Genomic DNA, 479,481 nt, shown 5'->3' with positions numbered 1-479,481 from the left:
GAGCCATGATGGTGCCACTGCACTCCAACTTGGGTGACAGTCTCAAAGAGGAAAAAAAAAAAGAAGAGGCCTGGTGCGGTGGCTCATGCCTGTAATTAATCCTAGCACTTCGGGAGGCTGAGGTGGGAGGATTACTTGAGACCAGGAGTTCAAGACCAGTCTGAACAAGATGGTGAAACCCTGTCTCTACCAAAAATACAAAACTTAGCCAGGCACGGTGGCATGTGCCTGTAGTCTCAGCTACTTGGGAGGCTGGGGTTGGGGGATGGTTTGAGCCGGGGAGATGGAGGTTGCAGTAAGCCGAGATCTCATCAGTGCATTCCAGCCTGGGAAACAGAGCAAAACTCCATCTCCCCCACCCCCCAAAAAAAGAAAAAAGAAAAAAAGGGAAATCTCTACCCACAGAGTGCCAAATCAAGTCAAACTCATGGTCTGTCCCCATCTCTTACCAGGATTGGTGCTCCTGTCTGGACTTCTCACTACCACTCTTCTCCCCGTCTTTCCTTAGTCCCTTCTCCAGGTGGTAGTGCTGATCATCTTTTCAGATTATTAATCTGACTATGTTGTCCATCTGCTGAAACCTTTCAGGCGCTTTCCCAGCACTCTTGTAATAAACTCTTCCTTAGTATGGCGCATAGGTCCTTCATGGTCTGGTCCTTCCCACCTCTCTGACACTATGCTCCCTCTCCATCTCTAGGTTCCGGCCACACTGCCCATGTGCATCACGGGGCCTTCACGTGTGCTGTTTCCTCTGCCTGGAATCTCACACCTCTTTAAAAAAATTTTTTTTTGAGACAGAGTCTCGCTCTGTCGCCCAGGCTGGAGTGCAGTGGCGCGATCTCAGCTCACTGCAAGCTCCGCCTCCCGGGTTCACGCCATTCTCCTGCCTCAGCCTCCTGAGTGGCTGGGACTACAGGTGCCCGCCACCACACCCGGCTAATTTTTTTTTTTTTTTTTTGTAATTTTAGTAGAGACAGGGTTTCACTGTGTTAGTCAGGATGGTCTCGATCTCCTGATGTGGTGATCTGCCTGCCTCGGCCTCCCAAAGTGCTGGGATTACAGGCGTGAGCCACTTTGCCCAGCCTAATTTAGTATTTTTAGTAGAGATGGGATTTCACCATGTTGGTCAGGCTGGTCTTGAACCTGGTCAGGTGATACGCCCGCCTTGGCCTCCCAGAGTGTTGGGATTACAGGCGTGAGCCACTGCGTCCGGCTTATTCACTGTCTTTTAAGATTTTAGTTTGGTTTGGGTTTTTTATTGTTTGAGACAGGGTCTCACTCTGTTGCCCAGGCTGGAGTGCAGTGGCACAGTCACGGCTCACTGCAGCCTCAACTTCCAGGGCTCAAGTAATCCTCCCACTCAGCCTCTTGAGTATCTGGGACTACAGGTGTGCACCACCACACCTGACTATTTTTTTGGTATTTTTTTATAGAGACAGGGTTTTGCCATGTTGCTCAGGCTGGTCTCAAGCTCCTGTACTCAAGCGATCCTCCCTCTTTGGCCTCCCAAAGTGCCGGGATTGTAGGAGTGAGCCACTGTTTGTCATAATTGTAACTGTAATTGTACATTTGTTTGTACTATTATTTAAACTAATTATTAATAAAGCTCTATGAGGTAAGAATCATGTCAATTCTTGCTCATCTAAAAATCTCCAGCACCTCTGAACCTGGCACATAATAGATGCTCAATAGATGTTTGTTGTTTGTTGTTTTTGTTTTTTGGTTTTGTTGAGATAGGGTCTCACTCTGTCACCCAGGATTGAGTACAGTGGTGTGATCTCGGCTCACTGCAACCTCAGCCTCCTGGGCTCAAGCGATCCTCCCATCTCAGTCTCCTAAGTAGCAGGGACTACAAGCATGCACCACCATGCTGGACCAAATTTTGCATATATGTGTGTGTGTGTGTGTGTGTGTGTGTATGTATGCAAGGCACCCGCCACCACACTGGCTAATGTTTTGTATTTTTAGTAGAGACGGGGTTTCACCGTGGTAGCCAGGATGATCTCAATTTCCTGACCTCATGATCCACCCACCTCGGCCTCCTAAAGTGCTGGGATTACAGGCGTGAGCCACCATGCCCGGCCCTGCATATATATATATTTTTTATCGAGGCAGGCTTCCACCTGGTTTCCCAGGCTGGTCTCAAACTCCTGGGCTCAGGCAATCCACTCATCTCAGCCTCCCAAAGTGCTGGAATTACAGGTGTGAGCTACTGTGCCCAGCAAGATGCTCAATAAATGTTTTTTGAATGAATAAATACATTTATATTACACACTCCTCTCCATCTCTATCTCCCAAGCATAAGCCTCTATCATCTCTTATCTGGACCTCAGCAATCACTTCTTGGTTTGTCTTCCAGTTTATAATCAAGTTTCTGTCAATCAGTTTCCCACCCAAAAGCCAGAGTGGTCTAATAAAATAGCCTATCTGGCTGGGCACGGTGGCTCACGCCTGTAATTCTAGCACTTTGGGAGGCCGAGGTGGGTGGATCACAAGGTCAGGAGATCGAGACCATCCTGACTAACACGGTGAAACCCCATCTCTACTAAAAATACAAAAAATTAGCCAAGTGTGGTGGCGGGCGCCTGTAGTCCCAGCTATTCAGGAGGCTGAGACAGAAGAATGGCATGAATCCAGGAGGTGGAGCTTGCAGTGAGTCAAGATCACACCACTGCACTCCAGCCTGGGAGACAGAACGAGACTCCGTCTCAAAAAAAAAAAAAAAAAATTCACCGGAGGTGGTGGTGTGCGACTGAAGTCCCAGCTACTCTGGAGGCTGAGACAGGAGAATTGCTGGAACCCAGGAGGCAGAGGTTATAGTGAGCAGAGATCACACCACTGCACTCTAGCCTGGGCCACAGAGCAAGGCTCCATCTCAAAAAAAAAAACCCAAAAGCTGCCTATCTGATCATGCCACCCTTCCACCCCCTGTTGAATAGCCTTCAGTGGCTTCCCATGGCCCTTGGAATAAAATCCAAGCTCCTGACGACAGCCTTACAAGGACTTGCATGGTCTGGCTCACCTCATGCCAAGCTCCACCTCCTCAACTGACATTTCTTAATTCAACAAATACTGAGTGCCTGTTCCACCAGGCACTGGGGTGAGCAAAAACAGACTCCTTCAGCTCTGCTTAATCCTCTAGATACTTGAACATACCTCCTTCCCATTCACAGCCTGTGCATGTCGTTTCCCTTGTTCTGGAATCCAGTCCTTTCCCTCTTCTTCTTTCTCTACCTTCCTGACTTTGCCTGGTCAACACCTACTCACCTATCAATCAGATCTGATTACACACCATTCATTCAGGGATATCTTATCCGAACTGAAGCTAGCTTAGGTCCCCCTGTATACACTCTTAACTGTTCCCTATATTTGACTTCACAGCACTCACCACATTTTCTATTTTTACATTTGTTCCTGTGGTGATTTGGTGACTTGGTTTATACCCACCTTCCCCACCAGGAAGCGCCAGGAGCTTCTGTGTCTGGTTTTTGCTTACCATGGTTTCCCTCCGGTGCTCAGCTGGTGCTCCACAGGCAATTTACTGATTGACTAAATGAATAAGTAAAAGAGTAAACGATTCCCCCACAAGAGCATTCAGAGTTCTGCCCTTCAGGGAAATGTTGGCACCTCTGCCTCACTGTGCATAGGAGCTGGTGGGTGATGGCTGAGGAGGGGAGGCCTGGAGGGGCGTACATAGGAGCTCTCACCAAGGAGAGAGCTGAATGAGTATACGTATTGGATCCTTCCTGCCCCTTCTTGTCCCTAGAGTGCTGTGACTTAGCTCTGCCCACCTCTCCAACCCCACCTAGCTCCTGTCCCCTTTGATGCTCCAGCAAGAGGAGCTCCTGCTCCTTTGTCCCTGGAATTCCCAGCCTCGTGCATACTGACCCCTCCACCTGCAACTTGCCTCCTGCTTCCTTCCACAAAGCTGGCTCCTCCCTATCCTTCTTCAGGTCCAGTTTAAATGCCTTTTTTTTTTTTTTTTTTCTTTTTGAGATGGAGTCTCACACTGTCACCTGGGCTAGGGTGCAGTAGTGAGATCTTGACTCACTGCAACCTCCGCCTCCCAGGTTCAAGCGATTCTCCTGCCTCAGCCTATTGAGTAGCTGGGACTACAGGTGTGCGCCACCACACCCAGCTAATTTTTTGTATTTTTGGTAGAGATGAGGTTTCACCATGTTGGCCAGGCTGGTCTTGAACTCTTGACCTCGCTATCCACCCGCCTCAGCCTCCCAAAGTGCTGGGATTACAGGCATGAGCCACTGTCAAAGTGCTGGGATTACAGGCATGAGCCACCGTGCCTGGCCTAAATGCTGCTTTTTTTTTTGAGACGGAGTCTTGCTCTGTCACCCAGGCCAGAGTGCAGTGGCACGATCTCAGCTCACCACAACCTCTGCCTCCCGGGTTCACGCCATTTTCCTGCCTCAGCCTCCCGAGAAGCTGTGACTACAGGCGCCCACCACTACGCCAGGCTAATTTTTTGTATTTTTAGTAGAGATGGGGTTTCATCATGTTAGCCAGGATGGTCTCAATCCTCTGATTTTGTGATCCGTCTGCCTCAGCCTCCCAAAGTGCTGGGATTACAGGCGTGAGGCACCATGCCCGTCCTGTTTTTGTTTTTTGAGATAGGGTCTCACTGTTGCCCAGGCTGGAGTGCAATGGCACAATCACGGCTCACTGCAGGCTTGACTTCCCAGGCTCAGATTATTCTTCGACTTCAGCCTCCTGAGTAGCCGGAATTACAGGCACGTGCCACCACACCTGGCTAATTTTTGTGTTTTTGTTAGAGATGGGGTTTCAGCATGTTGCCTAGGCTGGTCTTGGTACTCTTGGGCTGAAGCAATCCACTGGCCTTGGCCTCCCAAAGTGCTGGCATTATAGGCATGAGTGCAGTGGTTTTTTTTTTTTTTTTGAGATGGAGTCTCGCTCTGTCACCCAGGCTGGAGTGCAGTGGCCGGATCTCAGCTCACTGCAAGCTCTGCCTCCCAGGTTTACGCCATTCTCCTGCCTCAGCCTCCCGTGTAGCTGGGACTACAGGCGCCCGCCATCACTCCCGGCTAATTTTTTAATATTTTTAGTAGAGACGGGGTTTCACCATGACAGCCAGGATGGTCTCGATCTCCTGACCTCGTGATTCACCCGCCTCGGCCTCCCAAAGTGCTGGGATTACAGGCGTGAGCCACCGCGCCCGGCGAGTGCAGTGTTTTTTATACCTAATCTCAGACGTGACACACCATCACTTCTGCCGTGTTCTATGGGCCACTCAACCCAACTCTGATACAACATAGGAAGGAACTACACAAGGGTGTGAGTACTAGGAGGTAGGGGACATCATCGAGAGGTCATCACCGAGGCTGACGACCACACTGTCAAAAATGAGAATGCCAGTGGCTCACGCCTGTAATCCCAGTGCTTTGGGAGGGCAAGGCAGGCAGATCACGAGGTCAGGAGATAGAGACCATCCTGGTTAACACGGTGAAACCACATCTCTACTAAAAATACAAAAATTAGCCAGGCGTGGTGGTGGGTGCCTGTAGTCCCTGCCACTCAGGAGGCTGAGGCAGGAGAATCGCTTGAACTCAGGAGGCAGAGCTTGCAGTGAGCCGAGATCGCGCCACTGCACTCCAGCCTGGGTGACAAGAGACTCCGTCTCAAAAAAAAAAAAAAAATGAGGACGCCTTTCCTGAAGCCCCCAGGAGGCTTCCCTTCATGTCTACTGGCTGAAACTGTCACATGTCCATGCCTACACCAGTCAATCATGAGGGGTTTGGGACCATTGTTTTTGGTCTCAATCACAATCATGATTCACCCCTGGAGCTAAGATCCACCTCCGCTGAAGCACAGGGCGCCATCTAAGAGAAAGATGGCTACCTGAATAGAGATTCTGTTTGGAATGAGGAAGGGGCAATGGGAAAAGTTGTTGAGTGGGCAGCCCACAGTGTCCACGACACTCACCCACTAGACTATAAACTGCACAAGGAGTAGTGTATGTAACAGAGGTTACATCTTTTCTGACTATTGCATCCCCAGTGCATAGCCCATTGCCTGATACAGAGTAGAAGCAACAGTATTTGTTGAATGAATAAATGAATGAATTCATGACTAAACTGGAAGACCATAGGGCAGGGGTTCAGGACTAGTATCACTAGCCCGAGGCTTCTTCAGTTCTTAGAACTCAGGAGACCACCTGCTCCCACCTCCACCACCAGCTCCAAGAACAGGCAGGATTGGCAGAATTATTCTCACTTTATTTCTGGAGACATTTAATCAGATGCAGTAACACTGATTCCAGGCAAGGGCAGGGGGCATGGGTACCCCTGAAGCAACCAGTATCCTGTGGCCCAAGGTGTCCCCCATCCCCAGACCTGGGATCCCCCTCAGTTACAGTTAAATAGAGAGAGGAAGATCTCCCCAGGGGGCTTTGCGGGGAGGGTCTGCCTCCTGCACCCACCCTCTCCACGCAGAGGAGTCTGAGCACAAGCTATTTACAGTATTCACATCCACTGTACCCCACCAAACCAAGGCAAATACTACAGGTGGCCCCTCCCCAAGGGAAGAGGCCAGAGAGGCTGTGAGTGTATGTGTGTGTATGGGGGAGAGGGGATGTCTGCGCGTGCGAGCACACAAATGCACTGAGGGGCAGATCTGGCTCCAGCCAAAGAGACATCAGTCTATAAGGTGCAGATTAAAAACAACAGAGAGGACCCACCCCCAGGGGCCCAGGCCACTTCCATCTTTGCTCTGTCTTTTTCTCCTCCAGACATCCTGGTAGGTGATGCAGAGGAGCCCTCACAGCTGTGCCCAGATCCAAGGCAAACCCTCTTAAAGGACTTCTGGGGAAAAAGGGGAAAGGAAACAGTCAGGGCAAGCAGCACCCAAACCCAGATAGCTGGGGGTCTTCAAGGCGGAGCAGGAGAGGAGGCCTGGCAGAGCCAGAAGAGAAGGCAGGGCTAGGGAGTACAGGGAAGGCTGCTGGGAGGAATACAGCTGGGTCCAGGAATCAGGAGACCTACCTGTGACCTGCGGGGACTGCACCACAGCTTTCTTGAGGAAGGCTTCTGCCTCTGCAAAGGGCAGGAGTGCCTCTGGTGTTCGGCTCAGACTCTTGTCCCCAGAGGGTCCCTTGGGGGAGAAGCCATTCTCCTGGTGTGCTGGGAGAGGCTGCAGGCCATTCACCAGGGAGCCTGGCAACTCCTTGCTTGGGAGACTGTGGATGCAGAGGCCAAGGCTCAGCAGCTCACCTCCCAGGAAAGCCCAGGCCACCCCGCAGCTCCAGCTGCAGTCTACCTCCCTGCTCAGGGACCCTGGGATTGGAAGCTGGTACCTCCACTGAGGCTCCTGTGGGGTGGGCTCCTCTTTCTGCACAGCCTCCTTCTGCAGCCCTGGGGGCCGAGCCTCCACAGCTTTCACAGGTTCTGTCACAGGGAAAGAGGCGCCATCAGCCAAGGGCTGGCAAGAGAGGCGAGGATGGAGGAGGAGGGTGGCAAAGGGAAAGGAGGCGAGGGGAACGGGGGCTTTACCTGGGCTGGAACCGTTGGCGTTGGCCTCCTTGCTGTCCTGCTTCTGCTTTGAAGAGGAAGAGCAGTCAGGCTCAAGGGACAGCCGGTCCCATCCACTTAGGACTGAGTTCTGCCCTCCCCTTGCCCGGGCCGCGGCGGCCTCCCCGACAGCCCCGCTCTCCTTGGCCATAGATGCCTTTCCGCAGCCTCCTCTTCCCACCCTGGCCCCCACGCCCAGCACTGCCCTTCAGGGAAATTCTGACCTTGGTTTCAGAAACTTCTGACTTCCGAGTCCTCTTCATGATCTCCTCCAGACGCTGTTTGGAGGCCGCATATCAGTTAGTCTCGAGCCCCGCCCCTAATCCTAAACCTCCCACCAGCCAGCCCCGGCCTTGTGGTCTTAGGGCCTCCCAGTTCATAGTAGCCTTCTCCAGGACAGGAACTGGAATCTGCCCCAGCGCTTTTCCGTCCCACCCGCTCTAAACCCAGGCCCCGCCCACCTGGTCGCCCCGCCCAGGCCCACCCACAAATCCCCGCCCTCGTCCGCACACCTTTCTGCGCTCTTGGCGCTCCTGCTCCTGCTGCTGGAAGTGCTTTTCCCGCTCTAGACGCTGCCGCTCCGCCTCTTCCCGCGACCGAGCTTCGGCCTCCTCTTTCTGCCAAAGACCCCCATGAGCGTGGGGCACCTGACTCCAGCCTTCCCGGCCCGCGGCGCCGGCGCCCAGCCGCCTCCCGCCCGCCCGCCGGGGGCACCTGCTTCTGCAGCCGCTCCTGCTCCTCCTGCTCGGCCTGCGCCTTCTCTCGTGCCTCCTGCTCCTCCCGCCTCCGGGCCTCCGCCTCCCGCTCCGCCCGGGCCTCGGCCTCCCGCGCCAGCTGCTCCTCTCGCATTCGCCTGGGGGACGGAGCAAACGGCTCAGGCTCGGACTCTGCTTCTCCAGCGCCCACGAGGGCCCCCTCAGTCCCCGAGGCGCACTCACTTGTCTCTTTCTGCCTGCAGCCTCCGCTCCTGCTCCTCGCGCTCCCGCTGCTCCCGGGCCTGGCGCCGCTTCTCAGCCAGGAGCCGAGTGGCTTCTTCTCGGTCTGTGGTGCCGGCCATTGGTTTGCTAGGGGTCACCGGGGGAGCAGGGGCTGAGGGTGAGGTCGAGACAGCAGCGTCTGGAGGGGGATCCGGGACCAGGCGTCAGTCAGCACACCCACGCAGGCACCGCCAGCATCCCTTCCTGCCGTCAGCTCCCAGCGGCCTGTGTTGTGGGCCTGGGATTGCTGAGGGCAGGAGTCTCCTCTTTTCATGTCCCACTCCCGGTCCTCAGGCATCTCTGGCGGCCCACATCCCCACGCAGGAGAAGCTGGCTCCTCTCGCTCGGCTCACCCCTCCCCTCTCTTCATGCCTACCTGCAGCGGTCTCCGCGGGGGGCTGCTCCTTCTGGGGCGGGGATGGGGTGGGCGAGGGCGCCGGAGAAGGTGCCGGTGAGGCTGGGGCTGCTGGCTCCTTCTCGTCACTGGCCCTGCACTTGCTCTGGCTCTTGTCCTCGGGCCCTGCGGCGCTGGGACTCTCCTTTGCCTCCTCCTTCCTCCGAATCCGCCCTTTGGGGGATGCAGTAGTGCCTCGGGGGGACGGTGGCTTTGGAGGCAGAGTGTGGCCTGGCCCTGGGCTGGGGCAGGGGGAGGCAGGCCTGTGCCAGGATGTGGAGGGAGAGGATGGCCGGGCCTTGGATTTGGGGCTAAGAGAAAAGGGAAAAGGGAAGAGTTAGGAGACACACACACCCACATGCTGAGAACTTGCCCCTTCCTCTGGGAGGTGCCCCCTCCTCCAGCCTACATCAGCACCGTTCCCCCTTGCTCTCACAGAAACGCACCATTCCCTTTTAGATTATATACCCCAGTTTGTAATGACATATGTTTCTGTGGGATTGACTATTGTCTGTGCCCCACCAATAGCCTGTAAGCTTAATAAGAGAAAAAAACCACGCCTGGGTTAGCTCAGCAACTTGTCCTCAGCACCTTGAGTGCTACCTGGAAGGTCCATTCATTCAGCAGGTTTTGTTGTTGTTTTTAAGACAGAATCTGGCTGTCCCCCAGGCTGGAGTGCAGTGGCATGATCATACCTAGCTCACTGCAGCCTGGACCTCCTGGGCTCAAACAGTCCTCCCCTTGGCCTCCCAAAGTGCTGGGATTACAGGCGTGAGGCACTACCCTTGCCTTCAGTAGGCATTCACTGAGTGGTTACCAGGTGCCAGGCACTGTTTTAGGTGATGCGGTACTTCAGTAACCAAAATACTTAAAGAAAAAAAAGAAAACAAAATAAAAAAAAAATGGAGGCTGGGTGAGGTGGCTCACACTCACACGTGTAATCCCAGCACTTTGGGAGGCCGAGACAGGTGGATCACCTGAGCTCAGGAGTTTGAGATCAGCCTGCACAACGTGGCGAAACCCCCCTCTACCAAAAAAACAAAAAATTAGCCGGGTGTGGTGGCGCGCCTGTAGTCCCAGCCACTTGGAAGGCTGAGGTGGGAGGATAGCTTGAGCCCAGGAGGTCGAGGCTGCAGTGAGCCGAGATTGTGCCGCTGCACTCCAGCCTGGGTGACAGAGGGAGACCCTGTCTCAAACAAAAAAAACAGAAATTTGCCCTCAAGGAAGTTGCATTCTAGAGGTGGGATGCCCAATAAATATTTGTGGGTGATGAATAAATGACCCGGTGAGGGGCAGGGTCCCTCGCACCGCCCGCGCCCACCTGAGCTCAGAGGCGGCGCTGGCGGCGAGGCGGGTGCGCGGGGAGGCGGGCAGCGACTGGCGCTTCTTGAGGCTGCGCTCCCGGGCTAGGGCACTCTTCTCTTTCTCGTTTTCCCGCTCCTTGTCCTTCTTCTCCTTTTTCTGCACCTGGCAGGGAAGAAGGAACGGAAGAGGAGAGTAGAGGTCAGCAGCGCCCTTGTTCCCCAGTTCCAGGCTGCCTGTCCCACCTGCGCGGCCGCTCGAACCAGTCGAGCCACTCACCGGCGAGGCCTCCGGCCGGCGGCGCACCGGAGCGGGGCTGCCCCCGGCGCTGGGCTTGCGGCGCTCCCCGCGCTCACCGGCGGGGGCGCAGCGGTGCACGCTTCGGGGGCCGCTGCACGGCGTCAGAGGGCTGGCGGAGGCCGAGCGCGGGCACACCGGCACGGCTGCAGAGGGATGAGTGCGGTCGGGTTGCGGCCCGCGCGCCAGGCTGGCCCCTGCCCGGCCCCACGTGGGGCCTCTCCCAGGGTCGCAGCCCCTACCCTGGTCCCGGCCGTTGCGGGGCAGTGTGACCGCGCTGCGACTCCGAGCAAGGAAGGAGAGGGTGGGCGTCATCAGACGATCCACGATGCTGCTCTCCCATGCGCTCAGCTGCAGGCTGCGATCTGGGGGTAGAAGGCCAGGCAAAGCCGGTCACTGTGGGGGCCGCAGGAGGCAGGGAGAGGCATGGGGGCAGACCAGGCACCATCCCCATGCCAAGGCCAAGGCTTCTCACCCGGGAGGCCTCTCCCCACAATCACACCAGGGCCACACTTGTCCTCCCTACGATCTGGACTTCCACTGCAGACCCAGGCAACCAGACACTTCCCAGGGCAACATCCTGCATCAGATGAGGGTTCCTGCCTACAACGCTCCCCAGGTGAAAGGGCCCTGAACCGCGCATATAGGAAGGAGCCATCCAGGATTGGAAGAAGACCCAATTGCCCTCTGCCATGTCCCAGTGTAAGGTCTTGCCCCTCCTGCTCTCAGAGGGCTGACCCAGCTGAAGCTGTCCCATGGATTCGGGACAGTGAGGGTCGTTGTGCTCCTGTGACCCAGCTTTTAGCAGTCCTGTGCCAAGGAGAGGCTGCTAGGGTGCCTGCCTGCCCTAGGCCACCCTGCTCTGTCCTCTCAGCTGCTGGGCTATTTTTAAGCCTCAGTCAGGTGGGGTTGGTACAGCAGCTGATTTGGTTGCTAGGCAACAAAGCAACCAAACAAATGCAAGAGAAACTTATAAATAACTCCCACCATGGCTCCTTCACATATGAGTACCAGGGCATGGTGGGAATGCAGGGGCTATGCCACCTTGGTTGGCTCAACTCTGGAACCAGCCAAGGCCATGGGTGGGGCTCTGAAGGCAGAGAAGGCAGGATTGCATGGGCCCTTTAGGGCAGAGCCAGAATGAGGGACCCCTCCACCCCACAGCACCCAGGCCAGTCTGACACATGGGGACAATGCCACCTGGCTAAGGTTGGCCCAGGCCAGCTGGCTGTGGTTGCAGAAAAGGCTGCCTGCCTGTCCCCACCCCCAGCCACCACCTCCAACTTGCTCTTGAGGCCCCTGCCAGACTTCCTGCCCTCTGAGGCATTGTGCTTTGTCTCCGTTCTCCTCTCCTACAGGGGAACCTCTGTCCTCAGGGTCCAGACCCATATGCCGGCTCCCCCGAGGGGCACAGAGCCCTGGGTAAGGTAGAGTGGGGATGGGGACCTGGAGTATGTGAGGGCTCCAGGGACCTGGTGTTCTTGCTGAGCTCTGGAGGAAACTTGGTGGGAGCTACAAGGGGCTCTGGAGGGGGAAGGGCTGGGCCTTCTCTTACTTCTACTGGGGGAGTTCCAGAGCGTGGCAGAGGACTTTGAGAGCCGCTTGTTGATTATAGAGTCCACGTGTTTGGGCAGGTTAACTGCCGACACGGAGCACCTGCTCCCACCTGGAGGGGAAAAGACACGGCATTAGGGCCGGGCCAGGCAGGAGCCAGTGGGGGGCACCGAGGCCTTCCATGCAGGATGCTCCGAGGGCAGGGTGGGAGAGGGAGGAGTGGGCAGGCTAGGATGAGGAGCAGGAGGCAGCCTTGGCCCTGGGAGAGGGAGGGTGGCAGGTAGGTGACCAGAGACAACCTGGCTTGGGGGAGCCGACGGAGAAGAAACAAAGGGGGGAGATGAGTAAAACTAGAGAAACTACAGCTTTCCTGGCCAGACCAAGGAAGCCATTCCTTATGGCTGGGTACTGCAACCTCCCCATAACCCCCCAGCACTGGCACTTGCTGACACTGCCCAGCCAACGCGTTATGGATACAACACCCATGTACTGGGATAAATGCAAAAACGCTCCTAAACAGGACCTACACAGTCACAGTCACTTGCACAAATCCACGTATTCATCCAGAATCACAAAAAGACATGCAGATACAGGCATATAGAGTGGCAGATACTTTGGCATGCACACATGTGTGCAGACATGCACAGGGACAGAGACACAAACACTAACAGATAGTGTGTCAGACCCAGATGCACACAAGCCACAAACACATCGAAGCAACCTCATCATGACATTTGTAGCAGCTCACATTTGTTGATGCTTACCATGTGCCAGGTACTGTGTGGGGCACCACACACATGTGACCTCATTTGATCCTTCAAACATCTATCTACCACCTCAGGGGCAAGTAGTAGCATTATCCCCAGTTTATAGATGAAGAAAGTGAGACTTCAAGAAGTTAAAGGTCGCGCTGCAAGTGCCAGAGCTGGAACCCAAGTCTGTCTGACTTAGGAGCCCTCACTGAGGTACACAAGGCCACAAACACGCCAAGGCAAACACATATTAAGACACACAATGCACGGGTCCAGGAGCACATACACCGAAGATACACAGCTAGAAATACTGAAACTTGCCATTGCATAAAGACATCCAAGCACAGTGGTACATACATGCCAGCAAAGAATCAGACCAAAATCCATGGTGGCCCTACGCGGAGAAAACTCAGAGACAAAAATCTACCTTCTGAGACAAGGAGTGACAGTTTCTTTAAGATCCAGTGTCTGTAGGGCATTAAAGTCTTTTATGTATCAACAACTAATAATAACTGACAGGCGCAAAGAAGGCTAATCCTAAAATGACAGAGGTTTGAAGAGCAAACCAAATGGAGAGAATCCATCTCTGATTTGATAGTGGAAGTCCTTGAAAAGGGACAGTTTGGCTTACGGACCATTCTAGAAGACACAAGTCACATAAAGCAAGGCACACCTGCTGCAGGGAGCCACCAGCTCTTTGTAGGGAAGTTGTTCCCTTCCTTTACTTGCCATCCCAGCCTTGCCCACCCACTCCCCAGCCCCTCCAGCCTACTCACTGGTCTTATGTCCTGGAGAGCTGTGGTGCAGGGCCCCTGCCCAGGACCAGCGCTGCTGCCGGATTTCAGCCCACGTCTTCTTCACTGACCGTTGGATGGCTGCTTCATAGCGCTCCTGGGGGAAGGTGGGGAGAAGAGAGAGATGTGGGCTGAAAACATTCATTGAATTTGGGATAGAGGCCCTTCTTCCTCCTGTGACAATGCCTCCCCCGCTCCCTTCCCTCCGAGTCTTTTCCTGACTCATTGCAGGTATCCAAGGTTACCAAATCCTTGCTATGATTAAGGACCAAGATCCCTTTCGACTTGTTCTTGGGGAGCTTTTCACTGTTCTTGAGTCATTTCCTAAGTGTATGAGTTGCTTCTCTGATGATTGGGTGGGACTCCCCCTACCTGGGGCTCCCAGGCAAGGCCATAGCTCAGGCACTGAGGGTCCTGACCTTGGGGCTATGTGTTCCCTCTAGCCTGAGGCCCCCCAGGTAGGGCCAGGGCCATTTCCTTCATTTCCTCACCAGCGCTCAAGCTAGGGCTTTACCCATGTGACAGAGCTAGGCACACTCACACAGACGCATACCTGCGTATACATACACAGACACGTGGGGCACACAGACGAACACAGGTACTGACAGTAAACAGTTACAGGGGCCTACAGTGGCACATTCAGAAGCAAATGTGCCTGCAGTTGCACAGGTCCCCAGATAGTCTAACACAGGGACACAACTATAGATGTGAACACAAATAGGACCACGTAGACACAGATAATGCAGAGCCGTGAACATGGATATGCATACACACTGCACCAGTATGCAGACGGTGAGCACACGTGTACACAGATTCATGGAGACCCATCCCGCACCTTGTTTTTCTCGAGCTTCTGCCGCTGCCGTTCCTCCAGGGCTGCACGACGTTGCTCGGCTTTAAGACGTTGCTCCTCCAGCCGGCGCCGGCGCTCCTGGAGCTGCTTCTCCCGCAGCGCCTTGGCCTTCTCCTCCTTCTCCAGCCACACTGCCTTCTTGGCCGCTGTGGACAAAGGAGCCCAGTGGCATGTGAAGGGTTCTGCAGCAGGCCTGGGCCAAGGACATTTCCTCCAAGTGGCCAGCCCTGCTACCCACATCCTGGGTGGGTTTTTCTCCTGCCTGCTTAGGTGGAGCTTTCAGTCTGAGACAACCCCCTCAAAGTGAGAGGCTTACTGAAGACAGGACTCAGGAGAGGCCTGTTTCTCCTCCACTGGCCTTATGGGCTCTCAGGATTGAAGGAGAAATGAATGCTTTAGTGCAAGATCCCCATCTGACTTGGGGGGCTACCAGACAGAGGTCCACATACTGTGATTAAGAGCATGCATGAGATCTGGGGTGACAGGAGGCTTCTGGGTCTGAATTTCAGCTACTGTACTAGCTGTATGGCTTAACCAAATGATTTCATCTCTCTGAGCCTCTGTTTCCTCCTCAAAATGGGTTGAGGATTAAATTAGATAATGCGTGTCCTGCTCTTAGCACAGTGCACATAATGAAGTGTTGCAGAAGTGTTGGTGTTATTATTATTATTTTTTTGAGACGGAGTTTCGCTCTTGTTGCCCAGGCTGGAGTGCAATGGCGCAATCTTGGCTCACCACAACCTCCGCCTCCCAGGTTCAAGTGATTCTCCTATCTCAGCCTACTGAGTAGCTAGGATTACAGGGATGTGCCACTATGCCCGGCTAATTTTTTGTATTTTTAGTAGAGATGGGGTTTCTTCATGTTTGGTCAGGCTGGTCTCAGACTCCCGACCTCAGGTAATTCGCCCGCCTCGGCCTCCCAAAGTGCTGGGATTACAAGCGTGAGCCACCGCGCCCGGCCTGTTGGTGTTATTATTAGGATGCTGATCATGATGATGAAGATGATGATGAGACTTCCTGCTCACTCACCCAGGTACTTGGCCCGCTCTTCTCGCCGCTCCTTTGCCAGCTTGTGTCTCTCTCCTGCCTTCTTCACCTCTGAGCAGAGGGAACAAGAACAGACAGGTCAAAAGGCTGTCCCCAAAGAGGAGTCAGCCTCAGATCCCTCCCTCCGGGCCTCACCCCATCCTTTCCTCATCTCCTCTAGGGCAAACAGGACTCTTTCAGTTGGCATGATCCAGGGCCAGGACCCTGAGCCAAGGGGTTTAGGCCCGGGTCGGGATCATTACACACACCTTGCTTGGTGGGAGGGGTGTCGGAGGCTGGCACTGCTGTTGGAGATGGCTGGCTGCTCCTTCGAGGAGGTCTGGCATCCCGTGGGCCCGTGGCTGGTGGGGTGGGTCCTCTGCTCTTTGCTTCAGAGGAAGGGGACTCTTCCTGCAGGGGGACTGGCCTAGGCCCAACCTGCCCTGGTGGGCTCTCTGGTTCCAGTGGGAGCTGCTTAGAGCTAGTGGCATTCTTCATGGCAGGAGGGGTGTCCGGGGGAGTGTCGGGGACCACGGCTGACATCGGTGGTGGTGGGGGGGAAGGGTCACCTTCTGGAGAAGGTCTTGGCTCTGGGGGGGTCCTGGCGACCACAACTGAAAGACCAACACAAGAGAGGAGAGAGGTCAGATTGCACATCTGTGCCATCAGCTCAATATGTGGCCCTCTCCCTTGTTCAACTGACTTCTTCATTCACGTGTGTTTAAGTTATTTCTATGTGCCAGGCCCTATTCCAGATACTCATGATATAATAGTGAGAAAATAGGCATGATCCCTGCCTCTGTGGTGCTTACCCTCTAGCAGGGCAGACAGACAAATAGCTAGGCAACTACAGTAGAGAATAAATACTATGTCTGGGGCAGCACAGCAGAGATGGTTAACCTACACGGGGAGGGCTTGCTGAAGTAGTAACAACCAAGCTGAGATCAGAAGGATAAGCTGGAGTCAGCAAAGCGAGGAGGAGAGATCTTGGCAGAGAAGAGTATATGCGAAGGGGCAGAATGGAGCAGGGTGTGTTGGAAAAGCTGAGAACAAGCTTGCAGCACTTATTGAGACACCAAATGCACCGATTTGTTTCCATGTCTGCCTCCCTCTCCTTTCTGTTTTATCTCTGGGTGACTGTGCCCAACCCAAGGTCTGTTCAGAGAGGGTGCCAGTGCTGGGCACATGGGACTGACCAAGAGGAAGGATGTAAGTATGGGCTCTAGTGGGATGCTTTGTTGTGAAGATTCCCATTGGCAATAAGCTACCCCAAATTTGTGCTTTTAACATATGACTATTGTAGGAACCCTGTAAAAGACATCGAAGTGAAGGAAGGGAGCCACACGATTTGACACATACACATGTGGGGCAATTGAGAGACAGGCCTCAGAGTCAGTCAGATGAAGATGGGAAGGGAGGGCTTGCTTCCCCAGCAGACAACCACGGACAAGCCAGCCAACCTCTCTCAGCCTCAGGTTTTTTGTTTTGTTTTGTTTCCCCCCAAGTCCACTTGCTGCTAGGGAATTTTTAAGCGTCTAGCTAGTTCCTTTAAGTCCCTTTTTCTTAATTTTTATTTATTTATTTATTTATTTATTTATTTATTTATTTATTTATTTTTTGAGACGGAGTCTCGCTCTGTCGCCCAGGCTGGAGTGCAGTGGCCGGATCTCAGCTCACTGCAAGCTCCGCCTCCCGGGTTTACGCCATTCTCCTGGCTCAGCCTCCCGAGTAGCTGGGACTACAGGCGCCCGCCACCTCGCCTGGCTAGTTTTTTGTATTTTTTAGTAGAGACAGGGTTTCACCGTGTTAGCCAGGATGGTCTCGATCTCCTGACCTCGTGATCCGCCCATCTCGGCCTCCCAAAGTGCTGGGATTACAGGCTTGAGCCACCGCGCCCGGCCAATTTTTATTTATTTTTATTGCTGGAGTGCAGTGATATGATCTTGGCTCACTGCAAGCTCCGCCTCCCAGGTTCACGCCATTCTCCTGCCTCAGTCTCCCAAGTAGCTGAGACTACAGGCGCCTGCCACAATGCCCAGCTAATTTTTTGTATTTTCAGTAGAGATGGGGTTTCACCGTGTTAGCCAGAATGGTCTCGATCTCCTGACCTCGTGATCTGCCCGCCTCGGCCTCCCAAAGTGCTGGGATTACAGGCGTGAGCCACCGCGCCCGGCCTTTTTTTTTTTTTCAAGACAGAACCCCGCTCTGTTGCTCAGGCTGGAGTGCAGTGGCATGATCTTGGCTCACTGCAACCTCTGCCTTCCAAGTTCAAGTGATTATCCTGCCTCAGCCTCCCGAGTAGCTGGGATTACAGGTGCCTGCCACCACGCCCAGCTAATTTTTGTATTTTTAGTAGAGATGGGGCTTCACCATGTTGGCCAGGCTGGTCTCGAACTCCCGATCTCAGGTGATCTGCCCGCCTTGACCTCCCAAAGTGCTGGGATTACAGGCATGAGCCACCATGCCCAGCCTCATAATTTTTATATGCATTAGTTCTTTTTTTTTTTTGAGTCAAAGTCTCACCCTGTTGCCCAGGCTGGAGTGCAATGGTGTGATCTCAGCCCACTGCAACTTCTGCCTCCCAGGCCCAAGTAATTCTTGTGCCTCAGCCTCCCGAGTAGCTGGGATTACAGGCATGAAACACCATACCTGGCTAATTTTTGTATTTTTAGTAGAGATGGGTTTGTGCCATGCTGGCCAGGCTGGTCTTGAACTCCTGGCCTCAAGTGATCCACCCACCTTAGCCTCCCAAAGTGCTGGGATTATAGGTGTGAGCCACTGCGCCTGGCCTTATACATTATTAGTTTTAATTCTCACTGACAGTATGAGGGAATAGTTGTTACGCAATAAATTATCTGAGGCTCACACTATTTTTCCCTCATTCCTTCCCACCCAGCTTTCTGGGCTCAAGGTAAGAGCCCCAGCTGAGGCCCTGTCTCCCCCATTACCCCTCCAACTCCACCAACTCCTAGGCTCCATGACAAGATACCCATCTCTTCCCATACCAGCAAGAGACGGCTGCCTGGTCACTGCTAATCTATTTCCCAGCCAGCTGCAAACTCCTTTACCAATTCCAATAGTCAACAAAACCAGTTACTCACTCTAGTGAGTGCTTACTACTCACTAACAGTGATGCATCCTGTGTCCTCACAACTCTGAGAGGCAGAGACTCTTATTCCCATTATACAAGTGAGGCAACCAAGGCCCAACCTGCTAATTGGTCCGCACAGAGTCATACAACTAGTATGTGGCAGAGTTGGGATTTTTTTTTTTTTTTTTTTAGATGGAGTCTTACTCTGTTGCCAGGCTGGAGTGCAGTGGCGCAATCTCAGCTCACTGCAACCTCCGCCTCCCAGGTTCAAGTAATTCTTTTGCCTCAGCCTCCAGAGTAGCTGGGACAACAGGCATGCACCACCACACCCAGCTAATTTTTGTATTTTTAGTAGAGATGGGGTTTCACCATGTTGGCCAGTCTGGTCTCCCTCTCTTGACCTCGTGATCCGCCCATCTCAGCCTCACAAAGTGCTGGGATTGCAGGCGTGAGCCACCGCGCCCGGCCCAGAATTGGGATTTGAACTCAGGACTATTTGAAGCTAAAGCCTGGGTGAGTAAGTATGAAGCTTGAAGGTTGAGGGTGAGGCCTGTTTATTGCCATTCTCCAAGCACCTGTGCGTGCTGCAGGTGTTGCAAGGAAAACTGGTAGGCGGGTGTTTGTCTACACCTAGGCAAATCACACCCACCAGGCAAGACAGTCAGTGAGTCCCCAGCTAGGTCCCGACTCGCCATGTGAAGGGAGGTTGGGAGGAGGTAGAGGAGTGAGGTTTGGAAGAACCTGCACCCAGGCATCAGATGCAGTGGAGCAGAAAGGTCATAGGCTTCAGAGTCGGACAGGCCTGACTGAGGACCTCGGCTCCAGGTGAACCTTGGGCAAGCTCTGAGCCTGTGTAACCCCAGTTCTCTCATGGAGTTGTTGGTACACATGGGGAGTTGGTATAGATGGGTACATCATTGGTGGCACCTGGCAGGGGCTTGGTAAGCAGCACCTGTCCTGAAGAATATATCCACGTCTCCCCATCTCTGCCAGGAGGAAATGCTTCGGCCAGGCCTTACCCCCACTGCTCTGCAACACTGCACTTCTCAAGGACCTCCATGCTGCTAAATCCAACAGGCAGTTTTCCAGTCCTCATCTTCCTTGGCCGCTATGCAGCTGCATCTGCCACATTTGATTTCTGACTGCTCCTTGAAACACTGTCTTCACCTGGCTTCGAAGACAGCACATTCTCTTAGTTTTCCTTCTACCTGCTGACTGTCACTTCTCAGTCATCTGTGCTGATCCTGCCTGAACTTCCCAACCTCTCAGCACTGGAGTGCCCTAAGGCTGAGTGGAGGACCTCATTTCTTTTCTGTCCACACACACTCCCTTGGTGACCTCATCCAGACTCACAGATTTAAATACCATCACTGCTGATGACAACCAAATTTGTGTCTCTAGCCCAGGCCTCTCCCTTGAGGTCTAGTTTCACTCCTGCAACTCCCTGATTGACACCCCTGGGTGTCTCACAGATGCCCCCAATTTAACACATCCCAAACGGAGCTCCTGATGTCCCCCAAAAGTCTACTTCTCCCCATTTTCCCCATCTCAGTTAATGGCAACTACATCACACCCCATGTCTCATCTCTCGGCAAATCCTTTTGCCTTTATCTTCAAAACATCTCAAATCTAATCACTTCTCACTATCTCCACTTCTATCACTTAGGTCAGAGCTACTATCAGCTCTGATAAAAGATTCCCTGCTCCAGTCTTTGTTTCCCCTGAGTCTTTTCTCAACACAGTAGTCAGAATGATTCTGTTTAAAAATAAGTCAGATTAGCTGGGCGCAGTGGCTCATGCCTGTAATCCCCGCACTTTGGGAGGCTGAGGCAGGCAGATCATGAGGTCAGGAGATAGAGACCATCCTGGCCAACACGGTGAAACCCCAACTCTACTAAATATACAAAAAATTAGCCGGTCGTGGTGGCGGGCGCCTGTAGTCCTAGCTACTTGAGAGGCTGGGCAGGAGAACTGCTTGACCCCAGGAGGTGGAGCTTGCGGTGAGCCGAGATTGTGTCACTGCACTCCAGCCTGGGCAACACAGCAAGACTCCGTCTCAAAAAAAAAAAATTTAAAAAGGCAGATCACATCACTCCTCTGACAAAATCCTGCGAAGACTCCTCGTCTGAGGGGAAGAAAAAGCCAAAGTCATCACGATAGCCTATCAAGGACTCCCCAGGATCCTGACCTCTTTTTTTTGTTTTTGTTTTTGTTTTTTTTGAGACGGAGTCTCGCTCTGTCCCCCAGGCTGGAGTGCAGTGACCGGATCTCGGCTCACTGCAAGCTCCGCCTCCCGGGTTTACGCCATTCTCCTGCCTCAGCCTCCTGAGTAGCTGGGACTACAGGCGCCCGCCACCTCGCCCGGCTAGTTTTTTGTATTTTTTTAGTAGAGACGGGGTTTCACTGTGTTAGCCAGGATGGTCTCGATCTCCTGACCTTGTGATCTGCCCGCCTCGGCCTCCCGAAGTGCTGGGATTACAGGCTTGAGCCACCGCGCCCAGCCGATCCTGACCTCTTTGACCTTCTCTCCTCTTCTCCCCCTGCTCAAGTTTTCAGTCACTGTCCCTTAAGGGTGTTGGGGAGGTTTCTGCCTCAGGGCTTTGCACTGAGGAAACAGTATTTCCTCAGTGGCTGTTTCTCTGCCTTGAATTATCTGCCCCCAGATTCTGCGTGCCTCATTCCCTCCCCTCCTTCAGGTCTTTACTTTGTTTTTTTTTTGTTTTTTTTTTTTTGAGACGGAGTCTTGCTCTGTTGCCCGGGCTAGAGTGCAGTGGCCGGATCTCAGCTCATTGCAAGCTCCAAACTCCGCCTCCCGGGTTTACGCCATTCTCCTGCCTCAGCCTCCGGAGTAGCTGGGACTACAGGCGCCCGCCACCTCGCCCGGCTAGCTTTTTTGTATTTTTAGTAGAGACGGGGGTTTCACCGTGTTAGCCAGGATGGTCTCGATCTCCTGACCTCGTGATCCGCCCGTCTCGGCCTCCCAAAGTGCTGGGATTACAGGCTTGAGCCACCGCGCCAGGCCTGATGTCACTTTTAAATGGAGTCTTCCCTTAGCCCCTATTTAAAACTACAAACTGGGCTGGGTGCGGTGGCTCATGTCTGTAATCCCAGCACCTTGGGAGGCCAAGACAGGTGGATTACCTGAGGTCAGGAGTTCGAAACCAGCCTGGTAAACATGGCAAAACCCTGTCTCTACTAAAAAATACAAAAATTAGCTGGATGTGGTAGCATGTGCCTGTAATCCCAGCTACTTGGGAGGCTGAGGCTGGAGAATCACTTGAACCCAAGAGGCGGAGGTTGCAGTGAGCAGAGATCCTGCCACTACACTCCAGCCTGGGTGACAGAGTGAGACTCTGTCTCAAAAAAAAAAAAAAAAAAAAAAGCTACAAACTGCAGGCCTGGTGTGGTGGCTTATGCCTGTAATCCCAACACTTTGGGAGACCGAGACAGGAGGATCCCTTAAGGCCAGGAGTTTGAGATCAGCCTGGACAACACAGTGAGATTCCATCTCTAAAAAAATGTTTTTAATTACCCAGGCGTCATGACGTGTTGAAATAGAGATTGAGGTTACAGTGAACTATGATCATGGTGCTGTACTCCAGCCTGGGTGACAAAGCAAAACCCTGTCTCTAAAAAAAAAAAAAAAAAAAGAAAAAGAAAAAAAGAAAAATTTTAAATAAAATTAAATAAAGGCTAGGCAAGGTGGCTCACACCTGTAATCCCAGCAATTTGGGAGGCCAAGGTGGGAGGATCACTTAAGGCCAGGAGCTTGAGAATAGCCTAGGCAACACAGCGAGACCCTATCTCAACGAAAAAGTAAAAAACAGCTGGGCATGGTGGTGCACACTTGTAGTCGCAGCTACTCGGGAGGCTAAGGCAGGAGGATACTTTGAGCCCAGGAGTTTGAGGCTACAGTAAGCGATGATTGTACCACTGTACTGCAGCTTGGGCAACAGAGTAAGATGCTGTCTCAGAAAAAGAAAAAGAATTAAATAAAACGACAAACTGCAGTTGAAGTCTCCCTCCCAGCTCCAACTGTAGATTTTTGTTTCCAAGTCTTCTTTTTCTCCATAGGCATTAACACCATTTTAACAGTCTCCCACTGCTACAATATAATCTCTATGAGGGCACAAATTTTTGCCTATTTTGTTAGCTGGTCTATCTCTAGGGCCAACAGAGCCTGGCACATAGGTGCTCCACAACCATCTGCTGAAGGAAGAAATGAATGAACTCCACCCAGGCAGATACCGTCACCATCATCATTGCTCTCACCTGGATGACTACAAAGTCCTCTCACTGCTCGCCTGTACCCATTCCCACTCTCTGCTCCACTGAGCAGCCACAGCAAATACAAATCTGATCATGGTACTCTTTGCCGCTTGAAACTTGCCAGTGGCTTCCTCTTCTTGAACTCACCCTACTAGTCCAGTATAGTCTGAAGTCCCTGACTCCCTCCCGCTACTTCTTGGATCTCCTACCCTGCTCCCCACTTGCTCTCTGAACTCCATCCACACTGACCTTCCTTTAATGCTGATGACCATCCACACTCCCTCCTGCCACAGGGCCTTTGCACATACTCTCCCTCTTTTATTAGCTAACTCCTATTTGCCCTTCATATGTTAGTTCAGTCATCACTTACTCATGGAAGCTTTCCTTGGCTTCTCTGATTGGGATAAATTCCCTTGTGGTATACAGCCATGGCCTCAGGTACCTCTGGAACACTGTCACTGTTACGATTTTAAACTTCCTTGCATGGTTTTTCCCTTATTGTCAGCCTCCTCCTAGAAGGTGAGGGAGACCCACAAGAGCTGGCCATCTCTACTTTGCTCACTGCCTCATCGCCAGCAGCTACCACAGTGCCAAGTACATGGAGACAGTCATAAAATAGTTGAATAAACAGTACAGCACAAATAAAGTGCTATACTATGAGGCTGCCCTAGCCTAAAGTAAGTGCATATAGAAGATTTTTTTTTTTTTTTTTTTTTGAGACGGAGTCTCGCTCTGTCGCCCAGGCTGGAGTGCAGTGGCCGGATCTCAGCTCACTGCAAGCTCCGCCTCCCGGGTTCACGCCATTCTCCTGCCTCAGCCTCCCGAGTAGCTGGGACTACAGGCGCCCGCCAGGTCGCCCGGCTAGTTTTTTGTATTTTTTAGTAGAGACGGGGTTTCACCGTGTGAGCCAGGATGGTCTTGATCTCCTGACCTCGTGATCCGCCCGTCTCGGCCTCCCAAAGTGCTGGGATTACAGGCTTGAGCCACCGCGCCCGGCCAGAAGATTTTTACTCTAATAAAGAGTAGATCCGGGCTGGGTGCAGTGGCTCATGCCTGTAATCCTAGCACTTTGGGAGGCCAAGGCGAGCAGATTGTTTGAGCCCAGGAGTTCAGAGGCAGTCTGGGCAAATGGCAAAACCCCATGTCTGCTAAAAATACAAAAATTAGCTGGACGTGGTTGTGCACGCCTGTGGTCCCAGCTACTTGGGAGGCTGAGAGAAGGATCCCTTGAACCCAGAGGTGGAGGCCGCAGTGATCTGAGATTGCACCACTGCACTCCAGCCTGGGTGACAGAATCAGACCCTGTCTCAAACAAAAAAAAAAAAAAAAGTATAGATCTATGTGGCAACTTACTGCAAAAAGATAAACATTTGAAGAGAAGCAAAACAACTCCATCTCAATAGTGTTTGGACAGCTTCCTGGACTAAGCCACACAGGTAGAAGTTAATAAAAATAATAATGAGTGTTTACTCCAGCAGCTCAACAAGAAAAACCTCTCAAGAGGCAAACAAGAAGTTTGGAACTCCTCTTGTGACCTGGCACACTGTTGACCCTGAATACAAATATTTTCTTCACAATTATGCCAACCCTGATGAAATGTCACTGGGACAGTGTTATGTGGAGCAAATCACATTAAGCCAATTAACTCCTTGGTTACTTATCTATACAGTACAGTTAATCTATATATGATCATTCTCGTTTTTAACCATCAAATATGATCCTTCGGCTACTTAATTTTATCTTATTTTTGGTCTATGCCAGATTGTGAGGTTTTGCCACTGTCGGTTTTATTTTGCTACACTAATATCTACCAGAAGTATTTGTTAAGAACGAGATAAGAGACAAATAATTTGTATTTATTTCTTGGCGCGAAGAGCATTAGCAGGGCAAAGGTGCAGTGGTGGGTTGCATTTTAGGGTCAAAAAGTCCTGTCTTCCTAAGAGCCCCAAGAAGGGCTGTGCCTGGGGTCTGCAGAAAGATCAGGGCCGAGTCCCTCAGAGAGACTCACATGTCTCCGAATACTAACACCCCATCTCCACCCTCTGGGAGCTGGCAGTCCTTTTCTTTTGTCTCTCCCTCCTCCCACCCCAACAACTCTTGCTGGGCCAAATATTCCTCTCACAACACTGATAACTCAGTCTAGCTGTTCTGTTTGCCTGCCACCCCCTGCCCCATCAGTGTGAGAGCTTATCAAGAGAAGAAACTCAGTCTTAGTCCTTTTTGCAGCCCCAGAGTCTTATACAGGACTTGTCTGGCACAGAGTGGGAGTTCTGTGTCTGTTTAATGAATGTCCGATGGGTGGGTGGGTGGCTGGGTATGTAGATGTGTGGGTGGGGGTACTGTAGAAAGCTACCTAGCTAGTGTGTATTTAGACCCTCAAGCTGCTCCAAAGTTTAGTCTCTCTAAACACTAAATGTCATTTTCATCTCAGAACCTGCATGTCCCCAGCCAGTTTCCAGGCCCAAACTAATTTACTGAAGCTCTAATATAAACCAAGCACTTTCCCTTATCTCATGTGATTCTGATGACAATCCTAAAAGGATAGTTCTATGATGCCCCCATTTCACAGGTGAGATCACTTACTCAGACAGATTAAGTGGATTGTGCATGTCAGTGTCAGAGGTAGGATTTGAATCCAGAGTTGTCTGATGACAAAACCCTCAAAACTCTTATGTCATGCTATTTCTGGTGGGCGGTCACATCACCCCGCCCTGAAGCTCCTGCGTGTTCTCTGAAGAAGGAAGTGATTCCGTGGTTCCCCCAGGGAGACTTCCCCCACAAAAGTCAAGGGTGCAGGTGGGGCAAGCAGGCACTGAGCTCAGAGCACAGGAATGTAGGGAAGGCAGGCTCCTGCCCAGGCTGGCTCCCAGGAGGCGGGAAGTGAGGTGGGGGAGAACAGCCCACCTCCAAGGGCAGCGCAAGGGAGTGCCTGGGTGAGGGCTGGTTGTGGGGTGGGGGGTGCACAGACAGCACCTCAGGCAGGAAGCATGGGAGAGGCAGAGGCATGAGGCCAAGAGAAGACAGAACAGAGATCAGCACCTCTAGCAAGAGCCCTCCTGGCCCTCACACAGATTCCTAGGTGACAACACTAGAGCAGGTGAAGACAGAGAAGCAGGCAGAGGGCAGAGACACACGGGGAGACAGACATGTGCACACAACAGAGACAGACACCAGACAATGTAAACAGGGCCTGCACAATGGCAAGAGACAAGACACATTCTTCTCTCTCTCTCTCTCACATACACACACACACTCACACACACATACATACACACACACATGCAGAGGAAACAGACTTACTGGGATTCAAAACTCTACATATATCAGGCCGGGCGCGGTGGCTCACGCCTGTAATCCCAGCACTTTGGGAGGCCGAGGCAGACGGATCACAAGGTCAGGAGATCAAGACCATCCTGGCTAACATGGTGAAACCCCGTCTCTACTAAAAATACAAAAAATTAGCCAGGTGTGGTGGTGGGTGCCTGTAGTCCCAGCTACTCGGGAGGTTGAGGCAGGAGAATGGCGTGAATCCGGGAGGCGGAGCTTGCAGTAAGCGGAGATCACGCCACTGCACCCCAGCCTGGGCGACAGAGTGAGACTCCATCTCAAAAAAAAAAAAAAAACAAAAAAACAAAAAACCAAACAACAGCAACAACAAACAAAAAACTCTACACATATCTGAGACACACAGACATACCCACACAAGTACAGGGCCAGGTACCTCCTCTAAGGCACAGACAAAGCCTCAGAGACACATACAGCACACGGAAACACAAAGTCCCCGGAATATGTATACCGCATCATCCAGGTCACTTCTGTTCCTTCTGAGCAAATTATTTCCCTAGGCCCAGAGAAAGTCCAATTAACAAGAGTAACAGCTAATGCTTTTGTCAGGCACAGCTAAATACGTTAAACTCATTAGTTCATTTAATCTTTGCCACAATCTTATGAGGTAGATATTATTACCCCATTTTACAAACGAGGAAACAGATTCAGAGATTAAGACACTTGCTTAAGCTCCACAGCTAGTGAGTAGCAAAGCTGGGGTTTGGACCTGACCAGTGTGACTATCTTTACCCCGCCTGCATCCCAGTTGGGACAGCCTCCTGGGTTTCCTCTCCTGGAGAGATCTGGGCTGGGAGAATATGAGGTCGGTAGAAAGGACAAACTCTGGGGAAAGCCTAATTGTGGGACCGGGAGAGGAGGTACTCTTAGGGGCAGCATTATCCCTGGCCTGGACAGAGCTAAGCCGGTTCCGAGAGGGAGTGCCCTGGCGGGGGTCAGCCTGCTCCAGCAGTTGGGCAGTGGGGCACTGGGACCAGGCGACCGGCTTCTGTGGGTGATAAAGTCGGGAACCCAACTGAGACTACAGATCTGAAGGCGCTCTCTGGCCCGGCTGGCGGCCATTGTTCCCAGCCTCCAATCAGGAGCACCCACTTCCTGTTATTTTAGGCGGCAGGAAATGACCCCATCCCGCAGCCTGGGCCCCACCACATCCCTCCCTCAGCCCCAGCAGGGCTGCCCAGGCACTGAAGACAGAGGCCCAACCTCAGGCCAAGGCCTGGAGATGCCCCTCAGCTGGACTATTACCACTACCTGGGTCCAGGGCCTTCCTCCTGGTTCAACTGCTTAGGCTTCAACCTGGCAGGCTTCCCAGAGGACCCAGGGTTCTGCTGGGGCTACCTCTGCCTGCCGGGGGAAAAGATTATGGGGTCCCCAAGATCAAGATGCCCACACGGGCCAGTCATGGGAGGTAAGCAGGCCAGACCTTGTCACTGGCTGGCTTAGTCATAATTCACCTTAGAGGTTTGAGGCACAGACTTCAGAGTCAGACAGATTTCAGTTCAAATCCTGCCTCTGCCAGTTGCTAGCTGTGTGACTTTAGGCAAGTGACTTCATCTTCCTGAGTCTCATGTGTAAAATGGGGATAATGCTAGTCCCTACTCATGGGACTGTGGTGAGGAACAAATGAGACAATGCCTGTGACATGCTGAGCATTGTGCCTGGCACAGAGAAGACCCTTAATGAGTAGGAGATAATAAGTCAGAGATAATTAATGGGAAATAACTTGGTTCACCGGGGAGTCTCTACCTGGCTCACATCATCTCTTACAACTGCTGAGGAGTGCTAGTAAGGGCAGCAATACCATGTTCCCCACACCCTCCCAGGCTCTCTGCTCCCCTCAGGGCAGAGCTGCAGCTGAGAAGTGGTGGAGGAAACACTGAAGGCTGTGCCCCTGGGTGCCAGGCAGAGCTACCAGCAGCCAACAAAGCTGCATTATCTGGGCCTGGCTAGTTGGCTCCCTTACTAGCCCCAAGGTCCAGCAGGGACCTAAGGACATGGGTCCTAGCTGCCTGTGGCCTAACTTCCAGCCTGGGGCAGACGTGAGACCTGACCTGATGGCCCTCAAGTATGGCCATTCTAGTCTGGACCCAGCTTTCGGTCCCTTCCCTCAGCCCTTGCCCACTAGCCTGTTGGGAAAGGAGACCTGAGTTGGCCTACTGTCACTTCCACCTCATTTGCATATGCATGACTGCACATTAGGGGCTCATTAGAGGCCTCATTATTGGGCCCACCAGCCCAAGAAGGGACTAGGACGCTGTCATTGGGAGGTGCCAGCCAGCTGGCTGCTGGATGTATGGCCAAAGCCCCCTGTGCCAGTCTTACCAATGTCTATTCGTCCTTTCAGATCCACCTCAAATGCTGCCTCCTCCATGAAGCCTTCCACAAGCACAGCCCACTGCACACTATCACCATTATACCTGGTTTCCCTGCAGTGAACGCATCTGCCTCCCTGGCCAGGTTAAGACCCCCCCAAGGGTCAAAACTCCATCTGATTCACTTCTCTGTCACCCACATAGACTGCACTGAGCTGGCATATGGTGGGGCATCAGCATGGGTGTGCTAGATAGCCAGTTGCACCTGTTTCTTGGGTTTTCTCTCCTATTCCCAGTGTCCCACTTCAGGTATGGGGCCCCTCTGATCCCTGGATACACCCTAGCTCATGTCTGCCTAGAACTCTCCTCTCCCCTGCCTTCTTGTCCTATACTTACCTTCTATAATTCTAATCAATCACATCTCAGGCTTCTGATGGAATTAAAAATAACAACAAAAAACAAATAGCTAGGCCGGGCATGGTGGCTCATGCCTGTAATCCCCACACTTTGGGAGGTCAAGGCAGGAAGATCATGAGGTCAGGAGTTAGAGACCAGCCTGGCCAACATGGCGAAACCCCATCTCTAGTAAAAATACAAAAATTGACTGGCCGGGCGCGGTGGCTCAAGCCTGTAATCCCAGCACTTTGGGAGGCTGAGACGGGCGGACCACGAGGTCAGGAGATCGAGACCATCCTGGCGAACACGGTGAAACCCTGTCTCTACTAAAAAATACAAAAAACTAGCCGGGCGAGGTGGTGGGCGCCTGTAGTCCCAGCTACTCGGGAGGCTGAGGCAGGAGAATGGCGTGAACCTGGGAGGCGGAGCTGGCAGTGAGCTGAGATCCGGCCACTGCACTCCAGCCTGGGCGACAAAGCGAGACTCCGTCTCAAAAAAAAAACAAAAAAAACAAAAAAACAAAAATTAGCCGGGCACGGAGGCAGGCGCCTGTAATCCTAGCTACTCGGGAGGCTGAGGTAGGAGAATCCCTTGAACCCGGGAGGCGGAGGTTGCAGAAAGCCGAGATCGTGCCACTGCACTCCAGCCTGGGCGACAAGAGCAAGACTCTGTCTCAAAATAAATAAATAAATACATAAAAAACAAATAGATAGCACTTATTGAGCACTAACTATGTGCCAGGACCTAGTCTAAGTTTTTCTGTGTTCATCTAATTTAATGATGCCAATATCTCTATGAGATAATTTCTAGCATTATTCTCATTTTACAGATGGGCAAACTTAAGACTAAGGTTAAGCAGCTTACTGAGATCACACAGAGGTACGTTACAAAGCGGAGACTTAAACTGTTTGATTCCAGAATCTATGCTCTTAAACAAATTGACTCCCAATTCCTGCTCCCACCCTCCTCTATATTTCATACCTCCCTGCTGGCACCGGTTGCCGGAGCATAACCACAATAATGGTAATAACACTTTATTGCAGGTGTCTGGTGTCTGCGTGCCAGACTCCTTGAGTTACATCATCTCTAACCCTCACATTAACCCCACAAGGTTGACAATACTGCCCCTATTTTCCAGGGGCTCCAGGAGGTAAGTCACTTGCTCCAGTCCAGAAGCCAGTACAAGGCTAACTGGGATTTCCACCCAGGTTTTCTGACCTGAAAGTGGGCCCCACACTTGTCCTCTACTCCATGCCACCCTCTGTTACCGCTCAGTGTCCAAGTGTAAAAAGGAACTCAAAGGGAGCAGGGATTGTGTCACATGCTCTCGGAGTGTCAGGCCCATGCCTCAGACTATCACAGGGCACATGCTGTGAGCACATTTACTCCCACAAAGCCCCATAGAGGACTCCTGTCACCTTTGACTATTCTGTGTGGGGAACCGCCACTATCCCGATCCAGGTTCTCACGTGACTCCATCTAGATCCCTGTGTATAAAGAGTCCTCCCAATGCAGGAAGCCTATATGCAGTACCCCCACCAGCCCCGACCCAGCCCTCTCCCCCAACCCAGCCTCCCCACTGCCCCTAGGAGAGCCAAGCATCTCACCCATGCTCTCATATTCAGTCTAGGCATCCTACCCAAGTATCCTAATTATAAAGTAGCCACAGCTCAGGCTCTCTGTATCCCAGTCACCACCCCCATTCAGGCCCCCAACTATACACCAGTGCCAGAGGCCCTCAGGTGCAGAGGGCCAGTAAGCTGAGGTTGGACTCAGGCTGGGCCTCCCTGGGTGTCCCCTCTCAGGTCAGCCAAACCGGGACAGACCCAGCCACCCTTGTTTCCAGCCCAGCCTACAAGCCTCCTGAAACCCACCAGTCTGATGGTAGCCTCCCCTCAGTATTCTCCCAGATTCCACACCCAGACAGTCCCCTAGAAGCATCCTTGCTGGCATCGGGAGGAGCCCATCCACAGCCCATCAGCCCTACCTTATCCTGGGCTCTCTCCGCACCCACACACTGTTTCATCCTGGGCCCACACCCCAAGGGGCAGGGAGGTGACAGGATTAGGCTCAGGACTCCATGGGGGTGTGGGGATGGAGCCACCTCCCCCCTGAGTCAATGGGAACAGAACTTGGGTCCTCAGTAATCATGTTCTTCCCTCCCCTTCCAGGAAGAAAGAGAAATCACCTCCTTCCAAAACCAAGCCCAACCAGAAACCTGTCCCCACCCCCTCATCAGCTGCTCCCAGATCCGAATGGGATTTGCAGAAGTCCTGAGCACTGGTGGTTGGTGGGGTGAACGGCGCGAGGGGAGCTTTGGTGGTCTGAGGTGTGGGCAGAAAGAGAAAAAGAGAGTAAGCGGGGAGGTATCAAAGCCTCAGGCTGGGGAATGATGTGGCAGGTCCAGGGAGTGCCGGCTTGGAGCCTTTACCTCATTCTCTAGTGAGAGATTCCGGCCCAGAGAGGCTGGGAAGGAGGGCAGGCAGAAGAAGCAGATTTACTTCTGTCCCCCTCCTCCCCGAATCGGGCTGGGTGGGCTCCAGAGTGGCCTGGCTGCAGGAGAGGCGGCCCACTCCCCCAGCTCCCGCCCTCGCCCCAAACAATGCCGCCTCCCCCTCCCCCTCGCCTTTATCCGGCGGGTTACTTGGCAGCCGCGGCTAGAGACCTCCCTCTCCTCTCCCCTCCCCTCCCTGCTTTCCCCTCCCCGCCGGCCCGCAGCAGCAACAGGCCCTTTGCGCGGCAGCTGGACGGATGGGGTGGGGGCGAGGTCTGGGCCAGGGCCTGAGGGTACGGGCACTAAGGCCGAGGCGTCGGTATGCAGGGCCCAGGCCTGAGAATCTGGACCCCCGACAGACTCAGGCGGGGGTCACATGTGCCACGGGGGATGGGGAAGGGGACGGAAGCCCTAGCTCGGTAGAAGAGGATCTTCAGGGCCCTGGGTGGATCGGGAAGGGATGTGGGGGCGGGGAAGCTGAGATGGCACTAAGCTGGGGCAGAAGGGTCACCCCAGCAACTCCCGCGCTGGGTCCCCGCGATTCCCGACGCCCGATGCGTCCGGCACCCGCGGTGGGGGAGGGGGCAGCTGTCAGAGGATGCATCGGGAGCCGCAGCCGCCGCAGCCTTTATTTTTAAACTTCCAAGTGGTCAGAGGGCGCGGCGGCAGAGGGGTCCCCGCCCAGCCGGCCGGCCTCATCCTCGGCCGCCCCGCAGCCCCTCCATCTACCCCCATCTCGCCTCCGCGTGGCTCCCGGCATACCTGGGGGTGCGCCCGCCCCCAGCTCCGCACGCGGGCCGCTCTCCATGGCTGCGGCGTCACTGGGGGTCTGGGGTCTCAGCGGCTGCGGCGGCGGCGGCCAGCGGCCAGGACAGGGGTCCCGCGGCGCATCACGCCCGGCCCGGCAAGCAGCAACTCGGAGGCGGGGGCGCTCCGGGGAAGGTCGAGGCAGGTGGCTCGCGAGGCTCGGAGGTGCCGGTTGCCCAGGGTCTCTCGGCTGCGGCCGCGATCCCGTTCCCTGCCCAGCGCCGGCCCAGTCCCGGCCTCGGTCCAACCCTATTGTACCGCCCGGGCTGGGCCTGGCCTCTCGCTGGCGCGTACCAAGTTCGACGCGGGGGAGTCCGCCCCAGCAGCGCTCGGGGACCCAGCCCCGCGCGCCCGCGCCGTCCGCGCTGCCCCCGCCCCGGAGCCCCGCGCCCGCAGCCTCCCGGCGCCTCTTCCACGGCCACGGCCGAGCGGGCGCCACGGCTCCAGGAGTTCGCCGCGCCAGATGCCTCCCCCTGCGTCCGCGCCTTGGTACGCGCCGCAGCGCCAGAGGACTATGTAGGGAGCGCTCGGGTGACTCACCCGCCGCGGGGACTGGGGGAGAGGGGGAGCAGGGCTGGGACTCCCCTTTCCCACCCTGGAGTTTGGGGGCTCTAGTGCTGGGGCTGAGAGGGCAGCTTCGAGTCCAAATTCTTTCTCAAACCCACCTAAACCAAAGCGGCCCGGGGGACGTCGGGAGGCATGAAGGAGAGTCACAAGGAGGCCCCTGAAAGGGCTTCGCTTTCTCTCCCCTGCTGATGGCTGGGTTGGGGAGAGGTCCTGGAGCCTTGCTGCCGCCCTTGCTCCGGCATCCTGGGCTTGTGTCTTCCCTGCTCCTCTGGGGTAATTACAGCCCTGCGCAGCTTCCTTACCCAGGTCTCTAATCTGCTGGGTCCCTCCCGGCTCCAAACTGGGTGGTCCTAGCCCTGAACCACCCCCACCCCCACCAGACGACCCCGCCAATCACCCCAGAAGGATTTTCTCCCTGTGGTCTGTCGATGAGGGGGTGGCGACCCCCTCCAGAATCCACTCCCTAAAGTAGCCCTTCTTCCCAGCCCTCCAGAGTGGACTCCCAGCCCCCTTGTTGGTGCCAGCTGAGGTGAGGGCTTCAAGCCAAGCAAGGCCCAGCCCAGGGCAGAATGGGGAGCTTGCTGGGAAGGTGGATGGATGATGGTGCTGCTGCAGGGACTTGGGTGGTGGGGAGGAGGAGGGGCAGCTGGGCCCTGCCCACCCTGGCCCTGCCCTTTGTCCTGACTTCTAGAAGGTCAGTTCTCCAGTTCTTCATTGTCCAGAGATTAGGCCCAGTGAGATACTGTCCCCCTTGCCCCCCTTCCCGCCAGTGCCTCCTTCCTTTTAGCAGCTCCAGAAAGCGGCCATTTGGAGGGATAGAGTGGAAAACAAAAGGGTCACCAGCTCAGGCAACCTGGGAGCAGCCTGTCCTGGGATGTGTGCATACCTGGGGGCTTGGACACTCTTGGGAAGGCCTGGGAAGGGAATAGTGTCCCCTCTGGCCCAAAAACATTAGAAAAGCATGATGATAGCAGGGCGGCAACTGGAGCCAGCAACCTTGAGCTAGTGACTTAACTTTTCTAAAATCTAATTTGCTTTCCTACAAAATCAGAAAAATAATAGTGCCATGAGGTATCTTGGGGTCTTTGTAAAGATTAAATAAGGCAATGGAAATGAAGTGCTGAGCACAGAACCTGGCATCTAGGAAGTGCTCAGTAAGTAAGTATAATGGTGATAAAGGCATTGATGAGTAAAAGTGGAAGGACGAGAAACAGATCCCGCATCTTAGTGTCAGTCATCTTATCTGCAGGGTGCGGGGACTGCGGGGATGTTGGAGTTCATGACAGTCCTTTGTGAGGTCAGAGGCCTCACAGCCTGCCTCTTCCAGAGCTGGACAGGCCAGACCTGACCCAGGCAGTGGACAGACAGCAGAATTCAGAAACACGTAAGGGGAGAGCCCCCTGGGATGGTTCTTCTCCTACCTCCCACCCCTTGTCTTGAGATTACTGCAGGAATGAAGATAGATGGATGGATGGATGGATGGATGGATGGATGGATGGATGGGAGTAGTGAGATACCCACCATTGGCTACGGTTCAAGAATAGTGGCTGGCTGTGGTGGCTCACACTGTAATCCCAGCAATTTGGGAGGCCAAGGTGAGAGGATCACTTGAAGTCAGGAGTTCGAGATCAGCCTGGCCAACATGGTGAAACCCTGTCTCTACCTAAAATACAAAAGTTAGCCAGGTGTGGTGGTGTCGCCTGTAATCCCAGCTACTCCAGAGGCTGAGGCAGGAGAATCGCTTGAACCTTGGAGGCGGAGATTGCAGTGAGCCAAGATCGTGCCACTGCACTCCAGCCTGGGCAACAGAATGAGACCCTGCCACAACAAAACAAACAAACAGCCAAACAAACAAAAAGAATAGTGGAGGCGGAAATGGCAGCTAAAAATGAACAGATAGGTCAGGGACAGCCCACGCAGGAGGACTTGAATGCCAAATGGCTTGGAAACGAGCATGGGGAGCTGTTGAAGATCATGAGGGTTTTCAGTAGAGGAAAGGAGAGCAGACTTTAGAACTGGAAATCTATTGTCTTTGGGATTGACTGTGGGGAGCTCACTAAAAAGAGACAGCGCTTGGTATTAGCCTACGTCAGGGGTTCTCAACCAAGGGTAATTTTGCCCCCCAGGAGACATTTAGCCACGTTTAGAGACACATGGCGGTGTGTGGGGGTGTGTGTCTCTAAACATGGCAGCTACTGCGTAGAAGCCAGGGATACTACTTACCATCCTACATTGCGTAGGAACATCCTCACAATAAGGAATTCTCAGGTGCAAAATGTCAGTAGTGCTAAGGTTGGGGAACCCTTCCCTAGCTTGAGGGTGAGGCACTCATAATATGTTGATTCTGGAGACCAGCAGAGCATCTGGGGGTTTGGCAGCTTAAATGACAGTTCTCCTGGCCAGATCCGAAGGCTTCCTGCACTGCTGAGGAGTCCACGGGGAGTGCGGGGAGGATGGCTGAGGGGGTGCCTGGAGAGCACCCATTTTCCGTGATTGAGACAGTCGGTGGACAGAGGAAGTGGACTCCTCTCCATTCTCCTCCTCACTGGCCAGGATCCCTGGCGGATCCCAGGCCCCAGCAACCAAGAGGGTTAAGAGTGGACGTCTCTGAGTTTGGGGCTAGGTGACGCTGCATGGGGCACCACAAATATTAGACATCCCAGAGAAGGAGCAAGTTGGGTACTTGTTGAAACCCTAACATAAGAGGCTGAAGTCCCGACAGCATTCTCTTCAGTCTTTGCGCGAGGGACAGGGACCTCTGGACCAGGGCAGTCTCCTCAGGGCAAGAGGCGATGGTGGCCCGAGGTGGTCTCCTCCTTCTGCATGGAAACAGGCATGAGTGAGCTGTTCCTTTCCCTTTGGAAGGCTGACGCAGGCGGATTGCTTGAGCTCAGGAGTTCGAGACCAGCCTGGGCAACATTGTGAAATCCTGTCTCCATCAAAAATACAAAAAATTAACTAGGCATGGTGGTGCATGCCTGTAGTCTGAACTACTCAGGAGGCTGAGATGGGAGGATCACTTGAGCCCAGGAGATCAAGGCTGCAATGAGCCATGTTTGTACCACTGCACTCCAGCCTGGATAACAGAGACCCTGTCTGAAAAAAGAGAGAGACAGAAAAGAGAAAAAAATATATATTTAAAAAAAGTATAATAGAAAAATTTTTGGCCAGGCGGGGTAGCTCATGCCTGTAATCCCAGCAACTTGGGAGGTGAAGGTGGGCAGATGACCTGAGGTCAGGAGTTCATGACCAACCTGGCCAACATGTCAAAACCCAGTCTCTACCAAAAATACAAAAACATTAGCCAAGCGTGGTGGCACATGCCTGTAGTCCCAGCTGCTCAGGAGGCTGAGGCAGGAGAATCACTTGAACTTGGGAGGCAGAGGTTGCAGTGAGCCAGGATCACACCACTACCACTGCACTCCAGCCTGGGCAACAGAGCAAGACTCTCTCTCAAAAAAAAAAAAAAAAAATATATATATATATATATATATATATATATATATATATATATATATATGTTTCCATCCTGTTTCCCCTAGGGGAAGAAAGGCAAGGGCATTTTCAGCCTGCTAGGTTTGGTGGGGCAGGATCCAGGATGAACCTGATGGAGAGGTGAAGGAAATCACAGGGGGAGTTAACAAAGTTACAGATCTCATGACTGAGGCCCTGGATGCTGCTCCCACACCCACAGAGTACTGCAGGAAGTGGGAGGAGCCTCACAGTGGGGGCAGAGAGAATAGGCATCACATTCTCACTCCCACCCCAGCCTCAAGGCACTGCAGCAACAAGGGGTCTCTAACCAGCACCGGCCTTCCTAGGGGGCCACAGCCTCCAGGGCCCACTCCCTGGGGCTGGTGATGCCAACTGCCCTTCCCCCTCCAGCTCTTGGGGAGGCGGGGAACTCAGATACAGGACTAAATAGGTTCAACCCTTTGGGTTCCTAGGAGAGAGTCTTTGTCTAGAGCCCCTGATAGAAACAGAAAGCTATCCCTTGTGTTGTTTTCTAGGGAGAAGGAGAAGAGGGTGGCAAGGGGTCATCTGGTGTTCCTAAATGTCCTGGCCCCTAGAGGTTGTAGGGAGGGTTTGAGATTTGGGAATGATGGAAACCATACCGAGAATCCTTGGAACAGCTGTCTAAGGAGTTTTTTTGTTTTTTGTTTTTTAAAAGACAAGATTTCAGTTCTGTGACCCAGGCTGGAGTGCAGTAGTGCAAACATGGCTCACTGCAGCCTCCACCTCCTGGGTTCAAGCAGTCTTCCCACCTTAGCCTTCCTAGTAGCTGGGGACCACAGGTGCATGCCACAATGCTCAGCTCGTTTTTTTGTTTTTAATTTTTATTTATTTTTTGTTAGTAAAGAAACAAAAGGGTGACTATTTCATAACAGAACAGCCTTTTTACAAATAATTTTTTATGGAGATGGGGGTCTCACTATGTTGCCCAGGCTGGTCTCAAACGCCTGGGCTACAGTGTTCCTCCTGCCTTTGCCTCCCAGTATGCTGGGGTTACTGGCATGAGCCACTGTGCTTGGCCTAAGAAGCCTTTAAGAACCCATCTGAGTGAGGAGGGGATCATATAGATCAACCTGAGATGACCCCCACCCCCACTGTTAATTCAGGACTAATGACACTGCAAGTCCCAAAGAGGAAGAGACGCCAAAGAGGAGGAATCCCAGGCAGAGAGAGGCAAAATCTCAGAGGCTGTTGGACAGGCAGAGAAAGGCTCCACCTCCAGTCTCTCTAGAACCGCCCTGCTTGACAGCAGGCAGGGTGGGGTCGGGTCGCTGGCAGTGAGTATGACTCAGGTTTCTGTGGGCAGCCAAGGGCAGCCGGCAGGGAGGAGCCCAGACCGACAGACAGGCTGGCCAACTGCAGCTTTCACCTCAGCTGTCCTCTCTCCTGGGAATGCAGAGGCCTCTTCTCAAGATGAGCTGGCCCTTGGGGGCTAGTTGACCCCTGCTTTCCTCCCCCAACCCCAACCAACCTTCAAGTTCCTTCCCAGAGCCCTCGGCCCTTGGCTCCTTCCCCTGTGGCATTACACAGGATGGAGAGTGAGGGGTCACTGCCTCTAGGGAGGAAACAATGTCTGGGGAAAGGGGTATAATAATGATTGGTCCTGCAACCTGAGGGAGGGACTGGGGGAACCCTGGGCACCAGCCTGCAGCCTGAGCGGCTCCCCCAGCCCTCCCTAGCCTGGCTGGCTAATGTCTGGACAGGCTGGTTGTCATGGTGAGGGCTAGGGGCCAGAATGCAGCTGCTACAGTCAGGCTACCAGGCCTAAGTGAACAGAGTGCTCAGGGACCCCCCAGCCCAGCTTCCTCAGAGTTGATCAGCTGAGAGACCGCTGGAGCTGAAACCAATGAGCTGTGGTCAGGGACTGTAGACTTCCCCTTGGTGATGGGTGAGGGTTCAGCCAGCACATTCCTTTCGTGTTTCTGGGGCCTGTTTTTTGGCTTGTGTTTGGAGGGTGGCTGGAAGGGAATACACTTTTATTTTATGCCTTTTATGCGCCCAAGTGCTGGGCATGCGTGGCTCACCAATCTTTACAACAACTGAGAGAGATTCAGCAACTTGCCTAAAATGGCAAAACTGGGATTAGAACTCAGAACTGACAGCCACGACAGTTAGTGATCTTTGTTTCCTGGGAACCAGGCAGTGTAGCTGTTCTAGGGGGAGGGAGTGGGAGAAAGTGACTTGAACTTTATCTAAAAGACTGGATATTCCATCACGAGGCCACAGGTGGTAGAATGCAGATGCTGGCAACATTTGGGGTTTGGGAACAGATGGCAGTCTGAAGAGAAAGACACTAGCGAAATGCTTGGCACATAGTAGGTCATTAAATATTTTTCTAATGAAGAAGCCAATTCTGTGTGAGTCATTGCTAGTTTTCTGGGACATCTTGGGAGCTTCTGGAGCTGAATCGCAACAGCGGAAGAAGCTAGCTCGAAAGAGGGACTTTCCAAGACCAACCCTGGCGAGAGAGGAATTTGCGGAGCATCATCTCTGAGCCGGGCGCGGGGGGCGGGGGGGAGGGGGACCGGGGGAACCGTGTGGATTACCCAGGATTACTGAAGGCTGCGGACGCCACCCAGTGGCTGGGATGCTGTCCAGGGCGAGCTGGGCTCTACCAGGCAGGCGCGCGCGGAGCACTCCGGGAGTGGTAGTTGATTGCGTTAAGAGGCGGTGCTGCCAAAGAGGCTGTTGGGTGTTGTTGGGCGGGAGTTACCCACGTCGGCCGGACCACGAGTCCCGCGGTGCCCCGCGGCAGGCCGCGCAGGCGCAGTGAATCAGTGCCGGTCAGTCCCTTGGGCTGAGGGGCAGTGGCTGGGGGAGCGGCGTCTGCAGGGGTCGCCGAGCTAACCCTTGGCTAGGAGAGTGGGGTGGGGCGGCCGGCACCATGTCGAGGCAGGCGAACCGTGGCACCGAGAGCAAGAAAATGGTAACTTGGAGCGCGTGACCTCGGCGGGCGGGGCGAAATTGAGGCGTACAGGGAAGGGGCCCGGCGCCGAGCGCGAGGCGCGTTTGGAAAAGGGCCCTTCTGTGAGCTCTGGCAGGGGGAAGCCTCTTGCTGGATCACTCCGGGGCGTCCTAGGCAGGTTAGGGGACCGTCGGAGAAGTTCCCCGGAGGAGACCTCTTTCCCGTGGAGACCCCGCCCCCAAGGCCTGAGTGCCGCTCTGTCCTAAGCCAACAACAACGACGGTAATAAATACCAGTAACTGCCACTTACTGCTCTCTTACTGTGTGTTAGGCACCGGGCCACGCACGTTACATGCATTCCATGTAGCCTGTATCAGATGGATAACATGATTGCCGTTTTTACAGCTTGGAGAGCTTACGTAATTTGCTCACATTTACACCTGGAAAGTTAGGACTTGGACCCATGTTTAACTCCAAAGCTAATGCTTCAGACTGTTAGGCTATACTCTTAGGCTATAGTGACTAGCACTGTGGCGTGGTATTGTGAGAGATGTTCAGTTACTGGTCGTGCCAGAAAGGAACGTTTTATTCAGTGAAATAAGAGATGGGCCAGAGTAAGCAGTGAGTGGTGCCCCTTATGGAGTGGGTGGCTCCCTTCTTTCCCCGGGGAATAGTTGGACACCATATGGTCCTATAAAGTTGGACTAGGGGCTGGGGCTGCAGACTTAGGTCATTTTTCTTTTTTTCTCCCCCCTCCCGCCCCCAGACGAAGTCTCTCTCTGTCACCCAGGCTGTAGTGCGGTGGCACTAATTTGACTCACTGCAACCTGCCAGGTTCAAGCAGTTCTCCTGCCTCAGCCTCCCGAGTAGCTGGGATTCCAGGTGCCCACGACCACGCCTGGTTAATTTTTTTATTTTTAGTGGAGATGGGGTTTCAACATGTTGGCCAGGCTGGTCTCGAACTCCTGACCTCAGGTAATCCGCCTTCCTCGGCCTCCCAAAGTGCTGGGATTACAGGCGTGAGCCACCGCTCCCAGCCAATTTTTGTATTTTTAGTTGAGATGGGGTTTCACCATATTGGCCAGCCTGGTCTCAAACTCGTGGCCTTAAGTGATCTGCCTGTTCCGACTCCCAGAGTGCTGGGATTACAGGGTGAGCCACCTCGCCCAGCCAAAAGATGAGAATATTTTGTTAGGAAACAATGTCAAGTTAGGGGAAACACATGGACCTTGGTTGGAATTCTGACTTGATAGATCTTCAATTTCTTTATCTATAAAATGGGGATAGTAACATCTACCTAATATTACATGGGGTGGTGTAAAATGTGAGGGGTGTGGTAAATGTTTCCTTCTGCTTTTCCTGTGAGATGAGCAGAGGTCTTCCTGCTTAGTTTTCTTACTTTGCTCTCATTTTATCCATTTTTTAAACCTGAAATCAATATTGAAATATTTAACAAAACCCTGCAGACTCTACCCCCAACCCCCAGTATTCTTGGTTTCAGTGAAGTAAGGTAATTAGGGAGGGGCAGCAGCATGCTCCTGCCCTCAAGGCTCTTGGAACTCCCTTCCTCTAGATAGTCACCTAGCCCACTCCTGGCTTCATTCATAGTTACTTACATGTCACCTCCTTTGAGAGGCCTTTCCTCCTGGTTATCTAATTCTCTAACCTCTAATTCTATGCTGATTGTCTTCATAGCACTATTTAATTTTAAATTTTAAATGATATACCCAGGCTGGAGTGCAGTGGCATGATTGGGGCTCATCCAGCCTGACCTCCAGAGTTCAAGCAATCCTTCCACCTCAGCCTCCCAAGTAGCTGGTACTATAGGTGTGCACCACCATGCCTAGCTATTTTTTTTTTTTTTTTTTTTTTTGTAGAGCTAGGGGTCTCCCTGTGTTGCTCTGGTTGGTCTCGAGGTCTCAAACTCCTGGATTCAAGCAATCCCTCCAGCTCCGCCTCACAAATTACTGGGATTGCATTTGTGTTCCATTTCAGCTTTCTAAGACCTAAATTGTTTTGTTTTGTGTTTTGAGACAGAGTCTTGCTCTGTCACCTAGGCTGGAGTGCAGTGGCCCGATCTCAGCTCACTGCAACCTCCACCTCCCAGGTTCAAAAGATTCTCCTGCCTCAGCCTCCCAAATAGCTAGGATTACAGGCACCCACCACTACGCCCGGCTGATTTTTGTATTCCTAGGTTGGTCTCAAACTCCTGACCTCAAGTGATCTGCCCGCCTCAGCCTCTCAAATTGCTGGGATTACAGGTCTGAGCCACTGCACCCAGCCTTCGTTTTTAGCATTGATTTATTAAAATGAAAGTACACTCCACGAAGCAGGAGCAGGATTGAGCAAACGGCTCAAGAGCCACCTAAATTGTTAATATGCCCAAGTAACTAGATTTTAGTCTGTGGAAACAGAAACAGCCCTTTTGTCCAATAAACTTTTCCTCAGCCCCAACTATATGCAGAGCTCTGTGCTAGATGCTGTGGGAGATGCAAGGATGAAGTCCTAGTCCCTAACTTTGAGAAGCACATACTCTGTGAGGGAGACAGAAATGTATACCATATATACTGTGTATCTTCTAGCAGTGGAAAAATGAAAAGAAATGAATGCCATACAGAGGTATAGTACCGGCTACACCTGAGTTCTAGTTTCACCACTTACTTGCCGTGTTACCTTGGGCAAGTTTGTTCATTATTCTAGCATCAACTTCCTCATCTTTTTTTTTTTTTAAATAAAGGAAGTAGGCCAGGTGCGGTGGCTCACGCCTGTAACCCAGCACTTTGGGAGGCTGAGGCGGGTGGATCATGAGGTCAAGAGACTTGAGACCATCCTGGCCGATATGGTGAAACACTGTCTCTACTAAAAATAGACAAATTAGCTGGGTGTGGTGGCACACACCTGTAGTCCCAGTTACTCGGGAGGCTGAGGAAGGAGAATGGCGTGAACCTGGCAGGTGGAGCTCGCAGTGAGCCAAGATGGCGCCACTGCACTCCAGCCTGGGCAACAGAGCGAGACTGTGTCTCCAAAAAAAAAACAACCTCCTTAAGGAGATTTGACATGTTGTTTGGGGCAGTGACTGGAAGAAAGGCCTCCTGAAAACTGTCAAGTGGTGTCTCACCTGAATGTAGAGCTGGTTTCATTTACTTTGTTCACGTTGTACCTGAAGTAGTTGGAGATCATGTTAGCATAGCTGCTATAAATCCTGTGGTTTCTTGTCTGCAAAGCACATTCAAGTCCATTATCTTACTAGATCCTACCAACAACCCTGTGAATGGCATGACAGATTTTACTGTTTTACTGTTGCTTTTTTTGAGTTAGAAGATTGAGGCTTAGCCCGGTGAATTGATTTACCTAAGTATTCACAGCTGTTAAGCAGCAAGTCCAGACTCCGAATCAGGCTTTCAGGATCTTGCTGTGTCGTCCAGGCTGGAATGCAGTGGTGTAATCACAGTTCACTGCAGCCTTGACTTCTTAGGCTCAAGCCATCCTCTCACCTCAGCCTCCTGAGTAGCTGGGACTACAGGCATGGGCCACCACACCCAGCTAATTTGTTCTATTTTTTAAAAGATGTGTTCTCATTGTGTTTCCTAGGATAGCCTCAAACTCCTGGGCTCAGGTGACCACTTCTGACCCCTGCCTCGGCCTCCTAAAGTGCTGGGATTATAGGCATGAGCCACCATGCCCAGCCAGAAAGTTGTTTATATTAATTCAGAATCTCTTTCTTTCCTTATTACTTGCCCTCCTTTTTTTTTTTTTTTTTTTTCGAGACAGGGTCTAACTCTTGTCTCCCAGGCTGAAATGCAGTGGCACGATCTTGGCTCACCGCAATCTCCACCTCCTGGGTTCAAGCAGTTCTGCCACAGCCTCCTAAGTAGTTGGGATTACAGGCACCTGCCACCACGCCCGGCTAATTTTTGTAGTTTTAGTAGAGAATGGGTTTCACCGTGTTGGCCAGGCTGGTCTCAAACTCCAGACCTCAGGTGATCCGTCCGCCTCAGCCTCCCAAAGTGCTGTACTTGCCCTCCTTGAACCTAGTTCAGGGTGCTCTCTAGCACCACACCACATGGAACCAGTTTAAGAATAAAAATAAGCATGTATTTCTTGAGTACCTGCTGTGCAGTGGGTGCTCCACAAACATCATTATCTGATTGGAATTTCGCTGGAATTGCACAGTAACTGAAAGGCGAGTAACGTCACCATTTTACAGATGGGAAAAACTAATGTTCAGGGAGGTTAAGCAGCAGCTTAGGATAACAAAGCTTTTTTACAGGATAAATGCTCAACTATAAGAAGGCTGTTGAGTCTGTTACTTAACCTGTCATCTGTTAAATGGGGATGAATAATATTTGTGCTGCTAGCCTCTCATGGTTGTTATGAGAAACTGTTACCAAAATAGATGTGTTGGCTGGGCGCGGTGGCTCACGCCTGTAATCCCAGCACTTTGGGAGGCTGAGGCGGGCAGATCACGAGGTCAGGAGATCGAGACCATCCTGGCTAACACGGTGAAACCCTGCCTCTTCTAAAAATACAAAAAATTAGCCGGGCGTGGTGGTGGGCACCTGCAGTCCCAGCTACTCAGGAGGCTGAGGCAGGAGAATGGCGTGAACTCGGGAGGCGGAGCTTGCAGTGAGCTGCGATCACGCCACTGCACCCCAGCCTGGGCGACAGAGCGAGACTCCGTCTCAAAAATAGATGTGTTGCAGAAGAGATTCATGTTTCTGGTGGTAGCAGAGATGTGGTGCTTACGTTCAGTGAAGAGATTGGGCTGGTTGACCTTTATGATCCCATGAGAACTTTTTTTTTTTTTTTTTTTTTTTTTTGAGACGGAGTCTTGCTCTGCCGCCCAGGCTGGAGTGCAGTGGCCGGCTCTCAGCTCACTGCAAGCTCCGCCTCCCGGGTTCACGCCATTCTCCTGTCTCAGCCTCCCGAGTAGCTGGGACTACAGGCGCCCGCCTCGTCGCCCGGCTAGTTTTTTGTATTTTTTAGTAGAGACGGGGTTTCACCGTATTAGCCAGGATGGTCTCGATCTCCTGACCTCGTGATCCGCCCGTCTCGGCCTCCCAAAGTGCTGGGATTACAGGCTTGAGCCACCGCGCCCGGCCGAGAACTTTTGTTTTAAAGGTCACAAGGGCTGAAAACCCAGATCTTCTTTTTTTTTTTTTTTTTTTTTTTTTTTTTTTTTTGAGACGGAGTCTCGCTGTGTCGCCCAGGCTGGAGTGCAGTGGCGCGATCTCGGCTCACTGCAAGCTCCGCTTCCCAGGTTCACGCCATTCTCCCGCCTCAGCCTCCGAGTAGCTGGGACTACAGGCGCCCGCCACTACGCCCGGCTAGTTTTTTGTATTTTTAGTAGAGACGGGGTTTCACCATGTTAGCCAGGATGGTCTCGATCTCCTGACCTCGTGATCCACCCGCCTCGGCCTCCCAAAGTGCTGGGATTACAGGCTTGAGCCACCGCGCCCGGCCGAAAACCCAGATCTTCTAACTCTGCAACCTCTTGTCACTTATCTGATATCCTCTTCTGTTCTCTCTTGCTTACTCCTCTCTAATGCCAAGAGTCTCCCGCTGTTTCTCAAACACACCAGGCATACTTCTACCTCAGAATCTTTAGAAATAGTTTCCAGAATTTTTTTAGACCAGATATCTATCCAGATATCTTCATGGCTTACCAAATATCACCTTAGTGAGGCCTTCCCTGATTATTCTATTAAAATTACCCCCCAATACACACACACACACGTACGTACACACATAAATACCCCCAATCTGTTTTTGTGCTTTATTTTTCTCCATAGCACCTATCACTGTTTGGCAAATCATGTATTTTATTTGGCTGTATTGTCTCGTCCCCTCCTGTTAGATAGCCTGGTACACAGTAAATGTTGAATGAATGATTTGTTTTCATTATACCATAGCCCACTCCTATTTTATTTGTTTATATTTATATTTATTTTTATTTTTTTTTTTATTTTTTTTTTTATTTTTATTTTTATTTTTTTTTTGAGGCGAAGTCTTGCTCTGTCGCCCGGACTGGAGTGCAGTGGCCGGATCTCAGCTCACTGCAAGCTCCGCCTCCCGGGTTTGCGCCATTCTCCCGCCTCAGCCTCCCGAGTAGCTGGGACTACAGGCGCCCGCCACCTTGCCCGGCTAGTTTTTTTTTTTTTGTATTTTTAGTAGAGACGGGGTTTCACTGTGTTAGTCAGGATGGTCTCGATCTCCTGACCTCGTGATCCGCCCGTCTCGGCCTCCCAAAGTGCTGGGATTACAGGCTTGAGCCACCGCGCCCGGCCTATTTTTATTTTTTGAGACAGGGTTTCACTCTTTTACCTAGGCGGGAGTACTGTGGTGCAATTACAGTTCATTGCAGGCTTGACGTCCCCAGGCTCAAGCCATCCTCCGCCTCAGCCTCCCGAGTAGCTGGGACTATAGGCATCCACGACCATGCTTGGCTAATTTTTTAAATTTTTTGTAAAGTTGGGGGGTCTCACTATTTGCCCAGGCTGGTCTCAAATCCCTGGGCTCAAGTGATCCTCTCTCCTCAGCCTCCCAAAGTGCCGGAATTACCAGTGTGAGCCAGCACACCTGGCCCTCCCTTCCATTTTTAAAGCATAAAGGCCTTTAAGTTATACATTTATGTCACTCACAGTTCCACAGAGGCTTGGTTCGTAATTGAAGATGAAGATAGACTTGCAAATCAAGAGAGGGTATGGAGCGCCTAACTTAAGGATCCCATTCCCAGATCCCAGGTATATTGATTCCATGACCACCAGCAGGTCTGTCCAGGACCTTGATTTTTCTTATTGGTAAATAGGAGGTAGTTGCATGTATAAGGTGCTTGATAACATCATGATTTGCTTGTTACTTGGCATCATGGTGGCCTGAGGCTCTTGGAGTCTCCATCCAAGGGCTCATTAATAATGGAATGAAAGCTCTCCTGATTTAATGCAGTGGTGCCAATTCTCTGGACTGGTAACTGCTGGATTGTTTCCATTCATTCATGCCCAAACCATTCTAGTGCCAAGCCCTTGACTTTACTAAAAAAATCCTTCCCCTCCTTAACAGCTTCCCCTTAATTGCCATATTTGGTAAATAGTCTCTTGGAGATACTGATCTGACTGTTTAGTTGAGTTCAAAGGGCCTCCTGATCCTGAAACTGATTTTCTTTGACTCTAGTACAGCTAAGTTTTTTGGGTGTTTTTTTTTTTTTTCCGTCCTGTTTTTCTTTTTATTGAGTAGGGCTTTTTAATATTGCAGTTGTGGGGAAGAGTGGATAGGTTGACCTCTGGCTTGGAAACGTTTGATTTTTTTTCTCCCCAAATTACTTATTTCAATAATTAGCTGTTTGACTTTGGGCACATTCTTTTTGTTTTGTTTTGTTTTGTTTTTTTGGAGACGGAGTCTCGCTCTGTTGCCCAGGCTGGAGTGCAGTGGTGTGATCTCAGCTCACTGCAAGCTCCGCCTCCCGGGTTTACGCCATTCTCCTGTCTCAGCCTCCCGCGTAGTTGGGACTACAGGCACCCACCACCTCGCCCGGCTAGTTTTTTGTATTTTTTAGTAGAGATGGAGTTTCACTGTGTTAGTCAGGATGGTCTCAATCTCCTGACCTCGTGATCCACCTGTCTCAGCCTCCCAAAGTTCTGGGATTACAGGCTTGAGCCACCGCGCCCGGCCCTTGGGCACATTCTTTAACCATTCTGGGTCTCAGTTTCCTCATCTCTAAAGTGGGATTAATTCCTGCCTTTCTTAGATTACTGTGTTATCATGGGATAGATAATGAGATAAAAGTAGAATGCAGTATTTAAGCAAAAGGCATTCAAATTGTTATTCTTTTTTTTTTTTTTTTTTTTTTTTTTTTTTTTTTTTTTTTGAGACGGAGTCTCGCTCTGTCGCCCGGGCTGGAGTGCAGTGGCCGGTTCTCAGCTCACTGCAAGCTCCGCCTCCCGGGTTTATGCCATTCTCCTGCCTCAGCCTCCGAGTAGCTGGGACTACAGGCGCCCGCCACCTCGCCCGGCTAGTTTTTTGTATTTTTTAGTAGAGACGGGGTTTCACCGTGTTAGCCAGGATGGTCTCGATCTCCTGACCTCGTGATCCGCCCGTCTCGGCCTCCCAAAGTGCTGGGATTACAGGCTTGAGCCACCGCGCCCGGCCAAATTGTTATTCTTGTAGTGCCCCCATCATCAGGTCATGGGGTGGCATGAGGAGCATTGGGTTCTGAGAGCCTGGGCTTTTATATTTCTTACACTTTCTTCCCCAGAAAACTTGAAGAGAGGAAGCTTCTTTGCTTCAAATCTGACAAGGTTCTTTGCTTCAAATCTGACAAGCCTCCATTCAGAAGGAAGTCAGTGGGTAGTTATCCTGATTTTTCAGCCTTATTTCTGAGTTAATCCATTGGTCCAGATGTGCTGTTAATATGTTTCTTGCTTTAACCCTGATAATACCTTTCACCCTGCCTGCTGCTTTCATTCTGTGGTCTTGGTATTTGTCACTCATTTCACCTTCTACATTGATTTCTTGGTAGATAGGTGACAGAATTCTTTGGAGTGCAGTGGTGCAATCTCGGCTCACTGCAAGCTCTGCCTCCCGGGTTTACGCCATTCTCCTGCCTCAGCCTCCCGAGTAGCTGGAACTACAGGTGCCTGCCACCACGCCTGGCTAGTTTTTTGTATTTTTAGTAGAGATGGGGTTTCAGCGTGTTAGCCAGGATGGTCTCAGTCTCCTGACTTCGTCATCCACCCACCTCGGCCTCCCAAAGTGCTGGTATTGCAAGCATGAGCCACTGCTCCCAGCCCCAGAATTCTTCATCTGAGAAAGGGTTTCTGTGATTTTAACTGCTATTGTAATAGGAACCAGTTGATTCTGAAGAGTCACCTCTTTTCCTGGAAATATTTTGGCTGTGCGTTAAGAGGAACATTATTTTCTCCCATGCTGGTGACTTTGGAAAGGGGTTGTCATTAGGGCGATGAACTTGGTCTGGGACTTCCTTCCTTCCCCATGGACTGGGCCCCCGGATCCTCTGTTGCTCGTGGGAGGGGCCTTGGGAGTGCAGTTTACTCTAGGCCAGGACATTTTAAGATATGTGGAAGCCATTGGTCACATCTGCCAGCCACAGAGATGAGTTTGTAAATGTCTGTTTCAGTGTTTCACAGCTTCTAGTGAATGACTGTTGCTCCCATACCAGATTCTGGTGACCTGACCTTAGGCTTGACAGCTGTGGTGGAGACTTGGGTTGACTGAAGCCTACGTTGGTGTGTTGGAAGAGTGATTGCTTAGTGCATGCCTTTTACAGCCCATTTTGCAATAGTTCTGGCTGCAGCCCTGCCGCTTTGACCTTGTGGGCCAGATTTCCTGGCTCCTCCGTTGGGATGATGTTCTTTTCCTCCAGACACACTTAGAGGGAATCCTGACAGTTGCATCAAGGCTGATACAGACTCTCACCACACTTTCTCTTTTGTGCTACTTAGTCCCACCTGCCTTTTGAATCTCTTTTAGAGCTCTGAGCTCTTCACCCTGACCTATGGTGCTCTGGTCACCCAGCTATGCAAGGACTATGAAAATGATGAAGATGTGAATAAACAGCTGGACAAAATGTGAGTGAGCTCCTTCACAGGAGAGACAGAAATGGGGCCTCCCAGCACATTGAGTCTACATTGTCCTTTAGAGCTTAAAACAGGGTTCTCTGTCTTTCTCAGCCAACATTTTGGGTACATTTCTCACTAAACTCATTTACTGGGATGTTTTTGAGATTATCCCCATTTTCCCTTTACCACCAACAACCTTATGTTCAAACAAAAGACATTTAGACTCCATGATAATCTCTTCTGTAACTTCCTTCCCAGGGGCTTTAACATTGGAGTCCGGCTGATTGAAGATTTCTTGGCTCGGTCAAATGTCGGGAGGTGCCATGACTTTCGGGAAACTGCGGATGTCATTGCCAAGGTCATTATTCTGGGCCAGCTGTCCATGCTGAAGAATTGCTGCTGGGAGGCACTGCTTACCACTCTTTCTAGCTCCCTTAGAGAGCCTTTAATCTCCCAAAAGACTGGCTAGGCAGCTCTTTGGGTCAAAAAAGCGTTCCAGGTCATTAAGGAATAGCATAGATTATTTAATCCCCGTGGATTAAAGCCCCACTGAAATAAAAGCCTGAGCTTTTCCATTGTGAAGGTGTAGCAGAGTAGCATGGGGGCAAAGAATACAGACTTGATCGGGCGCGGTAGCTCATGCCTGTAATCCCAGCACTTTGGGAGGCCAAGGCGGGTGGATCATGAGGTCAGGAGTTCAAGACCATCCTGGCCAAAATGGTGAAACCCCGGCTCTACTAAAAATACAAAAATTTGCTGGGCGTGGTGGCAGGTGCCTGTAATCCCAGCTACTCGGGAGGCTGAGGCAGAGAATTGCTTGAACTCAGGAGGTGGAGGTTGTAGTGAGCCAAAATCAGGTCACTGCACTCAAGTCTGGGTGACAGAGCGAGACTCCGTCTTTTTTTTTTTTTTGAGACGGAGTCTTGCTCTGCCGCCCAGGCTGGAGTGCAGTGGCCGGCTCTCAGCTCACTGCAAGCTCCGCCTCCCGGGTTCACGCCATTCTCCTATCTCAGCCTCCCGAGTAGCTGGGACTACAGGCGCCCGCCTCGTCGCCCGGCTAGTTTTTTGTATTTTTTAGTAGAGACGGGGTTTCACCGTATTAGCCAGGATGGTCTCGATCTCCTGACCTCGTGATCCGCCCGTCTCGGCCTCCCAAAGTGCTGGGATTACAGGCTTGAGCCACCGCGCCCGGCCGAGACTCCGTCTTAAAAAAAAAAAAAAAGAATATAGACTCACAAACCTGGCTTCAGTACTTACTAGTTCTGTGTTTTTAGTTAAGTTATTTTAAATTTCTTTAATTACCAGTGACCTCATCTTTTTTTTTTTTTTTTTTTTTGAGACGGAGTCTCGCTCTGTCCCCCTGGCTGGAGGGCAGTGGTACAATCTCGGCTCACTGCAAGCTCCGCCTCCTGGGTTCCCGCCATTCTCCTGCCTCAGCCTCCCGAGTAGCTGGAACTACAGGCGCCCGCAACCGCGCCTGGCTAATTTTTTGTATTTTTGATAGAGATGGGGTTTCACCGTGGTCTCGATCTCCTGACCTTGTGATCTGCCCGCCTCGGCCTCCCAAAGTGCTGGGATTACAGGCGTGAGCCACCGCGCCCAGCCTCTTTTTTTTTTTTTTTTTTTTTTGAGACTGAGTCTCGCTCTTGTTGCCTGGACTAGAGTGCAATGGCATGATCTCGGCTCACCGCAACCTCCGCCCCGCCCCCCCCGGGTTCAAGCGATTCTCCTGCCTCAACCTCCCGAGTAGCTGAGATTACAGGCACGCACCCCCATGCCTGGCTAATTTTAATTTTGTATTTTGGGTAGAGACAGGGTTTCACCATGTTGGTCAGGGTGGTCTCGAACTTCCAGCCTCAGGTGATCTGCCCACCTTGGCCTCCCAGAGTGCTGGGATTATAGGCATGAACCACCACACCTGGCACCAGTTACCTAATCTTTAATACGAAGAAAATAAGAGCTATCCACAGGGTTGTTTTAAGGAGTAAATGAATAATGGACACGAACATTTAGGTAAAATGCTAGTGTTTAGCATAGTGTTGTGCATATGGTAAATGTTTACTATTACTAGTCTTAGTGCTATCTATTACAGTATTAATAAATGACATAGCACCCATAACTTTGTGGTGTCAGTTACCTGAAGTTGGTCTTTCTGTTGTAAGCTTGCTGGCCATACCCAAATCCTAAAGAGGATTGACAGTGGAGAGAGCTTTTTGAGAGTTTGGAATTAGGAGGGCGGATAGGGTAGGACTTTTTCTCTGCCCAGTAATGTGTTTTCACTTTTAAGAAGGTACATTCAGGTAACACAGACAGAGGACAGGGAAGTGGGTTAGGGGCCTCTGCACTGAGGCAGCCATGGTGTCGGGAGACTAGTGCTCCCTTCCACTGAGAAGTACAGGCAGACAGTGAGTGAGTTGTTGCTTACTTGTATGATGCCTAAGAAAGAAAAATATTTTTGGGAAAACAAAACAAAGCGACAGCCAAAATTGTATGATGCTGTGAAGGAGAGGGGTGCAGCATCATGTACCGATGCTTCTCGTTTGTTGCCCTGAGTGTCCAAAGCGTCATCTTGCGGAGGCCACAGGTTTGTTCCTGAGCCACTTACTTCCCCTTTGCCAGTTCTGTCACCTTCCCAGTGGTACAGTTCCTGCTGCTCTTTCCTAAAGCGCTGTTTTGTGTCCCCTGACAGGTGGCGTTCAAGATGTACTTGGGCATCACTCCAAGCATTACTAATTGGAGCCCAGCTGGTGATGAATTCTCCCTCATTTTGGAAAATAACCCCTTGGTGGACTTTGTGGAACTTCCTGATAACCACTCATCCCTTATTTATTCCAATCTCTTGTGTGGGGTGTTGCGGGGAGCTTTGGAGATGGTGAGTGCAGCTCTTTATCTTCTGGGACACCTGAAAGCAATAGGGACTTGATAAGTGAATGAATGAAAGAGAGAAAAGACAGGGCTTTGGCTCACCCCAGCACTTTACTGTCTAAGATGGTGATGCCGCTGAGGTAGGATCCAAGTCGGACATCTTTACATGGTGGTGCTCCTCCATACCAGGCTGGAAGGTGGTGCTGTCAGTCCCCAAAGCCCAGGAACATCCATTCTCAGATAGGCTTATTTGGTGACAGTCTCATTCTTGGGTATTCTTTGCTAAGTTTCTCCTTAAGGGTTGGAGCCATTGTCTTATGCAACAGAACATTGGCGCTGTCAATCCTGTCCTTGTGGGAAACCAGCCCTGCTTTTTTGGCTGCCGTGGATGAGTCAGTTATGCCCCATCCCCACTGGTTCCCTAGAGGCTGTGGCCAGGCAGCTACCCCTTCATTTTCCCCCTATCCTCCAGGTCCAGATGGCTGTGGAGGCAAAGTTTGTCCAGGACACCCTGAAAGGAGATGGTGTGACAGAAATCCGGATGAGATTCATCAGGCGGATTGAGGACAATCTTCCAGCTGGAGAGGAATAACCATCCCTAGGACTCGAGGACAGCCAGCAGGAGCACTGTTGGAATCAGCAGGCCTCTGTGCTCCCTCTGCCTTCCAGAACTCAGTGACTCTTGAACATGGATGTTATATATTCTTATAACCTGTTTCCATTCTCCATTCAAATAAAGAGCAGACTGTGATACAGTCCATTTACCCCATGAGTGCACATTCAGGAGCGACAGTCTCTGCTCCCTTTCCCTTGAGAGGGGCCAGATGTAATCACCCTTTGTTGGACTAGAAAGAGCTCAAACCTTTTACATTCCTGTTTGAATTTTTCCAAAGCAAAACCCACTTTGACCCCATTAAGAGGCAAGCCTGGCACATCTATCCTTGGGCCTTTAAAAAGCCATTTGCCTCAAATGGCTATAGGGTTGTGGGGTGGAGGGAGGAAGGGCTGGGAGGGAGTGGAGAGGAGTTGCTAGCTGTGGTGTGACACACTGTAGTGCTTGCAGGAAAGGAGCCAGCCATGCCAGAAACACTGACTTCTGGGAAGCCACCCAGCTCTCATTCCTCCCTGCTGTTTGGAGGCAACATCTCCTCTTTTTACAGAGGGCACATCCTTTTTTCTTACAAATTCTTCAATAAAGACACATTCTTGAGTGAAATCCCAGTCATGTCCTGTTTTCTTTCTGCTCATCCCCAGGTGTTTTGTTACAATGGTGTGAGGAGACCAGGTAGGTTCATGGGCCCTTTCTTTCTTTGACTTGGTTTAGCAGTGGCTTCTCTCCAGAGACGAGAGAGTCTGGGAAACCTGGGAGCCAGTATAAGCAACTGAAGCCCCTTCAGAGTCGCTTTTGGCTCTAGTGAGTGCAGCAAAATCTAGAAGCAGACCATTATTCCAGACGCACCTAAAATGAACTGTCCAGGGCACTTGGCCACCAAGTTGAAAGGTTTGGCTAGAAAGGCCATGTAAACCCTGTTGTTGGGGTGCCATTTATTGAGTGCTTACCACTTGAAATACACTACTGAACAGTTTGCATGCATTAGCCAGCTCACAAGAATTCCATTTTTAGAGTGGAGGCCACAAGTTGCCCAGGTCATACAGTGAGTAAGTGGAAAAGCTAGGGTTCAAAGCTGGGCCAATGGGCAAAACCCATGCTCTTAATGAAGATTCTCTTTTACTGCCAGGTTAGCACTGGGAGGGAAAAGGGAACAGGCCCACAGCTCCCTCTCCCAGGCTTAGAGAGCTTGAGATAGCTTTTAAAGGGAGGAAGCAAGAGATTGTGTCAGGCTGTATTTGGTAGCACTGCTTAGGGATAGCCTAAGGCCCTGAGGTTTAGACACTCAGATTTTTGGAGGGAAATGGGGTCCCAGGCCTTGCCTAAAGTCTGTGTGCAGGCCTGAGATGGGGGGAGCCAGTTTTAGATGCATTGTGCTTGAGATGTGGTTTGGTTGTGCTAGGGAAGGACCAGGGTTTTCAGAACCACTGAGAGGGGCAGTTTGCACAGGACTTACCTGCTCTAGCTGGATTAGGCCACCAAGGAGGGATGGTCAGTTTCATGTCCCCAAATATAGGGACATCCTCTGAGCCTCTTTATGTCCCCCTCCATATTATAATTTGGGGTCCCAGGGCAGTGACTCAATTTTGGTCAACTGTGTCAACACTCAGTGTGGGTCTCAGTCCAGTCACAATGGAGTCTGAATGAATGAAAGAGATTAAGGGAATGAATGTTGGGCCCCAGATGTGGAAAGCTTTATGTAGTGTCTGTACCCTGCCAAAAAAAAGTCAGCTGCACCGCCCTTTCCCTTCTCCAGGGGGACCCTCGCCCTTCCTCTCCTCTGGGTACCACAGCCTACTTTTGAGCAGCGGTTTGTGTGCCGTGAGGTTTTGGATATTTCCTTTCCCAGCGTTAAACTTGGGCAACATTACAGGATTAGGGAGCTGTGGAAACAAAGCTCCCTTAGTGACTTTTCCCAGTTACAGCCCCACAACTGGGGCTGAGGGAAGGAAAGAGCTGGAGACTGCAGAAGTATTTGGAACATGCAATCCTCAGCAAACTAACTTCCTGGTCCCCACCCATGTCGTTGATTGGTTGTAGATTACACATCCCTCTCTTACTATGACTGTGAGGCTGAGACAGCCCCCTAGGCTAGGCCATTCCCTTCCAGCAAGATGGGGCAGGTGAGCCTGGCTATATGGGAGAGGCTGACTAACGAGGATTTTTGGGGAGTCTGACTCATGGCAGAGTTCTGGAGCTGGATGGTTGATGCTGGTGGCCTTCGGGCCTGGGGCTGGCTGGGTGGAGCGCTAAGGAAAGGTCTCGGTTTTCAGCCTTTGGCCACCAGGGGTCTCCAAACCACCACTGTACTGTCCCAGAGAGTGACCACTGGACCCCTGGTTTTCAGAATTTGCTAGAAGATGCACCTGATGGAGCAACTCTTAGAGGCTGACCGGAGAGTGGAAGTGCTCCCACTCCAGTCAGCCCTACAGGAACTGAAAGCAAAGCTTACATATAGCTGCCAGGCTAAGTGCCTGCCTACTGGAGCCAGGGCATTGGAAGAGAGCATTGGCCAAGGATGTCTGGTCACATACATACTTCAGACTCTCATGCTGGCCTCCTGAGTTGTACAAGCTAGCTCTGAGCCCTCCCCTAATCAAACCCCCTTACTTCCTGAGTGGAGGCCAGAGCACCAGCCCCATTCCCCTGATGTAACACTGTCCCCTTCCTTCCCCAGACCTCCAACACCAGTGAAATTTCCACATTCAGGTTTCACCCTCTCCTGGAGGGTTGGCCTCCCCTAAGTTTGTACTGGGCATCCAAGGCCAAGAAGCGGGTGGCAACAGAAGCCTCAGGAGCAGAAATTGCATTCAGTAAAATTAAAATAGTCTCCTAACAAGTAGTTCATTGTGGCTAGTAGGGGGTGGGGGTGCAGGAAAAATGTCCTCCCAGAGCTTAAGTGCTACCATGTGCTGTGTTTTGGAAGCCAAAGGGCCGGTGGGAGGGTAGGAGAGAGGAGGGGAGGGTGGTGGCAGGCAAGGAGCTGCTGTTACTGATCCCCAGCCTTTGATGTAGGGCCAGGCCTGACCCCAGGACAGCCGCCGGCCACTGCCAGGGGAGCAGTGGGACTCAGTGCATTCCTGGGGGCAATTTACACTCTGGCAGGAGGAGAGAGGAAAATTTCTACTGTGGGAAGGGGGAAGGGGGTGGAGGGAGGCCGCTGCAGCAGAGGTTGGGGGAGAGGGTGTTGTGAAGAACCATGGAGGGAGCCAGGACACAGAGTAGCACTCTCCTGCTTCGCCCTGGCTCCCTCACCCACGTTGGGTCCAGGCCTTCTCCAGGAAGCCATCTCTGATGGTGAGGAGCTCACATGGGCTGGCCCAGCTACAGCCCAGGGGATGCAGAGAAGCAGCTGCTCTTTCCTTTTGGCTCTAGGAGCCTGGACTGTCAACCATGAGGGCATCTATGACCGAGCTAGGCTAGAGGAGGGATTGGGAGGGTGGTGCGCATGGGCAGGAGGACATTTGCCAGTGAGTGTGGATGAATGTTAGTCATAGCAATAGCTAATCTTTATTGCAGAGTGGCCATGTGCCAGCGCTAGTCAGGTGATAGGCCAGTACTTCACATGTATTTCTCATTTAGCATTCACCACAGCCCTACCACTATCTGCAGATGAGGAGACTGAGGAGCACAGCTAGTATATGGTGGATTCAGCACTTGAACCCAGGTAGTCAGGACCTGAACACAAAGCTCTTATCCAGTACATTACATGTTACGTATTTACGTTTTTGTGTTTCAGTGTTTCCTGGTGTTCCTTGGGCACTGTGTCTGTGTGAATTCCTTTTTTTTTTTTTTTGAGACAGAGTCTGGCTCTGTCACCCATGCTGCTGAAGTGCTGCGGTGCCACAATCTCAACTCACTGCAACCTCTGCCTCCCAGGTCCAAGCAATTCTCCTACCTCAGCTTCCTGAGTAGGTGGGACTACAGGTGTATGCCACCACACCAAGCTAATTTTTTTTTTTGTTTTTTGTTTTTTGAAACAGAGTCTTGCTCTGTTGCCCAGGTTGGAGTGCCGTGGCATGATCTCGGCTCACTGCAAACTCCGTCTCCCGGGTTCAAGCGATTCTTCTGTGTCAGCCTCCTGAGTAGCTGGGACTAGAGGCGTGTGCCACCATGCCTGGCTAATTTTTGTATTTTTAGTGGAGATGGGGGTGTCACCATATTGGCCAGGCCAGGTCTCGAACTCCTGACCTCGTGATTCGCTTGCCTAGGCCTCCTAAAGTGCTGGGATTATAGGCATGAGCCACTGTGTCCCACCTCAATTTTTGTATATTTTTTTTTTTAGTAGAGATGGGGTTTCACCATGTTGACCAGGCTAGTCTTGAACTCCTGACCTCAAGTGATCTGCCCGCCTTGGCCTCGCAAAGTGCTGGGATTACAGGCATGAGCCACTGTGCCTGGCCAAATTCTTCCTTTTCTTTTCTTTTCTTTCTTTTTTCTTTTTTTCTTTTTTTTTTTTTTTGAGACGGAGTCTCGCTCTGTCGCCCAGGCTGGAGTACAGTGGCCGGATCTCAGCTCACTGAAAGCTCCGCCTCCCGGCTTTACGCCATTCTCCTGACTCAGCCTCCCGAGTAGCTGGGACTACAGGCGCCTGCCACCTCGCCCGGCTAGTTTTTTGTATTTTTTAGTAGAGACGGGGTTTCACTGTGTTAGCCAGGATGGTCTCGATCTCCTGACCTCGTGATCCGCCCGTCTCGGCCTCCCAAAGTGCTGGGATTACAGGCTTGAGCCACCGCGCCCGGCCTTTTCTTTTTTTAAGACAGAGTCTCACTCTGTTACTCAGGCTGGAGTGCAGTGGTGCGATCTCAGCTCACTGCAACCTCTGCCTCCTGGGTTCAAGCAATTCTCTGCCTCAGCTCCCCCAAGTAGCTGTACAGGCGCCTGCCACCATTTTTAAATTAAAAATTTTTAAAAGGCCGGGCGCAGTGGCTCAAGCCTGTAATCCCAGCACTTTGGGAGGCCGAGACGGGCGGATCACAAGGTCAGGAGATCGAGACCATCCTGGCTAACACGGTGAAACCCCGTCTCTACTAAAAATACAAAAACCAGCCGGGCGAGGTGGCGGGCGCCTGTAGTCCCAGCTACTTGGGAGGCTGAGGCAGGAGAATGGCGTAAAGCCGGGAGGTGGAGCTTGCAGTGAGCTGAGATCTGGCCACTGCACTCCAGTCCGGGCGACAGAGTGAGACTCTGCCTCAAAAAAAAAAAAAAAAAAAAAAAAAAAAAAAAAAAAAAAAAATTAAAAATTAGCCCAGCTAATTTTTGTATTTTTAGTAGAGACAGGGTTTCACCATCTTGGCCAGGCACCCAGCTAATTTTTGTATTTTCAGTAGAGACAGGGTTTCACCATCTTGGCCAGGCTGGTCTTGAACTCCTGACCTCGTGATCCACCCTCCTCAGCCTCCCAAAGTGCTGGGATTACAGGCGTGAGCCACCTCAGCCAGCCTGAATTCTTTCATTGAACAGAAATGTAGCACTGTGTTAGGGGCTGGGGACGTGGAGCTGACCTAGACTTTAGCCCAACCTGCTGGGAGCTTCTGCCCATGGGGAAGCAGCTGAATGCAATGTGGGTTCAGGGAGAGAGATTGAAAATGAGGAAATAGGGCAAGTCCTGGCTCTGCTAGTTATTAGCCATGTGACACTGGACAAATGATTTGACCTTTGAGCCTCAGTTTTTTTCATCTGGAAAATGGGACTCATAATGCCTCCCTTGCTGGCTGTTTTTTTTTTTTTTTTTTTGAGACAGAGTCTCGCTCTGTGGCCCAGGCTGGAGTGCAGTGGCCGGATCTCAGCTCACTACAAGCTCCGCCTCCCGGGTTTACGCCATTCTCCTGCCTCAGCCTCCCAAGTAGCTGGGACTACAGGCGCCCACCACCTCGCCCGGCTAGTTTTTTGTATTTTTTAGTAGAGACGGGGTTTCACCGTGTTAGCCAGGATGGTCTCAATCTCCTGACCTCGTGATCCGCCCGTCTCGGCCTCCCAAAGTGCTGGGATTACAGGCTTGAGCCACCGCGCCCGGCCCCTTTGCTGGCTGTTTTAAGGATGACACAAGATGATATATATATGTCATGGCCTATGCTAAGTATTTCCTAACTGGCAGTTATGATGAGCTTGATTGTTATTGGGGAACATCTTGCAAAACCACTGCATGGATGGATATATGAATGTCTGAATGTGTAAGGAGGGTAAGTTTGTGAAATCAGGGCATATCTATGTTGTTCCTCACTGTAGCCCCAAGCATCCAGCACAGCTTGTCAGCACAAAGTAGGTGCTCAATAAATGTTTATTGGCTGGGTGCAGTGGCTTATGCCTGTAATCCCAGCACTTTGGGAGGGCAAGGCGGGTGGATCACCTGAGGTCAGGAGTTTGAGACCAACCAGGCCAACATGGCGTAACCCTGTGTCTACTAAAAATACAAAAATTTGCTGGGCATGGTTGCATGCACCTGTAATCCCAGTTACTTGGGAGGCTGAGGCAGGAGAATCGCTTGAACCTGGGAGGCAGAGGTTACAGTGAGCTGAGATAGCGCCATTGCACTCTGGCCTGGGTGACAAGAGTGAAACTCCGTCTCAAAAATAAATAAATATTTTTAATTATTATTATTATTATTATTATTATTATTATGAGATGGAGTCTCGCTCTGCCGCCCAGGCTGGAGTGCAGTGGCCGGATCTCAGCTCACTGCAAGCTCCGCCTCCCGGGTTCACGCCATTCTCCTGCCTCAGCCTCCCGAGTAGCTGGGACTACAGGCGCCTGCCACGTCGCCCGGCTAGTTTTTTGTATTTTTAGTAGAGACGGGGTTTCACCATGTTAGCCAGGATGGTCTCGATCTCCTGACCTCGTGATCCGCCCGTCTCGGCCTCCCAAAGTGCTGGGATTACAGGCTTGAGCCACCGCGCCCGGCCTATTTTATTATTTTTTTAGAGACAGGGTCTCGCTCTGTCGCCCAGGCTGGAGGGCAGTGGTGTGATCCCAGCTCACCGTAGCCTCACTCTTCCAGGCTCAGGTGGTCCTCCTGCCCCTAGCTGGGACTAATTTTTTGTGGAGACAGAGTCTCACTTTGTTGCCCAGGCTGGTCTCAAACTCCTGGACTCAAGCAATCCTTCCACCTTCACTTCCCAAAGTGCTGGGATTGCAGATGGGAGCCACTGAACCCAGCCTTGACTGGGTATTGACTGTGAGTATAGAGTGGGGAGAACTCAGAGAGAGAGAGGCGTGAGTGCAGGGGAGCCCTCCACCAGGATATACTTTATGGAGCTCGGTACAAAATGAACATGAAGCCCTTAGTTCAGAAATTATTATAAACTTCAAGACAACCCAGGAGAGCGTTAAGTCAGGCCCTCAGGAGTGGGGAGCCCTGTGTGACTCCCATGAAGCCAACTCTGACCTCCGCTTGCCTGTGGAGCCTCACTGCCCCCCGGCCAAGTTGTTAGGGAGAGAGTATAAGGCCTGGGGCTCCCTGGGCTATCTGAGGGAAGGCGAAGAGGGGAAGGATAGCTCAGTGTGGGCAGGCCTGGAGAAAGCCAAGGGAAGGACCCAAAGACCAGCAGACCTCTCCCCAGGAAGCCCCCTAGAGCCCGGCCCATGTCTGAGAGCAGCCCTCTGTCTTCTGTTCCCCCACACCAACCAGGCCGCTGGGTGGTCTAGACACATGTGGTCACATTTAGATGTTGATTGAAGCAAAATTGTTATAAGATTAGAATATTTAAGGTAACTTTAATTTCCACTGCATTGCTGGGATTTTTGAGGATGAGGCCAAGAGATCCCCTGGGGTGGAAGTAGGGAGAATGGTGGGGGCTGCAGGAGGGGTCTCCATCACCCCTGCCTGGGAGGAGAGGCTGTTGGCAACTCAGAAGAAGGAAGGAGAGCTAGACAGAGGGGAGGACTTCCCAGGAATCTTAGAAGCAGGAGTTCAGCCCTCCAGCAGATGTGGGGAGTGAAGGGCCGGCCTTGGTGGAATAGGAATTCACAGCACCACACCTCCTTCCCAGACTATCTGCACATCCTGGGCCACACATCTGTGCACACATCCCTCCCTTCAGGTTGCCAGACAGACAGAAAGGAGGGCCAAAGGAGGGTCCCATCCAGGACCTCCCAGGCTCCAACCTGGGGCGGTTGGGGCTCAGAGGGTTTTCTTATTGGCAGATCAATAGAAATTTAGAAGGAAAAGGAAAATAAGGTAATAGTAATCAGGATAACTAACATTATTATTATTATTATTATTATTATTATTATTATTAGAGACGAAGTTTCGCTGTGTCACCGAGGCTGGAGTGCAATGGCGCTAACTCAGGTCACTGCAACCTCTGCCTCCTCGGTTCAAGCGATTTTCCTGCCTCAGCCTCCCGAGTAGCTGGGATTACAGGCGCCCACAACCACGCCCAGCTAATTTCTGTATTTTTAGTAGAGACAGGGTTTCACCATGTTGGCCAGGCTGATTTCAAACTTCTTACCTCAAGCAATCTACCCACCTTGGCTTCCCAAAGCGCTGGGATTACAGGTGTGAGCCACCGCACCTAGCTGGATTACTAACATTATTATTATTATTAGAGACAAGGTCTCACTTTATTACCCTGTCTGGAGTTCAGTGACATGATCAAAGGTCACTGTAGCCTCGAATTCCTGGGCTCAAGCAATTCTCCCACCTCTGCCTCCTGAGTAGCTGGGATTCCAGATGTGTGCCACCACATCCCGCTTGCTTATTTATGTATTTGAGACACAATTTCACTCTTGCTGCCCAGGCTGGAGTGCAGTGGTGCAATCTCGGCTCACCTCAACCTCTGCCTCCAAGGTTCAAGTGATTCTCCTGCCTCAGCCTCCTGAGTAGCTGGGATTACAGGCATGCGCCACCATGCCTGGCTAATTTTGTATTTTAGTAGAGACGGGGTTTCTCCGTATTGGTCAGGCTGGTCTCAAACTCCTAACCTCAGGTGATCTGCCTGCCTTGGCCTCCCAAAGTGCTAGGATTACAGGCATAAGCCACTGCATCTGGCCAGCCCAGCTAATTTATTTATTGAGAGACAGGGTCTCACTATGTTGCCCAGGGCCATCTCAAATTCCTGGGCTCCAGTGATCCTCCTTCTCCAGCCTCCCAAAGTTCTGTGACTGCATTTATTATTATTAAATGCCCAACTATTATTGACCCATTACTATGTGCCAGGCTTGTATTAAGCCCTTTATTATTCTCTCTCTCTCTCTTTTGGTTTAAACATTTATTTCTCATCATTCTGGAGCCTAGAAGTCTGAGATCGGTGTGCCAGCATGGTCAGGTTTTTGATGAAAGCCCCTTCGTGGTTTATAGATGGGTGTTTTCTTGTATCCTCACCTGGTGGAGAGAGCTCATTATCTCTCTCTCTTTCTTTTTTTAGATGAGTCTTGCTCTGTTGCCAGTCTGGAGTGCAGTGGCACGATCTCAGCTCACTGCAGCCTCTGCTTCCCAGGTTCAAGCGATTCTCCTGTCAGCCTCCCGAGTAGCTGGGACTACAGGTGCACGCCACCACTCCCGGCTAATTTTTGTATTTTTAGTAGAGACAGGGTTTCACTATATTGGCCAGGATGGTCTTGATCTCTCGACCTTGTGATCTGCCTGCCCAGGCCTCCCAAAGTGCTGGGATTACAGGCAGAGCTCACTATCTCTTCTAAGAGATGGGATAGCACAATGGTAGAGTGGAAGATGATGAGCAAGCTTTCCTGGAGCCACATCCCAGCTCTCTTCCCAGCTGTGTGGCCATAAGTGAGTGAGTTAAGCCTCTGTGCCTCAGTTTTCCCATCTACAAAGTGGGGACAATAAGGAGACCAACCTCAAAGAGCTGTTGTAAGGATTAAATGAGTTAATCCACATAAAGCGCTCAGAACAGTGCCTGGCATGGGGCAAGAGCCCTGAGTGTTTGCTGTTCGTCATCAGGGGCTGTTATCCCCCTTTCATAAAGGAGGAATTTGAGGTTTTAGAGAAATGAGGTCACTTGCCCACAGCTACAGACAGGCAGCACTGGGATCCAAACCCAGGTCTGCTGGACTCCTTAGCCCACTGTCTGAACCACCAGGCTGGTGCCAGAGCTGACTCTGCCAGGGGCCGTGCTAACCAAGTTACATGTTGCGTCTGGTTCAGTTTAACCACCCACCCCATTTGATACCCCTGCCCAGGCCTAGAACAGTCCTTGAAGCCTTGCTGGCCAGCTTCTGATTGTTGTGGCTGAGGGAACTGAAGCCCAGAGAGGGGCAGCAACTTGCCCAAGGCCACACAGCAGGTGATCATAGGCAGAGCTGACCCACTGATATCCAGACACCACCAGAGACAGGCCAAGGTGGAAGCCCCTGATAGGGGCGGGTGAGGAGTCTGGCTGGGAGTTTGGCCTTGTCTAGTCAAGAGATGAGCGTTGGTGTGAGAGTCCACGACCTCTGAGCAAATAGCTGGTGGATAAGGAGACAGCGGCCACAAGGTCATGGCACAGCTGTCAGTCTCTCCTGGGGGATGGGGAGCTGAGGCACCTCTCGGGGTTGGGGAGGCGCCTGATGGCCAGTGAACACCAGGGCCACAGGACCTGGCCACAAGACAGGGCCCAGACTTGGCATCCAGGGCTGGTTGAAAGGAGAAGGAGCTGCAGCCCTCCCTCCCTGCAAGGCACTGGGCAGGGGCAGGTGGGGCAGGGGTTGGGGGGAAAGGGAGGGGACTGGGACAGGTATGTACCTCATAGAATCAGGTCTGAGGACCCCAGAAAAAGTGTAAGGAGTGAGTCAGGAGACCCAGGGGTGGGATCCGAGTGGGGGACCGGCTGAATTTGTGTCCGAGTGTGGGTGTGAAGCCCGTGGGAGCCCCTTCCCCACACAGCGTGTCTCTCCCTTACCCACTTGTGTCACCAGGCCCCACTTCATGCAGCCCTCCCTCCCTTCTCTCTGAACAGCTCACACTCAGAGTAAAGTGCTCTGCATGGATTGACTGTCATCCTCACAACACGCCTATGAGAGCTTCCCAGATGGAGAAACTGAGGCACCAGAGGTTGCTTGCCCAGTGGCATGTGGCTGGTGGGTGGTGGCACTTGGATTTGAACCCAGGCAGTCTAACTCCAGGGTCTTTGCTGTCAACCTTTAGTCTCTGCTGCATAGCTCCCACCCCTTCCCAAGTCTATCCCCAGGCACACTCAACCCCCATCAGATCCCCATGCAGGGTCCAGTTTCCACACCAGCTTCGGGGTCAGGCTTCAGTAATCCCCCCTCAGTCGGTGCCCTCCTTGGCACCCTGCCAGCCAGGACCCCTCCCTTCTCTGGGCAGAGCCCCAGTCTGGGTCCCCTGTAGTTCAGGCCAGGAGGCCAGACCCAAAGACCCCTGGTAATTGCCCCCAATTCTGACGGGTGGGTTGGAGTAGGCCAGGCTCTGATGGTAGGTGAGGGTGAGAGGCCCCGTTGTGGAGTGGCGGGGCTGGTGTGTACTTGGCAGGGGGACAGAAAAGTGGGAGGCCCTCAGAGGGCAGGCAGCAGGAGGCAGAAGGTTGAGGGGGGTGGGCCCCGACCTGAGACAGCCTGGGGCCCTCCCTGCTCCTTTCCTGGACCTGGTGAAGGCTCTGCTCTTTCCTGCTTAGAAAACACACACACACACAGCCACACTCACACACCCACACACAGCCACCCACATCCCCCCACACAGACACACACCCACCCACACCCATACACATGCAACCACACACACCCACACCAAGCCATACACACACTCCCACCCCCCACACACAGCCACACGCACATCCACACCCACGGCCACACCCACACACCCACACACAGTCACACACACCCCCACACACAGCCACACCCACACACCCACAGTCACACACACCCCCACACACAGCCACACACACACTCCCACTCACACAGCCACACACCCCCACCCCCACAATCACACACACAAAATCACATGTACATATACCCACATAGCCACACACACCCCCCCCACAGCCACACATACCTACACAAAGCCACATAGCCACATCCACACACCCACATACAGCCACCCACACTCCCACACCCACACACAGTCACACCCCCCACACCCTCCCCCATGCACACATACCTCCCCACATGCACACACAGGAATACACCCCCCACACCTCCACACACCCACATACATGCAAACTCCCCCACACCCATGCACACACATGCACACACACTCACACACCCAAGCATACATACCTCCACATATGCCCACACCCACCTACATGCACGTGTGCACACACACACACAGAGGCATACACACACACATACACACATGCACACACACGTACACACCCACCTACATGCACACACACGCACACAGGCAGGCGCACACACCCACGCCCACACCAACCTACATGCACACACGCACACAGACACACACACACACACCCACACCCCAGAGTCCTCTCCTGACCTCATCTCCCCTTCCCCCTGCCCTTGCTGCCTCCCCCTTCCTCCCCTGCTGCCTGGCTACTGCCCCTACCCCCACCCCAACCTCCAACCCTTAATTGCTCTCCCTAAGGATGTCCTTCTGTGACAGCCCATCCTGTGGGCCTCCCTGGACTTCCAGAAGCATTTTGTCTTTGCCTGCTGGGCCACTACTCTCCCGGTCCCTGCCACCTTCTCAGTCTCCTTTGCCAACCCCTCTTCCTCTGCAGCCCTGTGAATGCCGATGAGTGTCCCGCCCGTGCCCTGCCCTCTTCCCTGGGCCCGCTCCTTACTCTATGGCATCAGTCGCCATCTGCAAACTGTGGACTCCTCCTCGCTCTCCCAGAACTCTCACCTCCCTTCCGGATCCGTGGAAGTCCCACAGGCTCATCCAACTCATTGCATCCGCCCTCCTCCTTCTGCTAGACCCCACCGCCCCCAGGCCTAGCCCAAAGCCTGTGCACTGTCCTTGACACTGCCTCTTCCTAGGCCCCTCGCTCAAACTCTGCCTAGTTCACCTCCTCACTCCCCTCACACTGGGACCTCCCTTCCCCCTCGCTGTCCACCTCATAGGACCATGCCAGGGTATTCCCGCAGCCTCCTCGGTGTCCTGCCTCTATCTTCCTCCACACAGCTTCGGGCGGCGCTTTCCAAAACACAAATCTGACCACATGACTGCCCTGCTCCAGAGCCTTCCGTCACTCCCCATTTCCCGGGGACTAGGTCTGGCCAGCCTCAGCCTGCCCTGCCTGCCTCTGTGACCCCGGTTCAATGCCCTGAAGCCTGAATGTGCGGACCACTACTGGCCCCTGTGAGTCCTCCGGGCTCAGCCTACCGAGGTCACGTCTGCAGGCAGCCTTCTGGGGACTCCTTAGTGGGGGGCCGCCAGCCCGAGCTGCCCCTTCCCTGCAGGACCGCGCCTGGCCGTCCTTCTCAGCAGCCGCGTCCGTCCAGCCAGGCAGGTGGCCCCTCGAGGGCAGGGGCTCGCGGACTCCCCGGCGGCCGAGCCGCGGGTCAAGTGGACCAGGAGGGGTGGGGGCGGGCCGTCCGGGAGCGCGTGTGTGGCGGGGGCTCGGCGTGGGTGTCGGGGAGGGAGGCAGCCGTCCGAGGCCGCGCTGGGCCGGGCCGGGCGCGGGCCTTGGCCGTGGCTGTGGAAAGAGGAGGGCGGAGGCCCCGCCCCGACGCGCCTCTCCCGCTGCCCGCCCACTCCGGCAGCCGCGAGGGGCGGCCGGCAGAGCGACGCGGAACCCCGCCGGCGCGGACCCCGGACCCCGACGCCGCCCGCCCAGCCGCGGACGCCCCTGTCCGGAGCCCGCGCCGCCCGGGCCGCCCTCGAGGGCCGGGAGCGGCGCCCGGCGGCCGCGCCCGCAGGTAAAGGCGGGGAGGCGGGCACTGGGCCTCGGGTTGGGGGAATCCGAGGGCAGGACCTAGGCTGGGCTTCCCCCAGCACCATGCGGGGCGCCAGGGCCGGCGCCTCGGACTCTGGGATGGGGACGCGGTGGGGGACTTGGGCCAGGGGGTCGCCTGAGGATGGGGGAGCCCATCCCGTTCCCTGCGCTCCGTTCCCTCCCAGGCAGGATCCCAGGAAAGCCCCCTCCTCCCTTCCTTTCCCAGAAGTGAGGGCTCCAGCATCAGACAGTGCCGGGAGGAACCCCCCGACGATGTGGCTCTGGGCGCCTCACCACCTCCCGGTCTCCCGTCCCACCTGTAAAGTGGGGATAACAAGGCTGCCCTTGCAGCGTGATGGAGGAGAGAGGAAGGAGTGAGGGGCCTTAGCATCCTCCCTGCTCTCACTCCTGCCCCCATCTCTCTGCCATTGCTGATTTGATGGAGACCTCCCAGTTATAAGGTTTTCCTCCTTAGCCCCCAAGTTCCTCCTATTCTAGGTGCTCTGTCAGTCCCCTTGCCCCATACTGGAGACAGGTTCCCAGGAATGTCCCTGTCAGGGGCTCAGCATCCCCCCAGCTCCAGACCGAGACTTGCAGGGGGTGAGAGCCACTGCCTGGCCAAGAGGAACTGGGATCTCAGGGCCCCAGAACAACCTCCCAGTGTCTCTGCCCTGGGTCTGGAGCCACCCTAGCCCCAGAAATCCTCCAGGTAGAGAAATGCTATTCAGCCAGAGGGGCCCAAGGAACGCCATTGCCATGGGGAAAACTTTGCTGGTTGTATGTGTGCGCACACGTGTGTGTGTGCCTGTGTGAGACCATGCTGGGTTCCTGACACAGACATGCAGCTGACCTCCTTAGGGGTGCCCGAGCAACCAGAAATCATTCCTCCCATCTGCTGTCAGCACCTCTTGCTCAGGCTGGCAGCAGGGGCCCATCCACTCCTCTTAGCAGAGTCCCCTTAGCAAGGACAGCCTCCCAGCAGCTGTACTGGGCATTTGAAAGGTCTGGGGGCCGTGGAGCTGAATGGCTGGAGGGTCAGGCAGCCTGGGGTCCCTCTCTGGGGACTGAGCTAAGATCGACTGATCCTTTTACTGCCCCCAAGCTGATGGTGCCTCAGGGCAGGAATTGTTGATCTCTGGACAGACACCATGGTTGGTGGTCTCGGTCAGGGCATAGGCGCCCTCATTGGCTTCCCACTGGACTGGTGAATACCTACAAACCCTTGGACACACAATGACCCGAGAGGATAATGAGGAGAAACTATAGACACACTCACCTAGCTACACACAGCCTTCTGAGAGCCACCACGTCACACACCGACCCAAACATTCATTAGATTCATGCGGACACACTCCTCTACTGAAATATACACCACCACAAGACACAGGCAGACGCATGCACACACACCCAAACTCCTACAGACACATGGCAGGCCCCATGTGCCCCAGCCAGACATACTCAGACAGGACGGCACACACACACATACGCTCACGCCCAGACACGCTCACCAGGGTCTCTTTCTCTGGTTTCACTCGTCTACCGCAGTGAAAATGAGAATTTCCGCTCTTTGGCTCAGAGGAAGGGGAAAGAAAATATGGAAGTGAATATGTCTGTTAGCAAGAAGGAGGAGAAAGATACTAAGCAGGGCTGTCAGCCTGAGCCCCTGTATTCCACTACCTTCTCTGCTCCTGCCTGAGCCGGAACAAAGGATGCACAGTCCCAGCTTCCTTGCCCTGCTGGCCCCCCAGCCCGCTCCAGAACTCTCAGTGGCAGGGATGGGATGCCTCTTATAGGGAAGTGGGGCCTCAGATGAGCTGGTGGCAGGAGGAACTTACAGTGTCGGGACGAAGGAATGAGAGAGACACAGCGGCCTCTCCTATGGGATGTGGCTGTGGTTCCACAGTGCCCTACTAGGTACCCGAGGAGGGGCACCATGCAAGCTGAAGTGCAGATCAGGGAAGGTGGCAGCTAAGAGATGTCTGGCCAGGACTTTCAAGGATGATAATTTTGACAGGTGCAGGGGATGGAAAGGGTGAATGGGAGGGTGTTCCCAGCTGAGGGCACAGTTCGTGCAGAGGTGTGAAGAGGGAAGCTTCAAGGTTCTCTCAGGGACAGTGAGTAATGGGCACTGTTGGATCACAATGGGGAGCAGGAGGGACTCATGACTTTGAGGTCAGATTTCTAAGGGCCCTGTCCAGAGAAAGGGTGTGAGCTGCAAATGATACAGTCTGGAAATCACTCTGGCTGCTCTGGGGAACAAGGATGAAGGGGGGATCTTCAAGGCAAGGGAGATCATGGAGGAGGCTGGGCAGAGTGACGGGATGAAGTGGGCGGTTGCCATGGGGATGAGAGGAAGAAGTAGATGGAAAGGAGTAAGCCAGTTGGCACTGGGGCCAGGAGCCTTGCACTAGATGGCTGTGGCCTGTCCCCAGAGAAGGCAGGTGCAGGGGAGATGTGGGTTTGGCCCTGAGGTCTGATAAGTTGAGATGACTGGGAGCCAGGGACTGAGTGTAGCCTTGAAGCCTGGGTGAGTTTGTGAGGCCATCTGTGGACACACATGTGCCCAAGTACCAGTCTTGGAAGTCTGGCTGCCAGAAAGAAAATTCCAGGCCCACTTTGTTCTGAGGGCATTTCCAGAGTGGGTGGAGTGTGGACAGCAGATCTTGAGTGAGGCAGCATGTGCTGCGTGGAGAGGAGCTGGCATTGGGAGTCAGACCTAGGACTTCCCATCTCTGAGCCTCAGTTTCCACATCTCTAAAATGGGAATGCTGTACTTGTCTCCAGAGTTGTTTTGCCTGTAGAGAGGTGAGGAGTAGTCCCAGGTCACATGTGTGATGGGGGCATAGCACCTAGATTGACTGATCAGTGTCCATTCTACCTTTCTGGTTGGATCCTAGAAGTGGACTGGGGAGGACTGGCCCTGCTTCCATTCAGATTCTTGGGAAGGAGGCTGACTGTCCCCATGCAGCCTGGATGGGCTGGGATTCCTGGCTTTTTTTTTTTTTTTTTTGAGACGGAGTCTCGCTCTGTTACCCAGGATGGAGTGCAGTGGTGCGATCTCAGCTCACTGCAAGCTCTGCCTCCCAGGTTCATGCCATTCTCCTGCCTCAGCCTCCTGAGTAGCTGGGACTACAGGTGCCCGCCACCGCACCCAGCTAATTTTTTGTATTTTTAGTAGAGACGGGGTTTCACTGTGGTCTGGATCTCCTGACCTCATGATCCACCCGCCTTGGCCTCCCAAAGTGCTAGAATTACAGGCATGAGCCACGGCGCCCAGCCCTCCTGTCTCTTGAAGGGGAAGAGGTCACATATGGGGGTGGCAGAGGGTTAGTGCCTCATGGGGAGAGCCAGGCGGCAAATGCTGGCCCAGCTCATGGATGGGGTTATGGAAACTCAGAGGGGAACTCACCTGAGGTCACATGGCAGCCAGCGGCAGAATCAAAACAGAGGCCAGGATCCCAGGCCCAGGTCCCCTTCCTCACAAAGGCTGCCCTCCCTCAAAGGACATGGAGCAGAGGGAACCTTGTCACTTGAGGTTCTGTGATTTCTTTCTTTTCTTTTCTTATTCCCATTCCTTCCTTCCTCTTCTTCACTTCCCAGGGCCTACCTTTCTTGAGTCACGTGCCCAGGGCATCACTCCCCAACTCCCTCCCCCCTCCCTCCTCCTGCACTTCCTTACTTCCTTTCTTTCTTTCTTTCTTTCTTTTTTCTTGTCCTTTCATTTCTTTCTTTCTTCTTTTTTCTTTCTTCTTTCTTTCTTTCTTTTTTCTTTTTTCTTTCTTCTTCTTTCTTTCTTTCTTTCTTTCTTTCTTTTTTTCGTTTTTTCTTTCTTTCTCTCTTTCTTCTCTCTTCTTTCTTTCTCTCTCTCTCTTTCTTTCTCTCTCTCCCTCCCTCCCTCTCTCTTTTTTCTTTTCTTTCTTTCTTTTTTTTTTTTTTGAGACAGAGTCTTGCTCTGTCACCCACGCTGGAGTGCAGTGGCCGGATCTTGGCTCACTGCAAGCTCCGCCTCCCGGGTTTACACCATTCTCCTGCCTCAGCCTCCCGAGTAGCTGGGACTACAGGAGCCCGCCACCTCGCCCAGTTAGTTTTTTGTATTTTTTTTTTTTTTTTTTTTTTTTAGACGGAGTCTCGCTCTGTCACCCAGGCTGGAGTGCATTGGCCAGATCTCAGCTCACTGCAAGCTCCGCCTCCCGGGTTCATGCCATTCTCCTGCCTCAGCCTCCCAAGTAGCTGGGACTACAGGCGCCGCCACCTCGCCCGGCTAGTTTTTTGTATTTTTAGTAGAGATGGGGTTTCACCGTGTTAGCCAGGATGGTCTCGATCTCCTGACCTCGTGATCCACCCATCTCGGCCTCCCAAAGTGCTGGGATTACAGGCTTGAGCCACCGCGCCCGGCCAGTTTTTTGTATTTTTTAGTAGAGACGGGGTTTCACCGTGTTAGCCAGGATGGTCTCGATCTCCTGACCTCGTGATCCGCCCATCTCGGCCTCCCAAAGTGCTGGGATTACAGGCTTGAGCCACCGCACCCAGCCTTCTTTCTTGTCTGGCTCTTGTTGCCCAGGCTGGAGTGCAGTGGCACAATCTTGGCTCACTGCAACCTCCACCTCCCAGGTTGAAACGCTTCTCCTGCCTCAGCCTCCCAAGTAGCTGGGATTACAGGTGTCCACCACCATGCCCGGCTAATTTTTTGTATTTTTAGTAGAGACGGGGTTTTACCATTTTGGCCAGGCTGGTCTTGCACTCCTGACCTCAGGTGATCCGCCCGCCTTGGCTTCCCAAAGTGCTGTGATTACAGGGGTGAGTCGCTGTGCCTAGCCAATAAGAAGGAATTAGAACAGCAACTTTTTTTTTTTTTTTTTTTTTTTTTTTTTTTTTTTTTTTTTTTTTTTTGACAGAGTCTCGCTGTGTCACACAGGCTAGAGTGTAGTGGCATGATCTCGGCTCACTGCAACCTCCACCTCCCAGGTTCTAGCCATTCTTCTGCCTCAGACTCCCTAGTAGCTGGGACTATAGGTGAGCACCACCATGCCTGGCTAATTTTTGTATTTTTAGTAGAGACGGGGTTTCACCACATTGGCCAGGCTGGTCTCAAACTCCTGACCTCATGATCCACCCACCTTGGCCTCCCAAAGTGCTGGGATTACAGGAGTGAGCCACTGTGCCATGCCTGGTCTTTTTTTTTTTTTTTGACGGAGTCTCGCTCTGTTGCCCGGGCTGGAGTGCAGTGGCGCGATCTTGGCTCACTGCAATCTCCACCTCCTGGATTCAAGCGATTCTCCTGCCTCACCCTCCCGAATAACTGGGATTACAGGTATGCGCCACCAGGCCCGGCTAATTTTTGTATTTTTAGTAGAGACAAGGTTTCACCATGTTGACCAGGCAGGTCTTGAACTCCTGACTTCAAGTGATCCACCCACCTTGGCCTTCCAAAGTGCTGGGATTATAGGTGTTAGCCACCATGCCTGGCCTTTCTTTCTTGCTTCCTTCCTTCCTCTCTCTCTTTCTTTTTTCTTTCTCTTTTTCTTTTTTTGAGATGGAGTCTCGCTCTGTCACCCAGGCTGGAGTGCAATGGCACCATCTTGGCTCACTGCACTCTGCCTGCCGGGTTCAAGGGATTCTCTTGCCATCTCGGTTCACTGCACTCTCTGCCTCCCGGGTTCAAGTGATTCTCTTGCCTCAGCCTCCTGAGTAGCTGCGATTACAGGCACGTGCCACTAAGCCTGGCTAATTTTTGCATTTTTAGTAGAGACGGGGTTTCACCATGTTGGTCAGGCTGGTCTTGAACTCCTGACCTTATGGTTTGCCCGCCTCGGCCTCCCGAAGTGCTGGGGTTACAGGCATGAGCCATTGCACCCGGCCTCTCTTTATTTATTTATTTTTTTGAGATGGAGTCTCTGTTGCCCAGGTAGGAGTGCAGTGGCGCAATCTCGGTTCACTGCAACCTCCGTCTTCCGGGTTCAAGCAATTCTCCTGCCTCAGCCTCCCGAGTAGCTGGGATTACAAGTGCGCACCATCATGTCCACTAATTTTTGTATCTTTAGTAGAGACGAGGTTTTGCCATGTTGATCAGGCTGGTCTTGAACTCCTGACCTCAAGTGATCCGCCCGCCTGAGCCTCCCAAAAGGAATGGAATCTTTTTTTTTTTTTTTTTTTTTTTTGAGACGGAGTCTCGCTCTGTCGCCCAGGCTGGAGTGCAGTGGCCGGATCTCAGCTCACTGTAAGCTCCGCCTCCCGGGTTCACGCCATTCTCCTGCCTCAGCCTCCCGAGTAGCTGGGACTACAGGCGCCCGCCTCGTCGCCCGGCTAGTTTTTTTTGTATTTTTTAGTAGAGACGGGGTTTCACCATGTTAGCCAGGATGGTCTTGATCTCCTGACCTCGTGATCCGCCCGTCTCGGCCTCCCAAAGTGCTGGGATTACAGGCTTGAGCCACCGCGCCCGGCCTTTTTTTTTTTTTTTTTTTTTTTTTTTTTTTTGAGACGGAGTCTTGCTCTGTCGCCCAGGCTGGAGTGCAGCCGCAGGATCTCAGCTCACTGCAAGCTCCGCCTCCCGGGTTTACGAGTAGCTGGGACTACAGGCGCCCGCCACCACGGCTGGCTAGTTTTTTGTATTTTTTTAGTAGAGACGAGGTTTCACAGTATTAGCCAGGATGGTCTCAATCTCCTGACCTCGTGATCCGCCCGTCTCGGCCTCCCAAAGTGCTGGGATTACAGGCTTGAGCCACTGCGCCCGGCCAGGAATGGAATCTTAATTTTCGTACGTCTACAGTGTGTGGGGCATTTTCGTAGCACAGGGAGTTTTTTGTGGAGGGGGAAAGGAGGAATAGCAGGCATGAGAAGGTCAGGCCCAGAGAGAGCCCAGAACCGAGAGGGCTGGGATGGTATTTTCTCTTATCTAGGAACCCTTGGTGGTCCCTGGTGGGTCCTGTGAGGGAGGGAAGCCTCTGTGAGGAAGCGGGGTCTGAGCCGGAGGTCCTGGCCTCTCAATTCTGCCACTGGCTGCTGTGTGACCTCAGGAGAGTTTTCCTCTGAGTCTCTGTAACCCCATCCATGAGCTGGGTCAGCAGTGCCAGCCTGCCTCTGCTTACAGCTTATGGTGAGGAGAAACCGAGATTGCAGGGTAGAGGGATCACTTCTCTCCTGAAATATCCCAGATGGCCAACACTTTGGTCTCCACACCCGTCCAGTGTGCACAGCCCCTACCACCCGGAAGTTCTCCTTTCTGGCTAGCCTCCTTCTTTCCCACTGTGCTGGCTGCCACCAAGCTCTGCGTGGGCACTCCAGGCCACGCTCCCTGACAGGCAACCACGGCTCTGCTCATGGCAAGCATTCTTTTCATAGTTCCTGGAGCACAGCAAATCCGGCTGCTTAGCCAGGAATGCAGAGCCCCCTCCTGCAGCGGCAGCAGGGGCTGGATTGTGGGTGGAACCCCTGGGGGTCAGGCAGGAGGGACTGAGGGGGTGCGGAGGACCGACCTCCACCCCAGTACACACCATGCCTCAGCTCGGGGGAGCCAGGAGGCTGTCCTCATCTTTGGACTTGCTCAGCTTGGGGCCAAGCTCTGGGACTGTCCTTCCCTGGCTAGGGGAACTTGGGCAAATGACGTCTCTCTGAGCCTCGGTTTCTGATCTGTAAAATCAAGTTTATAATACTAACCTCACAGGGCTGTTGAGAGGTGTCGTGGTGATTTTTTAAATTTATTTTTATTTTTATTTTTTTGAGACGGAGTTTTGCTCTTGTTGCCTAGGCTGGAGTGCAATGGCGCGATCTCGGCTCATTGTAACCTCTACCTCCCGGATTCAAGCGATTCTCCTGCTTCAGCCTCCTAAGTAGCTGGGATTACAGCCATGTGCCACCATGCCCGGCTAATTTTTGTATTTTTAGCAGAGACGGGGTTTCTCCATGTTGGTCAGACTGGTCTCAAACTCCTGACCTCAGGTGATCTGCCCGCCTTGGCCTCCCAAAGTGCTGGGATTACAGGCATGAGCCACCGCGCCTGGCCAGTGATTATATTTATAATAGGGCATATTTATTTAGCGTTCATATATGCCAAGCACTGCTCTGAGTCCATTACACAAAATTAACTTGTTTAATCTTCACAAATGCTCTGTGAAGCTGGGCTGGGCAGCTTTATATGGGCTGGGCAGAGCTGGGTTCAGATTCCACCCCCTTCACTTCCTAGCCTGGTTTACCTTGGAGAATGGATGTGACCTCTCTGGGACCTAGCGCTCTTCCTCAGTAAAATGGGACAGCAGTTCCAGCCTTCCAGGGTTACGGGAGTAAATAATGCCTGGAGTTCCCAATTTATTGATGAAGAAGCTGAGGCCCAGATGGAGGTCTCATGCTAGTAAGAGCTAGGGCTGAGATAAGGATGCATGCAGCTGGGCTCCACAGAGGTCCTCTTAATCCGACATGATTTTTAAAGAAAGATTTTTAGCCCAGAGCCTGCCCCTAGTAGGCGCTCAGAAATAGGAACCTCTCCCATGAGCCCCATCTCTGGCAGGAGCCAATTGTTCACCTCATGGCCATCAGCACCTCAGTCTGGAAAGTTGGAATGGGGAAGCGGGCCTGAGGCCCTGGCCAGCCTCCCTGGAACCCTGCAGCTCTCAGAAGCTGGTGGGGGGTAGGGGGTGGGGGGTGCAGACTGTCCCACCCACATCTGGTCTGGGATTTAGCCAACAGCAGCAGGCTCTGTGCAAAGGGGAGACGTCGCCAGGGGAGGGGCTCCAGGAGGGGATTAGGGAAGGCAGCTGGGGGTGGAGGTTAAGAACAGAGTCCCATTGAAGTCGGCTCAGGCACCGCCCTGACTTACCCACTCACCCCCACTTTCTATTTGTAAGACCGAGGGGCCTTGGCCCACTGGAGCAGACTCCTGAGGCACCTGATAGTAGCTGCCCACTCTGCTCCCAGCCTTGCCTGTCCCTGGTGCCATCTAGGTTGAGGCAGCACAGGTGGGGTAGAGCAGGATTAGGGGGCAGGGCCTGTGGCTGAGGTCTTCAGGGAGCCCAGGTGTATAGGGCTTTAGCCACCTGGGGGCCAGGCAGAGCTGGGTTAGGATCCCACCTCCTTCACTTCCTAGCCTGGTTTCCTTAGAGAATGGATGTGACCTCTCTGGCACCTAGTGCTCCTCCTCAGTAAAATGGGACAGCAGTTCCAGCCTTCCAGGGTTCCAGGAGTCAGTAGTGCTGATGAGTGTGCCTAGTGCTATGTCCAGTGCATACAATGAACTTGGGATGCAGACACCATTGTTATTGACCATTAACATGGAGGAAGGGAATGGGGAAGCAGCTTTAGGTAGGACCCGCATCTCTGATCCTGATATTCAAGGCATTTCTCAGTCTGACCCCAGCCAGGTCTCCTCTCCTCAAATCATCTGTATGGTGAAGAGCCTAGGCTTTGGAGCCCACAGCCAGGGTTCAAATTCAGGTTCTACTTTTTTTTTTTTTTTTTTTTTTTTGAGACGGAGTCTCGCTCTAGCCCGGGCTGGAGTGCAGTGGCCGGATCTCGGCTCACTGCAAGCTCCGCCTCCTGGGTTTACGCCATTTTCCTGCCTCAGCCTCCGGAGTAGCTGGGACTACAGGCGCCCGCCACCTCGCCCGGCTAGTTTTTTTTTTTTTGTATTTTTTAGTAGAGACGGGGTTTCACCGTGTTAGCCAGGATGGTCTCGATCTCCTGACCTCGTGATCCGCCCGTCTCGGCCTCCCAAAGTGCTGGGATTACAGGCTTGAGCCACCGCGCCCGGCCTTTTTTTTTTTTTTTTTTTTTTTTAAGAGACGGGGGTATCACTATGTTGCCCAGGCTGGACTCAAACTCCTGAGCTCAAGTGATTCTCCTGCCTTGGCCTCCCAAAGTGCTGGGATTACAGGCGTGAGCCACCGTGCCCAGCTCCAGGCTCTACTTTTCATGAGCTGTGTGACGTTGGGCCAGTTACTTAACCTCTCTGGCCCTTAGTTTTCTCATCTGTAAAAAGGCAAGATGAAATACTTTTGTCACTGGGTTGTTGTGAGGATTAAATGAGATAATTCATGAAAACACCCAGAACGGTACCTGGCACACAGTAGGTACACAATGAATATTAGCTCTGATTAGTTAGTTCATGTGTTTGTTTATTTTATTTGGATTCTTTCCATCCCCTGAATATATTCAGGGCTTTTACACTCTCACACATGCTGTTCCCTTGGCCCAGGACTGATCACCTCTCCCCACCACCAACCAGTTAAATCCATGTTCATCCTTCAAAGCCCAGAGCCAACATAAGTCATTTCTTCTCTCAGAGTGTCATGGTGTGGGGAGGGGGCTGGGGCCAGAGAAGCTGTGGCTAAGCTGAGCTGGAGGGTCTTCCTACCTGGGCTCCATCATCCAGGGTGGCCCCATGACCCAGCTCCAGGGTCATAGTGTTCAGAGTGGCAGGATGGAGGCAGGGCTCAGCCGAGTTGGAGAGGAGGCCTAGGAGCTGCTGGCTCTGGCATCTGGCTGCTTATGCAGCTACAGACAGGACTGGATGTCAGAGTTTCCATGGGAGCAGGCAGAGGCAAGCAAGCAGCTGTGGGAGAGAGTGACGCGGCCCACAGGCCTCCCTGCCAGGTGGGCTGGCTGAGCGTCCCCTCCCCATCTACCCCGGAGTCATGTCTGGGTCTGGACTTTAGCCCCGGATCCTCTGCATACAGCTATGTGACCTGGAGTAGGGCTTTTGTTAGATCCTGGCACCACGCCTGATTAAGGCAGAAATGGGGATCCAGCCATCCAGGGCTCTGACCACATCACTTCCCCGACTAAATAACCTTCGATGGCTCCCCATTGCTCTCCAGAGAAATGCAAGCGTGGCATTCAGATTTCCTCACCATGTTGCCCCAGCCTCCCCGTCCCACAGCACTTCTGGACCTTCTCTGTATATTACTACCTGAAATTCCTTCTGCCACCTCGTCTGCCTTTCAGACTCCGATTCATCCTTCAGGACCCAGCTCCAGTGTCCCTTTCTCCATGAAGCCTTCAGGGGAAGCTTAAGGCGGCAGTGTTCCCTGCTTCATGCTCCCACAGCCCAGAGATCTTTGCCAATTGTGTGATGACCGCTTGTCTGATGCCCCCAGCCCTTCAGAACAAGGCAGGGCAGGGTATGGGGTTGAACCATTTCTGTGGTCCATGGCCCAAGCTTGGGTCCTCCATATAGTAGAAGCTTCCGCAGCAGGGATCCTAACCCAAAGTAGGGGCCACCCCAAACCAGAGCTGACATATGAGAGGGACTTCTCCAGCATGGGAACCTGGGACACAGAAGGGGCGTCCTCAGCCTGGGCCCTAGGACAGGAGGAACTCTGTGAATCCAGGGCCAGGCACCCTGTGGGTATTGCTAAGTGTGCATTGAATGAATGGAGTCGTGGAGTATGAGGGCACAAACCCTGCTTCCCTCAGGGGAGGAGGGAACTGAGAAGAGACTGAGGTTGGGGCCGGGTTTCCAGCAGGGGGTTCTGGTAAGAAGCCCGGGGCAGGCACTGGTGTGGCTGTGGGTTAGGGCAGGAGGCTTCCCAGGCTCCTGATGTCATTGTCTCACACTGTTCCTCCTTCTTTTTGTTTTTGTCTAAACAGAGTCTTGCCCTGTCTCAAGAGTGCAGTGGTGCAATCATAGCTTACTGCAGCCTTGAACTCTTGGGCTCAAGCAATATCAGCCCCCTCAGCCTCCCAAGTAGCGGGGACTACAAGTGTGCACCATCATGCCCAGCTAATTTTTAAAAATTTTTTAGTAGAGACAATGTGTCCCTATATTGCCCAGGCTGGTCTCAAACTCCTGACTCAAGCAGTCTTCCCACCTTGGCCTCCCAAAGTACTGGGATTATAAGCATGAGCCACTGCCCTGTAGCCTCACTGTTTCTCTTGTTCATCTTCAGGCCCTGCCTCTGCTGGGACCTTCCCAGGCCCCTCCGACCTGAAAGGTAAGCTAGGTTTGGGGATGGGGTTTTCTGATATCCCAGGCCGGATGAGGCCTGTGTTCATTGCTGTCTAACCTCACTCCCTCCTGCTGCACCGGAAGCCCTCCCAGGCCCAGGGTGTCCGGTGAGCCACCCTTTTTGCAGGTGACCTCAGCTCCCTGCAGCTTGGGCTTTAAAACCCTGGCCCAACTCGGAAGCAGCTTTTTCTCATTTGTGAATTATTTCGCCTGGCTCCTTGGCGGGGCCGTGTTTGCTTGGCCCAGCCTGGGTGCAGTAGCCTGGCTGTGCTCCCGCCGGGTCCCCTCCCTGCCCAACCCAGCCCCTCCTGCTGCCGCTGCCGCCGCCACCACGCAGGGTAGCCACAGAGGCCCAGGAATCTTGGCAGGCGTGGGGAGGCAGCGGGCGGCGGGTGGCGCTCCGGAAAAGGCTGCAAATGGGAACCAGAAGGTGAGGGATTGGAGGCTGAGGAGGGCCCGCCTGCCCCTGCCTGAGGCCTGGGGGTGGCTGGGTCTGTGGGGGCCCTCGGATGTCCAATTCCCATCAGAAGCTCAAGGCCTCTGTTGGGAGGCAAGCGACGGCCCCAGCTGACGCCCGAGTCCCTGGGTGGGGAAGGACCAGCTGCCTGGCTCCCTGCCTGAGGGTACATGGTTGCCCTGGGGCCTGCCCACTGCCAGGCCTCTTCTATTACCTCTGCCCCTGCCCTACTGTTCTTATCTTCCTGGGCACTTTGTTGTCCCGATATACTCCTCCCTGGGGAGCAGCAGAGAACCTAGACTCAGAGATGGGCAGACGCCAGGGGCTTGGTCACCTGCAGGAGGAAGGTTCGGTTCAAGACCCCTCCAGCCCAGAACCAAGAAGGACTCAGGAAGAGCAACAAAGAGAAAGTGGCCCTGCGATAAGCCACTCAAGGGCTTGACAGGATGAGGGAGGTGGGTTTGTCAGAGGCCTGGACCTGGAGTCCCCGGGCTACAGGCTTCATTGAACACATGCCCTGGGCCCGCCTCAGGCAGGAGGGAGGTGGGGGTGGGGAAGAGGTGCTTTCATGCAGGTGGGTGCCCAGGAGAAGGAGCTGTTCTGCCTGAGAGAGGCAGGGAAGGCTGCTTGGAGGAGGAGGCATTTGAACTGGGTCTTAAATGAGGACTAATATGTTTCCATGGAGGCAAAAGGTAGAAAGAGCAACCCAGCAGAGAGGATCACGCAGGAAAAGGCAGGGACGGGGAGGCAGTGAGACGTCTGGGGTGTCTGGATCCTAGGGTGTTGGGGGAGGAGCCCAGGGCTGTGGTGGGCTCCTTTCACTCCCTAAATGTAGGCATGTTCCCCAAGGGGGAGTCCATGGGCCTCCTCCAGGCTGCAGCAACCCCACCAATGAACCTGTAGTTTTTTTTTTTTTTTTGAGACAGAGTCTTGCTCTGTCGCCCAGGCTGGAGTGCAGTGGTGCAATCTCGGCTCACTGCAAGCTCCGCCTCCCAGGTTCATGCCATTCTCCTGCCTCAGCCTCCCAGGTTGCTGGGACTACAGGCGCCTGCCACCATACCTGGCTAACTTTTTGTATTTTTAGTAGAGACAGGGTTTCACTGTGTTAGCCAGGATGGTCTCGATCTCCTAACCTCGTGATCTGCCTGCCTCAGCCTTCCAAAGTGCTGGGATTACAGGCATGAGCCACCGCACCCAGCCACGAACCTGTATTTTTACCTCTAGCCCATGTCTCTCTCCTGAGTTCCAGAGCCCCAGGTTCACTGCTCCTTGGATGCCCCCTACCCTGGAAGTCTTCCTCATCCAGTCATTTGCTCTGATTTCGGCTTGGACTCTCCCACCGCCACCTGCCCGCATGGGCCTGTTGAACTCTGATTTCTCCTTCAAGCCTCTTTATGCTACTTCTGAAACTGAAGCCACTTGTGGTCTGGGAGCCTCACTTGCAGGGATGACAGATGTTGGGACTGTTAGGTGGAACTGAAGTCTGGTAGGGCAGACCAGGTGGGCAGAAGGCAGCACTCCTCTCCTGCCTTCAACCTGGGTGAGAAGGTGGCCCCCAGGGAGCCCTGCCCTGATCTGGCCACCTCCCTCCACCCTCCAGCTCCCAGATTCCAGGCTCCTCTTTGGCTTTGGGGTAGTCCTCATCTGCACAGCAGACAGAGAGCTCAACTCATGGGCTGGACCCCCCCCCAAGTCCCTTCCCAGACCTCGCGGAGCTGCTCAGACATTGTCCAGGGAGGTCAGACCCAGACCTGACATTAACACCAGCAAGTGTGGACTGTCAGTGCTGGCCTTCCCAAGGGTCCCGCCCAGTGACCAACAGCTAGAGATTTACAGAGACTGGAACCCAGAAAGGGACCTAGGCAACAGGACATGGTAGAGGACAGAGAAGGACAATGACAGAGATGGGTGGACAGGTGGGATAGTGATACAGAGACAGGAGAGAGACACACACAGAGATGCCGGAGACACACAGGAGGCAAAGGCCTGGGTTCAGTGACACAGAGCCATGGAAGGAGGGACACAGAGGGCGCAGCACACTCTCTGGTGGCTCCTGCATTGAGCTGGTCCCTGGCCCTCTCCTTACCCACATGACTCTTAGACCCAGAGTGTGTGCCTCCAAACGTGACCTCAGGGCTTTGCTGGGCTCAACATCCATCTCTCTACCCCCTCCTTCCTAACTGGTCCACATTCTACTGAGTCTAAAGCATGCCTCCTCCTCCAGGAAGCCATGTGAATTGCAGAATAACATGGACTTTATCCTGCTGGTACCAGGAAGCCACTGGAAAATCCAGAGCAGGGGAGAGCCATGGGCAGAACCGTGCCAACGTGTGGCTCACAGGCAGCGTCAGCATCCCCTGGGAGCTCATTAGAGAGGCAGATGTCGGGCCCTATCCCACACCTACCGAATCTGGATGGGGCCTGCATGGTGATAGGCTGTCCCAGTCATCTGGATGCAGCCCAAGGTGTTAGAAGCCTTGTGGGAGTCTCCATAGGCTATGTTGAGAAAACAGAGAGAAGCTAGGGCTGGGGGACTGGGCGAGAGACTTTTATGATCATCCAGGAGAGAATGTGGCCACTTAATTTAACACACTTTTACTTAGTGACAGGGATGTGCCAGGCACTGGGCTGAGTTTTGGGAGAAGACAAGGTCTGCATTAGGGTGAGACTGTGGGAAAGGAGGGGAAAGAATAGAAGTGAGAGAAATAGAAGAGGCAGAGTCCACGGGATAAGGCTGGAAGTTTGGGGGAAAGGAAGAGAGATGTCACGTACAGTTGTGCAGGTTGGCTACTGTACAAGGGCATTCAAGAAAGGTGATGAGTAGGGGTTGAGTTGGCTGAAAAGAAGGATACACCAAGGCATAGAGGGTTTCCTGTAAGGAAGGAGGGTCAGAAGTAATGTTTACTCTTTTTTTTTTTTTTTTTTTTTTGAGACAGAGTCTGGTTCTGTCGCCCAGGCTGGAGTGCAGTGGCCGGATCTCAGCTCACTGCAACCTCCGCCTCCCGGGCTTACGCCATTCTCCTGCCTCAGCCTCCCGAGTAGCTGGGACTATAGGCGCCCGCCACCTCGCCCGGCTAGTTTTTTGTATTTTTTTTTTTAGTAGAGACAGGGTTTCAACGTGTTAGCCAGGATGGTCTCGGTCTCCTGACCTCGTGATCTGCCCATCTCGGCCTCCCAAGTGCTGGGATTACAGGCTTGAGCCACCGCGCCCGGCCGTGATGTTTACTCTTAAAACAAAAATAAACAACAAAAGTGATGCTCAGATTTTTGGTCTTGGCACCTGGGGGTACAGGGCACTTGGGTTGGGGAGAAACAGGTAATGAGGGAGAAAATAATGACAGCAGTTTGGGTGGGATCTCTGAGGGACAGCCAGGGGACATGCTCGGCTGATAGTTGAACACAAGAGTCTGAGACTTAGTTAGGAAGCCAAGGTGGGAGTATCACTTGAGCCCAGGAGTTCTCGAGTAGCCTGGGCAACATGGCAAGACCCTGTCTCTTAAACATCTTAAAAATTAGTCCAGTGTGGTGGCTTACACCTGTAGTCCCAGCTACTTGGAAGGCTGAGACAAGAGGATGGCTTGAACCCAAGAGTTTGAGGCTGCAGTGTGCAGTGGCTGGGCGACAGAGCAGACTGTTTCCAAAAAAAAAAAGGCTTAGGGGAGACATCATAGTAGCTGGAGACAGATGTGGGAGTCCTCGGTGATGGAGTTGGTGCTGTGGGAGCTGGTGGGAGCTGGACGCTATAGGAGAAACATCCAGAGAGAAGAGATGAAGCCTGAGCCAGCTCCTTGGGCAAGCCTGGGTCTGCAGAGTGGGCAGATAAGATTCTGAGGAGGAGCTTTTCAAAGAAGCAGAAGAGCAGGGTGACAAGGTGGAGCACCCCGAGGTGAGAGGGTGGAGGGGAGTGAGTGGGGCCTGAGGGTGGAGAACGTTCTTGCAGGAGGCTTGGCTAGAAGGGCTGAGGAGTGATGAAGGTGGCTGGGGAGGGGTCAGGCCTGTGTGGACATGTGGATGGAGAGGCTGGAGACTAGGGGTGAGGGCAGGCAATGGCACACAGTGAGAGACCCCTGAGGAAGAGGTGTGGAGGGGCCTGGGCCTTGCACTTTCTTCCGAGATTCAGGAAAGGAGGATGGGAAAGGGCTCCCCAGTTTCTACCAGCTGAGAGAGTAGTGGGGCTCAGGAACCCTGGAGAAGTCTGGGGCTGCCCAGCTGGGCAGTTGGGGTGGGTGTCATGCCCAGGGGGTGAGGAGGGTTTCTCTGCTCCTCCCCAAGGTCCATAACTTAGTCCTAGTCCTGAGCAGGCTTTGTGGCCCCTGGTCAGTTTCATCTCAGGAATGGTCGGGGAAAAGGTCAAGAAAGCCAGAAAATTGACTTTAGAAGTTTATTTTATAGGCCAGGCATGGCGGCTCACGCCTATAATCCCAGCACTTTGGAAGGCCAAGGCAGGAGGATCACTTGAGGTCAGGAGTTCAAGATCAACCTGACCAACATGGTGAAACCCCATCTCTACTAAACATACAAAAATTAGCTGGATAGCCGGGCGCGGTGGCTCAAGCCTGTAATCCTAGCACTTTGGGAGGCCGAGACGGGTGGATCACGAGCTCAGGAGATTGAGACCATCCTGGCTAACACCGTGAAACCCCGTCTCTACTAAAAATACAAAAAAACTAGCCGGGCGAGGTGGCAGGCGCCTGTAGTCCCAGCTACTCGGGAGGCTGAGGCAGGAGAATGGCGTAAACCCGGGAGGCGGAGCTTGCAGTGAGCTGAGATCCGGCCACTGCACTTCAGCCTGGGCCATAGAGCGAGACTCCGTCTCAAAAAAAAAAAAAAAAAAAAAAAAAATTAGCTGGATATGGTGGTGCACCCAGCTGTAACCCCAGCTACTCAGGAGGCTGATGCAGGAGAAATGCTTAAACTCAGGAGATGGAGGCTCTAGTGAGCCAAGATCTCATCGCTGTACTCCAGCCTGGGTGACAGAGTAAGACTCCATCTCAAAAAAAAAAAAAAAAAGTTCATTTTACAAGATCCTGACCTTTGGCAGCAAGTAACCTGAGCTTTTGAAGAGATGAAGGAAAGAAGTTGCTTTGCAGCAGGATGAATTGAAGTTAGAGTGAAGAGAGGACTTCCAGGCCATCAGGGTAGCAAGATAGGGCAGCACACATGGAGGGGCTGGTGGCTTAGATCATCTCAGTTAATCCTTTTTTTTCTTCTTTTAAATGAGAGCAAGCTTATTAAGAAAGTAAAGGAATAGGCCTGGCATGATGGCTCATGCCTGTAATCCCAGCACTTTGGGAGACCGAGGTGGGCAGATCTTGAGGTCAGGAGATCGAGACCATCCTGGCTAACCCGGTGAAACCCCATCTCTACTAATAATACAAAAAGAAATTAGCTAGGCGTGGTGGCAGGTGCCTGTAGTCCCAGTTACTCGAGGGGCTGAGGCAGGAGAATGGCGTGAACCCGGGAGGTGGAGCTTGCAGGGAGTCGAGATCACAGCACTGCACTCCAGTCTGGGCAACAGAGCGAGACTCCGTCTCCAACAACAACAAAAAAAGTAAAGGAATAAAAAGAGTGGTTACTCCAAGGCCTAGTGCGGTGGCTCACACCTGTAATCCCAGCACTTTGGGAGGCTGAGGCGTGCGGATCACGAGGGCAAGAGATGAGACCATCCTGGACAACATGGTGAAACCCCATCTCTACTAAAAATACAAAAATTAGCTGGGTGTGGTGGCGGGCGCCTGTGGTCCCAGCTATTCGGAAGGCTGAGGCAGGAGAATCACTTGAACCTGGAAGGCAGAGGTTGCAGTGAGCTGAGATCGTGCCACTGTACTCCAGCCTGGCTCCGTCTCAAAAGAAAAAGAAAAGAGCGGTTACTCCATAGGCAGAGCAGCCCCTCAGTTAATCCTTTTTGCAGATGAGGACACTGAGGTTCAGAGGGTTTAAGTCACCCATCCAAGATCCCCCAGCTGGTAAGTAGCTGTGCTGAAATGGGAGTCCAGGGGCTGCCTGGACCTAGGAGGGCCTTAGAGGTCTCAGGGCTGGGCCCCTGATAGGGATGGCCTGAGCCAGAAGTGCTGCTCACCTGTTGTGATGACAGAGACAGAGCCAGAAGGAGGAGGGCAGAGAGGAGTCAGGGGTAGAGACCCAGCAAGAGTGCAGAGAGCAAGGCTGGGGAGCAAGGAGACAGCAGTGCGGGGCTGGTGAGCAAGCAGGGCAGCTGGATCCCGTAGCAATGTCTCCACAACAGGAAGCGTCTCATAACATACCTGTGGTTTGGCCAGGCCCTGGGGCTGCCTGAGTGCCCCCACTGCTCCCTCAGCTGCAGCCGCTCCGTCTGGGGTGGGTGGGGGGCTTGGAGCAGCAGGGGCCTGCTCAGGGCTGCGTTTCATCCACCCACACTGTGGGGGTCTGCCAGTCCGCTGGGAATCTAGCGGGTGCCTGGGGTCCCGAGGCAGCAACTCTCAGGCCCCTTTTTTATTGAGACCTCTGATCACTCACCTGTGAACCGGGATGGGAGAGTGGGCAGGTCTTTCAGTTCCATGCTACCACCTAGCCCTCCTCTGCTGGTCGCCCCTAGGACAGGACTCTTTGGGAGACCGGGACTGCTGGGAGGGTCCCTGCTAGCTGATGTCCTTTCGCCTCTTCAGGCATTGCTGGGGGCCTGAAGTGAAGGGGTCTGCTTCTTGCCAATTATTTCTGTTGGGGCCCATTTGCTGCACACCACCACCACCCTGCCACCATTGGTCTGAAAGACCCCGGAGCACTCCCCACTCCCAGCCGGTCTCCTTGGCCTCCCTGGGAGGAGGCCCAGGCTGCCACAAAATGCTGACTTGGACGAAATGCTGTTTTATGGGGATTTGCTGAAAAGGGGGGAAATCCCCGTTAAGGACTTGCAGCTGTCCAAACACCGCGTCTACCCGAGGCCGCCACCACGCCGTCCTCTGAATCAGCGTCTCCTGTGTGCGTCCCACCTCGGGCTCCGTGCCCCTGCCAGCCCTGCCTTCTTCCTGCCTTCATTTCCCAAGAGGTCACCAGAGAGGGTGATGGCTTACCCAGAGTCACAGGGTCACACAGTCAGTCATAGGCAGAGCCAGGCCTGAGCCTCAGAGCCCTGCCCCGACCCCTGACAGCCCTGCTTGGCCACTGTTCCCCATGGGGAGAGCAAGGAACACACAGATGAAGTGTCCTCCCCTGCACACCTCTAATCCCAGAGCAGATGGTTCTTAGTTGAGGTCCTATGATTGAGGCCATGTGAGTGTTCCTCGCTCTTCCCATTCTAGCCCAGATGAGCCCCTTGGACCTGGGGAGTGGACTCCCTGGGCAAATGTGACAAGTATCTGTGCAAAGCCGAGGAAAGGACTGAGTGTGTTACTGGTGTGCCCTTTAAATTTGATGGTGAATTAAGTTCATCAAACGCTGTGGAGCATCTCTGTGTGCCAGCCAAGCCCTGTCCAGGGCAGAGTGGGGGAGTGTGGCGGAAAGAGAGTTGGAGAGCTAGGGGAGGAAACAAGAGCGATGACGGGGACCCATGGGTATCGGCAGGCCTCAAGGGAGGCGTCCAGCCAGTTTCCCAGGTGTCGAGAGGGCAGAATGTACAGAGGCCAGAGAGCCTCGGGAAGGCCAGCCTGTGTGCAGGAAGCCGGGGAGGTCAGGGGGCAGGGACTGCAGTGAAAAGGAGGCAGGTGGGCAGGCGGCTCAGAGGTGTCCAGGCCCCTGTGGCTCTGATGGTGCTGAGGTGGAGGCAAACCATCGTCCCTGGGCTGCCGGTTGCACCATTCCAGGGGGGCATCATTTTTTTTGCAGTCCCTTGAATAGGCTACACACACCCTTCTCACCGCTGTGGACCAATGCGCACTCCCCAGCCCCACCCAGGTGGGTGCATGCCAGGTTCCAGCTCTGAGAGCTAGGGTGAGCCTCCCCTCAAGCCCACAGGCGCTTGGAGTTGGAAGAGAGACTCTTCTGTTTGCGTCTCTCTCTGCTGTTGCTCTCTGCCTTGCTCTCCCTCCGTGGCACTATATCAGAGTGACTAGGAGCTCGGGTTTTTTATTTTTATTTTTATTTTTATTTATTTATTTTTAATTTTTAATTTTTATTTTTTTGAGACGGAGTCTCGCTCTGTCGCCCAGGCTGGAGTGCAGTGACCGGATCTCAGCTCACTGCAAGCTCCGCCTCCCGGCTTCACGCCATTCTCCTGCCTCAGCCTCCCGAGCAGCTGGGACTGCAGGCGCCCGCCACCTCGCCCGGCTAGTTTTTTGTATTTTTTAGTAGAGTCGGGGTTTCACCGTGTTAGCCAGGATGGTCTCGATCTCCTGACCTCGTGATCCACCCGTCTCGGCCTCCCAAAGTGCTGGGATTACAGGCTTGAGCCACCGCGCCCGGCCTATTTTTATTTTTATTTTGAGACAGGGTCTCACTCTGTCACCCAGGCTGGAGTGCAGTGGTGCAATCGTGGCTCACTGCAGCCTCCAACTCCCAGGCTCAAGCGATCCTCCCACCTCAGCCTTCCAAGTAGCTGGGACTACAGGTGTACCACCATGCCTGGGTAATTTTTCAAATTTTTAGTGGAGATGAGGTCTCACTACATTGCCCAGGCTGGTCTTGAACTCCTGAGCTCAAGTGATCCTCCCATCTCAGCCTCCCAAAAGTGCTAGGATTACAGGCGTGAGCCACTGCGCCCAGCTGAGCCCAGGTTCTTAATTGGCCTCTTCGGAAATCCCTGTCTCCTCATTTGTGGACTAGCACCTCTTGCCCAGGGACGCTGTTGCGCGTAAAGCCTTCTGGCGGTTCCTGACACTTGGTCTTCCAGCTGCAGTCCTCACTCAGACCCTCCTCACTCATGACGACACCTCTTTGGAGTCCTGGCATCAGACCTGACCTCAGCGAGAGGAACACAGTGCAGAATGGAAGGGTCTAGGATGCGGCAAATTCAGGGAGCCAAGGGGGTGGGTCAAGGACACTTGCTGGAGGACCCACATTACCAAGGAGGGAGGAAAGGTGGGCAGCTTGTGGGAGGGCCACCTGGGCTCCTGGCTGCACTTGGGGTTGTTCCTTTGGCGACCCGCTGCCTGAGGTCATCGAAGCCCTCTTTGCCCTGAGCACCCTCCCAGCTGCGCCCTCCATCACTCCTGACCCCCAGAGGTCAGGGTTGTTCTGGATCCTCTTGTGGTGGTGTCATGACCTTGACCATGGGCCAACCAAGCCAGAGCAGCCCCTCCCCTCCCTCAGCTTCCTGCCACACACTCTGCCCCTTCCACCTGCTCCCCCATCCCCCTGCCCACGTGCCAAGAAGAACATTCTGGTTCTGTACACATGTGGGAAGCCCCCAAGCTCGGGTGGCCAGTGCAGGAGGGCCTTCCCCTGCACAGGAGAGTGGGGATAGTGTGGTGGTTAGGGGCTGGAACTCAGGACTCGGACTGCCTGGGCTTAGGCTCTCACTGTGATGCTTTTGGCGAGTGGCCCCCTCAGGCGGTTTCCTCATCTCTTGTTTTTTTTTTTTTTTTTTGTAATTTATTTTTTATTTTTTGAGACGGAATCTCTCTCTGTCACCCAAGCTGGAGTGCAGCGGTGCCATCTCAGCTCACTGCAACCTCTGCCTCCTGGGTTCAAGTGATTCTCCAGCCTCAGCCTCCCGAGTAGCTGGAATTACAGCCACCACGCCTGGCTTATATTGGTTTTTTTTTTGTTTGTTTTTTGTCTTTGAGATAGAGTCTCGCTCTGTCACCCAGGCTGGAGTGCAGTGGCGTGATCTCGGCTCACTGCAATCTCTGCCTCCCGGGTTCACGCCATTCTCCTGCCTCAGCCTCCCGAGTAGCTGGGACTACAGGTGTCCGTCCACCATGCCTGGCTAATTTTTTGTATTTTTAGTAGAGACGGAGTTTCACAATGTTGGCCAGGCTGGTCTTGAACTCCTGACCTCAGGTGATCCGCCTGCCTCGGCTTCCCAACGTGCTGGGATTACAGGTGAGCCACTGCGCCCTGCCTCCTCATCTCTCTCTGTCTCTATTTTTTTTTTTTTTTTTTTTTTTTGTGAGACAGGGTCTTGCTGCTGCTCAGGCTGGAGTGCAGTGGCACAAACATGACTCACTGCAGCCTCTACCTCCTGGGCTCAAGTAATCTTCCTGCCTCAGCCTCCTGAGTATCCAGGACTACAGACCCGCGCCACCATGTCTGGCTAACTTTTTAATTTTTTTTGGTAGAGACAGGGTTTCACTATGTGCCCAGAGTGATCTCAAAGTCTTGGGCTCAAGCGATCTTCCTGCCTAGGCCTCCCAAAGTGTTGGGATTACAAGTGTGAGCCACCATGCCCGACCAGTTTCCTCATCTCTAAAACAGGGATAACATATCTCACAGGCTTGTATGAGGATTCCATGTAAAGCATGAGGCCAGTGCCTGGCAAGGTGCCCCAGCAGCATTCCCCAGTGGGTCAGGCCTGTGTAACGTGGCCTCGATGGGTTCTGCCATCCATCAGAGCAAGGTGAGGTGGGTGGCCTGTGCTGAGGGGAGGCTCTGGGCGAGGCCTCAGCTGACACTTAGACTCTTACAGTTGGAGCTTCCATTCCTTCCTCTGTAAAATGGGGGTAATAACTGCAGGATCTTCATGGGTTCGTTGAGGGGATTAAAGTGAGCTGTGGCCTTTGAGGCCTGGATCACTCCTTGGCACACAGGGACAGACGTGTCAGGTATTACTATGATGCCGAAGCTCAGGAAGGTTAAATGACCCACCTGAGGTTATAGAGTGGGTTGGTGGTAGGACTGGGATTCGAACATGAGAGCTGACAGGTCCGTGGATCTTCTCTGGAGCCCTGCATTCATTCCCGCAAAGCTCCATGGGATCCTGGGCTTGGAGGAACAGGGACCTCAAGCCCAGACCCAGCCTGGCCCAAGGGAGGCCTTCTCCCCGCACACATCCCCAGATGCACACAACCCACCCTCGAACTCCGCTTGTTGCCAGGCACAGGTGCAGAGAGGTCCCTGCGGAGGGTGAGGGGAACCCAGAGTAGGAATTAGAGGGGAAGTGGGACTTTCCTCGGGTGTGAAAAACACCAAATGGAACGTCCTTCGAATAATGGGAGCCCACTCTGAGTCAGGCGCGAAATCTCTACCTATCACAGCAGTCCCAAGAAGCAGGTTTTAACCCACTTTATTTTTAATTAATTAATGTATTTATTTATTTATTTATTTATTTTGAGGCAGAGTCTCATTCTGTTACCAGGCTGGAGTGCAGTGGCACGATCTCGGCTCATTGCAACCTCCACCTCCCTGGTTCAAGCAATTCTCCTGCCTCAGCTTCCTGAGTAGTTGGGACTACAGGTGTATGCCACCATGTCCAGCTAATTTTTGTATTTTTAGTAGAGATGAGGGTTCACCATGTTGGCCAGGATGGTCTCGATCTCCTGACCTCAGGTGATCCACTCACCTCAGCTTCCCAAAGTGCTGAGATTTACAGGCATGAGCCACCGTGCCCGGCCTATTTTTTATTTTTTGAGGTGGAGTTTTGCTCTTGTCGCCCAGGTTGGAGTACAGTGGCACAATCTCGGTTCACCTCAAGCTCCACCTCCTGGGTTCAAGCAATTCTCCTGCTGCAGCCTCACAAGAAGCTGGGATTACAGGTGCCTGCTGCCCCGCCAGGCCATTTTTTGTATTTTTAGTGGAGATGGAGTTTCACCATGTTGGCCAGGCTGGTCCTGAACTCCTGACCTCAGGTGATCTGCCTGCCTCAGCCTCCCACAGTGCTAGGATTACAGGCATGAGCCACAGTGCCTGGTTAACCCACTCTGAAAAAATAACAGGTGGGAGCTGGGTGTGGTGGCTCACGCCTGTAATCCTAGCATTTTGGGAGGCTGAGGTGGGTGGATTACCTGAGGTCAGGAGTTTGAGACCAGCCTGGCCAACATAGTGAAACCCCCTCTCTACTAAAAATACAAAAATTAGCCCAGCGTGGTGGTGTGTGCCTATAATCCCAGCTACTCTGGAGGCAGAGGCAGGAGAATAGCTTGAACCCAGGAGGCAGAGGTTGCAGTGAGCCGAGATTGTGCCATTGCATTCCAGCCTGGGTGACAGCAGCGAAATTCTGTTTCAAAAAAAAAAAAAAAAAGAAAAGAAAAGAAAAAAAAAAAAAACAGATGTGGGTCTGGTGCGGTGATTCATACCTGTAATCTCAGCACTTTGGGAGGCTGAGGCGGGCGGATCACGAGGTCAGGAGATCAAGACCATCCTGGCTAACACGTTGAAACCCCATCTCTACTAAAAATACAAAAAGTTAGCTGGGTGTGGTGGCGGGCGCCTGTAGTCCCAGCTACTTGGGAGGCTGAGGCAGGAGAATGGCGTGAGCCCGGGAGGCAGAGCTTGCAGTGAGCCAAGATCACATCACTGCACTCCAGCCTGGGCAACAGAGTGAGACTCCATCTCAAAAACAAACAAACAAACAAAAAACAGGTGTGGTGCTGTGGCTCACGCCTGTAATCCCAACACTTTGGGAGGTTGAGGTGAGAGGATCGCTTGAGCCCAGGAGTTCAAGACCAGCTTGAACATGGTGAAACCCTGTCTCTACGAAAAATAGAAAAAATTAGCCAGGTATGGGGGCGCATGCCTGTGGCCCCAGCTACTCTGGAGGCTGAGGCGGGAGGAGCGCTTGAGCCTGGGAGATTGAGACCAGCCTGGGCAACAAAGTGAGACCTCTGTACAAAAAAATTTCTTTTTATAGCTGAACCTGGTGGCATATGCCTGTAGTTCCGGCTCCTCTGGAGGCTGAGATGAGAGGATCGCTTGAGCCCAGGAAGTCGAGGATTCAGTGAACTGTGATTCTGCCACTGTACTCCAGCCTGGGCAACACAGCAAGACCCTGTCTCAGAAAACAAAATCAAAAAAACTTTCTGACTGGGCATGGCGGCTCATCTTATAATCCCAGAAATTTTGGAGGCCAAGATGGGGGAACTGCTTGAGCCCAGGGGATTGAGACCAGCCTAGGCAACACAGTGAGACCCTGTCTTTACATAAAATAGAAAAAATTAGCCAGGCATGGTGGCACATGCCTGTGGTCCTAGCTACTTGGGAGGCTGAGGTGGGAGGATTGCTTGAGCCTGTGAGGCCGAGGCTGCAGTGAGCCATGAGTATGCCAACTGTATTCCAGTCTGGGCAACAGAGTGACACTGCATATCCAAAAACTAAATAAAATAACAGCTGGCCGGGCGCGGTGGCTCAAGCCTGTAATCCCAGCACTTTGGGAGGCCAAGGCGGGCAGATCACGAGGTCAGGAGATCGAGACCATCCTGGCTAACCCGGTGAAACCCCATCTCTACTAATAATACAAAAAGAAATTAGCTAGGCGTGGTGGCAGGTGCCTGTAGTCCCAGCTACTCGAGGGGCTGAGGCAGGAGAATGGCGTAAACCCGGGAGGCGGAGCTTGCAGTGAGCCGAAATCCAGCCACCGCACTCCAGCCTGGGCGACAGAGCGAGACTCCGTCTCAAAAAAAAAATTAAAAAATAAAAATAAAAATAACAGCTTTAGGCCAGGTGCGGTGGCTCACGCCTGTAATTCCTGCTCTTTGGGAGGCTGAGGCAAGCGGATCACTAGAGGTCAGGAGTTCAAGACCAGCCTAGCCAACATAGTGAGACCCCCGTCTCTACTAAAAAATACAAAAATTAACCAGGCGTGGTGGCACATGCCTATAATCCCACCTACTCCGGAGGCTGAGGCAGGAGAATCATTTGAACCCAGGAGGTGGAGGTTGCAGTGAGCTGAGATCACGCCACTGTGCTCCAGACTGCGTGAAAGAGTGAGACTCCATCTCAAAAAATAAAAAGAGAGCCGAATTCAACCCCTGAGCCACCTGTTTGCCACCTTGGCTTTAGATGCTTTTTTTTTTTTTTTTTTTTCCTGAGACGGAGTCTCACTCTGTCCCCCAAGCTGGAGTGCAGTGGGACAATCTCGGCTCACTGCAGCTTCTGCCTCCTGGGTTCAAGCAATTTTCCTGCCTCAGCCTCCCAAGTAGCTGGGATTATAGGTTCACGCCACCACGCCCGGCTAATTTTTGTATTTTTAGTAGAGACTGGATTTCCACCATGTTGACCAGGCTGGTCACAAACTCCTGACCTCAAGTGATTGACCCACCTCAATCACCCAAAGTGTTGGGATTACAGGTGCAAGCCACCACACCCAGCTAGATGCTGGTATTCCTAAGGATGATCATTTGCCCTTCTGGTTCACAATTCTGAAATTAATCACATCAATTCTGAGGACTTAAATTACTGCCTCGGTGAGAGGCTGTGTGGTGTGGTTAAGAGCATAGATCCGGAGCTAGATTACTGGAGTTGGAACCTTGGCTCTGGCACTTAGTAACTGTAGCTTTGATTACCTCACACAACTGTTTTTTGGTCTTATGTTGTCCAAGACACTGCCTGAGATTACAGGCATTAGCCACTGCACCCCACCTGCACACAACCTTTTGTTCCCTCATCTGTAAAATGGCAAGAGTGAAGGCACATACCTCATAGGGTTGTTGTGAGGAATCAATAAGTAAATGTATATAAAGATCCAACAGGCTGGGCATGGTGGCTCACACCTGTAATCCCAGCACTTTGGGAGGCCGAGGCGGGCAGATCACAGGGTCAGGAGATCGAGACCACAGTGAAACCCTGTCTCTAAATACAAAAAATTAGCTGGGCATGGTGGCAGGCCCCTGTACCCCTGTAACCCCAGCTACTCGGGAAGCTGAGGCAGGAGAATCTCTTGAACCCAGGAGGCAGAGCTTACAGTGAGCAGAGATGGCGCCACTGCACTCCAGCCTAGGCAACAGAACAAGACTCCATCTCAAAAACAACAACAACAAAAAACAAAACAAAAAAACCCCAGCTTTATAGAGATACAATTCACACATCATACAATTGGCCCATTCAGTGTACACTGCAGTGTTTTTTTTACTGTGTTCATAGAGCTGTGCAACTATCACCACAATCAATTTTTGAACATTTTCATCTCCCCTAAAAGAAACCCTATGCCCGTTAGTCGTCACTTCCCATCTCCTCCTCCCCCAGCCTTAGGCAACCACTGATCCATTTTCTGTCTCTATGCATTTGCCTATTCTGGCCATTTCATAGAAATGGAATCACACATGTGCATTCCATATCTCGCTTTTCACTGTTTTCAAGATTCATCTGTGTTGTAGCAGGTGTCAGGACTTCCTTCCTCTTATATATATATTTTTTGAGACGAGGTCTCACTCTATCACCCAGGCTGGAGTGCAGCTCACTGCAATCTCCACCTCCTGGGCTCAAGTGATCCTCCCTCTTCAGCCCTTGAGTAGCTGGGACCACAGCAGGCCCACACCTGGCTAATTTTCTGTTTGTTTGTTTGTTTTGTAGAGATGGGGTTTCACCGGGTTGCCCAGACTAGTCTCAAACTCCTGGGCTTAAGCAATTCACCCACCTCTGCCTCCCAATATACTGGGATTACAGGCATGAGCTACTGTACTTAGCCTATTTATAGATACATTTTAAAATCTGGGGTCTTGCTATGTTGCCTAGGCTGGTTTTAAATTCAGGGCTCAAGCAATCTTCCCACCTCAGCCTCCCGAGTAGCTGGGACTACTACAGCTGCACACCACCGTGCCCAGCTTGCACTTCATTCATTTTCATTGCTGAATAATATTCCATTGTATGGCGGTACCGCATTTTATTTGTCCATGGACATTTGCATTGTCTCTACTTTTGGCTGCTGTGAATATCGCTATTATGAACATTCACATACAGGTTATTGTGTGGACATCCTCTCTCATTTCATGGATGAGGAGACCTCCTGCCCAGGCTCCCACAGCTGGGAAGGGGAAGGGGAAGACTGCCTGGCTGGTTCCGGAGTCTGTGCTTCTTCCCCACCCAAGCTTTGTTCTCTGAGTTGAGCCAAATGCTGTGACAAGCATAGGTCAGGGCACAAAGAAGCGAGGCTTTATAGAGGAAGGGATGACAGCTTCCCAGGGCCATAAAAGATGAGTAGGGGAGGAAAATAACATTGCAGGCAGAGAAATAGCAGGTGCAAAGGCCAGAAGTATTAAAGTGCCCGGTGCCTGGGAACTTCAAGTTCTGGTTTACTGGGTGGAGGTGTGGGGAGGTGAGGGGTAAAGAAAGGGATAGCAGGCAATAGAGTTGGAGACACAGGCACAGAGTAGGTTAGAAAGGCCTTGAATGCAGGCTGGGCGCGGTGGCTCACGCCTGTAATCCTAACACTTTGGGAGGCTGAGGCAACCGGATCACCTGAGGTCAGGAGTTCGAGACCAGCCTGGACAACATGGCAAAACCCCATCTCTATTAAGAATACAAAAATTGGCCGGGCGTGGTGGCTCACGCCTATAACCCCAGCAGTTTGGGAGGCCAAGGCGGGTGGATCATGAGGTCAGAAGATGGAGACCATCCTGGCTAACACGGTGAAACCCCGTCTCTACTAAAAATACAAAACAATGAGCCGGGCGTGGTGGTGGGCGCCTGTAGTCCCAGCTACTCGGGAGGCTGAGGCAGGAGAATGGCGTGAACCCGGGAGGCAGAACTTGCAGTGAGCCGAGATGGCGCCACTGCACTCCAGCCTGGGTGACAGAGTGAGACTCCATCTCAAAAAAAAAAAAAAAAAAAAAAAAAAAAAAAAAAAAAAAAAAAGCCAGGCGTGGTGGTACATGCCTATAATTCCAGCTACTTGGGAGGCTGAGGCATGAGAATCACTTGAACCTGGGAGGCGGATATTGCAGTGAGCCAGGATGGTGCCATTGCACATTGCACTGGGAGAGCAAAATTGTGTCTCAGAAAAAAAGAAAAAAAAAAAAAAAAAAAAAAAGCCTTGAATGCTATGCTAAGTGCCATAGACTTGATCCCAAAGGTGTGTGGCAGGGAGTCCAGAAGAGCATCAGCAGAAGGTAGAGTCAGACAGACCTAAGACAAATCCTAGCTCTGCTTCCTCAAGACCGTTGCTTTAGTTTTATCATCTGGAAAATGGAGATGACAATAATAATACCTTGTTAAAGTGTTTTGAGCATTAAGTGAGTTCATGTCCCCAAGAGCTCAGCCTAGTGCCTGGCAGACAGCTGGCCAAGCAATGGAAATGGGTGTTGACATCCAAGAGCTTTTAGCAGGGGAGGTCAGACTGCTCTAGAAGGCACGCTTGGCTGCAGAGAGTGACTGGCTGGTTTTGAGGAGGCGCTGTCCTGGGGAGGCTGGGCCCTCGGAGATGGTGGGGGAGATGCACAGCCACAGGCATGGTCTGAAGAAGTTTAGGAGGTGGCTTATGCAGACCCCCACGACTTTGGAAATTGCTTGTGAATAATATCTAAATTCGGAATTGCTTCTCAGTCTTTTGACTAAAATCGAGTGTAATCTCTAAATTCTGATCTTTTGGTGACCCCGGGTCTGGTGCCAAACCACCAAGGGCTGGCTTGATGACTTTCTCTGTTCTTCTCTGCAGCACGTCCGCGGACGCCATGCGGGGGACTCTGACACCCCTGTCTTCGCTGCTGCTGCTGCTACTGGTGCTGGGGTGTGGGCTGCGGGCGTCCTCTGGTGGCGGGGCCGGCGGGGCAGCAGGCTATGCCCCGGTGAAGTACATCCAGCCCATGCAGAAAGGACCTGTGGGACCGCCCTTCCGTGAGGGCAAAGGCCAGTACCTGGGTGAGAGCCTCCTCACCCCACAGTGCCTCAAATCACTCCTAACCCCCAAATCCCCTGCCTCCCTGACAGCCATCAGATCTCAGGTGCCCCCCACAGCCCCTCATTCCCCACCAATCTTCCCACTTTCAGTTTTTCCTAATACCCCAGAGGGCCTGGAAACGGTGCAGTTGGCTGGCACAGGTGGTCTTCCGAGGGGGAGATGAACTGGGAAGTTGGGAGGTGGGGCTCTGCTCCCACCGGCTCTAAGGTGGGCTGCTGGTGCCACCTGGTGGCCACTCCACCTTCAGGTCATGCAGGGATGAGAGGTGAGAATCAGCCAGGCTCATGGAGGAGAATCAGCCCCAGCCTGGGTAGGTTGGGTGTTAGAAGCCCTTGGTGAGGACACCCTGTCGCCCCCAAGATGGCCCCTGGACCACCCCCAAAGCCCGTCTTCCATGAGAGCAGGGAGGGGCAGCCCCATTCTTCCTCTCCTGCGTACCTCATACTGGAATGGGGAATGGGTAGATGGGGTCCCCTGTCCCCACAGTTCAGGCCCCTGACTGCCCCCTTCTCTTTCTTTCTCAGAAATGCCTCTACCGCTGCTGCCAATGGACCTGAAGGGAGAGCCTGGCCCCCCCGGGAAGCCTGGGCCTCGGGGTCCCCCTGGGCCCCCTGGCTTCCCAGGAAAACCAGGCACAGGAAAGCCAGGACTCCATGGGCAGCCTGGCCCTGCTGGCCCCCCTGGCTTCTCCCGGATGGGCAAGGCTGGTCCCCCAGGGCTCCCTGGCAAGGTCGGACCACCAGGGCAGCCGGGGCTTCGGGGGGAGCCAGGAATACGAGGGGACCAGGGCCTCCGGGGGCCCCCAGGACCCCCTGGCCTCCCGGGCCCCTCAGGCATTACTATCCCTGGAAAACCAGGTGCCCAGGGGGTGCCAGGGCCCCCAGGATTCCAGGGGGAGCCAGGGCCCCAGGGGGAGCCTGGGCCCCCAGGTGATCGAGGCCTCAAGGGGGATCATGGAGTGGGCCAGCCCGGGCTGCCTGGGGCCCCAGGGCAGGGGGGTGCCCCCGGTCCCCCGGGCCTCCCTGGTGCAGCTGGCTTAGGCAAACCCGGTTTGGATGGGCTTCCTGGGGCCCCAGGAGACAAGGGTGAGTCTGGGCCTCCTGGAGTTCCAGGCCCCAGGGGGGAGCCAGGTGCTGTGGGCCCAAAAGGACCCCCTGGAGTAGATGGTGTGGGGGTCCCAGGGGCAGCAGGGTTGCCAGGGCCACAGGGCCCATCAGGGGCCAAAGGGGAACCAGGGACCCGGGGCCCCCCTGGGCTGATAGGCCCCACTGGCTATGGGATGCCAGGACTGCCAGGCCCCAAGGGGGACAGGGGCCCAGCTGGGGTCCCAGGGCTCTTGGGGGACAGGGGTGAGCCAGGGGAGGATGGGGAGCCAGGGGAGCAGGGCCCACAGGGTCTTGGGGGTCCCCCTGGACTTCCCGGGTCTGCAGGACTTCCTGGCAGACGTGGGCCCCCTGGGCCTAAGGGTGAGGCAGGGCCTGGAGGACCCCCAGGAGTGCCTGGCATTCGAGGTGACCAGGGGCCTAGTGGCCTGGCTGGGAAACCAGGGCTCCCAGGTGAGAGGGGACTTCCTGGGGCCCATGGACCCCCTGGACCAACTGGGCCCAAGGGTGAGCCGGGTTTCACGGGCCGCCCTGGAGGACCAGGGGTGGCAGGAGCCCTGGGGCAGAAAGGTGACTTGGGGCTCCCTGGGCAGCCTGGCCTGAGGGGTCCCTCAGGAATCCCAGGACTCCAGGGTCCAGCTGGCCCTATTGGGCCCCAAGGTCTGCCAGGCCTGAAGGGTGAACCAGGCCTGCCAGGGCCCCCTGGAGAGGGGAAAGCAGGGGAACCTGGCACGGCTGGGCCCACGGGGCCCCCAGGGGTCCCTGGCTCCCCTGGAATCACGGGCCCTCCTGGGCCTCCCGGGCCTCCGGGACCCCCTGGTGCCCCTGGGGCCTTCGATGAGACTGGCATTGCAGGCTTGCACCTGCCCAACGGCGGTGTGGAGGGCACCGTGCTGGGCAAGGGGGGCAAGCCACAGTTTGGGCTGGGTGAGCTGTCTGCCCATGCCACACCGGCCTTCACTGCAGTGCTCACCTCGCCCTTCCCCGCCTCGGGCATGCCTGTGAAATTTGACCGGACTCTCTACAATGGCCACAGCGGCTACAACCCAGCCACTGGCATCTTCACCTGCCCTGTGGGCGGCGTCTACTACTTTGCTTACCATGTGCACGTCAAGGGCACCAACGTGTGGGTGGCCCTGTACAAGAACAACGTGCCGGCCACTTATACCTACGATGAGTACAAGAAGGGCTACCTGGACCAGGCATCTGGCGGGGCCGTGCTCCAGCTGCGGCCCAACGACCAGGTCTGGGTGCAGATGCCGTCGGACCAGGCCAACGGCCTCTACTCCACGGAGTACATCCACTCCTCCTTTTCAGGATTCTTGCTCTGCCCCACATAACCCGCGGGGGGCCCTGCTGCCCTGGCCTCCTCCTCTTTAGTGGTAGAGCGACCTTTTCAGTTACAAAGAACCTCCATTTAAAGAAAAAAAAAAACCAAAAGCTGAACAGAGGCAGCCGTGGCCTTGGCCCGAGGAGAGTGACGTGCTTTCTCCCTGCATGCAGGTTGAGATTGTTTCTGGAAGGGGCTGGCCTGAGTTTTTTTCCCCCAAATGTCTGTGCAATGTCAGGGTTGCACCCCATGGGCCCTAGGGTACACAGCCCAGCCCCTTGTGAGTCCTGGCCTCTGCTGGGCTCTGAAGGAGCTGAGAGGGAGCTCAACTCCCCACCCCGCCACCTGGGGAGATGGCCCTTCCCACTGGCTCCCTGATGGCACCTGCTGGAGGAATGGGGCACAGCCTCCCTCACAGCCCTTGGCTGGGACTCCTCCAGCTCCCCCTGGGACCTCCAGCATATAACAGTGGACTAAGGACTGTGGGGTTTCCCTCCAAGGGAAAGGGAGAAGAGGGGACCATTGAGGTGACGAGTGTGGACGCCCTGCCAGGACTGCAGCCCCCATGGTGATGCTCTGGCATCAGACATGTCTGTGGCGGGCACAGTGCCTGTTGCCAGGGGAAAGGGCAACCCCCTTTCACTGCTCCAGTGGCAGCCATGGGGAAGGCGGTTTGTGAGGGCTCGGGGCACAGACCTGGGGCAGGAGGCAGGTCTTCACATTCATCCCCGTCTCTTCCGGGCTGCCCCCACCAGCTTTGGCTGTTTAGCTTGAGGGCAGCACAGAGGCCCCCGGGGCACCTACAGGCCAGAAAGATCAACCTCTGTGAAGTGTCTAGAAGCACAGATGGTGGCAGAGGCGGAATCAACCATGACCAAACATGAGCACTCCTCCCTTTCTCCTCTTCCACCTGCTGCGGGCCGGGCTAGTTTTCTCATACAAAATTGTTACGAGGATCTTTGCCACCCCAGCCAGGTATCCCCAAGGCAGAGCCCTCGTTTGGCCCTCTGAACAAGGTGCATGCGAGCTGGGGGATGGACAGCTCCCACTTGCTTTTTCTTGATAAGAACCATATGGTGGGTGTATGTGTGTACGAGAGGGGTTCATCTTTGGGGGCTTCCTCTCCTTCCACCCTCTGGTTCCAATTTCCTGTTCTAAGCAGGACTAGGGCCCAGGAGGCTAAGGCTGGGAGAGAAAGGGTGCCATCAGGTCCCTTTGGAATGAGTTGGCTCTGGACGTTTCTGCCATTTTCCCCAATCAGAGCTCCTCTGCAGGAAACAGGCAGGATGCCCCTCCCAACCCCTCAGTCCCCTGTTCAAGCTAAGTGGATAAAGCTGAGATTAGCGCTGGGCATGGTAGACATTCCTGCCCGTGCAAAGATGGCCACTTTCCCCACAATTGCAGGGCCTCGCGGTCGGCCCTCGCCAGGCCAGCCCCACTCCCTGTACCAAGTGTGAACTGGGGTCTTTCGGTCTGTGATCTTGTTGCACTGCTCCAAGTCTGGCCATGTCCAGGCGGTCCATGTTGAAATGAAGGATGGCTGCTGACTTCTGACTGGCTGAGCAGTGGGTTCCCTCAGGCTCCTTGCAACCCCTCCTCCCCTGCCCACAATTTCTCCCAACAAAGCAGGCTGTTTGACTGCTCACTTCTTCAAAAGGAGAAATGAAAACCCAAATCTGCCCAAGTGACACTTGAAAAGGTTTTGCCTGGGGTTCCTGGTGGATTTCTTACTACCTAACGCCCAAGAGAACCAACTAAGGACTCTCAAACCATACCTGTTGGAGGTTCTTTGCTCAACCTCTTCTTCCCTAGGTCAAAGCCACTATCATCTGAAGTGTTAGGGATGGGTTCTGATTGGCAGAAATTAATCAGCTCCCAATGGGAGCCCAGGGAACTAAGTAGGGTCCCAAGAAAAAAAATGGGAGCTATTTCACAGAGCTCAGCTTCTGCCGAATTTCATTCCTCAAGCCTTTCAGGAGGGGTGGTTGGCGTTTCTAAAATGTTTATGAGATTTGAGTTGCAGGTGTCCACTTAACTGACTAGCTTTGATAAACAATGTCAGATTTTAACTATGAAAACGACATTACCTTGTGCATTTTTATATTCTGATTCCTATTTTTTTTTTAAGATTAAAGTTTAAATGTTTTCCACTAGTCATTTCACTTCTAACTTGGTATAGGAAGCTTAGCTCTCTGTATACCTATCACGTGCCCTGTATCACAGAAGATTCAGGAAAAATGCACTTGGGAATCAAAGAAAATGGAACTTCTTTTTGAAAAGACAAGCAACCGTGTTAACTATATTGACACAACCTCAATAAAACCTGTTGTATAAAACAGCACTGTGCTGAAACTGGTACTGACGCAGAGGTATCTCCAGCCTCTGGGTTCTGTAAGGTGTCCAGGAAGCTCTCTGGGGCTCGTGTGCCTGCTCTTAAGGATCGTGCACTCCTCACCAGCTCCCTAACCTGGATTTCTATCGACACCACATCAGAAATGCCTGATGCGCATAAGCTGCCGAGGCCACGCACCAGGCAAATGCCAAGAGGCATTTTAAGAAACCAAGGGCAGGTAGTGGCTGGAGCTGGGGGCGATGGTTCAAGCTTTACTCCATGGAATATTCCTGCAAGCGCTCAGGGGTAGTGGAGCATGACAGCTGGCTCAGTAGTCCAAGGGCCAAGTTTCAACATCTGATACAAATTATGAATGAAATCATGAATCTTTGCTCCTAAGGGCCGGGCTAGTGCCAGGCCCAGTGCCGAAGACAGGTTGGGGGAGCTGTCCTGGGCGGAAAGCACCTGCTCACAGCCTGCCACGCTCAGCCATGAAAGATCTGTCCCTGGCGCTGGGGCTCTGGGTGGCGGACCTGAAGCAATCCGTGTTTTGAAGAGTCCTCAGCCTGGCCAGAACCCCATCTTCACTAAAACAGATCTGCCCCACAGTGCTGAAACCGCAGGCCAGCGGCAGACTCTGCATGCCTGGCTAGCCACTGAGGCTGGATGCTCAGAGAATGTCCCTGGAATTTGAGGGGAGGCATCTTCTCCCTTTCAATTTTCTTTTCTTCAGAATGGATGCCAGTCCCAGATACTTGGGAGGCTAAGGTGGGAGGATCGCCTGAGCCCAGGAGTTTGAGACCAGCCTGTGCAATAGAGTGAGACCCCATCTCTAAAAACATGCTGCATGAAACTTCCTTGCAGGGAAAGGCTTTTGACTGGTCCCAAGACACAGGAGGAAGCACTCGGCACTCACCCACCCGGGGCCTGTGATGGTGCCCTCCTCACCCAAAGGCTGGTAGTCTGACGACAGAAGGGCCCTCCGGATCCTTCTACAGGGTTCCTGTTCCTGGCCCAGCTGGGCCTAGCTCCTGTTTGGGAAAGTCAGGCTCTGAGAACGGAAAAATCTGGCTTGTTCCTACCCGCTGACTCTGGCAAAGCACTCGGCCCAGCAGCCTGGGCCCCTCTGAGTGATCTCCAACAGGAAAAGCCACCAAACCATGCCTGCTGTGCCCTTCCTGGCTGAACACGCAGCCAGCTGGAGTGTCTGGCAACATAGCACCTCATGGCCATGGGGCCCCAGCTCCTACGACGGTGCAGCGCAGACAGAGTCACTAGTCTTCAGAGATCAGGCTGCCAGGGGAGAGTCCATTCAGGGCAGGAGAAACAGGAAACAGTGGTGAGATTCACCAGAAACTGTTTATTGCGACTTCCACTGGAAGCTGTTAATAAGCCGCATGGCAGCCAAGAGCCAGGTGTGACCTAGATCAGCTGGATGCAAGTGCCTGTCCCTTCATCCACACAACCTGCCGCTCGGGGGCCCTGCTAGGATGTGCTTGCTGGCAAACTGGCTAAAACCCAACAGGGAGGAATGATGTTACTGCTCATCATTTCCGCCTCCCCACATCCCATGTCCAAGACAATATAGGAAAATGCCACAAGTACCCCAAAATAAACCCACCTGGGTCCCTCCGTCCTGCTGAGGAGCTGGGAGTGCCCTACGGCTCTGCAGCAAACCAGAGACCCAGCACCAGCGAGGCAGCAGTCCCTTGCTCACTGTTCCAGTGAAATCCCCTGAAGAGACCCCAGCCCCACTGGTGTACTCAGTCAGCTCCACAATGCAGGGAGAGTGGGGAGCCCCACTCAAGGAGGCTCAGGGTTTCTGACTGGAGCTGTAGTTGGTCCCAGGGGACCTGGCAGAGCCCCAACAGCTGTGACCCTCATAAACTCTTCTGGAATACACGGTGCAGGCTTTGGGCCAGGATGTCTGTCTCCTCATAGCCTTCGCAGCTTTGCTGCCAGCTCTCTGGCACCTGATCCATCCCATAGTAGGCACCAGCAATGGCCCCAGCCATGGTGGCAATGGTGTCTGTGTCCCCACCAAGTGAGATGGAATAGATGAGAGTCCTCTGGAGGCTATTGAAGGCAGAGGGGATCTCAGGGTCCGGCTCCATGCAGCGCAGGAAGCAGTAGATGGCGGTGGGCACCGACTCAAAAGCAGCAATGCCATTCCCTGTGGGGAAGCCATGTTAGAGGGGCTCCATGCATCCCCAGGCCTCCTGCCATTTGACACAAGTCAGCACTCTTGGCTTCAAGCAGGCTGTGACTAAGATCTCAGGCTCTACAGTTAGACCACCTAGGCTCAAATCCTGGCTCCACCACATACTGGCTGTGTGACTGGGAGAGTTACCTAGGGGACCCCTAAGCTTCCTGCTCTCAGATTCAACTCCTTAAGCAGACAGGGAGTAACGTTAGTAACTCTCTGACAGGGCTGTTTTGAGGATGAAGGAAGATCGTGTCTGTGAAGCATTCTGCACATTGCCCAGTACAGATGCTAGATAAATAAAATCCACTATCAACATTTTTACGACGAGTGGCCAGCTGCCATTTCTGGGGACACTGATCCACAAGGCTGAGGGTGCTGTAGCTTCGGAGCAAGAAGCGCTGAGCTCAACCCTGCCATGACTCTGTGTCACAGCAGCCCAGGGTACAGTGTGACAGCAGGCAAGACTCCATGCTCCCCTGAGCCCAAGACCGACCCTGAAGGATGACAGAGGCAGAGACAGTCCCAGGCAGGCCCACTCACCTAGCTCAGACACCACTTCCTCCCTGGTCACCGATGCCTGGTCTAGAAGCTCTCCAATCTTCTTCAGGCGGCTGGAGTACGGATGCTCCTCCATGCCCAACCTGTGGGTTGGGGAAGAGATTCCAGGGAGGTCAAAGCAGGCAGGGTGGCGGTGCGGGCAGGGGAGAGGGCTGCATGTGAGAACGAGCAGGGATGTGGTCAGGGTGCCAGCCAGGCACAGGTGCCCTGACAAGAGGTGGGAGAGGGCTGGGGGTGAGCAGGTCGTTTTGTTCTCTGGGACCCTGAGAGCCTTGAAACATAGACAAGATGAAGGGGCTTCTGCCCATGCCTCCCTAGGGTCTGCAATTAAGGAAGGAAGGTTTCAGTTTATGGCAATGCCAGAGGCCCCCTGGATCACCCACACCCCACACCACACACCTCCAGCCCCATACTCACTCCCTGGCATCCAAGACAGACTGGGCATCACCCTCCAGCTCCTCCATGTGGCCCAGGAGTTGCTTGAGAAAGTGCTTGCTGGAAGACTCGCCCTGCAAGGCCAGGTGCACAGCCAGGGCCTGCAGGATGGCGCCATTGTAACCCAGGGAGGAGGCGTGTGTCAGCTGGGCCGAGAGCCGGGCAAACTAGAGAGGAGGAGACCTGCTGTCACAGAAGCCCTGCTGCAGAAGAGGAAGGGGACAGCCCAGAAGCCAGCCCGCCCTGAATACCTTCTGCACATCCTGGACACTGCTATAGGCCAGGGAGATACCAGCTACCCGCATGGCACCTCCATTGCCATAGGAGCCTTTCCCGTTAAACTGGGCCCGGGCAGGCTCAAAGACATCACGACATTTGGGGTTCAGGAGCTTCTTGAAGACAGTGACTACTCCAGCACCATAGCCCCTGTCAGGGTCTTTCTTGTACTCCTGAGCAAATCTAGGGAACAGAGAGGGAGACACAATTGGGATTTACAAGATGCCTCTAAGGGTTGGGAGAGAAGAAATTGAGGCTGGTTTGCAAAAAGAGAAAGCCTTGGGGGCCTAAGGAGCCTGCACCAGCAGTGCTGCTGTTTTAGCTTGGGAAGCTGTGCCAGCCAGACACAGGCTCCTGTGGAGGGTGGGGGGCGCAGGCATGCACAGATGTCATTCCTCTGGTCAAGGGGTGCAATAACTTTGCCCACCTGGTTTGCCTCAGTCCAGGACCATCCCCCTCACCTGTGAGCCATGTCCACCTCGTCAAAGGCCTCCTTGGCTAGCAGGGACTGCACCAGGGCCCTGGCCATGGCTGTGTCATCTGTGTAGTACAAGGCTTCTGTGGGGAGAGGAGGGAGGATGAGAGCCTCCTGCTCAGCTTTTTAAGATTTATTTATTTGGAGACAGAGTCTCACTCTGTTGCCCAGACTGGAGTGCACCGGTGCAATCATGGTTCACTGCAGTCTTGAACTCCTGGGCTCAAGCTATGCTCCTGCCTCAGCCTCTCAAGTAGCTGGAACTATAGGCATGCATCATCACAGCCAGCTACTTTTATTTTTTGTAGATACAGGGTCTCATTCTGTTGTCCAGACTGGTCTTGAATTCCTGGGCTCAAGCAATCCTCCTGCCTTGGCCTCCCAAACAGCTGGGATTATAGGCATGAGCCATTGTGCCTGGCCCTGCTCACCCTTTATTTTAGTTTATATTATTTTATTATTTTTTTGATACAGGGTCTCACTCTGTTGCCTAGGCTGCAGTGCAGTGGTACGACCATGGCTCACTCCAGTCTCGACCTCCCAGGCTCAAGGAGCCTGTTGCCCCAGCCTCCTGAGTAACTGGGACTACAGGTGCACACCACCACGCTTGGCTTTTTTTTTTTTTTTTTGTAGAGACAGTTTCATCCTGTTGCCAGGCTGGTCTCAAACTCTTGGGCTCAAGTGGCCTCTGCCAAAGCGCTGGGATTACAGTTGTGGCTACGGCGCCCAGCCTCTACTCATGTTTTAGAGTTACCACATCTAAAATGACCTTAAGTCAGTTTCTCACTCCCATTCACTTTCCTGGGCCTGGGAAACCTTAGGATCTCAGCACTGGGATTTTCAGCAATTCTTTATTCCAAGTCAGTCACCATGTCCTGCTGCTTTCTATTTTATGTATTTATTTATTATCAGCCTACGTCATGCTTTGATCTGCTGATTTCTGAAGGAAAACTTCCATCCCCTTGTGGCTGCCATCCTTGCAGCTCCAGTCTTTTTGTTTTTGTTTTTCTTTTTTATAGACAGGATCTTGCCATGTTGCTCGGGCTAGTCTCGAACTCCTGGGCTTAAGCAAAGATCCTTCCACCTTAGTCTCTGGAGTAGCTGCATTACAGGTTGTGTGCCACCACGCCCAGATTGAAAATGATAGTTTCTGGATCCAGATCCCCCCTACTTCACTTCTCTGTAGCACACCACCAGTGACCCGTGTCTTCATCTTGAAATTCTTTCCCTAGGTTTCGTTGATAGGCACTCCTGCTCCTCCTCCTATCAAACTGTTTCCTTCCCTAACCCCCTTCCCTCCCTCTCTCCCTTAATTACCGGTGTTCTCCAGGGTTCTGACTATGGCCCTTTCTTCTCACTATGCTACCTGCTCTCCAGGAAGATTCACCTTCTTTGCTTGACCTCACACCTGCTACCTGAGCCGGGATCTGAGCGCACAACGGAAGTTAGTTTTACAGGCGAGACAGCACATGCAAACTCCTGGCCTGGGGGAAAGCATGGTGTGAGGAACCGAAGAGCAGAAAGCAAGGCCAAGGTTGGTGGAAGACCAAACTGCAGACGTGTGGGAGAGCTGGACCACGTCGGACACGTTAAGGAATGTAGCTCTGAACTAAGGGTAACGGGAAATCACAGCAGGGTTTTAGGCGGGGGAGGACGCGATTATAGTAAGGCTTCCAAAGCACACCCTGCGGGGTGGAGAACGGGCTGGTGGTGTACTGACTCTAGAGAATCGGGAAAAACAGGTCAAGTCGGCAAGGGTGGACAGACAGTCCCTGGCTTAGGATGGTTCAACTTAAGTTTTTTTCGGCTTTCCGATAACGCTGATACGCATTCAATAGGCTCCTCGACGTCCGATGGGGCTTGCGTCCAGATAAAACAGTCGTCTAAGCTGAAAGCGCACTTTCCACTTCAGGTATTGTCAACTTACGATGGGTTTATCCACACTCTGCACGGTTGAGGCCCCGGTGCTGCCACGCCCCGAGCACAGGATGTTCGGGCCGAGACCTCTAAGTCCGGAGATCGCGCTAGCACTCGCTGAGCCCAAGCTGTCTGCGGGTCATCGGGCTCCGGCCCCGGTGCCCTCGACAGCCTCATCCCCATGCACCCCCGACCCGTCGGCCCCGGAGGCTCCGCGACCCTTCGGTCTCCCACTCGCACGGCCTCTGACGTGCGCCCGGCCCCGCCCACCTGTCCGCTCACTCCCGGGCGTGCCGGGGTCCGGCTCCAGGCTCTGGACATGACGCAGGACTGACGTCAGCTCGACGGTGTCGTGGGCCTCGTAGAAGGAGCCCACGCAGTCCCCGAGCAGCGCACCAGCCAGGCAGCCTCGGAAGCGTGAGAGGGAGCGGGCCGCGCCAGCCCCTCCACCGCCAGCTACTGCCATCGCCGCCGCCGCCATCCGCGCACAGGCCGCTCGCCACTTCCGGTGCCACCCTCGCAGCTTCCCTGCTCGGGTCCCGCAGCACTCCCCGGGGCCTAGAGTCACCGCTCCGACGTCCGGCCCACAGCGCCGCCCAGCGGCGCGGAGTCGCGGCGCCGCGCAGCTCCCACCAGCCTGTGCTTTGAGTCCCCGTTCTTCCCGCTCCTCACCACTGGGCTAACTGGATGGGAAAGCCGCTGTGGGGTCCCTGGGGGATGGGCACTGAGCCGGACCACTGGATCACTTCAGGCCACTGCCTTCCGCTGGCGAGCACCCCTAACTCCGCACCCCCAGCCGGCCCTCTCCACCGAGGCCGGGACCACCCCCAAGCCCTCCCACCAGGCCCTTGCCCGCTGTGGGCCTCCCTTAAGCATCAAGAGGGTGGACCAGGGGCCAGCTGGGGCACAGCCAGGTAGAGGCCGCGCTGCTGGAGCCCAGGAGTGCTGGCCCAGCCCAGAGAGGGGTTCCTTGAGGGGAGGGGAAAGATTGGATTTGGTACATGGAGTGGGGGGGAATGGTGTTCCCCGTCTGGAGAGTGTCCAAGAACCCGTTCCCTGCTGGCTACATAGAGTGGGACAGAGAACAGCCGGCCTGAGATCCTCTGCATTTATTCCATTCATTCTCTCCTCCCCCCTTCCATTGCCCACCCAACCCTGCCCTCCTCCTGTAGTCCTCCAAGGCTAGGCCAGCTCCAGGTGGCAGCTTTTGAGTGGACTCAGGGTGCTATCTGTGGTACGTGTGAAGGTGTCCACCTCAGGCACGAACTTCTCAGCAGGCACGGTCAGCTTGCGCCGAGTGTCCATGCACTTGGTGTCCAGCAGCATGGAGTTGGCCTTGCAGGCAATGTCAGCCTGCAGCCGGGCCAGGTGCTTGTACAGGGCGTCCAGTGCGTCCCTAGGGAAGGGCATTGACAACCCCCAGCCCCCATGAGGCTGGGAGGCCTGGGCTGAGTGCACAGCCTTTAGTCAGGAAGACAGCCCCAGGGAGCCAGCAGGCAGCAAGAGGCCCCACTGCTGGGCATCGTCTCACTGCTCCTCCCACCCACTCCCCAGACCTACTGTGCTTGTGCCAGCTTCTGCTTCAGGGCAGCGATGGTTGCCTCAAGCTGGTGAACCTCGTCAGTGAGGCCATACTGTGCCTGGAGGCAGAGGGGTTGGGAGTTCCAAGTCAGCCACACTGTCCTTTACCTGAGTGCTGCCCCGTGACAGCAGTGCCCTTGCTCCATCAGGAATATGAGAAAACCTTGGCCAGGGGTCCCGTGCCCCGACTGGGACACCCTCTCACCTGGTCCCGGCAGAGTTCCACATTGGGCCGGTAGGTTCTGGCATCTAGCCGGGTATGGGACAGCTTCAGGCTCAGGAACTTTGTGCGCAGATCCTCCTCCAGATGCCGGATGTCCTCCTGCAGCTCAGCGATCTCCTCCAAGGTCTGCAGGGGACAGAGTGACTGGTTTCCACCTGCTAGACTCACCATACACACCTGATCCAGTGCCTCCTGGCGGGGACATGCGGGTCCTCATCCCACAGCAGGAAGTCCATGCCCTGGGAGAGGCTCACATTCTTCTCTTGCCACTTGAGCTCACTGTACACTTTCTCCATCTCCCGCAGCCGCTTCCTGAAGGCAAATTCCGTTGCAACTCTCTGGGCTTCAAGCTCGTTGTTGGTCTGAAGGAGAAAACACAGGGCAAGGGAAGGGTCTACACTCACGGCTGCCTGAGGATATTACTCAAGCGAGGGGCAGGGGGCCACGTGCACAGCAGGGAACAGAAGATAAGGGCTGAGCGCACACTGGGGCCATCCATTAGCTGTGGGTGGCTCGTCACCTCAGCAATAGTTAGAGCAATGGCCTCCCTCAGCTCCGTGGCTGCCTTCATCTCAGCCTCCCCTCGGTCCTTGTTGAACTGACTGAAGTCATCCCACTGCTGGAGTGTGGTGGAGCTGCAGGTGGCAGGGAAAATGGAGGTCATGAGGGTGTGGCCTGGGAGGGGAGGAGAAGAGACTGGCTGAAACACTCTTCTTACCCATCAGGGACACGTGTGGGGTCGACCTTCAGCGAGATATTTGGGGATCTGAGGTTGAGAGAGAGACAGCCTCTGTCGATCTCCAGTGTCTCCATTTTGCCCCGATGGTCGGAGTTGAGCTGCTGTCGGACTTCCTGCAGGAGGCTGGGGAAAGTGCAGACTCCATCAGGACCATCCCCCAAGGCCCAGAGGCAGGCCTCACCGTATGAAGGGAACACTGCGGGAAGAGGAGGCTGGGGTGACCCTTCCCAGCAGAAGACAATGGAGCTGCAACTGTGGAGACCAAGAGCAGCACAGCTGGATGAAATCCGTGGAGCACACGGATGTAGCTGTGCTCACAAAGGCTCATACGCACACGCAGGAGCTACTCAGAGGTGGTGGCAAATGGGTGTCACCTCTCATGCTTCCAATCAGTGGTACTGGCTGTCCAGGGCAGCGTGGTGAGAAGTATTCTGAGCCCATGTCCAGGCAGTGGGAAAAGTGCTACAATTGATGAGTGGTTTCTGTCACAGGCACCAGAGGGCCAAAATGTAGCACGAGAGCCAGTTGCTCCTCATCCACAATACCTGTGTTCCACATTGAAGGCACACAGCCTCCAGGAGCTTGTGAACATACGGACGACCTGCCTCTCCCTTACCACAGCTGCTCGAAGGCCTGGCTGACCTTCTGTTGCAAGGCCTTTTTGGTGGCCTCGATGACCTCCACCTCTTTATGCAGCTCATCCTCCACAGGGTCCTTTACCACATCAATGTCTCGCCGGCTTTCCCGCAGGGTCAGGCACTCAATGGCCACATCCAGAGGTAGGTTCTTGGCCTGCAGGTTTTGCTCTGCTGAGTCCTTCATCTAGAAAAGAGGGTGCGGCCAGGCATGGTGGTTCACGTCTGTAATCCCAGCACTTTGGGAGGCCGAGTCCGGTGGATCACTTGAGGTCAGGAGTTCGAGAACAGCCTGGCCAAAATGGTGAAACCCCGTTTCTACTAAAAATACAAAAATTAGCTGGGAATGATGTCGCACGCCTGTAGTCACAGCTACTTTACTCAGGAGGCTGAGGCAGGAGAATCGCTTGAGCCCAGGAGGCGGAGGTTGCAGTGAGCTGCGATCGCACCACTGCACTCCAGCCTGGGCAACAGATCCAGATGCCGTCTCAAAGAAAAAAAGAAAAGAAAAAGAAAAGAAGGGGCGGGGGGCTGGTGGAGCCATCCACGAGGAAGTAGCACTTGTCCCCACTTTAGCAGCGAGCCAGTGACTCGGATGGACTTGCCACTCATGACCCCCCATCAAGGACTTCTCAACCCAGCCGTGGGGAAGGAGGGGAGGTTTTGGCAGCAGCCCCCAGGCACCCAGTCCTGGCTTCCTGCCTGTGTCAGGGCGTCGATCTCGGCATCTAAATCTGTCAGACACTTGTCCAGCATCTCCTTCCACCGGTTGACAGTATCAATCCTCTCCACCAGTCGAGTCCTGTTGTCATGTTCATCCCAAATGGTCTGAGAGAGACAGGGCCAGATAAATAGGGTGTCAAGGGGTTGGGGGCTATCCTTTTGCCCATCCAGCTGAGCTCCCGACCCCAACCTGGTTGTTGGTCTCATTACGGAGCACCCGGGCCTCCTGGCGGATCTGATGGGAAGCATCTCGCTGCAGCTGGGCATTGGTGGATAGCAGGTAGCTGTTAGTGTGCCAGTCGGGCAGCTGGAAGCGCTGACTTGGCTTGACGCTCAGCGTGGCCATGGCACAGAAACCAGAAGGGTCAGAAACCCCTAGGCCTGTTCACAGACACCACCTGCAGAGGCAAAACACGGCTAAGGGAGACTTTTCAGGAGACATCTCCTGGATCACACGCCCCCTAGGCAGGACTTGTTCCTGTCCATTTTGCTCTGAGCCCCGTCCTGCTGGAAGCCTGCTTGGAGACAGCCCTTGCTTTACTCAACTTTGTGTGAGGCTTTAAATAAGTTTCCCTCCCTCCTGTCCCAGGGGGGACACAAACCCCTGGACCTTGCAGGTCCTGGAGCAGGTAAAAAGGAATAATAATGGAGTTCCGGAAGCCTCGAAGTGTGTGTGAAATGCCAAATGCCTGGGGGGTAGGAGGATGTCAGAAAAAAATAGCCCTTAATGCAGTTTCCACACCTGCCACCAGCCAACCATGCCTTGTTGAGCTTCCTTTCCTTTCTTCCCCAGGCTGCGGACCAGGCGCCGGGGGGATCTAAGGGCAAGGAGCCCTGTTCTCTCTCCAGGGACGCGTGCCCGTTGGCACTGGGGAGCTAGGGGGCGGCCCCCTCCCCGTCTGGTAGCCGCCACGCCCTCCTGCCCCTTCGCCCTCGCCTACTGTTGGAGGGGGAGCCGGGACGGGGAGGGCCCCGTGGGAGGGACTGGGGTCAGGCCGGTTCCCCGCCGAACCGCTTTCTTCCCCTCCGCAGGATGATCGCCTTTGGTTTAGATCAGTACCCCGGTCCGGCGGGGAGGAAGGGGGCGCCCCCGCTCTCCTAGCTCCCTTACCTACTTTCCTGCTTCGCTCTCCGCGCCCCCCGCTCTGAGCTCTAGTGTTTGGCACCCCCGGTTGCTAGGCAACCACCCCTCCCCCGCGGCCTACCTGGCCTGGGTGCTTCGCTTGGCAACCGCGGCGGCGTAGGGCGGCGTCCCTGGAGGCCTTTAGGGTAGGCGAGGGGCGGCCGGCCAAGCCTGAGAGGTGGGGGGCATCAGCGCAGCGCTTTCACTTGATTTACAAATTAAATGAGCATTTGTTGTTTTCTCAGACAGGGTCTCGCTGGGTCGCCCAGGCTGGAGTGCTGTGGCTCAATCTCGGCTCACTGCAACCTGGACCTCCCAGGCTGAAGCGATTCTCCCACTTCGGCCTCCCGACTTAGCTGGGACCACAGGCGCATGCCACCACACCCGGCTAAATTTTTAAAAAAATTTTAGTAGAGACGGGGTTTCACCATGTTGCCCAAGCTAATCTCAAACTCCTGGCCTCAGGCGATCCACCCATCACGGCTCCCAAAGGGCTAGGATTACAAATGTGAGCCACTGCCCGGGCCTAAACATTTTTATTTTGATAAAAGTATGCATAGACATGATAGAAAATATGAAACTGGGCGCAGTGGCTCACGCTTGTAATCCCAGCTACTCCAGAGGCCCAGGCGGGAGGATTGCTTGAGGTTAGGAGTTTGAGGTCAGCCTCAGAAACAGTGGTTGCCACCAAACGAACAGCACATAGAAAAAGTAGGCTGGGCGCAGCAACTCAGGCCTGCAATCCCAGCATTTTGGGAGGCCGAGACCAGGTGGATTGCTTGAGTCCAGGAGTTGGAGACCAGCCCGGGCAACATGGCAAAATCCTGTCTCTACAAAAGATACAAAATTTGGCCAGGCACACTGGTTCATGCCTGTAAACCCACTACTTTGGGAGACAGGCAGGTGGATCACCTGAGGTCAGGAGTTCGAGACCAGGCTGGCCAATGTAGTAAAACCCTGTTTCTACTAAAAATACAAAAATTAGCTGGGCGTGGTGGCAGGTGCCTGTAATCCCAGCTACTTGGGAGGCTGAGGCAGGAGAATCGCTTGAACCCAGGAGGCAGAGGTTACAGTGAGCCGAGATTGTGCCATTGCACTGCAGCCTGTGTGACAAGAGTGGAAAAAAAAAATTACAAAAATTAGCCAAGAGGCCGGGCGCGGTGGCTCAAGCCTGTAATCCCAGCACTTTGGGAGCCCGAGACGGGCGGATCACGAGGTCAGGAGATGGAGACTATCCTGGCTAATATGGTGAAACCCCGTCTCTACTAAAAAATACAAAAAACTAGCTGGGCGAGGTGGCGGGCGCCTGTAGTCCCAGCTACTCAGGAGGCTGAGGCAGGAGAATGGCGTGAACCCGGGAGGCGGAGCTTGCAATGAGCTGAGATCCGGCCACTGCACTCCAGCCTGGGCGACAGAGTGAGACTCCATCTCAAAAAAAAAAAAAAAAAAAAAAAAAAATTAGCCAAGTATGGTGGTGTGTACCTGTAATCTCAGCTACTAGGGAGGCTGAGGCAGGAGAATCGCTTGAGCCTGGAGGCAGAGGTTGCAGTGAGCCGAGATCGTGCAACTGCATTCCAGCCTGGGTGACAGAGTGAGACTACGTCTCAAAAATAAATTAATTAAAATTAAAATCAGGTACACTCCCCAGCAGGCCCCCTCCAGCAATGGACGTATAGTTAATGTTGTTTACAACAGTTCTTCTATTCTGTCCTGCCCAACAACTTTGCCCATCTTGAAGGTCATACAAGGCATGATCAAGGGAGAATAATCATGTTTGGAGAGGGCACAACCCTGAGAGAGGTAACTGGGGTATGAGAAGCAATGCTCTGGTGGCACACGCCTATAATCCCAGCTACTCGGGAGGCTGAGGCAGGAGAATTACTTGACCCTGGGAGACAGAGGTTGAAGTGAGCTGAGATCGCGCCCCTGCACTCCAGCCTCGGAACAGAACGAGACTCTGTCTCAAAAAAACAAAACAAAACTCAAAAAACCAGAGAAGTAATGCTCAATATTCAACCATTTCTTTAAAAAAAGAGAGAAGGGAAAAAAAATGTGTGTCTTATGTCTAGTACTGTTCTAGGGGTTGGAAAAATATTAACATTTAATCTTCACAACTAATAGGTGAGGTGGGCCTTGTCCCCACTTTCTTAGGTAACAAAAGAGACACACTGCTAAAAAGCAGGGAGGGAAATCCAGGTGTTCTGGCTCCACCCAGAGGACACTCTACTGTGCTCCACACTGCCTCTCGTGGGGTGGTGTGCAGGCCTGGTCCTGTTCTGAGGGCTTTGCTGAACCAGATCCTATGAGGTGGGCACTGTTACCACCTTCACTTTACAGGCAGGGAGACTGAGGCACAGGCCAGTGAGGACGTGCCCAGGTCACATCACTAACAAGTGGTACAGCCTGGATTGAAACCCAGGCAGATGGGCCCAGGGGCCAAGCTCAGGTTTAATGGATGAGAGAAAGAAGTCCCAGAAGGGTCCATCGGTTGTCAAACGTCACTGGGGGGATGGGAAGAACAGTAGAGAACCAAGGGCTTGGTAGGCAGTTGAGGGATGAGGTTAGCTTTTGAGCAGTTTGAATGTGTTCGCAGTGGATCCAGCTGCTGCCTGGCAGGCATTCAGGTTGTTTTTTTTGTTTTGTTTTGACAGAGTCTTGCTCTGTTGCCCAGGCTGGAGTGCAGTGGCACGATCTTGGCTCACTGCAACCTCCCCTTCCTGGGTTCAAGTGATTCTCCTGCTTCAGCCTCCTGAGTAGCTGGGACTACAGGCATGCGCCAACACACTTGGCTAATTTTTATATTTTTAGTAGAGACGGGGTTTCACCATGTTGGCCAGGCTGGTCTCAAACTCATGGAACTCAGGTGATCTGCCTGGCTTGGCCTCCCAAAGTACTGGGATTACAGGCGTGAGCTACCATGCCCGGCCTGATTTGTTAATTGCAAGTCATTCAGCAGGACTGAAGCCAGAACACTATTTCCCTAACTCCTTTCATTACAGAGTATTTTTTTCCACAGATTATTTTGTAAACTCTAATATATGACTTGTAAACTGGACATGAACAAGAATTTGTGATATAGCCTCTTTACCAGGATTGAAGAAGACAGAAAAAAAAAAATCTTTGACAGATTAATTGCAGGAAGAAATGATCACATTTTGGCTTACATATTTTGCAACAGCGGTATAACACAAAGAAGTAAGCAAATATGGCAGAAGTGTGGCGCCTTTGGTGTCTACTTTTGACCATAGTGGTGGCCCTGGTATTCGTGGCTCCCGGGACTCCTACACATCCTGCCCGATGGAAGAAGGTGTTGGCCAAAAGGGTCAGCCAGCTGATGGATGGGACCAAGAAAGACAGAGTGATAAGAATGAGTGACACCATGTTCTATCATTTTGTATTAGATGCACCAAAAAACTATTCTGTTATTGTGATGCTTACTGCTCTCCACGAGTTCAATTCATGTGTCATGTGCAAAGGTGCTGCGGAAGAATTTCAGATCTTGGCAAATTCCTATCAAGGCCCTGGTGCATTCACCACAAAGGTATTTTTTGCAATGGTGGATTATGATGAAAGCCCTGAGGTCTTTGAAGCGCTCCAGGTAACGTCAGTTCCGAGTTTCTTCCATTTTTCTGCCCAGTGGAAATTTACAACAGATGACATTTATAATTTGAGAGGAAGGGATATCGTTGCTGACCAAATGGCTGAATGGGTAGCAGAGAGAACACATGTCAGCGTCAGAATCAGACAGCCTACAAATTATCATGGTCTCCTCAAGCTGGGGCTACTTTTGGCTCTCACTGGTGGACTTGGGTATTTCTTGAAATGGAATAGGAAATCTATTTCTTGCAGAATCTTGTGCGAAGTTTTAACTCTGTGCTTTGTGATTGTGATGACGTCTGGTCAAATGTGGACTTATATAAGAGGAGAACCATATGTACAAAGGGACCCTCGCACAGGACATAAGCATTATATCAGCAAATTTAGTCAGGCTCAGTTTGCAGCAGAAACGTTCATTATTTCCCTGTTTAATATGTGTGTTACCCTGGGAATGGTGCTGTTAGATAAGGCTGCCACCTCTACGATGAACATCATAAAGAGAAAGATGATGTGTCTGGCTGGTATGTGTCTTGTTGCCATATTCTTCAGTTGGCTGCTTTCCCTCTTTAGATTTAAAGTACCTGACTATCCATACAGGTTTCTCTGGGATTAAAAAGGATCCTACAGACATAGACAATGAAGCAAGAAATTTGAAAAAAAAAATGTGAAGCAGAAAAATGCAAACTCATAACTTTTTAAAGTGATTGAGGTTTCACCAAAAGAGACCATAAGTGCCTTAAGTGCTTTCAAAATCTGTGAAGTATTATAGTTTGTGTCTTCTCTGTTCTTAATTTTTCTCCCCCAGTGTTATAGATTACATCAAGTTGAATTATTAAAATCTTTAGAGAGTACAACTTTCATCGAATCAGAACAATGTTTTACAATGTTTAAAAGTACTTCAGTTAATATTAATACTTGGTTAGCTGATTTTATTCTAATACGAAAAATAATCTTTTTTCTTTTTTTTTTTTTTGAGACAGAGTCTTGCTCTGTTGCCCATGCTAGAGTGCAGTGGCGCGATCTTGGCTCACTGCAAGCTCTGCCTCCCGGGTTCACGCCATTCTCCTGCCTCAGCCTCCCAAGCAGCTGGGACTACAGGTGCCTACCAATGCGCCTGGATAATTTTTTTTTTTTTTTTTGAGACGGAGTCTTGCTCTGTCGCCCAGGCTGGAGTGCAGTGGCCGGATCTCAGCTCATTGCAAGCTCCGCCTCCTGGGTTTACGCCATTCTCCTGCCTCAGCCTCCCGAGTAGCTGGGACTACAGGCGCCCGCCACCTCACCCGGCTAGTTTTTTTGTATTTTTTAGTAGAAACGGGGTTTCACCATATTAGCCAGGATGGTCTCGATCTTCTGACCTCGTGATCCGCCCGCCTCGGCCTCCCAAAGTGTTGGGATTACAGGCGTGAACCACCGCGCCCAGCCAAAAAATAATCTTTTTTCTTTTTCTTTTGAGGCAAGGTCTCCCTCTGTTGCTCAGACTGGAGATCAGTGACACAATCTCAGTTCATTGCAACCTCCGCCTCCTGGGTTCAAGTGATTCTTCTGCCTCAGCCTCTGGAGTAGCTGGGATTACAGGCGTGTGCCACCACGCCCGGCTACTTTTATGTATTTTTAGTAAGGACGGGGTTTTGCCATGTTGGCCCGGCTGGTGCTGAACTCCTGACCTCAAGTGATCCGCCTGCCTCAGCCTCCCAAAGTGCTGGGATTATAGGCGTGAGCCACCGCACCTGGCCCTTTAACTATGCTTCCTGATAGTTGTAGAAATTACAAACCAGTTAAACACCAGATTACAATTTATCTTTGATTATTAATTACCTTTTATCTGGAAAGATTTCAGATATCTTTCCTTGTTTTTCTTTCATGGGGCCAATCTCTAACAAAATAGTATTTCCTATTTCTGTGTTGACTTTGTTGACTTGAGGTTGTTTTCCATTTACTTTAAATCTAAGAGAAAAATAGGTATAAAGACAGTTGAGAAGATAAATAATAATTTCATTCACCCATTCTATTTAGAAGCCTGCTAAAATATCAAGTCATTTCCAAGATGCAGAAACACAAAACTGAATACCCTAATAGTATTTTTGTAATTTTAGTAAAATCGGTTCCATTTCAGCCTTTCTTCCCTCTTAGTGGAAAAACGAGGTACAAATTTAAAGACGTTTCCCCCTTTTATCCTCCTTCTGTAATATGTTGATAAAGTCCTAAACATCTTACTAACATGCTTGGCAAATAACAGCAAAGATTTAAGTGGAGGATTTTTTTTCTTGTTCGTTTATTGAGATAGAGTCTTGCTCTGTGGCCCAGGCTGGAGTGCAGTGGTGTGATCTCGGCTCACTGCAACCCCTGCCTTTGCCTTCAAGTGATTGATGCCTCAGCCTCCCGAGTAGCTGGGATTACAGGCACCTGCCACCGCGCGCAGCTAATTTTTGTATTTTTAGTAGAAACGAGGTTTTACTACATTGACTATGCTGGTCTCGAACTCCTGATCTCAGGTGATCCACCCACCTTGGCCTCCCATAGTGCTGCGATTACAGGCGTGAGCCATCGTGCTGGCCTGTTGTTATTTATTTATTTATTTTGAGACGAAGTTTCGCTGTTGTTGCCCAGGCTGGAGTGCAGTGGTGCGACCTCAGCTCATTGCAACCTCTGCCTCCTGGGTTCAAGTGATTCTCCTGCCTCAGTCTCCAGAGTAGCTGGGATTACAGGCGACCGCCACCATGCCCAGCTAATTTTTGTATGTTTAGTAGAGATGGGGTTTCACCATGTTGACCAGGCTGGTCTTGAACTTCTGACCTCAGATGATCCACCTGCCTCGGCCTCCCAAAGTGTTGGGATTACAGGTGTGAGCTACTGTGCCCGGCCCCGGCCTGTTGTTATTTTTAAGACAGAGTCTCACTGTGTCGTTGCCCAGACTGCAGTGCAGTGGTGTCATCTTGGCTCACTGCAACCTCTGCCTCCAGGGCTCAAATAATTCTCCTGCTTCAGCCTCCCTGGTAGCTGAGGTTACAGGTGTGCACCACCATGCCCAGCTAATTTTTTTGTATTTTTAGTAGAGATAGGTTTCACCATGTTGGCCAGGCTGGTCTCGAACTCCTGGCCTCAAGTGATCTGCCCACCTTGGCCTCCCAAAGTGCTGGGATTATGAGCTGGGCATGAGGCACGAGGTTTGTTATTAAATCAAACTCCACCCTTCTCTCTGGAAATCGCCATTTTAGAAATGTGAGAACTGTGATTGTGAAAATGTTTTTCAAACAACAACAATATAATGTCACATTAGAAGGATTCTGTCTTAAATTGGGACTGGCTTGGCTATTTACAGTCAACTAACCCTCTTTCAAGGTCTGGTAGAATATTTGAAGGTTTTATGTGAGTGTTTGCCAAGGGAGTTGAGTTTAATGGCCCAGAATAAATTATGATTAATATTTTTAGCAGGAGGTGACGGAAGAGTTGACCTCTCTCACAAACATTTTTTATTGTTCATTACTCAAGAGGAAACTGCTTGCCTTTGACCTTTTTTCCAGCTTGCTTTTCTGCTGGTCCTGTACTTGTCTCAGGCCAAAGAAATTCGTGTTGAGATTGTCAAGGTTGAGATTTGGGTGAGGCTAACTAGTTTTGCATAGCATACTTGTCAGAGAAATAACGGCCTACTTCAACTACACAGCTGCAGACGATTTGCCCTGGAGGTTAAAACAATGATTCCTACCACCCCGATCTGCCCTTCATATCTTCAAAACCCACTCTTTTTCCATAAGAAAGAAAAGTCTCCAGGGTAAACTAAATGGCAAGTAACTTTGCTGCATTCAGTAAAGTGATATACTTTTGTGCAGATTTTCAAATTAATATCTAAAGAATCTTAGACAACAGTAATAATTTTATGGTCTAGATAGCACCTATGAATATGTAGTTTTCAATATTATTCAAAGGAATACCACAGATGGCAAACTTTCTTAGTCTAAAATCTTTATACAAGCACAAATATAAATAGGAAAAAATTAAGATTAAGCTTACAAAACAAAATATAAAAAATAAAAATATAAAAAGATGGTTAATTTTTTTTTAACAGAGTCTCACTCTGTCTCCCGCCTCGGCCTCCCATGTGCTGGGATTACAGATGTGAGCCACAATGCCTGGCCAGTTAATCTTAATTTTACATCTGTATAAAATACATGTGAAAGCCATCTGAGTGATGGTGCTGACTGAAATCCTGTTTGGTGCAGCATCAGACCATTCCTATGTTCTGTTTTATTGTTTTTGTTTTGGAAGACAATATGCAAATTCTGTTTAGCAACATAGTTACAGTAAAGGAAGAGTAATATTATACATTTAATAGTTTCAAGTGCTTTTGTTTTGTTTTTGTTTTTGACACTGGGTCTCACTCTGTCACCCAGGTTTAAGTGTAGTGGCATGACCATGGCTCACAGCAGCCTCCATGTCCTGAGCTCAAGTGATCCTCCCACCTCAGTCTCCCATGTAGCTGGGACTACAGGAGCATGTCACCATGCCTGGCTAATTTTTGTAGTTTTTGTAGAGACAGGGTTTCACCATGTTGCCTGGGGTGGTCTTCAACTCCTGGGCTCAACAATCCACCCACCTTCGACTCCCAAAGTGCTGGGATTACAGGCATGAGCCACCATGCCCAGCCTCGGGTACTTTTGAATTGGCCTATTTTTAAAATCATTTAGCAAAGCCTATTAAAATTTTGTTTCGGTTGAGAACCGAACATATTGGACTTTACGATACTAAGCCACTAAGGTATCTGTTTTGTTTATAATTATAAATTTTGAACCCCAGCGTTATTCATAAGGAAAAAACATTTTTTTTGAGATTGGGTCTCGCTCTGTCACCAGGCTGGAGTGTAGTGGCGCAATCTCAACTCACCGCAACTAACCTCTGCCTCCCAAGCTCAAGTGATCCTTCCACCTCAGCCTCTCGAGTAGCTGGGATTATAGGTTTACTACCATGCCTAGCTAATTTTTTGTATTTTTTGTAGAGATGGGATTTCACCATGTTGCCCAGGCCAGTCTCAAACTCCTGAGTTCAAGCAATCCATCTGCCTTGACCTCCCAAAGTGCTGGGATTACAGGTGTGAGCCACTGTACCCAGCCCAAGAAAGATATTTTAATAGGGAAAAGTACAAAAAAAAAGTACTACTCTATAAAGGCATTGTAGCTGGGCACGGTGGCTGATGCCTGTAATCCCAGCACTTTGGGAGGCCGAGGCAAACGGAGCACTTGAGGTCAGGAGTTCAAGATCAGTCTAGCCAACATGGCAAAACCCCATCTCTACTAAAAATACAAAAATTAGCTGGGCGTAGTGGCACACGCCTGTAGTCCCAGCTACTCGGGAGGTTGGGGCATGAGAATTGCTTGAATCCAGGAGGTGGAGATTGCAGTGAGCCAAGATCATGCCATTGCACTCCAGCCTGGACGACAGAGCAAATCCCTGTCTCAAAAAAAAAAAAAGAAAAAAGGCATCATAAAGATCTTCATAGACTGTAGAAACTGTGGAAGCAACAGAAATGACAGGAAAACAGTCATCTTTCTTCCATAGATAAAACTAAAGATTTCAGTTCCCTTCATAACATTCAGTCAAATATTGTGAAAACGTACACATCCTTTCCTGGCATTGACTAATCAACCTAATTAATTTCCTGAAAACATCACCAAGGTATGCAAGTATCAGCAGCTGAGATAAATCTGTCAAATAATCAGACAACTGAAACATGAAAACTACATTCAGATGTATGCCCCTCACTGGCCAGGCGTGGTAGCTCACGCCTGTAATCCCAGCACTTTGGAAGCCAAGGTAGGTGGATCACCTGAGGTCAGGAGCTCGAGACCAGCCTGGCCAACAGGGTGAAACCGCATCTCTACTAAAAATACAAAAAATTAGCTGGCGTGGTGGCGGGAGTCTGTAATCCAGCTACTCTGTAGGCTGAGGCAGGAGAGTTGCTTGAACCTAGGAGACGGAGGTTGCAGTGAGCAGAAATGGTGCCACTGCACTCCAGCCTGGGCGACAGAGCGAGACTCCGTCTCAAAACAACAACACTTAGCATTTTACCTTAGACTGCCACCTAATTTCTTTTTTTTTTTTTTTTTGTTTTTTTTGTTTTTTTTGTTTTTTTTGTTTTTTTTTTGAGACGGAGTCTCGCTCTGTTGCCCAGGCTGGAGTGCAGTGGCCGGATCTCAGCTCACTGCAAGCTCCGCCTCCCGGTTTCACGCCATTCTCCTGCCTCAGCCTCCCGAGTAGCTGGGACTACAGGCGCCCGCCACCTCGCCCGGCTAGTTTTTTGTATTTTTTTAGTAGAGACGGGGTTTCACGGTGTTAGCCAGGATGGTCTCGATCTCCTGACCTTGTGATCCGCCCGTCTCGGCCTCCCAAAGTGCTGGGATTACAGGCTTGAGCCACCGCGCCCGGCCTAGACTGCCACCTAATTTCTGATGCTTAAGTGTGGTGGTCTTGCTCTGAATAAAGTCTCAAGCAGTTGAGCTCTAATGTAACTGGCGATTTGTTCGGTTCTAGCATATCTTACTATTTTTTGTTTTGGAGACAGGGTCTTGCTCTTTTGTCCAGGCTGGAGTACAGTGGTATGATCGCAACTCACTGTAGCTTCGAACTCTTGGCCTCAAGCAAGCCTCCTGCCTCAGCTTCCCAAATAGCTGGGATTACAGGGGCATGCCGCCACACTTGGTTCTTATTTTTAAAGAGAAGATAAAATCTGGGCCAGGTGCAGTGTCTCATGCTTGTAATCCAAGCACTTTGGGAGGTTGAGGTGGGAGGATTGCTTGAGGCCAGGAGTTTGAGACCAGCCTGGTCAACATAGTGACACTCCATCTCTACAAACATTTTAAAAACTATCCGAATGTGGTGGTGTACACCTGTTGTCTTAGCTACTTGGGAGGCTGAGGCAGGAAGATCCTTGAGCCCAGGAGGTGAGCTGTGATCTTGCTACTGCATTCCCACCTGGGCGAGAGAGTGAGACCCTGTCTCTCTTAAAAAATCGTAAACAATTGGCCGGGCACGGTGGCTGATGCCTGTAATCCCAGCACTTTGGGAGTCCGAGGCGGGCAGATAACGAGGTCAGGAGTTCAAGACTAGCCTGACCCACATGGTGAAACCCTCATCTCTACAAGAAATACAAACAATTAGCTGGGCGTGGTGGCACGCGCCTGTAATCCCAGCTACTCAGGAGGCTGAGGCAGGAGAATCGCTTGAACCCAGAAGGTAGAGGTAGCAGTGAGCCGAGATCATGCCACTGCACTCCAGCCTGGGTGACAGAACAAGACTCCATCTCAAAAAAAAAAAAAAAAAAAAAAAAAAATTTAAACAGTTAAAAATTGTTTGCAGACAGAAATTTGCCTGCCAACTTGTGACTTCTGGTATTAGTCTAACAACTTTAATTAAAAAATGAAGAGCTATACCTGAAATTACGCAGTTAAAGAGGGTTGAGAGCTGATTTCCAAAATCTTAGTCCAGTGTTTTCTTGCATCGCATACCAGGGCTGTGTATCCACTTTTGGGCCTGTAAAGATTCCCCCAGTTCATTTTGGTTCCTTTTTTCCCTACACATTCTTAATTCTTTCACCTCCTGGCAAAGTTTGGAAGCCTAGTGTCATCTCCCCGTTTTCACTCCACTCACTGTCTTTTATTTAAGAAGGTGAAAAATGGGTGGGGCAGGGGGGAGGTAGGCAGTCTTTGAAAAACCTGAACTCCAGCCACATGCCCAGCTTTGGAAACATTCTATATATTGTCTCATTTAATGCTCCAACAGTTCTATTTTCTCCTTTCACACTGGAGGAAACTGAGATTTAGAAGCATCAAGGAACTTGCTCAGAGTGTCACATAATCAAGGTTTGAACCCAGGACTTCATGACTAAAGCTTACATTCTTTCCACTGTGTCACGTGGGTCCCATTCCCTAGTCTGAAAAGCTGTAATGATGACCACACAAGAGAAAGTTTAAGAGCAAAGCTTTTCTTTTTATTGCAGTTATTAGTGAAAGTTATACTTCAAACTGAAGCTAAGCGACACTAAAACCATTAATATTTTTAAACTCAAGGATTAAAAACAAATACAACATAGAACTCTCCAGTAGGCAGAATGGCAGAAAAGAGAGTAGTGGTTCTGTCACAGAACACTTCGTGACAGTTTGGCTCAGAAAGAATCATGACAGTTTCTTTTTGTTATTGGTGTTGTTGTTTTTTGCCTCCCAACAGGAAACAATGACAATTTAACGCAAAATATTATATGAGCTGCTTAAAAACCAGCTTCTTCAAGCTTCTCCATCTCACTCATAACTTGTTTGTAGTATAATAATTTTTGTGGGGAAGATAGTGTAACTGAAAAAGAAAATATATCACCAAATTTTAAATACTGAAAACAAGTACTTTTGTTCAAAAACTTTATTTGCCTTCTGCTCATTATAATTACATATAATCTTCAAAGAGTTTAAATGACAACCAAATCCAAGGCCTGGCCCCCAAGAACACAGTGATAGGATTCAGCATTTGGTGTTTCTAATTATACAATGACTACGTATATATCATAGACCTGCTCTCATCCATTCCCCACCATAAAGTTCCAACTTCCTCTTACTAAAATATGGCAGTCAAGTTTAGTCTCATTCAAAATCTTATCTGTTCCTATAGCATATTACAGACTTAGACTCACTCTTCTGTTTTAATTGATGTTACTGTGTAGCCGAAGATTTTAAGAAAAGGTTTATAGATATACACTTGAAATGCTGCAGTCTTGAAATACTACAATAAGTTGTTCTTACTTATGAAAAACCAGCGACAACAACAAAAAAGGCCAGGCACAAGACAGAGGGGAGGGAAGATGAGGAGGGAGGTTTGAGAGTCCCATCATTTTGCCTTGCTGAAACTGGGTTTCAGTAGAAATATTTGGCAAGAATAGTGTGGAAAAGGAGGATGGAGAAAGAGGTTACTCTGATTTTATGTAATAATTCAGTTTCAAAACCTACTGATATCAACCTCCAAAAATAGTAGTTCACATCTGCAATACAAATAGGCACACATGGTAAAGATGGTTAAAAAGTAGAATTTAAAAGGCTCTTTGTCCATCTTCAGGACATTTTGCAGGTGGCCCCACCCTCCCCACATGTCCTGTATTTACATTTTACTCTTCAGAAAAGCCCCTGTAAAAAGAATGCTATTTCTTCCTTCATTACTTAGGGGTTTTAAAAATTTTTATTTATTTATTTAGCAGCAATTATCTAGTGGGAGCAGTTAGCTACACTTTAGGGGTGTATGTTTGTATGTGCATTGTGTATAACAGAAATATTCTCTAGAGTGAGCAGTCAGATTACACTGGAATGGTCATAATACAATTTAGTCCCCCAAACACTAAAGAAACACATTATTTTTTCTATATAAACTTAATATGCAGAGTTATAAACATAAAATATTGATATATACACACATACGCACACCACTGCTTCCCACAGCCTATGAATGCATCCACGTACTAGTCCACAAGAATGATCTTTATTCACAAGATATAGTAATACTTTTATGGGTCCATAACTGAAAAGAGACATTAAAGCTACACATCGCAGCAAAAATAGGTTAAAAGTATTCCTGATATATCAATGTTAGCTATCTCATTGCATAAGGTGGATTTTTTGTTCATTTTTCAAACATGAATCTCCCCAACTTTTCATTTTCAGTACTTGAAATTCTGATTGAAATTAATGCAGATGCCACCTTTGTTAGTAATGAGTTGGAAAAGCCCAACTGCCTGCAACAAGGGGAGGTCGGCATCTGTAGAGATAAAAGTAAGTGTTGAATGCATCCATACCCTGTGTACCTAAAATGCATCCTTTTTCCTTTTTTAAAAAAATCTTGTCTGTAGCAACAAACAATTGTGTACACTCCCTGCAGTGGTATGCCCTTTGTAATTTCCTAGAAACAGAATCTCTTCCCCCTATGGAAATGCATAAGCCTGCTGAAATGTAAGGACCTGCCACAATCCATAAAGGTAACTGCATCAGACGCCTGACACGACCTGCAGGTGCTCAGAATTGATTCACATGAAGCAAGAACTTTCACTATATTTAACCTTTACAGGTACATGATGATTGGAATTTTTAAAGTAAAGCAAAGTTAAATTCTGCAAAGCCATGAGTGAAATAAGTACACTTTCTTTCTTAAAATCTAACCCTTTTCTTCAAAGAAAGGTACCAAAAATCGGCCAAGAAACAGGGGAATAACTATCTAGTTGTACAATAGCCTCTGATGCTAACATGTAGCAAAAGTGCCTGAAGGCAAAGGCGAAGTTAATTTCTAAGTATTTGTCTATTATTATTTTTTTTTTTTTTTTTTTTTTTGAGACGGAGTCTTGCTCTGTCGCCCAGGTTGGAGTGCAGTGGCCGGATCTCAGCTCACTGCAAGCTCCGCCTCCCGGGTTCACGCCATTCTCCTGCCTCAGCCTCCCAAGTAGCTGGGACTACAGGCGCCGCCACCTCGCCCGGCTAGTTTTTGTATTTTTTAGTAGAGACGGGGTTTCACCGTGTTCACCAGGATGGTCTCGAACTCCTGACCTCGTGATCCGCCCGTCTCGGCCTCCCAAAGTGCTGGGATTACAGGCTTGAGCCACCGCGCCCGGCCGTATTTGTCTATTATTATTATTATTGTTGTTGTTGAGATGGAGCTTCGTTTTGTCGCCCAGGCTGGAGTGCAGTGGCACAATCTTGGCTCACTGCAACCTCTGCCTCCTGGGTCCAAGCAATTCTCCCACCTCAGCCTCCCGAGTAGCTGGGATTACAGGCACCCTCTATCATGCCCAGCTAATTTCTGTATTTTTAGTAGAGACAGGGTTTCACCATGTTGGCCAGGCTGGTCTCGAACTCCTGACCTCAAGTGATCCACCTGCCTCAGCTTCCCAAAGTGCTGGGATTACAGACGTGAGCCACTGCGCCCAGCCAATTTCTAAGTATTTGATGGTTTTCACCACATTAATCTAACTCAAAATAAAACTGCAGCTGCCATAGCACCACTAAAATAATTTGGTTTTTGAAGGTATGCTTTTGCCAAGGATTATTATAAAGAAAAATTCAGCCTGTGTGCTGGATATCTTGCAGGGAAACAACAACAGGACGTGCTCGTAAGTGAACACTAGACCATGACAAGGCCTATGTTTCTCTTATTCCTGTTTCATAAAATGACCTATGGTAATTAAAGACACGTTCACAGAGGCAAACTGGAAAGGAATCCTTCACACACACTCTTCTATTATCTTGAAAGTCTGAAGAACTTTTCCTTTGGAGAACTCAAATACTTCCGCAAACATTATCTTATTCTTACAATTTAGTGAGCGTGCCTATGATCCCAGCAATGGGTGCTGAGGCAGGAGGACTGCTTGAGCTCGTGCCTATGATCCCAGCACTCTGGGTGGCTGAGGCAGAAGGACTGCTTGAACTCAGGAGTTAGAGATCAGCCTAGACAACATGTGAGACCCCATCTCTGCAATCAAAGAAAAGAATCAGCCAGGTGTGGTGGCATGCACCTCTAGTCCCAGCTACTTGGGAGGCTGAAGCAGGAGGATAGTTTGGGCCCAGGAGTTGGAGGCTGTAGTGAACTATGATCATGCCACTGTAGTTCAGCCTGGGCAACAGAGTGAGACCCTGACTCAAAACAAAAAAACCCCAATGATTTAGTGAGGTAGGTGAGGACAGGTATTACCACTCTTATTTACAACGGGAAACTAGGTACACAGAGATTAAGAGAATTGCCTAAGGACACAGAACAAATCAGTGGGAGATCTATTACTAAATTCCAAGTCCCTGGCTCATATTCTAGAGCCCTTTCTACTCTCAAAGGCAACAAATTCGCAATAGGCTTTTTCCAGTTGTGAGCTTTCAAAAGTTCCTCCGTTGAAGAACACCTTAAGCCTTCTCTCTTACAGCCCACGCTTGACTAGGAACTGGGATGAGTTTTAAACTATTTTTACATAATATTTTGCACATATCAAGAAGGCAGATGACAGAAGCTGTATAAAAGTCAGAATAAATACATAAATTAAGAGAAATGAACAGGTTAAGTATTAATTCATTCAATATAATTTTTTACATATTTTAGAAACCACGTATCAGAATAAAAGTCGTAACATTTTAAAGTTTAAATCAGAGTCCAATTTATCAAATCCATAAGCTATATTAATTTTCTTTAAGAGTATGAGGATCTCTGTTGGTTGGCAGGTTAAAATATTACTTTCAAGAATAATTCTTATTTATTATTTATTTTAAAGATTGGGGTCTTGCTGTGTTGCCCAGGCTTGCTTTAAACTCCTGGGCTCAACTATCCTCCTGCCTCACCCTCCTGAGAAGTTCAGACTACAGGTGCAAACCATCACACCTGACTAATACCAATAATAATTTTATCACTTTGCTATAATACATCATGTTCCTGATTTATATTCTGTTCACATTAGCACTCTATAGCTAGCAAAAAATTCCATGGCTAGGGATAATACCTGCAACATTAGTACTTTCAATCTTAATTCTCACTTAACTGAGTTAGAATTTCTTTTCACATACGTTAAAGTTACACTGTAATAATCATCATTCTATTTTTGTTTTATCCTTCCCCTCTTTTAACAGTGTGTGTGTGTGTGTGTGGTGGGGAGAAAAGAACAATTATGTGATTCACAAATGGCATAAAACACTGATTGTATTACAAATAAGAATGGTGGCACTCTAGTAAATAAGATAATGGAATGTCAAAGGAAACAAACTTTAGAATACAAACATGGAAAACATGCTGAAATATCAATCAAGCTATAACTTGTGGCATGTGATTCTTCTTTCCCAAGTATTTTGAGAGTGTTATTTACCCCCAGTAGAATTCTATATAAACTGCCTCTAAGTCCTTTTCCTATTCTTTTTTTTTTTTTTTTTTGAGACAGAGTCTCGCCCTGTCACCCAGGCTGGAGTGCAGTGGTGCGATCTCGGCTCACTGCAACCTCCGCCTCCCGGGTTCCAGACTACCTTGTCTGGAAAGGCCCTGCTTGGTGTTTTCTATTTAAAGGGGAAAACCAAAGACGTTATGTTGATAGCAATACCTGGCTCTATTAAGGATAAACACTTCATTTAATTTCTTTACTGTAATTCAGACTAGTAGGATTCTCCTGCCTCAGCCTCTGGAGTAGCTGGGACTACAGATGCCTGCCACCACGCCTGGCTAATTTTTGTATTTTTAGTTGAGACAGGGTTTCACCATATTGGCCAGGCTGGTCTCGAACTCCTGACCTTGGGATCCGCCTACCTCGGCCTCCCAAAGTGTTGGGATTACAGGTGTGAGCCACTGCGCCCAGCCTATTCTTTCTTTTTTAAAGAGGGAACGGGGTTAGACCCTGGGCTAAGAAATGAGAAAGCTCCTGGAAAACCTTAATTGCAATTAATTACTATAGAAGATCAAGTCTGTTGCTAGCAAAACCAAAGCTTCCTTTTGTTAAACTCCCTGGGATCAAACTGTATCCATTAACTGGGTTGGACCGTCTGTGCCAAAATTCTTTCTTCATTACAAACCAGTGTTTTTACCAAATCCCACACCAAAACCATTTTCTTTACAGGAAAGACTACCTTGTCTGGAAAGGCCCTGTTTGGTGTCTTCTATTTAAAGAGGAAAACCAGAGACATTATGTTGATAGCAATGCCAGGCTCTATTTAAGTGTAAGTGCTTCATTTAGTTTCTTTACTGTAATTCAGAAGCAACCTCCAAGGCTTCTCTAAGTTACTGAGAACAGGTGTGCCTTTGGGTCTGGGACAACATTATCATATAAATTTAGATTACCGAGACACTCGTCTTAGGTCTCTTCTATAGGTTCAAATAGCAATAGTTGCTCTTTTACTCTGCAAATACTAAACAATTGTAAGGTTTCTGTCCAAGGATCCCAGCAAAGAAACCTTATTCTAATTTCCCCCTCACTATATATTCTCACAATCCTACTAGTCTATTTCTTTACAAAAACCTCCAGTTTCTACAGATTCTGACAATAAAGATGCACGTATGCAACATTTTTGCAGTCTTTCCTTCTTTGGTTCTAAAGAGACTATTAAAGGATTAACTTAAGAGATTTGTTTTTTTCCCAACCAAAAATGAAATAAAGATGAAATAAAGCCATGAAATAAAGATGAAAGTTTTGCCGGGCGTGGTGACTCAAACCTGTAATCCCAGCACTTTGGGAGGCCGAGGCGGGCAGATCACAAGGTCAGGAGTTCGAGACCAGCCTGGCCAATATGGTGAAACCCCATCTCTACTAAAAATACGAAAATTAGCCAGGAGTGGTGGCGGACGCCTGTAGTCCCAGCTACTCGGGAGGCTGAGGCAGAAGAATCTCTTGAACCCGGGAGGCGGAGGTTGTAGCGAGCTGAGATCAGGCCACTGCACTCCAGCCTGGGCGACAGAGCGAGACTCAGTCTCAAAAAAAAAAAAAAAAAAAAAAAAAAAAGATGAAAGTTTTGTCTTTTATTTTTAAAATTATTATTTTTTGAGACGGAGTTTCACTCTTGTCACCCAGGCTGGAGTGCAATGGTGCAATCTCAGTTCACTGCAATCTCTGCCTCCTGGGTTCAAATGATTCTCTTGCCTCAGCCTCCTGAGTAGCTGGGATTACAGGCACCCACCACCATGCCTGGCTAGTTTTTGTATTTTTAGTAGAAATGGGTTTTGCCATGTTGGCAAGGCTGGTCTCGAACTCCTGACCCCAGGTAATCAGCCTGCCTCGGCCTCCCAAAGTGCTGGGATTACAGGTGTGAGCCACCGTGCCCAGCCAAGATGAAAGTTTTAGGCACTAAATATCAGAGTAATCTCCCTCTCTAGTCTCTGGTGTTGCCTCTTCAACATCAAACATAAAATTATAGATAGCATACAGCCAATTTTTGGAAAGAGTAAAATTTAAAAAGCAAGGCTCTAATGACCAACACTCCCATCTGTTTTCTACACATAACGCTGTTCATGGCAATTCTTTTTTGGGATGATCTATTACTTACTGCACAAAGACTTTTTTTTTTTTGAGACAGAGTCTCACTCTGTTGCCCAGGCTGGAGTGCAGTGGCGTGATGTTGGCTTACTGCATCCTCTGCCTCCTGTGTTCAAGCGATTCTCCTGCCTTAGCCTCCTGCCTACAACTGGCTAATTTTTGTATTTTTAGAAGAGATGGGGTTTTGCCATGTTGGCCAGGCTGGTCTTGAACTCCTGACCTCAGGTGATCCGCTCACCTCAGCTGCCCAAAGTGTTGGGATTACAGGCGTGAGCCACTGCTCCTGGCCACAAAGCTTTCTTTCTAAAGAGGTGAACTAAACATGAATAAGCCATCAAGTACTTCACTGTGGTCAAGCTGTACTGATGCCAGGTAGCAGGATTTGTGAAGCCTATCAGTTAAAACAGCAAAATAGGCTCTATATGCCAGATGTCTATGAACTTTCGGAAGGAAAAAGAAAACACAGGACCAGATGCACCTTTTTTTCTTTTTTTTTGAGATGGAGTCTCATCTCCGCCTCCCAGGTTCAAGCAATTCTCCTGCCTCAGCCTCCCAAGTAGCTGGGACTACAGGTGTGCGCCACCACACCCAGCTAATTTTTGTATTTTTAGTAGAGATGGGGTTTCAGCATGTTGGCCAGGATGGTCTCGATCTCTTGACCTCGTGATTTGCCCACCTTGGCCTCCCAAAGCGCTGGGATTACAGCCGTGAGCCACCACGCCTGGCCCAGAGGCAACTTTTAAAATTTTGGTCTTCAGGAACTACATGTCTGCTAACCTTGTTATTACATGTTGGCATGTAATGAATACAACTATAAAGGTTATAAGCGCAATAGATATCCTTAAAAGGGGACATACGCTCACAGCAAAAATATTATTTAGCTTTTTTTTTTCTTTTGAGATGGCGTCTTGCTCTGTCACCCAGGCTGGAGTGCAGTGGTGCTATCTTGGCTCACTGCGACCTCCGCCTCCTGGGTTCAAGCCATTCTCCTGCCTCAGCCTCCCCAGTAGCTGGGATTACAGGCGCATACCACCATGCCCAACTAATTTTTGTATTTTTAGTAGAGACGGGGTTTCACCATATTGGGCAGGCTGGTCTCCAACTCCTGACCTCGTGATCCGCCCACCTTGGCCGCCCACCCAAAGTGCTGGGATTACAGGTGTGAGCCACCATGCCCAGCCACATTAATTTGCTTTTAATTAGTAGTAACAAACTCTTATAATCAAAGTACAAATCTGTACTATCTGTATACAATTAGTACTTGATGTGTGGGGGGTGGAGGAAGTATCTCAGAATAGTGTATCATAGAGCAAACTAATGTAACTGGCAAAAATGCAAAAGAAATGAAATGGCTAATCTCTACAAAGAAAACACATGTTGATCTATTTTAAACTGCAAAACTTACCATATAAAAATAAAATTTTCCCATTTATAATGACCTGACACTTTTCCATTTCCCTGCCTCTCAGTGGAATAATACACTACAGTAAAATGTCATACATTGAGTTCCAATAATTTAGAATTGAAAACCCAGAGGATGGAATACAGTTTATCTTTTAACCTCTTATAGAAATTTCTTGACAAGCAAATTCATGGTGTAAAAATACAATGCAAGTATTTTACCTGCTTAAGGGAATATAGGGAATATACTTTTTTCATGTACTTTTGTTTATTTTCATTTTTATTTTCTGAGACGGAGTTTCACTCTTGTTGCCCAGGCTGGGGTGCAATGGCGCGATCTCGGCTCACTGCAACCTCCGCCTCCCGAGTTCAAGTGATTCTCCTGCCTCAGCCTCCCGAGTAGCTGGGGTTACAAGCATGTGCCACCATGCCCAGCTAATTTTTGCATTTTTAGTAGAGATGGGGTTTTGCCATGTTGGCCAGGCTGGTCTCGAACCCCTGACCTCAGGTCGTCTGCCTGCCTCAGCCTCCCAAAGTGCTGGGATTACAGGCGTGAGCCACTGTGCCCAGCCCATGTACTTTTATTTTAAAAGTTTTTTTTTTTTTTTTTTTTTTTTTGAGACGGAGTCTTGCTCTGTCACCCAGGCTGGAGTGCAGTGGCCGGATCTCAGCTCACTGCAAGCTCCGTCTCCCGGGTTCCCGCCATTCTCCTGCCTCAGCCTCCCGAGTAGCTGGGACTACAGGCGCCACCACCTCGCCCGGCTAGTTTTTTGTATTTTTTAGTAGAGACGGGGTTTCACCGTGTTAGCCAGGATGGTCTCGATCTCCTGACCTCATGATCCGCCCGTCTTGGCCTCCCAAAGTGCTGGGATTACAGGCTTGAGCCACCGCGCCCGGCCTATTTTAAAAGTTAACATGCCAATATACGTAATCTTGATCTTGGTCAGATGTAGTGGCTCATGGCTGTAATCCCAGCACTTTGGGAGGCTGACGTGGGAGGATCACTTGAGTTTAGGAGTTCAAGACCAGCCTGGGCAATATAGTGACCCCACCTCTAAAGAAAAAAACCATCAGCTGGGCATGGTGGCGCACGCGAGTAGTCCCAGCTACTTCAGAGGTTGAGGTGGGAGGATAGCCTGAGCCCAGGAGTTTGAAGTTATAGTGAACTATGATTGTGCCACAAAACAAACAACTAATCTTGACCTACTCACTTGGAAACTGGAGTGTCTATATATAATTTAACTTAATATTCTATAATCATTCTTTTTTTTTTTTTTTTTTTGAGACGGAGTCTCACTCTGTCGCCCGGGCTGGAGTGCAGTGGCCGGATCTCAGCTCACTGCAAACTCCGCCTCCCAGGTTTACAGCCATTCTCCTGCCTCAGCCTCCCGAGTAGCTGGGACTACAGGCGCCCGCCACCTCGCCCGGCTAGTTTTTTGTATTTTTTAGTAGAGACGGGGTTTCACGGTGTTAGCCAGGATGGTCTCGATCTCCTGAGCTCGTGATCCGCCCGTCTCGGCCTCCCAAAGTGCTGGGATTACAGGCTTGAGCCACCGCGCCCAGCCTATAATCATTCTTTTTACTGCCTTCCAATTTATTCACATTCATAAATTATTACTATTGAAATTTTTAATTAGCTGAAGTACTCTATTAATCAGTCTTTATACCTGGCTCTCTCTAGCCACTTAAACTCTGATTTCTTCACTGATACTCAGGGATTGAATCAACTTTAGAAGTATGCTAGGGAAAAAGTCAGGGTAGCAAATCTTCCATATAACAAATTATGGGGGGAAAGTTTCATTTCAAAATCAATTATCAATGAGTTTTGAATCATTTGCTATTTGTTTTCCAGGCCTACAAAAAAGGTATCTTAATCCTAATGCTGAAAAATGTGACCATTTAAGCAGTTTCAATGTACTTAAAGTTAAAAAAAAAAAAAAAGAAAAGGCATGTAACAATCATTTATTTGACAGGTTTCCCCAAAACTGCAATCAGGTAAAATAAATCCAATCTGTTATGTTAGTTTGCTACTAAAGGGAAAAAAAAGATCAAACTTACAGGAAAGCCCCACCTCCCCTCCACATGTAGAAATCTGTCTAAAGACTGTCTTTAATGCCCACTATATAAACAACATTAAATATTCTAAGTTACAAAATAGTGTTAATGGTTTATTGGTAAAAATTCAAACTCTAGAGTTTATGGAATTCATAGTTTGGTTGGTATATTAACACTCCATCTTAATCTTTGCTGCTATTACAAAGAATGAGGAAAGCTAGAAATATCTATAAAAATAAAATACCTTAAAACCAACAAGCAAAATATAAAAGTTGCACACAAATTGCCAATAAATATAAACATCACAATAGAAAAATTAATCTTAACAAAAATAAACTCATAATTGCTATTAAGACATTATAAAAACAAAAAAGTTTAATGTGCATGGATATTTGCAAACAGACACAGTACACTCCAAACAATATAATTTTACTATCATTATTATATAATGCAGCATACAAGGTTACTGAGGTGTGGTATTTTTTGTTGTTGTTGTTGTTTGCTTTTAGTTTTCTTTTCTGGAAGAATGCTCACCAAATTCACAGGAAAGAAGTGCCTAGGTGATCATTTACTGCTATTTACTGCTTCCTGGTATGGAGCAAAATTGCCCTTTGGTAGATAACTACATTTCTTTTTTCTTTTTTTTTTTTTGAGATGGAGTCTCACTGTGTCGCCCAGGCTAGAGTGCAGTGGTGCGATCTCAGCTCACTGCAAGCTCCGCCTCCCGGGTTCACGCCATTCTATAGGCGCGTGCCACCACATCCGGCTAATTTTTTCTATTTTTAGTAGAGACGGGGTTTCACCGTATTAGCCAGGATGGTCTCGATCTCCTGAGCTCGTGATCCGCCTGCCTCGGCCTCCCGAAGTGCTGGGATCACAGGCTTGAGCCACCGCGCCCGGCCACTATCTGCATTTCTAATGACTATGAAAGGTCCTGCTATTTTCCTTTCTTTTGCTTATTTCCCCTTAAGCACAATTTTGCACATCCTACTTCTAATTAACTGATCAAACCCTTTTAAATGCCTTGTCATCATTTTTCATAGTTCCTGCATCCTAGAAAAAATAAAAAATCATTTAAAATATTCCTTGGTGTCTAGAAAATAAAATTTCTTTAACAATAGAGATCATCATTTTGCTTTCTCGCTTAAGCTGATCTGAATGATGACTTGGTATTGCCTTTATGAGCAGTCCTCCTTAATAATGACTAATTAGGCCGCGTGTGGTGGTGCATGCCTGTAATCCCAGCTACTCGGGAGGCTGAGGCAAGAGAATCACTTGAACCCGGGAGGCAGAGTTTGCAGTAAGCTGAGATCACGCCACTGCACTCCAGCCTGGGTGATAGAGCAAGAGCTTATCTCAAAAAAAAAAAAAAAAAAAAGATTGGAAGATGTTGCCTACAATTCCAGGCAAGTTACCTTTCCCTTTGGACACTGGTACTATACCCATAATCTTGTTAAAAAGTTAAGTAGTTTTGCTGTTTTATGTGCATTATGGATTTCCTTCAATACAGCTGAGAATTAAAAGGGTTAATTCTACTAAATATTTTGTTTTCAAATTTACAAAATAAATTTGGTGAGCATTTACCTTTACTTTACTGCATAAAAGCTTTCCTTGGTTCCCTTGGACGAGACTCAGGACAACAACTAACATTATTTTTATGAAACTGTCACACTCTTGGAGTTCTAAAATAATTTATCTTTAAAATTCTTAGCTTCGTGCTACTTGAAAAATAAAAATCTACAGCACCATCTTCTGAAAAGGCACTTTCTAAGAACCGCCTTGCTTTAAAAAATGATTAAAAAATTTAACTCAAGAGTCTATGCCCTGACAAACATCTTTGCTTTACTGAGACCCTAACATAGATACACTAGATTTTGGTTACCTTAGAAATTGGTCTAAAAAAGGAAGGGACCCCAATGGCTGGATAGGTGATTTGATAGGATTCTAATTTTGTCACACCATTTACCTGATACTTCAACAGGGTTTCTCACTGGTAAATCTCAACCCTCTATATTGAATCTACCATCCTTCTATCTTTAATTCAAATTAAAATCTTTAACTTCCATATTTTAAGAACAAAAGATTCTTGAGATTTAATCAATGACATAAACATCTGGAGTACTAGTTTTGATGGGTAAAGTAATACAAATTTCCATGAGTAGTAGGGAATATTAGCACAAGCCTTGACCGTTGTATCTTAGTTTAAAAAATTACGTTGACTGACATGGAAAATTACAAACTTTAAATGTACCATTTTAAAAGTAGGAAAAGAGCCAAAATAGTTTTTCCCTTTGTGTGTGTGAGATTATATATATACACACACTCATACATATACACACACACTCCCCACCCTGCTTCCTGGGACTCAGCTTGGCTTTCACTAATCACAGTGTCATTTCTAACATTGTAACTGATCAAGAATATTCTTAGTATAAACAGGACTTTTTTTTTTTTTTTTTTTTTTTTTTTTTTTTTTTTTTTTTTTTTTTTTTTTTTGAGAAGGAGTCTCGCTCTGTCACCCAGGCTGGAGTGCAGTGGCCAGATCTCAGCTCACTGCAAACTCCGCCTCCCGGGTTTACGCCATTCTCCTGCCTCAGCCTCCCGAGTAGCTGGGACTACAGGCGCCCGCCACCTCGCCCGGCTAGTTTTTTGTATTTTTTTTAGTAGAGACGGGGTTTCACCGTGTTAGCCAGGATGGTCTCGATCTCCTGACCTCGTGATCCGCCCGCCTCGGCCTCCCAAAGTGCTGGGATTACAGGCTTGAGCCACCGCGCCCGGCCTAAACAGGACTTTTTAAAAAATATTTTTTGGAGAAAATTCTCACTTTCTGATTTCTGCACTGTCTTACTTATCTATTCTTGGCTTATTTTTTGACTCCTTTGGAATCACAAAAGTGCTTTTGTATGATCAAATATGAGAACTGAAATAGGAAAACAAGGGTTCTAAATTAGGGTATACTGCTACTCAGGAAGGCGTTACTTGATGTCAAACCTCCCAACAATTCTTACTGAAGCTTTAAGACATTTATGAATTCTCAAAAAGTATGAAAATAATGAATACTTCATATGGATAAAGCCAAAATAAAGGTGCCAGACTAATGATCTTTATGCAGCTTGACTAATAAAAGGTAATCTAAGTAGCAAGTTACTGTTAAGGGCAACTTGCCTGTTCAACAGAAGAACATCTAAGAGGATAAGCTAAGCAAACATTTAACTCTGGTTTAATGACACTGAATGAAAATTTTGCAGAGTTGTCAGTTAAACTTCTTGGTAAAAATATTAAAATCAAGTTTGAAATAGGAAGACTACAACATATTCTAGCTGTATCCAAGTCGTTTGCTTCTTGAATTTCATAAAAATCACCACTCTTGGCAAATTCATGTAGGTCTCTAAACAGATCCATCAAGTTCCTTGAGTAACAAACCGTCTCTAATTCCTGGTCTGCAATCCATCTAAACACTTCAGATCCATCACTGGCATGCTTAGCACTCACTCTTTCCTTGAACACTGAGATCCTCTGCCAGTCGTTCCTGCTGAAGGGCAAGTCAGCTTTTATTTTCCTACACATGCCTTAAGTCTTTCATGACTCTGTCAGGAGGCCTGTCCTCCTAAAATCCATTAGAGAATACACAAGTGAACACTAGGCAGTGGTGAGTTGTGGAGAAGCTAGCCTGGAAACTGGTCTACACCTTTAGAAGGCTGAGAATCCCTGTGCTGGAAGGCAGAGATGCCTCTATCAAGTGCCTTCCGAAACACTCAGTCATTCCTACTAGAATCCCTCCTAGACTGTCTTCTAGGAAGAGAAATATATTAATAGGTTATAAACAGGGATTTCCCTTAGAATAATAGTTTTCCCAAGAAACTTGTTAGAAGATAACTATTAAGAAAAAGAAAGGGAATCTAATATTTCTGTGAAAATGTGCCAAAAAAACCAGTACTGAGGAGGCTGAGGTACCCTTTTTCAAACTGTAAAAGTCAAAATCTACATTTCTAAAACAAAGAATATCCTGATATTAAATTGAAACTAAAATGGCAGCACCCTTTGTTACTTTGATATTTCGTGTCCTTACTCTTACTTAGGAAAAAAAACGGTCTAACACTAGCCTTGAATCCTGCTTATCTCCTTATTGTTTAGTGCAGTAACTGTCAGACTCTACTTAAATAAATATAGCAGCTACAATATTGTAAGTGTATGGTCCTCCATGCCAGTAACCTGATACTGTAATAAAATACATGTATCAGCACTTTACGTAGACACTTCAGCCATCAAGAATATACATTAAACTCCCAACTCTTCTTCATATGAAAATCAATTATCTAGTTGCCAGACTGATATTTTACAGTCAGTCTTGTAAGATACATCATAGAAAAAAGAAGATTAAAATTTAGCATTCATGATATAGTTAGTAAGCAAGGGCAGGAGCAGAAGGGTCACCGTGAATTTCATGTTTAACTTAAAAAAAAAAAACATTTTTAAAATAAAAAAGATTAGAAATTCTGCACCAGAAGTGCAACAATAAATAGGACAAAAATCAAGAAGCATTTGTCACTTAGCCTTTTACCTTAAAATTCTAAGCACAAGTTTTCTTGTAATTAAGAACCAATGGTAATTAATATACCAATTTGTTAGCAAAATAGAAATATAGTATACATATTCTTTCAAGTTAATCAACTTTAAACTAGCAATGCTGACTAGTGTAAGAGCACTCTAAAAAAGAAATCACTCAAAAGGTAAAACTTTATAATTTAGAAAAAATATTTTTGCTCTTAAAAAAGTCCTTCCAAATATATTTAAATTAAGGGCTCCACTCTAGCATATATGAGTGACTGAAAATTAGGTGAGAGAGTACATAGAGAAAGGGTATCTACAGTCGCTCCCTAAGTGTCCCATATGAATCTGTGCAGCTCCCATGCTAAAGGAAGATGTTTACTCACACTAATCAAGCACATACCAATTACATTTTTATCATCTTGGGTATACTATTTTCTTCTCTTGCCCATGATCCTGACTATATTCAGTAAAATTTCAGTGTAAAAAAATCCATCTTTTATAGGAAAATTTTCTGGAGGAGATGGGAGAAGACTGGGAGAAAAAATGTATATACTATACAAATATTACCTTTTGTAAAGTTCTTTGCAACAGTGTTGTAAATTGCATTTCAGACACTTCAAAATAATAAACATACAAAATACAGTACTTTCTTAGTTTTCTGGCAGAGGGACAAAAGATTTCATGCCTGTCGGAGGACATGGGCTCAGATTTTAGGCTCAAAATACAGTGAATTGGCAATAATAGTGGATTACAGAGAGAAACTAAAGATCTAAATCCATTAGGTTTCACGTGCAGATGGAATTCTGAAAGGCTAACAGCAATGCCCACTGGAAACAATCTGTAGTATCTATACTCTGAACCAGTGCAAAAAAAATCAAAATGCAATTTTCATGAGTTACAAAGTGCAAAGCTCCCCTGAATCCAATGTTACTGATAAACTCGGTTTTGATAGCTTTATAGTACTTTTTAATACCTTAAAGTGTAATCAATAAAAGTTTTGTAAAACAATTTCCCACATTTCAGTGATTTAACTGATTTAAAATGATCAAAGTCCTAACTTCCTTTGTTACTATCACCTTAATTTTAAAAGGAAAGTTACACTGGTGATACATTAGCAAAAGTTTTAAAATATCATCTTGCATTTTCCTGATTCTTTTTAGTAAATGAAAATGGGCATCTAGCCAATATGATTCTTCAATAAACACAATCTATTTGCAAATAATTTAAATATGTTAAGCTATTCACGATTATTTCTTATACAAAAGTTCAACTTTATTTCTAATATTCAAGTTGGACTCATTTAGGCAATTTCACTTCATTTTCATTATGATTTTTTTTTTCTTTTGGGACGGAGTTTTGCTTTTGTTGCCCAGGCTGGAGGGCAATGGTGCAATCTTGGCTCACTGCAACTTCCGCCTCCTGGGTTCAAGCAATCCTGCCTCAGCCTCCCGAGTAGCTGGGATTACAGATGTCCACCACCATGCCCAGCTAATTTTTGTATTTTTAGTAGAGACGGGGTTTCACTATGTTGGCCAGGCTGGTCTCGAACTCCTGAGCTCAGGTGATACACCCGTCTCGGCCTCCCAAAGTGCTAGGATTACAGGCATGAGCCACAGTGTCCAGCCTTTTTTCATGATGAATTTTAAAAGATATGCTTTAAAACTGAAAATTACAAAACTTTCCTTCTGAAATTAAGGCTGTATTCTTTGCCCTTTTAAATTATGGAAGTGCCTGTTCCTCCTACTATCCATGGTAAAGATGCAAACAGACACAACTTTCCTTTAAAACTGCTTATTGCACTAAAAGATAGCAAAAACAAGTTGTCAGTTCTTAAAATAAACATGATTATATTTTTATAAAAGATGCTGCCAATACAATTCTATAATTATTAAAGCACTATTCTAATAAATATAAAAGAAAAGGAAGCTATACTTCCAAACACATACATATGTGTTTATATACACACACATACATATATATATATAAAATATATGAAAATCACATTAAGGTATGAGAGGCAGCAAGTAAACTATCAAAAAACAGAACAAAAAAATCCCTCAACAACCCCTTCTCTCTCTCTACTCAATTTCACAGGTCTCAACCCCTACAGAATTCTAATCTTTTAAAATATTTACCCTTTATAAAACCTTTAAAGATTTCTGTGTATAACCCATAGAAACAGAAGGTTTCAGAAAACACATCACTTATCAGAGAGAAAGAGTTACAACTTCTGACAGGTTTTATATTTATAGCAGCTTTAACAAACTCACTAAAGAAAAAGAATAGCAGGCCAGGTGCGGTGGCTCACGCCTATAATTCCAGCACTTTGGGAGGTCGAGGCGGGTGGATCACAAGGTCAAGAGATCGAGACCATCCTGGCCAACATGGTGAAACCCCGTCTCTACTAAAAATACAAAAATTAGCTGGGTGTGGTGGCGCACGCCTGTAGTCCCAGCTACTCGGGAGGCTGAGGCCGGAGAATCACTTGAACCCGAGAGGCGGAAGTTGCAGCAAGCTGAGATCTTGCCACTGCACTCCAGCCTGGTGACAGCGCAAGACTCTGTCTCAAAAAAAAAAAAAGAAAAGAAAAGAAAAGAAAAAGAATAGTTCAGGTTGCTACTGCTTATATACAAATTGCGCAAATGTATGTTCAGAGTGGGAGGGGAGAGACACACTCTCACAAAAAGTTATTTTACGTATATATATGTGTGTATGTGTCTGTGTATGTATGTATACTATATATATATATAAAAGTTTGATTCTTAAGACAGCAATATCAAGAGTTGAGAACTCAGAATCGTGTAGGAGATAGGAGTCACGAATAGGGTATGCAAAATAAAAGTAGAAATCTAGTTTGCCATATTTTACATTCAAACGAACCAGGTACGTGAATATTTGAATGTCACTGGTAGGATTAGGGAAAAAATGTAGGTGATGAAGGCAAGGGAAAAAGAGAAATAAAAGCGGTAGTGGTAGCAGAATAAAAGGGAAAGGAAGTTCCCCAAATGGAATGAATTCTAAAATATATACACAGACACATATATATCTATTATCAATCCAGATCCAGATATATATGCATATGAAGTATGGATGTATATATTTTAAAAATACAGACACCTTTTACAAGAATATATGAATGCACATTAATTTTTTGCACATATAATTTTGAAAAATCACTTTGATTATTCATGAAGGTGTATATTTTTTAAACCATCATTTACTTTTTCGATACTTTTTTTTGCAAAGATAGTTGTGCTGCTAAGCAACTTGAGGTAAAGGCATTAAAAGGGTTAGACTACAAGAAATGAAAACAAAACAATTGCGATACTTCCTACAGGAGACCGCACAAAAAGCAGTTGGCTGGTTTCATATTGCATAATGATGCTGTGTTCCTTGATGAAGTAAACAATCTTCCTTGTGTTAACATAAGGATCAGACCTTGGCCCCCACACAGTGTTGGTTTCTGTATGGCTGGAGGTGTCCTTACTCAATTGACTCCACTGGAAACATACGTTGTATGTCAATTCATCTTTCAGTACTTCCTCTCAGATAATATACTTGGACTATTTAAGCAAAGTACATTGTGCGTAAGGTATCTTGGTGAATCTGTACAGCCTTGGCAAGAGCTTGTGGATCTCGCCCATTGCTCTGTCCTGAAACGTGACTTCCTTCAGCACTGTAAGAGAAGTGGCAATGAACACAAAAACAAACTTTCTATTCTGATGTAATGATTCTGATAAATACTATTTGTTGTAGAAAATTTCAAAATTATTAACAAATAAGAGACTGGTGTAACAATCTATGTGTCCATCACTCAGCTTCAATCATTATTAATTCAAGGTCAATTTTGTTTTACTTCTCTCACCTCCCCAGAATTAATTAGAAGCAAACCCAGACATCATATCATTTTGTCTATCTGTATCTATCACTTTATTACCAATAATCTCTCCTTTGCTTTAATGTGGTAAAGCAACTAAGTTACTATATCATTCTATTACTAATGAACTTGGACAACATATTTCAATAGGAAACCTTGGGCAGTCAGTTCTGACTGTCGTCACTTTTCACATGGATCACTGACTCCTCTAATAGCTTGGGGAACTTGAAAATCCTAACATGCAGACGATATTTGGATTTGGGTGAGAACCTGTTATGTTTTTATATTACCTGTCATGTTCTTTGTCCACAAGATGATATCTGGCTCTAAATGCTACCAGGTGAGCGTAATACGCTGGTGCAGGTATAGAAACAGATCGTGTACAGCGTACGTAAGTATGGCAGAGCTGGTAAGTTAGCAGCTGAAGTTCATCTGCAGTGAAGCAGTTATCATCCCATAAAACATGATAGTGTGAAGGACGACTGGTACCCTATAGAGAAGGCAATGACGTACACTGTTGAATTTTGAACTCGTTTTGTTTTGTTTTGTTTTTTTGAGACAGTCTTGCTCTGTTGCCCAGGCTGGAGTGCAGTGGCATGATCTTGGCTCACTGCAACCTCCACCTACCGGGCTCAAGTGATTCTCGTGCGTCAGCCTCCCCAGTAGCTGGGATTACAGGCATGTGCCATCACGCTCAGCTAATTTTTTGTATTTTTAGTAGGGACGTGATTGTGCCACGTTGGCCAGGCTGGTCTCACCTGACCTCAAATGATCTGCCTGCCTCAACCTCCCAAAGTGCTGGAATTACAGGTGTGAGCTATTGTGCTGAGCCCAATTTTGAACTTCTTAATAAATATTTAATACCAAGTCACATAAAAAACAGGTTTGGCACTTTGGGAGGTCAAGGTGGAAGGGTAGCTTGAGGCCAGAAGTTCAAGACCAGTCTGCACAACACAGTGAGACTCCATCTCCACAAAAGTTAAAAATAAAAATTAGCCAGGTGTGGTGGCATGTACCTGTAGTACAGCTACTTGGGAGGCTGAGGCAGGAAGATCACTTGAGCCCAGGAGGTCAAGGCTGTGGTGAGCTATGATCCCACCATTACACTCCAGCCTGGGTGACATAGTGAGACTTTGTCTCAGTAAATAAATGAAATGAAATGAAATGAAATGAAATGAAATAAAACAAAATAGAGGCCGGGCGCGGTGGCTCAAGCCTGTAATCCCAGCACTTTGGGAGGCCGAGACGGGCGGATCACGAGGTCAGGAGATCGAGACCATCCTGGCTAACACGGTGAAACCCCGTCTCTACTAAAAAATATGAAAAACTAGCTGGGCGAGGTGGCGGACGCCTGTAGTCCCAGCTACTCGGGAGGCTGAGGCAGGAGAATGGCGTAAACCTGGGAGGCGGAGCTTGCAGTGAGCTGAGATCCGGCCACTGCACTCCAGCCTGGGCGACAGAGCGAGACTCCGTCTCAAAAAAAAAAAAATAAAAATAAAAAAAAATAAAATAGAAAAGTAAAGCTGGGAAGATGTATAAAGAATAGTTTTTAGTCTCTGTTAAATATTCTTGGTTATTTGCTGACTACAGCAGAAGTTTCAAACTGATATCCTAAAGGAAAACTGTTCAGGCTGGGCATGGTGGCTCATGCCTATAAGATCAGCACTTCAGGGAGGCTGAGGTGGGAGGACAGCTCAAGCCCAGGAGTTTGTGACTAGCCTCGGCAACATAGGAAGACCTCATCTCTACAAAAAGATTTAAAAAATTAGCCAGGTGTGGGCCAGGCGCGGTGGAGATTGAGACCATCCTGGCCAATATGGTGAAACCCCGTCTCTACTAAAAATAGAAAAATTAGCTGGGCGTGGTGGTGCCTGCCTGTAAGCCCAGCTACTCAGGAGGCTGAGGCAGGAGAATCGCTTGAACCAGGGAGTTGGAGGTTGCAGTGAGCTGAGATTGCACCACTACACTTCAGCCTGGTGACAGAGTGAGACTCTGTCTAATTAATACATAAATACATAAATAAATAAATAAATAAATAAATAAATAAGCAAGCAAGCAAGCAAGCCAGCCAGTCAGCCAGCCAGCCAGGTGTGGTGGTGTGGACCTGTAGTCCTAGCTAGTTGGGAGGCTGAGGCAGGAAGATTGCTTGAGCTGAGGAAGTCAAGGCTGCAGTGAGTGGTGATTGTGCCACAGCACTCCAGCCTGGGCAACAGAGCAAGACCCTGTGTCAAATAAATAATAAAACAAAAACAGGATGGGTATGGTGGCTCACACCTGTAATCCCAGCACTTTGGGAGGACAAGGTAGGTGGATCACTTGAGGTTAAGAGTTTGAGACCAGCCTGCCCAACATGGCAAAACCCCCTCTCCACTACAAATACAAAACAATGAGCTGGGTGTGGTGGCATGTGCCTATAGTCCCAGCTACTTGGGAGGGTGAGGCAGGATAATCGCTTGAACCTGGGAGGTGGAGGCTGCAGTGAGCCGTGACTGTACCACTGCACTCCAGCCTGGGTGACACAGCAAGACTCTGTATCAAAAAAAAAAAAAAAAAAAAAAAAAAAAAAAAAAAAAAAAAAAAAAAATTAAAAGTTAAAAAAAAAAAAAAAAGGAAAACTGTTCCCTAAGGTTTCTGGCTAAATATATTGAAGAAATATTCCTATCCTGAAGATTCATAATGGTCATTTGCATATCAATGGTCTTCAGAAGTTCCATAATAAAAAAATCTGTTTAACGGCATTTCTAAAACTTAACTTGAACAGAGAATCTTTCTCCTCTGTGATTTTAAAAATACAGTCATCTGGATCCAATGTGATATTTATTAAATATGGGAGGAAACACTAGGTTAAAATATATAATCCAGTTATACAGGATTTATTTATTTATTTAGAGACAGGGTCTGCAGTCTGGACCTTCCAGGCTCAGGGGATCCTCCCCTCAGCCTCCGGAGTAGCTGGGATTACGGGCACGCATCACCACACCTTGCTAATTTTTGTATTTTTTATAGAGATGAGGTTTTACCATGTTGCCCAGACTGGTCTCCAACTCCTGGGCTGAAGCAATTCACCTGCCTCGGCCTCCCAAAATGCTGAGATTACAGGCCTGAGCCTGATATATATAGGTTTTAATCCCTAGAAGATACTATTAACTTTTTTTGGCTTTTATTATTTTTCATAGACACATAATAATTACACATATTTATGAAGTACAGTGTAATGTTTTGATACACATATATAATGTATAACAATCAAATCAGGATAATTAGGATATCTACACCTCAAACATTGTGTCAAGAAAATTCCAAACCCACTCTCCTGGTTATTTGAAAATATATAGTAAGTTGCTAATTATAGCCATCCTATAGTGCTATAGAGTATTAGAACTTATTCCTCCTATTTAGTTGTAATTTTGTATCTGTTAACCAGTCTTTGGTAATCCCCCTCCCTTTCCTGCCTGTAGTAACTACTGTTTTACTCTATACTTGTATGACATCAGCTTTTATAGCTTCCACCGGTGAGATCATGCAGTATTTCTCTCTCTGTGGTTGGCTTATTTCACATAACATAATGTCCTCCAGGCTCATCCATGTTGCCACAAATGACAGAATTTCATTCTTTTGTGTGGCTGAAGAGCATTCCATTGTGTATAAATACCGTATTTTCTTTATCCATTCATCTGTTGATAGACACTTAGGTTGATTCCATATCTTGGCTATTATAACAGTACTGCAATAAACATGGGGATGCAGACATCTTCTTGACACACTGTTTCCTTTCCTTTGCATACATACCCAGTAGTGGGATGGCTGAATCATATGGTAGTTTTAATTTTAGTTTTTTTTTTTTTTTTTTTTTTTTTTTTTTTTTTTTTTTTTTTTTTTTTTTGAGGCGGAGTCTCGCTCTGTCGCCCGGACTGGAGTGCAATGGCCAGATCTCAGCTCACTGCAAGCTCCGCCTCCCGGGTTTACGCCATTCTCCTGCCTCAGCCTCCCGAGTAGCTGGGACTACAGGCGCCCGCCACCTCGCCCGGCTAGTTTTTGTATTTTTAGTAGAGACGGGGTTTCACCGTGTTAGCCAGGATGGTCTCGATCTCCTGACCTCGTGATCCGCCCGTCTCGGCCTCCCAAAGTGCTGGGATTACAGGCTTGAGCCACCGCGCCCGGCCAGCCACCGCGCCCGGCCTTAATTTTAGTTTTATGAGGAACTTCCATACTGATATCCATAATGGCTGTACTAATTTACATTGCCACCAATAGTGTAAATGAGTTCCCCTTTCTCTGCATTCTTTGTCTTCTTGATAATGACTATACTAATCTGGGTGAGATGATATCTCATTGTGATTTTAATTGGCATTTCCCTGGTGATTATTGATGTTGAACATTTTTTCATATACCTGTTGGTCCTCTCAATTACTCTCTTGAGACATTTGCCCATTTTAAAATCAAATTATTTGTTTTTTTGTTGTTCAGTTGTCTGAGTTCTTTTTATATCCTGGATATTAATACCTTGTTTTTTTGAGACTGAATCTTGCAGCCTTGCCCTTCTGGGCTCCAGTGATCCTCCCACCTCTGCCTCCTGAGTAGCTGGGACAACAAGTGTGTGCCAGCATGCCCAGCTAATTTTTTAATTTTTTGTACAGATGAGGTCTCACTATATTGCCCAGGCTTGTCTTGAACTTGTGGGCTCAAGCAGTCCTCCTGCCTCAGCTTCCTAAAGTGCTGGGATTACAGGCGTGTACCATGTGCCCAGCCGTTTCTATGTTTTTGATGTAAATGTTTATTGCTATAAACTTCCCTCTGAATTCTGTTTTTGTTCTATCCCACAGGGTTTAGAATGTTGTATTTCTATTTTCATTTGTTCCAAGAAATCTTAAAAATTTCTTCTTAATTTCTTCACTGACCTACTGGTTGTTCAGGAGCATACTGTTTAATTTCCATGTAAAAGATATTTGAGGCCGGGCATGGTGACTCATGACTGTAATCCTAGTACTTTGGGAGGCCAAGGCGGGCAGATCATTTGACGTCAGGAGTTTGAGACCAGCCTGGCCAACATTAAATAAAATTAAAAAAAAACTGAGGCTGGGTGCGGTGGCTCACATCTGTAATCCCAGCACTTTGGGAGGCCAAGGTAGGTGGACTGCTTAAACCCAGCCTGGGTAACATAGTGAAAAACCTTGTCTCTACAAAAAATGCCAAAATTAGCCAGGCATCGTAGCATGTGCCTGTGGCCCTAACTACTCGGGAGGCTGATGTGGGAGGATCGCTTGAGCCCAGGAGGTGAAGGTTCCAGTGAGCCATTATCTCACCAGAGTGAAACCCTGTCTTTAAAAAAAAAAAAAAAAAAAAAAATCAAGTATCTTTTTTTTTCTTTTTGAGACAGAGTCTCAGTCAACCAGGCTGGAGTGTGCAAGGGTGTGATCTTGGCTCTGTAACCTCTACCTCCTGGGTTCAAGCAATTCTCCTGCCGCAGCCTCCTGAGTAGCTGGGATTACAGGCGCCCACTACCACACCCGGCTAATTTTTGTATTTTTAGTAGAGACAGGGTTTTGCCATGTTGGCCAGCTGGTCACGAACTCAACTGATCCACCCACTTCAGCCTCCCAAAGTGCTGGGATTACAGGCTTGAGCCACCGCTCCCGGCCTTTTTTTTTTTTTTTTTTTTTTCAGATGGAGTCTTGCTTTGTCCCCAGGCTGGAGTGCAGTGACTCAATCTTGGCTTACTACAACCTCTGCCTCCTGGGTTAAAGTGATTCTCCTGCCTCAGCCTTCCGAGTAGCTGGGACTACAGGCATGCGCCACCATGCCTGGCTAATTTTTGTATTTTTAGTAGAGATGGGGTTTCACCATGTTGGCCAGGATGGTCTTGATCTCTTGACCTCGTGATCTGCCCACCTTGGCCTCCCAAAGTGCTGGGATTACAGGTGTGAGCCACCGTGCCCAGCCCCCAATAGACAGTTTTTCAACCCACCCCCCACCGCCCTCCTCTCTAGTAGTCCAGAGTGTTTATTATTCCCATGTTATGTCCATGTGTGTTCAATGTTTAGGTCCCACTTTTAAGTGAGAGTATGCAGTATTTGGTTTTCTCTTCCTGTGTTAGTTTGCTTAGGATTATGACCTTCAGCTCCATCTATGTTGCTGTAAAGGATATGATTTCATTCTTTTAAAAAATTCATTCAGTGGCTGGACATGGCGGCTCACGCCTGTAATCCCAGCACTTTGGAAGGATGAGGCAGGGGGATTGCTTGAGCTCTGGATTCAAGACCAGTCTGGGCAACACAGTAATATCCCATCTCTACAAAAATACAAAAATAAGCCAGGTGTGGTGATACATGCCTTGTGCAGTGATGAATGCCTGTAGTGCCAGCCATTCAGGAGGCTGGGGCAAGACGATCGCCTGAGCCCAGGAGGCAGAGGTTGCAGTGAGTTGAGATTGCACCACTGTACTCCGGCCTGGGCACCAGAGTGAGAAAAAAATTCATTTAGCCAGTCTACATCTTTTCAGTGGACAATTTAATTTGTTTACATTCACGGTTACTACTGATAGGTGAAGGCCTACTCCTGTCATTTTGTTAATTGTTTTCTGCTTGTTTTCTATATCCTTTCTTCCTTTCATCTTCTTATCATTGTGGGTTGGTGGTTTTCTGTAGAGCAACAAGGTTTGAATCTTTTCTCTTTCTTTCTTGTGTATCTGTTCTACCAGTGAGTTTTATACTGTTGTTTCCATAATAATGATTATTGACTTTTTGCCTCCAGATGTAGGACTCCCTCGAACATTTCCTATAGGTCGAATCTAGTGGGGATAAATTTCCTCAGTTTTTGCATGTCTAGGAAATACTATTTCTCCCTCATTTCCAAAAGTTAGCTTTGCTGGATATAGGATTCTTATTGATTGACTGATTGATTGAGACAGGGTCTCACTCCATTGCCCAGGCTGGAGTACAGTGGTGCAATCAGAGCTCACTGCAACCTCCGCCTCCTGAGCTCAAATAATCCTCAACTGGGTACAGCATTCTTGGCTGACAATTGTTTTCTTTCAGTCCTTTGACTATATCATCTCAATCTCTCCAGGCCTATGAGGTTTCTGTGGCGAAATCTGCTGTTCGTTTAATGAGGATTCTAAGTGACTTGATGATTTTCTGTTGTTTTTAGAATTCTGTCTGTCTTTGACTTGACAATTTGACTACAATGTGCCTTGGGAAGAACCTTTTAGGGATTGTTCTGTTCGGAGACTTTTGAGTCTCCTAGATCTAGATGTCCATATTTCTCCCCATATTTGGGAAGTTTTCAGCTATTATTTCTTTTTTTTTGAGACAGGGTCTTACTCTGTCATCCCAGGCTAGAGTGTAGTGGTGTGATCTCAGCTTGTCACAGCCTCAACCTCCCAGGTTCAAGTGATCCTCCTGCCTCAGCCCCCTGAGTAGGTGGGACTACAGGTACATGCCACCATGCCTGGCTAATTTTTGTATTTTTTGTAGAGATGGAGTATCACCATGTTGCCCAGGCTGGACTCAAACTTCTGAGCTAAAGCGATCTGCCCACCTTGGCCTCCCAAAGTGCTGGGATTATAGGTGTAAGCCACCATGCCCAACCTATTATTTCACTAAGTAGATTTTCTACACCTTTCCCTTTCTCTTCTCCTTCTGGAACTCCCATAATACAAATATTTATTTGCTTACTGGTGTTCCATAAGTCTCAGAGGCGCTCTTCACTCTTTTTCATTCTTTCTTCTTTTTCTGACTCTGATTTTTTTTTTTTCAAATGACCTATCTTCAAGTTCAGATATTCTTCTGCATGATCAAATTGGCTGTTGAAGCTCTCTATTGTATTTTGTATTTTTCATTGAATTCTTCAGCTGTAGATTTCTGTTTGGTTCTTTTTAAATTTCTATCTTTTCGCTGAATTTCTTGTTCATATTACGAACTGCTTTCCCAATTTTTTTTTTTTTTTTAGGCAGAGTTTTGCTCTTGTTGCCTAGGCTAGAGTGCAATGGCGCAATCTCGGCTCACCGCAACCTCCGTCTCCCAGGTTCAAACGATTCTCCTGCCTCAGCCTCCCGAGTAGCTGGGATTATAGGCATGCACACCACGCCTGGCTAATTTTGTATTTTTAATAGAGACAGAGTTTCTCCATGTTGGTCAGGCTGCTCTCGAACTCCCGACCTCAGGTATTCTGCCTGCCTCAGCCTCTCAAAGTAATGAGATCACAGGCGTGAGCCACTGCGGCCGGCCTGCTTTCCCAATTTTGTTGAGTTGTCTATTGGCATTTTCTTGTATCTCAATATATTTGGGCTATCCCAATATCTATGGGATACAGAGCTGCTCAGCTCTTCCAGGGTACCAATTCCCCAGGGCCAGTTCAGCTCAGGCATAGGGCTATGCCTGTTCTGGGTGGCCCACACATGGTCTTCCTGATATGCAGGGCACTGCTTCAGCTTAGGTACTGGCGTGTGTGACTGCTCTGGATGACTAAGACACTGCTTCCTGAGACACAACATAACTTCAATTTAGGAACTGGAGAGGTATGACTTCTTTTTTTTTTTTTAATAGAGATGGAGTCTCACTCTGTTGCCCAGGTTGGAGTAGCTGGGACTACAGGTGCACGCCATGACGTCCGACTAATTTTTTTTTGTATTTTTAGTAGAGACGGGGTTCCACCATGTTGGCCAGGCTGTTCTCAAACTCCTGACCTCAGGTGATATGCCTGCCTTGGCCTCCCAAAGTGCTAGGATTACAGGTGTGAGCCACCGCGCCTGGCCGAGGTATGACCTCTTTAAGTGGCCAAGGCACAAGGTGTAACAGGTGCTTGCAGCTCGACAGGGCTGTCAGGCCACTGGGCTGGGGTAATTTGGTGATAGCGTAGCCTTAACGATAAAGAGGAGTCATGGCTACTTGGCCCTGGAGCAAGACATATTCCGGCTATAGTTCCACTGCTCCACTGCCAAGATGGAGTAGTGCAGTGGCTGCTTGGATCACAGTGCGTGGAGCACAGTATCAGCTCCTTCTCTCGGGTGGGGGGTGGGTACACCTAAGTGGACTCCAGGCAGCTCCCCCAGATGGGCTTAGTGCCTAAGAACAGTGCTGGGGACCCCGGTATAGGTGTCCAAGGTGTTGATGGGGATTGCTGGGATCCTCTTGCTTATCCGTTCACTATAGGGGTGCAGTTCCTGCTGGTTCCCAGATGATCCTGATTTGGAGATGGAGTAGTAGAGGCTCAGTGTTTCTTTCTGTTCTCTGTGTGGTCATCCCGAGTTTCTGTGCACACCAGGGTTTCTATTACTCCTCGGATGCACTCCAGGGCTCTCCCTCAGTTATTTTCATTAAAATAGAGTTGTTTGGCCTGGTGCAGTGGTTAATGCCTGTAATCCCAGTACTTTGGGAGGTTGAGGCGAGTGGATCACGTGAGGTCAGGAGTTCGAGACCAGCCTGGCCAATGTGGTGAAACGTCATCTTTACTAAAAATACAAACATTAACCAGACGTGGTGGCAGGAGCCTATAATTCCAGCTACTCTGGAGGCTGAGGCAGAAGAATTGCTTGAACCTGGGAGGTGGAGATTGCAGTGAGCTGAGATCATGCCATTACACTCTAGCCTGGGCGACAAAAGCAAGACTCCATCTCAAAAAAAAAAAAAAAAAAAAAAAAAGGCCGGATATGGTGGCTCATGCCTGTAATCCCAGCACTTTGGTAGGCCAAGGTGGGTGAATTACCTGAGGTCAGGAGTTTGAGACCAGCCTGACCATCATGGTGAAACCCTGTCTCTACTAAAAATGCAAAAATTAGCTGGGCATGGTGGTGGGTGCCTGTAATCCCCGCTACTTGGGAGGCTGAGGCAGGAGAATTGCCTGAACCTGGGAGACGGAGGTTGCTGCAGTGAACCGAGATCACACTACTGCACTCCAGCCTGAGTGACAGAGCGAGACTCCGTTAAAAAAAAAATGTAGTTGTTTATCTGTTTTTCTGGCTTTCTTTGTGAGGGTAGCAAGCACTAGGGGCTTCTAGTCAGCCATCTTGCTGACATCACTTCCTCTGGCCCTCCCATTAACTACCAATCCTGAAAATGTACAACATTAATTGTAAAGAGGAGCTGATATAAGAACATGGATAAATGAGTGGGACAATAATTTAAAGCCACGAATCTGAAACAGGTTGGTATATGTGGGATATATAAAGCTGTAAGATACAGAGCTGCATAGTAAGACATCTTGAAATTCCTATCTTAATCAATGGCAAGTAACCTAAAATAGTTTTGGGTTATAGACCCTCAGACATCCCGGGAATGTCAGTTTACTTTTTGTTGTTGGAAAGTTTGAGATGCGCTGATTTAAAGCTTATGTTCTACCAAGTAAAGCTAACACATTAATGAAATGGTTTTCTGGAAAGAATAAGAAAAACTTTTAAAATTATTTAACTGAAACTTAAGGCGAGGCACAGTGGCTCAAGCCTGTAATCCCTGCACTTTGGGAGGCCAAGGTGGGCAGATTACTTGAGGTCAGAAGTTTGAGACCAGCCTGGCTAACATGTTGAAACCCTGTCTCTATTAGAAAAAATCAAAATAAAACAAAAATTACTTGGTGTGGTGGCACCCAGTAATCCCAGTCTGTAATCCCAGCTACTAGGGAGGCTGAGGCATGAGAGTCACTTGAACCCAGGAGGCGGAGGTTGCAGTGAGCTGAGATCATGCCACTGTACTCCAGCCTAGGCAACAGAGGAAGACTCTGTCTCAAAAAAAAAAAAAAAGTAAAGCTGTAATTGTACAATTAAATTCTTATTTTATTTTTTGAGACAAGGTCTGGCTCTGTCACCTAGCCTGGAGTGCAGTGGCACGATTTTGGCTCACAGCAACCTCCCTCTGCCTGGCTCAAGTGATCCTCCCACCACAGCCTCCTGAGTAGCTGAGACTACAGGCACATGCTACCATGTCTGGCTAATTTTTCTATTTTTTGTAGAGACGGGGTTTCTCTATGTTGCCCAGGCTGGTCTCAAACTCCTAAACTCAAGCATCTGCCCATCTCAGCCTCCCAAAGTGTGGGAATTGTAAGTGTGAGCCACCATGCCCAGCCCAATTACACTCTTTCACATGCTTAATACCTACTAGTACATGTCAAAGTTTTCTTTTTTTTTTTTTTTTTTGAGACGGAGTCTGGCTCTGCTGCCCAGGCTGGAGTGCTGTGGCCGGATCTCAGCTCACTGCAAGCTCCGCCTCCCGGGTTCACGCCATTCTCCTGCCTCAGCCTCCCAAGTAGCTGGGACTACAGGCGACGCCACCTCGCCCGGCTAATTTTTTGTATTTTTTAGTAGAGACGGGGTTTCACCGTGTTAGCCAGGATGGTCTCAATCTCCTGACCTCGTGATCCGCCCGTCTCGGCCTCCCAAAGTGCTGGGATTACAGGCTTGAGCCACCGCGCCCGGCCCATGTCAAAGTTTTCTATAAAATGTTATCATTAGCTGAGTGTGGAGGCCTATTGTCCCAACTACTTGGGAGGCTGAGGTGGGAGGACTGTTTGAGCCCAAGAGTTCTAGTCTAGCCTGAGCAAAATAGTACTTTCTCTCCTTTCTTTCTGTCTCTCTCTTTTTTTTTTAAAAGACGCATATGCTAAAGGAACAATCAGGTACTTTCACTTTTTTTTAACATTTTAGGTAAATTAAGGGCCTGTTTCAGGGAGATTCATTCTATTAAACTACTTATATTCTGATATTTTCATAAAAATAAGTTCCTAAGTCCCTTTCAAGGTAAGGAAAGGGAAGACATTTGTTTACTGAAAGTTTCATCTAATTTCATGTGGAAACAATTTGGAATGCAATGAGTATTTCTTTATCCTTTTTCTGAGATTTAAAAAATACATGTAAGAATGACAGTTCTTGAATTAAAATATTTTACCCAAAGTGTAGGCTTACCTGTATTCCAGCATGGCTACAGAGGTAAAAATCAAACTCATATGGGTGTGTAATGTCTGTATCAACTGTTGTTCCAGCTGGGATATTGCCACTTCTTCCAACCTAGATTTGTTTGGTTAAAGTTTAAACAAACAAGAAAAAGGTAAAAATGTATCTGAAAGCACTTTTAAAAATGTATGAATACATAGGCTGATCCTACATTTCACTACTTTCACCTTGAAATATGACTTAAGCAGTCATTCGGAGCAGACTTTACGCAGGTCCTAGTTCCTATTCTTAAATGTTGCTGAAAGTGAGCGCTGGTACACAACAAGGCCTAATAATAGTCTCTACTACTGCTTAGCTGATAGTTGACCCCACTATGGGTGGAAGACACTAAAAAAAATTTTTTAAAAATTAACTTAAAGTGCTCTAGTTTGTGGTACCTGTGCATAGTAGGCATTCTTGAACGTGTGATTTATGAAGATCAGCATTTACCTTGGAGAAAACTAGATGTTTAGAGAGACAGAATGCTGACAGCATCAACAACAGTCACACCATTTGTTAACCATTTATGGGTCAGGCACTTTAAACACATTATTTCTAAATCCTGATAACAATCCTGCAAGTTAGGGATTATTTCCATTTGTTTAGGGAAATAAAGGCTCAGGAATACAAAATAATTTGCTCAATAGCACACAATAAAGGGCAGAACTGGGATTCAAACAATGAAATAATTGCAAAGGCCTTATTCCTTTTATTCCATACTATCAGTTTCAACATCTTGTAAGAGAACAGACACCATGATTTTCTCTGAGTGGATAAAATATAACTGAAATGACTCAAAATTCTGATGATGTAAGCTTATAAAACACTTAAAAATGTTTATTTATTTATTTATTTATTTTTGAGACATAGTCTCGCTCTGTCACCCAGGCTGGAGTGCAGTGGCCGGATCTCAGCTCTGCCCGCCACCTCGCCCGGCTACTTTTTGTATTTTTTAGTAGAGATGGGGTTTCACCGTGTTCGCCAGGATGGTCTCGATCTCCTGACCTCGTGATCCGCCCGTCTCGGCCTCCCAAAGTGCTGGGATTACAGGCTTGAGCCACCGCGCCCGGCCTAAAAATGTTTATTATACCCACCTCCACCGCCTTATCCCAAAACACTGAAAATCATTAACTGTAACTCTAGGTTTACAAGGCTAGCAAATCAGAAACTATTTTACTGGCTGGGCGCGGTGGCTCAAGCCTGTAATCCCAGTACCTTGGGAGGCCGAGACGGGCGGATCACGAGGTCAGGAGATCGAGACCATCCTGGCTAACATGGTGAAACCCCGTCTCTACTAAAAATACAAAAAACCTAGCTGGGCAGGTGGCAGGCACCTGCAGTCCCAGCTACTTGGGAGGCTGAGGCAGGAGAATGGCGTGAACCCGGGAGGCGGAGCTTGCAGTGAGCTGAGATCTGGCCACTGCACCCCAGCCTGGGCGACAGAGCAAGACTTCGTCTCAAAAAAAAAAAAAAAAAAAAAAAGTTAGTATGTATAAATTTCCACTTTTTTTTTTTTTTGAGATGGAGTCTTGCTTTCTTGCCTAGGCTGGAGTACTGTGGTACCATCTCAGCTCACTGCAACCTCCACCTCCCGGGTTTAAGCAATTCTCCTGCCTCAGCCTCCCGAGTAGCTGGGATTACAGACATGTGCCACCACGCCCGGCTAAGTTGTGTATTTTTAGTAAAGACAGGGTTTCACCGTGCTGGCCAGGCTGGTCTTGAACTCCCAACCTCAAGTGATCCGCCTGCCTTGGCCTTCCAAGGTGCTGGAATTACAGGCGTGAGCCACTGTGCCTGGCCTGAATTTCCACTTTTTAAAAAAACTAATTTGTATCAGATATTTTAAAAAGACAATGTACCTTTTTTTCTGAAGATTTTAGGAAAATATGAATAGAAAAATAATTTTAAAACTATGAATTTCTTCACAACAAAAAAGTAGAATGAGATTTTGAACATCTGGAGTGTGACTAGAAATTCTAGAAAGTTAAAAATAATCTATTTTGATGCTTCTATACTCATAATGTAATTGTTGAAATTTGCTACTGTATATTGGAAACCCTGCTGTTGGCAGAGGGCCCTTGTTGAATGTTCTATGAACTATGTTGGATAAGCTTGGTTTACAATAGTATTACAACAGAGGTGAGATTACCCTTTCTGTCCTATCAGCACAAAATAATCGAGTGTGGTGTCTCTTCTGAACTACAATGTAGGTTATTCCAGGTTGATAGTCTTTCTCCAAACTGATGCAGGCTTCTCGAATTGCCAGTAGTTCATAATATAATACCTAGAGAATATGAAATGGAAAGATTCAATATAGTCAGCTATTTGTTTTTATATACTTCAAAGAAGGATAATGATTTAATCTCAGGATTCCTTAATTTCATCGCTCTAAAGCTAATATGCTTCTTGATTCCATTTTAATAATTATCAGAACATGGTCTTAGCAAGTAAGGCATACACATTCGTAGCGAACATTTTCAAAAAGACGATCTAAGAAAACACCAAGTTTTGACTTGGGGAACTCTAAAAAGGTTTTTAACTCTAGAACTAGACACCATATTATAAACACAATATCTGATTTCACCACAGTCTGATGAAATTCTAGGTAACCAACCTGCCTAAACTGCCCCTCTGAAACACCATCCCGATAAAAGATGATACGAGTAGGCTTGAACCGAGTTGACTTATAAAATTGAATAAGAAGTTCCCGGACCATGGAGGCCAAGTCCTGGATGATCTCCTGTCGGGGTCTCTGAACTCTTACTGTGGCACAGTATCTGCTTGGGTGGGCATCCATACTACCTACAACCTAGGTTAGAAAAAGTAAAAATAAATAAATAAATAAAAATAAATGATAATCAAAATTACATGAATTCATTTACATTTTTATTTTACTGTAACCTTACCATTTGTCACTGTTTACTTTGAAAGTAATCAAAAATAGTAATTCTGAGTTGGGTATGATGGCATGTGCCTGTAGTTCCAGCTACTCAGGAAGCTGAGGCAGGAGGATCACTTGTACCCAGGAATTTGAGGCCAGCCTGGGCAAAAGAGCAAGACCCCATCTCTCTCTCTCTTTTTTTTTTTTTGAGACGCAGTCTTGCTCTGTCACCAGCCTGGAGTGCAGTGGTGCGATTTCGGCTCACTGCAACCTCCACCTCCTGGATTCAAGCGATTCTCCTGCCTCAGCCTCCAGAATAGCTAGGACTACAGGTGTGCGCCACCACACCCAGCTAATTTTTGTATTTTTAGTAGAGACGAGGTTTCACCATGTTGGCCAGGTTGTCTCAATATCTTGACCTCGTGATCCGCCTGCCTTGGCCTCCCAAAGTGCTGGGATTACAGGTGTGAGCCACTGCGCCCAGCCTACCCCATCTTTTTAAAAAATTAAAAAGAATAGTACTTCCCATTGAAGAACAGAATAAAACACCTAGTATAGGGTAAAAAACTATTTTTCCTATAACTAGGCTGAACTATACGTTTAACAACTAGATTCTTTGTGTTGTTGGTAGACTTAAAGATTAGTGAGGAAAGAAAAAGACAAAAAGATGTGTATAAGAGAATAAGAGAAAGGAAATAAGCAAAAACAAGGACCAATTCAAACCACTGATTTTTCTTCCTATCTCTTCCACTTTATCAACCTATCTCAGAAGCCATACTTAAGACTTTAGCTTCATCTTAGAAGTGTTACGCTTCATACATTTTAAAATCAGAATTCTCCCTCTCGGCCTGAATCTATACAGTCTTATTGAGCTGTATTTGTGTTCTGTATCTGGTCCTCAGAGAAGTTAATCTTGGTTTTGAAACCAGCTATATTAATTTTCTCTTTCTGTGTCTAATATCGTTATGTCTTTGGAGAAGAGACCTCAAAGCATGAACTTATAACATTATTCTGATCAGAGCCTAGAGCTGGTCACTGCCTCCAGACTCTCTTTCTTCCAGTTAACCTATACCAAAGTCATGCTTCAAAAATGGAACTTTGACCATTTCTTTCCCTTGAAAGGCATCTCGCTACTAAGAATAAATCCAGACCCCTTGGATGGAACAAAATGCCTCACAAAAGCTTCCTAGCCTCATAGCCTGCAGTATACTATGTTCCAATTCCTTATATTTCTCAACATTCCCAAAACACACCAGGTTCTTGCAACTTAAATGTTGTTACTTCGTTATCGTGATAACACCTATTATACTATGTGGCATTCATTACTTACATTAGTTTCTCACACTACTCTCTAAGTTCTTGGGGATAGAAGCCATATACCGAAAAAGAATCAACCAATAAATTCTATTTACAAGATTTCTGATAACCATAAAAGAAAGTGGGTATTTGGTAGAAATGGATTTAGTAGAAAAAGACAATGACTACCAGAAGTCCAAAGGAATTAAAATATGCTTAAACCGTTTGGAAAATGACCCAAAGTAGCAAATCCAAGGAAGTCTTTTGAGTTCCTTTCTTTATCATTTTATCATCTATAAGAACACTTTAATGAATGTTAGAGATGACTCAATACAACCACTGAACATTTAAAGAAAATAATTCATGAATAACATTAAAAATACACGGCTGGGTGTGGTGGCTCACGTCTGTAATCCCAGCACTTTGGGAGGCCGAGGCGGGCAGATCACGAGGTCAGGAGATCGAGACTATCCTGGTTAACATGGTGAAACCCCGTCTCTACTAAAATAATACGAAAAATTAGCTGGGCGTGGTGGCGGGCACCTGTAGTCTCAGCTACTCAGGAGGCTGAGGCAGAAGAATGGTGTGAACCCGGGAGGCGGAGCTTGCAGTGAGCAGAGATTGCGCCACTGGACTCCAGCCTGGGCAACAGCGCAAGACTCTGTCTCAAAAAAAAAAAAAAAAAAGAAAACAAAGCAAGAGAATAGATAAAAATTAATTTCCTGGCCGGGCACAGTGGCTCAAGCCTGTAATCCCAGCACTTTGGGAGGCCGAGACGGGCAGATCACGAGGTCAGGAGATCGAGACCATCCTGGCTAACACGGTGAAACCCCGTCTCTACTAAAAAAAAATACAAAAAACTAGCTGGGCGACGTGGCGGGCGCCTGTAGTCCCAGCTACTTGGGAGGCTGAGGCAGGAGAACGGCGTAAACCCAGGAGGCGGAGCTTGCAGTGAGCTGAGACCCGGCCACTGCATTCCAGCCTGGGCGGCAGAGCGAGACTCCATCCCCAAAAAAAAAAAAAATTAATTTCCTTTATACTAATAAAAATAGCTTTGAAACCTTGAAGTGAAAATTTAAATATTACTATCATTTTCAGGGATGAATTGGATTTATCAGATTCATAAAATGTACGATTTATGTGAAGATTACAATGGATCATAGAAAAAATATTAAATCTTTTTTTTTTGAGATGGGGTCTCCCTCTGTCACCCAGGCAGGTACCTTTAAGGCACCCGCCACCACATCAGGCTAATTTCGTATTTTTCACAGAGATGAGGTTTCACCATGTTGGTCAGGCTGGTCTCAAACTCCTGACCTCAAGTGATCCACCTGCCTCAGCCTCCCAAAGTGTTGGGATTACAGGCGTGAGCCACTGCGCCTGGCCAATTAAATCTTACAGTTTAATTTCTGAAGTTTATTAAATAAGCCTAAAATATGTTCATATTTTCAAAATGTTGGCTATTTGTTAAAATCAAGTGATTTTCAAAATGGGTAAAATATCAGGCTTTCTCAAGTTTATAAGAAATACACTTAAACTGACACAAAAAGGTTACCAATACAGAGAGAGCAAACAAAAAATAGGCAGATGCTAAAAGCAGGAGTGGCAGTAGTAAAACAAAGAATTTGGCCAGGTGCGGTAGCTCACGCCTGTAATCTAAGCAATTCAGGAGGCAGAGGCAGGTGGACTCACTGAGATCAGAAATTCAAGACAAGCCTGGCCAACATGGTGAAGCCCCGTCTCTACTAAAAAATACGAAAAATTAGCCGGGCATGGTGGCAGGTGCCTGTACTCCCAGCTACTCGGGAGGCTGAGGCAGGAGAATCGATTGAACCTGGGACACAGAGGTTGCAGTGAGCCAAGACTGTGTCACTGCACTCCAGCCTGGGCAACAAGATAACTCTGTCTGAAAAAAAGAAATAAAATAAAGTAAAATAAAAGAATTCAGGTGCAAAGTATTGAACTGGATGAAGGTGGAAGACATTTTATATGTTAAAAAACGTAATCCACCAGGCTTACATGTAATGCATCTTTCTATGACAAAGACATTACTGAAATATACAAACTATTCAAAACAACAAAAAGTAACTAAAAATGCATAATCATGGAGAGGTCAAGTAGACAAATTAAAGTATAATACAGAAGATCTGAATGATATAACTAGCAAACTTGATTTAATAGTTACATATGGAACTTGTAAACCCCAAACCAGAGAATAATCACTCTTTTCAAAAACCCAAAGAACATTTATGAAAGTTGGCTACAAAGAAAATATTAAAAGTCAAAAAGTTGAAACTGCAAAATTGATACTGGTCTGTCAACCTTAGGTAAGATAAACCTGGCTAACACTCACAGCAGCAATAGAAGGCTTCTTTCCATCACCAGCAGGTGGATGAGTGACATCGGCTCCCAAAAAGATCACTGGTTGCTGGAACACAGAAGGTCTTCAACACATTTTGAAAAAGGGTTAGATATTTCATTTTTTCATTATCCATTTATCTGTTTCACACAATTGCAACATAACTTCAAGTTATTGACAGCACAGAGGAAGTCCTATGTAATCCAAAGTCTTATTCACAGCAGAATTTTGTCTAAAATAGTGATGCTGGTGGTTGAAAAGGGCTATAGTAATATTAATAGATGCTAGTATTCTCTAACATGGGCACAAAATTATAAACTTCCTTATGATCCACAAATTTTTATCACTGTTTAAAAATCGACTTATATTTTAAACCTGTGTAATCTCTCAAGGGAAAAAGGAATCATTACACTTTAGACTGGAAGGGGTTTTGGGAATCTACTACTCCCACTCCCTGGCCGAAAGTATAAATTTGAGTAACATATATTCAATGATCATAAAGTGGCTAGCATTTCCTTTTATTTTACTTTATGTTATTGTTGTTTTTTTGAGACAGGGTCTCACTGTGTTGCCCAGGCTGGAGTGCAGTGGTGTAATCACGGTTCACTGCAGCCTTGACTTCCCCGGGCTCAGGCAATCCTTCCACCACAGCCTCTGGAGTAGCTGGAACAACAGGCACGTGCCACCACACATGGCGAATCTTTCTATTTTTTGTAGAGATGAAGTTTCACCATGTTGGACTTGTTGAAAAAATTCTTTATTTATCTCATTTATGGATCTCATCTCATATTGAACAGGGGTAGAAAGTAGAGGTGGCATGGAAAAAGAGGAAAAAAAGGACTTTTGTGTCAAACAAACATGGTCCAATCCTTATTCTAATGTTTATTTGTGGTGTGTAGTTAACTTTTTGGAGGCCTAATTGCTTCAACTATTAAAAGGGAACTTGTTCAATTCTCTGAAAAGTGGCTTCTTCCTCAGAGACTTGCACAATAAGCTACCTTCTGTTTCTAGGTCGTGGTGTCTCACTTCCTAAGAGCTCTAGCTCGAAGAAGGGTGATCGAAAAGTAATATGCTTTCTCACTGACTACAGCAGGGGGGCTGATATGGCTTACTTAATTGACTAATCTGTGCCCCCAGGTCCTTCTGTCCTTCACATTCCAGGTAACTGAGCAGCCTCATGAAACCAGATTGAAGATGATTACCAAATAAAGTGAAAATTCTTCAAGCTGGGCTCTCCAGTGAGAAATGAAGCTCTGGATACTTTCTGGCTAGGTAAGAGGTACTTTGCATACTAAGTGAAAATTGCTGGGGCTCGAGCCTGCTCCCACCCTGTGGAGTGACTTTCACTTTCAATAAATCTTTGCTTTTGCTGCTTCATTCTTTGCTTAAAAAATAAAATAAAATTGTGGGGGGCATTTTCACAAGAGAATCTCTGACCCTTGCCAATCCAGATTATTTTAATTTTTTACCAAAATGCCTATGAATCTCCCACGGTAGGCATTATTAAGGGGGTCTCTTACACAGCTCTTATAGTAGTTAGTATGGTCATATGTAGACAAATGAAGATATAAAAAATAATATTTTCATAAGCGATTAGCATATCTTACCTTTGATGAGGTACAAGAATATTATTGATTCCTCCGAGTTTAACATTTATCTTTAGGCACAAGTTTGAGAGAGTTTGAGGAGATGTTTTTATTACATTCTTGACTTGAACACATTGTGTGGCCATACCCAAAAGTGTGTCTCCTACACGTTTCACTTCCGCTACGGAACAGATGCAAAACCTCTAGTCAGAAAAAAAGATCTGAAAACAATTTTACGTACTGAAAATAAAGCTACTATGTTTCCCCCTTAAAATACATCATTGTATTACAGGATACCAAAAATTATGCCAATACAGTACTAAGGCGATGCTGTTAAAATTGAAAGTATACTGCTTTGAAGATTAGCTTAAGTATTTAGTGACAATTTTTCTAGTTGTTTTCTTCTTTGTATAAAAGGTATATTTAGGTATATTTTTTATCATAGTATAACCGCAATAACTGAAAAGCATAAAATGAAACATGTACATAATCCCTTATCATTTTATAGTACTCTCTTCCAATAATTTTCTCATTTATATCATTTTAATGTACTTGGAATCACAGAACACTTAACAGCTTTCAATCCTATTCTCTTATCTTTAATTTAAAAATTCAGAGGTATTATAGCACAAAGAATAAAAGTCCCCTGTTCCTTTCCCCTCTCTGCCATTATAACCATCATAAATATTTCGGTGTGTATAACCTTTTTTTTTTTTTTTTTTTTTTTTTTTTTTTTTTTTTTTTTTGAGAGGATCTCATCACTCTGTCACCCAGGCTGGTGTGCAGTGGCACGATCATGGATCACTGCAGTCTCGACCACCTGAGCTAAAGCGATCCTCTTGCCTCAGCCTCCCGAGTGGCTGGAACTACAGGCATGCACCACACCAAGCTTTTTTTTTTTTTTTTCTTTTTAAGTAGAGATGAGGTCTCACCATGTTGCTCAGGCTGGTCTCAAACTTCTGAGCTCAAGTGATCCTCCTGCCCCAGCCTCCCAAAGTGTTGGGATTACAGGCAAGAGCCACTGCACCCAGCCATAACTTTTTTCTTTTGAGATGGAGTCTCATTCTGTCACCCAGGCTAGAGTGCAGTGGTGTGATCTCAGCTCACTGCAACCTCTGCCTCCCAGGTTCAAGCAATTTTCCTGCCTCAGTCTCCCGAGTAGCTGGGATTACAGGTGTGTGCCACCTTGCCCAGCTAATTTCTGTATTTTTATTTATTTTTTATTTTTTTTGAGACTGAGTTTTGCTCTTGTTGCCCAGGCCTGGAGTGCAATGGCACAATCTCGGCTCACTGCAACCTTCACCTTCTGGGTTCAAGCAATTCTCCTGCCTCAGCCTCCTGAAGGAGCTGGGATTACAGGCACCTGCCACCATGCCCTGCTAATGTTTTTTTTTTTTTTTTTTTTGTATTTTTAGTAGAGATGGGGTTTTACCACATTGGCCAGGCTGGTCTTGAACTCCTGACCTCAGGTGAGTCACCCGCCTCAGCCTCCCAAAGTGCTGGGACTACAGGCATGAGCCACTACACCCAGACAATTTCTGTATTTTTAGTAGAGATGGGGTCTTGCCATGTTGGCCAGGCTGGTCTTGAACTCCTGACCTCAAGTGATCCACTCGCCTTGGCCTCCCAAAGTGCTGGGATTACAGGTGTGAGCCACCGCACCCAGCATAACTTTTTATATATAAAAAACAGAAAAATGGGTGCAATGTCTCACACCTGTAATCCCAGCACTTTGGTAGGCTGAGGGGGGAGGATTGCTTGAGCCCAGGAGTTAGAGACCAGCTTAGGCAACAAATCAAGACCCCATCCCTACCAAATTTTTTAAAAAAATTAGCCAGCCATGATGGTATATGCTTTTAGTCCCAGCTACTCAGGAGACTGAGGCAGGAAGATTGCATGGGCCCAGGAGATGGAGGCTGCAGCGAACTATGATCGTATCATTGCACTCCGGACTGGGTGACAGAGTGAGACCTTGCCTTAAAAAAAAGGGCAAATGACAATACACATTTCTCTAAACAGAAAAATGACCCATAAGCACATGAAAAGATGTCCAACATCTCTAATCATTTAGGAAAATGCAAAATCAAAAACATTATGAGATACCACTTCACACTCATTAGGATGGCTACTATCAAAAAGCCAGAAAATAACAAACACTGGGGCAAGGATGTGGAGAAACTGGAACTCCTGTGCACTGTTGGTGGGCATGTAAAATGGTGCAGCCACTGTGGAAAACACTGCAGAGGTTCCTCAGAAAATTAAAAATAGAATTACCATATGATGCAGCAATGCCCCTTATTAGGTGTATACCCAAAATAGCTGAAAACAGGGTTGTGAAGAGATATTTGTACACCTATGTTCACAGCAGCATTACTCACAATCGCTAAAGTCTAGAAGCAACCCAAGTGTCCATCAACAGATGAATAAACAAAATGTGGTACATATATATATATATATACAAACACACACAATGGAATATTATTCAACCTGAAAAAGGAAGAACATTCTGACATATAGTACAAAATGGATAGGCCGGGCGCGGTGGCTCAAGCCTGTAATCCCAGCACTTTGGGAGGCCGAGACGGGCGGATCACGAGGTCAGATCGAGACCATCCTGGCTAACATGGTGAAACCCCGTCTCTACTAAAAAAAAAAAAATACAAAAAAAACTAGCCGGGCGAGGTGGCGGGCGCCTGTAGTCCCAGCTACTCGGGAGGCTGAGGCAGGAGAATGGCATAAACCCGGGAGGCAGAGCTTGCAGTGAGCTGAGATCTGGCCACTGTACTCCAGCCTGGGCGACAGAGAGAGACTCCGTCTCTAAAAAAAAAAAAAAAAAAAAAAAAAAAAAGTACAACATGGATGAACCTTGAGGATATTATGCCAAAGGCCAAATATTATAGGATTCATGTACACAAGGAAACTAGAATAGTCAAATTCATAGAAGCGGAAAGTAGAACAGTGCTTTCTAGGGGTTACATGAGGTTTAACGGATATTAAAGTTATTGTTTAATGAATAAAGAGTTTCAGTTTGGGATGATGAAAAAAAAGTTCTGGAAATGGATGCTGATGATGGCTGTACAACATGTGAATGTTCTTAATGTCAGAATGTAAGAATTCCAGAATGACTTAGTATTTGAAATTATGTGAGTGAATGATTTGCAAGTAAATATTAAATCATTATAGGGCCGGGCGCGGTGGCTCAAGCGTGTGATCCCAGCACTTTGGGAGGCCGAGACGGGCAGATCACGAGGTCAGGAGATCGAGACCATCCTGGCTAACACGGTGAAACCCCGTCTCTGCTAAAAAATACAAAAAACTAGCTGGGTGAGGTGGCGGGCGCCTGTAGTCCCATCTACTCCGGAGGCTGAGGCAGGAGAATGGTGGGAACCCGGGAGGCGGAGCTTGCAGTGAGCTGAGATCCGGCCACTGCACTCCAGCCTGGGCGACAGAGCGAGACTCCGTCTCAAAAAAAAAAAAAAAAGCCGGGCGCGGTGGCTCAAGCCTGTAATCCCAGCACTTTGGGAGGCCGAGACGGGCGGATCACAAGGTCAGGAGATCGAGACCATCCTGGCTAATACGGTGAAACCCCGTCTCTACTAAAAAATACAAAAAACCAGCCGGGCGACGAGGCGGGCGCCTGTAGTCCCAGCTACTCGGGAGGCTGAGACAGGAGAATGGCCTCAACCCGGGAGGCGGAGCTTGCAGTGAGCTGAGAGCCGGCCACTGCACTCCAGCCTGGGCGGCAGAGCAAGACTCCGTCTCAAAAAAAAAAAAAAAAAAAAAAAAAAAAAAAAAAAAAAAAAAAAAATCATTATGTGACTCAAAAAAAAAAAATGAAGGAGAAATAAAGAGTTTCTCAAACAAATAAAAACAAGGAATTTGTTGCTGGTAGAAATGCTTAGCAAGAAATATTAAAAGAATTTTCCAGAGAGAAGGAAAATGATACAGATCAGAAATCATAAATGAAGGAAAAGCAGGGTACAGTGTGGGTCATGCCTGGAGTCCCAGCTACTGAGGAGGCTGAGGTGGGAAGAGTACTTGAGCCCAGGAGTTTGGGGCTGCAGTGCGCTGTGGTCATGCCTGACAATAGCCACTGAACTCCAGCATGGGCAACACAGCAAGACCTGTCTCTAAAAAACAAAACAAAACAAAAGTAAGAAGGAAGTTTAAAGGTCAGCAAATAAATAAAGGTAAAATAAAATCTTGTATTTTCATATTCTTAATTGAGCTAATAGATGATTATTTGTTCAAAATAGTAATAGCAACAGTGTATTGGGTAGTTATAGCTAATAGATAAGTGAAATAAATGACAGAAATATGAGGTACAGAAGGGAAAAATTGTGAGTATTCTGTTACAAGGTATCTCTATACTATCTAGGAAGTGGTATAATGTTACTCAAAAGTAGACTTAGATTAGTTGTAAATATATATTAAAAAGTCTAGGGAAAACACCACAAAACATTTTAAAGGAAGTCTAATTGATATGCTAAAAGAGAACGAAAAGTAGAATTATACAAAATGCTCAATTAAAACCAGGAGGGGCCAGGAGCAGTGGCGCAAGCCTGTAATCCCAGCACTGGGAGGCTGAGGCGTGAGGATCACTTGAGGCCAGGAGTTCGAGACCAGCCCAGGCATGTTTACAGTTTCGATGAAAAGGGTAATATCAATTTATACTACCATCAGCAATGTATTAATATACTGCATACTCACAAGCACTAGGTATTATAATATTTAAATATATCTGCTAATTTAGTAGCACATTTTTCCTAGAAAGCATCTTGCTCTTGCCCAGGCTGGAGTGCAGTGGCATGATTTTGGTTCACCGCAACCTCCACCTACTGGGCTCAAGCAATCTTCCTATCTCAGCCTCCCAAATGGCTAGGACCACAGATGTGTACTACCATGCCTGGCTAATTTTTCTATTTTTTTGCAGATATGAGGTTTTGCCATGTTGCCTAGGCTAGTCTCGAATTCCTGAACTCAAGCAATCTGCCCACCTCGGCTTCTCAAAATGCTGGGATTACAGGCACAAGCCACCGCATCTAGCCTGAATTTTTCTTTACTAATAAAAACAAACATTTTCTCATATATTTACTTGCTTTGTCTTTACTAAAAAATTTCAGTTTAGGCCGGGCGCGGTGGCTCAAGCCTGTAATCCCAGCACTTTGGGAGGCCGAGACGGGCGGATCACGAGGTCAGGAGATCGAGACCATCCTGGCTAACACGGTGAAACCCCGTCTCTACTAAAAATACAAAAAACTAGCCGGGCGAGGTGGCGGCGCCTGTAGTCCCAGCTACTCGGGAGGCTGAGGCAGGAGAATGGCGTAAACCCGGGAGGGGGAGCTTGCAGTGAGCTGAGATCTGGCCACCGCACTCCAGCCTGGGTGACAGAGCGAGACTCCGTCTCAAAAAAAAAAAATTTCAGTTCATATTCTTTTCTCATTAATCTAAAAAAAGAAGGTTTTTATTTAACTAATAATAAGCTACTTGTTTATTGTTTCTATTTGCTACAAATATTTTCCACACTCTGTTGGTTTTCTTTCCATTTTAGTACATCTGTAACATGTAGGAAATTTAGGCTCACACCTGTAATCCCAGCACTTTGGGAAGCCAAGGTGGGCAGATCACCTGAGGTCAGGAGTTCGAGACCACCCTGGCCAACATGGTGAAACCCTGTCTCTACTAAAAATATAAAAATCAACCAGGCATGGTGGCACACGCCTATAGACCCAGCTACTAGGGAGGCTGAGGCAGGAGAACAGCTTGAACCCAGGAGGTGGAGGTTGCAGTGAGCCGCGATCATGCCACTGCACTTCAGCCTGGGCAACAGAGCGAGACCCTGTCTTAAAAAATAAAAATAAATAAAAAATAAAAAAGGCCAGGTGTGGTGGCTCACGCCTGTAATCCCAGCACTTTGGGAGGCTGAGGCAGGAGGATCATAAGGTCAGGAGATTGAGACTATCCTGGCTAACATGGTGAAACTCTGTCTCTACTAAAAAAATACAATAAAATTAGCCAGGCACGGTGGCAGGTTCCTGTAGTCCCAGCTACTCGGGAGGCTGAGGCAGGAAAATGGCATGAATCCAGGAGGCGGAGCTTGCTGTGAGCTGAGATTGCACCACTGCACTCCAACCTGGGTGACAGAGAGAGACTCTGTCTCAAAAAAAAAAAAAAGAAAAAGAAAAAAATTTTAGTGTTTACTCAATCAAATCTGACAATTTTCTTTTTTGATTTCTTCTGTTATTTCTAAACTTATATGATTTTCCCCCATTCAGTGGTTTGAAAATTATATTTTCTTTGTATTTTTCTATGATTCAATGATTTATATTTAGCTTATTAATCTCACAAAATTTTGTTTATAATAATAATAGTTAACATTTACTGTTTACTACATGACAGGTGCTATTCTAGGCCCTTTACATACCTAGACTCAGTTAATCCTTACAACTACCCTATATATGGATTAGGTATTATTAGTATCCCACGGTATGTGTGCTATATATAAAGGAAGCATAACTGATACACTAAAAGAGGAAAGAAAATAGAATCATATAAAATGCCCAATTAAAACCAGAAAGAGGCTGGGCGCAGTGGCTCACATCTGTAATCCCTGCACTTCGCGAGGCCAAGGATTAAGGATTGCTTGAGCCCAGGAGTTTGAGACCCACCCAAGAAAATAGTGAGATCCTGTCTCTACAAAAAAATAAAAAATCAGGCCGGGCGCGGTGGCTCAAGCCTGTAATCCCAGCACTTTGGGAGGCCGAGACGGGCGGATCATGAGGTCAGGAGATCGAGACCATCCTGGCTAATACGGTGAAACCCCGTCTCTACTAAAAAATACAAAAAACTAGCCGGGCGATGAGGCGGGCACCTGTAGTCCCAGCTACTCGGGAGGCTGAGACAGGAGAATGGCGTGAACCCGGGAGGCGGAGCTTGTAGTGAGCTGAGATCCGGCCACTGCACTCCAGCCTGGGTGGCAGAGCAAGACTCCGTCTCAAAAAAAAAAAAAAAAAAAAAAAAAAAAAAAAAAAAAAAAAATCAGCCCAGTGTGGTGGCACATGCCTGTAGTTCCAGCTACTTGGGAGGCCGAGGCAGGAGGATTGCTTGAGCCCAAGAGGTCAAGGTTGCAGTAAGCCATGATCGCACCACTGCACTCTAGCCTGAAAGACTGAGTGAGATCCTATCCCATACATACATACCACATACACACATAAATAGTATCCCAGTTCCAGAGATGAGGAAACTAAGAGCTAGTGTGATTAAGTAATTCAGCCAAATCACACAGGTAATAGAACCAGCAGTACCTGAATATTGAGAAACACAGTTTAATTTGATAGCCTGGCCGGGCGCGGTGGCTCAAGCCTGTAATCCCAGCACTTTGGGAGGCCGAGATGGGCGGATCACGAGGTCAGGAGATCGAGACCATCCTGGCTAACACGGTGAAACCCCGTCTCTACTAAAAAATACAAAAACTAGCCGGGCGAGGTGGCGGGCGCCTGTAGTCCCAGCTACTCCGGAGGCTGAGGCATGAGAATAGCGTAAACCTGGGAGGCGGAGCTTGCAGTGAGCTGAGATCAGGCCACTGCACTCCAGCCCGGGCGACAGAGCGAGACTCCGTCTCAAAAAAAAAAAAAAAAAAAAAAAAAAATTCATAGCCTGTGCTTTTAACCACTACATTATACTGATACTCAAATTATCTCAATGCCATTTTTACTCAATAATTCTTCCTTTAGCCATTGTTATGTGATGCCTCTTTTTACTACTGAAACTCTTTTTACAGTGTCTCATCTTGGACTATTTAGTTTTCTATATTAATTTGTCTTCAAGTAATAATACATGGTTTAAAATACTGTATCATAAAATATATTTTAATATTTGAAGGTTTTAGGATATGTTTTAGCGTAATCCTAAAAGGATATCAAGTACTTGAGGAAAAATGCAGTCTTAAGATATCCTTACCATACACTGGTGTCTTCCCTGGCAGGATGACGATAATAAGCTGTAGGCCAGAATATGTGTTCTTGAGATGCCGGAACATGGGCTCTACGCTGTCTGCCCCCTGTGCATATTTGCAGAAGCATGGCTGGCCCTGGATGGGCATCCCTGCATCCTTAGAAATCTTACGCAGCTGGTCTGTGAAACCCCTAGAAGGAGAAACCACTAAATATAAAACCTTTGTCTAGTCATGAATTCCTACAAAGTAGTAATGGGAAGTTTGGGAAGGGAATGGAAGAATGAAGCAAAGATTTGTGTGCTCCATATATGAGAGGTCACCAGACTACTGATGTCAAAGGCAATGGTTGGTCAGTAATCCATTTTGCAAACTAAGAACATTCTACACAGTTACATGGCATCCTGTAGTTTACAAGGAGTATTACTAATAGTATACGCTGGTTAAGAGCTCAGCTCTAGAGTTAGTACGGAGAGTTCCATTCCCAGTTCTGCTATGTACTAGCTATAAAATTCTAGGCACTTACTTCAGTTTTCCTCATCTGTAAAAGGATTACTTCAATTACAGGGTTGGTGTGAAGATTAAATAAGATCATACATGTAAAGCACTTAGCACACTACCCAAGACCATGGTAAAAGCTTGATACATTTTTGGTATTGTATATTTTCTAATTTGATCTCACAAGATTCATAAGAAAGGGGTAGGGCAGTATTATTCCTGTTTTACAGGTCAGAAAACAGTTTCATAGATATGACATATTTGGCCAAAGGTCAAATGATTAGATAAATGGTAGAGCCAGAATTTCTATAGTATTATCTATCTCACACTAGGATAGCAGAAAAGATTCTGCCCTCAGAGGACATTTATAAAAATATAAAAACAAAATTTAAAAACAGATGAGGCCGGGTGCGGTGCCTCACACCTATAATCCCAGCAATTTGGGAAGCCGAGGCAGGAGGATGACTTGAGGTCAGGAGTTTGAGACTAGCTTGGCCAACATGGTGAAAACCCATCTCTACTAAAAATATAAAACTAGTCTGGTGTTGTGACAGGCACCTGTAGTCCCAGCTACTTGGGAGGCTGAGGCAGGACAATCACTTGAATCTGGGAAGTGGAGACTGCAGTTAGCCAAGATCGTGCCACTGCATTCCATCCAGCCTAGGTGACAGAGCAAGACTCTTGTCTCGAAACAAACAAACAAACAGATGAGGCAGGCAGCATTTTAATGTACTTTCATTTACACTGAAAAACCCCCAAAACCAATTCTTTTTTTTTGTTTGTTTGAGATGGGGTCTCACTGTGTTGCCCAGGCTGGAGTACAGTGATACAATCACAACTCACTGCAGCCTCAACTTCCCAGGCTCAAAAGATCCTCCCACCTGAGCTTCCCAAGTAGCTGGGATTATAGGCACGTGCCACCACGCCTGGCTAATTTTTGCATTTTTAGTAGAGATGAGGTTTCACCATGTTGGTCAGGCTGGTCTTGAACTCCTGACCTCAGGCAATCTACCCGTCTCGGCCTCCCAAAGTACTGGGGATTACAGGCATGAGCCCCTGCTCCCGGCCACCAATTTCATATTTGTAGAAAATTTTGAATTCAGTATAAATAAGCAATAATGAGCAACAATTGCTTCACTTGTTTTTAAAATAACTGAGGTCCTAAGTCAAGAATCTGAGTGATCTTTGCTCAAAACACTGATTCCTTCAGGACAGAGATGGAGTTTGTAGAAATTCCCTTCTCTTATTCCTTATTGGTGCTTAATTAAAGAAGCACGAAATTGAGTATTTTCACTTAGCCTGAACAAGAGCCATAAACCCCATAATTCTGAGACATCTATTCAAGCTGTGAATAACAAATATAAAGTTAAAAAAAAAAAAAGTTCAAGTTTGAAAAACATTGGAATTTTTTTTTTTTTTTTTTGCCTTTCAAGGCCAAGTAATCATAGCATTGTAATAAGCCATCCTTGTGACATTTCACTTGAAAGCAGGGGGATAAAAACTTTGGAGAAAAAAATATATTAAGTGATCATTAAAGCATCCATTTAGAGTTTTGGGATTAATAAAAAGGGATGAACAGAATTAAATAGAAAAAAATTTTATTTCTCACATTCTAATTTCTTCTTGCCATGAAGAAGGCAAGGCAAATTCTGAAATGGCCTGAGGTAAATTGGTCTCTGTATCACTCAAGAATGTTTTGTTATTGGTATACTTTATATAAGTAGAGATTTAAATTAGACAAGGGTCATTTCTTCAAGAAAATTAGATTCCAGAGGTGATACATTTATAAAATCATTATAATACAATAGTATTTTGCACAAAAACTGACAAACAGGGAGGATACTGATGGGTAGAGAGAGGAAGGAGGCATTCTCAGTAAAGGGCTGCATGAGTGGAAACAGGAAAAAAAGGCCAGGGAGATAGAAGGAATATAGTGCTTCAGTTTCTTTGTCCAGAATATGTGAAAATGGAGTAATGATAAAGGACTTAAGAGACTGGTGAAAGATATTAAATGTCATACTGATTTTATGCTTGAACCCAGGAGGTGGAGGTTGCAGTGAGCCGAGATCATGCCACTGCACTCCAGCCTGGGTGAGAGTGAGACTCTGTCTCAATAAAATAAATAAATAAATGTCATACTGATTTTGAATGTTACTCTTAGTCAAGGAGAAGCCTAAACGTTTCAGAGTAGGTTTAGTCACAAGTGGGTTGGTGTTCTTTCATGACAGCCAAATTTCTCAAACAAGGGTGACAGCAGAAGCCCTGAGACTGTGTGAGAATCCCAAAGGAGAGGAGATAGCTAATGAAAAGGAAAAGAAGTCAGAAAATGTAAACTAAAGAACCAGAAGGCAAGAGAGGAGGATGTCAAGAAGGTTGGCAGGGTGCGGTGGCTCACGCCTGTAATCCCAGCACTTTGGAAGGCCAAGGCAGGAGGACTGCTTGAGCCCAGGAGTTTGAGACCAGTCTAGGCAACATAGTGAGATCCTATGTATACAAAAAAACACAATTAGCTGGGCATGGTGGCGTATGCCTGTAGTTCCAGCTGCTTAGGAAGCTCAGGTGGGAGGATCGTTTGAGCCTGGGAAGTTAAGGCTCCAGTGAGTTGTGACTGTATCACTGCACTCCAGCCTGGGCAACAGAGTAAGACCCCATCTCAAAAAAAAAAGGGGGGGGTGGGGTCAAATTTTGAGAAAAATAATGGCTAAGAAGAGACCATTGGAATTGATAAGCATAAATATACAGGAAATCTTCCAGGAACCAGTTTTAGCAGAGCACTATGATTCAAGGGAGGAGAGAGAATGGAGGTCTGGAAGCCTAAGAGATTAAGTTAGGTAATATGAAAATTGCTGATTAAAAAAAATTGAACAGATTTTTGAGCACTTCGAAGTTGAAGGACAGAATCTGAAGAAGACAGAAAAAGTGGTGGAGATGAAAGGCAAATCTTGGAAAGTAAGGAAACAGAAACAAGGAGTTTAACCACTCCTTCAAGATCCTCAACAGAAAAATAAGGATCTTAGTTAATCCTCACCTGGTAGGTAGTGTCACATTAAGTTTCACCTAAAGCTGTCTCGTTACATTTTTAAAGTTTGGCCTAAAGATTTCTCTGTACATAGTGAATGGTCATCTCTGCATGTGTAAACAAGCTGTAACCTATTCTTGCACCAATTGCTGAGTTTTAGCCAATCAAAGGCAACCAACTGTTCAAATCATGTTCAAATAACGCAAATATCAAGATGTAAGCAATCCAGCTGTTTCTGTACCTCACTTTCATTTTCTGTACATCACTTTCCTTTTTCTGTCCATAAGTCTTCAACCATATGGTGGTGCCAGAGTCTCTTTGAACCTATTCTGGTTCTAAGGGCTGCCTGATTTGTGAATCATTGTTTCCTCAATTAAACTCTGTTAAATTTAATTTGTCTAGTTTTTCTTTTAACAGATGGTATCAGAAGTGGGATCCGAAGTAGAGTTTCTAGCAATCCCCAGAAGCACTGAGTGACAAAGCATGGTACCAGTCAGACTCACGGTGTCTGTTCCTCTCTTGCAGCAACTGGGGATTGTGGGTAAGCACTCAGATTCTGAAGCTCCATGGATTTGTGTTTTGAGCTATCTGAATTTGTTTGAGCAAATTTTAAAATCTGAAATGGGTTCAGAAGTCATTACAGAAACTGGACCAGGTCCAGAATCAGACTGGATCTGATAATTAACTGACTTGGATTCAGTGAGAGGCCTTGGATATTTAACTGAGTCAGGCAGAAACTGGCAGTTAATGGCAAACAAGAAGGTGTGAACTTTGGCTTCTGTAAATTCACAGAGATTTTTGTGCCCTATGTCTATGACTTTTGTTTCTTTCTTTCTCTCTCTCTTTTTTTTTTTTTTGAGATGGAGTCTTGCTGTTGTCGCCTGGGATGGAGTACAATGGAGCGATCTCGGCTCACTGCAACCTCCACCTCCCGGGATCCAGCAGTTCTCCTGCCTCTGCCTCCCAAGTAGCTGAGATTACAGGCACCTGCCACCATGCCCAGCTAAGTTTTGTATTTTTAGTAGAGATGGGGTTTCACCATGTTGGCCAGGCTGGTCTCGAACTCCTGACCTCAGGTGATCCACCCGCCTCAGCCTCCCAAAGTGCTGGGAACACAGGCGTGAGCCACTGCGCCCAGCCTATGCCCTTTGTTTCTTTTTCTTGTGCGTTTAGGTAGGGAAAAATCATCGGCTGATCAATGGGATCTGACAGCCAAAGCCAAGATTCAAGGCAAAAACTGGGATCCTTAATTTTGGAAGAACTGAGTATTCTACCTTACAGCTATGCCTAGGCAACAGTCAAGAGAGATAATAAACAGGCTATTTTACACATAAAATTACACGAGAAACAGTGTCAAATAAGAAGTGATGTTTAAGCTTCGAGTTATATTTTTATAAATATTAATATATATTCCAAAATTGTATACGATTATGAAAATTCTCATATATCTCAGTATATGTTATCAGACATAATTATGGTTATGTTAAATTATTGTAGGCTACATAAACAACCAAATTTCCTTGTCAATTGTGTCTTTATGACCATTTAAAGTCATTTCCACAGTTAATTGCTTAATTCTAATGCAGTTTCTAATATTAGGCTGGTGCAAAAGTAATTGCGGTTTCCACTATTCAAAGTAATGGCGGCTGGGCACAGTGGCTCACGCTTGTAATCCCAGCATTTTGGGAGGCCGAGGTGGGCGGATCATAAGGTCAGGAGTTGGAGACCAGCCTGGCCAACATGATGAAACCCTGTCTCCACCAAAAATACAAAAAATTAGCCAGGCATGGTGGCATACACCTGTAATACCAGCTACTTGAGAGGCTGAGGCAGGAGAATTGCTCAACCCTAGGAGGCAGAGGTTGTAGTGAGCCGAGTTTGCGCCACTGCATTCCAGCCTGGGCAACAGAATGAGACCCCATCTCAAAATAAATAAATAAATAAATAAATAAATAAATAAATAAATAAATAAATAAAATAATGGCAGACTGGGTGCAGTGGCTCACCCCTGTAATCCCAGTACTTTGGGAGGCCAACATTAGTAGATCACTTGAGGTCAGGAGTTCGAGACTAGCCTGGCCAAGAAGATGAAACTCCATCTCTACTAAAAATACAAAAAAAATAGCCAGGCATGGTGGCATGCGCCTGTAGTCCCAGCTACTCGGGAGTGTGAGGCAGGAGAATCGTTTGAACCAGGGAGGAGGAGGTTGCAGTGAGCCGAGATCGCACCACTGCACTCTAGCCTGAGTGACACAGCGAGACTCCGTCTCAATAAACAAACAAACAAACAAACAAACAAATGTATGGCAGTTATTAAAAATAACTTCGCGCCGGGCGTGGTGGCTCAAGCCTGTAATCCCAGCACTTTGGGAGGCCGAGACTGGCGGATCACGAGGTCAGGAGATTGAGACCATCCTGGCTAACACAGTGAAACCCCGTCTCTACTAAAAAATACAAAAAACTAGCCGGGCGAGGTGGCGGGCGCCTGTAGTCCCAGCTACTCGGGAGGCTGAGGCAGGAGAATGGTGGGAACCCGGGAGGCGGAGCTTGCAGTGAGCTGAGATCTGGCCACTGCACTCCAGCCTGGGCGACAGAGCGAGACTCTGTCTCAAAAAAAAAAAAAAAAAAAAAACTTCGCAAGCAAGTAAAATCCTATTTTGTCTTCAAGAAGGTTCATGGAAAAGATGAAATGGACCTTGATAAGCACTCTTGAGGACAGGCTTCTGGTAACTTTAGGATCATATCATTTGAACTGAGTAAGAATTACCAGAACCATATTGAAGAGACTGAGTGATATATAAAACTGCTAACCCAAGCAGCACAAGAATTAAATGAATACTTGGCTAGATTTTCATGCTAACTCAGTACTGAAACTGTTAAGATACATAATTTGAACGAACTCCATGGTCCGGGTCAAATTACCTATGATAACCCATCTAATAAACAGTGCTGTGCACCTCCACTGGAGAAAGAAAATTGCTATGTAAGAGGATACAATTCCAGTGTTAAGCATGGACTCATGAAGAGACTGGATGGCTGCCTGCTCCTTCCTGAGTCCTTAAAACTTCCATTACTAGAAGCTGTATTCCATGATTCATCAAGGAAGAGATAAAATGTATATATTGGCTGGGCATGGTGGCTCACGCCTGTAATTCCAGCACTTTGGGAGGCCAAGGTGGGCTGATCACCAGAGGTCAGGAGTTTTAGACCACCTGGGCCCACACGGTGAAAGCCTGTCTCTACTTAAAAAATACAAAAAAGTAGCTGGGCGTGGTGGCAGATGCCTGTAATCCCAGCTATTTGGGAGGCTGAGGCACAAGAATTGCTTGAACCCGGGAGGCGGAGGTTGCAGTGAGCCGAGATCGCGCCACTGCACTCTAGCCTGGGTGACAGAGTGAGACTATGTCTCAAAACAAACAAACAAACAAAACCATACACACACACACACACACACACACACACACACACACTGGTGTTGTGACTGTTCTAAATTGCTAAAATGGTTTATGACCAATGTATAGTTTGTCGAACCCATAATCTTGAGAAGACAACCTAAACTTCAGGTACCTTTCTGATACATCTGAACATTTTACAGAAGGATTTCATTCAATTGTGATTTTCAGTGCATATTTTCTGGTTGTACAGAAGCTTTCTCATACAAGTGGGCTGATGCTATAACAGTAGCTAAAAGGTTATTAGGAAATGTGTTTCTCTTACAGGACATTGCTGAAGAAATCTCCAGTGACAGAGGTACTTGCCTCACTGGACTAGCTATAAAACAGTTAAATAAGGTACTACTTAATACAAGAGCATTAGGCAAAACTAACTGAATAATCCGGATTGCCTTGGTCAAAGATGTTTCAGATTGATGACGATCAGATCCACTTCCAGTGAAAAACCAAAGTTGACCCCTTATGAAATAGTCACTGGAAGGCTTATGCTCCTAATAATAGAACCCCCTGTATCTTCTGCTCCTAAACTTTAACATGACTAAATGCTGCAAGGCTTTAATGCATTATGCCAAAGTGTACTTTTAGCAGGTAAAGAAAGCTTTTCACAGACCACTGACTGAGGACAAGCAAACCCTTCATGATCTAGAATTGAGAGGCTGGATCTTTTGGAAACACATCAGAGAAAGACCCCCCTTGTCACCCACACTGCAGCAAAACTTCAGGACCTTGAAGCTTGGGTTTGTAATCTCACAGCTTAGAAAGGCCCAACCAGACTCTTGGAACCATACACCCATCAGAGGGAGAACTTAAGGTAAAGCTAATGAGGGAAGTTTCTCTCGAGAAGCAGATGGCCTCCTAGATGTGGACAGATTTCCCGAGATCGTGCATCAAGACTTCTCTGCTGTCATGAGGCTTTTAGCTCTCAATTGTTTCCAAGTTCATGCCTGTTATGAACAACTGAACTGAAAAAGGGGTCTCTTGTATATACTCATAGCGTATACTTTTATTTGTGAAGGATAAAAAAAAACCTCATACTGGCCGGGTGTGGTGGCTCACGCCTGTAATCCCAGCAGTTTGGGAGGCCAGGGCAGGCAGATCACGAGGTCAGGAGATGGAGACCATCCTGGTTAACGTTAGTGGTGAAACCCCACTCTACTGAAAATACGAAAATTTAGCCGGGCATGGTGGTACGCGCCTATGCTACTTGGGAGGCTGAGGCAGGAGAATCGCTTGATCCCGGGAAGCAGAGATTGCAGTGAGCCGAGATCAAGCCACTGCACTCCAGCCTGGGTGACCGAGCGAGACTCCATCTCCAAAAAAAGAAAAAAAAGAAAAAAAAAAACAGAGAACATTGTCATTACAGGTTAAAGAGAATATTGCCAGGAGGCCTTCACTCTTCTGGATGGGCATTATCTGGATGGGCATTATTTGTTCATTTATTTTTCTATGGTGTGTTTTTTTCTTTTTGGAGACAGGGTCTGGCTCTACTGCCCAGGCTGGGATGCAGTGGCATGATCTCGGCTCATTGCAACCTCTGCCTCCTGGGCTCAAGCAATCCTCCCACTTCAGCCTCCTGAATAGCTGGGACTACAGGGATGCACCACTGCGCTCGGACGAGTTTTGAATTTTCAGTAGAGACAGGGTTTTGCCATGTTGCCTAGGATGGTCTTGAACTCCTGAGCTCAAGCAATCTGTCTACCTCAGTCTCCCAAAGTGATTACAGATTACAGGTGTCAGCCACCGCGCCTGGCCTATGGTTTGGAGTTAATGAGGCAATGATTAGAAATTTATCCCTCTAAATTTTCCAGCCTATTAGAAATTTATAGGCTCTTTAGCAGATTCTACTACAAAGACTATGGTTACACAAAAGACTTTAAATTCTCTTGCTAAAGTTGTAATAGATAATAGAATTGCTCTAGATTAGTTACTGGCTAAACAGAAGTATCTGTGCAGTTGCTGATACTTCTTATTGAACATGGAGGAATACATTGGATATTACAGAGATTCAGTTGTAGAGGATTAACAAAGAGGCTGCTTGGTTGAAACAAGTAGACTCTTACTCTAGCTTATTCTTCGATCTATTTGATTTTAGGAGGCTTGGTTCATGAGGACCTTGGCTAAGGAGCATACTCCAAACTCTTGGGGTTATTCTCCTAAGAGTCATAAGAGTAGTCTCCCTGGGATACTACACTCTCTCAAAAGTTTTAAGTGTTTGCATATGGCCGTCTGCAGAACGTCAAATGGTCTCTCTTGAATTGGAACAAAAACTCAAAGAAATGCGTGAGCATGAGGACGCCATACTTATGAATGACGTACTGAGACCAGAAACCCAAAATCTCGGTAACTGAGAGTGGTGCTAAGGTCCTAAGTTTTGGTCACACTCTTACCTAAGTGAGGACCTAACCAAAAGGGAGGAATTTTTAAACAAAATTATAGGAGGTCATTGTTTTGGACTAAGCTTATGCACAAGGCCCCAACAGACCACACCAAACCAAAATGGAGTCACTCATGCTAAGTGTGAGAAAAGTACACTGAAACACTGAAGAAAGAAATAGATCTTAAAATAGACCAGGTTTTGTTTTTCTCCTGAAAACAGGAAATTTCAGCACAAGGAGGTCCCCTCTACTCTTACCCTTAGGAAAAAGTAATCTGAAGTCCTTGTTCCCATTTTACAAAACCCATTGTTCTGCTATTTCCCAGTGGGATTTGAGACCAAATAAGTAAATTTATGATGGTGACAGAGTGACATCAATGCCAATCCATTAAAAAAAACACACATACACAAAAATTTGGGGGTTAGATCAAAGAGGGTAACTGTTAAGTTTTGCTTAAAGCTACCTCCTTACATCTTTTAAGTTCAGCCTAGAGGTTTCTCTGAACATAGTAAACTGTAACCTAGGCCAGGCGCAGTGGCTCACGCCTGTAATCCCAGCACTTTGTGAGGCCGAGGCAGGCGGATCACCTCAGGTCAGGAGTTTGAGACCAGCCTGGCCAACACAGTGAAACTCCATCTCTACTAAAAATACAAACATTAGCCGGGCATAGTAGTGCAGGCCTGTAGTCCCAGCTACTCCAGAGGCTGAGGCAGGAAAACTGTTTGAACCTGAGAGGTGGGGGTTGCAGTGAGCTGAGATCATGCCACTGCACTCCAGCCTAGGTGACAGAGCAAGACTCTGTCTCAAAACAAAAACAAAAAACTGTAACCTAACTGGATGGGTAAATAGGGTATAAGCTACTTGTGTAGCAAACACTGAGTTTTAGCCAATCAATTATAGCTAACTGTTTAAACCATCTTCAAATAAGGCAAATGCCAAGCTGTAACCAATCCATCTGTTTCTGTACTTCATTTCCATATTCTGTATGCCACTTTCCTTTTTCTGTCCATAAATCTTCTTCAGCCATGCGGCTGCTGGAAGTCTCTCTGAACCTATTCTTGTTCCAGGAGCTGCCTGATTAGAAAAACATTCTTTGTTCAATTATAAACTCTGTTAAATTTAATTCGTCTTAAGTTTTTATTTTAACAGAAGATATGATTAGCTCTATTTTACAAAGGTGAACATTGAAGAATAATGAAATTAATAAATTATCCACAGTAATAAATTCAGGTAGTGGCAAATCTGGGAAGTATACCTAAACTGTCATTGAAAGACAATGATGTTGCTACTAGCCTACAAAAAGCAGGTGTGATATTGTGAAATATTCATTTGTTGGCCATTTCTATTTCCTAGCAGACAACTCCTAAAATCCTTAGAAACTCCTCAGTCTTATCTTTTTGTATGATACTGATTGCCTAATGGCTGGTAGCCTTATAGGTAGCTTCAGGATGGGGTCTGGTCACCGGAAAGGCAAGGCAGGATTAGAGGGTTGGGACTTTCAGCCCCACACCGCCAACCTCCAAGGAGGTAAAAGGGGACAAAGGTTAAGCTGATAACCAACGGCTAACAGTTTAATCATTGAGGCCTATGTAATGAAGCATTCATAAAAACCCAAAAGGACGGGGTTTGGAGAGCTTCTGGACAGCTGAACGCACAAAGGTTCCTGGAGGGTGGTGTGCCCAGGGATGGCATGGAAGCTCCACCCTCCCTCCCCATACCTCGCCCTATGCATATCTTTACTGCATCCTTTGTAATATCTTTTATAATAAAACAGTAAACATAAGTAAGTGTTTCCCTAGTTCTGTGAGCTGCTATATCAGATGAATCTACCTTGAAGAGGGGGTCATGGGAACCCATGACCAGAAGCCTGCACTTGCTACTGGCATCTGAAGCAGAGTGCAGCCTTGTGGGACTGAACCCTGAATCTGTGGAATCTGATGCTATCTCCAGGAAGACAGTGTAATGACTGAATTGGAGGACACCCAGCTGGTGTCCACTGCAGAAGTGATTGTTTGCTTGGTGTGTGGGGAAACCCTCCCCACATTTAGTCACAAGAGTCTTCTGTGTTGATTGTTGTGGTGTGAGAGCAGAGAAAAAACATGGTTTGAGCTTGTGTTTTGTCCATTCACAGTAGTCTATAAGGATGTCTAGTAGAATCAATCAAGGAATTTACTATGACTAACAAATTTTTCACCAAACTATTGAGAAGAAACTTTTTTTTTTTTTTTTTTTTTGAGACAGAGTCTTGCTCTGTCGCCCAGGCTGGAGTGCAGTGGCCGGATCTCAACTCACTGCAAGCTCCGCTTCCCGGGTTCACGCCATTCTCCTACCTCGGCCTCCTGAGTAGCTGGTACTACAGGCGCCTGCCACCATGCCCGGCTAATTTTTTGTATTTTTAGTAGAGACGGGCTTTCACCGTGTTAGCCAGGATGGTCTCGATCTCCTGACCTTGTGATCCACCTGCCTTGGCCTCCCAAAGTGCTGGGATAATAGGCGTGAGCCACCGCGCCCAGCCAAGAAGAAACATTTTTAAAGGTGCAGTGACTAGGCCTGGCGCAGTGGCTCACGCCTGTAATCCCAGCACCTTGGGAGGCCAAGGCAGGCGGATCACCTGAGGTCAGGAGTTTGAGACCAGCCTGGCCAACAAGGTGAACCCCCATCTCTACTAAAAATACAAAATTAGCTGGGCATGGTGGCACACACCTGTAATCCCAGCTACTCAGGAGGCTGAGGCAGGAGAATCGCTTGAGCCTGGGAGTAGAGGTTGCAGTGAGCTGGGATCGTGCCACTGCACTTCAGCCTGGGCAACAGAGTGAGACTTCATCTCAAAAAAAAAAAAAGAAGTTTCAGTGATTACATATACTTCGTATTAAGGCAAAATTTGTTAGAACATTAGATGAGTAATTTAAAGTCTAAACACAAAAAAGTCCCAAAGCCAAGGTAATGACAAGCCTTACTTCAATATTTCTTCTCTGCACTGCCTCTGTGTGGCAAAACACGCGATAGCCCACATTTTGATTTCAACTCCTGTGTGGAATTGTTTCCCTCGCATATCCCATACTCCGTGGCTTGGTGTTGCTACTGTCCGATTCTATGTGAGGAGAAAAAAATAACATGGTGAAAAAGAACAAAAATTTTCAATAAACAGAAAGTAAAAATTTCAAATCGCTGAACCGAAATATTTCTGATATGCCTTTCTCTCCATACTTACAGACTGTATGTGTATGATTAAAACATTAACAAGAGGCTTTACCCGTCCTCCATACTGGAGCATAGGTGCTGGAAGTACGCGTCCAGTTACATGAGCCATTTCATCCCGAACTTTAAATTGAAACTCCTGAACAAATGGATCCGTTTCATAATTTGCACTTCTTACCTAAAAATATAAAAAGTTTGTAGTTACTCTCAAAATTCCTCCAAATCCCCTACTTTACTGCATTAGAACCCTCTTTTTTTTCTTCACTGTGTAAGTAATGTTTTCCAACAGGTGTAACCAATGGTGCTCTAACTACAGAATAGCAAATCTTAATCTGGGGACCATGGGTCATGAATGGACTGTAGAAATTCTGTGACCTCCTGGTAATTTATACAAAATTTAAATGTATGCATTAGGTTGAGTAATACATTTTGGCCTGGCATGGTAGTTCATGCCTGTGATCTCAGCATTTTGGGAGGCCAAGTTGGAGGATTGCTCGAGCCCAGGAGCTTGAAACCAGCCTGGGCAACATAGTGAGACCCTGTCTCTACAAAAAATTAAAAAATTAGGCTGTGCCTGGTGGCTCACATCTGTAATCCCAGCACTTTGGGAGTCTGAGGTGGGAGAACTGCTTGAGCTCAGGAGCTCAAGACCAACCTGGGCAACAAAGTAAGACCTCATCTCTACAAAAAATTAAAAAGAATTAGCCAGGTGGGGTGCCATGTGCTTGTGGTCCCAGCTATTTGGGAGGCTGAGGTGAGAGAATTGCTTGAGCCTGGGAGCTCCAGGTTGCAGTGGGCTGTGATTGCACCACAGTACTCCAGCCTGGGGGTCAGAGCAAGACCCTGTCTCAAAAGAAAAAAAAATCTATGAAAATAATAAAACTTTTTTTTTTTTTTAAAGAGACGGAGTCTTGCTATATTATTCAGGCTGGCCTTGAACTCCTGGGCTCAAGCCATCTTCCTCTCTCAGCTTCCTAGATAGTTGGGAACATAGGCATGCACCACTATGTACTACCCAGCTGAAAACGGTAAGTTTGTATGACTGAACCTAATATGCTTTTGGATGGAGAAAGAAATATCTCACCTAAAAAGAGGTTAAGAACCTCTGACTATAGGAGATCTGGATACATTCTATTAAAATTTATTTTGTGTAGAGTTTGATAGGAAGTATTAAAAATCTTAAGGCTTTTTAAAATTATTTGATTTATAATTTTTATATAATTACTTGACTATTTTCAGTGCCATAATACACAATTTATTTAATGGAATACACTTAAGACAGATAAGAAAGCCAGTATGAGTCACAGGTTATAATTGTTATATATTCTCATACATATAACCAAAGAGAAATAACTTAATGTAATTCAGTGTTGGATCTCACTGAAATTCATGCTTAAAGCATGCTACATAGAATCTCTCCACAATAAACAGGAAAAATCATTTCCTTTTCTTTTCTTTTTTTTTTGAGACGGAGTCTCGCTCTGTCACCCAGGCTGGAGTGCAGTGGCCGGATCTCAGCTCACTGCAAGCTCCACCTCCCGGGTTTACGTCATTCTCCTGCCTCAGCCTCCCGAGTAGCTGGGACTACAGACGCCCACTACCTCGCCCGGCTAGTTTTTTTGTATTTTTTTGTAGAGACGGGGTTTCACCATGTTAGCCAGGATGGTCTCGATCTCCTGACCTCGTGATCCGCCTGTCTCGGCCTCCCAAAGTGCTGGGATTACAGGCTTGAGCTACCGCGCCCGGCTCATTTTTTTTCTTTTTTTTATTGAGACAGGGTCTGGCTCTGTCACCTAGTGGCACAATCACAGCTCACTGCAACTTCAGCCTCCTGGGGTCCAAGCGATCCTCCCACCTCAACCTCCTGAGTAGCTGGGACTATAGGTGCATGCCACACACCTGGATAATTAAATTTTTTTTTTAGAGATGGGGTCTCACTATGTTGCCCAGGTTGGTCTTCAACTCCTGGGCTCAACTGATAGTCCTGCCTCGGCCTCCCAAAGTGATGGGGTTATAGGTGTAAGCCCCATTTTCTAACTTAGGTACCAATGGGGCATCTCTTTCAAGCTTATTTGCCATTCATTTCTGTACTTCATTGTATCCTGTAATGAGGTTACAGTGAATAACAAGGACTATACTATAACAATTAATATACTGTGACTTGCTGCATGATGTACTTGGTGCTAAGTGTTTAATGATACATTTTCACAAGTATTTTATAGCTATGAAAGCAGTTATTTTATAACCTGTATCCTTCCAGATACTATAAATATAATAATAAATATAATAATATGATAACAGTAAGTAAATGGAGAAGCTAGACTTCGAACCCAGGGTTGTTAGACTCCAAAGTCTGTTTTATTTTTTTAAACTACTATATGATACTTTCTGAACAGCTGAGCTGTAATAAATGAGTTAGAACAGTGAGTTGAGACTTTTATAGAGAAAGTAAGAGGTCTTAGTTTCCAGAAGATTTTGGGAAAGCATTTAAAATCTTATAGAATCAGAGAAAAACCCAGGATGAAAACCAGCCTGTATTTTCCTAAATATCACGTAATAACATTCTTTGACTCTTTACAGAAGAGTCAATAAGGAAAAAAGGTATTTTTTTCTGTAGTTGGCTTACCAAATAGAAGAACCAGTTTTTAGCCAAAGATGAAATTACTAAGGTTAAAAAATAAATTAAAAGAGCCAGTTTTGCATCCCTATTTTCAATAATCTTTAAAATTGCTTTTGGAAGTGTTATTAAGTTGTTTTGGGAAATATTCATATTTCCAGATTTTTTTCTCTTTGGGCAGTTAAAATGGTATTCGAGAACACAGCCAGATAAGAATCAGATGCCCTTTTTTTTTTTGAGACGGAGTCTCGCTCTGTCGCCCAGGCTGGAGTGCAGTGGCCGGATCTTGGTTCACTGCAAGCTCTGCCTCCCGGGTTTACGCCATTCTCCTGCCTCAGGCTCCCGAGTAGCTGGGACTACAGGTGCCGGCCACCTCGCCCGGCTAATTTTTTTGTATTTTTTAGTAGAGACGGAGTTTCACCGTATTAGCCAGGATGGTCTCGATCTCCTGACCTCGTGATCCACCCGCCTCGGCCTCCCAAAGTGCTGGGATTACAGGCTTGAGCCACCGCGCCCGGCCTCAGATGCCCTTTTATCTTGAGTTTTGTCTTATTCTATGAGTTTTAAAAAGTGATATTGGTAACGCCTCCCTTCCCTTCATTTAGAACAATGAGACAGCACAGAGATCTTACATGGTTAAAACTATCTTCTATTTTTTTTTCTTTTGTCTTTTTTTCTCTTTCTCTCTTTCTTTTCTGAGATGGAGTTTCGCTCTTGTTGCCCAGGCTGGAGTGCAGTGGTGCAATCCCGGCTCACCGCAACCTCCGCCTCCCGGGTTCAAGCGATTCTCCTGCCTCAGCCTCCTGAGTAGCTGGGATTACAGGCATGCGCCACCACGTCTGGCTAATTTTGTATTTTTGTAGACACAGGGTTTCTCCATGTTGGTCAGGTTGGTCTTGAACTCCCAACCTCAGGTGATCCGCTCCCCGCTTGGCCTCCCAAAGTGCTGGGATTACAGGCCTTGAGCCACTGTGCCTGACCTTCTTTCTTTTCTTTTCTTTTTTTTTTTTTTTTTTTTTGAGACAGAGTCTCACTTCATTGTCCAGGCTGGAGTGCAGTGGTGTGATCGGCTCACTGCAGCCTCTGCCTCTCAGGTTCAAGTGATTCTCGTGCCTCAGCCACCTGACTAGCTGGGATTACAGATGCATGCCACCATGCCCCACTAATTTTTGTGTTTTTAGTAGAGATGGCATTTCACCATGTTTCCCAGGCTGGTCCCAAATTCCTGGCCTCAAGTGGTCCACCTGCCTTGGCCTCCCAAACTGCTGGGATTACAGATGTGAGTCACTGAGCCCAGCCATTTCTTTATTCAGACTGTATAGCTGCCACTCTGATACTGGGGACTAAGCAATCTTAGACTGAGTGTTAAGAATTTTAGTATTGGCCGGGCACGGTGGCTCACGCCTGTAATTCCAGCACCTTGGGAGGCTGAGGCGGGCGGATCATGAAGTCAGGAGATCAAGACCATCCTGGCTAACACAGTAAAACCCTATCTCTACTAAAAATACAAAAAAATTAGCCTGGTGTGGTGGTGTGCGCCTGTCGTCCCAGCTGCTGGGGAGGCTGAGGCAGGAAAATGGTGTGAACCCGGGCGGCAGAGCTTGCAGTGAGCCGAGATCACAGCACTGCACTACAGCCTGGGTGACAGAGCAAGACTTTGTCTCTGAAAACAAAAACAAAAACAGAATTTTAGTATTGCTAGTCATAATTGACTTTTCCTCCTATTTCCCACCTCTTTTAGGTGGAGGTTCCAGTTGACTAAATTGATCCTCTTCTGAGAGGACCTGTTCCCTGGATCTACTTAAAAAGCTCAGTGTTCAATGAGAAGGACCTAACCCTTCTCATATAGCCCACCAAAGCTTGTATTGAGAACATTAGATTACTTCCATGATCCCTTTTAATTCTCATAGTCTGTGAAATGGTAATAAGGTATGGGTTGATAAGGACATGGTTCTCTAGTATTATAGTTCGCCCTAATATGTTTTAAATTCTCATTTCTAAGGTTAAGTACTAACCAATCTGCTAATTTCCTCTTGTCTATCTGGTGCAGATCTTGCTGTTGCCTTGATCATAGTGGAAGTCTGATTGTCTGTTAGCTTCTTGATACATCGTTGCCCTGCCACAATATTACAGACCTACAAATGGAAAAAAGTTTTGTACTAGATGTATATATCTTTTTTTTTTAGCTCTTACTTAGTGCCAATTAAATGTAAAATAAAAATTTAAAATCAACTTCATTAAACCACTTATTTTCAATATGTTAAGTAAAAAAGTAGTAAACAAGACGGCTCTACACTATGATTATAATTAAGTAAAATGTACACCAGATGAAGACTGAAAGAAGTGTAGTATATCAAAATGTTAACAGTGGTTATACTAAACTTGTAGGACTATGGATGAACTTGTTTCGTGTTATTTCATTATAGAAAATTTAGAATAAATTAAAACTTAAAAACAGTTCATATTCCAAAACAAATGTTCTGTATGAGGTAAGTTATCGGCCATAAAAGACCCCAAAAGAATGATGAACAACAGGGTATGAATTAGCAGTGTGAAGGCATTACTTCTAGCGGCAGGTAGGTGTGTTTCTGCTCCTGCCCGACTTGCAGGCAGGGAAGGTGCGGGTACTTCAGCTGAAGAGTATACTTTTCTCTGAAATACTGCGCTACTGTTCTCTCCACAGTTTGGCCATTTTCTAACTGTAAAGGAAAGCTGAGAAAAAAAAAAAGTACACATGAACAATTACTTCCCAGTAAGAGTCAGAAAAACTCCCAACCCCACTAACTAGGGCAAGCTGCCTCACACCATCACTGCTCTGACAAACTTTTCTTACGTTTGATGACTGGCAGGCCTCCTTGTTACATTACAAACACGGTATTTCCGTCTCATTGTTCCACAATGAGTCACTTCAACCTTCAAACCTGTTCCCAACAAGAAAAATGGAGGTTACAGAACTGTCACATGTAAAATATTTATACTTATAAAGCCTGTTCATACTATAAAAACTCAATTCTGAACAGACAAAAAATTCTGTGATACAGGCAATATGATATAAACACCAGATTTTACATATAACATTGCTAATAATGGTCACAATCATGACAGACCTAATGGCAAAATTTTTCCTTACCCCATCAAGCCTATACATTAAAAAATAAAATCGTAAAATTTGCAAAGCCCATAGATCAAGGGCCAAAATCTTCCATTAATAAAAAACGCTGTTTACAATAAATTCAGGTATTTATGCTGGGACAGGGAAGGAGGAATGAAAGAGGAATTCCAATAATTCTCAAGGTATTCCATAATTTCAAATTATGTGATATTTACCTAGCCCAGTTATCACATACTGATTGAAGATCAGAATTTTATAAAGTTCAAGAAAGAAGCCCTTTAAAGATTTATAAAGCAGGAGAAAAAAATACCAGGCATTTTTAACAGAAGTGACAATTTTATAGAAGTATAATATAGTGACACAGCTCTTTTCCAATACTATTAAAAATCAAATGCAACCAAAATAATCCCTAAAGTAGGCGATCCCTATCCTCTTACGGCGTCAAGACCCCTTTGAGAATCTGACATAAGCAATAAACTCTCAGCAAAATGCACATATACATTATTTAGCACATGATTTTAGGAGTTATTGGATCTGTGGACTCTAGGAGTTCAAGGATCCCAGGCCTGCTCTAGCATGTGAAGAAATGGGCTTTAAGCCATTGACTGAAGTTCTTCGAGATGAATTTTCTGAAGCAGTGCTGTCAAAGAGAATTTTCTTGAGATGATAGAATGTTCTACATCTATGCTAATATGGTAATCACTAATAACATGTTACTAAGCATAGGAAATGTAGCTGGTGTACCTAAGAAACTGAAAATCTAATTTTATATATATATATATATATATATATATATTTTTTTTTTTTTTTTTTTTTTTTTGAGTTTTTCGCTCTTGTTGCCCAAGTCAAGAATGCAATGACGCGATCTTGGCTCACTGCAACCTCTGTCTCCAGGGTTCAGGTGATTCTCCTGCCTCAGCCACCCGAGTAGCTGGGATTACAGGCACCCGCCATTACGCCCAGTTAATTTTTTGTATTTTTAGCAGAGATGGGGTTTCACCATGTTGGCCAGGCTGGTCTCAAACTCCTGACCTCAGTTGATCCACCCACCTCGGCCTCCCAAAGTGTTGAGATTACAGACGTGAGCCACCACACCTGGCCTTAATTTTAATTAATTTAAATTTAAGTGTCTACATGTAGTCAGGGCAGTCTTGGCCTAGAGAAGAGTTAACAGGTACACACAGGTCACAGATAAGCAGCTCCTTTCTAAAGTTTGGCCTAGACTCCAAAGGATAAAGTACAAAATGGGTAGATGGAGAACAACTTTTAGTTCCCTGATAATATTTATGGTTATTACTCTTTGTCATATTTCTCTTTTATATTTGTGATTCCTATACTGCAGTGGTTCTTAGCCAGAGGCCAATCTGTCCCCCAGGGGACATTTGGCAATGTCTGGAGGTATTTTTGATTGGCATGACTGGGGATGTTACTGCTTTCTATTGAGTAGAGGCCAGGGATAGTATGAAATATCCTGTAATGCACAGAACAGCCCTACCCCCAATCCCAACAAAGAATTATCCAGCCCAAAATGTCAGTGCTGCTGAGGTTGAGAATGCCTGCTGTGGTAAAATGTATTTTCTTACCTAACTGCTACCTGCAATTAGGTAAGAAAATTAGTACCAAACACAAAGATCAATCATATAAATGATATTTTCTTCTGATAGATCAGAACAAATTAAGATGTTAAATGGACATGGTATCCATCCCTGTACCAGATTGGTATGGGTTTGTTTTTCTTCAGAAGTGCTCCTCCTTGAATCAGTGAGTAGTAGTTTTTCATTAAAACTACCTTTATAAGACAAAAATGTCAGATCAACTAGAGAATTACTATGTCTTTATATTATAAAGGAGACTAGAAAATAAAATACTATCAAAGGAGGATCTTAAAAGAAGGAAATACTAATAATATGAAGTAAACAAGATGTAAAAATACTATGTTCAGGGGAGAACACAATAGAAAAGTCTAAAACAAATTTCTGTTATTTGTACCACTTAGCAATTTATTTTCAACTCTTCAAATTAAAAAAAATATTAATAAGGTTCTCCGAGCCTATAAAGTAAACTTTCACTAAAAATAAGTTGGCACTAATATATATGTATATATATATATATGGTACTTTTACCATACATTTTCCCCAATATTTCTGCTGTTTAACTATCATGAGTTACTGGATAAAGAAACCACTTCAAAGTTATTATTATTATTATTATTTTTTGAGACGGAGTCTCGCTCTGTCACCCAGGCTGGAGTACAGTGGCCAGATCTCAGTTCACTGCAAGCTCCGCCTCCCGGGTTTACGCCATTCTCCTGCCTCAGCCTCCCGAGTAGCTAGGACTACAGGCGCCCGCCACCTCGCCCGGCTAGCTTTTTGTATTTTTTTAGTAGAGACGGGGTTTCACCGTGTTAGCCAGGATGGTCTCGATCTCCTGACCTCGTGATCCGCCCGTCTCGGCCTCCCAAAGTGCTGGGATTACAGGCTTGAGCCACCGCGCCTGGCCCAAAGTTATTATTAAATATTTTGGTACAAGTTCAACTGGAATAAGATGAATATACTAAGAAAATCAATTCTTTATTGTATACTTTGCGTCAATATTTAACAGCTAGCATCAAATTCTTCATACCAGCTAAAAAACCCATAGATACAGGACAGAACATAAAACTCTTATTCTCTTGGGTTACTGTAGTAGGAATACATGATGTACTTTAAAGAACCTTTTTTAAATTTTTTTAAAAAAAGCACTGTTTTACTTGGAACGAAGAAAAAATAATCAGTTTGTCAACTGGATCCAACCCAGATTTTTCCATCCCCAAACTAGGATCATAGGTACCTAAGAATTAGACCAAAAATCTAGGGGCTAGCAAAAGGCTGAAATTTTTAAAAAGTGGACTAGATAATTCTCTGCCCAGGTCCCTCCCCAAACCCTCCATCCAACCAAAAAAACACTTTTGGCTTTAATAAATATTTAACCTATAAACTTGGCTTTACCTTTACTATAACATCAACTTTATTATGCTTTCTAGTCATTTTTTCAGTCATTTCTTTGGGCCCCTGAGCAGTTGAAGTTAAGATCGAGTCCATGCTCTTCGGGTAGCAGTTGAATCCTTGTTCTGTACATCTTGTATTTTCTGTGATAGAGTGGTGATATGAGTTGATTGCATAGTTACCGCAAAATAATGTAAGTGACTTCATGATATCAGAGGTGGTAACTAAGCAGCAACTCCACTGGAAACCATGGCATTTAGATGATCACATATTAATGGTAGGTAATGCACTAACCTCCTGACAATGCTAGCTGTGCAGTTAATACAGATTATGAAAGGACAATGGCATGGTTGCAAAACAGTTACATAAATAGTTTCTTATTTTGGTATTTAAATAACTTGAGATAAATGGATGTTTATTTTTGAAGCAGGGTGGATCTTCCTTTTAATGTTTTATTACAATGACTCTCTCTCTCTTGGTTACTGAATGGCAAAGAATGAATGATTACTGGTGCAAGCAGAATGTATTAAACTACTCTAATTGATTTGGGGGAACTGAAAGATGTTCACTGAACAAACTTAAATGCTTCATTCAAACCACAAGCTGAAAATTATCTGCAATAAATAGGTAAAATCTTAAAATAAAAACAACATTATTATTTCTGGCTATTTAAGATCTAATAATATAAATACAATTTATCCTACTCATTCTGATTAGAGAGTATCAGACTAAATACATATAAAATATAGATTTCAGTACACTATTAAAATTATTTTTTGTTTTTATTTTTGGGCAGCCATGTAGAGATGAATTTATCTAAATTAAATGTACATATGATGCAACAGCACTGTACAAATTTTAGCTACTAAGTATAATAAATAAGATCAACAGTCAACTCTATAACTTACATTAAATAACTATAATTCTAGAATAACACATGAAACAGGCTAGCCCCACATTAATACATTTTCAGAGGACTGAAATAAATATCATTTCAGAAAAATAAGGAAATAATTATATTAGAATATGTTCAAAGAATGATTCCAGTTCTAAAATAAATATTTTGGAGTCAGCTTCCTACTTTTAACAGTATTACTAAAGCATTTTCCCAGGAGACATTCTTATCCCTTCAGCTAGTAAGGGAAAGTATTAACAAAAAATTAGCTGGCAGTGATACTAACTCCATTACTTGGCATTTCTTTCAAATACCACCTAAGATGTTATAGTAATGAATTTAATGTAATATTTTATTTTATAATTGATGTATAGTTTTACTGGTTATGTTACATAAATAGATTTTAATTATACAAAAAACATTTTAATAAAAGGTTGCTATATCCATGCATTTTATAGTTAAGTTATGCTAAATGCTAATTAATTCACCTTTTATCTCTTTGGTGAATTTTACCCGATGAGAATCAGTCAGAGGTCTTGGTTGCTCATCAATATTATGAATATCAAGAACTTCACACATGAACTGAATTACAGGTTGTGCTTTGTAGAAGGCAGTGGCAGAAACTAAGAAGAAAAACACAAATAATACAAATTAATGTTTCCCTAAAAAATTCAGAAATTTCATCTTAGGCTCCATGATAACTATCTATTTAAAAAGATCCCGTATGCACATTTATGTACACACACATTTCCAAAATTAAGCAGTTTTAATTTGACCTCTGAGGCACAAATACAGAATGGCCAAATACTACAGTTTTTATTACCTATCTCTTTCATCATAAGTAACTGATTCATTCCATTCTCTATAGAGAAGTGTTCTGGGTGAGACAAGGCTTGTAAGAGACAAAGAAGGCTGGTGAGATGGTTAGGTATTATTTCTTTTTAAATAGAAACAAGGTCTCACTATATTGCTCAGGCTGATTTCCATCTTCTGAGCTCAAGTGATCCTCCCACCTCAGCCTCCCAAAGTGGTAAGATTACAGGTGTTAGCCACCACACTGGCCAGTATTATTTCTTAAACAAGGCTTTCTATGCCACCCTAGACTGTCTATTCTAATGAGAGTTTTTCCTGTCTTGTAATGATTTGAAAAAACAGTGGTATCAGTCGTTGGTGCTAATCTAAGCTACAGATAATAATATACATATACATATATATACACACACACATATATGTATTTTATATATATACATAAAATATTATATATATATATAATTTTTTTTTGAGACAGACTTTCACTCATTGCCCAGGCTAGAGTGCAATGGCACAAATCTCAGCTCACTGCAACCTCCGCCTCCTGGGTTCAAGCGATTCTCCTGCCTCAGCCTCTCAAGTAGCTGGGACTACAGACATGCACCACCACGCCCAGCCAATTTAGCACTTCTAGTAGAGATGGGGTTTCTCCATGTTGGTCAGGCTGGTCTCAAACTCCCGACCTCAGGTGATCCGCCCCCCTTGGCCTCCCAAAGTGCTAGGATTACAGGCATGAGCCACTGTGCTCAGCTTACAGATAGTAATATTAAGGGTTATCTGTCCAATATTATTGAGCAATGGGTGGTTTTTTAACAGTCAACCAGTATGATTTCTTAACCATAGGTTTTGGAACTAGAAGAGCTTCACCAATGGTTAGCAGATCACCATCACTCATTTTTCTTTTTCTTTTTTTTTTTTTTGAGACAAGAGTCTCGCTGTCACCCAGGTTGGAGTGCAGTGGCGCGATCTCGGCTCACTGCAAGCTCTGCCTCCCAGGTTCACGCCATTCTCCTGCCTCAGTATCCCAAGTAGCTGGGACTACAGGCGCCCGCCACCAAGCCCAGCTAATTTTTTGTATTTTTTAGTACAGACGGGTTTCACCATGTTAGCCAGGATGGTCTTGATCTCCTGACCTCGTGATCCACCCACCTCAGCCTCCCAAAGTGCTGGGATTACAGGCGTGAGCCACCGCACCCGGCCACCATCACTCATTTCTTAGACACATACTTATTAATGGCTATTATGTGTTATATAGGCACTGGGGATACAACAAAAAGTAAAACCATAAGACAGTGAGTTACATGTCATTTTTCTACTCAAAACAAAACAAAACAAAAAACATGCCCACTGTCTGTTCAGCTAAGTGTAACCTTTTTTTTTTTTTTTTTTTTTTTTTTGAGACAGAGTTTCACTCTGTGGCCCAGGCTGTAGTGCAATGGTACGATCTTGGCTCACTGCAACCTCCCCGTCCCAGGTTCAAGCAATTCTCCTGCCTCAGCCTCCCGAGTAGAGTAGCTGGGATTACAGGCACCCACCACCACGTCCAGCTAATTTTTGCATTTTTAGTAGAGACGAGGTTTTATCATGTTGGCCAGGTTGGTGGCTCACGCCTGTAATCCCAGCACTTTGGGAGGCCGAGGTGGGCGGATTAAGAGGTAAGGAGTGTAAACTTTTTATGTGGGGATCTTTCTCTTGCTTTCCTTGGTTTAGCATTAAATGTCCTCCATAAAATGTCCCTTACCTCTGGGAAGATATTTTCTTTTTTTTTTTTTTGAGACGGAGTCTCGCTCTGTCACCCAGGCTGGAGTGCAGTGGCCGGATCTCAGCTTACTGCAAGCTCCGCCTCCCGGGTTTACGCCATTCTCCTGCCTCAGCCTCCCCAGTAGCTGGGACTACAGGCCCCCGCCACCTCGCCCGGCTAGTTTTTTGTATTTTTTAGTACAGACGGGGTTTCACCATGTTAGTCAGGATGGTCTCGATCTCCTGACCTCGTGATCCGCCCGTCTCGGCCTCCCAAAGTGCTGGGATTACAGGCTTTAGCCACCGCGCCCGGCCGATATTTTCAAAGCTTTAACGGTAGTTATCTCTGGATAAATGTGGGTGGTGAGGCTACCGTGGGTATTTTATTTTCTTTAAAATATTTTTGCCTGGGCGTGGTGGCTCACACCTATAATCCCAGCACTTTGAGAGGCCGAGACAGACGGACTGCCTGAGCTCAGGAGTTCAAAACCAGCCTAAGCAACATGGTGAAACCCCATCTCTACTGAAAATACAAAAAAATTAGCCCGGTGTGGTGGCGTGCGCCTGTAATCCCAGCTACTCAGGAGACTGAGGCTTGAGAATTGCTTGAACCCGGGAGGCCAAAGTTGCAGTGAGCGGAGATCACGCCACTGCACTCCAGTCTGGGTGACAGAGTGAGGCTCTGTCTCAAAAAAAAGAGTTATCTTGTCTGGGTACAGTGGCTCACGCCTGTTATCCCAGCACTTTGGGAGCCCAAGGTGCACGGATCACTTGAAATTAGGAGTTCAAGATCAGCCTGGCCAACATGGTAAAACCGCATCTGTACTAACAAACACAAAAATTAGCTGGGTGTGGTGGCAGATGGCTGTAATCCCAGCTACTCAGGAGGCTAAGGCCAGAGAATCACTTGAACCAATGAGGCAATGGTTGCAGTGAGCCGAGATTGTGCCACTGCACTCCAGCCTGGGTGACAGAGCAAGACGTTTCATCTCAAAAAAAAATTTTTTTTAAATACGTTTTTTACTATGAAAAAACACTTTTATCTTTATAACTTCACTTTTTGGTACTGAGTGCATACTGTTTTTTACTTCTTTATTACACAATACATGAATAAAGTTTCATCATAAAACTCAAACAATACAGAGATATACAAAGTAAAGACCCTCTCCAGTCTGAACCTCCCACCTCCAAATATCTCTAATAAGTAACCATTGTTAGTACTTAGGTATGTACACAACCTCTCCTTTTAATATGCACTTAGATTTGTCAGAAAGGTGATTAAAAAATAAAAATTAATACTAATTTACAAAGATAAAAATGTAGGAATAACTTTTTAGATGAAATCAGATGATAAACATTCTATGACTCATTTTATCATTATTTTAAAAATTAACAATACATCTTAGAGATCCTTTCATGTCAGTGCACTCTTTTAATTGCTGCACACTATATTACAGTATGGGTGCATGATAGTTAAGTAAATAGGTACTCCCTTCCCCTCTTAATAAAAAATAACACAAATGGTAAAACATCAGAAACACTATACTGTGCCTTGTATGTACTAATATGAAACTATATCATTCTCATAGCTGCAAGATATCCCATTGTATGGATGTACTTCATGTCCCCTAAGGGAGAGTTATGGGTTATTTTTTACTATTACAAACAATATTCCAATGAATGTTCCTGTGTATGTGTGTGTGTTTGTGTACGCATGTGTATGTATTTTTTTTGGTATACATTCATGAGTACTTATTTTTTATTTTTATTTATTTATTCATCTATTTTTGAGACAGAGTCTCCCTCTGTCATCCAGGCTGGAGTGCAGTGGCGTGATCTCGGCTTACTGTAACCTCTGCCTCCCAGATTCAGGCAATTCTTGTGCCTCAGCCTCCCAAGAGCTGCAATTACAGGTGCATGCCACCACACCCAGTTAATTTTTGTATTTTTAGTGGAGACGGGGTTTCACCATGTTGGCCAGGCTGGTCTCAAACTCCTGGCCTCAAATGATCCACCCGCCTCGGCCTCCCAAAGTGCTGGGATTACAGGCGTGAGCCACCGCACCCGGCCCATGAGTACTTCTGTGGAAAAGATAAGAGAAATCAATACTCACTGCTAAACTTCCATCCAAATAAACTTTAGAAACATTTCCAGTTTCTAACTAATTAAAAAAAAAAGAGAGAGACTGTTAAGATTGTTAACAGTATTCTGGGTATCTTATTCAAATCCATAATAGTTTTAAACATATATACATTATATTCTTCTACTGAAAAATGTTAGAATATTATAGTGCACAAAAAGGAAGGCTGACAGGATACATACCAAATGTAAGTTATATGTTTATAATGTTTAAGTTCTTGGCACATATTGATCTGGGTTAATTTTTAAAAAGTAAATAAAGAAAAATAAATATATAGTGAATAATATGCTTAATTTGCCTTTCTTTTAATCCTACAGGTAAAATTCATTCATTGGATTGCTATAACACCAGCATTCACAACTAATATTTCAGATACCATAAAGCTGTAATTACTATAACTACTAAACAAACATGCTAGAATTATTTCTCCCGTTTAACCCTCTTCTACTATCTTCCCTGTTTATTCATTACACTCTGAATCATTTTACTATTGACCATCTTCTCTATAGGAAGGTGGGCATTTGAGGTAAAAATTAAATTTAGTAATAAAAAACTCGTAAAGAATGGGTTGAAATCAGCAAATACAGTTTTGAATTAGGAATACATTTTAATGACCAAATATTTGCTTTTCTGTCCCTCGGATGAATTATTAATATTTAATAAACCTACATATACATGTATTTTATTCTTTCCCTTTCACAAATTAGCTAATTATTACTGAAAAATGTTTACATTTAACATTCAAAACATCTATCAATAAAATATACTACATTAACATGTTACAGGAAATAAGCATATAATCATTTCCATAGATGGCAGTCCCCAAAAAGCAAGCATTTGATAAAATTCAGCACTGAAGTAAATACTTTTTTTTTTTTTTTTGTGGTGTCTGCCACCACACCCAGCTAATTTTTGTGTTAGTACAGAGGAGACAGTCTCGCTCTGTCGCCCGGGCTGGAGTGCAGTGGCCGGATCTCAGCTCACTGCAAGCTCCGCCTCCCGGGTTTACGCCATTCTCCTGCCTCAGCCTCCGGAGTAGCTGGGACTACAGGCGCCCGCCACGTTTTTTTTTTTTTCGTATTTTTTAGTAGAGACGGGGTTTCACAGTGTTAGCCAGGATGGTCTCGATCTCCTGACCTCGTGATCCACCCGTCTCGGCCTCCCAAAGTGCTGGGATTACAGGCTTGAGCCACCGCGCCCGGCCGAAGTAAATACTCTTATTGTACCAGGACAAGAAGGGAACTTCCCCAATCTGGTAAAAAGTTATTTACCAAAACTCTATGGTATTACAACCTGGCAGATAACATAAAAAAGAAAAAAAAAAAAAACTCTATGGTAAATTCATTTTATAGGAAGTTCCAGCTAGCATAGCAAAGCAAATTAGGAGAATAAAAAGTGAAAAGGATGGAAAGAGAGAAACAAAATTATTACCCTTCACAACATTGTGTGCATAGAAAACCCAATAAAATCTATGGACAAATTACAGAATTAATAATTCAGCAATGTTGCTAGATTTAAGGTCTACATATAAAAATATATTATTATACACTAGCATCCTACTTAAAATGTAATTGTTTTTTTTTTTTTTTGAGACGGAGTCTGGCTCTGTCGCCCAGGCTGAAGTGCAGTGGCCGGATCTCAGCTCACTGCAAGCTCCGCCTCCCGGGTTTACGCCATTCTTCCGCCTCAGCCTTCCTAGTAGCTGGGACTACAGGCGCCCGCCACCTTGCCCGGCTAGAGTTTTACATTTTTTTAGTAGAGACGGGGTTTCACCGTGTTAGCCAGGATGGTCTTGATCTCCTGACCTCGTGATCCGCCCGTTTCGGCCTCCCAAAGTGCTGGGATTACAGGCTTGAGCCACCGCGCCTGGCCTTAAAACGTAATTTAAAAATATATCACTTATGATCACAACAAAAAACATAAGGCATTTGAGACGAAATCTAAACAAAAGGTGTATAAGACCTATGGAAGCAATAAGTATCTCTATTACTGAAAGATACTATAGAATATCAAATAAATGGAGGAATACACCCTATTCATGTAAATTATCCCCAAATTAATCTTCAAATTCAAAGCACTTTCAGTCAAAATATCAACAGAATGTAATCCTCTCTCCCCCTGGAACTTAAGATACTATAATTAACAAGAAAGCACAATGAAACAAGAATAGCCACAACAATTCTTTTATTTATTTATTTTTGGACGGGGTCTTGCTCTGTTGTCCAGGCTGCTGGAGTACAGTGGCATAATCTCAGCTAACTGCAACCTCTGTCTCCCTGGTTCAAGCTATTCTCCTGCCTCAGCCTCCCGAGTAGCTGGGATTACAGGCATGCACCACCACGCCAGCTAATTTTTTTGTAGTTTCAGTAGAGACGGAGTACACCATGTTGGCCAGGCTGGTCTTGAACTCCTGACCTAAACTGATCTGCCTGTCTAGGCCTCCTAAAGTGCTGAGACTACAGGCGTGAGCCACTGCGTCTGGCCGCCGAACTATTTTTCAAAGTAGTTGTACCATTTTACACTCCTACCATTTCTAGTTGCTCCAAATCTTTGTCAACATTTGTTATTTTCAGTCTTTTAAATTTAGTCAATCTAGTACTTATGGGTGGTATCTCACTGTGGTTCTTTCTGAATTTCCTGAATGGCCAACAATGTTCTGCATCTTCTCAAGGGCTTAATGACCATTCACATATGCTCTTTTTTTTTTTGAGACAGAGTTTTGCTTGTTGCCCAGGCTGGAGTGCAATGGTGCAATCTCAGCTCACTGCAACCTCTGCTGCCTGGGTTCAAGCAATTCTCCTGCCTCGGGCTCCTGAGTAGCTGGGACTACAGGTGACTGCCACTATGCCCGCCTAATTTTTGTACTTTTAGTAGAGATGGGGTTTCACCATGTTGGTTGGGCTGGGCTGCTCTCCTGACGTCAGGTGATCTGCCCGCCTCAGCCTCCGAAAGTGCTGGGATCACAGGCGTGAGCTACTGCACCCGACCACACATATTCTTTTGTTAAGTATGTGATTTTTATTGCTACTTTTTTTCTATTTCTTACTGAGTTATGTACGTTTTTCATATATTCTGGATATAACTATTCTGTTATGTTTTGCAAATGTGTTGTCTCAGTTGTAGCTTGTGTTTTCTTTCTTTTTTTTTTTTTTAAGGAGTCAAAGTCTTGCTCTGTTGCCCTGGAGGGAGTGCAGTGGTGATAATTATTACCACAACCTCTAACTCTTGGGCTCAAATAATCTTCTCATCCTCTTAAGAAGCTGGGACTAGAGGCATGCACCACCACGCTCAGCTAATCAAAAATTTTTTTTTGCTATGTTGGCCAGGCTGGTCTCAAACTCCTGGCCTCAAGCAATTCTCTTGCCTAGGCCTCCCAAAGTGTTGGGATTATAGGTGTGAGCCAGTGCGCCTGGCTGCCTTGTCATTTTCTTAATGGTGTTCTCAAAAGGAGAAGCTTTTAATTGCAATGGTTTTCAATTTATTAAGAAATCCTGGCCGGGTGCAGTGGCTTATGTCTGTAATCCCAGCACTTTTGAGAGGCGTAGGTGGGTGCATCACTTGAGATCAGGGAGTTCGAGACCAGCCTGGCCAACATGGTAAAACCTCATCTCTACTAAAAATTCAAAAATTACCCGGGCGTGGTGGCATGCACCTGTGGTCCCAGCTACTCAGGAGGCTGAGGTGGGAGAGCCGCTTGAACTCGGGAGGCAGAGGTTGCAGTGAGCCAAGATCACCCACTACACTCCAGTCCAGGTGATAAGGAGATCCTGTCTCGAAAGAAGAAAAAAATCTTTGCCTCGTCCAAGATCATGAATATTTTCCCCATTTTCTCTTGGAAATTTCCCAGTTTTAATGTCTTATCCTGGGATAAACTCTGAATTAAATTTTCTGTGTGGTGTTAAGGTTAATTTTTTAATACAAATATCCAGTTGTTACATCATTTATTGAGAAGACTAACCTTTTTGGCATTCTATTATGTTGGGCCCTTTGTCAAAAATCAACCAGCCACACTAGTGGGTCTATTCTGGTAGCTGTTCTGTAACCTGAGTCTTTACCCCCGTATCACTGTTTTTGATTTCAGTAGTTTTATAGCATGTCTTGAAACCAGGTAGTATAAATCCACCAACTTTGTTCTTCTTTAAAAGAGTTTTTGGCTCTTCAAAATAGAAATGTTAGGTTTTTCGTACCAGCATATAAATCTTAGAATCAGCTTGACAATTATATATATATATATATATATATATATATATATATATATATATAATAATTTTTTTTTTGAGACAGAGTCTTGCTCTGTCGCCCAGGCTGGAGTGCAGTGGTTATCTTGGCTCACTGCAACCTCTGCCTCCCAGGTTCAAGCAATTCTCCTGCTTCAGCCTCCCGAGTAGCTGGGACTATAGGCGCACACCACCATGCCCAGCTAATTTTTTTTGTATTTTAGTAGAGATGGGGTTTCACCATGTTGCCTAGGCTGGTTGCAAACTCCTGAGCTCAGGCAATCCACCCACCTCAGCCTCCCAAAGTAAGCCTGATGGGATTTCTATTGTATTGAGTTTATAGATCAATTTGGGGAGAATAAAATTCTTAACAATTTGAGACTTCTGGTCCAAGAACACCTCTTTACCTTCCTTGTCTTTCTCAGTAATGCTTTATAGCTTTCAGTGTAGGGGCCATGCACATCTTTACATTTATTCCTAACAATTATGTTTTATGTTATGAATGGCACTTAAAATTTTTTTCAATTGTTGAATGCTGGTATTATTTGTTACAGTGCTAATATTCATTTTTGTATATGCAGTTAGCATCCTGTGGCCTCACTAAATTGATGTATTAATTTTTTTTTTTTTTTTTTTTTTTTTGAGACGGAGTCTCGCTCTGTCGCCCGGGCTGGAGTGCAGTGGCCGGTTCTCAGCTCACTGCAAGCTCCGCCGCCCGGGTTTATGCCATTCTCCTGCCTCAGCCTCCAAGTAGCTGGGACTACAGGCGCCCGCCACTTCGCCCGGCTAGTTTTTTGTATTTTTTAGTAGAGACGGGGTTTCACCGTGTTAGCCAGGATGGTCTCGATCTCCTGACCTCGTGATCCGCCCGTTTCGGCCTCCCAAAGTGCTGGGATTACAGGCTTGAGCCACCGCGCCCGGCCAATGTATTAATTCTAATAATTTTAATGGGGCTTGTTTGGTAGATTCTTTAGAATTTTTTTATTAAGAGTATTATGTCTTCTACGTAATAAGAGATAGTTTTATTTCTTCCTTTACAAATTATGCCTTTTATTTCCTTTTCTTGCTTTGCCACTGCCTAGGACCTCCAGTATGATTACTAAATAGAAATAATGAGAGCAAGCATCCTTGCCTTCTTCTTGAATTTAGGGCAAAAGCGTTCAATCTCTTCACCACAGAAGTATGATGATGCCTGTATGTTTTTCTACGTTTTTAATTAGCTGAAGAAATTTCCTTTTATTGCTAGTTACAAATTTTTATCACGAGAATGTTTAAAATGAGTCAAGTAATTTTCCTGTTGAGAGGATTATATTGTCTTTGTCAGGTGTTAGTACCAGGTATACCAGCCTCAGAAAATGAACTGGGGCCGGGCATGGCGGCTTATGCCTATAATTCCAGCATTTTGGGAGGCCCAGATGGGAGAATTGCTTGAGCACAGGAGTTTGAGACCAGCCTGAGCAGCATAGCCCAGGAGGTTGAGGCTGCAGTGAGCTGTGATCACACTACTGCATTCCAGCCTAGGGGACAGAGCCTGTCTCCAAAAAAAAAAATTTAGAAAACAATCTGGGCGCGGTGGCTCACACATGTAATCCCAGCACTTTGGGAGATTGAGGCAGGTGGATCATGAAGTCAGGAGTTTGAGACATGATGGCCAACATGGTGAAACCCTGTCTCTACTAAAAACACAAAATAGCTGGGCGTGGTGGTGCATGCCTGTAGTCCCAGCTACTTGTGAGGCTGAGGCAGGACAATGCTTGAACCTGGGAGGTTGCAGTGAGTAGAGATCTTGCCATTGCACTCCAGCCTAGGCGACAGTGAGACTCCATCTCAAAAAAAAAAAAAAAAAAAAGCGGGGGGCAGGAGTGGGGGAAATCTTTTCTATTTTCTGAAAGAATTTGTGAAAGATTGATGTTATATTCCCTTACATGTTAGAAAAAACTCACTAGTGAAATCATTTGGGACTGCAGTTTTGTGAGGAGGAATTATGAATTCAATTTCTTTGATACAGGGCTATTCAGACTTCTTTTTTGAGTCAATTTTGGTAAAGCTGTGGCTTGTCAAGGAATTTGTTTCATCTAAGTTATCAAATTAATTGGCATAAAGTTGTTCATACCATTCCCTTACTAATCTTTCAATTCTGACGAATCTTTAGTGATACCCCTGCTTCATTCCTGATACTGGTAATCTGCTTTTTCCTAATTTCCTGATTAATCTTGCTAGGAATTTATTAATTCTACTAATTTTTTTAAACAACCAACAGTTGGCTTCATTGATACTCTGTAGTTTTTAAATTAAATTTTGCTCTAATCTTTATTATTTCTTACTTTCTGCTTACTTTGGATTTAATATACTCTTTTATTTCTAACTTAAGTCAGAAACTGTGGTAGCTAGCCATTGAGATAGTCCCCAATGAGTCTTGACATATGGGATTCACAGCTTTGTACAGTCCCTCCCCATACTGAATATTAAGTAATCTGAGTAACCAATAGGATATTATAAAAATAAAAGAATGTAACTTTCAATGCTAGGTCTTAATGTTATTACATCTTCTGCCCTGCTCTCTCATGGATCCCTGCTCTGGTGGAAGCCAGCCACAATGTTGTGAGGATACTTACCCAGCCTTATAGAGAGGTCCACATGGCAAGGAACTGCGGCCTCCAGAACTAAGTTGTTACCAATTAAGTGAGTCATACTAGAATTGAATCCCCCAGGCCCTGTAAGGACTTGAGATGAATGCAGCCTCATGAACTAGAACCAATGAAGTCACTCCTAACTCATGGAAACTGTGTGAGATAGTTTATTGTTTTGAGTCACTACGTTTTGGAATATTTTGATATGCAGTGGTAGATAACTAATACAGGTATAAAATAAGACTTAACCATCCAAACATTAATTAAGTATATACTATGTCACAGATTCCTTTATGAGTTGAAATTTAGAGATAAACCAGAAAAAGCCCCTGCCCTTTAAGAATAGATTCTGGGTTAAGATGGCAGATTAACAATGAGCATCTCTTATCCTTCTTCATTTCATTCCTTTCTCAAACTCCACTGTAACCAGGAATTTAAAAATAAATTAAAGGTACAAACCTAGAAGGGAGAACAGAACAGGGGATATATCAACATTCTGAAAGATGAAAAGCAAGTGAGCAAGTTGGTGATAAAAGGATGGGAGTGATGCAGTAAAATAAAGAGAAAAGCAATCTGAGAAGCAGGTAGCGTCCTATATCCTGTGTCTAGCTCACATTGATGAACAGCTGCCTCTTGTTCATCCTTGCATAAATCTGGAGGCATACTAACTGGAAAAGATAAAACAGAGGCTCCCTGGAAGGAAGATGCCAGACACAGTTGAGAGCACAACATTGTACCAAAAACAAGGGATTAAATGACTGTAACATATTAAATGCTGAATACAGAAGTTCCCCCAGCTAGAACTCCCAACGAGGCTTCCAGAATGCAGGCAACCACACTGCTATCCTTTAGGCAGGAGTTTGGAAGATTCACCTTTGGGCAACCTGATCGGCCAAGAGAAGAGACTTAAGGATCCTAACATTGTAGATTCCCCAACCTAAGCCCACTGAAATTACCCTATGGTGAGGATCAGAGTCAACAAACCCTATCCATGCCTTCAGAGCATCCAGTGTTTTTAGATTCCCACTGAATAGGCAGTAATCAAGAATACCAGATATTGGATAAAAGCCTCCAAAGTGGAAGACAGAGATCAAAACAAACAAAAAGGAGTTTGGGGGAAGCATAAGCATGTACAGGAAGAACTCCAAAATAAATTATGCTCAGAAAGCTAGGAGAGGATACTGCATCTGTGAAATAAGTACAGCATGCTATGAAAGATAACACTTAGGAAATAAAACGTGTGAATTTTATGGTATGTAAATTTAACGTCAATACAGCTATTTTAAAAATGGAGTGATGCTTTTGAATTTCTGAAGAAAAATTATTTGCACCATAGAAAGAGCTGAACTATCATTTTAAGTTTGTTGATAAATACATTTTCTAATATAAACATATATATATATTTTACATTTTTATATATAACATTTGCTTCCCAGGTATCCTATTCTCATGAAGCTTCTGAAAATTTTTTAAAAAGAGAAAAAAAGAAACAAGATTATAGGAGAAAGACAAAAGGAATTCCCAGGGCGACAGTGAAGTGTGATCTCAAGAAGACAGCTGTGCACCAAACAGAAAGGGCATAACTAAACCACACTGAAAACAGTGAGAATCAAGAGACAGATCTCATGAAGACTGTCACTGAGATTCCTGCAGCCATTACTGTTTTTGTTTTTGGAGACAGAATCTGGCTCTGTCGCCCAGGCTGGAGTGCAGTGGTGCAACCTTGGCTCACTGCAACCTCTGCCTCCTGGGTTCAAGCAATTCTCCTGCCTCAGCCTCCTGAGTAGCTGGGACTACAGGTGCACACTGGCAAGCCTGGATAATGTTTTGTATTTTAGTAGAGACGGGGTTTCACTGTGTTGGCCAGGCTGGTCTTGAATTTCTGAGCTCAGGCAATCTGCCCACCTCGGCTTCCCAAAGTGCTAGAATTATAGGCATGAGCCACCGCGCCTGGCCTTATACTGCTTTTCTAATGTGAAGATAGCCCGCCTGGGTAAGCCTGATCCAGATATCTTTAGTTGGCCTTGTTTGACCTCATGTTGCTAAAGTTCTTACCCAGATGCCTGAATCGGCTGATAACTCTCACTCCACCCCAAAGAAAAGTTCTGCTTTGATCTACTTCTGAAAGGACTAATTTGAATATTATAAAATCAAATTATTTCTCAATCTTAGCAATCTTATACCTGAACTCAAGACAAATACATGAAGTAAGCAACACTAATACTGTGATTAATAAATTATTTACTAGAAATCTGTTTTCCTTGCAAAAGCAGCATATTACAGTGTGAACTTCTAACTACTCTGAAGAAATAAAATTATTAAATTCTACAACCATTTACATATTCCAACTACTTTTTACTAAAAGCAAAATGGAATAGTGAATGTTTTACGAAAAGCTACATTTTACTGAAAAGTAACAGTAAACAAAAATAATTTTTTTTTTTTTTTTTTTTTTGAGATGGTCTCCCTGTCGCCCAGGCTGGAGTGCAGTGGTGTAGTCTCGGCTCACTGCAAGCTCCACCTCCCGGGTTCATGCCATTCTCCTGCCTCAGCCTCCCGAGTAGCTGGGACTACAGGCACCTGCCACCATGCCCAGCTAATTTTTTGTATTTTTAGTAGAGATGGGGTTTCACCATGTCAGCCAGGATGGTCTTGATCTCCTGACCCTGTGATCCGCCCTGCTAGGCCTCCCAAAGTGCTGGGATTACAGGAGTGAGCCACCGCGCCCGGCCACAAAAATAAATTTTTTAACTGATGTGTCTAAGATCTCAGATTCGCCTGCCAGGAATCTTGCTTCTTAAGGGATGCAGTACAGAGCTATGTTAAAGGTATATGCACTGGAGTCAGAAGAGTTGAACTTCTCCCCTTTAAATATAAACTATGTGACTTTCTGTCTCTAAACTTCAGTCGATGATACTATCTAACTTATACAATTGTGGTAGAATTTACATGCAATACTATAATAATAATTAATACAAAATGCTTAGTATTCTATCTGGTACATGAGAGGTAAATAACATCTTAAGGGAGATATAACTAACAAACATCAGATTCACTATGATGGTCTTTTTATTTTTTTGAGCCAGGGTCTTGTTCTGTCACCCAGGCTGGAGTACAATGGTGAGATCATGGCTCACTGGAACCTCCACCTCCTGGCTCAAGTGATTCTCCCACCTCAACCTCCTGAGTAGCCGGGATTACAAGCTCACTCCATCACGCCTGGCTAATTTTTGTATTTTTTGTAGAGACAGGGTTTCGCCATGTTGCCCAGGCTGGTCTCAAACTTCTGGACTCAAGCAATCCACCCACCTCAACCTGCCAAAAATGCTGGAATTGCCACTATGATGGTCTTAAAATCTGTGAATTACAATAATAAAATGCAAGTTGCAAATGGGCTGGCCTCAAAACAAGATAAAGAAATATTCCGCATTTCATCAAATCTAAGATGCCATTGATGGTAAGGTGCACCAGCATTTTATGTATTCTTTAAAAAGAAACCTGCCAATTGAGCTGTGACAAACCATCAATTGTAAGATATCTCCCAATTTCAGAGATGTTGAAATGTAAACAAACAATTTTGAATCTTAGATTGGTAAAATACAGTAAGTTTAATTCCACAGTTGAAAGTTAGGCTATTAAACGCCAATAGAACAATCATTCTCAAGACCAATCGCACAATTAGAGAGAATTGCGCTTATTTCCATCACCAATGTCACCTAGCTCCCATCTGTCATTTCCTGAGGGAAACATCCCTCAACCAGTGAGACTACAATGGATCCCTCCCTTTTATGCTTCCATTGCACTTGGTATTTTCCTTTACAGTACTTACTATAGTGCTCAATACCAGTCTTCTCCAGCTGATTTCAAGTTCAATAAAGGCTGTTTATTTCAGTGCAGTATACCACGTACAAGGCTTCCAAAATCAAAATCACACAAAAGCAAAAAAGGAAATGTAACCAAGTAAGATCGTCAGTGCAATATTTCTCATTATTTTTCACAGCAGCATTTTATTGGCAATTAATAAATCCTTGTTGCAGCCTTTACGGAAAACAGTATGGAGGTTCCTCAAAACATTAAAAATAGAACTAGTATATGATCTAGCAATCCCACTTCAGGGACTACATGCAAAGTAAATAAAATCACTATTTCAAGGAGATATCTGCACTCCTACGTTCACTGCAGCATTATTCGCAATAGCCAAGATATGGAAACAACCTAAGTGACCACTGACAGACAAATGGATAAAAAGAATGTGGTATATACATAAAATGGAATATTATTTAGCCTTTAAAAGAAGGAAGTCTTGTCATCTGTGACAACATGGATGAACCTGGAGGATATTATGTTAAGTGAAATAAGCAAGACACAGAAAGACAAATACTGTATGATCTCACATGTGGAATCTAAGAAAGCTCAACTCACAGAAACAGAGGCTAGAATGGTAGTTACCCAGGGCTGAGGGCTGAGGCAAATGGTGAGATACTGGTCAAAGGGTATAAACTTTCAGTTACAAGATGAGTAAGTTCTGGAGACCTAATGTACTGCATGGTGACTATAATTATTATGTATACTTGAAATACGCTGAGAGTAAATTTCATGTTCTTATGTCTCTCACATACCTATGAGGTGATTGTTATATTAATTAGCTTGATTGCTGTAATCATTTCACAATGCATACGTATTATCAAAAATCACATTGTATACCTCAAATACATGTAACTTTTACTTGTTAATCATACCTGAATAAAGCTGGGGAAAAAATAAACCAACTTCAAATGTTAGGCTTTATTTCCATTTCATTAAGCTACCATAGGTTTTTTTTTTTTTTTTTCTGAAACAAGAGTCTTGCCCTGTCCCCCAGGCTGGAGTGCAGTGGCAAGATCTTGGCTCACCGCAACCTCCACCTCCCAGGTTCAAGCGGTTCTCCTGCCTCAGCCTCCTGAGTAGCTGGGATTACAGGTGTGTGCCACCACGCCCAGCTGATTTTTGTATTTTTAGTAGAGATGGGGTTTCCCCATGTCGAGTTCAGGCTGGTCTCGAACTCCTGACCTCGTGATCCACCCGCCTCGGCCTTCTAAAGTGTTGGGATTACACGCATGAGCTAAAATACCCGGATCGTAGGTCTTTTTTTTTTTTTTTTTAAATCAATCTTATTTTTTTGCCTCCCAGTGACACAACTTGTACTTTGCTTACATAAACATACTCTCATATTTTTCTTAAATCTTTTTGATCTATCTCTTCTCCCTAACCCAGCCACTGTATTCCATTTCTCTTTTCTTTTTCTTCCTAAAAGGAACCAAACTCTTGAAACTGGTGTGTATTTGTCCCATCTCTGTTTTATAATTTCACTTTATTTGTATGTACCCAGTATATACTTTTGCTCTAAGTTTATATAAGTAACAACATATCCTTTCGCTTTTTTTTTTTTTTTTGAAACAGAGTCTCACTGTGTCACCCAGGCTGGAGTGCAGTGGCACAATCTCAGCTCACTGCAACCTTGGTCTCCTGGGTTCAAGAAATTCTCCTGCCTCAGCCTCCCGAGTAGCTGGGATTGACAGGCATGTGTCACCATGCTAAGCTAATTTTTTTTTTTTTTTTTTTTTTTTTGAGATAGAATCTTGCTCTGTCAGCCAGGCTGGAGTGCAGTGGCATGATCTCAGCTCACTGCAACCTCTGCCTCCTGGGTTCAACTGATTCTCCTGCCTCAGCCTCCCGAGTAGCTGGGACTACAGGTGCATGCCACCACATCTGGCTGATTTTTGTATTTTTAGTAGAGATGAGGTTTCACCATGTTGGCCAGGCTAGTCTTGAACTCCTGACCTCAAGTGATCCACCTGCCTTGGCTTCCCAAAGTGCTAGGATTACAGGCGTTTGAGTCACTGTGCCCGGCCCCTTTTGCTATTTCCTCACCCCCAACATTTTCTTTCTTTTTTTCTTTTTCTCTTCTTTTTTTTTTTTTTTTTTTTGAGATGGAGTCTTACTGTGTCGCCCAGGCTGGAGTACAGTGGTGCAATCTCGGCTCACTGCAACTTCTGCCTTCCCGGTTCAAGCGATTCTCCTGCCTCAGCCTCCCAAGTAGCTGGGATTACAGACATGCACCATCAAGCCCAGTTAATTTTTGTATGTTTAGTAGAGACAGGGTTAAGCCATGTTGACCAGGCTGGTCTGAAATGCCTGATCTCAAGTGATCCACCCGCCTTGACCTCCCAAAGTGCTGGGATTACAGATCTGAGCCACTAGGCCCAGCCCATATTTTTTTCTTTTTTCTTTTTTGAGGCAGAGTCTCACTCTGTTGCCTAGGCTGGAGTACAGAGGTGTGATCTCAGCTCACTGCAACCTCCGCCTCCTAGGTTCAGGCGATTCTCATGCCTCAATTCCAGTAGCTGGGATTACAGACGTGCACTACCACAACTGACCAATTTTTGTGTTTTTCGTAGAGATGGGGTTTTGCCATGCAGGCCAGGCTGGTCTCAAATTCCTGGTCTCATATGATCTAAAGGCCTCTGCCTCCCAAAGTGCTGGGATTACAGACATGAGCTACAATGTCTGGGTACAACATTGTTTTAATAATTCACACTGATACATATAGATCTGGTTCATTCATTTAACTGTTATGTAGTACACCACAGTATTATATAACTATTTATGTGCTGTTTATTCATTCTACTACTGACAGGAATTTAAGCTGTTTCCAATTTTCTGCTATTACATATAATGTTTCAAGCACACATGCAAGATACCTCTTTATGGGTTTTAAGTTATGCAATTTCATCTTTACTTCATCTCTTCTAGTTGAGAACTGCTCTCCCGGGTAGTTGTGCCAAATGGTACTTCTACAAACAATGTGTGAGAGTTCCTTTTACTTCATTCCTCACCAACATTTGGTATTTCATAAGATTTTTCTTTTCACCTTGCACTTTTGGCAAATCATAAGGCTTTTTTTTTAACAAATCTGATGGGTACAAAATGGTAACACTGATTTCACTTGCAAGTTCTTGATTATAAATGAATGGGAATCTTTTCACGTGTTTACTGGCTATATGGGTTTCCTATTTTGAGAACTACCTACTTTTCAATTCATCTGTCCTTATATTTTGTAAAGTTCTCAGTTATATGAGCTACAAATTTTCTAATATTTTTAACTTTGTTTCTTTTGCATTACACAAGTTTTAAATTTTGGTCAAGTTTATCAGTATTTTCCTTTGCAGTTTATACTTTTTACTTTGTTTGGTGTTAGGAACATTCTCTCATTTTTATCCTAAAAGAATTTGGAAGATTTGGTTTTCATATTTGAGATTATAATTCACCTAGAAATAAATTTTGTGTCTAATGTTAGATGGATCTAATTTTTTAAAGTTAACTGTGTAAACACAATTTATTAAATATTCTACTCTTTCCCTACTGATCTGAAACACTACATCAGATATTTACAGTTTCCATAAACACATATATGGCTCGTTTCTAGACTCTGCTTCATTAATCTGCCTGTCCCTGCACTTGAAGTCATGTGGTATAACTGTTACAGTTTTATAGGAAGTAGTACAATTCCTGCTTTATTTTTCTTTAAAATTCTATTGGTTTTTCTTAGTCACTTATTATTCCATATAAATCTTAATAATACTATACCCTATTGGAATTTTTTTTTTTTTTTTGAGACAGGGTCTCATTCTGTTGCCCAGGCTGGAGTTCAGTGGTGAGAGCACAGTTCACTGCAGCCTCGACTTCTGGGCTCAAGCGATTCTCCCATCTGAACCTCTTGAGTAGCTGGGACTATAGTCACACACCTCCACACCTGGAGAATTTTTTGGTCTCTTTTTAGCGATGGGGTTTCACCATGTTGGTCAGAACTCCCAGGCTCAAGCAATCCTCCCACCTTGGCCTCCCAATGTCCTGGAAATACCGGCATACCCACCGTACCTGGCCCCCAACTGGAATTTCAATTAAAACTACATTTATAGATTGATTTGGGGAAAACTGACATTTTATAAAATTGAGTCTTCTCCATAAGGATAATGCGTTTCATTAAATTTTCTCTTAGATATTTCAATAAGGTTTTATAATATCTTAGAGACCTCAGAAATCGTTTATTCCTGAGTACCTCATTTTCAATCCAAACTCTTGATCTCATTATACTTGTTAAAGCTCAGCTAAGATATCACATACTACTACAAATATTTCTCTGATTTTTGAGGTTCATTTGGATGCTCCTCCTCCTATGATCTTGGATTTATTCATTCTTTGTTTAATATGACCAAAAGTTGTACTGGGCATGGAGAGTACACTGCTGAATAAATGACAATCCCTTCATGGAGCTTTCATTCTAATAGGAGAGACAGAACAATAAACACTCATAATTCAAGGTGATACATGCTATTATAGGGGAATTACACTGTGCTATGGGAATACAGAAGAGAAATACCTAACTCAGACTTGGGGGATGGCTGGATGGGGGGAGAAGGGTGTCAAACACTGCTTCTCAAGGAAGTAACATGTAGACTGAAACCTGTAAGAAGAACAGAAGTTAGCAAACACAATAGTGACTAAAAACCATAGTACTGATATCCTCGTCTCTTGATTTTATTGAAAAAGCTCTCATTGTTTAACTGTGAAATCATCTACTTTTTGTTTCTTTTTTTAGAGATGGGGTCTCACTCTGTTGCCCAGGCTGGAGTACAGTGGCTCAATTACTGCTTACTGCAGCCTCCAACTCCTGGGGCTCAGGCTATCCTCCTGCCTTAGCCTCCCAAGTAGTTGGGATTACAGGCGTGAGCCCCTCTGCCCAGTTCATTTATTTTTTGGGTATGTTTCCCCTCTTGGCTTCTTTGACATCATGTTTGGTGTCTCATATTGCCTTGTAATTATCATTACTTGCTCACTAGTTCTTTCTTTCTTAAATGCTAGTATTCCTCGATGGCTTTATCCTTCTCTTTCCTGTTTCAATCTAAATAATATTCCTAAAGAGTTTTTCCACTTCCATAGTTTCAAACATGGATTTACGTACTGAAGAGTCCCAACACTCTTACTTTCAGCTCCTACCTTATAGATTTTCATACCTAAATTTCTAACTATACACTAGATATGTCTGCCTATATGTTCCATAGAATCCTCAAGCTTTGGACATGTTAACATTGATACATGGTGTATACTGCCAACTAATCAGCCATAGTAGATCTACTTCCATATTCAGTTGACAGTACCACCATTCATACCTGCTAGAAAACTCAGTCACTACTCTGAATGTACATTGGAGAGTACGCCCTTCTTGGGAGATAGTTTATAATATGGCAGTCACTGTACCTTAAAGTTGCTTCAAGGGCTGAATAATCACAGAAAATTTCACACCAGGTGTGGAGAGTAGTTGTTCTTTTTATTTATTTGAGATGGGGCCTTGCTTTGTCACTGCTGGAGTGCAGTGGTACAATCATGGCTCAACACAGCCTTGATCTCCTGGGCTCAAGCCTTCCTCCCATCTCAGCCTCCCTAGCAGCTGGGACTACAAGCACGCACCACACCTGGCTAATTTTTTTCTTTTCTTTTTTTTTTTTTTGGTAGAGATCAGGTCTCACTATGTTGTTCAGCCTAATCTCAAACTCCTGATCTCAAGTGACTCTCCCGCTTTGGTCTCCCAAAATGCTGGGATTACAGGTGTAAGCCACCATGGCAGGTGTTGTTTTTAATGTGTTAACTTGCTAGGCTACCAGCTGCCATTTGTTTAATCAAACACTAATCTAGGTGTTGCTATGAAGGTATTTTGTAGATGTAATTAAAATCCATAATCCGTTGACTTTAAGTAAAAGAGATTATCCTGAATAATGTGGATGGGCCTAATTCAGTTAGGTGAAAGGTCTTAAAAGTAGGGCTGAAGCTTCCCTGAGAGCAAGAAATTCCACCTATAGATAACTGCTTCAGCCCATGCCTGAATTTCACCTGCCCTTTCTGACAGCGTGCCCCCAAAATTTCAGACTTGCCTATCTAGCTCCTACAATTGCATAAACCCTCTCTCTATACTTCCTACTGGTTCTGTTTCTCTAGCTGAACCTTGACTGATATGCCAGGCTTGTAGTTTATTCGCAAAAACAATTCCTTCAAAAATCCAGTAAAGCTCTGGTCTATTTTTTTCCAATCAGTTCCATGTACCAGTAACTACACCCAAAGTTTTTTTTTCTGGACATGGTTCTTAAACCTATTTTTTTCAGCTTAATCCTTCCTCTCCATCCCACATTAGACCATCACCATCTCTTACCTGAACTAGTGATTGAAAAGCCTCCTAACTGGCTTCTCAGATTAGTTTTTTCTCCTCTATCTATTCTCCACACTGCTGCCAGAGGTCTCTTTCTGGAAAACAAATATGATCATGTCACTATCCTTCTTAAAAACCTTTGAAGTCTCCCTATCTAAAGGACAGAGAGAAGTTTTTTCTATTTCACTGATTGGTTTTTATCTTTTCTTTCTTTCTATTCTCTTTCGCATTTAATTTTCTGTGATTTTTCTAACTTGAGAATGAATGCTCATGTCACTGATGCTTTTTTTCTTTTATAATAGGTATTTAAAGTTTTAAATTCTCTCTAAGCATTGCTTTAGCTGATCATACCAGTTCTATATGTATTGTATTCATTATCCTTCAGTTCAAACTTTTCTTCATGATTTCTTTAAACAAGGGGTTATTTAGAAATTATTTCTTTATTTTTTAATAGAGATGGGGGTCTCACTATGTTGCCCAGGCTGGTCTCAAACTCCTAGGCTCAAGTGATCCTCCCACCTTGGCCTCCCAAAGTGCTAGGATTACAGGTGTGAGCTACCACACCCGGCCTAGAAATTATTTCTTAATAATTTTCAAAGCTGGACTTCAAGTTCTAGTAGGAACATAACAGCAATTTAGTTCCAAATTTTCCCATCTTTCTCCGAGAACCGGTACAGAGCAACAAAGACAATGCTAAAAACAAAAAATACCATACGTCTTTAGTGAAACTAGGGGATAATAAAAACCTAAAAATGCCAAATTATAAGTAAATATGACCCAAAGTACTTGAGACTAAAAGAAGCCACATCTGAGCATGGGAGAATGACAAGAAGTATAAAGGAATCTGGTAGGGGAATAGCACATCTTTACTCCCAGAAAGAAAAGAACCTATCTCAAGTGGGAACTACAATGTTTAGAACTGAGATTAAAGGGGGGATTCTCAGAAGGAGGTAAGGAAAGGAGGTGTAGAAAGTGGCAGAACAATAAGTGGTTTGGAAGTGACAGATCTCAGAAAGGACCACTCTTTTATAAGTAAGGCATGCTCTTTTGTAATTTCTTCTTTTGAAGTAGTTTCAAACTCACAGAAAAGTTATAAGAATACTACAAAGAACTTCTGTATATCTATCACAAATTCCTTTTTTTTTTTTTTTTTTTTGAGACGGAGTCTTGCTGTCGTCCAGGCTGGAGTGCAGTGGCGCAATCTTGGCTCACTGCAAGCTCCGCCTCCCAGGTTCACGCCATTCTCCTGCCTCAGCCTCCCGTGTAGCTGGGACTACAGGCGCCTGCCACCGCACCCGGCTAATTTTTTGTATTTTTAGTAGAGACAGGGTTTCACCATGTTAGCCAGGATCCAGGATGGTCTCGATCTCCTGACCTTGTGATCCTCCCGTCTCGGCCTCCCAAAGTGCTGGGATTACAGGCGTGAGCCACCGCGCCCGGCCACAAATTCTTTAATTGTTAACATTTGAGGCAGGCAATTTAAAGGGTAGGAGGTGTATCCCTTGGTAGCAGAAATAGGACCTGGGAACTCATGGCTGGTAGTTCATATTACTTAAACCCCTTAAGTTACTGAGAGGCATAGGAGATGTGGCTGTATTTTGAAGAAAGAATCCACCAGAACAATGGAGGAGAGAAGCCTTGAACACAGAAACATGGAAAACTATCTTGCTCCGAAGGTGTTCCTAACGTTCCTAAGACTTTCAAGTCCCTTCTAACAGATGGTTTGGGAAACTCATCTCATGCCAATATAAGCAACAAAAAAGGGGTTAAGTATCTATACAAAAATGCCATAGAAAAAAATGTAAAAAGGCACTGTGACATCTCTGACAAAGAAACTTCAACAAACAATATCATCACAAAGCAGAGAAAAATTAAAACCCTACTTGTTACTGGCATTGACAAATTCCTAATGCAGTTATGAAGAAAAAGTTCAGAGCAGAAATTTAGGAACTCAAAGAGGGGCTATCCGGTCAACGGGAGTTGCAGTGAAACAAGCATGGCAGAACTCAGAAAAGAAATGGAAGAAAAGGAATTTAAAGAATTAAAAAAATTTGCCGGGCGCGGTGGCTCAAGCCTGTAATCCCAGCACTTTGGGAGGCCGAGACGGGCGGATCACGAGGTCAGGAGATCGAGACCATCCTGGCTAACACGGTGAAACCCCGTCTCTACTAAAAAATACAAAAAACTAGCCAGGCGAGGTGGCGGGCGCCTGTGGTCCCAGCTACTCCGGAGGCTGAGGCAGGAGAATGGCATGAACCCGGGAGGCGGAGCTTGCAGTGAGCTGAGATCCGGCCACTGCACTCCAGCCTGGGCGACAGAGCGAGACTCCGTCTCAAAAAAAAAAAAAAAAAAAAAAAAAAAAAAAAAAAAAGAATTAAAAAAATTTAAGAACTAAAATGCAATGAGCACATGGTAAAAATATACAACAAGAAAGGCACAGTAAGAAGCATGTAGGATAAAAATTTTTTAAAAGTAAATAAAATGACAGACATAAAACTGACCCAAAACGGTCAATTAAGAAAACATAATAATTTTATCAGATGTCACTTAATAAAATAATTTCTAAATTATTTGGTATTTGGAAGAAATACTTTCAGCAATCACACACAAAAAAGCACATCCCTTCTAAGAAAAATAAAATCAAGCTGGCATCATACTTCTCTATTGAACATTCAGTGCCAGAAGACAGTGGAAAAATACCTACAAGGTACTCAAGGAAAAAGTGTGAGCCAACAATTCCACATCTAGCCAAACAGTCGTTCAGGAATAAGGCTACAGATAACTCAGCCCTTATTCATACGAGCATTTCTTGAAGCAGCAACTTGAGGACAAACGGAAACCAACAAATGACCAGAAAAATTTCAGCAAAAGGACTGGCAGTGAGCAACAATACATTTAATTGCAGATTTAAGATTGAAAACAAATGGAATGAAACTGTTACACGGTCTAAGAACGTAGGAATTCAAATAAATGAATATATATAAATGAATGTCAAGAGTAGAAAATATAAAAAGTAGAATAAGCTCAATGACTGGACCTCATGTGCAATAGATAGGAGTCAAAGTTGAAAGTCAATCAGTAAAACCTTAGGCAACATGAAAGAATAAAATTATAAAGGGCAATAAAATAATACTATATTGGCTAAAACTAGTAGAAAGAAGGGAAGAGAATAAAGCTAATGTAACTGTTACTCAATTAAGGGAAATAAAAGACTGCTTTAAAACAGAGGACGACAAGTGTCGTATGAAGGTATAAGTATAAAGATAACCACTGGGGGAAAAATCTTCCTAATATGAGGACTACCATTTAAAAAGCACAGAAAACACACCACTCAAAGTTTCAAAATATATACAAACATAAAAAATGGCATAAAATAATTTTACAAAACCACAACCAATGGTCGTGTCTTGATAGGAGGATATGTCCTTCCTATCTATATCTGGCTTAATTCATCCACTAAAACAGAAAAAAAGCTTTAAACTGACCCACAAAGCAAACCATTCTATGCTGTCATAAGATATATCTGAAAAAAAAAAATTAAAGGATAGGATAAAGTTCACAAAAGCATGAAGTGCAATCCTTTTATTAGATAATGTAGAATTTTGGTCAAAAAGTACAAAAAGAAAGTCACTTATCATATAAAGGTTATAATTCGTAACAAAGAAAATAAAGAAAATAGATATGAATATATATGCTTCTAATAATGTTGAATTTTGGTCAAAAAGTACAAAAAGAAAGTCACTCATCATATAAAGGTTATAATTCATAACAAAGAAAATAGATATGAATATATATGCTTCTAAATATACAGTAGCAACATTCAGAAAATGAAATTATAGGAGATAAAAGAAACAGAAAGATATTAATAATAGGAAATTTATATCTCCTAGTCTGAGAGAACAAAAAACAAAACTAAGTAAGGAAATAAATGACATAAGCAGCATAAACTGGTAGCTCTGATGGATATTTCACTCTAACCTAATATATGAATATACCTTATTTTCAAATAGCCATAGAACTATCACAAAAATTGACCATATATTGGGCTACAAAAAATACCTCTACAAATTCTAAAAGGAAAAATACAAACCACATTTTTTTTTAACAATACAATGAAACTAGAAAATTCATAACAAATCCAGAAAACAAAACGATTTTCATTCTGAAAATCTGAAAAGTCTCTCAAACAATATTTCAAGCACAGGGGAAATACAAAAGAAATTTGTGGAGTTTCTAGAAAATAATACAATACATATTTCTAGTTTCTAGAATAAAAATACTACATATTAGAAGCTTTGTAATACAGCTAAAACAGTGATCACCAGAAAAATAATTGTTTTAAATATTTGCACCAATAAAACAAAAGTACCTGTTACTAATCTAGCTTAAAAAGACAGAAAAATAACTTTAAGAATAATTCCCATTGTTGGCTGGGTGCAGTGGCTCACGCCTGTAATCCAAGCACTTTGGGAGTCCGAGGCGGGTGGATCACGAGGTCAGGAGATCGAGACCATCTTGGCTAACATGGTGAAACCCCGTCTCTACTAAAAACACAAAAAGTTAGCTGGGTGTGGTGGCGGGCACCTGTAGTCCCAGCTACTCAGGAGGCTGAAGCAGGAGAATGGTGTGAACCTGGGAGGCGGAGCTTGCAGTGAGCTGAGATCGCGCCACTGCACTCCAGTCTGGGCAACAGAGCCAGACTCCGTCTCAAAGAAAAAAAGAAAAAAAAAGAATAATTCCCATTGTCAGAAAGGCCTTACTTTCCTCAACATCAGTATTGTGTCCTAATCACCGACCAGAGAACTGAGCCTCCAGAATCCCCAGGAAGTTGCTCTATCCTTAAAGAACAGTAAGACTGTTGTAATTTGCTCTGCCTATAAACACACTTCAGGAAGGAAGGGGAAGTTGGCAGATATATTTTCAAATGATCTGCAACACAATTCTTGAGAGTTTTCTAGTGAGTTTAACGTTAATTAAAAAAAAATTGTTTTCAGGCCAGGTGCGTTGGCTCACGCCTGTAATTCCAGCACTTTGGGAGGCTGAGGCAGGCAGATCACCTGAGGTCAGGAGTTTGACACCAGCCTGACCAACATGGTGAGACCCCATCTCTACTAAAAATACAAAAAAATTAGCCGGGCATCATGGCGTGCACCTGTAATCCCAGTTACTTGGGGGGCTGAGGCCGGACAATCGCTTGAACTGGGGAGGCGGAGGTTGCAATGAGCTGAGATCGAGCCACTACACTCCGGCCTGGACACCAGAGCGAAACTCAAAAAAAAAAAAAAAAAAAAAAAAAAAAAAAAAAAAAAAAAATTGTTTCAATAAATTTGGGTACCTTACTTCTCTAGAAAGAGTTCATCAAGATTTTATTTCATTGATCCAACAATTTAAATTGAAGTACTAAATATACACCTGAGCTAGAATAATAGAAAAGATTCTCTATTATAGGTTTCAGTAATTCATTAACTGGGAAGAATATGTTACCAAAAAAGAAATCAGGCCATAGGAAAAAAGGCTAAGGATAAAAGTATTTAATTAAACAATCAGCATTCATTAACTATATTTTGTTCTTAATCAGAAAGCACTCAATACATTTTGTTTTCTAAAATACATATTTATTTTTGTTATTCTAAAATAAATATTTATGATTCCATAACTTTTTAAAATTTTTTGATAAAAAGTAATAGATGCTTATTGTTGAAAGCTTGAAAAAGATGGAGAAAAATAAACACCACCCAATTTCACTACCTGAAAAAAAAAAGTAAAAAGAACAAAGCATAGATATGCAAAATAATAAACTGGGAAAACCACTGAAATACACAGAATTTCAAAAACTAATAGAAACTGGCCGGGCACGGTGGCACATGCTTGTAATCCCAGCACTCTGGGAAGTCAAGGCAGGCAGATCTCTTGAGCGTAGGAGTTCGAGACCAGCCTGGGCAACATGGTGAAATCCTGTCTCTACAAAAAAATACAAAAATTAGCCAGGTGTGGTGACATATGTCTGTAGTCCCAGCTGCTCAGGAGGCTGTAGTAGGAAGGTCACTTGACCCTGGGGGGCAGAGGTTGCAGTGAGTCAAGATTACACTACTGCACTCCAGCCTGGGTGACAGAGCAAGACCCTGTCTCAAAAAAAAAAAAATAATAATAATAATAACAATAATAACAACAATAGAAACTACTTCGTAAAACTTTGTATAATTAAATTACATATGAATAAAATAAATAACTTTCCAGTAAAATGTGAGCTACCAAAAGTGAACCTAAACACCCTGAAGAGACTTTTTTTTTTAATTAAAAAAAAATTTTATGGGTACATAGTAGGTGTATATATCTATGGGTTACATGAGCTTTTGATACAGGTATATAATGCATAATAATCAGATCAGGGTAAATGGGGTATCCATTACCTCAAGCATTTATCCTTTCTTTGTGTTACAATCCAATTATACTCTTAGTCATTTTTAAATGTATGATAAATTATTAGACTGATTCTCACAAAATAAATGAGGGAAGTTTTAAAACAGCTACCTAGCAAACCAAACCAAACCAAACAAAAAACACCAGGTCACAAGGTTTTATAGGGGAATTCTACGAAATCATAAAAGAGCTGATAATATCAATACTATTTTAAAACCGTTATACACTTTAGAAAATGGAAAACTTCTGAATTTTTTAGGAAATAATACCAAAACTTGACAAAGACTGTACAAAATGGGAAGGGTGCAGATTAATCAGACTTTTGCATTTTAATTTATAAAAGTAAAGTGTTAGCAAACAGAATCCAGCATCAATTAAGACTCTACGAGTGCTGGTTTGGTTCAATGTTTGTTAAAAAGAAGAGAAATATCACATCTTCAGCTCCACAAATGCTGAAAAGGCATCGGACAAAATTTAACACATACTCCTGATAAACATACTTAATAAAACAAGAAACAGATATTCCTTAATATGACAATATATACAAACATACAATACTTAATGCTTCTAGAGCAAGAAAGAAAAAGGATGCACATTAATCACTACTATTTAACCCTACCTTGTCTGATTAGTCTATATAATATAATAAAAAAATTAGAAGTATAAAAATCCAAAGGAAGAGGTAAACTTATCACTAGTTGCAGGTGATGATTATAACCTAGAAACCCCAATAAAATCACCTGAAAAAATACCACAAACAATAATGGACTTCAATAACACAGAAAGAGAGAAAGTATACAGAAAGCAAAAGCCTGAATACATATAAGCAATAACCAGTTAGTATCTATAAACCCATTTAATAGCAACAAAAAGGAGAAAATATCCTGGAATAACAAGAAATGGCCTGGGTGTGGTGGCTCATGCCTGTAATCCCAGCACTGTGGGAGGCTGAGGTGGGTGGATCACCTGAGGTCAGGAGTTTGAGACCAGCCTGACCAACATGGTGAAACTCCGTCTCTACTAAAAATACAAAATTAGCTGAGTGTGGTGGCGCATGCTGTAATCACAGCTGCTTGGGAGGCTGAGGCATGAGAATTGCTTGAACCCGGGAGGCAGAGGTTGCTGTGAGCCGAGATCACTTCATTGTACTCCAGAGCGAAACTCGGTCTCAAAAAAAAAGAAAGAAAAGAAAAAAAGTAATGTGAAAAATTTATGTGAAGAAAGCTGTAAGATCTCTTGAAGAAAAAAAAGTAATCTTGAACAAATAGAAAGACATAGTATATTCTTTGACAGAAAAGTTAACATCTTAAAGATCCAATTTGTCCTAACTTAATTTATAAATCTAAAAGGATCTCAATAAAAATAACAATCTGTCCTCTCCCACTCACTGGATCTAAACAAGGAATTTCTAAAGCTTATACATAAGAATGGCCTGAGGCCGGGCGCAGTGGCTCAAGCCTGTAATCCTAGCACTTTGGGAGGCCGAGACGGGTAGATCACGAGGTCAGGAGATCGAGACCATCCTGGTGAACACGGTGAAACCCCGTCTCTACTAAAAAATACAAAAAACTAGCGGGGCGAGGTGGTGGGCGCCTGTAGTCCCAGCTACTCGGGAGGCGGAGCCAGGAGAATGGCGTGAATCTGGGAGGCGGAGCTTGCAGTGAGCTGAGATCCAGCCACTGCACTCCAGCCTGGGCGACAGAGCGAGACTCCGTCTCAAAAAAATAAAATTAAAAAAAAAAAAAAAAAAGAATGGCCTGGAAAACCCTGAAGAGAAAATGGGACTAGTCCTATCAGACATTAAAAGTCATAAAAGAAATGACTGACCAATACATATGTATGTGTGTACACACCAACATACAAACAAACTTCTGCACAGCAAAACAAAAAAAACTCCACCATACCAAAAGTCAAAAGACAAATACCAACCTAGGTAAAATATCTGCAACTCATGACAGATGAAGGGCTAACTTTCTTAATTTAGAAAGCATTATCAGTAAATGAGAAGACCAAAAATCCAATAGAAAAAAAAGGTCAAAAGATATAAACTAACACTTCATTAAAAAAGAAACACAAGTGGCCCTTATATTTGTGAAAAGGTAGTCAAATACAAATTAAGAGGACACAAGAAAACTATTTCTTGCAAATTGATTGATGAAAATCTAAGAGTTTGACAATTCTAGTGGCAAAGATACAAGGTAATTGGTACTCTCATTCATTGATGAAAAGCATTTACAATCTCTATGGAGTGCAATCTGGCAATAATGATACAAATTACAAATATTAATACATTTGCCCTTAACTCATCAGTCTAACCTCCAGGAATTTATCTTACAGACATATCTTAATATACATAAAATAATGTGAAATAGAAAATAGTTAAAAATAACCCTAGTATACATCTAAAGAAAACTAGTTAAATATATCCCCTCCTCAATCACATATTGCACAATGGTAGGTGCAGCTGAAAAAGTGAGGAAACTATGCCCTGATCTGGAAGGATCCAGGGATCCTTGGAGGATTGTCTAATTTCAGGTACTGGGCAAGAAATATAAGATGAGAAAGGAATATCCTGCTGTGTCTGAAAGCAAGAAAGCTTTCAAACATTTACGAATTATCAACAGGACATGGAGCTTTTCCACAGAAAAATTTCATGCAAATTTTAATGCAAATCCTAATGCAAAAAGAGTAACAGAAAATTTACCAGTTCGTAATCCCTAGTGAAATAAATAATTTGGGTCACAATGATCAGTGAACAGAACATTAGCAATTCAAAAGTTAATTAAGAAATTTACAATGGAAGATATCTGAATCTACTGATTAATCTCTGAACCTAGAGACTGATTTTTGCATCACTAAAATTGGGACCACTAGATACTGTGTTTCCTAATATGACACAACACAAAGCACTTGTAAGCATTTTGAACCAGAATGGAATGAAACTTCTAAGCTTTTATTTTCAGAAAATATAGGGGATAGAGGAACAAGGTAATAACACAAGAAAACAAAAAGACAAAATCAGATTTGAATATATTCTACAGAACAAGTGACCAAGTTCTTGTAAAACGTCAATGGCATAAAGAAACAAGAAAACAAGGAAGGAAGTGGGACTACTAGATCGAAAAAGGCATAATAATCAAATGTGATGTGTGGATCTTGTTTCGCTTCTGATTAGAACCAGCTAACTAGAAAAAGGCATATTTCAGACAATCAGGGAAATCTGATTATGGACAGGTATAAGAGGGTACAAATAAATGCTTGTTTATAATTTTCCTACATATAATAATGACATTGCTGCAATAAGAAAATATCCATAGTTTTAGAGGTACACATTGAAGTAGTAGGGACAAAATAACATGCCGTCTGGGATTTGATTTAAAAACACTACTGTAGAAGAAGAAATGTACTCGGATTACGCAAAGGTAGAAAAATTCTGACAATCTGAGTAATGGCTACCTATGTGGTAGTTCATCATACTGTTCTCTCTGCTTTTATATAAGTTTGAAAATATTTTGTAAGAAAACACCTAAAAACAAGAATGCAATTAGCATCACATTAAGACCAGCAGTAGGTATAACATCTGGGGGTCACCATGCTCAACAGAATTATCTTTCTTAAAATATATATTTCATAATAAAATGTTAGCTTAGAGTTACAAGGGCAAAAGTGAGTTATAATAGAAGATTGCTCAGATAATTGTCAGGGCTTTTAAATCTGTCTTCATGTGCTTGCTTCATGTTTAGCAGCATTCCAAGGTAAGTTCTACAGGCTTTCTAAATGAAATGTAATAAAAATATAAAGGTTTTTCTAGTAGATCATAATACATGTCCAAATATTACTTCGAGATACCGGTATGTATAATTATATATAAAATTTATGTACACACATCATATAGAAGTCTACCACCCAATACAGAATATGGCTTTAGTTTCCTTACCATCAATATTAAGCATCATTTTCCACATGGCAGGCCGAACAGACTGATGGAATCCAAACCACACTTCCCTGCCTCCTCCCAGAGGGTGGTCATATCCTTCTGGAGCAGAGAAAAATGAACGCCCCACAGGCGTGTATCTATAAAAATTAAAATGGCATGTTCAATCCTTTCCTTCTCATACAAGTATTTAAATCTGCAGAAAAGGGGAGACTAAAGCACAATTAACTTATCATAATGATGCTTATCATTATGAATGTATGAAACTAAACATGTTCCAAATTTGATAAAGCAAAAAGTACCTACTCTAAACGGAAAAAAATCTACTTAAATTTTCCTTTCTCAAAACTGTTGGTTGAAATATGAATGAATTTTATCTAAAATAATTTCTTAAAAATAGGTGTTAAAAAGTTAACAGTTCCAACCTTAAAAATGTTAACAAGTAAACAATCATTGAACAAAAAGCTATTTCTATAAAGGTGTTTGCAAGACATACTATTTTTCTTTAAAAAAAAACATACTGAGTCAGGTGTGGGGGCTTACACCTGTAATCCGAGCACTTTGGGAGGTTAAGGTGAGAGGATCACTTGAGTCCAGGAGTTTGAAACCAGCCTGGGCAACATAGGGAGATTCCATCTCTACAAGAAAAAAAAAAAAAAAATTTAAATTAGCCAGGTGTGATGGTGCATGCCTGTGGTCCCAGCTACTCAGAAGGCTGAGGTAGGAGGATTGCTTAGGCCTGGGAGGTTGAGGCTGCAGTGAGCCATGATTGTGCCACTGCACTACAGCCTGGGCGCCAGTGTGAGACCATGTCTCAAAAAAAACCCAACGAAACAATAAAAAATACATGGGTACACATGCGGTCACACACAGGAGCACACCCTACACATGTGAGGTCCTAGGATTATTAAGAAAAGCAATTCAACACGATTTGATATTGTTGTATAAACAGTGAAATTACTTTTAAAGCAAGATAATATAACTAAAGAAATACATCTGAAAATAGATCTGTTAAGACTTTTAGATCCTAAGAGAAAGGGTGAGATTTTTTCTATAAAATTATTCATGAGATTAGCTAAGCTAATGATGTACAGTTACTTGCAAAAGCCAGATAATTTTCTGTAACGTACTCCTGTCAATGAATTTGTATTGATGCTATTCTTGTTCAACATTTCAGTTGAACAATCAAAATATACTGCAAATAAAGGTTTAACCAAGAGAAGCCTGCACAATTCATTCTTGGGAGTTTAAAATCTAAACAGAAAAAAAAGCAGAAGCACCCACTTCATGGAGGGCAGATGTCGTAGCACCACATCAACGGCATGGACAGGGTTAGTGCTGATTGGCTTGTCTAATTCCAGTGGCTCAGGCAAGGTCCGTCCTGTCAGTACTTCATGCAGTAGATGCCAACTCACCCGAGAGACAAATTTGATTGACACCTTAAAAGGTCGATCTTTTCCACCTTCCCCAGGTAAAGTAACGTCTAAATCTACCTGTTGATGGGAAAAGAGTCAACTGGTAAATGCTGAAAATGATAAATACAATTATTTTAGATTTAACTTATAAAAAATTCTAAGAGAAAACATGGCAAAAATAAAAAAGTCAATAGACTAAAATATACCATTTATTTTATTTTTTTGTCGATAAAATTTAAATAACACAGTTACTCACGCCAGCATTATGTGTCATTGCAAAATACTGGAAACTACCCTAAATGCTCTAACATTTATGCAGCTATGAAAAAGAATGAGGAAAACCTCTTGAAACTGCCATGGAATAAATTTCCAAGCTATACTATTAAGTGAAAAAAGCAAAGTACAAAAGATTACAAATACTATGACAACTTTTGTGTGAGTAAGGAGGAAAATATTCACATGTCTGCTTACTTCTGCAAAAAGAAACATAGGAAGTGTGAACCAGAAACAAAGAAACTAGTTACTTTCAAAGGATGGGAGGGAATGGACTGGAAAAATAAGGACAGAACAATTCTGAGTACACGTTTTGGTATAATTTTGACATTTGGAAGCATATTAAAATTCTACATAAAAAAAAAAAAGGCCAGGCGCAGTGGCTCACGCATGTAATCCCAGCACTTTGGGAGGCCGAGGCAGGCGGATCACTTGAGGTCAGGAGTTCGAGACCAGCTTGGCCAACATGGTGAAAGCCCGCCTCTACTAAAAATACAGAATTAGCCGGGCGTGGTGGCACGTCTGTAATCCCAGCTACTTGGGAGGCTGAGGCACAAGAATTATTTGAACTCAGGAGGCAGAGGGTGCAGTGAGCCAAGATTGCATCACCGCACTCTAGCCTGGGCAACAGAGTGAGACTCCGTCTCAAAAAAAAAAAAAAAAAAAAAATTTACTCCTGTAATCCCAGCACCTTGGGATGTTAAGGCAGGAGGACTGCTTGAGCCAGGGAATTTTAAACCAACCTAGGCAACAGAGCAAGACCTAGTCTCTACAAAAAATTAAATTAGCCAGGTGTGGTGGTGTACATCAGCTGCTTGGGAGGCTGAGGTAGTAGGATCGTTTGAGCCTGAGACGTTGAGGCTGCAGTGAGCCGTGAGTGTGCCAATGAACTCCAGCCTGGGTTACAGAGCGAGACCCTGTCTAAATAAATAAATAAATAAAAATGGAAGGAAAAATTAAAACAGAATATCATAAACAGAATCAAACGAACCCAAATAAATTTCAAATAAATAACATTACCACATTGAAAGAAAAGAAAAAGGAAGCACTAATTCAAGTAACTCTTGAACACAGTATGTATACTGCCGACAGTCTTCATTCCAGGGGTAGAGAAAGGGTGGATTTAGAAGAATTGCATACAAAATAAAGCCTTGAATTCATTAGCAGGTTTCTGTTCTGTAGTGGTCTGAGTACAGTAATTCACAAACTATTTTATATGTACTGTAGGACTGAGCAAATGAGAAGGAGTGGTGATGCTTTGAGGAGCCAGGAATCTAACTAAAGAAGAAAGATACAGATATGGAATGGAGTGAGGAAAGGAAAAATCCCATGGAGTATAGACTGGAATTGGAAGAATCAAGTGTGAACTCATGATTTCCTATATATATATGTGTGTGTCAGATTTACCATATAAAATGTAATATGTTTTTGTTGTCTGTTTTATTTATTTATCTACTTTCTATATATTTCCTACCTCTATCCATTGAAAGGGCTTAGAAGCACATATACCCCAGCAGCAGTGAACATATCAATACCCAGATTTTCATTTCAAAATTGCGTTTGCCAACTAAAAGAAACCAGAGATCCTCAGAGAAATGGTTAGTTGCAGGACTGCAGCAGAGAAAACATAAAATAAACCAGGAACATCTTGTGCCAGAAAGTAATGAAGTAGGGTCATGCACCACATAACGATTTTTGGTCAACAATGGACCACACATACACGGTGGTCCCATTAGATTATACTGAAGCTGCCTTATACAGGTGTACCATTTAAACAATCTTTTACAATGTATTTTTACTGCACCTTTTCTATATTTAGATACGTTTAGATACACAAATATTTACCATTGTCTTACAAGTGCCTACAGCATTCAGCATAGTAACATCCTATATAGGTTTATAGCGACAATGAGCCATATTATATGGTGTAGGTATGTAGAAAGCTATACCACTTAGGTTTGTGTAAGTATATTATGTGATGATAGCACAATGACAAAATTGCCCAAGGACACATTTCTCAGAGCATATCCTCATTGTTTTAGGTGATGCAGGACTGTATTCCCCAAAAAGTGTCATTTCAAAAGGACACAGGAGTCAGCTTAAAAGAGTTCCCACCGGCCAAATCTGGGACAATCTGGGCAGTGAAATCAATAAACAGAGTAAAAAAAAATAATTCTCCCTTACAGCAGATTAATGAATATATGGAGAAGGAATGACAGAATTAGAAAATCATCACTTCTACATAGTAATAATCCTTTCAAGCAAGAATAATCAATTGCCAAGCAAGAATAATCAAAATCTAATGAACAACAGGATCCTTAAAAGTATTTCCCATTCAAAATTAAAAACTTCTGTGTATCAACAGATGCAATCAACAGAGTGAAAAGGCAATCTGCGAAATGTAAGAAAAGGTTTGCAAATTATGTATCTGACAAGAAGTTAATGTCCAGAATATAAATAGTTAATATCCAGAATATAGAAATTAATATCCAGAATATATATAAAGAACTCCTACAATGGTATTCATCACTTTAGCTAAAAAAACAAAAAATCTAAAAATAAAGAACTCCTACAACTCACTACCCAAAACTCCAAAAAACAACTCAGTTCAAAAAACGGGCAATGGACTTGACTACACATTTCTCCAAAGAAGATATACAAATGGCCAATAAGCCTACAAAGTTATACTCAACATCACTAATTGTTGGGGGACATGCAAATCAAAACCACAATGAGATATCATCTCACGCCCATTAGGATGGCTACTATTAGAAAACAAAACAAAACAAAAAACAGAAAACGAGTGTTGGCATGGAAGTGAGAGTTTGGAACTCTTGTTCACTGTTGGTGGGAATGTAAAATGATGCAGCCATTCTGGAAAACAATATAGCAGATTCTCAAAAAATTAATAATTATCACATGACCTGGCAATTTACTTCTGGGTATATATCTAAAGAACTGAAAGCAGAGTTCAACATTTTTACATCTATGTTCACAGCAGGATTATTTGCAGTAGCCAAAAGGGGTCCACTGATGCATGAAAAGATAAACCAAATGTGTTATATATATACAATGGAATATTATTCAGCCTTGAAAAGGAGATTCTAATACATGCAAAAATGTGGATAAACTGTGAAATAAGCCAGTCATAAAAAGACAAACAATCTATGATTTCACTTATATGAGGAACCCAGAATAGTCAAATTCAGAGACAGAAAGTACTATGGTGGTTGCCAAGGCTGAGGGGAGGGAGCAACGGATACTGTTTAATGGATATGGAGTTTCAGTTTTGTAAGATAAAGACAATTCTGGGGATGGATGGTGATAACAATTATACAACAATGTAAATGTGCTTAATACCACTGAAATGTTCCTTAAAATGGTTAAGACAGTAAATTTTATGTTACATATGTTTTATCACAATTACAAAAAGAATCTCCCTACAAGATGCTTATTAACTACAAGGAGAAAAAGAATACCCCAATAGGAGAAAACTGGCAGACATCAATTTAATCAACTGACCAAAGTTAACATCACCAATAATTACCAATAATGGAACAAATACATACTGTGTGCTTCCTGATATGACGCACTGATAAGGAAAAATGGTTATATAATATTCCTGCCAATAATGCATAACCAGAATGTAATCAAGGGGAAGTATCAGACAAACCCAGACTGGGGGACATTCTACAAAATAACTTGCCTATAATCTTCAACAATGTTACTGTCATGAAAGAAAAAAAAAGGCTGGGGAAAGAAAGACATGGTATTTGTATCATGATCTTGGATTGGATTCTGTAACAGAGGGGGAAAAAATACTAAAGGGCATCATTGGAAAAACTGGTAAAACTGGAATTTGTATTGTTGCTTAAATAAGAGTATCATATCAATGTTAAATTTAATGAACCTGATAACTGTACAAGGGTTTTTATCATTGTTCTTAGGAATATACATTCAAGTATTAAATACTGGCCAAACATGGTGGCGTTCCCAAAATCCCAGAACTTTGGGAGGCTGAGCTGGGTGGATTACTTGAGGTCAAGTTTGAGACCAGTATGGCCAACATGGCAAACCTTGTCTCTACTAGAAATACAAAAAATTAGCCAAGAGCGGTATCACGTGTCTGTAATCCCAGCTACTCAGGAGGATGAGGCACAAGAATCGCTTGAATCTGGGAGGAGGAGGTTGCAGTGAGCCGAAATCACACCACTGCACTCCAACCTAGATGACAAAGCGAGACCCTGTCTCAAAATAAATAAATAAAATAAAATAAATATTAATGGGGCATGGTATATGCAATCTACTTGTGAATGGTTCAGGAAAAAATAAGTATATATATATACAAGAGAGAAAGAAAAAAAATAAAACAAATGTGGAAATGTTTAGAACCTCAGTGAATCTAGGTAAAGGGTGTATGAGAGTTCTCTGCATGATTCCTGCAACTTTTCTGTAAGTTTGAAATTATTTCAAAACAAAAAGTTAAAAACAATCAGTGATAAATACTCACATACATATGGATTGTAATAAAAATGGTAATAAATGCGTGTAAAATGAGACACTTCAAAAATATACCTTTCCAACACAGAAATGCATATCTTACCCCTGTAGTTGCCACAGGAAGTGGATTGGCGGTGTAAAGACTTCTTTTTCCATCATAAACTGGTCTACGGTCTCCAAATATAGTTACTTTAAAATGCTGAACCATTGAGTCAACCACCTCCCTAAAGAAGGGAAACAATACATTCACATAATCCTCTGCAAGATGAAATACAAAAATATTAACAGAAGTAATTGCTGCCACTGTTTAAGGCTGTCAAAATTCTAAAAGACACTCAAATATGATAAAGATTTTGCTTTTAGAACCCTGGCTTAAGACACCAAAAAGATTGATTATTGCCAAAAGATGGCATACATTTCACTAGACAGAGAAGAATGAATGAAGCGAGCATATTACTTAATTCCAGGACACATTTGACCTGCAAAATATTCTTAGAAACTGATTCAAAATCTCTTTCACCATCTCTAAGCACTCCCTAACATATTCACTTCTTTCTCCAAGAGTAGATATTCTTTCCTCTGTACTAAAAAAGCACCTAGTACATATCTCTATTAAAACACTTTCTCTATTATAATGATAATATATTTCAATTCTTCTGTGAGCCTCTTGAGAGCAGCAAACATACCTGTATTCCTTTCTTCTCCCATCCTTATAGTACCTAGCTAGTAAAGATATCATAAAACCTCCATTTTTACCCAGCAAACATTTGATCCAATGTAACTGACATAGAAAGATATTCAAGACTTATATATTTAAAGCTTACAGACTATATAGGGAATACCAATTTTTCACAAATCAACATTTATTTTTTGTACACACATTTGTAAAAGCAGAGTAAAGATACCTGAAAGGATATATTCCAAATGGTGGTTACCTCTGGGTCGCTTTTATTTTGTTTATAAAATCTAAATATATTACAATGAGAATGTATTCACATAGTACTGATATAACGTAAAACTAATTTAAAAGATTCAAGGCCAGGCACAGTGGTTCATGCCTGCAATCCCAGCACTTTAGGAGGGCAAGGCGGGTGGATCATCTGAGGTCGGGAGTTCAAGACCAGCCTGACCAACACGGAGAAACCCTGTCTCTACCAAAAATTCAAAATTAGCCAGGCACAGTGGTGCATGCCTGCAGTCCCAGCTACTTGGGAGGCTGAGGCAGGAGAATCGCTTGAACCCAGGAGGTGGAGGTTGTTGTGAGCCGAGATCACGCCATTGAACTCCTGCCTGGGCAACAAGAGCGAAACTCTGTCTCAAAAAAAAAAAAAAAAAAAAAAAACTCAAATCTAACTCAGTTAAGTGGGGCAGGAACCCAGCATTTTCTGGAACAACAAAAACATCAAGCTGACTTGATACCCAGAGTGATTTTCTACATGGCACAAAGTTTCTATTTTTTTCCACCCTTTTCAATTTTGTTTTACTGGAACTACTGAAAACAGTATCAAGTCTCTTCTAGAGTAAATTTTACAACAAATACTTGATTCACCTATTCATTTTTTAGTTCAAAGCAAATTTCAATGATTTTCTGCCATTTTAAGTTTTCCTTTGTGGCCATTATTACTAAATCTGGTTTCTTTCTTTTCTTTTCTTTTCTTTCCTTTCCTTTTTTTTTTTTTGAGACAGTGTCTTGCTCTATCACCCAGGATGGAATGCAGTGGTGCGATCTCGGCTCACTGCAACCTCCGCCTCCCGGGTTCAAGCAATTCTCCTGCCTCAGCCGCCCAAGTAGCTGGGATTACAGGCGCGCGCCATCACGTCCAGCTAATTTTTGTACTTTTAGTAGAGACGGGGTTTCACCATATTGGCCAGGCTGGTCTTGAACTCCTGACCTGGTGATCCGCCCGCCTTAGCCTCCTAAGGTGCTGGTTTCTTACGTGAAATTTTACAGATCTAATTTTTTGGGATGTTTTAACCATTCTGTCATTTTTTTTTTTTTTTACACAACAGTAACCTGGTATAATTTCAACTTTACCAATTCTGGGAAACCCAACCAAATCACTCTAAGGATCAAAATGGAGGAGACTGAAATAGCAGGACCAAAACATGTTAGGAATAAAAAATATCCTGCTTTAACTTAAACAGATTTACAAGAAAAAAAAAAAAAAACATCAAGAAGAGGGCAAAGGACATGAACAGACACTTCAAAAGAAGACATACATGCAGCCAACAAGCATATGAAAAAATGCTCAACATTACTGATCATTAGAGAAATACGAATCAAAACCACAATGAGATACAATCTCATGCCAGTGAGAATAGCTACTATTAAAACGTCAAAACATGAGACGTTGGCAAGGTTGTGGAGAAAATGGAATGTATACACACTGTTGGTGAGAGTGTAAATTTGTTCAACCATTGTGGAAAGCAATGTGGCAATTCCTCAAAGATGTAAAAACAGAACTACCATTTAACCCAGCAATCCCGTTACTAGGTATATACCCAAAGAAATATAAATTTTTCTATCATAAAGATATATGCATGTGTATGTTCATTGCAGCACTATTCAGAATAGCAAAGACATGGAATCAACGTAAATGCCCATCAATGGTACACTGGATTAAGAAAATGTGGTACATATACACCAAGGAATACTATGCAGTCACAAAAAAGAATAAGATAATGTACTCTGCAGAACATGTATGGAGCTAGAGGCCATTATCCTTAGCAAATTATCGCAGGAATAGAAACCCAAATACCGCATGCTCTCACTTAATAAGTGGGAGCTAAATGATGAGAACATATGGACCCACAGAGGAGAACTATAGACACTGGGGTCTACCAGAGGGTGGAGGGTGGGAGGAGGGAGCGTATCAGGAAAAATAACTAACGGGTACTAGGCTTAATACCTGGGTGACAATAAACCCCTGTGACACAAATTTACCTATATAACAAACCTGTACATATACCTCTGAACTTAAAATAAGTTAAATATATATATACATATGTTCATACATAAATGTATACTTACATATCAAAGCAGGATATATACATACACATACACAATTTTTTGCTACAATTTTGGCAAAAAAAATACATATATATCCTGCTTTGATGCCTAACACATAGTATATCCTCAATAAATGCTCTAACAGTGAATAACCTATCTCAATGAAATGCTGGAACTTCCAATGGAATGTATCTTAGGCTGAATTCAACACATCTCGTCAGAGTTAAATGTGGTTATCTTCTGTTTGCTACTCCTCTTTAATTAATAGTATCTCCATCTTCCCAGTTACCCAGATTCAAAACTTGGCTCATCTCTTCACCCAACTGGTTGTTGACACCATGTCTTTGCAGTATTTCTTATACCAGTTCTTTACTTTCCATTCCCAATTTCCACAATCCTAAAGAAAAGCCTCATGTCCTCGTACCTAGATTATTTTAAGTTTCTTTTTTATGTTCTTAGTCTTTTTTTTTTAAACTCCAACCCAATTTACATTCACTGTTAAATAAGTTCCCAAGTCCCACTTTTATTCCTCAGGTACAAATTTTTTTTTTTTTTTTTTGAGACGGAGTCTCGCTCTGTCGCCCGGCTGGAGTGCAGTGGCCGGATCTCAGCTCACTGCAAGCTCCGCCTCCCGGGTTTACGCCATTCTCCTGCCTCAGCCTCCCGAGTAGCTGGGACTACAGGCGCCCGCCACCTCACCAGGCTAGTTTTTTGTATTTTTTAGAGTAGAGACGGGGTTTCACAGTGTTAGCCAGGATGGTCTCGATCTCCTGACCTCGTGATCCGCCCGTCTCGGCCTCCCAAAGTGCTGGGATTACAGGCTTGAGCCACCGCGCCCGGCCAGGTACAAAATATTTAATCATACTCCTCAGTTCACAATGTGTATCATCATCTGTATTAATACCTCTCTTCTAACTGATTCATTTCTTTCCATCTCTATATCCTATCCCCATTCCCCTTCCCAGGAAGTTATTCTAATTTGTTTGACAAACATTCTTCTATTTCTATGTTTTCCTACTTTTACCCTCTGCATTAGATGTTTTAAAACCTATTGATGTTGCTTGCTGTGGTATATTTATTATAGTATATCTATTTTTATTATTTTTAAAAGATTTATCTGTAAAAAACTGGTTGTACACAATTTCAGTGACTTGGTTCATTGTTTCTGATTGATGCAAAGTACTCCACATGTTGTCTATCCACTCCCGCAGCATTGCAGATTCACAGTATCTTTAATTGCCAGTCATCAAAAACAATGTTGAAATGAATTATCTCCTTACATGTCCCCTTACGAACCCATGTGAGAATTAATCTCTGCTTATAGACCCAGAAACAGACTGTTAGGTCAAAGTGAATCTTATCAAGAAAATGATGAATTGTCAAATTGTTCTCAAGACTGACTACACTAATCGGCACTCCTTGAGGCTCCTATTTCCCCGTGTCCAGCCAGTATGTAGCATTATCTAGCTTTGCTTTCTAATTTTTGTTAGCCTAATCGGTATAAACTAAAAGAATGTTTTAATTTAGACTTCTCTTATTACTAATGAATTTGAGAACTTCATCAAATTAAATTTCCCTTATGACTTCAAGCTTTTGAGGTATTAAGAAATACTTTCCTAATACTAAGTCACAAAGATAAATCATGTTTTATTAACTTTATAGTTTTGTCTACATTATTTTGGTTCTTCTTTATAAACAGCAAGGACCCAATTTTATTTAACTCCATCTAGTGAGCAGGTTTCTTCATGCCACCTACTAAATCAAGCTTATACTTAACTAATCAATTTGTAATGGCATTTTTATCTCATTCACTTCTCATATATAAATCAATCTGAGTTCTCTATACTGTCCCAGTGTTCTGTTTGTCTGTTCTTGTGCCAGTACCATATGTTTTCTTCTTTTTTTTTGAGACGGAGTCTCGCTCTGTCACCCAGGCTGCAGTGCAGTGGCGAGATCTTGTATCACTGCAGCTCCGCCTCCTGGGTTCATGCCATTCTCCTGCCTCAGCCCCCCGAGTAGCTGTGACTACAGGCACCTGCTACCACGCCCAGCTAATTTTTTGTATTTTTAGTAGAGATGGGGTTTCACCGTGTTAGCCAGGATGGTCTCAATCTCCTGACCTCGTGATCCACCCACCTCGGCCTCCCAAAGTGCTGGGATTACAGGCGTGAGCCACCATGCCTGGCCAGTACCATATGTTTTCACTATTACTAGAGTGTTTATTATGGGGCAGGGTAAGTTTCCTACTTTTTCTAAGTATACTTGAACACTGGAATAATTTTCTACCTTAGAAAACTATCAATACCATACAGAAAGGAAGCATATCTAGTGCCCTACATACAGTAAGTAATTAATAAACACCTGTTGGCTAAGAAACCTCCAACAACATATACTTGGAGGACATGACTAGCATGTTAAAAACATAAATTAGTATTTTAAAAGCTACTAACTGCAACAATGAACAAAATGAAGAAGAAACATAATAAGGGTAACTGTAATACCTAAACACTTACGTCTGAACACTTCAATTGTAATAAGAACAAATTAGAAAATCTCAACTTACCCACTGCTGCTGTGGAAAAGGGCTCTAAATGACTACAAGCCCCAAATGAGCTAACAGTATGATGTGGCTTCCTCAAAAGTAAAAAACTGAGGTTGCATATATTTAAGTACTCAGATAACCCACTTAATAAGGCAGGTAACTATCCTACCATATATTAAAACAGATCATTTTACATCTTGGAGTACTCTGTTGAATTTGTGAAAAATGTAAGACCCTAAAAATTCAAATATAACGAGAAGGAGGCAATCCTCATAGAAAATCATGTAATATGAGTAAAAATAAATCAAACCAAGGATTTTTAGTCTGGAATAGGAAAGACTCAAAAGAAAATTACAGAATAAGTCTTTGGCTATTTTGATAGGTTGTCATGTGAAAAACTGAGTAGAAAGAACTAGGAAAAATAGTTGGAACACTAGACAGATTTTGGAGCAAAATTTTCACGATTTTCTAACCACCAGTTATTCAAAAGTAAATTACACTACCTTATAAAGTACCTGAGTTCATCTTTGCTAGAACTGTTCAAAGAGCTGTCAAATTTAAGATTAAAATGAAATATCTGCGATACCCTCTTATAGTAAAATTTAATTTTAAAAATACCAAATAATGAAACGTCGTAAATTTTATCACGGTAAATCGTATCATGGCATTAAATATTACTCTTATGAATAATTACACTTACATTTGACAATTTAATTCAGAGTCCTAAGGAAAAAGTATTGGAATTCTATAGTATGCTGGTCAATTTTTTCACTCGACAGTTTTTTAAGTTCATAACTGACAAAACCTATGCTACAAAGAGAGTCATCTTTCATGAGGGCCACGAGTTATTATTTTTTTTAACCTCTCACTAATATGATGCAATTAATTCATATATTTAGAATTTTTTTTTTAAAGAGATGGGGTCTCACTATGTTGCCCATGCTGGTCTCGAACTCCTGGGTTCAAGCAATCCTCCTGTCTCAGCCTCCCAGCGTGTTGAGATTACACGTGTGAGCCACCGTGCCTGGCCAGATTCATATATTTAGACTTTTAGCGAAAAAAAAAAAATTTTTTTTTGAGACCAGGTCTTGCTCTGTTGCCCAGACTCGAGTGCAGTGATGTGATCATAGCTCACTGTAACCTAGAACTCTTGGGCTCAAGTGATCCTCCTGCCTTGGCCTTCTGATTAACTGGGAATATAGGCATCCAGCATATTTTAGTGTGCAAGCTAACAAAATGACAAACCTAGGGAGAGCAAATTCTCATTTCTTATCTTAAAGGATATTATGGAAAAGCGTAGTTTATTAGAATCTTTAACAGGTAGGCATGTAGAACTAGAGAAAAAAACTCTTTAAAATAGTAATTTATCTAGTGTCCTAAGCCATCTAGTCAGCTACAGTAGCAAAGGTGCTATTGTATTACAATGAAACTTGGAATTGGGAAACTACCAACCTGAGAAACCTTTAAAATATATGATAATATAAGTACTGAAATAAGTAGGCATGAGTTTTTAGTCCCATTCTGTCAGTAAGTCGTTAAGAAAGTTATTTAACCTCTCTGATTTGAGTTTATCAATAAAAATGAGGTAACAGTCTCAGGAAACAAATAGGATATTAATGAAAATAATTTGGAGATTAAAAAAGCAAACATGTATAATATTTTTCTATTAAAATTTAAGCATAATTATCTCACAAATATATTTTAAGAATTATACTGAAGTCTTCCAAATAACAAATGAATACACTACAATGTTTTAGCATCAAAATACAGTAAATTAACACAAAAAATGAATAATTCTGGTAATTAACATAAACTGATAACTGGGTTTCCTCTATATTTTATGACATTAGTCTTTTATTATAACAACAGGGTTAGGAGTGGAATCTTTTGTTCAAATATAGTACTTTTAGCAAAATATTTAAGTGTATATTGTTAAACCAGTTCTTAGCTTACCATAAGTAGTAAAACTAGACTAATAAAAATACATAAAATATTTTAACTTCTAAAACAATGATTGGGAAAGTAATTTGGGAAACAAAATCTGAGTAAACACGGATAAGAACGTCTAACGAATCTTTAGTGGCTTCCTTTCACTAATAACCTTAGTCTGAGAAGAAAATAATACTTGCAGAATTACACTGTGGTGCGTTTTTTAGAACGTCAAGCTAGAATTTAAGAAACCTTAAGAATAACTGGTAATTACTCCAAAAATGAAATCTACCTGCATACATTAGATCTTCTAAAGGGGTACAGCCTATTCTACTACCCTTACCTCAATCACTACTTCCTACATTCTGATACCAACTCTTTTGACTCCATCATGCTCTGGTGCACAGACTATAAAGTAAAATTTAATAGTAATTTCATTAAGTCCCATTTTACCACCTGACTTATACAGCAGAAAAATGGTAGGAGGGAGAAACTTTAATGTAAAAAAGAGGAAAGCAAATTATTTTCCTGTGAGTTGTAATTACTGTAAGCTTACAGAGATCTACCACCATCTCACTTTATTAGGTACCTCTTAATTCTCTGCTCTCAAAAGACAGAATGAAAAATATTATTCTAGTCTACAGAAGATAACATGAAAGAATATTTTCCCCAAAAGTTGACTGACATTATCCATGGCTACAATAAATGACTGTGTCACTACAGTATAGACAGAAAGAAGATTGCTAAAGTATAACAAAATGTCAAAATCATCCAGAGGTTTACAAAACACAACAAAAACAGCTGGCAGTCTCTCTTTGTATCCTTCCAATCTCTAACTTATCTTTGTAACTCTGTGGTTATTAGCAGAGAAGGTAGCCAATAAATACTTAGCAACAAGATAAACTTAAAGGTATGCAAAATAGAGAAGAGAGGGATTATATTTTAGATCTTTTTTCTTTTTTCTTGTTTTTTTTTGAGACCAGGTCTGGCTCTGACGCCCAGGCTGGACTGCAGTGGTGCAATCCCAGCTCACAGCAACCTCTGCCTCCTGGGCTCAAGCCATCCTCCTGTCTCAACCTCCCGAGTAGTTGGAACCACAGGAGTGTGCCACCATGCCCAGCTAATTTTTGTATTTCTTGTAGAGATGGGGTTTCACCATGTTGCCCAGGCTGGTCTTGAACTCCTGAGTTAAAGTGATCCATCTGCTCACCTCGGCCTCCCAAAGTGCTGGGTAGAATGGATTTTTTTTTTTTTTTTTGATGCGGACTCTTACTCTGTCACCTAGACTGGAGTGCAATGGCGTGATCTCGACTCACTGCAACCTCTACCTCTCGGGTTCAAGCAATTCTTCTGACTCAGCCTCCCGGGTAGCTGGGATTACAAACATGCACCACCATGCCTGGTTAATTTTTTTATTTTTAGTAGAAACAGGATTTCACCATGTTGGCCAGGCTGGTCTCGAACTCCAGACCTCGTTATCTGCCTGCCTTGGCCTCCCAAAGGGCTGGGATTACAGGCGTGAGCCACCGCACCCAGTCAGGATAAATTTTTAATACTTTTTTATTTTTTTAAAGATACAGATCTTGTTCTATCACCCAGAAGATGGAGTGCAGTGGTTCAATCATGGCTCACTGCAGCTTCCACCTCCTGAAGTGAGCAATCCCCTCACCTCAGCCTCCTGAGTAGCTAGGACTATAGGTATACACCATTATATCTGGCTAATTTTTACATTTTTCATACAGAAGGGGTCTCCCTATGTTGCCCAGGCTGGCCTCGAAATCCTGGCCTCAAGCACTCCTCCTGCCTTGGCCTCCCAAAGTGCTGGAATTATAGGCCTCACATGTGCCACTGCACTTGGCCAAAATTTTAACACTCTATAATATAAAATCGATACTGAGCATTTTTGCTTTTTTGAGATGGAGTCACACTCTGTTGCCCAGGCTGGAGTGCAGTGGCACAATCTCTGCTCACTGCAACCTTCACCTCCCAGGTTCAAGCAATTCTTGTGCCTCAGCATCCCCAGTAGCTGGGATTACAAGAGCCTGCCACCACGCCCAGTTAATTTTTGCATTTTTAGTAGAGACGGGGTGTCACCATGTTAGCCAGGTTGGTCTCGAACTCCTGACCTCAAGTGATCTGCCTGCCTCAGCCTCACAAAGTACTGGGATTACAGGCATGAGCCACTGTGCCCAGCTCATATAGAGCATTTTACTACACACCATCTTTGTAGTCATTTCATATGTGAATTCTTTTTATCAGGCCACTGACTTCTTTTTTTTGTTTTTGAGACAGTCTCGCTCTGTTGCCCAGGCTGGAGTGCAGCGGTATGATCTCAGCTTACTGCAACCTTCACCTTCTGGGTTCAAGCAATTCTCGTACCTCAGCCTCCCAAGTAATCCAAGCTGGGATTACAGGCGTGTACCACCATGCACGGCTAATTTTTGTATTTTTAGTAGAGATGGGGTTTCACCATATTGGCCAGGCTGGTCTCAAACTCCTGGGTTCAAGTTATCTGTCCACCTTGGCCTCCCAAAGGGCTGGGATTACAAGCATGAGCCACTGTGCCAGGCTGGGCTACCAACTTCTTAGCCATGTGTAATGGTGAATTTTCAGTGTTTACACGACTGGCTTTGTTTAGCATTTGCCACTGTACTCAAATTTTGTTCCTTGAAAATCATGATCCTTAAGGCCAGGTGTAGGGGCTCACGCCTGTAATCCTAGCACTTTGGGAGGCTGAGGTGGGCAGACTGCCTGAGCTCAGGAGTTTGAGACCAGCCTGGGCATCCCAGTGAAATCCCATCTCTGCTAAAAATACAAAAAAATTGGCCAGGCATAGTGACGTGCACCTGTAGTCCCAGCTACTCAGGAGGCTGAGACAGGAGAATTGCTTGACCCCGCAAGACGGAGGTTACAGTGAGCCCAGATCACGTGATCATGCCACTGAACTCCAGCCTGGGCGACAGAGCGAGACTCCATCTCCAAAAGAGAAAAAAACAAAAAGAAAGAAAATCATGATCTTTATCTTGCCTTTTCTGAAATAGCTTCTACTTTGTCCTGGTTCTCCTATCTTTTCAATCTCTGTGTGTCTTCACTGGCAAACCTGAAATAATATTATCTCAGAGATCTAGTCTCAGTTGTTTTATGTTTACATACTTCTCCAGTTTTTAACTATCACCTACATGCTGATGAATCACAATCTCCATTTTGACTTATCACCTGACACTTAGCTAGACACTTATTTCCAATAACCTACTGAACTTCTGCCATTTTGATGTTTCTTATGCAATTCATCCTCTAAATATTCAAACTAGTATATAAAAACGTGGTCCCTTCAGAATCTGTATTTCTGTTAAAACCATTACTAATGCACAAGCTAGGAACTATGAAGCCATCCTTATTACTATCCTTTCCTTACATACCTAAATTGTTCATTCTTTTTCTTTTTTTTTTTTTTTTTTTGAGGCGGAGTCTCGCTCTGTCACCCGGACTGGAGTGCAGTAGCCGGATCTCAGCTCACTGCAAGCTCCGCCTCCCGGGTTTACGCCATTCTCCTGCCTCAGCCTCCCGAGTAGCTGGGACTACAGGCGCCCGCCACTTCGCCCGGCTAGTTTTTTTGTATTTTTAGTAGAGACGGGGTTTCACCGTGTTAGCCAGGATGGTCTCGATCTCCTGACCTCGTGATCCGCCTGTCTCGGCCTCCCAAAGTGCTGGGATTACAGGCTTGAGCCACCGCGCCCTGCCTCATTCTTTTTCTAAATCTTCCATCTATGCCCTCCATCATCATTATTGCCACTGTGTCTTTGAACATATTATCTATAATCCAGAAAAATATGTACCAGAGGTGCCAAGGGGTATGCTGAAGTATGAAGAAAAATTAGATGTATTTATATTTAATTTTCATCGAACAATTAGGAATTAAGATTTACTAATATTCATGAATATGGATTGATACTGGTGCCTTCACTTACTCCATATTAGATGGTCAGGTGCAACACACGGTACACCAGGAATCCTAGAAGAGTAACGGGAGTTCTGCAACACATAAGAGTTAAGGTCAGACACAGTGGCTCACGCCTGTAATTCCAACACTTTGGGAAGCCGAGGTGTGCAGATCGCTTGAGACCAGGAGTTCAAGGTCAGCCTGGGCAACATGGCGAAATCCTGTTTCTACAAAAAATACAAAAATGAGCCAGGCATGGTGGTATGTGCCTGCAGCCCCAGCTACTATGGAGGCTGAGGTGGGAGGATTGCTTGGGCCCAGGAAGTCGAGGCTGCAGTAAGCCCTGTTCACACCACTGCACTCCAGCCTTGGTGACAGAGTGAGACTCTGTCTCAATTTAAACAAACAAACAAAAAAAGAGTTAACAGTGGACTTCTCGTTTATTCATTTTTGGCATGCTGCAACTTTTTATAGTTTAAGTGTGTGACACACATTCAGTCAGGGTTTTTTGTACCATTAATCTGAAAAGTTCAAGTTATTTAAATATATTTTTAAATAGTTTATTTCAAAATTTTCTTTCTCACCCTTAATTTTTCCATAGTTACATATTAAAACAGTAGTACCCATCAATAAATTATAGTTTTTGAAATGTGTGTGCATTTATATCTATATGTATTTTTTTAGTACATGGTCAAACAAGTTTTAATTAATAGGAGGTGTGATCAATGGTTTGAAGACCACTGACCTAGACTACTACAACAGCCTTCTAAATGTTCTCCAGGACTCAAGTCTTTCTCATCTCTCATTCACCACACTGTCATCAAGTATGGTCCTAAATACAGATGTTCTTCATTTGCTTAAAAGGTTCCACTGGCTCTCTACTATTTCTGAATTCACAAGCCTTAGAATGGATTTAAGATTCTTGATAACCTACTCCCGAGCTAACTTTTCAGACTCAGCTCTAGTTACTCTATTTATACTGGCCTGTTTCTGTTACACCAACATGTCACACCTTTGCTCATGCTCTCTATATGGATTATTCTTTCTCCCTGTACACTGGACAACTTCATGTTGTAGCATATATCAGTAGAGCAGGTGCTGCATAACTTTTCAGTCAATTACAGACCATATACATGATGGTGGTCCCATAAGATTATATATTTTTACTGTACCTTTTGTGATACAACTATTTTGCTCAAATACCATGTAATATACCACATCCTCCTCCTTGCCCAAAGGCAGGAATCATTACTCTTTCATCACAGTACATAATGTGCATATCACAGAATTTGTCACTCCATATGGAATTTAAAATCTTTAAAGAGATCATGTTTTATCTATCTTGTTATTGCTAGAACCTAGCACAGTGCCTGACACAAAACAGGAGTAAACAGTTAATGAAAACATAGAGAAGATCCAAAAATGATCTTTAAATTTCTATATATCCTGTAAATCTAGTACCAATAGCATAGTACCTTGGAATAAACATGTGGTAAGTTCAGATAAATGGTTTAAATAGATTTAAGTTAACCTAACAAAAAAACTGGAGCAGGTTAAAGTAAACAAATCAAGGTACATTCATACAATAGAACACTATACAGCTATTATAATTTATATCTACACAAATAGGTAGATGTTGGTAAAAATACCTATGTACTAGTCCCTTGTGTGTAAACATTTGTTAATTTATGAAAGTATCTTCAAATTTCAACTATATTATCGGAATGTTAGTCAAAAGGCTAATTTCTACTTAGTATTGTATTTAGACGCCACTCTAAAAGAATTTCGAGATGTGAAATAATTACCATCTGTTAGCTTTCCTATCTTCCAAGTGATTAAAAGGAAAATAAAACTTGTTTATTAGCTGACATATTTTGTATAATAGTTTCCCCAAGACCACTAAACACTCAAAACTACACCATTTGGTTTTTACTGGTAGTGTTTTCTGAAGTATGTCGTCTAAATCATTTTAAGCAGAAGTATGCCCTTCTATAGATATGACAACAAAATCACAAGCGACAAAAGAAAAAATAAGTTAGACATCATCAAAATTTAAAAAGTTTGTGCTTCAGGCCGAGCGCGGTGGCTCAAGCCTGTAATCCCAGCACTTTGGGAGGCCGAGACGGGCGGATCACGAGGTCAGGAGATCGAGACCATTCTGGCTAACACGGTGAAACCCCGTCTCTACTAAAAAAACACAAAAAACTAGCCGGGCGAGATGGCGGGCGCCTGTAGTCCCAGCTACTCGGGAGGCTGAGGCGAGAGAATGGCATAAACCCGGGAGGCGGAGCTTGCAGTGAGCTGAGATCCGGCCACTGCACTCCAGCCTGGGTGACAGAGCGAGACTCCGTTTCAAAAAAAAAAAAAAAAAAAAAAAGTTTGTGCTTCAAAGGACACCATCAAGACAGTGAACACACAACATGTATAAACAGAAAAATTTTGCAAATCATATATCTAATAAGGGACTTTTATCTAGAACACATAATGAACTTCTATAACTCAATAACAAAAAGACAAATAACCCAATTTAAAAATGGGCAGCCAGGCACAGTGGCTCATGCCTGTAATCCCAGCACTTTGGGAGGGTGAGGCGGGTGAATCACCTGAGGTCAGAGGTTTGAGACCAGCCTGGCCAATATAGTGAAACCCCATCTCTACTAAAAACTACAAAACTTAGCCAGGCATGGTGGTGTTCACCTGTAGTCTCTGCTACTCGGGAGGCTGAGGCAGGAGAATTGCTTGAACCTGGGAGGTGGAGGTTGCAGTGAGCTGAGATTCTGCCACTGCACTCCAGCCTGGGCAATAGAGTAAGACTCTGTCCCAAAAAAAAATTAGCAAAGGACCTAAACAGACATTTCTCCAAAGAAAATATACAAATGGCCAATAAGTATATGAAAAAATGCTCAGTATCAGTTATCAGGAAAATGCAAGTCAAAACGACAATGAGATACAACTTCACATCCACTAGGATGGCTGTAATTTTTAAAAAGACAAATAATAACAAATATTGGTGAGAATGTGGGAAAACTTATCTTCACACACTGCTAGTCGGAATGTAAAATGGTGCAGACACTTTCTTCTTCTTTTTTTTTTTTCTTTTTAATAGAAATGGTGTCTCACTACATGCTCAGGCTGGTGTCGAATTCCTAGGCTCAAGCGATCCTTTTGCCTTAGCCTCCCAAAGTGTTGGGATTACAGGCGTGAGCCACCATGTCTGGCTGGTGCAGCCACTTTGGAAAAGAGTCTGGCAGCTTCTCAAAAGGTTAAACATATAGTTATCATATGATATCACTCTTAGGTATATATCCAAAATAAATGAAAATGTATGTCCACACAAAATCCTGCATATGAATGTTTATCGCAGCATTACTTGTAGTAGCCAAAAATGGCAACAACCCAAATGTTCATCAAATGATGGATAAACAAAATGTATTATATCCATACAATGGAACAAAGTACAGTTATGCATCACTTAACAATGGGGATATGTTCTGGGAAATGCATTATCATTTTGTTGTGTGAACACCATAGAGTGTGCTTACACATACCTAGACAGTAGAGCCTACTACACAACTAAGCTATATGGTATGGCTTATTACTCCTGGGCTACAAACCTGTACAGCACACTACTATACTGAATACTGTAGGCAACTGTAACACAGCGGTATTTGTGTATCTAAACATAAAAAGGTACAATAAAAATACGATATTATAATCTTATGGGACCACCATCATATATGTGGTCTGTAATTGAAACGTTATGCAGTGCCTGAATATACTGATACATGCTACAACATGAATGAACCATGAAATCATTATGCAAAAAGAAGCTAGTCACAAAAGGCCACATGGTATATGATTCCATTTATAAGAACTATCCGGATGGACGCAGTGGCTCACACCTGTAATCCTAGCACTTTGGGAGGCCAAGGTAGGTGGATCATTTGAAGTCACAAGTTTGAGCCCAGGCAGGCCAACATGGTGAAATCCCGCCTCTACTAAAAATACAAAAATTAACCAGGCTTGGTGGCAGGTGTCTGTAGTCCCAGCTACTCAGGAGGCTGAGGCAGGAGAACTGCTTGAACTCAGGAGGTGGAGGTTGCAGTGAGCCGTGATCGAGCCACTGCACTGTAGCCTAGGTGACAGAGCAAGACTCTGTCTCGAAAGAAAAGAGAAAGAAAGAAAAGAAAGAAAGAAAAGAAAGGAAAGAAAAAGAAAGAAAGAAAGAAAGAAAGAAAGAAAGAAAGAAAGAAAGAAAGAAAGAAAGAAAGAAAGAAAGAAAGAAAGAAAGAAAGAAAGAAAGAAAGAAAGAAAGAAAGAAAGAAAGAAAGAAAGAAAGAAAGAAAGAAAGAAAGAAAGAAAGAAAGAAGGCAGGCAGGCAGGCAGGCAGGCAGGCAGGCAGGCAGGCAGGCAGGCAGGCAGGGAGGGAGGGAGGGAAAGAAGGAAGGAAGGAAGGAAGGAAAGGAAGGAAGGAAGGAAGGAAGGGAAATAAAGAAAGGAAGGAGGAAGGGAGGGAGGGAAAGAAAGAAAGAAAGAAAGAGAAAAGAAAGAGAAAGGAAGGAAAGGAAAAAGAAAGAAAGAAGGAAAGAAAGGAAAGAAAAGAAAGAAAAAGGAAAAGAAAAGAAAGGAAAGAAGGAAACAAAGAAAGAAAGATCCAGAACAGGCAAATCTACAGAGAAAGAAAGTAGATTAGTGGTTGGCAAGGACTGTGGGGAGGTAGTAATGGGCAGTGACTGCTAATGAGTATGGGGTTTCTTTTTGAGAGGATGAAATGTTCTAAAATTAGATTGAAATAATGGCTGTACATCCTCTCTGGAAATATACTAAAAACCATTGAGGTGTACATTTTAAATGGGTGAATTATGGCATGTAAATTATATATCCATCAAGTTATTTAAAAGGAAATATGCCCCCTCTTGGCATACTATCCAACTATAACACTATAAAAATGACATTCCTAACAGCAGAAAAGGAGTTTCTTTAAACACATTGCTGCTCTGAGATTTCTATTTGAAAAGCCAAAATTGGATCAATATAGATTTACTTTTTTCTAAAATTCAATCATCTGCCTGGGTGCAGTGGCTCACGCCTATAATCCCAGCAATTTGAAAGGCCAAGATGGGTGGATGTCTTGAGCCCATCAGTTTGAGACCAGCCTGGGCAACATGGCAAAACTCTGTGTCTACAAAAAGTAGAAAAATTAGCCAGGCATGCTCCTGGTCTCAGCTACCTAGGAGGCTGAGGTGGGAGGATTGCTTGAGCCCGGGGAGGTCAAGGCTGCAGTGAACTGTGATCGTGCCACTACACTCCAGCCTGGGTGACAGAGCGGGACCCTGTTGTTTCAAAATAAATAAATAAAATAAAACTCAATCATCAGTATTAAACATTGTATCAATATGAAATATGCAGAAATATTTAGCATGCTATTAATCATCATAGAATATTAACAGTAACAGTAGTAAAAATGATGTTTAATTTGTAAAAGAAAGCTGAGCCAAAAAAAATGCAACCATGGCCGGGTACAGTGGCTCACGCCTGTGATCCTAGCATTTTGGGAGGCCAAGGCGGGTGGATCACCTGAGGTCAGGAGTTTGAGACCAGCCTGATCAACATGGCGAAACCCCGTCTCTACTAAAAATACAAACATTAGGCTGGGCGCGGTGGCTCATGCCTGTAACCTCAGTGCTTTGGGAGGCCGAGGCGGGCGGATCATGAGGTCAGGAGATGGAGACCATCCTGGCTAACACGGTGAAACCCCGTCTCTACCAAAAATACAAAAAAATTAGCTGGGCGTGGTGGCGGGCGCCTGTAGTCCCAGCTACTTGGGAGGCTAAGACAGGAGAATGGTGTGAACCCGGGAGGCAGAGCTTGCAGTGAGCCGAGATGGCGCCACTGAACTCTCCAGCCTGGGAGACAGAGAGAGACTCCGTCTCAAAACAAACAAACAAACAAAAAAACCACTAGCTGGGCACAGGCGCCTGTAATTCCAGCTACTCAGGAGGCTGAGGCAGGAGAATCGCTTGAACCTGGGAGGCGGAGGTTGCAGTGAGCTGAGAACACACTACTGCACTCCAGCCTGGGCGACCGAGTAAGACTCTGTCTAAAAATAAATAAATAAAATAAAAATGCAATCACAATCTACTACTATTTTAAGATTCCTTCAAATTTTTATTCATGTTTTAAAATAATGTAGTTATAATCATGCTGTATATATAATATTTAACATGTATCTATTCCATTATTTAATGGTTTTGAATAAATACATATACTATCTATTCAAGGTATATTTAGAGGTTGGACAAACTAGCATAAAGTCTCAAGTTACAGAATTTATACTCTGGGTCATAATGTTTCTAAAAATACGGAAACCATTCACCTATTAGAAACTAGTAACATTTGAAATATACTTAACATACATACTCTTTTACCAAAAGCTTACTTTCAATCAAAATCATTTAATAGGGGGAAAAGGAGGAAGGAAAGAATCTCCTTCCCCCACTTGTCCTCCAACACAAAACGGAGTGAGGAAAGGACAAAAAAAGCAATGGACAGAAAATCTAAAGAATAAATTTGTAGAAAGGTTGACCCACAAAATGATTCACCAGCATTTCCTGGATATTGTGCCTAAGAGGACTCCAACTAAAGGGGCAATTGTTTGGCTATGTCTTTCTACTATGATGATTAATGCCTTAATGCCAAATATTTGTTCATGCGGCATGTGGACAAGAAAAACTTCATGCATGTTAATTTAAGTATTAAAAAATTTAAGTCACTAAGAAGAGAATAACTATGACTTTATAGAAGGCAACAATATAAATTTTTTTTTTCTTTTTTTGAGACGGAATCTTACTCTGTCGCCAGGCTAGAGTGCAGTGGCATGATGTCGCCTCACTGCAACCTCTGCCTCCCGGGTTCAAGAGATTCTCTTGCCTCAGTCTCCCGAGTAGCTGCCTGTAATACCAGCACTTTGGGAGCATCACTCGAGCTCAGGAGTTCAAAACCAGCCTGGGCAACATGGGGAGACTTCGTCTCCTGTAAATAAAAATTTTTAAACATGATCTTGGTGTGGTGGTGCCTGTAGTTCCAGCTAGGAGGCTTAAGTGGAAGGATCACTTGAGTCCAGGAGGTTGAGAACGCAGTGAGCTATGACTGTGCCACTGGGCCTCAAAGCCTGGGAGACAGATTGAGACCCTGACTTTTTAAAAAAAGAAATAAAACAATTTAATATTTTGGATAAGTTAAATTAGACATAACTGAACCACTGCATTCTGTCCCTTAACTGTTTTGCTAATATTGAAAAGGAATTGTTAAGTTCTATCTAGTCCCTTCTAATGTCTAGAATTCCAGTTGTTGAAGCATAGGAACTGAGCCACCACACCAGTTTCAGAAGACCACCAAGTTTTAACTGACTAGTCATGCAGTAATACTGTAAAAACTGAAGACAAAAGCAAGTCAGCTGAAGAAAATGGAATAAGTTTTGCAGATGTTGATATTAAATCAAAGCAATATTATTAACAAAGTATAAAGCTGATTTATGCCATTTTTAGAATCCCAAATAAGTCCTACAGTTCCTATAAAAACTTGGGCCGGGTGTGGTGGCTCACGCCTGTAATCCCAGCATGTTGGGAGGCCGAGGCGGGTGGATCACCTGAGGTCGGGAGTTTGAGACCAGCCTGACCAACATGGAGAAACCCTGTCTCTACTAATAACACAAAATTAGCTGGGCATGGTGGCACATGCCTGTAATTCCAGCTACTCAGGAGGCTGAGGCAGGAGAATCACCTAAACCCGGGAGGCAGAGGTTGCAGTGAGCAGAGATCGTGCCATTGCACTCCAGCCTAGGCAACGACAGCAAAACTCCATCCATCTAAAAAAAAAATAAATGAAAATAATAATAATACTAAAAAAAAAAAAACTCAAAAACATGATAAAATGATTAAAATTTTAATGAGAAAAATTTAAAAACTTCCCACTTGGAGACATTTAAATTACAAATCTAAATTACTGGTACCGGCAAAAAAATGTAAGATAAAGCAACCTAAAGACGCAATGTAATTAAGGATGTCAAAAGAATCGTAAGTTAAAACCAGAATGTACCACACCAATTTATGACATATATTTTTCTCACAAACTTAATACATTGAGCACATACATATGAAATTCTATGCTATACAACTTTATATACACATATGTAATACACAAATTCTCCTTTACCCACCCCCCCACCAAAAAAAAAAAAAACCAAAAATGTTAGGCAAGAGAAAGAATAAATGTAATAAACAATTCTGCTCCGGCAGGGCACAGTGGCTCACACCTGTAATCCCAGCACTTTGGGAGGCTGAGGAGGGCGGATCACAAGGTCGGAGTTCAGGACCAGTCTGGCCAACATAGTGAAACCCCATCTCCACTAAAAGTACAAAAAATTAGCTGGTCGTGGTGGCGGGCGCCTGTAATCCCAGCTACTCGGGAGGCTGAGGCAGGAGAACTGCTTGAACCCGGGAGGTGGAAGCTGCAGTGAGTGGAGATCACGCCACTGCACTCCAGGCTGGGCAACAGCGCGAGACTTCCATCTCAAAAAAGAAAAATTCTATTCCTTTTACTTAATATTTTTACCACCACATCATTTCCTTGTAACTCATCTGGCATACTAAAAAAACTTGAATTGACCTTCCTCAAGCTCCAGATCTTTACTTAGATTAACTAATGCCCTTTTATTTTTATTTTTTTTTAGATACGTGGTCTCACTATGTTGCCCCAGCTGGAGTGCAGTGGCTATTCACAGGCACAAACTCAACACACTGCAACCTTAACTGCTGGGCTAAACTCAACACACTGCAACCGTAACTGCTGGGCTTAAGTAATCCTCCCACCTCAGCCTTCAGAGTAGCTGGGACTACAGGCCCATGGCCCAGCTTAATAAATGCCTTTTTAAAATGTAAATATCTACCAGAAGGGTCAGCATTATCCTTCACTCAAATCTACACATTAATGACCCAGTTTTGAGAAAAAAGAAAAAGGGAATCTCCATGAGAGTACAGCATGAGTCAGTTAAGTCCCCATAAGTGGATGACGGCTCACAGAAAGATATAAAAGACAGTGAAGGGAGACCAAGACCAAGACTAGCCTAAGATCCTAGGAGATAAGAGTAGGGCACTGAAAAACCCATGTTCCGATAAGAGTAGGGCACTGAAAAACCCATGTTCCAGTATAACAGCCCTCTAGAACATCCAGTTTTCTTTCCTGTCCCCTATCATCACACTCATGCCATTTTACAAGCATTTCATTCACTTTACTGAGTATTATGTGCCAATCACTGAGCTGACATGGGGTGACAAACATGATAAAAAACACTACTTTTCATGAAGGGGTTATACTAGGGAAAGGGAGAAAAATAACCACAATGCACTAAAAACGCCATAATGGAAGCATACACCAAGTACTACCAGGTCACAGAAGAGTAGGGCACTACTCTTTTGACTTGCGTTGTTCACCTTAGGAACATTCAATCTGAAGTTTAGGAAAGAGGTAGAGGCAAAGGCAAGATTAGGAGTCATCTATCTATTCACAGATAGTATCTTAAAGTAGTATCTGATAACATGTTAAAAAAAAACCAACAACACCTATAGGAATGTTGTAATTAACATGTAATGCAGCAAACCTTCCCCTTAAGCCTGGTTCACACTCAATACACCTGGTTCTTCTCAACCATTATGCTTTTGTTACTGCTATCCTTCCTTCAAAAATAAATAAATAAACAAATAAATAAATAAAATTATACGTATGTTTTTACTACAGCTAACCAAAATTTTACCAATTGTCTTAGATTAACTTCTTCCTTTACAAAATACTTCCTAATGACTACCAAGTCAGGATTCTGGAGTTCTGGTTTCACCTTTCCTACTTGAAACATGTGTTCTCGACTAAATCCCTTAACCTTTCTGGATTTCAGCTATAAATAAAAAGGGTATTGGATTAGTTAACTTCTTAAGAGGTTCCTTCCAACTGTAATACTCTACGAGTCTTCCTGACCTCACAAAGAACTCTGCATTACATGTTAATCACAACATTCCTATAGGTATTGTTGTTTCTTAACATGTTATCACAAAGTCTTTTAGTGCTCATTCATTTTCAGGTATAGCAGAAATATTAACAATTAGGATGACAAGCCCAAGAAAAACACCTTCATACTTCTTATGTATCTTATCTCCTCTACCAAATTACAAATTTCTTGACAGAAACAACATTCTTTTTCTTAAATGTCTTAAATGAAGACTGTTAATAACATTTATTGAATAAGAAAAGGCTGGGATCATAGAAACCAAAATGCTAACCTGAATATCACATTGTTTTTTTTAAATGTGCTTTCTTTTTAAAAACAAAATCCAAACAGACATAGTATATACCCAATCACAAATTCCTCTTATATTTCCTGTATTACCTAAACCACATCCAGGAATATAAATGGCATTTTGGGGAGGCGAGAGGAAGCTTACTGAAAACAGGCTGATAAATCTTTATATACCATCTGTACTTATTCCTATATAATAGTAAGAAACAGTCGGGAATTGGGAAAGGAGAAAAGAAAACATGAAACCACTATTTCTACTCCCCACTGCTATCATCACCACCATCATCTTAAAGGGAACATTATGAAAGTGGTGCATAAGGTAGGTGAGGAGAAAAAAGCAAGCACGGACATATTACCTAACAGCAAGGAAAATGATGTGCTCATGATGTGCAGCCTGATTTCGGGAGCATGTAAAAATAACTTGGATCTTTTCTATTATCACAGGGAAAATGTAAGCTCATGTTATAATAAAATAATTTCAAAGATTTTTTCCCCACTATCATACCTCTCAAGTACAACCAATTTTAAAACAAATTACCAGATGTTCTTGGTCAAACTGTTACACACTGTAATTGTTATTTAGATACACAAGATAAACATGGATAACTACTAAGGAAAAAAACAGCAAAAGATCTTTGCAGTTTCACGATTCTTACCTGTTCACTCTCCTAGGACACTTGTCTGGTTTAATATCTACCTCATAGAGGTAGACATCAATCTTTGGGATTTCAACTTGAAAACAGTTAGCCAGAAGTTTAATGGGTTTGCCCATGGTGCCATAGCCAGGTCTTCTGGGCACCATGAGTAGGGGCTGGGCCCCAGCGGGTCCTGCCAGGGGAAGGGGAAAAACAAGAATCACAGTTATAAGCTGTATTCCAAAGCCTTGTCGACCAGAGTATATTAGAATTATAAGTACAGCTGATAATGGTTAAAACCTAGTTCTGCAAGATGACATCATTTCTAACACTTCAACTTAGTCTATCACCCCAGATTTCCTCTCTTCATTAAAAATAAACACAAAGAAAACTGTATGCCTCTGAAAAACTGTTCTGCAAAGGGCACAAACCAAGGTGATCATGAGCAAGCACAAGTCAGACCTAAAGAGTGCGAGACCAACAGCAAAGCAAAGTTAAAGAAAGTAGAAGAAAGGGCAGGGCATGGTGGCTCATGCCTGGAATCCTAGCGCTTTGGGAGGCCAAGGTAGAAGGATCACTTAAGCCCAGGTGTTCGAGGCCACAGTGAGCTCATTTGGTGGAGATGAAACATTATTTCCACCAAAAAAATACAAAAAAAAATTACCTAGGTGTGGTTGTGCAAACCTGTAGCCACCAGCTACTTGGGAGGCTGAGGCAGGAGAATCACTTGAACCTGGGAGGTGGAGGCTGCAGTGAGCTGAGATCACAACACTGCACTCCAGTCTGGGCAACAGAGCGAGACTCCATCTCAAAAAAAAAAAAAAAAAAAAAACCCAGTCACAGAATGACAAACACTGTATGATTTATACGAGTCCACTTACATGAGGTACCTAGAGTAGTCAATTTGGCCGGGCGCGGTGGCTCAAGCCTGTAATCCCAGCACTTTGGGAGGCCGAGACGGGCGGATCACGAGGTCAGGAGATCGAGACCATCCTGGCTAACACCGTGAAACCCCGTCTCTACTAAAAAAATACAAAAAACTAGCCGGGCGAGGTGGCAGGCGCCTGTAGTCCCAGCTACTCGGGAGGCTGAGGCAGGAGAATGGCATAAACCCGGGAGGCGGAGCTTGCAGTGAGCTGAGATCCGGCCACTGCACTCCAGCCTGGGCGATAGACCGAGACTCCGTCTCAAAAAAAACAAAAAAACAAAAAAAAACAGGAAGTAGATGTGTGGTTGCCGGGAGCTGAGACATGAGCAAACAGGGCATTGTTAAATGGATATAGTTTCAGTTTTACAAAATGAAAAGAGTTGTGGAGATTGGTTGCACAACACTGTGAATGTACAGAACACCAGTGACTATACACAAAAATGGTTAAGATGTTAAATTTAATGATATGTATATTTTACATTTTTTATCAAAAAATTTTAAAGAAACCTAAGTGATGTCCAGCATTAAATTTTTGAAGCTCAAAATACAGCTTTGTTAATCAAAATTCAAACAATAAATTAACAAACGACTATTATCTGAATAAACTAAAAATTACATTTAAAAAAATCTTAAAAGTCCTCCAAATAAGTTAAATCCACAATTTAAAATACTTCCACACACATACAAAAAGATTCCAGATCCAGATGGCTTCACTAGAGAATTATACCAAACATTTAAGGAAAAAAATAACACCAATATTATACAAAACATTTCCAGAGAACAGAAAAAAAGTAAACATACCTCAATACAATTTATGATGCCAGAAAAATTCTGGTACTAAAACCTGACAAAAACACTATAAAAAAGGAAAATCATAAGCTAATCTAATTCATGAATATACATGCAAAAATCCTAACAAAATGTTAAATTAAATCCAACAATATATCAAAAGAATGAGTTTGTATCAGGAATAAAAAATTGCTCTAACTTTTTATTCAGTGTAGACAAAAATAGACTAAAATGCTGCCTGAATCATTTGTTTTTAAATTTCGCTTTGTGTTTTTTAAAAAAATCTCTTCAGAGGACATAATCTTTCCTATCCTAGCCTGAGATAAGTAATACTATACAAATTCCGTACTAGCCCTTAGTACTGGCTCTGCCAATTATCTAATCATTTGACCGTCACCAAATACTCTCCCTGAATTTGTTTCCTGAGCTAAAAAATGAAAATACTTGACCTGCCTCTTTCTTATGAAACTTGTCAAGATCAAATTAGAAAATGCACAAATTCTAAAATTTATCAAGTTCTGACTATGTCTCAGGCAATGTGCTAAATGCTTTTATTTTCCACCATGCCCGGCTAAGTTTTTGTAGAGACAGAGACAGGGTTTCACCATGTGGCCCAGGATGGTTTTGAACTCCTGAGAACAAGTGATCTGCCCACCTCGGCCTCCCAAAATGCTGGGATTACAGGCATGAGCCACCACGCCTGGCCTGCTAAATGCGTTTACATGCATTATCTCATTTAATCTTCATACCAACCCTATAAAGGAAGGAATCATTTTACAGATGAGGAAAACTGAAATAATTTGCCTAAAATTTTTATAGTTAATAAGAAGGAGAATTGGGATTGTAAGCTGCCACGCTAGACTCTCTGTTCTGTTCCATTAGTCATTTCTTTCACCAATACCACACTATCTTGATTACAGTAGCTTTAGAGTTAGCCTTGAAGTTAGATAGTGTCAGCCCTCTGAGTTCTGAGTGAAAAAGTGTTATGATCTGATTTAAAATTTTTTTTTTAAGTATCACTCCAGCTGCTGTATGAAAAATTGTATGTAAGGGTACAAGCAGGGAGACCAGTCAGCAGGCTATGTGTCTGTCTAGGTGAAAGATAATGTTGGCTAGGATTACAGTAGTACAGTTAGGGGAGTGATGTGGATGTGGAAAACATTTAGAAGGTAGGCCTGACAGGAATTATTAAATGGACTAGATATGGGGTATGAGGAAAAACATTCTCAGGGATTTTTGGTCTGTACAACTGAAAGAACAGAAGCGTCATTTACTGAGATAGGAAAGACTCAGTGATAGTAGCAAGTTTGGAGAGGAAATCAAGAGGATTTTAAGGACATGCTAAATTTGAGGTGTCTACAAGTAGATGAATAGTAAGCAATTAGATGAGTGTGGAGTTCAGGGGAGAGGTCCAGGCTGGAGGTGTAAATGTAGGTGTCCTCAGCATATAAATGTTACTTAAAACCACTGGATTAGAGATCAGACAGACTGTGGCATGGATATAGAATACTAACCCTCAGGATACTTCCAATATTTAGAAATTAGGGAAATGAAAACAGCAAAGGAACTGGAAAAGTAACAGCCAACAAGGTTAGAGGAGGACCTGGAGAGAGTGGTACCCTGAAAACCAAATGGGGAAAATTGTGTTTCAAGAAGAAAATGTCATTAGATGTGGATGAAATAAAATGAAGATTTGGGAACTACCGGGTTTAGCTAAGTCTTTGTTGACCTTGATAAAAACAATTCCAGTGAAGTGCTTGGGACAAAAAACCAACTGTAGTAAGTTCAAAAAGAATAGCCTGAATTTGATCAAGCCCTTGGATCCACTAGCAGTTTATAGGAAATTCAAAGGATAATGTTAAATTATATTGTAAAGATGGAACCAGCAAAATCCAGATTGTGAAAAATTCTAAAAGGACAAACAACCCATACATTGCAGAGGAGAAAAACAAGGAGAGAAAACTTGACGATTAAGATACTTAAAAGACATATCGATCAATCACAATGTGTAGAACTTATTTGGATTTTGAATCAAAAAATTTTTTTAGGCTGGGCGTGGTGGCTCATGCCTGTAATCCCAGCACTTTGGAAGGCTGACACAGGTGGATCACCTGAGGTCAGGAGTTCAAGACCAGCCTTGCCAACATGGTGAAACCCCATCTCCACTAAAAATACAAAAATTAGCTGAGCGTCATGGTGCGTGCCTGTAATCCCAGCTACTCAGAAGGCTGAGGCAGAAGAATCGCTTGAACCTGGGAGGAGAAGGTTGCAGTGAGTCAAGATCATGCCACTGAACTCTAGCCTGGGCAACAGAGTGAGACTCCATCTCAAAAAAAAAAAAAAAAGAAAATTTTTTTAAAGGCAAACAGTTTAAAAAATAATATGTGAGACAAGTAAAAATTTGAACAATGATTAGAACATTTTATGAGTGATTATTCTCATTTTGCTGTGATAATAGTATTGTATATTTTAAGAGTCCATAACTTTTATAGTTACTATTAAACATGAATAAAACCATATTATGTCTAGAATATACTTCAAAAATATAAAGGAGGGAAAAATAGAAGAGATGCGATTGGACATGGGTTGACGACTGGGTTTGGGTGGTGGGTACAATAGAGTTTATTATACAGTTCTGCCTATTTGTATACATCCTAAAATCTCTATAGTAAAATATCATTTAAAAAAAGAGAGAAATGGCCATTTCCTTTGCATGTGTCATCTCTTTTCACTGTCCTATTGTACAGATAAGAAAAGTAAGGTTGTCGGGCGCGGTGGCTCAAGCCTGTAATCCCAGCACTTTGGGAGGCTGAGACGGGCGGATCACGAGGTCAGGAGATCGAGACCATCCTGGCTAACACGGTGAAACCCCGTCTCTACTAAAAATACAAAAAAACTAGCCGGGCGAGGTGGCGGGCGCCTGTAGTTCCAGCTACTTGGGAGGCTGAGGCAGGAGAATGGCGTAAACCTGGGAGGCGGAGCTTGCAGTGAGCTGAGATTCGGCCACTGCACTCCAGCCCGGGTGACAGAGCAAGACTCCGTCTCAAAAAAAAAAAAAAAAAAAGAAAAGTAAGGTTAAGGAAGATTAAATGCACTGCCTAAAGTAGCAGTTAACTTTTTCTGATAGACTTTATTTTTTAAAGAGGTTTTAGGTTCACAGCAAAATGGAACAGAAGGTAGAAATTACCCATATGTCCCAGGCCTCCTGCCCCCACACACGCACAGACTCCCCACTATCAACATCCTCTACAAGAGGAGTACATTTGTACTCAAACCTACACCGACACATCATTAATAAATTTCAGTTAATTTAAGAGCCAGAATCTGTCTCTAAAACCCATGCTTTTCACACTATATCACACTGTCAATTTTTCTTCCACTGTCATTATTTTACCTTGTGTTTTTTAAACAATTTGGCACAAAGCGAAATTCTGTTGCATAAGCAATGAACAGAACTCTATAGATACTAATCAAGTTTAGTATCCAGAAGATATTTTAATGTAAATTAGCAGATGAAACAATTCTGTCAATATAATGAATTATACTTCCAGTGAAGCATATTTTAGTTATTTAACAAATACACGTACTGCCCACTAGAGTTGAAAATATAGCTACACAGAAATATAAAGCACTATGTGGACTTACTCTCTATATCAAACTTTTCTTTCAGCAGCTATTGTATGTACTAGATAATAACTAACCAAACTAAATTTCAAACATAAAACCATACATTTTCAAAGCATGTGTCCATGTTGTTTACTCTTCTAGTAATCCAATATGTATCAGTTGGAAAGTCTAAAGCTAAACAATAGCCTACAGCAAATGTGACTGATGAAAAACAAGCAATGAATAAATCAAAATCAACTATAACATATACTATAGCCAATTACCAAATTATAGCTATTCACTGGGAATGTTTTCTTTAATATTCATGGAATACCTATTTCAACAATTCTACTTCTAAGAATTTATCCAAAAGCAAGCACTGGACCAGTATACAAAGACATATGTACTAGAATACTTACAAAGTTTTAGTCATAGTAACAACAAACTGGAAAAAATCTAAACCACTATCAATGAGACTGATCAATATACAGATAAAATTAAATGCTATGTACTCAGTATAAATAATTCTACTGTTATACAGATGTAAGTAATGATATGGGAAAGATATGATGCATTGCTAAGTGGAAAAAGTAGGTTAAAAACAATTCATATGATAAATAGACGGATGGATGTCTGGGAAGATATATAAGAAAGAGTTAACTATGGTTTTATCTGGAGGATAGGATCATATTTTCATCTTCTATTTGAGACATTCTTACATTGTTTGTTTTTTAAAGTAATAAACATGTGGTTATTATCCTATAATCAGAAAAAGAATGCATTTATGGGCCAGGCGTGGTGGCTCACGCTTGTAATCCCAGCACTCTGGGAGGCCAAGGAGGGTGGATCACCTGAGGTCAGATCTGGTTCAAGATCAGCCTGACTAACATGGTGAAACCCCATCTCCACTAAAAATACAAAAATTAGCTGGATGTGGTGGCGGGCACCTGTAATCCCAGCTACCAGGGAGGCTGAGGCAGGAGAATCACTTGAGCCCGGGAGGCAGAGGTTGCAGTGAGCCGAGATCATGCCACTGCACTCCAGCCTGGGTGACAGAGCAAGACTCCGTCTCAGGAAAAAAAAAAAGAATACATTTTTGTTTCGGAAAAAGAAATATACTCTGTTGATCTCAAAATGTAAGTTAATGAATTGTCTCTGATTTTATACGTGTTAAGTCTGCAAAGCTAAGTAGTAAACAGCATGGAACTTCAGGAACCTCCTACCTGCTAATTCCACTTTTTCGTTCAATGAATCTGTCCAAACATACTGCACTTATTACTAGGCTCACTACAATTAAATAATCACTTATAGAACATTCAGCCAGTTGAGGGTTAAGCTTATCAGATGGCAGCAGGGAAACAATTTATTTCTTTTTTTGAGACGGAATCTCACAATCTCGCACTGTCGCCCAGGCTGGAGGGCAGTGGCGCGATCTCGGCTCACCGCAACTTCCACCTCCCAGGTTCAAGTACTTCTCCTGTCTCAGTCTCCCAAGTAGCTGGGATTACAGGCGTATGCCACCATGCCCGGCTAATTTTTGTATTTTTAGTAGAGACAGGGTTTCACAATGTTGGTTAGGCTCCTGGTCTCAAACTCCTGACCTCGTGATCTGCCTGCTTCGGCCTCCCAAAGTGCTGGGATTACAGGTGTCAGCCACTGCGCCCGGCTGGGAAACAATTTTTTTTTGAGATGGAGTTTCACTCTTGTTGCCCAGGCTGGAGTGCAATGCTGCAACCTCAGCTCACTGCAATGTCCGCCTCCTGAGTTCAAAGGATTCTCCTGCCTCAGCCTCCTGAGTAGCTGGGATTACAGGTGCCTGCCACCATGCCCAGCTAATTTTTTGTATTTTTAGTAGAGACGAGATTTCACCATTTTGGTCAGGCTGGTCTCGAACTCCTGACCTCAGCTGATCCATCCGCCTCAGCCTCCCAACGCGCTGAGATTACAGGAGTGAGAAACAATTTTTAAAAGGCATTTCCTCCCTTGAAAATAAAAGGGGACATTTCCCTTGTTATTAGCAAGAGCCCATTTTGCAATCTATTCTTTCACCATTTTTAAAGTTCACAGAAATACTATGTCTCTCTCATATTGTTAGAAGATTCAGAAATCAGTTAAAATTACCAAGTATTAGTAATGACTCAAAAGTAGTATTATGTAAGCCTACAACTGAGAACATATTCTCGTAAAATTTCTTCCACAAATGAAAAACCTAAAAATATGGGTGGGCATAATGGCTCACTCCTGTAATCCCAGCATTCTGGGAGGCTGAGGCAGGAGGATCACTTGAGCCTAGGAGTTCACGACCAGTCTGTGCAACATAGGAAGACCCTGTCTCTACAAAAAACATTTTTTTAATCTAAAAATATGTCACATCAATAGACTGTAGATACCATGTTCTGCTTTCCCAAGAACTTGACAATTTGGAAATGATGTATACAATAACTGGCTGACGTAAAACAAGGAATTCTAGGCCAGGTGCAGTGGCTCATGCCTGTAATCCCAGCACTTTGGGAGGTTGAGGCGAGTGGATTACCTGAGGTCAGGAGTTCGAGACCAGCCTGGCCAACACGGTGAAATCCCATCTCTATTAAAAATACTAAGCCGAGATCCCGCCATTGCACTCTAGCCCGGGCGACAAGAGCAAAACTCTGTCTCAAAAACAAAAAAAAAAACAACAACAAAAAAAACACAAAGAATTCTTCATTTCCTTAAACTGACATTTCAGACTAATGCACACAATTTTTTATTGTAACCAAACCACAAAATGCCCACATTTTAATGTATAAGAGAATGCATCAGTTGTGTGACAAGGTTTTGCTGAATCTCAATAGTTTTTTTTTTTTTTTTAAGCAGTGGCTAGCCAAAGAAAGTCATTAATATTAACACAGATAATGGCAGAAAACCACAGAAACTCCAAATACAGAAAGGCTGTTCATGTATCCTAACAGCATAACCATTATGGCTGAAAAACCACACAATATTCTTTCTCACATCTGTTTTGTTAATGAGCCAAGAATGAGGGTCTATTCAGTATCCAAGACAACTGAATTAGAAGGTAGGAATGTCTAGTAAATGCTGTTCATCTCAACAGTCTGAGAATAAACAGGTCTGGAAAGGATACTGATCTTAAATAATCTTTTTAGTTTTACCTTCCTGAAAACAGAATTATCACTTTGGTATTTTTTCCCCTACCCATTAGCAACAACAAAAACTTACAAATTACTTTTTAAGATTCTACCTCTAATTACTGTAAGATAATATGTTTTGATAGATTAATATTTTAATTCACCTTTCAGGTAGACCCTCAAGTATTTTAAGAATATAGAAACCAGTGTGAAACTAGATGGCTATATTATAAAGCAAAATGGTATTCAACTAGAATCCATCAGCTTAGACAATTTGGCAAGAATTCTACTCTGAGCCAGGGTTTTTCCATATACAACAGAGAATTCTTCCAAGAAATGTCCCCTTTACAGGGCCCCAGGCCTCTTTGCATACTGTCAGGCCAGGCAGTAACTAAAAAACGCAATGTTCCCATTGGAAGATATAAACTAACATAAATTAATTCTAAATTACCAACTTATTACATACATTACATACATTTCTCCAAAAAAGCAAAAAGAAGTAGCATCTAGATATCATTCTAATGGCTTTCCTAAATAACTTAATTCCTTAATTTTTAAAAAACTAAACAGATTAGTTTAGAATTTGGTTTAAAAATGTAAAGAATGGTTATATGAGGCTGACAGAATCATGGGTAATTTTTTAAATGTCTTCATGTTAACTCAATTACATTTGAAGGTTATCTATATGTTTTTTCCTTTAAGTCTTTGTTTAGAAGAAAAAAAAAAGCTAGGCCGGGCACGGTGGCTCAAGCCTGTAATCCCAGCACTTTGGGAGGCCCAGACGGGCGGTCACGAGGTCAGGAGATCGAGACCATCCTGGCTAACACGGTGAAACCCCGTCTCTACTAAAAAAAAAATCTAGCCGGGTGAGGTGGCAGGCGCCTGTAGTCCCAGCTACTCAGGAGGCTGAGGCAGGAGAATGGCGGGAACCCGGGAGGCAGAGCTTGCAGTGAGCTGAGATCCGGCCACTGCACTCCAGCCTGGGTGATAGAGCGAGACTCCGTCTCAAAAAAAAAAAAAAAAAAAAAAAAAAAAAGGAAGAAGAAAAAAAAGCTATGTTATGTCTCATTTTCTGTTTTTCCTCGGAATCTCTTTCAATGAAAGAGAAGAAACATTCTAAATCTTGCACATTTTTATAAGTCCCACTGCCAGTCAAGTTCAATAAACATATTTTTTTAAGTCATAATGGTCACTCCAGGGCAGCACAAGCCAAAATTTAAGTGACAACCCAGTAGAAAAACTTTTATCACTTTCAAAATTCATGCCCACAGACAGAGCAGTAATTTGATTTTTTTTCTCCAAGGCAAAGAACTACAAGTGAGAAAATTTATATAATGACAAAAACATTTCCCAAAGTTATTAAAAAAGATTGTTTTCCGGGAGGCCGAGGCAGGCAGATCACCTGAGGTTAGGAGTTCAAGACCAGCCTGGTCAAAATGGCGAAACCCCGTCTCTACTAAAAATACAAAAAATTAGCTAGGCACGGTGGTGTGCACCTGTAATCCCAGCTACTCGGGAAGCTGAGACAGGAGAATCACTTGAACCCAGGAGGCTCAGGTTGCAGTGAGTTGATATTACGTCACTGCACTCCAGCCTGGGCGACAGAGCAAGCGAGACTCCGTATCAAAAAAATAAATAAATAAAAAGAAGATTGTTTTAAATAGTAAATTGGACCCCGATGGCATTATATATTTTAGTAGGTATTTTTAACCCATAATTTTTATCTACATCATTCATATCCCAACCTTGAATTAATTCTAGCTTCCCATATATGCAACTTTTATTCCTTTGGAACTTGGTTCCAAATAACTTTTTTTAAACTTTTATTATTAAATAAGCACAGAACTCTAAAACAACTATTTTCAGACACGAATTTAGAAGTATAAATAAGAAAGAAACAGTCTATTCACTTTTGCAAAACTGTATGAAACTTCCACCAAACATCAAACAATTTGCATGTCATTAATTTAAGGTAAAAGTAAATGTTTTTCTTCCATTATAAAGTGCAGTTCCTCTGTCCTAAACGCTAGTCTAACATTATCTGAAAACACAGACTAGAATAGTATGGACCTAAAAAATGAGTACTCAGGAGAAGTAATATCATCAAGCATCTCTGCTGCTCCCTATTTCCACCTTATTTAGAACTGAAACATAACCTATACTCTTAGTTCAGCAGTAATTAGACCATAGAAAATGGTGTTTCATCAGATGTTCTCCTAACTAGTCACAGACACAGATGTTAAACTGCTGATTAATTTTTAACTAATTAAGCCTTTTTTTGTTAAATCAAAGTTCTGATGGTATTAAATCAGTAGATTGCACAAGATATCCTTAAAAAGCATTTAAAATATTTCATATGAAAGAACAAATACTAACTTATATGGTATTTGTATTCGAGGTTCCCTAATGTAAATAAATTTAACAGCTTTCTATGTATCCACCAAACAACTAGAATTTAAAATATCCTATCACAAGATGATTCCTGAGAATCTCCACACAAAAGAAAAACTTATGATAGAACTGGAGAGCCAAGGTTCAATATTGACTCAATAGACTTTTTGAGAACATTTATACTTTTTGAGAAAATTTTAAAATCAAAATATATGTCAAATTATGAATTTTTTTTTTTTTTTTGAGACAGGGTCTTGCTCTGTCACCTAGGCTGGAGTGCAGTGGTGCGATCATAGCTCACTGCAATCTCTGCCTCCTAGGCTCAATTCATTCTGCCTCAGCCTCCCAAGTAGCTGGGACTACAGACATGTGCCACAATTCTCGGCTAATTTTTCTGCTTTTTGGAGAGGCAGGTCTCACTATGTTACCTAGGCTGGTCTCCAACTGCTGGGCTCAAGGGATCATCCTACCTCAGCCTCCCAAAGTGCTGGGATTACAGGCATGAACCACCACACCCAGCCTAAATTATGGATTTAAAATTTAGTTGCACAGCTATGCTTTCAACTTTACGCTAAGCATGTCAATTATATATAAGTCTCAGAAATAATGAAAATTTTGTTTTTGATAACGTCAATCTTGAGCCAAAGTATAGCTTATCTTCATTAGGCTACATTCAATCATGTATAAACTGTACTGAAGAAAAAACTTTACTTTCAAGAGACCCAAGCATATAGTTGATAATCTAACTACACACTTGCTCAAATGTGAAGACAGCTAAATGGGTATCTATTTCAGCAACGGGACACCCAAAAAAGAAGAGGTAAAATGTATTTTCTGAGCCGTACTTGGCTAGTTGTACCAGCTGACTAGGTGGTCTGATGTTAACAAATGTTTCCTAAGACAATGCCCATGTATATGGGCACAATATCATATGAAAAACCCTAAGGAGATAAAGCAAAAACTTTAAAACTTTTTAGAAATATCTTTAAAAGTTTTAGGATGATTAATAAAGGGTCTGACTTTCATGATTTGTTTTCCAGACTTGACAACAGGACAGTTACGTACAAAGATCACCTATGGTCCCAAATAATCACATTTCCTATACAGTAAAACAGCAGTATGGTAATTTTTTAAAAAGGGCAGGACAGTTTCAGAAATACACAAATCAAAACTGAATAAGAATCTAAATCTTTTCAGAATCCAGACAGACTTTCTGTTTTTAAGACGATATGGGGCAAGGCGAAACAATGGAGCATGAAAAAGAGATATGGTAGAAATTGATTAGAGAAACTTCCATGTAACAAAATTAGTTTAAAAAAATTTTTTTAACTCTCCCCATCTCACCTCCCCAGTTTGAGTGCTTTTTTGCATCCATTTGACACTTAATACTCAATCTATTCAATAAAGTTCTTAGCTATCGTTATGTCACTGGTTTCTTTTACATAAGTTTTTCTTATATCAAATTGGCAAAAAGAGATATGGAATTCAGGAACTTGTAACACCATTAGTAACAATACAGTCCCGCAAATATTTTGAAAATTAATTTACGAACTTGTGATCGTCTGAAGCATACTTTCAAATTTAAAATGCCAAGCATGATCACTTGTTAGGCAAACCGTTATGCAACACCTTTCTGTCCCTGAATTAATTACTTTAGAACCATAAAGAGTACTTTTCCTTTTTTAAGGACAAGTATTATCCATGTTGCAATTTTCTCTTACGACTGCAAGACTGCTGTTCTTCCCCCGAAGATAAAGCAGTTTTCTTAAATTCCAAATTTCCAGGAATATGACAACTACTTCTTTAGGGAATAGAGAATGAAACAAAAAATGCTGTCAGCAATTTTAAGATCCACCTCCTCGTATAAGCAGTGATCCAGGCTGCTATGACATTTCCAAGCTCCTCAGAAACTATCTACCATGCTGCCACAAACAACAGAAAAGAACTCGAGGGGTGGGAGCAATGCCATGTTGAATTTAACATTGCACCAACACCTCCTTCGAACTCAATTTGAAGTTACCCGTTATCTCAGTGTATCTTCACAACTACCCTAAGAGGTAGGTAAGGGAGCTGGCTGGCTGCCCAGCCTCTACGGAGCACACAAACTGGCTAAAGGACAAGAACTCCAACTAGACAATGGCAAACCATTCTAAAGTCTAGAAAAAGGGTACTCCAGCAAAGAGTAATACCGCCTAGATAACCCCAAACTTAAACCCTCCAAGCGTTTCCCCGCCTCGCAGTTTCGCCGACTCAGGGGCCCCGGGGAACTGCGGCTGAGCTGCGGGGAGATCGCAGGGGAGCAGGGCGAGGGGTGGGAGACCAGGGGATGCCCGCCCGACGCTCACCTCGCGCACCTGGGCCGGGCGGGAGGAGTAGGGAGACTCAGAGGACAGTAGCTGGGTGACATCCCCTACCTGGCCCAGAGACTCTGACTCACCTGCGGAGCCGATTTCCATTCATGGAGCTGGGGGGAGTGCTTCGAGGGAGAACGGAGCCCGCCACTGGGGGCAAGGAGGCGGCCCAGGGGGCGACGCCGCGCGACGGACACTCTCACTCGGCCCCGAGGCGGGGGCGGCGACGGCTTCCCCTGAGCAACCGCACTCCGAAAGCTCTGGGCCGGAAGAGTCGCGGACGGAAAACGGCACGGGACTAGGCGAGAGGAAGGGGAGACGTGAGGCGCGAACACAGGGGAGTCCCGTCCGGAAGTTGCATCGCCCGCGGCCGCCGACGCTCCCACTGCCCCTCCACGACTGCGGGCCACCGCCGCCGACCTGCCGGGGGCCGCCCCGGAAGCCCGCCGGCGTCAGTTCCGCTGCCTGGCTTGCCCGGCGTCCTCGCCTCGCCTCTGGGCCCCGAGCCGTGCCGGAGCGACGTCGGGGCGGGAGCGGCCGGCGGGGAGGACGCCGAGGAGGTGTCCGGGAGCCGGGCCACATGCGGCGGGCTCGGCCGTCCCCCGCAGGGCAGTGCCGGCTAGAGACAACCCGAAGGGGCAGGACTCCTCATGCCGCACGAGTGGGGGCGGTGCCTGTCTGCGGCGACGTCGCGGCAGGCGGCGGGGCTTACCTGAAGAGTAGCCTACCTGGAGCCGGCGGGTGAAGGACCCAAGCTTGCCGCGGAGGCCCCGAGCCGAGCCCGCTGGGGTAGGGCCACCCTCCTTCCTGAGCCCCCGCCACGCCCAGTCCGAGCCGCCCCACGCGCCGCCTCCTCACGGGCGGTCAAGTGACCACCGCAATTGACCTAAGTCCTAGACTGCTTTAACGACCATTTTTAGGATTTAAAAAAATGTATTATAGTTTGGAAAAGATGACTAACGAACAGGACACTACACAAACAGATCGAGTATCCATGTTTAAAACTCTTTAATAGCGCCTCGTCACACTTGGAAAACCTAAACTCCTTTCCAGGATGAAAACGCACGGCGTAAACGGGCCCCGCCTGTGCTACAGCTGTACTGCTTGGCTTCCAATTCCCCCAACGGGCCAAGCGCTGCTTTTTTCTGACTTGGAGCTTCTCTGCTTTTGGTTCCCTTGGCCAGGAACACTTTCTCTCCTCTCCACCCTCCCTTTACTCCCCACCCCACAGTTTCTTTTTACGTCTCAACGGAAGACATCTGAGACGCCTTTTCCGGACCACCCATGGTGGGGCACCTGTTAATCTACTACAGTACTACCTTGGTAGCCCTTTGCCCAGTCTGTTATTTACTACTTGTGTGCCCCCACCCCACTTGAATGTCAGGCAAATAGTAGGTCCCTAATATTTGTTGCCTTAATGAAACATGATGCTATTTTATTCAGGCTGAGGAATGATTCCTAATTTCTCCCCATGTCCTTATGCTTCAGTAATACGGTTTTTTTTTTTTAATCAAAATAATTTTTTAAAGAGGAAAAGGAGAAAGAATATCCTATCTTCAGTTCCTCTCACTGTGGGACTTTGGATCAGTCACTTGATCTCTTTGGGCTTCAATTTTCTTATCTGAAAAACTGAGAGAACAGTATGTACCTTACAGAGTTGTAAGGTTAGGGAATGTACATAAAGCACAGAGGAAAGCCTCCCCAAATTTTAGTGAATAACAGAAGTATTTACTATTTACCATTTTAAAGCACTTACCATATAATATTAAACACTTAATAAATGTATGGGACTCAAAACCACATCTGACTCCAATTCTGTCTTACTTTCGGCTTCCTTCACATCCCTACCCCCGTGGCTGAAAATACCCTCCCCAATTTTAAAATATCAAATTAAATGTCACCAGATGAAACACTGCATCTTAAAAGTCATTTTTAATCCTCGACTGTACACAATCCAAATCTTGGTAGCAGCATCTGACAGGGTAAATACCAACTCTTGTGCAAGGGTCTTTTATATCCTCAACCCCTCTGATTCTGGAACTGGTTCCCTAAACAAAGGCAGACTTCTTCGGCTTCTTCCAGAATAGACAATAGACATGGTGACAGTGATGAACCCTTGAGGTGGGCTAGTCTTTTTCGACATTGGCAGAGCAGAATTTATACCCTCTGATTCACTCCATCTCAATAAATGTCAATGATGCCTTTCTATCTACTGCTATCCAGGAACCCACCTCTTTAGAGTGAACGCATGTGAAAGGCTCATGATTTGTAATATCAAGAAGTAGGAAGACAAAGAGGTTTGAAGGATTCTGCCAAAGGCAAAGCTGTATGAGGCTCTCTCCTGACTACATGTACACCCTATTTTTGGATAACTCATTCCCAACTGAGTCTGCTCTTAAGGGTACAGAGCAGGGTCGTTGGGTATTACCTTAACTCCCATTGCCCCAGTACCTAGAACAGTGCCAGTGCCTGGCACATAGCAGCATTCAGTATATTTGTTGGATGGATGGACAGATAGATGAATAAATAAATGAGCTTCAAGAATGGGGCTCAGCAAACAAGCTAAAACTCTGCCCTCATACCTGGTGACACTGGTTGTTCTGAGAAGAAAGAAATACAGAAATAGTACAAAATCTCAGGTGCAGAGAAATCAGTGCCCTCTGAAAGTTGAACCTCCTCAGGAGCCATCAAATACCCAGTGCAAAATTTCCTAAAATATGACACAGAAGTATAAACTAGAAAAGAAAAAAGCAACAAATGGAGCTTTAATAACTTCGCAAAATTTTAAACTTTTGCTCTTCAAAATGAAAAGGCAAGCCACAGACTGGGAAAAATAGATGTGAAAGATATAACCAACAATGGACTTGTGTTTAAAATGAATAAAGAACCCTTACAACTGAATAAAACTCAATTTTGAAACAGGTAAAAGAGGCTGGGCCCAGTGGCTTATGCCTGTAATTCCAGCACTTTGGAAGGCTGAGGCAGGAAGATAGCTTGAAGCTGAGAGAGGCCAGCCCGGGCAATAATAATGAAACTGAACTGCTACCAAAAGGAAAAAAAAAATTTTTTTTTTTTAATTAGCTGGGCATGGTGGTGTGTGCCTGTAAGCCCAGCTACTCAGAAGGCTGAGGTGGGAGGACTGCTTGAGACCAGGAGGCAGAAACTGCAGTGAGCCGTGATCGTGCCACTGCACTCCAGCCTGGGTGACAGAGTGAGACACTGTCTCAAAAACAACAAATACAATGGGTAAAAGATGTGAACAACAAAGATATGGGGATAGTAAGTAAGCATATGAAAAGATGATCAGTATCACTGGTCACTAAGGAAAGGCATAATGAGCTACCAAATACTCAGTGCATGCAGGAAAGACAGGGTGGCCAGCTGCCACTTTAAGCGCTAAGTTCCTGCCCAGTAAGTCAGGCTCAGGGACACACAGTGCACACTTCCCTCCCTGCTGCCACTATTATTCTACTCCACTTAGGACTTTCTACTCCTAGGCTTCTTGTGTGAGACAAGAAACATCACTGGATAAGGACAGCAACTGAGTAGAATCTTCTCACATGGGCCAAGATTAGAGTCACCTGGGCACCTGAGTTCAAATCTCTTCTCCTAGACCATCAGTTTCTACAAGGTAGAAAGTAAGTTACTTTACACTGTAGCAAGATACAATATAAAACTTGGGCTTTAGGGACAGACACAGCTAACACTGAAGGCCCTCTCTTGCTGTGAGCCTGGGAAAGTCATTCAGATTCATGTTTCTCATCTGTAAAAGTTGAAGTACCTTTGAGACCAGACGCTGCTTATCCAATAGCCCTTATCTCCCTTCTTGCTGGTAGACATGACTGGACTTTCTAGTCTACGTGACTCAAAGGATCATTCATTCATCTAAGCCACTCATGATGGATGATCTTACTTGCTTTGCCAGTGACAGGAGTGAGATGACCCATTTCTAGCAAAGCCATGAGGCCGGATCTGCTGGAGCTTCCAGGAAGACTTCCTTGCTTTAGAAGGACATGGAAAAATTTGTCTCTTTTGCCAGGCATGGTTCTGTCAGCATTTCCTTCCTGGAATTACAGTAGCCATATTGGGACCATGAGGCGAACTGGCATGAGGATAAACAACATGGAGGATGGCAGACCAAAAAGATTTCAAGAAACTAATTCTTTGGTGTTATCACTGAGCCACTGAATTAACCAACCTTGGAGTAACATTAAATTAGGCTTTCTTGTCATATGAAATGATAGTTTTCTTATTTAAGAAAAATTTAATCATAATTTTGTAATATGCAATTGAAGATAACTGACAAACTATTTTGCATGTAAAGATGCTGTAAGATGCAATTGTATAAGATACTGTAGAAAACACCTAGCCAAGTACTTCAAAGCACCCAAACAAACCCTTCCTCCTTTTGCAGCTCACTCTCATTAGTAGCTCACAGGCCTTTTCCAAAAACCTGGTTCAAAGTTCCCACTGTCTCTTTTAAGAAGAAAGTTCCCTGCCTCTGGAAAATGGGGACAAAAGATCAAACGCTCCCTAAAAAGGTCCCTCAATATTATACTTTGTCCAAAAAAAAAAAACCCCAAAACAAAAAACCATTGCCAAGAGGATGGTGGTGAAGGTGCTACAGTCCAGAACAACAGGATAGTATGTTCCTGCAGGGTAAGCCACAAAGGCCTAAAAAACCCTGCTATGATATACTGGAGAAGGCAGTTGTGCTGAAGTGGAAAACTAAATGCGCCTAATTCCCCAGCAAATCCACTTTTCCAGCTCTTCCTTCTTGACACAGCTGCTTTGACGGAGTACTTCTGTCATGCTCTGTGTGCCTTCTAAGCCTGCCTAGGCATTTCCCAGCCTATCATCAGAGGAATAAATGTCTGCAAAGCTAGAAACAAAAAAGGTGAGCTAATTTTCCAATTCAACATTACTTCCCATTCAAGCAGTAGACAGCAGCTTAAGGATGGCCCAGACACAGAACTTCCAACTAGTCTTTTCCTTGCACTAACTCTTTTAGCCACCAAATCCAAATTGCCATGAGATTCTGGGATCTGCTACACCAAGAGATACCAAACAAATACCCAGCCTGACTACCCCAAGGCAACTGCTAGTCCAGAATGTGCTCCAGAATATTTTGCCAACTGACAGAGCAGAAGGAAGGGTGCTCAACCAGTAATGAAAAGGAATGCCCAGAGGTGCCAGGACAAGCCTTCACTGAAAACCTTGAGCTCCAGGACCAGACAATGCAGGCTCCCAGTCTTTTTTTTTTTTTTTTTTTTTGAGACGGAGTCTCGCTCTCTCGCCCAGGCTGGAGTGCAGTGGCTGGACCTCAGCTCACTGCAAGCTCCGCCTCCCAAGTTTACGCCATTCTCCTGCCTCAGCCTCCGGAGTAGCTGGGACTACAGGCGCCCGCCACCTCGCCCAGCTAGTTTTTTGTATTTTTTAGTAGAGACGGGGTTTCACTGTGTTAGCCAGGATGGTCTCGATCTCCTGACCTCGTGATCCGCCCGTCTCAGCCTCCCAAAGTGCTGGGATTACAGGCTTGAGCCACCGCGCCCGGCGCTCCCAGTCTTTTTTAACTTGAGTAGCAACCACAGGCAAATCCTGAAGGCTTTTCAGTATCAATCTTTTCTAAAACTAAAGGTTATACCAAAATTTGCCATAATCATCATCCTCCCATTCCCCCTGCTAAGTACTTTATTTCTGCCTCACTTGGGGTAATAAATTTATGTCTTATTTCAACTGGGCAAAATCTGCTCCATGTCTAATCTGCTCTTCAAGTTCAACCAACCTCCCTAACCCTTGCTGCTGAAAAGAAGCATGGGGCTGGCTGGCTCTTTCCCAAGGGAGTCTGCCAGGTGATAGCCACAGGCCAATTCACAACACTTGGCCTCCAGAGGAATGCTAGGTCCACGTATGTACACACTGGCTGCCACTGATGATTTCTCACTGGGCCCTCTGCCAGAATCCTTCTCTGAGCCTTCTTACCCCCATGCATTGAAATAACAGTGCTCTAGCAGTACCAGGAAGTATGCCAGAATTTACATGCTTGACAATTATACCATCAGCTTAAAGTACAAAACCATAAAACCTCCAATTTAGGGGGAGTGGGAAAAGACAATGATAATCTGGTTAAGTATCTGCTTACCTGAAGATTCAGGAATTCTGAGTTCACCCTGTGTACTCCTATCACTTCTTGATCCGCTGCCCACCCAGCCTATACTCATGAACTACAGACTACTAGCCTATTTCAATTCTATTTGCACATACTGATCCGTTGGTATATGCCATGACCCTGAGATGACAAAAATGAAGAGAATATAGCTTCTGCTCCTAGGAGTTCACAGGCTCTAAAGAAGACCAAGTTATGGAAATAAATATAGTATTCTACTATTATCTAGTACACTGGAACAGAGTTTATAATATTTGCTAGGAACAAAATTAGGTTTTGTTTATTCTTTTACAATTATCTCCTAATTGGTGGTAGTTGTGGGGAACTTGAAAGTCCTAGTCTTAGCCATTTTAGAATTGGTTTTTCCAATGCTCATTTTCAAGAAATACTGGAGAATAACCTAAGTAAGTCATAGAGTTATAAGATCCCCAACAGATGGGGAGTAGAAAGGTAAAACACACAGAAAAAGAAGAACTCCTTCTCTGCAGCAGTTCATGTTGTTAATCACACCCTTCGTGAAACTTCTACTCCGATTTCTTCTCCTACCTCACTAAACTGGTTCAACAAAGAATCAAAAAACCCACAAGCTTTCTACCAGTGATCTGTCACCTTAAGATCTGCTTCCTCGCCCCATCCTTTAAACTGAGTTTCTTAGGGGGTTGTATACTATGTTTCTCTTCTCTTTTTCTAAGCTAACTTGTTCATGCCTATGGCTTTAACTACCATCTATGACTCCCATATCTATAAATGCAGTTTTACAGTCTTACCTGAGCACCAACCTGTGTTTACTGGACACCTTACCCTTATTGCCCCAAAAAAACCTCAAAACTCAGTCTATACAACATTGTCTTTCTTCAAAAACTCCCCACCTTCCTTCTACAGTCTCCCCCTGCCACTCCCATCTTGACTGGCAGAATGTCCCAACACACTCTTATGCTCAAGGCGAAAGCTGGGAGCTAACCTCTACTCCTGTCTTCTCCCACCAGCCATCGAGTCCTACTAATTCTATCTCTTGTCTCTCAAATCTGTCCCTTCCTCCCTATATTCGTTGCTGTAGTCTTATTCCACTCCCTCATTATCTTTATCCTATGCCAGGGGACCATTTGGCTAGTCATATCCCCCACCAAACTTAATTCCCTTAATGAGACAGACACTATTTTCCTCATTTTGAATTGTGCCTGCCCTCCCCACAATACTGCTGGCACAGTGCTTTGCATGTTTGTTGAATGAAGAATAAATGGAGGCCCTGTGAAGTATTCCCGCATAACAATCTACAATATAATTCTCACCTAAAATCTATTAGAGATGCAATCAGTCCCAAAAGTTTGTTTTGCTGGTAGGAAAAAAAGAGAAAGACCGCACTTCAGAAATAGAAGCCACTGTTGTCTTTATAAAACACAGAATTGTGCTGCTGCTGCTGCTGCTGTTGCTTGCTTCAGAAGGAACTGTACATTACAGCTGCTGGGATAATTTCACGATGGACTGGACAAGGTACAGCTCAAAGCAGGACACAAACACAAGTCTCAAAGGGAAACAAATGCAAACAAGTACACAGCTGTGGGGATCCAGAGACATTTCCCCATCCATGCTGGACTTGAGAGGGATAAAAAGTTTAGAAACTAAAGTGAAACCCAGAGTAGTCACACATGCCCACCACATGGCTGCTAAGTGCAACATCACACACCAATTAGGCTGGACTGTGTGCACAGGAAAGTAATTTCATTTTTCCTTATTGCTACTACACCAAGGGACTCAGTGCATTTGACGAATGTCTTTACTTGCACAATTCTTGGAGGGTTTCCTATTTTCCTCTGTAGAGAAGGAAATCTCCCTTTCCCAACTCATTCTGTTTCGTTTTTAGCTCATTCCTTCCCCTCCCTTTCTTGGATGCCCAAACAGCAGCCAGAGGTTCTAAGTCAGTATGAATAGAGTAAGGGGAGAGCACCAACCCAGCCTCTCTCCCTGCCCAGGGAGAAGGCAAGTCCTATCAAGTTGGAGGAAAGAGAAAACCAGAAAATACCTCCTTCCCAATCTGCTTAGAAGGCCAAATAGTAAAAAGTGCCCTGCATATCCCTGCCATGATCAGATTTTAAGAAGGAAGGTATTCCAGCTACCATCCTAGATTGGCCTAGGCCCCATATATAAATAAAAATAACTTCCCCCAATGTAGTTTCCAAAACTGCCTTTTGTCTAGTTTGAGATGATTTTTCTACCCTGAAGGGGAAGAAACTTCCAACCTTGTTAGTTCACAGGATTCCAGGTCCAAAATTGTCCCACCAGCCTTACAAATATCCTATGGACCAGCCAATAGTGTGCCCTTGTCTGCCCATCTTGAGTGCTGGCCTTATTCACAAACAGAAGAAGAAAAGTATCCAAAAACACTGCTGCTCAGCTAAATAGGAGGCCACAGAGAAGCTATCTAGCAGGTGGGGCATTAGGAGCTTTTTAGGGAAGTTTCAAAATTCTAGGTACCTTCTTCTTCGGCTTTATGTTAAGCCTAAGTTCCCAGCAACAATAGCCCCAGGCTTATCCCTGGAGGCCAGTGTAGCACCTCAATCCTTAATGGATCAGGTTGGATTGGATAAACAATCAAAGAACAGGGCTCTCTCCTTTCCCACCTTTTATTCAAATTCTCTCCATTCTCTTCTCATCACTCTTTCCCTTATGTCCATCCCCTAACACTCAAGCCCAGGATACCCAAGTAGCTCAACCCTAAGACAATCTCAGAAAAGGCAGGCCCCAGGTAAAGAGAAAAAGAACCAGATTTAGTAAAAGCAATGAGAGAAACCAGCTCCAAGGAGTGGACAGGTGTGGAAAATGCCAGAAACCCTCCTGACTTCACACAAGTTGGGCAGGTCAGTTGCTCTTCTCTAGTATAAGCTTGAGGGCAGTCCAGCCCAGGTGAACATCTCTGGGCTTGGGGAACAGGTTCTTGGTCTTCTGCAGTCAAGGAGCTAAGCCTGACCTTGCCAGCTAACAGTGGGATCATTGCAGCCATGCAGAGATTTCATCATCACATAGGCAGGCAGGCAGGCAGGCAGGCATGCAGGCAGGCAGGCCGGCCAGCAAGCAAGCAGAGTGAATAGTAGAAAAGGGAAAGGAAGCCAGGGAAAAAGAGAAGAGGAAAAGGAAGGCAAAACAGTGGTACAAAGGGAGCAAGAGACCCATCTAAGAGGATGAGGCTGGGGGTCCCCCAAGCACTTCCTTGAAGCTTGGGTAAGAAGCACCACTTAAACCAAATCCACATGAGCCAATGCTTGCTGCCAACACCACTTCTCCATTTGCATCCATCACCTTTCAAACAAGAATAATCCTCAAGGTCAGGGTTATTTTCCAAGTCTCAAAAATTATTTTTTTACAAAAAAATCAGAGTAAGAAGTCATTTCTTGTCATTGCCCAAAGCTGATTCTCTTGCTTTTTTATTTCTTGAATGGCATATGCCATGGCAAAGGGCTAAAAATGCATTTCAAGCCCCAGCTGATAACCAACTGGAGAGAGTGAGGCAAAGAGAGAAAAGGAGAGAACACAAACTTGTTGCTGGGAGTAGAGGCTGCCACCTGCTCCCTATGGACATTTGCAAATGCTGGTGAATGACTGGACCCTCCAGGAATAGTGCCCTGATCCTAGCCCCAAAATGTACCCAAGTAGAGAACATGCAGAGCCCACTGTCCCAGAAGAGCTCCCCTCCCCAAAGAGTGACAGAACACGAAGTAGACTGTATATGAAGGCAATGGACAGGGCAGATGGAGTGTTAGCATCACTCTCTTTAGGCACTTGTGTAAGGAATGTAGGCTCTCCAGTGAGCTGCCTCCTCCCAGAGCCCTCCATTCTGTTCTTCAGCTGGGCTTGTGCCTATAGGGCACCCCATGCTGTAGCCAGCAGGAAAAAAGTAAAGGAGGAGTTACTCAACAGTCCTGATGCTTTCTCCATAATGAATGTTTGTGCTACGTTTTGTGAGTTGCTGAACAATGTAGCCAACCAGAACAGAACCTGGGACAGATTGTTTTGCATAGCAAATCCGGGTCATACAAGGGCAGCTGAGGAGAGGAAACGGTAGTTCTAACTCTATAGGCCAGGATTTAGACCCTCCTTCCTCCAGCTGGCCTCCAAGCCTGGGCTAGGTCTAAAGTAATCATGGCTTCATCACCAGATCAGATAGATCCAAACCCAGGCTCCTCAAAAAGAGGAAATTCCACACTGAAGTTGCAACTCCCCATCCCAAGCGGTGGGGCAGGAAAAAAATGAACAGTCAAGGAAAAAGGGCAGGGGGGGGGATGCTTGCTTCAAGGCCAACAGAGACCAAGCTAGAACCACCACCTTCTCCAGTCCTGCAAGACAGCCAAACCCCATGTCTCAAGACAAAAAAAAAAAAAAAAAAAAAAGCCCATGCCACCCACTCACATGCCCTAGTGGGAAACCAGGAAAAATTCATTTGTGTAAACAGAAGCAATAGGGAGCAGCAAAATTCCCTAGCCTGTCCACAGGACACACTGGAATCCAGGATGAGCCAAAGGGTCAGAGGACAGTCCAGAGGAAGGAAAAAGATGCACTTGCAAGAAAGAGTGCAGGACAGTGCAGAGGAGGGAGGCTACAGCAAGAGAAAGGTATTATCTGCACAGAGGAAGGATGGAGCCCGGACCCCATCTTGGGGTGATAACCACCCCCTCCCTACCTAGCCAGGTCAGAGAACAAATCAGGTACACAGTTCATTCTGATGGCTCAATGTTTCCGGGATATAAACTCATCAGGCATGGGAAGGATTTCCAAATTTTGGCAATACACTCAAGTTATGGTATAAAAATAACATTTTGTTTTCTCTCTTTTTTCTCATTTTAGACCTAAGAGTTTTTTGTTATAAGACACCCCAGTTAAGAAATATTGAAACACAAGAGACTTGACCATCAAGGGAGAAAAGAAGCCAAGAGTGAAAAATGCTATGAAAGTAACTCCAGACCTGGGTGGGGTGGGAGGTAGGAGGAACAAGGAGAAAAGGAGGCATAAGTGGAAAGGCCAGGGGCCAGTCATCTCAGCAGCTCCGAGACTTGTCATGTTTGAAAGTGCAAATGTCAATGGATTTTAACCATCTTGAGGTTGTGATCTTTTAAAAAGCTCAATGAATGAGGAAGTCGATTCCTTCAAATGCAAAATAGCTGGCTTTCTGGCTGGAGGTTTGTTGGGTCTGGGGTATTTCTTCCCCATCTACCTCCTCTCCCACCCCCACCCCATTCCCCAAAGAAAGGTACAAAAGGTTGCAGTTCTGCAGCATTACCGTTACAGGGAAGGCACTGGTTACCCACCAGCGGGCGGAAGGAAGACAGGGTCATGTCACTTCAAAGCTAAGTGCCATAGTGCCTTAAGTATTACTAGGGGCTGGATGTCTGTCAGGGAGGAGAAGGTGGGGCAGAAAATGTGGACAGAGAGGAATAAGGGGAAGGCGGGGTGGCAGCTGGGGGAGGAGCAACCAAAACCATTAAAAAATCTTCCTACAAACTGGATTCTGAACCCATTAAAACATCTAGTATCCTAAAATATTGATCTGGGTCTGGTTTCATTTTTCTTCTTAAACAAATCTAGTCCTTTTCTGATTAAGGCTCCTAAAAAATCCTTCCCTCCTCCCACCCACTTTCTCAAGCCCCTCACTTTCCCATCTAAAGTATCAAACCCAAACCTAACCAGCTTTTGTCGCAGGGCTACAGAGTTGACCTTACCAAGCTGTCAAGCATGAGTCTTTAGCACTGTGAGTCACATGAGACACCTGTGTGTATGGTGGGCACCAGTGCTGCCCCTTTTGGTCCAGTGGGGTCAGGGCCAGATGTGACAAGATGGGGTGAGGGGTAGGGGACATGAGGTTGATATCAGAGATTTCTGGCTGGTGGTCTGTCTTGCTGGCCCTGTTCCCCACTCTCACACCACCTCTACAGAAGGAAACAAGGCGTCCTACACTCCTCCCTACCCCACCTCCCTCCTCCTTGCTTCCTCTGGATTTGGGTGGCACAGCTCCTGGGGCTTGGAAAGCTTTCTTCTATCCAGTGAGGTAACAGCGTTCTGCCTTCAAGCGAAGTACATGGTGCGCAGAGTATCCTGGTGAACCTGCACGGCTTTGGCCAGGGCCTGGGGGTCCCGCCCATTGCTTTGCCCCGATATGTGGCTCCCCTCTCCACTGAAAAGGAAAAAATGAAAGAAGTCCTTCCTGGTGAACTGAGCTGCTGCTAATTCCCTCACCCAGCCCTGGGATGCCAATTCCCATACCAACTTAAGAGAAAATCCCAACCCAGGATTGGGCAGACGAGCCCAATGACACCAAATTGGACAGCACTCATTTCCTCCTACCAAGGAAAGTTGAGAAGATCTGGCATAACAGGCTGAAGCAAAAAGGAGGCCAACCTGATCCCAGGTCTCACCTATCATGCTCCTTGTCCACCAGGTGGTATCGTGCCCGGAAAGCCACCAGGCGGGCATAGTAGGCAGGTGCTGGGATAGAGACAGAGCGTGTGCATCGTACATAAGTGTGGCACAGCTGGTACGTCAGGATCTGGAGCTCATCCGCTGTGAAACGGTTGTCATCCCAAAGAACATAGTAATGGGATGGTCGGCTGGTGCCCTGGGAAGATAGGAAGATGAGGGGTCCCAGGCTGAGCAGAGGAGATGGCTGATAATAGGGGAACAGGATCACTATTAAGAATACGGCTGGGTAGATAATTCACCCATGAACAGGCAGACGCAAAACTACCAATGTCATAAAGCACTCTTCTTAAAGGCAACCTGCAAGTGTACTCAGGGCTTATTAAGAGAGCAGTCCTGGCTGGGCACAATGGCTCATGCCTGTAATCCCAGCACTTTGGGAGGCCAAGGCGGGTGGATCACTTAAGGTCAGGAGTTCAAGACCAGCGGGGCCAAAATGGTGAAACCCTGTCTCTACTAAAAATACAAAAATTAGGCCAGGCGCAGTGGCTCACGCCTGTAATCCCAGCACTTTGGGAGGCCGAGGCGGGCGGATCACGAGGTCAAGAGATCGAGACCATCCTGGCTAACAAGGTGAAACCCCGTCTCTACTAAAATACAAAAAAAATTAGCCGGGCGTGGTGGCGGGCACCTGTAGTCCCAGCTACTTGGGAGGCTGAGGCAGGAGAATGGCGTGAACCCGGGAGGCAGAGCTTGCAGTGAGCCGAGATGGCACCACTGCACTCCAGCCTGGGTGACAGAAAAAAAAAAAATACAAAATTTATTTTTGTATTTTGTCTCAAAAAAAAAAAAATACAAAAATTAGCTGGGCACGGTGGCACATGCTCGTAATCCCAGCTACTCGGGAGGCTGAGGCGGGAAGGCAGAAGGACCGCTTAAACCCAGGAGACAGAGTTTGCAGTTAGCTGAGATTGTGCCACTGCACTCCAGCCTGGGGGACAGAACGAGACTCCACCTCAAAACAAAACAAACGAACATTAATTTGGATGTCATTCAGTGATGACTGATATATTCTAGAGGCAATGTGAATAAACAACTCATCTTTGACCCATTGGAACCCCAAGATATAGCCCCGCTACCTGGATGCCTGCGTGGCTGCACAGATAGAAGTCAAACTCAAATGGATGGGTGATGTTGGTGTCCACTGTGGTCCCAGCTGGGATGTTACCACTCTTCCCAATCTGTATAGAGACAAACACAACCAAGATCCCAAGACCTGCCTGGCCCTAACCAGGACCCTGGCTCAATTCTACTCTGACTTCACCAAAATCCCAAGAACAAAGCCAAAGTTGCTACTCCCAGAGGGTACTGAATCTTAAAATAATATGCTTCTAAAGTCACACAGACCTATGTTCAAGTCCTATTAGCTGTATGATCTTAACAAGTCATTTAACCTTTCTGAGGTTAAACTGCAGATAATAATAATACCTACCTCACAGGGTTGCTGTGAGGAAGACGCCTTGTACAGTATCTGGCACATAGGAGGAGTTCAATAAATGGTAGTTCCCTTTCCCTTCTCTGGGAGCTGGTCTATATATGGGGTCTAGGCCAGGGAGCTAGGAGGAGGGAAAGGAAGTATAAGGGAAGGAGGGGAGGAGGTGGACACTAGTGAAGGCAGTGGTAGAGGAAGGACCACAAGAGCTAGGAGGAGGGAAGGGGCCAGGGAGGATGGATAGGACAAGGACTAAATCCCCAGCCTTTATCTCAAGGGCTTCTTCTCTATTAAGATAAGGGAGACAGAAGGAGGGGATGGGAGGCCTCAGTCCCTCACTCACTCGCTCATTCTTGTCAGCACAGAAAAGGCGGGTGTGATGACGTTTCTGCACCACAATATAAGTGATCCCAGGCTGGTAGTCCTTTTCCAGTTTGATGCAGGCATCACGAATGGCCAGTAGCTCATAGTGGAGTATCTAGGCACAAGATGGGGAAGGAAACAAAGAAACACACAGTTCCTCTTGAGTTCACATACCCTTCTGAACTAAGGAGTTGCCACTTGTAATATAGCTTTTGGCTCAGTCTCCCTTTATATGCTGATGCTCAACAATTAGAGATGATAGGCCCTTCTTGTCAAAAGCAGCCTTATACTCAGTTCACTTAATATGTTCCTATAAAACCTTGGCCAGGAGGCTTGGCATCAGAAGACAACAAACATCTGGTTCCTGTGTATAAAGAGACCTAATACCAAGACACAGAACCAAGGTTCCCAGAGAAATCACTAAAATCACAATGCCCAAAGTTAGTTTCACTCAGGATCAGGCAGCTAATGAGAGTTCTCTTTTGGGCTCTAAGAGCAGACAGGTTGTGGACCACCAGAGAAGAGCAGACATATAGCTCCATAATGGGTGCAGAGAGAGTAGATGAATTCAGTCCCACAAAGCAGCAGGATTATAAGAAAATGGGCTAGCTAAGGGAAAAGCTAGAAGTAAATAATCATAGGCAATAGTTTCCTATGGCCATGGATGTCAGATATAGAGGGTCAAAACTGTATGGTACAGAACGATACACTTTGGAATCAATTAGACTTAAATCCAAGCTTTAACTAGTTGTATTACATTGGGCAAGTTATTCAACTCCACTAAGTCTCATTTTCTCCACATCTGTTAATGTTACTAAGACCTGCTTCACAAAGCTGTTATGAAGACTAAGATAGACAATTAAGTAAAAGCATAGAAAACCTAGTAGGGTTTAATAACTGCTGATTGCTTTGCTAAGCAGTTTGAATTTTAACCCAAAGCTATGTGAAGCCACTAGACATTTCTGAACAGATATGTGGTATGATAAATGTGTCTGATATTTTAGAAAATACTGGATGACTTAGAAATTGGGCATAATGGCCAGGCACCGTGGCTCACGCCTGTATTTCCAGCACTTTGGGAGGCCAAGGCGGGTGGATCATTTGAGGTCAGGAGTTTGAGACCAGCCTGGCCAACATGGTGAAACCCCGGCTCTACTAAAAATACAAAAATAAGCTGGATGTGATGACTCATACCTGTAGCCCCAGCTACTTGGGAGGCTGAGGAAAGAGAATACTTCAGCCTAGGAGGCAGAGGCTGCAGTGAGCTGAGATCATACCACTGCACTCCACCCTGGGCAAGAGTGAGACTCTGTCCCCGCCAAAAAAAAAAAAAAAAAAGAAAAGAAAAGAAACTGGGCCTAACAGTTAAGAGCATAAACTATGGAATCAGACCAATGTGTCTGAATCCCAGTTCCACTCCTAATTAGCTTTGATGACATTAAAGAATCATGTAACATTTCCAAGCCTGTTTTCTCATCTGTTAAATGTAAATACATTATTATTCCATAGGACTATTATAAAGCATTAAATAGAACATATGTTTCCACTCAGATTTAGGACAAAAAATACAAAGAAAAAAAAAAAATCTGAAGTGCTTAGCACAGTTCATGGCACACAAGAAGTTCACTGGAACAGTAGTTATAATACTATTAAACGGTAGTCAAGGACACCAGTTCAGGATAGAAGTTAAAAAAAAAAAAATGAAGACTGGCAGTGAGAATGAATAGGAGGAATATTATGAAGGAAAGTCAAAACAGCATTAGTCCTCAAATGCAGTCTCCAGACTATCAGCATCGCCTAAGAACTTGTCAGTATTGTAAATTCTTGGCCCTCATCCAAGACTCACTGAATCAGAAACTCTAAGGGTAGAGCCCTTAAAACTGTTTTAACAAGTCCTCCAGGTGATCTTAATGTAAGCTAGCATTTGAGAATCACTGGTCTAAACAATCAGTCTCCAACAGGAACCAACTACTTAAATAGGCACTGAGAGTCTTCTATTATGAGAAGAAAAATCTACAGATGCTTGTATACTCCATCCCTCAGTTGCAATCCTTGCCCCCAAGTCTACCCCATTTAGCAAAGTTCCCTAAGAAGTGACACACCTCCCAGTGCCAATAGCTCATAAAAAGTAGTAGCACCTCGCTTTCCAGCCATGATGTGAAGGTTTTCTCCACCTACTGTGGGCCCTACCTGGGGTAGCTGGCCTTCAGGGACCCCATCTCGGTAGAAGATGATGCGGGTAGGTTTGAAGCGGGTGGACTTGTAGAACTGGATGAGGAGCTCACGCACCATGTAGGACAAGTCTTCAATGATCTCTTGGCGTGGTCGCTGTACCCGCACAGTAGCACAGTATCGGCTGGGGTGGGCATCCATACTGCCTACCACCTGACAATCAGAGAAAGGATTAGCTCCTAGAACCTTCACCCTCACTGTCAGGCTATGGGTTTGTGGAAAGGCTTCTTAGCAAGAAAACTGCAACTGAATGAGTAGGGCGTGGGATTCAAAGAGCCCTGGTTTCAATCTCTATTCTATCACACAAGCAGAAGTTACTCAATCTCTCTGATCTTTTTTCCTCTTCTCAGATGTTAATAAGAACACCTGCTTGCAGTGCTACTGTGGTCCATATTAAGCACCTTACACAGGGCCTAGCCCACAGTAGGTACTTGATAAATTGATTTTTCTACCCTTTGCAGAGAAGCATGTGAAGGTTTAGTACTACTAGATCAAACAATGGCCTCTTCCAGTCCCAAGTTTATCCTTTTTCCCATTCAAATGCTAATCTACCCAGGAATCATGACCATAGTAACAGTGTTCTTGTGGTTGATGGAAGAAACGCCATTTAGAAAGGAGACAGTGGCCAAAGCCTAGGAGGGATGGCCACAAGAAAAACAGGGATAAGCATATTATAGAGTTTCCCTACACTCCCTGAGGTTAAGACTAGTGTGCCAACAGAAATGTGAGGGTTTAGGAAATATAAGTGGGAAAGGAAGTCTGATCCCTAGCAATTTGGAAGCCCCTAGGAGACAAAGAGCAGAAAAGTCAGGAGAGAGATAGGAAAAACATCTAATCTATTACACAGTGAGGATGGGCAGAGGAAAGGATAGTCCCATTAACTAAGTAACTCTCTTTAAAGGGATTTCAGAGAAGATACAGTCCCTCTCCTACATGCCAAAAGCAGGCATGGGGAGAGAGACATTCAAATGCAGAGCAAGAGTGATGCAGAATGAGTCAAGTCTCTGGCTACACTCTCACTACTCTCCCTGAAAAAAGACACCATACAGAGCTACCTTTATGACATATCAAGGGAATGGGAATTAGGAATAGTGAGCTAAATGGAGATCTTACGAAGGGTCAAGAGCCAGAGCTGAGGGAAAGAAATCATGGGTAGTTTTGAGGACTCAGAGCGAAGAGGAGAACCTTATGAGGCAGCTAGAGAAGATCACTCACTGCTGTGATAGAAGGTTTTTTCCCATCCCCTGCTGGGGGGTGTGTAACATCTGCTCCCAGGAATATCACTGGCTGTTGAAAAACGGCAGAGCTGAGCAAGGAAGAAAAAACAAAATGGTGAGGCGTTGGGTCTTCTCTAGCTGGCACCATCCAATACCCACTCTGCTCTTCTCCCCCTTGTGTCTGATTCATTCTGCCTGGCCAGGGTCCTATCTCTTCATCAATTCCCAGCATGGTACCTTGAAAAGGGCAAGTGGACAACAGAGTTCATACCGCTGGTGTGGGACTAGGATGTTGTTAATGCCACCAAGTTTGACATTGATCTTGAGGCAGAGGTTGGACAGAGTCTGAGGTGAGGTCTTGACCACATTCTTCACCTGCACACACTGCGTAGCCATTCCCAAGAGCGTATCTCCAACACGTTTCACCTCAGCTACGGGCGGGGAGAGAAATGATTAGTGCATTCAACAAACATTTACTGAATGCCTACTAGATGCCAGGCAGTGTATGAGGTGCTAGCGAACACAATGATGACAGGAAACACATAAGGTCCCTGCTCTCATAGTGCTTACTAAATAGGGACTAATTTTAAAAATCGTGAAAATTACAACACTGATAAATGACATGACAGGAAACTTCATGGAACAATGACAGCATAAAATAAGAAATAAAAACCTAGTCAGGAAAGGATTCTTGAGTAGGTAATGATTGAAATAAAATCTGAGGACAGCAAAGGACTTAGAGGAGAGGGAGTCTGAGAGACAGCATTCTAGGCAGAGGGAACAACATGCAAAAATGCACCCTGCTAGAAGATAGCAAGATGTGTCTGAGAAACAGAAAGACCATAGCAGCTAAAAAGAAGAGCAAGGGGAGCATGTTGTAAGAATGTGGTCATTAGACTGACCTATTAGAAGAGATAAGGGTAGCTTAAATTAACAAGATGGGTGAGGGCCAGGCGCGGTGGCTCATGCCTGTAATCCCAGCACTTTGGGAGGCCGAGGCAGGTGGATCACGAGGTCAGGAGATTGAGACCATCCTGGCTAACACAGTGAAACCCCATCCCTACTAAAAATACAAAAAAAATAGCTGGGTGTGGTGGCGGGCGCCTGTAGTCCCAGCTACTCGGGAGACTGAGGCAGGAGAATCGCTTGAACTTGGGAGGCAGAGGTTGCAGTGAGACGAGATCACACCACTGCACTCCAGCCTGGGTGACAGAGTAAGATTCAGTCTTGGAAAAATAAATAAAATAAAATAAAATAAAATAAAATAAAATAAAATAAAAATAGGCCATAAATTATTTGTGACACATTTTGAGTCTGAAGTAGTTTTTTGGTCATCTCAGTAAGGATATCAACTAAGCGAATGGGTCTTGTGGTTCAATGCTCAAAAGAGTAGTTTGAAATGGAGATGCAAATTTGTGTGATAATTAGGTACAGAGAGTAGTTGAAGGCATGATCTTGAGATCACTAAGGAAGATAACATAGTAAAAAGAGAAGACAACCTAGATCTGAATCTTTAGGAACTCCCAGTATTGGCAGAACAAGAAGATGAGTCAGCAAAGGACAAAAAATCCAGAAAGCTAGAAGGGAGACCAAGATAATGTTGTATTATGACTGCTAAGGGAAGAGAGTGTTTCAAGAAGGAGCAAGCAGTCAACAAAGTGAAATGCGTCTAAGAGATGAGGTAAAATCAGGACCAGAAATGTCCTCTGGAATTAGTGATATTAAGGTTAAAAAAAAAAATCAGTGTACTGAGGCAAAAATTGTTGTGGTGATTTAAGGTACCAGGAAGAAAATGTAGGACTGACCAACAATTTGGTATGCTTTCAATGGAAGAGATTTGAGTATGTTTAAAAAGATCATATCTACTTCCAAGAGAGATGGAATAGTGGCAAACTAGTTCTACAGACAGCACTCAGAAAAGCCAGATAAAATATAAAAATCATCTTTTTAAAGGCAGCAGAGAATGCTGAGAAAACAAGAACTAGAGGGGGTAAAATTCCAGAGAGGGAGAAAAAAAAAATCACAGAGGTGAGCTATCTTCAGCAGTTGCTTTTACCCTGGGTACATTTGTTGAATCCAGGTGTGGGTAGGAAGCTAAGAGTCTAAGCTCTGCACCACTGCCATGGAAAAGAAAAGCAACAGTTTTTGCTCCGTTTAGAGATAGATTAATTCTAAACATGAATGATTTTTTTTAATCATTTAAAAAAAACACTTAAAAATAGTATCTTCATGACCCTGGGATTCCTGTTCTTTTTTTTTGTTTGTCTTTTTGAGACGGATTCCAAGTTTGGTAAGGATATAAACTATCTAGAACTCTTTTTTTTTTTTTTTTGAGATGGAGTCTCGCTCAATCGCCCAGACTGGAGTGCAGTGGCGTGATCTCGGCTCACTGCAAGCTCCACCTCCTGGGTTCACGCCATTCTCCTGCCTCAGCCTCCCAAGTAGCTGGGACCACAGGCACCCGCCACCACGCTCGGCTAATTTTTTTGCATTTTTAGTAGAGACGGGGTTTCACCGTGTTAGCCAGGCTGGTCTCGATCTCCCGACCTCGTGATCCGCCCACCTCGGCCTCCCAAAGTGCTGGGATTACAGGCTTGAGCCACCGCGCCCGGCACTATCTAGAACTCTCATACACTGCTGGTGAAAGGATAAACTGGTATACTTAAAATCCACTCCTGGATACACTCTCAAGAAAAAATGGTTATATATGTTCAAAGGACACATAGAAGAGTGTTCACTGAAGCATTATTATTATTATCATTATTATTATTTTTTTTTTTTGAGACAGAGTCTTCCTCTGTTGCTCAGGCTGGAGTACAGTGGCATGATCTCAGCTCACTGCAATCTCCACCTCCTGGGTTCAAGCAATTCTCCTGCCTCAGCCTCCCGAGGAGCTGGGATTATAGGCACTCGCCACCACACCCAGTTCATGTTTTGTATTTTTAGTAGAGACAGGGCTTCACCATGTTGGCCAGACTTGTATCAAACTCCTCACCTCAGGTGATTCACTTGCCTCGGCCTCCCAAAGTGCTAGGATTACAGGTATGAGTCACTGCACCCAGCCTGAAGCATTATTTTCAATAGTCAAAAACTGGAAACAATCCAAATATGTGCATTAACAGAATGGATAAATAGATGGAAATTGTGTTATATTCATATGATGGAAAAACTATAACAAACCACAACTTTATGTTGCATGAAAGAAGTGAGACACAAAACAAGTATATACTATATGATTCTATTTATATAAAGTTTAAATATAGGCAAAACTAACCTATGGTATTAGAAGCCAGAATAGTGGTTACCACTGGTAGGAGGTCGTAGTGACTGGGGCTGTGGTAAGGTTCTGCTGCTGAACTGGGTGCTGGTTACACTGTTGTGACACTTTATGAAATATCACTAAGCTGAACATGTAAGATTTCTATATATACAATTTAATAAAAAGTTTACATTAAAAAAAATCAGTTTTTTGGCCGGGCGCGGTGGCTCAAGCCTGTAATCCCAGCACTTTGGGAGGCCGAGACGGGCGGATCACGAGGTCAGGAGATCGAGACCCTCCTGGCTAACACGGTGAAACCCCGTCTCTACTAAAAAACACAAAAAACTAGCCAGGCGAGGTGGCGGGCGCCTGTAGCCCCAGCTACTCGGGAGGCTGAGGCAGGAGAATGGCTTAAACCCGGGAGGCGGAGCTTGCAGTGAGCTGAGATCCGGCCACTGCACTCCAGCCTGGGCGACAGAGCGAGACTCTGTCTCAAAAAAAAAAAAAAAAAAAAAAAAAATCAGTTTTTTTTAGTGTAGAGGAAGCAATTAAATATACTAAAGACACGATAGGTATACTACCTGATCAGAACAGGGCAAATGTGACACTGTCCTTCTACACTCTCAGGGCAACCAAATGCCAATGGGACCTTGCTTTGACCATCACAAGGAGGATGCCATTTTACCCAGCCTCCCAGGAGGGATGGTGAAGGGTCTTCAGAAGAGTCTGACTGCTGCTCTTTTCTGCTGGCTTAGTTCCTAGGCAAATGACTCCATTGCCTCAGAATTAAGCCAGCAGAAAAGAGTACCAGTCAGATTGTCCAGGTGGTATAATCAAGGAACTGCATGTAAATGAAAGAAACTCGAGGTCCCAATAAAATATCTGAGGCTAGAGAGAAGTGTAACATAATTGAGCCCAGGAAAGGGAAAATTCTGAGTAAGTACTACCTTTCCCAAGCATGCTGTACCATTCCCAAGCCAAAACACTGGATTCTCCCTTTAATGGAGGGAAATCAGAAACATGAATACTTTCTCAAGGAATTTCTCCTAAAAAGCATCCTTATCATCCATACAAGGGCCCAAGAAAGACAAGGACTGAAGATCAAACAACTTCTCTCCATAAGTTAATTACTGAGTATCATATCAGCAAAAGGCACTACCTTAGGTGTGTATATAGAGAGGAAAGATTTCAGAGCAGAATCAGATCCACTCCACAACAAAGTATCAAGTAAGGTAGTAACTGATCAGTGGTCTGATAAACTAGAGGAATCCAGAAAGAGACAAGTTCACTCTCCAGGTGAAATATCAAGAATAAAAAATAAGTAGTATTTAAACTGGGTATTAAAGGACGGAGAGAATTTTAAGGGCAAGGTGTGGGACAAGAAGAAGAGGATACAGATATTCCAAGCAAAGGCAAATGACGTGAACAAAACCAGAGATTGAAAACCACAGACAAGAAATGAGCACTCAGAGTGTCAGCTACATGCCAGGCACTGTGCTAGATTCTGCTTTTTATATAATTAATTCATGATGCTCAGAACGGTTAGGTAATGTGTCCAAGCCAGTTGACTGGTATAGCCAGGATTAAATTCAAATTCAGCTCTCTTCAACAATTCCAGAACCAGCAATCATTCCAGCATGAGTGGCAAGCGAACAGTGCAAGATAAAGCTGAAAACATTAAACTAAGATCAGGTCCATTAAAACCCTTTATGCAGTAATTAATAGTAACCAATGAAGGTATTTTTGATAGTAGAGTCACAAAAAGTCTTACTTGGAACCCATTCAAGAAAGTCTTCAGGCAGGGCATGGTGGCTCATGCCTGTTATCCCAGCACTTTGGGAGGCCGAGGCGGGCAGATCACTTGAGGTCAGGAGTTCGAGACCAGCCTGGCCAACATGGCGAAACCCCATCTGTACTAAAAATACAAAAATTAGCCAGGCGTGGTAGTGCGCACCTGTAATCCCAGCTACTTTTGAGGATGAGGCACGAGAATCACTTGAACCCGGGAGGCGGAGGTTGCGGTGAGCTGAGATGGCACCACTGCACTTCAGCCTGGGCAACAGAGCAAGACTCTGTCTCAAAAAAAAAAGAAAGAAAGAAAAAAAGGAAGGTTAGAACTCCGTTGAGAAGTGTGGATCAAGAGCAGGGTGTATTATCTTGAGAAAAATGTGAAGAAGAACAATGAAGATGAGGCAAAAGGACAGACTGTCTCCAAAGTTTGAATGAAGGTACTTAGAAGGAACTGTGATGTCAAATACAGTAGGGAAGACAAGGGTTTATAGAGAGGACAAACTACTGAAGAGATGGTCCAATAAAACACTTTCTAAGAGCAGACACTACATCTGTTTTTTTTTTTTTTTTTTTTTTTTTTTTTTTTTTTTTTTTTTTTTTTTGAGACGGAGTCTCGCTCTGTCGCCCAGGCTGGAGTGCAGTGGCCGGATCTCAGCTCACTGCAAGCTCCGCCTCCCGGGTTTACGCCATTCTCCTGCCTCAGCCTCCCGAGTAGCTGGACTACAGGCGCCCGCCACCTCGCCCGGCTAGTTTTCTGTATTTTTTAGTAGAGACGGGGTTTCACCGTGTTAGCCAGGATGGTCTCGATCTCCTGAGCTCGTGATCCGCCCGTCTCGGCCTCCCAAAGTGCTGGGATTACAGGCTTGAGCCACCGCGCCCGGCCCACTACATCTGTTTTATTCATCAATATATCCAGATCTTGCACAGTGTTCCATACATAATAGGTGATCAATAAACTCTTGAAGAAGAAAGGCAGAGAGGCCAAAGGGACAGACAGAAGTTGCAGAGGGTTCAAGGGTTGAATCAAGATTTTAATCACATATAATAATAGGTGATGATTGAAGCAACTGAAATGAATGGGAATTTTAATAAAATGTAAAGGCAGAATGAGAAGGCAGACAACAGGAACCTGTAGAACACCAAGGATTCCTGGTAATGACAAAAATAAGTAAGGAGAGATAGAAGAAAATATCCAGAAGTCAAGAGGACAACTGAGAAAAGTCATTGGCAACCCTGTGCAGAGATTTAGGAGAAAGGTAGACAGAAGGCAAGATGGCTGAAAGAGACATAGAAAATATAGAGAACTCATTCAAAAAGGATTTTTTTGCTTTGTTTTGAGACAAGGTCTCATCACTACATTACCCAAGCTGAAGTACAGTGGCACAATTGCGGCTCACTGCAGCCTCAACCTCTTGGGTTCAAGAAATCCTCTAGCCTCAGACACCCAAGTAGCTGGGACCACAGGTGCACAACATGACTGGCTAACTTTATTTTTTCGTAGAGATGAGGTCTTGCTTTGTTGCCCAGACTGGCCTTGAATTCCTGGGCACAAGCGATCCTCCCACCTTGGCATTCCAAAGTGCTAGGATTACAGGTGTGAACCACTGTACCAGGCCTCAAAAAGTTTAATGAAGGAAACAGGAAGACAAAAGCTAAAAGAGATGGCAAATCTGTGGTAATGTGCATTAGGATGGGGTATCTGAATATATTTGAGGGTTGAAAGGTATGAAGTCCCAAAGGTAGCAGGATGGGTTGGGAAAGAGAACACAGAGGAGTTGAACAAGGTAAGAGAAACTCTTATTCCTTTGAAGCAGGAGAGATGGAGATGGAAAATGGCATAAAAGAAAAGTGCTGTGACAGAAATTTATATAGTCATTCTTATTCTAAAAAATGAGAGGAAAAGAGGAGAGATAGCAAGTCTCTCAAAAAGTCCAAGTAATTACCAGGCAACACGATACTAACAGGACCACCTATTCTGCTTGGTTGTGCTGCACGATGTCCAGATAAACAACGCGCTCCTAAGGACAGGAATCTAGACCAACCCATCTCTGTACCTGGCCCAGCTTAGCCTGGCATAAGGACCAGCACACAAAGGACCCCAGTAAATGTTGCTGGGAAGGAGTGTGTGCAGACAATTAGGATCTGGGATAACTCAATGGCTCAGGCATGCTATTTCTCCTATAAGAGGAGCACTGACATTAAGTAACAGCTCTGGTCAAAGCCAAGACTCTAGACTGAGTCCTTCCCATGAGACCCCAGGGAGCTACGCTGAGAAGAGTCCTATCACCATTATCACTGTCCCAAGAGAACTGTACCATACACTGGCGTCTTCCCTGGCAGGATGACAATAATGAGCTGCAGCCCTGAGTAGGTGTTCTTGAGATGCCGGAACATAGGCTCCACGCTGTCTGCCCCCTGGGCATATTTGCAGAAACAAGGCTGACCCTGGATAGGCATCCCCGCATCCTTGGAAATCTTCCGCAGCTGGTCTGTGAAGTTCCTGTACACATGCATGGTCACAAAGGAGGCAGTGAGTCTCACTTGAATTCTTCTGACAAAAATCCATCCATCTTAGGTGTTTAGCACTGTAAGAGGCACTGAGAGATTGGTTTTTTGGTTTTTTTCTTGAGACAGGGTGCTCTGTCATCCAGGATGGAGTACAATGGCACAATCTGGGCTCACTCAAGCCTCGAGCTGCCAGGCTAAAACAGTCATCCCATCTCAGCCTCCTGAGTAGATAGGACTAGAGGCATGCCACTACGCCTGGCTAACTTTTTTTCTTTTTGGTAGAGATGGGATCTCACTATGTTGCCCAGGCTGGTCTCAAGTTCCTGGACTCAAATGATCCTCCCACCTCAGCCTCCCAAAGTGCTGGAATTACAGGCATGAGCCACTGCACCCAGCTAACACTGAGATTCTAACATGAATGATACACAATAATAGCTAATGTAAAAAATACATTTATAGTTGAGTAAGGTAAGAGAGTACTTACTAAGTGTTCGATAGTACAAGCAAGGAGATGAGGAAGCCCAGAAAAGGGACCTATGGGAATTCTCAGGGTTCCCACCTTGCCCCACTCAAGCAGATGATTCCTGTGCTCCATTACATGTCCAAAGAAATAGGCAGATGCCCATGTGTAAGGCCTTTCTGCTCAAAGCAAATGAGGTTCCAACAGTGATGGGAGCACAGGAGATGCTCAGTAAAAATGAGTTCCCTCCTTCCCAACTGGTTCTTTGAAACCTAAGAGCCAATTATTAAGCTTCCTTCCTTTGGCTTTAGGGCTTTACCCTGGGGAGGAAGACAAAGTTGGAAGAGAGGACACACATGCAGTAGAGTAAAAAAATCAAGCTACATAAAGATACTCAAAAACTGAAATAAGCAGCAGGAAATTTAATTTGTGATAATCTTCCATTTAAATTTAAAAACAATGTACAAGACGACAATGGAAGCAGCTGTTTACGAGATATTATTATATAGCATATAAATAGCAATGTGATAGTTTTGTGAGAAAGTATTTTTTCACATATTTAGTAAAAACACACAAGAAAAGTAAATACAGTAAATACTATTATGCAAAATTTAAAATCATTTATATATAGGTATATAAATTGAATAGGATAGTTACAATAATTCATAACAGTGGCTTCATCAGAAGGGAGGAATGGGGCCGGCACAGTGGCTCACACCTGTAATCTCAGCACTTTGGGAGGCCAGGGTGGGCAGATTACTTGAGGTCAGGACTTTGAGACCAGCCTGGCCAACCTGATGAAACCCTGTCTCTACTAAAAACACAAAAAAACCTAGCTGGGCATGGTGGTGAGTGCCTGTAATCCCAGCTACTTAGGAGGCTGAAGCAGGAGAACCGCATGAAACAGGAGGCAGAGGCTGTAGTGAGCCAAGATTGTGCCACTGCACTCCAGCCTGGGCAAGAGTGAGACTCTGTCAAAAAAAAGAAGGGAGGAATGGGACTAGGGTGGAGGACATGAAGGAACATCAAATTTACTTGTAATATTTACATTTAAAAAAGGATAAAGTAAATATGACAAAACTGGATGGATACATGTTATTCTCTATATTTATCTTAAAAAATTTTTTTCAAAATGAATGTTTGAATAAAAAAACATGACCTAACCACTGTTTCATGTAAATAACAGCCAGGGCTTTGACCATTAGTAGTATGTTTTCCATTTCTCTGCCCTGTATATAACTGCAATGTAGCTATTAAAAAGCCAGTATGTTACCGGATTTCATGAATAGTAGGTCTCAACTTCAAGGAAAGACGTATTTCCAATCTTTTCTCTACTACCAGACTACACTTGGAATACTGTGTCCAGTGCTGGGGGCCACAAACTATTGTGAGATGTTTAAGATGAGGAAGGTCCTAAAATCCCATCTTAAAGGTGATATAGCTAAAGTAATAGGGCCTCTTTAGCCAGAAAAAAATTGAGGGTTGCATCTAGAACTCTATCATCCATCATCCCCCAACTACTAGTTTGTCGAACCCCATAGCACCTTCATGTCTTCTCCCACTTTCTCAGTGGAAAGGATGCCCTTTCTCAGTGCTCTGGATCCCATCACCTCATACACACTTAGGGACTTTGCTCTGTTTATTTTCCAGTTCCTCTAAGTTATACCTTCAATCTCTACTTACTATGTACATTCTCACTGAACAATCTCAGCCACTGCCATAGATGACTTGGAAATCTTTACCGTTAGCCCAGTCAGAACCACAGATTTAACTGGCTACTAATGACCCACATGAAAAAGCCACATTCTTACCCCTTACAACTAGGTGTCACTGGGGGTAGGGAATGCCTGATAAACTCTTCCAAGTTTGAGGTCAGGACTTTGAGACCAGCCTGGCCAACCTGATGAAACCCTGTCTCTACTAAAAACACAAAAAAACCTAGCTGGGCATGGTGGTGAGTGCCTGTAATCCCAGCTACTCAGGAGGCTGAAGCAGGAGAACCGCATGAAACAGGAGGCAGTGCTGGTGCCCATACCCCAAAATGACCAAAACAATAGATTATCCCAAAAGAAATGGACAAGGGAAGGACATGGGAGAAACACAAAAGCACACAGAGAATAGAACCACAATGAAGTGACTATGGCACAAAGGCAAAAAGCTGGGAGCCTTTCCAATACTGCCAAGCAGGCTGGCTTAAATAGGGGCTAAAGAACTCAGAAAAAGGCCAGGTGCAGTGGCTCACACCTGTAATCCCAGAACTCTGGGAGGCCGAGGCGGGCAGATCATGAGGTCAGGAGATCAAGACCATCTTGGCTAACATGGTGAAACCCCGTCTCTATTAAAAACACAAAAAATTGGCTGGGCGTGGCGGCGGGTGCCTGTGGTCCCAGCTGCTCAGGAGGCTGAGGCAGGAGTCTGGCATGAACACAGGAGGCGGAGCTTGCAGCAAGCCGAGCTCGTGCCACTGCACCTGGGCTACAGGGCAAGACTCCGTTTCAAAAAAAAAAAAAAAAAAAGAACTCAGGAAAGGAGACAAGAACCCATTTGTAAGGAACCACAATTATGATGGTTGTTTGTGTAGGTGTGAGGGGTAAGGGAAGAAGAGCAAGGGCAGGTCCCATAGTCCCCAGATCCATCAGGAGCTGTTAGAACTTTTTTTTTTTCCTTTGAGACTGAGTCTCGCTCTGTCACCAGGTTGGAGTGCAGTGGCACAACCTTAGCTCACTGCAACCTCCGCCTCCCGGGTTCAAGCGATTCTCCTGCCTCAGCCTCCTGAGTAGCTGGGACTACAGGCACGCGCCACTACGCCTGGCTAATTTTTGTATTTTTAGTAGAGACAGAGTTTCACCATATTGGCCAGACTGGTCTCAAACTACTGACTTCGTGATCTGCCCACCTCAGCCTCCCAAACTGCTGGGTTTACAGACAGGAGCCACTGTGCCCGACCTAGAACTTATAGAATCTATATTGCCCAGCAAACTCCTGGGCTGAAGTGATCCTCCTGCCTCAGCCTTCTGAGTAGCCAGGATTACAGGCACGCACCACTGTACCCCAGCTAAGAACGAATTCTCATATGACTCCAAGGTCAGCTGAATTCATCACGGCATACTTCCCCACTACCCTTGTCTAGCCAAAATGATCGGCTCCATCAACTCTTCCTCATCCCTAGAGTGTGCTGATCCCACTCCAGATCCAGAGACTATGAGAAGCAACCACTTCAAAACATGGCAATAACCAACTAACTGTATGCTGTATGTAGGAAACAACTGTGAGTTTTGCGGCATTTTAAACCTATCTCAATAAAACAAACAAACAAACAAACAAAAAAACAAAAAAAGGGCCGGGCATGGTGGCTCATGCCTGTAATCCCAGCACTTTGGGAGGCCAAAGCAGGCAGATCACAAGGCCAGGAGATCGAGACCATCCTGGCTAACACACTGAAACTTCATCTCTACTAAAAATACAAAAAATTAGCCAGGCATGGTGGCGGGCGCCTGTAGTCCCAGCTACTCGGGAGGCTGAGGCAGGAGAATGGCGTGAATCCGGGAGATGGAGCTTGCAGTGAGCCAAGATCATGCCACTACACTCCAGCCTGGGCTACAGAGTGAGACTCTATCTCAAAAAAAAAAAAAAAAAAAAAAAAAAAAAAAAAAAAAAAAAAAGACTCCAGGGGAGGAGTTGTTGACTTCTCAAGCCATTACTGCCTGGTTTCTTTAGATCATTTGGCTACAACACTTTCCTCATTGGTGCCATCTACTCCCAGCTACGGTGGCACAGAGGCCCTGACAACCAGCTAAACAAGCTGCTCTATTTTGTTTCCAATTAGGAACACAAGTTTTGAAGCTCAGATCTGATTTGCTTCCAACTCTGACACTTTCCTGATGATGTGCAAGCTTTGGACAAGTTACTTAACCTCTTTTGAGCCTCAGTCTCCTGAAAATGGACATATGACCACCTACTCACTGTAAAGATGAAATGAGAGAATAAAAATTAGGTACTTAAGTACAATTTTGGCGTAAACATTACAGTCATCACTACTACTATTTATTACCAATGATAATTATAACAATAAAATAATTCAGGCCTCTCTTAGGAGATTCATGACCTAAAATCATCATCTTTGACATAGATATGGCTCCTTATTAACTTCCCCTGACCACAGATCGATAGAAAAGGAATTGGTAGAAGTTTGAGCCAGAAAGCACAATGCAGGCAGAGTCAAGACAGAACACATTACTGATCAGTATCGGCCCCTGTGAACTACAGGAAGGCAGGCAGCTCCAGGGTCTTTCCCACCCTTCCACCCCTACACCGAACCCTCCTTACTTGAGCACCTCTTCTCGACACTGTTTTTGGGGTGCGAAGCAGGCGATGGCCCAGACTTTGATCTCAATCCCATTGTAGAACTGTTTCCCCCGCATGTCCCAGACACCCTGATTGGGTGTGGCAATGGCCCGGTTCTGGGGATAGGCAGAGGGGCGCCCAGGTGAGCCTCAGTAGAGTCAGGTGGGTAGGGGAGCAAAAGCCCCTGGCTATACAAACCAACCACCCCCATATACCCTGAGATGTTGTCTGGCCCTGACCCTGCTCACCCGGCCGCCGTACTGCAAGATGGGCGCCGGCAGCACTCGCCCTGTCACCTCCGTCATGTCATCCTTCACTTTGATCCCAAATTCCTGGATATAGGGATCTAAGTTGTAGCTGGCATTCTTCATCTGCAGGACAAAAGAGAGCAATCTCAGGAGAGCAGGAACTTGGCAATACTGCTCACCCTCTGGGTATCAAGGAGAGAACCCTAAGGAGAAGCTGGGGTTGGTACAGAATAGTCCTAAAAAAAGAAGGAAAGTGGAAGATGAGGGAAGTGACAGGATAACCCAGCAAAGTAATACAGGAGAGAAAAAGAGATAGAAAGCGAAGTAGCTATATGGTAAGAAGGAAGAGCAGCCTTATAGAGTCCTAGGCAACAAATCTAGACTTGGGTTTTCCTAAAGGAAGGTCCTGCTGGGGCATTACAACATTTATGCTACCAATGGCCCCAATGACTGAGCAAATGAGTAGGCCCACTGACCAGGCGACTGATCTCCTCCTGTCTGTCTGGAGCGGATCTAGCTGTGGCCTTTATCATGGTCGAAGTCTGGTTGTCGGTCAGCTTTTTAATACAGCGCTGCCCAGCCACAATGTTACAGACCTGAGGAAATGAGAAGGACAGGTAGCTCTGGCTTGAGTACAGTCCATCCTGTACCCAGAGCCCCATAATAAGGAAAGATACCTTGGCTGTCAGACATGGGAAAGGGAACTGCAAAATCCTTTGTGCATACATGTATTCTCCTCTTGAGTTTCACTTGATAGGTAAGTTAGAAAATATTCATGTGCAAAGTAAAAGGCAATTCAGGCCGGGCATGGTGGCTCATGCCTGTAATCCCAGCACCTTAGGAGCCAAGGCAGGCAGATCACTTGAGGTCAGGAGTTCAAGACCAGCCTGGCCAACCCATCTCTACTAAAAATACAAAAATTAGCCAGGCATGGTGGCGTGTGCCTGTAATCCCAGCTACTGAGGAGGCTGAGGAACGAGAATCACTTGAACCAGGAGGCGGAGGTTGCAGTGAGCCCAGATCACGCCACTGCACCCCAGCCTGGGTGACAGAGTGAGACTCTGTCTCAAAAAAAGGAAAAAAAAAAAAAAAAAAGGCAATTCAACAACTTTGTGATTAAAAGCTTGTGATCCAGCGCCAGATCTGGGCTCAGGTCTCATATTTTATTTATTTATTTATTTTTTTGGATGGAAAAAAAAAAAGAGATGGAGTCTTGCTCTGTCGCCCAGGCTGGAATGCAGTGGCACAATCTCGGCTCAGAGACATCCGCCTCCCAGGTTCAAACAATTCTCCTTCCTTAGCCTCCCGAGTAGCTGGGATTACAGGTACCCGCCACCACACCTGGCTAATTCTTGTATGTATGTATGTATATATGTATGTATGTACGTATGTATTTATTTTTGAGACAGAGTTTTGCTCTTCTTGCCCAGGCTGCTGTGCAATGGCACGATCTCGGCTCACTGCAACCTTCACCTTCTAGGTTCAAGCGATTCTCCTGCCTCAGCGTTCCAAGTAGCTGGGATTACAGGCATATGCCACCATGCCTGGTTAATTTTGTATTTTTAGTAGAGATGGGGTTTTGCCATGTTGGCCAGGCTGGTCTTGAACTCCTGACCTCAGGTGATCCACCCACCTTGGCCTCCCAAAGTGCTGGGATTACAGGAGTGAGCCACCGCGCCTGACCTTCATATTTTAAATGAGGATAATAGTAACAATCTCAGAGTTGTCTCAAGATTAAATAAAGCACTTAAAGGACTGGGTATAGTTCTGGAACACAGTAAACAATAAGTTGCAGCACAGAATATTATTTACCAAAGGACCATATATAGAGCTCTTCTGAATACTGAAAAACTCAATATACACAAATTAGATTTCTAAGGCAGCTCTCCATGGTGGCAGGTATGTAGTTGCTCCATCCAGCAACCCACCAGGACTAGGGTTGGCTCTAAACTCCTGAGCCCCCAGACCACAGCTATCACTGTCTCTGTTGGCTGACAGTGTCCTCTGCTGGTGTGAGAAACATCCTGTCATTTACTTCATCTGTTCTGGGCCCAACAGAAAACAGTAGAGATCATAAAAAGCTGTCTAGTGACATATAAGACTTCTACTCCCCAATATACTATATTCAGGATGCTGTGAACAGGAAGGCTTCTAGAATTGAGAGAGCCAGTAGGTCTGGAAATACTTCTGTTTGAAGTACAGCTTTGCCATTTCTAGGTGATGTTACCTTAAACAGGACTCTTAACCACTCTGAGAATCTTCTTTAATTTCAAACATGAGAAAAAAAATACACTAGCTGTCTCATGAGGTTGTTGTAAGGATTTAGATGAGATGAAATGTGGAACTCGCTCCCATAGGGCCAACATTCTTTACATACTAATTCTCGTCCTAATTCCCAGAGTTCATGGTAAACAATGGGAAGGAAAACCAGCCCAAGGTCACCTGCCTTCAAACTCTATATTCCAGAAAATAAACAAAATAGTCAATTCACTTAATGAAAATCCAAAATTATTGAAATTTGTGAGATTGCTCTCTTAAAGGTGCCTTAAATTTGTAGCATTCTTTACAGGTGGTTACAGATACAGAATTAAAACCAGGGATGTGGTGAAATTAGAACACTTGTACAATGCTAGTGGGACTATATATTCACTACTGTGAATATACTATAAAATGGTATGTAAATTTCTCAAAAAATTAACCACAGAATTACCATATAAACCAGAAATTCTGCTTCTGGGTATGTACTCAAAAAACAGGAACTTCAATAGATATTTGTACATCTCTGTTCACAGCAGCATTACTCACAATAACCAAAAGGACGAAGCAACCCAAGTATCCATGGACAGATGAATGAATAAATAAAACGTGATACATACATACAATGGACTATTACTCAGCCTTAAAATAGAAGGGAATCTTAACATGCTACAACATGGATGAACCTTGAAGACATCGTGTTAAGTGAAATATGCCAGTCAAAAAAGGACAAATACTATATGATTCCACTCATTTGAGGTACCTACAGTGGTCAAATTCATAGAGACAGAAAGTAGAATGGTGGTTGCTAGGGGTTAAAAGGAGGGAGTTGTCGTTTAATGGGTATAGAGTTTCAGTTTGGAATGATGAAAAAGTTCTGGAGATTAGTCGTGGTGATCGTTGTACAACTGCGTGAATGTATTTAATGCCACAGAACTGTATACTTAAAAATGGTTAAAATGGTGAATTTTATATTATGCATATTTTACCACAATTTGAAAAAGAGAAGACGGAAGAAGGAATGAACTGTGATTTGAACATGAACAAATGATTTTGTGGACACTCACTGACCTACGTAACTATTCGAGGAAGATACAGAGGTAGACTGGAGGTACTACTTCTAGTTTCTAGTTGGATCTTCACAACTAGAAACTAGAGCAACAATAATCCATACTGTTCTTCTACTTAAAATTTTCCAATGGATTCATATTATAATTAGAATAAAATCCTACCTGGCCAGAAACTAGAACTATCATTCATTGCTGATGGGATTATAAAATATCATAGCCACTTTGGGAAACAATCAGGTAGCTCATCAAGATGTTAACCATGGCCTGGGCACGGTGAATCACGCCTGTAATCCCAGCACTTTGGGAGGCTGAGACAGGTGGATCACGAGGTCAGGAGATCGAGACTATCCTGGCTAGCACAGTGAAACCCCGTCTCTACTAAAAATACAAAAAAATAGCCGGGCGTGGTGATGGGCGCCTGTAGTCCCAGTTACTCGGGAGACTGAGGCAGAAGAATGGCGTGAACCTGAGAGACAGAGCTTGCAATGAGCCCAGATCACGCCACTGCACTCCAGCCTAGGTGACAGAGCCAGATTCCATCTCAAAAAAAAAAAAAAAAGATGTTAAACATTGTTATATATTATATCACTCTTAGGTGTATACTCCAGAGAAATAAAAACTTATGTTCACACAAAAATGTGTACATCAATGTTCACAGCAGCATTATTCATGATACCCAAAAAATAGAAACAATTTAAACGTCCATTAACTGATAAATGAATTAACAAAATATGACATATCCATCTGATGGAAAGAGGATAAACCTTGAAAATATTACGCTAAATGATAGAAGTCAGTGATAAAAGGACACATATTGTATTATTTCACATATATGATATGTCCAATATAGGTATATCCAGAGACTGAAAGTAGATTAGTGGTTACTATAGGCTGTTGGGGAGAGAAGGAATGGTGAGTAACTGCTAATGAATATAGGCTTTCTTTTAGGAGTGATATGTTCTGGAATCAAATAGTGGTGATAGTTGTACAATTCTGTGAATATACTAAAACTACCTAATCATTTTAAAATGGTGAATTTTATGGTATGTGAATTATATCTTGATACAGCTGGGTGTTTTTTTGTTTTGTTTTTTGAGACAGGGTCTCCCTCTGTTGCCCAGGCTGGAATCCAGTGGCACAATCACAGCTCACTGGGTTCAAACAATGCTTCCACCTCAGCCTCCCAAGTAGGTGGAACTACAGGTGCACACCACACCTGCAGTCAAGCGATCCTCTTGCCTTGACCTCCCAAAGTTCTGGGATTACAGGTACGAGCCATCACAGCCAATCTGGATAAAGCTATTCCAAAAAACAATAATAAAATGCCACGTGATTTCAACAGGCTATACGATTTGGCCCTCTACAGAATCATCTCCTACTACTTTTCCCCTAACACAATACATTCTAGCCACCACAGCCTTCTGTCTATCCCTCAAAAAGAACCAAATTCTCTTCTGCTTTAGAACCTTTGTACTTCCTCCTGCCTGGAAGGCTCTTCTCTCAGGTTGTTATGAGGTTGATTCTATGTCATAATTTGGGACTTAGCTCAAATGTCTCCTAAGAAAGGACTTCCCTAACAACTAAAATAGCTCTCTACTCTCTTCCTCCCTTACTTCTATCCCCTGAACCTATTTTATTATTCTTATAGCACTTATCACCATCTGAAACTATCTTATGTGTTTATCAATTTGTTGTCTATCTCCCCCCTTCTAGAATGTAAGCTCCACAACAGCTGGGACCTTGTCTGTCTTGTTAATCTCCATGTTCCTAGCACCTAAGAGTATATGACACATAGTAGGAGCTCAATAAATATATGTTAAATAAGCAACAATAGAATTCAAGGTCTAAGTCATAACATAAATTATACACCTTGGAAACCATTGTTTAAATAGAAATAATGTTAGTTTGCTAACAAATCTCTGCTTACAGTAAATATCAGCTACTGTCTACTTAGCTGATAAGTAAGTATCAGCTTCCTAAACAGAGGTTTTCTGTTTATACCTCAGAGAACATGTTGCCTTCATGTGCATCAGTAGCTATTAACCAAGTCAGAGTTCTTGGTTTTGGGGATCTCTTCTCCTTTCAGCCTAATTCCCTCAGGTTAGTTCTGAAATTCTAGAAGCTCACCAGAAGACTTGAGCTTTGGTCTGGGCTATCTGACTTCTGCTGTTGGATAAAAGTAAGAGGGTAGGCCAGGCATGGCAGCTCATACCCATAATCCAGCACTTTGGGAGGCCGAGGCAGGCAGATCACTTGAGGTCGGGAGTTTGAGATCAGTGTGGCCAACATGGTGAAACCCCATCTGTACTAAAAATACAAAAAAATGTATCTGGGCACGGTGGCGCACACCTATAATCCTAGCTACTGGAGGCTGAGGCATGAGAATTGCTTAAACCTGGGAGGCGGAGGTTACAGTGAGCTGAGATGGTGCCACTGCACTCCAGTGAGACAAACAAAAAAGAAAAAGTGGGTAGTCTAGTATAGTGCCTCTTCAATGTTAATGTACATCCCCTTTGGATCTTGTTAAAGGACAGATTCTGGCTGGGTGTGGTGGCTCACGTCTGTAATCCCAGCACTTTGGGAGGCCAAAGCAGGCAGATCACCTGAGGTTGGGAGTTAGAGACCAGCCTGACCAACATGGAAAAACCCGTCTCTACTAAAACTATAAAATTAGCCGAGTGTGGTGGCGCATGCCTGTAATCCCAACTACTCAGGAGGCTGAGGCAGGAGAATCGCTGAAACCCGGGAGGCGGAGGTTGCGGTGAGCCAACATCATGCCATCGCACTCCAGCCTGGGCAACAAGAACAAAACTCTGTCTCAAAAAAAAAAAAAAAAAAAGATTCTGATTCAGTCGGTATGGGTAGAACCTGAAATCTGCATTTTAAGTAAGCTGTCAGGTAATGCCTATCCTGTTGGTACACATGACCACACTTTTTGAGGAGCACTGGATGAGACAATGAAGCAGTAGGCAGTAGTCTCTCATTCAATATTTTGGCTAGTATATACCAAACAAAATAGAGCCCAGTGATTCCGTATTTGTATTCTATAACTTAGCATTACTATTCCTTCTCCAGTTGCAGAATTCCAAAGGTCTACTGTTATATAAAAGTATGACAAATCTTGGCGCTAAAACTTTTTCAAAAGGAACACATTAATCATTGGAGAAACATGATTTACATTATAGGTAATATTTATCACCAGTTTGTGTAGAATAAGCTACACTTATATCTTCAGGTCACTTAGGATCCCAGCTCTAAACAACAGGGGAAGAGAAATTAAGAGAACATGAGTGAGTGTGGGTATCTAAAATCTCTGTCCTGTATGAACTAATTACTTATTAAACAGTAAATTCAGCTTGTCTCTGCCTGGCAGCCCTGAAAGAACATGAGAGTAGGATGGGGGATAACGAAACAACTTAGCAGGTAAGAATGGGGCCTCTATTTCACAGGAGAACTACCTCATACCTTCTCAGAATGTCAATTTTCCAAACTTCAAAGAAGAGACACCTGATAAAGCAGCATGCAGGTATATACAATGCCTATTCCCCAGCTATTACTTGGCAATCTCACCTCTAGGGGAAGGTAGGTATGCTTTTGTTCCTGGCCAACTTGTAGGCAGGGCAGATGGGGATACTTGAGCTGAAGGTTATATTTCTGCTTGAAATACTGTGCCACTGTGCACTCCACAGTCTGTCCACTCTCCAGCTGTAAGGGGAATCTGTTCAGAAGAAGGGAAGGAAGGGGGTGTCATAACCCAGCATTCAGTCCCACTTCTCTAGACCCACAACCATGGGAAGCCCCAGACTTTTTCCTTTTTCATTTGGCCCCAATATGATATGCAGGAAGGAAGTCCCAGACTTTGCTTCATCCTATCCAACTTCTTTGAGCATCGCCACTCATGGGAAAACAGGACATACAGGGCTCCAAGAAAGAAGCCAAAGGTTTGAAGGGCAAGTTCCACAAAAGTCAGGATACTATCTGACTCATTTATTTCCAATATTGAGCATAAAGCCTGACACAGAGTAGACATTCATAATATAGTGTAGCCTACGGTCAAGAATGAGAATAGAATCGATGACGGCTTCCCCAAGGAGCCCAGGAGCCTAGCTTTCTTTTTTCAAGAGAAATAATTTGAGAGAGATTCTAACATTTACCTAACCCTAACAGGAATCAGAGAACACACTTGCTCTAAAGTAAAGGACCAAAGAGGCAAGGAGATCAAGAAGGTAAAAATGGTAGGCAGAGTATCAACAGATCAGAGAAGATTGAGAAAGGATGCCAAATTCCCACAGCTTATCTTCAAAAACAGGGCCAGTCCCCAAGGCTCATTCTCAAGGCCAGTGGGGGAAGGAGGGAGGGAAAGATAGTGAGTTTTAAATCTCAGCCCTTCTCCACCAACAAAGTATGACTCAGCATCCCTGCCAACTTACGTCTGATGGCTAGCAGGGCGACGGGTAACATTACACACGCGGTATTTCCTCTTCATCTGTCCACAGTGGGTGACTTCCACCTTCAGGCCTGAGATACACACACTGCTTGTCAGGGCTGAAATAGGTTGCTCAGGTGCCCAGCCTTGGCCTCTTCCCTGAGCATACCCCAAGGGGATTTCCTCTTAGGGCTCAAGTGGGGCTGTTTCCCTTCCCCTCCTGTTGGGTCCTCACCCTTGATCTCCTTGGTGAAGCGAACGCGCTGAGAGTCCGTGAGGGGCTTGGGCTGCTCATCTATGTTCCTGATGTCCAGCACCTCACACATGAACTCAATCACTGGCTGTGCCTTATAGAAGGCAGTGGCTGAGACTGTGGGGACAGGGTAAAGACAGCTCAGCTCAGGTTCTGTCTTCCACAATATATGGAGGCATAGCAATTTATACCCTCTTCCTTATAGGGCATTGGGATGGGGGAAGGGGGCGCCAGGGCTATAGGAATTAGACTAGGAGTGTGGTTGCAGAGCTGGGAGGGATGAGGCTGGGAGTGTGGTCACTGGACTTGGGGTGCCCCTAGCTCCATAGCTCTCCCCACTCACCATCAATGTTGAGCATCATCTTCCACATGGCAGGGCGCACAGACTGGTGAAAGCCGAACCAGACCTCGCGCCCACCCCCCAGCGGGTGGTAGTAGCCCTCAGGCGGTGAGAAGAAGGAGCGGCCCACAGGGGTGTACCTGGCAGGGACAGGCAGAGAACTGGTCCCTCGGGCACAGGCCCCCACCCTGTGAGGCATCCTGGGCACGGAGGAGCCCTGGCCTGAAAGGCAGGACACCAGGGCTTTAATGCCAGCTCTGATGCTTTACTAGTTGTATGACTGACCTTGTGCAAGTTTCTACCTTCTCTCTGCCCTGCAGGGACAGATGGGATGAGGCCCAAAGGTATCTAAGAAGTTCCGGGCCAGGGCTTTAAACCATCTAAATATAAATACACACTTGCCTGGCAAGTGGTAGGGCTTCAAATAATTTTTTTTTTTGAATGGCACACTGTGGGACCTTAATATGTGCTCCCCCTCCTCCCCTGACAGCAGTTCTGCCAACACTAGTAGCCCAGATACTAACTACACCCAATACCTCATGGATGCCAGGTGCCTCATGGCCACATCCAGGGCTTGCACAGACTCCAAGGGAACAGGGATCTGGCCGCTGACCAGGGCCTCATGCAGCATTCGCCAGCTCACAATGGCTAGCCACTTGATGGAGACCTTAAAGATTCGATCCTTCCCTTCCCCAGGGATTGTCACCTCAAAGTCGACCTTCAGGAGGGTGAGAGAAAGGAGTGAAGGATTGCCATTGCTCTGCGAGAATGACCCCCGACTCCAGGGATTTGCTGAGAATATGCTCAAGTTGACAGGGGCTCATAATGAAGACCCCAAAGTAAGTCCAGCCCCTTAGGTTCTAGCCACCTTGGCTCAGTGCTTCTCTTCCTCTCAACTACCTCTCAGCCTAGCAGGAAGTCCTTTAGGTCTATTTTAAGTCTAATCTCAATCTGTTTAGGACACGGACAGGCACATGATAGACTAAATAAACATCAGCACCTACCCACCCCTCACCCTAAAACATACTTTCTCAGCACAAAAGATGAAAAGGATCTCTGGATCACCAGACTCCAAAGAGGCTTACATGAGCTTGGTTCTACCCCAGACCCCTGACACAGGCCTAGCCTGACTCCCAACCTTACCCGTTCGTTGCCAATGGGCAGTGCTGTGACAGTGTAAATGTTCTTCTTTCCATCATACACAGGCTTGCGATCACCAAAGATCTGAGGCTTGAAATGCTGGACCATGTATTCCACCACTTCCCTGTGGGGGATAGGAGTGGCCTGTGGAAGCTGAGAGACTACCACCACTTCAAGCTTTTGGAAGTAATTCAAAGTCCAGGCAATGTCCCATCTATTATACTCACTCCTAACATCTACTCTATGACAGTGCTTCTCAAACTTTAACTTTCCTATGAATCACCTGGAGATTTCATTAAAATGTAGCTTCTGATTCAGCAGGTCTAGAGTGAAGCCTGAAATTCTGCATTTCTAACATGCTCCCAAGTGACAATGCTGGTCCTCAGACCACCAAGGCTCTAACGGACCTGAAAGAGTGGTGTGAGTGCCTTCTGAGAAGAGGGGGAGGCTAAAGGGAGAAAAGTTTGACTCCAGGGTCTATCAAGAATCAGGAATAGGGCTAGGTATGGTGGCTCACACCTGTAATCCCAGTACTTTAGGCAGCCGAGGCAAGAGGATCACTTGAGCCTAGGAGTTCAAGGCTAGCTTAGGCAACAGAGTGAGACCCCATCTTCTACAAAAAAAAAAAATTTTTTTTTTTAGTTAGCTGTGTATGGTGGCCTGTGCCTATAATCCCAGTTGCTTGGGAGGTTGAGACAGGAGGATCACCTGAGGCTGCGAGTTTGGGGTTACAGTGAGCTAAAATTACACCACTGCACTCCAGCCTGGGGGACACAGTAAAAGCCTGTCTCAAAAAGAAAAAAAAAAAAAAAAAAAGGAACAGCCAGGTACAGTGGATCATGCCTATAATCCCAGCACTTTCGCATGAGCTCCCGAGGTTGAGACCAGCCTGGGCAACACAGAGAAATTCCGTCTCTACAAAAAATGCAAAAATTAGTCAGGCATGGTGGTGTGTGCCTATAGCCCCAGCTACTCAGGAGGCTGAAGTGAGAGGATCACTTGAGCCTGAGAGGCAGAGGTTGCAGTGAGCTGAGATCATGTCACTTCACTCCAGTCTGGGTGACAGAGCCAGATCTTGTTTCAAAAAAAATTAAAACAAAACAAAACAAAACAAATCAGGAACAGAATCTAGGCTGCTCCAATCTCGAATCCCAGATCTGATAAGCAAAAAAGGTAGAAGAGATGTGAACTGGAATAAGAACAAACTGTGGAAGAAAAATCTCATCTCTTCCATCTCTCTGAAACACTTAGTCTCACCACCCTGTTTTTTCTCCATTACCATCTCTTACTTCCCGTCCTCTGAAAATTAGACCCCAGGGTGTCCATTATTCCTTCAAAATTCCAGTTTATCTAACCAACTGACCTTCACACTTTCTAAATCAAAGTTCTTGAATACTACTGGATAACACAAATGGTACATTAGAAGCAACTATGATCATATGGTTTCAATCCCAATTAGGCTTCAGTGCTGCCTAGCAATCTTTTTCATGTCCCCGATTACTTCCATCCCTCCTACTCTATGTAGACTATGTAGAACTTTCTCCACTAGCCTCTAACTCCAGAACCCATTCCTGTCTCCTATCAGGAAGCAGCTCTAATATCTCTAAAAAAGGCAGAGGACAGTACACAAGGCCACCCTTGAGTTCCCAGACATATACACAAACATATTAATATGTGCGTGAATCAATTTTTCTCCTTTCCTCTTACACTCAAAATGACCCTTCCATGTATTACTTTTAAACATATGAAAATATATTCATCTTCACTTATTAGAAAAATACAATTTAAAATTAGACCAAGATCAGGATGCCAAAGATCAAAAAAATCTCAAATATCAAATTGGTGCAGGTATAGGAAGAAACACTCTGATGCCTTATTGATGGGAGTATAGTTGGTACAACTTACCTTTAAAAACAAGTTGCAATATCTGAAAACTCTGAAATGTATTAGGCCTACAGTCCCACTCCTAGCAATTTATCCTACAAATACACTCATATTTGAGTGCAAAAATGAATCTATATATAATAATATTCAAGTTTCATTTTTGTAGCAGAATTTAGACTCAAATGTTCCTCAATAGATTTATTACATAAGTTATATCACAGCCACTCAACCTATGCAAAAGAATGAGGCAGATCCATATGTGCTGGTATGTAATACCTTCAAAAATATATTGTTCAGTGGAAAAATGCCTGCACATGTGCAGAATATTATACGGAATATATGCCTGCACATGTGCAGAATAGTATACGGAAGCACATTCAAGAATGGTAACAATTGGCCGGGCACGGTGGCTATGCCTGTAATCCCAGTACTTTGGAAGGCTGAGGCGGGCGGACTGCTTGAGGTCAGGAGTTTGAGACCAACCCGGCCAACATTGTGAAACCCTGTCTCTACTAAAAACTTAAAAATTCGCCAGGCATGGTGGCGGGTGCCTGTAATCCCAGCTACTCGGGAGGCTGAGGCAGGAGAATCGCTTGAACCCGGGAGGCAGAGGTTTCAGTGAGTTGAGATCACGCCACTGCACTCTGGCCTGGATGACAGAGTGAAACTCCGTCTCCAAAAAAACAGAATGGTAACAATTTGTCGGGTACGGTGGCTCATCCCTGTGATCCCAATACTTTGGGAGGCATAGGTAGGAAGATCACTTGAGGTCAGGAGTTTGAAACCAGCCTGGCCAACATGGTAAAACTCTGTCTCTACTAAAAACACCGGCCGGGCGCGGTGGCTCAAGCCTGTAATCCCAGCACTTTGGGAGGCCGAGACGGGCGGATCACGAGGTCAGGAGATCGAGACCATCCTGGCTAACACGGTGAAACCCTGTCTCTACTAAAAAAATACAAAAAACTAGCCGGGCGAGGTGGCGGGCGCCTGTAGTCCCAGCTACTCGGGAGGCTGAGGTAGGAGAATGGCATAAACCCGGGAGGCGGACCTTGCAGTGAGCTGAGATCCGGCCACTGCACTCCAGCCTGGGTGACAGAGCGAGACTCTGTCTCAAAAAAAAAAAAACACCAATAAATTATGTCATGGGGGGCACCTATAGTCCCAGCTACTCAGGAGGCTGAGGCAGGAGAATCATTTGCCTGTCATCCCAGCTACTTGGGAGGCAGAGGCACGAGAACACGAGAACTGCCTGAACCTAGGAGGCAGAGAGTGCAGTGATCTGAGATGGCACCACTGCACACCAGCCTGGGTGACAGAGGGAGGCTCTGTCTCAAAAAAAAAAAAAAAAAAAAAAAGGTAACAATTAATGGTACTGGGGGACTAGAGACCAGAATAGTAAGGAGACATTTTTCACTAGTATCTTTTTGTAATATTTGAATTTTTTTATATTATATATATAGTTTTCAAATAATAATAAAATTAATTAATTAAAGAAATATCACAGAGGCCGGGCACGGTGGCTCACGCCTGTAATCCCAGCACTTTGGGAGGCCGAAGAGGGCAGATCACCTGGGGTCAGGAGTTCAAGACCAGCCTGGCCAACATGGTGAAACCTGTCTCTACTAAAAATACAAAAAAAAATAGCCAGGCATGTTGGCAGATGCCTGTAATCCCAGCTACTCAGGAGGCTGAGCCAGGAGAATCGCTTAAACCTGGGAGACGGAGTTTGCATTGAGCTAAAATAGCGCCATTGCACTCCAGCCTGGGCAGCAAGAGCAAAACTCCACATCAAAAAAAAAAAAAAAAAAAAAGGAAATATCACTTCCTCTAGAGCTAATCCCTCCAACTGTGCATCCTACAACGTCCTTCGGCCTCATCAAGGACATCCCATTAATTTCTCCCCTCTATCCCAAACTTTTAACTTCTCCATCTTTACTACCTCCTTCTCCTTAATCTGTAAACATACCCATATCTCATTCTTTAAAACTCTTTATTCATTCAACTAATATTGAAATGTAGTAGGCACTGTACTTATTTCTTAACTCAATATAGTTAGATTAACTAGCTCAACTACTTTCTGCTGAAATTGCTCTGCCAAAAGCCACTAATAATCTTCTAATAGTGAAGTCCAATTGGACTATTTTTCAGCATTTACCCTACTTGGCATCTCCTTCTCAAAAACTTCCTTAGATTTGGTGATACTACCCTCTACTGGTTTTTCTTTTACCTTTCTGGCCCCTCTTTCAAGGTTGGTGTCTTTCAGATTTGGTAGCTTAGATGTGCATCACTTACCGGTTGACTCTACGGGGACACTTATCCGGCTTGATGTCCACCTCGTAGTGGTACACGTCGATCTTAGGGATGTCCACCTCAAAGTAATTGGCCAGGAGCTTGATTGGTTTCCCCACAGTGCCAATGCCAGGCCGGCGAGGTGCCTGGAACACCTGCTGCAGGGGGGGCAGGTAAGCGCCCGCAGCTACGAGACAAAGAGGCTGGTGAGGGTAAAGTCTGGTAATCTCCTAACTACTCTTATCAGAGAAGGAACAAGGCCTCCCAGAACAGAAACACGAGAGAATAGAGAATGCCTCTTTCCTGCTACCCAACCCAGCTGAGCGCTTCCAGGGGACATCTCAAGCTCATCTGTGTTTTTGTTTTTGTTTTTTGTTTTTTTTAAATCTCTCTCCAGTTAGGAAAATTATCCTTATTGTCTACTTTAAATTCATTAAGTTTAATATATAATAAGTTCCTATTGCATGTTAAGCAGAGAGACTAAATCTGGCTCCTAGTAACAAAACCCTTTCTTTCTTCTACTAGAGTAAGACACTTGCCTTCACCAGGTATCTAGCAGACCAAGAATTTCTATTCTCTGCCAGCCAGATGCTCACTCCATTCATCACCATGCTGAATACAAAATGGCATAACCTTTATGTTCCTTTATAGGTGGGCAGGAAGAAGATCCAGAGAAGGCCAGGCTGGGGAGGGCAGGGTCAGTGTTTGAGGCAGGATTAGGGCAACTGAATGACGAGAGTTGGAGAGAGGGAAAAGGAGAAAAGGCTCAAAGGATAGTTTGGAGACTAAGGAAAAGAGAAAGGGGGCTGGAGAAGAGGACAGAGCTGGAGGTCACAATAGAAAAAGGCAAGGAGAAGGAGAGAAGGCTGGAGTCAAGGGGTGGGGCAGACAGGAAGAAACAAAGGGGCAATTGGGGAGGCAATGATAAAAAAAAAAAAAAAAGCTTGAATAAAGAAAGAACTAAAGGGTTTGGGAGGAAGAGGGAGGAAGAGGTGGCAATTAGAATGCTGGAGAAGAGACACTGGCTCCGGGAAGAACACAAGATTCTCTCCATGCCCCACAGATCCTTCCACACAGAAGGTCCAGACAGCAGAAGCAGAGATAAATTTCAAGACAGAGGGGGCCCTTTGAAAAGGGATAGGGTAGGGCCAGATCCAGCTACTTTACCCTCTTTTGCCAGTCTTATTTTCTAGCTTCGGGGGAAGAGAGAAAAAAAGGGAATAATACGCTACTATTGCTCTTGGCAGTAGAGAACCAGCCCAGGTGAGAGAAGAGAGGGATAAACCAGCCCAGAACCTCCCATTACCAGACCTCTGCTTTCACAGTCAGACAAGCTGGGGGGATGGGGCATATCCTCAGCTGGGGGTCAGGAAGAGGTCAGAACCATTCATGGGAGGGGTAGCTTCCCAGAGCTAAGTTGCTCTGTTTCCCTCTAACCACCTGTCAAGCCCAGTCCCACTCTACAGACAGGGAAATGAAGGCCCAGCCTGGATGGAAAAGGTCTTCAGAACTCAGCTACATGGGGAAGTGAAAACCTATCTACTAGCACCTGGCTGCCTACCTCAGAAAGTGCTGGAGAGAAATTGCACACAAGCTCACGGACAGACAGACACACATTCCCATCACACACATCCAAACACACACTTAGACCTTGGCAATTTACACTTATACACATATCCTTCACTACCCTGGACTGAGTTCTTCAAAGGCAGGGACTGTATCTGCCTTGGTCACTGCTTAATCTCCAGTGTCTGGCAAACACACAGGAAGTATTCAACATACTGATATGAAATGAATGAACAAACATATCCATAGACACACCACAAAAACACACAAGCACACACAGCACACAAACACACAAACACACAAACACCTGTAATTGCCCAGAAACAATTATAAACACTACACAAGACAAACATGCACAGTTGTGGGTGCAGCCAGTAAGAGACATCCTTTCCCTCCCCAAGTTCTTATATTGCATTCACCTTCTTCCTCTCCCAGACTGAATAATCATTTGGGGCCTTGGGAGAAAAATAACCCCTAGAGCTGGGGGGCTAGTTAGAAATGATGGGGGATGGGACAGACACTCTAGCCTCAAAGCCTTCTCTTCCCCAGAAACCCGACTACATACCAGACATAGCCTTAGAGCACCATCCTCTCCAAAGAGGCTTTGGGAAAACAGGGGAGCACGCACCCCCACTTCATCTTCAAACTAGGAAAGACAGCAGCAAGCAGGAACCTCTCTCCCATTCCATCCCCCTGAAAGCCTAACAACAGCACAGTCTTCTCCCCGCCCCCCTTACCCCAGCTTTTAGTCTGAGAAAGGGAGACACTTCCCTACAGACCCAGACAGGGACAGACGGCCACTTTGTGATGCAGATGAGGGCCCCAGCACCGAGGACAAAGCTTGGGCCTAGGGGGAAAGGGGCGGGGCCCTTCTCTTCAGACAAAAGCAAGGAGGGAGGGGCCCTGAAAAGGACACTCCCCCTCCCCCATCCCCAAGGAGCCCAGAGAAGGAAAAGTAACAGAGCTGAAAGCCCCGGCTCAGGATTCCTTTCCTGCAGTTCTGAGGCCCACACACCTCCCAAGGAGCCAGACTGCCTATTCAAAAGACACGAATTCAAGGTTAGGTTAGGTTAGGTTAGGTTAGGTTAGCTGGTGGGCAAGCAAAGACTAACAGGCCAATCTCTCCAAAAAGGATCTGTTCCATGTGAATATACACTTTATTAAATATCCATATACATGTTTAACCATTTATGTTCACATTTGAATGTGATTTAATTAATAAACATGTATTCTGTGCCAGGGCCTATACACTAGGCACTTGCTAGTTCTACAAATAAACCAGACACTGCTTCTACCTTCAGGGAGCACCTAGTCTAGTGTATGTACTTGGAACACACCTGAGCACAGAAGGCAGACCTGGGCATAAGCCCAGTGAGGCTAGCAACAATGCTTTAGTTTTTTGGGCTTTTTGTTTGTTTGTTTGTTCGTTTTTTACACAACACTTCAGTTTCATGTATTATGTCCTCAGGCCACCTTGGGACACCACTCTAACTTCCTACAAGACAACAGTCCGGGCCTAGGAAGGAGGCAGTTATGGGGTCCCTCAATCTGCAGCTTCCAGACTGAATCTCAATTATACCCTTTTCTGAGGCAAAGCCTGTCCCACTAGGCTTTTCATAAGGCTATGGCTGACTTCAAACAGCAGGTTCTAGCTCCTTTCCTAGAAGCTTATTTTTTTGTAACAAATTTTTAAAAAGTCAATTTTTCATCACTCCAGAGCCTATTAGGAATTCATCAGGATAAAAATCGTTAGTCTAGAATGGGTACCAGCAACCAGCAATCCATGTGGACCTCAATGACCTACCCCACTACTCTAGTTCATGGGTTGTTGGAAATAGTCCCCAGCCTTGAAAAACAGGAGTGCCTGGGATGGAGAGAGGGGCCTGACAGAGAGGAAGTACAAAAGTCAGCTGCTCCCTGCGCTTATCCTTAGGACTACACAACCTATACAAGGTTGGTTATTAGGGGGAAATCAGTCACTAAGTACTTACAGATCACTAAATGGATAACTTGAGTAAGGTGGTAGGAGCTACTTCCTTGAGAGAGTGGGAGGGAGTTAGGTCTGCTACAAAAAAAACCAAAATAATTTCCATTAGGAAAGTAATAAAGTTCATGTCCCAAATGGAAATTTGATTCCCATTCCCAAGCCAAATGTAAGGAAGTGGTGAGAGATGACCTGAAGCATTCCCATCACAGGGTAAGACACTTAAGACACAAGAAGTATCACCACCCCACAGTCCATCCTGAGGACTCCAGTTTTCTTGAGGCAATCCTGCCTCAGTTTATCCTCTGTTCCTATGTCTTTTTCTCCTCATTACCTGCAAATAAGAAGTTAAGGCTATCACCTGCGCCTCACCAGGGTGAAGGCTATAAACTCCCCCATCCTCCAACTTGTTTGTAGGGTTTAGATCTTGGCTCTAAAGACAGCCCTGACAGTTTCTGGGAAGTAGGGAGAGGAAAATGGAAAGATATCCAGTGGAAGATAGGAGCCATGAAAATATTAAGAAATATTAGAATAAATGTTATAACTGTAGCGTGTAACCTTAACAGACAATTCAATGGAAAAGGTCATTATCTTTGGATTAAAAGCCCCCATCTCTACTCAGTATTGGAGCAGAAACTTGCAAACCAAGCAGACAACTCCTTCCAGGTAGCCCCTGCCTGCCCTGTCCTTGATTCCTCCGTAACCAATACCTTTCCTAAGGCCTATCTTTAGGAGGACCCACCCCTAGAACCCATTGCTTCGGTCCCAGTCTTTCCTGTGGCAGAAAAATGCACTTTGGCAGCTTCCCTCAACCCATTCTTGGCAAACTGTGACTGAGGGCCAAGTGTAAGAGCCCCTAAAATGGGGGAGGGGACCATAACCATTTGCACTCTGCCAGCATAACCTAAGAGAGAATGCACCCCATCAGCACGCTCCTTTTTCCAAGCCAAAACGGGGGGGGGGGGACGAAGAGAGGTGGGGGTATTTGGACGGCCACGCCCCCACCACGTCGGGCAGCCCCTGCCAGCTGCCACCTCCGCGCATGCTCCGGAGCCTCCACTCCGACTCCCCAGACCCACGGAGGGGGAATCCCGGGACTGGGTCCCCACCCACCGCCCCCTGACCCTCGCCCTCGCGTCAGGCCCGGTGGGGCGGAGCTCACAGTCCAGTTCTGGCGCCTTCTCCCAAGAGACATTAGCCTATTCCAGCCCAGCGGAGCCCCCGCCCCCGGCATGCGGTAGCTCCAGGCCCATCTGTGTCGCCCCCTCCTCTCCTGGACACCTGGAGCCCGTCCCCTGCCACCTGCCGGGCCTCTCCGTAGGCCTCCACGGATGTCTGGGAGTCGTTCCGTGCGTGCAGGCCCTTCTCCCAGATTACTTCCAACCCGCAGGACTGCATACAGCCTCCTTGGACAAACAGCCCCCATCTCAGGGCTCTCTTCACATGGTTCTCCCCCGGAACTGCACACAGCCTCCTTCAAACTGGGCCCCCATCGTGGGAGAGCCCTTCTCCTCACTCAGGAGCGCTTCCCTCACTTGGAAACCACGCTTTTCATGCGGGAGTCCCCAGTCCTTGGAGCATGCACCGTTCCCCCTCCCGGGGGCCCTTACCTGCTCCCGAGGGTCCCGCTTCCATCCCATATACCCGTGCGGAGGTCAGGCGGCCCGGAGACTGTGAAGTCCAGCGTGAGGGGCCTAAGTACCCCGCACTCTCGCTGCTCGGATTCCCGGGCCGGGCTCGGCTCCCCTACCAAGCCCGGCCGCTCGCGCCGCCGCCCCCGCAGCCTCCGTTGCCGCCGCCGCCGCCGCCGCGGAGCCTGCAGCAGCTCCCCCTGCGAGCGCCCGGCCAGCTGCCAGTGCGCAGGCGCGACCGCCAGGCCCAGGGGGCGGACCGGAACGAGTCAAGCCGGGCGCTCAGACGGCAACAAAGGCCAATGGAGAGGGGCGGGGGCACTGGGGACCCGAGGCAGCGGCCCCTGGCGGTCACCCGTTGCCATGCAGCCCAGCGGGAGGGCTCCAGTAGAGGTGCCTTGGAACCGCGCAGTGGCATAAGTGGGGCAGGGCGAAGGGACACCCCGCCACAGCTGCCTTCCGCCCTGTCTTTTCCCCAAATAGGTCCCTCCAAACCTACACACAGCCCCCGCCTGTCGCACCGAGCCGCGCGCACATTATGGGAACCCCACCTCATTCCCAGACCCCCTGGCACTCCAGCGCCCAGAGGCCCTGCCTCCCACCTCTCCTCCCAATCACCCTCATCCTTCAAGCCTTGGCTGCAAAGCGACTGCCTCCGCGAAGTCCTTCTTCGTCCCTAGTCACTGAACTCACTGACGCCACCCCCTCTTCCAGGCCGTGGGCTGGACGCTGAGACCACAGATAAGTAGAGACCCTGCCTACCCTGGAAGATGTCACAGTTTGAACTTAAGTACAGCTACAGAGCTCTGTCCACCGGACCTGGGAAGCACCTGCCTCCACTTTCTCATCTACTGCTCATGCCTGAACTCTGTCAATCTGCTTCTGCCCTCACCAGGTCACTTAAATGACTTTCGGGGTTGAAATCCAAACGATACTTTTCAATTATTTCTCTGCAGCATCTGTCACTGTGCCTCTACTTCCCTTCTGAGCCTTCCACTTGGCTGCGGCATCTTCTGCAGTCTCCTTTTGCCTAAGTCCTTTTCAGTCTTTTAAAGGGCCCCTTTTGTTTTTGCCTCGTTAACTGTTCACTGTGGTTCCAAACCCAGCTCTCTTCTCATTCCACTCTCCCCTTGAAGGTCTCATCCACTCTTAGGGCCCAACTATCCCTCCAAATCTCTATTTCCAACCATGTCTCTGACTCACATTTCCACGTGTCTGCTGGACAGCTCCACCTGGATATCCTACCAGAACTTCAAGTCCAAACCAAATACTTTATCTTTTACTCACAAACATACTTGCCCTGTGCTTCCTATCTCAACGAATAGCACCTTCATGTCAGAAATGACAGTTCCTCTATCCCTTGTTCTTTCCCTCTATTCAGCTGTTCACCACGTCTGGACATGTTTACCTTCTGAACTGCTCTCACATGATTCGATGCCATTCTGATGGTTTCTTATGCTGGTGCAGACCCTTATCATATCTTGCCAGAAGTATCACAACCACTTCCTTGCTAGTATCAAAGTTTCTGGGAACTCCCATTTTCCCTCCTATTCAGTCTGGTGCAGTGATAGGTGGGGTAAGAGACCCAGCTCAAACACCACTTTCCCATAAACTCACACAAATTTTTGATGCCTGCTTTATACTAGATGCCATGCAGAGGCTGGGAACTTAAGGGGCGGACCATAACCAGTCCTTATTCATGAGGAGATTAATTTCTGACACTTATACCATGCCTTGCTTCTAGAGGTTCTCAAACAGTAACCACGAGAATCACCTGGAAAGCTTGTTAAAACTTGGATTGGTGGCTGGGTGCAGTGGCTCACGCCTGTAACCCCAGCACTTTGGCAGACTGAGGCGGGTGGATCACCTGTGGTCAGAAGTTCAAGACCAGCCTGGCCAACATGGTGAAATCTCGTCTCTACTAAAAATAAAAAAAATTAGCCGGGTGTTGTGGCAGACACCTGTAATCCCAGCTACTCCAGAGGCTAAGGCAGGAGAATTGCTTGAACCACGGAGGGGGAGGTTGCAGTGAGCTGAGATCATGCCATTGTACTCCAGCCCGGGCAACAAGAGTTAAACTCTGTCTCAAAAAAAAAAAAAAAAAAAAAAACTTGGATTGGTAAGCCCTGCCTCCAGAGTTTTCCATTCAGTAGGTGTTAGGTGGGACCCAAAAATGTGCATTTCTAACAAGTTTCCAGATAAGGCTGATGATGCTGACAAATTACTCCCCTACATACAAAGTAGAGGTGAAGAACAAAGACTCTGGAGCCAGACTGTCTTGTTTTCAATACTGTCCCTGCATTTACTAGACATGTAACATTAGGCCCATTATTTAACTTCTCCGTGTCTCAATTTCCTCCTCTGTAAAATGACAGTGGTAATAGTACCTACCTCATTCAGCTGTTGTGAAGATGAAATGAGTTAATACATAAAACCACTTTAGTGGCTGGGCGCAGTGGTTCACGCCTGTAATCTCAGCACTTTGGGAGACTGAGGTGGGCAGATCACCTGAGGTCAGGAGTTCAAGACCAGCCTGCCCAACATAGTGAAAACTCATCTCTCCTAAAAATACAAAAATTAGCTGAGCGTAATGGCACATGCCTGTAGTCCCAGCTCCTCAGGACGCTAAGGCACAAGAATCGCTTGAACCCGGGAGGCAGAGGTTGTAGTGAGCTGAGATCATGCCACTGCACTCCAGCCTAGGTGACAAAGCAAGACTCCATCTCCAAAAACAAAACAAAAACACTTTAGAACACTGCCTAAAAAGAATGCAAGGAAGGTATCAGCTGCTATCATAATCATTGCTTGCCTCTCACACTATATTCTTTTTTTGGGACAGGGTCTTACTCTGTTGCCCAGGCTGTAGTGCAGTTGCACAATCTGGACTCTGCAGTCTCCACCTCTCAGGCACAAGTAATTCTCCCACCTCAGTCTCCTGAGTTGCTGAGACTACAGGCGCATGCCAACACGCTTGACTTTTTATTTATTTATTTACTTACTTATTGTAGAGATGAGGGTCTCGCTATATTGCCCAGGCTGGTGTTGAACTCCTGGGCTCAGGCAATCCCCCTGCCTCAACTTCCCAAAGACTTTTCTTATGGAATGCTGAGGTCCCAGCTCAGTTACACTAGGGCAAAGGTCCCAGCTCAGTTACACCAGGGCAAAGGTGAGCTACCACACCTGGCTCCACACTATAATCTATGTTCCTTAAAAACAGGGACAATATCAGATGCATTGCTGTCCTCCTTTAGTGCCTGGCACAAGCTGTGCCTAGAGTGATCAGTAAATTTGGGTTTACCTGAATCAACAAGATAGCATCAAAAAGCACTCAGAAAAACTCTCTCAAAAAACTCTCAAAGGTCTCAGAAAGACCTCTGCCCTGATGTAACTGAGCTGAAACCTCAGAATTCCATAAGAAGAGTCTGACTCCCCTATTCTAAATACTCAACCTCATACTTAACTTTGTGCAAAGGCAGTAGTCACTATTCTGACCCATCTCCAAAGTGGCTAGTGAAGTCAAGTCTGGCCCCAGCCTCTCAAAGTCTTTCTGCAGAGTGTACCTGTAATCAGGGACTTCACTCTCAGCTAGGCAAAATGGCAGAGTAAAATGGAAATCCAGATAGTATTTTGCTTTTTTGTTGTTGTTGTTTTTTTTTTTTGAGACAGAGTCACTCTGTCGCCCAAGCTGGAGTGCAATGGTGCAGTCTTGGGTCACTGAAGCCTCTGCCTCCCAGGTTCAAGCAATTCTCATGCCTCTGCCTCCCAAGTGGCTGGGATGATAGGCACATGCCACCACACCCAGCTAATGTTTGCGCCATGTTGGCCAGACTGGTCTCAAACTCCTGACCTCAGGTGATCCACCCACCTCGGCCTCCCAAAATGTTGGGATTACAGGCATGAACCACTGCCCCCGCTGTATTTTACTTTTTTTTTTTTTTTTTTTTTGAGACGGAGTTTTGCTCTCGTTACCCAGGCTGGAGTGCAATGGCACGATCTTGGCTCATCGTAACTTCAAGCGACTCTCCTGCCTCCCGGGTTCAAGCGACTCTCCTGCCTCAGCCTCCCAAGTAGCTGGAATTACAGGCATGCATCACCACACTCGGCTAATTTTGTATTTTTAGTAGAGATGGGGTTTCTCCATGTTGGTCAGGCTGGTCTCGAACTCCCGACCTTAGGTGATCCACCCGCCTCGGCCTTCCAAAGCTGGGATTACAGGCATAAGCCACCGTGCCCAGCCCCTGCATTTTACTTTTTAAGCTGATAAATTTATTTCAGTAATCCCTGATATATGTTTCCCCAAACCTATTGGCTCCTTCTGTTTCCATTTCATCCTTGCATCTCAGTCCATAGCTAACTCACACCTAAGGGCGTCTGCTGTGTGGGCCCAAGTCTTCTATCTAGATATCTTCTCTATATGAAGAATTTCCTAGTGCCAATATAATAAGAATGGCCTGAGAAAACTTTGCATCCCCATCTACATTTTCCTCTTTTTAATATTAAAAAAAAAAACCTGAGGAAAAAGAGAAATCAATGTAGTATAATTAACAGATTAAATAAGTAAAAGGATAAAAAAAAAAAGCAAAAATCTGTAGCATTCACTGCTGGTCCAGCAATAACTAATTAGAAACTATATGATAAAATATCCAATTCAAAATTCTTGGAAATAAACTTCCTGAGATGTTTGTGATTTGTATGAGAAAATCTATAAGAACCAATAAGAAGACATACAAATTAACCTGAGTTAAGAAGAGAGAGAGGCCAAGTTCCTGGATGGAAAATAATGTAATAATGTCTATTGGACATTTGCTACTCCAGCCTCCAAGTTCTGAGGATGAGCATCAGGTATCCCTACCCATCCCCATGTAGTGTGCCCTAGAAATTCAAAGATACAAGGATATAATTAAGACAGTCCGTACCCCTAAGAAGAAACAATTACATATATCAGTGCTGACCAACAGGAGTATCATACGAGCTAAATATGTAATTTTAGAATTTCTTTTAGCTATGTTATAAAAATTAAAAAGGAATTGGGCGTGGTGGCTCATACCTGTAATCCCAGCACTTTGAAAGGCCAAGCCAGGAGGATCACGAGGGGAGATGGAGACCATCCTGGCTAACAAGGTGAAACACCTTCTCTATTAAAAATACAAAAAAAAAATTAGCTGGGCATGGTGGCAGGCGCCTCTAGTCCCAGCTGCTCGGGAGGCTGAGGCAGGAGAATGGCATGAACCCAGGAGGCAGAGATTGCAGTGAGCCGAGACCGCGCCACTGCACTCCAGCCTGGGCGACAGAGCAAGACTCCGTCTCAAAAATAAATAAATAAAAATAAAAAGGAAACAGGTAAAATTAATTTTAGTAACATATTTAACCCCCAAAATCAACATATCAATATAAAAATTACTGATATTGGGCCAGGTGCAGTGGCTCATCCCTGTAATCCCAGCACTTTGGGAAGCCGAGGTGGGGGGATCACAAGGTCAGGAGTTCAGGACCAGCCTGGCCAATATGGTCAAACTCCATCTCTACTAAAAATACAAAAATTAGCTGGGCATGGCGGCGCTCGTCTGTAGTCCCAGCTACTCAGGAGGCTGAGGCAGAAGAATTGCTTGAACTCAGAAGGCGGAGGTTGCGGTGAGCCAAGATCATGCCACCGCACTCCAGCCTGGGCGACAGAGCGAGACTCTGTCTCAAAAAAAAAAAAAATTACTAGTATTTTATATTTTTATGTAAATCTGAAATTCAGTGTGTATTATACACAAAACACATTTCAATTCAGACTAGCCACATTTCAAATGCTTAATACATGTGGTTAGTGGCTACTGTACTAGACAGTATGGATGATAATTTCAATGAAACTTTAAGTGTAATGACAGAGGCACATGGATGACATGGGAACTAAGAGGAGGTATGTCTAATCTAGTCTGGGATAATCAGGGTAGGTTACATAGAAGAGATATCTACTTAAACAGGCCTGTGAGGATGAGCAGGAATTAGCCAGGCAAAGTAAAGATGGGAGAAATGTGTACTAAGCAGCACTAACAGAAAGTATAAGGTGAGAAATAGCACATTACACCAGGAACTATCAGTAGTAATATTCTTGCATAAAAATGGAAGCAAGAAGCAGTGAGAAAAGAAGCTAGAGAAGTATACCATCATGAAATATGCCCATTCTCTCCCTAGCCCAAGCCAGGGGAAAGGCAGCAAAGGTGACAGGAGGAGCTGTCCCTGGTTCTGACACTCTATGCAGATTCACAGTTCCAGTTCCACTCAGCCTGCAACCGAACTGAACCAGATCAAGCCTATTTTCCTGCATGTTCTCTAGCATACATGAAGGCCCCAAAACCCTAAGCTTGGCCTGGCAGAACAGGAGAGCTAGCAGCTTTGGACAGGCTACCCTGGATGAGCACAGGCAACAGAGTGAGATTTCCTTGCTACAAAAAATACAAAAATTAGCCAGGTGTGGAGGAGCATGCCTGCAGTCCCAGCTACTCAGGAGGCTGAGGCAGGAGGATCATTTGAGCCCAGCCCAAGTGGGTCGAGGCTGCAGTGAGCCATGACCGCACCACTGCATTCCAGCCTGGGGGACACAGCAAAAGCCTGTCTCCTAAAAAACAAAATTCTCTATAGCATGCAATACTGTTTGATAGCATTTTACCCACAGTAGAACTTCCCTCAAAATTGGAGTCAATCCTCTCAAACACTGTCACTGCCATATCAACTAGGTTTACACAATATTCTAAATATTTTGTTGACATTTCAACAATGTTCACAGCACTTTCACCAGAGTCGATTTCACTTCAAGAAATCACTTTCTGGCCGGGCGCCGTGGCTCAAGCCTGTAATCCCAGCACTTTGGGAGGCCGAGACGGGCGGATCACGAGGTCAGGAGATCGAGACCATCCTGGCTAACACGGCGAAACCCCGTCTCTACTAAAAAATACAAAAAACTACCTGGGCGAGGTGACGGGCGCCTGTAGTCCCAGCTACTCGGGAGGCTGAGGCAGGAGAATGGCGTAAACCTGGGAGGCGGAGCTTGCAGTGATGCACTCCAGTCTGGGCGACAGAGCGAGACTCAGTCTCAAAAAAAAAAAAAAAAAAAATTAATTTCCTTCCTTTGTTCATGCATAAGAAGCATTTCCGGCCAGGCACAGTGGCTCACGCCTGTAATCTCAACACTTTGGGAGGCCGAGACGGGCGGATCACGAGGTCAGGAGATCAAGACTATCCTGGCTAATACAGTGAAACCCCATCTCTACTAAAAATACAGAAAATTAGCCCGGTGTGGTGGCAGGCACCGGTGGTCCCAGCTATTCGAGAGAGGCAGGAGAATGCGTGAACCCAGGAGGTGGAGCTTGCAGTAAGCTGAGATCGCACCACTGTACTCCAGCCTGGGCAACAGAATGAGACTCCATCTGAAAAAAAAAAAAAAAAAAAACAAAAAAAACAGGCCGGGCGCAGTGGCTCACGCCTGTAATCCCAGCACTTTGGGAGGCCGAGACGGGCAGATCATGAGGTCAGGAGATCGAGACCATCCTGGCTAACACGGTGAAACCCCATCTCTACTAAAAAATACAAAAAACTAGCCGGGCGCGGTGGCGGGCGCCTGTAGTTCCAGCTACTCGGGAGGCTGAGGCAGGAGAATGGCGGGAACCCGGGAGGCAGAGCTTGCAGTGAGCTGAGATCCAGCCACTGCACTCTAGCCCGGGCGACAGAGCAAGACTCCGTCTAAAAAACAACAACAACAACAACAACAACAACAACAAAAAGAAGGATTTCCTCATCTGTTCAAGTTTTATGAGATTTGAGCAATTCAGTCACATATTCAGGCTCCACTTCTGATTCTAGTTCTCTTGCTGTTTCCACCACATCTGCAATTACCTCCTCCACTGATGTCTTGAACCCCTCAAAGTCATCCATGACAGTTGGAATCAATGTCTTCCAAACTCTGATTTTTGTTGATATTTGGACCTCCTCCCATGAATTATGAACGTTCTTAATGGCATCTAAAATGGTGAATCCTTTCCAGAAGGTTTTCAATTTACTTTGCCCAGATCCATTATGGGAATCATTGTATATGGAATGTATTTCTAAAATAATGACTTGAAAGTTGAAATTACTCCGTGATCCATAGGCTACAGAATGCATGTTGTGTAAGTAGGTATGAAAGCAACATTATTCTCCTCGTACAACTCCATCAGAGCTCTTGGGTGACCAGGTGCACTGTCAAGGAGCAGTAATATTTTGAAAGAACTCTTTTTTTCTGAGCAGTAGATCTAAACACTTAGAGCAGTAGATCTAAGTGGACTTAAAATATTTAGTAAACCAGCTGGGCATGGTGGCTCATGCCTGTAATCCCAGCACTTTGGGAGGCCGAGGCAGGCGGATCACCAGATCAGGAGTTCAAGACCAGCCTGACCAACATAGTGAAACTCCATCTCTACTAAAAATACACAAACTAGCTGTGCATGGTGGTGTGCATCACTTGTAATCCCAGCTACTCAGGAGGCTAAGGCAGGAAAATCACTTGACCCCGGGAGGTGTAGGTTGCAGTGAGCCAAGATTGCACCACTGCACTCCAGCCTGGGAGACAGAGCAAGACTCTTGTCTCAAAAAATAAATAAATAAATAAATAAATAAATAAATAAATAAATAAATAAAATAAATCAGTAAACCATGCTGTGAAAAAAAATGTGCTGTCATCCAGGCTTTGTTGTTCCATTTATAGAGCACAGGCAGAGTAGACACAGCATAATTCTTTTTCTTTTTCTTTTTTTGAGACAAATCTCGCTCTGTCGCCCAGGCTGGAGTGCAGCAGCCAGATCTCAGCTCACTGCAAGCTCCGCCTCCCGGGTTTACGCCATTCTCCTGCCTCAGCCTCCCGAGTAGCTGGGACTACAGGCGCCCACCACCTCGCCCGGCTAGTTTTTTTGTATTTTTTAGTAGAGACGGGGTTTCGCCGTGTTAGCCAGGATGGTCTCGATCTCCTGACCTCGTGATCCGCCTGTCTCGGCCTCCCAAAGTGCTGGGATCACAGGCTTGAGCCACCGCGCCCGGCCCACAGTATAATTCTTAAAGGTTCTAGGCTTTTCATAATGGTAACAGCGCACTGGCTTTAATTTAAAGTCACCAGCTACATTAGACCCTAATAGGAGAGTTAGCCTGTGCTTTGAAGCCAGGCATTGATTTCTCTCTAGCTATGAAAGTTCTAGATGGCATCTTCTTCCAACAGAAGGTTGTTTCATCTACACTGAAAATCTGTTGTTCAGTGTAGCTGCTCTCATCAATTATTTTAGTTAGATCTTCTGGCTAATTTGCTGCAGCTTCTACATAAGCACCTTCTACTTTATGTGATGGAGATGGCTTCTTTCCTTAAACCTCATGAACCAATCTCTGCTAGCTTCAAACTTTTCTTCTGTAGCTACCTTACCTCTGTTGGCATTCACAGAATTGAAGAGAGTTAGGGCCTTGCTCTGGATTAGGTTTTGGCTTAAGGGAATGTTATGGCTGGTTTGATCTTCTTTCCAGATCACTAAAACTTTCTCCATATCAGATAAGGTTATTTTGCTTCTTACTATTCATGTGTTCACCGGATTAGCATTCTTAATTTCCTTAAGAACTTTTCCTTTGCATTGACAATTTGGTTAGTTGCGTGGTGCAACAGGTCTAGCTTTTGGCCTGTATCAGCTTTCTATATCTCTTCCTCACTAAACTTAATCATCTCTAGCTTTTGACTTAAAGCAAGAAATGTGCAACTCCTCCTTTCACTTGAACACTTACAGGTCACTGTAGGGTTATTAATTGGCCTACTTTTCAGGAATAGGTCTCAAGGAATAGGGAGACCCAAGGAGAGGGACAGAGATCGGGGAATGGCCTGTCACTGAGCAGTTAGAATACACATAAGGTTGGGCACAGTGGCTCATGCCTATAATCCCAGCACTTTGGAAGGCCAAGGCAGGAAGATCACTTGAGTCCAGGAGTTTGAGACCAGCCTGGGCACTATAGTGAGACTCCATCTCTACAACAACAACAAAAAAGACTTTTTTTTTTTTTTTTGAGACGGAGTCTTGCTCTGCCACCCAGGCTGGAGTGCAGTGGCCGGATCTCAGCTCACTGCAAGCTCCGCCTCCCGGGTTCACGCCATTCTCCTGTCTCAGCCTCCCGAGTAGCTGGGACTACAGGCGTCCGCCTCGTCGCCCGGCTAGTTTTTTGTATTTTTTAGTAGAGATGGGGTTTCACCGTATTAGCCAGGATGGTCTCGATCTCCTGACCTCGTGATCCGCCCGTCTCGGCCTCCCAAAGTGCTGGGATTACAGGCTTGAGCCACCGCAGCCCGGCCCAAAAAAGACTTTTAAATGAGCCAGGCATGGTGGTGCATGCCTGTAGTCCCAGCTACTCAGGAAGCTGAGGTGGGAGGATCGATTGAGCCCAGGAGGTCAAGGCTGCAGTGAGCCATGATCATGCCACTACACTTCAGCAGCCCCGGTAACAGAATGAGACCCTGTCTCTAAAACAACAACAAAACCCATGACATTGATAGATTAAATTTCCCATCTTATTTGGCCATGGTTCACGGTGCCCCAAAACAATTGCAATAGTAACATCACAAGTCACTGCTTACAGATTGCCATACAGATACAGTAATAATGAAAACATTTGATATATCATGAGATTTACAAAAATGTGAGAAAAAGACACAATTTGAGCACATGCTGTTGGAAAATTGGCACCAAGAGACTTGCTTGATGTACAGTTGGTTAAAAACCTTCAACTTGTAAAAACAAAACAAAAAACACAGTATCTGCAAAGTGCAGTAAAGCAAAGCATGATAAAACAAGGTATGCCTGTATTTGATATAAGTGGTCAAGAAGTATGGAGGAATATTTGGAGAGCATTGAAGAAGCTGACAAGACTAGATTTGAAGCTTTCCTGCAATTAGATAAAAAAAGGATTACAAAAACATCACTTTGATCTACGAAAAGTACTCTTTCACAAGAGAAGAGGTGAAACTGATCGGGAAAACAGAGGCTTTTGAAAGAACTGTCAAGACAGACTGAAAAATCAGGAAGATTGGTCATACCCCTAAGTTATATCACAGTGCTCTCAACAGACCAGAAGGGGCAACAAGGAACTGAAAGAGGAAATTTGCCTTTATTGAAAAAAGCTTATAGCTATGAAATCAAGAGTTGGTATGAAGCAAAACAACTGAGGGACTATCACCATGATACAGGTTATCTCAACTCATCACCATCGTCGAGATGAGTGAGATATACTCTTGACCAATACAGCCCACTAAGAAGAGCTTCCAGGACATCCAGTGCCACCAGTGGTCTGAGGTGTTACAGTAAGCAATCAGTTTTGACATATCCAGTGGCCTGCTGCTAAGACCTAAGCCTCCTAATGTCCATACAGCTTGGTTATAAAACTTTTTCATGCCAAAAAAAAAAAAAAAAAAAAAAAGAGAGAGAGAGATTCTTTTTTTAATGGGACAGAACTAAAATACTGGTCAACAGCATGTAAGTTGGGAGATGGGGTGATCAGAGCTAAAGTGTTCTAACGGTACTTGTACTGTTTAGAACAAGGATAAAGGTATTGATTAACTTTAGACTTTGGTAAGCATAGACAGTAACACTTCAATAAAAAAAAAAAACAAGTAGCCAGGGATGGTGGCACAGTCTTGTAATCTTAGCTACTTGGAAGCTGAGGTGGGAGGATCACCAGAGCCCCGAGTTCAAGACGAGCCTGGGCAAAATAGCAAGGCCCCAATCACAAAAAAAGAAAAAAAAAAACAAAAAACTGAAAAGAACAGAAATAGACCAAGCATGGTGGCTCACACCTATAATCCTAGTGCTTTGGTGCTTTGGGAGACTGCGGTGGGAGGATTGCTTGAGACCCGGAGTTCAAGACTAGCCTGGGCAACATACCAAGACTCTGTTTCTACAAAAAAATTTAAAAATTAGCTGGGTACAGTGGCATATCAGTGTAGTCCTAGCTTCTCGGGTGACTGAGGAAGGAGGATAACTTCAGCTCAGGAGTTTGAGGTTACAGTGAGCTATGACCACGTTACTGTCCTCCAGCCTGGGCAACAGAGCCATACCCTGTCTCTAAAAAAAAAAAAAAAAAAAAAAAAAGAATAGAAATAAAACTTTCAAACCATTAGCTAAAATGGTTTAGCTAAAATGATTAAAGAAATTGAGTCGGTCCAGGCGCAGTGGCTCACATCTGTAATCCCAGCACTCTGGGAGGCTGAGATGGGCAGATCACCTGAGGTCAGTTTGACACCAGCATGGCCAACGTGATAAAACCTCATCTCTACTAAAAATACAAAAATTAGCTGGGTGTGATGGCGCATGCCTGTAATCCCAGCTACTCAGGAGGCTGAGGCATGAGAATCGCTGGAACTCGGGAGGCAGAGGTTGCAGTGAGCCGAGATCGTGCCACTGCACTCTAGCCTGGGTGACAGAGCGAGACTCCGTCTCAAAAAAAAAAAAGAAAGAAAGAAAGAAATTGAGTCAGTAAAAATCTTCCCACATAAAATAAAATTCAAATGGTACAGGTGAGTTCTGCCAAATGTTCAAGGAATGACAAAACACTTCAGTCTTTCTTTTCTTTTTTTTTTTTTTATTTTTTTTTTGAGATGGAGTCTTGCTCTGTCACCCAGGCTGGAGTGCAGTGGTGCAATCTCGGCTCACTGCAAGCTCCACCTCCAGGGTTCACGCCATTCTCCTACCTCAGCCTCCCAAGTAGCTGGGACTACCAGCGCCTGCCACCATGCCCGGCTAATTTTTTTGTATTTTTAGTAGAGACAGGGTTTCACTGTGATAGCCAGGATACTCTCGATCTCCTGACCTCATGATCCGCCCGCCTCGGCCTCCCAAAGTGCTGGGTTTACAGGCGTGAGCCATCGTGCCCTCCCAGAACACTTCAGTCTTATACAAACTTTTCCAGCGAACAGAAGATGGAACACTCCCCACCTCAGTATAATCTTGATATCAAAACCAACAAGAACTGTACAAGAAAGTAATATGACAGGCCAGTCTCACCATGTGAAAATCCTAAATAGCAGGAAACCAATTCTAGTGATTTATTAAAAATAAATCTAGGCCAGGTGTGATGGCTTGCACTTATAACCCCCATACTTTGGGAGGCTGAGGTGAAAGGACTGTTTGAGACCAGGAGTACAAAACCAGCCAGGGCAACATGGTGAGACCTTATCTCTAAAAAAATAAATAAAATAGCCGGTGTAGGAAATTTTTTTCCTACAAAAAAAAATAAAATAGGCGGTGGTACACGCCTGTACTCCCAGCTACTCAGGAGGCTGAGGCCAGAGGATGGCTTCAGCCTGGGAGGCAGAGGTTGCAGTGAGCCAAGATCATAAGATCATGACCCACTGCATTCCTGCAGGGATGACACAGCCGGACCCTGTCTCAAACAAACAAACAAACAAACAAAAACTTAAATTCAGCCAGGTGTGGTGGCTCATGCCTGTAATCCCAACATTTTGGAAGGCCGAGGCGAGAGGGTTGCTTCAGTCCAGGAGTTCAAGACCAGCCTGGGCAACATAGTGAGGCCTTGTCGCTACAAAAAAAATGTTTAAAATTAGCCAGGTGTGGTGGCTCATGCCTATAGTCTCAGCTACTCAGGAGGCTGAGGTGGGAGGATCACTTGAGCCTGGGAGGTGGAAGCTGCAGTGAGCCATGATCACACCACTACACTCCAGCCTGAGTGACAGAATGAGACCCTGTCTCCAAAAGAAAGAAAAAAAAAAGGTCATCAAAAGAGGTTATAAATAAAGCAAAGACAAGGAAAAAAGTAGGAACAAGTATTTGCAATACATATAACCATCAAATGTTATATATAAAAACTACAAATCTTGGCCGGGCGCGGTGGCTCAAGCCTGTAATCCCAGCACTTTGGGAGGCTGAGACGGGTGGATCACGAGGTCAGGAGATCGAGACCATCCTGGCTAACACGGTGAAACCCCGTCTCTACTAAAAAATACAAAAAACTAGCCGGGCGAGGTGGTGGGCGCCTGTAGTCCCAGCTACTCGGGAGGCTGAGGCAGGAGAATGGCGTAAACCCGGGAGGCGGAGCTTGCAGTGAGCTGAGATCTGGCCACTGCACTCCAGCCTGGGCGGCAGAGTGAGACTCTGTCTCAAAAAACAAAACAAAACAAAACAAAACAAAACAAAAACTACAAATCAAAAGAAAAACAATCATATTGCTAAGATGTGCTTAAGAAAAAGAAAAAGAAAAACAATTTTTTTTTTGAGACGGAGTCTCGTTCTGTCACCCAGGCTGGAGTACAGTGGCATGATCTCAGCTCACTGCAACCTCCGCCTCCCAGGGTTCAAGCCATTCTCCTGCCTCAGCCTCCCGAGTAGCTGGGACTACAGGCACTTGCCAACATGCCCAGCTAATTTTTTTGTATTTTTAATAGAGGCGGGGTTTCACCATGCTGGCCAGGCTCATCTCCAACTCCTGACCTTGTGATCTACACACCTTGGCCTCCCGAAGTACTGGGATTACAGGCATGAGCCACCGCACCCAGCCAACAATTATTTTGTTTAAGGCAAAAGTCATTCATTTACAGCTACTTCAAAGAAGAGGAAAAGGGCAAAAATCATTTATTTATTTATTTAGATGGAGTCTTACTATGTTGCCCAGGCTGGTCTTGAACTCCTGGACTCAAGCAATCCTCCCACCTTGGCCTCCCAAAGTGCTGGGATTGCAAGCATGGGCCACCATGCCCAGACTGAAAATCGCATTTTTAAAGTTTATTTATTTATTTATTTATTTATTTATTTATTTTGAGATGGAGTCTTGCTCTGTCACCCAGGCTGGAGTGCATGGCACAATCTCAGCTCACTGCAACTTCCACCTCCCAGGTTCAAGCGATTCTCTTGCCTCAGCCTCCCAAGTAGCTGGGACTACAGGTGTGCACCACCATACCCAGCTAATTTTTACATTTTTAGTAGAGATGGGGTTTCATGTTGACCAAATTGGTCTTGAACGCCTGATCTCAGGTGACCCACCCACCATGGGCTCCCAAAGTGCTGGGATTACAGGCATGAGCCACCTCGCCCAGCCTAATCTCATTATTTATAAGGAAAATACAAAGACCACAATGAGACATCAATTTCACCGACTAAATAGGGCAAAAGCTAAGGAGGTAGAATAATGAGAACTATTAGATACTGTTGGTGAGAATGTAAACTGGTACAACCAACACACTCTTTTGTAAAGTTGAAGATGTGCACACCCTATAAACAGCAATTCCACTACAGAAAAACTTCTGCATTGCCAAGAGGAGATATGCACAAGAATGTTCTTAGTAGCACTGTTTGTACTAGTAAAATATTGAAAACTACACTAAATCCATCCATAATAGAACAGATAAATGAATTGTGATATACATAAATCTCACAAACTTGATACTGAGTGACAAAAAAACAAGCTGCAGAAGAATGCTTATGGTATGACTCTAATTTGTAAAATTCAAAAATATGCAAAAATAAACTATGTAGTTTAAGGATACAAATATACATATTAAACAATACAGAAAAAGCAAGGGTAAACTCAAATGTCAAGATGGTAGTTACATCCAAGAGGGGAAAGAATGGGAATGGATTATGAAGTAGCACACAGAATATCTCAAAAGATAAAGGTAAAAAACAAAAACAAGGGTAAAAATAATATTCATATTCTCTCTCAGTAGGGAGGAGATAAAATGAATGGCGGATAATAGGTGTCTGTTCAAACATTTTTCTTTATAACATACATATGGCCAGGTGCGGTGGCTCAGCCTGTAATCCCAGCACTTTGCGGGGCCGAGGCGGGCGGATCATGAGGTCAACAGATCCAGACCATCCTGGCTAACACGGTGAAAGCCAGACTCCGTCTCAAAAAAAAACCACACACACACACACACGTTATATTCTTTTTCTTAATTTTTTTTTTCTTTTTTTTTAGAGTATCACTCGTGCGCCCAGGCTGGAGTGCAGTGGCACGATCTCGGCTCACTGCAACCTCCGCCTCCCGGGTTCAAGAGATTGTCCTGCCTCAGCCTCCCAAGTGGCCGGGATTACAAGGGGCCCGTCACCACGCCTAGCTAATATTTGTATTTTTAGTAGAGACAGGGTTTCACCATGTTGGCCAGGCTGGTCTCGAACTGCTGACCTCAAGTGATCTGCCTGCCTCGGCCTCCCAAAGTGCTGGGATTACAGGCGAGAGCCACTGCGCCGGGCCTATCTTCTGTAATTTCTGAAAACACACAAATCCCTATATACCCCTCACAAGTCTCGCATTTCTTTTTTTTTTTTTTTTTCTTTTGAGACGGAGTCTTGCTGTGTCGCCCAGGCTGGAGTGCAGTGGCCGGATCTCAGCTCACTGCAAGCTCCGCCTCCCGGGTTCACGCCATTCTCCCGCCTCAGCCTCCGAGTAGCTGGGACTACAGGCGCCTGCCACCACGCCCGGCTAATTTTTCGTATTTTTAGTAGAGACGGGGTTTCACCGTGTTAGCCAGGATGGTCTCGATCCTGACCTCGTGATCCGCCCGCCTCGGCATCCCAAAGTGCTGGGATTACAGGTTTGAGCCACCGCGCCCGGCCATGTCTCACATTTCTTAAGGTGGGCATTTTAGGGTTGGCAATGCCATTGAAGGGATTCGACTGATGAATCCTACAACGAATACCAAATATTTTTAGATTTTCATTGTGCTTTAAAGGAAAGACCTCAAGGTTTGACAACAAAAAGACCTAGATTTGAATCCAGGTTCTAACAAGCGGTGTGACCTGCGGTTAGTTAACCCCTTCAACAAAAACATATGGACCCCCAGCCATAGGCGGAGGGGTACACGTAGGGCAAGAACACTTGGGTGATAAATATGAGGTCCTTTCCCTCTAGAGACCATGGTTTAAGAGAAGGCTGACAGGAAAAAAAATTAAATAAATACAAATTAAAAATTAAAGAAAAAAATATAGATCTCTCCACTGCCTGCCAACAACAGGTCGTTCCCCATCCTCTTGAGCCCATTTTCCACACAGTTACAAACTGCTGCTTTAAAATGCACACCAGATTAAATTACCTGCCTGAATATAGTCCTCCAATTGTTCCGCCACGTCTTCAGGATAAAAGGCTCCCCGAGTTCTGCGTGGGCCTCTCGCACTCTTGAGGCGCTTGCCTCACGGGCTTTCCTCTCACGTGGCTTCCTCACAAGTCCACATTTGGCTCCACCCACTTCGAGTCACGCAACGGGCATCTGATTGGTGAGCGTGGAGGAAGGACTGAGCATGCGTGACCTAGCTCCTCCCTCCGTCCCTATATTTAGATCCCTGAGTCTGCAGAAAGCTTGAGTTCTTCCCCTTCCCAATCCCGAAACGTCTATTAAGGTATAATTGACATTTGATAAACTGCACATGGCCGGGCGCAGGGACTCACGCCTGTAATCCGAACACTTTGGGAGGCGGAGGCGGGTGGACCACCTGAGGTCAGGAGTTCGAGACCAGCCTGACCAACATGGCGAAACCCTGTCTCTAGTAAAAATACAAAATTAGCCGGGCATGGAGGCGCGCGCCTGTAATCCCAGCTACTCAGGAGGCTGAGGCAGGAGAATTGCTTGAACTCGGGAGGCGGAAGTTGCAGTGAGCCAAGATCGCGCCACTGCACTCCAGCCTGAGCAACGAGTGAAACTAAGCAAACAAACAAAAAACACACTTTTAAAGTGTGCGGTCTGATGAGTTTTGACACAAATGAAACCTTCACAACAATCAATATAACGACCCTATTCATTCCCCGCCAGACTTTAATCCTGCCTCTTTGTTTCCTGCCTCTCCTCCCTCTCTGCCCTTCCCTCTGCAACGGCTAATCTCTTTTCTGTCGCCATAGATAAGTTTTCGTTTTATAGTATTTTATGTAACTGGAATAATTTGGGGGAGAGGGGCTCTGGCTTGTTCCACTCACTACAAGTATTTTGAGATTCACCCATATTTTTGTGTAAATCAGTAGTTCGTTTCCCTGGACCTGACCATCACTTTTCACAACAAAAGTTGTGAAAATTTTTTGTTCTATTTTATTGTTGAGTGTGCTCCATTGTATGGATATATGACAATTTGTGTATTCATTCACGTGTGGATGGACATTTGGGTTGTCTTCAGTTTGGTACCATTACAAATGAAATTACTATGACCATTTGTCTATAAGTCTTTTAAACATTTCCTTTTTTTTTTTTTTTTTTTCTGAGAAGTGGTCTCACTCTGTCACCCAGGCTAGAGTGGAGTGCAGTGGTACCATCATAGCTCACTACAGCTTGCAGCCTCGACCTTCCAGTCTCAAGCCATCCTCCCACCTCAGCCTCCGGAGTAGCTGGGACCACACCACCACTCCTGGCTAATTTTTTTTTTTTTTTTTGGTACAGATGGAGTCTTGCTATGTTACCCAGGCTGGTCTTGAACCCCTGGCCTCAAGCATTGGCCTCCCAAAGCACTGGGATTACACATGTGAGCCACCATGCCCAGCAAGTCCCTAATCCATTTCCAGCTAATTTTTGTGTATAGTGAAAGGTAAAGATCAATGTTCATTTTTTTGCTCATGGCTGTCCAATTGTTCCAGCATCATTTGTGGAAAGCATTGCCTCCGTTAAATTTCCTTAGCACTTGTGTTGAAAATCAACTGGTTATGTATGTCTGGGCCTATTTCTGGACTCTCTATTCTGTTCCACATATCTCTTTATGCCAAATACCATACTGTCTTGATTACTGTGGCTATATAATAAATCTTGAGATCAGATAGTGTAATTAGTTATCTATTGATACATAACAAATTACTACAAATTTAGAGGCTTGGCCGGGCACGGTCGCTCACACCTGTAATCCCAGCACTTTGGGAGGCTGAGGCAAGTGGATCGCTTAAGGTGAGGAGTTCGAGACCAGCCTGGCCAACATGGAGAAACCCCGTTGCTACTAAAAATACAAAACTTAGCCAGGCATGGTGGCTCACGCCTGTAATCCCCGCACTTTGGGAGGTGGAGGCGGGCGGATCATGAGGTCAGGAGTTCGAGACCAGCCTTGCCAATATGGTGAAATGCTGTCTCTACTAAAAAAAAAAAAAAAAAAATTAGCCGGGCATGGTGGCACACGCCTGTAGTCCCAGCTACTTGGGAGGCTGAGGCAGAAGAATTGCTTGAACCTGGGAGGCGGAGCTTGCAATGAGCCAACATCACGCCACTGCACTCCAGCCTAGGCGACAGAGTGAGATTCTGTCTCAAAAATAAATAAATAAATAAATAAATAAAATTAGCCAGGCATGGTGTCGCAAGCCTGTAATCCCAGCTACTCTGGAGGCTGAGGCAGGAGAATCACTTGAACCCGGAAGGTGGAGGTTGCAGTGAGCCAAGATCGTGCCACTGCACTTCAGCCTGGGTGACAGAGTGAGACTTCGTGTCAAAAAAAAAAAAAAAATTAGAGGCTTAACACACACATATTTATTATGTGGGTCAAGAGTCCAGGCATGGTTTAGTTAAATCCACTGTGAAGCATCTCACCGAGACTGCAATCAAGGTGTATATAAGCCAGGGCTGGATTCTTATCTGGAGACTGGGCTGAAAAATAATTCACTTTCCAACTCACATGGTAGTTAGCAAACTGAAACTGAGAGCTTCGGTTTTTTGTTGTTTGGCTGTTGGTGGGCACCCTTAGCTTCAAGGGGCCTCCCCAATTCCTTGCTACATGAGCTTCCTCAACATGGCCAGAAAGGAGAAAAGGAAGAGACCCTAGAGTGGATCTGCTAGCAAGAGAGTCTTTTATAACTTAGTGCAATCACAAATGGCATCCCATCACCTTCACCGTATTCTATTGGTTAGAAGCAATAGGTGGTCATGGGGCCATCTTAGAATCTGCCCTCCACAGGTAGTATAAGTTAACCAACTATGTTTTTATGTTTTTCTTTCTAAAGTATGTGTGTGTGTGTGTGTGTGTGTCTATTCTGGGTCCTTTCATTCCCATATAAATTTTAGAATCAACCATAGATTTCTATAAAAAAAAAAAAAAGCCAGCTGACTTTTGATTACGATTGTGTTAGATCTACAAATCAATTTGGGGACAAATAACACCTTAACAATATTGAGTCTTTTCATCCATGGACATAGTGTATTTTTCCATTTGGGTAGGTTGTCTTTCAGTTCTCTCAGTAATATTTTCTGGTTTTCAATGTATAGATCTTGTATTTTTTTTTTTTTCAAACTTATCCCTAAGTATTTTACATTTTTGGTGCGATTTTCTTTCTTCTCTTTTTTTTTTTTTTTTTGAGACAATCTCTCTCTGTTGCCCAGGCTCAAGTGCAGTGGCACAATTGTGGCTTCAGCCTCCACCTCGCGGGCTCAGGTGATCCTTCCACCTCAGCCTCCTGAGTAGCTGGGGCTACAGGAGCATGCCATGTGCCTATTTTTTTTTCTTTTTCTTTTTCTTTTTTTTTTTTTTGTAGAGATGGTGTTTCATCATGTTGCTCAGGCTGGTCTTAAACTCCTGAGCTCAAGTGATCCAACTACCTTGGCCTCTCAAAGTACCAAGATTACAAGCGTGAGCCACCACAGCTGGCTGGTGCTGTTTTCAATGTTTGTTTTTTGTTTTGTTTTGTTTTGTTTTGTTTTCAATTTTATCCTACTGTGCTTAGTCAGTAGGCTTAGAGAAGCAGGCACCTTCACTGTGTGGAAAGCCAAGGTTGTCCTGCACTTACTGTGACTAGGTAGGTGCAAAGCACGCAAAATAAAGAAGAATACTAGCATTACCATTTGCCTTCACTTTTTTTTTTTTCCAGGATGGAGTCGTGCTTTGTCACTCAGGCTGGAGTGCAGTAGTGCAATCTTAGCTCTCTGCAAACTCTGCCTCCCGGGTTCAAGCAATTCTCCTGCCTCAGCCTCCCGAGTAGCTGGGATTACAGGCACCCGCCACCACACCCAGCTAATTTTTGTAGTTTTAGTACAGATGGGGTTTCACTGTGTTGGCCAGGCTGGTCTCGAACTCCTGACCTCGTGATCCGTCCGCCTCGGCCTCTCAAAGTGTTGGGCTTACAGGCATGAGCCACCACACCTGGCCTATCCTCGCTTCTAACCATGCCCTCTTAGCTAAGTCTTATTAGCAAGTAAGCTAACACCTTGCTCTTCAGCCAACAATTTTTTTTTTTTTTTTTTTTGAGACAAAGTTTCACTCTTGTCACCCAGGCTGGAGTGCAGTGGCACAATCTCAACTCACTGCAACCTCCAACTCCCAGGTTCAAGAGGTTCTCCTGCCTCAGCCTCCCAAGTAGCTGGGACTACAGGTGTACACTGTGCACCACTACACCCGGCTTTTTTGTACTTTTAGTAGAGACAGAGTTTCACCGTGTCGGCCAGGCTAGTCTCAAACTCCTGACCTCAGGTGTTCCGCCCACCTCGGCCTCCCAAAGTGCCGGAATTACAAGTTGAGCCACCGCTCTCAGGTTTTCTTTTTTCTTTTTTTTTTTTTTCTGAAGTGGAGTCTCTTGTTGCCCAGGCTGGAGTGCAGTGACATGATCTCAGCTCACTACAACCTCTGCCTCCCAGGTTCAAGTGATTCTCTTTCCTCATTCTCCTGAGTAGCTGGGGCTATAGGTGTGCACCACCACACCCGGCTAATTTTTGCATTTTTAGTAGAGATGGAGTTTCACCATATTGGCCAGGCTGGTCTTGAACTCCTGACCTCAAATGATCCTCCCGCCTCGGCCTCCCAGAGTGCTGGGATTACAGGTGTGAGCCACCATGCCTGGCCCTTCCTCCAAAAAGTCCTACCAAAAACTTTTTGGTATTTACTTTTCAATTTGTTCTGAACTGGAACAGATAAGAGGATATGATTTATTAATGCCCTATAACGTCAACATCTCCATCTGACTAGTGAAATCCACTTGTATTTCAAAATTCAGGTCATGTCTTCCTGCCTTCATGACAACTTCCTGACATTCCCTCCCATGTGTCCCTTCCTGCACTTCCTGTGGTGCAATATAAAACACTTTGCTGGTGTCCTTTGTTGACATAGCCTTCCTCTTCCTCATCCTCTTTCTCCCACTAAACATGTAAGTCTCAAAAGCATGAAGAAAACCATATATTATTTATCTTTGTAGCCCCAGTGCCTACCACAGGGTCAGGCAGGACATAGATGTTCAGTAAATGCTTGCCAAATAAATTATGACCACATGATTTCAGTCTTGAAAAACAATGACTGCTCATTATGTGGCAGTTAATGCAAATATCAGAATATAAAATCCTAAATATATTAACATTACAACTATATAAAATGTTATGTGTTGAAAGGTAATATGTAAAATAAATTGTCATTGCGTTTGGGATCTTTTTTAACAAGAATTTTAAAACTCTTCATTACTCTTAATGTATGAATTCTCTCCCCCACACCCTGACACACACTTGGGGTTGGAGGGTTAATATCATATGGGACACTGAGACTCTGAAGGCAGTTGGAGGAAGAAAACTAACCACAAGACAAACCAAGCCCAAACAAATGCCAATGCAGGGACCCGGAGGCAGGGCAAGGAAAGAGATCACAAGGCCTGGAGCTCGGGGATAAATGAGACAGTATTACCAGGACAGCAAGGTTTAGGGCAGAGAGAAGTTTGAGCATTGCTTCTTTAAGTATCTGTGGGAGCCTCTGGATTTCATTTGTTTACCATACATTAACGAGCACCTACTGTATGCCAGACACTGTGTGTTGGTTTCACAAAGGAGAATGAGACAAAGTCCTCAGAAGGATAATATAAAAATCCTCAGGCCTATTATAGTAAAAGTATTGCAAATCAAAGACAAAAAGAAGATACTAAAAATTACCATAGGAAAAAGGGAAAGGACCTTCCAAGGAGCTGAGAGTTCAATTTCCAATAGGACAATAGAAGTGGAAAGACAACAGAGTAACATCTTCAAAGTGCTGAAAGAAAAAGTCATCAAACAATATTACTTATCAAAATTGTCCTTCAGAGATTAAGGAACTGGAGCCGGGCATGGTGGCTCATGCCTGTAATCCTGACACTTTAGGAGACCTCGGCCTGACACTTTAGGAGACCTAGGTGAGACAATCACTTGAGCCCAGGAGTTCGAGACAAGCTTGGGCAACATAGTGAGACCCCCATCTGTACAAAAAATTTTTTTTAAATTATGAGCTGGGTGTGGTGACGTGCACCTGTAGTCCCAAATACTTGGGATTCTACCTGCTGTGGCAGGAGAATCTCTTGAGCTCAAGAGGTTGAGGCTCCAGTGAGCTATGATCATAGCATCACACTCCAATCTGGGAGACAGAGAGAGATCCCATCTCAAAAACAAAAAACAAAACAAAACAAAAAGCAAACAAAAACAGGCAAAAGACTTGAATAGACATTTCTCCAAAGAAAACACACAAATGGCCAGTAATCACACTGAATTATGCTCAATATCACTAACAATTAGAAAAATGAGAGTCAAAACCACAATGAGATACCATTTCACATTCATTAGGATGGTTATTATTGAAAAATAAAAACAACAGAAAATAACAAGCACTGGTGAGAATGTGGAGAAATTGGAACCCCAGCTACCCTACATGCTGGTAAGAATGTAAACTGGTGTAGCTGCTATAGAGAACAGTATGGCAGTTCCTCAAAAATTAAACCTAGAATTACCATATGAGCAGCAATTTTGAGTATATGCCTTAAAGAAATTGAAAAGTGGCTTTGAAGAAATATTTGTACACCCATGTTCATAGGAGCGTTATTCACAATAGCCAAAACATGGAAACAACCACAGTGCCAAAGCCTGGATAATGGATTGTGGTCTATTCATATAATGGAATACCATATAGCAACAAAAAGGAATACATCTCTGTTATATACAACATGGTTGAATCTCATAAACATAAAATTGAGCAAAAGAAGCCAGAAACAAGATTCTATTTATATAAATTCAAAACAAGCAAAACTACTTGTGGTGTGACAAATCAAGATAGCGTTTTATGGTTTTTGTTCTTGTTTATTTGATGCACAGCCTTGACCTCCCAGCTCAACTGATCCTTCCACCTCAGCCTCCAGAGTAGCTGGGACTACAGGTATGCACCACCATACTTGGCTAATTTTTAAATTTTTCTGTGGAAACGGGGTCTTGCCACATTCCCCTTGCTGGTCTTGAGTTCCTGAGCTCAAGGAATCCACCCACCTAGGCTTTCCAAAGTGCTGGAATTATAGGCGTGAGCCACTGCATCCGGCCTTTTTTGTTTGTTTGCTGTTGTTGTTGTTGTTGTTTTTTAATAGACAAGGTCTCATTCTGTTGCCCAGGTTGGAGTGCAGTGGCTGTTCACAGGTGTCATCACAGTTCACTGCAGCGTTGACCTTCTGACCTCAAGAGATCCTCCTACTTCAGCCTCCCAAGTAGCTGGGACTACAGATTTGTGCCATCACACCCAGGTCAAGACAGTGGATAGGTTTGATTACGGTGATGCATATGCTCAAACCCATTAAATTGTAACATTAGATATGTGTAGCTTTTCTATATCAATGACACCTCAAAAAACTGTTTTAAAAAAAGATAGTGGTTATCTTTGACCAGAATAGGTTCAGGTAGTGACTCAGAAGGGGTCCTGGAGGGCTTCTGTTTTTAAATCTGGGTGGAAGTTACATGGATGTCTCTGCTTTGCAAAAAGTTGGGCTCCACACTTAAGATCTAAATATTTTACTATACACATACGTCAAAAAAGTTAGAAAAGGCAATACAGTAGAGTCTTCTCGCACTCTTTCCTCTTCTAGTTTTTTTCTACTTGTACATCAGATCTCATTCCCTCCAACTTCCTTCAAGTTTGCCCTCTATTGTGCGTCTTTTCTCTTTCCAGTATTTCCAGTTTGTCCCTCTTTACTGACTCCTTCCCTAGTGCGTAAATGTGCTCAATCTCTCCCATTCTGAAAAACGAATCATTTCCTACCCCAGCTAATATCAGAATTCATTATTTCCCTTTATATCCAACCTACCAACTATAGTACTACAGGTTCTTCAGATCTCTGTAGTCAAGCTTCTGCCTTCTCCAGCCACAGATATTGCTTTCACCAGGGTCACCTATAACTTCCTTGCTGCAAATTCCAATGGAAACTTTTCAGATTTTGTCTTTTTAGATCACTATTGGATAGTTAGCTACTTCCTTCTTCTTTGTAGCTTATGTATATGTGTTTTCAAGCCTTTATGTATATGATTGCATTTAATCTTTCCAACCCTGGGATGTAAGTACTAGTACTATCTCCATTTTATGAATAAGAAAACTTGAGTCTAAGAGGTTAACTTGCCCAGTGTCACACAGCTAACTCCTACATAGTCCATCCTGTACATACTTGATGAAATGCTCTTTTCCCTTGATTTCTAAGACAACTTGTTCTCTTGTATCCATTTGTCCATGGGTTTTGTTTCTTTGTTTTGTGAGACAGAGTCTCCCTCTGTTGCCCAGGCTGGAGTGCAGTGGCACAATCTCGGCTCACTGCAACCTCCACCTCCCGGGTTCAGGTGATTCTCCCGCCTCAGCCTCCTGAGTAGCTGGGATTATAGGCGCCTGCCACCACGCCCAGCTGATTTTTGTATTTTTAGTAGAGATGGGTTCTCACCGTGCTGGTCAGGTTGGTCTTGAACTCCTGACCTCGTGATCCGCCTACCTCGGCCTCCCAAAGTGCTGGGATTACAGGCGTGAGCCACTGTGCAGGGCCATTCATGTTTTACTTCCTTTGGACATCTCTCTTCCTCTGGTCTACCCTTTAAATATTTGTGTTCACTAGGACTCTAAGTTTTTCATCTCTTCTTGGCCTGCGTGATCTTTCTGGGCACATATTTGAGTGGTTTTAATTACCACCTATGTATTTACGGCTTCCGATCTCTTTCCCCAGTCCAAAGGCACCAGCTCTCATCTCCAGCTTGTACAAAACTGAACTTACCACCTTCCTCCTTCCTAAAAATCTTCTTCTCTCTGTTCATTCTCTCAGTGGCACTGTTTTTTACCCAGCTGCCCAAGCCAGAAAACTGAGAGCCCTTCTAATGAGTCTGCCTCCTTCCCTCACTCTCTGTATCCATTTTGTCGCCAAGTTCTGCGTTTTCTATTTTCTGACTACCTCATGTGTTCATTCCTTCTTTCAACGGCAGTATCACTGCTCAGATTCAAGCCTTATCATCTTTTGCTTGGCTATTGCAATAAAAATCGAACTTCTATTTAGCAGAACTTCAGCTTCAACCTAGTCACAATACTGCTGGCAAAATTAACAGATTAGAGTCTGTTATTCCCCTGTACCTATGTGATAAACTCTAAACTCCGTGAAATGCCATTTAACTTCTGTCCTGTCCTGTCAGGACCTGGTGCCTGCCTTGTGTCCCATTCCTCCCTCATCCCTTATAATCAAAAATTACTAAGATTACTTGTAATTCAAACATATCATGATCTTTTTTTTAACTTCTGTCTTTCATATTTGTATTTCCTAGCACATCATAGAAACTCCAGAAATGTTTATTAAACTAAATTTATTTTCTTTCTTCTTCAATTTGTAATATAGTTGCTAGTTTTCTTCCAACCCATCTACCCCTGATTTTGTCCCTCTTCTCTTTAAAGACTTGCCACTGGCTGGGAGTGGTGGCTCGTACCTATAATCCCAGCTACTTAGAAGGCTGAGGATGGCGGATCATTTGAGGCCAGGAGTTTGAGGCCAACCTGGACAACATAGCATGATCTCATCTCTTAAAAAAAAGTCAGCCTGAGCAACAAAGTAAGACTATATCTCTACAAATTATTATTTTTTAAACTAGCTGGGGATGGTGACACGCTCCTGTAGTCCCTGCTACTCAGGAGACTGAAGCATGAGGATCGCTTGAGCCCAGGAGTTTGAGGTTCAGTGAGCTATGATATAATACCACTGCACTTCAGCCTGGACAACAGAGCAAGACCCGGTCAAAGAAAAAAAAAAGACTTGCCACTAGCTTCTGGAGAATAGTCAACACAGAAGAAATCAGAGGCAAGAGACAGAGAAAAAGAAACGGAGAACCGAAAGGGACACATGCCTTGTGATGGCGCTGATCAGTCTGTCATTCCCCTACCTACTGGCCACCGTCCCCCTAACAGGAGCGGGCCCACAAGCCATTCCTGACTGATGTAACACATCCCCCAGAAATTCAGGGATGGACATGAGCATGACACAAGTGGTGGGGGGTGAGGTGGGAATAAGGCCATTTGGACATACCTGAATCATACAAAATAATGAGGTTTCTGACCGGGTGCGGTGGCTCATGTCTGTAATCCCAGCACATGGGGAGGCTGAGGTGGGCGGATCACCTGAGGTCAGGAGTTTGAGACCAACCTGGCCAACATGGTGAAAGCCCGTCTCTACTAAAAATACAAAAATTAGCTGGGCGTGGTGGCGCACACCTGTACTCCCAGCTACTTGGGAGGCTGAGACAGGAGGATCGCTTGAACACCAGGAGGCAGAGGTTGCAGTGAGCCAAGATTTCGTCATTGCACTCCAGCCTGGGTGACACAGTGAGATTCCATCTCAATAATAGTAATAATAATAACAACAACAAATTTTCTATAAAAAAAGAGGGATCCTATCTCCCAAAGAAGGAGTAAGGGAAAACATTTGACCCGGCCTCTATTAGTCACTTTTTATGGATATCTTTATCCCGGCAACACTGTTTTTTCTATTTTCTGACTACCCCATGGTTTCTGACTACAAAATGATTAATCGATAACAAGATCTTTCCTTTAATTTTACAAGGAAAAATTCTTGAAGCAGTATTGATACAGTGCCCACCAACGCTCTGTTGCTGGGAGGAAGATAGCAATATAAAGTGACTGACAGATCCGGTGCGGTGGCTCACACCTGTAATCCCAGCATTTTGAGAGGCCAAGGTGGGAGGATGGCTTGAGCCCAGGAGTTTGAGACCAGCCTGGGCAACATGGCAAAACACCATCTCTACAAAAATACAAAAATTAGCAGGGCATGGTGATGCGCACTTCCTGTAGTTCCTGCTATTCAGCAGGCTGAGGTGGCAGGATTGCTTGAGGCTGCAGGGAGCTATGATCGTGCTACTGCACTCCAGCCTGGGTGACAGAGTGAGACCCTGTCTTAAAAAACTAAATAAAAAATAATTAAAAAAATAAGCCGGGCATGGTGGCTCACGCCTATAATTCCAGCACTTTGGGAGGCCGAGGCGGGCGGATCACGCGGTCAGGAGATTTGAGACCATCCTGGCTCACATGGTGAAACCCCGTCTCTACCAAAAATACAAAAAATTAGCCGGGCGAGGTGGCGGGCGCCTGTAGTCTCAGCTACTCGGGAGGCTGAGGCAGGAGAATGGTGTGAACCCGGGAAGCGGAGCTTGCAGTGAGCCGAGATCGCACCACTGCGCTCCAGCCTGGGCGGCAGAGCGAGACTCTATGCTCAATAAATAAATAAATAAATAAATAAAGTGACTGACAGATAGTACGCACCCAGTGTTAATCTCGCTGCCTCTTCCTCCATCTCATGCCAAATTAGAATGAATTCTTTGAATAATTAAGTTTTTACTCTTCTGTGTTCCCAGCACCTAGGCAGAGCATGGCATGTACCCAGTTCATGATAAATGTTTGATAACTGATAAATATGGAGGAGATAGTACACAGATGGAAAACGCAACTGCCTTCTAGTAGAGTTATATGCAGAACTTTCTCCTCTGGCAAACTATAAATTCCCTAAGGAATTGTCCCTGCCATGACTTAGCAAAAGGGCTTTGCTGGTGAGAATTGTTCTAAAGATGAGACTGGATAGCCCCAGGTTGGATGAATTGGAGCAGCTTCTGCTCTGGAGAAGTTAAGTCTTATAAAGTGTGTGGCCACACTGCCCTCTGGAGACTGCAGATTCTTCTCAAGCATTGCTTAAATAGATCTTCCCATTAAGAGCCATATCCAGAACTCCGATCAATCTTGTAAAAGTTTTCATATGTGAAGTGTTGCTGAAAAGCTCTTCTAAAATTCTCAAATAGCAATTTCTTTTTTAAAAGTTTTATTTTAGTTTTAATTGACACATAATACTTGTATACCAAATAGCAATTTTTAAAAATAGGGAGTCCCAAGAGTTAAAAACACAAAGTTTTTTCACTGTTCTTTGTAAAATTTCTCATACAGAGGAAATCGTTTTTAAAAAGCAACCATGTATGTTGCCATTACAGTGTACTGTATACTTATTAGACAATTGACAGGAAAAACAACTTTTGGCACAAGAATGCCAATTTATTCCTTTTTTGGACACATAAACACGAAATATCCCTGCAGGCCAAAAAAAAAATTGCAAAATTTAAACGACCATCATCTTATCTCAACATGAGGATACAACCCCTCCCTTAATAGTTTAGAAAGTACCTCGTATTGCTAGAGACATACATCCAGTCCAAATTTAATAAAATACATTTTAAAACATTACAGGTCTAATAATATAGAAACAAAAATCACACCATTAGTCAAATGAACAAATGCAAACATTTTCAGCCACTAGACATAGAAAGAGCATGAATATGTCAATAGCAAGGCATAAGGAAATGGTTAATCAATAACAAGATCTTTCCTTTAATTTTACAAGGAAAACTTCTTGGAGTTGAAACAGTATTGATACAATGCCCTCAGCCTCCACTTTCTTAAAATGAAAGCAGAGCTACCACCTTGCTATTGAGCAAGAAAATATTACAGCACATTCACAAAAGGTCGTTAGGACAGGGTGGAGAGGGTGAGCCTTATTAAACAGTGGATTATATTTTCCCACTCTAAGGGTAGGCAGCTTTGCCAGGTAGGTAAGCTCTGATAGAGGCTGGGCACCAGATCCTAAAACACAGACCATATAGAACATGTCTGCTTGAAAATCATCACCTTTGGAAGCAGCAAATAGAATTTACAGTAAGAATGAATATGTTCTGCTGCCCAGAACGCTGGCTGCATTAAGCCAGCTAATTCACTTTATAAGCCATTCAGGATTCAACAGCTAACACCACCACCACCAAAACATAATCGGTTCAACATTTGGGTCATCACCACTCTCTTAATGTCCCCATTTTTTTTTTTTTTTTTTTTTGAGACGGAGTTTCGCTCTTGCTGCCCAGGCTGGAGTAATAGCTCACTGCACTGTCTACCTCCTGGGTTCAAGCGATTCTCCTGCCTCAGCCTCCCAAGTAGCTGGGATTACAGGCATCCACCACCAGGCCCGGCTAATTTTTTGTATTTTTAGTAGAGATGGGGTTTCACCATGTTGGTCAGGCTGGTCTTGAACTCCCGAACTCAGGTGATCCACCCACCTCGGCCTCCCAAAGTGCTGGAATTATAGGCGTGAGCCACCGCGCCCGGCCAATGTCCCCACTTCTTATCCCCAAATTATTATTCTTTAGCATTGCTACATTTAAATCTTTCACACCACAAGACAGTGCCTAAACAGGCTGCATTTAAAAAACAAAAACCAAACCAAACAGCCTAAAACTACTTCTAGAGAATGCACACCTCCCATTGATTGACACATGCGTAACGACTCAGTCAGTCCCGAGGGGGTTACCTATTGAAATTGTCAAGCCGAGTTAAAGTAAAACCATGCATTCAGACTTGCTCGCAATCATATTGCTGCAACTCTGGTTCTGCAGTGATTAGCTCATCAAGATTCACCCCTCAGCAAGTTTTTGCCAATAATCCCAGTTCTTCCAAATTTCTTTCCTTTTGTCCAAAATGACAGCATTGCACCTTTAGTGGTACTATTTTCTATAAAAATAGGCCTCCCGGCTTTTCTTCCACCACCACACTGATATACCCCAGCGTGCCAGGACTGACTGAGGTCTTACAAGCTGTATTGTTCGAGGTCGAGCGTAGAGCAAGACAAGCTCATCAGGGATTTTGGAACATGGCCTTGCTCCCTGCTCCATACATGCCAGGAGATGGTGAGAAGTGATGCTTCTTCTGTGCATTATTAATAAGCAAGCCCGAGGCACTCAAGTGCAGGTGTGGTGCCCGCTGGCCAGCCAGCCAGCCACCAAGAGTTCTTCACATCTTGGATTCCTGCGAGTCCTCCTTCTCCTAAAAAAGCTTCCGTTTTTTCCTCCTCTTGGGTCCAGAGTGGCCATGCTGAAGGGTATTCTCTGTGCTCTCCCTGAACAAGTGTGAATAAAAGCAGCAGCCAGCCCCTCACCAACATGTCCTGATTTGTATTATCCAAGTGAGGTATTTGCAAAAAAAAAAAAAAAAAAAAAAGGAAAATTTTAAGAAATTAACATCTGCCATCTCTTCACTCCTGGCTACGTTGTGCTTCAGTTACAGAACTTGCTTTTCATCCCACTATCTGCAGGGATTAAGGACGTCTGCACTTATCTTAATGAGCAACAGGCCTCATCGACATTATAAAACTCTCTCTCAGAGACCAGGCTCATCAGCAAACACAGGTGGCGCCATTGATCAACAGCACATGGAAATGTAAACTTCAATGTATTTACAAGTTTATTTAAATGACTGAAGAAAAACAGTGCTTTATATTGCTGGGATTTTGAGAAGGCTAGTTAATGAGATTTGAAACGTCTCATGAGTTCTAGCAAACACCCTTCACCATCATTTCCCCACCAGCAGTTTCCAGGCAGGGGAGGCAAAATTGTTTTTACCCCATTGTGTCTATCTCTTTCCCTAGTGCCTTCCTCAGCCATATGGAGTGTGGCTCCAGGCCTTTTATCCCCTTTTCCATCCCTCACTCCTGATGTCCCGGATAGAGAATTACAAGTCAGTAAACTCTGGGCTGGGAAACACTGGCTGGAGCTACCAAGACACTATGTAACTGTTGTCCATTCACAAAGTATTATCTACACTACATACAGAATACATTTTCCCCTACATTTTAACTGATGCTCGCTTTAGAGCAACTCCCTTTGTTGGGATGAGAAAGGAATCCCATCTCCCTGTGAGTGGAATTCAGAATCTATTAAGAAAAATCAACCTTTTCCACACAGTTTTAGTCTAATAAAAGGAAGGAAAACCCACCAAGTACATTTCAGGTCGAAAGAGAAGCAAAAAATTTATACTGCAAGTAGTTGTGTGAGTTACCTTGATTCCCAGGAAAAGAAATTTTAAATGCTGGTACATGTTTGCAAGTTGCAGCATCACTCAATGTACCTTAAGGACTGGCAAAGCCTTTCCAATAAGGAAGCATCCTGGTTCTAGCTTATTTTAAAACAAAGTGACAGGTCACCAACTGTGAATATAAAACAGGTAAAAATAATTCTTCAAAAAGGCATGGAAATATATGTCTTTTCTGATTGGTTTCAGAAATTGCCAGATTATGATATATAAGAAATAGCTGATAAAATCATACCGACGTCTCATCTAGAAAACTACATTGTTGGGGAAGGAAGAGGAGAGACCTTAAAAAATGTTTATTGCCAAAGTTAAGTTTCTATGAGAAAAGTTGAAAAATCATTTAGATCTAACAAACCACACAGCAGCATAAAATGGGCACTTTTGAAAACTTGGAAAAATACTAAAAGCAATTTTTTTTTCAAATGGGGGAAACATGAGTACTTTTATCATGGCAGTGTTATCTCTGTCACCGTGACATGCATTACATCTGTTTATGTCACACATTCACAAAAGTCGACCAAATAAGAGAACTGCCTGTTTGAATCTGCAGCCAAATATAGTGCAAATTGCCTGGCAGCGTGTACTTGCACCAGCACAAGTCTGCAGAGATCAATAAGATAAAGTAATAAACCTAATAAAACTCTGTAACAAACTTTCAAAAATTAATGCTCATTAAAGGCATTTACAGTGGCAAAGTCAGAAATCTTCATTAAAAAGTCTATGGACCCACACAATTAAATAGTTACACTGAACTGAAGTAGATTGTTTGGTTTTTCTCTCCCACTTATGCATACACCCCACTCAATGACTACAGAAAAAAGGAATAATCTTCTTTTCTAAGACTAGAGGGATGCGGTGAACACCACAGCTAGCAAAATATTCCATAGAAACCCTTCTTGTAAAGTCCTTTAGAAAGTTCAGGCTGATCAGCCTTTGCACATTGAGGTAAAAATTCAGTCCAGTGCATCAGAAAAGATAATCTATGAGTATCTATTACTTTAAAAAAATGGCTCAATTTTGTTGACGCATCAGACAGTGCTGCGAAGTATAGATTCAGTGCAACTATTCCAAGCTGCTGGTAGAAGACCACCTGAAGTCAACTTGGCTCGATCTAGAGGCGGTAGGCATTTGAAACATTTTGAGGCTGCATGGGGTGCCAAATTGGTTGAGTTCTTTTTCTGAGACTCTCAGGCAAAATACATCGTGTGCTGGGTATCATGGTGGATTTGCACAGCCTTAGCCAAGGCCTGAGGATCCCGGCCGTTGCTCTGTCCTGACACATGACTGCCTTCCGCACTGTAAAGAGAATAAAACAAAACAAAACAAAGCAAAACAAACAAAGAAACAAACAAAAAACCAACAACAACAACAAAAACAAAAAACAGGTATAACAGAAGACCACTTCAAACTTCACACATTTCAAATAGCACAAACCGTACTAGATTCTAGAATATCTTAGGCTTAAGCTTTAGCTTCTTGAATAATCTGTTATGGTCCTCTAAACATCAGTTGGCTCAACTGAACTTCTTTAATGGGCTGCTGCAAGAATTAAATAATATAATGTCTGCAAAGACACAATCCTTAACAGTATCCATATAAAGATTTCCACTGCCCATTATGTCTGGCTAATTTCTTTAGGCTTCAGTCAAATGTCATTTTTCCCCATAGAAATCTTCTTTGACTTTAAGGTCCAGGTCAGAGCCACCTGGAACATGCTTTCACAGAATCCTATATTTTTCTTTCATGGTACAATTGAAATTAAATTATTACTTGGGTAATTATTTATTTTCCCACTGGGATATAAACTCCAAGAAAGCAGCAACTTTGTCCACCTTGCTCACCACTGTATCCTTGGTGTCTAGCACATAATACCACAAAGTCTCAATAAACCTTAGTTGAAGGAGATTCCCAGCAAATGCTATTTTGCCACCAGTCTCTTCTTTTCTTCCCCTCACTAACTGTATAACCTTGGAAACATAATAACTCCTCTGAACTTTAGTCTTTTGGAGTAACAACAACAACTTCTAAACATACTACTTAAGGATACCATGTGATATAAAGGGCTTGACAAGCTGTAAATCCCCATTCCTCTTCTGACTTTCTCTTTAAGTGATTATTATCCTTATCATCTAGGCTCAAAATCTTAGCCATCTTTTACTTCACCCTTTCCTCTGACACGCATATCCAATTAACTGTTAAGTCCTGTCTATTCTATCCTAGGAAGAGCATTTTACATTTAACAAACAGTCTTGTTCTAACATACTTTTGCAGCCTCATACCTGCTTGTTCCCCTTTACTATCCTCCAGCCAAAGAAAATTTGCTACTGTACAAACATGTCACTTGCTTTCTCTCCTTGTGTCCATTGTTCCCTCTGCCCTGAAAATTCTTTTCTCTTTTTTGTAGAGCCAAATTCTACCCATCCAGCTATGAAATCTTCTCTAAAAGCCTCTCCTCTGGTGTCCCACTGCACTTTTATCTGTACTGACTTGGGCTACTTGTCAGTTGTATATTTGCTATATTGTCTCCCGTACTGAAACATAAAATCCCTGTGGACAAGAAATACGTCTTACTCATCTTAGTATTTCTAGCACCTAGTACAGTACTGGGCACGCAGTCTATACCTAATAAATATGCTGAATAAATGAAAGCACATTACAGAATGGAAGGTACAAAGCCACAGCTGGACGTGTTCCATAATAGTGTATTTTCAACCCTTACAGAAATAGACTTGCAGTGGAATGTCTACTATTTAGCAGCTGAATTCAGACTTGGGGAAGAGCCCAGAAACTGCTACACTTCACAGATGGTCATTCGGAAAAGAAAATTAATGCAGAGAGCTTGTTTAACTATTTAATAGAAGCTCAGGAATAGGTCAAAATATCAGATTCTCTTATTCTCCGAAGATGCCTACTTGAGAGTGAGAATGGTCTGTGCCCCCACTCTCACATACATATCCAGGTTCACTCTGGGGTATTTTTCCAGAATGTACCAAAAGCAAAGGGAACTGGTCAGGCCTCCTCACTTGCATGAAGTGGAATTCACAGCCCTGTGACTGCTTTGACCGGAGCCAGGGTACTGTGTTGACCACTTTTTGAGGCTACTTAGGACCTGAGCAGAACTGAAATGCATTTGGCTCCATGGGAGAACCACAAGCAGCTCCAGATTAAACTCCTTTAGAGATACAATGCAAGTATAAACAAGCCTAAGCACTTCTTGGACCAAAAGTCACATTACAAGCTCTCAGAGGCACATGCAACTTTATATGGTCCTTACAATTTAAACCCTGAGAGAAAGTTTAAATCTTTAAAAGAGTTTTCTATCGTAGCTCATTTTTTTAACATGCTACTAAAATATAAAGAGACTTTATTGTGCCTAAGAAACTTGCCTGTCATGATCTTTATCCACCAGATGATACCTTGCCCTAAATGCTACAAGCCGGGCATAATATGCAGGGGCTGGAATAGAGACTGAGCGAGTGCACCTCACATAGGTGTGACACAGCTGGTAAGTCAGGAGCTGGAGTTCATCTGCAGTGAAGCAGTTGTCATCCCACAAGACCTGGTAATGTGAGGGACGGCTAGTTCCCTGGGGAGAGAGTTTTATGATTAATTTGTTGTTGTTGTTGTTGTTTGAGATGGAGTCTCACTGTCACCTAGGCTGGAGTGCAGTGGCACGATCTTGGTTCACTGAAACCTCCACCTCTGGAGTTCAAGCGATTCTCCTGCCTCAGCCTCCCAAGTAGCTGGGACTATAGGGGCACGCCACCATGCCCAGCTAATTTTTGTATTTTTTAGTAGAGACAGGGTTTTGCCACATTGGTCAGGCTGGTCTCAAACTCCTGACCTCAGGTGATCTGCCCATTTTGGCCACCCAAAGTGCTTGGATTACAAGCGTGAGCCACCGTGCCTGGCCTGATTAATGTGTTTCTGACATGACACGAGAGGAGAAAATAATTGAAACCTACTCCTTAAACTCAGAAATACTTCTGCCTAGCACACCTACAAGCAGATACCTAGACCAAAAGATGACAATTCTAGGATACAAGCATTAACAAAGTTAGGTGTTAAATAACAAGTCCACTCAAGCTAGTTGCTGAATTTGCAAACATCTCCCTATCAAGTCAAAGATCTGAAGCAGCTTCCAAATTACCTGAATTCCTGCATGACTACAGAGGTAAAAGTCAAACTCAGATGGATGTGTGATGGTACTATCCACTGTAGTGCCTGCTGGTACATTGCCACTTTTCCCTACCTACAAAAAACAAAAAAAAGTAATTAGTCATCAAAGTGCCAAACTGGGCTCAGATCATTTTTTTCTTTTGTGTGTTAACTGGGAGCAAGCTGGTAAATGTCTCTTAAATTAAGTCTTGAAAATCACTTTCATTCAAGATATTGGATCCTCTGTAACTTTCCCTTAGCCCAACCATTTTAACCTATAGTATTTTCACAAACAAATATGTTCCAGGATCTCTTTAGGAGGATACAGACAAAAAATATTTTATCTGTGGCTTTGGGCTACAACATTATTATATATTTACAGATAACACAGTGGTATGTTCATAGAGGGGAAAAAACATTTAACATTTAAGACAGATAAACTTCCTGAGAAAAAAACAGTTTTATTCCTTTCTTGGAGTAAAAAAATATTCATAATTTTCAGTAAAAGTAAGATTAAGGAATCTTTAAATTGGTTTACCAGGTTCAACATAACTAATACTTTTTTTTTTTTTTTTGAGACAGGGTCTCACTCTGTCACCCAGGCTGGAGTGCACTGGCAGGATCATAGCTCACTGCAGCCTTGGATTCCTGGACTCAAGGAATCCTTTCACCTCAACCTCCTGAGTAGCTGGGGCTATAGGCACACATGCCATCATGTCTGGCTAATTTTGTTTTTTTTTTTTGAGAGATGGCGTCTAATTTTGTTGCCCAGGCTGGACTCAAACTCCTGGGCTCAAGCAATTCTCCCACCTTGGCCTCCCAAAGTGCTAGGACTATAGGTGTGAGCTACCACACCTGGCAACAGCAAATACTTTAATAATAATAATAATAATAATAATAATAATAATAATAAGTCGCTGGCAAATGGTTATCAGGAAGAAAGCACTGAAATGGGAACTAAAAAACCAGTTTCAGATCTGGGCCTAGCCTTGCAACTATATACCTTGAACAAAGCTTATTATCTTTACACTTCAATCTAATCATCTGTAAAATTAGGTGATGTTCTCTTACCCTTTTAAAATTCCAAGCAAAAACCCTACAGACAAGATTTGAAAATCAAATTTCTAGGAAGGCAAGAGGGGAACTTCAGAAATGGATTACAAGGGAAGGAATTAAATCTTGCTGTTTGGTCACTCTCTTCTGCTGTACAGCAGGCTCAGTATGAACACGTTTATTTAGCATACAGACACAAATGTGATGGGAGTTTATTTGGCTCCATTTTAACTATTGTTACCTTCAGCTGAAGATCGTACACCTATGCATATGTAACTCTATGAGTATAGAAAAATCTCCTTCCATCAAATGTATATGTGATCTTGGGTTCCTAGCTGGATCAGAAGAAATCTAATTGAGTTATATAGGTTCTAGCATTTTTTTCCCCCAAGTGTGTTCTTTAGGAATATTAGTTTTGCAGGATGTGTTTAGGTAGTTTATGGTGGAACAAACCTCAGAAATATAGGGTCAAATTAAAGTTAAAAATATTTTTCTACTGTATGACTTCTCAAAACCTTTATTTAGTCATGTATAATCTTTAAGAGGGATATAGAGTATATAGCATTTTCTAAATTTATTTTACCATTAAAAGAAATAAAAAAACTCTCTGGTTCTACACATGACAGCCTGAAGAGGTGATGCCTTGGAGAAAAGAGAATCCAGGCCTTTTCAATTCACCAGTTATTGCTTGAGCACCCATGTGACTGCTAGGCTCTGCAGCAGATGTTGGGGATGACAGCCAGGGGCATCAAGAGAACTAATCAACTTGCCTTCCTGACTTCATGAAAAGTGTATACAATAAACTGTAACACAATGTGATATGGGCATACGCGAGCCATTGGGAAAAGGTGATGAGGAGGAAATAGGTGAGGCATGCCTTATAAGATAAGTAGGAGCTGAAAAGGGAAGTTGGGTAAAAAACAGGAAACACTCCAAATACCCCTGAACTCAAAAATGGATAAGCAAACTGTGGCTCATCCATATTATGAAATACTACTCAACAATAAAAAGCGGCAAATTACTGATATATACACAACTTGGATGAATCTCAAATGCCAGACTCAAAGGCTGTGATTCTATTTATATGATGTGCTGGAAAAAGCAAAACTGTAGGAATAGAATACGTATCAGTGGTTGCCAGGGGCTGGAAGTGAAGGAGAAAGGTTAACTACAAAAGGACACATGAGAATTTTTTGGTATGACAGAATGATTATACAGTCAGCCCTTGGTATCCACAGTTCCGCATTCAGGAATTCAACCAACTGTGGATATTCTTTAAAAAGGTTTGGACAGGCTGGGTGCGGTGGCTCACGCCTGTAATCCCAGCACTTTGGGAGGCCGAGGCGGGCGGATCATGAGGTCAGGAGATCGAGACCATCTTGGCTAACACAGTGAAACCCCGTCTCTACTAAAAAAAATACAAAAAAAACTAGCCGGGCGAGGTGGCAGGCGCCTGGAGTCCCAGCTACTCGGGAGGCTGAGGCAGAGAATGGCGTGAGCCCGGGAGGCGGAGGTTGCAGTGAGCCGAGATCGCGCCACTGCACTCCAGCCTGGGCGACACAGCGAGACTCTGTCTCAAAAAAAAAAAAAAAAGGTTTGTTTATGCTAATTATACCCTGATTTGATCACTATACATTATTTGTATAAAAACTCACTATGTACCCCATAAATGTGTACAATTATGTCAATTAAAAAATAAATAAAAATATAAATTTTAAAGACCTGACACAAATACAGAAAATTGTTAACATGTTTAAACATTTAATTTTAATGTGAAAAAAATTAAAAACAATAAAACATAGCATTTACACTGTATTCAGTACTAAAGAAACCTAGAAAAATATTTTAAATAATTCAACAGTAAAGACTTATACACATTTTAAAATATAGTATAACAACTATTTAAGCCTTTACATTGTATTAGGTATTATAAGTAATCTAGAGATCTTTTAAAGCAAGCTTGTCCAACCCACAGCCCATGGGCTGCATGCAACCCAGGACGGCTTTGAATATGGCCCAATCCAAATTCGTAAACTTGGGCCAGGAGCAGTGGCTTTCATTCCTGTAATCCCAGCACTTTGGGAGGCCAAGGAGGGCGGATTACTTGAGGTCAGGAGTCCAAGATCAGCCTGGCCAACATGGAGAAACTATCTCTACTAAAAATCCCAAAAGTAGCTGGGCATGGTGGCGTGTGCCTGCAATCGCAGTTACTCGGGAGGCTGAGGCAGGAGAATCATTTGAACCTGGGAGGCAGAGGTTGCAGTGAGGCAAGATGGAGCCATTGCACTCCAGCCTAGGCAACAGAGCAAGACTCAGTCTCAAAAAAAAAAAACAAAAAAAAAATTTGTAAACTTTCTTAAAATATTATGAGATTTGTTTGTGATTTTTTTTTTTTTTTTTTTTTTTTTTTTTGCCCATCAGGTATGATTAGTGTATTTTATGTGTGGCCCAAGACAATTCTTCTTCCAGTGTGGTCCAAGGAAGCCAAAAGATGGGACACCTCTGTTTTAAAATACATGGGAGGATGTGCATAGGTTATATATAATTACTATACCATTCTTGTTTTTTGAGATGGAGTCTTGCTATGTTGCCGAGACTTTTCTCAAACTCCTGGGCTCAAGTGATCCTATTGTCTCAGCTTCCTAAGTAGCTGGGACTACAGGTATGCACCACTACACCAAGCTAACTGTACCATTTTATATCAGGGACTTGAGCATATGTGGATTTTGGTATCTGTAGGAGGTCCGGGAACCAATTCCCCATGGATTCTGAGGGATGACTGTATATTTTTATTGTGGTGATGGCTACAGAACTGTATGCATTTGTCAAAACTAGGGTCAGGCATGGTGGCTTATGCCTGTAATGCCAACACTTTGGGAGGCTGAGGCAGGAGGATCACTTGAGTCCAGGAGCTCAACACCAAACTGGCGAACAAAGTTAGACCCTGTCCCTTAATATATATATATATATATAATTATTATTATTTTTTTTAATTAGCCAAGTGTGGTGGCACTGGCCTGTAGTCACAGCTACTCAGGAGACTGAGATGGGAGGATCGCCTGAGCCTAGGAGGCCGAGGCTGCAATGAGCCATGATTATATACATCATTGCACTCCAGCCTAGGTGACAGGGCAAGACCATCTCAAAAAAATGAAAAACAACGACAAAAAGCTTACGTATGCACTCAACTAAAACTAGACACTAAAAAATTAGGGTGTATTTTACTGTATCTATATTATACCTTAATAAAAATAATGAAGACAGTGGATGGAATGGATGCACTCGCTCCAGGGATAACTATGTACAGTGGATATGGGAAATGGAAGATGTATAAGGTTATGGTGAAAGACAAAATGAAAATGTTGTTTTGGCCATCTTGGGAAAACACTAAACACCACAGGAAAGCATTTGGTAAGCAATGGGGAATACCTGAAGATTTCTGAGCAGTGGCATGGCACAATAAGATCTATGTTTTCACAGCAGGGTAGAGGATGCATTTGTGAAGAAAGAATGGAGACAGGGAGACTGCTAGGAGTCTCCTGCAATAAAACAGTTCTGCCGAGAGCGGCGGGAACATACAGGAGGAAGAACTGAGACAAGAGAGATTTCAGGGCAGAACACAGGGGACTATTTTCTTTTTCTTTCTTTTCTTTTCTTTTTTTTTTTTTTTTTTTTTTTTTTGAGACGGAGTCTCGCTCTGTCGCCCGGACTGGAGTGCAGTGGCCAGATCTCAGCTCACTGCAAGCTCCGCCTCCCGGGTTTACGCCATTCTCCTGCCTCAGCCTCCCGAGTAGCTGGGACTACAGGCGCCCGCCACCTCGCCCAGCTAGTTTTTGTATTTTTAGTAGAGACGGGGTTTCACCGTGTTAGCCAGGATGGTCTCGATCTCCTGACCTCGTGATTCGCCCGTCTCGGCCTCCCAAAGTGCTGGGATTACAGGCTTGAGCCACCGCGCCCGGCCTTCTTTTCTTTTCTTTTTTTTGAGACAGAGTCTTGCTCTGTCACCCAGGCTGGAGTGCAATGGTACAATCTCGGCTCACTGCAACCTCCACCTCCCAGGTTCAACCGATTCTCCTGCCTCATCCTCCTGAGTAGCTGGGATTACAGGTGCGTGCTACCACGCTCGGCTAATTTTTGTATTTTTAGTAGAGGCGGGGTTTTACCATGTTGGCCAGGTGGTCTCGAACTCCTGACCTCAGGTGATCCACCCACCTTGGCCTCCCAAAGTGCTGGGATCACAGACGTGCACCACCGTGCCTGGCCTTTTAAATTTTTTTTTCTTTTTTTGAGAAAGAGTTTCACTCTTGTTGCCCAAGCTGGAGTGCAGTTGCACAAACTCCTGACCTCAGGTGATTCACCCGTCTTGGCCTCCCAAAGTGCTGGGATTACAGGCGTGAGCCACCACGCCTGGCCCACAGAGGACTATTTTCTTTTCTTTTTCTTTTTTTTTTTTTTTTGAGACGGAGTCTCGCTCTGTCGCCCAGGCTGGAGTGCAGTGGCCGGATCTCAGCTCACTGCAAGCTCCGCCCCCGGGGTTTACGCCATTCTCCTGCCTCAGCCTCCCAAGTAGCTGGGACTACAGGCGCCCGCCACCTCGCCCGACTAGTTTGTATTTTTTTTAGTAGAGACAGGGTTTCACCGTGTTAGCCAGGATGGTCTCGATCTCCTTACCTCGTGATCCGCCCGTCTCGGCCTCCCAAAGTGCTGGGATTATAGGCTTAAGCCACCGCGCCCGGCCTAGAGGACTATTTTCTAAATGCGTATGAAGGGACTGGAAATGGGGAAAAGAGTTTAGAGACAACTCTGAAGTTTCTAGCTTGGCTGACTTAATATACAGTGATGCCAAGTAATACAATAAAAGGAAATTTGGGGAGGAATAGGTTTTGGATGGGGATAAAACAATAAATAGAAGGTTTAGACATGTTTTGCTTGAAATGTCTGTGGTAGATTGTATTATTGGTGCCAAATATTCCCATGCCCCTGCCTGGGGCAGGATTATACATCCACACCCAATTATCTTAGGAGTGACTTTCTTTGGCTGATAAAATGTGGCCTGAGGCCGGGCGCGGTGGCTCAAGCCTGTAATCCCAGCACTTTGGGAGGCCGAGACGGGCGGATCACGAGGTCAGGAGATCGAGACCATCCTGGCTAACATGGTGAAACCCCGTCTCTACTAAAAATACAAAAAACTAGCCGGGCGACCTGGCGGGCGCCTGTAGTCCCAGCTACTCGGGAGGCTGAGGCAGGAGAATGGCGGGAACCCGGGAGGCGGAGCTTGCAGTGAGCTGAGATCCGGCCACTGCACTCCAGCCTGGGCGGCAGAGCGAGACTCCGTCTCAAAAAAAAAAAAAAAAAAAAATGTGGCCTGAAATGTGTTACTTCTGGGCCAGCACGTGGCTTGTCATGTATCTCTTTCCTCTCTGCCAGGATGACTGGCAATGTTCCAGATAGATGCTTCTTTGTCAGCCTAGGTTCCAAAGGGAGGACAGCAGGGTCACAGCTGCAGCAGAGCCACAATTAAGGTGTAATGTGACCATGAAACAAGTCTTTGTAAGCCCCTAAGATTTGGGTTTTTGTTGTTGGCCTACCTTGACTGATGCAGTGCCCATAGAGAATCTAAGCAAATATGTCTGGTCGATAACGGAGTACAGACCAAGAGCTGAATAGAGTAGATTGGGGCTGGAAATACAGATTTAGGAATCTATAAGCAAGGGAATTAGCCCAGAAAAGTGGATGACACTATAGAGAGGGCTGAAATTGAGAAGAGAGAGGAGTATGAAATGCCGGGAAATATCAGTGTTTAATGGACAGAAGGAGAAAGAGGAATCAAAAAAGTCTGATTACAGGCCGGGTGCAGTGGCTTACATCTGTAATCCCAGCACTTTGGGAGGCCGAGGTGGGTGAATTACCTGAGGTCACGGGTTCAAGACCAGTCTGGCCAACATAGTGAAATCCCATCTCTACAACAAATACAAAAATTAGCTGGGCATGGTGGTGCGTGCCTGTAATCCCAACTACTCGGTAGGCTGAGGCAGGAGAATCATTTGAACCCGGGAGGCAGAGGTTGCAGTGAGCCGAGATTGTGACAGAGTGAAACTCCATCTCAAAAAAAAAAAAAGTCTGATTACAGAGGTGGGTAGTAAGGCTGGAAAGTCATTTTGCTAAGGCCAAATAAGGCAATCATTGTCTTAAGTGCTACAAAGAAGTCAGTGTGGGAATCTGACAAAATATCTCTAGATTTGAAATGAGCAAGTCATTGAGACAACAACTTCAATGGCATCACTGAAATTGAAGTCAGGCTACAGAAAATTAAAGTATGATGTACATATAGAAAGTACAGATAGAAAGTCAAGTGATTGTTTTTCTCAAAGTTTAGTCATGAAAGGAAGAAAAAATAAGGTAGCAGTGAGACTGAGGGAGAAGCAGGGTGAGGTGAACTCAGGAGGATTTAAGCCACCTTTAGAGGGCGAGAAGGAGGCAACAGAACACGAAAGAGTGAAGTTTTGAAAAATAATGTGTAATTAACCAAGTAAGGCTCTAGAGAAGTCAGGAGGGATTAGGACTGAAAGCATAGGATGGGTGAAAGAAAGCATCGGTGGAGAGATACGAGGAAGGAGATAAGAAAATACAAGATGTAACTGAGTTTGAAAGTAGAGGAAAGGCAGCTGAGAAAATTCTTGCCTTTTAGATCTTGTTTTTGGAGGGAAATAGACAATAGGACTTTGTTGGCAATAGAGTCATTATGAATGGGGTAGGGGACTTGAGAAGAGTATAAAGGTGTGGAACAGATGCTATGGGGAATAGGGTAAATGAAAAAACGGCAGCATCTAAGGACTGGCTGAGATTTGCTCTCATTAATTTGTAATATGGTTCTTTATTAAACAGATACTTTTGGCCAGGTGTGGTGGCTCACGCCTGTAATCCTAGCACTTTTGAGAGGCTGAGGTGAGCTGATCACTTGAGCCCAAGAGTTCAAGATCAGCCTGGACAATGTGGCGAAACCCCATCTCTACAAAAACTACAAAAAAAATTAGCCGAGAATGATGGTGAGTGCCTGTTAGTCCCAGCTACTTGGGAGGCTGAGGTAGGAGGATCACCTGAGCCTGGGGGTGTCTAGGCTGCCATGAGCCATAATCATGCCACTGCACTCCACTCTGGGTGACAGAGTGAGACCCTGTCTCAAAAATATAAAATAAAATAAAAATCACCACTTCTCCCCGAGCAATTTCTATCAGCCTAAGGGTAGAGGCAAAATAAATGGGCAAGTGGATTGGCAAGAGGTATACTTAGAGAATTGAAGATATTAGTAAATGTCAGGGTGCAAAGTAGACCAAGAAATGGGATTGTCAATTTTGAAAGGTTTATTTATTTATTTATTTATTTATTTATTTATTTATTTATTTGAGACGGAGTCTCGCTCTGTCGCCCGGACTGGAGTGCAGTGGCGCGATCTCAGCTCACTGCAAGCTCCGCCTCCCAGGTTCCCGCCATTCTCCTGCCTCAGCCTCCCGAGTAGCTGGGACTACAGGCGCCCACCACCTCGCCCGGCTAGTTTTTCATATTTTTAGTAGAGACGGGGTTTCACCGTGTTAGCCAGGATGGTCTCGATCTCCTGACCTCGTGATCCACCCGTCTCGGCCTCCGAAAGTGCTGGGATTACAGGCTTGAGCCACTGCGCCCGGCCAATTTTGAAAGGTTTAAAGAACAAAATTATGAGATAGCTTAATAATAGCTTAATAGATAGTTTAGGAAGACAAGCCTAAAGAAGATCTTAAATCTACATGAATAACAAATTGACAGACAGGTGGAGAGATGACAACAGTTAAGGAGAAGGTGGCAGGAGGTTTTATGCCCAAAGGTTAGGCAGGAGTTCAAAGAATTTGTATTAGCAAAATCTAAGAAGTACTATTTTTTTTTTTTTTTACACAGCATATCTTTTATTTATTTATTTTATTTGACATGTGCTGGTCTACTTTTTATTTAAATTTGTATATATTTTGGGGGTACAGGTACAGATTTCTTAAATGTGTATGTTACAGAGAGGTAAAGTCTGGTAAGAAGTAATATTAACTCATGGTTTCAGCAATTTAAAGACAGTCCTTTTAATTTAAGACAGTCCTTTTAATCTAAGCTGGCTGGATCTGGGGCCCAATGAGAAAACCACCTTGATTCAGAAAACAAAAAGAAACAGGTCAGGCCAGGCATGGTGGCTCACACCTGTAATCCCAGCACTTTGGGAGGCCGAAACAGATGGATCACCTGAGGTCAGAAGTTCAAGACTGAGGCCGGGCGCGGTGGCTCAAGCCTGTAATCCCAGCACTTTGGGAGGCCGAGACGGGCGGATCACGAGGTCAGGAGATCGAGACCATCCTGGCTAACACGTTGAAACCCCATCTCTACTAAAAATACAAAAAATTAGCCGGGCGAGGCGGCGGGCGCCTGTGGTCCCAGCTACTCTGGAGGCTGAGGCAGGAGAATGGCGTGAACCTGGGAGGCGGAGCTTGCAGTGAGCTGAGATCCGGCCACTGCACTCTAGCCCAGGCGACAAAGCAAGACTCCGTCTCAAAAAAAAAAAAAAAAAGAAGTTCAAGACTGGATTGGCCAACATGGTGAAACCCCATCTCTACTAAATGTACAAAAATTAGCTGGGCATGGTGGTGGGCGCCTGTAATCCCAGCTACTCAGGAGACTGAGGCAGGAGAATCACTTGAAACCCGGAGAGAGAGGTTGCAGTGAGCCAAGATTGTGCTAATTGCAACCTGAGTGACAAGAGCAAAACTCTGTCTCAAAAAAAAAAAGAAAAAAAAAAAAGTAAAGGAAAGAGGCTGGACACGGTGGCTCAAGCCTGTAATCCCAGCGCTTTGGGAGGCCGAGACAGGCAGATCATGAGGTCAGGAGATCGAGACCATCCTGGCTAACACAGTGAAACCCCGTCTCTACTAAAAAAATACAAAAAAACTAGCCGGGTGAGGTGGCGGGCGCCTGTAGTCCCAACTACTCAGGAGGCTGAGGCAGGAGAATGGCGCAAACTCAGGAGGCGGAACTTGCAGTGAGCCGAGATCCGGCCACTGCACCCCCGCCTGGGCGACAGAGTGAGACTCCGTCTCAAAAAAAAAAAAAGAAAAGAAAAAAGAAACAGTTCATCCTAGGATTAGAGACAAAAAAACTAGAGGGTACTAGAAAATAATGGGAGTGGCAAATAAGATTACATGATTAGGCAACAGAAAGACCTGGTCTTCCTAGGGGTGGATGAGAGAAGGCCTAGACAAGATGAAGCAAAGTCATTAAAAAATATCAAAGAAGCAAAATTAATACTCTATTAATAATATAGGTTGGGCATTCTCTATCTGAAATGTCTGGGGATTAGAGGCATTTTGGATTTTATTTATTTATTTTTTTCTTTTAGGCAGAGTCCTGCTCTGTCATCAGGCTGGAGTACAGTGGTACAATCTCGGCTCACTGCAACCTCTGCCTCCTGGGTTCTAGTGATTCTCCTGCCTCAACCTCCCGAGTACCTGGGACTACAGGCATGCACCATTATGCCCAACTAATTTTTGTATTTTTAGTAGAGATGGAGTTTTGCCATGTTGGCCAGGCTGGCCTCGAACTCCTGACCTCAAGTGATCACCCACCTCAGTCTCCCAAAGTGCTGGGCTTACCACTGTGAGCCACAGCACCTGGCCAGATACTGTTCTTTTTTTTTTTTTTTGGAGACGGAGTCTCGCTCTGTCGCCCAGGCTGGAGTGCAGTGGCTGGATCTCAGCTCACTGCAAGCCCCGCCTCCCGGGTTCACGCCATTCTCCCGCCTCAGCCTCCTGAGTAGCTGGGACTACAGCCGCCCGCCACCTCGCCCGGCTAGTTTTTTGTATTTTTTAGTAGAGACGGGGTTTCACCGTGTTAGCCAGCATGGTCTCAATCTCCTGACCTCGTGATCCGCCCGTCTCAGCCTCCCAAAGTGCTGGGATTACAGGTTTGAGCCACCGCGCCCGGCCTTTTCTTTTTTTTTTGAGAGGGAGTCTCTCTGTGTCTCCCAGACTGGAGTGCAGGGGTGCGAAGATCTCCGCTCACTGCAAGCTCCGCCTCCCGGGTTCACGCCATTCTCCTGCCTCAGCCTCCTGAGTAGCTGGGACTACAGGCGCCTGCCACCACGCCTGGCTAATTTTTTGTATTTTTAGTAGAGACACAGTTTCACCGTGTTAGCCAGGATGGTCTCGATCTCCTGACCTCGTGATCCACCTGCCTCGGCCTCCCAAAGTGCTGGGATTACAGGCGTGAGCCACCACACCTGGCCTGGATATTGTTCTTAACCACATTTGACAGATGAGAATATTATGGCTTAGAGAAGTTGAGTAATTTGACTGCAGTTTAAGTGTGACACTATAAATATTCAAAGTTTGTGCCCTAACAATCTCGTATGCCAGCAGTCCTCAAGCTTTTTGGCAGCAGGGACAGGTTGCATGGAAGACAATTTTTACATAGATGGGGTGGGGGAGTGGGGGGAAATGGTTTGGGATGAAACTGTTCCATCACTGCTGATCTGACAGGAGGCAGAGCTCAGGTGGTAATGCTCATTCACCCACTGCTTACCTTCTGCTGTGCAGCCTGGTTCCTAATAGGCCACAGACTGTTACCAGTCCACAGTCTGGGGGTTGTCCTATGCTGATATAAAATTATTTGGAAGATAAATTCTTCTTTATACCCTAGAACTGTGCAGCAAAAAGTAACAATAAAACCACCCCTTAGAAGGTTGCCTATATCATCACAATGTACCTGGCATGTTTCTGACCTACTGCTCCCCACACAAAAACAACTCGATAAATCAGCATTTCTGTTATACAAGAGAAATAAAATATTCAGTCTCAAAACTCGTATCATTCAGAATTGGTCATCTAAACCCAACTGCAGTGATTGTATTTATTAAATTATTATCAGGCATTTCTGCTTTTAAGAAAAAAATTGTATTAAAATGGCATATATAAGTATATATATAATCACTTGCCAGAGCTCAGATAACAAAGCTTATACTATATCTTCTTACCCTTTCTGTTTTATCTGCACAGAAAAGTCGTGTGTGATGTCTTTTTTGTACCACAATATATGTTATTCCTGGCCGGTAATCTTCTTCCAAGCTAATACACGCCTTTCGAATTGCTATTAGTTCTGGCCAAGCTACCTAGAAGACAGAAATGGAATTATGTTTAATTGAGAATTTGCCTAGTATTTCTCAGATCTACCCAGAATGGCAGATGAGAGGAATCTCCCTCAGACTTCTAGGGGTCCCGAAGGGCAACAGGGATAATGAGAGTACCTGCTTCATTTGTCCCTCAGATACCCCTCCACGGTAATAGATGATCCGAGTAGGGTTTGAAGCGTGTGGATTTGTAGAACTGAATCAGCAGCTCTCGAACCATGTTAGTCAGGTCCTGGATGACCTCTTGACTGTAGAGGAGCTCTTGGGAGATCTCCTGCCGGGAAGTCTGCACCCGAACGGTGGCACAATACCGGCTGGGGTGGCCATCCATACTGCCAACCACAGCAGCAATGGAAGGCTTCTTCCCATCCCCTGCTGGGGGGTGTGTGACATCCGCTCCCAGGAAGATGACAGGCTGCTGGAACACCGAGGGCCTGCTCAGATTTAAGGAGATGTTGCCACTCAGACATGTAAGTGAAAATGTTTGAGTTTAGCAAGATTATATCACCAGATATCAGATATAACCTTATAAGAGAGAACAAAGACTCAAGCCCATTGGGAAAGAACATTACGGACCACTGAATATTGATGTCACCCAGTACAGTGACTCTGGACTGACTGAAGAAGTGAGCATGGCTCTTCTATAAGAGTAGGAAGAGAAGACTGAAAAAACAGGACCTAGGCTGGGCACCGTGGGCTCATACTTATAATCTCAGCACTTTGGAAGGCCAAGGAGGAAGGACCGCTTAACCCCAGAAGTTCAAGGCCAGCCTGGGCAACATATCAAGACCCAGATCTCTATAAAAATAAGAAAGCCCAGCGTGGCAATACCTGCCTGTAGTCCCAGTTACTTGGGAGGCTGAGGCAGAAAAATCATTTAAGCCCAGGAGTTTGAGGCTGCAGTAAGTTATGTACTATATACTCCACTGTACGGTGTCACATCACTGTACTACAGCCTGGGTGACAGACCAAGACCTTGTCTTTAAAAAAAGAAAAGAGGCCGGGCGCGGTGGCTCACACCTGTAATCCCAGCACTTTGGGAGGCTGAGGCGGGAGGATCACCTGAGGTCAGGAGTTGGAAACCAGCCTGGCCAACATGGCAAAACCCCGTCTCTACTAAAAAATACAAAAATTAGTCAGGTGTGGTGGTGTGTGCCTGTAATCCCAGCTACTCAGAAGGTGGAGGCAGGAGAATCACTCGAACCGGGAAGGTGGAGGTTGCAGTGAGCTGAGATCGCACCACTGCACACCAGCCTGGGTGACAGAGTAACACTCTGTCTCAAAAAAAAAAAAAAAAAAAAAAAATTAGCCAGGCATGGTGGCGCTCACCTGTAATCCCAGCTACTTGGAAGGCTGAGGCAGGAAAATCACTTGAACCCAGGAGGTGGAGGTTGCAGTGAACCAGGATCACGCCACTACACTCAGCCTGGGTGACAAAGTAAGACTCCACCTCAAAACAAAACAAAACAATATTCTTTTTTTTTTTTTTTTGAGACAGGGTCTCACTCTGTTGCCCAGGCTGGAGTGCAGTGGCATGATCTCAGCTCACTGCAGCCTCAACCTCCCGGACTCAGGTGATTCTCCCACTTCAGCCTCCCAGGTAACTGGGATAAATTCTTAAAGGTAGGATTTGGGACTGTGAGTGTTAATTCTTCAAGTGTAATTAAAGAGGCATCCCATACTTGACAATCTCATATAACAGGTACTAAAGGTGAGGTCCCATGGGAGAAGAGGCTGTGTCCCATTTACCTCTCTGTATTATCACAGAACATAAGCCTGGCACAGAGAAGTTAATAACAGTGGACATATATAGGCAACATACATATACATAACAGCTTACATATACAATGTATCAGCCACTATGCTAAGCACTTCACATGTATTAACTCATTTAGTCCTTACAATTTTATGAGGGTGGTACAATTATTATCTCAATTTTTCCAGATAAAAAATAAGACATAAGAGGATAAAGAATGTTCCCAAGATCACACAGCTAAGAGTGGAAAAGCTAGAATCCCAACCCAAGAAGTCTAACGCCAAAGTATGCACTCTAAGCCACTACACTATATTGTCTCAAATGTTTGGGGTAAAATTAAATGATGACAGACTTTAGGTCAACTTCCCCTATGTCCCATATATCTCATCACTAATGTTTAAGGAGGGATTTATTTACCTAGACGTTTCATTCAAGGACAAAAATGAAAACTGTGTTGGGAAGCTGAGCGGGTGGATTGTGTGAGCTCAGGAGTTTGAGACCAACGTGGGGAACATGGAGAAACCTCGTCTGTACCAAAAATACAAAAAATAAGCCAGGCATGGTGGTGCACGCCTGTGGTCCCAGCTAGCTGGGAGGCTGAGGTGGAAAGATTGCTTGAGCCCAGGAGGCGGAGTTTGCAGTGAGCCAAGATTGTGCCACTGCACTCCAGCCTTGGTGACAAGGTGAGACCCTGTCTCAAAAATAAATAAATAAATAAATAAGAAATAAGAGATCAATTAATCAAGTTGACAAAATATGATAAGATTAAATTTTTAAAAAAGAAAGAATTGTGATATGATTGTATAAGAGCAAGGCACTCAATTTCATCTTCAAGTATGGCAACGACTAACACCACAGCCCCATTTTTAACTCTTCAAATCACTTTCACACATAGGATTTCACAGAAAAACAACACTTTCGAGTTAACAAGGCAGATATTATTATCTTGATAGATAAGGAACTGAGGCTCAGAGATATTAGAAATTCACATGAGTAACAATGCTCAAATCTCCCAATTTCCAGCCAGCATATCCCTGTCCTACCTTGGTGTTTGTTTACTCTAGAGTCAATCTGACAAACTCAAATTTAAACAAACAAAAAAAACCTATGAAGGGAGGGGCAGACAGGGTTTCTTAAAAGGACATAAAAAGATTGATTCAACTCAGTCCTATTAACATTTTCTGTTCATCAAAAGCCACTGTTGACCAAGCATGGTGGCTCACGCCTATAAATCCAACACTTTGAGAGGCCGAGGTGGAAGGATTGCTTAAGCCTAGGAGTTCAAGACCAGCCTGGACAACATAGCAAGACCTCATCTCTAAAAAAAATTTAAGGCCAGGCATAGTGGCTCATGCCTATAATCCCAGCACTTTGGGAGGCCAAGGTGGGCCGATCGCTTGAGGTCAGGAGTTCAAGACCACCAGCCTGGCCAACAAGGTAAAGCCCTGTCTCTACTAAAAATACAAAAATTAGCCAGGTATGGTGACGTGCGCCTGTAATTCCAGCTACTTGGGAGGCTGAGGCAGGAGAATTGCTTGAACCCAGGAGGTGGAGGTTGCAGTGAGCCGAGATTGCATCACTGTACTCCAGCCTGGGTGACAGAGCGAGACTCTGTCTCAATAAATAAATAAATAAATAAATAGGCAGGCATGGTGGCACATTCCTGTAGTCCCAGCTACTCAGGAGACTAAAGTGGGAGAATCACTTGAGCTGGGGAGATGGAGGCTGCAGTGAGTCATGATTGCCTCACTGTGCTCCAGCCTGGGTGACAGAGTGAGATCTTGTCTTAAAAAGAAAAAACAGAAAACTCACAATGTATGAGAGTGAAAAGGCAAAGCACAGACTAGGACAAGATAATCTGCCTATCCTGTTTGCCTATAGGATATCTATATCTTGTGAAGGACCAGAAACCACAAAGAACTACTACAAATTAATAAAAAAGGCTCAAAATCCAATATAAAAAAATGAGAAAAGGACTGAACAGGTCCATTATAAAAGAAGATGTTCAGGCTAGGTATAGTGGCTCATGCCTGTAATGCCAGCACTTTGGGAGGCTGAGGCAGGAGGATTGTTTGAGCTCAAGAGTTCTAGACCAGCCTGGGCAACAGGACAAAACCCTGTCTCTACAAAAAATAAAAACATTAGCTGAGCATGGTGCTATGAGCCTGTAGTCCTAGTCCCAGCTACTTGGGAGGCTGGGGTGGGAGGATCAGTTGAAGGCCAGGAGTTTGAGTCTTCAGTGAGCCATGATCACATCACTGCACTCCAGCCTGGAAGACAGAGACCTTGTCCCAGAAAACAAAACAGGCCAGGTGCGGTGGCTTATGCCTGTAATCTCGGCACTTTGGGAGGCTGAGGCAGGCGGATCACTTGAGGTCAGGAGTTCAAGTCCAGTCTGGCCAACATGGTGAAACCCTGTCTCTACTAAAAATACAAAAAAAGTAGTGGGGCATGGTAGTGTGCACCTGTAATCCTAGCTACTCAAGAAGCTGAGGTGGGAGCATTGGTTGAACCTGGGAGGTGGAGGCTGCAGTGAGCCAAGATCGTGCCATTGCACTCCAGCCTGAGTGACAGAGTGAGACTCCATCTCAAAACAAAACGAAACAAAAAAAAAACAAATGAAGATGTCCAAATGGCTAATGAGCACATGGAAATGTGCTTAACATCATTACTCATCAAGGGAATGCAAATTAAAACTATAATGAGATACTATTATCCCCAATCAAAATGGCTAAAATTAAAAGGACTGATACTACCAAGTGTTGGTAAGAATATAGAGCAACTAGAACTCTCAGTGTAAGTGTAAATTGGTACAACCACTTTGGAAAACTATTTGACTATATCTATTAATAGTAAATATATGTATTCTTTGTAACTCTATTTTCTGTAACTCAGTAATTACACTCCTGGAATTCCACACAAAAGAAAGAGTGTTTCAGTTCACCAAAAATGTAGAATTGTATAATGAATGTATGAAAATATCCATCAATGGTAGAATAAATTAAAATTGTGTGGTTTATTCATGTAATGAAATCATACACAACAATGAAAAAGAATAAACTACTCCTAAGTGCAACAACACAAATGAATCTCACAGACATAATGTTGAGCAAAAGAAGACTGACACAAAACAGTACATACTGTATGATTCCATTTATATGAAGCTCAAAAATGGGCAAAAGTAATCTAGATAACTGATAGACATCAGAATGGTGGTCACCTGTGGGGGTTATCTATTTGGAGGGGCCATAAGGAAGTCTGATGGGGTGCTGGAAATGTTCTGTATCTTTATTTGGGTGTTGGGTATATGGGTACATATATATACAAGAGAAAAGGTAATCTAGATGCATATATAATATTTGTGTGTTTTCCCATAAATTATGTAAGTTAGATCTTAAACAAAAGTGGGGAAAGCATTCAGAATCTTACCTTTGATGAGGCACAAGCACATTGTTAATTCCTCCAAGTTTTGCATTTATCTTCAGGCAAAGATTGGAAAGGGTTTGAGGTGAGGTCTTCACTACATTTTTTACTTGGACACATTGTGTGGCCATACCTAGAAGGGTATCTCCAACACGTTTCACCTCCGCTACAAGAATAATTTATTAATTTTAACATGTTTAAATGGTCTCCTAATTACTAAAAGCAAAAGGAAAAAAACCCCACACATTAACTTTATAACCTACTATATACTGTACACTGTGCTAGATGCTTCTCATGTATCTTCCTTTTATCTGCTAAACCCCCAGGGCAATTTTTCCCTGTGTTTGGATACGCCCTCCCTTCTCTCCTTTTTTCCCTCCTGCAGGCCCTGCAGCCAGTCTGCTTCCTTTATTCTCTGTACTGCCTGCCACGACTTGCTCAGCTCCTTGATGCTCCTCTTCCCACATGACTGATTTAGCAAAATAATCAATCTTCCCAGCTCCTCCCTCTCAGTACACACACCGGCCCTTTGAATTTTATTTTATTGTGTTGTTTTGCTTTTTTTTTTTCTTTCTCTAAGTACTAGAGATAACTGTAGAGAGAAGGTTAAAGACATTTTATAAAGTTTAAAACTGGGGCCAGGCACAGTGGTTCACACCTGTAATCCCAGCACTTTGGGAGGCGAAGGCGGGTGAATCACTTGAGATCAGGAGTTCAAGACCAGCCTGGCCAACATGGTGAAACCCCATCTCTACTAAAAATACAAAAATTAGCTGGGTGTGGTGGCATGCGCCTGTAGTCCCAGCTACTTGGGGGGCTGAGGCAGGAGAATCACTTGAACCCAAGAGGCAGAGGCTGCAGTTAGTCAAGATCGTGCAACTGCAATATAGCCTGGATGACAGAGCAGGACACTGCCTCAAAAAAAAAAAAAAAAAGTTTAAAACTGGCTGGGCGTGCTGGCCCATGCCTGTAATCCCAACGCTTTGGGAAGCCAAGGCAGGTGGATGGCTTGAGCCCAGGAGTTCAAGACCACCCTGGGCAACATGATAAAACCCTGTCTCTACAAAAAATACAAAAATTAGCTAGGCGTGGTGGTGGGCACCTGTACTCCCAGCTACTTGGGAGCCTGAGATGGGAGAATCACTTGAGCCCAGGATTTTGAGGCTGAGATAAGCGGTGATCATGACACCACACTCCAGCCTGGGTGACAGAGCTGAGATCTTGTCTCAACAACAATAATAGTTCCTACATCCCTTACTTAAATGATAGCCAAAATAACTTTGTATCATTCTTCTTATAATAGATACAAACTAAGCAAATCCTTTTCTGGAAGTGGCACTCTTCCTCACTCTCATATTCCTAAGTGCTTTTCACCAAATATTTCCAGTTCTCTCAGCTTCCAGGACTATGGTAGTATCACACTACATTCTCAACCCCCATCCCCACTGCTCCCACGCAAGTTGGGTAAGGCCATATGGCTGGTTGTGGCCAAGGAGTTGCAGAGAGAAAAAAGAATGTGTGGCCAGCAACACTCCAATTAGCAGCTGCTCTGCCAAGCTGGGTCCCCAAGTGGAGATGACATGATGACACAGAGCAGAGGCGGCAGTCTACCTTCAGTGGACACATAACAGGAGCAAGAAACAAATCTTTGTTGTTGTGAACCAGAGAGTTTGAGGTTTGTGACTGCAGCATAACCTAGTTTATCCTAACTGTTGTATCTACTGCTTGAAATCATCCCTCATTCAGCATTAAAAGGGTCCATACCATATACTGGTGTCTTTCCAGGTAGGATAACTACTATTAGCTGTAGGCCCACATAAGTCATTTTCAGATGTTTAAACATAGGCTCCACACTGTCTGCACCTTGTGCATACTTGCAGAAACATGGCTGACCCTGGATGGGCATTCCTGCATCCTTAGAGATTTTACGCAGTTGGTCAGTGAAACTCCTGTTAAAATAGAACCAGTAGCACAGTTTTTTCGTTTCAGAGAACATTTCTAGCATTCATTTTCCTCTGAAATACTTCCTTCAGTTTTGTAAATTCTTAGCCAAATTTAGAAATGAACAAATAAATAAAAATCTTTAACTAGTTGCCAAAAATGGACTGGCAATTGCAATTAAACTTGTGATTTAACTTGCAATTAAACAGAAAAGAATCTGTATTACTAAGCTATCAGATTATCAATTGAAATTTTTAAATAATTATGCCCAGCTGAACTAGAATAGCACTGCTGTTCAAATATCTTTTAAACATTCAAATCAATAATTGTGGAGTGAAGAAAAGCAGGGTCAGAATTTCAGGTAACATGCATTTTGGTAAGCCTGGTACAGAAATAGCTGGGTAAGCCTGTGCTCAACTGAGAACACAGAAACATGCTGTTACAAAATCAGTGTATTTAGGACTACATTCAAACTTGGAACAGATTTGGTTCAATAAAAATGTCAAAAGAAATTATCACTTAAAAAAAGCGAAAATCACTTTGAAGTTTTAAATTTTAGATTTAAGAAGTTACTTCAATCTATGTATAAAGCTTTCAGAATATTCCTTTGGTGCATTTGCCAATATTTTGTAGAATTCCTTTCTTTCACTCTAGTTCCCTTTTCTTAAATTTTTTTCACTCTTCTTTTTTTTTTTGAGATGGAGTCTTGCTCTGTCTCCAGGCTGGAGTGCAGTGGCGAGATCTCCAACCTCTGCCTCCTGGATTCAAGCGATTCCCCTGCCTCAGCCTCCCCAGTAGCTGGGACTACAGGCACACACCACCATGCCTGGCTAATTTTTTGTATTTTAGTAGAGACGGGGTTTCACCACGTTGGCCAGGATGGTCTTGATCTCCTGACCTCATGATCTGCCCACCTCGGCCTCCCAAAGTGCTGGGATCACAGGTGTGAGCCACTGCGCCTGGCCACTAACTACTACTTTTATATAGATAGCTGCATCTGTAAGATGTGAACCTACTCTTACCTAGAGACCTTGTGATAAAACAAGCTCATTAGTAAATTTTAATGATTAAAACTAAGGTAGTTTTTAATTTTAGCTGAAAATATACAATTGATACCAAAGGAAGCTTCAATAAGAACTCAAGAATTTGCCAACCAACATTGCCTCCGCCTTGTTACTCACAAATTTTTGCTCTACATGTAAGGAAGCTGAGTCAGATTCTTAATGTAATTCCCAAGTTTGCAAATTACTATAATACAAGGTCTTTTTCGTACAGCCAGATGGTGTCACTATGGGAGTCAGGGATTTAGTGCCAGTGTACACAGCACATTCACATAAAGACAGTATTTTCATATCTGGAAGGGATATTACTAAGCTGAAAATATGAAGATACTCACTTTAGTAAATCTTCCCTACATTGTTTCTGAGGTGCAAAACAAGCAACTGCCCAAACTTTAATTTCAATGCCAGCATAAAACTGCTTTCCTCGCATGTCCCAGACACCCTGGTTGGGTGTGGCTACTGTTTTATTCTTTGAAAAAAAAAAAAAAGAAGAAGAAGAAGAAGAAGAAGAAACAAAAGAAAAGAGAAAAGACATTACAATCTAAGGCCATTTTACTGTTGATGAGTGAATAAACAAAATTCTATTAGGTATGAGCCAGAATACAAAAGGCAATAATGAATAAAACTATGGGTAAATTTAGTAGTGGCAGAGTAGAAAAACCTTGGATGATTCTCTTTTTGACTGGTTGTGGAAGAAGCTTGCTGAATAAAATAAAAAGCTTACCCGGCCTCCGTATTGCAGCATTGGTGCTGGAAGTACCCTGCCTGTGAGCTCTGTCATTTCATTGTGGACAACAATACCAAATTCTTTAAGGTATGGATCAGGTCCACCCACCATACTGTTGCTCTTCACCTAAAGAACAGGAAAGCCTGCATATATAAAAACCAGAGAGTAACTGTGTCCCAGGAGGAGTTTTCTATTCTTTTGTTTCTTGTTATCTCAAAGCTAGCTCATCTTGAAGACCATGCCTTACTGACCAGTCTACTGATCTCTTCCTGTCTGTCAGGAGCAGATCTTGCTGTAGCTTTGATCATTGTGGAAGTCTGATTGTCTGTGAGCTTCTTGATACATCGCTGTCCTGCCACTATATTACAGACCTGCCAAGAGACAGAGATTGGTTTGTGTAAAGGGTTCTACATCTTAAACCTTTGCCAAACCGTATCTTACGTCCTCCATTTCCAAAAAAATTAAAATTTGGTTATATAGTGAAATCATTTGCCAAAAATATTTTAGAAATTAACACTAAATTTCACCACTAGTTTAGAACTCTACTTAAAAATATATACTCATTCAAGAGATCAGCAAATTGGCAAAAGAAAATTTAACTTACCTCAAGTGGCAGGTATGTATGTTTTTGTTCTTGTCCCACTTGGAGACAGGGAAGATGAGGGTATTTCAGCTGCAGACTATACTTTTGCTTAAAATATTGAGCTACTGTACATTCCATAGCTTGACCGTTTTCTAGCTGCAAAGGAAAACTATAGGAGAGAATGTCTTTTTTAGAATATTTCTTTCAGTTCTTTCTTTTCTTCTATTTTCTTTTTCTTTCTCTATTTTTGTTTGTTTGTTTGTTTGTTTGTTTTTTGAGTTTTTTTTTTTTTTTGAGACAGAGTCTTACTCTGTCGCCCAGGCTGGAGTGCATGGCATGATCTCAGCTTACTGCAACCTCCACCTCCCGGGTTCAATGGATTCTCACGCCTCATCTTCCCAAGCAGCTGGGATTACAGGCGTGTGCCACCATGCCCAGCTAATTTTTGTATTTTTAGTAGAGATGGGGTTTCACCACATTGTCCAGGCTGGTCTCGAACTCCTGACCTCAAGTGGTCCACCCACCTCGGCCTCCCAAAGTGCTGGGATTACAGGCGTGAGCCACTGTGCCCAGCCAAATTCTTTCTTTTCTAAACAATAAACAAACAAAGCCCACTAATAATTCCTACCTTCATCAGTCACTTAAAAAACAAAGGTCAATCTTTTTTTTATTTTGAGACAGAGACTCCCTCTGTTGTCCAGGCTGGAGTGCAGTGGCACCATCTTGGTTCATTGGAATCTCCGCCTCCCAGGTTCAAGCGGTTCTCCTGCCTCAGCCTCCCGAGTAGCTGGGATTACAGGCGTCTGCCACCGCGCCTGCCACCATGCTCAGCTAATTTCTGTATTTTTAGTAGAGACAGGGTTTCACCATGTTGGCCAGGCTGGTTTTGAACTCCTGACCTCTAGTGATCTGCCTGCCTTGGCCTCCCAGAATGCTGGGATTTAGCGGCATGAGTCACCATGCCCAGCCCGTTAATCTTGCTTTCTTAACTGCCACAGCCTTACAAAGTAATGGTGCAGTAAGGGTCATCTATGTGATATTTAAATATATGAGTTATAATCTTTCAGCAAAGATTACATACGTCTATAGGTCTAATTATTCTGACAGGGTTATGTGAAATAATTAAATAATGAAAAGAACAAAATGCTACAATTCTCAACAGTGACTTCATAAGGTTTTGGCAACTTCTTTTTTCTGAGAAAGAAGTCAATGGTATAATATAAATAACACATGAAATGCCACTTTACTACTCTTAAGAAATTCATGTAGTGTGTACATGAGGTCATACTGAAGAATTTATTCAAATCAGACTGAAATAATATACTTTATTTATCCAGAAGCCACCTGAAAATTTCAACTATCTAGACAAAGCTCTCTGGGTGATTTTGATATGCACTAAAGTTTGAAAATTAAGAATCATGAATCTAAAACAAAGTCAGACTAGAATATAAGCAAAAAAAAGTGTGTGGGGGGGGCTCTGAGTAACCAAAATAATGTAAATGTAGTAAAGTGTATACTGTATATTTAACTCTTTATTTAGAAGAGCCAATATTTATGTTTATGTCAGACATGATCCTGATTACAAGAATAAGATACAGATATAATTTTTAAAGCACTTTCACATATAGGGTCTCACAGGCACAGTTTTCAGTAGATTAGAAGTGTTGGGTGATGGGCCGGGCACAGTGGCTCATACCTCTAATCCCGGCACTTTGGGAGGCCAAGGCGGGTGGATTGCCTGAGGTCAGGAGTTCAAGACCAGCCTGGCCAACATAGAGAAACCCCGTCTCTACCAAAAATACAAAAAATTAGCTGGGCTGGTGGCAGGTGCCTGTAATCCCAGCTACTCGGGAGGCTGAGGCAGGAGAATCACTTGAATCCAGGAGGCAGAGGTTGCAGAGAGCAGAGATTGCGACACTGCACTCCAACCTGGGCAACAAGAGCAAAACTCCATCTCAAAAAAAAAAAAAAAAAAAGCCAAAAAAAACCAAGAAGTGTTGGGTGATTAGGAAAATGAGATTGGGGAAATGGGCCGGGCGCGGTGGCTCAAGCCTGTAATCCCAGCACTTTGGGAGGCCGAGATGGGCGGATCACGAGGTCAGGAGATCAAGACCATCCTGGCTAACACGGTGAAACCCCGTCTCTACTAAAAAATACAAAAAACTAGCCGGGCGAGGTGGCGGGCGCTTGTAGTCCTAGCTACTTGGGAGGCTGAGGCAGGAGAATGGCGTAAACCCGGGAGGCGGAGCTTGCAGTGAGCCAGGATCGGGCCACTGCACTCCAGCCTGGGTGACAGAGCGAGACTCCGTCTCAAAAAAAAAAAAAAAAAAAGAGATTGGGGAAATGGAAAGGAGTATGCTGCTGCAAGATGCCATAGACACCAACAGCTATAAGAAGTGACAGCTACCTACAAAGGGAGGGAGAGAAATCCACACAAAACACAAAGCAATAGATGTCTTCTCCCAGTCTGGCAACAAAGCGGGACCCCATTCCTATTAAAAATACAAAAATTAACCAGGTGTGGTGGCACGTGCCTGTAGTCCCAGATACTCAGGAGGCTGAGGTAGGAGGATTGTTTGAGCCCAGGAAGTTGTGGCTGCAGTGGGCCATGATGGTGCCAAGCACTATATATATACGTGTGTGTGTATTTTTTTTAGAAGATACTTACATATATATAAAATGTCTTCTCATATATTTTATTTATATATATATATGTCTTCTCCTGACCGCCTTATATGATATCTAGGCCTTAATAGATCTTTTGGGCCATGTATTAAGAATTACAACAGTAGGCTGGGTATGCTGGTTCACACCTGTAGTACCAGCACTTTGGGAGGCCAAGACAGGCAAACCATTTGAGCCCAGGAATTCAAGACCAGACTGGGCAACATAGCGAAACCCCACCTCTACAAAAAAAATTAGGTGAGTGTGGTGGTGCACGCCTGTAATCCCACTACTTGGAAGTCTGAGGTGGGAGGTTCACTTGAGCCTAGGAGGCGACAGAGTGAGATCCTGTCTTCAAAAGAAAAAAAAAAAAAAAAAAAAAAAAGCATGACAATAATATAATAAAAAAAGCTTATAATGACTCTGCATCATTAAATAAAAACATAGGTTAAATAAATGTTAATCTATGTTTAACATATTCTACTTAAGAGGTAAACTGAATTAAAGGCAAGGAATGTGTTTTATAAATATCTCTACCAAAAATATTCAGAAAATGTTTTAAAACTTGCGTGTTAAAAGCAAAGATTCTGGTGATCTTGAAAATTTCAGTATGAGAGAACCAATTTCTTTCTTTTTTTCTTTTGAGATGGAGTTTCACTCTGTCACCCAGGCTGGAGTGCAATGGTGTAATCTCGGCTCACTGCAAACTCCACCTCCCAGGTTCAAGCAATTCTCCTGCCCCAGCTTCCCAAGTAGCTGGGATTACAGGCACCTGCCACCAAGCCTGGCTAATTTTGTAGTTTTTAGCAGAGACGGGGTTTCACCATGTTGGCCAGGCTGGTCTTGAACTCCTGACCTCAGGTGATCTGCCTGGCTTGGCCTCCCAAAGTGCTGGGATAACAGGTGTGAGCCACCGCGCCCGGCCAAGATAACCAATTTCTTTTTTTTTTTTTCTGAGACACAGTCTCGCTCTGTTGCCCAGGCTGGAGTGCAGTGACATGACCTCGGCTCACTGTAACCTCTGCCTCCTCTCAGGTTCAAACAATTCTCTGCCTCAGCTTCCCGAGTATCTGGGATTACAGGTGCCTGCCACCACACCCGGCCAATTTTTTTTGTATTTTTAGTAGAGACGAGGGTTCACCATCTTGGCCAGGCTGGTCTTGAACTCCTGACCTTGTGATCCACCCACCTCAGCCTCTCAAAGTGCTGGGATTACAGGTGTGAGCCACTGCGCCCAGCCAATAAGCAATTTCTTAAACGATTACAGTAGCTCCGTTACTAAAAATGTAATTGTATTATTTTAGATATGGTTAACGTACGTTTGATGACTGGCTGGCCGTCTAGTCACATTACAAACTCGGTATTTTCGTTTCATCTGTCCACAGTGGGTCACCTCAACTTTGAGACCTGAAATTTTTTTTAAAAGGCAAAATAGTTAATTAAAATCATAGTGACAAAAACAGATTCAAATGTTGTCTTCAAAATGTCATGACATTGTACAGGATAAAAATTCCAAGAATATGGGGACAATTTCATCATTACAGGCAAAAAACCTGAGCTAAGCAGAATAAATTAGAACTCAGATGACCTAAGATGCTCAATCTACTTTAGTTTATTATTTCATCCAATAAATATTTATTAAGCATCAACTATGTTCTGACACTTACTTTCAGGTCTGGAAACAGCTTCGTGAAGTTTATGTTCTAGTGAGGGAAGCTAACTAATAACAAGTAAAGAAGAAAAGAAATTCCAGAAGGGTAATAAATGAATTTATGTTATTTTATTAAAATGGAAGTTTTTAAGTGGGTAAGGGTAGCATTTACTGAGTGCCTGATATGTGACAGGTACTATGCTAGAAAGCTTTATAAACCTAATTGCATTTAATTCTCACAACAACTCTACAAGGTATATATTATTATCTTTTTTTTTTTTTTTTTTTTTTTTTGAGACGGAGTCTCGCTTTGTCGCCCGGGCTGGAGTGTAGTGGCCGGATCTCAGCTCACTGCAAGCTCCGCCTCCCGGGCTTACGCCATTCTCCTGCCTCAGCCTCCCAAGTAGCTGGGACTACAGGTGCCCGCCATCTCGCCCGGCTAGTTTTTTGTATTTTTTAGTAGAGACAGGGTTTCACCGTGTTAGCCAGGATGGTCTCGATCTCCTGACCTCGTGATCCGCCCGTCTCAGCCTCCCAAAGTGCTGGGATTACAGGCTTGAGCCACCGCGCCCGGCTATTATCTTTACCTTAGAGATGAATACACTAAGGTTCACAGTGGTTAAGGAACTTGACCAAGGTCCCACTGATAGAACTGATTGGCCTGAGACCGAAGCCTAGGTCTGTGTGACTGCAGAGCACAGGCTCCTTGCAGCATGCTGAGCTGCTTCTCCAAGACTACATTAATGCAAACACTTACCTCTGATTTCTTTGGTAAACTTGACTCGCTGGGAGTCTGTTAGAGGTTTGGTCTGTTCATTGATGTTCTGAATGTCTAAAACCTCACACATGAACTCAATGATAGGCTGAGCCCGGTAGAAAGCAGTTGCAGATACTAACAAACAGAGAAGGATGCTTAACTTCAGGTAAAAAGGAAGGGCCAAAACAAACAAAAACCAGCCCAAAGAGTTACTGGATAAAGAGAGTTCCATCCTACCATCAATGTTGAGCATCATATTCCACATGGCAGGTCTCACAGACTGATGAAAACCAAACCAGACCTCCCTTCCCCCTCCCAGAGGGTGGTAGTAACCTTCAGGGGGTGAGAAAAAGGAACGGCCCACTGGGGTGTACCTGAAGAAACAAGAGTTTGCATGTGTCATATTAAACATGTGGAAGTTTCTTCATTTCACTCTCAACTCTGGGAGCTGAAATCAAATTTGAACTATGACTTATGCAGACATTTTTCAATGGCTCCAGTGCAACCTACCAAAAAAGTTTGACATTTGTAGGAAAATAATCCAAACCAAAGTACTAACCTCATGGAGGGAAGGTGTCTTGTGATAACATCAAGTGCTTGTACTGAGTCATCTGGGACTTCATTCAAGTGCCCAGCCAAAGCTTCTAAAAGCAACTGAAGGCTCACAACTGACACCCACTGAACAGACACTTTAAAGGTTTGGTCTTTACCCTCGCCTGGAAGAGTCACCTCCATATCAACCTAAGGAAAAAATACATGAATACAAACATAAATGTTTACAATGGCTGTGGGAAAGATCCCAAGAATAAGCAGTATGATATATGCATAAGGATATTTCTTTTAACATTTTTTATAATTGCATAACATTGGAAACAACTTAAGTGTCGATGAGAAGGGGAATAATTTATTTATCTATTTATTTTTTATTTATTTATTTTTTTTGAGACGGAGTCTCGCTCCGTCACCCAGGCTGGAGTGCAGTGGCCAGATCTCGCTCACTGCAAGCTCCGCCTCCTGGGTTTACGCCATTCTCCTGCCTCAGCCTCCTGAGTAGCTGGGACTACAGGCGCCCACCACCTCGCCAGGCTAGTTTTTTGTATTTTTTAGTAGAGACGGGGTTTCACCGTGTTAGCCAGGATGGTCTCGATCTCCTGACCTCGTGATCCGCCCGTCTCGGCCTCCCAAAGTGCTGGGATTACAGGCTTGAGCCACCGCACCCGGCCGGGAATAATTTAATATGTAACATTATACATTAGTGAAAAAACAAGGTAGATGTTACAACATGGATGAACCTTGAAAACATTATGCTAAATAAAACAAGCCAGGTACAAAAAGGCAAATATTTCATGATTCTATTTCTATGAAGTACATTGAATAGTCAAATTTAAAGAGACAGAAAGTAGAACAGTGGTTATCAGGGACCAGAGACAGTAGTGTATGGGGAATTATTATTTAATAGGTACAGAGTTTTTGTTTGGAATGATGAAAAAGTTCTGAAAATGGATAGTGATGATGGATGCACAACAATGTGAATGTACATAATGCAATTAAACTGTAACAAAATCGTAATTTTTTTTTGAGACAGGGTCTTGCTCTGTCATCCAAGCTGGAGTGTAGTGGTGCAATAATAACTAATTCTAGCCTCAAAGTCCTGGGCTCAAGGGATCCTCCCACATTAGCCTCCCTAGTAGCTGGAACTACAGGTGCACACCACCAGGCCTGGCTAACTAAAACAATTTTTTTTTTTTGTAGAGATGGGTCTCCCTGTGTTGCTCAGGCTGGTCTCAAACTACTGGCCTCAAGCAATCCTCCCACCTTGATCTCCCACAGCACTGGGATTTTTGGCTGGGTGAAGCACTACACCCAGCCAAAAATAGTAAATTTTATATTATATATTATTTTACAACAATAAAAAACTTAAATTTGAAAAATAAGGTAGATATAAATGTATAGAAATGGAAAGATCTTTCAGACATATTATTAAATGAAAAGCAAATCACAGAATGACATGCAAAACAGTAATAATACACATCAACATATGTATAAATAGCTAATATGCATAATATATCTGAAAAGATACATACCAAACTACTATAGTAGTTTCCTTTGAAAAGGAAAATGGAAGTGAGGGTGCAGCTAAGTCGGGGAGGCAGTAAATCACAGTATTTCTAGATTGTCTGGATAAGTTTATTATGAGCATATGTTCACACAGTACTTTTCTAATTTAAAAAAATAAACATTTAAAAAAGTATTGTGGCGGCCAGGCGCGGTGGCTCAAGCCTGTAATCCCAGCACTTTGGGAGGCCGAGACGGGCGGATCACGAGGTCATGAGATTGAGACCATCCTGGCTAACATGATGAAACCCCATCTCTACTAAAAAAAATACAAAAAACTAGCCGGATGTGGTGGCGGGCACCTGTAGTCCCAGCTACTCGGGAGGCTGAGGCAGGAGAATGGTGTGAACCTGGGAGGCGGAGCTTGCAGTGAGCTGAGATCTGGCCACTGCACTCCAGCCTGGGCGACAGAGTGAGACTCCATCTCAAAAAATAAATAAATAAATAAAAAAGTATTGTGCTATTATAATCTATTTTCATAAGTGAGTATTATATAGTTTTCTATAATTTACAAAACCCTGTTGTTCAGATTCAGGTAGTACTTTGTTAAAGCACATGGTTAATGTTAGAAATTATGTAAAGATGACACAATCCACCTAAATCCTAACGCTCATCTCATTTTCAATTATCAGTTAACTGAGACAAGAGAATATGGACAGAATAACCAATCTATCATCACTATAAAAAACAACTCTGGTCGGGTGCGGTGGCTCATGACTGTAATCCCAGCACTTTGGGAGGCTGAGACAGTGGATCACCTGGGGTCAGGAGTTCGAGACCAGCCTGGCCAACATATAGTGAAACCCCCATCTCTACTAATAAAGTACAAAAATGAGCTGGGCGTGCTGGCACACGCCTATAGTCCTAGCTACTTGGGAAGCTGAGGCAGGAGAATCACTTGAACCCAGGAGGTGGAAGTTGCAATGAGCCGAGATCGCGCCACTGCACTCCAGCCTGGGTGATAGAGCAAGGCTCCATCTCTCAAGGAAAAAAATAAAAGAAACATGAGCCAGGCATGGTGGCAAATGCCTGTAATCCCAGCTACTCAGAAGGCTGGGGCAGGAGAATCACACCTGGGAGGCAGAGGTTTCAGTGAGCAGAGACCAAACCACTGCACTCTAGCCTAGGCAACAGAGCGAGATCCCATCTCAAAAAAAAAAAAAAAATTCTAAGAATTGATGTGTTATTAGAGAAACTTTTCTTTCTGCTCACATACAGATTTTTTAAAATTGATAAATGACAGTTGTACATACTTTTGGGGTACATGTGGTATTTTGATATCTGTATGCAATGTGTAATAATGAAATCAGGGTAATTATGGTATCATCACCTCAAACATTCATCTTTTTTGTGGGTGTTGGGAAGAAAAGGAAACATTTTTGTCATGTATAATTACTACTAAATGAATTAAGTATTTCTTGCTTTTAACACTTACCCTATCCCGTCCGATTGGTAGTGGATGTGCTGTGTACATGTTTCTTTTGCCATCATACCCAGGCTGCCGATCACCAAATATTTGCATCTTGAAGTGCCGCACCATTGTATCTACTACCTCCCTTCACAGTAATGGAGATAATGGCAATTAGCTTTCAGAAATGGTGCACAGTAAGAAAAGCATCATCATACCTTAATCATTTAAATTTGGTTCAGTATTACTTGGAAAAAGTAAGAGTGAAGGTTACAATTGATTCGAGTACTTTAAAAAACAGTTAACTAAAGAAAGGTAGCAACAAGTGAAGAAAAAGGCCGGGCACGGTGGCTCAAGCCTGTAATCCCAGCACTTTGGGAGGCCGAGACGGGCGGATCACGAGGTCAGGAGATCGAGACCATCCTGGCTAACACGGTGAAACCCCGTCTCTACTAAAAAATACAAAAAACTAGCCGGGCGACGAGGCGGGCGCCTGTAGTCCCAGCTACTCGGGAGGCTGAGACAGGAGAATGGCGTGAACCCGGGAGGCGGAGCTTGCAGTGAGCTGAGATCCAGCCACTGCACTCCAGCCTGGGCGACAGAGCGAGACTCCGTCTCAAAAAAAAAAAAAAAAAACAAGTGAAGAAAAACAACTATAAGATGATATCAGAAGTGGGGAATAAAAGGAAAGCGAGAATAACATTTATAGTATCCTCTCAACCTCCTCTTTCCAAAATCCTCTCCTATGATAAACACAGCCTTATAAGAATAACCTGGCTGGGGCCGGGCGCGGTGGCTCATGCCTGTAATCCCAGCAGTTTGGGAGGCCGAGGCGGGTGGATCACGAGGTCAGGAGATCGAGAGCAGCCTGGCTAACACGGTGAAACCCTGTCTCTACTAAAAATACAAAAAATTAGCCGGGCGTGGTGGCAGGTGCCTGTAGTCCTAGCTACTCAGGAGGCTGAGGCAGGAGAATGGTGTGAACCCAGGAGGCGGAGCTTGCAGTGAGCTGAGATTGCACCACTGCACTCCAGCCTGGGTGACAGAGCAAGACTCCATCTCAAAGAAAAAAAAAAAGGTGTAATCCCAGCACTTTGGGAGGCTGAGGTGGATGGATCATTTGAGGTCAGGAGTTTGAGACCAGCCTGACCAACACGGTGAAATCCTGTCTCCACCAAAAATACAAAAATCAGCTGGGCATGGTGGGTGCCTATAATCCCAGCTACTCAGGAGGCTGAGGTAGGAGAATCGCTTGAACCTGGAAGGCGGAGGTTGTGGTAAACCAAGATCGCGCCATTGCACTCCAGCCTGGTCAACAAGAGCGAAACTCCATCTCAAAAAAAAAAGAATAACCTATCTTACATATCTAAGTTTGACACAGAGGTACATCACTGAATGATGATGTTTGTCATCAAATCAATATCCTGGCTGGGTGCGGTGGCTCACACCTGCAATTCCAGCACTTTGGGAGGCTGAGGCAGGTGGATCACTTGAGGTCAGGAGTTTGAGACTTGCCTGGCCAACATGGTGAAATCCAGTCTCAACTAAAAAAACTACAAAACTTAGCCAGGCATGGTGTAATCCCAGGTACTTGGGAGGCTGAGGCACGACAATCGCTTGAATCCAGGAGGTTGCAGTGAGCCGAGATTGCACCACTGTACTCCAGCCTGGGCAACAGAGTAAAACTCTGTCAAAAAAAAAAAAAAAAAAAAAAAAAAATCCTTATTCAAGTATATTCGTTTTGAGAAAGGGAATCAGCAGGAATTCAAAAATCTGAGGATCAGTAAATCTAAGATCCATGATACACAAACAAATAAGTCAACCCCTTTGCCTCATGCTAGTGATTTATTGTCTTACTCCAAAGTGCTTGTCTTATTCCAAAGTGCTTATTCCAAGCAATGTAGACAAGGGAATGTTGTAAAATACTATCTTTTCAAAAAGATTAATATAGCTTCTTTGTTTTTAGAATGAAAGTATTTTTCTCAATCAAGCATCCAGAGCTTTACTTAAGTGTTCTTGCATATATGCCAGATCACACCGTACACAGGCCGTGGAATAAATGCAGTGGCAAAAAAAATGGTGTATAGAGTTTAAGATATGGACAGACCTGGGTTTGTGAGATTTTTGAATGCTAGAGTCAATGAAAAGTTAGCTGCTTTGACTTAGCAACGTTAGTGAGTTTCATATGTGGGAACAGTATCTTAAAAGCCAAAATACATCACAACTAGCTAACACATTTATATTACCACAAACAAAATCTCTGGGAAAGTCATGTTTACGAACCAAATCATGCGACTGAAAAAAACTGATGGAGAGATGTGGTATCGTACAATCTCCATTTTAAAGAGCTAACTTAAGAGCTATACATTTTCACACTAGAAAAGAGTAATTTCTCATCTTACATTCTTAAATTACGATCAAAAAGTTTTACAGTAAAGAGCTACTTTCCCCTCTATCCTTAATTAATCTTCACAGCAACCTTGTAAAACAAATAAGAAAATGATTACGGTCCTCATATTAAAGAAAAGAAAAAAGAAAATTCAGAATGGGCAAGTGACCTGTCCCTGGTCACACAATGGTTAAGTGGCAGAACAGCATGACCTTGGACAAGTCACTTGATCTTTCACATGTCCATTTCTTCATATGTAAAGTTATGATGACAATAATAATATTACTTCCCTTAAAAAGTGGTTGTCTTAATTGAGCAAATACACAGAGTACTTATTTATTTATACAGTGTTAGGTATAACACATAGAGTATTTAGAATGGTGCTTGTCCCACAATAAGCCTATTTACTCTGATCTGCTCATGGGTATCATTCCAAAAATTGTCTTCTCTCCTAAATCATCAAATTTTTCCTCTTTACTGGATTACTCCCTTCAGCATACAAACATGCTCTAATTTCTCTCATCTTAAAAAAAAAAATCAGGCCGGGCGCGGTGGCTCAAGCCTGTAATCCCAGCACTTTTGGGAGGCCGAGACGGGCGGATCACGAGGTCAGGAGATCGAGACCATCCTGGCTAACCCGGTGAAACTCCGTCTCTACTAAAAAATACAAAAAAAATAGCCGGGCGAGGTGGCGGGCGCCTGTAGTCCCAGCTACTCGGGAGGCTGAGGCAGGAGAATGGCATAAACCTGGGAGGCGGAGCTTGCAGTGAGCTGAGATCCGGCCACTGCACTCCAACCTGGGCGGCAGAGCAAGACTCCGTCTCAAAAAAAAAAAAAATCAAACTTTCTTGGGCCCGGTGTGGTGGCTCACACCTGTAATCCAAGCACTTTGGGAGGCCAAGGCAGACAGATCACTTGAGGTCAGGAGTTTGAGACAAGCCTGACGAACGTGGTGAAACCCCGTCTCTACTAAAAATACAAAAATTAGCCAGGTATGGGGGTGCATGCCTGTAATCCCAGCTACTTGGGCGGCTGAGAGAAGGGAATCAGTTGAACCCCAGAGGTGGAGGTATCAGTGAGTCAAGATCATGCCACTGCCTTCCACCTGGGTGACAGAGTGAGACTCCATCTCAAAAAAAAAAAAAAAAGGCCGGGCGCGGTGGCTCAAGCCTGTAATCCCAGCACTTTGGGAGGCCGAGATGTGCGGATCACGAGGTCAGGAGATCGAGACCATCCTGGCTAACACCGTGAAACCCCATCTCTACTAAAAAATACAAAAAAAAAAAAAACGAGCCGGGCGATTTGGTGGGCGCCTGTAGTACCAGCTACTCGGGAGGCTGAGGCAGGAGAATGGCCTAAACCCAGGAGGCAGAGCTTGCAATGAGCTGAGATCCGGCCACTGCACTCCAGCCTGGGTGTGAGACTCCGTCTCAAAAAAAAAAAAAAAAAAAAAATTAAACTTTCTTAACCTCAGTTTCTCCTCATGTGAACATTCTATTTCTGTGCTCCCTTTTGTATCAAAATCCCTTGAAGGAGTTGTCTGTAATTCCTCTTCCCCTTTCTCCCTTGAACTTTCTCAAGGAGGGCTTTTTCTCTACCAAACTACTCTTATCAATGTCCTCCAGTGGGCTCCATATAGCTAAATTCAATGCTCTTTGAACATTAGAAAATCCATCCTTCCAACTTAAAACGTCTTCTTCCTTTGCCTCCAGAGCACCACTCCCCTGGTTTTCTCCTATTCCAGTGGTCTCTCCATGCCAATCTTCCTGATACTTCCTCATCGCCTTTAATCTTTAAGTTAAATCTTTAAATATTGGAGTGCCTCAAGACCCAGCGTAGGAGTCTTATTTTCTCCACCCACATTCACTTTCAACATAATCTCATCAAGTCTCATGGCTTTATCACCAATAAGCTCATGATTCTCAAATGTTTGTCTCCAGCCTGGATCTGTCCCCTGAATCCAATCTTAATACTGTATTCAACCTCCTCTTTTTTTTTTTTTTAGACTCAGTCTCATTCTGTCATCTGGGCTGGAGTGTAGTGGTGCAACATGGCACACTGCAACCTCGACCCCTGGGATCAAGTGATCCACCTGCCTCAGCCTCCTGAGTAGGTGGGACTACAGGCATGTGCCACTGTACCCAGCTAATTTTTTTTTTTTTTTTTGAGACAGTCTCACTTTGTCATCCAGGTTGATGTGCAGTGGCACAATCTCAGCTCACTGCAACCTCCACCTCCCAGGTTCAAGTGATTCTTCTGCCTCAGCCTCCTGAGTAGCTGGGACTACAGGCACGCACCACCACGCCCAGCTAATTTTTGTATCATTAGTAGGGATGGGGTTTCACCATATTGACCAGGCTGGTCTCGATCTCCTGACCTCATGATCCACCCACCTCGGCCTCCCAAAGTGCTGGGATTACAGGTGTGAGCCACCGCACCCAGCTTTTTTTTTTTTTTTTTAATATAGACAGAGTCTGGCCATGTTGCCTAAGCTTGTTGCAAACTCCTGGCTTCAAGCAATCCTCCCACCTCAACCTCCTAAAGTGCTGGGATTACAGGAACGAGCTACCACGCCCGACCTCCACTAGCATGTCTAATAGTCATCTCAACTCTAATGTCCAAAACTCACAGGTCGCCTGATCTGCTACTCCCTGCTTCTGCTTCTCTTGCAGTTTTCACCATCTAATAAATGACAACTCCTTTTTTTCCACTAGCTCAGGACAAAAACCCTGGAATTAATCATGACTCATTTCTTTCTTTCACACCACATGTTCAATCCATCAGTAAATCTTATTGACACGACTGTGAAAATATTTGCAGAATCTGACCACTTCTCATCGCTATCAATTATACTACTCAAGTCTAAACCACCATTACTTTTCACCTGAATCATTCCAGGTGCCTCCTAATTAATTTCCATGCTTTTCACCCTTACCTGCTAGGGTGCAATTTCAGCACAGCATCCAGGGCAATCCACTAAAAATATAAGCTAGTCATGTCTTAGATTTGTCTAGTCATGTGTGGGTTTAGTATTTAAAACTCACCTAACCAGAGTAAATGACAAAGTGTTATGAATGCTTACAAGCTCTGCATGATAGAGGCCTTCTGAAATTTCTCCAAACTCATCTCCTATCACTCTCCCCCACTCACTTGCTCCAGCAATCCAGAATTATCTGCTGTTTCTTTCTTTCTTTTTTTTTTTTTTCTTTTTGAGACAGAGTCTCCCTCTGTTGCCCAGGCTGGAATGCAGTGGCATGATCTCCGCTCACTGCAACCTCCATCTCCCAGATTCAAGTGATTCTCTTGCCTCAGCCTCCCAAGTAGTTGGGATTACAGGCACATGCCACTATGCCCGGCTAATTTTTGTATTTTTAGTAGAAACAGGGTTTCATCATGTTGGCCAGGCTGGTCTCAACCTCCTGACCTCAAGTGATCTGCCCGCCTTAGCCTCCCAAAGTGCTGGGATTACAGGCATGAGCCACCACGCCCGGCCCACTGTTTCTTGAATTCACCAAGCTTCAGACTTTGCCTGGGACACTCTTCATGCAGATATCCCTCACCTCCTCTAGGTCGAATGTCACTTTTCAGTGAGACTTTCCCTAGCTATTTGCATACATATATACATATACATATGTGTGTGTATATCTACATATGCATTTATGTGTGTGTGTGTATATATATACACAAACATATATATTCATTCATATATAAATCTCAGTGGCCCATCCTATCCTCATTTCCTATCTTCCATCTCTACTTTCTTTTTCTTTATTGCATTTATTACCAACTAACAAAGTATATGTTTTGTTTGCTTCTTCATTTATTTTTGGTCTTCCCCATTAGAATATAAGCTCCTCAAAGGTAGAAAGTTTTGCCTGTTTTGTTCATGGTGAATTCCCAGAGCATAGGACAATATCTGGCACAAAATAAACACTCAATAAAATATCTGTTGAACGGATCAATGTTATCCATTACCACCACTTCTACTACTATTGATCTCAGTTACACAATAGCCAATAATGGGTTTACATGAGAATGAACTATACCAGAAAGCCAAATTTTGATCCATATGAGAAAAATATCAAGTGGTGCAAAATATTTAACTTGGCAGAAAAGACCAATCTTAAAAAAGCAAGAATCTTAATATCAAACATTGCCTGAATGTCACTGCATAGAAACAGAGAAAAGGAAAGTGGATGTATATTCAGCACACTGTAAGAATATTTGCTACAGGGCTGTCTTCACACCAGGTAAATTCCTGCTATACAGACCACAATACTTACATCATCTCATCAGGACCACTCTTAGATAATGCTAGAAATAACCAGAGCTTCTCTCTGTGCTTAGTTTTCTCAATACTCCAAGATGACTTTTCTGTCTTTCTTTTCCCCCAAGAAAACATCTGCAAGTAATCTTCTGTATTGATATATATCTTTCTCATGTCCAAAACCAACGTATAACAATAAAAATTTGAATTTCCAGATAGTTCTATTTCCCATAGACACTAATGTCTTCACCTATTTCAGCACATTTTTGCTACCCTTGGTCAATGAAAGAGTGACCTTTCTCTTTCATAATTAAATAAGTGTTTACTGATTGACTAATAATATATATCCAGCACTTTGCTAGAGCCTACAGAGGATAACCAAGTATGGGACAGTAAACCTGCTATTAAGAAACCTATCATCTTAGAGAATAACAAAGCCTACATGTTGGATGAATTTAGAGAACAGTATGATACATAAATAAATTATCTGCACTTAAAACATACAGAAATCCACTCACTCTTTCTAATCCTTACCTGTTGACTCTACGAGGCCGTTTTTCAGGCTTAATATCCACATCATAGTGATACACATCTATTTTAGGAATCTGAACCTGAAAATGATTGGCTAACAGTCGAATTGGTTTTCCAACAGTTCCAAGGCCAGGACGACGAGGTGGCTGAAATAGGCTAGCCGGAGGTCCTAAAGAGATTGAAAGACATTTGCTGTACTATTTTTTTTTTTTTTTTTTTTGGAGACAGAGTTTTGCTCTTTCACCCAGGGTGGAGTGCAGTGGCTTGATCCTGGCTCACTGCAACCTCTGCCTTCCAGTTGCAAGTGATTCTCCTGCCTCAGCCTCTCGAGTAGCTGGGATTACAGGCGCCCGCCATCAAGCCTAGCTAATTTTTGTATTTTTAGTAGAGACGAGGTTTCACCACATTGGCCAGGCTGGTCTCGAACTCCTGACCTCGTGATCCACCCACCTCGGCCTCCCAAAGTGCTGGGCTTACAGGCGTGAGCCACTGTGCTCGGCCTATTGTGCTATTTATTCTTCCTGTTGATGATGATGATGATGGCTGCAATTATTGAGATCTTATTATTCACTGTATGCACTCTAAAGAATTTGGGGTGTCTTTTGACCTAAGGTTCTCTAGATTTCTAAATATTTTGCCATGTTGCTATTATTTTTAATATAATGACATCAAAATTAGAATGATGAATTCCTCTCAAGCATAGGCTACAGTATAAAATCTTGCATGAGCATTAGTAGCTCTATAGCTACACTTACAAAATTATATGCATTTTAAAAATCATCTCTAAACTCTGGAGCCACCATCCCCAGAGTTGGAAATGATCTATTAATCTCTCACAAATTAGCCTGCATCACTATAAATTGTACATATAGGAGAAGATTAAACTGCAGCTCTATTTATCAACTTATTTGCTAATTTCAATAGTGAAACAATACCAATAAAGCTAGACCTTCTCGTTTATAACTCGATCTTTTTAGAACCTGGACAATTTGAGATTTCTTGTTCATAAGATCTAGTTTATTCCACAGACATTTATTCAGTTATTCAGTTATAACATACCTAACCTGTACTATGGATTCAGAAAGAAGACAGAGCTCCTTCTTTCAAAGAATGTACAGTCTAGACCAGTGGTTCTCAACCTGGGGTAATTTTGTTCCCCAGGAAACATTTGGCAAATATCTGGACATATTTTTGGTTGTCACAACCTGAGGAGTGCTGCTGGCGTCTAGTGGAAAGGACCCAGGATACAGCTATGCATTCTACAATGCATAACACAGCCCCCCACAATAAAGAATTACCCAGTCCAAAATATCAATAGTGCTGAGAAAGAAGTTGAGAAACCCTGGTGTAGACAGAGTAATCTTTCCAAACTATTTTTAAAAAGAAAAGATTCCATAAGTTAAAAAAAACCTTCCATACTCTCTCATGCAAGAGAGAGTTAATATAACATTTCAATGTATATTATCATATCAAATTCTCGAGAAAGTCATGTAATAAATAAACCTGGTTAACTTTACCTCATCATTTAGCTAACTTTTTTTCCTCCCACAGAACTCTCTCTCTCTCTCTCTCTCTCTCTCTCTCTCTCTCTCTCTCTCTAAGATTTGAACATCTATTAATACTCAGCAGAAAAGGATCTTGTGGAGCACAGTCTGGGAGACACTTGTTTAGAAAAAATCTGACTCCTTTTTGATGACAGTATCAAGTGGACACTGGCCTAAAAAATGAACATCTTTTCTGCTATGAATAGGCATTGAGCAAAGTGGGCTGTGGTTACAATGGAAAGTTACAACAGGTTCTGTTACTGCAATGGCATTTCACTGAGAACAAAGACTTCACTAAGGAGAGAAAACTTTGAAGCAAGAAGTTGTTCTGGACCCCGCATGGTGGCTCACACCTGTAATCCCAGCACTTTGGGAGGCCAAGGCAGGCAGATCACCTGAGGTCAGCAGTTTGAGACAAGCCTGGCCAGCATAGTAAAACCCCGTCTCTACTAAAAATACAAAAATTAGCTGGGCACAGTGGTGGGCGCCTGTAATCCCAGCTACTCGGGAGGCTGAGGCAGGAGAATCGCTTCAACCTGGAAGGCGGAAGTTGTGGTGAACCAAGATCGCGCCATTGCACTCCAGCCTGGTCAGCGAAACTCCATCTCAAAAAAAAAAAAAAAAAAAAAAAAAAAAGAATAACCTATCTTACATATCTAAGTTTGACACAGAGGTACATCACTGAATGATGATAAGTTTGTCATCAAATCAATATCCTGGAGGCAGAGGTTGTAGTGAGCTGAGATCGCGCCACTGCACTCCAGCCTGGGCAACAGAGGGAGACTCAGTCTAAAACAACAACAACAAAAAGATGTTGTTCTGGTCCAACATCACTTAGGAAAATTAGAGCAAATACTTTATGATATTTATGGTGACAGATTACCATATTCTAACACTTAAAGTATTAAAAATCATTTTACATATTAATTATTCATTTTCCCACGATATTCTACTTATCCTTTAGAATTTGGTTTAGATGTAACCTCCTTGGAAAGCCTTTCCTGATTCTCCCAGACTAGAGGATCCTTCCTCTGTGTTCAAAAGACTGTCTCTATAGGGGAACCCATAGAGCAAGTATAAGAAACCACTTGTTGGCCGGGCGTGGTGGCTCAAGCCTGTAATCCCAGCACTTTGGGAGGCCGAGACGGGCGGATCACGAGGTCAGGAGTTCGAGACTATCCTGGCTAACACGGTGAAACCCCGTCTCTACTAAAAAATACAAAAAGCTAGCCGGGCGAGGTGGCTGGGCGCCTGTAGTCCCAGCTACTCGAGAGGCTGAGGCAGGAGAATGGCGTGAACCCAGGAGGCGGAGCTTGCAGTGAGCTGAGATCCGGCCACTGCAGTCCAGCCGGGCGACAGAGCGAGACTCCGTCTCAAAAAAAAAAAAAAAAAAAAAGAAACCACTTGTTAAGTTACTCTGTCTACTTCACTAGATTACAAACGTTTTTTGAGACGGAGTCTCGCTCTGTCGCCCGGGCTGGAGTGCAGTGGCCGGATCTCCGCTCACTGCAAACTCCGCCTCCCGGGTTCACGCCATTCTCCTGCCTCAGCCTCTCGAGTAGCTGGGACTACAGGCGCCCGCCACCTCGCCCGGCTAGCTTTTTGTATTTTTTAGTAGAGACGGGGTTTCACCGTGTTAGCCAGGATGGTCTCGATCTCCTGACCTCGTGATCCGCCCGTCTCGGCCTCCCAAAGTGCTGGGATTACAGGCTTGAGCCACCGCGCCCGGCCACAAACTCTTATAATAAATGAACCTCCTGTTAATCTTCTCAATATCTAATGCAGCAGCCATCATGTTGTAAGAATTCAACAAATGTTGAACTGAACGGTGTCAATAATCCCAGGTAGAATCTAAAGACAAAAATGATAATTATTTTTCTTTCTTTCTCTCCCTCCCTCCCTTCCATCCTTCCTTCTGTTCTCTCTCTCTCTTCTTTCTTTCTTTCTCTTTTTTTTTTTTTTTTTTTTTGAGACAGAGTCTCGCACTGTCGTCCAGGCTGCAGTGCAGTAGTGCGACCTCGGCTCACTGCAACTCCCGCCTCCCAGGTTTAAGAGATTCTCCTGCCTTAGCCTCCCAAGTGGTTGGGATTACAGACGCCAGCCACCATGCCAAGCTAATTTTTTGTATTTTTAGTAGAGACGGGGTTTCACCATCTTGGCCAGGCTGGTCTCAAACTCCTGACCTCGTGATGTGCCCACCTCGCCCTCCTAAAGTGTCTCTCTCTCTCTCTCTTTCGTCTTTTCTTCTTTTTCTTATTTTGAGCCAGGGTCTTGCTCTGTTGCCCAGGCTGGAGTGCACTGATTCAATCATGGCTCACTGCAGCCTCGACCTCCTGGACTTAACTGATCCTCCTATCTGAGCCTCCAGAGTAACTGGGATACCACGCCCAACTAATTTTTGCTTTTTTTTTTTTTGAGATGGAGTCTCACTCTGTCACCCAGGCTAAAGTGCAGTGGCTCAATCTCAGTCACTGCAAGCTCCGCCTCCTGGGTTCACGCCATTCTCCTGCCTCAGCCTCCTGAGTAGCTGGGACTACAGGCGCCCGCCACCATGCCCGGCTAATTTTGGTATTTTTAGTAGAGACGGGGTTTCACCGTGTTAGCCAGGCTGCTCTCAATCTCCTGACCTCATGATCTGCCCGCCTCGGCCTCCCAAAGTGCTGGGATGACAGGTGTGAGCCACGCGCCCGGCCTAATTTTTGTATTTTTGGTAGAGATGAGGTTTTGAGTTTTGCCATGTTGCCTAGGCTGGTCTTGAACTCCTGGGCTCAAGCAATCTGCCCACCTAGGCCTCCCAAAGTGCTGGGATTACAGTCATGAGCCACTATGCCCAGCTGACAATTATTTTTCAATGAAGCAAAAGCACATAATTTATGCAAAAAGTATTCTTTTTGTTTTTGTTTTTTTTTTTTTTGAGATGGAGTCTCACTCTGTCGCTCAGTCTGGAGTGCAGTGGCGCAAGCTCTACCTCCCAGGTTCACACCATTCTCCTGCCTCACGCTCCCCAGCAGCTGGGACTACAGGTGCACGCCACCATGCCCGGCTAATTGTATTTTTAGTAGAGACGGGGTTTCACCGTGTTAGCCAGGATGGTCTCGATCTCCTGACCTTGCGATCCACCTGCTTCGGCCTCCCAAAGTGCTGGGATTACAGACATGAACCACCGTGCCCGGCCCACTAAAAGTATTCTTATTGCCTGGAGTTAAGTTCTACTTCTAGTGTATAGGAGGATCTATCAGTACAATTGATAAGACAGTTACAAACAAGGTAACAAGGCAAGAAGTAAATAGTAAATAATGTGAGAGGTGATTAACATACTGAATTAACTCAATTAAATCATATAAATAACTCAACTCTGCATATTTCAAGATACACTTAAGCAATCACTGTATCATTCATAAAGTTGTAAGAGGCCAGGCACAGTGGCTCATGCCTGTAATCCCAGCACTTTGGAAGGCTGAAGCGGATGGATCACCTGAGGTCAGGAGTTTGAGACCAGCCTGGCAAACATGGCGAAACCCCGTCTCTACTAAAAATAGAAAAATTAGCCAGGTGTGGTAGTGGGCACCTCTAATCCCAGCTACTCGGGAGACTGAGGCAAGGGAATAGCTTGAACCTGGGAGGTGGAGGTTGCAGTGAGCCGAGATCACACCACTGCAATCCAGCAAGGGTGACAAAATGAGACTCGTCTTAAAAAAAAAGAAAAAAAAGTTGTAAGAAATACAGCTTTATAATAGAAATTTGGAAACAGAAACTTGGACCAAATGACTTGCTTAAGGACATAATAAGACTTTGAGTTTAAATGCTAACTAGAATCCAAATCTCCTAACTCCTAGCCTAGCACTTTTTTTTCCCCATTATACTTCATAATCTTGTGGTATGTATTCTTACCTGAAATACTTGATATCAAAGAGGCAGAGGCAGAAGAATTGAAAGAAAATGATTAAGAAGTGGCAAAAAGTAAATACTATTTGTATCTCCTTTCCTTGGCAAAGAGAAAAGTTAGAAGCTGAGTGATAATTTCTTTTAATAAGCTTAGAAGATTTAGTTTGAAAATTATATATTTTTTTCATTCTAGAAGCTAATTTATTTTTTCTTTTCTTTCTTTCTTTTTTTTTTTTTTTATAATTTGGCCTAAACAACAGAGATTTATTTCTACAGCTCTGAAGGCTAGGAAAAATCTGGTTTCTTTGAATTTAGCCAGCTATCTATGTAAGGAAGCAATAAAGCACAGTGGCTAAAGCTCTGGAACCAAATTACCTAGGTTTCAATCCTGGTCTCACCACTCCCTAACTGCATGATGTTGGGCCAGTTTCTTGGCCTCTCTGCATCTCAGTTTCCTCATTTATAAAATGGGCACGTGTGTAATAATAATGGCATCTATCCCATGAGATGATGTGTATTCAAGGTTTAACATAAAGGCTGGGCACAGTGGCTCATGCCTGTAATTCCAGCACTTTGGGAGGCCGAGGCGGGTGGATCACAAGGTCAGGAGTTTAAGACCAGCCTGGCCAAGATGGTGAAACCCTGTCTCTACTAAAAATGCAAAAATTAGCCGGGCGTGGTGGGCACCTGTAACCCAGCTACTCGGGAGCCTGAGGCAGAGAACTGCTTGAACTCAGGAGGTGGAGGCTGCAGCGAGCCGAGATCGCGCCATTGCCCTCCAGCCTGGGTGATAGAGCGAGACTCTGTCTCCAAAAAAAAAAAAAAAAAAAAGGTTTAACATAGTGCCTTGCAATAGTAAATGATCAGGAAATGTTAGCTATTATAATTGCATTTGTAAATATTATAGTCATAGTTAGTGCTCAAAGGTCCCTGAGGTGACTTTTTTTTTTTTTTTTAAGATGGAGTCTTGCTTTGTTGCCCAGGCTGGAGTGCAGTGGCGCAATCTCGGCTCACTGCAACTTCCGCTTCCCGTGTTCAAGTGATTCTCCTGCTGCAGCCTCAGACTACAGGTGCGCACCACCACGCCCAGTTAATTTTTATATTTTTAGTAGAGACGGGTTTCACTATGTTGGCCAGGATGGTCTTGAACTCCCAACCTCAGGTGATCTGCCCACCTTGGCCTCCCAGAGTGCTGGAATTTCAGGCGTGAGCCACTGTGCCCAGCCCCGGGGTGTTTTTTTGTTGTTTGGTTGGTTTTCTGTCGTTTTGTTTTGAGGCAGAGTTTCTTTTTGAGGTGTGATCTCAGCTCACTGCAGCCTCTGCCTCCCAGGCTCAAGCCATCCTCCCACTTCAGCCACCCCAGAGTAGCTAGGGCTACAGGTATGCCACCACACCCAGCTAATTTTTGTATTTTTAGTAGAGATGGGGTTTCACCATGTTGGCCAGGTTGGTCTCGAACTCCTGGCCTCAAGTGATCCACCCACCTCAGCCTCCCAAAGTGCTGGGATTACAGGCATGAGCCACCACACCCAGCCCGGTCCCTGAGTTTTATTTTCAGGGTATCCCCAAAACGTGGTGACAAGTCAGATAACAGGATTCTCTGAAAGGGCAACTGATATGACTTAACATAGAACAGATGAAGTCAGCCTTAATGAAGAGGAGACGATTAGATTAGAAGTCAAATGACTCAAACTCTGGTCTTTATTCCATCATTTGGCCTTTTGAAACCCTAATGAAGTCACTTCATCCTCTCTGAACCTCACTTTTCTCATCTGTAAAATGCGATAGCTACCTGCCTTGCCTACCTCCCAGAGGATTAAATGACCTAATAGTTATAAAAGCACTTTACAAACTATAAAGTACTGCAAACAACATATTGCCAAAATAAGTGGTAATCTAATTAATTATATTTCTGAGTATTGGCAGAAACTGAAACAGGTTGCGGGGAGGCGGTGGGCGGGGACGGACAGAATAAGACTAGACTAAGGTTTCAGGGACTGTTCAAGTGAGGAGGGCACAAAGCACTAGATCCAGGTGTGCTCTGCCAGAGAAGCAGGGATGATTCTCCAGGTTCTAAAACAGCCTGGATGAATCATCCCACAGGACGATCAACTCCCTTTGCTCTGATTCTATGCTTAGCAGGCAGCTACTTATTAGTTGGGTTTCCAAGGTACTGCAACACCAAAAAAGGAGTTTGCTAGAGAGCAGACAGGAAAATATTCCACTCAACAGAAAAGATCTATGTGACATTCTGGCTTATTCATTAGTGTCTTATAAATATGGTTAGTGAGAATTAATTTTCCACAATCTGAACAATCCTGAGTGAACCACTAAATCCTCAAACCTGCAAAAGCTAAAATCAAACAAACAAAAAAGAGTCCCTGGGCAGTGCCTGACATCACCAGGTTGATCCTTTCCATGAAATTCAGTTTATGCCCACAGTTACACAGTTTCTTTTGATATCAGCTCATAAATGCAACAGTTGTTTCAATTATGAATTACTAGGGGGAGGGAAGAAACATTTGTTGAGGCAGTAGTCTCTATAGTAAGACTTCTCATATGCTCTCATTTCATTCTCTCAACAATCTTACAGAACATAATATTACCCTCAGTTTATAGATAAGAAAATGAAAGTTCAAAGGAATTAAGTAATTTGCCCAGGGTCATACAACTATTACACTACTACATTGAATTTGAACGGAAGTCTGTTACATTCCTAAAGACCTGATCATGTCTTTAGCCAGGGGACATATCTTAAGTTAACCTGGCATAATACACCGAAGTTTATCAAATAATATTAATGCGGCAAGCCAAATTATTTTTAAAAGGCATATGAAATCTGATTATGAGGGCCTTTAAACAATACTTGAAGAAGCAAATTAGGGTGGAGTTTAATCACTCAGCTATGCAAACAAGTGCTAAGTAAACAAACCTGCCAAGTTTCCAAACTCAAATGGCAACTCAAATTGTCTACGCATTAAAAAGACGAAACACTCTACGACTAAGTTCATTATGTAGGTAAGATTTGAATATTAAAGTTAATTCCACCACAGCCCCTAAACCCTGCGCTACTTAGCCAAGGCATTAGAAACCTGTTGGGCTTTGAGGTGGAAGCACCAGGCCTGGAATGGTTCCTCTGGTTTGGATAGAGAGAAATAACCAGAGGCCATCCATATCCACAACAAATTACAGTTTCCAAAGCACTTTCTCCTTCATTTGATCCTCACAACCACTCATAACCCAATTAGAAGAGAACTCAGGGCACTGAAGCCTGTGCTGGAGCAGACTGGCTGGCAACTCCTGTGTCACTCAAAGGCTGGCCCGGACCACTCTGTGACTAACACACAGACTGAGTAACAGATAGAGGCACAGAACCATGTTCTTCGGGACATCAGGGCCTTTCAGAAAGGATGGGCATTTTGTCCCTTGACCTTCAGAGATCATGAGAGGTGTTTGGATGAAGTTCTTCTTCCTCATCTGAAGGCTCTGGACCGTCTGCCAATGCAAAGAAAAACAGGGGCGCGGCCCCAAACCAGGACTACCGGCTGCTAGCAGGCGGCGGGGCCCTTTTCCCGGTCTGGGCCAGGCCTCCGCGCGCACTGGGTAGCGGATCGCCCCTTCTGAGGCCCAAAACTACCCTCACCGCGATCCCGGGCACAAATCATCTCCCCGACGTGAGGCCAAGAGTGGCCTTCGCCCGGCGGAGCGGGTCACCTTCCCGAACCTCCCCCACGGACCTCAGGATCCACCCAACGGCCGGCTGGAGCGCGGTCACCGCCCCCCAGGCCCGGGTCAGCTCCCTCGGCTTCGTGCTGCGGGGCTCGGGTCCCCTTCCCCGAGGCCTGGCGGCCCAAACCCGGCGGGTCGACGGGGCAGCGAAAGTCCCGGCCGCCCGCCCCGGGCCCCGGGTCCCCGGTCCCGCCCCGACCCGAGCTCGCTCCTCACCGGGTCCCAGCGCCTCCATGGCGGCGGCGGGGGCCGCCTCGCCCCGGTCCCCGGCGCCTCCCGCTCCGGGCCCCGCCGCCGCCGCCGCCGCCGCCGCGTAACGCTTGATCTCCGGAATATTGGCGCTGGGGTGGCGCCGCGGAGACGCGGGCGCTGGGTAGGGGGCGGCGGCGGCGCCCGGCCCGGGAACAGGTACCCGGCTCCGGCTCTTCCGGCCTCAACGACAACAAAAACAATCCCCGCCGCCGCCGCCGCCGCCAACGGGAGAAGAAGCGGGAGCCAGCGCGCGCGCCCGCCGGGAGGGGAGGGGGCGCGGGGTGCGCGGGCCCGGGGTCCCGGCGGGCGGAGGGGGCGTGCGCGGGCCCGGGTGCGGGGTCCACCGAGCCCGGCGAGGGGCGAGGCGGGTCGGCGGGACGGGCGCGCGCCCGGAGGGGGCAGTGCCCGGTGGACGTGTCGGGCACGCGCCCGCTGGCCCGCTCTGCCCCGTCCGCCCGAGGAGGCCGTCCCGTGGCCAACGGCTCTGGGGGGCTACATGCCATCCCCCCAGGGCGTCCTGCAAAAGATCTGGTTTCCAGTTCCGCCGACCCACAGATTCAGTTTTCCACTTCTGTGAGTGGAAAGTGTGCTGAGATTCACAGAAGCCACCTCGCCTCCCTCTTCCCTCCTCCCACCCCAGATCGCTTCTGTCATCCTGTCTTTTAGGGTCACCTTAGAGGCAGCAGTCCTCCTTCATCCCTTCATCCAGCACCACACACCCAACTGCGCGTCCCTCTCCGTATAGCCGGAAGGCACCACGGGAATGGACTCTGATGAATGATGCATTCCCTCCCGGGTCCCATGACAAGCGCCTCTGGTCAGCAAATCACCAGTCACTTTAGAAGAGAAAGGTCTTGGCCGGGCGCGGTAGCTCACGCCTGTAATCCCAGCACTTTGGGAGGCCAAGGCGGGTGGATCACCTGAAGTCATGAGTTTGAGACCAGCCTGGCCAACATGGCGGAACCCGGTCTCTACTAAAAACACAAAAAATTAGCCGGGCGTGGTGGCGGGCGCCTATAATCCCAGCTACTTGGGAGGCTGAGGCAGGAGAATCGCTTAAACCTGGGAGGCGGAGGTTCCAGTGAGCCGAGATGGGACCATTGCACTCCAGTCTGGGCGACAGAGCGAGACTCCGTCTCAAAAAAAAAAAAAAAAGAAAGAAAGAAAGAGAAAGGTCTTGCTTTCTTGGATGCTTTCCCCTTAGCAGACAAGAGCCAAGGGAGCAGCACCACCTCCAAGGCAGCATGGTCAGCCCAGCAGGCCCAGCATCTTTAGGGCTTTCAGTAAGGACTTTGAGTGGGACAACATTGGGCAACAGGCCAAGAAGCAGTTTGTAGTCAGCAGAGTGAAGGAGCCCCTTGTCCACCAGTTGAAAAGCTACGATGAGTGTGTGTGTGTTGTATTCTTTGCTGGGGCATAACATAACAAAGTACCAGGCCGGGCGCGGTGGCTCAAGCCTGTAATCCCAGCACTTTGGGAGGCCGAGACGGGCGGATCACTGGGTCAGGAGATCCAGACCATCCTGGCTAACACGGTGAAACCCCGTCTCTACTAAAAAATACAAAAAGCTAGCCAGGCGAAGTGGTGGGTGCCTGTAGTCCTGAGGCAGGAGAACGGCGTAAACCCGGGAGGCGGAGCTTGCAGTGAGCTGAGATCCGGCCATTGTACTCCAGCCTGGGCTACAGAGCCAGACTCCCTCTCAAAACAAACAAACAAACAAACAAACAAAAAAACAAAGTACCACAGACAGGGTGGCTTAAACAACAGAAATTTATTTTCTCACAATTCTGGAGGTTGGGAATCTGAGATACGGTATAGGCAGGGTTGGTTCCTTCTGAGGCCTATCTCCTTCACTTGGTAGATTGTGGCCTTCTCCCAGTGACTGCACATGGACTTCCCTCTGTGCGTGTCTGTGTCCAAATTTCCTCTTCTTTTTTTTTTTTTTTTTTGGCCCTCTTTTTTTTTTTTTTTTTTTTTTTTAACATTTATTTATTTATTTTTTGAGACAGAGTCTCACTCTGTCGCCCAGGCTGGAGTGCAGTGGCCGGATCTCAGCTTACTGCAAGCTCCGACTCCCGGGTTTACACCATTCTCCTGCCTCAGCCTCCCGAGTAGCTGGGACTACAAGTGCCTGCCACCTCGCCCAGCTAGTTTTTTATATTTTTTTAGTAGAGACGGGGTTTCACCGTGTTAGCCAGGATGGTCTCGATCTCCTGACCTCATGATCTGCCCGTCTTGGCCTCCCAAAGTGCTGGGATCACAGGCTTGAGCCACCGTGCCCGGCCAAATTTCCTCTTCTTATAAGGACAGCAGTCATATTAGAGTAGGACTTACTCTAATGACCTCATTTTAACTCAGTTACCTCTTCAGAGACCCTGTTTCCAAATACAGTCACATCCTGCGGTGCTAGAGTTAGGACTTCAATATACAAATTATTGGGGCGGGGGAAAATTTAGGCCCCTAGCATGTGTGGTAGGATATTCATTTGAGCACCTACCATGTGCAGTCACAGAGCCAGGTAGTTTTTTTAATGTAATGATAAAAAAATGTAATCATCACACCCTGGTCATGCACTCTGCTATGGGCTTCTCATGTCACTCAATCTTTACAACCACCAGTAAGGTAGATATTGTTAAGAAAGGTATTTGTACAGATGATGACACCAAAGCTCAGGGAAGTTAAGTAAGTCGGGCTTTGCATTATATGATGTTGCAGTGAAGCATGGGAAAATTGGAGTTCTAAATCTTGCATTTAAGTCCTGGCTAATTCTCTCCCTGATTGGCTATGGAACTGGGACTTTTAATCTAGTGCCTACATTCTTGTCTACTGTTACCTATACTCTATATTCTTTTTTTCTTTTTTTTTGAGACAGAGTCTCACCTTGTCACTCAGGCTGGAGTGCAGTGGCATGATCTCGGCTCACTGCAAGCTCCGCCTCCTGGGTTCGCGCCATTCTCCTATCTCAGCCTCCCGAGTAGCTGGGACTATTCTTTTCACAGCATCATGCTACCTCTCTGTTAAACCAGATAGGAACCGGAAATAGTAATAGGGGACAGAAAGTTCAAAGGGGAGAAAGTATTTACTAAATGGTCAGACTGCTGTACAGCTAAGAAGAAAAGAAAAACCAACCAGAATTCAAGTTTTTCACTACATGCTAAGTTCCTCCTACAGTTTAAACAATGCAGGTGTCTCAGCCTGGTTTGTGGCTGACTTTCCCAACCCCACTTCCTAACATAATTTCTCCATATTCTATTTGCTACCCTGAGCAGAGACCATAGCTTGTTCCCTGGACTGAAAATAGTTTTACCACTAGCTTCAGAAACCGAAGTATGAAATTTGTTCACCCCATAGTTCCAATTGGGACCGAAATGTCTCACTCAACAGAGTGATTCTTGATTACTCTGATCATCTACCTTCTCATTTCAAAACTCACTGTCACTCAGACACCCACTGTTCCTTTTCCAAAAACTATTCCTACAGAGCCCTCCCAAACCAAATTTCTTTTCCTTTTTCTTTTTTTTTTTTTTTTGAGACGGAGTCTTGCTCTGCCGCCCAGGCTGGAGTGCAGTGGCCAGATCTCAGCTCACTGCAAGCTCCGCCTCCCGGGTTTACGCCATTCTCCTGCCTCAGCCTCTCGAGTAGCTGGGACTACAGGCGCCCGCCTCGTCGCCCGGCTAGTTTTTTTTGTATTTTTTAGTAGAGACGGGGTTTCACCGTATTAGCCAGGATGGTCTCAATCTCCTGACCTCGTGATCCGCCCGTCTCGGCCTCCCAAAGTGCTGGGATTACAGGCTTGAGCCACCGCGCCCGGCCTTTCAAACCAAATTTCTGTAGCCAATAAACTCCTCTAAACCTCGGCTTGCTCAGCAAGTCCTCCCTCCACTTCCTGCTGTGGCTGAGAAGAAGCCATGACCCCGAAAGCCACTTCCCCTGCAGCTCTCTCTGATGGTGGTTGCTCATTCTTCCACATCCCACATGCCTCCAGGACAGGGTAGGGCATGAGTGAAGAATTGACAATGTATTTGCCCCCATCATACGAAACTTTTTGAATCCTTATGTTCATATTAAAACCATTTGCCGGCTGGGCACGGTGGCTCACACCTGTAATCCCAGCACTTTGGGAGGCTGAGGCAGGCAGATCACAAGGTCAGGAGATTAAGACCATCCTGGCTAACACGGTGAAACCCCGTCTCCACTAAAAATACAAAAAAATAGCCAAGCGTGGTGACACGCACTTGTAGTCCCAGCTACTTGGGAGGCTGAAGCAGGATAATCGCTTGAATCCCAGAGGCGGAGATTGCGAAGTATGAGCGAAGATCATGCCACTGCACTCCAGCCTGGATGACAGAGTGAGAGTCTGTCTCAAATAAAGAAGTAAATAAGTAAATAAATAAATACCGGCCGGGCGTGGTGGCTCACGCCTGTAATCCCAGCACTCTGGGAGGCCGAGACGGGCGGATCACGAGGTCATGAGATCGAGACCATCCTGGCTAACACGGTGAAACCCCGTCCCTATTAAAAAATACAAAAAGCTAGCCAGGCGAGGTGGCAGGCACCTGTAGCCCCAGCTGCTCGGGAGGCTGAGGCAGGAGAATGGTGTAAACCCGGGAGGCGGAGATTGCAGTGAGCTGAGATCTGGCCACTGCACTCCAGCCTGGGCGACAGAGCGAGACTCCATCTCAAAAAATAAAAATAAATAAATAAATAAATGAAAATACTGTTGGCCAACTGGCCACACCATCACAGAGCCTCCTTTGGGGATGTAATTAACTTAACTTTTGGTGTTATGTTTCATTCCAGGCCTGGCTCCCATGATAGTGAAAATCCTTGAGGGCAGGGCTCATTCAAGTATTCAGGTTTGTTCTCTGTTGTCTACCAACCTACCAGGCACCAAATGACTATTTGTGGACATTTATGGAGTGAATGAATGAATAAGTGAATGTGTAAATTGTGGAAGCTAAAAATGGTCCAGTAGAGGGGCCAAGGTGAAAAACTCTGGGTGAGGTGCCAGCTTCTCCAGAGCACAGATTTTCAAATCACATGGTCCTGGGTGTAAATCCCAGTTCCTCAATGCGCAAGCTCTGAGTGTCTCAGGTATGTCTCATCATCTACTGCTTAAGGATGTCTTGAAGAGGAAGTTAAATTACATATGTGCCTGCTCCTGTGTGTCTGGCACAGAGATAGTCACTAGTTCTCCTTCCTTTGTACTGTTCCCCCTACAAAAAGTCACAATGTGATGTCTCTCTTCTCCCACACTGCTGTGATGCTGTCCTTTGAAAGATACTGAGCTCAAGATCTCAGCTGAGTCAAGAGAGGAAAGCAGCCTGTAATCCCAGCACTTTGGGACGCCAAGGTGGGCGGATCGCCTGAGGTCAGGAATTTAAGACCTGCCTGGCCAACATGACGAAACCTTGTCTCTACTAAAAATACAAAAATTAGCTGGGCGGGCCAGGCGCGGTAGCTCACGCCTGTAATCCCAGCATTTTGGGAGGCCGAGGTGGGTGGATCACGAGGTCAGGAGATCGAGACCATCCTGGCTAACACAGTGAAACCCCGTCTCTACTAAAAATACAAAAAATTAGCCGGGCGTGGTGGTGGGCGCCTGTAGTCCCAGCTAGTCAGGAGGCTGAGGCAGAAGAATGGCATGAACCTGGGAGGCGGAGCTTGCAGTGAGCCGAGATCGCACCACTGCACTCCAGCCTGGGCAACAGAGTGAGACTCTATCTCAAAAAAATAAATAAAATAAAAATTAGCTGGGCGTGGTGGTGGGTGCCTGTAATCCCAGCTACTCAGGAGGCTGAGGCAGGAGGATCACTTGAACCCAGTAGGTGGAGGTTGCAGTTAGCTGAGATCATGCCACTGCACTCCAGCCTAGGTGACAGAGTGAGACTCCATCTCAAAAAAAAAAAAAAAAAAGGGAGAGCAGAGCCCTCAAGAACTGAGTATGTTTACATGTCTTGTGCCTGAGCCACCTAAAGACAGGGCCTTGGCTCACCCCTCTGGGAGAGCCAGGCACAAAGAACATCCTTGATCAAGGTATATAAGTGGAACTGAACTTCTTGAATATATCAATGCTCCCCTGAAGCTAGGCTGTGCCAGAGGGAGCCTTACTAGTGGATGCTGTGCTAGAAATCAGGGCTCCAGCCACCAGTGCTGCATGGGGCACTCTGGGCCACTGGTCTCTGTCAGTGCTTTGACTCCCCAGCCTTTCCTGACACCAGCTTTCCTCAAAGTCTGGAGCTTAGGAGTTGAGGAGGAGCTTCTTTGGTTTATCAATTGGGCCAGGGGCTTTAATTCTTCTTTAGCAGGGGAACCCCTTATTCAAATAAAAGCCTTCAATATAAATTGAAGTGGAGCCACTCTGTTAGAGATGGGCAGAGACTTGCATTGAACACTACTGAACTACACCAGCTCGCCACGAGCCACCACCTGGCATCTGAAGAGAATTTCAGCCCACCTGCTCCTACTCAATTGGCAGCTTTGCTCTTTTGCATCTTTCTTTTAAGAGACGGGGTCTCATCATGTTGCCCAGGCTGGTCTCAGACTCCTGGGCTCAAGTGATCCTCCTGCCTTGGCCTCCCGAAGTGCTGGGATTACAGGCATAAGCCACCTTGCCTGGCCTTCATTGCTTTTTGTGGCTGAATAATATTTCACTGTATGGATATGCCACATTTTATTTATCCATTCATCAGTTGGTTGACATTTGGGTTGTTTCACTCTTTCACTATAATAATACTGCTATGAACATTCATATACAAGTTTTTGTGTGGACATATATTTTCAGTTCTTTTGGATATAATCCTAGAGGTAAAATTCCTGGGTCATATGGTAACTCTATGTTTAACTTTTGACAAACTGCCAAACTGTTTTTCCTCAGTAGCTGTATCATTTTACATTTCTACCAGCAATGTATAAGGGTTCTAATTTTCCCATATTCTTGCCAACACTTAATTTTATTTATTTATTTACTTTGAGACAGGGTCACCCTCTGTTTCCCAGGCTGGAGTGCAGTGACGCAATCATGGCTTACTGTAGCCTCAACCTCCCCGGCTCAAGCAATCCTCCCACCTCATCCTCCCAAGTAGCTGGGACTACAGGCATGCACCACTACACTCAGCTAATTTTTGTATTTTTTGTAGAGTAGAGACAGAATCTCACTCTGTTGCCCAGGTTGGTCTTGAACTCCTGGGCTCAACTGATCCTCCTGCCTTGGCCTCCCAAAGTGCTGGGATTATGGGTGTGAACCACTGCACCTTGCCTACACTTATTTTTAGATAAAAAAAATTATAGCCATTTTTCTGAGTGTGAGGTGGTATCGCCTTGTGGTTTGCATTTTCCTAAGAACTAATGATGTTGAACACCATGTACTTACTGGCCATTTGTATGCCTTCTTTGGAGAAATGTCTATTCAAATCTTCTGTCTTTTTAAAAATTGGATAATTTATCTCTTTTGTTATTGAGCTGCAGGAGTCCTTTATACATCCTCGATACCAGTCCTTTATCAGGTGATTTGCAAAATTTTCCAACATTCTGCTGGATATTTCACTTTCCTTTTTTTTTTTTTGAGACGGAGTCTCGCTCTGTCACCCAGGCTGGAGTGCAGTGGCGCGATCTCGCCTCACTGCAAGCTCCGCCTCCCAGGTTCAAGCCATTCTCCTGCCTCAGCCTCCCGATTAGCTGGGACTACAGGCGTCTGCCACCATGCCTGGCTAACTTTTTGTATTTTTTTTTTAGTAGAGACGGGGTTTCACTGTGTCAGCTAGGATGGTCTCGATCTCCTGATCTCATGATCCGCCCACCTCGGCCTCCCAGAGTGCTGGGATTACAGGCATGAGCCACCGTGCCCGGCCCCTCTTTTTGTTTTTAATGTTCCTTCCTGCACACTGAACTATTTCACTTTTTAAACGGTGTTCTTCAAAGTACAAAAGTGTCTAATTTAGATGAAGTCTAGTGTATTTTTTTCTTTGGTTTCTTGTGCTTTTTTGTTATTATCTAAGAAACCTCATGATCATGAAGATAATTATTCCTATGTTGCCTTCTCAGTTTTAGTTTTAGCTCTTACATTTGAGTCTTTGGCCCATTTTGAGTTAAGTTTAGTAAATAGTATGATGTAGGGGTTCAAAATCATTCTTTTGTATATGAATATTGAGTTGTCCAAGCACCATTTGTTGAAAAGACTATTCTTTCCCAAGTAGCTGGGATTACAGGTGCCCACCACCACGCCCAGCTAATTTTGTATTTTTAGTAGAGACAAGGTTTCACCATGTTGGCCAGGCTGGTGTCGAGCTCCCAACCTCAGGTGATGCACCTGCCTCGGCCTCCCAAAGTCCTGGGATTACAGGCGTGAGCCACCACGCCCAGGGTGTGGCACCCTTGTTGAAAATTAGTTGACTGCTGGGCGTGGTGGCTCACGCCTGTAATCCCAGGACTTTGGGAGGCCGAGGCAGGTGCATCACCTGAGGTTGGGAACTCGACACCAGCCTGGCCAACATAGTGAAACCTTGTCTCTACTAAAAATACAAAATTAGCTGGGCGTGGTGGCGGGCACCTGTAATCCCAGCTACTTGGGAGGCTGAGGCAGGAGAATTGCTTGAACCTGGCAGGCGGAGCTTGCAGTGAGCCAGGATTGCGCCACTGCACTCCAGCCTGGGTGACAGAGTGAGAGTCTGTCTCAAAAAAATAAATAAATAAAAAAGAAAGTCAGTTGACTATACATGTAAGGGTTTATTTCTAGACTGTTAATTCTATCCCATCAATCTTATGTCTATCCTTATGCCAGTATCACATTGCCTTAATTACTGTAACTTTGTAGTAAATTTTGAAATCAGGAAGTGCAAGTCATCCAACTTTGTTCTTCTTTTTCAAGATTGTTTTGGCTATTCTGGGTCCCTTGCATTTCCATATGAATTTCAGGATATGGTTGTCCATTTCTACAAGAAAGGCAGTTGGAACTTGTGTGTGTGTGTGGTTTTCTTTTCTTTTCTTTTTTGCGACAGTCTCACTCTCTGGTTCAGCCTGGAGTGCAGTGGCGCCATCTCACGATCTCAGCTCACTGCAACCTCCATCTGCCGGGTTTAAGTGATTCTCATGCTTCAGCCTTCCAAGTAGCTGGGATTACAGGCACGTGCCACCATGCCTAGCTAATTTTTTGTATTTTTAGTAGAGATGGTGTTTTGCCATGTTGGCCAGGCTGGTCTTGAACTCCTGACCTCAGGTGATCCACCTGCCTCAACCTCCCAAACTGCTAGGATTACAGGGGTGAGCCACTGCGCCCAGCCTTTTTGTTGGAATTTTGATACGAATTACATTGAATCTGTAAATCAATTTGGAGAGTATTGCCATCTTGACAATATTAAGTATTGGAATTCATGAACACAGGATATCTTTCCATTTATTTATGCATTCTTTAACTTCTTTCAACAATGTTTTATAATTTTCAGTGTTAAAAAAGAAAACCTGCCGGGCGCAGTGGCTCACGCCTGTAATCCCAGCACATTGGGAGGCAGAGATTGGTGGATCACGAGGTCAGGAAATCAAGACCATCCTGGCAAACACGGTGAAACCCCGTCTCTACTAAAAAATACAAAAAACTAGCTGGGTGAGATGGCGGGCGCCTGTAGTCCCAGCTACTCAGGAGGCTGAGGCAGGAGAATGGCGTAAACCCGGGAGGCAGAGCTTGCAGTGAGCTGAGATCCGGCCACTGCACTCCAGCCTGGGCGACAGAACGAGACTCCGTCTCAAAAAAAAAAAAAAAAACATTGTTTGGTTAAATTTATTCCTAAGTATTTTCTTCTTTTTGATGCTATTGTAAATGGAATTCTTTTCTTAATTTCATTTTAGGATTATCCATTGCTAGTGTTTAGAAATATTATGCAACTGATTTTTTTATATTAAACTTGCATCTGCAATCTTATTGAACTCATTTATTACACCTAACATGACGCTCCCTGGTAGTCTACTAGTTAGGATTCGGTGCACTCACTGATTACCTCTAATAGGTTTTTTGTGTGGATTTACTTTTGGGGAAAGGAGTAGGTGGGGATGAAGTCTAGCTATGTTGCCCAGGTTGGAGTGCAGTAGTGCGATCTTGGCTCACTGCAACCTCCGCCTCTCAGGTTCAAGCGATTCTCCTGCCTCAGCCTCCCAAGAAGTAGCTGGGATTACGTGCACCCGCCACCATGCCCAGCTAATTTTTGTATTTTTAGTAGAGATGGGTTTCACTGTGTTGGCCAGGCTGGTCTAGAACTCCTGCACTTTGGGAGGCCGAGGCGAGTGGATTGCTTGAGCCCAGGAGCTCAAGACCAGCCTAGGCAACATGGTGAAACCCTATATCTCCTAAAAACACAAAAAATTAGCCAGGTATGGGGGCGCATGCCTGTAGTCCCAGCTACTTGGGAGGCTGAGGCAGGAGAATCACTTGAGCTTAGGAAGTTGAGGCTTCAGTGAGCCAAGATGGCGCCACTGCACTCCAGCCTAGGCAACAGGAGTAAAACTCTGTCTTTAAACAAAAAAAAAATCACAATAGCAAAGGCTTGGAACCAACCCACATGCCCATCAATGATAGACTGGATAAAGAAAATGTGGCACATATACACCATGGAATACTATTCAGCCACAAAAAATAATCAGTTCATGTCCTTCGCAGGGATATGGATGAAGCTAGTAACCATCATTCTCAGCAAACTGACAGGTTGATGGCGGGTTGACGGGTGCAGCAAACCACCATAGCACATGCATACCTATATAACAAACCTGCACATTCTGCACATGTATCCCAGAACTTAAAGTATATATATTTAAAAATCATGTCAACTGCAAATAGAGATAGAGATAGTTTCACTTCTTCCTTTTCAAAATGGATACTTCAAAAAAAATTTTCTTGCTTAATTACCCTCCAGTACAAGGTTGAATACAAATGTTTCTTTTGTATTTCATAGGCAGCTTTCTGCATATTCATAGTCTAAACACCAGGAATAAAGACTGTATTTGATTTTACCATCTTTGTCAATGAGATGGCATAGCTAGCAAGGAGAGCAATGCCTCAGGCATTGACAAACAATCAATGAATATGTTTGCTTTTACTTTCAGCCTTTATTTCTACTACACTTTTTAACTACACCAATTGATTTTTCTTTCTCTTCCTTAAGATGAAGTAAAGGGAATGAATTATGAAATGAGATAAGCCTGCATTCAAATTCCGATTTATATTCTAATTCTCCAATTTCCATTTTATAGGCCATGTTACTTTAAGTTGTGTCCCCACCTGTCTGAACCTCAACTTCCTCAACTGTAAAATGGAGATGACACTAGTCATTTCATAGGGTTATTGAAAGGATTAAAGGAGATAATGAATGGAAAGCATCTAACAGAGTGTCTGGGACTTTGAAAGGGCTCAGAAAGTGCCCAATCCCTTTCACTTCCTCCGTAGTGCTGAACAAACCTCTTTTATCTGTAGGTTGGGAAAAATGACTAATTTTTATTTATTTTTTATTTTTATTTTTTGAGACAGGATCTCACTCTGTCACCGAGGCTAAAGTGCAGTGGCGTGATCACAGCTCGTGTAACCTTGACACCCTGACTCAGGTCATCCTCCTACCTCAGCCTCCCAAGTAGCTGGGACTATAGGCTGCACCACCACGCCCAGCTATTTTTGTTTGGGCACAAATGATCCTCCTGCCTAGGTCTCCCAAAGTGCTGGGATTACAGGTGTGAGCCACTGCACCCAGCTATAATTTTAAAAAGACCTTTCTAATACCCAGAGTGATTCAAAGAAGGAAGGGGTCTTGGGAAGTAGTGGGCTCCAAGTTTAGGGGGTGTTCAAGCATGATGTTTGAGGGGTTTGAGATTATGTTTGGAGTGTTTGAGATGATGAAAAGGTAAAGTCAGATGACGTTTGTGGTCCCATAGAATCTATTAAGTTGTGTGAAGATATTTATTGATTAATGTGTTATTCTGTTTTTTCAGCAACTATTTATTATCTACCATGTGCCAGACCCCGTGCTAAGTAATGGGAATCCAAGGGTGAGCAAGAGAAGCAGGGTTCCTGTCCTCCGGGAGTTCACAATCTTGAATGAGACTAACAATAAAAGGCAAACAAACCAAAACAAAGGAATAAGATCACTACAAAGTGTGATGAGCATTGTAGCAGAAATAAACTAAATGAGAGAGTTTACCCAGGGGAGGCAATTTTAGAAAAAGTAGAAAGGGATTGCCTCTCTGATATAGGCAGGCTGTATCACTGATTTGAACTGAGCACTTCTGGTGTTTATAAAACAGGGCCACAAATTATTTGACATTTCACCCATCAGGAGGTAGGGTCTATGTCCTCCTTTTATATGGATGGTCTTATGACCACTTTGACCAATGGAGAATGGCAGAATTGATGCTATGTGATGTCCAAGGCTAGGTGATAAAAGGCCATCTAGTGCTTTACCTTGCTCATTAGAGCACTCTCAGGGAACCATGAGCTGTCATGTAAGAAGTCTGACTGCTGGGCACAGTGGCTCATGCCTGTAATCCCAGCATTCTGGGAGGTCGAGGTGGGTGGATCACCTGAGGTCAGGAATTCAAGACCAGCCTGACCAACATGGAGAAACCCCGTCTCTACTAAAAATACGAAATTAGCCAGGTGTGGTGCCGCATGCCTATAATCCCAGCTACTCGGGAGGCTGACTACCCTGAGGCCACCATGTTGGACAGGCCATGTGTAGGTGATCCAGTTGACTGTCCCAGCTGAGCCCTGCTTTCTAGCTCTCCCTGATTAAGGAGCCAGACATGTGAATGAAAAAGCCTCCAGATGATTCCAGCCACCACCCAGTTGAGTTACCCTCATCTACGTGAGTCTTGCTAGCTGAAGCCCCAAATGTTTCAGAGCAGAGACAAACCATATCAACTCCTCTTCTTCTTCTTCTTCTTCTTCTTCTTCTTCTTCTTCTTCTTCTTCTTCTTCTTCTTCTTCTTCTTCTTCTTCTTCTTCTTCTTCCTCTTCCTCTTCCTCTTCCTCTTCCTCTTCTTCCTCTTTTTCAGACAGTCTTGCCCTGTTGCTCAGGCTAGAGTACAATGGCACAATCTTGACTCACTGCAACCTCCACCTCCTGGGTTCAAATAATTCTCCTGCGTCAGCCTCCCGAGTAGCTGGGATTACAAGGGTGCACCACCACTCCCAGATAATTTTTTTTGTCTTTTTAGTAAAGATGGAGTTTCACCATGTTGGCCAGGCTGGTCTCAAACTTCTGACCTCGTGATCTATCTGCCTTGGCCTCCCAAAGTGATGGGATTACGGCCATGAGCCACTGCACCTGGCCTCAACTGTTCTTTTTCTGAATTTCTGACTCCCAGAATCCATGAGCAAAATAAAATGGTCGTTCCTTTGTGCCACTAAGCTTTGGGAGTAATTTGATACCCAGCAATAGATAACTATAACAGCAAACAAAACACTTTATTTTTCTTTCCTTTCCCAGTCCTGCATCACCCTCCTGCAAGTATAAATGAGTGAAAACATGACTTAAAGATGTAAAGAGGAGGAGGCGAAGGAAGGCAATGAGAAAGCAGAGCAGGAGGAGATGGAAAGGGTAACAAAAAAGGTTGATGAGGAGGGTGAGGAAGAAGAGGAGGTGAAGGAATAGGAGTCCCCATGATACCAAAGCAGTGAGACAGGATTCGGGGTAAAACCAGACAATATGGATCTTGAGGCAGATCAGAAATGTTGTTAGAGGTGGAGGAAGATGAGGTAAAGACTGGGCATGGTGGCTCACGCCTGTAATCCCAGCACTTTGGGAGGCTGAGGTGGGTGAATCACTTGAGGTCAGGAGTTTGAGACCAACCTGGCCAACATGGTGAAACCCCATCTCTACTAAAATTACAAAAATTAGCCCGGCATCATGGCATGTGCCTGTAGTCCCAGCTACTTGGAAGACTGAGCAGGAAGAATCACATAAGCCCAGGAGTCAGAAGTTGCAGTAAGTCATGATCATACCACTGCACTCTGGCCTGGGCAACAGAGTGAAACCTTATCTTAAAAAAAAAAGAGAGGTGGGGAGGGGCGGGGGCGGGCACCGTGGCTCACACCTATAATCCCAGCACTTTGGGAGGCCAAGGCAAGTGGATCACTTGGGGTCAGGAGTTTGAGACCAGCCTGGCCAACATGGTGAAACCCCATCTCTACTAAAAATACAAAAATTAGCCAGGCATGGTGGCAGGTGCCTGTACTCCCAGCTACTCAGGAGGCTGACACACGAGAATCGTTTGAACCCAGGAGACAGAGGTTACAGTGAGCCGAGATCATGCCACTGCACTCCAGCCTGGGCGACAGAGCAAAACTCAGTCTTAGAAAAAAAAAAAAAAAAAAAATGGCCGGGCGCGGTGGCTAATGCCTGTAATGTCAACACTTTGGGAGGCCAAGGCGGGAAGGTCACCTGAGGTCAGGAGTTCGAAACCAGCCTGGCCAACATAGTGAAACCCTGTCTGTACTAAAGATACAAAAATTAGCTGGGTGTGGTGGCACGTGCCAGTAGTCCCAGCTACCGGGGAGACTGAGGCAGAAGAATCGCTTCAACCCAGGAGGTGGAGGTTGCAGTGAGCTGAGTTCATGCCACTGCACTTCAGCCTGGGCAACAAAGTGAGACTCTGTCTCAATTTAAAAAAAAAAGTAAATAAAAAAATAAGTACATAAACAAAACAAAATAAAAAGTATCAGCCTGGGCAACAAAGTGAGACTCTGTCTCAATTAAAAAAAAAAAGTAAATAAAAAAATACATAAACAAAAAAAATAAAAAGTATCTACCAGAAACCAAAAGCAAACATGTTTGTAGTGGAGGTCTCCCATAAGGGAATGCCCACACTGTGAATACCACAAAGGCAATAATTCAGGGTTAAATAAGTATCTAAATGTTAAATACAGATGTATTCTATTAAATTAAATATTTTACATTAAATACAGATGCATCCTGCTAAGTTGCACATGTTACTGTAATATGCACAAGCTGTCCTACCCATGCAAGGACAAGGTATAAGGGGTAACTGAGAAAGTATTTGGGCAGCCCCTTAGTCTCCATGAAACTCACCTCATATAAACTGTTAACATCTTGGTCACCTGACCAGGACATTTGTATGGGACCAAGAATAACTCTTCCATGATGTCTTGCCATCTGCTGAATGAGGCATCTCTAAGTAAACAGCTTGGTTAGATAAGACACGCATGCTTCTCATGAATGAGGGTCAATCCTCCAAATTGTTATAATAAAAATGGCAAACCACAAACGTCACTAAAATAAAGAACGAGAAACGCATGCCAATTTTTCATCTCTGCTAGTCAATATTATATTGAATAAGGACAAGAAAAAGAAGAGGTATAAATACTTTTGAAAAGAGATAATACAAGTCCCCAGTAGCTGTACTTGAAGATTAAAGATGTTACCTAGAAAATCTAAGCAAATCTGAGCAACACAGCAAGACTCTGTCTCTATAAAAATTTTTTTAAAAAGCCCAGGCACAGTGGCTCATGCCTGTAATCCCAGCACTTTGGGAGGCCGAGGCGGGAGGATCACCTGAGGTCAGGAGTTCGAGACCAGCCTGACAAACATGGAGAAACCCCATTTCTACTAAAAATACAAAAAAAAAAAAAAAAAAAAAAAAGCCGGGCGTGGTGGCACATGCCTGTAATCCCAGCTACTAGGGAGGCTTAGGCAGGAGAATTGCTTGAACCTGGGAGGTGGAGGTTGCAGTGAGCCGAGATCACACCATTGCACTCCAGCCTGGGCAACAAGAGCGAAACTCTGTCTCAAAAAAAAAAAAAAAAAAAAAAAAAAATTTTTTTTAAATTTAGCCAGCCTTAGTGGTGCACTCCTGTAGTCCAAGCTACTCAGAAGGCTAAAGCTAGAGGATCACTTGAGCCCAAGAGTTCAAGGCTGCAGTGAGCTATGATCATGCTGCTGCACTCCAGCCTGGGTGACTGAGTAAGAAGACCCTGTCTCAAAAAAAAAAAGAAAAGAAAAGAAAAAGAGGCCAGGTACAGTTTCTCATCTCATGCCTGTAATCCCAGCACTTTGGGGGGCCAAGATGGGAGGATCACTTGAGCCCAGGAGTTTGATATCAGGCTGGGCAACAGTGAGACACCCATCTCTACAAAAATCAGTTGGGCATGCTGGCACACACCTATAGTCCCAGCTGCTCAGGAGGCTGAGGCAGGAGGATTGCTTGAGCTTGGAAGGTAGAAGCTGCAGTGACCCTGTCTCAAAAAAACAAAAAAAAGAAAAAAAAAGAAAAGAAAAAATCAAGCAAACCAACTGAAAATTACTAGAATGAATGAGAATTAATACAATGATTATGTATAAAATTACCATATAAAAATAAATAGCGTGGCCGGGCATGGTGGCTCATGCTTATAATCTCAGCACTTTGAGAGATCGAGGTGGTTGGATCACCTGAGGTCAGGAGTTCGAGACCAGCCTGGCCAACATGGTGAAACACTTGTCTCTACTGAAAATACAAAAATTAGTTGGGCATGGTGGTGGGCACCTGTAATCCCAGATACTCAGGAGGCTGAGGCAGGAGAATTGTTTGACCCTGGGAGGCGGAGGTTGCAGTGAGCTGAGATTGCACCACTGCACTCCAGCCTGGGTGACAGAGCGAGACTCGGTCTCAAAAAAAAACAGTAAAATCTCCAAATCCAGATTATCTATCTGGCCATCTATCTAGCTACCTACCTACGTACCTTCCTGGTGAACTTTAGTACATGATAAACATGGCATTTCACATTAGAAAGAAAAAGAATGACTATAGCAAATATTGTTGGGACAACTGGTTATCTGTTTGGAAAAAATGATATGTTACAATCATTCTTTATATCATACACAAAATAAATTCCAGTCTGATTAAACAAAAACAAAATAATAAAATAATAATAAAATAACAAAATAAGAATAGTAGAAAATACAGAATATTTTCAAGTTGGGGGTAGGGAAAGGAGAGGCATTTTTGAACAAGACCTAAAATTCAGAAACCATAAAAAAACTGATATTTTAGTTACATGAAAAATTAAAACTTCTCACAAAAACCATCATAAAATTAACTATAAAGAGTTACTACAAGTTCCATAGTAAGAGATTAACAATCCAATAGAAAAAATGGGAATTCATATAAGAAGACATGAAAAGGTGTGCAATCAGCAATCGAAACTACAAAGAACAAAAATGACACTTTAAAAAAGTCTGTAGTCCAATCTCGGCTCATTGCAACCTCCGCCTCCCAGGTTCAAGCTATTCTTGCGCCTGAGCTGGGATTACAGGTGCCCACCACCAGGCCTGTATAATTTTTGTATTTTTAGTAGAGATAGGGTTTCACCATGTTGGCCAGGCTGGTCTCAAACTCCTGACCTCAAGTGATCCACCTGCCTTGGCTTCCCAAAGTGCTGGGATTATAGGCATGACCCACCACATCCAGCCTACTTTTTTATTTTTTAAGACAGGGTCTCACTCTGTCGCCTAGACTGGAGTGCAATAGCATGGTAACGGCTCACTGCAGCCTCTATCTCCCTGCTCAAATGATCCTCTCACCTCAGCCTCCCAAGTAGCTGGGACCACAAGCATGTACCACCATGCCTGGCTAATTTTTTGTATTTTTGTAGAGATGAGGTTTCACCACATTGCCCAGGCTGGTCTTGAACTCCTAGGCTCAATCCATTGGCCCAACTTGGCTTCCCAAAGTGCTGGGATTTCAGGCGTGAGCCACTGCACCTGGCCTAAAAATATTTTTACAACTGATTATATCTAGATTTATTTGGTATGTGTGGAGGTGTTATTACCAGACTGCATAATATAGATTAAAGGCAGTAAGTACAAATTTGTGCAATAGAAATGAAAGTAAAGCTAAAGTCCATTGGTACAAATACTTAGGTTATTATCTGAAACATTCATATTTTCTTTTTTCTTTTTTTTTTTTTTTTTTTTGAGACGGAGTCTTGCTCTGTCGCCCGGGCTGGAGTGCAGTGGCCGGATCTCGGCTCACTGCAAGCTCCGCCTCCCGGGTTTACGCCATTCTCCTGCCTCAGCCTCCAGAGTAGCTGGGACTACAGGCGCCCGCCACCTCGCCCGGCTAGTTTTTTTGTATTTTTAGTAGAGACGGGGTTTCACCGTGTTAGCCAGGATGGTCTCGATCTCCTGACCTCGTGATCCGCCCGTCTCGGCCTCCCAAAGTGCTGGGATTACAGGCTTGAGCCACCGCGCCCGGCCCATATTTTCTTATTAAGATAATCAGACTGGGCCGGGCGCGGTGGCTTACACCTGTAATCCCAGCACTTTGGGAGGCCAAGGCGAGCAGATCATGAGGTCAGGAGATCGAGACCATCCTGGCTAACACGGTGAAACCCCGTCTCTACTAAAAATACAAAAAAAATTAGCCAGGCATGGTGGCAGGCGCCTGTAGTCCCAGCTACTCTGGAGGCTGAGGCAGGAGAATGGCATGAACTCGGGAGACGGAGCTTGCAGTGAACCCAGATCATGCCATTGCGCTCCAGCCTGGGTGACAGAGGGAGACTCTGTCTCAAAAAAAAAAAAAAAGATAATTAGGCTGAGTGTTCACACCTGTAATCCCAACATTTTGGGAGGCTGAGGTGGGTGGATCACTTGAGCTGACAAGTCTGAGACCAGCATGGGCAACATGGCAAAACCCTGTCTTTACAAAAAATACAAAGATTAGCTGGGCATGGTGACATGTTCCTGCAGTCCCAGTTACTCAGGAGGCTGAGGTGGGAGGATAGCTTGAGCCCAGGAGGCAGAGGTTGCAGTGAGCCGAGATCACACCACTGCACTCCAACCTAGGAGACAGAGCCACACCTTGACTCAAAAAATAAGTAAATAAAATAAATACATTGTGAATTAACTGGTTTTGGTGGCACATGCCTGTAGTCTCAACTACTCAGGAGGATGAGGTGGGAGGATCACTTAAGTCAGGGAGGTAGAGGCTGCAGTGAGGCATCCGGCCTGGGCGACAGAGTGAGACCCTGTCAGGAGTTCAAGACCAGCCTGGGCAACATGATGAAACCCCGTCTACTAAAAACACAAAATTAGCCAGGCATGGTGGCACATGCCTATAATCCCAGCTACTTGGGAGGGTGAGGCAGGAAAATCACTTGAACCCGGGAGGCAGAGTTTTCAGTGAGCCGAGATAGTGCCATTGCACTCCAGCCTAGGCAACAAGAGTGAAACTCCATCTCAACAAAAAAAAAAAAAAAAAGAAAAACAACAACAACAACTAGCTGGGCATGGTGGTGCATCTCTAGTCCCAGCTACATGGGAGACTGTGTGTGGGGGTTCAAGGATCACTTGAACCCAGGAGGTCGAGGTTGTAGTGAGCTGTGATCATACCACTGGACTCCAGCCTAACCCTGTTTCAAAAAAAAAAAAAAAAAAAGTTGACTGGAGAATGGCTTATTTTCTGGTGGGCTTCATTCATAAGATTATCTGTTTGGATACTATCATTGGAGGACTCTCAGCTATCTGAGTTTGTACACATTTCTCTTGGCCTAGTAAGTTTCCGTAGGTAAAGATCCTCCAATCTCTACATTGAAGACACAAACTTGGCTGGTAGCATTGTCAGAACTAAGTGAGGGAAGAAGGCTGAGGGTATCATCACTCAATATATAGACTTTCACTTAACTCTCTGTTTGATGGTGGTTCACTATGGGATTAACAGGAACAGTAAGGACAGTGGACTGAAACTGAACAAGGAGAATGTTAAGAGAGGAAGTCAGAGAGAAGATGATGGTTATGCTGACAATTAGGGCCTTGTAGACCATTTTAGGAATTAGGAATTCTTCTCTGAGTTAGGAAACCACTAGAGGGTTTTGAGCTGGGGTAACATAACCTTACTTGAGCTTTAAAAGGACCACAATAGATTATGGGGGGTAGGAGTGTCATGGGTTAAATTGTGTACCTAAACAAAGATAGGCTGAAGTCCTAGCCTCCTGTACTTCAGAATGTGATTTTATTTGGAAATAGGGTCTTTGCAGATGTAGTCAAGATGAGGTCATTAGAATAAGCCTTAATCCAGTAGGACTGATGTCCTTATAAAAATGGGAAATATGGACACAAACATAGGCATGCATGGAGGGAAGACTTATGTAAGGACACAGAAGGAAATCACCATATAAAGACAGATGATTGAAATAACATCTATCCACCAAGGAGCACCAAAGATTGCCGGCAAACCACCAGAAGCTAGGAAGAGGCAAGGATTTCTCTAGAGGTTTCAGAGGGAGTATGGCTTTGCCAACGCCTTCATTTCAGACTTCTAGCCTCCAGAACCGTGAGATAAAACATTTTTTTTTTTTGAGATGGAGTCTCCCTCTGTGGCCCAGGCCAAAGGGCAGTGACGCAATCTCGGTTCACTGCAATCTCTGCCTCCCCAGTTCAAGTGATTCTCTTGCTTCAGCTTGCCCAGTCGCTGGGACTACAGGTACACGCCACCCTGATTGGCTAATTTTTTTTTTTTTTTTTTGAGATGGAGTCTGTTGTCAGGCTGGAGTGCAGTGGCGCAATCTCTGCTCACTGCAACCTCCGCCTCTGGGGTTCAAGCAATTCTCCTGACTCAGCCTCCTAAGTAGTTGGGACTACAGGTGTGCACCACTGTGCCTAATTAATTTTTTGTATTTTTAGTAGAGACGGGGTTTCACCATGTTTGCCAGGATGGTTCCGATCTCCTCACCTCATGATCCACCCGCCTCGGCCTTCCAAAGTGCTGGGATTACAGGCATGGGCCACTGTGCCCTGCCTAATTTTGTATTTTTAGGGTTTCTAAAACAGGGTTTCTCTATGTTGCTCAGGCTAGTCTCGAGCTGCCGACCTCAGGTGATCCTCCCGCCTCGGCCTCCCAAAGTGCTGGAATTACAGGTGTGAGCCACAGCACCCGGCCTGACAATATATTTCTGTTGTTTTAAGCCACCCAGTTTTTGGTACTTTGTTATACAGTCCCAGGAAACTATCCAGAGAGTGAGAGTGAGAGCAGGGAGACACACGAGGCAGACTAGTGCTTGGCTTCAGGTCAGCATTGCTGGTGGCCGAGTGAAGGTCATCGCTATGGATCTGACTACCTTTTGAAGGTAGAATTTGACAACAGACCAAATACGGGGTGTGAGAAAAGGAGAGGAATTAAAAATAATTCAGGGCCGGGCGCGGTGGCTCAAGCTTGCAATCCCAGCACTTTGGGAGGCTGAGACGGGCAGATCACGAGGTCAGGAGATCGAGACCATCCTGGCTAACACAGTGAAACCCCGCCTCTACTAAAAAATACAAAAAACTAGCCAGGCAGGTGGCAGGCACCTGTAGTCCTAGCTACTCGGGAGGCTGAGGCAGGAGAATGGCGTAAACCCGGGAGGCGGGGCTTGCAGTGAGCTGAGATCCGGCCACTGCACTCCAGCCTGGGCGACAGAGCGAGACTCTGTCTCAAAAAAAATAATAATAATAATAATAATAATTCAAAAATTTCAGTGCTATCAGTGCCCCAGATATCTGCATTTCTGAGCCTGAGGCCTTTCCCAGAAGTACAAAAGGAATGCCACTCTAACAGTTCCTACCTTAGACTGAAAGTGCTGAGAAATTATCCTGCCTGGGGGAAGCCCTCAACCAGTGATTCTCAGGAGCTGGGGTATAAATACTCCTGGCTCTCTTCTCCCTCAGGTGGGATAATTCTGAGCCACATTTTCTACACTATTTCCTAGAGTTTCCCTGAAGGATTGAGATCCAGTCAATCAGTGATAGCTGGCTTAATAACATACCCTTTATTGGCTGCGGTCCCTTCCACATGTCATTTCCCACTCTCCTACTTCTAAAATAAATTGCTTGTACTTGAACACTTTTGGGGGAACAAACTAATACATAACATTTTTCACTTGAGCGACTGGAAAGATATTTATTAATATTTATTTATTGGTCAGGTGCAGTGGCTCACGCCTGTAATCCCAGCACTTTGGGAGGCCGAGGTGGACAGATCACAAGGTCAGGAGTTCGAGACCAGCCTGGCCAACATGGTGAAACCCCATCTCTACTAAAAATACAAAAAAATTAGCCAGGCGTGGTGCTGTGTGCCTGTAAATCCCAGCTTCTCAGGGGGCTGAGGCAGGAGAATTGCTTGAACCTGGGAGGCAGAAGTTGCAGTGAGCCGAGATTGTGCCACTGCACTCTAGCCTAGGGGACAGAGAGAGACTCTGTCTCAAAAAAAAAAAAAAAAAAATTAATAAGTTGACATTTATTAAGATGAGGGAGACTTTAGTAGACACAGATTCTTGAGGAGAAGATCGGTAATATACTTTGGGTTTTGTTTTGAGACGGAGTATTACTTTGGCGCCCAGGCTGGAGTGTAGTGGCATGAACTCAGCTCACTGCAACTTCTGCCTCCCAAGTTCAAGTGATTCTCCTGCCTCAGCCCCCCAAGTATCTGGGAATACAGGTATGCACCACCACACCGGGCTAATTTCTATATTTTTAGTAGAGATGGGGTTTCACCATGTTGGCCAGGCGGGTGTCAAACTCTTGACCTCAGGTGATCTGCCCACGTTGGCCTCCCAAAGTGCTGGGATTGATTACAGACATGAACCACCACTCCCAGCCGGTAATATATTTTGAACACATTAGTTTTGAGGTGCCTGTAAGGTCACCAAGTGGAGAGGCTGAGTAGGCATAGAGATACACAGTCTGGAGTCAGAGGATAAATTGGTCTAAAAATATACATTTGAGAGTCAACGGCATATAAAGAATATTTAGAGCCATGAGGCTGATGAGCTCACTAAAAGACTGAGTGTAGATGGAGAAAAGAAGAGGTCCTTGTGTCCTAGGCATTGCAACATGTAAAGATCAAGGAGGTGAGGAAGATCCAGCAAAGGAGATTGGAGAGCATCTGTCAGGGAGGTAGAAGGAAGAGAAAAGTGTGTGAAACCCCAGAAACAAAGAGAGTTACATGTTCTAATAGTATATTTTTCTTTTTGTTTGTTTTCATCTCCCTCATTTATTTTCAGGCTTTCCTTCAATGTCCTTTTTGTCCATTCGCATCAAAGAGTCAGGTATTAAAAGACTGATTTGAATTATGTATCTATGTATGAGGTTTGTCCGTTGGTAGCTTTTCATAATGGAAGCCCCAACTTTAGGTCATTTCTCTGGGGCTGTTAGTTTCTCCAGAGAATTCTCCATGTGCATGCCTAGGGAGGGAGCAGCCTAGCCACCAGGATAAGGAGACTGTGGGGGCTGGGGTAGGAATGGGCAGAGAAGGGTGTGTCTCATGGTTCAGTATGTAGACTTCCTGTGACTCACTCCTTCTTTCTCCTAAGGCTCCCCTTTGGTTCAGTTGCTCCACAGACTAAACCTCTAGACCTGCCAGACTCCTGATAGGTGCTAGGTCATAGAGGGCTGTAGAGGCTAAGTAATCCTTATAGAGACTTTCAACCAATCCTCTTGTCTTCCACCCATTCTTCTTCCTGGGTTCCTGGATCGCCTAGTATTTGAGCCTTGCCGGAGTTCTGTGGCAGGAAATGGCTAGCTTCTCATGAGCACCACCTCTGCAGACGCTTGGTATATAGCTTTCTTGCCACAGCTAATTTTTCCACTTAGCTTTCTATCTTCTCATCCTCTGATGTTTTTCTCCCACTCTCTTTATTCTCGTGGGTTTATTCTGGTTTTATTCATTTGCTCTCATTTTTTCTGGGGCTCCAGGAAAAAGAGGAGATAAACATATGTGTTCAAACCACCATTGTTCCTCTTTAACAGGGGTATTTTGAGATGATCAAATGTCCAGCAATTTTTAAAGTTCTGGGATCACAATTTCAGGAAAGATATAAGTTCTTCCCTGTAAAACCCACATTCCTTGGAGTTCTTGGTACCTCTGGAGTTCCAGAGTATTCCTTGCTTTTTTTTTTTCCCAGAGGCTAGAAATGGTCCAGAAGCATTTATGCCTAGTCCATCCATCTGTTTTCCAGCTATCTGACTGTGGAGGCATGTCCTACTTCCCAAGGAGCCAGCTGAGGTTGTCTCCTCCCTGTTGCCAAGCCTTAGGTGTCTGAGATCCATATAGCAGAAATATATGTACAATTGTATAAAGTCCTTAAAGTGAGGGTAGTTAGGAAAAGACATCTTTAAGTTATATGGATAAAATATTTGGAAACTTTGGGCTGAGAACATGTGTATAGAGTGGGTGAAGGCAATTTGGGCCACGGAGGTTTTTTTTTTTTTTTGAGACAAGGTCCCTCTCTGTCACCCACACTGGAGTGCAGTGTCGCGATCTCAGCTCCCTGCAACCTCCGCCCCCCAGGGTCAAGTGATCTTCCACCTCAGCCTCCCAGGTAGCTGGGACTAGAGGCGTGCACTACAACACCTAGCTAATTTTTGTAATTTTGTAGAGATGGGGTTTTGCCACATTGCCCAGGCTGGTCATGAACTCCTGACTTCAAGTGATCTGCCCACCTCGGCCTCCCAAAGTGCTGGGATTGCAGGCATGAGCCACTGTGCCCGGCGCTGGGCCCCAAATCTTAACTTACATTATTATATACACATCCTGGTGTTTCTAAATCTGCCAAAGTTAGTGCTGATAATAATTTAAAACATTTTCATAATGCTTGTTATAAGCCAGTAATATTCTACATGCTTGTCTATTAATTCATAAAATAAATAATCATATATTAACTATATAATTTTCAATAACCTTATGAAGGAGGTATTGCCATTATCTTCAATTTATGGCTAAAGAAACCAAAGCACAAAGGAGTTAAATATAAGCCTAGGGTAAGGGGCTGTCACTCCAGAGTCCATGTGTGTAACCCCTAATCTATGCTGCCTCTCTTCTTAGGTTGCATTTTGTTTTGTCTAATTCATAAGATGAAAATTTTAGGATACCAAGTCTCAGAAACCAACCAAAGGCTTTTATATACTTTTTATTTTCTATATATTTAACACCTAAACCATATCTTGATAGTACCCTCACTGATTTTAGCCCTCTGTTTAAAAATGAGATTCTTCCACCATCTGAATAGTTCTGAATCCCAGAAGTCGTATTGCTTCTCTGTAGTTGGGGTTAGTGATAGAGATGCCTGCACCCTTGCAGCAGAGTCTCTGAGTACTTGAGCGCTTGGTCTGAGTTGTGGTACCAACTAGAAGGGTCATTCTCATGATTTTCCCAGTGGACAAAGTCTGTGGGTCCACAGTGAATTCTATTACAATTTCCTTTTTTTCTTATTGGGGATATGAAGGAAAAAGTCTTAATCTACTTATGTATGCATCTGTTAAAAAATAAAAGGTGGCCAGGCACAGCGGCTTATGCCTGTAATCCCAGCACTTTCGGAGGCTGAGGTGGGTGGATCACCTGAGGTCAGGAGTTTGAGACCAGCCTGACCAACATGGTGAAACCCTGTCTCTACTAAAAATACAAAAATGAGCCAGCCGTGGTGGCAGGCGCCTGTAATCCCAGCTACTCAGGAGGCTAAGGCAGGAGAATTGCTTGAACCTGGGAGGTGGAGGTTTTAGTGAGCCGAGATCGTGCCACTGCACTCCAGCCTTGGCGACAGAGCAAGACTCTGTCCTAAATAAAATAAAATAAAATGTGAGGGTGGGCGCGGTGGCTCATGCCTGCAAATCTAGCACTTTGGGAGGCCAAGGTAGGCGGATCACTTGAGGTCAGAAGTTCGAGACCAGCTTGGCCAACATGGTGAAACCCTGTTTCTACTAAAAATACAAAAACTGGCCTGGCATGGTGGTGTGCGCCTCTAGTTCCAGCTACTCGGGAGGCTGAGGCAGGAGAATCACTTGAATCTGGAAAGTGGAAGCTACAGTGAGCAGAGATTGTGCCACTGCACTCTAATTTGGGCAACAGAGCAAGACTGTGTCTCAAAAAATCAAAATAAAATAAAATATAAAATAAAACAAAACAGTAGGGACACTGCAGGCATTAGCCAGGGGTACAGAAGCCGCCTTGCAAAAGCTAGACACAGGGCAGCAAGGTGGAGAGAGATGTCCTGAGGCATAGAAAATCAGGGGTGAGAATAAATCTCAGATGATCCCCAAATTTAGCAGCTGAGCTGTAAAACAGAAAAAGACCTGCAGTTCAGAAACTTGGCGGCCTGTTGTTGTTTTTGTTTGTTTGGTTCGTTTTTTATTGTTGCTGTTTTGTTTTGAAATAGTCTCACTCTGTCACTCTGTCACCCAGGCTGGAGTGCAGTGTCGCAACCTTGGCTCACTGCAACCTCTGCCTCCCAGGTTCAAGTGATTCTCATGCCTCAGCCTCCTGAGTAGCTGGAATTACAGGTGCATGCCACGACACCTGGATAATTTTTGTATTTTTAGTAGAGACAGGGTTTTTCCATGTTGGCCAGGCTGGTCTCAAACTCCTAACCTTGGGTGATCTACCCGCCTCGTCCTTCCAAGGTGCTGGGATTACACGTATGAGCTAACTGCGTCCGGCCCTATTTTTTTTTTTTTTTTTTTTTTTTAGGCACAGGATCTCCTCTGTCACCCAGGCTGGAATGCAGTGGTGTGATTATACCTCACTGTAACTTCAAACGCCTGGGCTCCAGAGATCCTCCTGCCTCAGCCTCCCAACAAGCTAAGACTACAGGCTCGTGCCACCACACCTGGCTAATTTTATAAAAATTTTTTTGTAGAGATGGGGTCTCACTATGTTGCCCAGCTGGTCTTAAACTCCTGGTCTCAAGCCATCCTCCCACACCGTCAACCCACTTTAAAGCATAAAGAGTTTACTAGAATATTGCTGGTGCTCAGAGTCTAAGCTGTGCTGAAAGGAGTCCTGATATACCCTCAAAACATGTGAAGCCAATGGTGAACTGAATCTAACTAAAGCTACAACAAAGCTCAGATCCAGCTCTACTACAGATCGCATTGACTAATTTCCCCCACAATAGTGATCTGACAAAAAGGGGCTTCTCCTTTTTTAAAATTTTTGTTAGTTTCTACAGTTCTTTTACATAAAATATCCCAGCATATAATAAAAAACACAAAGAACACACAAAGACGCACAAAGGACAAAAAAAGTATGGCCATGTCAAGAGAGAAAGCAGTACTAGAAGCAGATGAAGTGATAGCTGAGATTTTCAATTATCAGACAAGGACTTTGAAATAGCTCTGATAAATATGTAGAGGTTCTAGTGGAAAAGGTGGATAAAATGCATGAACAGATGGGGGAATTTCAGCAAATAGGTAGAAACTATAAAAAAGAACCAAATGGAAGAGCTAGAAATGAAAAATAAGAAATGAAATGTTTTTCAATGGGCTTACCAGACTGAACACAGCAGAGGGAAGAATCAATATGCTTGAAGACAGGTCAGTATAAATTATCCAAACTAAGGTACAAAGAGAAAAAAAAAAGAGAGTGAAAATATGGAACAGAGTGTCGAAGAATGGAGACAATATTAAGCATTCTAACATATGTGTAATTGGAGTCCCAGATGGAGAGAGAAAAAATCAGCAAAAGAAGTATTTAAAGAGATAATGGCTGAGATTTTTCTAAAATAGATGAAAGACAGAATGCACAGATCTAAGAAGCTTAGCAAATCCTAAGCAGGATAACTACATATAAAACCACACCTAGACATATAGTCAAACTACTGAAACCAAAGATTAAAAATAACATTTTTAAAGTAGCCAGTGAAAATGGACATAGTGCCTATAGGAAAATGACGATACAAAGAATGAATGACACAAGAAATGGAGACCAGAAAACTGGGGTCTGGGAGGAAGGGAGGCAGAGGAAAAAACAAGGGAGACCAGAGGACAATGGATGACACTTTTATTTATTTTTTTTATTTTATTTGAGACAGAGTCTCACTCTGTCACTCAGGCTGGAGTGCAGTGGTGCGATCTCGGCTCACTGCAACCTCCACCTCCCGGGTTCAAGTGATTCTTCCACCTCGGCCTCCTAAGTAGCTGGCATTACAGGTGCCTGCCACCACACCTGGCTAATTTTTTGTATTTTTAGTAGACATGGGGTTTTGCCATGTTGGGCAGGCTGGTCTGGAACTCCTGGCCTCAGGTGGTCTGCCCGCCTTGGCTTCCCAAAGTGCTGGGATTATAGGTGTGAGCCACCGCACCCAGCCTGGATGACACCTTTAAAGTGCTAGAAGAAAAAAAAAAAACATATATCCTTCAAAAATAAAATAAAAATATTTGCAGGAAGACAAAAGCTAAGAGAATTTGTTCCAGGCAGACTGTATTATAAGAAATGCTAAAGTAAGTTCTAGAAACTGATAGGAAATGATACCAGATGAAAGTCCAGATTTGCAGGAAGAAATGAAAACTTGAAATGGTGAATATCTGAATAAATATAAAAGACCTTTTCAAAAATGATCTTTAATAAAGTATACCTTATATATTTATATATGTATATAATATATTGTGAGATTTACAGAATAAATATATGACAAGGATTCAAAGGACAGGAGGTAGGTAAATAAAATACCACTGTAAGGTTTCTTATATTATTCATAAAGGAGCACAGTATTATTTGAAAGTAGACTGTGGCAAATTTTTTTTTTCATAGAGACAGGGTCTAGCTATGTTGCTCAGGCTGGTCTCAAACTCCTGGGCTCAAGTGATCCTCCCGCCTCAGCCTCCCAAAGTTCTGGGATTACAGGTGTGAGCCACTGTGTCCAGCCGACTATGATAAATTAAAATGGCTATTATAAGAAGTGTAAGGCCAGATGTGGTGGTTCACACCTGTAATCTCAGCACTTTGGGAGGCTAAACCAAGATGATTACTTCAGCCCAGAAAGTTGAAGTGAGCCATGATTATGCTCAGCCTGGGCAAGAGTGTGAGACTCTGTTTCAAACAAAACAAAACAAAGTGTAGCTAAGAATCAATAGAGAAAATATGTGGAATATTAAGTTCACCCAAAAAAGGCAGGAAAGGAGAAACAGATGAAACAAAGAGAAGACAAATACCAAGAAGATAGACTTAATTATCCTGATTTGATTATTACGCATTGTAGTCTTGTCTCAAAATATCACATGTACTCCATAAATATGTACAACTATTATGTACTTATAAAAATCAAAAAGAAAAAGTCTGGGCGCAGTGGCTCATGCCTGTAATCCCAGTACTTTGGGAGGCCAAGGTGGGCAGACCACCTGAGTTCTGGAGTTCAAGACCAGCCTGACCAACATGGAGAAACCCCGTGTCTACTAAAAATACAAAATTAGCTGGGTGTGGTGCCACATGCCTGTAATCCCAAAACTTTAGGAGGCCGAGGCAGGCGGATTACCCAAGGTTGGGAGTTCAAGACCAGCCTGACCAACATGGAGAAACCTCGTCTCTACTAAAAGTACAAAATTAGCTGGGCATGGTGGTGCATGCCTGTAATCCCAGCTACTCGGGAGGCTGAAGCAGGAGAATCGCTTGAACCTGGGAGGCAGAGTTTGCGGTGAGCTGAGATCCCGCCATTGCACTCCAGCCTGGAAAAGAAGAGCGAAACTCTGTCTCAAAAAAAAAAAAACAAAAAAAACAAAAAGAAAAGGATTTTTAAAAGATTATGATAGACAAACCCAAGCACATTAATAATTGTATTAAATGTAATGGACCAAGCACCCCAATTAAACAAGATTTTCATATTGGGGAAAAAAACAAACAACAACAAAACAAAATAAACCAGAAGGATTTCCAAATAAAGAAACTTTAAGGAGGGCATTTGCGGCCAATTGCAGTGGCTCATGCCTATAATCCCAGCATTTTGGGAGGCCGAGGGAGGAGGATCCCTTGAGCTTCGGAGTTTGAGACTAGTCTGGGCAACATGGTAAGCACCCGTCTCTACAAAAAACACAAAAATTAGTCAGATGTAGTGGTGCATGCCTGTTGTCCCAGCTACTTGGGAGGCTGAGGCGGGAGGCAGGCTTGAGCCCAGGAGGCGGAGGTTGTAGTGAGCCGACATCGTGCCACTGCACTATAGCCTGGGCAACCCTGTCTCATAAAGAGAAAAATGAAAAAAAGGACATTTGCATTTGTTTATCCGTCTCTCTCAATACAGACATGTAGATATAAGAAATGGCAGAGGGGTTGTGATAACCATACCGTATTTAATGGTCACAATATGTAAGTCTCATTTGGGTACATTAGAAGGAAAAATTATAGCATCATTGTGTCAGGCATTACATTTGGTGATTTTCTGAGTATTACTAGTAGCATCTGGGCTTATTGATCAGATACATATTCTTATATTGGGAACTCTTATATCTAACACCCTTCTAAAACCTGGCATTCCTAACAAGAGTTGATATCTATCTTTTAAGAAGATAATAGGGTCATGCATCTGTAATTACAGCAAAGAAGCATCCTGGAGCAGTGAAAAGAGCATTGGACTTGGAGTTAGAGAGATGAGATTCAAATTCCAGCTAAGCTATTAATTAGCTCTGTGATCCTGAATAATAAACCCTCTCTCCTACTCTGGGCCTCAGTTTCCATTTATAAAAATGAGGATAATAAAAGTTACCCACTCTATAGGTTTCTTGTGTCAGCTAAATAATACCTATGGAAGGTTTCATTCAAACAATGTCTAACCCATGATAGGAGCTTCTTTTAATTATGCATTACTGCATAACAAACCATACTAAACAACAAACAACAATCATTTATTTGCCCATAATTCTGTAATTTTTTTTTTTTGAGATGGAGTCTTGCTGTGTTGCCCAGGCTGGAGTGCAGTGGCGCTGTCTTGGTTCACCGCAACCTCCACCTCCCAGGTTCAAGCAATTTTCCTGCCTCAGCTTCCCAAGTAGCCAGGACTACAGGCATGCGCCACCACGCCCAGCTCATTTTTGTATTTTTAGTAGAGACAGGGTTTCACCATGTTGGCCAGGCTGGTCTCGAACTCCTGACCTCAAGTGTTCCACCTGTCTCGGCCTCCCAAGTGCTGGGATTACAGGTGTGAGCCACAGAACCCGGCCCATAATTCTGTAATTTGGCTGGGCTTAGCTGGTTGATTATTCTCCTGGTCTCATGTTTGGTCACTCACATGGTTGTATTCATCTGGTGGCTAAATGGGGCTGGGTCATCCAGGATGGTCATGTCTGGCAATTAGCTGTTGGCTGAGGTGGCCCATTCAATGGGATAACTTGGTTTCTTAAATAGTGGCCACAGGCCAGGCATGGTGGCTCAATCCTGTAATCCCATCACTTTGGGAGGCTGAGGCGGGCAGATCGCCTGAGGTTGGCAGTTCGAGACCAGCCTGACCAACATGGAGAAACCCCATCTCTACTGAAAATACAAAATTGGCCAGACGTGGTGGCGCATGCCTGTAATCCCAGCTATCTGGGAGGCTGAAGCAGGAGAATCGCTTGGACTCAGGAGGCAGAGGTTGTGGTGAGCCGAGATCGTGCCATTGCACTCCAGCCTGGGCAACAAGAGCAAAACTCCATCTCAAAAAAAAAAAAAAAAAAAAATTAATGGCCGCAGTGCTCTGAGATAATGAAACTGAAAGCTGCAAAATCCCTTAAGGTTTAGCCTCAGAAACTATACAATGCTACCTTCTTTTTGTTGTTGTTGTTGTTGTTGAGAATCTCACTCTGTAGCCCAGGCTGGAGTACAGTGGTGTGATCACAGCTCACTGCTCCTTGACCTCCTGGGCTCAAGTGATCCTCCCATCTCAGCCTCCTGAGTAGCTGGGATTACAGGCATGAGCTGCTGTGCCCAGTACAAAGCTACTTGCAATACATTCTGTTGATTTTGGGGGGTCAGGGAGTGGGAGAGGGTGTCTTGCTATGTTGCCCAGGCTGGAGTGTGGTGGTACAATCATGGCTCACTGTAGCTGGACCTCACCGGGCTCAGGTGATCCTCCTACCTCACCCTTCTGAGTAGCTGGGGCCACAGGCATGCACCACCAGCCCCAGCTAAATTTTGTATTTTTTGTAGAGATAGGGTTTTGCCACATTGCCCAGACTGGTTTTGAACTCCTGGGCTCAAGCTGTCCACCTACCTCAGCCTCCTAAAGTATTGGATTTACAGGCATGAGCAACCGTACTCAGCCTATTCTGTTGATTAATGCAAGTAACTAGGACAGCCCAGATTTAAGACATACTGAATTAGATGGGAGGTACAGCAAAATCACATTGAAAAAGGGAAAGGACACAGCCATGATTATTCTCTCAGTCTACCACAATGTTCAATAAAAGTTTGTGTGGTGCATGAATGACTGTATGTCTTATAGTTCTGTTCTTCATATTCAAGGTCTGCTATGATCCTGCTTCCGGAGCAAGGACCTCATATCTTTTCTATAACACTCATCACAATCTACTCCACAATTTATTTATTTGTAATGATATTTTATCCTCAGAGAAAGGTAACTTGTCTTGTTTTCTCTGATATCTCATGAGTCTAGCAGATATTCAGGCTCCAAATAGACACTCTGTAGATGCTTATTGAGTTGGATTTAAACAATCTTTAGATCTTATTCCCTACTTTCCTTACCATCATCACCTACTAGTCCCCACTAAAGTCATTAGTTGGACATCTCCCTTAGTATCTTACTATCATTCCTGTCTCCATGCTTTTACACATTCTATTTTCTCTGCCTAAAATACTTCTCCTTTTCCTCTTTGCCTATTGTAATGTTTCTCACTGACATTTAGCAACCTTGGTCTTACACAAAAATGCCAATAGAGTCTGGGCCATTCTGACAATCATGATAAATCCCCTGGTTGAATACCACTGGTAGGCCGGGCGCGGTGGCTCAAGCCTGTAATCCCAGCACTTTGGGAGGCCGAGACGGGTGGATCATGAGGTCAGGAGATCGAGACCATCCTGGCAAACACGGTGAAACCCCGACTCTACTAAAAAATACAAAAAAACTAGCCGGGCGAGGTGGTGGGCGCCTGTAGTCCCAGCTACCTGGGAGGCTGAGGCAGGAGAATGGCGTGAACCTGGGAGGCGGAGCTTGCAGTGAGCTGAGATCCGGCCACTGCACTCCAGCCTGGGCGACAGAGTGAGACTCCATCTCAAAAAAAAAAAAAAAAAAAAAAAGAATACCACTGGTAAAACCATCCTTTGGGCCTATAGTAAGCACAAAATTATATTGTCTGTCCAATAACACCTCCTGTCTTAGAAGTTCCTAAGTGTTCCTCTATCCCAACTATATTGTGTTTGAAGGAGTTACTGTATTCTCATAAGGCTCTACCTTTCTAGGTATAGTTGAATTACCTGGCATTCCTGAAGGGGGTCAAATATTAGCCAATCTATAAGTGGGAGCTGAAATGTAATAGCAGTAGGAATGGGCCGGGCGTGGTAGCTCACATCTGTAATCCCAGCACTTTGGGAGGCTGAGGTGGGCAGGTCACCTGAGGTCCGGAGTTCAAGACCAGCCTGGCCAATATGGCAAAACCCCCTCTCTACTAAAAATACAAAAATTAGCCGGGTGTGGTGGCAGGGCCTGTAGTCCCAGCTACTCGGGAGGCAGAGGCGGGAGAATCCGGCAGGCGAAGGTTGCAGTGAGCCGAGATTGCGCCACTGCACTCCAGCCTGGGCGACAGCACGAAACTCTGTCTCGGAAAAAAAAAAAAAAAAAAAAAAAAAAGAGGAATGGACCAGACTCTGTTTGTCCTTATGTGGTAGAATTCTTTTTCCCCAAGCATACATAAATGAATAGTCTCTTAAGACTGGTTGAGGCATATGTAATTGAAGTATAATTGACAAGTGCTAGGGATGCTAATGTCTAAATAAACACTACTGTCACCACCAAGCCATTAACTTTCTTTAATGGAGGTGGGAGTCGTGAAAACACTTGGGTTTTTATAAAAACTGAAGTAAAAAGCTTGAGAAAAAAAATCGAACACAGCAGGGTAGAAGAATTTCTCGTATTCACTTTTCCTGGGTAGGTAGCGAAAAGGGGAATTGAAGAGAAAATATGTGAATGGAGGCCGGGCGCCGTGGCTCACGCCTGTAATTCCAGCACTTTGGGAGGCCAAGGCGGGCAGATCACAAGGTCAGGAGATCGAGATCATCCTAGCTAACATGGTGAAACCCTGTCTCTATAAAAATACAAAAAAATGAGCTGGGCATGGTGGCGGGCACCTGTAGTCCCAGCTATTCAGGATGCTGAGGCAGGAGAATCGCTTGAACCCAGGAGCCAGAAGTTGCAGTGAGCCGAAATCGCGCCACTGCACTCCAGCCTGGGCAACAGAGCGAGACTCTGTCTCAACAACAAAAAAAAAGAAACAAAAGAAAATATGTGAATGGAATACAAAAGAGTTCGGGTTTGGGGTGCTGTAGGGATAGCAGTTTGGAAATAGAATGGAGAGAAAGGCTGAGCCTGGGGACCCCCTCTTTAGTCACCAGAAGTAACTCCAATTTGGACAATGAGTAGACAGGGGAAAGCGAGGAAGGATAAATCTTTCATTCTACACATTAATTTGCACCAAGTTAAAGTGAGTCTGTATTTGGAATTAGTTACCTGCATTCTTAATTTTGGTGAATGGCATCACAATCCATCACTCACCAGTCCAGAAATGTGGGTGTCACTGGAGTCACATTGGCTCCACTGTTCCTTGCCCCTCAAGGTTAATCATCCATCAAGCTCTGTCAACTTTGCCTCTTTTTCCAATCCATCCTCTCCTCTCCATTGTTACTACCATTGACCTAGTTCAGGTTTCCATAATCTCCCACTTAGACAACTGGTCTTCCTGCCTCCAGTCTAATACCCTTCCAATCCATGCTTCATATGCTGCTAGAATAATCTTTCTCAAGCATATATCTGGTCATATCGCTCTCCTTAACAAAACCCCTCCCCACACCCCATCTGCTCCATTCATACTGTCTAAAAGCTAAAATTTTAGGCATACCATTCCAGACCTTTTGTTCCTGGTTTAACCTTCATTACCTAACCTCTTCATAACATGTTTAGCCTTTATTCTGGCCACACCTCCACACCATGCTTTAGTCACACTGACCTACTTTTAGTTCCTCAAACACAACATGTTTTTTCAAGCCCCTTCACATACCTGGAATGCCTTCTCCTCCCTGTACCGCCTGGAGAACTTCAATTCATCTTAGAAACTCAGTTCAGGAGTCATCTCCCCACTGACTTACCCCAGGCATTGTCAGTTGTCCCTTCCTCAAGGACAAGTAGCTCCCTCCCACAGCTACTTCCATGTCACACGTGCTTGTTTGCGTGCCTGTCTCTGACTGCAGTGGGAAGCTCTCTGAGAACAAGATTGTATTTTATTTGTCTTTATATTCTTTGTATCTAGTACAGGCTTAAAATAGGTGCTCAAGTGGATCAATATTTTATAGATACGTTAGATTTGCCTAGTGTCGTGGTAAGGGAGCTTCTGCACACAGACTAGCTGATGGTGTGTGCATGTACTGTTATACCTTGGGAAAAGGTCTTAACATTTTTTTTGTTTTTTAGTCCCCAGTATTTTAACCACTTATTCAACAATTATTTATTATTTAATTATTCCTTTTTTTTTTTTTTTTTGAGATGGAGTCTCGCTCTGTCACCCAGGCTAGAGTGCAGTGGTGCGATCTCGGCTCACTGCAGCCTCTGCCTCCCGGGTTCAAGGGATTCTCCTGCCTCAGCCTCCCGAGTAGCTGGGACTACAGGCGCGTGCCACCACACCCGGCTAATTTTTTAGTTTTAGTAGAGACGGGGTTTCACCATCTTGGCCAGGCTGGTCTGGAACTCCTGACCTTGTGATCCACCCGCTTTGGCCTCCCAAAGTGCTGGGATTACAGGCATAAGCCACCGCACCCAGCCTAATTATTCCTTTTTTAAGATGGAGTCTCGCTTTATTGCCCAGGCTGGAGTGCTGTGGTGTGATCTTGGCAACCTCTGCCTCCCGGGTTCAAGCAATTCTCTGCCTCAGCCTCCCAAGTAGCTGGGATTACAGGTGCCCACCACCATGCCTGGCTAATTTTTTGTATTTTTAGTACAGACAGGGTTTCACCACCTTGGCCAGGTTGGTCTTGAACTCCTGACCTTGGGATCCACCTGCCTTGGCCTCCCAAAGTGCTGGGGATTACAGGCGTGAGCCACTGCACCGGGCCTCAACAATTATTTATTAAGCACCCACTATATTTCAGGCCGTATACCTTTAAAAAAAAAATTGAGTCAGGGTCTCGCTCTGCTGTTGCCCAGATTGGACTGCAGTGGTGCGATCATGGCTCACTATAGCCTCAGGCTCAAGCGATCTTCCCACTTCAGCCTCCTGAGTGGCTGGGACCACAGGCGCTCATCACCACTCTCAGGTAATTTTTTTTTTTTGAGCCAGAGTCTCACTCTGTTGCCCAGGCTGGAGTGCAGTGGCGTGATCTTGGCTCACTGCAACCTCCACCTCTGGGGTTCAAGCGATTCTCCTGCCTCAGCCTCCTGAGTAGCTGGGATTACAGGCGTGTGCCATCACGCCCAGCTAATTTTTTGTATTTTCAGTAGAGATGGGGTTTCACGGTGTTGGCCAGGACAGTCTGGATTTCCTGACCTCGTGATCCGCCCACCTCGGCCTTAAGCTAATTTTTAAAAAAATTTTTTAGTAACGATGAGGTCTCACTATGTTGCTCAGGCTGGTTTTGAACTTCTGAGATCAAGTCATCCTCCTGTCTCAGCCTCCCAAAATGCTGGAATTATAGGCATGAGTCATTGTGCCCAGCCTTGTGCCATTTTACTTTATTCTATTATTATATTTCTTTTCTTTTTTTTTTTTTGAGACCAAGTCTCACTCTGCTACCCAGGCTGGAGTGCAGTGGCAATATCTCAGCTTACTGCAGCCTCTGCCTCCCAGGTTCAAGCGATTCTCCTGCCTCAGACTCCCCAAGTAACTGGGATTACAGGTGCCTGCTACCACATCCGGCTAATTTTTGTATTTTTAGCAGAGACAGGGTTTCACCATGTTGGCCAGGCTGGTTTCAAACTCCTGGCCTCAAGTGATCCACCTGCTCGGCCTCCCAAAGTTCTGGGATAACAGGCATGAACCACCGTGCCCAGTGTATTTTTATTTTTTAAGACAGAGTTTCACTCTGATGCCCAGGCTGGAGTGCAGTGGTGCAATCTTGGCTCACTGCAACCTCTGACTCCTGGGTTCAAGTGATTCTTGCCTGTCAGCCTCCAGAGTAGCTGGGATTACAGGCGTGTGCCGCCACACTGGGCTAATGTTCGCTTTTTTTTTTTTTTTTTTTTTTTTGAGACGGAGTCTCGCTCTGTCGCCCGGGCCGCCGGATCTCAGCTCACTGCAAGCTCCGCCTTCCGGGTTTACGCCATTCTCCTGCCTCAGCCTCCGCAGTAGCTGGGACTACAGGCGCCCGCAACCTCGCCGGGCTAGATTTTTGTATTTTTTTAGTAGAGACGGGGTTTCACCGTGTTAGCCAGGATGGTCTCGATCTCCTGACCTCGTGATCCGCCCGTCTCAGCCTCCCAAAGTGCTAGGATTACAGGCTTGAGCCACCGCGCCCGGCTCGCATTTTTGGTAGAGACAGAGTTTCACCATCCTCTTCTCTCCATTGTTATTACCATTGATCTAGTTCAGGTTCCCATAATCTCCCACTTGAACAAGTGGTCTAACTCCTCTTATTCTGGCTGAACTCCTGGCCTCAAGTGATCCACCTGCCTCAGCCTCCCCAAAGTGCTGGGATTACAGGCTGAGCCACTGCACCGAGGCCCTGTACCATTTTAAAAGTCAGAGGCTACTATGATAAAGAAAAACAGCTCTGGCCTTCAAGCAGGGTACTCTCTAACAGAAGCTTCATAACTGTATGGAATGACTTTTTTTTTTTTTTTTTTTGAGACAGAGTCTCACTCTGTCGCCCAGGCTGGAGTGCAGTGGCGCGATTTCAGCTCACTGCAACCTCTGCCTCACGGGGTCAAGCGATTTTCCTGCCTCAGCCGCCATGCCCGGCTAATTTTCTTTTTGTATTTTTAGTAGAGACGGGGTTTCACCGTGTTGCCCAGGCTGTTCGCGAACTCCTGACCACAGGCAATCTACCAGCCTCGGCCTCCCAAAATGCTGGGATTACAGGCATGAGCCACCGCACCTGGCCGAAATTATTTTTAAAATAAGATATTGGGAGATGCGGCTATTTTACCCTACCATAGGAACATTTAAATAACTTGAATAAATCTTAAAATGACTCCCACGTCTCAAATGGTTTTAGGATAGAGCGGCATAACCAAGATCTGCCACACAGTGGCAGTATTTCTCCAGGGACAAAGGTAATTTGGAGGCCCAGGACTTTGGAAAAGCAGGTAGTTCTCACACTTTACTCCAGAGGAATAGCAGTACTAAAAATGTAACATAATATCCTTCCTCAATTTGCAGAAAAAGAAATAAAAGACATAATTCAGTCAATTATCTTCCTTGAAACTTTCTTAAGCCTTTGGTTTCTGCTTTTGTCTGCCAAGGAACACGTATAAATAGAGCACTTTCAGAACTGGCTGAGCATGTTAAGTTCCATGGCTGATTTTTCCCCAGACTTGTAATGTGAGAATTGCTTTTTAACTTTTTTTTGTGATATAATAATATATCCTACTAGTAAAAATGTTTCCTCATTCAAATGACCAGATTAACAGCATCAGTATTGCAAAATGCTTCCTATGAAGTGCTATACTTCCTGGTGCCCTGCCCATTAAACCTACTTGAGAATCATGATCTCATCCAGTGTTTTCTAGTTACAAAAAAGAAGAACAAGTTTCTTTTCTTTTCTTTCTTTTTTTTTTTTTTTTGAGACAGAGTCTCGCTCTGTCACCCAGGCTGGAGTGCAGTGGCCGGATCTCAGCTCACTGCAAGCTCCGCCTCCCGGGTTTACGCCATTCTCCTGCCTCAGCCTCCCGAGTAGCTGGGACTACAGGCGCCCGCCACCACGCCCGGCTAGTTTTTTGTCTTTTTTAGTAGAGACGGGGTTTCACCAGGTTAGCCAGGATGGTCTCGATCTCCTGACCTCGTGATCCGCCCATCTCGGCCTCCCAAAGTGCTGGGATTACAGGCTTGAGCCACTGCGCCCGGCTCTTTTCTTTTTTTTGAAATAGAGTCTCACTCTCTCACCCAGACTGGAGTGCAGTGGCATGATCTGAGCTCGCTGCAACCTCCACCTCCTAAGTCCAACCAATTCTCCTGCCTCAGCCTCCCGAGTAGCTGGGATGATAGGTGCCTGCCACCACGCCCAGCTAATTTTTGTATTTTTAGTAGAGTCAGGGTTTCACCACATTGGCCAGGCTGGTCTCGAATTCCTGGCCTCAACTGATCTGACTGCCTCAGTCTCCCTAAATGCTGGGATTACAGGCATGAGCCACTGTGCCCAACCTCCAATAAAGAACACATTTCTGAGAAACTAAATTACTTACTTAAGTTCATGAAGCCCTCTATGGGACAGGTTCAGACTAATCCCCGTAAAGCGAGCACTCCAGATGTTTCCTTGGTTGCCACTTATCAACTTGATAAACAAGGATTGTTGGATGACTACAATAATGAAGGGACAGAGAGGTCAAGGTGATTCACAGGTTTCTGAACTGGTGAGTGGATTATGGTTCCATTCACCAAAATTGAGAATACAGGTTGCTAATTCTAAATACCAACTCACTTTATCTTGGCACAAGTTAATGTGTAAAATGTGTAAAATAAAAGGTTTCCTGGGGATGGGAGGAATGAGAAATTGTTGTTTAATGGGCATAGAGTTTCAGTTTTGCAAGATGAAAAGAATTCCAGGCCAGGCACGTTGGGTCACAGCTGTAATCCCAGCACTTTGGGAGGCCGAGGTGGGTGGATCACTTGAGGTAGGAGTGCGAGACCAGCCTGGCCAACATGGTGAAACCCCATCTCTCCTAAAAATACAAAAAAGTAGCCGAGCATGGTGGTGGGAGCCTGTAATCCCAGCTACTTGGGAGGCTGAGGCAGGATAATTGCTTGAACCCAGAAGGCAGAGGTTGCCGTGAGCCAAGATAGCACCACTGCACTCCAGCCTAGGCAATAAGAGCAAAACTCCATTTCAAAAAAAAAAAAGAAAAGAAAAAAAGAAAAGAAAAAGAAAGAAAAAAAGAAAAGAATTCTGAAGAACGGTTACATAACAATTTGAATGTACTTCTGAACTGCATACTTTAAAATGATTAAGGTGGTAAATTTTCTGTTATATATGTTTTACCACAATAAAAAATGAATAAAAGGTTTTCCTTTCCTAGCTTACCCCTGTCCACCCATTGTTCAAATTGGAGCTTTCTCTCTTCGCTTCTGTGATGAGTGAAGAGGTGCTCCCCAAAGATATTTTAAAATACTAATATAAGGAATGTTATTTCATTTATTCACTTTCAGAGGGAGCTCAAGTTGTCAAATTGTTGGCTGGGAGTGGTGGCTCACGCCTGTAATCCCAGCACTTTGGGAGGCCGTAGCGGGCGGATCATGAGGTCAGGAGATCGAGACCATCCTGGCGAACACGGTGAAACCCCATCTCTACTAAAAACACAAAAAATTAGCCGGGTGTGGTGGTGGGCGCTTGTGGTCCCAGCTACTAGGGAGGCTGAGGCAGAAGAATGGCGTGAACCTGGGAGGCGAAGCTTGCAGTGAGCTGAGATTGTGCCACTGCCCTCCAGCCGGGGCGACAGGGTGAGACTCTGTCTCAAAAAAAAAGGTTGTCAAGTTGTCAAGTGAATGAATTAATTAGTTCAACAAATATTCATCAGTTTTCCTACCTTGAACCTGGGATGTTCTAAGCCCTTTGTTCTCAAAGTGTGGTCTCCAGATCAGCGACACCAGCATCACCAGGGAATTTGTTAAGAAATATACATTCCTGTGGGACATGGTGGTTCATGCCCATAATCCCAGCACTTTGCGAGGCTGAGACGTGCAGATTGCTTGAGTCCAAGAGTCTGAGAACAGCTTGGGCAACATGGTAACAACCCTTCTCTACAAAATAAAAAATTAGCTGGGCATGGTGGTGCACACCTATAGTCCCAGCCACTTGGGAGGCTGAGGTGGAAGCGCTGCTTGAGCCTGGGAGGTTGAGGCTGCAATGAGCTGTGATCATTCCACTGCACTCAGGGAGGAAAAAAGGAAAGAAAGAAGTATACATTCCTGGACCCCACTTCAGATATACTGAATCAGAAACTTTGGCACTAGGACCCAACAATCGCTGTTTTTACCAGCCTTTCAGATTATTCTGATGCATGCTCAAGTTTAAGAAAGATAATTCTAGGTTGCAATGATACAGAGGCAAAGAAAACAAAGTGCCTGTCCTCTTGGAATAATAACAAAGAGATATAAATAAAATTTCAGGCAAAGGGAAGTGTTATCAGGGAAAGCAGCACAGGAGAAGGAGGGAGAACACAGAGGATGCTCAGGCAGGGTCTCTCTGAGGGGTATGAGCTCTGAAGTCACCTCGAGTCTGAAAATTGGCTCCACCAGTTTCTAGCCTTTTCAAAGTTTGGTTTTCTCATCTTCTAAGAAAGAGATAATGATATTACCTACAAGTTTACTCTGAAGATTAAATAAGATAACATTTATAAAATCCTTGCAACTGTTTCTGTCACTGAGTAAGGCTTCAACGAACGTTAGCCCTCCACATATGATGGGGAGTGCCACAGATGTATATTTGGGAGTCATTGATTTAGAAATTAATAGCAAAGTGGATGAAAAGGTGGATAAACCAAGACACAAAAAGAGAAGAGGATGGATGATGGGCTGTTTTTGGTGGCAGGGGCAGAAGTGGGTTGAGAGATGGTGGGGAGGTAAAGAAATGAAGATGTGGAAAGGAAGCTTTTTTCTGAACCCAGCCAAAGCTGGAAACTTGGAAGAGGAGGCCAGTGGATTGGGTGACGAACCAACCATTTGGTATGCCTGTGACTGAGGAGGTTCTCAGGATGCAGGACTTTCAGTGCTAAAACTAGGAAAGTCCTGGGCAAGCTGGGCTGGCAGTGGATATGACCATGGAGGGTGAAGTGAGCAATAAATATTCTGACCTTTCTTTCCTGGTGGTCTCTCATCTCCTTACAGTCACTTTATAAAGTGCCTTTACAGGGGCCTGACCCAACCAGAAGCCAGAGGGCAAGGGAGCTGGGATAATACAGTCTAGAGAGGTCAGCCTTGCCTTGACACAAAACAGGGTAAAGGAAGGACAGAGAATTGACATGGAGGGGCAAAATATAATGGCCAGCACAGTGGCAAAAGTGGGATTAGAATTGTTTGGGATAGGCCAGGTGCGGTGGCTCACGCCTGTAATCCTAGTACTTTGGGAGGCTGAGACGGGCGAATCACGAGGTCTGGAGTTCGAGATCAGCCTGGCCAACACGGTGAAACCTCATCTCTACCAAAGATACAAAATAGCTGGGTATGGTGGCACACGCCTGTAATTCCAGCTACTCAGGAGGCTGAGGCAGGAGAATCGCTTGAACCCAGGAGGTGGAGGTTGCAGTGAGCCAATATCAGGTCATTGCACTTTAGTTTTTAAAGACTAAAGGTCTTTAAAAAATAAAAGTGGGCCAGGCGCGGTGACTCACGCCTGTAATCCCAGCACTTTGGGAGGCCGAGGCGGGCGGATCATTTGAGGTCAGGAGTTCGAAACCAGCCTGGCCAACATGGTGAAACCCTGTCTCTACTAAAAATACAAAAATTAGTCAGGCATTGGTGGTGGGTGCCTGTAATCCTAGCTACTTGGGAGGCTGAGGCACGAGAATCGCTTGAACCCGGGAGGGGGAGGTTGCAGTGAGCTGAGATCGCGCCATTGCATTCCATCCTGGCTAACAGAGGGAGGCTCCGTCTCAAAAAAAAAAAAAGTGTGTGTGTATACATATATATGTGTGTGTGTGTGTATATATGTGTGTGCATATGTATGTGTGTACATATATGTGTGTGTATATGTGTGAGCGTGTATATATATGTGTGTGTGTGTGTGTGTGTATATATATATATATTCAGTGGTAAGTGTCGTGTACAAAAGGCAGACAGGATCTAGCTGCTCCAGAAATGAAGTCAGTGGAGAAAATCCCCACGGGGACCTTGGAATCCCTTTAAAAAGGTTCAGGTACAGGACACTCCCAGGTGCCCAGGAACCGTTTCCCAGCTCACTTCCCCCAGAGGACTCACCCCTCCGATCGCACTTCCTGCTTTGGCAAGTGTCAATGGTCAAACACCACTGCTCGCCTGGTACCTACTGCTCGCCCCAGTGTACTTCCAGCTCCCGGAGGCTCCGCTTCCAGCAGCTGCGACCCAGCCCGGGTTATATGAGGTTGGGCGGCCGGAGGCGCTGCGTGATTGGTGGGTCGGAACGGGGCGGGGACTCGCTGGAAAGTCCCCTCTGGATTGGTGCAAACCATCGGGGTGGGACCTCTACTCTGGCTGGGCGGGAAAGCTCGAACTGCGCTGCCGGGCTGGAGACGGCGGGAGCCGCTGCTCTCCGGCTGAGGGAACCAGAGACAGCTCGGTCCCTAACGGAGCGCCGGGGAGGCAGGCGTCATGACGGGCGAGGTGGGTTCTGAGGTGAGTTTATGCACACGCCCCCCACCGGGGCTGCGAAGGCCCGGCACCGAGGGGTTAGGTGGGGCCGGGGTAGACCCCGCTGACCCGGGGAGCCCGGGCGGGAGGACTGCGGCTCCCGGCGTTCACCGCGTCGGCTCCCGCAGCCTCGAGACTCGGTCGGGATGGGTTCCGACCGGGCGTCCCGTCCCGCCGCCGGGCTTCCCGCGCTTCGGGCTCCGTGGCCGGGGAGCTCCAGGTCTCTGCGGCGCGCGCTGCCGGCAGCCCAGCCCCTCCTCAGCCGGTTCCTGCCGCCAGCCCTCCCCTTTGGCGCGTTTCCTGTCGCGGAAGCTCCTCCCCTCAGGGTGCCCTGAAAGCCAGGAGGCTCTGGCCGAACCGGGCCGCAGGGGTGCGGGGCGGGATTCTCCGCAAATAGAGGACGAGGGTATTAGGGAGTTCCACGTTGGGCCTGGGAGGGGCCCTGGAGGTCATCGCGCGGAGGCCCTTTGCGTTTTCCTACGGGGCCCCGAGTGGGACGTCACCGTTGGGGCGCCTGGCTGGTGGCTCGCAGCTCCCTGGCGAAATTGGGCATAGAAAACAGATGTTTCCAGACCTGTGTCCTTTCTGGGGCCGGATTCGGGCAAGGCACTCTCGCCTTAGGAGCAAAATTTAAAGGGGCGCCAAAACACTCATTAATCAAACTCATATTTTAATGCAATTTTTTTTAAACCGAAATTAATGCAAAAAATTTTTATGATTTGATATTGAACAAAATATCAGACGTTTAAACAGAGACAAGATCTGACCAGTCATTTGCACGACCTTGCCTCACTCACCTCACCCTAATCCCGTCCCTGGTTCCAATAAACTTTATTTACAAAAGCGGGTGTATTATTTACCTCATGAGCCATAGATTATTGATTTAATTTTTTAAAAAATATTGCATTAATATGTTATTTATTTTGATTACTGAATTTTTTGAGACCTCACCCCACCCTGTTCCTGGCCCTGCACTTTTTTTTTTTTTTTTTTTTTTTTTTTTTTTTTTTTTTTTTTTTTTTTTTTTTTTGAGGCGGAGTCTCGCTCTGTCGCCCGGACTGGAGTGCAGTGGCCAGATCTCAGCTCACTGCAAGCTCCGCCTCCCGGGTTTCCGCCATTCTCCTGCCTCAGCCTCCCGAGTAGCTGGGACTACAGGCGCCCGCCACCTCGCCCGGCTAGTTTTTGTATTTTTAGTAGAGACGGGGTTTCACCGTGTTAGCCAGGATGGTCTCGATCTCCTGACCTCGTAATCCGCCCGTCTCGGCCTCCCAAAGTGCTGGGATTACAGGCTTGAGCCACCGCGCCCGGCCTGGCCCTGCACTTTGACGTTGCTGCAAATTGCCTAGAAGAGAATCATCATTCAAAACAGCCCTATTCCTTGAGCTGTCTGGTTACCTAAATTCGATTTCCGCATTCACAAACAGAAGTAATAATTTCACTGCTTTGGATTGTTGAGAGGATCGTCAGTGCATACATATTAATTCTCAGCAATCCCAGCACTTTGGGAGGCCAAGGCCAGCAGATTGCTTGAGCTCAAGATTTTGAAACCAGCCAGCCTGTTTTCTAACATGGCAAAACCCCGCCTCTACAAAAAAAAATACAAAAATTAGCCGGGCGTCGCCCGTAGTCCCAGCCGCTCAGTAGGCTGAGGTGAGAGGATCCTTTGGGCCTGGAGGTCAAGCCTGCAGTGAGCCATGATCCTGCCACTGCACTCTAGCCTGGGTGACAGAGTGAGATGCTGTATCAAAAAAAAAAAAATTGTGCCAAGCATCCAAATCAATTTTATATATATATATATATTTTTTTTTTTTTTTTTCCGAGATGGAGTCTCGCTCTGTTGCCCAGGCTGGAGTGCGGGGCGCAATCTCGGCTCACTGCAACCTCTGTCTCCCGGGTTCAAGTGATTCTCCTGCCTCGGCCTCCTGAGCAGCCGGGACTACAGGCACACACCACCATGCCCAGCTAATTTTTGTATTTTTAGTAGAGACGGGGTTTCACCATATTGGCCAGGCTGGTCTCAAACTCCTGACCTCGTGATCCACCTGCCTCGGCCTCCCAAAGTGCTGGGATTACAGGCATGAGCCACCATGCCTGGCCAATTTAATGATTTTTTGAGAAACCACTCGGGTGAGACCTTGCATCCTGTTACATTACTGATGTTCATATTTCTCCCTTTATTAATAAGTGTATTCAGAGCCCTGAGAACTCCAAGGAGGTAGACTTGGCATCTAGGATTAGCTTGGTCACTAACTGATCAAGTCACCTAACACACCCCTCCTCCTTAGGTTTTTATTTGCGACTTTTTAAACTGTCTTATTTAGAAATTTTCAAACCTATACAACCGTAGAAAGGATGGTATAATGAACCCATCACCTTACTTCAACTACAGTTTGAATATGTCTCGTCTGAAATGCTTGGGACGAGAAGGGTTTTGAATTTCAGATTCATTTTGGGTTTTGGAATATTTGCATACACTTAATGAGATGTCTTGGGGGAGGGACCCAAGTCTAAACATGAAATTCAGTTATATTTCATATATACCTTACACACATAGTCTGAAGGTAATTTTATACAGCATTTTAAAATAATTCCGTGCATGAAGCAAAGGTTTTATTGCAGCTCATCATATGAGGTCAGGTGTGGAATTTTCATCTAGTGAAATTTCAATTAGCATCATGTCAGTGCTAAAATATTTTGGATTTGGGAGCATTTCAGGTTCACATTAAAGATGTTCAACCTGTATTATCAAATCATGATCAATCTTGTTTCATTTATACCGCTACCCATTTTTCCTCTCACAGGATTATTTGGAGGAAAATCCCAGATATCATATTATTTGAACCACAAATATTTTAGTGTGCCTATCTAACAGACAAGGGCTTTCCAAAAAAAGATAACTACAATATTATTACCACACCTAAGAAGGATCTAGTCAGTGTTCAGATTTCTTTGACTCATAGATATTTCATTTATTTTTATATGTCACTTTAGCATAATTATTTACATTTTTTTGAATCATCAGAAGTTGGCATATTGCAATTGTTTATATTATATATGTGTATATATACATATATGTATGTATTTTAAGATATACATACATATATAAAACATACTTATATGTGTGTGTATACACATATATATGTATTTTAAGATATACATACATATATAAAGCATACATTTATGTATATAGAAATATACAGGGCCAGGTGTGGTGGCTTACGCCTGTAATTCCAGCATTTTGGGAGGCTGAGGCAGGCGGATCACCTGAGGTCAGGAGTTCGAGACCAGCCTGGCTAACATGGTGAAACCCCGTTTCTACTAAAAATACAAAAAATTAGCCGGGCATGGTGGCATGCACCTGTAATCCCAGCTACTCGGGAGGCTGAGGCAGGAGAATCGCTTGAACCCAGGAGGCGGAGGTTGTAGGGAGCCAAGATCATGCCATTGCACTCCAGCTTGGACAACAAGAGCAAAACTCCGTCTCAAAAAAAAAAAAAAGACAAAGAAATATAGCATATAGAAATATACATACATGTATAAATATATGGAAATATACATACATACACACATATATTCATTCACTTACGTATTAACTAACTTTATAGGTTTCTCTCCCTCTGTTTTTTTTTTTCTTTGCAATATATTGCAAAGGCCAGGCGCAGTCACTCATACCTGTAATCCCAGCACTTTGAGAGGCCAAGGTGGGTGGATCACCTGAGGTCAGGAATTTGCAACCAGCCTGGCCAGCATGGAGAAAACTTGTCTCTATTAAAATACAAAAAATTAGCTGGGCTTGGTGGTGTGCGCCTGTAATCCCAGCTACTTAGGAGGAGAATCGCTTGAACCCAGGAGGCAGAGGTTGCAGTGAGCAGAGATTGCGCCGCTGCACTCCAGCCTGGGTGACAGAGCAAGATCCTATCTCAAAAAAAGAAAGAAAGAAAGAAACCACCCAGTTTGACTTGTGGAGTTTCCCACATCTAGGTTGCATCTCTGTGGTATTATTCAACATGTTTCCCTATTCACTCTATTTCCTGTAACTTGGTAGTTAGATCTAGAGACTTGATAGGATTCAAATTTGATTGTTCTGTCAGGAATACTTTATAGCTAGTATTGAGTACTTCTATTAGGCAGCACATAATGTCTGGTGTTTCTCTTTTGGTGATGTTAGCAGCCATTAATGATAATTGCCGAGGTCTTATTTAATTGAGGGTTGATAAAATTGTGATAATCTAATTCTATCATTTGTTAATTCATTAGGATATTTCTCTAAATAGAAACTTCCCCTCATCAATCATGGGATATATGGGGAACAGTTCACACAGAAAAGGCATAATAAATGCTTGATTCTTTTCATTTTTTAACCATTACTAAAGGAGTTGGTTCTGTTAGCATCCTTCAAAGGTGAAAAACAAACTTTTGTTTGTTTGTTGTCCAGTAATTCTAAATGTCATCCCTTCAAGGAACCATTGTATTTGGTTCTTTCCTTAGTTCAGGTTGATGATCCCATGATGATTTCTGTGTCATTATGTACTTGGAGCTTTTGGTCACTTGCTGGTTAATACAAAGTATATTGTCATTTTCTAGGTTCACCTGGAAATCAATGATCCAAAAGTCATTTCACAAGAGGAAGCAGATAGTCCTTCAGATAGTGGACAGGGCAGCTGTGAAACAATTGGACCCTTGAGTGAAGGAGGTTTGTAATAGTAATTTTATTTTTAGGAATAGTATGCAGGAGCCTCAGTTGTAAGTAGATTGGATTAATTTCATTATTCTCTTGATTTATTCCATTAATGCCCCATCCTTATTGTTTGTTTTACTATAAAAGCAAAATAACAGTGCTTGTACCTTTTTGAAACGATGTTATATTGTTGAATGTCTAATAGCTACCACATTGCCTGGTTAATTGCATCCATCCTATAATAAAAGGAATTTTAACACCTGCCAGTGGATTAGAACAACTTCACACATTGTAAATATACATAAAATTACATTTCCCAGTAAGAGACATTTTTCCCAGGGAAAATGTTTTTCAAAATGTATTTTTAGATTTGCTTTGCTACAATCAGTTCTTAATAGTAGTCACATAATTTCACAATGTAATATATCACGTGTATAACTGAATATATTTTTGAGGAGTAGTGGGACTAGGAGGAAGATCAAATGATGGTATAATTAAAAGAAAATTGTTTCTTCCAGATTCAGATGAAGAGATATTTGTAAGTAAGAAGTTGAAAAACAGGAAGGTTCTACAAGACAGTGATTCCGAAACAGAGGACACAAATGCCTCTCCAGAGAAAACTACCTATGACAGTGCCGAGGAGGAAAATAAAGAGAATTTTTATGCTGGGAAAAATACAAAAATCAAAAGGATTTACAAAACTCTGGCAGACAGTGATGAAAGTTACATGGAGAAGTCTTTGTATCAGGAAAATCTCGAAGCGCAAGTGAAACCTTGCTTAGAGCCGAGTCTTCAGTCTGGAAACTCTACAGACTTTACCACTGACAGAAAGAGTTCCAAAAAGCACACAAATGATAAAGAAGGAACTTCAGGAAAAGCAAAAGTAAAATCGAAAAGAAGACTTGAGAAAGAGGAGAGAAAAATGGAAAAAATTAGACAGCTGAAAAAGAAGGAAACAAAAAACCAGGTACATTTTAAAGAATAATTTGCTATTGCTTGGGTAGGTTAACATTTTAGAAAAGGTTGCTGTTAGTACTTGAGGTTGTCTCTGCTCTCCAAATATTGCTTTGAATTGACTATTTTGTGTTAAGAATAATAGGGTATGTTATTTAAAACTAACGGGTCTTGGCCAGGTGCAGTGGTGCATATCTCTAATCCCAGCACTTTGGGAGGCTGAGGCCAGAGGGTCACTTAAGCCCAGGAGTTCAAGACCAGCCTAGGCAACAGAGTGAGATCCCGTCTCTACAAAAAAGTTAAAAATTAGTTGGGTGTGGTGGCCGTAGTCCCAGCTGTAGTCCCAGCTACTTGGGAGGGTGAGGTGGGAGAATCACTTGAGCCCAGGAGGTCGAGGTTGCAATAAGCTGTAATTGTACCACTGCATTCCAGCGTGGATGACAGAGTGAGACCCTGTCTCAAAAAACAAAACAAAACAAAACAAAAAAATAAAACTTATTGGTCTTATTCTATTTTGGGTATGCAGAGGACATTTCCAAATAAATGGGTTTCTTATTTTCTTTATGAGCACATGGAGTAATCCTTTGCTGTCTCTGAGCTGATGAAAATTAATGGAAAGAAGGCTTTTTAATGCATCTGTCAGTCAGAAGTCTTGTTTGCTAACTAGAAAAACTATCCTCAAATTTATAAACTAGCTGCTTAACAAGTATTTGACTTTTCAAAAAAAATTTACTGTTTATTAAGTTAGTTTTAGACAGTTGCATAAAATCACAACTTGGACTTCAAAGGATAAGTGTGAGTTAGGAACCAGTGAGAATGTTGTAGATTTTATATGCTTGTCTGTTGATGAAACATGGGCTTTTTCTGGCCTGATCCAAATTATTATATGATGTTGTGAAATACTGGATTTTTAAATGATTGGATTATGCTTTTTGTTTATGTATTATCTAGGAAGATGATGTAGAACAGCCATTTAATGACAGTGGCTGTCTTATTATGGATAAAGACCTTTTTGAAACTGGGTTGGAGGATGAAAATAACTCTCCATTGGAAGATGAAGAGTCAATAGAATCAATAAGAGCAGCTGTAAAAAACAAAGTAAAAAAGCACAAGGCAAGTAAAACATGATTGCAATAAGAGTTAACCAACCGCCTCTGACCTTTGCTATATTTTTAATTTACTGTTGGAACCTTAATTTTTTCTTTTTTTAACTGAAGAAAAACGTGTCAATTGACTTAAGTTTTCAGCTGTTAATTTTGGAGACTTGCAGTACAAGTGATAGACGTGCTAACTTATTTGGAAACTAGTTCTTTGTTATTACCCTTTTAGGAATGCTGAAAAAAAAGACTTAAGATACTTGGCGGTGTAGTAAGATGCAGGTAAATAATAGGGAAGAGATGTAAATTTTGCAATCCTATAGCCTTTGAGAAATGAACCCTATAGGGTTTCAGGAAGGGTATCAAAGAGAGGCATCAGTCAAAACATTGTTGTCCCGAGTATTTGGAAGCATAATTTTTCTTCCTAAGATTTTTTTTAGCTTCCTGCGAGTTATTATCCCTCTTTAGGGAAAGATGTAAGCAGAGGTAAAAGAAATAAGGGTCCAAACTCCATTTGAGGTATCTAATTTGTTTTCTAAGCATAATAGGATGCTGTGTGTTTAATAATTTCTATTCGATGATTATTGATTTATTAATGTAGCATGATGTGGTGTTGGATGACAAAAGTAGACTTCAACTAAATCATCCTCTTATTTGAATTTTGTTTTTGTCCTAATAATCAACATGCCATTTCTTTTAGAAAAAAGAACCATCTTTGGAGAGTGGGGTCTATTCATTTGAGGAAGAAAGTGAGTTATCAAAAGGAACCACGAGGAAGGTGAGGTAGAGCCCTGTATATTAGTCACATTGATCTCTTTACACAGGAGTTTATGGATTGCTTAGGGATAAATATTTTATTTTGTCTATCATATTTTTCTGTTACCCATCATATTGCTTTGTACATAGTAGGAACAAAATATGGATTGGATTGAACGAATTCTCTGAGACTTGAATGAATTCTCTAAGACTTTAAATGAATTCCTTGAGTTTATACTGCATTTGGCTTACTATTTCCTTTCCTCTTTTCTTGGAGAGAGCAAACTCTTGAGGGATGAATATCTATCTTTCTGGATATTCATATAATTAATGTAGTCTCACTTTTTGTTTTCTTTAAGGAAAGAAAGGCAGCCAAATTAAGTAAAGAAGCATTAAAACAACTGCATAGTGAGACTCAGCGCCTTATTCGAGGTAATGCAACCCAGTAAACTTTGAGGCAAAATCACAATATTTCTTGGTAAGCTCAACTTGGATGTTGAGGACTTTTATTTTTTTAACACTTCTAATGTGAACTCAGGTTATAATATCAAGTTTAGAATTGATCTTGGTGAAAGGCCATTGTTCTAAAGCCCTTGGAACATTTGTATAAACTGAAGAAATTTTCAGAACTGTAATGCAAGTAGGGAGGAAATTTAATGGTTGTCTGTGGACCGATTGTGTTAGGATTCTTTGGAGAGGTAGTAGTCCCTCCTATTTGCAGTTTTGGTTACCCGTGGTCAGCCATGGTCCATGGAATTAAAAAAAAAATCCCTTTGTCCAGTGTATCACACTGTATATGTTACCTGCCTGTTAGTCAGTTAGTAGCCCTCTCAGTTATCAGATGAAAAAAACACTGCATGGTTTAGTACTATCTGCAGTTTCAGGCATCCACTGCAGGTCTTGGAATGTATCCCTGTGGATAAGCAGGGACTACTGTATATAAATTTTTAGGCCCTACAGAGATTCTGATTCAGTAGGTTTGAAATGGGATCCAAGAATCTGTATTTCTAAAAAACTTCCTGGATCATTTTGATTTCACATCTAGGTTTAAAAGCCACTGGTCTTCAGGAAACTCTTCTGTACTTAGCTCCTCTGCCTTTGTTAAAGGGGAGTTTTCTATTTCTAGTGATGGCGTAGGTTATTATGTTTGGTTAACTGAACATGAAGCGACATTTCAGAATATACAGTATATATATTTGCTTGTTTTATTCTGTTTTATAGAGTCTGCACTTAACCTTCCATATCATATGCCTGAGAATAAAACCATTCACGATTTCTTCAAACGTAAACCCCGGCCCACTTGCCAGGGAAATGCCATGGCACTATTGAAGTAAGAACACTCTTATTATTATATTAAATTATTATTATTATTTTCATGAACATTTAGTTTTGTAGCAAACACCTGGCATAAAAAGTTCAGATTTCTCACTCCCCTAAAACTGATTTAACTGATATATACTAAGGGATGAGAATGTTTCACATTTAGGATAATTTTCAACTCCAGCTCATTTTCTCTTCTCTAGGTCATCTAAATATCAGTCAAGCCATCACAAAGAAATCACAGACACTGCAAACACTACTGAAATGAACAGTTATCACCATAGTAAAGGTTCTGGGCAGACAACGGGTGCAGAAAATGAAGTGGAAATTAATGCACTCCCTGTGGTTTCAAAGGAAACCCAGATCATTACTGGATTAGATGAGTCTTCCAGGAAGGATTTGGTAAAAAATGAAGAGCTAGAAATTCAGGGGAAACAGAAGCAGAGTGACATTAGACCTTCACCTGGGGACAGCTCGGTGGTGCAACAGGAATCCAACTTCCTTGGGAATAATCACAGTGAGGAATGTCATGTTGGAGGGCTTGTAGCATTTGAACCTCATGCCCTGGAGGGTGAAGACCCCCAAAATGCAGAAGAAACAGATGAGAAAGTGGAAGAGCCTGGGCAGCAAAATAAATCATCAGCAGTTGTGCCACCTGAAAGAGTGAGAAGGTTTACTCTGGATAGACTTAAGCAACTGGGAGTAGATGTTTCCATTAAACCACGGCTAGGTGCTGATGAAGATTCCTTTGTGATACTTGATGAACCTGAAACCAACAGAGGTAATCCTTTAAATTGTGGGAGTCTCCTTGGAGTGATTATCCTGGTAGCTTTTGATTATTGACCACTGTCGAGGACAGAGAACATAGGAGAAACCAATAACCACATGTGATCTTATCCTGCAGTTGTTCCAGATATGGGCAGAGTCCCTTTTAGAGAAATTTGGCAGGGTATCAGAGTGATCTAAGCCATGTTTACAATGGAAGTCTGTTGGCCAGGTGTAGTGGCTAATGCCTGTAATCCCAGTACTTTGGGAGGCCGAGGCGGGCAGATCACGAGGTCAGGAGTTTGAGACCAGCCTGGCCAAAATAGTGAAACCTGTCTGTACTAAAAATACAAAAATTAGCCCGGCATGGTGGCATGCATCTGTAGTCCTAGCTACTTGGGAGGCTGGGGCAGGAGAATTACTTGAACCCGGGAGACAGAGGTTGCAGTGAGCCGAGACTGCACCACTGCACTCCAACCTGGGTGACAGAGCGAGACTCTGTCTCAAAAAAAAAAAAAAGCTTGTTGATAGTTAATATAAAAAAGAGGTACATTGCTATTGTGTTATGGTATTTAGGAATTTATTATTTCTGCCTTTCCAATCTGAAATTAAGTTTTTTCTATAATCCTGAGTCAAATCTTAAGACATTGATGAAAACATCGTTTAGTTTTTTACTGCTAAAGAGAAACATTTTGGTTCACTTAAATTATCTGTGAAACTGAATTTCTTTTGTTTTCACTCATTCAACAAATATTAAAGTATCTACTATGAGTAAGTTGCTATGGGGCATACCAAGATAAATCTGATATTTAAGGTATACTTAAGATGCTTTTACTCTATTGGGGGAGATAAGAAGTATGCAAATAACAAGTACAAAGGAGAAAATGGTAAATGATGTCTTTGATAATGAATATGTCATTGATAATTGGAAAATAAATAACATGAAAAAGGAAAAGTATTATTTTCTTTTTTTTTTTTTTTTTTTTTTTTGAGACGGAGTCTCACTCTGTCACCAGGGCTGGAGTGCAGTGGCCAGATCTCAGCTCACTGCAAGCTCCGCCTCCCGGATTTACGCCATTCTCCTGCCTCAGCCTCCCGAGTAGCTGGGACTACAGGCGCCCGCCACCTCGCCCGGCTAGTTTTTTGTATTTTTTAGTAGAGACGGGGTTTCACCATGTTAGCCAGGATGGTCTCGATCTCCTGACCTCGTGATCCGCCCGTCTCGGCCTCCCAAAGTGCTGGGATTACAGGCTTGAGCCACCGCGCCCGGCCAGGAAAAGTATTATTTTCTTAAAGAACATTTAGAATAAAATACTGTAGGAATTCAGAGAGGGATAAATTTCTTCCAATGAATGGTTAGAGGACAGCTTGAAGAATAGGTGGATATAATTACTTGTTCACTGCCTTCCCTTTATACTGTGAGTTGGGATCTACTGCCTTGTTCCCTACTGTATCTCTAGTGCTTCCTCAGTGGATGACACATTGTAGGCACTTGTATTTATCAAATGAATGAATGATCTCTCAACACTGAACTCAAGTATTACCACGTTGAATAAATTTCCTGACTCTTAGATAGAGTTGGATGCTCCCCACTCTGCCTTGAGGCAGTATGGCATGGTGGTTAAGAGCTTAGACTTTGTGGCTGGACGCGGTGGCTCACGCCTGTAATCCCAGCACTTTGGGAGGCCGAGGCGGGTGGATTGTGAGGTCGGGAGATCAAGACCATCCTGGCTAACACGGTGAAACCCCATCTCTACTAAAAATACAAAAAATTAGCCGGGCGTGGTGGTGGGCGCCTGTAGTCCCAGCTACTCAGGAGGCTGAGGCAGGAGAATGGCGTGAACCCCGGAGGCCGAGTTTGCAGTGAGCCAAGATCACACCACTGCACTCCAGCCTGGGCAACAGAGCGAGACTCCGTCTCAAAAAAAAAAAAAAAGAGCTTAGACTTTGTAGGAAGACCAGGATTTGAATCTGGACTATCATAGTAATTATTTAACATTGTATATGCCATTTGACCTCTTCAAGCATCTTTTTTTAAAAAAAGAGAAGAAAGCCAGGCAGAGTGGTACACACCTGTAGTTCCAGCTACTGGGAAGGCTGAGACACAAGAGGGTCACTTGAGCCCAGGAGTTTAGGGCCATGCTGGGCAGCATATGAAATCCAGTCTCAAAAAAAGAAAAAAGAAAGAAAGAAAAAAGCATTATATGGCTTGTGGGCTATGGTGAAGATGTGTTGAAATAATGCATGCAAATGGATAGTATAAAGAAGCACTCAAAAAGTTGTTGCTGCTTCTACTATTATTAGTGAAATGGTTCACATCAAGACTTTTTGTTTTTGAGACGGACTTTCACTTGCTCTTGTCACCCAGACTGGAGTGCAATGCTGTGATCCCACCTCACTGCAACCTCCGCCTCCTGGGTTCAAGCAATTCTCCTGCCTCATCCTCTCAAGTAGCTGGGATTACAGATGCCCGCCACCACACCCAGCTAATTTTTGTATTTTTAGCAGAGACGGGGTTTCACCATGTTGGCCAGGTGAGTCTTGAACTCCTGACCTTAGCTGATCTGCCTGCCTTGACCTCCCAAAGTGCTGGAATTACAGGTGTGAGGCACTACACTCGACCAAGACTCTTTCATTAAACCGAGCACAGTCAGTGGCTTATGCCTGTAATTCTAGCACTTGAGGAGGTGGAGGTGGGAGGATTGCGTGAGCCCGGGGGGTCAAAGCTACAGTGAGTTGTGAGCTAAAATTGCACTACTGCACTCTAGTCTGGGAGACAGAACGAGACCCTGTCTCATAAAACACACACACACACACACACACAAAATTATGTTTCATTAAACAGCTTATTGTCGGCAGGTGCTATGTCAGCCACTATATCTGGTGTGTAAAATATGCTCAGTAAGTCTGTTAATTGAATGAGTTGACTTTGGAGATGGAGAGGATAGAAAGAGCACCTTGTCTCATTAAAAACACACACACACACACACACAAATAGATTCTCTTTCATTAAACAGCTTATTGTTGGTAGGTGCTATGTCAGCCACTGTATCTGGTGTGTAAAATATGCTCAGTGAGTCTGATAACTGAATAGGTTGACTTTGGAGATGAGGAGAAGGATAGAAAGAGCTCTGCATGGTGTTGCGTATTGGGAAGATGTGAAAGTCAGTTTGACCAGGGCTGGAGGTTGAGGTGGCAGAGTTGTGTAACAGAACTAGCATAGCTCCATTAGCAAAGAAGCATGAGAATAAGCTGTTGTCCGGAACACTGAGGGAAAGTTTCTGTTCTGTGGGACTAAAAGTTACCTAACAGTCCTAGACTGATAGGAAAGGGAGAAACGTTTTTTGAGTACCAACTATATTAGACACTGGTACATTCTTTGTTAGTTGTCTTTCTTAATTTTCATAGCACCAGGTATTATTTTGCAAAATGAAGAGACTGAGGCTCAGAGAGGTTAGGTTATTTTTCCAGCATTATACTTGGCTTATAAAGAGACCTACATAGTGGCTGGCATATGGTGAGCACTTACTTTTTAACTTGGAACATGTTTTCCTTTAGAAATAATTGACATGAAATTTGGGTTTCCAGACCAGCCATAATATACGTGAAGTTAGAATCAACATTCATTCATTCATGCAATAAATTGTATTTAGCACTGTGTTTGCTGCTGTGTATACATGTAAAACACTCCCCGCTCTCAAAGAAATTAAAGTATAATAGGAGTGATAGGCAGGCAAACAGACCATTACAATAGTGGATGGTAAGTGCTTACGATCAAGGTATGTAATTGAGGGTGCATTGGGAACCTAGAGGAAGGGATACCTTACTTGGAGCCTAGAAGTCAAGGAAGTTTCTGAAAGGAGCTCAGTAGAGATACCAAGGCAGGCAGGTGAGGGAGGACTTTTTGGTGGAGGGGTTGGACCTGCAGATGTCAGAGACAATAGAAAGCACAGGGTGTTCTACCTGGCTGAAGTGAAGATAGCAAGGACATTGGTGATCATTGCCCAGATCGTTCAGGGTTTTTATGCCATGCTAGGAGCTTGGACTTTAGCTCTTTGTAAGTAGAGGACCATTGAAACGTTTTCAGCAAAGGAAATGTTCAATCAGATACTCATTTTAGGAAGTTAAATCTGGTACCTGGTGTGGTGGATGCATTGGAAGAGGTTAAGAGTAAAAATAGTGGGAACAGCTCAGTTTCCTTACCTCATATAGGATAAGATTTCCATGAAAAAATGCATGTAAATTTAAATTTTGTGATGTTGCTTGCAATAGCATATGGAATAATCCCTGCCTCTAATTCTGCTTTCTGGACAAGAGTAATGTGAATGAGAACAGTTCTTATGCTGACTGCTGTTTTAAGTCCCAGGTAATCTTCCCACCCAACCATTTCTTTTACTCTAGTGGCATCCGTAATAACCTGCCTATTTCTGTTCCCTTTTCTCTGCCACTACCTGTTGCTTTCAGCTTTACTGAACCACTGCAAAATAGGAGGCAGACTTATAGCTGGTCTCTCTACTCTTTTGTTTGCAATGTAAACATAGCATCCTTTAGAGTTGGGTTTTTGCTGCTAATAATGTTGGGGGCTCAGAATAAAAAGATTTCCTTCATTTTTCTCTTTTTCTAGTAAGACCATCTAGAGGAAAAAGAATATATATCTAGATGCTAGTCACAAAAATACTGAAGTATGATTTGAGTGCAGTTTAGAAAATTAACCAAAGTTTCATGCCTATAGTTCCAGCACTTTGGGAGACTAAGGTGGGAAGATCGCTTTGAGGCCAGGTGTTTGAGACCAGCTTGGGCAACATAGCGAGTTCCTGTCTTTACAAGCTAGGACTCCCAAGTAGTCCTAGCTACTTGGGAGGGTGAGGTAGAAGGAATGCTTAAACCCAGGAGGTCAAGGTTGCAGTGAGCTGTGATCGCACACCCCTGCACTCCAGCCTGAGCAACAGAGCAAGACCCTGTCTCTAAAAAGAAAAATGAAAAGTGGCCGGGCACAGTGGCTCACACCTGTAACCCTAGCACTTTGGGAGGCTGAGGAGGGTGGATCACTTCAGTCCAGGAGTTCAAGACCAGCCTGGACAACATGGCAAAACCCGTCTCTACAAAAAATACAAAAATTGGCCAGGTGCAGTGGCTCACTCCTATAATCCCAGCACTTTGGGAGGCTGAGGTGGGCGGATCATCTGAGGTCAGGAGTTCAAGACCAGCCTGGCCAACATGGTGAAACCCCATCTGTACTAAAAGTAAAAATAAAAAATTAGGCCAGGCGCGGTGGCTCAAGCCTGTAATCCCAGCACTTTGGGAGGCCGAGACGGGCGGATCACGAGGTCAGGAGATCGAGACCATCCTGGCTAACACGGTGAAACCCCGTCTCTACTAAAAACTACAAAAAAACTAGACGGGCAAGGTGGCGGCGCCTGTAGTCCCAGCTACCTGGGAGGCTGAGGCAGGAGAATGGCGGGAACCCGGGAGGCGGAGCTTGCAGTGAGCTGAGATCCGGCCACAGCACTCCAGCCTGGGTGACAGAGCGAGACTCCGTCTCAAAAAAAAAAAAAAGCAAAAAAACTAGATGGGCGAGGTGGCAGGCGCCTGTAGTCCCAGCTACTCGGGAGGCTGAGGCAGGAGAATGGCGTGAACCCAGGGAGGCGGAGCTTGCAGTGAGCCGAGATCCAGCCACTGCACTCCAGCCTGGGCGACAGAGCGAGACTCCGTCTCAAAAATAATAATAAATAAATAAATAAATAAATAAATAAATAAAATAGCTGGGTGTTGTGGTGCACGCCTGTAATCCCAGCTTCTAGGGAGGCTGAGGCAGGAGAATTAGTTGAACCCAGGAGATGGAGGTTACAGTGAGCTGAGATCATGCCACTGCACTTTGGCCTGGGCAACAGAGTGAGACTCCATCTCAAAAAAAAAAAAAAATAAAAGTTAGCTGGGGTTGGTGGTACATGCCTATAGTCCTGGCTACTCTCAGGAGGTTGAGGTGAGAGGATCACCTCTAAGCTTGGAGAGATTGAGGCTACAGTGAGAGCCAAGGTTGCAACACTGCACTCCAGCCTGGGCCACAGAACAAGACTCCATTTAAAAATAAACCATTTTATCATGGACGAGAAGGCCACCTGAAAATATCCAGTGTGCATCAACTCCAAAGGAACTTTCTCCTTATAACTGCCAGCTATCACCACAGATTCCATTATGATATGAAGTGTTAAGCAGAGTTAACAGCTGGCTGAGGGAGAAAGGAGAAGGAAATTCTAAGATATTGCAGTGGTGAAGAGGGGTAAATTTATATCACTATTGGATTGCTGAACTTACTGTTCCCAGTATATATATATGCCCCTTTGTATACAAGTTGAGCATGTGATACTGGGGCTACAATATTTCCTTTCTCATTGTACCAACTGTACTAGTGTAACAGTTTTCACCAAAAAACTTATTACTGTCGTGCTGCTTAATTGTATCACTGACTGGATTGTCATTTTATTTTCCCTTCTTTAAAAAAATTGACCTTGCCTATATTTAGTAAGATTGCCAATAATGAAACGTTCAAAATAGGGAATTTGATCCCAGCACTTTGGGAGGCCAAGGTGGGCTGATCATTTGAGGTCAGGAGTTTGAGACCAGCCTGGCTAACACAGTGAAACCCTGTCTCTACTAAAAATACAAAAAATTAGCCGGGCGTGGTGGCAGGCGCCTGTAGTCCCAGCTACTTGGGAGGTTGAGGCAGGAGAATGATGTGAGCCCGGGAGGTGGAGCTTGCAGTGAGCTGAGATTGCACCACTGCACTCCAGCCTAGGCAACAGAGCTAGACTCCATCTCAAAAAAAAAAAAAAAAAAAGTCAAATTAGCCAGTCTGCTGGCACAGGCCTGTAGTCACAGCTTCTCCAGAGGCTGAGGCAGGAGGATCTGTTGAGCCCAGGGGTCAAGGCTGCAGTGAGCTGTGATGGTGCCACTGCACCCCGGCTTGAGTAACATAGCAAGGCCCTGTCTCAAAAAAATTAAAAAGAGGCCGGGCGCGGTGGCTCAAGCCTGTAATCCCAGCACTTTGGGAGGCCGAGACGGGCGGATCACGACGGTCAGGAGATTGAGACCATCCTGGCTAACACGGTGAAACCCCGTCTCTACTAAAAAAAAATACAAAAAACTAGCCGGGCGAAGTGGTGGGCGCCTGTAGTCCCAGCTACTCGGGAGGCTGAGGCAGGAGAATGGCGTAAACCCGGGAGGCGGAGCTTGCAGTGAACTGAGATCCGGCCACTGCACTCCAGCCTGGGCGACAGAGCCAGACTCTGTCTCAAAAAAAAAAAAAAAAAAATTAAAAAGAATAAAAAAGCAAGAGCCATTTTTAGCTTGTGGATAATACAAAAATAGGCTACCAACTAGAATTTGGCCTGTGAGCTACAGCTTGCTGACCCTTGTTATAGAGGCTGAGCTCAGACAACAAAAACGAAACTTTTCGGCTATTATGAAGTAACAGAGACTGGATTTACCTTCCTCCTTAAACAACTAAAAGGTCAGACAAAATATATGAAGTAAGTTTTTCAGGCATTTAACAGGCAGAATAGAACAGTAAGCTCTGAGAGAAGAGAAACAAATGAGGTGAGTCCTATCATTGCCCCAGCTTACCATCTGGAGAGTTTCCAGGCCACAACGCATACAGAGTGAACCTAAGTGGAGCCTGGCAATCTCCTAAAGTTGAGATCACACCACTGCACCCCAGCCTGGGAGACAGTGAGACTCCATCTCCAAAAAAAAAAAAAAAAAAAAATTAGCTGGGCATAGTGGTGCTCACCTGTAATCTCAGCTACTCAAGAGACTGAAGTAGGAGAATCACTTGAACTCAGGAGATGGAGGTTGCAGTGAGCTGAGATCGCATCATTGCACTCCAGCCTGGGCAACAGAGTGAGACTCCGTCTCAAAACAGAAACAAAAAACAGCAATAACAGATAGGGAATTTTAAACAGACTGGAAACCCATGAAAAATTTAGCCCTTGAATAGATGAGATTATAATCTTTTTTCCTACCAGTTTAATACTTTTAGAGAATTTTTAAAGAATGTTCAAAAGAATTGCACATATTTAGAAATTTCAGGTATACATTTCTGTCTGATTTTTTAAAGTCTGATTTTTGAAACGTTGAGGAAGAATAGTTGTGGCAGTCCATTAGTTTGGGTTAAGTTGTGTGAATTTGACTCAGGAGTTAATAGCAAGGGGTTTTTGGTTTCTCTGTGTGTGGTTTTCCTCATCATTGTTGAGCTAAAAAAACTTAGCTTGTAAGTCTTAAAGGAAGGAGTTTTGAACATGGCAAACTGACACACTGGTTGGCGTTTGGGTTTAGAACTGGAAGCCTTGAAGCAGCGTTTCTGGAAGCATGCTAATCCAGCAGCCAAACCCAGGGCTGGTCACACAGTGAACGTGAACGTCATAGTGAAAGACGTGGGCACTGATGGAAAGGAAGAGCTAAAAGCAGATGTGGTACCTGTGACTTTAACACCTAAGAAGTTGGATGGAGCAAGCCACACAAAACCAGGTATTGGAGCCCACAGGTTTTGTTTTTTGCTTTTTACTTTGTATTCTAACAGATCTTCAAGGCTGTTGAAAACCTTATAATGAAAAGTTATAGAATCTTTTTCTTTGGAGACTTTGGACAGCAGTATCTCTGGCATGATTCATGTGTAGCACACCTAGAGGTGTGGGGTGGACAAGCTGGCTTTATTTTTTAAAAATTATCATTTGTCTTATAAAAAACAAATACCCATTATAGAAAAATATATAGAATAAATGAAAAATGTAATCTTCTGAGACAGGTTCTATAACCAAATTGTGTATCCTTTTAAACTCTCTTCTTTGCACATATGTATATGTATTTAAACAAAAACAGGGCCAGGTGCAGTGGCACAGGCCTGTAATCCTAGCACTTTGGAAGGCCAAGGCAGGAGGATCTCTTGAACTCAGGAGTTGGAGACCAGCCTGGGCAACATAGTGAGCCCTAATCGCTACTAAAAAAAAAAATTATCCAGGCATGGTGGCATGCACCGTGGCCCCAGATACTTGGGAGGCTGAGACAGGAGGATCATTTGAGCCAGGAGGTTGAGGTTGCAATGAGTCATGACTGTGGCACTGTACTCCAGCCTAGGCAAGAGGGTGAGACCCTGTCTCAAAACAAAACAACCCACCTAATAATGTGATCATAACATGCATTCTGCTTTGTGTTTTAGAAATGTATTAAGGACAGCTCTCACCGCCCCCGCCCCCTTGAAATCACAAGTAATATATCACTTGGAAAACAGTTTTAAATACTGAAAAAAGGTATCAAATGAAAAATTAGTCTTCCCAAAGATAACTATTAACAATTTCTTCTATGTCCTTATAGGAGTATTTTTATCGATATACCATTTTTTGTGAATGTGTGTGACATTGAACATTTACTCCCTGTCAGGCATTGCTCTAGATTCTTTATATGTTTTATCTCATTTAATCCTTACAACCCTATGAGGTAAATAACATTAGTATCCTTATTTTGTATATGAAGAAACTGATATGCAGAGCACTTAAGCTACTTGCTCAAGTTCACACAGCTAATAATAATAATAAACGGTAAGACCAGTGGTCTAATCCAGACCACCTAACTCCAGAGCTCAGGATCTACTTTATATTGCTTTTGAGGCTTTTTTTTTTTTTAAATAAAGAGTCTTGCACTGTTGCCCTGGCTGGAGTGCAGTGGCACAATCTTAGCTCACTGCAACCTCCACATCCTGGGTTCAAGCAATTCTCCTGCCTCAGCCTCCCAAATAGCTGGGATTACAGGTGCCCACCACCACGGCTAGCTAATTTTTGTATTGTTAGTAGAGATGGGATTTCACTATGTTGGCCAGGCTGGTCTCGAACTTCTGACCTTGTGATCCACCCGCCTTGGCCCCTCAAAGTGCTGGGATTACAGGCATGAGCCACTGCGCCCAGCCTTGAGGTTTTTTTTTTTAAATGACTGCATAATATTCCATTGAATGAATACAACATGACTCATTAAACCATACTCTTATTGACAGATGTCTTGTTTGTTCCAGTTGTTGCTATTGCATACAGTGTTATATTATATTATAGTGCCAGATATATGGTGGTATATTAGATGCAAAATTCCTTGTAGTGGAATTGTCATGATATATATCACATTTTGATATATATCACCCAGTTGTCTTTCAGAATGGTTGTACCACTCTGAATCACAGTGTATGAGTTCCTTTTTCCTCTCAGTAATAGGTATTATCAAACTTCCTAATTTTTGCCAAACTAACATGTTGAAAATGTATCTCGCGGGGCGCGGTGGCTCAAGCCTGTAATCCCAGCACTTTGGGAGGCCGAGACGGGCGGATCACGAGGTCAGGAGATCGAGACCATCCTGGCTAACACGGTGAAACCCCGTCTCTACTAAAAATACAAAAAACTAGCCGGGCGAGGTGGCGGGCGCCTGTAGTCCCAGCTACTCGGGAGGCTGAGGCAGGAGAATGGCGTGAACCCGGGAGGCGGAGCTGGCAGTGAGCTGAGATCCGGCCACCGCACTCCAGCCTGGGCGACAGAGCAAGACTCCGTCTCAAAGAAAAAAAAAAAAGAAAATGTATCTCATTATTTTGATTTATAACTCTTTAATTAGAAGTGAGGTTAAGCGTTACTTTTAATTTGTTTATTAACAATATATGTTTATTTTTCTGTGAACTGGCAGTTCATATCGTTAGCTCATTTTACTTTTGAGTTGTTTCTCTTCTTTTTTTTTTTTTTTCTTTTTGAGATGGAGTCTCGCTCTGTCGCCCAGCCTGGAGTGCAGTGGTGTGATCTCGGCTCACTGCAAGCTCCACCTCCCAGGTTCACTCCATTCTCCTGCCTCAGCCTCCCGAGTAGCTGGGACTACAGGTGCCCACCACCACGCATGGCTAATTTTTTGTATTTTTAGTGGAGACGGGGTTTCACTGTGTTAGCCAGAATGGTCTCGATCTCCTGACCTTGTGATCCGCCCGCCTCAGCTTCCCAAAGTGCTGGGATTACAGGAGTGAGCCACCACGCCCGGCCTCTTTTTCTTTAATATAGGTAAATTTATCAATGTTTTTCTTCATGGCTTTTGAGCCACAGACTTTTGAAGCTCTACTCCCTACCCCCCGTTCTCTCTTTTGAACAATTATTTTATAATCCCTGAGGAGTATACTATCCAGGGTGCAGAAATTCTCTTTGATACTTCAATTAATAATAATACTCTTGTGTTCAAATAACAAAAAAGCCCAGAAATACTAGAGTCTCAGATTTTCCTTTTGGGATGTGACTAGAATACTTCTGGAGTTACCTAAAATGCATACCTAATTATTGTATTATGTCTAAAGCATTTCTACATATTTCTGTTCAGGTGAAAAGCTTCAGGTGCTAAAAGCTAAACTGCAAGAGGCAATGAAACTCCGAAGGTTTGAGGAGCGCCAGAAGCGCCAAGCACTGTTTAAATTAGATAATGAAGATGGATTTGAGGAAGAGGAGGAGGAAGAGGAAGAAATGACAGATGAGTCTGAGGAAGATGGAGAAGAGGAGGTAGAGAAAGAAGAGGAAGAAGAGGAAGAACTGGAGGAAGAGGAGGAGAAAGAAGAGGAAGAAGAAGGAAATCAGGAGGTTTCTGGCAATTATGTTGTTTTGTTACCTTGTCATGGTGAATATGAGAGAAAAAGTCAGACTTGATTAAGAGTATAATAAGCATGTTCAATTGTATAAGAGGTTTTAAGGGCATGGTAAGGGTAACTACCCCACATATCTCTAAATCTTAGTATCTTCAGTTCTGTCAGTACCATTGAATATCTGTAGATCATCATTATGTATCTGAATACAGATATTCAGTGGTACTGACAGAATACCATTGCCTGGGCTTCCACCTGTTTGTTTATATATTTTAATATAATAATGCTAATATTAAAAATGGCTTTGTATTTGTAGGAAATTTTATGTTTGTTGTTTATTTAGGTTTCTCTATCAGATTAAAAAGCAGTCCTAACCTTGGCTAGATCGAGGTCTGGAGTAAATTCTCAGGGAGTCAGAGGCCTTTCTGAGTTATTTTCGTTCTTTGTTGAAGAAGGCATTTGTAGAGGGGCCTCTTGCCCTTGTTCCATAGTATTGTTTTCTGCCTAGGGAAAACAGGTGATGATATGATTGTTAAGTATTAAAAAGCTTTCCTTTTTGGGCTGGGCAGGGTGGCTCATTCCTGTAATCCTAGCACTTTGGGAGGCTGAGGTGGGCGGATCACCTGAGGTCAAGAGTTTGAGAACAGCCTAGCCAACATCGTAAAAATCCATCTCTACTAAAAATACAAAGATTAGCTGTGTGTGGTGGCACACCTGTAATCCCAGCTACTCAGGCAGGAGAATTGCTTGAACTCGGGCAGTGGAGGTTGCAAGGAGCCAAGATTGCGCCACTATACTCTAGCCTGAGTGACAGAGTGATACTCCATCTCAAAAAAAGAAAAGAAAAAAGCTTTCCTTTTTGTATGCTGGGATCACTTATTTTAATTTATTTTAATTTATTTTAATTTATTTATTTATTTAAGGTTTTTTGAGATGAGGGTCTCACTATGTTGACCAGACTGGTCTCGAACTCCTGGCTTCAAGTGATCCTCCCATCATTGTGGCCTCCCAAGGTGCTGGGATTACAGGCATGAGCCACCACGCCCAGAAACTTGAGTTAATAATTAGTTTTGGGTAAAGGAGAAAGAAAACAATGGCTGAGCTATACAGCCTGTCTCAGTCTGTGCTTGGTTTGAGATCAGTAGTCAGCCTGCAATCTTAGACTGATTAATTAACCTCTTATTGCCTCAGTAAAATGATAATCCAGTCGTCCTTTATAATCTTAGCAATTTTGGGAGGGTAAAGGGTAAAAAAAAATACAAAAAAGTTCTAGAAGTGTCAGGGAAAATTATGTTGATAATGGTCATATGGAATGTCCTTCAAGTTTGCCTTTTTTAATTTAAGATGTTATCAGTAACCAATCAGCCGTATTTCAAGCTAACATTGTATTTGCTTTTAAAGTTTTTGACTTGTATTATTTTGTTTTGTGGTGGCATGATTTTTGGTAAAGACTGCAGAATTCCTTCTTAGTAGTGAAGAAATAGAAACCAAAGATGAAAAAGAAATGGATAAAGAAAATAATGATGGCAGTAGTGAAATTGGCAAGGCAGTTGGCTTCCTCTCTGTTCCCAAGTCTCTCTCATCAGATTCTACTTTACTTCTATTTAAGGACAGCTCTTCCAAGATGGGGTAAGTGATTCTCTCTAAGAAAATTTAAAATTGCCTTGGATTTGCCCCTCCTGTAAAAACTAGGAACAGATACTGAACCAATTTACTTTCTTATTTTACAGTTACTTTCCTATTGAAGAAAAATCAGAAACAGATGAAAACTCAGGCAAACAGCCTAGCAAACTGGGTAAGTAGTGATTCTTGTGTAGAACTTGACATTTCTTTTGTCCCTCAGCTTTGATATTTAAGGACTGCAGTACTGTAAGTTTCCATTTTTTAAAATCTGGTCACTTCCCAGTTTCATATGTGGCAATGAAAGGGGTTTATGAATTAGAATATTTTTCTTGGTCTATTTTTTGAAAACTTACTTGCAGTTTATTTATAGTAGACTGTGGCACATAATGGCCTTAGTGAATGTGTGTTGATTGAGTGAGCAATGAAATATTTCTTTCCTTTTTTTTTTTTTTTTTTTGAGACGGAGTCTGGCTCTGTTGCCCAGGCTAGAGTGCAGTGGCTGGATCTCAGCTCACTGCAAGCTCCGCCTCCCGGGTTTACGCCATTCTCCTGCCTCAGCCTTCCGGGTAGCTGGGACTACAGGCGCCCGCCACCTCGCCCGGCTAGTTTTTTGTATTTTTTAGTAGAGACGGGGTTTCACCGTGTTAGCCAGGATGGTCTCGATCTCCTGACCTCGTGATCCGCCCGTCTCGGCCTCCCAAAGTGCTGGGATTACAGGCTTGAGCCAGCAATGAAATATTTCTATATGTAGATCAAAGGAAGATGTATAATTGATTGGATAGGCTGGGCGTGGTGGCTCATGCCTATAATCTCAGCACTTTGGGAGGCCGAGGTGGGCGGATCACAAGGTCAGGAGATTGAGACCTTCCTGGCTAACACGGTGAAACCCCATCTCTACTAAAAATACAAAAAATTAGCCGGGCATGGTGGTGGGCGCCTGTAGTCCCAGCTACTTGGGAGACTGAGGCAGGAGAATGGCAGTGAACCCAGGAGGCGGAGCTTGCAGTGATACGAGATTGCGCCACTGCACTCCAGCCTGGACAACAGCGAGACTCCGTCTCAAAAAATAAAAAAATAAAAATAAAAATAAAATAATTATTTGGATAATGAAGAGTGTGATCATAGGCATTAGGAAGGATAAGAGAAAGAAGAGAACTTTCTGCTGGGCGCAGTGGCTCACGCCTGTAATCCCAGCACTTTGGGAGGCCGAGGCAGGCGGATCATGAGGTCAGGAGATCGAGACCAGCCTGGCTAACGTGGTGAAACCCTGTCTCTACTAAAAATACAAAAAATTAGCTGGGTGTGGTGGCATGCACCTGTAGTCCTAGCTACTTGGGAGGCTGAGGCAGGAGAATCACTTGAACCCAGGAGGCAGAGGTTGCAGTGAGCCGAATTCGCGCCACTGCACTCCAGCTGGGGCGACAGAGCGAGACTCCATCTCAGAAAAAAAAAAAACTTTCAAGTGTCACTTAGCTCAGAGTAATAAGCCCTGATTATATAATGCTATCTTAGTACTGTAATTTACCTTTAACTTAATGTTTTGGAACTTATAACTTGAGGGGTTTGCCTATGAATTTTATCTGACAGTTTCATCCTCAACTCTTTTTCCTAAACAAATCCACCTTATTTCTGTAATCATGAACTTAAAAGGTGTTTCTCTTTCTTTAGATGAGGATGATTCATGTTCATTGCTAACGAAGGAGAGCAGCCACAATAGCAGCTTTGAGCTGATTGGCTCCACGATTCCATCCTATCAGCCTTGCAACAGACAAACAGGCCGTGGGACCAGTTTTTTCCCTACAGCAGGAGGATTCAGATCTCCTTCCCCTGGGCTATTTCGAGCCAGTTTGGTCAGCTCAGCTTCTAAGGTAAGATGGTAATGGTTTTTCTAATCTCCTCCTCTCTTTGCTTCCCACATTGCTAAATAAAGTTTGTCCCAGCCAACCAACTCCCACCACTTTGGTACCGAGCTTATGTGTGTTCAGTTTAAAAAATCCACCCCCTTTGTGTATTAAAAACAAGCTTCATCCAGTATTCTTACTTTCTTGGAGGTATTTTTCTTTATGCTTCTCATGGCTGTGTATTGTCCTCCTCAATTGCAATTTCCTGAGAGTAGCTTAAATATTGCAAATAGCAACTTCTGTTGTTGTCATGAAAATGAATGACACTTGTAAAATGTTTTGTTATTGTTTGTTTTTGTTTGCGTGCCAGAGTTCAGGGAAACTGTCTGAGCCTTCACTTCCCATAGAGGATTCCCAGGATCTGTATAACGCCTCCCCAGAGCCTAAGACACTTTTCCTAGGAGCAGGAGACTTCCAGTTCTGTTTAGAAGATGACACTCAGAGCCAACTGTTGGATGCAGATGGGTAGGTAGTTTTGTGTTTCTGTGGGCGGGAATGGTTCTGGGTACTGCTTAATTTTGTTTAAAAATAAGTAAGCTTCTGTCACTCCATCTGTGCTTTCTCTTCTGAGAAAGAGAAGGTGTACAGACCATTAGTATTACATTCTATAAGTTTGAACAAAGTCTGTCCAGAAAATAAACATAAATAGCTCTTGCTAACATTCTGGTCCTTCAATTTCTGTCTTACTTGAAATGCATAGATCTTGTATTGTAAGGTCATCAAATTTCCCTGTATCCATCCTGCTATGTTATTATTGTTGGGTAAGGCTGAGAATTCACAGACTGGTGGCACATTACAGGACATAATGCCAAGCCCTGCTCTAACATCATCTGAAGCTAAAAGTTATCCTTTACACTTTACCTTCTGAGTAACATTTTATTCTTTCACAAAACTTTTCCCTCCCTCTTTAGATTAACACAAGCCTAAAGTTTGAATCTTTTGCTTTCTAGTTTGAGATTCAGCTTTTAACTGGTGTTGGAAATTAATTCAGAGGTTTTTCACCCCCTACTTTGCCATTTCTCTGAGGAATTTTTTACACTATTCGTTGTGCTTATTGGCTCTTAGGTTCTTAAATGTTAGAAACCACAGGGATCAGTACCAAGCTTTGAAACCTCGATTGCCATTGGCCAGTATGGATGAGAATGCCATGGATGCCAACATGGATGAGCTGTTGGATTTGTGTACTGGAAAGTTTACATCTCAGACTGAAAAACATCTACCCAGAAAGAGTGACAAGAAAGAGAACATGGAGGAACTTCTGAACCTTTGTTCAGGAAAATTCACTTCTCAGGGTAAATATCCAACAGAGAGCATCAGGCTTACCACACCCAAGTCTCAGTGTCCTTGAAAAGAATTCCCTGGGCGGGTGGGGTGGCTCACGCCTGTAATCCTAGAACTTTGGGAGGCTGAGTTGGATGGATCGCTTGAGCTCAGAAGTTTGAGACCAGCCTGGGCAACATGGCAAATCCCCATCTCTACGGAAAAAAAAATTAGCTACACATGGTGGCACGTGCCTGTGGTCCTAGCTACTTAGGAGGATATGTTGAGCCTGGGAGGTAAAGGTTGCAGTGAGCCGAGATCACACCACTGCACTCCAGCCTGGGTGGCAGAGACCCTGCCTAAAAATAGAAAAAAAGAAAGAAAGATAAGAAGCCCCTTAACCTCAGGTGAAAAGTTCACAGAAAACAGGACTGTGATGGAATCTATATAAATTGAATTCACTGCTTAGTGCCCTGACATTTAGAAATTTTACTTTCTTAGAGTGGTAAAGTATCAACTTAAGACTACTTTAGGCCACACACGGTGGCTCATGCCTGTAATCCCAGCACTTTGGGAGGCCAAGGCGGGTGGATTGCCTGAACTCAGGAGTTTGCGACCAGCCTGGGTAGCAAGGTGAAACCCTGTCTCTACTAAAATACAAAAAATTATCTGGGCGCGGTAGCCCGTGCCTGTAATCCCAGCTACTTGGGAGGCTGAAACAGAAGAATTGCTTGAACCCCAGAGGCGAAGGTTGCAGTGAGCTGAGATCGTGCCACTGCACTCCAGCCTGGGCAACAGAGAGAGACTCTGTCTCAAAAAAAAAGACTGCTTTAGCTTTGCCCATATGAGATATCATTTATGATTAATGTATGTACAAAGTTTAGAACAATGTCGGATGTATAATAAATTTCACATAAATGTTAACTTACTTCCTGTCCCCTGCCCCCAACGCACACAACTGTTAGACTGAACATAAGCTCTATGAGATCTGGGATAGTGGTTTGTTCATTACTGTATCCCTGGTGGCCTGGCACATATGGCACATAGTAAGCACTAAATAAGGATTTGTTAAATGAATAGATGGTAGGTTCTTCTTGGCAAGCTTACCTTAGAACTGTATCGAGCTGGCATGACTTTAGATGGCTGGGAAAAGAGTATAAAGCTATCATTCCTTGGCGACACATTTTTTCCTTGTTGTGATGTAGATGCCTCCACTCCGGCCTCATCAGAGTTAAGTAAGCAGGAGAAGGAGAGCAGCATGGGTGATCCAATGGAAGAAGCACTTGCTCTTTGCTCAGGCTCTTTTCCAACAGACAAGTAAGTCTCAGATTGCTGGGAACTTGGGAAGGCCTGGCCTTTTGATAAAATCAAAATAACTGATCATCTTAAGGGCTTTGCACCTTTTCTGAGAATCTTGCAGTGGATTTGAGTCTCATATATGCCTAGTAAGCAAATTATAATGCTTTGGTGGAGAACAGGGTAAAAAAGGCAAGAATATGAAAGATATTTAATATCATTAATAGGGAAATGCCAATTAAAACCACAGTGAGACACCCATTAAGATGACTTTTATCAAAAAACTCAAAGAGTGTTAGTGAGAATGTGGAGAAACTGGAAACCTTGTGTACTATTGGTGAGAATGTAAAATAGTGCAGCTGCTAGGGAAAGTATGATGGCTTCTCAAAAATTAAAAATAGAGGCCAGGTGCGGTGGATCACCTGAGGTCAGGAGTTTGAGACCAGCCTGACCAATGTGGTAAAACTCTGTCTCTACTAAATACAAAAAATTAGCTAGGCATGGTGGCACATGCCTGTAATCCCAGCTACTTGGGAGGCTGAAGCAAGAGCATTGCTTGAACCCGGGAGGCAGGGGTTTTAGTGAGCCAAGGTCATGCCATTGCACTCCAACCTGGATAATAAGAGCAAAACTCAGTCTCAAAATAGATAAATAAATAAATAAAATAAAAATAGTATGATCATATGATCCAGCAATTTCACTTCTTCATCTGTACCCCAAAAAAGTGAAAGCAGGACTTGAACAGATATTTGCACCCCCATGTTCAAAGCAGCATTATTCATAGTAAGTAGTCAAAACATGAAAGCAACCTATGTTTATTGGCAGATGAATGGGTAAACAAAATGTATATATATATGCAATGGAATATTCAACCTTAAAATGGAAATTCTGGCTGGGCATGGTGGCTCACACCTGTAATCCCAACACTTTGGGAGGCTGAGGTGGGTGTATCACTTGAGCTTAGGAGTTTGAGACCAGCCTGGATAATATGGCAAAACCCCATCCCTATAACATGATTGTGCCACTGCACTCTGGGCATCAGAGCAAGACCCTGTCTCAAAAAAAGAGGAAGTTCTGACACTTGCTACAACATGGATGAACCTTAGGATGTTATGCTAAAAGAAATAAGCCAGTCACCAAAAGACAAATACTGTATGAGTCCACTTACATGAGGTACTTAGAGTAGTCAAATGCATAGAGACAGAAGGTAGAATGGTGGTTGCCAGAGACTGAGGTTATGGGGAAACGGAGAGTTTAATGGGTATACAGTTTTGGTTTTGCAAGCCGAAAAGAGTTCTGGAGATTGCTCAACAATACGAATGTACTTAATACTACTGAACTATAGAAAGATTATTAAAAAGGCAAATTTTATATTATGTGTATTTTACCACAATTGAAAATTTAAAAAATTTTCTTCCTGTTTCTTGAAGAGATTTTTGGTGATAATAGAAGTTTTAAATTTGGCCAGGTGAGGTGTCTCATACCTATAATCCCAGTACTTTGGGAGCCCAAGGCGAGCAGATTGCTTGAGCCCAGAATTCAAGACGAACCTGAGCAACATGGTGAAATCTGTCTCTACAAAAAATACAAAAATTAGCTGACCATGGTGGCTTTGTACCTCTAGTCCCAGCTACTCAGGAGGCTGATGTGGGAGGATCACTTGAGCCCTGGAGGTGGAGGTTACAGTGAGCTGAGATGGTGCCACTGTACTCCAGGTGGTATAAGAGACCAAGACTGTCTCAGAGAAAAAAAAAAAAAAAATTACACAAAATTTTTTTTAATTCCTAACTTGGCTGACTACTTGTAGTTTGCTTTCAACAACTTATTTATTGATTCATTGATTTACATTTCAGGGAAGAGGAAGACGAGGAGGAGGAATTTGGAGACTTCCAGCTTGTCTCAAATGATAATGAGTTTGATACTGATGAGGTGAGTATGAAGGGAACAAAGTAATCATAACTGAACTCCATGTATTGCTGCCCTCAAGTGTTTTTTTCCCCTCAATTCTTGAGAATTCTAAGTTTGGCATCTTATCAGAAACAATTTCCTAGAATGAGGTGTTTGGGCAGATGTTTATAAATCCTTTTTTTGTGGAGGACACATTTTATTCTGCTTAATTTGGATATGATGCTGATTTTGTAGGATGAACACAGTGACTCTGGTAATGAAGACCTGGCACTGGAAGACCACGAAGATGATGATGAAGAAGAACTCCTGAATCGATCTGAGAAGTTGAAAAGGCAAATGTAGGTGTTATTAATATGTCCATTCCTTCAGGTGTATTTAAAAGTTGGTCACTAGGCCAGGCATGGTGGCTTGTGCCTGTAATCCCAGCACTTTGGGAGGCTGAGGCAGGCGGATCACCTGAGGTCAGGAGTTCAAGACCAGCCTGGCCAACATGGTGAAACCCTGTCTCTACTAAAAAATATAAAAATTAGCAAGATGTGATGGCAGGTGCCTGTAGTCCGAGCTACTTGGGAAGCTGAGGCAGAGAGAATTGCTTGAACCCAGGAGGTGGATTTGCAGTGAGCCGAGATCACACCACTGCATTTCAGCCTGGGTGACAGAGCAAGACTCTGTCTCAAAAAAAATATATATATATATTTGATCATTTAATATGTCCTGTGTGCTAATAACTGTGCTTTACAGGCATTAACATATTATCTTATGCTGCGTGCAGTGGCTCAGGCCTGTAATCCCAGCACTTTGGGAGGCCAAGGCAGGCATATCACTTGAGGTCAGGAGTTTGAGACCAGAGTGACCAACATGGTGAAACCCTCTCTACTAAAAATACAAAATACAAAATAAAATACAAAAATTAGCCAGGCATGGTTCCAGGCGCCTGTAGTGCCAGCTACTTGGGAGGCTGAGGCAGGAGAATGGCTTGAATCCGGGAGGTGGAGGTTACAGTGAGCTAAGATTACCCCATTGCACTCCAGCCTGGGTAATAGAGCAAGACTCCATCTCAAAAAAAAAAAAATTATGAGTGAGTACTATTCTCCTCATTTTACAGTTGAAGGAACTGAGCCTCAGAAAGATTAAATTTACCCAAGATCACATAGCTAGAAGGTAGCAGAGCCTGGATTCAACTTAGATTAGGTAAAATCTCCCCTAACAGTCAAGTTAATAGTTTGCCACTTTTTTTTTTTTGAGACGGAGTCTCGTTCTGTTGCCCAGGCTGGAGTGCAGTGGTGCGATCTCCACTCACTGCAAGCTTCACCTCCCAGGTTCACACGATTCTCCTGCCTCAGCCTCCCTTGTAGTTGGGACTATAGGTGCCCACCACCGCGCCCGGCTAATTTTTGTATTTTTAGTAGAGACGGGGTTTCACCGTGTTAGCCAGGATGGTCTCGATCTCCTGACCTCGTGATCCGCCCGTCTTCAGCCTCCCAAAGTGCTGGGATTACAGGCATGAGCCACCGCGCCCAGCCAGTTTGCCACTTTTTAACTTAAATCCTCCTGACTCAGCTTCCCAAGTAGCTGGGACTACAGGCATGTGCCACCACACCTGGCTAATTCTTTTTACTTTTTGTAGAGATGGGGCCTTGCTTTGTTCCCAGGCTGGTCTTAAACTCCTGGCCTCAAGTGATCCTCCTGCCTCAGCTTCCCAAAGTCTGGGATTACAGGCATGAGCCACCAGGCCCAGCCTTTTCTTTTTGAGATGGAGTCTTGCTCTCCAGGCTGGAGAGCAGTGGCATGATCTTGGCTCACTGCAACCTCCGCTTCCTGGGTTCAAGCGATTCTCCTGCCTCAGCCTCCCGAGTAGCTGAGCCTATAGGTACGTGCCATCACACCCAGCTAATTTTTGTATATTTAGTAGAGACGGGGTTCACTATGTTGGTCAGGATAGTCTCGATCTCTTGACCTCATAATCTGCCCGCCTTGGCCTCCCAAAGTGCTGGGATTACAGGCGTGAGCCACCCCACCCAGCCGGCCCAGCTTATTTTTTTGATATGTTGTTCTGGTCATGAAAGTAAAATATTTATTTTAGGATATTTAAAAGAATACAAACCAGGTGCAGTAGCCTATGCCTTTAATCTCAGCACTTTGGGAAGCTGAGGCGGGTGGATCACCTGAGGTCAAGAGTTTGAGACCAGCCTGGCCAACATGGCAAGAACCCATCTCTACTAAAAATACAAAATTAGGCCGGGCGCGGTGGCTCAAGCCTGTAATCCCAGCACTTTGGGAGGCCGAGACGGGTGGATCACGAGGTCAGGAGATCGAGACCATCCTGGCTAACACTGTGAAACCCCATCTCTACTAAAAAAAAAATACAAAAAACTAGCCGGGCGAGGTGGCAGGTGCCTGTAGTCCCAGCTACTCGGGAGGCTGAGACAGGAGAATGGCGTAAACCCGGGAGGCGGAGCTTGCAGTGAGCTGAGATCCGGCCACTGCACTCCAGCCTGGGCGATAGAGCGAGACTCCATCTCAAAAAAAAAAAAAAAAAAAAAAAAAATACAAAATTAGCCAAGCGTGTGGCCAGTGCCTGTAATCCCAGGAGGCAAGGCTGGAGAATCACTTGAACTGGGAGGTGGAGGGTGCAGTGAACTGATATTGTGCCATTGCATTCCAGCCTGGGTGACGAGAGAAACTCCATTCCTCCCACCCCCCCAAAAAAAAGAATACAGAAAGATATAAATAAAAAGTTATCCATGTCCACCATCCAGGATGTAAATGAAAGTTAGTTAGTTCCTCTTAATCTTTTTTATGCGTATATTTTTATATAGTTGAGATTTGTACAATCTTTTTATATGTATACTTTTGAATTTTTTCTCTAATTAGCATATCCAGAAACATTTTCCTATGATGTTAAAAAGTTTTATAAAGACAATTCTTATAGGTATTTAATATTATATTGTATGTGAATGATTTGGAATTCACATATAGGATATCATATTGATCCCTATTAGATTTATATGGTTGCTTTTATCCCATAATTTCATTCTGTTAAGATTCACTTTGGGTTCTAATTTGTCACCTGTCAAATGAACTCTCATAAAGCTTTAGGTCATCCATAGATTTTTCTAAGGTAGTGGTTCTTATCTGCAGAGCTCTTTGTTTAAATAAAATCTTTTAAAGAATAACAGATAAAAGTTGAACTGTTTAAAGACAGTAAGTGGGAAGTTTGGGAAACTTAGTGACTAGTGGCCCCTGAAGGAATTTTCCAGGAACCCTAGGATTTAGAACAACTTAGCTTTAAGAAAATACAGTGTAGGCTGGGCGTGGTGGCTCACGCCTGTAATCCCAGTACTTTGGAAGGGTGAGGCAGACAGATCACCTGAGGTCAGGAGTTCAAGACCACCCTGGCCGACATGGTGAAACCCTATCTCTACTAAAAAAACAAAAATTAGCCAGGCATGGTGGCACGCACCTGTAATCCCAGCTACTTGGGAGGTTGAGGCATGAGAATCACTTGAACCCAGGAGGTGGAGGTTGCAGTGAGCCGAGATGGCGTCTCTGCAGTCCAGCCTGGGCGACAGAGCAAGACTTCATCTCAAAAAAAATAATAATAATACAGTATAGGTCTTTGATAAAAATCAGTTTTTAGAAAGCCACCAAAATTCTGCCATTTTGGACCACATGGGACCAAGATGACTTTGAATCCAGGGTGACAAGAGATTTGTTCTCAAGGGGAGCTGAAGTCAAAAGAAGTAACTAGTAGTCATTTTACCAGGAGCTCTGAGCCTCAGTCTTCCTTCTGATGTGGGGGTCAAGATTTGTTAGGCTGTAAGAAGGTCCCAGTTTATTACCTTTCTACACCACACCATCTCTAGTTTGTCTCGTAAAGCTGGTGTGCTCAAATGCAAAACAAAATAGTTGAACTTCCAGCAGGTATTCTAATACATGTAGAAGAGATTAAGAGTTTTCTGGCTTTCAAATCACCCAATCTAAGTTGAATCCAGGCTCTGCTACCTTCTAGCTATGTGACCTTGGGTAAATTTAATCTTTCCAAGGCTCAATTCCCTCAACTGTAAAATGAAGAGAATAATAGTATCCATTCCTAAGATAATATGTTAATGCCTGTAAAGCACAGTTATTAGCACACAAGACATATTAAGTGATCAACTTTTAAATATAGATGCTCCACATCTTACAATGGGGCTATATCCTGATCAATCCATCCTAAGTTGAAAATGCACTTTCAGCTTATCTAGCTCTAACTCCATCGTAAATTGAGAAGCATACTAAGTGCGTATCACATTCATGTCATCGTAAAGTTGAAAAATCATTAAGTCAAACCATCATAAGTAGGACACTATTACCAAAAAAATTTAAATATTATCAAATGTATTATGTTTATTATTATTAGAAGTGGCTCTGTGTTCTGCTTTTCTCTGCTTCCATATTCTGTGAGTATATTCATTGTTGCATTTTCTAATCCTCAAAATTGCTTTCTAGGAGATTGAGGAAATACCTGGAGGATGAGGCAGAGGTGTCAGGAAGTGATGTGGGAAGTGAAGATGAGTATGATGGGGAAGAAATTGATGAATATGAAGAGGACGTAATTGATGAAGTACTTCCTTCTGATGAGGAACTACAGAGTCAAATCAAGAAAATACACATGTCAGTATCCCAACAAGCCCTTCTGAGTAATAGGGTACATCTTAAGACAAGCCCTATAACCAGCCAGAATGGTCCTTGTTTTGAGCACCCTATTTCTTCTGTTGCAGGAAAACTATGTTGGATGATGATAAGCGACAGCTACGTTTATACCAAGAGAGGTACCTTGCTGATGGGGATCTGCACAGCGATGGTCCTGGGCGAATGAGGAAGTTTCGATGGAAAAACATAGGTATCCTGGTTGTTGTCTTTAAAAGCAATCACTAACGGGCCGGGTGTGGTGGCTCATGCCTGTAATCCCAACACTTTGGGAGGCAGAGGTGGGCAGATCACAAGGTCAGGAGTTCAAGACCAGCCTGAAAAACATGGTGAAACCCCATCTCTACTAAAAGTAACAAAAATTAGCCGGACGTGATGGCATGCACCTGTAATCCCAGCTATTCAGGAGGCTGAGGCAGGAGAATTGTGTGAACCCGGGAGACAGAGGTTGCAGTGAGTGGAGATCACACCATTGCACTCCAGGCTGGGCGACAGAGTGAGACTCCATCTCAAAAAAAAAAAAAAAGCAAACAGTTATAATTCACATTTGTCCAGTTGCAGATGGCAAATGGCAAGCAAAACCATAACAGGCTATGTGAAGACCTAGTTGTAACTGTTGTTTTCTGTTAGAGGATGGGAAAAGTTTACATCATTATATAGTAAATGATAAGGATTTATTTTTTGTCTGTCCAAGCACCCTCTCCTATGAGGACTGCCGAATGCTGATTACCTTCACTCTTTGTTTAGATGATGCTTCCCAGATGGACTTGTTCCACAGAGACTCTGATGATGATCAGACTGAAGAACAGCTTGATGAGTCAGAAGCCAGGTGGAGGAAGGAGCGAATTGAACGAGAACAGTGGCTTCGGGACATGGTAGGAGTTCATCTACTCTGACCCTAGTTTATGAGACTGTCACTTAGCTTGTCATGATAGTTTCAAAATCTTAGGCAGCATATTGCTATCTTTTTTAATCCTCGAGCTATCTTTTGTGTTTTGAGAAGGCTATACCATGGACAGTTCTCTTCGTGTTTGTCTAAGATTAATTTTTTTTGTCTAAAACAGCAAAGGCTGCAAAAAGGAAAACAAATATCCCAGGAACTCTAGATTCACAATCCAGGCCATACTATTTAGGAAGGCTATAAACTTTTTTTAATGCTGTATAATTTTTTTTTTCAGGCACAGCAGGGGAAAATTACAACTGAAGAAGAAGAAGAAATTGGGGAGGACAGTCAGTTTATGATACTGGCCAAGAAAGTTACAGCCAAAGCACTGCAGAAGAATGGTGAGCTCTTGTTTCTCCTTAAGGTCTAGCCCCTTGGATTGTTAGTGGTAGAGCTTTGGAGGTGACTCTAACCTTCAGGAGCTATTGCAGCTTAATCATAAGCTTGTGTCTAATACTGTCTTAAAGAGGTTTCTCAGAGGTGGTGGGAGACCGTGTACTTAGACTTTAGACTATTGGGCAGTAGAGACTGTATTTGTGAGTATATGTGGCTGGTTTTACTTTATGTTCTAAGGCTCAGAGTAGTTAATTCTGGCTTTCTCTATTTAGTTGCCCAGGATTGTATGTATACCTAAGTGTTAGAGGTGGGATTTGAATCCAGGAATATTTAACTCCAGAAAGCTCTTCTCTATTCCATACACTTACCACTTCTGTTTTTCTTAAATGATTACTGTTCAACTTAGTTGTGTCTCTTCTTGGAGCCAATTATTATAGTTTCAAAGTTACCATTATATAGAACAGAGTTCCCATGGCTTTAGCATATTGATTTAGTTACAAGATTTCTTAACTTGTTTAGAGTTAAAAGTAATTCTAATCAGCTTTTCCCAGAATAGGCCTCTCTGTCTTTTCTTTCCAGCCAGTCGCCCTATGGTTATTCAGGAATCAAAGTCTTTGCTCAGAAATCCTTTTGAAGCCATCAGACCGGGAAGTGCTCAACAGGTTGGTTGGGAACCTTGTTAATCTGACATCATGGTCTACAGGTTATAAACGCCCAGGTCCAGCTTAGGGAATAGCCTCTGTCATTAGAGGAAGGAGGTGGCTGCAGGGAAAGAGTTAATGTCAAAGAGTCTGCTATTTCTTTTCTATTTGAATAGGGTAGGAATATGTACCCTCAATATCTAGGGGGAAGCAGGGTGGGAAGGACTTTTCATTCTTTAGTTGGCACTTGGGATTTGATACCAGATGACCCTTTTTTCCTCAGGTGAAGACAGGCTCACTGCTAAACCAGCCCAAAGCTGTGCTTCAGAAACTGGCTGCTCTCTCTGACCGTAACCCCAGTGCTCCTCGAAATTCAAGAAACTTTGTCTTTCATACACTTTCTCCTGTCAAGGCTGAGGCGGCAAAGGAATCGTCTAAGTCTCAGGTATGGAATTTGAGAACTAATATGGTGGCTTCCCAAACCAGAATTTATTTATTTATTTATATTTAAAAACAAAAATTCTGGCTTAACCCCTTTATGCTGCAATGTTGAAATTTTGCACTACCCGATAAGGTACAAGAGAATTGCTACCCCTAGTAGGTAATCAACTTTTAAACTTGCCTAGAAAGTTTATCTTTCTTTTTTTCTGTTGTTAATCATCCACAATTTATGAGTTGCTTGAGAGCTAATTAAAGGTAAGTACTTGTATGAAGGTCTTAAGCTGGCTCTGACTCCCCCTGCTCTCTAGGTAAAGAGAAGGGGTCCATCTTTCATGACTTCTCCTTCACCTAAGCGCCTCAAAACAGAAGATAGCACTTCAGGATTGAAGCGAAGCATCTTCAAATACTTGGAGAGCTAACACCATCAAAGTTGCCAAAATCTACATTGAGACTGCTTTGAGAAGTTCCTAGCACTGAAAATTGGAATTGACACTCAAGCCAACGATCCTTCCTTCCTTCATAATCAATGCAATAAGATTGCAGACAGAAATTCCTGTTCTTTCTACTGCACAGCTCTGGACTTCTCTTTTCCTAGTATTATTCCCTGGATTGGCCACTGATCTCAATTCTGCAGTATTTACAACATCAACAACTAATAGAATACTTGGGTGAGGTTTGTTTTTTTTTTTTTTAAGATGGAGTCTCAGTCTGTTGCCCAGGCTGGAGTGCAGTGACATGATCTCGGCTCACCGCAACCTCCATCTCCCAGGTTCAAGCAATTCTCCTGCCTCAGTCTCCCAAGTAGCTGGCATTACAGGCGTGTGCCGATATGCCCAGCTAGTTTTTGTATTTTTAGTAGAGACAAGGTTTCACTATGTTGGCCAGGCTGGTCTTGAACTCCTGACCTCAAATGATCCACCCGCTTCGGCCCCGCGAAATGCTGGGATTACAGGCATGAGTCACCGCACCTGGCCTTGGGTT

General features: G+C 45.0%; 9 protein-coding genes, 1 long non-coding RNA gene and 1 pseudogene across 31 annotated transcripts; 5 read left to right on the top strand and 6 right to left on the bottom strand.

The window, feature by feature from the left end:
- Positions 1 to 6,227: 6,227 nt before the first annotated feature.
- Positions 6,228 to 32,629, bottom strand: MAP7D1 (MAP7 domain containing 1). Of its 5 annotated transcripts, XM_030942400.1 has the most exons (18): positions 32,157 to 32,562; positions 15,757 to 16,101; positions 15,491 to 15,559; positions 14,444 to 14,607; positions 13,591 to 13,705; positions 12,064 to 12,174; positions 10,751 to 10,873; positions 10,491 to 10,654; positions 10,231 to 10,376; positions 8,892 to 9,220; positions 8,477 to 8,654; positions 8,253 to 8,391; positions 8,051 to 8,155; positions 7,763 to 7,816; positions 7,521 to 7,563; positions 7,325 to 7,415; positions 7,014 to 7,207; positions 6,228 to 6,833 (listed from the first exon to the last, which is right to left on the bottom strand). In XM_030942400.1, exons 1-18 carry the CDS (start codon positions 32,200 to 32,202, stop codon positions 6,823 to 6,825), a joined length of 2,427 nt encoding a protein of 808 aa, XP_030798260.1. In that variant the 5' UTR covers positions 32,203 to 32,562; the 3' UTR covers positions 6,228 to 6,822. The 5 variants fall into 5 exon arrangements, with proteins under 5 accessions (XP_030798260.1, XP_030798258.1, XP_030798259.1 ...); XM_030942398.1 differs by having other exon boundaries at positions 7,521 to 7,566; positions 10,491 to 10,873; XM_030942399.1 differs by having other exon boundaries at positions 10,491 to 10,873.
- Positions 32,630 to 39,029: 6,400 nt separating this feature from the next.
- On the top strand, positions 39,030 to 52,847 carry TRAPPC3 (trafficking protein particle complex 3). 3 transcript variants are annotated; one of them, XM_010360419.2, is made up of 5 exons: positions 39,030 to 39,207; positions 48,673 to 48,770; positions 49,020 to 49,119; positions 51,451 to 51,633; positions 52,099 to 52,847. In XM_010360419.2, exons 1-5 carry the CDS (start codon positions 39,166 to 39,168, stop codon positions 52,216 to 52,218), a joined length of 543 nt encoding a protein of 180 aa, XP_010358721.1. In that variant the 5' UTR covers positions 39,030 to 39,165; the 3' UTR covers positions 52,219 to 52,847. The 3 variants fall into 3 exon arrangements, with proteins under 3 accessions (XP_010358721.1, XP_030798257.1, XP_030798256.1); XM_030942397.1 differs by having other exon boundaries at positions 39,044 to 39,064; XM_030942396.1 differs by having other exon boundaries at positions 39,047 to 39,468.
- Positions 52,848 to 77,911: 25,064 nt separating this feature from the next.
- On the top strand, positions 77,912 to 100,872 carry COL8A2 (collagen type VIII alpha 2 chain). 2 transcript variants are annotated; one of them, XM_010360416.2, is made up of 3 exons: positions 77,912 to 77,950; positions 95,859 to 96,061; positions 96,626 to 100,872. In XM_010360416.2, the coding sequence occupies exons 2-3, from the start codon at positions 95,875 to 95,877 to the stop codon at positions 98,542 to 98,544; spliced, it is 2,106 nt and encodes a 701-aa protein (XP_010358718.1). In that variant the 5' UTR covers positions 77,912 to 77,950; positions 95,859 to 95,874; the 3' UTR covers positions 98,545 to 100,872. The 2 variants fall into 2 exon arrangements, with proteins under 2 accessions (XP_010358718.1, XP_030768732.1); XM_030912872.1 differs by lacking the exon at positions 77,912 to 77,950 and having other exon boundaries at positions 95,874 to 95,922.
- Positions 100,873 to 102,206: 1,334 nt separating this feature from the next.
- On the bottom strand, positions 102,207 to 107,261 carry ADPRHL2 (ADP-ribosylhydrolase like 2). The gene is made up of 6 exons (XM_010360418.2): positions 107,004 to 107,261; positions 104,803 to 104,899; positions 104,317 to 104,524; positions 104,048 to 104,232; positions 103,613 to 103,713; positions 102,207 to 103,039 (listed from the first exon to the last, which is right to left on the bottom strand). The coding sequence occupies exons 1-6, from the start codon at positions 107,212 to 107,214 to the stop codon at positions 102,747 to 102,749; spliced, it is 1,095 nt and encodes a 364-aa protein (XP_010358720.1). The 5' UTR covers positions 107,215 to 107,261; the 3' UTR covers positions 102,207 to 102,746.
- A 566-nt stretch (positions 107,262 to 107,827) lies between these two features.
- TEKT2 (tektin 2) lies at positions 107,828 to 111,791 on the bottom strand. The gene is made up of 10 exons (XM_010360413.2): positions 111,746 to 111,791; positions 110,825 to 111,032; positions 110,614 to 110,739; positions 109,893 to 110,098; positions 109,256 to 109,399; positions 109,058 to 109,172; positions 108,792 to 108,899; positions 108,520 to 108,663; positions 108,294 to 108,373; positions 107,828 to 108,129 (listed from the first exon to the last, which is right to left on the bottom strand). The coding sequence occupies exons 2-10, from the start codon at positions 110,978 to 110,980 to the stop codon at positions 107,916 to 107,918; spliced, it is 1,293 nt and encodes a 430-aa protein (XP_010358715.1). The 5' UTR covers positions 110,981 to 111,032; positions 111,746 to 111,791; the 3' UTR covers positions 107,828 to 107,915.
- Positions 111,792 to 115,187: 3,396 nt separating this feature from the next.
- LOC104660148 lies at positions 115,188 to 115,967 on the top strand (annotated as a pseudogene).
- Positions 115,968 to 123,310: 7,343 nt separating this feature from the next.
- AGO3 (argonaute RISC catalytic component 3) lies at positions 123,311 to 267,104 on the bottom strand. 9 transcript variants are annotated; one of them, XM_010360412.2, is made up of 20 exons: positions 267,018 to 267,104; positions 266,376 to 266,587; positions 253,121 to 253,292; positions 230,799 to 230,919; positions 225,792 to 226,000; positions 224,511 to 224,647; positions 192,865 to 192,999; positions 188,219 to 188,306; positions 187,950 to 188,097; positions 187,401 to 187,520; positions 182,824 to 182,946; positions 182,528 to 182,661; positions 170,235 to 170,419; positions 162,297 to 162,456; positions 160,684 to 160,774; positions 156,768 to 156,962; positions 156,303 to 156,437; positions 154,127 to 154,228; positions 142,527 to 142,726; positions 141,210 to 142,035 (listed from the first exon to the last, which is right to left on the bottom strand). In XM_010360412.2, the coding sequence occupies exons 2-20, from the start codon at positions 266,392 to 266,394 to the stop codon at positions 141,927 to 141,929; spliced, it is 2,583 nt and encodes an 860-aa protein (XP_010358714.1). In that variant the 5' UTR covers positions 266,395 to 266,587; positions 267,018 to 267,104; the 3' UTR covers positions 141,210 to 141,926. The 9 variants fall into 9 exon arrangements, with proteins under 9 accessions (XP_030769314.1, XP_010358714.1, XP_030769318.1 ...); XM_030913454.1 differs by lacking the exons at positions 141,210 to 142,035; positions 142,527 to 142,726; positions 267,018 to 267,104 and adding an exon at positions 123,311 to 123,691 and having other exon boundaries at positions 266,376 to 266,512; XM_030913458.1 differs by lacking the exons at positions 224,511 to 224,647; positions 225,792 to 226,000; positions 230,799 to 230,919; ... (1 more) ...; positions 266,376 to 266,587; positions 267,018 to 267,104 and adding exons at positions 207,743 to 207,826; positions 212,333 to 212,416; positions 214,157 to 214,217.
- Positions 161,734 to 187,532, top strand: LOC115892338. 2 transcript variants are annotated; one of them, XR_004052228.1, is made up of 4 exons: positions 161,734 to 161,961; positions 174,161 to 174,284; positions 183,670 to 183,796; positions 187,436 to 187,532. It is a non-coding gene; the product is annotated as an uncharacterized LOC115892338 (long non-coding RNA). The 2 variants fall into 2 exon arrangements; XR_004052227.1 differs by lacking the exons at positions 183,670 to 183,796; positions 187,436 to 187,532 and adding an exon at positions 177,463 to 178,297.
- Positions 267,105 to 273,820: 6,716 nt separating the features above from the next.
- Positions 273,821 to 315,850, bottom strand: AGO1 (argonaute RISC component 1). 6 transcript variants are annotated; one of them, XM_030913451.1, is made up of 20 exons: positions 315,590 to 315,811; positions 313,987 to 314,060; positions 310,433 to 310,616; positions 306,260 to 306,380; positions 305,653 to 305,834; positions 305,120 to 305,256; positions 304,759 to 304,893; positions 304,528 to 304,615; positions 303,668 to 303,815; positions 297,248 to 297,367; positions 296,763 to 296,894; positions 296,506 to 296,639; positions 291,527 to 291,711; positions 284,433 to 284,592; positions 284,160 to 284,250; positions 282,903 to 283,097; positions 280,693 to 280,827; positions 279,997 to 280,098; positions 278,857 to 279,056; positions 273,821 to 278,615 (listed from the first exon to the last, which is right to left on the bottom strand). In XM_030913451.1, exons 4-20 carry the CDS (start codon positions 306,362 to 306,364, stop codon positions 278,507 to 278,509), a joined length of 2,358 nt encoding a protein of 785 aa, XP_030769311.1. In that variant the 5' UTR covers positions 306,365 to 306,380; positions 310,433 to 310,616; positions 313,987 to 314,060; positions 315,590 to 315,811; the 3' UTR covers positions 273,821 to 278,506. The 6 variants fall into 6 exon arrangements, with proteins under 6 accessions (XP_030769311.1, XP_030769312.1, XP_030769310.1 ...); XM_030913452.1 differs by having other exon boundaries at positions 313,987 to 314,057; XM_030913450.1 differs by lacking the exon at positions 313,987 to 314,060 and having other exon boundaries at positions 315,590 to 315,850.
- Positions 315,851 to 344,630: 28,780 nt separating this feature from the next.
- AGO4 (argonaute RISC component 4) lies at positions 344,631 to 399,116 on the bottom strand. Its single transcript, XM_030942632.1, is given in 18 exon segments — positions 344,631 to 349,029; positions 351,120 to 351,319; positions 351,884 to 351,985; positions 363,983 to 364,117; positions 364,253 to 364,306; positions 364,308 to 364,569; positions 369,321 to 369,480; positions 371,079 to 371,263; positions 372,652 to 372,785; positions 373,041 to 373,169; positions 373,295 to 373,414; positions 373,648 to 373,795; positions 377,610 to 377,697; positions 378,699 to 378,833; positions 378,936 to 379,072; positions 379,258 to 379,439; positions 382,249 to 382,369; positions 398,783 to 399,116. Coding segments are annotated over 17 exon segments (2,385 nt in total). The 5' UTR covers positions 382,354 to 382,369; positions 398,783 to 399,116; the 3' UTR covers positions 344,631 to 348,920.
- Positions 399,117 to 442,085: 42,969 nt separating this feature from the next.
- On the top strand, positions 442,086 to 479,163 carry CLSPN (claspin). The gene is made up of 25 exons (XM_010360406.2): positions 442,086 to 442,233; positions 446,833 to 446,941; positions 447,445 to 447,893; positions 448,832 to 448,993; positions 449,678 to 449,755; positions 450,093 to 450,165; positions 450,955 to 451,063; positions 451,257 to 451,834; positions 460,153 to 460,344; positions 463,204 to 463,457; positions 464,910 to 465,088; positions 465,190 to 465,254; positions 466,751 to 466,950; positions 467,294 to 467,448; positions 468,049 to 468,275; positions 469,449 to 469,560; positions 471,393 to 471,468; positions 471,682 to 471,785; positions 475,939 to 476,103; positions 476,211 to 476,332; positions 476,887 to 477,014; positions 477,318 to 477,423; positions 477,998 to 478,080; positions 478,343 to 478,504; positions 478,809 to 479,163. Exons 1-25 carry the CDS (start codon positions 442,210 to 442,212, stop codon positions 478,917 to 478,919), a joined length of 4,023 nt encoding a protein of 1,340 aa, XP_010358708.1. The 5' UTR covers positions 442,086 to 442,209; the 3' UTR covers positions 478,920 to 479,163.
- Positions 479,164 to 479,481: the final 318 nt, after the last annotated feature.

This window comes from Rhinopithecus roxellana, chromosome 12 (assembly GCF_007565055.1).
Source record: "Rhinopithecus roxellana isolate Shanxi Qingling chromosome 12, ASM756505v1, whole genome shotgun sequence".
In the NCBI taxonomy this organism is placed as follows: domain Eukaryota; kingdom Metazoa; phylum Chordata; class Mammalia; order Primates; family Cercopithecidae; genus Rhinopithecus; species Rhinopithecus roxellana.
Note: the sequence above shows the minus strand (reverse complement) of the source record. Positions and strands in the feature narration are given on the sequence as shown.

What these genes read in the sequence shown, in the direction of transcription:
- MAP7D1 (XM_030942398.1), bottom strand. Translation starts at nt 32,202, where the DNA reads ATGGAGAGCGGCCCGCGTGCGGAGCTGGGGGCGGGCGCACCCCCAG. An exon ending in CTCTCCAGGACATAAGACCA is followed by an intron (nt 12,175 to 13,590) that starts GTGAGTAGGCTG and finishes TTTCCCCTCCAG; the next exon opens with GTGGGAGCAGGTGCTCCGTG. An exon ending in GCCGGCCGGAGGCCTCGCCG is followed by an intron (nt 10,377 to 10,490) that starts GTGAGTGGCTCG and finishes CTTCCCTGCCAG; the next exon opens with GTGCAGAAAAAGGAGAAGAA.
- TRAPPC3 (XM_010360419.2), top strand. Translation starts at nt 39,166, where the DNA reads ATGTCGAGGCAGGCGAACCGTGGCACCGAGAGCAAGAAAATG. An exon ending in GCACCGAGAGCAAGAAAATG is followed by an intron (nt 39,208 to 48,672) that starts GTAACTTGGAGC and finishes AATCTCTTTTAG; the next exon opens with AGCTCTGAGCTCTTCACCCT. An exon ending in TGCGGGGAGCTTTGGAGATG is followed by an intron (nt 51,634 to 52,098) that starts GTGAGTGCAGCT and finishes CCTATCCTCCAG; the next exon opens with GTCCAGATGGCTGTGGAGGC.
- COL8A2 (XM_010360416.2), top strand. Translation starts at nt 95,875, where the DNA reads ATGCGGGGGACTCTGACACCCCTGTCTTCGCTGCTGCTGCTGCTACTG. An exon ending in GGGCAAAGGCCAGTACCTGG is followed by an intron (nt 96,062 to 96,625) that starts GTGAGAGCCTCC and finishes TTTCTTTCTCAG; the next exon opens with AAATGCCTCTACCGCTGCTG.
- ADPRHL2 (XM_010360418.2), bottom strand. Translation starts at nt 107,214, where the DNA reads ATGGCGGCGGCGGCGATGGCAGTAGCTGGCGGTGGAGGGGCTGGCGCG. An exon ending in GTGTCCAGGATGTGCAGAAG is followed by an intron (nt 104,233 to 104,316) that starts GTATTCAGGGCG and finishes CCTCCTCTCTAG; the next exon opens with TTTGCCCGGCTCTCGGCCCA. An exon ending in GGAAGTGGTGTCTGAGCTAG is followed by an intron (nt 103,040 to 103,612) that starts GTGAGTGGGCCT and finishes GCTTCCCCACAG; the next exon opens with GGAATGGCATTGCTGCTTTT.
- TEKT2 (XM_010360413.2), bottom strand. Translation starts at nt 110,980, where the DNA reads ATGGCCACGCTGAGCGTCAAGCCAAGTCAGCGCTTCCAGCTGCCCGAC. An exon ending in CCCACACGTGTCCCTGATGG is followed by an intron (nt 109,173 to 109,255) that starts GTAAGAAGAGTG and finishes TGCCACCTGCAG; the next exon opens with CTCCACCACACTCCAGCAGT. An exon ending in TGGAACTCTGCCGGGACCAG is followed by an intron (nt 108,374 to 108,519) that starts GTGAGAGGGTGT and finishes CTCTGCCTCCAG; the next exon opens with GCACAGTATGGCCTCACTGA.
- AGO3 (XM_010360412.2), bottom strand. An exon ending in AATGATGCTTAATATTGATG is followed by an intron (nt 193,000 to 224,510) that starts GTAAGGAAACTA and finishes TTTTCTTCTTAG; the next exon opens with TTTCTGCCACTGCCTTCTAC. An exon ending in ATTCTTGTACCTCATCAAAG is followed by an intron (nt 160,775 to 162,296) that starts GTAAGATATGCT and finishes AATGTGTTGAAG; the next exon opens with ACCTTCTGTGTTCCAGCAAC.
- AGO1 (XM_030913449.1), bottom strand. Translation starts at nt 315,619, where the DNA reads ATGGGATGGAAGCGGGACCCTCGGGAGCAG. An exon ending in TCTTGCAGTACGGCGGCCGG is followed by an intron (nt 296,640 to 296,771) that starts GTGAGCAGGGTC and finishes GCCTATCCCCAG; the next exon opens with AACCGGGCCATTGCCACACC. An exon ending in GTGGACAAGGAGCATGATAG is followed by an intron (nt 278,616 to 278,856) that starts GTGAGACCTGGG and finishes TTTCCTTTTCAG; the next exon opens with TGGAGAGGGGAGCCACATAT.
- CLSPN (XM_010360406.2), top strand. Translation starts at nt 442,210, where the DNA reads ATGACGGGCGAGGTGGGTTCTGAG. An exon ending in GACAGCTCTTCCAAGATGGG is followed by an intron (nt 465,089 to 465,189) that starts GTAAGTGATTCT and finishes CTTATTTTACAG; the next exon opens with TTACTTTCCTATTGAAGAAA. An exon ending in CAAATCAAGAAAATACACAT is followed by an intron (nt 476,104 to 476,210) that starts GTCAGTATCCCA and finishes CTTCTGTTGCAG; the next exon opens with GAAAACTATGTTGGATGATG.